The 517500-nt window shown below is 45.7% G+C and overlaps 1 protein-coding gene across 1 annotated transcript; it reads left to right on the forward strand.

Annotated features, from left to right (window-relative positions):
* The first annotated feature begins 12630 nt into the window (after window positions 1–12630).
* On the forward strand, window positions 12631–442572 carry LOC142465799 (sodium/hydrogen exchanger 9-like). Its single transcript, XM_075570088.1, has 12 exons — window positions 12631–12741; window positions 24799–24904; window positions 87448–87586; window positions 90754–90859; window positions 118301–118389; window positions 201144–201257; window positions 209077–209188; window positions 238034–238187; window positions 305528–305576; window positions 331875–331954; window positions 434647–434752; window positions 437145–442572. Exons 1-12 carry the CDS (start codon window positions 12633–12635, stop codon window positions 437397–437399), a joined length of 1419 nt encoding a protein of 472 aa, XP_075426203.1. The 5' UTR covers window positions 12631–12632; the 3' UTR covers window positions 437400–442572.
* Window positions 442573–517500: the final 74928 nt, after the last annotated feature.

Here is a 517500-nt window from a genome sequence, read left to right on the forward strand (position 1 = left end):
ACCACTCCCCACCCAAATGCCACATCCACACCACAAACATCCCGGGCAACGCCGGGGCTCTCAGCTAGTTCCATATAAAAGAGAACTGAGCCCGCCACGCCGGGGGGCGCTATTCTAATTATGCAATTGTTAATGCTTACGTTGTGTTGAAAAGAATCTTCCAGCTGCTGTTGTAGAAGGGGTACTTTGTAGCGATATACTGATATATCTCAGAGAGGGTTACCCTCTTATCTGTAATGTCTTGAATGGCAGAATAAATCAGACATAGCTGCAGTCAGGTCTCGTTTCACCTTTATATGCCTTATATCTTATACACGGAACGAGGCAAATTTGCTTAGTGCGCAGTGTTTTCAGTAAAGTGTGAACCTGCTAGTCCTGGTGAAAAGTATAAAGCCGTATTAACCAAAGACAGGCAGTGCGAGACATTGCTACATTGTATCTTGTACTGAAACACGTGTGACGTTCTCCGCATGCAAGGGCACAGATACTGTACAGCCAGGGGTCTCAACTCAAGTCCTCAAGACACCCCCCCCCCCCCCAACAGGTCAGGTTTTCAGGATTTACTAGCTTCAGCCCAGGTGGCTCAATCAGTCCCTGCTTCAGCACAGGGGGCTCAATCAGTGGCTCAGTCTTTGATTGAGCCACCTGTGCGGACGCAGGGATATCCTGAAAACCTGACCTGGTGGGGGGGGGGCGGGGTCTTGAAGACTGGAGTTGCCCACCCCTGCTGTTCGCCACCTGCAATAAATGAATTCTACTGTACAGATGTGGCAAGACTTGCCTTTTTAGGTGCTGTGTAAATACCCGGCATTTATTGGCAATTTGCAGCCAATGACCCGCTGCCGAGTATCGTAGGCGAAGATATCCAGTGCGCCATCTTGTGGACACACACTGAATTACAATGACCTAAATACCTACACAAATAATTCTGCCGGCTGACTGTATCAGAGCAGCGGGTGTTATCTCGCAGCCTGCCGCGGTCCCAGAGACGGGACGTCTGGCTACACCTGTACTGGCGACTATCGAGCAGCCAAATCAGATTACCCATGTGAAAAACTGCGGTGATGGCACGGTTGTTGCAAATCAAACTCCTTTTGTGACGAGCTGGTTAGTGTAAGAGAAGAAATACAGGCGCAGATACTGATATTTAAGACATATTTGTGTTTGCATTGTAAGTCACAATGGCATTTCTCATTCAGTAGGGTGTCTGGTCCTCTCTAGGGTTTGTAATAATGATTCCAGCTGCTAGTCCTTGATTTAAGGTGTAAGATTCCTGTAGCAGATTGCAGGCGAGATAACATATTCGCTGCTCCCGTCTTCTGGACACCGCACATTTGACACTGTTCCTGGCTCATTTGCCGGAGTAATTATGAGAGTTTAGTCATCAGTCATAGCTGAAGGTTTCTCTTCTGTAACTTTCAGGCTGCTGTGCTTGGAGTGAACAAGGCTGTGGTTTAAAAAAAATGGTGTGTGTGTGTGTATATATATATATATGCCGGCGCCATGTGTATGTAGGAAAAGACACTACTGCTGATCCGGACGCTACCACTGGCATATGAGGGCCAATCTCATAACTGCACTTTATTACCGTTTTTCTTGTGAGTGGGCATTTGTCTGTTTTTAATGTTCCATAAACTTATTGTTATACTTTAATACACTAGGTGTGCGCCTGTTTTTTTCTTTTTTCTTTCTATATATATATATATATATATCACAAGAATGACCTAGGCGCAAGAGAATAGGAGAGAAGAGAGAGGGAAAAGCATAGGGTAGTATGTTCTGACTATTAAGGCCTCGTTCAGGGTGCCAGAGGCAGGAGTTGGAGGGCGGGCGTTCGCGAGGGCGGGCGGCAGTCTGCTGGGCGATGTGTGTTCATCCTCCCAGCAGACTTTTTCAGGAGTTGGGGAGAGGGCGGGGCTACAGACGGCAGGTTAGGGATCCAAGTTGCAGTCTTGAAATCATTCTCAAGAATGATTTCATTGGCTGCCGAGGTCCCAGTGACGCTGCTGCAGCTTCAAAAAACAACCTGGCTTGTTTATGGAAACTGTAGCCAGCGCCAACTCCGTACTTCGGAGACAGGGCAGCTTCTACCCTGACAACCACAGTTCACTTTAAAGTTCACCACGAAACCAGAAGTGACGCGACGGGAGAGAGATCTGAGCTGAGGAGGGTGGTGAGTATCGGAGAGCAGTATTCGCTTTTATTACGTGCCCACTATATGTTTTTATGATGCGCAAAGGCCAATCCTAAGAGGTCCCGTAAGGATGGAAATAAGCAGAGTTCCAGATCCCAGTGTGGAAAAGGCATTACATTGTCTAAATAACTGTGAGTGCATCATAGCAGCTTAAAGCTCTAAATAGTCAGAACATACTACCCTATGCTTTTCCCCTCTCTCTTCTCTCCTATTCTCTTACGCCTAGGTCATTCTTGTGGTGTCTACTTTTTGCGGCTATTGTGGAGCTGTGGACCTAAATGGCAGCGGGAAATAAGAGGTGTATATTTTCTGATTGTTTACGGTAGCGCTTGTTTACGGTAGCGCTGTCTGTTTCTTCTCTCTCTCTCTCTTCTCTCTCCTGTCTCTCTTTCACTCTCTCTTTCTCTCTCTCCTCCCTCTCATCTCGAAACACAAAAAGAAAGAAAATCCCAAAACAAGCACTCTTAATCAAAATGTAGAAAAATACAAAAAAGTTTATTTATTACGATATGATAGCAAGAAAAGTAGAAAGAATATAAAAACAAGGTAGGGGTATTAGAGTAAGGGCTGGGGGTAGGAGTATTAGGGTAAGGGCTGGGGGTAGGGGTTTTAGGGTAAGGGCCTGGGGTAGGGGGTTTAGGGTAAGGGGTAGGAGTTTTAGGGTAAGGGCTTGGGGTAGGGATATTAGGGTATGTTCTTAGGGTAGGGGTTTTAGGGTAAGGGCCTGGGGTAGGGGTTTTAGGGTTTGGGGTAGAAATATTAGGGTTTGGGGTATTAGGGTAAGGGGTAGGGGTTTTAGGGTAAGGGCTTGGTGTAGGGGTTTTAGGTTAAGGGCCTGGTGTAGGGTAAGGGCTTGGGGTACGTGGTTGTAGTAGGGTAAGGGCTTGGGGTACGTGGTTGTAGTAGGGTAAGGGCTTTGGGTACGTGGTTGTAGTAGGGTAAGGGCTTGGGGTACGTGGTTGTAGTAGGGTAAGGGGTAGGGGTTGTAGGGTAAGGGCTTGGGGTAGGGGTTGTAGGGTAAGGGCCTGGGGAAGGTGGTTGTAGGGTAAGGGCTTGGATAGGTTGTAGGGTAAGGGCCTGGGGTAGGGGTTGTAGGGTAAGGGCCTGGGGTAGGGGTTGTAGGGTAGGGTAAGGGCCTGGGGTAGGGGTTGTAGGGTAGGGTAAGGGCCTGGGGTAGGGGTTGTAGGGTAAGGGCCTGGGGTAGGGGTTGTAGGGTAAGGGCCTGGGGTAGGGGTTGTAGGGAAGGGTAAGGGCCTGGGGTAGGGGTTGTAGGGTAAGGGCCTAGGGTAGGGGTTGTAGGGTAAGGGCTTGGATAGGTTGAAGGGTAAGGGCCTGGGGTAGGCGTTGTAGGGTAAGGGCCTGGGGTAGGGGTTGTAGGGTAAGGGCCTGGGGAAAGTGGTTGTAGGGTAAGGGCTTGGATAGGTTGAAGGGTAAGGGCCTGGGGTAGGGGTTGTAGGGTAAGGGCCCGGGGTAGGGGTTGTAGGGTAAGGGCCCGGGGTAGGGATTGTAGGGTAAGGGCTTGGGGTAGGAGTTGTAGGGTAAGGGCCTGGGGTAGGGGTTGTAGGGTAAGGGCTTGGATAGGTTGTAGGGTAAGGGCTTGGGGTACGTGGTTGTAGTAGGGTAAGGGGTAGGGGTTGTAGGGTAAGGGCCTGGGGTAGGGGTTGTAGGGTAAGGGCCTGGGGTAGGGGTTGTAGGGTAAGGGCCTGGGGTAGGGGTTCTAGGGTAAGGGCCTGGGGTAGGCGGTTGAAGGGTAAGGGCTTGGGCAAGGCGGTTGTAGGGTAAGGGCTTGGAGTAGGGGTTGTAGGGTAAGGGCCTGGGGTAGGGGTTGTAGGGTAAGGGCCTGGATATTTTGTAGGGTAAGGGCCTGGGGTAGGGGTTGTAGGGTAAGGACTTGGATAGGTTGTAGGGTAAGGGCCTGGGGTAGGGGTTGTAGGGTAAGGGCTTGGGGTACGGGTTGTAGGGTAAGGGCTTGGATAGGTTGTAGGGTAAGGGCCTGGGGTAGGGGTTGTAGGGTAAGGGCTTGGATAGGTTGTAGGGTAAGGGCCTGGGGTAGGGGTTGTAGGGTAAGGGCTTGGATAGGTTGTAGGGTAAGGGCCTGGGGTAGGGGTTGTAGGGTAAGGGCCTGGGGTAGGGGTTGTAGGGTAAGGGCCTGGGGTAGGGGTTGTAGGGTAAGGGCCTGGGGTAGGGGTTGTAGGGTAAGGGCCTGGATATTTTGTAGGGTAAGGGCCGGGGGTAGGGGTTATAGGGTAAGGGCCTGGATAGGTTGTAGGGTAAGGGCTTGGGGTAGGCGGTAAGGCACTTACCTTCGTGAATTGGCCGCGACTTAATGCCCTAGACCATCTTCGGACACCGGACGATGCCTTAAGGCAGCGGTGCGCAAACTGTGGGGCGCGACCCCCAGGGGGGGCGCGACACTGCCGACGGGGGGCGCGGGGTTTACAGAGGCCCCGCGCGCTTCCCGAAGGCACTTAAATTAAGTGCCGGGGGAGCTGCAGGGCCTCTGTAAACCTAACTTACCGTGGCTCCGGCGGCTTCCTCCCTGCGGCGCCATGGCAACGCGGCGTCAAAATGACGCTGTGAGGTCATGTGACGTCACGTTGCTATGGCAACGTGACGTCATTACGCCGGAGCGCGGGTAAATTGGGGTTGGGGGGGCGCGGGAGCGAGGGGACAGCCGTCAGGGGGGCGCAGGGAAAAAAGTTTGCGCCCCCCTGCCTTAAGGTTATGGCCCATTCACTTGAATGGTAACAATGTAAATATATAGCTCGTACATGTTACTGAGCCACCTGTGCTGAAGCAGGAATATCCTGAAAACCTGGCCTGTAATAGTTTTCAAGCCTTTAAATGTATGTAAAGTTACATTGCAATAAGTTTGGGGCCATACCTCTCCTATGTGCTTTCTGATTTGGCCTACAGAACCGGCCCACTTGATGTTCTCGATACCCTATGGGGCAGTAAAATACATCAGAGAGTATTAATTAGACTTGCACACTGGGCTGAAGGAGCGGCTCAGTGAGCAAAGACACTGACTCCGGTTTGAAGAAGGTTCAGTTTCCGGTGTCGGCTCCTTGTGACCTTGGGCAAGTCACTTTAACTCCATGTGCCTCAGGCACCTAAATCCTAGATTGTAAGCTCTGCGGGGCAGGGACCTGTGCCAGCAAAAACTAGCAGCCCTATACAAGAACAAATAATAATTATTGTTATTACACCAGCCATGCAAATAAGCCTGCGATTATAGCGACGCGACGTTGCGTCAAAACAAATGCACTGCAGCAGCCGCGTGCGCTTATAGTACGCGCGGCGCGACGGCTTGTTCATCTCAATTTGATTTGTCCAGCAACCACAGCCTGACGTCGCCGGCACTATAAGCGTAGCCTAAGGAACCCAATTCTGTGTACCGCACTGGCAAAACCTCATGACTTGCTCTTACTGTAAGGGTTATAAGACGTTAAGCACGTTCACCAGTTCCAGTCGCCCGCTAAATAACTTGTGCGCCCGTGGGCCTGGTTTTTTGCAAGGCTGTTATATTGTCGTGTCCACCTTAATTGCAATGCAAAAAGGGATTACACAGATACAGGGAGAACCTGCCCTGTTTCCAGCAGTACAAATAGCCTCTCGTGCCGTAGTGTAGAAGCTGAAGAGGACTAGAGCAGGCAGGTGATATCTTTACGCTTGCAGTGCGCGGGGGGTCATACCATTGGCTCAGGCGGGTTTCTCCGGCAACCAGCAGAGGCACAAATTGCAGCAGTGCCGGGATATGTCAATTACCAGGCGGCGAGGTGCGGAGAGCCGGACTCGAGGAGTGAATACAGGGACCGCCGTGATATTCCGCTGTTCAATTTGTGCAACGACTCGCCGGATGATGTAGAAACCCCCCACAGCTCAGCGGTGTGGAGACGCGCAGGGCGGCTCCATCTCTCAGGCACAAACTCCGACGGCTAGAGACAGGGAATGATTATGTAACAGCGTGAAGTGTAAAAACACAGCGTAGCCACCAGCAACGGCTCCCTTATACCTTCAGCAGGTCGCTTTCCCACAATGCCCACGTAAAGAGGCAAAACAAGCTGGCTGTTTACCCCCCTCCCCATTATTTTTATTTTCTACATGGGTTGAAGCAGGGGGTCTCCGCGGCTGAACCCCATTAATAAAGGATTGCTAACCCATTCACTGCCAGAATACATTTCAGGACCCTGTGCTCTTCAGCTAATTTTTTCCACTGAGTTCGAGCCAGGTTACTACCCTATTTTAGGGACAGAGACAATATTACAGCACTTTGAGCCTTTACTTTTTGTGGCTCTTCATCCTGTACCCTGAAGAGTTTAAAAAAAAAAAACTCCCTTTATTTTAATATTATAATTAATAATAAACTGTTTTTAGATTATACATCATATCACAATATCATATACTTTGGATGTTTCGACTTCCCCCTAATTTGGGGGTTGCCTAACTATTGTACTATACTGTGTGATTGAGTGCTGACATAAGGGGATCTCACTGGTCTTCCGGCCTCTCTTAGGTCTGTTGTCTACCAGTAATTGTTCATATCTATTGTTCATTTGCCCCTTAGCACCGTCCACCTTATATTGTTTACATATAATTATTAGGGAGTGCTGGTGTCATATTTGTGTTTTTGGTGTTATAAGATAATGGGAATATATGAACAGGTGCAATGATGTGTTGAGGTAGTCTACATCAGGGCTGGCCAACTCCAGCCTTCGAGGGCCACCAACTGGTTTGGTTTTCCGGATATCCCTGCTTCAGCACTACAGGCTCAATCAGTGGCTCAGTCATTGACTGCATCACCTGTGCTCAAGCAGGATAGCCTGAAAACCTTACCTGTTGGGGGCCCTTGGAGTTGGCCACTCCTGGTCTACGCAGAGCACTGGCGCCTGGTACAGATGTTAACCCAAAATGTGAGGGACAGAAACGCTGGTCTCAATGTTACCACCTGGACTCCTACAAACCTGCATTCCTGAGGACACGGGCGTCCCTCAGTCTGTTCCAAAACCTACCAGGTCACTTGCTGGGGCTTAACTCAACATTCCAAACTAGGTTACAACAGATCACCCTGCAGCTCAGGTGCAGTTCGTCGCGTCATCTTCAACCTCAAAGGTTAACTGCCCAATACATTCTGTGCCCTTATCTCTGTTTCCACCCAAAATAAATGAAGGCACCCCCAATTAAAGAAATTAAAAAAATTAAAAAATTAAAAATTAAAAAATTAAAAAATTAAAAAAAAAAATATGTGTGTGTTTTCAGGATATCCCAGCTTCAGCACAGGTGGCTCCATAAAAGACTGAGCCTCTGATTGAACCACCTGTGCTGAAGGGGGGGCTTGAGGGCTGGAGTTGAGCCCCCCTGCCTTAAAGTGTACTATGTATTATGTTGCCCACTACTGATCTACAGGTGCGCCGACGAGTATTCTAAACCTTGCCTTAAACTTGCCTTGGAAAATCTGGGGCCATCACCAACAAGACCCAGGTACATGCTGGGTACATGCTGCAACATTTCAGTGACATTTCTGCAGAGACTAATGGCCCATCGGATTAACACAGCAGGGGTCCCTGGCAGTCCCATTCAGTTTGATTGGGACTGCCAGGGACCTCCGCTGTTAATCCGATGGGCCATTAGTCTGTCTGCAAAAATGTTGCAGCATGTACCCAGCATGTACCTGGGTCTTGTTGGTGATTGCCCCAGATTTGTTTTGGAATACTCGTCGGCACTACAGTACACAGTACATCTTTTCCCCCACACAGGTCAGCCCACTGTAAAAGCTACAACAGATAGGTGAAGTTGACTAAGGCATACTATATTTACTAAAGCAGAGTTGGGCAACTCTAGTCCCCAAGGGCCACCAACAGGTCAGGTTTTAAGGATATCTCTGCTTCAGCAAAGGTGGCTCAGTCGAAGACTGAACCGCCTATGCTGAAGCAGGGATATCCTGAAAGCCTGACCTGTTTGTGGCCTTTGAGGACTGCAGTTGGGGACCCCTGCAGGAACGTATGATGGCTATGATCGCTCCTTAAACTTACATGATAATTACCATGGCACTGGGGCTATTATGCCACTGACACTGAAAGCACCATTAACAATGGAAAAACCTCAACAAGTGATGTCTCGTCCAATATAACTTGCCACAAACTCCCTAGCTCTTGTCCATTTTCTGCACGAATTCCGTCCCATTGTAACGTTGGAAGGTGTTTCAACGAAATAGCACCGCTTAGTAAACACGAGTATATTTTGGGGTTGTAAAGGGTTAATAATAGGTCAAAGCCGCATGCATGCTCTTGAAGGTTTACAGCGGACTCTTTCCCTAAATTCCATTTCCTTTTCAACTTAATTAGTAGCATAAAAGGGAAGACCTTTTCAAGACAACCCGAAGTAGTCAGATATTTAACGAGCTCCCAGTGTGAGAGGAGGAGCAGGACAGGATTCTACAGCGCATTATGCACCTAGCTAACAGGGTGAGACGCTCCTTCCCACAAGGGTAGTGAGGCCTGTGTGACCCTCTTGTCTGGCCCTTGAAGTATATAATGTCGCCCATTACTGACACAGGGGTGGAGCCTCAGAAATCTGTTAAATAATGCTAACGGGGATCTTCAGAGCTCAGTAACGATGCGGTAAGTGCAGTTTTTAGCCGTGCGTTAGTATAATGGATGTTAGCGCTAATGAAATGCAGAAGAGGCGTTACCCCCCCGCCCCCCACAGAGCTCCGATATAATTACCGCAGGGATTTAACACTACGTTAGAAGGGTTGCCAGGTATCCGGTGTTGAACCGGACTGTACTATATTTGGACACAGCCCAGTAAAAAAAAAAAGAGGTAATAGTGGACGTGTGTATACCGGTATTACCTCTCTGGACATAGTGATCTGACCGTCTTGGGGAGCCATGGGATTTCCCCGAGCAGGGAGAGAGCAGGGCTGTTGCTAGAGGGCTGGGCAGCTTCCTCCATCCTGATTGGCTGCTGCTGGGTAATGCAGCCAACCAGGAGGAGGTGTAAGGAGCCTGGGGGTGGTGCCAAAGAGAGGAGGAAACAGCATGGAAGAAGTGAGAGGGGTGTGTGTGTGTGTGTGTTTGTGTCTCGAGCGCGTCACATCTTTCACCATTGTGTCCAGTATTTTTGGAGAAGCCACCTGGCAAACCAGTTAGTTAGGTCAGAGATAAAGGTGCCGTTACTCCCATCCACACCCCGATATAGGGCTGTTACAGGGTCTGGGTAAGTGTAAGATCACAGTTAGGTCTGATTTACTATCACATTGTTATTTACAGGGTTCTTTTCCTCTCCCGTCTTCTCTTTTTTTACTGTAATTAAACACCTATTCAGGGTCCGCGAGGGAGTAACGCCGCCTTTGGGTGAGACAGGGTTAATGCCGTGTTATCTGAAGCTAACGCCACGTAGTGCTAACTGCACACATCGTTAAGCCTGTGCTAATGATCTATCTAACGACCATTGCTTTTGCATTTATCTAGCTTTGTAGAGACCCATTAAATAGAGGAAAACTAGCGGACGTTACCTAATCAGGTAACATCACATTAGGAGCTTTGAGTATCTCTACCCCTTTGAGCCCCAAAAGGTTAGCAGCCTCGTGGTAGTAACAGGGCTACTAGCTGCAACGGCACGTGTCCTGAAACAGGTAGTATAATCCAGGGGGGCTCAACTCCAGTCCTCAAGCCCCCCAACAGGTCAGGTTTTCAGAGTATCCCAGCTTCAGCACAGGTGGATCAATCAGAGGTTCAGTCTTTGAGCCACCTGTGCTGAAGCAGAGACTGATTGGGCCACCTGTGCAGTGATATCCTGAAATCTTGACCTGTTGGGGCTTGAGGACTAGAGTTGAGCACCTCTCCAGTTAATACAGCGTTACTAATAACGTAGGGTTAACTTAGGTTAACGTTAAAAAGCCTAAAATCATTTTTTTAAATGAACTTTTCCTCATTAAATTAATATTCGTGTCTGGCATTGATTTTACCAGCAATACGACCATGTAAGGTACAGGTAGCTGATGGAACTCCCATGGCTTTAAACAATGAAATCATTACTTCACATGTGCAATCACCCTGCTCAAATAAAGATTACACTGTTATACACTACCTCATATTGGAGTGAATTTGACTGCACAATGTTTGGTTAGTAAGTACTTTATCCGATGTAAAATCCCCGGGAACACACGTTCGTTTCAAAGGTACTGTAAAAAAGCTGCATTAAGGAAGAAGGTTTTCCAGGTGGCTCAATCTTTGACTGATCCACTGATTGAGCCACCTGTGCTGAAGCAGGGATGTCAAATCCTGACTCGTTGTTGGCCCTTGAGAACTAGAGTTGGCCACCCCTGGTCTAGTGCTCGTAACACAAATCCACTTGACAACCCCTCATCTCTTGTTGTGAGAACCAGGGTGTCTCTTAGTGTATTGTGCTACTCCAAGAGACACTCCGTTTTGTTTGTGCCTTATTATTTAAGAAGAGTGCTTGTCCTCTTTCAACATGGCCCCTGTGCAGCTTCCTGCCTGTGAACCAATCCGTAGCAGTCACCTTCTGGTTCACCGTTCTCGATTTGACTCACAGGCACTTCCTGTCCGCTGTCATTTTAAAGCAGCAATACAGGTTTCCATTATTGTTGGGTTTTCAATTATTCTTTTATTACAGGATTGAAGCAGGGGGTCTCCGGAGCTGAACTGTGTTAATTTCAGCTGCGGGCACCCCCTGCTTCCAGGGATACTTATCCCCCATAGGTGTGCCGGTATCTGCAGCCAGGGAACTGTGTGCCTAACATAATGGCAGCTTTAAATGTCCCGCATCACACAAGCCAATAGGGAGCCGTGATGTCATCATCCGTTGCGGGTTCCTATTGGCCCCGTGACCGGGACATTTAAACTCCACAGAGATGCAGGCAGCCTGAACGGAAGCAAGTACTGTATCTCTGGAAGCAGGGGGTCCTTGTAGCTGAAATTAACACAGTTGAACCCTGGAGACCCCCTGCTTCAGTCCTGTAATAAAGAATAAATAAAAGCTGTGTTGTATTGCTGCTTTAAGCTGCTGGTTCGAGATGTGTATTCTTGCACCGTATTCTCTTCGTCTACATTGGGCTCACACTTTTGGAAAAGTTAGAAAAGTCACCAACAACTTTTTAACCTAAAAAGTCAAAATTGACAAATCGAATGAAATTGTCGAATTTTGCCACAGAAGAATATACCCTGAGATCTGGATTTTGCATCTCCTCTCCAGCAGACCCCATATTTGCAGGCAGTGGGGTTTTTACTTGGCGAACTCCTTCGTTGACTCGTCGTGAGAGTGAAAACAGTGCCACTAAATATCAGTGAGCTTTGACATGCCTGTATTGTGCTTGTTTGCAGTTTGACGCATTGACGCCTCGATTTACAAGCAAATGATGACATTATTTTTAATACGCCGTAACCTTTCAATAAATCTTTTTATACATGGCACGGTGAAAATATCAGCCATTTCCTCCAGGGGAAATAAAAGTTTTAGTACAGTGGGGTAGCCTAGTGAAATAACCATTCATTTCACATAGCAAATATATGATAACAGTTCTATGGAAACAATGAAAACGAGGATCTGAATATTGTTTGAGCACTTTATTTCGGATATGGGATCATTGGTGTTTGGCCGCAGGGGGACATTCTGCCGCAGCCCCCTCCGCCCCCCCCCCCCCCCAAGCTGGCTGCTTCAACAGCAAGGTACATTTTAGGGTAGGGGTTAACTTTAGATATTTTAGTAGTTAGGGTAAGGGATTAGTTTGAGGGGTTTTAGCGGTTAGGGTAAGGGATTTGTTTTAGCAGTTAGGGTAAGAGATTAGTTTTAGGGGTTTTAGCGGTTAGGGTAAGGGATTTGTTTTAGCAGTTAGGGTAAGAGATTAGTTTTAGGGGTTTTAGCGGTTAGGGTAGGGGGTTAGTTTTTGCAGTAAGGGTAAAAGATTAGTTTTAGGGTTTTAGCAGTTAGGGTAGGGGGTTAGTTTTAGGGATTTTAGCGGTTGGGGTAAGGGATTAGTTTTAGGGTTTTGGTGGTTAGGGAAGGAGCTTAACTTTAGGGTTGTAGGGTAAGGGATTTAGGTTTTTAGGCTAGGGGGTAGCGTTAGTTTTAGAGGTGAAGATTAAGGGGTGGGGGGTTTAGGGTAAGGGCCAAGGTTAGTGACTTACGTTAGCGGCGAAGCATCCGGCGGCCGAGTACCCAGCACCGAGGTGAGCAGCGGTTAAACGCAAGCGGTCATTTGGTCACGGCAAAACGGCCGCAGCCAGATGTCCTGGACCACCTATTTCTAATGCTGTGTTCCATTCCGAGATTGTCTTCACTTTATTGCCGATACTACACATGTTCTTGAGCGAGACCAAATCTTTAGCAACACTTCCCTTGCCCGCAGGTTGCATATTGTGGCTGTGGAACTGATCCGATGTGTGACTGTGTGTCTCTCCCTGACAGGTTGATAATGTATGGCTTTGTAAAGGCGATGGTACAGCTGGGACAGTTACAGACCGGCGACTTTCACTTCACAGACTGTTTATTTTTCGGCTCTCTGATGTCTGCCACAGACCCAGGTAATTTTATTCACGGGAACGGGTTCCTCTGCTTTTCAATCACAAACGTGTTCGGATTCAATGCAGGTTTGACGCAGGATATTTATATTTATGTACGTTGTTATTCCGTCTTTGCATCACTTGATTATTCATGTCCAAAGCCTCGTGTCAAGCAGGGTTAATGGAAACTGGGCTGTAAGAGCGTTTGCCACGTTGGCAAATGTAACCAATAAAAAGAGGCAACACGACCAAGTATTATTTTGGCATTTGGTTATTCGGTAATAGTCTCCTGATTGTAAAACGGCACCAGATTGATCAAACATTAAGAAGACTGGCAGCATACAAGTTGTACCGGACTTCCAGCATCACGCCCATACGATCATTCCGGCAGCGATGCCACGGGCGCCATGCCACCTTGCCTTCGCCTCACCAGCGACGTGGAGCAGGCTGTCCATGGAGCAGTGATCTAAAGCCACTAGAGAACCAGCATTTAAAGCATGACCTAAGCAGTATGGTGCAAAGGCCTCTGGGATGCCAGCGTCTGATAAGTAATAAGAGCACGGATTTCAGTATCAGGAATAAGAGCCTCGTTTCAAATGATGCGGATTTCGCCTTATTAATTCTGATTTTAAAGTGTCGTTCTACTCTGTATATAAAATCCTAATAAATAAGGCGATATCCGTATCATTTGACACATGGCTCTGATGGGTGGTTATTCCTGATACTGAAATTCATGCATAGGAGACGGTGAGTATAAACCAACAGCGGTGTTACATGGCGCGTGTCTAGTGTAGTTACAGCAAGAGGGATTGCTTTTTCCTTGATTTGGGGAAACCAGTTTGCAGGTGGGGGACTTGGATAAAGAGCGTAAACTGTATGAGGTTTTAGCACGTTTTTTTTTCAAAGGGAACATTGTTCTTGCTATTTAACAATACCAACTTTAGTTGATGTAGCTCTTTTCTTCAATGGGGATCGAAGTGCTTCTCAACTACAATATAGCGTACGGTACATAGAATTTTACAGGCTTGGCCAGTGAGCGTTCAATCTGTGGTTTGGTGACTGTGGTTCTGGGAGATGTAGTAACCTGGGCACGGTCGCACGGTTCTGACCCCGAGTTATAAACCAGACTTCCCTACTTCATAGTGTGTGCCATTGATTTCAGACTCTGTGTCTTTGCTCACGGCTCCTTTAAATTAGGGCTCAACAGGACGTTACCTAAAACAGGAAGGGTCGCTAGGTTCCCGTCGTTAATGTGGTATCCACAAAGCGAATGATGTGCAATAACACTGTTCATCTTATTTGCATGGGGTTAACGTCACGTTATAGCGGCATAACTTTGCGCTATCTCCCAATGTGACGGTGAGAGTGTCTTGGCGTTGCGTGGATCCACACCCAACGTTGGGTCTTTAGCTCCTGTGAGTAAAAGAGGACAGGGGAATAACTCTGTTAAATCAGGCCTAACTGTGGTGTGACACCCATTCAGAAACAATAAAATTATTGATGGGTAGAGTGACAAGTTTAGTTAGGACTTAAATAACATAACGTCACGCCCCAACTTTAACCTTAACTGACTTTAGTAGATAGTATGCGATGTTATAATAACATACATCGCACATATCCCATAAGTCTCTTATAGTTAACCCTATCATCTTTGCTGGACAAAATATAGCGTGATTATATATAATATATATAGTATATAATATATTACTATATGTATATAAAAACAAAACAAAAAGAAGCGCATGCCCCATAGTGTATTATCATTTACAGTAATAGAAATGGCAGGTTGAAGAAACCTTGAAAACGCACACTCACAAACATATAAGATTAGATCGCATTGTGGATAAACCCATATCAGGTACGGGCTTCTGCTTAGCTGTTCTGCTGGTCCACGCTTGGAGCAAGATGTTCCAGCTCCCTGTTAACCTACAGTCTGGGTGGCCTCTGCTGCCTCAAACTATGAAGTAACAGTGTCCCAGGAGTCCAGTGGGAGCAGCTCCAATGAGCTGTGGAAATCAGCACACTCGGCGTCCTGTGGTCAGAGTCTCTCACCAGCATAAGTGAAAAAATAAATAAAGTGCGCAGCTACTAAAACGTGACGTGGTTGATAGTGACAATAAAGTGAATTAAATAACTTAACTTAAATGGAGCGTCTGCAGCTGCGATGGAGGGGTGGCTCAGGGACCCCCTAAAGCTAACAGATAAATACAAAAAAAGAGACACAGCGCACAACGCTCATAGTGCATTAAAGATATTTTTTACATAAACAATACATACTGTAGGTGAGTAATGTGCGTACATCAAATGCAGTAATAACAAGCAGTTTCGGGATATGTTACCCAACGCCTCCGGAGACCGGATTAGGTGTCCTCACAGGGGTGGAAACGCTGGTCCCACTGGTGCAGGGTCCTATTGGGGTAGGTGCACAACCTCTGCTGGTTCTTGCTCCCTCGAGCACGAGTAGAACGGGAACTGCTGATCCTTGCAGTGCTTCAGCAAAGCGAATCTGGGCATCAGCTGGGCGCTGGCACTCTCCTCCGTGTGGAGCACTTCCTGGTTGATGACGTCACCACGGGGATTCGGCGCCGTTCAAACTCGAACAACTCGCGCAGTAGGGTGCTAATAAAAGGATAGAGCACTTGTCCAGAATGTCCTACGCGTTTCGAAACCGAAGTTTCTTCATCAGGGACTGAAATTAAGTGGTTTCAAGTAAAATCTAAATACCCCGCGATCGTGCCTCATTGGCTCTGCCGTCGGCTCTATTGTCCAATGGGAGAGCAACAGGGGCGGGGTTAAAGTCCCGAAAGGCAAGCGTCACTGGTAATTATAGACATATATAAAAAAACTTTCACTAAACTTTATTAACAACAACAATGTTTACCATGACGCGATTGATGATACTAAAACAAAGAAAACAGTGTTAAAACATGGCACAGAGCACAATAACAGGTTATATCATCTGCCCTATGGACCTGGATGACTAATAGGAGAATAGGTAATGTAAAAGAAGCCTGAAAAATGTTCAAAGCGGACCATACATAAAAAGCAGCAAACATAGACTATTTGAAAATGAATTAAAATGACTAAAACTATTTATAAAAATGGACAAAGAACCGCAAATTTATGTTAAAATATTTAAAAGGAGTAGATAATAAAACATATAATAAAAAGATCAGTACAGAGACCAGATATCTATATCTTCGTTTAAACCCCCTGGATGCAAGGTGTTTAATTTGTGTATCCAGAAGGTTTCCTGCCTAGCTAATTCCTTAACCCTATCCCCTCCTCTTCTGTTTTTTGGGATATGTTTAATACCTTTGAATAGGAGGGTTGAGGGATCATTATTATGACATGTTGCATAGTGTTTCGAAAGGCTATGTTTCATGTACCCAATTTTAATGTTGCGCAAGTGTTCTAAAATGCATACTTTTAAAGCACGCTTGGTGCGCCCCACATAAAAAAGGCCACAAGGACACTCTAATAAATAAACTACATGGTCAGTATTACAAAGGATAAAATCGTTAATATTAATTATTTCACCATTTGGACATTTAAAAGTTTTTTTATCAGGATGTAAATGCTTGCAAACTGAGCATTTGCCACACTTGAAATTCCCAATTGGTTTAGTGCTTAACCAATGCCTCTCCCCACTCTGTTGTTCTTTTAGTTTAATATCGCTAGGGGATAGCGTATTTTTTAAATTTTTGGCCTTTCTGTAAATAAATTTAGGGAATTTCGAGAGGTGGGTGCCCAGCAGCGAGTCATTCGAAAGGATTGGCCAATGTTTTTTTATGATTTTCTCTATCCTGCCAGTCATGGAGTTAAAATTTGTAATGAAAGATACATTGCACTTTTCCTCATTTTTGTTTTTTTAGGGATTTTTTTATCTTTAGTTAATAACATGGATTTTCTCTCTATTTTTCTTATTTTCTCCAAATCCCTATTCAATTTTTCTAAATGATATCCCCTCTCTAAAAATCTTGATGTTAATTTTTTTGCCTGGTCCTCAAAATCTACAGCTGTACTGCAATTTTTCTTCAATCTGTAATATTGGCCACTAGGGATATTTGATATCCACGTTTTTTTGTGGTTACTTGTGGCCATAAGGAGGTTGTTTGAATCAACCTCCTTAAAATGGGTTTTTGTTACCACATTCCCATCAGATGATGCTATAAGATTGAGATCCAGGAAATGTACTTCCGTTTCATGCTGTATATGTGTAAAAGTCAGATTTCTGTCATTATTATTTACGTACTGTAGAAATTGATCAGTTGAACACTGGTCGCCATCCCAGATACACAGAATATCATCTATGAATTGGCGCCACACGATGATATTCAATTTGAAGGGATTTGTACTGTCATTATAGATATAGTCCTCCTCCCATTTTCCCATATACAGGTTTGCGAAACTGGGGGCAAATCTCGTGCCCATCGCAGTTCCGCAAACCTGTAAAAAGAATTCATCAAGAAACATAAAATAATTATGCTTCAAGATATAGTCAATTGATTGTAAAACAAATTGACTATTAGAAGGATGCAAGGTGGCATCATTTGATAAAAAGGATTGAACTGCATGTAAACCTTCTGCGTGTGGGATGTTAGTGTATAAAGCCTGCACATCGCAGGTTAGCCACCTGTAGGAATCTTTCCACACAAAACCTTCCATCAGATTCAACACTGATGTTGAATCTCTCAGGTAGGAGGGAAGTTTTGCCACATAGGGTTGGAGGAAAAAGTCCCCATATTGGGATAAATTGGATGTTAGGCTATCTATTCCCGAAATAATCGGTCTACCTGGCGGGTTCGTTAGACTCTTGTGTGTTTTTGGGAGATGATAAAAAATAGCAATTTTTGGGGAACTACAGTACAAAAAATCATATTCTCTTTTTTCTAAGACATTATTAGTTAGGGCTTCATCTAAAAGTTTTTTTAAAGGGACCAAAAATTCCCCTGTGGGGTCCCTCATCAGCCTTTTATAGGAGGTGGTGTCGTTTAGGAGTCTGAGGGCTTCCCCCTCATAGTCCTTCCTATCTTGTAACACAACACCTCCCCCCTTATCCGCTTGCCTGATAATCAGGTTTGGGTTTTCTTTGAGGAATTTAAGAGCTAGTGCTTCATTCTTGTTTAAATTATGTTTAAAATCTCCATTTTTGGCATCATTAATTAAAAGATTAAAATCTTTATTGACCATGTTAAAAAATGGGAGGAGGGAAAAATGGGAGGAGGACTATATCTATAATGACAGTACAAATCCCTTCAAATTGAATATCATCGTGTGGCGTCGATTCATAGATGATATTCTGTGTATCTGGGATGGCGACCAGTGTTCAACTGATCAATTTCTACAGTACGTAAATAATAATGACAGAAATCTGACTTTTACACATATACAGCATGAAACGGAAGTACATTTCCTGGATCTCAATCTTATAGCATCATCTGATGGGAATGTGGTAACAAAAACCCATTTTAAGGAGGTTGATTCAAACAACCTCCTTATGGCCACAAGTAACCACAAAAAAAACGTGGATATCAAATATCCCTAGTGGCCAATATTACAGATTGAAGAAAAATTGCAGTACAGCTGTAGATTTTGAGGACCAGGCAAAAAAATTAACATCAAGATTTTTAGAGAGGGGATACCATTTAGAAAAATTGAATAGGGATTTGGAGAAAATAAGAAAAATAGAGAGAAAATCCATGTTATTAACTAAAGATAAAAAAATCCCTAAAAAAAACAAAAATGAGGAAAAGTGCAATGTATCTTTCATTACAAATTTTAACTCCATGACTGGCAGGATAGAGAAAATCATAAAAAAACATTGGCCAATCCTTTCGAATGACTCGCTGCTGGGCACCCACCTCTCGAAATTCCCTAAATTTATTTACAGAAAGGCCAAAAATTTAAAAAATACGCTATCCCCTAGCGATATTAAACTAAAAGAACAACAGAGTGGGGAGAGGCATTGGTTAAGCACTAAACCAATTGGGAATTTCAAGTGTGGCAAATGCTCAGTTTGCAAGCATTTACATCCTGATAAAAAAACTTTTAAATGTCCAAATGGTGAAATAATTAATATTAACGATTTTATCCTTTGTAATACTGACCATGTAGTTTATTTATTAGAGTGTCCTTGTGGCCTTTTTTATGTGGGGCGCACCAAGCGTGCTTTAAAAGTATGCATTTTAGAACACTTGCGCAACATTAAAATTGGGTACATGAAACATAGCCTTTCGAAACACTATGCAACATGTCATAATAGTGATCCCTCAACCCTCCTATTCAAAGGTATTAAGCATATCCCAAAAAACAGAAGAGGAGGGGATAGGGTTAAGGAATTAGCTAGGCAGGAAACCTTCTGGATACACAAATTAAACACCTTGCATCCAGGGGGTTTAAACGAAGATATAGATATCTGGTCTCTGTACTGATCTTTTTATTATATGTTTTATTATCTACTCCTTTTAAATATTTTAACATAAATTTGCGGTTCTTTGTCCATTTTTATAAATAGTTTTAGTCATTTTAATTCATTTTCAAATAGTCTATGTTTGCTGCTTTTTATGTATGGTCCGCTTTGAACATTTTTCAGGCTTCTTTTACATTACCTATTCTCCTATTAGTCATCCAGGTCCATAGGGCAGATGATATAACCTGTTATTGTGCTCTGTGCCATGTTTTAACACTGTTTTCTTTGTTTTAGTATCATCAATCGCGTCATGGTAAACATTGTTGTTGTTAATAAAGTTTAGTGAAAGTTTTTTTATATATGTCTATAATTACCAGTGACGCTTGCCTTTCGGGACTTTAACCCCGCCCCTGTTGCTCTCCCATTGGACAATAGAGCCGACGGCAGAGCCAATGAGGCACGATCGCGGGGTATTTAGATTTTACTTGAAACCACTTAATTTCAGTCCCTGATGAAGAAACTTCGGTTTCGAAACGCGTAGGACATTCTGGACAAGGGCTCTATCCTTTTATTAGCACCCTACTGCGCGAGTTGTTCGAGTTTGAACGGCGCCGAATCCCCGTGGTGACGTCATCAACCAGGAAGTGCTCCACACGGAGGAGAGTGCCAGCGCCCAGCTGATGCCCAGATTCGCTTTGCTGAAGCACTGCAAGGATCATCAGTTCCCGTTCTACTCGTGCTCGAGGGAGCAAGAACCAGCAGAGGTTGTGCACCTACCCCAATAGGACCCTGCACCAGTGGGACCAGCGTTTCCACCCCTGTGAGGACACCTAATCCGGTCTCCGGAGGCATTGGGTAACATATCCCGAAACTGCTTGTTATTACTGCATTTGATGTACGCACATTACTCACCTATGTATTGTTTATGTAAAAAATATCTTTAATGCACTATGAGCGTTGTGCGCTGTGTCTCTTTTTTTGTATCTCTCACCAGCAAACAGCTGAGCAGGGAAACCCACAAACATCCACGATCGGGGGGCGGGACTAAGTGTAGCACGTCGGATGATGTCACCACTGAAACCATCAATCAGGGAAGCTAAAGGCAACTTCCTCAGGAGCATACTGTGTATATGTGTGTATATATATCACAGGCCAAAATCAACCAAGTGCGTTGATAAATTGATATATATACACACACACACACACACACACACACACACACACTACAATCTGTGTTGTCCGGCACTGTACAAACCAGCAAGCTTTACTATCCGGAAATGTCTCATAAAGCCCAATTCAAATCTTCAATGTAGTAACCACAATCCATCCCGGAGCTATCCGCCCCCTCCGAGTACAGTCGGGTGTTTTTGACAGTATTACAGTAACATTATTACTTGATTGGCGAGTACCTGTATACTATTCTATACTTTAAACTTTATCATGTATTGTAATTCTTTGCCGGATAACACAAATTTTACTGTGTATTATATACATATATATATATATATATACACACTGTGTGTGTTTGTGTGTGTATCAATTTATCAAGGCACTTGATGTTGATTTTGGCCTGATTTTGGAAGCTATAGGGGTGTGATCATATGCTCTATGGAGAACTAGGAAGGGTTTTGCTAGGACTCATTTAACTGATTATATGACACTCATCAATCATAAAGGATCTTCTCAGTGAAGTGTTATACTCATCATCAGTCATTCAAGTGGATGCCAGATCATTATTACATGCTCAACAGGAGGGCATTATTGGAATGCTGCAACCCCTTTACCCTCACCAGTCATGAACCCGCCTCCCCCCACCCCCCGGCATGGGGGAAAAGTGCTCCGGTGGGCTGCTGTTGGAGCAAAGGAGGGATCCACCAAGCAGCAAGCAGACACAATACACACATACAAAAAATATAATAATAAAATAAATATATTATAAACATTTTTTTCAAAAACCTATCATTGTAAATATCCCCTTGGGACCTGGCCTTAATGATTGGGTTAATGCCCCGTTCTTCTGCGATTAATACTTTAAATAATGATCACTGCGTGCTGGTCAATAAACCCTTTTATACCATCTTGGTGTGAATCTTTTTACAAACTGGCATTGACCCCTCCCCCCCACCCACGTAGCTAAGTCAAAATATGTTTCTGATAGGTGACTTAGATGCTAAAACATGTGCAGTTCACGGTTGACCATACTGCACCTTGTGTTTGCATGCTGCTTTATACCGTACATACTGCCCTGTTTTATACTGTATCCCAACGGTGGCCAACTCCAGTCCTCAAGGGCCACCAACAGGTTGGTTTTTAAAGATATCCCTGCTTCAGCACAGGTGGCTCAATCACTGACTCAGTCAACGACTGCTGTTGGCCCTTGAGGACTGGAGTGCCAACCATTGAGTGAAACCTACATAGTTCTAAAAAAAATACTTATTGATGTTACGTCACTGTATGAAAAGGCAGATTTCCTAATGGAGACCTTGAACATACTTCACTATAGTCTCTTTGCTTTATTAATGTTCCCTAACGGCATACAGTAAGATCTAATTAACCAGTTAATTTTTCCTTTGAAGTTTTGGATTTCCTACCCAATACTACAAGTGCAACACTGATGTGCATATTACTCTTTCACAAGAGTGTTCTCTTTGATATGTAGAAGATAAGATAGAAGATAACTTGTGAAGGTCTTCTCAAGTACAAGAGCTTTAAGCTCTTTCTCTTTCCACAGGTACAGTCCCGGCATTAATAAACAGAAGGTCCTTTTTTTCAAATTGAGGTTATTCATTACCATAGCTACAGCACACACGAGTGTTGTGGCTGGATTAATACAAATAGATATCAGCAAGAACCTCCTTGATTAATGATCTAGTTAGAGAATGTTTCTTCCGAAAAATTAAAAAGCAATAAATATTCATTATTCTGACACTAATTGTATACGGGACAAGATATCCACTATAACAAGACATCCCACTCAGCCAAACGTGAAGGAAACAAAGAATGTTATCCGTAGGAAATAAGATTATATAAGAATATAATGCCCCCCTTTTGTTTTTATCCCTCAAATATCTGGGGTCTTTGTAGACTGATATTTTTTTATTTGTCCCAAAATAAGAGTCCTACGTAAGGAGTGTTGGAGTCGGAGTGGTAACTGCTGTTACCAATGATGTTGCATGTGGATAAAACATCCAAACAACTTCCTATGCCATTGGTAAAATTGGTTACCACTTGGTAAATCGAGCAATCTGTTTGGCTAATTTACCACGTGACCCCAATGACATGCTCTATATAAGGTCAGCGTCTTCCATAACACCCGAGTCGTCTGAGTGAGGACGTCAAGAATGGGAGTCCATTCATGGAGACAGGAGAGAGGTTTTTAGAGAAATACCCTAGGCCTAGGAGGATTATTCTTCAAGCAACTGTGGATGAATGACTTTGATCAAGATGGAAGACTTGGCTTCTATGGATGAGAATGGCATCGGATTGGATTTAGGCCACCGGGCCCGGCATGAGGCTCCAGTTGAGGCTGCGTGTTATATTTTTCAGTTTTTTCTTTCTTTGCGCCATCACGTGGTGAAGCATGGATTATTTTTGGGGGGTATTCTTGGAATATTATTTTGCGTTTTTTCATCGTTGGACATCGCCCATTGGATTACGCAGCTAGAGAAATTCATGGCGGTCCAGTAACCAGAAAATCATGGACGACCTCTCTATGGATGGGACAAATGTTTTTTTTTTGGTTCCATCCTCTTTGGTATGCAATGCTATTACGGTCACTAATGACATTGTTAGAAATGTGGATAAAGACTAAGGCTGCCAAGTGGCTATTAAAAAGTAAATCACGTTTTATTTAATGATCTTTTATCTGCTACTCATGGGATGGTGGTAAAATCATATTATTTGGCGGCATTATAACGTTATGCTGAAATAACGCAGCGTTCCCCCATGGTTTATGAGCTGCGGTGCAGCCGTTGTTTCCGCATATAATTATCTTCGTAATTATGGCATCAACCTCAGGGCAAAAATACAATCCGGCTGTTCCCGCTTTAGGTTAACATCACATTATTCGCTCTGGTTTAAGACAACGTAGTGAATCTGGCCCTGTGAGTTGAATTTCTTTAGCTGCAAGAAGGGTCAGCCGAGCATCGTACATCCAGTCCGAGGCGAGGGCGACTCGTGTATGTTGTACACGTTGGGATGGATGTATTACAGTTCCCACACACCGTTAAACACTTGGGCCCCCGATGCACCAAGCTCCATTATTGATGTAACACCTCGCCGAGGGTTAATGGGCATCGTCAAAGCTCAGTAACGATGCGTTAAATGGCGTTTTCAGCCGCAACGAGCCCTTGCGAGGTTACGGCTAATGATATGCAAAAGAAGCGTTCCCTCTAACGATGCATAGCCACAGAGCTCCGGATTTAACGAGAGGGAGTGCTACATCTATATCTCTATATCCCTTCAAACAACATGTGGTGAGACACCTGTGTGACAGGCCTACCTGGGATATATGCAAAGTATACTGTAATGACTCCTATTAGCATATCTCCCAGGTATCTCAGGGGTGCTCACTTTTGAGCACAGGTTTCTCTCTCTCTCAAGAAAAATGGAGCAACGTTTCGGACCTCCCGGTCCTTTAGGGGCTTGATAACGGGAAGTCTGAAACGTCGCTCCATTTTGTATTGTATTGTATGTCTTTATTTATATAGCACCATTAATGTACATAGCGCTTCACAGTAGTAATACATGTGGTAATCAAATAAATAACAGATAATATAAATAACAGGTCATGGGAATAAGTGCCTTAGACATAAAAGTAACATTAAGGAAGGAGTCCCTGCCCCGAGGAGCTTACAATCTAATTGGTAGGTAGGGAGAACGTACAGAGACAGTAGGAGGGAGTTCTGGTAAGTGCGTCTGCAGGGGGCCCCATTCGAGTGAGTGATGCGTATTTCTTTGATTCTCTATCTATATATATATATATATATATATAAATATATATATATAATCAATCATGTGGGACTCTAGTGAAATAGGACTGAGTCACGTTCAGCTAATGCGAGGCTGGGCTAACTTAATGGGGCGTTAACCCTATTTTAATGAGCTCAGTAATGGCCGTTGTTTTTGCATATAATTAGCATTGTGGCTTTGCGTTCGCCTCCGTGAAAATAACGACGTCATGATCCCTGACTGAACGAGATCTGGGCCGTTTAAGGGGGGTTCTCCTTTTTTGGGGTGTAAGCGTGAAATAAGAAACGCGTTAATCATGCTTCGTATCACATATATATGTTATAAGCGACATACATGCCCTACATGCAAAATATGTGCACCCTATAACCACTCCATACAGTACCGCCTCCTTTCTGCAAGCCTCTCCCAAATCCCCGGGAGACATGCGGACTTGTGTGGCCGACCGGAACGTACTGGGGGATCCTTCACTTGTTACATCATTTTCACCATCTTTTTCCTAATACATTGCGTTTTCGTGCATTCACTGAAACACATCAAGGCTTTGGCTTGTCATACAGTGAAGAGCAATGGTAATAGTTCAATCTTAATAACCATAAATACATATTTTATTACACCTCCACTACTGTACCTCGTCAATGATTACATTTATGTGACAATAATTGCTGCATACCTAATATTTGTGTGTATTACTTTAGTGACGGTGCTGGCTATTTTCCACGAGCTGCACGTGGACACAGATCTCTACACGCTGCTGTTTGGAGAAAGTGTCATAAATGATGCTGTAGCCATTGTCCTGACTTAGTAAGTACCGTTTTCTTCTGATTTAATAATAATGTACAGTATGACTTCACATTGATGGTCGGACAGCACGGTACTACACAAAGATAAAGGTTGCATTATATCCATCATATCATCTTTAACATGGAGGTACAGAATTCATTTATTTAAAGTAGCTTTAAATATTGCTTCGGTGTTAACGCAACGACTAGCGTTGGATGACTGGTGCGGTAAAGTTGGCTGCATCGGTGCTCACTGAGATATTAACATTTCTTTTTAACTTTCCTGTCACTTGCAACATGGTAAAATAGGTTTGTCAATGATGTACAATCCCTAGCAAGTCAGAGTAAAACGTTACACGGCTGCTTATGTTGCCTCTTGAAAGCAGCAACACGTGAAGTCTTCATTAGTAAATACATCGGTTCTGTAGTATTAGATAATAGTGACTTAAAAAAAAAATTCAACTCTTTATGCCATTAGTTTTAAATCATCCTTTGATTTATATAACAGGTTGTAGCCCACCTCCCCAGCAGTGCAAGATCTTTGCCACACTTTCCTGTTTGTGATAATGTGTTGCCAATGTTCCCAGCAGTTTGAGCTGCAAACTGTAACAATAGAGAATGTGACCATAGTATAAGGATACATTGTAGCTGCTGAGTTACAATGACTATAGGATTGATTGCAAACGAAAGGCGGCCATTACGTTAGGCACACAATCAGGATTTTGACAGATTTAAAAACAGGAGCACCAAACGATTGCCAGCTTAGGTAAGACTGTAGAATTATACGTGTATCACATGCTTTACATGTACAAATAAGAAAATGGAAAGAAAGGTGGAAAGTAGTATTGCTGCTTTATACCAGCTTTTTAACGTCCTGGCTACTTGAATGAAGTGGCAGATGGAAGAATACTTCACTGGGACAGAATAACTGCTCCTCTATAAAGCGATCACCAGCAGTGTGTGGACACGTTCTGCAGGCAGTGCCGCCAGTTCAAGACCTGTTTTTTCTTGGCCAACCACCCAAAAACAAGCCAACATCTCTGTGTAATAGTAGGCAAATGGCTGCTGTTGCAGCTTTAAGAGTACATCTGCTTAAAACTTAGATTGTAAGCTCTTTTTCCTATTGTTGAAGCGCTTATTCTCACTGTGTTATATGTTTCCTGTATTACTCGTTTAGCTTGTACTTCTAGTGCATGGGTGGCCATCTTAAGGGCCACCACCAGGTCAGGTTTTCAGCATATCCTTGCTTCAGCACAGTGGTACAGTCATTATGACCGAGCCACTGTTTCAGCCACCTGTGCTGAAGCAGGGATATTCTTAAAGCCTGACCTGTTGGTGGCTTCTCGAGGACTGGAGTTGGCTGCCCCTGCCTTGGTGGTACAGGTTGATATGTACAGGTATAGCAAGAAGTTATTGCACCAGTGTTATCTCCTTAACACATGCAATATCCCACGCGTAATCTCATGCTCTGTTCTGCTTCCACGGGGGGGGGGGGGGGGGGGGGTAAGGTTGGTTATATCTGTACCCGTGATTAGGAATGGAAAGTGTACCGCGTGGTTTTAATGAGTTCTTTCCAGAGATTTCCCAACCTTCAAAGAAGAACAGAGATTACAAAGTCTCAGTAACGCTCCAGAAAAGTACTATCTGGCAGATTAATATGAATGGGCTGTAAGAAGTGTGGTGTACATTAGGCTGTTGGGACTGCATTTGCAATTGCATAAGCGGCTTTCATTTGTGACGAGCAGCTTCTTAACATATATAATATAATATCATGATAGGGACAGCAATAGTTTGCATCAATCAGGGGTGGGCAACTCCACTTCTCAAGTGCCACCAACAGGTCAGGTTTTAAGGATATCTTGGACTGAGCTACCTGTGCTGAAGCAGAGATCTCCTGAAAACCTGACCTGTTGGTGGCCCTTGACGGCTGGCGTTGCCCACCCCATGGCGTAAGTCCACATGAAACTGAAATCCACATTTCCTGTATAAATCCCAATGAATACATGTCAAATTCCATTAGGCAGGGGTGGGCCCACCATTTAGTGACCGACCTGGGACTTTATAGATTTATATTTGCAACGTCTCACTGATCTCATCTTCTAGAATATAACTGCTAATTGGATGTCAATGCCGTTCATTATCCTTTGTTAGTCATTTTGTCTGCTGTCTCCCCGTCTCATACCTCTGCATATCACAGTACAGCATTGCTGTCACTTTCTGTAAAGGTTATAATTAAAATGTTGTCATTAATTACAAGTGTGGCGTACCAGTAATGGCAAACACTAATCATACAGATGTAGCGGGATACAAGTTTCCCCTGCGTGTCACTTGTAGCGGGTGGACCGCGGCCCGAGGGCCTCTGTGATCACAGCCCAGCGTAGGGGGCGTTTCTCATAAGAATTAACACAGCGGGCGTCCCTGCTTCTGAATGGGACTCTCTCTGCGTTAATCCTACCGGGACGCCACCAGTCTGGAAGAGCTGCGCAGAGAGAAGCGGTCTATCTCTCCGTGTCTCCCCGCACGACACTTAGGGCCGTTCTATACTGTTTGCGGCGCCGTTATAGAAACGCTGACTAACGTCAAGGGGCCGCTTCTCTCTGATCTCTCTGCTGTAAGAGCTGTGAGGGGAGACACAGAGAGAGGGGCCGCTTCTCTCTGATCTCTGCTGTAAGAGCTGTACGGGGAGACACAGAGAGAGGGTCCGCTTCTCTCTGATCTCTGCTGTAATGGCTGTGCGGGGAGACACAGAGAGAGGGGCTGCTTCTCTCTGCTCTCTCTGCTCTCTCTGCTGTAAGAGCTGTGCGGGGAGACACAGAGAGAGGGGCTGCTTCTCTCTGATCTCTCTGCTGTAAGAGCTGTGCGGGGAGACACAGAGAGAGAGGCTGCTTCTCTCTGCTCTCTCTGCTGTAAGAGCTGTGAGGGGAGACACAGAGAGAGGGGCTGCTTCTCTCTGATCTCTGCTGTAAGAGCTGTACGGGGAGACACAGAGAGAGGGGCTGCTTCTCTCTGATCTCTGCTGTAAGAGCTGTACGGGGAGACACAGAGAGAGGGGCCGCTTCTCTCTGATCTCTGCTGTAAGAGCTGTACGGGGAGACACAGAGAGAGGGGCTGCTTCTCTCTGATCTCTGCTGTAAGAGCTGTGCGGGCAGACATAGAGAGAGGGGCCGCTTCTCTCTGATCTCTGCTGTAAGAGCTGTGCGGGGAGACACAGAGAGAGGGGCTGCTTCTCTCTGATCTCTCTGCTATAAGAGCTGTACGGGGAGACACAGAGAGAGGGGCTGCTTCTCTCTGATCTCTCTGCGCAGCTCTTTGGCTTGATATATAGTCCTCGCTGCTGCCCGAGCGGGCACCCGGCGTTGCGTGTGCACATTTAGTTGCAAGCAGTGACACGCGCGGTTAGGGGGTCTGGCTCGGACGTCACAGCGTTAGGCCGCGCTCTGATTGGTTCGCGGCGTGGCAGCAGTGTGAAAATACAATTTTATTGTATTTTCCCTGGTCTGCCACACCACCGCTCACGGCCGTGCGCGCGCGTCCCAAGTATATAAACGTCTGGCTAACACAGCCAATTATAATTGACGTGCACGGTAGCGCATGCGCACGCACTATGTTACACGCCTTAGGTGGTGGCTCGGTAGTATTAACACAACGGATTCCCATTCAGAATGCAGGGACCCCCGCTGCGCTAATCCATTCAGGGCAACCAGTGTACTGGGTTTTGGGCGTGGGGAAGCTGCGGTCAGGCTCTGTTCAGCTGCAGTTTCCTTACACCCAAAACCAACTTGAATAACAGCATCTGTACCTTTTTTAAGCTGCAATACCACCCTGCTTGGAGACTTTGCCAATCGAAGTGCGCATATGCAAAGTTATTGCCATTGAAGTAATCTGAAAATGTGCACGGTATATAAAACCGTAATATAATTTTTATATATTGAAGTGACGGGATACAAAATACCTGTTAGTCGAATAAAGCGATTTACTCAGCTAATAAGGCCTCACAGAACATATGCTGCAGCGTGTGAATACACCAGCCCTCTTACATGCATGTGACCTACATAACAGACTGAAAACAATCGTTTCAATGATCCTTTCTCTATCACTGCACACCCTAAGAACAGACCCAGCCAATCAGGTCGGTGCTTGTCATGCAAAGTCAGCAATATTTCTTGCACTGTCCGTCTGTTCCATTAACAGATCAGATCAGTAGGGGTTACTCCGTCATCATCACTGGACCATGAACTTATCTCAACGAGCTTATCTTTGAAACGCACACTGAGTCTGCTGGGCCTCTTCTGCTTATATGCAAGAATCCTGCAGCATGACTTGTCCTTTTTTTTTGCCAGAGAATAGCAGAATTTCTGGACCGCAAGAAATAGCCATAGATGTTAAATTATTTCCCAATTGTTGTGTATATGTGTGTGTGTGTATATATCTATATCTTTAGATATATATAGCTAGATATATATATATATATATATATATATATATCATCTTTCAAGAGATACAGGGGCCAATTCACTAAGCTACGTTAACTAGCGCTAAAATGGGTTATATCGCTCGGCCGCAAAAGGGTGAAGCCATAAGCGCTATTCACTAAGGCTGCTCGGCGCGTTTACGGCCGGCCTTGGCCAAAAGGGCCATAGCGCACGATCACCTTTTCCCCCCTGTTATCGTGCTAAAAGTTATTTAGCACGATAACTATTATAAACAAAGCAGCCTGTAAGAACTGCATGGAGACGCTGCGTCTCAATGCACGGCTCTTACAGGCTATCGTGCTGGCCAAATATGATTTTTAATAGTAGTATATATGAGCAGGGGGTCTTCTGAGCTGAACCGCATTGGTTTCAGGTCAGAGGACCCCCTACTTCAGGAGATATAGGCCCCGTTATGGGGTGCCGGTATCCCCTGCAGAATTTAAATGTCCCGGTCACGTGACACGGGAGCTTTAAAGTGCAGGGGTTACCGGCACCCCATAAAGGGGCATGTAACTCCTGAAGTAGGGGGTCCTCGGACCTGAAACCAATGCGTTTCAGCTCAGGAGACCCCCTGCACATCTACACTAGTATTAAAACACACACATAACAATAAATAATAATTCATTACCATAGCGGATAGCCGCTATGGTAATGAAGCTGCTTTAATGTATTTTTATTAATAGTGTGCGGGAGCAGGGCGTCCCCTGAGCTGAACCGCATTGATTAATGGCTCAGAGACCCCCTGCTTCCCGAGTTACAGGCCCCGGTATGGGGCATCGGTGCCAGTGTCGGCGCCATCTTTATAGCATCCAAGACGCGGCGTGGGCTCAATAAAGATGGCGTCCGCACTGGCACCGATGCCCCAAACCGGGGCCTGTAACTCGGGAAGCAGGGGGTCTCTGAGCCATTAATCAATGCGGTTCAGCTCAGGGGACGCCCTGCTCCCGCACACTATTAATAAAAATACATTAAAGCAGCTTTATTACCTTAGCGGCTATCCGCTAATTCAATGACGGGGTTAAGGCTTAATAGCATGTTTATTGGGGACAATTGCCCCCAATAAACATAGCAATATACCACACACATCCCCCCCGCCCCCTAACACATACTATACATTAATGGGCAAAATTACTATTATCCACATATGGATAATAATGCATTTGCCCATTAAATATACATTAATCACATTAAATACATTTTCTACTCACCCTTGTCCGGCACCCACGATGAAGGACACCCGCATCTTCCTCCCCGTCCATACACTGTGGTGCTGAAAAACATACACAATAAGAAAAAGTGCCAAACTAATGTCCCCTAACCCCTTAATGACCTTCGCGGTTATTAAACGCTACAGTCATTAAGGGGTTAAGCCACCCTGACCCGATACCCACCCTTCACCCATTTATTTGTACAGTGGCTTCATCATGTATATATATATATATATATATATATATATATATATATATCACACACTGTATATGCATGATTAACCAATATACAAATAAATACTGTACATGGCCAAATACAAATCTCTCCCAATATCAAACAGCACCAAGCTCAATCAATATCTAATAAATCCAAATACAAACACTCAATTTGACAATGTGTACATGATACAAATAATCTTTGCATCATATATACTATGTCAAACAATGCTCCAAATCAAAGACACTAATCCAAACAAGATACAAATACAATCATTAAAGAAAAACAAACCATCAACACAACTAATTTACCATTAATTAATCCAATCACCAATCAATTACAATCCAATTCAATTACACACTTCAAGTCCTACAATCAAACCATTGTGAAAATTAATCTATGACAAAGTAACCATCAAACTAAATCTATCTTCCAAAAATAAGCCAATAAAATAATCTATAGAAACCAGCCTTTAAACATTTGCAAAAATTAAATGTACATTAGCAACACATTTTTACTCAAAGCAGCAAATTACCATTCAAAACAACATCCAAACAAGGCAAGCCAACACGTTTTTATTATACCTGTATGTATGTCCATCTATAGTTTACAGACATAAATACAGGTGCAATAAAAGAGCATGAAAAACAATTGAAACACATTAAAAATCAACATATAATACAACCACTGATTTGTCCTGTACGAATGTATACCCATAGTGACATACATACATTCAGGACAAATAAATGGTCATTAAAAAAAAAATGGACGTCAGGGAAAAAAGTCCAAAAAACCTGTAAAATAAAATTAAAATACATTTTCTTTTTTTACTTACCATTAGATGAATCAGTCACAGCAATCAAGGGGAACCGGAACCACTGGAGCAGCTAATCACACAACAGGAACCAGGTAACCATAAAATAAAAAATCCATTACAATCCACAAGTGTCTTTATCTTCTTTTTTCTATTTGTAATCCATATTGGGGGTCTTCTCCGTCTTCTTCTGGGGTCTTCTGTCTTCTTCCAGGGTCTTCTTATCTTCATACGCCACGCCCTGGTCTTCTTTCTTCGTAGGAGGTCTTTCCTCCTCGGCGTCTAGCCTGAAAATGAGACGACATAGGCTTTTAAAGGCCTATGACGTCACATTTTCGTCATATAGTTCTCACGGTCCTGATTGGGCCGTGAAAACCATGTGTTTTGGCCTACAAAAAAAAATGATGACGTCATTTAAAGGCAATGAAAGCACAGCCAATCAGAATTGGCTGTGCTTCAATTGCCTTTAAGATGACGTCATGAACAGAAAGATGGCCGGCCTCACATGGTACGGTACCCAATCAGTGCATGGGAACTCCATCCCAACTCTGATTGGCTCAAGTAGACCATGTGACAGAGGCTTTGGGGAGAACGGATGTGACGTTATTGAAAGCCTGTCACATGGTACTTGAGCCAATCAGAGTTGGGATGTATTCCCCACGCTCTGATTGGCTACCGTACCAGTGAGGCCGGCCATCTTTCGGTTCATGACGTCATCTTAAAGCTGCAGTTCAGTCAATATCCTGCATGTGTGTTTTTTTTAATAAATCAGTTCTGTAGTAAGAAAAAATACTTTTAGCATTTTCTGTTTTTAAAAAAACAACTTTGAAAGACCAATTTTCTTGTATTCTATTTTAACAGCCATTTGCTAAGGCACTGCCCCTTCATGTCCTGTCACAAGCCCTGGCACACCCCTTTGTCAGCCCTGCCCTCCCTTTAGCACATGTCAGTGCAGCAGTGCTCATGAATATTCATGAGCTTCCACTGACAGACAAGCAGAATATAAACAGATCCCTTCACTAATTATGTCACCAAATTTCGACCTATCAATACATGGAGAACGAATTGACCAGCAGCTATACAGTTCTTTAGGTAATTAGAGATTGCACACATAAAAATATTGAAGTAAAAAAAAAAAAAAAAAGACTGAACTGCAGCTTTAAAGGCAATTGAAGCACAGCCAATTCTGATTGGCTGTGCTTTCATTGCCTTTAAATGACGTCATCATTTTTTTTTTGTCGGCCAAAACACATGGTTTTCACGGCCGAATCAGGACCGTGAGAACCATATGACGAAAATGTGACGTCATAGGCCTTTAAAAGCCTATGTCGTCTCATTTTCAGGCTTGACGCCGAGGAGGAAAGACCTCCTATGAAGAAAGAAGACCAGGGCGTGGCGTATGAAGATAAGAAGACCCCGGAAGAAGACAGAAGAAGACGGAGAAGACCCCCACTATGGATTACAAATAGAAAAAAGAAGATAAAGACACTTGTGGATTGTAATGGATTTTTTATTTTATGGTTACCTGGTTCCTGTTGTTGGATTAGCTGCTCCAGTGGTTCCGGTTCCCCTTGATTGCTGTGACTGGTTCATCTAATGGTAAGTAAAAAAAGAAAATGTATTTTAATTTTATTTTACAGGTTTTTTGGATTTTATTCCCTGACGTCCATTTTTTTTTAATGTCCATTTATTTGTCCTGAATGTATGTATGTCACTATGGGTATACATTCGTACAGGACAAATCAGTGGTTGTATTGTATGTTCATTTTTAATGTGATTAAATTGTTTTTAATGCTCTTTTATTGCATCTGTATTTATGTCTGTCAACTATAGATGGACATACATACAGGCAGTGTTCGACAAACCTATACATTTGCACGCCCCGGGCGAGTGGATTTAACATCGTGGCGAGCTCCTATTGGCCCAAGCAGCACACGTGTGGTACTAGGTGGCGAGTATATTTTTTTGTTCGGCGAGTAGATTTTTTGGTGATTTGTCGACCACTGCATACAGGTATATTACCAACGTGTTTGCTTGCCTTGTTTGGATGTTTTTTTGAATGGTAATTTGCTGCTTTGTGTAAAAATGTGTTGCTAATGTACATTTAATTTTTGCAAATGTTTAGTTAAAGGCTGGTTGCTATAGATTAATTTATTGGCTTATTTTTGGAAGATAGTATTTGTTTGATGGTTACTTTTACATAGATTATTGTTCACAATGGTTTGTTTGTTGGATTTTAAGTGTGTAATTGATTTGTATTGTAATTGATTGGTGATTGGATTAATTGATGGTAAATTAATTGTGTTGATGCTTTGTTTTTCTTTAATGATTGTATTTGTATCTTGTTTGGATTAGTGTCTTTGATTTGGAGCATTGTTTGACATAGTATATATGATGCAAAGATTATTTGTATCATGTACACATTGTCAAATTGAGTGTTTGTATTTTGATTTATTAGATATTGATTGAGCTTGGTGCTGTTTGATATTTGGAGAGATTTGTATTTGGCCATGTACAGTATTTATTTGTATATTGGTTAATCATGCATATACAGTATATATATATATATATATATATATATATATATATATATATATATATATATATATACATATACATATACATACATATACTGTACATACACACATGATGAAGCCACTGTACAAATAAATGGGTGAAGGGTGGGTATCGGGTCAGGGTGGCTTAACCCCTTAATGACTGTAGCGGTTAATAACCGCTAAGGTCATTAAGGGGTTAGGGGTTAGGGGACACTAGTTTGGCACTTTTAATTATTTTGTATATTTTTCAGCACACCAGTGTATGGACGGGGAGGAAGATGAAGGTGGCCTTCATCGTGGGAACCGGACAAGGGTGAGTACAACATGTATTTAATGTATTTATTGTATTAATGTATATTTAATGGGCAAATGCATTATTATCCATATGTGGATAATAGTAATTTTGCCCATTAATGTACTGTATGTGTTAGGGGACGGGGGTATTTTTTTAGAGTATTGTTTAATTTTTGGAGGCACACCATTGGTACCGCAGGCCCGCGGGGGACGCCTCCGGATGGCCGCGGGGACCCCCGCGGGCCTGTTGCATGGATGGTGTGCCAGCAAAAAGGTAAACAAATAAATATTTTCTAAGTCCAGCTCCTTTTGCGCCTGCCTTTTGCTGGCGCGTTTTTTAAGGCCGATTCACTTAGCGCTGCTTAGTGAATCGGTAGTACTGGCAAAAATCAGCGCAATAGGCTGATCGTGCGCATTTTGCGCCGAGTGCAAAAAAAATACCTTTTAAGACCGATAAAGCGCAGTTATCACTGCTTAGTGAATCTCACTGCAGCCTTATCGGGCTTAAAGGGTACTTTGCGCTCTTAAAGCCACTTAACGGAGCTTAGTGAATCGGCCCCACAGTATATATTGCTAAAGACAAGAAAGCTCCAATGTTACATCCAACGTGATGAATTATTTAGTACATTGCTATGTAGTTTATCTATATTCTTTCTTCATAAGTATGGGTTATTTAGTTAAATCGTTTGTCCAAAACATTTTAAGCCTGCGAACACGTCACAGAAAAACCATTTTGACAGCAGTGTTGTTTTATTTCCTCTTCTCTCTATGCAGTGCAAGAAATACATAAGACCGTATAATATTGATAGAGTAGGACCTGCCAATAAGTAGACAAAGAAATAGAGCCCTGGACCAGTAAGGGGAGGGGTGGCATGACCTAAAGCTGAGGGGCGCCTCCGCTAAGGAGCCGTGAGGTCAGGCCACGCAGGGGCGGCTTTGGAAAGAGGGGTTGGGTTACTGCTCTGGATTCCGAAAAAAGCAGTTCTACTCCGGTTCATGCACCAAGATGTGAATTAGCCCGGGGCAGGGGACGCTGCATTTATTCATTATTTTGGCGGATGGGCAACAATTCAAGAAAGAATCCTTGCTTCTTACTGGTACATCTTCCCTCCGACAAATATCTGGAGGATAAGCTGATCATTTGGAAGAATGTAATTTTCTCAAGTTTGAATGGAATTTGCCCTGCTTTAAAAAAAGCATTCATGTCGGTATGAATACAAAGCATCACATTTACAGCATTTCTATGCACATTGTTATTATTATTTTAAATGAGTATTTGATGCAAGAATTTCAAGATTGTAGACGCTTTGGATACACCCATGGCTCGCTTATCCATCAACTTTTTGTGTTTTCCCCATGCTGCTTATGTAAAACATTGTTTGGGGCTCTGTTTCACGGACAGCATTGTGAATATTTAACAGATCTCCTTGGCAATTAAGGCCAGACGATTGCAACTTCAGAAACGCCGCAGTGTTCTTCCCTTAATTAGATATGAGCTTCTGACATAATGATGATAGATTGTATGTTGCATTGAATGTCAGTGGGGGGCACATCTCGATGTGCCTAATGTAGTGCAACATGTTAAACAGACTGGCTAAAATAAATATATAAGGAGCGTTTTGCTGCTAGCTAGTCTGGGATGCAGAGAAGGTGGATGTACGGATTTAGAAGTGCGTTTGCGGGTTCAGGATAATGATACACAACACATTCCCTTTTTAATACTTTTTTTTTTTTCACATCGCGAGCTATGTCAGCGAGACCTTCTGCCCCCCGATTCCCAATTATCTGCATCGCTGTATAACTACAAAGGGCACAATTTCGCCTCCTCGGCAATAAAGAAGTGTGCGGATTCCCATATCCGCCGCGATTACCAGCACAAAGCTGCAGGCCGTATAATGGCCCCGTTCTATAAAGTAACTGCAATAATGACTTGTTTGCAACCTGACCTGCTTCCCCTCTGCCCGCACGCATGGCACCGGAAGGCCACTCTCTGGCATACAACGTTACTTTGCGTTGGCATTTCAGAAACAATGCTGTCTCCGTTGACCCACTTTGAACATCCAATTTATTTATCAAAGTCTTCGGAGCGCAAACCTGGGGCAGAACCAGTGCAAAGAAATTGCACCAGATATATTAAAGGCAAAGAAATGGCATTGCTTTGCAGAATAGACTAGTTAAAGGAGCAATTCATGCAATTTCCTACAAGTGTGCTTTAAAAAAAACAATCAGTACTGTAGTATTAGATAATACTTACAACATTTTTTGTTTTCAACGCAATGCCATTTTTCATTAGTTTTAATATACTGAGCATCCTTTGATTTCTATAGCAAGTTTTAACACCGCAGTGCAAGATCTTTGCAACACTTTCCTGTTTGTGATCATTTGTTGCCAATGCTCCCAGCAGTTTGAGCTGCAAACTGTAACAATAGATCATATTGCCGCAGTAATATCAGGATACATTGTAGCTGCTGAGTTACACCGACTGAAGGGATTGCTTGAAACTGAAAGGCAGCCATTTAGCGAACCCTGGGAAGCAGGATCTTTGCTGATCAATCACGGGAGAACTAATCCATCGGCAGCTTAGGTAATTAGTTTTCAATAAAGGTAATCAAAGGCTGCATATATTAAAACACATATAATTATTTTTATTACTGCCGTTTGAAATCACGAGGCCCTGAGCTGCCATTCCGTTTAATGTATCTGTGATGGAGCTACTTTGAGCTGTGTAGATACTTGTTACATTCTGCATATGGGGACAATTCTCCTGCTCTCTACCCAACAGCTATCGACAATAAGAAAGCTTGGGGGCCAGCAGCTGTGATAATTACCTAGTTCCTACTATATTGGTGGGGGGTGTGCTCTTATTAGAACATGTTTTTGTTAGCAATAGCCATACGCCATTGCGTGGAGCATCATGATCATTTCCAGAAGGTGTTACAGCAGGGGCGGCCAACTCCAGTGCCCAAGGGCCAGCAACAGGTCAGGTTTTCAGGATATCCCTGCTGCAGCACAGGTGGCACAGTCAGTCCCTGCGTCAGCACAGGCGTCTTCAATTGAGCCACCTGTTCTGAAGCAGGGATGTCCTGAAAACCTGACCTGTTGGCAGCCCTTGAGGACTGGAGTTGGTGCAGCCGCTAGCATGACACGTTGCTCTAATTGTTCCACTTTATGGGTGTGCCTTGAATTATTTGTTATCCCAGTGTATACTGTTCATAGAATGATTGTAGTAGGAACAGCCTATTAGTTTCAGATATTGTGTTGCAGTGCGTAATCCTTCATCTTTAAACAAAGCTAATTCGTTTAAATGTCCCCTCCTTCTACTGTCACCGACCAAATACGATAACAGACGTGCCTGCAGTTCAGGCGGTCACATTTCTACTCCTTGTAGACAGGAAATGGATTGGGAAATCTATGGAAATCAGTTTCTCTGGGAACACAGCCGGTCTGCCAGAGCTTGCACTTAACACAATTAATGCTTCGTAACGAGGTACCGGGAGCATGAAATGCAGTATTGATCATTGACTAACCTGCACTCGGGAAGGCCTTCCAGATACACGAGGAGACAGTAAAACAATAAATAAAGATGGAACACCCGCTACAATAGAGGAATGTGATTACTAGATGCGTCCGTCTGCAGGAGTCGCTGTGCCACGAGAACGCACATCCGTGCAGCGACTTGATGCACAAATACATCATTATTTCACTTCAGATGATTCTTGAAGAAACACGGACATCTTCATTACTGAAACAAAATGAGGAACAGCGGCTGGTTCGTGGCAATATTCTTTGTCCCATTACAAGACGTTGTTGTCACGCCTGTATGCCCGCAGACCTGGCAAGACCCCAATACTGAGGTGGGAACGGTATTACACCACACACCCACAGCAGTGGGAGCAAGCCCGGAGTGTGGTATAGCGTTGCTGGGCCTGTAGGAAAAGTGGTTAAGATACTTGCAACGTCTTGTAGGGTTAAACGTAAGAATGGTCGTGCCCATGTGCCAAATGTCCAGGGGTCCAGAGAGCAGAGTAGTCGAAGTTCAAAGCCAGGTCCAAGGATTCCAGAGGTCAGCAAAGTAGAGTTCGTAGCAAGGTTCAAGGGGTACAGAGAGCAGGAAATCCAAAGTAACACAGGAGCAGGATACAAGCAGGGACACAGAGGGAGCACAGCATAGGTCAGCACACACAGGGAAACAGGAACTATGCAGAGCGATGATAGAGAGGACAGACAGGGATTATAAAGGGAGACACACCAATAGGAGAGAGGGGAGGAGCAGAGAGAGAAGTGGGAGACACCAAGGATAGTTCAGAGAGAGAAGGGGAGGAGACAGAATGATCAGAGAGCGAGATGGCCTGCAGGGAATGGGAGGAGGAGTCAGGGGAGTGACAGGGCTTAGAAGAGGAGCGTGTGCGAGCGCCCTCTGTAAGATGAGGGTGCGCGCGCACAGGCTGCGTCACCAGGCGCGCGGAGCGCCGCGGGCACCCCAGCAGAGGAGAGCAGAGGACCGGACGGGACCGCCACCGGAGGTGAGATACAGGCAGCGGGCATAGAGAGTGTCTGGGAGCGGGGAGCGTTGCCGCAGGGGCTCGGGGACCGCGCGGGTGCGCGAGACTTGCGGGGCATGCGCTGAGGCAATGGGGCAGAGAGAGAGGAGGATGGAGCGGGACAGGAATGGGAAAGTGCAGAGGGATTAGTAAGAGAGGGGACAGGGGAAGTGAAAGAAGGGGAAGGAATCCCCTGAACCGTCACAGTTGTTAGAAAAAGAGCGTTAACTCGAACGCTTCAGTTCCATTTAGACGTTTCGAAGATATTGGTCATCTTTATCTAGGGCCGGCTTGTAATTTTGCCGGGCTCAGTGCACGGGCTTTTGCGGGGGCTTGTATCTGGTCCGGCGCAGCATCTCCTCCTCAGACGTCATGTCGTGTTGTCATGGCAATGCGGCGTCATGTTGCCATGGCGTCAAGATACCATGTGACATCATGTTGTCATGGTATCTCCCTTCCTACAGCGTCCTGTCATGACACCGCATCGTCAAATGGCAACATGATAGGATGCTGTAGGAGGGGAGATGCCATCGGACAAGGTAAGAGATACTTTCTTAGGCCCTGCGTTCTTCCCCAATAATCAGTTTAGCTGTTGTGGGGAAGAGCGCGCTGCCTCTGTAAGCGCGGGGCTCGGGGGGGTGGCACAGATGGAACCACCATCAAGCCGGCTCTGCCTTTTTCACATACACTGAAGGCTCAGTGCGTAAAGACACTGACTCTGGTTCAAATCCTAGTGTCAGCTCCTTGTGACCTTGGGCAAGTCACTTTATCTCCCTGTGCCTCAGGCAGCAACAACCATAGATTGTAAGCTCTATGGGGCAGGGGCTGTCTGTAACATTCCTATGTGCTGTGTACTGCGCGCTCTACTGTAATTGTGATACGCTTTTAGGCACATCGGTAGAAAAGAGCTATATGCAATAGGATTTCACTGTGAAGTATAATAATAATATCTATCATATATTCCACTTTTGTTGGTTTACTAAAGTGAAGATGTCTTTGCTGCATCTCTTAAATTGTGTTCTGAAATAAAAAAAAAATTACGTTGGGTATGATCACCTAACAAGCCATTTAGTAAAAATAGCAGATACTGTATATATTCTATGATGGTTATCATTGTGCTTTACATGGTTAAGATGACATTTCCTCCCAAGGGGGAAGGTGGTGGCGGTGCGCTGCGTACCAACAGGCGCCTCGTCCGTTCCGGAAGTAGGAAGAAAAAGCGGATGCTGGATCACAATATCAAATGGGTAGTTTAATGAACAAGAGCAACATCAGCTAAAAGCAAGCCATTTTAGGAGGGACTCTGACGCGTTTCATGCATCTTCTGCTCTTTGACAAAGTGGGGCTGCTGTTTGTACTCCCTGACATATATATATATACCTGTATATATTGCCATCACTTGGCATTTTTGTTATATATATTATTATTACTACTGTTAGAAAAATGTCTAAAGGTTTGCAGAAAAAAAAAAGAAATGATTAAAGGTTTAGTTATAGGTTTTAGTTTTACCCATAATTCTGTTTAACTCTCACTAACATCCACTGGGAGAGTCTTTCTCTACAGTATCTATTTCTTATGAAGATCCTCAACGATGAGCTGTTGCTGTAACTCCTCACTGCCAATAAGGCCTGTAACCGATTGCACAGGGGAACTGTCAGGGTTTGGATCCTCTCAAACACTCCATAAGGGGGAGCTGCTAGGAACGTTAGGTTCCATAGGGTATCTCAAGCAAGTCAGCCACTGTGTGTTGTACCTGGTAGGCTATATGTCTGGCATGTGACATCATACTGGTGACATCATAATGAGAGTCAGATAGCTATAAAGGTTAGGCTAAGGCCCCATTGCACGCGTCCGCACGGCTGTCTTGCTTGCCGGCGGCGCGTGCAACTCACTGACCCGCGATCTGCGGTCTGCAGAAAACTTTTTTCGGAGCGAGGGGGGGGGGGGGGGTGTGTGACCAAATGGGTCGGGTGGGCGGGGCCAGGACGAGGGGGGGGGCGGCCATGACGTGTGTCTGTGTGCTGGAGTGGAATATAAAATTGACATACAGTATCTCCACAGTTTAATCGCGTGCTGTAAAGTCCCCCTCTCGTCCACCCCCCCCCTCAGTTTGCCCTGAAGCCGGGCCCCGTCCCCCAGGCCCTGCATGTAAATGAGTGTGAGGACAGGCATGTGTCCCGCTCCCCGCAGCCTCCCTGCTCCCCGAAGCCTCCCCTCCTCCTCCTCTCCTCATTGCCAGGGGTTTCCCCATCCCGTGCATCTGCTTACACTGCAGACTATGAGGAGAGAGTCTGTGGGAGGGAGCAGGGGGGCTCCCTTGGTGCTGCAGCCGCTTTCCCTCTCCTCCCCGCTCCCGGAAGCCTCCCCTCCTCATTGGCTCACAGCCACACCACGTGACGCGTCGCCGCTTGGGATTACAATTCTCCTGTATCCCCTGGCGGCTGACGCGTCACAGCGTGTAGTGAGCCGTGCAGGGAGGAGGGACTGGGACCGGCTCGGGAGGGCACCATCACATGGTGAGTAGCGCTCACGCGGCCGCCCGCGCCGCCGGGCGCAGCGGGTCCCAGCCCTTACACAGAAAGCAGACAACGAAAGAGAGGAAATCAGTTGGTGCGTGAGTAGAGAGTAAGAATGCTGGAGAAGGAAAGACGCCGAAAGAATTGGGGAAATCATAAGGTATTAAAGGAAAGGGATGGGGTGGGGGGAGAGAGATGACGGGAGGGGGGAGGGAGCGAGAACGGGGAGGGATGAGTTTGGTTTCAGCTAGTATACAGATATATGCTGGGACAGTACAAGGTGCTTTCAAAAGAACTATTCATCGCCAGGGCAGTACAAAGGACTCGGGGGCATCCCTTTAGGTTGGAGGAAAGGAGATTTCACCAGCAGCATAGGAAAGGGTTCTTTACAGTAAGGGCAGTTACAATGGGATATATACCAATTAAGTAACATGAGAAGGATGTTGATCAAGGGAGTAATCTGATTGCCATTATTTGGAAACACTACGAATATGACCGAGGTCACAACAGTCCCTGTTAGTTGCACTCAGAGTCAAAAGTAGTATGGAAATCCAATGTAGGTAGGATAAAGAGATACAATATCCCCAGACAATCATTGAGTATAGTAACTAGTCCAAAATGTGGTCTGGAAGATACGCAGAACAGTACGTTCTGATCATATAAAAACAAAAAAAAACACATTTCAATATCAAAGACTGTCGAAAAACGTGAACATAGTATACACAGGGAATAAAAGAAATATTAAAATCCCCTAAGCTGAGAACTGCGGTCGGAAGCATTCAAGGAGAGAGCCGGAGGGCCTCAATATAAATACCCCTAGGGTAAAGGCAGATACCCACAGTCCACACCCGCTGATCTCTCTGTGGATGCACACGACACTGTGTGGCTATCTATCCCCATTATGAGACAGCATTGGATAATGTGTCACTGGGGTTTTTTGTTTGCCTTCCTCTGGATCAATATACTGTAAGTATGGATATAGGATAACGTGTCTGTCGTCTAAATTTAGCATAGGTTGAACTTGATGGATATATATATATATTATTCAACCTTATGTGTTATATGTAACAGTGCATTTCTGTTTATCTTTATCATACAATCAGTTTGCTGTAGGCCGAGTTCTGGGAAATTATTGAAAACAGCTCCATGTTTTTTTTTTTTTTAAACGCGTATTTCCCGGGTTTTTAGGAGGATCGTACAAGTTCATGGGTATTCTACTAAAATAGGTTTCTCTCTCTCCCTGTCAGCCTTTCTCTCAAGTTCACGCATCTCTAATGGAAACTGACAAGAATGTATAAGCATTGAGATAAAGTAGATAGACGGAAGCCTCTATGCCATGCATTATTTGTGGGAAATCTAACCTCTGCATTACACTTTGTGTTATCTCAATAAGATGCACAAAGCCTGCTATCTGTCATTTTAATGATCATCTGATACTTGAGCTCAATTAGGTCTTCACATATATCCTACTCATGTCTTCAGCAGTAACGGCATTTGTTGTATTTGGGTTAGAAATGCTTATTGAACTATGGCTAAATTGAACTAAAATGAGTCGTCCTTTCCAGTTGTGACAATTCCCCCTCTCCCTCCGGCATTCCCCCGCCGCGATGTGTTAAAGCAAAGCCGTTAGTGGCAGGCTGCACCGTTTATTGCAGTGTGTGTAAGTATTAACAGAAATAAACTGGCCTAATTTAGATTTATTCTAATGCTTCATACTGTGAACTGTGTAAAAGGAAGTTGTATTTCCCAGCTGGCTATAATAATAATAGCATGTTCTTGTATAGCGCTGCTAGTTATACGTAGCGCTTTACAGAGACATTTTGCAGGCACAGGTCCCTGCCCCGTGGAGCTTACAATCTGTTTTTGGTGCCTGAGGCACAGGGAGATAAAGTGACTTGCCCAAGGTCACAAGGAGCCGACACCAGGAATTGAACCAGGCTCACCTGCTTCAAACTCTCAGTGCTAGTCAGTGTCTTTACTCACTGAGCCACTCCCTCTCCCATCAAGATGAATTTAAAGGGCCCGCCTCGCCTTTAAAGATCCAGGTATGTCAGAAGGAGAACATTGTAGAACTGCTTACAAAGAGCTCTGCATTACGGACAGATGTTTTGTTTTTTATTCCGTTTGTACTTTGAATAGGACTTTTTCATCTTCATACATGAAATGATGTGTACGTGAAGAAGAGATCTGCCCTTATATAATGTAATACCATGAAGAACCCTCGTGTTAATCCATGAGAAGATGCAGTGTCATGTCAAATGTACACTTGGTTCGGTGTGACCTCCGCGCGGGGCTGTCAAACGCATCCTCTGCTGCCCTATAACAATAAGTTTGTCTTTGGTAAAGAAGTGGTAACAGGGGCGAAGGGGAGGAATCGGCATCTAGAAAGGGGACTGCATGCAGTATGGGGGGAGGAGCCTTGATTATGTGAAGGGTTAATCGAGAGAACAGGTAGGGTTAAATACCTAGGAATTGGGAGTTTGCGAAGCCACAGAATCCAGGCTGTGGCATCCCCAAGCAACGGGGAATCTCTGTGCGGGGTGCCATTCAGAAGTGCCCCCCCTCCCCCCCCCCCCCCCCCTCCCGCCGGCAGCCGCGGCTTTTACTGTCCGTGGGGCCGGAGCGTTTTGTTTGCTTGTGCCACGGCTCCAGGGACAATAAGTTAGGCTACATCTATATGTGTGAGAGGTAGTGAAGAAGAGGGAAGTGGGACTATTTTGGTAAATAGGTACTAGGTTGGCATCTTTGGGAAAAAACAAGAGCGCACTCAGACTCGTAACACATTGGGGCATATTCATTAAACGTCTACATTGTCAATGCCAAGTCGCCTGGAAACGGCACGGGATTTGATGTTATAATGTAACAAGCATTTTTTTTTCTATAGCAACCATTTACAATGTCACATCCCCTTCCTCTTCTGAAACAGGCTCTGGCACACTCCTTTTTGAGCCCTACCCTCTCTCCAGCAGTGCACCAATTGTATCTAGTGACTGCCTGGTCACATGATCTTCCCCACAGAACTTTGCATCTTGGGTCCTCTTCTTCTGCACGGACAGCCATTTAGTGAACCCCCGAGCCGAATCTTCGCCGATCGATCTGCAACGTAGCTAATGACTTATCTTTGTGTGGATTGTATTGATGCACATATTAAAGGGAAAAAATAAAGATAAAAACGCAGCTTGGACTGCTGCTTTAATAATGGTTTTAAGCATTAAAATGTCACGGTTTGACATCTCGTTTGCAAACACTTTTCTTCAGATTTGTTGCATTACTCTCCGGAAATAGACATTCAAAAATCTCACCTCCCCCTGGCCGGCCCAAATAGGTCTTCTGCTGGACAGGGTGAAAGGGAGAGAACTTAGAACCAGTTTAGGAGCGGGCCCATTGACTTGTATGCCTCCAAATAGATGTAACCAGGTGTTCTCAACTCCAGTCCTCAAGAACCCCGCACAGGTCAGGTTATAAGAATATCCCTGCTTTCCCTTCAAAGACTGTGCCACCTGTACTGAAGCAGGGACTGAGTGAGCCACCTGCGCTGAAGCAGAGATCCTGAAAACCTGACCTATTGGGGGTTCTTGAGGGCCTGAGTTAGAACCCCTGGATTAACCTATACACTACATCAGGAGATACCTGGCAAATAGGCTATTTTTAAATCCTTTGGATACATTTCACATAATTAAATTGGCTTATTCCCTTCATTTCTGCAGATTTCTAGCTGTGCATTTTTTGGGGGCGATCTGGAAAGTCGCAGCCTAATTAATAGCCCAGGAGTATGTCATTTTGTGAGTTTTTGCCTCATTTGCAAACAAAGTTTGCATAGTGCCCGGAATTGCATAGCCAGAACCAAACTGCGGTAAAAAAAAAAAATGTACTGTTTTTGACTTGCGTTAAGAGCTTAATAAATAAGGGGAGATGCAAATCCGTGTGAAAACGCCCATTTTTTACTCTGAAGTGCCACTTATCTGAGTTTTTTTCAATAGACCCCTCTGCGTGTATTGGTTAAAATGTTTAAGATTAACTAATTGCGCAAAGTAACCTAGTTACCAGACGTATCGGAAGGAAGCCGCAAAGGCAGTTCTTCAGATGCTGAATACACACAGGGCCTTCTCCTCCTAAACCTCTCCACCTATAAAGTTACTCCTGCTGATCATTCCTGAACCAACTATCCCATGTACTACATTCATAACTGCTGATTGTCAAGATGTCTTTCACAGTTGATCAGTTGTAGTTAGCTGTCCTGTGTTCTGATCTATGACGTGTGGTATACATATACGTTTTCTGATGAGATCAGGAATCAAAAATGGCCGCCCCCTGACGTCTTTGACAGATGTTACTCTTCAATCCAATGAGAAGCAAAGCGATTCCCATGGAAATATGTGCACTGGGAAAAAGAAAGGTTATGAAAAATTGTGAATCCCAAGTGTTTGACAGATAGGAGTAAAATTAAGGCGTAACCTTAAGTGCAGTAAAATGGCAGCAATTTAACCAGGGCCTGTTGATTGTCAGTTTAATTATGGTTTTTGATTAGATTTGCAAGTTTAAACAGCATCTCACAACAGCACTAAAACATTCACGCTACAAAGGCAGAGACGCACAGCGACATATTACAGTAACAGTACTTGAAGCGTAGAAGTACCTAGTGTACCTAAAGCAGGACTTTGGGTAAAATGCTTCTTTATAACATTAGTTCTTGTGTTTAGGAATGTATATAACAAGCAGACCTATTTGGACGTTTCTTATACACCAATCTCCAACTTTCTCTGTGGTTTTTTATATTTTGTGACCTGGACATTTTTTTCTGGCTGTTGTAGACCCTTCAAAATGTCGTATGGAACCCGTACTGGGGTAAATATATTTTTTCCCAATCTTTACCCGCGGCGGTGCTCTGTAAAGGAGGCGAAAAGCTGGTCAATAACAACATAAGCAAAAAAAACAACACACTAAATGTGTCTTCGTTACCGAACGATGATTCCACTTTGGACTAAAAAATGAATGAGGTAATAAGTCTGTTATTATTGTTGATAAATGCCAATAAATATGCATTTATTAAAGCTTTCATTTTCAGCTTATGTAAATGTAAATAGCTTTTTAATCGAAAGAATTCGCATGCGAAACCTTTCACATTCACGCGCTCATAGCAAGCGTCCAGCTCATTTGAAAGACATTGTCCGAAGCAGAGTATTTATTTCCATAGCCGTGAATGCCTACATGTTAATAAACGCTAGTTGAGATTTTCAGTGCAAGCTGTTACCCAGCTCACCCTTGGGGACGAACGGAAGTGTAACTTAATTCAATTCAATTGGGATGTATGTATTTGTCATTCCAAATCACATCACCGCGACGGTGGATCTTTTTTTTCCCCTGCCCATTTATCTGCAGACAGGATTGGAAAGACGCAGAGCCGGCCAGGAATTGAAAGTGGTGTCAGTTGATAACTTGGGTATCACCTTTCCAAGTAATTATGCTGCTAAGTTTGTAATACAGTGGCAGGTCTGGCATTGAAGCCTCCTTACATCTGAATTTATGCTTCAAGCACTTTCAAAGAACACAGTCCCATATGCCAGCTTGCATTAACTTGCACCAGATGGTTACTTAAGTTTAAATGGACTTTCCTGCTTATTCAGAGACTTGTCTTTGTTGACGGCAAATAGTACGTTGCTTGTTTTTTTCCCTAACGCACACCGAGGTCCCTGCAATTAGTCAAATGTCATTTGAATGGAAAAGCGCGTTGATATTAAAAAAAAGAAAACTGATGGAGAGCAAGTAAAAAAATGGGTTTATTCTGTATCTGCGGCGTTTGTTGTTTTTGCTGCCACGTACAGCCAGGGTTGCCACCTTCTATTGACGGACTTTTTGCAATAAAATGTATTTATTTGATATATTTATTTCTCTTAGCGGCGGCATCATCTCTCCCTGCAAGGTGCAGTCAGCATGGCTCCGCAACTTCAAATGGGGCGCGTGGCCGTGACAACGTGGCGTAACGTTGCCATGGCAACGGGACGCCTTATGGAGTCGAGGCGTCACGCGATGCCCCGTTGTCATGGCAACGTGATGCTGCGCGCCGTTCCGTAGCGTCCCGTTGTTTTGGCAACTGAGTGTCACCCGATGCTGTGTTATGTACCGTTCCGTTGTCATGGCAAATCTGCACCATTTGATGTCGCACAGCCACGATGACGGGGTTTGCGGGGGGAGATGCTGATGCCGCCGCCCGCAGATTACATGGTTTCGTGGTCAAAACCCGTACTTTCCGGGTCAAACCCGATGTGGTGGCAACCCTGCGTCTGTTGCCCCTCCTGTTTGAGATGGTCCCTGTAGGTCAGTTTTTGTGAAGGGAATTTATTTTACCAAGTTTGTGTGTGTGTTTGTGTGTGTGTTGGTCACTCTGTGTTTGTGTATGTGTGTGTGTTGGTCACTGTGTGTGTATGTGTGTGTGTGACTGAGTCAGTGTGTGAGTGAGTGCTATTTACTTTCCAGTGAGTGTCTGCAGGTCAGTGTGTGTGTGTGTGCTGTACATGCACGGTATCTGTAGGTCATTGTGTGTCAGTGTGTGTGTGACTGAGTGCTGGTCGGTGTCTGTGTTTACAGGTAAGTGTGTTTTTGTTGAATGCTTTATGTGTGTGTATGTGGAAAGTGTGTGGTGTGTGTATATTATGTAGGTGTTTGTATGTGATGAATGCTCCCAGTTAAGAATATGCCAGCCAGTCCCTGGGCCTATATTATGTGTGTGTGTGTGTGTGTGTGTGTATATTGTAATGGCAGCACTCTCACAAAATAGCAGTGACCATATAGGGCACAGAAATAGTAAATTGACTAGAACAGATAATCCCCACAAGGTTATGAATACCAGTACTGCACAAACTTGTTGATCTAGAACAACGCTGTGACAGACACTTCATAAATAAAAAGTGGCGACAAACAGAAGGGGGCTTCCCACCCTATCCCCTCATCTTCTGTTTGGCACCACTTTTGCTGCCACAGTGTCGCTATGATACCCCTGAGGGAGGTCCCACGGTGACCGCAACGTTGTGATACTGTAGTTTGTATGGATCAACAAATCACCCTGTATATTTTCAACTATCGTGTCCAGTGCTGGTAGTATCCTTTTGTGTGCGCAAAAAATAAAATTGGGCACAATAAATGTGTCTTTACTAACTCAACGTTTCAGCTTCCCAATGCTGTTTACAGGCTTAATCGGGAAGCCGAAACGTTGAGTTAATAAAGACACATTTGTTGCACGATTTGGTGTGCCGGCTTTTTTTTTACCTTGCTACATAGTACAGTAGCAGTAGCACCCCTCCAATCGTTTACATCAGGCCTGCCCAACACTCATTGTGCGGCCTGCGACGGCTTTCCCCGTCCTCCCTCCCGAGCCTCCTCTCCCGGCCGCGGGTCCCCCCCCCCCTCCTCTCCCGGCCGCGGGTCCCCCCCTCCTCTCCTGGCCGCGAGTCCCCCCCTCCTCTCCCGGTCGCGAGTCCCCCCCTCCTCTCCCGGTCGCGAGTCCCCCCCTCCTCTCCCGGCCGCGAGTCCCCCCCTCCTCTCCCGGCTGCGAGTCCCCCCCTCCTCTCCCGGCCGCGAGTCCCGATCCCCCTCTCCCGCCCGGGAGCCCCGAGCCCCCTCCTCTCCTGCCCGGGAGCCGCAAAACCGCTCTCAGGACTGCACGAGTGTGCTAGTCCTGCCTGCTCCGTAAGGTGCCGGGGGGAGGTGAGGTGCCGTTGTGGGGAGGTGAGGTGCCGTTGGGGGAGGTGAGGTGCAAGGGGGTGTGAGGTGCCGGGGTGGGGTGAGGTGCCGGGGGGGGGGGGGGTAAGGTGCCAGGGGGGGGGAGGTGAGGTGCCAGCGGGGGAGGTGAGGTGCCAGGGTGGGAGGGTAAGGTGCAAGGGGGGGGTGAGGTGCAATGGGGGGGGGGGGGATTAGAGGTGCAGGGGGTGATTTGAAGTGCAGGGGGGTGATTGGAGGTGCAGAGGGGGGAGAATGATGTGAGGTGCTGGGGGGGAGAGTGATGTGAGGTTCAGGGGGGGAGAGTGATGTGAGGTACAGGGGGGGAGAGTGATGTGAGGTGCAGGGGGGGAGAGTGATGTGAGGTGCAGGGGGGAGAGTGATGTGAGGTGCACGGGGGGAGAGTGATGTGAGGTGCACGGGGGGAGAGTGATGTGAGGTGCACAGGGGGGAGAGTGATGTGAGGTGCAGGGGGGGAGAGTGATGTGAGGTGCAGGGGGGAGAGTGATGTGAGGTGCACGGGGGGAGAAGGATGTGAGGTGCATGGGGAGGGATGTGTGTGGTGTGCAGGGGGGTATTGTGTGTTTGATGTGGAGGGGGAGTATTATGTGTGTGGGTGAGGAGGAGAGATGGGGGTATGAGAGATAGATGGGGAGTATCACAAAGGTTGATATGAGGGGTTCTGGGGGAGATGTATGAGGCTGATGATAATGAGAGGTGCTGGAGGAGATATGATGATGATGATTTTAACCGTGCGGCCCAAATTTTTTTTGCTTGGAGCAGTTCGGCCCTTCTCGCTTTACGAGTTGTGCAGACCAGGTTTACATTATTACTGTACACACACCATTAATTCCGTGGAAGAAGGAGATGCCTTTTGTGTTTATGGCATTGGAATTGACAGAACACTGCGCAAAAGTGTTTTGGGAGGAAAGACTAAAGGGCATAAGGATGACATATTGACTTCTTCCTGTTTGTGCGTTTGTACTGACAGAGGTTCAGTGCCCTGCCTGCTATTGACTGTAATTAGGCTGTTGGAGGTGCCTTCACTTGTTTGCATTCTTAATTTCAGTTTGTGCTCAGGGACATTAAACTTGCAAGGACCATTAATCTGATAGAAGCTGGTTTTTGTCTCCGGGTTTTTGGAAGGGCAGCCACAGAATAATTAAACAATTTACTGACACATTCAGTGTTAGACTTTGCTGCAAGAAGCCCTGCACCTTCAATTAACAATTGTTTGGGTTTCTCGCAACACTCAGAGATTTGTTTTCAATCTTTCATTTGGAATATTCAATGTAATGTTTCACTTTGCTTCTTATTTTTATATATGTATGTATATAAAAAATATATATATATTTATTATTATATATTTATTATTATATATATAAACACACAATCCCAGCAATCTCTAACCCCAGAACACACCACTTCATATATGTATTAGTGTCAAAAGGAGGGCTACTGGGCGTGGCCAAGTGTTTACAACAAAAGACAAAGATACCCAATGCTACATCCAATGTGACAAAATACATCGTTAAATACTTCAATGTAGGTATTCTCATGAGTAAGGGTCATTTAGTTAAACCCTTTGGCCAAAGGGTTATAAGCCTGCAGCCACTTCACGGCATGACTAGTATGTAGTGTTGCCAGGTGTCCAATATTGAGCCGGACTGTCCTGTATTTGGACACACTGTCCAGTACAAAATGAGGTAATCCTGGACATGTACTTGTATACCGGTATTACCTCTCTGGGCGTGTATGTGTATACCGGTATTACTTCTCTGGACATGTATGTGTATACCGGTATTACCTCTCTGGACATGTATGTGAATACCGGTATTACCTCTCTGGGCATGTATGTGTATACCGGTATTACCTCTCTGGATATGTATGTGTATACCGGTATTACCTCTCTGGGCGTGTATGTGTATACCGGTATTACCTCTCTGGGCGTGTATGTGTATACCGGTATTACCTCTCTGGGCGTGTATGTGTATACCGGTATTACCTCTCTGGGCGTGTATGTGTATACCGGTATTACCTCTCTGGATATGTATGTGTATACCGGTATTACCTCTCTGGGCATGTATGTGTATACCGGTATTACCTCTCTGGGCGTGTATGTGTATACCGGTATTACCTCTCTGGGTGTGTATGTGTATACCGGTATTACCTCTCTGGGCGTGTATGTGTATACCGGTATTACCTCTCTGGGCGTGTCTGTGTATACCGGTATTACCTCTCTGGGCGTGTATGTGTATACCGGTATTACCTCTCTGGGTGTGTATGTGTATACCGGTATTACCTCTCTGGGCGTGTATGTGTATACCGGTATTACCTCTCTGGGCGTGTATGTGTATACCAGTATTACCTCTCTGGGCGTGTATGTGTATACCGGTATTACCTCTCTGGGCGTGTCTGTGTATACCGGTATTACCTCTCTGGGCGTGTATGTGTATACCGGTATTACCTCTCTGGGTGTGTATGTGTATACCGGTATTACCTCTCTGGGCGTGTATGTGTATACCGGTATTACCTCTCTGGGCGTGTATGTGTATACCGGTATTACCTCTCTGGGCGTGTATGTGTATACCAGTATTACCTCTCTGGGCGTGTATGTGTATACCGGTATTACCTCTCTGGGCGTGTATGTGTATACCAGTATTACCTCTGTGGGCGTGTATGTGTATACCGGTATTACCTCTCTGGGTGTGTATGTGTATATTGGTATTATCTCTCTGGGCGTGTATGTGTATACCAGTATTACCTCTCTGGGCGTGTATGTGTATACCGGTATTACCTCTCTGGGCGTGTATGTGTATACCAGTATTACCTCTGTGGGCGTGTATGTGTATACCGGTATTACCTCTCTGGGTGTCTAAGTGTATATTGGTATTACCTCTCTGGGCGTGTATGTGTATATCGGTATTACCTCTCTGGCCATAGTGACCTGACCGGCTTGGGGGGCCGCAGGATTATCCAGAGCAGGAAAATAGTAGGGCAGTTGCTAGGGTGATGGGCAGTACTTAGTTTTTCACACATGGCTTCTCCATTTTGGCTTTATTTTAGTTAAATCATGACACGGTGTAATATGTCATGTGTTGACTTGAATAAATATACAAAATAGTAATTTATTGAATCAGCAACGTTTTGGTTTAGGCTGCGGCCACGCTAGCGCTGAGCGCGCGGTGCTTGCCGAGTTTAGTTTCAGTAATTCAAATTGTCCCCTCCCGCTCGCGCGGGCACGCTTACCCAAGCTTCGCGCTTGAGTAAACAAAAAAAAATTGTCTTTCAAGCTCGCTCAACTTGCCTGCAACGCCCCTCGCACACTTGCGAAATAACCAGGACACCCGGCGCTCATGCTTGGACAGCTAGTGACGTCACCGCTCTCAAGCATGAGCGCGGTCAGCGCCAGCGGGGCCGCAGCCTTATTCAAGTCTCGAGAAAAGCTCATGTATAAGGCGAAACATTGATGGTTAAATAAATTACTATTTTCTATAGTTGTTAAAGTCCTGGAAGTGCCTGAATTTTCCACTTTTTAAAATTAATTTCGTTTCAGATGCACCCAAGCGGGTACCGCAAACTTTGTATTATATATATATTACAGAGGAAAGCAGCTGGCACACAAGTATCAAGGCAAAAAACAGATGCTTATCCCATATGTATAAAGTAAAGATAGTTACCAGATGGGCGTTCAGTAATGAGAGACAGCACACTTGCATGTTGTAATCCAAACAAAAAATTGTATTGAAATAAAAGGGCACTGCAACCAACGTTTCGGTCACCACAGAGGGACCTTCGTCAGTGTTATGCGGTCCCTGATGAAGTTCCCTCTGTGGTGACCGAAACGTTGGTTGCAGTGCCCTTTTATTTCAATACAATTTTTTGTTTGGATAATAATAATAGCATGTTCTTGTATAGCGCTGCTAGTTATACGTAGCGCTTTACAGAGACATTTTGCAGGCACAGGTCCCTGCCCCGTGGAGCTTACAATCTATGTTTTTGGTGCCTGAGGCACAGGGAGATAAAGTGACTTACCCAAGGTCACAAGGAGCCGACACCGTGAATTCGAACCAGGCTCCCCTGCTTCAAACTAAGTGCCAGTCAGTGTCTTTACTCACCGAGCTACTCCTTCTCCAAGGATGACTACTTGCAGTGTGCTGTCTCTCATTACTGGACGCCCATCTGGTAAATATATATATATTTGACAAAATTGCCCTTTGGGGACCTAAAGCTGGGATATTGGTGCGCAAAAATAGCAATAAAGTAGGTGTACCTAAAAATGCTGCCACAATGTCTCAGACCTCACACAAAGATCAAAATATAGAACATGGAGAATTATAGACAGACGGCGCAGAGATAAGTATTACAGATAATGAGTACTAATGTACAAATGCAGCTGATAAAGTCCTGGTTTTGAAAATATATCCCAATGAAGTGCGATCCTGTGAGTAACTGAAAGAGACCACATACGGTGAAGTACTGATAAAAAAAAGGTGTATTGTGCAACAGATGCGAGCTACTTAAAGTGTAGCAGAGTCAAAATCGGCAGTGTGGGTGTTTGCCACCACACGGCAATCAGCCAGACAAACACAGAGACACAGCGTGTTCCTTTTCTCCTCTGATGTGTTCCAGCAAGTTGTTAGACTCCCTGAGCCCAAATCTCGCGATCTTTCCTCTCCTTGTCTCGTTTCCGTGACGTCAGGCAGTGGAGGGGGATTCGATCAGCTGTTGAATGTCCCGTAGCTGAATGGCGCTATATTTTCAATACACTGCAATAGTAGCACTGTCAAATGCTCGATATACGTGCTGGTCATAGGATTATACCTGAAATATTAACCCTACGCGTTTCGTTTCTCTTGGAGACTTCATCAGGGGTGATCCCGATTTTCAAGAGAAACGAAACGCGTAGGGTTAATATTTCAGGTATAATCCTATGACCAGCACGTATATATCGAGCAGTTGATCATGTGACAGGATCGCACTTCATTAGGATATACAGTATTTTCAAAACCAGGACTTTATCAGCTTTATTGGTACTTTAATACTCATATTAATGTAATACTTGTGCCGTATGTGTGTGTGTGTGTATATATATATAAATATATATATATATATATATATTTTTTTTTACCATTGTATGGAAACCTGCACCATTACACTGCAGATGGTCTTTTGCTGCTCTGATGTTTGCTCTGAACGATGAGGGATGCACATGGCACGCCCGCAAACAAACATATCACCTGATTGTTTGGTAATGCCCTCTGGTGCATGGGAGGGCACGTGCTGACATCCACTCATGCGTTTCCTTGGCGCGCTGTTGCACAAAGTATAGAAGGTCAGGAGGCTGCAGAGGGCAGCGAAATAATTGGCAGCCTGTCACTACGCATGGTGTAAAATAAAGATTGACATTTGCAGGGTCCCCGGAACGTCACTTCTGTCTGTTATTCCCCTTGCTACATTTTCTTCAGCTCCCCAGGTCAACACATTACAGATGTCCAACCCTGTCATCTGATCAGCCCATCTAGCAAGAGACGTTCATCATTATCTAGCACTCGTGTGCTAATGGGATAGAAACAATATTAACTCCCCACAGCTCTGCCAGGAGCTGTTAGATAACATCTGGTGAAGCCCCCCCCCCCCCCGCCCCCCTTTACTTTTATCTATTGTTTCCAGGGAACAGCTGCATTCCATGTCTTTATAGACATTAAGGAATTAAATCTCTATAGCAACAACTGCAACCCATCATTACATGCCTGTGGGAATGTAACGGATACTTGGCACGGGAGGTCACAATCTATATAGTAAACCATTCGTGTAATCAATTTACGGCTTATTTTTTGTAAATGGCTACAAAAGAATAAAGGGGGTTTTTTTGTTCAAGATTTGCCCTTTTTTTTCTCGTTTCCAACTTGTGTTTTATTATTTTTCAAAACATAAAAGTAGGGAAAGGGGATACAGAAAATAAAAAGGGGTAGGGGGGTACATCCATAGTGGTCTCCACGCAGGGATCACACAATTATATATATATATACTGTAAATATTCCTGTATATTCACTTGCATGTCTTAGACAGGTCTGCAACCCTGTCTTTCACCATTATCAACCAGCACACAGCACTTCCACTGCAGCAAGGGATTGTGGGAAATGACATGCAAATGAGCACACAGTGCCACCTTTTATCTCAAGCTCACATTACATGAACAACCCTAAGGCCTTGCCCCCGCTGCCTGATACAGCGTCCGCCACACGAGAGCCCTCCCCGCAATGGCGCCGGGCCCGCTGCGAGGGGGGGCCGCAGCGCTCGCGCGAGAGCTACTCCTGCTCTCAATAGAATTGAGAGCAGGAACTCGCGTCGAGCGGCTAGGCACGCCCCCCGGCGGTTCAGCCAATGAGGGCGAACCTGCCGGGTGACGTCATGGCCGCGCCCCCGTCACTCCTCTGTCACGCCCCCCCCCCCCCGGTCTCTGCTCCTGCAGTGAGCTGCAGACCGGGGAATCGCCGGAACGCGCAGCCAAAAGCGCGGGCGCGCATTACAGCGCCGTGACCGGGGCCTTAGCCAATGCATGCTGCTTTAGACACAGCTTTTAAGCAAGGGCTTGGGAGATGCAAAGCCAGTAAACCCACTCATATATATATATATATATATAGTCAGATAAGGCAGTTGGCACTCCAATAGGTGCTGTTAAGCCACAGGTGCACGTCCCATATAGAGAATGTAGTTATACGTTACCGTTCCAAGGATTGGTAAACAAGAGACAGCACTCAATGTTGAAGATCAAAGTGTATTAGTGAAAGCAAAAATACATCCAGAAACCCAACGTTTCGGTCCTACAGAATGGGACCTTCCTCAGGGGGATACCTTTGTATCCCCCTGAGGAAGGTCCCATTCTGTAGGACCGAAACGTTGGGTTTCTGGATGTATTTTTGCTTTCACTAATACACTTTGATCTTCAACATTGAGTGCTGTCTCTTGTTTACCAATCCTTGGAACGGTAACGTATAACTATATATATATATATATATATTAGCTATGCTTCTATATATATATATATATGTATATATATATATATATATATATATACACATACACTTTATAAAATAGAAATACAACCAATCTAATTAATGGTCATCTCTGGGTTCACGGTCTAAGATTTGCCCTTTTTTGTTGGAGAGTTCAGTCATTAAGTTACCAAGAAAAGATTGACACCATCCAGTGTAGCCACGTTTTTGTGCTCCAAGTTAATTTGCAGCTGACAGGTGCCTTTTACAGACAGGCCATCGTCCATTAAACCAGCAACCTGCGGTGTTTTCCGCTTCATGCCGTCTTCCAGGATATCCGAACAGCGACCGGGGTTGGGTCGAAATGATACTTTTACTGGGTAACAATTTAAAAGAGGAGGTTTCAGGACAATTTATTTCATTGGATATGTAGGATCAGAGCATTTACATTTCTCTGTATATAAGGACATGTATTCTATTGTGTATACTTCCATTACACTTCATTCCAAGTGCACAAAGGCTGTATAGCATAGAAACACAGAAGCATAACTAATTATAGCAGATACATTACAGCTATTCCACATAGGCCTAAATCCACCGAGCTCTGTTACATCGGGGCTTATAATGGGATGGATGAGAAACCCACAGAGGTTGGAAAGCTTGTAACGTATCAACTACCGTACTTGTTGGCCCAATAAAAGGTATCATACCCCCTCCTCCCTCTCCCTCCTTAGTTACTAAATGGAAGAAAGGACCAGCATGGCTCCCCACCAATTATTTGCCTACTCCTGGATAATAGGACTCAGATTTAATAATGCTCTGAGCGCCATTCATTTATATATTAAACCCATCAGAGTAATGTTAGCCTACATTTATAGTGACTGCATATATGAACCTACATTTGTGGCTCTGGTATAACAATAAGGAATTGATACTAAACGTTCCCCCTTGGGTGGCATCATTCTACAAGAGTTCAAACTCCCCACCAGATAAAGCAGACAGACATTGTCTCCGTTTCCATTATACAAGTAACTTGGTCTCGTCTCCAGTTGCCCATTGTTCAATTAGTGACCCTAGCAGTCTATAAATCTGTGGGGCTGGAGACAACGAGCATGGCCCCTTTGTTAAGTAATAACATTTCTGTGACTGCCTAATGGTAACGTACGTCTCAGTGTCCCGCAGACAACATTAACATTCCAGCTCTTTGTATTAGATACAGGTTTTTAGGCTATTATTGGTCAGGTCAAATTCTAATCATTAGATGCTTTTAATTCTTTTAAGTAGCAAACATATATTACCCTTAAAAATAAATCTATGTGCGGCTGCTCCGTGAATACTGGACATAATGGTGAAAGGTGCAGCACGCTCCATCTCTCCTTGGCCACACCCCCAGGCTCCTGACACCTCCTCCTGATTTGCTGCTGCTGAGTAATGCAGCCAATCAGGATGCAGGAAGCTGCCCAGCCACTTAGCAGTAGCCCTACTCTCTCCCTGCTCGGGGAAATCTCACGCACCCCAAGCCGGTCAGATCACTATGTCCAGAGAGGTAATACCGGACACATACATGTCCAGAGAGGTAATACCGGACACATACATGTCCAGAGAGGTAATACCGGTATATACATACATATCCAGTATTACCCCTCATTTTGTACTCGAAATAGGACAAATACAGGACTGTCCGGTTCGATACTGGACACCTGGCAACCCTATGTGCACCTATATTGGAGCACACAATGCTTTTTGTGTTGCAAGTCGTGTTACCTTCCGTCAAATAGCCATTTTTAGAAAAGTCATTTTAGAGCAATATTTTATCTGTCAGAGTTTCTCAACCATCACAAATCCACAGTAGATTACTTTTAATCTAATTCTGAGTTTCTATCTGCATTATTTATTATTAGAAAAATGACTTGGCTTCGGGTTCTGAGGACCCCCCCACCCCCTCCTGCCCAGAGGCAGTAATACGTGTGTCACGTGTGTCAATGCCATGTAATTTGCTATATACAGTGTGTGTGTCTGTGTCAATGCCATGCAATGTGCTATATATACCGTGTGTGTGTGTGTGTGTTTGTGTGTGTGTGTGTGTGTGTGTCAATGCCATGTAATGGGCTATATACAGTGTTTGTGTGTGTGTGTGTGTGTGTGTGTGTGTGTGTGTGTGTGTGTGTGTGTGTGTGTGTGTGTGTGTGTGTGTGTGTGTGTGTGTGTCAATGCCATGTAATGTGAATCCGGAATTTATTGCCGTTTCACCCAAACATGTCGCACATAATCCTCATATTGTGACAATTGTCTCAGACCCTAGTTTTAGCCTCTGTGACCTTTTGAAATGTTGGTGAGAAATAACAAAGCACACAATTAGCCAAAATCGCGTTTGGCTGAAGGATCTAGCTGTAACGTTCTCCAATAGTCACGTCAGAGATTGAATTACCAATATTATCCCAAATAAACAGGTAGACAGATGAATCAAGTTCCATAGAGCGGGGGCACTGTGTTCAAATCCAGCTGTGAAAAATGGCACAGAGACGATGTTTTCTTAGGATCATATTATCATGGATTTTTTTTTATTGGATTTAGTTGCTTTTAGATGGTTATGTCAGCTGACATTGTTGGGTGACAGTACATGGAGAAATGATAGGAGGAAATGAATATAATAAAGTGATGTCTGTTTCAGCTCTTGTGTGTAACCAATCATTTGAAAGTTGCCATAATCGAACATACACAACATGTGTAATGCCCAGTACCCACCCGCCACGCCGGGGGGCGCTATTCTAATTATGCAATCGTTAATGCTTACGTTGTATTGAATAGAATTTTTCCAGCTGCTGTTGCTGCTGTTGTAGAAAGGGTACTTCGTAGCGATACACTGATATATCTCAGAGAGGGTTACCCTCTTATCTGTAATGTCTTGAATGGCAGAATAAATCAGACATAGCTGCAGTCAGGTCTCGTTGCACCTTTATATGCCTTATATCTTATACACGGACAGAGGCAAATTTGCTTAGTGCGCAGTGTTTTCAGTAAAGTGTGAACCTGCTAGTCCTGGTGAAAAGTATAAAGCCGTATTAACCAAAGACAGGCAGTGCGAGACATTGCTACATTGTATCTTGTACTGAAACACGTGTGACGTTCTCTGCATGCAAGGTCACAGATACTGTACAATCTGTGCAATACTGTACACCATCTGCATTAAATGAATCCTTGTGTACAGATGTCAGACGTACTATTTTCGGTGCCGCACAAAACCAAGTGTAAATCGCCGGTATTTATACGCAATTCACGGCTCCCGTGCGGCTCGCCACCTGCTGAGCACACACACACACACACACCGAACTGCAATGACATAAATAACTACACAAAAAATTCTGCCGGTTGACCGTAGCCAAGCTGCGGTGGCAATCTCGAACCCTGCCGCGGTCACGGGGACTGTAAGTCTGGATACATCTGTACCTATAGTAGCTTGGGGAAATTTAATTTTTTATTTTTAGTGTGACACTGAAAGAACAAATATTATATTATTTACAATACAATATACAAAAAGGGGGAAAGATCCCAGAGATATCTCTTGTAACGTGTGCACTCTAAATAGTGGTGCAGATCAAAAATAATTCAGCTCAATGGAAGGTAAAAGTTATGCCTACTGTGCAAATGAGATGTCCATACAATCGCGACTAGTTGTAATGAATCAATGCCCCAGTACTAGCTGGATATTGCAGGCTGGCCAAAGCAGAGTGCTACTGTCAGCTGTGACTCTCACAATTGCCTGACCTCACACAAAGACCCTACAATTTAGTGTGCACACATTACAAGAGATCTCTCTGTGATCTTTTTCTTCTTGTATAGTGTGTGGAATTGCTACATCTGACGTGCGTAGCACCTACTCGCATTCACATGGAATAATATTCCCCGAGCAGTCTACCACTTGCGGCTTTTTGTATCCAATACACTGAATGGAAACCTGGAATGTGGTTATTGTGGCGCTTTGGGCTCCAGTTCTATGAAAAAATAAATAAATACATTTTCTAGGTATCTACAGATTTATACTTTGCGATACCTTTAAATCAGGAGTGGCCAATTCCAGTTCTCAAGGGCCACCAACAGGTCAAGTTAGAAGGATATCCCTGCCTCAGCAACAGTTGCTCAGTCGATGAGCACCCCTGCCTTAAATAAACCACTGTGAATTCCTCATACATGAAATGCTATGTACAGAGCTTTTGCAAACGTGAATGTCTTTCCGTCATGTATAATGTCTGTCTCCATGCAACCTTCAACTACGCGGAGTTCACTTTCCCATGCCGAATAACCATCACCCAACTTTAATAGGTGTTCTATATAAAGTCACCGCTTTCCAAGGCCCGTTCTATAGTGACGTGCGCGCGCTATGCCGTGCGCGCGCGGAATTTTAGTTGGCTGACATTTCTCAGCCTTTCTAGAATGGCGCCGCGCGCACGGCAGGGAGCCAACAGATAGCGGGGAAGACGGCCAAATAATCTTTTCGCGCCGCTACCGGCGCTGAAATGTATGTATGTGTGTGTTTGTATGCATATGTATATGTGTGTGTGTGTGTGTGTGTGTATTTATGTGTGTGTCTGCACAAAGTTAACAAATATTTTATTTTTACGAAAGTGTTTTTTTTATTTAATAAATAATAAATTACACATTACATACACACACACACATATACAAACACACATAAACACACAGTACCTTCACACAGCTCACAGCTCAGCATACACACAAAAAGCATGCGGCACGTGCGTTCGCGCGTACACGGCCGCAAACAGTATAGAACGGCCCTAAGGCTTAGAGCAAACTTTGGGCTGCGCCCCCTGCCTGCACTCCCCCACTGCTCGCGCCTCCCTTACCTTTGTTCCGGCATCAAATGACGTCGCGGGTTATGTGATGTCACTGCACATGACCATGTGGCGTCACATGACCCACATGTTGCCCAAAGCCAAGGTAAATGAGTTACAGAGGCCTCGTGCTCTCCCTGGCGTTTAATTTAAATGCTTTGTGGAACAGCACAGGGCCTCTGTAACCGCTACGCCCCCTTGCGCCGCCCAGTTTGCGCACTCCTGGCTTAGAACACGAGATTGCTGGCATGGTATATTTTACAGTATTTTTTATTTATTTGTAAGGGGGTCACCCCCGGTTCCCCTGATCTTCCTTTGCCCCCTGCCTTACCCCTGTGGCAGTGGGGGAAGGGGACGGCGACTTCTCCCGGCGGGCACCGCCATCTTGGTTGTGGCGCGAAGTTCGCGCAATGCGCAGAGGTTGGCCAGGGTAGCGGTGGCCATCGCCAGTGTGCCGGAGCTCTGGGAGGTTGCGCAGGCGCAGTTAAGCGTAGCGGCGGCCATTACAGCGTCGCACATGCGCAGTAAAGATCGTGCACGCGGTCCCCATAGGAAAGAGCTGTGCCAAGGACTACAATTCCCAGCAGCCTCTGGGGACTGCACTTTCACCCTGGTCACAGGCAGCATTGAAGCCAATAGAGCTGGCAGATTCTCATGCTGCAGAGTTGCAACAATGTTGTGTGCAGACAGGGTTTTTGTCAGTTGCAGCATGTTGGGCAGTCAGAGACCGGAGCAGCCCAGGGAAGGAGGTAGGGTACAGGAGTCAGGGACTCCCTGTACTAGGCCAGTATCCCCAGGGCCCGAGATAGCTCAGCTCCCCAGTAAGGTGAGTGTTGCCAGGGACAGCCCTCAGGTTAGGGACCCTGTCACTTGCATTAGTGGGAGCTGGGGTACAGAAAGGAAGAAAGGCAGCGGCGGACTTAGTGTTAAGTTGCAGGGTGTTGCTGTATGCACTGATAGATATCAGTTAAGTGAGTTGGAGTCAGGGAGCTGTGAGGGAAGGAAGGGTGCGGGGAGCGAGTGCAGCTCCTGCACCCATATAGGTACCCACACCCCAGGTAGGCCCCCAACTCCCCACTAGGTTAGTGGGTAAGTGCTGAGGGAGGCCCAAGATAGGGACGCTGCCCTTAGTGTTAGAGTGCTGCCTTGTCAGAGTCACGGCTGTTAGTGCTGTGAGGTCTGACAGGCAGGCACAGTGTTGTGTAGCACGTTGGCTGCACACATCCAGTAGGTCACAGCTTGTTGCTGCAGGCGCTGGGATTAGTTTAGTAACAGTCAGGGCTGGGAAGAGTTAGGGGAGTGGGGCAGGTTATTAACCCCTGTAGGCCCCTAGGAGTTTCCCCCGAAGCCACTACAGGTTGCTGTGCTGTAGGGAAGGCCTATAGTATAGCGCGTGTCACTTAGTGCTGTAGGGACAGGTCCTATGTTAGGGATCCTGTCACGGTAGGGTAGATTAGACAGGGACACAGCGGACGCTGCGGTTCCTGCTACGAGGTTCGGATCCAAGTTGGGGTCCGCAGAGACTGTTTCCAGGTTCGGATCGCCCCTGGCGGTCCGCGTATAAAGGAGTCCGGTGTAGGATCAGACGGAACCATCACACAACGGATCCTTTGTGAAGCCAGTTGGAGATCCGAGCACGGGAGTGCTCGGCAGGTACTATCTAACACACAAGTGCACCAACGGGCCCTTAGTTTAATAGTGACTGCGCAGTCACCCATTGCCTCTCTCTGCAAGAGTGCGGGACATTGGGTGGGGTTCTTTGGACACTGGGTGGGATCACCTGGTGTTGGGGAAGCGTCCTGCTGGACGTCGCAGTAAGTGTCTCCTCGAGAGAGGGACACCTGTTCTGATATGTTATGGTATTGATGTGATGATGTGTTATATGCTGTTCCCAGTAAATGGTATTAGTTAATATATAAACCACTGTGTATGGTATTATTGATTGTCCTGCGAGGAACCACTCCCCCTCTGGTGGGAGCCATCGCAGGTGGAGGCGCTGAATTGTTGTAAGTGAGTACCCCTAGTATAATTGCCCCAGGTTCCCCGTGGCGGAAGCTCAGCCCTCCTGCGAGCCAACAGGTAACGCACCACACCTATGGTAACACCGTATGTTCCTTGCACCCACATCAGATCTGCGATTGGGGGGGGGGGAATACCCGTTACATATTTATAAAATGTTTTACCAGGAAGTAATACAGTGAGAGTTACCGTTTTCAAGTATGTCCTGGGCACAGAGTTATAATGACAAATACATGGTTACAAAGATAGTTACACAAGTGAACAGGGTATACATTATATACAAGACATTGCATGCATAGTAAGAGATAATATATATTACAGGCGTACAGTATGTAACAGTTACAGACCAGATTAGAATGTGAGGCAGCTTTAGTTTTGAAATAACTTAGACTGGTGGCGGCTGTGAGAGTCTCCGGTAGTTTGTTCCAGTTTTGGGGTGCACGGTAAGAGAAGGAGGAGCGGCCGGATACTTTGTGGAACCTTGGGACCATGAGCAGTCTTCTGGAGTCGGATCTCAGATGATAAGTGCTGCGTGTGGTAGGGGTGAGGAGCTTATTCAGATAGTTTGTTCATCTCACACTCCATTCTTCTCCTCACTTTTAAAGCTTTACACTCTTCTGCCCCTCCTTACATCTCAGCCCTAATTTCTCGTTATGCACCATCCAGACTCTTGCGTTCTTCTCAAGGATGTCTTCTTCCTACTTCCTTTGTATCTAAAGCCCTCTCCCGCCTTAAACCTTTTTCACTGACTGCCCCACACCTCTGGAATGCCCTTCCCCATAGTACCCGACTAGCACCCTCTCTATCCACCTTTAAGACCCAACTTAAGACACACTTGCTTAAAGAAGCATACGAATAGCACTGTGGATATTCTGAACACATGATACATAAAGCTTGGCCCCCTGCAGACGCACTTACCAGAACTCCCTCCTACTGTCTCTGTACGTTCTCCCTACCTACCAATTAGATTGTAAGCTCCTCGGGGCAGGGTCTCCTCTTCCTTAATGTTACTTTTATGTCTAAAGCACTTATTCCCATAATCTATTATTTATACTGTATTATCTGTTATTTATTTGATTACCACATGTATTACTACTGTGAAGCGCTATGTACATTAATGACGCTATATAAATAAAGACATACAATACAATACAGTAGGTAAATAGGTGCTCACATAATAAAAGGAAGGCAAGGTGTAGTGCAAGTGGTCAGGATGTTGATTCAGATACTATGTGGAACTCTTACATTATGTGCCATCGGGACCAATTCACAAGATGACCAGGTTGCCGCAAGCAGCTTTCCTGGGGCTCAATGCAGAGAAAAAGTAGAAACAGCAGCGCACTGCCAGGGAGTCAGGTGGTTAAAAAAATATAAATGTATTTATTGTTCAAATAAACATCACCCTCAGGGGTAGTGTCGCCCTCCTACGCGTTTCGGACCAGCGGTCCTTTAACAGGGAGTATCTATATATCTATGTGTTCCTGGGGCCTAAGACTACAGTTTCCACTGAACCCACCCTACACCCCACCCCCAGTATTGGTGGCCTTGCAAGACTCCCCCTCTATCTCTCTCACCCCCATATCTCCCCTCTCCCACCCACCTCTCTCTCCCACTCCCCCACCCACCCCCAGTGTCGGCGGCCTTGCCGCTCTCCCACCCACCTCTCTCTCCCTGCTTTCCCACACACCCCACTCCTCTCTCTCTCACGCCCCACCTCTCTCCCACCCACATAATACTCCCCCTCCACATCACACACACCCCCCCTTGCACAATAGCAGCAGAGAGAGGTCTGCTGCAGGGGGGGAAGCTGGGGCCTGGCAACCGGACAGAAAGCTGGTGGCCCTGGGGCCTGGGCAGAGGTCAGGCCTAACTGCCAGCGCCAGCGCCCTTATCCAAGGCGCTATTGGCACGGAGAGATAAAATGACTTGCCCAAGGTCACAAGGAACTAACACCGGGGTTTGACCCAGTCTCAGTGACTCGTGTCATTGTTCACACAGTCAGTGTCTTTACTTGCTGAGCCGCTTTTTCTCGCTATCCCTGGTCACAAGACATACTGTACAAAGGAGGGGCAATCCCTTTATAGTCATCCTGTATCCAATGAGGGATAGGCAGGGCCAGAGACACATTTCCCCAGGCCCAGGACTACAGGTCTGACTGGGCCTCCCCCCCCTCCCCTACTCCCCGAACTCCATCTCACACCTCGCGAGCCCCCTATATTTCCATCTCTCTTCCCATGAATTTCTCTCTCCTGCGTCTCACCTCTCACTCTCTCCATTAATTACCACACTCAATCCCCCCGCCTCACATGTATTTTCACTCTGCGTCTCACTCTTACTCCCTCTTTTCCTCACTCACCCTCTCCTCTCATTCTCCCCACTCAATCCCCCTCCTCAGACTCATTCTCTCCCCCCATCACACATTTCCCTGCACAAAATATACCAAAAAAACACCATCAATGCAAAAAACTTCCCGTCCCCAAATACATTTTTTTTAAATCCCCACCCCCCAAACTTATACAGCCCCCCCACCCCCCTAAATATATACAAACCCCCCAAATACATACAACCCCACCTCCCCAATACATATAACACCCCCCATAAAAAAACAAATACATATTAAAAAAGCCCCCCAATGCTCATATAAAAAAAGCCCCCAATGCTCATATAAAAAAGAAATGCTCATATAAAAAAAGCCCCCAATGCTCATATAAAAAAGAAATGCTCATATAAAAAAAAAGCCCCCAATGCAAAAAACAAAAAACAAAACCCCAGTACATATTAAAAAAAAAAATGCATATTTAAAAAAAATAGACTTACCTTGGTGATGGTCAGGCCAGACCCGGTGACTGCCGGGGGCTGGGTGGGGGGGTGAAAGCCGGGTGGGTGACTGCCGGGAGGGGGCTGCTGTGACTGCCGGGTGGCGGGGGGATGACTGCCGGGGGGGGGGGCTTGGTGACTGCCAGGGGGAACGGCACCGAGACAAAGCAGTTGCCACCGAGCCCCAGCAGTCCCCACCTGCAGACCTCTTCCTCTCTCTGTCCCACGCCGGACCCTCTGACTTCAGCGTGCTTCGGGCCTCCCACTCATGGCACCGCGCGCCGGAAGCTAGGCCAAGCTTACTTCCGACGCGCCGACGTCAGAGAGGCCCATCGCGCACTAGCGTCAGAGGGCCCGGCGTGGGACAGAGCGAGAGGAAGAGGCCTGCAGGTGGGGGCCCCCTGCCGCCACCGGGCCTGGGACACTTGTACCGGCTGTCCCTCCCTCTCTGCGGCCTTGGGGATTGATCCCACACAGTTAACCCCTCGTACCAACTTATATATTTTAAATATGCAAACAAGATGTGCATTTTCTCTCAATGATATTTTAAAAAGCCATTGTTTTCTTAAGAGATATTCATTTTGTTACTCTGTGTGGTTACTCTGATGTAAAGCAATACAACACATGCACATTCAGGAGGCAGAAACCATTTTCTAATCATAAAACTGCAGGTTTGTTGGCATAGAAACAAATTTATTCCGTGCCACCTAAAATGGATGTGTAACTCCCAGGCTGCTATTCAAGTTCAGTTTGTGTCCTTTTCTGTCATTAAAGTGCATGTCACAGAAATATGTGTTAAATACAGAACGCCACCATCACACAACACTTCAGAGATACTCTTTACTTGTTTTTAAATTGTAGTTGTAACGCCCAGGCTGCGCTGAGAAGCCGTGTAAGGCGGCAGGCATGCGCGTATCGGAGTCTGTGTTACAGTGGACATGAAGCAAAAGGTGACACCGTGTGCTCATTTGCATGTCATTACCCAGAATCCCTGGCTGCAGTGGAAGCACGGTATGCTAAGAGATAATGGGGAAGAGCAGGGTTGCACCCCTGTCTGAAACGTTTCAATGTGCTCACAATGAGGTATTTTTTTAATTTGCTGTTTAATTGTAATAGAATTCAAGTTTCAGTCCCAATCTCTGAAGTCCCCACACGTGGGCGAGTTAACACTAATCTCTCCCTAGGGCACATCCATGATGTATTTGCGTGAGGCCTCCAGGGACTTCTGTTATTGTTTGTTTCATTGTTTATATGCAGGTCCCAAGTGGATCAGGAGTTATTAATCCTTCCCTGCTGAGAAGATGCCTCAATTTCGTGCAGCCTTCCGCTCCTCTTTTTATTGGAGCAATTCATACGCTTATTGAAAGAAAAATTATGTTTTGGCATAGGATTGATGCAGGGGGTCCCTGGAGCTGAACCCCATTGATTTCATCTCCGGGGACCCCCTGCATCTGGAGATACTTGCCTCCAAACGCGGTGCCGGTATCTCAGCAATGGTTAAAGCTCCCGTGCCACGCGAGGCGAACGGTAGCCGAACCTGATGATGTCACGGCTTCCTATTGGCCCGCAGAGCGTTGGAACTCCGACATGACGTAAACCCTGCTAGCCGAGTGGAGCGGCTACTGGCCCCCCCTACAGAGGTAAGTATCTCCAGAAGCAGGGGGTCCCCGGAGTTGAAATAATGGAGTATTGTGGTATCGTACCCGATTAAAGGACCCTGAGAGGTTGGAAAGTTTGTAACTACTTGTTGGTCCAATTAAAGGCGTCATATCCCCAACTCCCTCTCCCTCCATTGTTAGTACATTGAAGAAAGGACACACACGGCTCCCCATCCCTCTTAGCTTCTCTTCCCTCCAAGAGATTCCATGGCCTCTGAAGGCTGTGAATGGAACGAACGATAAAAGCATATACCCTTTTATGCTGCAAACAGAATTGGAGCAAGCCAGCTCTGGGCTGTTGTATGCCAAAAGACAAGAGGCTTTTATATCTAATCGAGCTGAATATAAGACTCTGCCAATTTAGCTGGGACAATCTGAGGCAAACTAGGCCAAGCGGAAATAGCCAAGCAATAAAATGGTCATATTGTTTCATCAGTTTGCAAGATAATTGTTTCCTCTACATTTCTGACAGCTTTATGCCTTTGCTTTAAAGTTACATTGACACAAATGAAAAGGAAATGGCTCTTTTTATGTATGATTTAGTTATCTATGAAATCTTATTGTAGGTTGTGGCATGATATTAATAAAAAGGGCTTAGGCCAGTGCGTTCCCATTCATTGTGGGCATCAAGAACACAGAAACGTTTCTAAATATTAGTAAAGCTTTGACTTTATTATCTGGGTCATGTAGAATTATTCATAATACGTTGGTTCTTTAAAACAGTGTATACATTTACCCAGAATGCTACAGTGCAAGGCCAGCAATCTCTGACCTTGAATGTGTGATATCTATTGTACTGCTTAATCAGGCTGCCTTTTCTCAGTCAATTCAGCACATAATTGTATGTGTTTTATTACTGGTATATGTTTATTTTGGCCTAGATTCACTGAAGGTCGATACATGAAAAAAAACAAAACATTGGCGTTCGCGGTATTTTAACGCCAATCTTTATTTTATTTATTTTTTATTGACCTATTCACTAAAACCAGATCGATAGTGGTAAAGCATTAATAACGGGCTTCTTATGTCTGTGAAAGTTTTACCGCAGGCATATACAAACTAGAAACGGACAGCTAGTTTCTTATTCACGTGCTGTTCACGAAGGTCCGATACCGTACGATTTCGGACTGACGCCGAATACAATCGCGTGGTAACCAGGCTCTTCCTGACGACCTCGGACGTTATGGAAAAATGTGTGACATCAGAAGGAGTGGTTACCTACGTGGGAATTCAACCCATCTGATGAGTTGATTTACCACGTAGCCAACTGCCACATATTCTGCAACAGCGAGAGCAGACCGGACCGCCACTGCCCCGGAGGATCATCGCTGCCGGACCGCCACTGCCCCGGAGGATCATCGCTGCAGGACCGCCACTGCCCCGGAGGATCATCGCTGCAGGACCGCCACTGCCCCGGAGGATCATCGCTGCAGGACCGCCACTGCCCCGGAGGATCATCGCTGCAGGACCGTGACTGCACCGGAGGATCATCGCTGCAGGACTGCGACTGCCCCGGAGGATCAACGCTGCAGGACTGTGACTGCCCCGGAGGATCATCGCTGCAGGACCGCGACTGCCCCGGAGGATCATCGCTGCAGGACCGCGACTGCCCCGGAGGATCATTGCTGCAGGACCGCGACTGCCCCGGAGGATCATCGCTGTAGGACCGCGACTGCCCCGGAGGATCATCGCTGCAGGACCGCCACTGCCCCGGAGGATCATCGCTGCAGGACCGTGACTGCCCCGGAGGATCATTGCTGCAGGACCGCGACTGCCCCGGAGGATCATCGCTGCAGGACCGCGACTGCCCCGGAGGATCATCGCTGCAGGACCGCGACTGCCCCGGAGGATCATTGCTGCAGGACCGCGACTGCCCCGGAGGATCATCGCTGCAGGACCGCGACTGCCCCGGAGGATCATCGCTGCAGGACCGCGACTGCCCCGGAGGATCATTGCTGCAGGACCGCGACTGCACCGGAGGATCATCGCTGCAGGACCGCGACTGCACTGGAGGATCATCGCTGCAGGACCGCGACTGCCCCGGAGGATCATCACTGCAGGACCGCGACTGCCCCGGAGGATCATTGCTGCAGGACCGCGACTGCCCCGGAGGATCATCGCTGCAGGACCGCGACTGCCCCGGAGGATCATTGCTGCAGGACCGCGACTGCTCTGGAAGATCATCGCTGCAGGACCGCGACTGCCCCGGAGGATCATCGCTGCAGGACCGCGACTGCCCCGGAGGATCATCGCTGCAGGACCGCGACTGCACCGGAGGATCAACGCTGCAGGACCGCTACTGCCCCGGAGGATCATTGCTGCAGGACCGCGACTGCTCTGGAAGATCATCGCTGCAGGACCGCGACTGCTCTGGAAGATCATCGCTGCAGGACCGCGACTGCCCCGGAGGATCATCGCTGCAGGACCGCGACTGCCCCGGAGGATCATCGCTGCAGGACCGCGACTGCCCCGGAGGATCATCGCTGCAGGTCTGCGACTGCCCCGGAGGATCATCGCTGCAGGACCGCTACTGCCCCGGAGGATCATCGCTGCAGGACCGCCACTGCCCCGGAGGATCATCGCTGCAGGACCGCGACTGCCCCGGAGGATCATCGCTGCAGGACCGCTACTGCCCCGGAGGATCATCGCTGCAGGACCGCCACTGCCCCGGAGGATCATCGCTGCAGGTCTGCGACTGCTCTGGAGGATCATCGCTGCAGGACCGCGACTGCCCCGGAGGATCATCGCTGCAGGACCGCGACTGCCCCGGAGGATCATCGCTGCAGGACCGCGACTGCCCCAGAGGATCATCGCTGCAGGTCTGCGACTGCTCTGGAGGATCATCGCTGCAGGACTGTGACTTCCCCGGAGGATCATCGCTGCAGGACTGCGGCTGCACCGGAGGCTGGAGGATCATCGCTGCAGGACTGCGACTGCTCTGGAGGATCATCGCTGCAGGACCGCGACTGCCCCGGAGGATCATCGCTGCAGGACCGCGACTGCCCCAGAGGATCATTGCTGCAGGTCTGCGACTGCTCTGGAGGATCATCGCTGCAGGACTGTGACTTCCCCGGAGGATCATCGCTGCAGGACTGCGGCTGCACCGGAGGCTGGAGGATCATCGCTGCAGGACCGCGACTGCTCTGGAAGATCATCGCTGCAGGATCGCGATTGCCACAGAGGATCATCGCAGCAGGCTGTCCAATCTGTAAGCATAGACCCCTCACAGTGTGACCAGGGTTTCCACCACTCCGGATTTTGGCCGCGTATCTCCGGGATACGGGTTTACCTGTGAAATCTAAAGGCGGCATCTCCCCCTACAGGGTCCAGTAAACATGGCTCTGTGGCGTCAAATGGCGTCACGTTGCCACGACAACAGGACAGCACGTGATGCCTCAGCGCCACAAGTCGTTGCCACGACAACCGGATGTCACGTGACGCCTCCGCGCCACAAGGTGTCACGTTCTCATGGCAACTTGACACCGCATGGTAAATATATAAATAAAACCAATAAATTTAAAAAAAAAATGTAATTTAATTGCAAAAAGTCGCTGGCTTAGCCTTCAATAGGTGGCAACCCTGAGCGAGCCTGCGGCAGCGCCATCTCCGCAGCTGTGGCTTTAAGCATTTTTCAGCCGCAGGTGGCAAGTCTCGCTAAATCCGTACATCTGTGGTTTGGATAACTTCCCTCCGCTGTTCTTTACTGCAACCGTTTCTATATAACAACAACACAACACTTTCTTTCCCAAGCAACATAATCTATATTAAGAACAGAGACTTGGCTTCGGGTTCTGTGAGGAGGAGTCTTACCTCTGGGCCCGTTCTCTTCATACCGCGCCAGTGGAGTGATATTGTTCCATTTAGGTCATGGATCCTTTTGTGCGGAGTTCCCGCGATTGATGATTGGATGCACTTTCGCAATAGCCTGAGGCTCGTCTGGCCTTGTGTATAGAATAAAAACGAAAATTAAAAAAAAAGCGAAAATTCAACATTTAAGATCAAATATAAATATATCTTTTTTGCTGAAATGTTGAACGCTCCCTGGCAGGCAGCGATTGCTGAAGAGGGCCATTCCGAGGATACCTTCAAGGCTGGAAATGGTCACGGGAGCCTCGTCCATAGCGGGAGAGTTGCGTGGTTGTGTAAGGTTGGGACATTGGCTCAAAGGGTTAACAGCTGGGGCCAATGAACAAGTGTGTGGCGTGAAAAATGCACACGCAGAAAATCCCGCTGCAAAATATATGCTGCAGTCCAGAGCAGAGAGGCTCATTTTCGGTCCTCAGGAGCCACCAACAGGACAGGTTTTTAGGATATCCCTGCTTCAGCACAGGTGGCTTAATCAGTCCCTGCTTCAGTCTTTGACTGTGCCTCTGACTGAGCCACCTGTGCTGAAGCTGGGATATCCTGAAAACCTGGCCTGTTGGTGGCTCTTGAGGACTGGAGTTGGCCACCAATGGAGTGGGACACACTCACGGAGTAAGGTACAAGTGAAACTTATACTGGCTTCTGGTGGGATTGCTGCTTTAAAGTCATACTGAAGAACGAGGTGACTCCTTTAGCCGCGGTATAGCAGCGAGATTTAGTTACATAGTTGCATATAGAACAGAAAAAAGAGAATGGTGCTGAAAAAGCGCTTATGCGTGGTAAACACACAAACAGTTTAATATAATATTAAAATAAGAGCACAAAGAAACTCATAACTATGAGTTAGGCAGCCCGGTAATACTGACTGAACAAAGTCAGAACATAATACAGAGAACAGATACAGACCAAGGCGCTGGTCTGTGTGTGTTTTCTCCGTGGTTGCACATAGTCACATAGTAAGTATACCAAGTATATCAAGTGCAACCTGTGCTAAATGACGAGATATGGTGGGGACGTCTGAATGATGCTATACATTGTGTTTCTTTTATCCCTCCCCCTCTTATGCCCACACCCCACGACAGTCCCAACCAATTAGACCACTTCCAGGATCACTTCCCGTTCTGTTCACCAGTGGGGATTTCACACGTATCCATTACAGCGTGTCTCGCGTTATGGCGTGTCTCTCGTTATGGCGTGTCTCGCGTTATGCCTGTCTCACATTAGCACTCTGTGTGAAACGCGTGAGAGGTTAGCCCGCACCACTTTTCTTCATGTTATGGCGTCTCTCGCGTTATGGCGTGTCTCGCGTTATGGCGTGTCTCGTTATGGCGTGTCTCGCGTTATGCCTGTCTCACATTAGCACTCTGTGTGAAACGCGTTAGAGGTTAGCCCGCACCACTTTTCTTCATGTTATGGCGTCTCTCGCGTTATGGCGTGTCTCGCGTTATGGCGTGTCTCTTGTTACGGCGTCTCTCGTGTTACTGGGTGTCTTGCGTTACTGCCTGTGTCAAGCGTTATGGCGTGTAACATTACTGCGTGTCTCGCGTTACTGCATATCTTGCGTTACGGCATCTCTCGCGTTGCGGCGTCTCTCCTTACTGCGTGTCTCACGTTACGGGATGTCACATTACTGCGTGTCTCCTGAGAGAATGTACACGTTTAATCCGTGGAAAGCAGCTGGTAAAATGATGTCTGCTTGCCTGACGCCTGCAATATACTGTTTTCTCACAGATCCAGCCCTCCGAGTGATCTCCATGGAGCACTCTGCGTCGTATTTGTAGTTTATTATCAGCATCAGCCAACATGCCAGTAAAAATAGTTTTTGCATTAGTGTTTTGGAATAGCACTGCTTGGCGAGTGTGGGCCTAAATGATAATTTTATGACACATCTATCAATCCATATCCCATGATTCCCTGGATCTTTAGCCCCTGGGGACGTCCCATCCCAGAAGGCAATTGACCCACGGAGAAACCAAAGCAGATGTGCTTTTATAGCAGCCGCCTGCGCTAATCTTTTATTTCTGCGTATTAGTTTTATATTGATCACATCTTGCCGTCATCAGGGGATGTCCTTTTTGAAAATCCGATGGTTTGTTCAGAAATCAAATATTAGCGTTTCAAATATTAAATGTCCGGGAGGTTAAAATGAAGCTCTCCCCAGAGCGCAGTGCAGTCTAATGGTTACCATGGTAACCTCAGATGCTAGAAACGAAGAAAACCATGATTTTTTTTTTTTTTAAAGAGACGCTTAGAGGGCAAAATAGTAAATATAGGCTCTTCGGTGAATTGCTGGTTTAATGTGAATTATATTATATTTTGGTACTATTTAATAAGGCAATCCATATGGGTGTTTTTTTTTTTTTTGTTCGTTTGTTTTTAACAAAATATTGAAGAAGGGGGTCTCCGGCGCTGAACCCCATTAATTTCAACTCAAAGGACCCCCTGCTTCTAGAGATACTTGCCTCTGTAGGGGGCGCCGGTAGCCGTTCGGCTAGCAGGGTTCACGTAATGGCGGAGTTTCAAAGCTTCCACTCCCTGCCGGCCAATAGGAAGCCGTGGTTATCAGGTTCGGCTTCCTATTGGCCCGTATGACGCGGGAGCTTTAAACTTGCAGGAGATACCGGCGCCCCATTTGGAGGGCTGTATCTCGGGAAGCATGGGGTCCCCGGAGCTGAAGTTAACTGGGTTCAGCTCCGGAGACCCCCTGCTTCAATCCTGTGTAAAAAAAAATGGCCTGCGTGGATTACTCCTTTAAGGTGAAATATGGTTTTCCTAATATGGCTATTTCAAATATGGCTCCTACATGGCACCAATTAGCACAGGAATGCAGAGAGCACATATTTAACAATCATTACGTTTTTAAGGTTTATTTTGTTCCGTTAGCATGGCAGCCACGAATCATTAGTTATCACTTGTATGAGACGCCGACTGCACCACGTTTTGCTGTTCGCACTTCTGCATTTCTGAAACGCTAGATGTCTGTGTCTCCCTTGGTGACATGAATAATGCAATTGGATTTGACACATTGCAGTCCAAAATGACACTGCCAGCTCGGAAAATTGCCTTCTTTTGAAAGTACCTATAAGCATATTTCCCGGTAGGATTTTTGAAATTCCGCCGGGGAAGTAAACTAGGGTCATTTCCCAGAAAGAAGCAATAGAAAATCTATAAAGTTTGAAAGTGCCAATAACCCTTTTAGCGAAAGGCAAAGCCGGTTGGAAGCAGATTCTCACTTTTAATCCGAAATATTCCATTTGCAGCTGTGATTTCCACGCTCAACGCTTAGGCGAAAGCATCTTATCTCAATATTTGTGCCGATCTAGTCAACATTCGTGCAGCCGTTGGTACACTGCAGCCGGACATATGCAGTATGCCCAAGGGTGAAGCAACCATTGTTTGGAATCAGCTGCTTGTGAGAAGGGGGCGGGGCTATCGCGCCAACACACTGGGCAGAAATGCGTCATGGGTAGCAATAACGCTGGCTACATGTGTATATTGGGTCAGAGTTAGGGTTGTCGGGTGATTTCGCCAAAAATACTGGAGACAATGGGGAAAGGTGCGACGTGATTGAGACACACACACACGCCTCTCTACGCTCCATGCTGCTTCCTCCTCTCTTTGGCCCCGCCCCCAGGCTCCTGACACCACCTCCTGATTGGCTACTGCTGGGTAATGCAGCCAATAAGGATGGAGGAAGCTGCCCAGCCCCCTAGCAGTAGCCCTGCTCTCTCCCTGCTCGGGGAAATCCTGCAGCCCCCCCAAGCCGGTAAGGTCACTATGCCCAGAGAGTTAATATCGGTATACACATACATGCTAGGGGGCTGGGCAGCTTCCTAGCCAAGATAATGCTGCTGCTGGGTAATGCAGCCAATCAGGAGGTGTCAGGAGTCTAGGGGTGGGGCCAAGGAGACAAGGAAACAGCATGGAGCGGTGAGAGGGGTGTGTGTGTGTGTATCTTGAACACGTCGCACCTTTCACCATTGTGTCCAGTATTTTTGGAGAAGCCACCTGGCAACCCTACAACACATACCACACACATTTTTTGTAGGTTTGTTGTACTTTTTAGCAGTAACATTTTGACGCACAAAAGAAGAAACTATCTGATCTTAGTACACACAGGCTCTTGTGTTTGTGTTGCTATGACAGGCATGTGTATCACAAAATGCACGATTGAGATGACATTTCGTGGTTCCTAAAAACGTGTCCCTTGTAATCCAGCACCTTTTTTATTTTGCCATAAAGGGGAATTTGAAATGCTTGCGTTGTGCAGATGTTCCGCAGCACGCATCACTGGGGCATTAACAAATTCAGGACAACAACTTCGCTGCAAAGCCTGAAATGTTGTTTGATTTGTGTTTCTCGAGCTCAGGGCTAAGAAGCAGCTGTTCCAGTGCTTAGCTGCTTTTAAACACACTTTATTTATAGTCCAATTTTAAGTTTGGGTACAGAACGAAGAGACCTGGGAATGTAACAGCGGGGGAGGCATACCATTTTCTAATATAACATCAGAAGGAGGAGAAGAGAGAAGATAGAGAGACAAAAATGGTGGGGGTTTCTTATACTAGGAGTAGCCAACTCCTGTCCTCAAGGGCCACCAACAGCTCAGTTTTTCAGGATATCTCTGCGTCAGCACAGGTGGCTCAGTCAACAACTGAAGCAGAGATATCCTTCATTCCTAACCTGTTGGAGGCCTTTGAGAACTGGAGTTGGCCCCTCCTGTCTTATACGAGGATGCTTTCATTTGAATTGGTCCCAGAGGTAATGGGTGCTTCAGAATTGGGTGGGACAGCCATGAAGCGTCTCCATGAATAGCAGCCTCCCAGTTCACAGGGCCGGACGGTAATGATACTTTGATCCTCGGTTTCTTGTGATTCCAGACAAATTTAGAGAGGGCCGATTTGTAGCTTTTATATCTTTGTTGGACTGGAATAGGGAGAATGCAAAAAAGGTAGATCATTCTGGGAAGATGCACCTTCACTGACCAGACCCCAGCTAGCCAGGATCTGCTGTACTTGTCCCAGGACTCCAGATCTTACTCGAGTTTTAATTAGGTTTGGAAAATTAGGCTGGTAGACAGAGATATACACATGTAGCCAGACTTACTGTTCCCGTAACTGCGCTAAATCATGTCCAATTCTCCGGCACTTCATTGCATTCCGTGTCCCTGTGACCGCTGCGGAGCCGCGACTTCCAAATGGTGTTCAGCGGCTGCCTTAGTACTTTGCGGTGACGATAGGGGGTTCTGGTGTCTTTAAGTTATATTCCATGTACTGCATTCCAAGGCTATTGCTACAGAAACCGTCTGTGTGTGTTTTCTGAGGTTTACGAGCATTGAAAGTGTGCATGAGAGTAACAGAACAGTAGAAAACGTGCATTACTTTATAAATGATTACATATTTATTAATGTAAATGAGTGAAACCTGTATTGTAGGCTACTGTACATTGGTGTAAGATTTTATAAAAATGTTTGTTGCTTTATACAATAACAGAAATAACAAAGACTTGGAAAAAACAATACAATCTTCTTACACCAACAAGCCCTGGCTGTCTCTGGTACAGTTTCACGTGTAAGATAATCGAGAAGTAGATGCATTAATTAAACACACTGTTGGAACAGAACGCTGTGCATGCGCGCTCTATGTATATTGTATGGAACGCATATACGTTCCATTGCATTTGTGCGCATGCGTTGTATCTGCCAACTGAATTGAATGCATATGTGTTATGGAGTTTTGTAAATTAGTGCCCAGAAAGCGAATTGCATGCTTTTCCCATTGAAGATCAAAGTTTAAACATGAGATGTTTGGTAGTTGCTGGTAAACCCAGGCTGAGATTCATAGATTTGAAGTGATTTATCCTAAAGCCAGATAGGTCGCCAAATGCTAAAAGGATAATGAACATGTTGAGCAGGGTAACAAGCAGTTTTGAAATCGCAAAGAGAATGTAATCTGCAAAGAGACTGATTTTGTGATTCGTCAGTTAGAAAAGGATTCATGAATAGCTTGGGTGATTTCTTAAAAGGCAAGCTAACGGCTCTATGAGGGGGAATGAAAGAGGAGAGAGACCCCTGTCTAGTGCCATTTCGTATGACAATTGGTTCAGAGAGGAGGCCCATGCAACATAATCTGGTGTAGAGAACATGAATTGCAAATCCACCCGATTGAAGACCTTCTCTGCGTCCAGGGAGAAGAGCATGGCCGGTACCCCAGCAAATGTAGCTATGTGGTTTAAGTGGATGATTTTCCTGGTATTTTCCAATGCCTGAACAAAGCCCGCTTGATCAGGATGGATGAGTTTAGGGATGCAAGCATTTAGTCTGTTTGCGAAAATGTTTTCGGTGTTGATCAGGGAGATTGACTGATAACTAAAGCATGGACTTGGGTCCTTTATCTTTCTGTGTGTATTATTATAATATTATCTGCAAGCATTGGTTCTGGAATTAGGCCAGTGTCCAGAATGTAGTTAGAAAGGTCTGTGAGGTATGGAGATTGAATTGATGAGATTTTTTTGTAATCTAGTTTTAGAGACTTCAAAACCAGCTTTACCTCCTCTGAGGTTGAACGAAGGCTCTCGCTTTAGTAGGCTTTAACCTTGGGAGAGTGCAAGAATCCAGGAGAGAGTCAATTAAGGCTTGCAGATCAATGGACTTATTGCCATCATATAAGGTCTAGCAGTATTGGTGGAATTCTTCTTGGATACTGTTAAAAAAAACTTCTCCAAGGTGGTGGGTCACATTACGGCTCTTACGAAACAAGGGGCGAATCCCAAGAAGTGGACACCTGAGGCAGTACAGGCCTTCGATGGACTGAAGTCTGCTTTCTCATCTGCCCCGGTCCTGGTCCATCCCGACATCTCTAAGCCTTTCATAGTGGAACTGGACGCATCCAATGTGGCGCATCCTATCCCAACGGCAGGAGATTCAATGGAGATTACACCCCTGCGCCTTGTTTTCTAATAATTTTTCTTCCGCTGAGAGAAATTACGATGTTGGGAACTGGGAATTACTTGCCGTAAAATTCTAGAGTGGTGACATTTTCTGGAAGGTATCACGGAGCCCATCACTATATTAACGAATCATAAGAATTTGGAATACATTGAAGGTGCCAAGAGACTCGGGACATGAGGGGCGAGGTGGGCTCTATTTTTTTTACACACTTCAATTTCATTATATCCTTTCGAACAGGCTCCAAAAATGTCAAAGCGAATGCACTGTCTCCAGAATTCTCTTTGGAAGACTCAGACGAAAGGGACCATGGGTCCATCATTCCTCAGATTATTTAGTCAGTTTCATCCGCCCTATTACAACGGATTTCTCAAGCACAGGCGGAGAATCTTACACCCACGTCCGCACGTAAATCCAAGTTATTTGTACCTCCCCAGTTTCATAGAGAGGTGTTGCAGTGGGGTCACCAATCCAAGGTGGCTGGTCATCCGGGAGTTGGGAAGACCTCGGATTTCATAGAACGCCTCTTCTGGTGGCCAAATATTTGCAAGGACGTTAAAGACTTTGTAGCCGCTTGAGCTGTCTGCGCTCAAACAAAGGTACCACGGAGTCTGCCTTGTGGATTGCTTCATCCTCTGTCGGTTCCTACAAGACAATGGACCCACTTGTCTATGGACTTTATTGTAGAGTTGTCGCCATCTAAGGGTATGACGACCATTCTAGTAGTGGTCGATCGCTTCACAAGACAGGCCCATTTTGTACCACTTAGAAAGTTACCCACTGCCTACGAACTTTCCGAAATTTTCACTAAGTAGATATTTCGCCTTCATGGTATTCCGACTGAGACAGTCTCCGACTGTGGCTCCCAGTTTATTGCCAAATTTTGGAGAGCATTCTGCAAATTAATGGGGATCTCACTCCACTTCTCATCATCATACCACCCTGAGTCCAATGGCCTCACAGAGAGGATTAATCAATACTTGGAGCAATTTCTACGTTGCTTCATCTCTGAAAGTCAGGATAACTGGGTGGATCTTCTTCCTTGGGCAGAATTTGCATGGAACGCATTGAAACATGACTACACAAGAGTCCCCATTCTTCTGTGCCTACGGGTACCATCCTTCTGCCCTCCCATCATCTGTCTCCCGTTCTGGAGTTCCTGCGGCGGATGACAAGATTCAGGAGCTACAGTCTCTGTGGAAGAGGATTCATGATAACCTAACTAAAGCCTCCCTTCAGCAGAAGGATCATGCGGATAACTGTTGGCGGCCAGGTCCAGGTTGGAGACCACGCCTGGCTATCTACCAGGAACATCCGTCTGAAGATTCCTTCCCTTAAGCTTGGCCCAGATGTATAGGTCCTTACAAGATTGCGAAACAAGTAAATCCGGTCGCGTTTAAATTGGAGCTATCGGGTACCTTAAGGATTCCCCCGGTCTTCCATGTGTCACTACTAAAGGCTGTGGTTCACAACAACTTCTCTGCTGCTCCCACCCTTCCAGGACCGGTACTGGTGGATGATCAAGAGGAGTATATAATTCGCCGAATTCTGGATTGCCGTAAATCTCGAGGTAGTCTCCAGTACCTTGTATCTTGGAAGGGATATGGTCCAGAGGTGAATTCCTGGTAGAATGCTGGTGAGTCCACACTTCCTCCTTGATCTGAGGTTTCCACCGGAGGTTCCCCGACAAACCCGTTTCATCGTCCGGAGATCGATTCTGTAGGGGGGTAGGGGGAGGGGGGTACTATGAGGTTTGGCAAAATCCGTGCTGGCTTTTCATAGTCCAGTTTGGGATTTTGCTCTTGCTTGCCCTCTGTGGCAGAATCGTCCATTTTTGCTCCTGTCAACTTCCTTTAAAAGGACAGCCCTGTAAGCAGGAAGTTGCCGAGCAAAGTTCCAGTTCATGCTGAGTACATGCAACGTGCTTACCTATTGTCTTCCTCGTTACCAGACCTGGCTCACATACCTCGACTATCCTTGTCTTCAGCCTGCCTCGACCTCTGGATCCACACCGACTACGCAACACTGCTTCTGTACCTGACCTTTGGCTTACGACTCATTACTCTGTCAGGACTCTGTCCCTCGGCTCAGGTCGGTTCTTTCACCTTCCTACCTCAACCCTGCGGGTCACTTCCTGCTTGAGACGAGCATCGTTACAAGGCCTCCATTACATAACTAAATAGGTCTGAGGCTATGAACAAGTAATCGATACGTGAATAGAACAGAGAAAAGGTGTAATCACGCTCAAGTGGGTGGATGTTTCTCCAAGCATCAACGAGTCTGGTCTGTCTGCTTTCTTCCAGGAGCACCATAGAGTCTCTCGGAATAGCAGGACCGTTCATTGCTCGGAGACATGTGTTCTTTCATGTTATATTTAGGGTCAATCACCATATTAAAATCACCTCTCGGAAAAATCAGACCGCCCCCCACTTCTCGCTGTTTAATTTGGAAGCAATAATGTTCGCTAGCATGACCGGAATGCCAGTAACCTTGCCTAGAAGTATCAAATATCCACCCTTCACATCTGCAACTTTCCTGTCAGGATTAAAGGGAGTATTATTATGGAATACAATACAAACCTTTTGCTTTTTTAGTATGATTATGGAATATAAAAGCTGTCTTTTAACCTTGGCCGATGCTAAGAAGAACTTGGAGAATTTTTTTTTTTAAAGAAATATCGGCTTTGATTTTACACTAAAGTGATTCTCTTGAAGAAATATTCTATTAACCTTGAGATTTTTGTAATCAAACATTGCCAGCCTTCGCTGCCACGGATTATTAAGGCCCCTGGTGGTGTGAGCAACTATTTTTGGGAGAGGGTATGTTGCGATCATAAACAAACTGCCTTTCAGTACTGTGCAGTAGAATCCTATGGTGTAGCAGCTAGAGAATTGCTATGTGAATGAAGGGTCATGGGTTCAATTCCTGCATGGTATGGTATAATTTATAAATTATAAAATAATCATTTATAAATTATACAGTATAATTAAAATAAAAATAAAATAACAATTTTACCATACCATGTAGGAATCAAACCCATAACCCTTCATACACTGATAGCAATTCTCTAGCTGCTACACCATAGGGTTGGTGTGATGTCACTGACTCTATAAACAAACTTAACTTCTATTGCCGTTCAGTACTGTGCAGTGGAAGTTAAGTTTGTTTATAGAGTCAATAACCCCACACCAATCCTATGGTGTAGCAGCTACAGAATTGCTTCTAGTTTATGAAGAGTCATGGGTTTCATTCCTGCATGGTATGGTAAAATTATTAGTGTAAGGGGGAGGTGTGTGTATGTATGTGTGTCCGTTAGCAATAAAGCATTGAATGTTATAATAATAATAATAAAAAAAAGCTTGGAGTTGAGCGCCATGCACGTGGACGCAGAGACGAGAGAGCTGCAGAGACGAGAGAGCTGCAGAGACGAGAGAGCTGCAGAGACGAGAGAGCTGCAGAGACGAGAGAGCTGCAGAGACGAGAGAGCTGCAGAGACGAGAGAGCTGCAGAGACGAGAGAACTGCAGATGCCGGTAAGTCCTCACGCGGCGGCCATAAAAAAACACCATAAAGATGTTTTTAAATCGGGAGCCACGCTCAGACCGTGTTATAAGTGGATCGCGCTATAACGGGTTTGAGCTGTATGTACACACACCACACACCTGGACTAACACAGCTTAGCGCACGTCTAATTAATTCATTGTAATTACACAACGCTTTGTCATTATAGAGAGCACGGGTGCTCAACTCCAGTCCTCAAGACACCCAAACCGGTCAGGTTTTAAGGATATTCCTGCTTCAGCACAGTTGGTGCAGTCGAAGACTAAGCCACCGATTAACCCACCTGTGTGGAAGCAGGGATATTCTTTAAACCTGGCCTGTTGGGGGGCTTGAGGACTGGATTTGAACACCCCTTGTGTAGAATGCTTAAGTACGGTGCTTTGTGCGTATCCTATATATCCTCTGGTGAAACAGTTGCCCAAGACAATGGAACAGCTTGGTGTGTACGGAGGACAATTCTATTTATGAACTGCGTGCAATGTTTTGTCTTCGTATTTGTGCTGATTGCCTAAGGCTACACAATAACAAGGGCATTTATACATTCAGCACAGCAGAGAAGACACATGGACGATAAATAATGCAAAGCTTGCCTGTTTTTTGCTGCGTTGTACTTCGACACCTGCAGTAACAAGTACTTATATGCTTGGAGACCAGATCTTTGTGCCACTTCCAGTAAATGAATGTATGACAACACCACTATCCTCACTGATATCACGAATATTGCCTTTTAAAATGGATTTTGTTTTCGGTTTGCTTATTTACCTTATTACCTGACCACTTATCATCTGAGATCTGACTCCAAAAGACTGTTCATGGTCCCAAGGTTCAACAAAGTATCCGGCTGCACCTCCTTCTCTTACCATGCACCCCACAACTGTAACAACCTACCGGAGACTCTCACAGCCGCCCCAGTCTAAGTTCTTTTAAAACTAAAGCTGTCTCACATTTTAATCTGGTCTGTATCTGTTACATACGCCTGTAATATATATTATCTTTAACTGTGCATGCAATGTCTTGCATATAATGTATACCCTGTTCACTTATGTAACTATATTTGTAACCATGTATTATTTGTCACCATAACTCTGTGACCAGGACATACTTGAAAACGAGAGGTAACTCTCAATGTATCACTTCCTGGTAAAACATTTTCATACATACATAAATAAATAAACTTAGATTGTAAGCTCTTCGGGGCAGGAACTCTTTTTCCTATTGTTTTATGCCAGCAGCGCTTATTCCCTTTGTGTGTTATAATATGATGTCACGTGTATTGTAAAGCGCTATGTACCAGGATGGCGCTACAGTATATAAATACAGTAAGGATATACATACACTTCTTCCCAATATAAAGTAGCTTTTATTGCTCCTGATTTAAAGAAGCAATTCGATGTGTATTAGATAAAAAGAAATCCTTCCCTGTGATTGAGGGTAACATTTGGTTGTGTAAGTTGATGGTTTTTAGTTATTTTTTCAAATGGCGCCGTGAATTACAATACTTTATAGGGTTCAAACCAACTACATACAGTGCTTTACTGGTTGATTGGCTAAATCAGTTCTATGCAGATGTTCGGCCTCCTGCAGGGCCTAAAAGGATCTAGGGCCATATTTACTAAGCACGACTACTGTATAAGACCCCTTTCTCTTTTCTTTTTTATAACTTGTATTTTATTGGTGAATACATGCTTGTTATACATAAGAAACCATTCAGACCAACATTGTTCAAGGTAGCATGTAGTAAACATTAATTTACGCATAACAGGCCCGCACGGTTTTTCGAGCCCTACTTAACCGTGCGGGTGAGGATAGTCACTCTTATTGTGAGGGTTTGGGGGAAAATAATAACAATAATAAATAGGAAAGACGAATAATAATAATTAAAAAAAAAAAGGAGGGGGGGAGGGAAGAGGGAGGGGATGAAGGATAGGAATGGGAGATCGGGGGGAGTAGATGGAGCGGCCACTGAGGGCTGTTGAAACGACCCTAGTACCGCCGATGAGCCACAGAAGTTGGAGTAAGATATAGATGAGCGATCTCGTGGTGTGTGAGGTATTTATTGTGAGCAAGGGCTTCACCTCTCTGTAGGAGAGCGCATCTATTACTATTATAGCCAGATTGTGTTACGCTCTACCCCAGGGATGTCTGTCTGAGCAAGCCAAGGAGCCCAGACTTTTAAGTAATTGTCGCCCGTCTCATTAACTAAACTCGTTAACTTTTCCATCTGGCAAATAAACCAAATACGATTTCGAATCTTTGGGATAATTGGAATTTCGGGGCGTTTCCATAATGCTGCGATCTCACACCGCGTTGCTATTGCGAAATGTGCAATGAGTTTATTATGCGACTTTGACAGGCCTTTTAAGGGTCTGTTTAATAGAAACAGCCATGGGTCTGGGGGAATAGAGAGGTCGAAAATCCTCTGGATCCAATTCCTGATTTGTTCCCAAACTAGGGATATCCACGGGCAGGACCACAGCGTATGTAACAGGTCAGCTGTTCCTCCACATTGTTTAGGACACAATGGGGAGGACCCTGGTATGATTTTCGATAATTTGAGTGGGGTGAGGTACCATCTCATAAGAACTTTATATGCGTTCTCCTTCAGTGTGGTGCATATAGAACTTGTGGCGGTAGCCAAGAATATGGTGTTCTATTCCTCATCCTCTAGGGGTTCCCCTAGGTCCTTTTCCCATTGATTACGGAAGGATGGTATTTGCTGTTTTGATACTACAGACTCGATTACCTCTCCGTATATCGTAGATATAAGTCCCTTAGTGTCGGTTTCTGTCCGACAGAGCTTTTCGAAATTTGTCAGGGGGGGGTACGGGGCGGATTTATTATAAAATGCTCTACGCTGGAGGTATTTATAGAATTCAACGTGGGGGATGTCTTTTTCTAGTCTGATATGATCGAATGATTTGATTTTTAGATTATAGCCCTCCAAGTCTTTGAGTCTGTTATATCCTTTTAGCTTCCAAATTGAGTGATTGTTACCAATAAGGCCGGGCGCAAAGCCGGGGTTGTTCCAAATAAGACCCCTTTCTGCACAAGAAGAGCCCTTACGGTCCATTCATAATCTTCCAGTGCATGAGGAGGCCTTATTGCGTAGACGCACAATAAATGCCTTGATTTGCACCATAACATGGTCACTGAGTGAATGGGAGAGCAAGTCAGTGGGAACCTTCTGCTCTACAATACAATGGAGAAAAAATTGGGGCTGGTAACAAGTGAGATGGAGATTTGAAGATATTTTCTCAGGGCCCCATTATGAGTGAACATAATGTATTCTGTAGATACAGTAGTTTCCATTAACCCCTCCCCCCCGACCCCAGCGTGTGGCAGTTCAGCAAGCCCCCCCCCCCTCTTTTACACCTCTCCTCATTCACCCCTTTTTCCTCTCACACTCCCCCCCTCTGCTATCACTCAGTAACACCCCCCCCCCCCCACACTCAATCCAGCTCCCTCAATCTTCCCCTCCTCACATTAATTCCCCCCCCCCCCCCCGGCCACACATACTGTACACACAATTTCCCCACACACATACACACAATTTCCCCACACACACATACAATTTCCCCCTACAATACAGAAATTGGAATAATCACCTACACGCACACTACAACAACCGCCCACCCACACACAGACTAGAATATACTTCCCCACCACACACACACTACTATAAACCCCCCCCCACACGCACTACAATAACCCCCCCCCCCCCACACACGCACTAAAATAACCCCCCCACACACACACACACACAACAATAACCCCCCCACACACACACACACTACAATAACCTCCACCCCCCCACACACACACACTACAATAACCTCCACACACACACACACACACACCCCACACACACACACCAACTACAATAACCTCCACGTCCCCCTCCCCCCGGGCGTCTGAGGAGTGGAGGTCTGACCGAGCGGCTGTTGAGGAGGTGGGTTCGAACGGATTGGTGCAGACCGGGCAGTTAGGGAGTTGCCTGGGTGTGTTTAATGACCTGGAGTCAGCTGAGAAACTGGGCCCCACGACTAGCTAGGGCATGGACGGCAGCTAGCAGCCGGCGGTATACATGGGCATGGAGCGGCTAGCGAAACTGTTGAGGGCCAGAAAGGAGTAGGAGGGTTTCCTAGGGTAACGGAGCTAGTACCTTATATCTGCTGCTCCCAACACTGCCTCCTTTCATGTTCTTCATGTTACACTGAATAATGGAGATTCCCGCGCCCGGTGATGTCACCGGGCCTCCTTATCTGCCGCGGTCTTAATCATTGAGGGAGAGGGGGGATTCTGGAGGCTGTGAGGAGTGGGCCTGCTGGCAAGGAGCTGTTAAGGAGCCAGAAGGAGGAAGGGGCGCCTGACTTCTGTGGTCAGTCCGCTAGATGGCTGGGCCAATATTCTGTCTCTCCTCCACTGTCGGCGGCCCAGGCTATAGCTACGCCCGTGGCTAAGAAAGAGTATCTTTTTATGGACCTGGGTCTGAGCGTTGTATGCTATGACACCTCAGTTGAATGGACCATAAGTTGTCTTCTGGCACTGGTCAGTCTTTAGAAGGAGCGGGCAGTCTTGGTCTAAACCGTTGGTAGGCAACATGATACACTGAAAGGGCCGCATGTGAGAGCCTGGAGCACAGGCGCACATATATGGTTCACTGGTGAAGCCCCGGAGGGCTGCATACAATCCTTGAGCCGCCTGTTGCCCACCAGTGGACAGTGCTTTCTAGCCCCTGTGATACCAATGTTCTGTGTCAGTGTCACTCGTGAGCAGTGTCAGATTTCCCATTAGGCCCGGCCTAAGGCGGCAACATTTTGGGGCGGTAAGAATTTCCGCTCCCATATAATTTTGCCGCGCTGTCAGGCCTATTAGAGCTAACGGGAAGCTACTTGCCTGTGTCTGCCGCCTCCTTTCTACCACCATTTTGCTCCTTTGGAATCCCGGCATCAAATGACACTGCGGACGCCCCCCACCAGGATGTCACATGGCGTCTCAGTGCTCACGACGTCACGTTGGTGTTGTCGCGGCGTCATTTGAAGCCGATAATTCCAAAGGAGCAGGAGGGCGGCACCAAGGAGGCGGCAGACACAGGCAAGTGCCTACGGATTGCAAATTTGGAAGTCTGCCGCTGCTCGTGGGCAGTAACTTACTGTATTTGCACTTGCTGTCTGCATGGAAAAATATAATGTTTCTAAGTCTAGGAGAGTTGCATCATTATCATTCCAACCGCTCTCCATATACCATTGCAGCATGTAAAATAGAGATAAGTTCATGAGGTGGAAGATATTTAAGTAACATTTCCCTGCGATTTTTTCTTGTCAAGATGGCCGCCCTCTTGCTCGAGACCCAGTACTCCCAGGTTTGCAATCGTGACGTCAATAGTCACCAGTTAGTGTTGGACCCCCTTTTTTTTAATGCTGTGAAAATGTAAATGGCTCCTTAATACAGTATGTTGGTGACCCTGTTTCTTTAGGTTTACTGCCATGCAACTAATTCATTTAGTTCTCTTCTTTCTTTCAGCTCCATATCAATTTACAGCCCCAAGGAAAATCCCAACGTGTTTGATGCAGCCGCGTTCTTCCAATCCGTAGGCAACTTCCTGGGAATATTTGCCGGTTCCTTCGCCATGGGGTCGGCGTACGCTGTGGTCACTGCTTTAATATCCTTTGTGTTGTGCGATTTGACATTTCAGGGGAAAACTGCCCGTGGATTTATATATTGGTTTGCCACCCCCCGTCTTTCCCCCACCCCCCGTCTTTCCCCCACCCCCCGTCTTTCCCCCACCCCCCGTCTTTCCCCCTGCAGCTCTCTGCAGTCCGGGGAATTCGGCTGCACGTGCCGCCAGCCTCGCAGGCGCGCGTGCAGCGGGGCCGCAGCCTTATGGCTGAAGACTGCTTAGCAGACATGGTTGGTTATAGAGCAACAAATAGCAATGAAGCAGCCATTTGGTTCAAAGTTCTGGCCTTTTGGGTGATTTATCTACGTACAAGTATGTATGTATGTATATCTGTATGTATATAGCGCCATCCAGGTACATAGCGCGTCACAGCAGTAATACACACAACATAATATTATAACACATAATTGGGAATAAGCGCTTCAGACATAAAACATTAGGAAAAGAAGTCCCTGCCCCGAAGAGCTTACAATCTAAGTGGTAAGTGGAGAGAACTTACAGAGACAGTAGGAGGGTGTTCTGGGAAATGCGTCTGCAGGGGGCCAAGGTCAGTGCATGAGATGTATAGTGTCAGCCACGGAGCTGCCCATATGCTTCGTTACAGAGGTGTGTTTTAAGAAAGGTCCTAGAGGTGGATAGAGAGGGTGTCAGTCTGATATTGAGGGGAAGAGCATTGCAGAGGTGTGGGGCAGTCGGTGAGAAGGGTTTAGCGATATCAGTATGTCTGGAGTAGGGCGTCTCCCCTTCCATTTGTATGGGGCCTTTTACGAGTCCAAATCAGGTCATATTATAGGGGAAGAACTCCGTGATTTTAAATTCAATTTATCATGGTTGCCTCAAGAAACCATTAACCTTACATAGTTACATAGTTACATAGTTACATAGTTACATAGTAGATGAGGTTGAAAAAAGACGCAGGTCCATCAAGTTCAACCTATGCTAAATGTAGACAACAGATACTTTATCCTATATCTATACTGACTTATTGATCCAGAGGAAGGCAAACAAAAAACCCCATTAAGGGGAAAAATTAATTCCTTCCTAACTCCAAGAATTGGCAATCGGATTAATCCCTGGATCAACATCCTTCACATGTTACTTATTTGGTATATCCCTGTATACCTTTCCCATCTAAAAAGATGTCCAACCTTTTTTTGAACAAATCTATTGTATCTGCCATCACAGTCTCCATGGGTAATGAATTCCATCTTTCTTAAAACACTACAAAAAAGGGACATTAAATTTTTAAGGGACAGTCCCTGCACGGATGATAGTGAACGAAGACAGTGGTTTGTTTATTAGCTTTGACGTAGATAACACAAAATAAAAAGAAACGTTTAGTATTTTTCTGTTTTTAATTTTCCATGGTGAAAGCTTTGGTGGTTTTCACAATCTTTATCTGCTATCTTTTGGTGATAAGACTGTTTGTCCGTCCTCAAACCTGAAGTTGAATAGTTCTTCTTTTGTACAGCAAATAAAAATCCCGCTTGTGAGCACATTCACATCACTGACAACACATGTGTGATAGCTTTTGTGGCCCGTAAACACAGATATAGGTAGGGAGACCATATTTGTCTTGAGGAAAAGCGGGCCAAATTTCGCACACGTGCGAACGGCGCCAATAAAACAGAGACAAAGGCCTAAAAAAAAGGGACGTCTGGTCACCTTACATACAGGAGAAGTGTCTGTTGTGTAAATATAATACAGGTTGAACTCAATTGACACAAAGTGGGAAATGTCGTCACGACTGTCTTTCTGCGACTAAGACTCCGCCGGCATATGGCTGCCGAGGGAACCTTCGCCGCAGCTGCTCTGCCGCCGGCCGCTTCTCCACTAAGGGAAGTTAATTTTAGGGGTTTTAGCGGTTAGTGTAGGCTAAGGATAGGGGTTTTAGGGTAATGGGTTGGGTTTTTAGAGTAGGACATTAGGGTAAGGGGCTAAAATTTTTGGGTAAGGCGTTAATTATAAGGGCTTATGGTAAGGAGTTAATTATAAGGGCTTATGGTAAGGAGTTAATTATAAGGGCTTATGGTAAGGAGTTAATTATAAGGGCTTATGGTAAGGAGTTAATTATAAGGGCTAATGGTAAGGAGTTAATTATAAGGGCTTATGGTAAGGAGTTAATTATAAGGGCTTATGGTAAGGAGTTAATTATAAGGGCTAATGGTAAGTGGTTTAGGGTATTGGGTTAGGATTTTAGAGTAGGGGATTAGGGTAGGGGGTTACATTTTTGAGGTAAGAAGTTTATTATAAGGGCTTAGGGTAAGGGGTTTATCATAAGGGCTTTGGGTAAGGGGTTTGGGATAAGGGTTTAGGGTAATGGGTTAGGTTTTTAGAGTAGGAGATTAGGGTAGGGGGTTACATTTTTTGGGTACGGAGTTTATTATAAGGGCTTAGTGTAAGGGTTTAAGGTTTTTAGGGTAGGGCGTAGCGTTAGTATTACGAGTTTTTAGGGTAAGGTTAAGGGCTTACCTTGGCGGCGACGCCGCCGGCGGGGAGATGTCGCGGCCAAGGTATGTAGCGGCTAAACACCGTTGGAGATTTGGTTGCGGTAAAATTGCCATGATAAAATGACCTAAACCTCGATTGACGTGTCTTTTTTCAACCTCATCGACCATGTGATCATGTGACCATGCGCCCTTGTGTCACTTTTTTTTTACTTGCCATAACTTTCTTCGTGTCTGGTTGTAGCAAACACAAAGCCGTCATTGGTAAAAACAGATAAACATAAGTAGCAGATAAGCTTGCATTGAGCGGACCCAGAGAAAAGGAAAACATGTTTCTTTTTAACGAGATGCAAAATAAGTAATACCGTTAAGTTAAGGGTACTTGATTGCTGTCTAAGGAACATGATTACACTGATTAGTTCAGGGGCGGCCAACTCCAGTCCTCAAGGGCCACCAACAGGCCAGGTTTTAAGAATATCCCTGCTTCAGCACAGATGGATCAATCTGTCCCTGCTTCAGCACAGGTGGCTCAATCAGTGGCTCAGTCTTTAACTGAGCCACTGATTGAGCCACCTGTGCTGAAGCAGGGATATCCTGAAAACCTGGCCTGCTGGTGGCCCTTGAGGACTGGAGTTGAGCCCCTGTGTCTTTAGAGAAAAGTTACATGTCTCGGTGTTTTTCCTTAATGGCTGCCGCGCGCACGTGACCAAATTCACGAAGCTGTGTGAGTTCCCCATGCTGGAGACGGGGCTATTTTTCCTCCTGTCCTGGAGCGCTTTCTTATCCGCAGAAGCTGCCGGACTCACAGGTAAGAAGAGTCAGGTGAGCACAGTATGGAAAACAAATAAGCGTGAGAAGCCGTTTGTGTGTATACCGCAGAGCCCATTCGGATCTGTGTATCGCGGGAACCAGCAGCGCTTTCTGCTGGGAAATTGACTTTTGCAGAGGCCTCTCTGTCCTTCTAAGCATGAAAGGATGGAGCGATTTCTCACACTGACCCAGTAAACCAGTGCATGTTACTGGGAGTTACTGGGAGCTGGCTGCGGGCAGACACTCGTAACAATTAGAATCGTCATTTCTGGCTGGGACGGCCATAATAAAATAAGGTCATTTTGCTGGGGACCCAAGATGAGGAATCCGCCCCAAATATTATTGGGTCAGAGTGGACGATAACCATTGCAGATCCGGTACCCGATTTTAACCTGTAGAGTGCTGGCGGTTCCGGTGACACCAGAGTGCCACCGTGTCTGTGCCACTTCCGAGTCATGTGATCGCTACATCATAAGGGTCTCTGGTGTGCCAGGGCCCATGCTGAACCAGCTACATCATAAAGGCACTGTATAGGTTAATACCTGTAGGGGCAGGGGTAACCAACTCCAGTCCTCAAGGGCCACTAGCAGACCAGGTATTGGGGATATCCCTGCTTCAGCACAGGCGGTGCAGTGAAAGACTGAGCCACTGATTGAGCCACCTGTGCTGAAGCAGGTATATCCCTAATACCTGGCCTGTTGGTGGCCTTTGAGATCTGGTTGGCCATCCCTGCTGTAGGGGGTTATGCTCTAAAGTGCAACAATGCAGAAACTGGACTTTCTGTGCCTTAGTGCTAAATTGACACTATCGCCCCTTTAGGGTCAGAGGGGGCAGACTGCAGAATACGCAGAGAAGAGGTTCAAAGTATTTTAGAAACCCCGAAATTAACAGCTATCTTGTATTTGTTTATTAAAAGCTGTTGGATTCAGAAGCCTCCAGCACAGAATCCCAAACTGATTTTTGATCGCTCATAAAACGTAGAGCATATGATACAGAGCTGAGCTGTGTGAAGTAGTTACTGTAACTCGCAGGTTGGGGGCCTGATTCCTACCGGTTGCTTTAAGCTGGTTTAAGTTCTCCGTAAAAGCAGCGTCTAGTTGGATTACTGCGGCATAGTGTCGGGACAGGGTTAAATTGGAGCAGGCAGAGACTGCTGTAGAGTTATTGTCACAAAGTGGAACCTTCTTGATGTCCTATTATCAGCTGTGTGATGTTTGCTCTGCCTTAAGCATTGACACATGATATAAGTCTTGGTGGATAGAAAAGTGACAAAAACCCTCTACACTACAGTACAGCATACAGCAAATAAAAATACGTGTGAGCACATTCACATGTCTCAGGTCTGCAGCAGCGCTGCCCCATTATCTGTTAGCATGCAATGCTTCCACTGCAGCAAGGGGTTCTGGGTAATGACATGCAAATGAGTACACAGTGCCACTTTTTGCTTCTTGTCCATTTTAACATGGGACCCCTCTAAGCTTATGCCTGCCGTATTGCACAGCTTTGCAGCACAGGCTGGGTTAAAGAAGTGCAGAGCCAGTAACCCTACTCACAGACAGCTATTTCAACCGTTTGGGTGTCATCAGTGTGTGGTTATGCTGGCTTACGCATTGAGTAGTTTCTAATGTAAGGTGCTATTGCCAAAGCAGACTTGAACCTTAACACAAAATGAGTCCGCTCCATTTAAGACGTGTCACTGTGGGGATTGATGGCATTCATGCAGATAGGATGCCTACGATATGAGTAAAGCTTGGCTTTTGCCTTAAATTGAAAAACACTATGCATGGTTTGGTTTTGATGAAAGAATTACCATTATATTCTGCTGACCAATAGGATTTAAGTGCAAGCGACAAACTAGACATTTAAATGTTAAAGGTTAGCCCAGAGAATCTGCTTTTTTAAATGGACACAGAGGCTTTGCATAAAACTCCAATATTGGTTGTTTTGATACTAAAAGAGTCATGTAGAAAATGTCTCATAACGTCAATGTGTCTGAATACATTGCATGGGTTTTGATATGGGTAATAGTCATTAGAATGAATGGAATGATTTCTTAGTGCGCAGATGTTAGTGGGGATCCAGCATTGTCAGCGTGCCAATCCATCATTGCTTTCCCCATTCATGCATCAGCAAAGCGGCCAAGAACAACTTCAAAAAGCAGTTGGGTGGATTTAACACTAAAAGCACAAAATAATACATTGCTGATACACACGGCATGTAGTTAATTAGTCTGCTTCATACATAACTGTTAGGCCGAGTGCATGGGGCAGGCGTGCGTGCGATGGAGCGCATGTCCAATAGGAAAGCTTCTTCTCCTGCTCCGGTCACATGGTCCCAGCTCACAGTGCAGTAAGGAGTCCTGCAGCTCCCGCGCGGGCTCCACACTGACCGCTGATGCCGCCCCACTGCCCCCGCACCTCTGCTTACCTGTTCAGATGTCGCCGCGGGCTTCCAGCAGGTAAGTAAGAGATACTTTTCAACTATCCTGACATTACCCGGCGCCGGGTCCACTTTCCAGCTGCCGAGTCCGGGTAATTTCCGGGTAGCTGAAAAGCGGACGGGTAACGCCGGGTAGTACCCGGTACCCGGCACATCACTAGTAAGCCCACGAGGACTGGAGTTGGTCGCCACTGCTCAAACCAGTCATTTTTTTGAACCTCTGTTCTTTTGTCAAACCAAGAAAATACAACTGTAGTTTAGTACAGGGGCGCTCAACTCCAGTCCTGAACCCCCCCAGCTCCCCAACAGGTCAGGTTTTCATGATATCCCTGCTTCAGCACAGGTGACTCAGTCCCTGATTCAGCACAAGTAGCTCAATCAGAGGCTCAGTCTTTGACTGAGGCTCTGATTGAGCCACCTGTGCTGAAGCAGGTATATCCTGAAAACCTGACCTGTTGGGGGGGGGGGGGGAGGTTGAGGACTGGAAATGAGCACCCTTGGCTTAGTTGGCAAATTCAGAACCACTCCTTGAAGGTAGACCTGGATTGGTTTATTTTTCCAGTGACAGATACTCATTACCTAAGGATGAGCGACTTTTGCCATCTTTGCATCCAGTTTCAGCTCTTCTGTAATGTTTTAAAGTGTTCTGTCATTTCATTGGGAAGTTCATCAGAGGCATTTGCAGAGATCAGATCGGGTACAGCTGCTGCTCTTTAAGTTCTTGTGGAAGGGAGGAAACGCAGTCGCTTTCTGATTGAGGCATTGATTCCAGGGTCATTACGTTTCTTTCATTGCTCATCAATTCAGGATGCTTGGAGAAGGCTCAAAACTTTCTTTCCGTTTTTCTCCATTGTAATTGCATGTAACATGCTCTGCAGCAATCATTGTAGAACAGTCGTCCTGCAATTGACCTGCTTTTACTAGATAGAGTTAGCTGAAATCACACAGAATAATGAGAACCATTATGTCTCTTGTGCTAGTGTCTGTGTCACTGCCAACGATTGTTATTGATACTACATCCACAGGAGGAGTAATGGACATTGCTGGGGGCAGCAGAGAGAAAAAGTCCCACAGTCCTAACCAGAACATAACTGCAACATTGATTGAATTACTCTGGGAGTCCCAGCAGATCTCATATGCTGGGATTCACCAAGGACTGATTTGGGTTATGACTTGAATTACAGTTATCTGCGGATCGGAGTACAATACCCTGCTTCGGACCTTAGAGAATCTGCCTCCCAGACCTTACATGGATTTTCATTCCAGTGCAGTTTGATGTTATTTGAGTAGTGTCACAGGTGTTCCTGGCTGCAAAACGTGAGCCACACTCTGGCAGAGGAAGTCCTCCTCTTCCTTTATCATGTTCACATCTCCCTTAGTGCCAAAAAGGGATGTCCACTCGATGCCATAAGTGCCACCAGTGGTCCAGCCCTTGTGACAAGCAGTGGATATCATTAGAGTACTTAAAGTCCATTTTATTTGTAGGTTCTGTGCTACAATTGAGAGATTACCGGAAACAATAATATTAATTCTAACTCTCCAACTTTAGATCTCTACTCTAGTAATTAACCCCCCCTCCCCCAGTAGGTATCAAGGATAAAGCACTGTGTTGTGTGAAACGCGTAGGAGGGTTCACACCTCCTTTATAATGTTGGATAGACAATAAATATTCTTCAACTTTTTATTCACCTGTCTCCCTGGGCAGTGCGCTGCCTTGTGCATTTTTTGCATATTTTGTTGTTGCTTGGACCTGTTTCTGCAGCAGGAAAAGCCCCCAAAGAATCCAGTTGGTTCTAGGAGTGGGTAAGATATTCTGAAGATTTATATCATCTATATGGACTACAAGAATTACTACAATCTTTGGTGATTTTTTTGGACTTTTATTATACATTTATCTCCAATGAGGTGCAGTGAAGTGAGAGTATCATTGTAGGCAGACGCTCACAGAGGTATGCAAGGGAGACGGTTATGGTGAAATTAAATAAGGCTTTTATTGCGCCTGTTTCCTTAACATCAGGAAACCATCCAAACAAGGGGTAAACAAAGCTTCTATTCACTTGGGAGTATTTCTAGTGAAATACTATGCAATCCACCACTCCTTTTAGATAAGCATGTCTCCCAGCCCCAAACATATAGCATGAAATGAACAGATATAAAAAAGTCTTATACATGAAAGTCTTATCTGTTCCTTGTGGTTTGGAGGGAAAATCTTCCCTGTTCCTGGTTGCTACCTTTTCTTCAGGATTTGTCAGCATTCAGGTTTAGAAGTTTCCTCTGTGTCTTGCATGCAGCCTCTTCTGGTACAGTAGACTCAAGACGTCTGTCCCCATGTCAGTCTCACAAGTTGTGAGAGTAAGGCCCCGGACATGTTTGGCGCTTGCTTGCGGAAGCGTGCTGACGCGCGCTCCCGCTCAGCACTGAGCCCCTACAGCCGCAATTAGAGCGGCTTTAGTAGGGGCTCACCTGCGCTTCCGCGCGCTTGCGGAAGCGCAGGTCTTAGGGGAATTTTAAATTCCCCCGCTTGCCGGCGAGACAGGCCGGTCACGTGAGCGGTTCGCCCAATGAGGGCGAACCAGCTCCGTGACGTCACTGGCCCGCCCCCGACCAGTGACGCGCACGCCCCCGGCCCACCCCCTGACGGCTGCTGACAGCGCGTGCGGCAAGCAACCGCAAGGCCAGGGAAAGCACCCGCTTTCCCTGCGCCTCAGCGCGCCTCAGCACGCCAGCAGGGACCATGGACTCGGCCTTAGGGACAATCTCTGCTTTGTCTCCAAGTTCAGCTCAGGTGTGAGCTAAGGAGTCTCCCTTCCTGTCTCAAAAGACAGGCTTTTCTAAGCAATCTAATCAGGCAGGTGGTGTTTGCTAATTGACTACCAGCAGTTAAACACCACACTGCTGGATTAGAGGCACATTACCTGAACAGGGATAACTCCCCTGTTACAATCATCATCATTTTTTCTGTTACCTTCAGGAGGTTTATGAAGTATTGGATTTTCGTCACTCACCTAGCAGTACACCCACTCCAAAGATAAGCCACATCTCTAGGATTCACTTATGGATAAGAATGAACTAATTCCAGGACTGTTGGAGCATCCACTAGATTCATATGCTTGGTCAGTGCAGGCTGGGCTCAGTCTCTCATACCTGGTCAGGGTGCTGGGTCAGTGCAGGCTGGGCTCAGTCTCTCATACCTGGTCAGGGTGCTGGGTCAGTGCAGGCTGGGCTCAGTCTCTCATACCTGGTCAGGGTGCTGGGTCGGTGCAGGCTGGGCTCAGTCTCTCATACCCGGTCAGGGTGCTGGGTCGGTGCAGGCTGGGCTCAGTCTCTCATACCTGGTCAGGGTGCTGTGTCGGTGCAGGCTGGGCTCAGTCTCATACCTGGTCAGGGTGCTGGGTCGGTGCAGGCTGGGCTCAGTCTCTCATACCTGGTCAGGGTGCTGGGTCGGTGCAGGCTGGGCGTGGATATGCAGATAGAATAAGGCTGAGTCCATAGAGACTTCAGCCATGCGGAGCCGGTCAGAGGCTGAGGGAAAGCGGGTGTTTTCCCTGGCCTTAGACCGCGCGCCGTCCGGGGGCGTGTCGGGGGGGGGGGGGCTGTGACGTCACGGAGCTCGTTCGCCCTGATTGGCTCACGTGACCGGCCCTGCACTCCGGCGAGCTCAGAAACTAAAGATTTGTTAAGTCACACGCTTCCGGAAGCGTGCAGAAGCGTGCGCGAGCCCCTGCTAATGCCGCTCTCATTCCGGCTGCAGGGGCTCACTGCCGAGCAGCAGTGCGCCTCAGCACGGGTCAGCGCCTAAGTGCTGACCATGCCCGAGGCCTTAGGATGGATGCCAGGAACTCTTATAGTACAAACAATAGCTTTATTCACAGCTGTTTATAAGGCTCGCCATACAAGGACATACGTTAGACATAATAACTGGTGGCAAATAATAGGGTTACTCTGTGCTTCTTCCCCTGGTAGCTCTCACGCCTACACTGGGGAGGTATTTATGCTTCTTTCCCTTAGTATTGGTTAGATTGGCAATCTCCTGCATCGTGTCAATAATGCCATATCTCAAAGTGGGCCCCATACTTCGTCCTTGCATATTGGATTGGGAGTTTATTAAGGACCTTCCGATGGGGCCAATCTGATTATTCTCTGGAAGTCCTACTCTGAGAAGTAATGCTGAGCACGCTTACTTCTCTTTCCGAATGAGAACAATCTTGGGCCATTACTATAGATGCTATATAGGGCACGTTCCTTAATTTAAAACAATAAGGACAGGACACTGTTAAACTCCATATCTATACACTTGAACATATTTACAGGACTCATGGTGAGGCCCTCTAGCAGAACTCAGAGGAACCTGCTTCTACAACATTGGGTGGAGCTATATGTACGCGCTATCTCCCTATGGTAACATCACTGGTCACAAGACTCGCGAGGGAGTGACCATCCCTTCTGCACAGTCATCCTACATCACATGATGAGGAGGGGCAACACCAGCCTGAACCCACCCGGCTAACCCATTAAGACCGTTAACCCCTTACACTAATTAGTAGACCGGGGGGGGGGGGGGGGCTACTACCATATTTACTGTGAAATAGCTCAGCTTAGTATTTATAGCCCTATATCTTCCTGTAAATGCAGCCTTTTCCTTATATGGGTCTCGAGTTATAGTTATTACTATGAATAAGAGAGAGAAAATAAGTGTTATCACCTGAGCACATTTCTCAAAAGCCTATCCCAAAAGCAAATATTAAGTAAAAAAAAAAAACAAACAAAATGGCATTATATTCTCATTTTTGGCTTTTTAACCTCTTTAATTCCAACCTTTTTTTAGTGCTTTCCCTCTGTACTCATTTCGTAGGTGCCAAAAAATACTCTGTTTCATATACAAACCCGATACATTCACTCCCTTTTATCTGTCCTTTTTCAAGCTATTCCGTGTGTTTGTATAGCCGAGCGACCACGGCTTTCTTCTTCTTCTCTAAATGCAGATAAAACGTAATTCATTCCGTGGCACGCTAGGCATTGCTCATTACTCAAAGCTGCTGCAAGGTTAATCCTCAGTCAGTAATTATGAACCAAACACCAAAAGACTTACTTGTGAGGCGGCTGGAGAAAAAAAAATAACGATTGATGGTGAGCTAAGCAGTTGACCTTTCGAACGCTGTTATCGGCTTTTCTTTAATTTGCTAGAACTGTATTCATTTAGCAATAATCACTCATGCAGAAGCCGTCATTTTCCGAATATTAACAAAAAATCAACGCAGAAGCTGGCCAATAATATTTTTGCAGACATACCAAAATGTTTAAGTTTCTAATTAGTGCTCAACTCCAGTCCTCAAGCCCATCTCTTCCCCCCCTCTCCCCCCCCAACAGGTCAGATTTTAAGGATATCCCTGCTTCAGCACAGGTGGCTCAATCGGCTCAATCGGTGGCTCTGTCAGAGACTGAGTTGTTTTTTAATTCATTCTTCTTTTAAAACGTTATTTGTGTCTTACTAAAGATATTTGTGTATGGGTATTCCCAATGAGGATATAGGGGTGCCGATTTCAGCATAATTTGCACCCCTTTTACCTCCAGGGATTAATCAACTACCTATTTAGCTGAGTGTAAAACCCAATTAGAAGTTATTGTGCAAATCACCCACTCTAAATGGAGTTCTCTATTCACACGACTTAAATATTCAGACTTCTGGAAAAGAGTCTGTCCTGGAAATATTGCGCATCCTTTGCTACCTCTATTTGGAGACGAGGGCTGAGATGTAAGGGGAGGCAGATCCATTGAGAGCTTTGTCAGTCAGAGCTGGGATTTTGAATGTAATTCTAGAGGATATGGGAAGCCAGTGTAGGGATTTGCGTAGTGGAGCAGCAGATGTGGAGCGGTGAGTCAGGTAGTAGAGTCTTGCAGCAGCGTTTTGGAAGGATTAAAGTTGGGAAAGGGGGAATGCTAATAGAAGATTGCAGTAGTCAAGACGGGACAGGTTGAGTGACTGAATTAGGATTTTAGTTGTGTGAAAGGGTGTATACTAGTGATATTTGGAGACTGCAAGACTTAGTGAGGCATAGAATGTGAGAAATGAAGGGGCAGCCGGATTCAAAGATGAGCCCTAGGCAGCGGGCCTGGGGTGTTGAGGAGATTGTGGTACTATTAACAGTGAGGAAGAGTTTCGGTATAGATGTGACAGTGGAAGGGGGAAAGATTAGTAGCTTTGGACATGTTCAACTTCAGGTAATGGGACATCCCGGAAGAGATTGTGGAGAGACAGTTGATGACGGGACAAGAGAGACGGGGAGAGGTCGGGGAAGGAGAGTTAAATGTGTGTGTCATTAGCATAGAGGTTATACTGAAAGGCAAAAGATTGTATTTGTTTACCAAGAGAAGAGATATAGAGCGAGAAGAGCAGAGGACCAAAGACGGAGCCTTGTGGGACCCCGACAAAGAGGTAGTGAAGAGGAGACACTAGAGCAAGCAACAGGTAGGATGTGAAACAGGAGAGGGCTGCATCATGGATTTTTTGGAATATGCATGATGAGTGCATGTTTAAAGGAAGATGGGAATGTGCTGAACGCGTAAAGGGAGCAGAGAAGATGTGAGGGAATAGGGTCGCGGGGTACAGGTTGTAGGACAAGAAGAGCGCAGAGACCTCAGTCACAGGGCAAAATGAGCTGAGGGTGGATTTAGGTTTGCGGAATGAGGTGGGTGGCGCATGTGGCGCCTGACATGGAGAGGTCATGTCTGATGGTCTTGATCTTATCTGAAGTAGGTGGCAAGGTCTTGGGCCATGAGGGTGGAAGGGGGGCTGCAGATATATCTGGGCAAAGAAAGGAAGTTAAAAGCTGGAAAATACCTTTGCCAGGTCAAGGGAGAGAGGAGAGGTTGTAAAGATGTGGAAAACTGGAGGAGTATGGCATGTTGGTTTCTGGATGTGCATGTAGAATTAGGTGTTGTGGAGGAAGGCGTAGTGGGTAGAGTGAATCTAAAGGTTAGGCGTTGGTGATTAGAGAGAGGGAAGAGAGTGTTAGTGGTGGAAGGGGGAGAAAACCAGGTCACCGGAATGTCCATTGCATCGAGTAAAGGAGGTGGTCCACTGGGGGAGACCAATGGAGGAGGTTAAGGAAAGAAATTGGAAGGCTGAAGTGTATTAGGATTTTTAATAGTTATGTTTAAGTCTCCTAGGATGACCGTGTGTCAGAAGAAAGGCAGCGAGGAAGCCGGGCGGCCAAGTTATCAAGAAATTGAGAAGTTGGTCCAGGAGGGCGATAGAATCAGCAACATGTAGGGAGAGGGGAGAAAAGAAACAGAGCATCGACTTCAAAGGATGAGAGAGAAAGGGGCGGGAAGAGGGTGTGATGTGAAATGTGTAACATGAGGAAAATTGGATGCCTACTCTGCCGCCCTGTCTGTTCCCAGTTCTAGGGTTATGGCTAAAGGAAAGACCATCATAGCAGAGAGCAGCTGGAGAGTCGGTGCCTGAGGGGGCGAGACAGGTTTCTGTAATGGTGGAGGAGGATGGGAGAGTTGGACATTTTGCAAGACATGGACTGCTGTAAGTTTCTTGCAGGCAAATCGTACATTCCAAAGGGCGAAGGGAAGGCAGAGGTGTGATGAGGATGGGAACGGAGGGATTTGCAGTGCGTAGTTAAAAGGAGACTTTTAGGTGGTTTATGAGAGATGGAGTGGGAGTCAGAAATAGTGAAAAGTGAGAGAGCAGAGGTAACTGTAGCCCAAAGCTGAGAGGGAGCTGAAGTAATTACTTTAAATGAAGATGTAGGTGTTTCCAGTTCAGAGTGTTGGCAGGTGTAGTGTGCAAACGACGACAGCCCTTCGGCTGGAATCCAAAGCAATAAAATGTGCAGAGGGCGGGGATAATGAGTGAAGCAAGGAATCCCAGCTTTAACCATTGGCATGCTAGATGCTGTTTTTGGCTTATGAGGTTTTGAAAGCTCTACATATTAATTTAATCTATAAAAAAAAAAACTTGTGTTGGTCCCCAAACAGGTATCGCAACCTACAATGAATCAATACTTCTACTGGACCAATGACCTTCTACTGGACTTGGAACATGAACCACCCCCTTAATTCCAACCTGATACACATGGAACTGCCGCTCATTAAAGCTTAATGAGGCTTATTTATACTCTCTGAGCTTCAATTTTACTACATACGTGGTGTTTTTATTTGCAGCACACTTTACGGTGGAGGGTTTTGGTCACTTTTTTTTTAATCGCCATAACTTACTTTGTTGGAAAATGTACACTATAGTACTGGGAAAAAGAAAGAAAAACAAAACATAGTGTGAGCTCTGTTAACACCTCCGCACTACAATTGGCAAACTCACAAGAACATGTCTCTGTAGATGCTTGTATAATGGGGTCACCCTCTGGAATACCTCTCCTGCAGATGGGTTTCAGCGGAACTCTGGTATGGGGTCACTTCTTACACATCTTTCCCCTGATCTGCTGGGGTCACATAACTCGTGGGTTAGGAGACAGGGAGGGGACATAGTGTAATCCAATTTATTACTGGTGGAATAAAGGTAACATACAGTATGCACAGTGCACTTAGTGTTTAAAAGAATAAATGCAGTTAGAGTACAACAAGACGCGGAGCAGAGTGGCATGGATGTCACCGCCGTGGCGATCATCTCAATCTACGTCCGCATCACGTGGTTTCGTCTCCTCATCTCGCGGTGTTGGTCTCCGTCTCTGCTTTCTGTCTGTTGCACGGACAGCAGAGTTGGGCCTCGTCCACAGTGATCGCGACAGCGTGCGCGGCGCGAACAAGATCCGGCCCTCTACGGGGTCACCCATAATCCGCGCGCACGATCAAGCGCGATGGTGCGACCACATTTTCAGAAGACAAGACATTTGTCTTTTCACGCAGGGGCAGCACATGTTTTTTTTTTTTAACCAATGAGGGCGAAGGTAGACGAATCACCACTCTTCTGCCTGGTGATACTGTCAAATACATTATTGTACGTTGAACTCTGCAGTTGTTGTGCTACACAAATTTAAAAAAAAAATATATATATATATATATACACAGTGGTCGACAAATCACCAAAAAATCTTCTCGCCGAACAAAAAAATCTACTCGCCACCTAGTACCACACGTGTGCTGCTTGGGCCAATAGGAGCTTGCCACGATGGTAAATCCACTCGCCCGGGGTGAGCAAATGTATAGGTTTGTCGAACACTGTATATATATATATATACTAGCTGAGAGACCCGGCGTTGCCCAGGATGTAAATGCGTAATAGGTAGTATTATTTATAAATCGTGGAACAATAGGTGACTGTTTGTTGGAAAGGTTGGATAATAATGTTGAAAAGAAAGATGGAAGAAAATGTAATACGATGTTGTATAAAAATGGTTTATTGTAACCACACCACAGTACAATGTATATTTTGGTGACATAAGTGATGTGAAAATGTGAGGCGTGTGTCCTGCTAGGGTGTGAGCGTGTGTGAGGCGGCGGGTGGGTGTTCAGTACGGGTGGCGCGTGGGTAGTGAGTGCTGGCTGTGGGTCGGGGTCCTGCTAGGGTGTGAGGCGGCGGGTGTGTGGCGAGTGCGGGTGACAGCTGGTCAGTGATATTGTTGCGTAGGGGCAGGATGCGGCAGGTGTGTGTCGAGTGTGTGGGGTGGGTGAGAGGCGGCGGGTGTGTGTCGAGTGGCGGGTGTCTGTTGAGTGCGTGCGGCGGCTGTGTGGCGCAGGGGTGTGAGCGGTGAGCGGGTGAAAGGCAGAAGTGCGGGTGGGCGAAAGGCAGAGGCGGGAGGGCGGACGAAAGGCATTGAAGGAGGGGAGGTGAGGTCGGAGGGGTGGTGGGGGGTGGTGAGGGGAGGTGAAGGGGGGCGGAGGGGAGGTGAGGAGGATGGGTGGTGAGGGGGGGGATGGTGAGGGGAGGTGAAAGGGGGGCGGAGGGGAGGTGAAGGGGGGGCGGAGGGGAGGTGAAGGGGGGGCGGAGGGGAGGTGAAGGGGAGGTGGAGGGGGTAGGTGGGAAGGGTGGAGGTGGGGGGCTGGGGGGGAGGTGAAGGGGGGGTGAGGGTAGATGAAGGGGGGGTGAGGGTAGATGAAGGGGGGGTGGAGGGTAGATGAAGGGGGGTGGAGGGGAGGTGGTATGGGGGGGGGAGGTGGTGGGAAGGGGGGGAGGTGGTGGGAAGGTGGGAAGGGGGGGAGGTGGTGGGAAGGTGGGAAGGGGGGAGGTGGTGGGAAGGGGGGGAGGTGGTGGGAAGGGGGGGGGAGGTGGTGGGAAGGGGGGGGGAGGTGGTGGGAAGGGGGGGGGAGGTGGTGGGAAGGGGGGGAGGTGGTGGGGAGGTGGTGGGAAGGGGGGGAGGTGGTGGGAAGGTGGGAAGGGGGGGGGTGGTGGGGAGGTGGGAGGTTGTAAGGGGGGAGTGAAGGTGGGGGTGAAGGGGGGTGGAGGTGGGGGTGAAGGGGGGTGGAGGTGGGGTGAAGGGGGCGGTGAATGTGGGGGTGGAGGGGGGGCGGTGAATGTGGGGGTGGAGGGGGGGCGGTGAATGTGGGGGTGGAGGGGAGGTGAAGGTAGGGGTGGAGGGGAGGTGAAGCGGGGGTGGAGGGGAGGTGAACCGGGGGTGAAGCGGGGGTGGAGGCGAGGTGAAGCGGGGGTGGAGGGGAGGTGAAGCAGGGGTGGAGGGGAGGTGAAGGGGGGGTTGGAGGGGAGGTGAAGGGGGGGGTGGAGGGGAGGTGAAGGGGGGGGTGGAGGGGAGGTGAAGGGGGGGGTGGAGGGGAGGTGAAGGGGGGGGTGGAGGGGTGGTGAAGGGGGGGGGTGGAGGGGAGGGTGGAGGGGAGGTGAAGGGGGGGTGGAGGGGAGGTGAAGGGGGGGTGGAGGGGAAGTGAAGGGGGGGTGGAGGGGAGGAGGGGAGGTTAAGGGGGGGGTAGAGGGGAGGTTAAGGGGGGGGGGGTGGAGGGGAGGTTAATGGGGAGGTGGAGGGGAGGTTAAGGGGGGGTGGAGGGGAGGTTAAGGGGGGTGGAGGGGAGGTGGAGGGGAGGTGGAGGGGAGGTGGAGGGGAGGTGAAGTGGAGGGGGGGTGGAGGGAGGGGAGGTGAAGTGGAGGGGGGTGGAGGGAGGGGAGGTGGAGGGAGGGGAGGTGGAGGGAGGGGAGGTGGAAGGGGGGGGGGAGGTGGAAGGGAGGGAAAGTGGAGTGAGGAGTGGGTGAGGGGTGGGTGAGGGGAGGTGAAGGCCGCTCACTCACCCGTCCGGCAGCTCCCACGTGGATCTGAGGCGGGAGGCAGCGTGTTGTGGCCGCTCCCCCGCTGTGTCCCTGGCGCTCGCTCGCTCACTCCGCTCCCCCGCTGACTGTAGCGGCGCCGGGGGGGGGGGTGGTGGAGGGGAAGTGAGTGAGGGAAGGTGAAGGGGGGTGAGGGGAGATGAAGGCCGCTCACTCACCCGTCCGGCAGCTCCCTCACCCGTCCGGCAGCTCCCTCACTCGTCCGGCAGCACCCTCACCCGTCCGGCAGCTCCCTCACTCGTCCGGCAGCTCCCTCACCCGTCCGGCAGCTCCCACGTGGAGAGGGGGGGGGGGGTGAAAGCGCGGGAAACAGGGAGAGGCGGAGGAAGAGGCGGAGCCTCCGGGACCGGTGGGGAAGAGAGCGGGAGATGTGCTGCTAACACTGTGAGCCCCGCTAATGTATGTAACACCGTGTGTGTGGGGGGGTTGTGTGTGTATAGTGATGTGTGTGTGTGTGTGTGTGTGTGTGTATAGTGATGTGTGTGTGTGTGTGTGTGTGTGTGTGTGTGTGTCCTTCACTCCGCCTCAGGCCAATGAGAGGTGTGCGGGGGCGGGCGGCCCAAGGGAGCAATCTCATTGGCCTGGCCCAAGGTCCAATGAGATTGCCGCTAGGGACACGGGGAGGGACACAGGGAGACACATACAGACCCGGACACATAGGACACTTTCAGAAATATATAGTAGATATATATATATATATATATATATATATATATATATATATATATATATATATATATATATATATATATATATATATATATATATATATATATATATATATGCAAATATAGCTGTATGCTCATCTGCATGTCTTAGGCAGGTCTGCAACCCCGCCTTTCCCCATTATCACCCAGCATACAGCACTTCCACTGCAGCAAGGGATTCTGGGAAATGACATGCAAATGAGCACCCAGTGTCACTTTTTGCCTCAATAACCATTTTTAACATGGTTCCCTATAGGCTTAAGCTTGCTGCATGGTCACAGCTTTGAGCACAGCCAGGGTTAAGGTGCATACCCAGAAAACCACCCACAGACAGCTGTTTCGACCTTGATGGGTCTCATCAGTGTGGGGTTGATTTTACTGGGAATGCAAGAGAGGCTTATGGGATAGGCCAAACCATAATACTGAGTTAAGTTATGGTGAGTAAAAAAAGTGACAAAAACCCTCCACAGGAAAGCAAATATGCAAATATAGCTGTATGCTCATCTGCATGTCTTAGGCAGGTCTGCAACCCCGCCTTTCCCCATTATCACCCAGCATACAGCACTTCCACTGCAGCAAGGGATTCTGGGAAATGACATGCAAATGAGCACCCAGTGTCACTTTTTGCCTCAATAACCATTTTTAACATGGTAATATATATATATTATACATACATGCAAATGTATCCACATCTCTCACATCGCTCAAAAAAAAAACCCACTTCAACAAGTATATCTCAATATTAAAATACTGTATTTAGAAAGTTTTCACCATTTTTTATAATGTAGTATAGAAATATCGACCTGTATTTTCTTGTATATTTTCTTAATCCAAACTTTAAAAAAGTGTAGCACACACAGTGTGTACAGTATATAGTTTCAAAAATAAAAATAAATTAATGCATGATAATGGCTGAGGACAAAAACTTTTTTTGGAGGGGGGAAGCACAAAAAAAGAGCGCCGTCTTTACCCCCCACCCCTCCCATCCCCCCTGCGTGCCATCGCAAAACCAAGTCCACGGATCGCTGCAGAAACGGGCACGGCGATACGCTCCATTGCGTGCCCACCGTGGCCATAGGCATCAATTATAGCAGAAACTGCAGAGCGATCCGGTGATGTCATCGTAGCGACGCTACATGTGCACATGCAGAAGCGATGTGTAGCACCACTGCAGAGGAGACAGTGGGTTTGTTTAAGATGCACTATGATTGGCCGTGCAAATCACGTGATGCGGCCGTCGCCTGTGAAAAACAAAATCTCAAATCTCTTCATGAGACAGAAGCTGTGCAGTTCGTCGCGGCGCATATGTCGCTATTGGTATGTGCGCTTTCATTGGATTTTATTTTGTGTCCCGACCGCAAACCACGGGAAAAAGTGGCACAAAAACCAATAGCGGCTTTATGGGAGAATAACATCCCATTGAAAAGCAATGACACTTTTACCGTCTTCCAATACCGTCAGCTACCCCGGTGGGGGAAGGAATCTCCTATGGCAAGGGTGGCCAACCCCTTCAGTCTTCAAGGGCCACCAACAGGCCAGGTATTAGGGATATCCCTGCTTCAGCACAGTTGGTCCAATCAGTGTCTCAGTCATTGACTGAGCTACTGTAAGGTTCAGGGAGTCACGCCGCCCTCTGCGCACTCCCCGCTCACCCGCTCCGGTGGCCACCTCTCTTCCAACACCTTCTCCTGTCTCCCTGGGTTCCGCCATTCCCTCCTGCAGCCTTCGCGCTTCAGGCGCGCGTGCACCCGCTCCAACCCCTTAAAGCCGTCCCTTCGCGAGGACGGGGGGCACGCGCAACTCGCACGGACTCACACGCAGCACACACGCTCCATCCCAGGGAGCTAACCTGAGCCTTGTTGCTCTGCCTCCTTTCACAGCCCTCTCTCTACACTTACCTCCACGCTGCTGTTCTCTCATTGGACGCTCTCACCTACATATGCTCAGCTGTGCCACTAGCACTTTGGCTGAGCATAGTTCTTGCTGCGTTGAACTCACCTCTTCTCTGCCTCCGTCTTGTCCTGTCTTGTCTCGCTGCTTATCTTCCTGTGTACCGACCTGGCTTTCCACGACCACCCGCTTTTCTCCAAACCTGACCTCGGCTTCCAGACAAACGACCCTTCTGCTCTCTCTTACCCTGACCTCGGCTATTTGGACCACGACGACTCTGCTCTCTCCAGTCCCGGAGCTGGCTAATAATACCTGCAACGTTCCATACCTCTCCTCCTGTGACCCCGGCAAGTATAACGACGACCCGTACCTCTCCAACCCCGACCCGGCTATTCCGACTTACTCTACACTCCAGACGAGCCCCCGTGGCTGTGGGTGGCGTAATATCCTTTCCCACCTCAGCACCATGGTCCCGCCTTGTTTGTGGTGAGTACAGCGTGACGGCTACCTGTACTGAATCAGGGATATCTTGAAAACCTGACCTGTTGGACTGGGGTCGGCCACCCCTGCCCTGCGGAGTGCTGTGTCGTAATAGTAAATTCACCTTGAAAGCACTTAGAAAATATCAAAGTACGGTGAGTTAATGACTCATTAAAAAGTAAGGCTTTTTATTCACCTTCATAATTAAAGCATTGGCTATATGATCCACATATGCAAAGGTTTGTGGTTATCACCTTAATCACCCCAACAATGCATAATAGATGAATGTTCTCGTATCTATAGACCAGGGAACAACCTTGGATGGAATTGTAGTAGGCAGACTGCATTATGTGTCTAGTTTGCCTCAAGCTGATGGGCTTCAGAAAGACCAGTTTGGGACACATGATTTTAAGACCGGCAAAAGGCTTGTAAATTAGCCAGCTGGAGAAAGCTACATGGGAAGACAGTAGCGTACTTGGCACATGATGTCATCAACTGCAGTAATGACCAGAAAGCCCCTGAGAGACATGTAAAGCTTGCTAAATGAACTCTAATGGTAAAGATGGCCCACTTATCTCGTTATATTCGAAGTATTTCATATTTAAAGAGACCTCCGATAATCCTCAAACCTCATAATCCACAAAGCATGCCCAGCTGATGTGTCAACTCCCTGCTTGTTTATGGCAGCAAGGCTGCAATTTAACATCTGCTCTCCTAAAAGTCTGAATAACTCATTATCACACTGTGCGTTGAGCTATGAGCTGTAGTTCTACTTTGCATGTGGGTTGCTTCTATGCTTTTAGTGATGCTTAGCGACACCTCGTGCGGTGAGAGTGTACGTATGATGCGAAGACAAAACCGTCAGCCTCTTAAAAAATAAAAACAGTCCTTTTTTACGGTTAGTGAAATTAAATAATATACAAACAGAATGCATCTGCTAAAATATAGCCAGAACCCAGCTCGCTGTCAGACTTACAGATTGGGTGTATTTGCTTTAACATGATGTTGAAAGTCATAAAGAAAATCTAGAAGTTTTTGAAAGTAATTTGTGCTGATTTTAGCGGCTCACAGTAACATTTACAAACAGAATGTGTTGTGGTTAGACAGAAGAGCAGGAGTAGGGATTACCGTGTGTGTGTGTTTATTTTATTTATGAAAATGTTTTACCAGGAAGTAATGCATTGAGAGTTACCTCTCGTTTTCAAGTATGTATGTATATATATGTGTGTGTATATATATATATATATATATATATATATATATATATATATATATATACATACATACATACACACACACACACACACACACACACACACACACACACACACACACACACACACACACACACACGTGTGTGTATAGACAAACAGAAACAATAAAGTAACGCTATAAAGTGCACCTATATCTGTGTAAGGTGCATGTTAGGGGGTCATATAACTAGTATACCAAATTATACTGTGTTTGTATCAACAGTAACTATATGTTCTGAACCATAAAACGGATACCCTTCTAATAATCAATAGCTACACATATACAAATGTATATGCACATAATCAATAAATGATTGATCCAACCGATACTTGAAATGAGGAGATAAAGTCCAATGCCAGACAATAGTGGTGAATCTTGATAGGAGCAAACTGCTGTTTCAGGAATGATGTTGCCACATCTAAAATACCTAGCAGAAAAAGAAGCGCAAGCTCCATAGCGTGATACTGTATGAGTACATTTAATAAAACAAAATAAAAAACTCTTGGACCTCTTGTCAAAAGAGGACAGATTAAAGGAGCATATGCGAGATAAAATCTCAATCGTTGTTGTGACGTCACCGGGGAGGGTATACAGCAGTTCAGGTCACCAATAGAGCGAAAGTCCCCGATCAAATGTGCTGCCAATGTCCCAGTTGATACACAGGCACTCCGGAGCGTCACCACAGGATGCCAGAATGCGGGCCGAATCCACAAGCTCCTCACCGCATATAACGCACCGAGTTGGAGGACGCCTGGCTTCACACTGCGGTGCAAACTATCGGCAATCGCCGAGAGGCAACCGAGGCTGGCGTGTGAGATATATATTTATTATAATTTATATATGAAGTGCCATCGTATTGCACAGAACAGTTGTAGGACGAAAACAATAAAATAACATACATTGACACAGTAGGTAGGGAGGCTCCTGCCCCAAGGAGCTTACAATCTATAAGGACCGGTAAGTGGAAACATAAGGTACAGGGGGATAAGAAGGTTGGTGTGTTTTGGATAACTGCTTGTTAATTGAAGAAGTTGGCGTTGTGGAAGAAGTCGGGGGGATTGTGCGGGATAGAACTGTGAGAGCAGGTTATGTGTGAAGATGGAAAGGCTTCATTATACATTGCAATATGTTACCCAAGACCAATAACAGAGCAGCTGTAATATCAGGAACATCCGCTAAAGGCAGCAAACGGCTAAAAGCCTTCCGCTTCCGCCTTCTCTGCGACTCCAGTGTTATTTCTAAGGCTGCGTCCATACAGGGGTAGACCGCGCGGACACGTCCGCACGCTGAGCGATCAGACTGCCTAAAGGCAGTGATCTCGTCTATACAGAGTGCGCGCGGAAGCGGGAGGGGGCGCGTGAAATCAGTCAAAATTGATTTCTAGCGCGATAGGGCGGTCACGTGAGCGGTTCGCCCAATGAGGGCGAACCAGCTCTGTGACATCACTGGCCCACCCATAGACACGCCCCCGAAAGCACCCGCTTTCCCTCAGCCTCCGCACGGCTGCAGTGTCTATGGACGCAGCCTAAGAGAGTCTGAGGTGAAGTGAAGACAGCAGAGGGGGAGGGAGGGGGGGGGGTGTATATGTGTATGTATGTATATATATATATATATATATATATATATAATATACTACTAGAGCTGATTTTGACCTGGCTTAAAACATGCAGCAAATGTATGAAACTTGGTGCTGAAGCACACAGAGATAAATAACGGACACAAGGCATGGTGTTATATTAGTCTGATTCATACATAGCCACAAATATTATAATGTATTGTTAAAGCTCAGGCCTCTTTAAAGTGGTTGACGTCAGATCTGATCTATTTTACTGTATAACACCATTCGAGTTGGCTGTGCATGCAAGTAAAAAATAACAAGGGAAGCTCCAGAATTACTAACCTGGGAAACAGGATCACCAACGTTAACATGCACGTCCAAGCACATTCATTTATTAAACGACTCAACTTGTTAGGCTTCAGTGGTTCGTTATCAGGAATAGTTATGAACTTTTATATAAAGCAGAACATTTGCTTTAAACGTTTTCTTATGTAGCGGTCATGTAAAATGCCTACAGTCATCTCTCCTGCTGGCAGCAAGGCCTGGTAAGTGTGGGCATGCCAGCAGTAATCATGGAGGTTTTCCCTCACACCCTGGTGGGGTGCCCTGTGTATGGATGGGACTGGTCACATGCTCTGACTACATGGTTAGTGATGTCAGAGGTGTGTCAGCCTCAGAAGTTACATAAGGCACAGCACTGTGTCAAATAGTTAGTTCAAGGCGAGTACAGTTGCTGGAAAGTTCTAGTTCAAGGCTAGTACCGTTGAGGAAGGAGTTCAAGTTCCTGCAAGGTGTTTGCAGAGTTCAGAGACTAGTGGACGATTATGTTATAGTAGCTGATATAGGAGTCTGTGTCCAGGGACCTGGCACAGAGCAGTGAATCCCTCATCTAGGTGACATACCTATCAAAGGGGAGCACGGCGAGATGATCGGCTAAATACACCCCATTGTGGAGGGCAGCTATGCCCACCAGTACAATAAAGATGGAGCTGATCAGAGAAACCCCTGTGTGTGAGAGTCCAATGATTACACAGGAGGTTGCACCACGGAGAAGTTCCTCAACAGGATCATCCCCTTGCGGACGCAGGGACCCTGATGAGGTGGAGGCGCTGCACTGGAACTAGGTGAGACTCAGCACACTACCTCAGCTGCCTGTCGGGACGGGTCCTCCCCACACACCATCATGCGGGAGACTCAGGAGTCCTGTAGCCAACAGGTGCACCATCAGACACTACCATACTGTAATGGGGACCGGTTAGACCACAGGGGCCAATGTGAGATTGGGTGGGTCAGGCCGGGCCAGAAAACCCGTTACATTTGGAGGCGAGCTGCTGAGATCAGATCTGTCATCAGGACAGGCTCTAGCTAGGCACACTGGGAAACAGGGAGAGAGTCTGCTGGCACTCTGTGCTGCGTAGGGACGGACCTAGGGGTGGTCAGGGGGCTGACGGGATATTGTCAGTTCGCAGGGACAACCTAGGGGCCTGAAAGGAGTGAGGGGTTTGGAGCCGGGCTATAGCTGACCGAGTCACCTTGAGGCAGTGTTAGTTGGTAGGATGCCAGAAGGGATAGCCTGTTAACATGGTCAGGAATCCTGGAGAGGGTCTGCGCTAGGCTGACCAAGACAGGTAGACGCCCCAAGTACTGCATGGCAGAGCCAGAGTACCTAGCCCATTCCAGACACTCACCGTAGGGAGCACAGACTGGGAGGAAGGAGTCACAGCAGACACTGAGAGAGTGAGCCTAGCCTGAGGTAGTGCAACACTGGGTCACACCTAGATAAGGTACACATGTGGTGGTGCATCTGAAGCTAATCTTTATTGTGCCGGTGTGGTGGCTGCCCCGCAGAGTGGAGCCCCATGTACGATAATTGGTACGAGAGTGAGACAACCCAAAGAATGGAGGATCCGCGTGGTGCGGAGAACCCAAAATGGCGACCAGAGGCTGATGGGGAGGGCACCCGTGGCGTGCAACCCACTGAAGAGCAAACTGTTGCCGAGTTATCATTGACCAGTCTGCTCTGGAGCGGAGCGAAGGCCGTGGCTGCCCCGTTTTTATCCTGTCTGGGACAGCGAGGGGCCACCCTTGAAGAGTGTGAGGAAATTGTAATAATTGGGGGAGAACCCCGTGAGGAAAACAAACAAATGGACTTTTTGGGCTTAAAAGTCAAACAAAATGGCGGTTCCCGCTTGCTAGGGAAACCGCATGGGCCAGTCGCCGAAAAAATGGCTGATGCAGGACTTGCAAAGAGCTGGCCGGGAATGGCGCGAACAGCAGAGCCCCGCCCTGATGGGGGGCATGGCGCGAAAGCTATGGCTGCGCCGGGATGGACAGTGACTAACTCAGCCCCTGTGCTGAGTCAACCGCTTAGTCTATGGGACCCTCCCCTGATTTCTACCAGGGGGAGTGAATTTCAACTATGGCCTGTGGGAATGCACCCACTGGGCCCAGGGACTGATTACACGCCTAGATACACTCACATAGAGACAGTCCTTTCGGTGGGCTCTCTTTGACTCCTCTCCTATATTTTAGGTAGCTATAACTTTTAGCATCTGATCCCGAGTATCTATCAGGGATCACACCATATCTACCCACCTAGACCAGGGTGGGTTACTAACGGATACAGTCACGTGCTGTTCAATATAGTATTTAATTACGTTTTAACACCCTATTTTTTATTCATAGTTATTAATAAAGTATTTTAAATTTATTATTATACATTTGTTGTGAATGAGTGCTACAAGACTGGGTTCTTTTTCTTCCATTTGATACTATCACGTCTCCATCCAGTCAGCACCTCACTGAGGTTAACACCAGCAGTGCGGGTTTTCTTTACGTGTAAACATATGCTCACCCTATTGCAATGGTTTTCCCCTCCGGGGTTCCACGGCCGCCAGGTGGGGAGAGCCGTGACAACTCTCCCAGCTGTCCCAGGATCGGGGACATGGCTGCACCCCTGCATAGTAGTGACCCAGCATCTCCCGAGCTCAGCAGCAGGCAGCTCACTGCTATCCTTCTCTCTGCCTGCTCCGGTCGGTCGGTGCGCATTCTCACAGGGAAGGGGGGAGATGGGGGGGGACACATTCCAAGAGCTTCACTCCTGAACTGGTCCGGTGTGTGTGTGTGTGTTGGGTGATTGTAAGTTGGTGTGGTTGTGGGGGTGTAAATGGGAGAGTGTGCACGCGCGCAAGGGGGAGAGGGAGCAAAGGGGGGAGATAGACGGGGCAACGGGGAGGGCGAGAGACAGGGGGCAAGGGTTGGGGTTCCCTAGAATGTCAAAATCGAATTCTGGGGTTCCCTAACCAAAAAAAGGTTGAAAACCACTGACCTATTCTAATAAAAAAGGGTGTGTGTGCCGAGCACGTGCATTTTAAGTGAAACGTCTTTGTCTTTTGTCACAGAAATTGTATTTGTGATGATGGTCTTTTTAATTAAAAATCAAAACACAATTTAAGTGACAAAACGCAAAGAAGTGTGACTTAGAACGCGTGTGCTCTGCACAAACCCCCTGTTTTAGCTATTTGCATTTCTATATTTATACTAACTGTGACTTCCTTGTGTGTGTGTGTGTGTGTGTGTCACTGTGTGTGTGTCTGTTTCAGCCTCGGGGGACGCGGCTCTTTCACAACCCTGGGGCTCGGTCCCTACCTTCTTGCTCCTTTATATCCCTGCCCAGTGTTCCCCGGCTCCTCTTCTGCCCCTCGGTCCGGTTTACGTGTTGCGCATGCGTAGAGGGCCGTGGTGCTCATGCAGCCCACAACCCCTTCTTGTGCGCATGCGTTTAGTGTAAGCTCCGTACGGGCTACAAAGCTTGTTTTTTGCGCATGCGCGAGCACGACGGGCCCATTAGTTCTGTGACGTCAACTGCGTTACGGTTTTTCGCTACAGGACAAGGATTTTTTCCCCATGAAAACCCTGTAGGTGCCAGCAAAGAAGTTTCCCTTCAATAATAATAACTTTATTTCAAATAGTGCTTTTTTCCAAATGGTAGTCAATTACAGGACAGGGCATGGTACGCAGCACATAGGATTGTTAGACACAGTCTCTTCCCAGATGAGTTTATTATCTGGTTTTGGTGCCTGAGGCACAGGGACATAAAGTGATTTGCCCAAGGTCACAAGGAGCTGACACCGGGAATTGAACCAGGTTCTCCTGCTTCACACTCCGTGTCAGTGTCTTTACTCACGGAGCTATTTTTTACATTTTTTGGTACATGAAATATATTTTTTAACCCTGTGACTGCTGAAGCTTTCACCAATTCAACGGTCATTATTTCTCACCAGCAGTAAATTAGTTAATATGTGCCAGACATCATTACGTAAGATAAAATCCTAAAGTAACGGCTCCTTAATTTCCTCATTGTAAGGCACTCCAAAAAATATGAATCCCAGCAGTGTGATATTGTAGGCAAACATTATGATTCCCTGTGCTGTCAATAGCTCTTTCACAGCTGTGTGAAGTTAATGATCTTTAAAAAATACTTAATTAGATGTAGTTCTTAGGACGTTTGTTGGTTCATTGGCACACTACATCACAAGTGCTGGGATACATATTCCCACCCATACTCCCCCAGCAGACAGGTTGGCGAGGGATCAGCCATTCAATCGTTTTTTTTAGTTGTCAATGCTACACTCCTGGCTTTCCCTCTGAAATTACAAGGATTCTGTATTTTCATCTGTTTCTCTATGAAGTCGAACGGATAATAACTTTGTGCAGGTTGTGGTTCCATTTTTTAGATCAGCATGACATGACACGCAGATGTGATAGAGAAGGGGTGGCCAACTCTAGTCCTAAAGTCAGGTCAGGTTTTAATGATATCGCTCCTTCAGCACAGGTGAAGGCTATCCCTGCTTCAGCACAGGTGAAGGTCTTCGACTGAGCCACATGTGCTGAAGCAGGGATATCCTTAAAACCTGACCTGTTGGTGGCCCTTGAGGACAGGAGTTGGCCGCCCCTGTGATAGATGAAGAGGAGACTTGGGCTCCAAAGACCATGTTATACAACATCAGTTGGCCATTTTCATGGCGGTATCATAGTCTCATGATAGGTGTATTGTCTGTCTTTATTTATATAGCACCATTAATGTACATAGCGCTTCACAGCAGTAATACACGTGGCAATTCATATAGATAACAAATAATACAAATAACTGATCATGGGAATAAGTGCTTCAGACTTAAAAATTAACATTTAGGAAGAGGAGTCCCTACTTCGAAGAGCTTACAGTCAAATTGGTAGGTAGGAAGGACGTACGGTGACAGTAGGAGGGCAAAGATGTTCCGAAGGACCAACTCAGAAATTGAAACTGGGCTTTCCAAAATAGATTTTGCAAAGGCTTTTGATACGGTTCCACACAAGAGGTTTCTGTACAAAATAAAGAAAATTGGACTCAGTAAAAATATATTCACCTGGATTGAAAACTGGTTAAAGGATAGACACCAGAGGGTTGCCATAGATGGAACTTTTTCAGGTTTGGCTAAGGACGTGAGTGGAGTACCTTAAGGATCGGTACTGGGTCCCCTGCTTTTTAACTTGTTTATTAATTACGTTGAGGTTGGCATCAAGAGCAAAGTCTCCATCTTTGCTGATGATACTAAATTGTGTAAGGTAATAGAATCAGAGCAGGATGTAATTTTTCTCCAGGAGGACTTGGAGAAACTGGAAACGTGGGCAGGTAAATGGCAGATGAGGTTTAATACAGATAAATGTAAGGTTATGCATTTGCGATGCAAGAATAAAAAGGCGAATTACATATTAAATGGGGATAAATTGGGGTAATCCTTGATGGAAAAGGATTTAGGAGTGCTTGTAGACAGCAGGCTTAGCAATAATGCCCAAAGTCATGCAGTAGCTGCAAAGGCAAACAATATCTTATCTTGCATTAAACGGGCAATAGATGGAAGGGAAGTAAACATCATTATGCCCCTTTACAATGCATTAGTAAGGCCACACCTTGAATATGGAGTACAATTTTGGGCACCACTCCTAAGAAAATACATTATGGAAATTATGGAACTAGAGAGAGTGCAGAGAAGAGCCACCAAATTAATAAAGGGGATAGACAATCTAACGTATGAGGAGAGGCTAGCTAAATTAGATTTATTTACATTAGAAAAGAGGCGTCTAAGAGGGGATATGATAACTACATACACATATATTCAGGGACAGTACAAGGGGCTTTCAAAAGAACTATTCATCCCAAGGGCAGTACTAAGGACTCGGGCCATCCCTTAAGGTTGGAGGAAAGGAGATTTCACCAGCAGCAAAGGAAAGGGTTCTTTACAGTAAGGGCAGTTACAATGTGGAATTCATTACCCATGAAGACTGTGATGGCAGATGCAATAGATTTGTTCAAAAAAAGGTTGGACATTTTTTTTAGAAAGGAAAGGTATACAGGGATATACCAAATAAGTAACATGGGAAGGATGTTGATCCAGGGAGTAATCTGATTGCCAATACTCGGAGTCAGGAAGGAATGTATTTTTCCCCTTATGAGATATCATTGGATAATATGTCACTGGGGTTTTTGTTTGCCTTCCTCTGGATCAATATACTGTAAGTACGGATATAGCATAAAGTATCTGTCATATAAATTTAGCATAGGTTGAACTTGATGGATGGATGTCTTTTTTCAACCTCATATACTGTGTAACTATATTTATACCGTGGGGTAGTCCGTCCTTTTCCCCCACATCCTTCATCTTGCCTCCCGCTAGTTTTAATTAGTCCATCTGTTTTCCTAGTCACCCGAGGTTATATTGAGTGCTGTTTGGTTTCCCATTCACATTTTGTTTACAGATTTTTGTATTATATATACAGTAGTTTATATTATATGAAATGTGGCTTCTGTTCCCTATCCACTAATAGTTGGCTTCCTAGAGAATATTAATTTGTACAATCCAGTTTTTACCACTTGTTACCATTTCACCAAGTTTCCACCATTCGGTACCATTTCCATTGGTCGTGCCGGAAACATCCCCATCATGGAGTTACAGCAGGGCATTTAACACCAGTGTGTATCATGACATCAGACTGTAACCTATAGAGCGCCCTTATGACGTACCTGGGGGCAGATCAGGCCGACCGTTTAATGGAGCTGCAAGCTCAGTTCAAATGGAAGCGGCTCTCCCCACTCATGTTTCCGGCATCCGCCCACCATTTGCACCATGTGATTGTTCCAGGAGTGATCACAAGACTCAGGAAGTTTGGGGGGATCCGGTGATACTCTGGGTCCGCAGGACCCTCGGCACTGTAACGATTAATTGTGCACTCTTACATTTGTAAAAGTAGCTGGCACCTTTGGCGCCCATGATGAGTATGGCCGTTTAACTGCTGCTGGTGTTTTAAAGCGGCAACCCATGCTGGTTTCTTTTCCCTTTTATTTTATTTGTAACATTGGATTGAAGCAATGGGTCTCCGGAGCTGAACCCCATTAATTTCAGCTTCGGGGACCCCTTGCTTCCAGAGATACCTCCATAGGGGGCGCCGGTAGCCATTCTGCTCAACTAGCAGGGATCACGTAACGGCAGAGTTTCAAAACTCCCGCGCCCTGTGGGCCAATAGGAAGCTGTGACGTCATCAGGTGCGGCTTCCTATTGGCCCGCGTGACGCAAGAGATTGAAACTTTCCTGAGATACCGGCGCCCCCTTTGAAGGTCTGTATGTCAGGAAGCAGGGAGTCCCCTAAGCTGAAATTAAGGGGGTTCCGCTCTGGAGACCCCCCTGCTTCAATCCTGTGTTAAAATAATAATAATAGAAAAGCGCATGAATGGTTCCTACAAACCTCTCGCTGCATCCTATCAGTAACACTGTATCTGTGACATTGCCTTGCTTGGTGTATGTGTATCCCCTGATTTTGGGAACCTTGCTTTTGCAGGAATTGTCGCAGTTCTGTTTTGTGGAGTGACGCAGGCTCATTATACCTACAACAACCTGTCCGAGGATTCCAGGCTGAGAACCAAACAGGTAGGATGGCGACACAGCGCGCATCGTGGCACGGATTTCTTCACAATGATAGAACTGTCTAGAACAGGGTGGCCAACTCCAGTCCTCAACGGCCACCAACAGGTCGGGTTTTCAGGATATCCCTGGCTCAATCCGTCCCAGCTTCAGCACAGGTGGCTCAATCAGTGTCTCAGTCTTCGACTGAGTCACTGATTGAGCCACCTGTGCTGAAGCAAGGATATCCTGAAACCTGACCTGTTGGTGTTGCTTGTGGACTGGAGTTGCCCCCCACCTGGCCTAGTTATCCCCCCACTAATCCCGTAGAGCGTTGTGCTTTCCGCCTGGCAACCCCGTCGCTGCCGGAAGGGTCAGCAACGCAGTGCGATGATTGTGTAATTACATTTTTTTCTGAGTGGGAACAAAATGTGAAAGCGCTTGACTATGGATTCTTCGTAGTGCTACACAGCACGCCAATGGGAAATAAAATAATACTCTGTTATTGATTTAATGTAAAACCAATCTACACTCTGCTTCTGAACCATACAGATGCAGCAGCCGCGTTCCGATCATTTACCGGGTTGAATCACGCACTTTAGTGCGTGGTGGTCCAAGAAGGTCCGCTGCAGACTAATGGCCCATCGTATTAACACAGCGGGGGTCCCTGCATTGTGAATCCTACCGGGGTCTACCAGTCTGTAAGAGACGCGCAGTACGAGATAGGCTGAATCAGTCACTCTACCTGCGCGCCTCTAACAGGCGATCGCGGGGGTTTTTATTTAATTTTAATACTACAGTATTGTAGCAGGGGGTCTCTGGAGCTGAACCGCATTGATTTCAGGTCCGGGGACCCCGTACTTCCTGAGATACAGGCCCCGTTATGGGGTGCCGGTATCCCCATGTTACAATCCTGTGGGTCACGTGACCGTGGGATCTACACAAAGCAGAGAGATACCGGCACCCCATACCGGGGCCTGTATCTCAGGAAGTAGGGGGTCCCCGAGACTGAAATCAACTTTGTTCAGCTCAGGAGACCCTCTGCTCACGCACACTATGAATAAAAATAAAATGTACGCAGCTTCATTACCATAGCAGCTATCCGCTAAGGCAGCGGTGCGCAATCTTCCTGCTTCCCTCCCTGCTCGCGCCCCCCCCCCCCTTACCTCCTCTTCGGCGTCAAATGATGCCACGGGGTCACGTGATGTCACGTTGCCATGCCAACGTGATATCACATGATGCCGAAGAGAAGGTAAGTGAAGTTGAAGAGGCTTCACGTGATCCCCCGGCATTCATTTAAATGCCTTGGGGGAAGAGCGTGGGGCCTCTGCAACCGCCGCGCCCCCCCCCCCTGAACAATCTTGTGCCCCCCAGTTTGCGCACCGATGCGCTAAGGTAATGATTTTTTCTTTGGGGGGGGGGTTGATACTAGTGTGCAGGAGCAGGGGGTCTTCTGAGCTGAACAAAGTTGATTTCAGCCTCGGGGTCCCCTACTTCCCGAGATAAAGGCCCCGTTATGGGGTGCCGGTATCCCTCTGCTTTGTTTAGATCCCACGGACACGTGACCCACAGGATTTTTAAATGGCGGGGATACCGGCACCCCATAACGGGGCCTGTTACTCAGGATGTAGGGTGTCCCCGGACCTGAAATCAATGCGGTTCAGCTCCGGAGACCCCCTGCTACAATACCGTAGTATTTAAAATTAAATAAAACTCTTACTGCGTGTCTCTTACAGAGAGGTAGACCCCTGCTGTGTTATTCCGATGGGCCATTAGTCTGCCGCGGCAAATTTTGAAAGGATTTCGGGGAGATCTCGAAAAACCAAGTCAAGAATGGTCGGATAACGGGCGCTGCATCTCTATCCCTCCGGCTAGTGCTGTATTCAGCCTTTGTCACGGCGTGTTCTCTTCCCCTTGTATGTGAGTAACTGGATGTGTGATGAGATGTGTGCATGTCTGTGTAAGGCTGCGCTTATAGTGATGGCGACAGCGACATCGCGGCAAACCAAATGCATTGCCGCCATCGTGTGCGCTTATAGTAAGCGCGGCGCGACGGATTCGTCACGGAAGTCATCTCTATTTGATTTTCCAGCGACCGTCGCCTGACCGTCGCTTTGCTGTCGCCGGCACTATAAGCGTAGCCTAATGGGGAACAGAATATGATGCATCAACTTGTCCATGTTTAGGAGGGGGTTATCTTACGCCCCTCCTTTTCCAGTACACAATGGCACTTTTAAAACAGGAGGTATTCGCATGGGAAATACCCGCATTCACATTTTATTTACCTGTACCTTTTGATTATATTTTCTGCCTTACAAAGGAAGTAACCTGGATAAACTCCAAGGAAATGGGGGAAACGTGGGGGTGAAATTCCCAAACATTGAGTGCTTCAGCTGGGCCTGTCTCAGTAAAAATATTGGGGATTAGCTAATGGACGCCTCCAGATTTGTTATTTAAGAACTTTAGCCAAACTGATTTACCTGATGAACCTTTCTTTCGTAGCACATATAAAAAAAAAACTTGAACTCCGACCCAGACTATATATCTAATAATATATTGTGTAGTGATCCTATTAAGGCATGGGCAAAATTAGGAGGGGGACAACAGAACATGAAGATCTTACTAAATACATACTCTTCCTGGGCAATCCAGATCTTCCAGGAGGGTCCTCCTCAACCCCTTTCTGTTTGTGGCACAGTATAACCTGGGCATAAAGAGAAATTGTCATGTAAATTGTTTTATGGATTTTTATTTCCATAACTGTTTTTTTTAATTTTATATAAATCTTATAAAAAAGGCTTTTTGGGGGAAATAAACTACAAAGACCATACCATCTACAATATAACCACTGTTGATCCATAAACCTAAACTTGATTTGTCTTATCTAGTTAAATATGGAAACTCTAGAGCAGCTGTATGCAGTATTTAAGCCCAAGCGATTGGTTTTTATGCTGTGGAGTTATTTATCTTGAGTGGAAATGACTATTTGTGCAACAAGCAGGGGTTTGATTTGCTTCCTACATGACAAGTGAATCTAGCTATCGCCACAATAAACCTAGATGTCCAGATGGAAGTAATTATGATTTTAATGTTCCCATTCTTGCCACTTCATGTCTCTACAAGTGCACATGGCATGTAATTAACGGAGATGCACCAAGTGATGTTACACTTTTGAAGGTTTTAGGAAACATAGCTAAAAAGAAATACAGGATGTAGGTTTTCAGTATATTTGAAAGTCGCTCTTCTGCCAGAAATCACTAACCTCCAATTCCACCGAGATCCCGCGGTAACTGCCGTTTGACTTGAATGGCAGATAACATGTGATTGCGATGTGATGTCGGTGGTTAGGGAGTCCCATTCACCTCTGCCCCCCAAGTACCTGCAATATTTTGACAGCTACCGAAGATATTTCTAGTAACATTGTTAATGCTGCAAGAGGTTTAGATAATAAAAAGGGCTGTTTCTAGTAACAGTGTTTAATATCCCAGTGTATAGATCTGTGTTTCCCAACCGGGGTTCCGTGGCCATGTACTGGGGTTCTGTGTCCTGCCCTTGGGTTCCGCGGCACACTAGGGTTCCGTGAGAGAATCAAAAGGGGCCGCCGAAGTTCCCTGATCTCCCAGAGCAGGGAGAAAGCAGGGCAGTTGTTTGTGGGCTGGGCAGTTTGCTCCATCCCGATTGGCTATATTATCCAGCAGCAGCCAATCAGGAGGTGGTGTCACGAGCCTGGGGGGTGTGGTCAAGCAGAGGAGGAAGCAGCATGGACAGGAGAGAGATGAGACTTGTTGTCTCTCAGTCCTGGGTGTATTTGTTCTGTCGTGTTGTGTGTTTTCTGTGACTGTCTCTGTCCTATGCCCCCTGTGACTGACTGTTCTGTTATGGGGGTGACTCAGCTGCTGAGCAATATGACATGGGGAGAAAAAGGATTGAAAACCACAGGTATAGAGTCTTTGTATCCTCTCTCAGTATGTGTAGAAACATTAAAACATCAAGCATGTTCTTTGGCTATAACATTCGTTTGTGACAATGACATGCAACTAAGAATCTTTCACAACATCACATATCCACTAAGGTCCGTTAAAGTTAATGAGCAAACTTAACGTTACGTTAGACAGGTCGTATCTAAACGTGCCGTTATTAACATCCAGGCCCTGAAATAGGGCTTTTGTGGGGTTAGAGTGGATGTAACACAACAGAGGTGGGATTTAACTAACATAGCATTTTTTCCTGACGTTTTTGTCTCTCTTTCCCAACCTGAGTTAGACATGTTACAGGGTTCTGGATCGGAGTAACACGGTTTTTACACATAATTAACTATGTTAGGATACCTGCCAACCTCAGATAACGTAACGTCCGTTCCAGTTTTAGGTAATGTCAAATGATGAGCCCTGATTTAATGGATCTGTGGATCGAGCCCAGAGGTGGACAACTTCAGTCCTCAAGGGCCACCAACAGGTCTGGTTTTTATGGATATCCCTGCTTCAGCACAGGTGATAGTCTTCGACTGAGACACTGACTGAGCCTGTGCTGTAACAGGGATATCCTGAAATCCTTGCTTGCTGAGCCAAAGCAGATACTGACACCTAATTCACAGGTAAGTATCTTAGGAAGCAGGAGGTCCTCAGAGCTGAAATTAACAGGGGTTCAGCTCCGGAGACCCCCTGCATCAATCCTATATTTTTAGGGGGAAAAATTGCCGCCTTGGATTGCCTCATTAATGCTGTATTTATCCTATAAGGGCAAAAAATGTGAGATCTGAGCAAAGAAGACATCACATCTTCTCTAGTATAACAAAAAAAAATATCACATATGAGCGCATTCACATGTCTCAGACAGGTCTGCAACCCTGCGTTTCCCCATGATCTCCATGTTTCCACTGCAGCAAGGGATTCTGGGAAATGACATGCAAATGAGCACACACAGACAACTGGCAAATATTGCACTGGAAAGTGTTGCTTGTTGTCGGAAGGATGATTATAAAATAAACATCTTATGCAGTGTAGCATTAATTATTACTATATACTTTTTGTAACCCTTTCCCTGCCAGGAGGCCCAACAGCAAATTGCCCTTCCTCATAGCGAAGGGAATGAAATCGGTTTCTAGAACACGCCACTTGTTCTCTTTTTTTTGTTTGCTATACAGTTACTTTTACATAACATAAAACGACCAGGCTTATTTAGTTACTTTCTAAACAATACTTTCTAAAATATGCTTTAACAGTAAAATGAAATGAGGCTGGCGTTACTTTTTTCTGTCGCCTAGCAATAAAATATCTCTTGGACTCACCACAGGTGGCTCAAACAGTCCCAGCTTCAGCACAGGTGGCTCAATCAGTGGCTGAGTCTTCAACTAAGCCACTAATTGAGCCACCTGTGCTGAAGCAGGGACAGCCTTAAAATCCGACCTATTGGGGGCCCTCGAGGACTGGCGTTGGATACCCCTGATCTAGACTCACTAAGCATGTATCATCGTTGGCATGTGAAACGGGTGCTCAGTCATTTTGTTTTGTGCCATGGTTTCCGGGAGCTGTCATTTGGCATTTCATTCCAATGGATATAATACTGTAAGCGTATGAAATGACTAATCAAGTGACTTTTATTAAATGTCAGACTTGTTTCTATGTTTAGAGGCGTTGGGTGCAATTTTAACCTGTTTAATTCTACTTTTCATTGTGAGAATAATTCCATAATCAATTCACAAACTTTTCACGTTTTACATCTACTATATATTTCTGAGTTCACTGTATGTCTGCGTCCCTAGCGGCAATCTCATTGGTCCCTTGGCCTGCCCGCCCCCGCACCTCTCATTGGCCTGAGGCAGAGTGACGGGCCAAACAAAAAAAAATAAAAAAACACACACACACACACACACATATATATCACTCTCCCCCGTCAGTTGGACCGCAGCTCACCTTCCACACACACACACCCCCCCCCTCCTCTCCCGGTGCCCCTCACTCTCTCCCCCCTCCCCACCTCACCCAAATCCCCACGCTCCGCAACATCCCCAGCCGCACCATCACCCTCACCGTGCGCCGCGGAGAGCAGCAAACTCCAGCCTCCTCCTCCCTCGCGGCGCGGCCCGAGCCTCCTGCTCTCCCCCTCACGTGCGCCGCTACCGGATAGGGGAAGCGCGGCCCGGGCCTCCTGCTCTCCCCCTCACGTGCGCCGCTACCGGATAGGGGAAGCGCGGCCCGGGCCTCCTGCTCTCCCCCTCACGTGCGCCGCTACCGGATAGGGGAAGCGCGGCCCGGGCCTCCTGCTCTCCCCCTCACGTGCGCCGCTACCGGATAGGGGAAGCGCGGGCCTCCTGCCTCAGGGACTGGCCGGACGAGTGAGTGAGCGGCCTTCACCTCCCCTCACCCCCCTTCACCCAACCCTCACCCCCCTTCACCCAACCCTCACCCCCCTTCACCCTCCCCTCACCCACCCCTCACCTCCCCTCACCCACCCCTCACCTCCCCTCACCCCCCTTCACCTCCCCTCCACTCCCCCCCCCCCCGGCGCCGCTACAGTCAGTGGGGGAGCGAGCGCCCGGGACACAGCGGGGGAGCGGCCACAACACGGGTGAGGGAGCTGCCGGACGGGTGAGTGAGCTGCCGGACGGGTGAGGGAGCTGCCGGACGGGTGAGGGAGCTGCCGGACGGGGTGAGTGAGCGGCCGGACGGGTGACTGAGCAGCCTTCACCTACCCTCACCCCCCTTCACCTCCCCTCACCCACCCCTCACCTCCCTTCCACCTCCACCTCCCTTCACCCCCCCTCCACCTCCCCTTCATCCCCCCTCCACCTCCCCTTCACCTCCCCTCCACCCCCCCTCCACCTCCCCTTCACCCCCCCTCCACCTCCCCTTCACCTCCCCTCCACCCCCCCCCCCCCCTTCACCTCCCCTCCACCCCCCCCCCCCCTTCACCTCCCCTCCACCCCCCCCTTCACCTCCCCTCAACCCCCCCTCAACCCCCCCCTTCACCTCCCCTCAACCCCCCCCTTCACCTCTCCTCCACCCACCTCCCCTCCACCCCCTTCACCTCCCCTCCACCCCCCTTCACCTCCCCTCCACCCCACCACCTTCCCCCCTCTTCCCCCCTCCTCCCCCCATTCACCCCCCCCTCCACCTCCCCTTCACCCCCCCCTCCACCTCCCCTCCACCCCCCCCCTTCACCTCCCCTCCACCCCCACTTCACCTCCCCCTCCACCCCCCCCCCTTCACCTCCCCTCCACCCCCCCTTCACCCCCCCTCCACCCCCCCCCCCTTCACCTCCCCTCCACCCCCCCCCTTCACCTCCCCTCCACCCCCCCCCCTTCACCTCCCCTCCACACCCCCCCTTCACCCCCCCCCCTTCACCTCCCCTCCACCCCCACCTCCACCCCCCCTTCACCTCCCCACCTCCACCCCCCCCACCTCCACCCCCCCTTCACCTCCCCTCCACCCCCCCCCTTCACCTCCCCTCCACCCCCCCCTTCACCTCCCCTCCACCCCCCCCTTCACCTCCCCTCCACCCCCCCCCTTCACCTCCCCTCCACCCCCCCTTCACCTCCCCTCCACCCCCCCCCTTCACCTTCCCTTCACTCCCCCCTTACAACCTCCCACCACCTCCCCCCTCCTCACCACCTCCCCCCACCTTCACACCACCTCCCCCCACCTTCACACCACCTCCCCCCCTTCCCACCCCCCCCCCTTCCCACCCCCCCCCCCCTTCCCACCTCCTCCCCCTTCCCACCTCCTCCCCCCCTTCCCACCTCCTCCCCCCCCTTCCCACCTCCTCCCCCCCCCACCTCCTCCCCCCCCCCCTTCCCACCTCCTCCCCTCCCCCTTCCCACCCCCTCCCCCCCTTCCCACCTCCTCCCCCCCTTCCCACCTCTTCCCACCTCCTCCCCACCTCCTCCCTCCCCCCCTCCCACCCCCTCCCCCCCCCTTCCCACCTCCTCCCCCCCCCTTCCCACCTCCTCCCCCCCCTTCCCACCTCCTCCCCCCCTTCCCACCTCCTCCCCCCCCCCTTCCCACCTCCTCCCCCCCCCCTTCCCACCTCCTCCCCCCCCCTTCCCACCTCCTCCCCCCCCTTCCCACCTCCTCCCACCTCCTCCCCCCCCTTCCCACCTCCTCCCCTCCCCCACCTTCCCACCTCCTCCCCCCCCCCTTCCCACCTCCTCTCTCCTGTTCCTTCAGTTGTTTGTACCCTACCAGCAGAGGAGGACACCCGAGGTGTGTCTTCTTTTAAACAGGTTTTGTTGTTTCTTGTTGGCCGCCCACGGCAGTCTGTGGTTGAAGACTCATCCACAGACCACTTGCAGCGGAATGGGACATTTGATCGCGGCCGTTTGATACCGAAAGAGCCATAGTCAATCTTTCACGAGACAAGATCGTTCATCAAGCAGAGCAAACATCCACGTCAAAAGATGTTAACGGTCAGTCAGTGCATGTCACTGATGGGACAAATGGGGGTCACAATAGAGGTCGTTCCTTGGAGAAGGTTCCACAGGAGGCTAATTCAGAATGATTTCCTCAGCAGATTCAGATATCTCCCAAGAGCTTATATTCTCTCCGTGGAGACTGGGAGAAAATGGGAAAAAAGGAAGATCTTTGTGACCAATAAAATAGCAAGTCCTTGCTATGGACCAGCAAGGGAAATGGATGGAAGAAGAATCTAAGCTCCAAATCAATCTTTTTAGAATTAAAGAGAATTTTCAAGGTGATCCACCACTTCAGGAAACTGCTCTTTGGCTGTGTCCTCAGGATCCAATCTGACAGCGCCACCGCAGGGGCATATATAAACTGTCAAGGAGGCACCAAGAAGCCGGTCAGTAGGACGAGTAGTAGCCAGAATTGCAGTATAACATGGGCAGGACGCAATATTCTAACATTATCTGCAATTCATATTCCTGGATTCCAAAATGTGACAGCAGATTTATTATAGTGTAGCAGAAAGTTCTTGGATCCAGGAGAATGGTCTCTCAGTCAAAGGATCTTTCAACAGATTGAAACATGGGGATGACAGGTTGTAGACCCGATGGCATCCATGTTCAACTGCAAGGTCTCAGTCTTTTGCTCCAGGACAAAAGACACAAAGGCAGCCTTCATTGATGTTGGAAATTCCATGGAGCTTCACACTGGTCGATCTCTTCCTTCCACTTTCCATGATTTCAAGAATCATGAAAAAAAGTCCAAATCAAGGGAGCAGAGGCAGTCCTGGCGGCACCTTTTTGGCCAAGAAGATCCTGGTTTCCCGAACTGATGAAGGTGTCAGTAGACCATCCATGGCGCCTACCTCTTCTTCTGCACCCAATATCTCAAGGGCCAGTAAGACCTCAAAGTCTGAAAATCTTGGCTCTGACGGCGCAGAGATTCCGATATTTAAACTGAAGGCTTTTTCATCAAACTTAATACAGCCATTAATGCAGGCCAGTAACAGTAAGGATCTACCATGGGATCGGGAACATCTTCACAGATTGGTGCAAGGTATATGACATTAAAGAGGAAAAAGTAACGATTTCGCAAATTTTTTAGTTTTTACAGCAGTTTTTGCATTGGCTGTACTTTTGGACAAATCAATTGTTAACAATAAATTAATTCACACATTCATCAAAGCTGTCGGGAGAATGAAACCTTTATCTAAGAATCCCAATCCACCGTGGCACTTAGATCTAGTAATAGAAGTAATCCAAAATTCTCCATTTGAACCGTTGCAATCTGTGAGCTTGAAACATCTTTAATTAATTCCTGATGGCTATCACTTCAGCCAGGAGAGGACCAGAACGGGAAGCATTATCTTGTGAGTCATCTTACTTCATGTTACATCAAGACAAAATTGTGATGACAACAGTAGCATCTTTTCGGCTAAAGGTAGTTTCCAACCTTACTATAAATCAAGAAATTATCGAAGAAAAATTCCATCTGGATCTGGTAAAAGCCCCCAAATAATACCTGCCAAGAAAGTAAAAAGATCGGATCTTCTGGTAGACTGTTTGTATTATTCACCACCATCAAAGTCCACCATATCTAGGTGGATTAAAACCACCAGTCAAGAGCCATATAGATCAACAGGGAACAGACTGTTCTGGTATTTCAAAGCTCCTTCTACCAGCAATGACAACATCGTTGGTGCTCAAACTTTAGGCATCTTCGAATCAATTGCAGACAGCGGCCACATAGTCCTTTCTTCATACTTCTATTAGATGTTACAAATGAGACTTGCTTCAGCAGACGTGAGCTTGGGACACACAGTCCTCTAATCCATATGGTGATGCACTGTTAGGATGCAAGATACGGATACATTTCTTTTACTTAGAATAAATAGTCTTTACTTTCTCATAGTCTCTCATCTTTGGTTCCCATCCCAGAGTGGGCTTTTTGTTTCTTTTTTCCCTATCTATAGTTTTTTGTCCCCTCTCTCTCCCCTAAGTATTTTGTAACTCTCACAAGCAGGGCCTTCATTATGTGATGGTCACTGACACTTTGTGTTGAGACTTGAACGTATTCAGTGCTAGGGGATGGAGTTGGTCATGTTGCTCTGCATCCCGAGCCTGCGTTGTACTGTAGGTATTAAGTCTGCGCAACAGGTTTCATTCATTGAAATAGCATTCTAGGACATTTACTAGCGGTCGTTTCGCCGTGGCCAAGTGACCACTGGCATTTACGTAGCCACAAGTGACCGCATTGTAGGGACAGTCAGCAGCGGGCCGCTTTGCCACCATCTTAACCTTTAATACTAACGCTACCCTGTACCCTAAAAACCTTAACCCCTTACCCTAAGCCCATACCACTAAAACCCTTTAAGCTAACCCCCCGCCCTAAAACTTACCTTCTTGTAGAAGCGGTCCGTGGCGGAGTGTCCAGCGGTAGAGAGTCCCTGTGCGGCCAAACAGCAGTGGGGAGTTGGTCGCGGCGAGACAGCCGTGACCAAATGTCCCATTCCGTTTAAATAGGGCTTACGACTTAGCAAATATCACCCCCTCTAAAAGATAACAAATAGCCATTGTTGCTAGTAGTATATAGTAAATGGACCTTCCTATGGCCCTTTGTGTACGTGATAATGGCTATCATGCTTTGAGAGGTCCTTACAGAGACATTGGGAACGGAGGGAGAAATGATGAGGACAAAGTTCCTTAGTTATTTAATTTAATAGTTCAATGGAAATCTTACACTGGCCATTAAAGGACAGAAATCCTTTCATCTGGAATAAATGGATGGATGTACTTAACATGGTAAAAGTGCAGCACAGCTTTAAGAACTAGGCAGAGGAATATTGAGAGCCAGGACTTGCATCATACAGGGGGCTAAATACTCATCATCAGCCTGATCCATCAAACCGGGCCTGAGAAAAACATTACAGTCAATGGTGAGTCACGCTGGCAGCGGTTTCATCCTGAATAATATGTATTCCTTCGTCATTGTGTATAAAACAGCAACCCCTTCAGAAGCCTACCGTCCATTATATGAGGTTAACTCAAAGAATGCTCCCTGAGCATGTCCTGCCCTTTATTTTATATATATATATATATATAGTGTTCGACAAACCTATACATTTGCTCGCCCCGGGCGAGTGGATTTAACCCCCGGGCGAGTAAATATTGGCCCAAGCAGCACACGTTTGGTACTAGGTGGCGAGAAGATTTTTTTGTGTGGCGAATAGATTTTTTGGTGATTTGTCAACCACTGTTTATGTGTATGTATGTGTGTGTGTGTGTGTGTGTGTGTGTGTGTGTGTGTGTGTGTGTGTGTGTGTGTGTGTTTGTGTATATATGATATATGTGTGTGTGTGTGTGTATATGTATGTATTTTTTATAAAAATGTTTTACCAGGAAGTAATACATTGAGAGTTACCTCTCGTTTTCACGTCTGTCCTGGGCACAGAGTTATAACAATACATGATAACATTTAAAGAACAGGGTTATACCGTCAATTCACAGACATTTCATGGACAGATTTGAGTTGAAAAATTGTTTACAGGGGATAAAAGGGCTGGTGAGTTTCACATTGAAATAAAGCAGCTTTAGCATCAGCCAACGGCTCACACCCTTTGGCTGCCCTTCGGCGGCGCCAAGTGTTGTCCGCCTTTGGAGCAACGCAGATGTACACTGGGGTGGTTGAGATTCAATGCAGCTGTGAACAAAAAGTTATTTGTCCTCTTGGCTCATTCACATTCCAGTGGGTGGGGTTGACGTTCCGCAAAGTACAAGCAAATGTTAACCCTCAGCACGCTGGTCGTATGTGTGTGTGTATATATATATATATATATATATATATATATATATATATATATATATATATATATATATATAATTGTGTGCTAAAAATTTGAATTTTCTTAGTCTCATTAATCTGAGGTTACTATGGGAACCTTTACACTGCACTGGGCTCTAGGTAGAGCTTCATTTTTACCTCCCAGACACTTGTATCTTCTGAACGGAGTATTGGATTTGTAAAATAAATACTGTGTTAAAAGGCACAACATGAGATCTCTTAATGTAAGTAAGTGTAAGTAAAATGCAACGACGACAGTGGCAATCAGCGCAGACTGCTGCTTTAAAATGTAATCCGCGTTACCGTCAGAGGTCTGGTCCCTGATAATTAGCAGGGTAACATGAAATATCGCCTGCAAGTTGGAGACTTTAAAAGCCTTCTTCGACCAAAGAGTTTAGACTTTGCGCACCATGATTAATGCTTCGGATCCTGCGGTTGAAAGCTTCAGCCCTTTGTTTAACGTATTGCCTTTCCTGTATTGTATTTGTAACAGGAAGACTTGTTAGCTTGGCACTATTGATTACAAACTGATTTGCAGGATTTATTGTCACAATGACTTTGTACTTTTTAGCTTCGCTTTATGTTCAACCCTCTCGGTGCTGGAGAGAACAGCGGTGAATTTGCTTTGGAGAGTATACCTGCTGCCAGCACACAGGGGAACATGTATGACCCTTGGGACATATGTATCCTCACACGCCATCAAACCAAAATGTTTTTGTTTCTTTGCATCTGCATCAAACGTTAGAAACCGGTGAACTAAGATGTTTCCATTGGACTCAAGTTGTTAGCCAGAAAGATTGATGTTCATTTGAATAGAGCGGATCTCTTCTCTAGCGCTGGGAAGCTGATTCCCAGCATATTGCATGAAGACTTCGATCAGACGTTATTACATTTGCTACCTATGCAATAACCACTATTCAAACTCTTGCTCCCTAATATACAAGAGCATCTTCTCCAGGGCTGTGAAGCGGCTTCACAGTTGATTGAATAACGGCCCAAAGGAATGGAAGTCAATGCCTTGGGGACTGTGCGTTACTGAACGTTTAACTCAATCACCTGAGGTTCAATATTAGGCAGTGTTTAGTATATTCATGCAGTAACGCCGGAAAATTACCTGTATGTGTGGTCAACACAATAGGTATAGAAGTAATGAAAAACAGGATTCCCCCACCAAATAAAGTAGAGCTGTTCTTGCAAAAGTCTCTTAAAATCAATTTCCATTTATATTTGGAACAGTAGAGAGTACAACATTTCATGGACCTTCCATCAGGTATATTACCTTCGTTTAAAAAGTGAGTTTTGCTGTGAAAAAACTGTTCTTGGCAGTCTGAGGAATTGCAATGACATTGTCCGGAGCAAATAGTTCAAGGTCACTCCAAGGTCCTTTACGGGCTGCCAGTTGTAATGCATTGTATTCGTGTATTACACAAAATGGTAATTATAATGCCATTGAAAGAAATATATATCTATTTGTTACAAAATCAGTGTAACCATATTTATATATTCTTGTCTATTCCCTGGTCTGCAGTATGTTTTATTTTACCTGTATTGCTGCGCTATTTTTGCGCGCCTTATGACACAAACTGTATATGTGATGACCCCAGGTGTTCTCTATCTAAGTGAGGGGGGCTCAACTTTAGTCCTCAAGCTCCCCCCCACCACCCTCCAACAGGGCAGGTTTTCAGGATATCCCAGCTTTAGCACAGGTGGCTCAATCAAATTCTCAGTCTTCGATTGTGCCACCTGTGCTGAAGCTTGTTTAACCTGAAAACCTGAGCTGTTGGTGGGGCTTGACAACTGGAGTTAAGCACCCCTGATTTAAACAATCAAGGGGGGGGGGGCAGTTGCTGCTGACCCCAGAGTTTCTCCAAAGCCGCTAAAGGAGCCCCAGATAAGTGCAATGCTCTTGTTCTTAATATTGCAGACAAACCGGGAAATGTTAACCACTTCCACTGGTTGGCCCAGCCCTGTGTAGGAGTCGTTGATGTGCTGGGTACTTTGTAATCAAGTTAGTTGAAGAGCTGGAGAAGCGCTTCGTGAGTAACGACACTGAGGACAATGTAACCGAGTTTGCAGCAAGAGACCCTGGTTCAATTCCTGGTGTCAGTTCCTTGTGACCGTGGGCAAGTGACTTTACCTCCCTGTGCCTCAGGCACCAAAATCATAGATTGTAAGCTCATCTGGGCAGGGACTGTGTCTGTAACAATCCTATGTGTTGCGTACCGCACGCTATACTGTAATTGTGAGTCCTTTTGGGAGAAAAGCGCAATATGCAATAAAGTTGTTATTATTATTATTATTAAGTTAGTGTTATATACCACGATTTGGTTCTTTAATGCTGTAATTATGCAGTAACTGTATGACACTGTTACCTGAAACATATACAGATGTTGCCATTGTTAACATTCTGCTGCATCAGGATAAAGACTGGAATTGTTTCTTCCAGTTCCTGCAAACCAGAGAACCAGTCCCGGACAGATCAGCAGAACCCTTTACTCCCAATACCTTTAATGCTGGGATTCAGGCCAAATACAGAGTCTGTGTAATGAACAATCGTCGTTTGGTCTGACGGCAAGTATTACACTTTGGGAAGAATGTGATCGTATTAGTGCTAACGAAGAACATGCTACTAGTGGAACTCATGCAGTGCCATGTCTCATTGCAAATGTTACAAAGGATCTGCATCAATTAAGCATGTTTATATCCCGTTTCAAGCTGAAACTTGTATTCATAGAGGCTTTTTAAAAGCTCAATACTTGACGTCATTGCCAATTTATTGCTGCTCTGTAATTAACCATCTGCCTATATTAGCATCTGCCAAAAAACTAATTTCTTTTAACTACAAACACAGATTAGGCTTGACTGCAATCAGTCAAAAGATACGGCTAATAATAAGACTGTAGGTACGATGCTAATCACCATTAAACACTAACGCTAAACATGCATATCTTGTGGGGTTGGTGTATGCAGACTTGGTTATTATCGGCACGTGATCTTGAGCTGAAATAAACCTACAGTACTAGCATATCCATAGCAGGCAGACAGCGAGATGGAAAACCATTGGTTGGAATAGGCTAAATCAGGGGTGGCCAACTCCAGTTCTCAAGGGCCACCAACAGGTCAGGTTTTCAGGATATCCCTGCTTCAGCACAGGTGGACCAGTCTTTGACTGCACCACCTGTGCTGAAGCAGGGATATCCTGCAAACCTGACCTGTGGGTGCCCCTGGAGGACTGGAGTTGGCCGTCCCTTTGTCTAAATACAGTTCTACTACCAAATGCAATATATAAGCCTTAAATCTAAGTTTGCGTCTTTGTGATTACACAAGTTTCTTACACTTGACATGTAACTGTGCGCACAATGCTGCATCGATTTCATGAGCCTGAAAAAAAGATGGGCCCAGCACAGCTTGGTAAACATGGCCCAAAATGGCCATTGTCAGACCAGCACACGGCCACTGTGTGTGCTGGCCACTGTGTGTGCTGGCCATTGTGTGTGCTGGCCATTGTGTGTGTTGGCTTTTGTGTTTCCTCCGTTGGCACAATGGCCCTGGAACTGTATTCTATGTTATGTTCTTATCTTTGTCTGCGAATGTTCTGTTTGCCGCATGCAGCTTTAAGAGCAAACACATATTTCATGCCATTTCTTATTTCCATACTGATAAAGTTGATCAATGGGCTACAACCAGCTTGTCGGTGTCTAATGGCCAATATACACTGAGCCAAGTGTATGTTTTCTGAGCTTGCTTGCTAATGTAATATCCATAACAAGCATTGCGGTGGCAGCTGTGACAGCAGTGACGGTGACGATCTACAAAGACCTCCAACAATTTTAGCCCATTTGGAGCTGCATTAATATGCACATTAAAGGGAAACATTTGGTAAAAAAACAATTTCTCATGAAGCAAAGAAATCACTAGTACAGGGACGGCCGACTGCAGTCCTCAAGGGCCAGCAACAGGTCAGGTTTTAAGGATTTCCCTGCTTCAGCACAGGTGGCTCAATCAGAGGCTCAGTCAAAGACTGAGCCTCTGAAGGAGCCACCTGTGCTTCAGCAGGGACTGATTGGCTCACTTATGCTGAAACAGGGAGTGATTGAGCCACCTGTGCTGAAGCAGGGATATCCTTAAAACCTGACCTGTTGGTGGCCCTTGAGGACTGGAGTTGCCCACACCTGCCCTATCACATTAATCCACGCGCTGCCTGCAACTCCGTGAAGAGATTAAAAATCAATGTATTTTACATGCAACAATTTATTTCTACGCCATCTTTAACCCTTTCAGTGCCGGGTGGGCCGCGGCAACAGAATGTCACGTGACCGCGGGGGCTGTGACACTGGAAATGGAAGAGGAGTCCTCTTCCATTTCCCTATACTTCAGATTGCGTCCTGTACTCCCCGGGAACGCAGAACGCGTCAAAGCCGGTGGGGAAAAGCACTCTTTGGGCATGACGTGACCCGTCATGGTGCTCCCTGAAGAGCCAAACTCCGGGACCTACTGGCAACTTCTTGGGGCAGCCAAAAGGTTAATGGTGAAGTTCCACTTAGGTCCAAAGTTAAGTAATGGTAGTGATTTACCAATATTCATTTTGGTGATTAATGGCTCTTTAATTAATTAGACAAATTTAAGGTTTTGTAAAGTCTCAATGCAATTATCATAAGGGGTGGAGGGGCTTGTTGTCAGTCTTGTTTAGTCCTGCTCAGTCAATGACAAAAGAGATACAAAAGGAGAACAGGAGACGAGAAGAGAAGAGATAAGTCAGAGAGTCGGCTGCTTGAACAGCATCAAATGGGATCTTTGTCCTATTCCTAGAATGGCACAAAAAGGTTTGAACGTAAGATACTCTACGATGGGTCGCGTAACCGCCGGCACCCAAAGAAGTCTTACAAGAACTCCGTCTGTTGGGTCTTCAGTCTGCCAGGAAATCCAGCACTGACTCAACAAGAAATTAAGAAACCCAAAAATAAGTAAGGTAGCGTGGTTCTACCATCTGGGACTGCCAATGAGGACACCCAAAAGCACCCTGCTCTCTGTAGTATTGCCTGGCTCAGATCCAACGCGGTACCACAGCCAGTACCAGGTTCTCACACAGTGGTTTCTAGGGGCAATCAGGCCTTCTGTCAAGCAAGAGGCCACAGAGCTCCAAGAAAAAAACAGCAAAAAGCTACATCTTAAAATAAATTGAATAAAGTGCAGTGAATAGCTTCTCTGAGCATGGAAGCTCCCAATCAGCCAGGTAACTGAAAAGGCTACAAACACAAAATGGTTAACAATACAGATGAGCAGCAGTAAAACTAAATGGATAGCATATAGAAAAGTATTATTGACAAGAGAGGCTGCTGCACTAATCTTGGTGCCTCGGAGGTTGCATGTCTGTGGGGTTGTGGAAAGTAACGTTTTTGGGGCATGGAAAAGTCCTTGGTTGCAGAGAGGAATCCATTTCCGACGGCCAAGGGATTCCAGGGGTTAGTTGTTATAACTCCCCAGGTGAGGCTTTCATGCAACACAAGGCTTACTTCCCCCAGGTAAATGAAAGTGGGCCTGTAAAGGGGTAGATCTTTTGGGCTTTGTAATGAAATGTGTGTGAAGCCAGAGCTGATTGAATCTGCTAGGCCAGAGTACTGAATTGCAAGCTGTCCAATCAGATGAGCTGGAGATTTAAACAACTAGCCAATCCAGACTGGGGGTGTGTCCAGGCTCAGACCCCATGGATTGTAAATTGGCCAATCAGACAAGTCCAGTGCTTTAGTTTAAATGGATGACCAGTCAGGAAGCGCCAGGGTCTAAATAGCCAACCAATATGTTTGTACAGTATAGAGCTTAAAAAGACCAGCCTAACACAAGCCACCCAGACCCAGGCAACCGGGATGAGCCGGCGATTTAAATGGCTGGTCAATCAGGTCGCATGGAGCTTTAAACAACCGGCCAATCACAATGACTTAGGCAAGCAGTCCCAGATAGAAAGTGTGAAGACGGCGCAGGAAAGCAGGCCTGCAGCAGCGATTGCAGTCGTCGCATAACCATTTGGCTACAAAGGAGGCACAGGAATAGGGCAGATCATGGCTCTCCTGTGAGAAACCACAACACGTGACAGCATCTCCGCAACTCCCGGGGCGGATCGACAGACGTGACGCAAGCCATCGGGGGAAGCGTGATGGGAAACCGCTATGAGCGTGCCAGGGAGCAATACATGGCCGTAATACAGATAGGCCCAGTTTAACACCATATAAAAAAAATGGCTCAAAGGTCATTAATGAGCTATTTCACTACATAGTATAAGGGGAAAGTGACTACCTATAACATAATGGAAAGGGGCCTGGGCTGATGGCGAAGGGGGAAGCAGGCTGAACTAAAACTTTCATTGGTAAGCCCTGCTGCCTCCATCACAAGAACTTGTTAAATTATATATACCAGAAATACTACATTCCCCTTTTATTTATTTTTTTCTTACTTTTATATGTAAAGCATGTGACCATCTATAATTCTACATTCTTACCAAAGCTGTAAAATCTGTAACAATCCTTATGATGTGATTGACATAAGGGCTGCTTCAGTCAGTGTAACTCAGCAGCTACAATGTATTTTTTATATTACTAAGGTAACATGATCTATTACAGTTTGCAGCTCAAACTGCTGGGAACATTGGCCACACATTATCACAAACAGCAAAGTTTTTTAAAGATCTTGCACTGCTGGGGAAGTGGGCTCAAACCTGCTATAGAAATCAAAGGATGTTGTAAATCTCATTAAATATGCATTAAGATTTGAATAATATATTTTAAAAAAGCAGCGAGTATTATCTAATACAGTACTGCTTTATTTAAAAAAAAAAAAACATACAATTTCACGTTTTGCTGCTTGAACAGAACTTGTTATATTGAATCACGTTGTAATAATTTTGCATCTTGATGATTATACTTAAAACCAGGTCTTCATAGCATACATTTGGCTATCCCTCCGTAATATACATTTTGCCAGTCTTATGTGTACAGCAAGGCCCCGCTTGTCGGCGATCCGCGCAGAACGGGCCAGTCTGATGTCGCACATGCGCAGAACGGGACGGTCCAAGGTCATGCATGTACAGAACGGGCCGGGGTCGCGCATGCACAGAATGGGGGGGTTTGCCGAGTTTGCGCATGCGTAGAACGGGCCGGTCTGCGCATGCACACATACTGAAAATCGCCGGTTCCGCTTTCCGGGGATTTTCGCTTTGCGGCGGGCCCTTAGAACAGAACCCGCCGCATGCCCGGGGCCCCCCTGTATCATACCCCACTTGAACAATGATGCTGCAGCAGCCGGGTGTTATTCATAAGAAGCCGTTTTAAACAACAGAGAAGAACCAATGCAAAGCCAATATGGCCAATTATTTAATTCATTTGTATATGTTTTTTTCTTCTCATAAGTCAGGGTCATTTAGTTCAATCTCTTCTCAAAAACATGTTAAGCTGCAAACACGTCAAGGTGAGACCCTATCCACAGGTACTTCACCTACACTCCCAATGTTATACTGCGTCCTTTGGATTTCCTCCACTGCATGGAGCAGGGCTGGCCAACTCGTCCTTCATTCCTGTTGGGCCACCAACAGGTCAGGTTTTCAGGGTATCCCTGCTTCAGCACAGGTGGCTCAATCAATCCTTGCTTCAGCACAGGTGGCTCAGTCTTCGACTCAGCCACTGATTGAGCCACCTGTGCTAAAGCAGGGATATCCTGAAAACCTGACCTGTTGGTGGCCCTTGAGGACTGGAGTTGGCCGCCCCCGGCATAGAGAAAAGGGGAAGTAAAAGAATGATAGTCCATAGCATGGGACACGTGACATGTACATGGTGCCTAGGAGGTAACAATTTAGGAGGAGTACTACTGTATATGGGCTATTTGTGAGCTACTGGGTAGTTTAAAAAAAAATCTATACTCCCCGAGCGTAGCAAAGGCTATCCCCACCTCTGTCCTGCGGGAAGAAGTCTCTCAGTGGCTACTACAATCACCCGTGTGTGCTGGGACAGGCTGATTAAATAGAGGTGGGATGGGTGCGCTTAAACCAAGAGGGGCACGGACCTCCCAACAATTTACAATGAGACATCCACAATCTCGACAAACTCCATCCCCAGTCCCTGAGCTGTATATCTCTATATATTTCATTGTGGCAGCAGGAGACTGTTTTACACATTGTAAAGACTTTAACACCGACGTGGGACGTGGAGTCTGCTGTTCATATGGAGTGATCGTAAACAGCGGCGTTATTTAAATTACACATAACCCACACATCCTCTCCCCAGGGAAAGCAACCGGGCAAAGTCATTTCGCTCCATGATGTCGCTATCTACACGCTGCATTCACACAAGCCGTTGCATGTGTCTGTGTGGGCAAGGTAAGTGTGGTGGAATTCAAGTACGTAACCAGACAGTCACAGCGCTGACTAAATATTGTGCGTGATATATTCAAGGAAGTCCCTTACCTGTGAGCCACATTACTGTGAGCAAGGCATTCTGGCCCATGTTTACTAAGTTGCGACCGGCTACAACACACCGCCGGTGCCACAATGTACTGTATGATCCGTGATACTCTTTGACGCCATTTTTGTGAAATAGGGCGGACCAAATTGAACTAATGGCAGATATATGGTTAATAAGTTAAACAAACTATTTTTAATGTCTTTCTAGTCATTTGAATACATCTGATGAAGGTGCGGCTCAGTGAGTAAAGAGTATATATATATATGGGTTCCATGTGAATGGATATTCCAGGCAAAAGGTGGCACACTGTGTGCATTTGCATGTCACTTCCCAGAATCCCTTGCTGCAATGGGAGCACTATATGCTAGGTGATAATGGTGAAAGGCAGGGGTGCAGACCTTTCTAAGACATGTGAATGTGCTCACAAGTGATATTCTTTATTGGATACACACACACACTTATATACACACACCTATATACACACCTGTTTTATGTCAAGCAGAGCAGATTGCAGCTTTGGCAAAAAAAACCTCCCAAAAGTAATTTCAGTGGCTGGAGTATCAACAATTTCCTTTGGTTTGATGCCGGGGGTCACACCAAGCCTCTCTGAATCTCGGTAAGTTAAGTTGCAGAGGCCTCGAGCGGTCCCCTGGCATTTAAATACCCTGGGGAAGAGCGCGGGGGGCTCTGCAACCGCCGAGCCAACCCCCCACCTCGGAAAAATCTCACAACCCCCAGTTTGTGCACCCCTGCTTTAATGCAGGGGTGCTCAACTCCAGTCCTCAAGCCCCACCCCCGAACAGGTCAGGTTTTCAGGATATCCCTGCTTCAGCACAGATGGCTCAATCAGTCCCAGCTTCTTCGACTGAGCCTCTTATTGAGCCACCTATGCTGACGCAGGGATATCCATAAAACCTGACCTGTTGGGGGGTCCTGAGGACTGAAGTTGAGCCCCCGTGTTCTAATGAACTGTCACAGTGTGGGGTGGGGGGGGGGGGGGGGGGCGTCGCCGGACCCCCAGCCCTTCCAGTCGTGATCGCTCCTGGAGCCCCGGATGACGGAAACAGAAGGGGAACACCCCCAGAAAACGGGCAAGTGTGGATGACGCACCTAATCCATAATACGGCACTTTAAGGGTTACAATAAGCCTCCTAATCAACACATAATACTGTAAATATATGTTATGTTGGCTTCTTAAGTTATACATTATATGGGTAGTTTAATGGGATCAGACAGTAGTCGCTTAATATGTATAAAATGTCTGGAAATCTAGTGATAATGTAGTCTGCGGGCGGCCAATTCCTGTCCTCAATGGCCAGGTTTTAAGGATATCCCTGCTTCAGCACAGGTGCCTAAGTCAAAGACTGATCCACTGATTGAGCCACCTGTGCTGAAGCAGGGATATCCCTAGGATATCCTGATGATATTCAGAGAGGCAACATCATTGCAATTCATTTAACCTTCAGCGTTGGAACTCGATTTAAAAATGATCTAACAAGTTCAGGTACCGCCGTGATTGAGAAATCCACATCACAGCTCAGACAAGTTTTTATAATTTCGCACTCGTACAGTACCAATCAGTGTCATTTCCAGTTGTAATTTAAATCTAAATCTATACTTCTGCAGTATGTTACGGGGGAGAGAGAGAATCAGTCGTACCTTCACTGTGCGTGTTTAAATGGCTCCCAGATGGATGTGTAATAGTTCTTGCAAATTGCCACGTTTTGCATATTTTTGCTGAACTTGTGCTTTTTGAATATATGCATTATTCAGTTACTTAGCATCCCATTACAGACTGGCCTTTTGGGCCCTGTGCTTAAACCTAGAAAAAGACGCGCTCTACAAATCAAAATGGATCGATTTAGACGAAATACAGTATCGCTCTGCAAATTTCCTTCACTGCAGCTTTCTGCATCAACATGGCTACAGACACCGTCCCAGCGCGCTCCCAGCACGCTATACTGTATATCGCTGGTGGAGGGATAAGTCATTCTTGGCGTTCTCAGGAAAAGGTGATTTAAAATGTGCTTTTTCTACATTATTTAAAAATCATACTTAATGAGTTTTATGTTTTGGTAACTCTGATATAAATAAATAACAATGTCCTTGTAATATGTGCATTGATACAATCCACACAATGATAAGCTAAGTTGACGATCGATGCATTCTCCTGTGATCGATCGACGAAAATTTGGCTCAAGGGTTCACGAAATGGCCGTCAGTGCAGCAGAAGAGGACCAAAGAGGCAAAGTTCTGTGGGGAAGATCATGTGACCAGGCAGTCACTAGATACAATTGGTGCCACTGCTAGAGAGAGGGCAGGGCTCAAAAAGGGGTGGGCCAGAGCCTGTTTCAGAAGAGGAAGGGGATGTGACTTTGTAAATGGTTGCTATAGAAACACAAAATGCTTGTTACATTATAATTCATTAAAAATGTAATTGAGTTGTTTTTTTTTTAAATTAAAAAAATGCTATAAGTTTTTCCTCATAGTACAGAACTGATTTATCTAAAAAAAAAAAAAAAAAAAAAAAAACGCGTAGGATATTGCTTGGTCTTCAGCTTTAATGAGTTTTACCTCGAACGATTATCTGTGTGGGTCAAAAGAAGTGCCACTAGGATAGTGACCTCATGTATACAACACAAGACAAAAATGCCCCAATGCTACAGCCAATCTGACATATTATATAGTTAAATACTATGTTTACTTCTCATAAGGAAGGGTCATTTAATTGATTTATACTATATGGCCAAAGCATGCCAAGCCTGCAAACCCCGTCACGCTAAGCCCCTCCCTGCAGGTCCCACGCTGCTCTAAACGATCTTTTCACCTCTCACAGAGGAAGAAATTAACAATGAATTGTTTTTAAATGTTAATTGGTAACAATTGCTGGGACTTGTGTGACCCCCATCCTCGTTGGTTTTAAGCTCACCCATCCCACTTTTAATAGCAGCTCCTGTTATACACTTGTGAATGAACTTTCTTCCCCCATTAGAGTATTGTATTATATGTCTTTATTTATATAGTGCCAAAAGTGTACTCAGTGCTTCACAAAGAATACAGTACAGGGAATTATAATTATACAATAAGTGCAGCAAAATCAGACAATAGGAAAGGAAATCCCTGCCCCGAAGAGTGAGATAGCTGGGGGCTGTAACCCCTTTCACGCACACAAGCCACGTGCTCACAGGTGTCGCGTTCGTGTCTTCCCCACGCCGGGCAGGATTTTGAGCCCCATTCATTTGTCCTGAGAAGTGACTTTGCAGCATACGGTCTTTGGCCACAGGGGGGTTAAATAAGAGTTTTCATGCGATAGTGCCCTGCACGGAAATATCACAGATACATGAATAACCCCCCATAGTCTCCTAGTAGGGACCAGTCATTGAATGGTTGTATGTTACAGAGCATTTAAATAAAGTGTGGTTTTCTGATAGGACCATGAATGTATTATTATATCAGTGACTGGAACTTTAATTGTATTATTTTATCCCACACACACATATACTTCCACTTTGTCTGTGGATATATAAGCACTTCCCACGCGCCTCAGAGTAATGGCACTTTACACCCGTGCAGCAATACCAGTGTTTTGCTGCATTGTATATAACCACCCACACTGTGAACAGTATGAAGTCCGCAAGGAATAAGGTAAATATGAGCTCACAAGCCAGCAGCTCGCACAATAATACAACTTTGGGAAATAAATAATACAGCTACATACAACTGACTAAAAAGGCGTCAAAAACTAAGGCTGATAGATAGACAGGCATAGATGGTGCAGCCGTGCGGAAGCTGAGGGAAAGCGGGTGCTTTCCCTGGCCTTAGTACAGGGGCGTGTCTATGGGCAGGCAAGTGACGTCACGGAGCTGGTTCGCGCCCATTTGGGCAAACCAGTCACGTAACCGCAATCGGGCGCCCGCGCGCTGTATAGACGCGATCACTGCCTTTAGGCAGTCTGATTGCTCAGCCGCGGAGTCTGCCCCTGTATGGACGCAGCCTAATATAGGAGAGAAAATACACAATCCCAATACTGTACAAGCGGTCACATTGTAGAAAGATGCCAGTGTCTGTAGAAGCTTCTGTAAAGCAGCAGAACATGGTGACACGGTCTATTATTTTTAAATAGGTCTGTAGCAGGGGGTCTCCGGAGCTGAACCGCGTTGGTTCCAGCTTTGGGGAACTCCCCTGCTTGCCCTGGCGGCTTAAATGCCCCAGGCCAATAGGAAGCTGTGACGTCATCCCTTGCGGCTTCCTGTTGCCCACGTGACTGGGACATTGAAACCTGCAGAGATACTGGCAGCCTCTACAGAGGCAAGTATCTCTGGGAGCTGAAATGAACGCGGTTCAGCTCCGGAGACCCCCCTGCTTCCAACCGAGGGAGAGGGGGGGGGGGTATTTGTTTTAGGAGCATCTGCTCCTTTAAGTAAACGTTGCATTTGTTTTCATTATCCTGGAGACGATCTCTGCAGGGACTGAAACATCGAAGTGTAACGGCATAACAAAATGAGTGTTATTATTGTCACTGGCGTCGTTTGTCTTTTTATATTGGTTTCAATTATTTGCTCCTGCGCGCTCTTGGTATTTGCGAGAGAAATGCAAGGCCGTTAGAATCCAGTTCCCTACATCATGTACGTCTCTGTTTCCTAAACGAGTTTCAACCCTGGTTAACTGAAGAAGGATACAATTGAAGTCCATGTCATTAATGAAAGTATTAAAAGAGCAATCAGCCCTAACTAACCTCCATTTTGTGCAGGGCGGTTCTCTAGAGCTGAACCCCACTATTTTTTAGCTCTGGGGACCCCCGAGTTCGAGATACTTACTGGCGAAGTTACCACTATTATTTTATGGTTTTTTTTTTAAACGTGGATTTAAATGGCCATCCAATAGGAAACCACCGCCCGTGATGTTGCTACTTTTCTATTGGCCTGAGATTTGGCAGCCATTTTGTTTCCCCCGGCAGGAGATTTAAATCCTGTAACTTTGCAGGAATATATATATTATTATAAAAAAAAAATTTCCTTAACTTGGGACAGGGGTGGCTAACTCCAGTCCTCAAAGGCCACTAACAGGTCAGGTTTTCAGGAGAAAGACTGAAACACTGATTGAGCCACCTGTGCTGAAGCAGGGATATCCTGAAAACCTGACCTGTTGTTGGCCCTTGATGACTGCAGTTGGCCACTTTTGATTTAGGGGGACCCTCTGTTCCAATCTTGTAATAAATAATCTAAAATAAATAATTAAATAAATAAAAAAAAGTGGGGGTGGGGGGTTATTTTAGCAGGAATAACAGTGTCAAAGATGCATAGGGGGTTTGCACTGCTCATACGTATGCTAAATAATTTAAATAGATTTAAATGATTTATTTAACCCTTCTTTTTTCCTCTCGAGTTCAAAAGAGGCCTGCAACGTGTTCTGTTACCAGCCCCCAATTCCACCACAAATGAGCCCGTTTCCTTTTGTGTCTGAGCGGAGTGCTTAGCATTTCAATACAGCCTTTATTACCCGGAGGTAATGTTATATTCTCTGGGAAATGTTGCAAAACGCATGTTTCCTTTGAGCAACAACGCAGTATGGAAATCTCAATTGATATAAACCAGATTGTCCAGATCGCTGGTTAGTTTACACATGGAACCATTTAGGCCTTCTAGCCATGGCTATGGGAATGAAGGAGGGTTCCTTTGTTGCAGCCAAGATTTCCTTTGAATGTTAAGAGCTTGCTATATGACATCAGATTGTCTTTGTATCTGTGCATGTCTGTCCTCATTTATACTTTTATTTAAAGCAGCAAATCTCATGTTTTGTTGTTGTTTTTTTTTTTTTTTTTTTTTTTTTTTTAATAAATCAGTGCTGTGGTATTAGATAGTGTTTTTTTTTATAAATATATTATTATTCAAATCTTAATGTCATTTTTAATACACTGAGCCCACTTTGATTTCTATATCAGGTTTTAGACCACCTCCCCAGCAGTGCAAGATCTTTGCAACACTTTCCAGTTTGTGATAATGTGTTGCCAATGTTCCCAGCAGTTTGAGCTGCAAACTGTAACAGTAGATAATGTTACCTTAGAAATATACGCATACATTTTAGCTGCTGAGTTAGGCTAAGGCCCCGCTCCCAGAGTCAGCGCACCCGCACTGCTGACAGGCGGTGCGCTGAGATACACAGACCGCGATCTGCGGTCTGTAGGGAGCGGGAGCCGGAGCGGGAGGTGGGAGGTTTGATCGGGAGGTGGGAGGTTTGATCGGGAGGTGGGAGGTTTGATCGGGTGGTGGGCGGTTTGACAGGGAGGGGGGGCGTGGCTTGAGCGGAGGGACCCGCTACTCTCCCCCCCCTCCCTCCACGGACTCGGGCTGGAGCTGGAAGGTAAGTTTAAACACACACACGCAGGCACTCATTCATACACACACACACACACACACACGCGCACACACACACAGGCAGGCACTCATACACACACACGCGCGCACACACAGGCAGGCACTCATACACACACACACACACACACAGACAGAGGCAGGCACTCACGCACTCGGGCACACACATACAAACACAGACAGGCACTCACGCACTCAGACACACACACAGAGAAAGGCACTCACCTGCTGTCCCTCCACACTCCTCCCCGCTCCCCGAAGCCTCTCCTCCTCCCGAAGCCTCCCCTCCCCATTGGCTCACAGCCACACACGTCACGCGTCAAAGCTAGAAAACACCATTCTGTGGTGTCTCCAGCGGCTGACGCGCTACAGCGTGTAGTGCTCTGTGCAGCCAGGGGGGACCGGGACCGGCTCGCGAGGATTCCCCTGCTGGTGGGGAACTCGCGACCCGCCGCCCGCGCCAACGAGCGCAGCGGGACCGAGGCCTTACACTGACTGAAGGATTGATTGAAATTGGAAGGCGGCCATTATGTTAGGCACACAGTGATTTATTTACAGATGTATAACAGGAGCACCAAACGATGGCCAGCTTAGCTAAGAATGTAGAATTATACATGGTCTCAGCTTTACATATTAAAATAAGAAAGGAAAAAAAGGGGAAAGTAGTATTGCTGCTTTAATATACATAACTGTGTACCCGCATTGTACCGCTCTGTGGCATATGTTGGTGCTTTACAAATAAAACGATACAAAAAAGATTGTAAATTACTAACATGAATTCATATGCTAAATGTCTTCTCACCTGTATGATTTTATAACCAAAAAAATATATATATATTTTTTTTAAAAGAGCTTATTTTAGCTTTTATGTGTAAGTAGTATACAAAGCACATGGTAATACGCTGTTCTTAGTTCATTTTATAGTGTTTTCCCGTTGCTGCTGAGATTTGGTGTCTGCCAAAAGCGTGTCTTTCATGCGAGGACAAAAGATTCATTGAATACTTTCTTAAGATAGAGCCTCCGCGCTTAGTGCCAAGTCCGAGCCGCTCGCAAACAGCTCCACTCATCTCTCCGACAACAATTGTGAGTTGGGGGATGAAAAATTGTTTTTGAAAGTGTTTCAGAGAAAATCTCGGAGCCTTTTCCAGCGCGTCTCAGTAAATTGAAGCTCAATAAATGGCACATTCTCTCCTTCGAAATGGAATTGATATCTGCAGGATGGCAGTAAAATAGCAAAGCCTCATTTACAGTCGCGGTGTCGTCGGGTTCAGCTGGAAACCGCAACATGAGATTAATCTGTAACTGTCTGGGATGAAACGCTACCCGTCTGACAGTGGGGGTTTTTTTTTTGGCTGGTGAAACGATCGTTTTTGTTTATATATTATTATATTATATTTGCTAACTTAAAGAAGTTGTTTTGGTAGCAAGGAGATTGCACTGAAAGGCCGTTACAATAAGAAGCTAAAACCTTCTATTTAAGAGGTTATGCCTTTAAACCGTTGAGTTCAAGAGGGGCCGTGGCGCCAGAGTGCCCCAGCGAGCTATGCCGTTTGGTCGCGGCCATTTAGCCACCACTCATCTCGCCAACGGCCGATATGCCACCAAGGTTATCCCGTAATCTTAGCCCTTACCCTAAAAACCCCTCGACTTAAAAACCTTACCCTAACAACCCCTTACCCTAAAATCTTTTCCCCCCCCCACCTTTTACCCTAAAAACCTCTTGGTCTAATGCACATTACCTACCGTGTAGCCTAAATGGCCAGGGGCGAAAAGGCAGCAGCCAAGTGTCCCTTGGCAGCAGCTAAAAGTCTGCAGCGACGCAGCCGCGTCCACTCGTCCCATTCCATGCTCCAGCTCCTCCGGCACATCGCGGGATCAGTCATGATGGGAGAAGAAGTTAAGGAAGTCCTCTTCTGGCCAGCGCAGCGGAGAACGCGACGTCCCCTACAAAACAAGCAGAAAGCCCATGATGTAGCCACTACGTTATGGTGGTCCTGTGACGTGGTGGCCCTGGAGTGCCACGCCATGTGGCATGGGAGCCCTGGAGTGCCAGGCCTTGTGATGTGGTGGCCCTGTGACGTGGGGGCCCTGGAGTGCCACGCCTTGTGACATGGGAGCCCTGGAGTGCCAGGCCTTGTGATGTGGTGGCCCTGTGACGTGGGGGCCCTGGAGTGCCACGCCTTGTGACATGGGAGCCCTGGAGTGCCAGGCCTTGTGATGTGGTGGCCCTGTGACGTGGTGGCCCTGGAGTGCCACGCCTTGTGACATGGGAGCCCTGGAGTGCCAGGCCTTGTGACGTGGTGGCCCTGTGACGTGGGGGCCCTGGAGTGCCAGGCTCGGTGATGTGGTGGCCCTGTGACGTGGGGGCCCTGGAGTGCCAGGATCTGTGACGTGGTGGCCTTGGAGTGCCAGGATCTGTGATGTGGGGGCCCTGTGACATGGTGGCCTTGGAGTGCCAGGATCTGTGACGTGGTGGCCTTGGAGTGCCAGGATCTGTGACGTGGTGGCCTTGGAGTGCCAGGATCTGTGACGTGGTGGCCCTGTGACGTGGTGGCCTTGGAGTGCCAGGATCTGTGACGTGGGGGCCCTGTGACGTGGTGGCCTTGGAGTGCCAGGATCTGTGACGTGGGGGCCCTGTGACGTGGTGGCCTTGGAGTGCCAGGATCTGTGACGTGGTGGCCTTGGAGTGCCAGGATCTGTGACGTGGTGGCCCTGTGACGTGGTGGCCTTGGAGTGCCAGGATCTGTGACGTGGTGGCCCTGTGACGTGGTGGCCTTGGAGTGCCAGGATCTGTGACGTGGTGGCCCTGTGACGTGGTGGCCTTGGAGTGCCAGGATCTGTGACGTGGTGGCCCTGTGACGTGGTGGCCTTGGAGTGCCAGGATCTGTGATGTGGGGGCCCTGTGACGTGGTGGCCTTGGAGTGCCAGGATCTGTGACGTGGGGGCCCTGTGACGTGGTGGCCTTGGAGTGCCAGGATCTGTGACGTGGGGGCCCTGTGACGTGGTGGCCTTGGAGTGCCAGGATCTGTGACGTGGGGGCCCTGTGACGTGGTGGCCTTGGAGTGCCAGGATCTGTGACGTGGTGGCCTTGGAGTGCCAGGATCTGTGACGTGGTGGCCCTGTGACGTGGTGGCCTTGGAGTGCCAGGATCTGTGACGTGGTGGCCCTGTGACGTGGTGGCCTTGGAGTGCCAGGATCTGTGACGTGGTGGCCCTGTGACGTGGTGGCCTTGGAGTGCCAGGATCTGTGACGTGGTGGCTAACCCATGGGATACTCAAAGGTGCTAAATGGAGCAAGGATGGGCAAAAAAGTCAAAGCTTGGAATAGAAACCATAGCCTCGGGATGATTGTTTCTCTGACTACAAATGCACTTCAGGTAATTGTAATACTTTGTGTCCCAGCATGTCTAGTGGTGTAAAGTGCCACACACATGGTCCTAGGGCAGGTGTGGCCAAATCCAGTCCTCAAAGCCACCAACATATCAGGTTGTAAGGATATCTGTGCTGAAGAATTAATATCCTTAAAACCTGACCTGTTAGTGGCCCTTGAGGACTGGAGGGGCTACCCCTATACAAGGGCCTTGTGATTACTGCTGCAGTGATCATATGACTCATCCCTCTGCCGTCTGTATTCTCTTTAAAGGAGCAGTCGGAAGTCACCGTTCAGCTTTGGGGATCCCCTGCTTCCCCCCTTCCCCCCATTGAAGAAAGGACGTGGGGCAATATGTGAAATGTCCCTTTACGCTTGATCATGTTCACTGAATGCCGCCAGGTCATTGTAAAGGTTAAAGGTCACTCCGAAACCCAGTACCCCTTATTAATAAGCTGGGAAGTCGCCTTTCCCTTGATGATTGAAGATGAATTAATTTAAAATATGGCTAAAACCTTTCGGAGACACCGGAGGATGACGTATTGTATGTTTTTATTTATATAGCGCCATTAATGTACATAGCGCTTCACAGTAGTAATACGTCACACCATATTAAACGGAGGGCCCTACAAAGGATTGCTACAAGCCTGCGAGAAAACCGCAACATACCCAGCGGTGTTTCCACATCTCCGTGGCACACGGTAATCATGTTCATTCGATGTTCCCTCCATCACGCACGGAACACGTCCACGTTTTGCAGTAGCCGGTGTCCTATTCTATGTTCTTTTTTGTAAAGTATCACATCACTTACATTTTAAAGCAAATTGTGCAGCCGCTGTTCAAAATAATTGAAAAAGGTTATTTATATTCCTGAGTGATTTGACCTGATTGCACTATTATTAGCAGGAGTAGCCCTCCCCTAGTGAATACTGTGTCGGTTAAGGGGTTAACTGTGTGGTCTCACGCAGAGTAACGCCCCTTTCCCGTCACATGTATAGAGCAGGGGTGGGCAACTTCAGTCCTCAAGGGCCCCCAACAGGTCAGGTTTTGAGGATATCCCTGCTTCAGCACAGGTGGCTCAATCAGAATGACTGAGCCACCTGTGCTGAAGCAAGCTCTTCAATTGAGCCACCAGTCCTGAAGCAGGGATATCCTGAAAACCTGACCTGTTGGGGGGGGGGGGGGGGGGTCTTGAGGGCTGGAGTTGAGAAGGCCCCTTTAAGCTTTATCATGTTACCTAAATGCCACAGGGTCCTTGCAAAGGTTTATATTCCTGTGTGATTTCACCTGATTGCATTATTTTTAGGTCAGCTGGAGTAGCCCTCCCTAAGGACTATTATGTCGGCTAAGGGGTTAACTGTGTGGGCTCACGGAAGGTAACACCCCTCTCATGTATAGAGCAGGGATGGCCAACCCCAGTCCTCAAGGACCACCAACAGGTCAGGTTTTCAGAAAATCCCTACCTCGGTCAGAATGACGGAGTCACTCATTAAGCCACCTGTGCTGAAACAGGCTCTTCAACCGAGCTTCTGATTGAGCCACCTGTGCTGAAGCAGGAATATCCTGAAGACCTGTTGGCGGTTCTTGAGGGCAGGAGTTGAGAACCCCTGGAGCACCCACTTACCTCCCAGAACACACCGAAGATACCTGGGAAACAACCTACAGGCGTCACTGCAGTCGCTGGCGCATTAAATAACGCGTATGCCCCGCCCCTTCATGCGCAGCTAATGGCGTCAGCTCCCGCTTCGTGTTGTGTGTCGCGTTACATCTGTAATTTGAATAGGCAAAGTATCTTTAAATGAGCAAATGTCCCAGGCGTCCGTTTTGGTCACGCTGTGAGTGACGCGCCCTGATTTAAGCAGTATTTAAGCCTTTTCCCGTACTGACACACCAGCCCACAGAGATCAGTGTTAAAAATCTGGCAGAACCCATCATACATTTTAACTGTCCCTTGTGCTGCCTAATAAGGGTGTTTTGCTGGCAAAGGCATGAACTTTGTGTTAAAAAACATTGGTGAATCATTTTAACATGAAGTACCAAGAAATGTTTCTATTGTTCTGCATTGTAGCTCAAAAAAATATTTTCTGTGGGCGCGAACTTGCCCATAATCCTTCAGCTTTAACGGTGTCTGGAAAAATATACTGGTTCCTTAAAATGAGTCAGCACTGTACTATGGTTTGAAGCGGCAGAGTACAAAGCGGTGGAGAATTATACCCAATTTTATTGGCACTGCTGTTACCTGCAAGTTTCATTAGAAATGAATGTCTGGTATGTTACTCAGAGGCCTGGTGATAAATTGGCATGCGGTCTGACGGCCTGTCTGAGCTCACAGACACAGGTTAGTGTGGGGTTGTCTGAGGCAAGAAAGACTCTCCACAAGTTTAGCTTTTTGCAGTCTATTTTTCATTAATTTATTAGTTTATATATATATATATATATATATATATATTTATGTATATGGTACAACCAACCTCACACTGATGAGACCCATAAAGTCGAAAACAGTTTGTCTGTGGGTGGGTTTATTGGCTTTGCATCTCATCCCAGGCTATGTTTAAAGCAGCATGCAATTGTCTTAAGGTTTTTTCATGTAATGTGGTCTTGAGACAAAAGGTGGCACTGTGCTCATTTGCATGTCATTTCCCAGAATCCCTTGCTGCAGTGGAAGCACTGTATGCTAGCTGATAATGGCGAAAAGTAGGGTTGCAGACCTGTCTAAGACATGTGAATGTGCTCACAAGTAATATTTTTATATGCTATATGGTGGAGGGTTTTTAATCACCTTTTCACCCACCTTAACTTAAATAATGTGTATATTATTTACACCCCTTTCATCTCTACTGCTCTCTCGCCTTAAACCTTTTCCCTCACTGGACCTTACCTGTGGAACTCCCTCACACTCGTTTTATGCCAAGCATCTTCTCTCCTCACCCTTATATCAAAACTTAAAACTCACCTCTCGAATGAAGCATCCCCATAGCCTGCACTCATGGCTGCTGTCCCACACCCACAGTCACTCCTACCAACCATTGTGGCCAATCACTGCCATCTACTGCACCTACCCACCATCAAGGCCAGGCACTGTCAGCTACTGCACTTATTCCCTCACCTGCCGTCTCTGTAAGTCTCTGAACATACCACTTCGATTGTAAGCTCTCCAGGGCAGGGATTTATTTTCGTATTGTTGATGTTGTACTTATAAAGCGTTGAGTACACTGTGGGTGCTATATCAATAAAGATATATATATATACTCAATGTTTTTGACCACCCTCCCCCTTTATTTACATGGATAAGGAAGCCGGGCGTTCCAGGACCTGAGCCACGTTCATTTCAGCTCCAGGGATCCTACACTTCCACCAACAGGTCAGGTTTGCAGTCGAAGACTGAGCGTCTGATTGAGCCCCTGTGCTGAAGCGGGGAGATCCTGAAAACCTGGTTGGTGGCCCTTGAGGACTGGAGTTGGCCGCCCTTGATGTAGGGTATTGCACTGCGATGCCGTGTTCGCTACCATCGACTTCAGTTTCAATTAACGCCGGATCAGGGTGCGATGCCGTCGGTGCTCAGTGACTCTTCCCCCAGAGCCACAAACGGGTACCACGCTTCAGCACGCCTGCGCACTTATTCAGTTACATGGGGATCAAGCTTAGCACCGTCTTGTGAATCTGGGCCTTCGACATATTGCACAATGGCTCTGTCTGTGTATGCACATGAAGCTGCTCGGACAGCAGTGGAAGTGCTCACACATTCTCTTCTCACATGCTGATTAGTCCTGCTGGACTTGAGACGGGTTTTTGGATAACGTGTGAAGAATCTCCGCATTAAAAAACCCCCAGCTAAGCAATTTGTTGTCTTCGGGAAATGTATGAAAGACGATTGTGAGAAAATGGTTCTTAGGATTAAAGTTACTTAGAGAGCTAATTTAGAAGGAATTCTTCAAATACAATTCATATCCCATATAAATCTTTTCTCACTAAAATATTGAGTGGCCATCTGCTTCCTGCCGTCTAAGATAATTGCAAAAAACATGGATAATTAAGTGTATTGTTCAGTTTCGCTCTCCAGGCTGCTGGATTTATCAGCATTATTTTATTTCTTCCAGCGGCATTGAGGAGAGCGTAACTCCTGAGCTGCAAAGCGTTTGATGGTCAATGCAAGGGAAATTGAAATTCAATTTTCACTAAATCCAGCAAATGATGTTCCTCGTCAGTTTTCGTGACACGTTTTCCTAGCGGCAGAAAAAACACTTGGAAACACGCTGCCAGGATTGAAAGGCGGATGGAGAAAGCCAATGTGCAATACTGCCACGGTCCCTGGTGGGGAATGTGTGTGTAGTCCAGGGAAGAAAAGAGACTGACGTATCACACACAAGGGTTGTAGAGTCCAGTTCTCACGACCCACCAAGAGGTCAGGTTTTAAGGATATCCCAGCTTCAGCACAGGTGGCTCAGTCGAAGACTGAGCTGCATGTGCTGAAGCAGAGACTGATTGAGCCTCCTGTGCTGAAGCAGAGACTGATTGAGCCTCCTGTGCTGAAGCAGAGACTGATTGAGCCTCCTGTGCTGAAGCAGGGACTGATTGAGCCTTCTGTGCTGAAGCTGGGATAGCCTTAAAACCTGACCTGTTGGTGTCACTTGAGGACTGGAGTTGGCCACACCTGTGCTAAGTCATCGGACGCGCCTGTGGCGCTCAGGACGTGATCTGCACTGATGGCGGACGGAACAAGAATGACCACTCCCCTTCTGTCTCCAGTGACAGAACGTTAACGAGCGGTCATGGGATCGCGAGTTTCCAGAGGGGCCCTGGTACTCTGGCCCCATGACCCCTCCAGCATCCCAAGGGTTAAAGCATCTCCTATAAGGGAGGAAAGAGCATCCGAAACCTGGGGTTCAAAGGGTAACATTTTCCTTGGCTGACCCTTGAAGATCGGATATGACCACTCGCATCTAATTGAAGACACTAATATTAATAGAAAAGAAGCACAGCGGTGTTGTCTATTTATATGAAAGTGGGTAATTAGGTGACATTGTCAGTTTATAGACCTTTCAGGCCTCTAGGAATATTCTGATGGATGTTTTAGGTTCATGGTGAAAATGCCAGCAATTTAATTATAATAACTATTTCATATAGTACTTCACAATTATAGTATAACAGCACCTAGGAATGTTACACACACAGTTACACACACAGTCCCTGCCCAGAAGAGCTTACACTCTGTTGTTGGTGCCTGAGGCACAGGGAGATAAAGTGACTTGCACAAGGTCACAAGGAGCCGTCACCGGGAATTGAACCAGGTTCCCCTGCTTCAAACTCAGTGTTGTTATCAGTCAGTGTCTTTACTCAGTGAGCTGCTGCTCCTCCTGAATACTTTTGCTCCTCCTGAATACTTTTGCAAGTCCCCCGATATTAACCCATCACATCGTGCTTGTATAACATTCAAAATCAGCAACCTGTGACAGTGACTTAAAATGAGTACTTTTCTATTTATTATAGATATTGCCACACAAAGCACTTTAATGTCGGGAACTAATTAGTCTGGTAAATAGGTACACCCACCACTGTGAGGGAACGTTATTTCAATTTAATTAGAACGTACAGCTGTCAAAATTCACTTTTATACGTGCAATCCCTCTTTAAAAAAAAAAAAAAAAAACCACTGTACAACATACAGTATTTCTTTTCTTTAACTGAATGCAATCATTCTGCAATCAATGTGTTACTACAGTGTTTTTTTGGCAATCAAGAAACTTTTCAACAGGGATACTGAAGAGTGAAAAGTATTTCTGCAAACCTTATCCTGCCTCTGCCATGTCAAAGTATTAATCGGACAAATAGGAGGGCACTTTGCTTGTGGAAGATAAGTCAAATCATGTTAAACACACAGCAACATCACTAGTCCAAAACGCAGTTGGCAAACTTTTAAGCGCCTACCAAACACCCCCCCCCCCGTGAAACATTTAGCTAAGCCACAGAGTTACATAGTAGCTGAGGTTGAAAAATGACGTACGTCCATCAAGTTCAACCTATGCTAAATTTAGACGACTGATACAGTAGTTATCCAATATTTGCATTTTTGATGTGATTGCTAATAATGTCACCAAATTAGTAAGGTTTTCTGCAAAATGTCATGAAATTGTCCATTACCTTAATACTCGGCGAAACGCTTCCGAACTCTGGCTCAACCGCGTTTTTTCCCCCGTGACTCACCTGGTACATATTTTGCATGTTTCATAATCGTAACCTTGTTAGAAAGTTTTGCACATCTCTAAACATCACACACACAAAACGAAGGAACTGAAGTCGGTGAAACCCCAACCTAAATCTCACCTTCCCACGTCTTCCAACATTATATGAGTTATTATGGGTAAAAAAGCTGAAAACATAATGGGGGAAGGCAGGGTTGCGGACCTGTCTAAGGCCAGGTCCCCAGTCGCCACGGCTGCGTGCACGCCACACACAAGGCACAGCCCTCTATGGGGCAGGCCCCAGTCGGCGTGGGCACACAAGGTGCGATGCGTGACCTCCTAGGCCAAAAGACAAGCTTTTTGTCTTTGGGCGTGGCGGCCGAGCATTGGCCACGTCACGGCGGCAGTTCAGCCAATGAGGGCGAGTCAGCCGCGTGATGTCATGGTCGTGCCCCCGCCATGCATCCCCATCGGATCTCCTGCTCTGCTCTGAAAGCACACGGCTGAAATGGGTGTACGTGTCGCCAGGCGCTCCGGCACGGGTGCAGCCGTGAGCACTGGGGCCCTAGCCCGAGATGTGAAGGTGCTCACCAGTGGTATTTTTATTTGCATGTCTACAAATGACTTAGAAATATCTATAGATGTCTGATTCTTTTAGAGACATCAGAACCTGAACATATCAACACTATTGGTTACATTTGATCCTGGGAGACAGTGCACCTTTAAAACAAACAAAACCTAAAGATAGATTTTTTTTTTTAAAAAGGATGGGTTGACCCACAAAGCATAGTTTTGTCTTTTTGAGCTTCTGGCACTAGGAACAAAGGAAATTGATACCACACAGAAGCATCATTGTCTCCTTAGTTAAAATTTCCCAACCGCAACCATCCCAGACTACAGCCAGTTCTGCTTGGCTTCTGCCAACTTTTAGACTTTTTTTGTTTATCGTCAAAAGCCAAAATCAAAAAAGTTGTCATGGCAAGACTTAAGTCACAAAGCTTCCCATGTCTTTTAGTGGCAAGAACAATACACAGTTAGAGGCTGAGCTTATATTAATCTGTACGCTCTACCAAGAGAAGGCAACTTCCTGTCACTTCACAGGGATTTCACTGCGTAGAATAGAAAAGTTTCAGATAGAGGATAGTCTCCTGCGTCACCCAAACCGGTGGCAAAAGTCAGATGGACATTTATAGTCTTTAATGATGCAGACACAATGGACCATGTTTCGGGGAAATCCCTTCTTCCGGTGCAAACCCGTACGTGTTTTCCCGGAAACATGGTCCATTACTCTCTATGGAGCGATTTCTGCAGGGATTCTCGCTTTCCTGTTAGAGCACCGACAATCACTTTGAAAGGAAGTCTTTGGATCCTTTGCAGACAGAGGCTCTCATCTTCAGTGACTGCTCAGACACACCACAGGAAGGAAGGCAAAAAGGTAGAAATGTAACACGCACGGAAAAGCTACTTTGCTCCATTGTTTACTGGAGTAATGAAAGCAATCTACTTCAGGGATGCTCAACTCCAGTCCTCCAGCCCCCACCACCCCCAACAGGTCTGGTTTTTAGGATATCCCAGCTGGCACAATCAGTCCCTGCTTCAGCACATGTCTTCATCGGAGCCTCTGATTGACCCACCTGTGCTGAAGCTGGGATATCCTGAAAACCTGACCTGTTGTGGAGGGGGTCTTCAGGACTGGAGTTGAGCACCCCTGATCTACTTGACCATCCGTTTGATAGGTGGCACAGCTATTGTACTATATAAGAATGATACAAACGACAATACTATACTTCTGTTTTATTATGGATGCCTGTGTATGTGTATAAATATACGCGTGTATGTATGCACATAGATCTCTAGACATGTATGTGCATGTACTGCGGGAGATTTCAATTTACTTAACCTCTTTATAATAATATTATATTGGCGGGGGCGATTTTCCAGGGATCTCTGATCTCTAATACTATCTAAAGGTCAGAGATCAAGGGTGTTACTCAGTAATCTGTACGAGTTCTGATCGGGCGCGATCACTCACAAACTTATTCACTATCGCAGTTTAATGTATAGTCATAAAGAGCTACAATTTTAGCTATCTGGTTCCCAGTAAGCCCCAATTCTCCAACTGAGGTCTGCGCTGCGCAGAATAAACGTAGCCCCATGACTTCATTTGTTACCTACTTGTCCACGGAGACAAAAAGTGGCCGTCCTTTTTCGTTTTATTGCAGCCATTATAACCGGTTTAATGGCCGGGACAAGATTATTTCTGAAATGTTCTTCCTAATCCGTTCTGATGTTCGTTATACATTGAGAGATGTTGCTAATAAGATTTTGGCATTCAGTCTGCAGCAGGGGTGGGCCAGTCCAGTCCTCAAGGGCCACCAACAGGTCAGGTTTTATGGATATCCCTGCTTCAGCACAAGTGGCTTAAATCAGTGGCTCACTCAAAGTCCGGTTGGTGGCCCTTGAGGACTGGAGTTGCCCACCCCTGGTCTACAACTAGTGTCGGATTAAAAAATAAATAAATAAGTTGTCTGTGCCGATCACGCGCATTTTAAGTGAAACTTCTTTGTTTTTGGTCACTGTTTTGTCACAGAAATTGTATTTGTGATGGTGATATTTTTAATTAAAATTCAAAACACAATGTCAGTGACAAAACACAAAGAAGTGTGACTTAGAACGCGCGTGCTCGGCACACACCTCCGGTTTAGCTATTTGCACTTCTATTGTTATAGTAACTGTCTCTGTGTGAGCGTGTCTCTGTGTGTGTATGTGTGTCTGCCTCTGTGTGTGTGTGTGTGTGTGTCTGCCTGTGTGTGTGTCTGCCTCTGTGTGTGTGTGTGTGTGTCTGCCTGTGTGTGTGTCTGCCTGTGTGTGTGTCTGCCTGTGTGTGTGTCTGCCTGTGTGTGTGTGTGTGTGTGTGTGTGTGTGTGTGTGTGTGTGTGTGTCTGCCTGTGTCTGTGTGTGTCTGCCTGTGTGTGTGTCTGCCTCTGTGTGTGTGTGTGTCTGTCTGCCTGTGTGTGTGTCTGCCTCTGTGTGTGTCTGCATGTGTGTGTGTCTGCCTGTGTGTGTGTCTGCCTGTGTGTGTCTGTGTGTGTCTGCCTGTGTGTGTGTGTCTGTGTGTCTGTGTGTCTTACTGTGTGGGTGCCTCTGGGTGCCTCTGTTTTCCAAGCGCCGAGCCCGGCCACCACTTCGTATGTGCGCAAGAGTCCGTCCGCCAATGCACATGTGCGCAGACTCCGGCTGCCACTGCGCATGTGCGCCAGACTCCGGCTGCCACTGCGCATGTGCGCCAGACTCCGGCTGCCACTGCGCATGTGCGCCAGACTCCGGCTGCCACTGCGCATGTGCGCCAGACTGCGGCCGCCACTGCGCATGTGCGCCAGACTCCGGCCGCCACTGCGCATGTGCGCCAGACTGCGGCCGCCACTGCGCATGTGCGCCAGACTCCGGCCGCCACTGCGCATGTGCGCCAGACTGCGGCCGCCACTGAGCATGTGCGCCAGACTCCGGCCGCCACTGCGCATGTGCGCCAGACTCCGGCTGCCACTGCGCATGTGCGCCAGACTGCGGCCGCCACTGCGCATGTGCGCCAGACTCCGGCCGCCACTGCGCATGTGCGCCAGACTGCGGCCGCCACTGCGCATGTGCGCCAGACTCCGGCCGCCACTGCGCATGTGCGCCAGACTGCGGCCGCCACTGCGCATGTGCGCCAGACTCCGGCTGCCACTGAGCATGTGCGCCAGACTCCGGCTGCCACTGCGCATGTGCGCCAGACTGCGGCTGCCACTGCGCATGTGCGCCAGACTGCGGCCGCCACTGCGCATGTGCGCCAGACTCCGGCTGCCACTGCGCACGTGCGCCAGACTCCGGCCGCCACTGCGCACGTGCGCCAGACTCCGGCTGCCACTGCGCATGTGCGCCAGACTCCGGCCGCCACTGCGCATGTGCGCGAGACTGCGGCCGCCACTGCGCATGTGCGCCAGACTCCGGCTGCCACTGCGCATGTGCGCGAGACTGCGGCCGCCACTGTGCATGTGCGCCAGACTCCGGCTGCCACTGCGCATGTGCGCCAGACTGCGGCCGCCACTGCGCACGTGCGCCAGACTCCGGCCGCCACTGCGCACGTGCGCCAGACTCCGGCCGCCACTGCGGACGTGCGCCAGACTCCGGCCGCCACTGCGCATGTGCGCCAGACTCCGGCCGCCACTGTGCATGTGCGCCAGACTCCGGCCGCCACTGTGCACGTGCGCCAGACTCCGGCCGCCACTGCGCATGTGCGGCGAGACCCGGCAGTGGTTTTTCGCGCATGCACGACGGCGACAAACGTGACGGCAACGGCGCGAGCGACGGCTCGCGCCTATTAGAATTGTGACGTCACTCATGTTATGGTTTTTCGTTACAACGCAAGGATTTTTCCCCATGTAACCCATGTAGGCGCCAGCAAAGACGTTTCACTTAAAAAATGCCGCCCGTAGGCACTTACTTGGCAGCGCCCTCCTCCTCCAGCACCGCGACGTCCCTTTGCCATGGCAAAGAAACACCGTGTGATGTCACATTGCTACCCGCGCATGCGCAATCGGCAATTGCCGCCCCATAATTTTGCCACCCTAGGCTCGGGCCTAATGGGAAATCCGCCCCTGCCTACAACATTACAAATCGTTACGTCATTTACCATCATATCTTCTTCCAAGAGATAGATACATCTCAGCATTCCAGTTTGGAACGTAAAAAAAAACATTTATTTTTTATATAATTTTTTATTAAAGTTCATATATGTGTTCGCAAAGATGACCACTTGTCACTCTTTCCTTCTCGGTTGGAAACGTCCCGTCCTGATGAATTCCTGTCCTAACTGATCTGCAATTCTGCTAAGTTTTGATGTTAAAAAATACTACCTATGTAGACTTTCCCTATTCTGAGTGTTATCTCTGAATAAGGCATTAGCATGTGTCTTTGTCTATCGGGATCGTGTGAATAGCATCTTTCATATAAGGAAATCAACTCAAATTTGTCTGACTTACAGAAGTCTTCACGTCATCGTCCTAAATTGTCCCAGATCTTTTTCGTATTGACGGTTGTCTGTAATCTATTTCAATCACTAGTATTAGGAGTTAGTCACACCCTTTACTTCTCAGAGATCCTCCCCAACTGCTGTCATTATAACATCATTTCTAATACAAACTGTCCATTACTTCTGCTGTGGCCCTCACCCAGCAAAGAGTTCAACTTAACAACCCCCCATGAGATGCTGATCTAGATTCATGAAATAATTTTCTTCCATACTCTGCACCTAAGGCTCGGAGGTAAATATATGTTTGGCCAAGATCACATGGAGGTCAGTCTAGACTTCAAACCTGGGTCTCCAACTTTCGAACCATTGCCTTAACCACTCCTCCACCCCTACCCTTCTTATAAATAACTTATATGATCAGAGTGTGACACAGTGAAAGGTAATCTTCAATCTAAAATGATTATACATGTGGCTCTTGAAGGCTAGACCTATATTTTACTCCTGCAACAGTAGTTGAGCTGATCAAAATATGCCGCTATGTCACGGAAATTGTAGTCTATTTTAGGCAACATCTCCGTAATGCAACCTGTAGTTTATTAGCTTACCTTAGGTCGGAAATTACATTGGTGACTGGAACCTCTGTTATCTTCTAACAAAAGCATATCGTGAACAAACGAATACACTGCTGTCATTATTATCTGTAATTATCAGTACTCGGTAATCAGTCGCTGCTAATTCAGGATGTTCACCTCAAACGGTTACCTCGTTGCTGTACAATTCAACTGTTGAGCGCAAAAATCAGCTGTGTATGGACTTTTTACTTTTACAGAAAGTGGGGATCTGGTGCGTTATTCATTATACGGTGATATTGCCGGTCAGGGGACTGTCACACGGAAACTCCCATCGACATCATGCACCCCCAGGCATTCGAACAAGAGAAGCTTGTTTGCATGTCATTGTGGCCTTGGGGGAATCACTTGAACTTGCTGTACTCCAAATTTAGATTGAACGATGTTTGGAGGAGGAATTCATTGTCTCTGCACAAAAAATCTCTATACATTGCAGGAGTGTGACAGAAAAAGGGAAAATAAACCGCGCTCAAGACAGTGATCTGATAATTACATAGGTGAATATATATACCAATGTACAACCATAAGTGAATATTCTATAAATATTTAACCTTTAAACCATATTGGTGCTGTGTTAAAAAAAACAACCAAATACATAAACAAAACCTGTTGAATTCAGTGTTAGGCTGTGAGGCTACTGCTACTGTTTTTCATGGATTGGCTCCACAAACCATAAAGCCAGCACCCACAAGGATGGCCACTACTTAGACCTGGTTTTCACTAAAAACTCCTCTTTCTCTGATTTCTCCATTTCCCCTTTTCCTCTCTCTGACCATCACCTCATCTCATTCTCTCTATCTCGCTTCTCCCCTTCTCCACCTCCATCTACCCCCCGGCTCTGCAGAAACCTGCGCTCTATTCACGTTCCTGACTTTGAGTCCACTTTAAGCTCCTCCCTCTCCCCTCTCAGCTCTGCTACAGACCCTGACAACCTGGTCAGGAACTACAACTCTGTCTTGTCCTCCTCTCTTGATCTACATGCCCCGCTTTCTCTCTGCCACCCTCGCCCTTCCAACCCTAGACCCTGGCTAAATTCCCACACGCGCATGCTGCGTTCCTCCACTCGTTCCTCTGAACGCCTCTGGAGGAAGTCTCACAGTCTCGCAGACTTCCTTCACTACAAATTTATGCTATCCTGTTTCAACTCTGCCCTCTCGCAAGCTAAACAAGCCTACTTGTCTTCACTAATCAACAACATGCACATGTCTAACCCATGCCGACTGTTCTCTGTCTTTGATACTCTACTCAAATAACTCTCAGCTGCCTCTCCTTCCTCCATCTCCGCTCAGGACTTTGCTGACTATTTTAAGGAAAAGGTGGAATCCATACGCCAGAATATCCCCTCTGTTCCTTCCTCCCATACTACACCTCTTCCTAACTCTCCTTCTGCCTTCCTTGACTCTTTTTCCACTGTCTCAGAGGAGGATGTGTCGCTATTGATCGCCTCTTCTCCCTCTACCCCTTGCCCTCTTGACCCCATTCCCTCCCATCTCCTAAAACCTCTTGCTCCTACTATAATCCCTACGCTCACACACATTTTTAACTCCTCCCTCTGCTCTGGAACCTTTCCATCCTCCTTCAAACATGCAACAGTCATACCATTACTCAAAAACAGCAAGCTTGACCCTACCTGTCTTTCTAACTATCGACCTGTCTCCCGCTGCCTTTTGCCTCTAAACTCCTTGAACGTCTTTTATTCTCTCGCTTGCTCCATTTTCTCAACACCTATTCTCTCCTAGACCCTCTACAATCTGGCTTCCGCACTGCTCACTCCACGGAAACAGCCCTCACTAAAATAACTGACGACCTCCATGCTGCCAAAGACAGAGGTCATTACACTCTGCTCATATTACTCGACCTCTCTGCAGCATTTGACACAGTGGACCACTCTCTTCTCCTCCACATTCTCCATACTCTAGGTATTCGGAACAAAGCTCTATCCTGGATCTCATCCTACCTCTCCCATCGTACTTTCAGTGTCTCTTCTGCTAACACCTCCTCCTCCTCTATTGATCTCTCTGTGGGGGTACCCCAGGGCTCTGTCCTGGGGCCTCTTCTCTTTTCTCTGTACACACTCTCTCTAGGTGACCTAATAACATCTTTTGGGTTTAATTATCACCTCTATGCCGACGACACACAAATATACTTTTCAACACCTGACCTTACACCTGCTGTACAAACCAAAGTTTCTGAATGTCTCTCTGCTATATCATCCTGGATGGCCCTCCGACGCCTTAAACTCAACATGGCTAAAACAGAGCTCCTCATACTTCCTCCCAAACCTGGCCCTACTACCTCCTTCCACATTACTGTTGGAACTACCATCATTCACCCAGTAGCCCAAGCACGCTGCCTAGGGGTCACACTCGACTCCTCTCTCACATTCGCCCCTCACATTCAAAACATTTCTAAAACTTGTCGCTTTTTCCTCCGCAATATAACAAAGATACGCCCTTTCCTCTGTTGCTCGACTGCAAAAACTCTGACTCAGGCCCTCATTCTCAAACGTCTTGATTACTGCAACCTCCTGCTGTCCGGCCTTCCTGCCTCTCACCTATCTTCCCTACAATCTATCCTAAATGCTGCTGCCAGAATCACTCTACTCTTTCCTAGATCTGTCTCAGCATCTCCCCTCCTGAAATCCCTCTCCTGGCTTCCGATCAAATCCCGCATCTCACACTCCATTCTTCTCCTCACTTTTAAAGCTTTACACTCTTCTGCCCCTCCTTACATCTCATCCCTAATTTCTCGTTATGCACCATCCAGACTCTTGCGTTCTTCTCAAGGATGTCTTCTTTCTACCCCTTTTGTATCTAAAGCCCTCTCCCGCCTTAAACCTTTTTCACTTACTGCCCCACACCTCTGGAATGCCCTTCCCCTCAGTACCCGACTAGCACCCTCTCTATCCACCTTTAAGACCCACCTTAAGACACACTTGCTTAAAGAAGCATATGAATAGCACTGTGGATATTCTGAACACATGATACATATAGCTTGGCCCCCTGCAGACGCACTTACCAGAACTCCCTCCTACTGTCTCTGTACGTTCTCCCTACCTACCAATTAGACTGTAAGCTCCTCGGGGCAGGGACTCCTCTTCTGAAATGTTACTTTTATGTCTAAAGCACTTATTACCATGATCTGTTATTTATAGTATCTGTTATTTATTTGATTATCACATGTATTACTACTGTGAAGCGCTATGTACATTAATGGCGCTATATAAATAAAGACATACAATACAATACAGATGAAAACAAAAAGAGAGACCGTGCAAAACCTCATAGTGCAGTGTTACGCATGTGTAATCCACACCCAGGCTTGTGGTCCCGGGAGCAGATCAGAGTGAAAAAAAAATGGATTTCACAGAACGCGCCTTATAGACACAAGACGCGCCGGAACTACGGTGACGTCATCAGAGGTCTGCCGTGAGCTCGATACACAGACTCAGCGAGGAACCGGTGTCGCTACAAACTGGAGTATACACCACTTCCCTGTTTGACGATACACACAACAGCCGAGGGTCTGGAGACGGCTATCTGGGAGAGAAAGAGATCTGCCTCTTCTATCGGCTGGACCGTCGCGAACTGGTGCAGTTGCTGACGTGGTAACATGTCCAAAACATGCCATGCTTTTAACTATCTAATTTGAAGTATGTGTGATACTCACCTGCTGTCACAATTCAATATATATTTTTAATACTACACTGAGGTTTTGCGCTGTCTCTCTTTTTGTTTTCATTGTTGCAGGCGTGTAATTAAATGTAGCATCTTTATCGTCGATGTGTGTGTAACATGGAAAACCAAGTTGCCTTTTATAAATGGTAATGTCAGAGATATAGGAAGGCTCTCAGAAGATATAGGGGTCTATAGATCGATGTAAAGAAGTATTGCTCAGTGTTTTGGAGCAGAGCTGCAGGGAATATGTTAGAACAGTTTCTTACATCTGGTGCAGACTTTAATACTTGCGTAACTTCAGATATGAAAGTTTTGGGGGCAAATTAAATGGGAAAAGAATATGGTGCAGAGAGACGCATAATGTGATACATCTCATAATGTGTGCACAATGTAACTCCTCCCCAACTCCTGCTGAATCTCCCCAAGATGTAAACTGGCACAGAGATGCAGAATGTGATACATCTCATTATAATCTGTGCACCATGTAACTCCTCCCCAACTCCGCCTACTGACTCTCCCCAAGGTGCAAGCTGGGGCAGAGACGCAGAATGTGATACATCTCATTATAATCTGTGCACCATGTAACTCCCCCAACTCCTCCTACTGACTCTCCCCAAGGTACAAGCTGGGGCAGAGACGCAGAATGTGATACATCTCATTATAATCTGTGCACCATGTAACTCCCCCAACTCCTCCTACTGACTCTCCCCAAGGTACAAGCTGGGGCAGAGACACAGAATGCGATACATCTAATTATAATCTGTGCACCATGTAACTCCCCCAACTCCTCCTACTGACTCTCCCCAAGGTACAAGCTGGGGCAGAGACACAGAATGCGATACATCTAATTATAATCTGTGCACCATGTAACTCCCCCAACTCCTCCTACTGACTCTCCCCAAGGTGCAAGCTGAGGCAGACTGGGCAAAATTGGAGCAAAATGCTTCAGTACATAGATCCCATTGTGGTTTCCTGCAGAATAATACCATGACCATGATATATCACTTTACTACAGATGGCCTCTAAAATTAAAAACTGTTGGAAGAATCTACCAGAAATATATTATTTTGCCTGTTCAAGTTTCACTTTCAAAAGCGATTAGATGACAGTACAGCATGATAAAGCGCAGCTTGCCAGACAGCTTGCTACTGTACAAATGTTTCCGCCTGGTGTTCTTCTTGCAGTACGCAGGGATACGTAGGGATGGCCATTAGAAACTTTGGGGTGTTCTAGACCTGCAACTTTAAAGGCACAACCCTACCAACATCAGCTTTGAGCTATGCACATCATGTGGAAGAGTGGCTAGTTGCAAGTATTCCCCCCCAGCCCCCCCCCCCCCCAATCTCAATCTCCTGTTTTATAAATAACTGGAGTTGTAGGTTTTGCCACGGTACGGGTTGCTATTTTACAGTATCTGCCTGAATGACCTGTTGGGTAGTTCTGCGGATCCAGCACTAGCTCATGGAATTTTCCATGGGCTTGGATGGGGTTGTGCCGAATCGGGTTTACGAATTACCCCCTGTGTCTCTAATCTTCCTTGTTTATTACTCCTTCCCATGTGAAGAGTGTGCAGACAAACTAGAATTTTAAGCATCACCTGACACTTCCCCTCCCCCCACCCCCCCATGTTGTTCTACCCCGGGCATTTCAGAGAGACTCTCCAGTTTAGAAAGGTCGGGAAAGAAATCAGAATAAGGGGGAGTAAAAGGGATTGCACCTTTATTATCTCTCTGTAGCTATTCAGATCAATATAATTGACAGAACTAAAAGAAAGACTTTTTTAAAACCATACATTATCTTCAAGTTCAAGCTTTACGTTTAAGATTGGGGTGGGTGAAAAGGACTCTGCGAGTAAAGACGCTGACTGTGAACAGCAACACTTAGTTTGAATCGGGGGATCCCGGTTCAAGCCCCGGTGTCAGCTTCTTGTGACCTTGGGTAAGTCTCTTTATCTCACTGTGCTAACAGCTATATAAAATAAATAAGATGACAACTGCAAATATCCTGGGAACCATTTGCCATTAAATACAATCCAGAGATATTCTGTGACAGCAGAGATTACTGGAACTGCTTCGGTGGTAATAGGTACCTCAACATTTTATAGTCCCCAGACCCACACAGTCGTTAACAATAACAGTAATAATAATAAGGATTTGCTTATGAGATGTTACCATGATATTACATATCCAATATTACATTGTTGGTTAGGTCATATCTAAACTTGGCGTTAGTCCCGTCCTGACCCTGAAATAGGGCTTTCACAGGAGTGGGCAGGTGTGATTTATATAACATAGCGTTATTTCTCTCATGTAATATTTTTTTGTTACATAGGTTTGAAGCAGGAGGTCTCCTGAGCTGAACCCCATAAATGTCAGTTCCGGGGACCCCCTGCTTCCTGAGGTAGTCACCTCCTGTAGGGGGTGCAAGTATCTCATTGTAGGTTAAAGCCCCCGGATAGGATGCTGCCCCGGGTGACACCACAGCTTCCTATTGACCCGCAGGACGTGGGAGTTTTGAAAAGCGGCCATTACGTGATCCCCATATAAAATAACCTCTAAATGAAGTGCACTCAAAAAGCTAGAAGTGATAAGTGACAACAATTGGACAATGCTAAACAAGGTGTAACAAAATGTTCAAACGATGTAACGGACTATCACACTAAAGGATATGGAGATATATACCGTACGTGCATAAATAGCAAGAACAGACGTACTGTAAGTGTAAACCAGTAAATGTCCAAAGTGATCCAAATCAGGTGCGGCTCCTTTTGATGGCTCAGCTGGATTTCCGTATCAGAGAAAAAGAATCTAAAAACAAAACGGCGCAACCCCCGTAGTATATTATTTCATGTAAAAAAAAACTGGAGGTGCTGTAACACACCCACAAACCGCCTTCACCGCAATCAAGCCTGCAGGAAAAGAGCAGTTCCGTTTGTTCTGAATACAGACAGTTTCATTAGGGCGTCTTTCACACTGTACAATGCGGATAGCTGGACAGGTAACCCTACGCATTTTGTAGCAACTTTGCTACTTCATCTTTACAGCCCCTGATGAAGTAGCCAGGTTGCTACCATAGACCAAGGGGTTACCGAATGGAGAATATATTCCTTATCATTATGGGCTAACATGAACGATCATCATTTTATGTTCTGTTCAACCTGTAGTATTATCACGTGCAATATGAATATTTTGATTTGTCATAAGTCAAAGACTGAGCCACTGATTGAGCCACCTGTTCTGAAACAGGGATATCTTGAAAACCTAACCTGTTTGGGGAGGCTTGAGGACTGGAGTTGAGAACCCCTGGCATAAGCAGTTCTGCTGCATTGAAATTAACTTGAAGACCTCCGACAAATGATTCTGAGCATCACATTATCAATACACAACACAATACTGTATAAAGAAGGATTTTACGGAACAGAACTGTTCCAATTGATGATTGAACTTTTCATAAATCATAACGGTCACAAATTTATAATGGGAAAAAATATTTGAGATGAATAAAAAAAGGCTATTGATACATGTTTTCATCGGTTTTCTTCCCTGGGCGTTTGTGTTTGATCAAGGTGATATCTCTCTCTGTCTCTCTGTCTCTCTGTCTCTCTGTCTCTCTGTCTCTCTGTCTCTCTGTCTCTCTGTCTCTCTGTCTCTCTCTCTCTGTCTCTCTGTCTCTCTGTCTCTCTGTCTCTCTCTCTCTCTGTCTCTCTCTCGCTTTATTTTCTTTCACACAAAAAAAAAAAAAAACACTTTAAGGTCAAAGAAAGAAAAGGTGTGTGCCTGAAACATGGTGTGCTTATGGTGCAAAAGAATCTCACGGGACCTTGTTTTCCTATCGACGAAGCCATTCATTCGTATATTAAGCATTATACCGTTCTTGAGAATATACCAACCATCGAGACTTTGATCTCACAAATAACATATTTCCATTTGAATATGAGCCGTCAGGAATAAAGGTTTTGAAAGTCTCTCTAGTTATGCCCAGAATGCATATCAGCCTGACAGTCCTATGGGGGAGCATGCTTATAAAATCATTCCGTTTCCTATGGGGGAGGGAAGGCTTAGAAAATAATTCTTACAGAATCACTCTGGCATGTACAGTAAACTGCAGCGGCGGGGAAGCAGGGGTTATTATTTGTGCCTGCCTGGCTGGGTTTTCTTTTCTTGGGATTTTGTAGCAGGTTAAGGTTTTTTATAATAGGCACATGATTATAAGTGAAGGTGAACATGATGCAACGGCATAAATAACCCCACTAAATGATGTACACAGTCCAACGTTAAAACACAACGTTCGGGGAATGTTTAAAAGCGCACACGGTCTGAACCACAGATATACAGTACATTCTAAAGCAGGGGTGCCCAGCTCCAGTCCGCATGCCCCCTAACAGGTCAGGGTTTCAGGGTATCCCTGCTTCAGCACAGGTGGCTCAATCAGTCCCTGTTTCAGGACACAGGTGGCTCAACCAGAGGTTCAGTCTTTGGACTGAGCCTCTGATTGAGTCATCTGTGCTGAAGCTGGGATATCATGAAAACCTGACCTGTTGGGAGTTCTTGAGTACTGGAGTTGAGCACCCCTGCTCTAAACGAAAAAGTGGCCTAAAACCTTGCGGCTATAAAAGTATAAATCCTAACCAACTCGTTTATGCTCTTAACGCGCTAAATTAGTCAATAGAAGAGAGTGAGTGGGATGTGAGTGCATATTTCTTTGGCAACTAAGACAACTGTGAGTGCAAAACTCTGTTTCCTTCAATTAATTTCATAGAGTTACACTACGAGAAACTTTTTATATGCAGCGCAAAAATTCTGCAAAGCCATACATTATATACATTATATAAGCTATAGTGGGTACAAAAGTGACAAAAATAAACCCTACACCATATAGCAAATAAAAGTATCACTGGTGAGTATATTCACGTCTCAGACAGGTCTGCAACCCTTCCTTTCCCCACTATCTCTTAGCATTCTGGGCCCCGCAAAAAGCTGAAGCTGGGATATCCTTAAAACCTGTTTGGGGGGTGGGGGAGGTTCTTGAGGACTGAAATGGAGCATCCCTGATCTAATACTCCAAAATTAAAAATTAAAATAGTAGGATTTTTCACGTTTGCTGCTTTAAAACATAAAACAGATTCTGCTGTCTGGTTAAGGAGGCGTCAAAGGTTTTTAGCGTGTGAAAAAACCCTGTGTCTCGGGTTTGGGTACATCTGTGAATGAATCCGGTCACACATCCCCCTCATTCTTTCTTTCGCTCCACGTAACTAGAGCTAGCACCTCCTCAGGTTTGTCCCGAAGTCTCGGGATTTAAGCATGCCATCTCTGGGCTCAGGGTTTCATTAGGATTTCTCAGGGCCGCCGACACCGGGTGTGGAAGCGCCTGTCTCCCCCCCGGGCTGCTGCTGCTTTCTGCTTGATGTGGGGGCTTCACTTGCAATTCCTCCTCCCCTGACAGTTTCTCCGCCCCAGTCTGAAGCAGCTCGCACCAGAACAGCACTACTCCCCCCCACCCCCCAATCCCTCCCCCCAGGTAAAAATTTGTGTGTTGTGATTGTGTGTGCAAGTGTATCAAATTATCAGTGCAGTTCAAGATTAAGAAATGTCCAAAAAAGCAATAGTAAGGGCAAACTGCTCATGTCACAGACACGCCGACAACTCAAATGGCCGAGGTCTGACTGTACTTCCAATGGGGGATTTTTTTGTTTTAGTAAACCAGGTGCTACTTTTGTGCAAGGCGTCCATCTTTATTACGTCCCCTCCCATACATATCTTTGTGTACCAGGTGCAATACATCACACCGTCCAGCTGTACAGCGTCTTTTAACAAATCCTTTTTTATTTTATTTTTCACTATGGAAGAAGAAGAAAAAAAAAACACCAGAAGAAATATGTTTTTCTTTATCCTAGCTCACGCTCTCCAATATTAATCTTTGTGTATTGTTCTACTTTAAACAAATGGTAAAAAAAACAAAAAAACATGCATTTGGGAGGTCCTCTTAAAAAGAAATAGATCCCAAAATAGCCTTAACATTGTGAGTTTTGTTTCAAATTAAAAAAAACAAACATTTTTTATACTTATGTGGTGGTCTGGCCTGATGGTGTTATCTTTATGGGAAAAAATAAAATCTTGGCTCCAGAGAATTCTGGATCCCCTCTGGATCCCCTCTGGATCCATGGCTTTTCCTGCTGAATAGGCCCTGCCAGGGTCTTTGGAAACATGAAAATAAACTACTATGCCATATTGCTACAGCGGCGAGAAGCGAGCTGGCAGCAGTATGGAAGCAAATCCCCTATACTACCAAAATAAGAACTAAGGTCTGGTTTATTTGCAACATGGAGAAACTGTCCAACCTTATGAATTTCGAAAGGTTTGGCAGCTATGGATCCGCTTTCAGGGAACCCTAATGTCATGAGATCTTGGGTATTTTTAATCCCTCTGGTGCTTAAGGGGTTAATGGGATTGGAGTTTTATTTTAAAATAACATCTGTTGGAGTTGTAACATGTCACGACTTTTTCCAGCTTTGTGTTTAGATTCAAAAGGGCTTGATGGAAGTTGGGTGTGGAAAGTACAAAGAGTGGGTTTATTGTATGTGAACACCTTTCTGCAGGCCTAGTGTACAGTGGCGGCCGTCTTTAATCTCCTGCGGCCGTTTCCCCGCGATTTTCGAAATCGCGGGCAGATGCGGCATGTTTTTAGCCGTTTTCGGCACCGCGGGTGCTTTCAATGTTAAGCGCCATTAGCGCTGTCTGGGAAATGCGGCTGACGCGCGGGAAACTCCGTGACAAACGGAGAACATCCCCGCATTTTTACGGGTATGTAGGAGGATAAAAGGGGCCGCAGCAGTATATAGCTGGAGATAAGGGCAATGTCTGGTGACTTGGGTGTAAAATATTGCACCTGTGACAACGTTCTGCACACAGGAGGTCGAGCTTCAAAGCGTTTCTTGGCAGGGGGTGTATGGATGGCGTGGCTACAGAAGGTATGAAACTAAGGGCCATTCTATACTGTTTGCGGCCATGTGCGCGTGCCGCATGCTTTTCGTGTGTATGGAGTCTCAGTGCTGCCGGGAGTGACCGGTACTGTGTGTGTGTGTGTGTGTGTGTGTGTGTGTGTGTGTGTGTGTGTGTGTGTGTGTGTGTGTGTGTGTGTGTGTGTGTGTGTGTGTGTGTGTGTGTGTGTATAGATTGTGTGAGTGATATAATGGCTTAAATAAGATTTTTTAAAGAAAAAAAAAAGTGAATAAATAAAATTAAGAAATGTATTTGTGCACTCATTGACACACACACACACACACACACACACACACACACACACACACACACACACACACATCCATACACATATATTTAATCGGCGGTAGCGGCGCAAAATCTTTATTTTCTGGTCTTCCCCGCTGTCTGTCGGCTCCACACTCCCTGCCGTGCGCACCCGCGACCCTTGTATAGAAGGGCTGACTAACCTCAGCCATCTATAACTGCCGCGCACGCGCACGGCGTAGCACGCGCCCGCACTATAGAACCAGCCTAAGAGTGACCTTATTAAATATGAGAATATCAGGAGACGTCCTCTGCTGAACATGCTAAAAATTACATGTGTGTATCCATGGAACCGAGTCGCACAATGATTAGACACGAGAGGTCTAGCAGGTACTAGGAGATATAGATTAATATTTCTCTTAATTTTAGGATTACACTGTTATATTTAGTCTCATTGTGCCTGGATGTATTGATGTCTCACGTGTGAGTAAGTATTACAGAAGTGAAGTTATGAGTACATTTAGATATGGAAAAGGCGTTTTAAACGTCCTTTGGGGGAGGTGTATTACTCTGTTGTAAGACTGTCAATCTCACCACTGATTTTCGACAGGGCTGGGTTTAGGTTGTGTTCAATGGGAAAGAATTGTATTTAAGTCTGGACAAGTATTATGAAAATCAGATGTCCATAGAAGAGTATTTGAGACCAGATACGGGATATTTCATCGTTTCTTACCAGTGTCCTCTCTGGGGAGGGGGGGGGGGGGGGAATCTATGGCATTTGGTAAAGTATATGTTCCCTTTTTATGTTCTCTACTTTTATTTTAAGAAGCTGTTTTGCCTTATATTGTAACTGTATGTTTTTTTGTAATACCTTTTCTGTAATTTAAGCTCTGTATTTTTATATGTATTAAAACATTTAATAAGTAAGGCTTTGGGCTCTGATTGAACTGGTGCACGCTCTGGGGAGAGAAATTACGTTTCGGACACATTTAGCTACAACTGATTATTGTGTGTTAAAGTGCATAGTTTTTTTCTATAATAAACAGGGACCTGAGGTCCTGGCCGATATTTTAGTCTCTGAGATCTTTTATCATATTTGCATACCCTCAGGTGGTGGCAGTGGATAGATATGATTTGCAATTGAGTAGGGGTTAATACTAACTCTCCTTGCAGAGGAGAAAGGGGGGTTGGCTAGAGTAGCCGTGTGTATTAACCCTGGTTGCATATCTAAAGTCACGTGCTCACTTGGGTGCTGTTCGTAGCGGTGGTATGTTGGGACGTCTTGAGGAGAGATACAACTCATTTGAGGGACCTGTGGAGGTGAAGTGGGGCAGCTTGCGGGTTGGGTATTGATCCTTGATCCTGTAGAGGAGATATTGTCAATTTGACGGACCTTTGCGGAGGTGACGAGTGGGTGCGCTTGCGAGCGTCAGTATTAACCCTCATCCCGTATGCAGGTCGCGTGCTAGCCGGGGGTCGTACACCAAATATAAACTCCCGTTCGATATTGCTGCAACGAGATGCTGGGATTACTGGAATGCTATCTTGGTACTCCGCCTCCTGTACCCCGCAGGCCGACCCTTCCCTCTTAAGAAACGTTGTTGATTCGGGGTTGAAATAGCCATTCAAGATGCTTAATGTCCATTTGTATATGCTGTAATGTCAATAATTTCTCTGCCGCCCCCAAGGGTAATGTAACTTCAGAGTGTGAAGATGTTAATTTTTGGATTTGCACCCTCTCCCCCACCCTGTATTATTTATCTACCCCCCCCCCCTTTTTGTTTTCTCTCCCCCTCCCATGAAAAATGTCAAAGATTTGAGTTCAACGTTTTACAACTTGTTTCAAAGCATTCTCTGGGGGGCGGGGGGGTTTATGGGTGGCCAGGGGCGTGGCTACAGGAGGTATCAAATCAAGAGTGACTTTCTTAAAAATGAGAATATCCTGTGCTGTCATCTCTGAGTGATAAAAGTAACACATCTGCAACCGTGTCACTGAGGGGCACGTTCTGACATCACACACTGTATGTTTAAAAGATTAGAAGAGACCGATTAATTTGTCACTGTTTCAGGGACAATGCAACCACACATGGGTTTCTGAATTTGCTGGTTTAATTAGCCTCAAAAATATTGCATACAAAAATAATACAGCTTCTTTTCAGCAAACATAAACAAATAGAATGATAAGTCCTGAGCAGGGCTTTCCCCAACAAGCTGTTGGCTGTTCAAAGTCCAGAGTCTTTGTATAGCCAACAGGAATGATGGGAAAGACAGACCTTTACAGCAAGCAGTTTTCCTCCAGAGTTGCAGTGTGTCTCACTGGTTCAGACAGTCAGGCATGTGTGAGCAGCCTGGGTTTTTAATCCCCTTAAATAGGCAGCTGGGACTTGACCAATTAACAAGACCTTTTCCCAGCTGAATTTTAACCCGTTCACTGCTGCACTGCTGACCTCCACATTGGGAGTAGGTGGGGTATTGCAAGGCATGTAGGAAACATTCGGCATCGATGGCCATGTCACAGGAACTTGTGAGAGGCCTATATTATACACCAAAATACCTAGGTTAAACTGAACACGACTAAAATATAAATAAATATAGTTTATTCCTTGAGAAAGTGAACACACAAGATATACAAATAACAGGCAAAATATACACTGACTTAGGGTTGGAATGATGAAGTAATCTGGTTTACACGATTAGCAATTCATGCAGCAATCTCGAAAATCACAAAGACAACTGGGTACAGGCTGGACACTGGTTTATATGCAATCTCCAGTCTATACCTTAGTATTGAGTGTAGGCTATTGGAGAACAATTACCTACACCCAATCTCTCCTTGCCACCTCACCTGAGGGGCACCTTAACACCCGCCCACTGGTGGGTAATATTCTAAACAGGGGGCTTATTTCCTCAGTCCCCCTCCCACTAACCTGGCACCCTCAAGTCTAGCTTGGCCCAGGGTGCCCTTTGTCTGAGGTGTGAATTACCACACTTAATCTCCAGTCCCCATGTCTTGCCCTTTGTTGTGCTTGCATATACAAGTACGGTGTTTGATCGTGAGTTATATGTTCGGCCATTTGTCAGCCATCCGGAACATTAACCTAGCAGATGGGCTCTGAGTTTTCCTACCAGACCCAAAATACAATTCACAGTTTAATATCTTCACATATCAAAATAATCGGTTCTGTTGGGCCCAGTCGGCTGATACTTGCCAGTTCTTCAGGCCGGAAGTAACTCCATTGTGGCCAAGTTTCAGCCCCCTGCGACCCCCAGAACCGGAGATACACAAATGCAGTTTAAAACACTTTTTAAATACAGGATTCTTCGCTTTAAAAAATGAAACTCTGCTTTTCACTCTTCTCCCATTGAAATCAACGGGCTCCGCCGCCATAGACTTTCAATGGGGAAATTCCGCCATTGCCGTCTATGGGACTTCTCTGCCATAGCCTTTCAATGAGGAAACGCCGCCATTGACGGCTATGGGGAAATTCACCAAACTTTACATTTGCCCACACTCCGTCTGGTTGTTCGGAGAGGGCTGGGAATGGCCATGCATTCATGCCGGAACCGTGGCAACATGCACCCCAAATCCCAGCCCTCTGGTCCTTCCAGAACCGGAGATATGGACTTACACTTTTTACAATTTCGGACTTAGCCGTTTTTTGTTTTTTTTTTAATTTTTTTTTTATTAGGCAGACATATTATTACAGGATGTTGACAATACAGAGGTGCAGAGTATGGGCCTAATACATCTTTTTTCTCATTTTTAACTGAGGGGAAAAGAAGAAAGGCTCAACGTCCCCCCTGGCCTTAGTTGGTCCATCGGGGTGGCGTGAGTGTAGAAAAAGAAAAAGGGGTGGGGAGGGGAGCGGGGGGGGAAGGGGTACGACCGAGATGGGTCGTGCTCCCCTACTCCTTGTCGGCTCCTGGTTGTGTCGTGGCATTTTATGTGCTTCTGAGTTGTTATGGGTGAGTTCGGCGCAAAAGAGCCATATGGGTTTCCCATGGGTCCCAGGTTTTATTATATGTGGAAGAAGACCTTTTCAGAAAGGCTGACAGCCTTTCCATGTCCTTTACTGTTTGTACTCTTTGTATTATTATTTGTTTTGAGGGAGGAGACACCTTCTTCCAGGCCGCAGCCACCGCACATCTAGCCACCGTTAGGATGAAGGAGACTAATTTTCTCGTTGGCCGGTCCAGGTAATCTAAGGGCCTGGCCAACAAGTAGGTCAGCGGGTCAATGGGTATTGTGAGGTCTGTGACCTCTTCTATTAGTTTTTGTGTTGTTTCCCAGAATTTCTGAATTTCCGGACATGACCACCATATGTGGGCCATGTCCCCCTTTTGACCGCAGCCTCTCCAACATAGGTCGGATGCCAGTGGGTAGATTTGATTTATTCTAACTGGAGTAAGATACCAGCGGAACAGTATTTTATATATGTTTTCTTTGATTGTAGTACATATGGAAGTTCCTGGAGCATTTTCCCAAATACTTTCCCAGTCCTCTCGGTCTATAACTATATCCAATTCTGCAGCCCAATGCTGCATGTAATCATGTAGAGGGGGGTCTGTGGCCCTTTCCAGCTCTAAGCAAATTTGTGTTATTAGACCTCGTTGGTGGCCTGCTTCTCTACATAGCCGCTCGAATCCGGTGAGAGGGGGAAATTCCAACGTTGGGGACAATGTTTGGATAAAGTGCCGAATTTGTAGGTATTTAAAGACATTTAATCCTACCATTTCATATTTAGCTTGCAGATTTTGATAGCTCAGGAACTTCCCAAAGCTCAGGAGGTCGGCTATCGTCCTGATGTTTTTGGTTTTGAATTGGTCGAATTGCCTGGGCTCACATCCAGGAGGAAATTTTGGATTTTTGTGAATTTGTATTAGTTGAGATTGGGGTGTGGTGAGCTTGAATTTGAGTTTGCATTTCGCCCAGGTCTCCCAGGTGTGTCTCATAGGGCCTAATTTGAATTTGCTATTCTGCATGTCCTCTCTACTCAGTGACCAAAGGCAGGCCGGCAGTGAAGGCGTCCCGGCATATTGTGTCTCTATGTCTAGCCAGCCGTATTGGTGTGGGTTCGCGTTCCAGACTACCACCTGTCGCAATTGGGCGGCTAGGTAGTACTTTGTGATGTCCGGAACACCCATTCCTCCCCTCCTCCTTGGAGCCAGGAGGACCGTTCTCGGGACTCTGGGTTTTTTACCCTGCCAAATAAATTGGAAGATTATTTTTTGGATGTTTTTCAATTCTGAGCCAGGGATGTGGACCGGGAGGGTCTGGAAATAATATAACAATCTGGGGAGAATATTCATTTTAACTGAGATCATCCTCCCGATCCATGATATTTGGTATCCTCCCCATTTTTCTAAGTCTTGTTTTATTTTTTGGAACAGTGCCGGATAGTTATGTTGGTACAGTGTTTGGTAGGTCCTCGATATCTTGACTCCCAAATATTTGATACAGGAGGAGCTCCAACGGTAGTTAAAATTTAGTTTGAGGAGTTGCACCTCTGGCTCTGGCAGGCTTAGATTCAGGGCTTCTGACTTATCAGTATTTATTTTATATCCAGAGATTTTTCCAAAATCTCGGAGTTCTTTTTGTAGATTGGGGAGGGAGATTTGAGGATTGGTAAGGGTTAGGATGACATCGTCTGCGAATAGGGATATTTTATGCTGCCTGTCTCCAATTTCTATTCCCTGGATGTCTCTATTGAGTCTTATAGCCGAGGCCAGTGGCTCTATTGAAAGTGCAAAAAGGAGAGGAGATAGGGGGCATCCCTGTCGAGTTCCGTTGGTAATCTCGAATCTCTGGTTATTGCCCCCTGGTAATTTTATTGAGGCTAACGGGTTTTGATATAGTCTACGGACCCCCTCTAGATATGCGTCTTTGAAGCCGAATTTGCGCATAGTTTGGTCCAAGAATTGCCAGTTTATTCTATCGAACGCCTTCTCTGCGTCTAGGCTTAACAGTAGTGCTTTGGTCCCTGTGAGGTGGACATGATCGATAATATCGATTATCTTCCGAGTGTTGTCTGAGGCTTGTCTGCCTGCGACAAATCCTACTTGGTCTATGTTGATTAGTCTCGGTAAGATGGGGTTCAATCGATTTGCCAATATTTTACTATATAATTTGAGATCACAATTAAGTAGGGAGATTGGGCGATAGCTTCCACATTGCATCGGGTCTCTACCTTCTTTATGTATTATAGCTAGGTTGGCGAGAGACATTGATTGGGGGATTTGGTTCCCTTCCATAAAGTGGTTAAAGGTGTTTAGGAGATGCGTGGAAAGAATGGGCAAGAACCTTTTGTAATAGACGTTGGTGAACCCGTCAGGGCCAGGAGACTTTGTGACCTTCAGCATTTTGACCGCCTCTTCCAGTTCCTCTTTTGTAATTTTGGTATTGAGGACTGTGTTTTCCTCCTCTGTTAGTGTGGGGTGGTGACATTTGTCTAGATATTGCTTAATGAGTTCTGGAGCTATTGGCTCCGGTCGCCCATTTTTGGATCTTAAGTTATAGAGAGCGGTATAATAATTTGTGAATTCTGTTGCGATTTTGTTATCGCTATATTGAATCCCACCAGACCTACTCCTGATCGCCGTTATTTGTGATCTTTTTTGTACCCCTCTTAATTTGCTTGCCAAAAGCTTGTCGGCCTTGTTACCCTTGTCATAGTATTGTTGATTGGTCCATTTGAGGGCCTTTTCAACATCCTCCAGCTGAGTTTGCTTAAGTTTTGTTCTGGCTGTTAATAAAGTTTTGTATAGTTTTTTCGAGGGGTTGGTTTTGTGGGCCTGTTCTATTGTTTTAATATTGTCCGTTAGTTCCTTGATTAGGGTTTGACGGGCTTTTTTCCTGTGGGATCCGATGGAAATGAATTTCCCTTTGATAGCTGCCTTATGGGCTTCCCACAGGATTGCTGGAGAGGAGACTGTTCCTGTGTTGAGAAGGAAATAGTCCTTAAGTGAGGTTCTTATTTCCCTCTCTATTTCAGGATGGTTTAATAGGGAATCGTTCAGTCTCCAAGAGTAATTTATTGTTTTTTCAAAGGGTATTGAGAGCGTCAGGGTGATTGGGGCATGGTCGGACCACGTGATTGAGCCAATGTCTGATTCAATGGTTGCCGCCATCACGTTTTTGGTGACCAAGAAATAGTCAATCCGGGAGTAGGTCTGGTGGGGTGCTGAGTAAAAGGTGTAGTCTCGCTGGCCCTGATGTTGGGATCTCCAAGTATCCACAAGGGAGAACTCGCCTAGGATATCCCTGAACCTTTTCCCTGTGATTTGGGAGTGGGTTGTACGGGGGGGACCCTTTGTAGTTGATCTGTCCTCGGTGGGATTTAAGACCATGTTTAGGTCTCCTCCCACTATCATCGACGACAGATATCCTGGGTCGACGCCCTCGAGAACTGATTGTAAGAATTCCGTTTGGTTCTCGTTTGGTGCGTATACATTGATCAGAGCAATAGCCGAGCCCGCTAGAGAGCCATATACCACTAGGAATCTACCCTCTGGGTCCTCTGTCGTTTTGGTATGATTAAATGGGGTGCCCTGTCTGATCAGGACAGCTACACCCCTCTTTTTACTACTAAATGATGCAAAAAAGCATGTTGGGAACACTTTTTTGAATAAATTTGGGGGGTCTTGTGATGTGAAGTGAGTCTCCTGCAGGAATATGATGTCTCCTCCTGATTTTTTTAAGTCCTGTAGGGCTAGTCTGCGCTTTCTATTATTTTGTAACCCTTTAACGTTCAGTGATCGAACTTTAATGGGGGCCGTAGTCTTCATTGTGGGTTGTTTGTTTTTTGCTGTGTGGGGTCTTGGGACCTCCTCCTTCCCACTGGGAGGGGTCTTGCATGTAGTTGTTGGGGGATTGTTGTAGTTAGGTTTTTGTTTTCCCTGGGGGCGGGGTGGGGGCTCTTTAGACTTCGTTTGGAGGATGGGTGAGGCCTACCAAGGAGGGGGGAGGGGTGAAGGGGGGAAGGGGGGGAGGGGGATAGATCTGCTGGGACAGAGCCAGCAGATGAAGAAGAGATAGAATTTGGGCCCTGTCGGGTCCCAACATGTTGCTGCCAGGTCTCAATGTGACCGGCATTTGGGCAGTGCGTGCCCTACTGGGGTGGGTCCGGTGCAATAGTGGCTTGTGCGCAACAGGAAGGTCCGGACCTTTTGTTGCTGACGTGATGCGCCTTGCCCCTCTCAACCCTTTTTATTCTAATTCTACAGTTTATCCTATAAAACTTTGGACGGGGACAGGGTTGGCAGGGGAGGGAGGGGGGGGGGAGTGGGGAAGTCCTCGGGGGGACTAAAGACGTGTAGGGGAGATGGGTAAACCGTGTTCAGGAACCTTGTGACATTGGTTCACAATGTTGGGCTCTGAAATAAACAACCATGCTGAACCATTTCAATACCCTTGGGTATTTTAAACACTGTAACAACTATTAATGTATAACATTTTCATTTCCCCATCATACAGTGACGAGCTATTTTGTTCCTGCGAGCTCATAAGACGGGGTCCCCGGCAGGGGCACCCGCTCAGTGTTGTCCTTAGGCGTTAAGTAGGACTGGCTTTCTTGCCTCCCTCTATAATCTTTGTTGCCAGGCCTCATTTTTACTTCTCGGGGCGCTTATACTACCTGGTGAGTCGCGTGCGGTGGGGTAGGGGGGGGAGGGGGAGGGTGAGCCCAGGGGGAAGAGGGGAGGCGGGGGGGAGGGGGGAGGGTGGGAGGGGGGGGAGGGGGGGGCAGAATGGTGAAGGAGGGTGGGCAGTGGAGGGAGGAGGGGAAGAGCGGGGGAGAGGGGAGGAACGGTGGACGGTGGGGGGGAGGAGAAGGGGAAGGGACGGGGGAGGGGGGAAGGGTGGGGGAGGATGGGGGGGGGGGTTCTTTTCGCTGCCTTGGGGGCCGCGTCCCCTCACTTATATTTTTGTGTCATATGTTTACAGCCTTGTGTGTAATCTAGACTTTGATTCAGGTCTGCTCATGGGAGGGGTTGGTAATTGGCAGAAGAGCATGCAGCCTCTTCGGGTAAGAGGGGGGGAGGGGGGGAGAGGGGAGGGGTGGGGGGGGAGGGGGGTGTGTATCGAGGGGGGGGGAGGGAGGTGGGGAGGGGGGAGGGAGGATAGGTGGGGAGGGGGTGTCTACATCCTCTGTATTATATCCTCTCCCTCCTTACACACTGTGAGGTAGGCATAGCAGTATATGCGCTTATTACATATTTGATAGTTCTACCAAGCACAGCGAGTCTTAATATGTGATTCTGTAAGTTTGCCATAAGGGGTGGGCCTCGTCACGGCTCCCAAACCCGCCCCGGCGTTCACCAGCTTCACACATTAAATAGGCTCCCTATCGAGTTTAGCTTCTTGTTGGGTATGAGGGAGAAGGGGGGGGGAGGCGGGGAAGGGAGCAGGGACATGGGGGTTGCACGGGTACACAAGGGGGGGACTAGCTCCGTTAACATTTGTTTTGCCCGACATGTCTGTGCACTGGTGTAGTGGTAGGCATATCGACAGTGTGTTCATAGTGAGCTCTCAGCCCATTGGCCGTGGAGGCCTGTCAAGCCATGTCAGGCGCCTGTCTCTTTAAGAGCTCTGGTTTCGGGGCCCGCGGGTCGCCGTACTCACGATTACCGGGAGGATCAGTTCACAGTCTCCGACTTTCGGTCTTATACCTCCTCTGGTGTCAGCTCCGCAGCCCCCGCTCTTAGGCCTCCAAGGACCCTCCCCCCCCATGGGCAGGAGAGGGGACCAGGAGGCGGCCGGAAAAGGAACACAACACGGGGAGGGGGGACAGGCGCAATCCTCTCCAGCCTCCCCCCCCACACGCCCACCGAAACCCCCCACCCCGAAGGCTGGATCCCGGTGGCCGATCCGGGGAGTCGGGGAGATCCCGGTCACATCGACGACCATCTTTATCCGCCTCTTCACTGCTACCAGCTCGGGAGCCGATGGATCTTTCCGTAGGTGGCTGCACGGCTTGCTTCCTGGATGCTTGGTTCCCCGGGGTCGTTGTAGTCTCGCCCTGCGTCCACTTACTCCATCTGGCTTCGGGTCTCCGGGGCCTCCGTCGTCGACACTGCAGGATAGGGTCTGATTAGGGTTGAACTTGTAACTGGGAACTCGTGAGCCAAGGTAAGTCCTGAGTTTTTTATCTTTGTTGCAGCTGTTGGCCCGCCAGGCGCTGCGATGCCCTCACTGTTGGTTCGTCGACGTCCCTGCTCTGGGTCCCGGATGTATCTGAGTCCCACGCCGAGGGGGGGTCGAGGCCTACAGGTTTGGCCAGGCGGGTCATCTCTGTGGGGTGCCTGATCGTGAGAAATTTCCCGTTTCGGTTCACGATCAATTTAAAAGGGAAGCCCCACTTGTATTTAATCCCCTGGTCCCGCATTAGTCTGGTTAGTGGTTGGAGATCTCGTCGCTTGTCTACTGTTATTTTTGACAAGTCATTATAGACCTGGAGATGGTCGTCCCGGAATGTTATAGGCTCTTTTGCTCTGCTAGCCTGCATGATCTTTTCTTTGATCGTGTACCGGTGGAGACGCGCTATGACGTCTCTTGCCCTGTTTGGGTCGTCTGAACGCGGTCCCAAGGTGCGGTGGGCCCGGTCCATCTCCAGGTCTTTTACTTCCAGATCGGCGCAGAGAGATGTGAACAGGTCAGTGAGATATGCCTGCAGCTGGCCGGGGAGGACAGACTCAGGGATGCCTCTTAGCCTGATATTCTGCCTCCTATCACGGTTTTCGTGATCCTCCAGCGTGTCCTTTAGATTGCTTATCTCCTGCCCCAGCCTGAATATCTCATTCTCTGCGGTCGATTGTGCCTGGTGTGTTTCTCCCATTTTTACTTCCAGTGCGGTCGTGCGTTCGGTTAGTCCCGTGATATCTTGGCGCAGTTCCGTTACCGCTGCCCGCAGATCGCTCTGGATGGACACGTGTAGGCTGTCTAACATGCTTTTCATCATGCTTTGGGTGAGGGTAGCTTCAGGGTTAGGCGAGTCCTCCCCTCGATCGCGGTCTTGGGCCTGTGGCCTTGTGCCTCGTGCGTTTGAGGCTCCGGCGCCATCTTGTAATTTGCCGGTCCCCTCAGCATTTTTCTGTGAGGGGGAAAAGAACTTCGTAACTCCGTGTGCGGGTTGCGTTTTTTGTTTGGAGCTCATCTCTGCTTGTTCCGGCAGCTATTACTGGGGTTTTGGGGGTCTGGGGGTTGGGGGGAAAGGCGCTTTTAGTAAGCTTTGGTTATCAGGGTCCACGGAGCTCCTGTCTTACACAGCCATTCCTGTTGGCGTCCTGGACACGCCCCCCCGGACTTAGCCGTTTTAACGCCACGCGGCTTGTCCCCATTGGAATCAATGGCCCGCGCCGCCATAGACAATGCATGGGCGAGCGCCGCCATTGGATTCAATGCGACCTCCGCTCCGCCATTAAAGTCAATGGCGCGACCCTCTTCCTCCACTCGACCTTTTACGGGGGTCCTGGATTCTCGGACCCGGTGGTAGTCGAGTGTGGGGAGGCCTAGGAGCTAGGGGCAAAAATAATTTTATTCCCAGGTGCCCTAGAACTTAAGGTTCCCACGCCACTTGTCGTTGACCTTGAACTAACAGTGATCAAAGCTCTCTTTTAGAAAATGTTTCCGCTCTTGCGGTCTGCGGTTTGGATGGCTGCCAACCTGTTCCTGGAGATCGGCGTCGAGGAATCCCCATTGAAGTCAATGAGCCCATTGACTTACAATGGGAAACCGCCGCTCCTCCTCTCGGACGCCACCTGCTGGTCTTTGAGGGAAACAAGTCCAAAACCGCTGGATTCGCCATTGAAATGCATGGAGCTGCAATGGCAGCTTATTGAAGGCTGCAAACTGGAGCCTGAAAAGGCGGGAAAAGGGAACAAAGGGCTATAATCACTGAATTAACATTAACCCCTTCCCTCCCGCATCAACCCCAGTGTATGTGTTGGTGCAAACACTGGGATGAGAACAATACATTTCCACAGGGGAATAAACCGTTGGATGCTGAAGCAAGGTAAAAACACCTTACTGGACCACAGTCCAGTTAACCCCTTGCTTCCCAAGTGAGAGCAGGGGGTGGCCAAATGGGGTGTAACCCCTGTAATAACGGGCCAAACCCCCTCTCCCATGACAGGCCATCATTGGCCGTGTCCATACTCCGTGCGACTGCGACAAAAGGCCATGCCCCGAGACAGGCCACAGAGCGCACGACATCGCGTGCGATTTTCGAGGAGACAAAAGATTTTTGTTTTTGTCGCGTGTCAGCCGGTTTGCGTGAGCGGTTCAGAACCAATGAGAGCGAAGCTCAATTATTCTGCATGGTAACTGCCCAAATCATTACTTTTTGTAGTTTGTACAGTGGAGTTGTGCTTTCTTTTGTGCTTTCTTACACCATGAAAAATTCTACAATTGAACAACTGATTTCAGAGGTTTTTAAAAGCGATCCTTTGTGGAATCAGCGGTGCAAGGCATACCAGGACCATAACCGTCACGATAAATTGTGGAGAGAAATTGGGGAAATATTGTCCATAACATGTAAGTAAATTTATTTAATCATTTTTAAATTGTGTGTTTTTTTTTAATTGCAGAAAGCTTGTTCCATAGCCTGAAATTGTGTATAATTTTAAATTGATTGACCATCTGATGTTAACCTGTGTGTGTGTGTGTGTTTTGTAGGTGACTTAGCAAAAGGAAAGTGGAAGAATTTAAGAGATTCTTTCCGCAGAGAATTAAAGAAAATGAAACCGCCACGCTCAGGGGACGCAGGTCCAAGTGCGCATGAATCAACATCTTCATGGCCGTTCTTTAAAATGATGGCGTTTCTCAAAGAGCAAATGGTGCCTGCAAAACCGGTATCAAATCTTGAAGCCACTGAAAGTACGGAAGACCATGCTGGAGACGCAACATTGGATGAAGGTTCATTGTGCGAGACAGCAACATCCCCAGAACCCCAGCCCAAACGACCAAAGGCGTCCAGCTAATTAAAAAACAATTGATTATTATAGATGAGAAAAAACTGGAAATGATGAGTCATGCATTTAAAGACAATGAAGATGAAGAGTTGGACTTATTTTTTTTTTTTTAACGTCTAATTCCATGTATAAAACAATTGGACCAAGTATCAAAATTAATGGTACGCCAAGAGATTCAAGCAGTTGTTTTGAGGGCGGTACAAAAGTACGATAAAATAAGTAGCAAAAACTTGTTATTGTACATGGAATTCGTTAACATTGTTAAAAAATTGATTTTATGTTGTTTTCCGTGTTTTCCCATTCCACTTGTTAATACATTTTTTTCACTGTTTAACACCATGTCTATGTTTGTACTCTCATTTCAAATAGTATATAGCAGCATTTATTTAATAAAAAAATTGATAATCATTGTAACAAGATTAAACAGCATTCATCAGGACCTGACAAAGCATGAATCAGTGCGAAACGCGTTGTCCTATGAGTGTGGACCCTTTTGGACTCTTAACGGCTTCCGTAGTTCCTGACTCGCGACTGCTGCTTTCCCTGAACTCCGGACGCGGCGGACAGTGGAGCAGCCTGCTGCAAGAAATCGGAAAAGCCATATTCACCGTTTTTATCCACAATGCAAGTGGCTTGCTTTGTTTGTTTTTATGTAGTCATGGAATACATTTATTATTTTAACCCATACTTTTCTGGACATCTGTGGCATATACGGGACACCCACACTTGACCTACCACGAGGGCACGTTGATGTGGGAGAATACCCCAAGGCTACCGGACTCCAGATAAAGATACCGTGTCAGGGCTGTGACTCACACATGGCCGTGTGAGTCAATTATATATTATCATTACCATCACCATTCCTATCCCCTCGTACCGTCACCACCGCTGCACTTATTGTGAATAGATGTGGAGCACCTTGATTGAATGAACATCCGGTGTCGGATAAGAGAGACAAAGAAACCGTTTGACTTACTGACTCACATAAGGCCGTGTAAGTCACTAGTATTCAGCATATTATATCCCCCTCACTCCACCTCCCAACCACTTTTGTTACCATTTTGCATGCAGCATATTACATGACACTAGTAGCATATATTTCTGACTACTGTATGTATTTCTCTTACATGTCTTGCGCTCCCCTACTCTGTGTTTCCCCATGACAATAGAATGGAAATGTTTGTAATTGAAATATATAGTGCCTGCATTTTTGGGGTGCTTTATGCGAATATGTTTGCCATCTATACAGCCAAAGCAATTTGGAAAATTCCATTTGCTGTAGAATTCACTAGCGACATTACGCACAATGTGCACACTGGGACAGGGCATATGATCAGCCTGGAATGCATTATAAATAGCATTGCATTTCTAATGAACAATGTTTGCCACTGTAGTTTTCTCCATCTAAGGGCTGTTATACAGCAGGGCCCCGCTTGTCGGCGATCCGCCGATACAGCGGCACCGAGAAGGGGGCACCATGTTGGAGCCTAAGTCGCGCATGCGCAGAACGGGCTGTCGCATATCATAGTTTGCGCGCGCAGACCATAGGTCGCGCATGCGCAGAACGGAAACTCGCTGGATCGGCTTTCCGGCGATTTTCACTATACGGTGGGCCCCTGGAATGGAACCCGCCGTATACCCGGGGCCCTCCTGTATAGTGTGTGCAGCTGTGCCCGCGCGCGTGCCTGTTCGAAGTCGTGTGCACGTGCCGCATGCTTTTTGTGTGTATGCTGTGAGCTGTGAAGGTACTGTTGGTTTGTGTGTGTGTGTATGTATGTGTGTGTATGTATGTGTAATTTATTATTTATTAAAAAAAAACATTGATAAAAATAAAATATGTATTAAATTTGTGTAGACATACACACACACACACACACACACACACACACACACACACACACACACACACACACACACACACACACACACACACACACACACACACACGTATACATATATACACACACACACACGTATACATATATACACACACACACACACACATGTATACATATATACACACGCACACACACATATACATACACTCAGCGCCGGTAGCGGCGCGAAAAGATGATTTTCCCTGTCTTCCCTGCTGTCTGTCGGCTCCCGCTCCCTTCCGTGCACACGCGCGGCCCTTGTATAGAAGGACTGGCTAACCTCAGCTATCTATAACTGCCGTGCGCCCACACAGCGTAGCATGCGGCCGCACTATAGAACCAGCATTAGGATGCAGCCACGCTGGTACTGAGCGTGCTTAGCGCGCAGTGCTTGCAGAGTTTAGTTTGTGCAATTTAAACTGTCCCGTCCCCTCTCACGCGGTGCACACGCGCTCTCCCAAACTTGGCACTTGGGGAGACAAAAAAAAGAGAGTTTGAAGCGCGCTCAATGCCAACGCCCCCACGTGCGCACTTGCAAAATAGCCATGACACCCGGTACTCGTGCTTGGAGAGTTGGTGACGTCACCGCTCTCAAGCATGAGCACGGTCAGCGCCAGCGGGGCCGCAGCCTTAAAGATGAAAATGCCAAGCCACGAAATGCTGTTCCAGTGGAAAGAAATCTGTAATGAAAATAAAAGAGGTATATTAAGGAATTATAAACGAAAAATTGATTAGTGCGCAGCTAATAATTAGTGAAGCATTTAAACAGTGTACAGTGCACAGTGAAATAATCAAATTAATCAACCTTGAATGTGGAAAGATCACTAGTGATGCGTCTGCAGCCTTCTTGGGGATGTCTCGACACCCCAGGAGCTATGGAAAAGACAGAAAAACAAGGCGCACAACGCACATAGTGAAGTATAGTTAAAAGTCAATTTTACTCAAAAAAGAATTAAGTTCTGCGTACATCAATATAATAAAAATGTTCAGTTGGTAATTGGGTATACCACACCAGTAGACAGCTGCAAGCGGCACTCCTCACTCGGTTATAGGGTGCAGGGGATCAGCAGTCATCTACGTCAAGCTGGTGGTTGTGGAAGCCGTCTCACTCTCTCTCAAGACGGAAGAGAGTGAGACGGCTTCCACAACCAACAGCTTGACGTAGATGACTGCTGATCCCCTGCACCCTATAACCGAGTGAGGAGTGCCGCTTGCAGCTGTCTACTGGTGTGGTATACCCAATTACCAACTGCACATTTTTATTATATTGATGTACGCAGAACTTAATTCTTTTTTGAGTAAAATTGACTTTTAACTATACTTCACTATGTGCGTTGTGAGCCTTGTTTTTCTGTCTTTTCCATATTAAGGAATTGTTTAATCGATATTTACAGCACTCATTAGTTTTATTTTAGTTTTTTTGCCTAGTACAAAAAAATCAGCTTGTTTACACCCACATAAGAAAATACAAACACCAAAAAACAGGGAAATGAAATACTTAAACATGAGCTCTTCTTCTGCATGACTTATGCGACAAAAATGAGTCTGAACAGGGGTTACCTTGTCCTTTATCTGTCCCAAAATATAATGAAATGTAGCTTTTGCCATTCTCATGTACTCCAAAAATTCCCTGCCACGCTTCCGAAGTTCATGGTACAAAGTAGCAAATTCCCCAAGTGTGCCACGCTGGCGATTTATTTCATGGACGTTTGTTTCTCAGCGATCAAGTATTGTGGTTTTTAAATACGTATGGTCCAACAGTAACGGCAAATACTGGTTCTTGGAGAGCGCCGTGTTTGTTTATGCGGATGCGACGTCACGCCTCCACCCATAGGCCGTGGATCGCTGAAGAGACAGGCATGCGCGTGATGCCATGTGCTCCGTTGTGCTGGGCCTACTTTATCTGCGGCCTCACCTTCAAATACTGGGGGTCTGTACATAAGGTTCTTAAACAACCAGATGCTCCTCAAAAAAAAAAGGCTTTCCCCTCCCCCCTCCCAGGTGGGAATCAGAAAGTCTCTGGAGCTGAACCATGTTAATTTCAGCTTTGGGGACCCCCCCAATCCCTGAGATACTTATGTCCGGTAAGGGGTGCGGGTGGCAGCTCTGCAGGTTTAAAGCTCCAAGTCACGCAAGCAAATAGGAAACCACTAGGGATGACATCACAGCTTCTTATTAGCCCGTGTGACGTGGGAGCTTTTAGTCCGCCATTTTCATAGCCCCACATTGCCCAGCTGGAGCTGCTATCTCTGAAAGCAGGAGGTCCCCGGAGCTGACATTAATGCAGTTCAGCTCCGGAGACCACCTGCTTCAATCCTATAATGCTAAAATAATATATATATATATATATATATATATATTTTTTTAAAGTAACGCAGTATTGCTGCTTTAAACGAGCAATCCAATCAATATCCTACATGTGTGCTTTAATTAAATCAGTTTTGTAGTATTAGATAATACTTAATACATATTTTTTTATTATTCAACTCTTAATGCTATTTTTAATGCATTTTAGTATACTGAGCATCCTTTGATTTCTATAGTAGCATTTAGCACCCCCCCCCCCGCAGTGCAAGATATTTGCAACACTTTCCTGTTTGTGATCATTTGTTGCCAATGTTCTCAGCAGTTGGAGTTGCAAACTATAACAATAGACAATGTTATCTTAGTGATGTAAGAATACATTGTAGCTGCTGAGTCACACTGACTGAAGGATTGATTGAAACTGAAAGGCAATGAACCCTGGGAAGCAGGATTTTTCTGATCGCTCACGGGAGAACTAATCGATTGACAGCTTAGGGAATTAGTTTTCAATAAAGGTAATCAAAGGCTGCATATATTAAACAATTAATTATTTTCTTTTAAAGTTCCGCGTGTACTGCCTTTTTAAAAAGTAATTTATTTGGAATTACAAGTGACAGTTCTCAGCAAACTCGTGTTGTTACTAACCTGAAATAATTCCAACTTGTCAAAACATAGAATGAGCCAATTTGCACATGACATTTTGTATGGTAATTGCTACATTAATGGGGGCGCGGGGACAGGACAAGATCGCACACACTCGGGAGGAAATATGTGACCTCTCCTATCACATGCTGTTTATTATTCCAAATGACAGTTTATTACCCTAGAACTACTGTAAATAGTTTTCAAATATTACATTAACCGTGGGCTGGTGTTATTAAAGTATATACAGTAGACCAGGAGTGGCCAACTCCAAATTCAAAGGCCATCAACAGGTCAGGTTTTCAGGGTATCCCTGTTTCAGCAGGTGGCTCAGTCAGTGTTAGGAATCTGATTTCTCAGCGCCGTCCGCACAACACACAGACTACCCTCAGGGAGACTCAGGGTGCGCAGCGCAACCTCCGCTTACCTGCCTCCACGGGCCGTCAGCTCCTCCGTTCCGCGCGCACACGTGTGTCCTCCTCCAATGCTGGTTGCGTGCACATGCAGCTTACAGAGCGCACGCCCAGCATCCACTCTTCTACTTCCACTCCTGCTGTGAGGCTCCGCCCCCGTACACCGCACGGGTGTAATCAGAGTGCTACCAGTGCTCACCTGGATTGTACCAGCCACACCAATCCAGAGAGGCTCCCTGCAGTCCTCCTGACTCACCCCCATCCCTGATTGGTCAGCCCAGCCTTATCTAGCATCTCTGAGCCCTCACTCATTGCTCGGCATAGTCTCTGTATGGAAGTGTTTGGTGTACTCTCGGTTACTACAGGTTTTGACACGGCTCGTACGACTACCCCCTTTGGCTCTCGACTTCGGCTCTCCTTGGACTACGTATTCTCTGGCATCCCACGATCACGGCTTGGACTTCAACCTTCCTCATCTCTCCGCTCCCTGACCTCGGCAAGTCAATCACTATTCTACTCCTATACCCGGTACCGGCAAGTATTTTCTACGTTACTTACACCTGGCCTGGCAACGCTTAATACCACACTCCGGACACGCTCCCTTTGCTGCGGGTGCGTGTATTCCTACCTCCCCCTTCAGCACAGGGGAAGGGTCTGGTCTGCGGGCAGCACCGGCGTAACAGTCATTGATTGAGCCACCTGTGCTGAAGTGGGGACTGATTTGAGTCACCTGTGCTGCAGGGATATCCTGAAAACCTGACCTGTTGGTGGCTCTTAAATCTGGAGTTGGCCACCCCTGTCTTAAACTTTACCTGAACTTCACCCCAAACTGAATACCCTGCCCTGTTCACTCAGACTCCTGCTCTTTATGCACATTTAAATGTAAACTAAATAACTTGCTTCTTTCATGAGACCTTAACTATCCTCCCCTGACACACCCACCATCACTACCTCCTATCTCCTCCTACCTTATCTGCCACCTAATGCCAAAAGAAAATGAGATGTACAGTATATCCCAACGGCCCGACTCCCAACATTCAACCACAGCATCTCTTAAACTCCTCTCCCCTCTCCCTTCTACGGTATAGTTCAAGCTCCTCCATGCAAGAGCATCTCATTTCTACTGTTTGTTAACTTATTCTACTAATATGTCTATCACTCACAATATCAAAAAATAAAGTTGCACACACGGGTTACTTGTAAAGACAATAGGTTGGTTTATTGTTTAATCTTCCACCATTTTGGTCCCTTACAGGACCTTTCCCAAATAGACATCAACCACCTTTAACTCCACCCCCAATGAATGACATCACTTCCTCTGAATTTGTGCCGAAATTAACCTCTTTTTACATATATCTTAACAAATTGTTACATAACAGACAATTCATACTCTAGAAAGCTACACAGACTCGTACAAAGGCTCATATTGATATACACATCGACATCAACTCAACTCGTTCACTTCCACAAGAATCTGCGTCTGGTCGGAGTGCCCTGCGCCTCCCCTGTTCCATTATGAAATGTATCTATCATATGTAGCGCACTTTCCCCCACCCTATTGGAGATATGGCGGCTACTGTGTGTGTGGTGCGTTACCTGTGGCTCACAGGAGGCCTGAACCTCCACTGCTGGGAGCCAGGGGTGTATCTGATCCGTCTGGTGACCGCGTCTTCACCTGTACGGCATCCTAACTATGTTGGATAACCCGGTCACAGGACCTAATGCAATAATAAACACACTGATATAGATAACAGTTTACTGCATGCATATGAAAAAGGATTAACAATACAACACCCACACCAAATAGGCCACACACGGCTGTAACCCCACAGTGCCCCCCAACACAGTATCCACACTTGGATGGCATATCTCCCCAAAAGTACTGAGGTGCCCCCCCCAACCCAACCACCCCTTGCCACCCAACGACCTTGGTGTCCATAAGAGTCAACCCACCCAATGTGTGCGACAGCGCTGCCCACAACTAAAGTGCCACCTGTTGGTGCACTTGAAGATACCTGCCGGGTGCTCCAGCACCGGGTCGCGCCGACTGAAGAAAAGGCAGCTGTCCAGTCCCACGCTGTCGTCGTCAGCGACGAGTCTGCCTCCACGTGGGGTGGTATCCAGCTGGAGGATCCCACCATAAGTCTCTCTCTCCTGGTGTGGTGATCTGGTCCCAGACCACCAGATGCCATGTCGCAGCCACATCCTGGCTGTGTCCCTCACACTTGGTACTACAGGGGCAGTGTCCCTATCTAATGGGCCTGTCCCTGCAGCAACCACAAGCTTAGGGGAGACAGAGCTTAGCTGGGGCCTAACAGGGGGTCTCTGGCCTAGTGCAGGGGCCTACAGACACCGTACATACCCTTACCCGCTGATGTCCCAGCTCCGACTGGCGCGGTCCTTGCAGCCCGCCAAATGTATCAACTAAGTTGCAGAGGAATCCTGGTGCCCTATTGGCTGCCGTGGGTCATGTTATGTTGCAGCCCAATGGCCTTCTGGGGGCTGTAGTCCTTGGGAAGCCCTCTCTCAACTGGCCGCCGCTTGCACTGTTGTACCACGCATGCGCGAGTCTGTAATGGCTACCGGACGATGGGGAGACACTGCGCATGCGCGGCCCTCTCTAACATGGCGGCGCCCTGCAACAGGAGCCGCAGCAGACCTCGGGTGACCTGGTCGTCTCTCCCTAACCACCCGCTGGCTCCTGCACCTGCCGAGCGCACTTTGCACCTCTGCAGCCACATCGGGAGGAATGTAACCACGGGGAACCCAGGGGGCACCTGCCTTCACATAAGACCAAGAAAAGAGATGGGAAGTGCACAGAGGATCTCATTTACTCAACACAAGGTTACACCAACATCTAACATCAGTTAATCATGAACCTGAATAAGAGGATGAAGCATATCAATATACTGTAGCCCTTGAAAAATGTCTTTATATATGAGTATGTGTAGTTTTGTAGGTCACTCGTGTTCTATTGTGTAACATGTTGGGAAGAAAGATATATATTGGCACAAATTCAGAGCAAGTGACATCATTAGTTGGGGGTGTAGTTTAAAGTGGTTGATGTCTATAAATACTTTTGTACCATGCTATTTATGTATAACCTTGACAAAGATCCATTATGGTTTCCGAAACGCTGGAAGATTAAGCAATAAACCGACCTATTGTCTTTACATGTAACCCCGGTGTGCGACTTTTTGATGTTGTGGATATCTGTGTGCTTATGTATGTATGTATGTATGTATGTATACCTATATATATATATATCTCACGGATGTTGCTGGCTTCCCCTGCAGCTTGGAATGTTGCTGGGTTTTATTACCAAATTCTTAGATTCCCAAAGGATGGTTAACAGGAAACAAAGCTAAATAAGAAATGTGTGGTATTTAGACAATACTGCATGGCATGCCTGGCATGACTTTGTGTAGCTATCACAAGAATACAGTGCTTGTAAATTAGGGAAATTCAATGGAGACAGTGGAAAACAGCTCACACGTTACACGTTGCTAAATCTTGTAGGCTTGCTTTATCTTAATCTGGGTAATTTTTATATTCCCATTAGAAATGCAGTGACTGAAAGTTACCATAGCTACAGCTGAATTACCAATTGACTGCTAATTGCTAAAACAAACTATTTAAAGTTACTTGCAAACATTCGGCCCACAATTCTGCAAGGTACGTTTTCATTTTGTGGAGAAGTAATGAGTGACAACTGGGTAAACATGTTTAAAATCAATGGGTGACCATCGACTTACCCATACCTCGATCCTTAAACCAACCCTTCATTAAACAACATACATAAAAGGGCTTGGAGGAAACAGGTTACAGCATTTATTGATAATACAAACTATAACAAACTAGAGTACCCCGCTAAATTGCTCTTTGAACCATCCATAAGACAGAGGGACACGCCCGTCTTGAACCTCTATTTGCAAATAGCCACCCAAGCCACTTGGTCCAAACCAGCACAAGACTGGAAGGTTACTTCCATACCGGCCGCCCAAGCCAAGTATGACACCACCTTCCCACAAACTACTACTGGAGGTACCTTAGACCTTAAATATGCACAACCAGTGTACTTGTGCAAAAGGTGAACATTTATTTAGAAATATTCACCATTTCGACCCCTACATCGGCCTTTGTCAAGAACAAGCCATTTATAAATGTTCACCTGTCCACATGTTGCGCCAATTTTGGGAGGTACTTCTCCCTGTATTATCAGGCTTGACTATTACTTCTACAGATTTAGCCAACGTTGTTACTCCCACGGGTGCGTTACATCGGTACATACTCAACTCATTAAAGGCAGAAGTGGCCATTGTGTTGAATTAGCCATGACAAGAAGAGGGAAGGGCCAACGCTAGCTGGGGCGTTAACATTAGCTACATTGGTGCATTACATTTTTTTGATCTATAGCAGAGGTGGCCAACTCCAGTCCTCAAGGGCCACCAACAGGTAGGGTTTTAAGGATATCCCATCTTTAGCACAGGTGGCTCAGTCAATGACTGAGCAACTGATTGAACCACCTGTGCTGAACAGGGATATCTCTAATACCTGGCCTGCTGGTGGCCTTTGAGGACTGGTGTTGGCCACCCCTGATCTACAGTGTGACTACAACGACTCTACACTACATCAGCCTATGGATCCTATTTACAATGCTGTGAAGCAGTGTTATCTACACTGGTAGATGTAATAGCCACGAGTCTATCAATGTATGCCATGATGTTAATACTCCCTATGCATCACCTGTCTCCGTGTCACTGTTCTCTTCTCATCCTTGTCTTTGTATATCGTTCTTCATGCTTGGACACAGCTTTGATTTTTTTGATCCATATTTAATCTCTGTGGAGACCGTGAAATGCAGTGGGCAGCATCTCTGTCCTATGGGGCTGAAGGAGTTGTGCACTGACTCGGTAATCAATAACACTGAGTTTGAAGCAGGGGAGCCTGGTTTAAATCTCTGTATCAGCTCCTTGTGACCGTGGGCCAGTCACTTTATCTTTCTGTGACCCTGGGCCAGTCACTTTATCTTCCTGTGACCTTGGGCCAGTCACTTTATCTTCCTGTGACCTTGGGCCAGTCACTTTATCTTTCTGTGACCTTGAGCCAGTCACTTTATCTTTCTGTGACCCTGGGCCAGTCACTTTATCTTTCTGTGACCGTGGGCCAGTCACTTTATCTTCATGTGACCGTGGGCCAGTCACTTTATCTTCCTGTGACCGTGGGCCAGTCACTTTATCTTTCTGTGACCTTGGGCCAGTCACTTTATCTTTCTGTGCCTCAGGCACCAAAAGCATAAATTGTAAGCTCTATATGGTGCAGGGACTGTGTCCTGCAACATTTCTCTGCTCAGTGCTGGCCGTGCTATATAAGAAAAAAATATAGTTAAAGTGGTATGACAAGATTTGCAACGCTAACTTTCCTTTATCTGTTCTTAACAGAAAAATAATCATTTACAAACCAGATTGAGCCCAGAATTTGCCTGCACAAGGAAACAACTGTTTTGCATAGTCGATTCTTTTCCTCTAGCACAGGGGTGGGGAACCTTTTTTCTGCCAAGGGCCATTTTGATACTTATAAAATCATTCGAGGGCCATACAAAATTATCAACTTAAAAATTAGCCTCTATATTTGGTCAAATATTTCATTAACTCACCACTAATGTGATGGCTGGAAATGCTTCTCTTTGGGTGACTGACTGACTCTTGGGTGGTGGGTGACTATGACTGACTGTGGGTTAGTGTCTACACACGTACACACACGTACACACACACACATCAGGCAGGGGGGAGTCAAATCAGACTCTCAGACCCACTCTCAGGCCCACTCTCACTCTCAGACTCTCACTGTCTCTCTGACACACACTCTCTCTCTGACACACACACTCTCTCTGACACACACACACACTATCTCTCTGACACACACACACTCTCTCAGACACACACACACACTCTCTCTGACACACACACACACTCTCTCTTACACACACACGCTCTCTCTGACACACACACACACACACACACACTCTCTCTGACACACACACACTCTCTCTGACACACACACACACACACACTCTCTCTCTGACACACACACACACACACATTCTCTCTCTCAGACACACACACACACACATTCTCTCTCTCAGACACACACACACACTATCTCTCTGACACACACACACACACTCTCAGACACACACACACACACTCTCAGACACACACACACACTCTCTGTCAGACACACACACATTCTCTCTGACACACACAGGGGGGGGGAATCTGAGCGGTGGGGGATCGGAACAGGGGGGGGATCGGAGCAGGTGCCCTCCTCCACAACTGCTGGTCGGTGTGGGGAGGAGGACAGTGTAAGTGCGAATGGGGGGGAATCTGAGCAGTGGGGGATCGGAGCAGGTGCCCTCCTCCGCAACTGCTGCTCGGTGTGGGGAGGAGGGCCGTGTAAGTGCACGGGGGTGGGCGGGGAAATCTGAGCGGGGGGAGGGGGATCAGAGCAGGTACCCTCCACAACTGCTGCCTGGTCAGGAGGTCGGTGTTGAGGTGTCTCTCCCTCTGCAGACTTGCTCTTCTGTGGACGTGCGCGGAGGAGGGGGGGTGGATGGGAGGCCCAATAAATAAATAAATCTTGCATGCCAACACGCGGCAGCCAATCAGTAAAGGGGGGGGGGGTTCCCCTCCTTTCTTCCAGGCGCAGCGCGAGCGCGCGAAATCCTGTCACCCAGTGGTAACCAGGTGACGGGATTTATCAAGGGACACGGCCGGGCCCCCTGACTCACTGGGGCCGGACCAAATGCGGGCCGGATGTGCCCCACCCCTGCTCTAGCACTATAGCGAACCCGTAAAATGTATTTCTCGTTCTCATGTATCATACATTAGGTTTTGTTAACAAAGACGCATGGTGTATCTGATAAACCTAATGAATGGAGAGATATGTATTACATTGATCGATCTATACCAGCAAACACCAGTCCTCAAGTGCTACCAACAGGTCAGATTTTCAGGATATCCCTGCTTCAACACAGGTGGTGCAGTCTTCGACTGAGCCGCTGATTGAGCCACCTATGCTGAAGCAGGGATATTCTTAAAACCTGACCTGTTGGCCCTTGAGGACTGGAGTTGGTCACGCCTGTGCTAGTGGTCTTCGACTGCACCACCTGTGCTGAAGCAGGGATATCCTGAAAACATGACCTGTTGGTGGCCCTTGAGGACTGGAGTTATACACACATCCACAACGCATGATATTTTCAACAAAACACTCCACTGGTTTAAAATAATTTTGCCATTATTCGGATTAACATATTCCCAAGAGACGGACGTGGCCCGAAACGTGTTTATTCGGATGGAGTTTCAATCTGTATATTTGTGTTTGTATTCAAACGGGGTTTCAAATAAATAGCCACATAGCAAAGAAAGAAAGAAAAGCGAACATACAAGATGGACAAAGCCGGGCAATAAACTCGCTGCAAGGCCACTCTGGCAGAGAAAGGGTTAACAAAAGCCACGGCCCGTTCACTTTCACAATGTAGTCCATTGGGTGCCTAAGAGAGACTGTTCTATAGTCCCATACAAATGGGCGCAGTGAAAGGAGGGGGTTTTAGCGCACTGCTTTATACTAATGGGATGAATATATTACGCCAGAGGTGCTCAACGCCAGTCCTCAAGCCCCCCTAACAGGTCACGTTTTCTGATTGAGCCACTTGTGCTGAAGCAGGGACTGACTGAGCCACCTGTGCTGATTGCAGGGATATCCTGAAAGTTTGACCTGCTGGGTAATTTGAGGACTGGAGTTACACACCTCAGAATGACGCTTTCCCTGTGAATGGGACGTTGGAAGGACCCAGGTCCTTTCTTTCCAGCATTACGACAAATGACCCGTCAACAACAAATTCACAACGGGTGATATTCTATTTTTTCCTATATAGTATTTATTCTGGGCTCCGGACTGTAGTTTTTTCCTCCCACTCCTACACTGTGACACTTTCTGCCTATGCTTAACTTGTTATATTCTGTAATTACTACATAGCCCGCGCTTGTTGTTTTCTTTTAGTTCTTTCACCTTATGTATATTTCATGGGGTCGGAAAACATACATTCCGGGGTAGCTGTAAAGGCATTTGCTTTTTATGCACAGAACATTAAATATGGATTAGTTGCTTGCGATTTCTTCTCTTACAATTATACACATCCTTTTATGCTATATCGGGGTGTTAAACTGCAGTGGCGCCTAATTGAGGCGGTGAGCATATGTGAGAGCTAATGTGCATGTCATTACCCAGAGTCCCCGGCTGCAGTGGCAGAGCTGCATGCTGTGGGATTATTGGGTAAGGCAGGTTTGGGAATCTGTCCGAGATGTGAATGGGCTCATAAGTGTTCTTTATTATAGGGCTATCATTAACAGTTGATAAGATACTTGAACCCAGGGGTGCGCAAAGTTTTTGACCTGCGGCCCCCCTGCTTCACAGCCCCAGTGTTCGCGCCCCCCCCCCCTCCTACCGACCTAGCGTGAAATGACGCCACGTCGCACAGTGTCATTTGACGCGCGTTGCCATGGTGATGCATTACGTCACATGATGACGCGTCGCCGAAGACCCAGCTGGCAGCAGGTAAGGGATGTTAGAGGCCTCACGCCTCCCACAGCATTTAATTTAAATGCCTCGGGGAAGGGTGTAACTGCCGCGCCCCCCCTTAGAAAATCTTGTGCGCCCCCCAGTTTGCACAACCCTGCTTTAACCCATAACCTTCTTTTTCATTAGGGTTTCCCAACACAAAACTATACAAGTCTTGAGTAAATCCAAGCCGGGTCTTTTTCCCCCGTCATTTTTTTAAATACAGGATTGAAGCAGGGGGTTCTCGTAGCTGAACCCCATTCGTATCAGCTCCAGGGACCCCCTGCTTCCGGAGATACTAACCTCCGTAGGGGGCGCCGGTAGCCACTCCAGGGTTCACCATATGGCTGCTTTTCAACGGTCCCGGGCCCTGCGGGCCAATAGGAAGCCATGATGTCATCCAGTGCGACTTCCTATTGGCCCATGAAAAGAGGAAGCTGAGAACTGCAAAGATATACCGGCGCCTCCGATCGGAGCCATCTGTGCTGAAGCAGGGATATCCCGAATACCTGACCTGCTGGTGGCCCTTGAAGACTGGAGTTGAGCGCCCCTGATCTAGGATGATGTTCGTAATGACTCGGTACCACTGCTTTTATTTTTACGATGTCCAAAAAAATGGAGCAACGCATCAAAACCCACTTTTCTTGGCACTAATACATAGACTCCTTCGCTTTTTAAGTGAGTCCCAAAAACTTACTAATGTAGGCATTCTGTGCATGTAGGGCAGGGAAGGTTGTTCTCCGTAGGAAAGAGGCAGAATAACAATATGGATATTTCGATTCCCAAAACAGTGAGGGTGGTGCGTAAGTAACATGTTCCAGTGAGATAAGAACGTGACTTCAGACGTACTGTAGAGTTGACAAAGCCAGAAAGATAAGTATTCCTATAGTAACTTTTAACAAATGGTATTTTGTGAATGTACTTAGGTTGGGTTATAAATGGCTAGAATGTGAAGCAGTAAGAGGAAAGAAAGAATCCCTATATTGTGGCACTTAGAGAGTGCACCCAAACTAAAACTTAATATTTATTGATTAATCTTAAAATGATAACTGTTTGGAATAACCATAGATGCAGGACAAATTGTTTATTAATTTTTATTAATTTAATTTGGAGGACTTTATTAAAAATGGGAATATCATGTGATGTAAATACTCTCTACAATTCTTAAGTAATGCTTTGGGGCTCTGAATGAACTGTTGCCCGCTTGTCAGAGAGTATTTACATCTTTGGACACATTTTGCTGCAACATATTTATGAGGGTTAAGTGCATAGTTTTTTATATAATAAACAGGAACCTGAGACCCTGGTAGATATATATATTAATTACATATTTTGCATACTTATCGGGTGGTGGAAGCGGATAGATATGATTGCAATTAAGTAAGGGGTTCATATTAACTCATTGAAAGAACGTTTGCGCACAAGAAAGGTGAGTTGGCTAGAGTAGCCATGTGTATTAACCCTGGTTGCATATCTAAGTCACGTGCTCACTTGTGTGCTGTTCGCGACAGGTGGTATATGGGACAGATTGAGGGGAGATATTGTTCATTTGAAGGACCTTTGCAAAGGGGAAAAGAGGGCCAGCTTCAGAGCTGTGTATTAACTCTTGTCCCGTATGCAGGTCACGAGCTCACAGGTGTGCCGTACATTATGGCCTACATTGTAGATTTTTTCAAATGTTTTTATTATTATTATAAGATGGACTTTTGCATAATAATATCATATTCTTGTATAGCGCTACTAGTTTTACGTAGCGCTATACAGAGACATTTTGTATACAACTAGCAGCGCTATACAAGAACATGCTATTATTATTATTATTATTATTATTATTATTATTATTATTATTATTATATCAGTGCCTTACACAATCATGTCACTGTGGTTTATATTATTACCAGGTGAAAGTAGCCAGCATTGCTCGGGAATTCTAAGGAACCAAAGAATACGGAGATTTATAAATGGATATTTACAATTTTTCATTTCTTAATGAAAACATTTTTATTCGAATGCTGCTGAGCAAACTATATTTTTGTTTTTTCCATCAAGCATAACAATATTTGTGATGTCATATGTGATGACATCAGCAAAGCATGGGGATGGAGAGCGTTAAGGTTGCGTGTCACCTTTAGTTTTTGAAGGGTTTGCTTAAAAAAACATTAACTACACTTCAACAAAGTTGTTTTCATTGAATATACTGTATATGTATGTGAATGTGTGTGCATGGTGTGTCTGTGTACAAGTGTATATACTGTATGTAAGATTGAAGCAGGGGTTTGTGGAGCTGAACCATGTTAATTTAAGCTCCTGGGACCCCCTACTTCCGGAGATACTTACCTCTGCCGGGGGTGCCAGTAGCTGCTGTGGCTCGCTAGCTGGGGTTCACATAAAGTCCGCTTTTCAAAGCTCCCGCATTCTGCGGTCCAATAGGAAGCTGTGACATCATCCAGTGCGGCTTCCTATTGGGCCACGTGACGCGGGAGCTTTAAACGTGCCGAGAGATAAAGGTACCCCCTACGGAGGTCTGTATCTCTGGAGCAGGGGGTCCCCTGGAGCTTAAATTAATGGGGTTCAGCCCCAGACACCCCCTGCTTCAATCCTGTAATAAAAAACAGCCTGCTTGGTTTGCTTCTTGAATACTTTTCCTGCTTTGCCAGGCAGCCCTCCTGCTGTTAGGGTGGCTTAATACATGGCTTTTACATCAGCGATCAACGCAAATATTAATTGTTAACACTGTTCAGGTACAAAACCTGCAGATAAATGTGTAACTCTGTTCCTGTTTTGTTTCTTTCAGCTCTTCGAGTTCATGAATTTTTTGGCAGAGAACTTTATCTTCTGTTACATGGGACTGGCTTTGTTCACGTTCCAGAATCACGTGTTTAACGCCCTCTTCATATTTGGGGCTTTAGTATCCTTTTTCAAGACTGAACAGAAAATAAACCAATAACTACTTCTGGTTCTTCGTGTCACAAACTTTCTGAGCAAGCTGTAAAGAAGCTATTCACGCCTTTTTTTGTTGTTAACATTGGATTGAAGCAGGGTGGTCTCTGGAGATGAACCCTTTTTATTTCAGCTCCAGGGACCCCCTGCTTCCCGAGATACTAACCTCCAAAAGGGGCGCTGGTATCTCGGCAAACTTTAATGCTTCCGTGTCACGCGGGGCCAATAGGAAGCCGAGAAAAAGAAAAACACAAAAGCGCACCAAGATTGAGATATACAGTGTATTATAGACAATTAAAATTAGTAATATACACTGTGACAGAAACCAGGGGATGGTAATAAATTCCGTATATAGGGCTCCCAGGATACTAGACAGTTTCTATCCTGTTTGGCCTGGGAGTGCAGCCTTATAATACATACACTCCATCCCACAGTTTGGCAAGCGCTGGAACTGAGGGATGAGAGATCCAGACCAGAGTTTGTCTGCTGCCTGATTTCTGTCACCTGTCATGCTAATTAGGAATCAGGTATGAAAGACTGATTTCCTGTTTGCTCTGGTCTCCCCACAAGAGCCAGGAGGCTGGAAGGCTGCTGAACTACAGAGGGGAGAAGCCTCTTCCCCAAACAGGTTCAATCTTTCTGTTCATTCGTGTAAGACTGCAAACGTACCGTGTTTTGATGTTGGAAGTGGAAAAGCCACTTCCGACCCTGAGTCAGGGATATCTAAGTTAAGTTATCGCTCAGGTGAGCAGCTTTTGTTTTTGATCTGTTTTCTGTTGTATGCACTGTGGCAGTCTCAGTGCCTGGGACTGAATAAACCAGGCATAGCCTGTTTAAAGGAACAGTACGTGACGCCTCATCATTTAACCTACCCTAAAAGACCGTGTTCTAAACAGTCCCGGACAAACGACGGAGCCCCGGAGTAAGCCGTTTGTCACATATGGTGGAGAATGCAGGCAGAGCACTAGGGGGTCTGCGGGTTGAAGAACTTTGAAAAAAAAAAAAAAAAAAAAGTTTTTTTCATCCTCTGCAAACAAGATGGAAGACGTGGTGGGTGCGCTGGTACGCAATGTCGCTGCCCAGAAAGACGTGAATGAAACCCAGCAACAGCTGTTAATGGCCCAGCAAGAAACTAATGCAAACCAGCAGCAGACGAATGCAGCCCAGCAACAGCTGCTAATAGCCCAGCAAGAGATTAATGCCAACCAGCAACAGGCGAATGCCAACCAGCAACAGGCGAATGCAAACCAGCAACAGACGAATGAAGCCCTGCAAAACGCGAATGCAAACCAGCAAGAGACAAACCGCTTGCTGAGAGAGGAGCAACAGCGGTTCGCTCAGGGCTTACAGCAGGAACTCGAGATCCTGAGGGGGACTATCAGTAACCTTCCACTGGCAGCGGCAGCCCCAGTACCGAAAATGACCAGGGCAAGCCACTACCTTCAGAAGATGGGACCCTCGGATGATGTGGAAGCCTATCTTCTCACGTTTGAACGCACGGCACAGAGAGAGGGATGGCCAGAAGCTGAGTGGGCTGGTCTAATCGCACCCTTCCTAAGCGGCGAACCCCAGAAGGCTTACTTTGATCTAGAGCCAGCCGAAGCTAACGTCTATGCAAAATTGAAGTTCGAGATCCTCGCCCGCCTCGGCGTAACCACGGCTGTTCGCGCCCAAAGGTTTCACACATGGTCCTTCACGATGGATAAAGCCACCCGAAGCCAGATGTATGACCTCATCCACCTCGCCCGGAAGTGGCTACAACCCGAGATCAACTCAGCCAGCCACATCGTGGAACGGTTGGTCATGGACCAGTTCTTGAGGAAACTTCCCTCTGCCTTACGCCGTTGGGTCAGTCGGAGTGACCCCCACAATGCGGATGAGCTTGTGGCCCTCGTAGAAAGGTACAATGCAGCAGAAGAGCACCCGCAACCCACAGTCGTGGAGCAACCCCACTACCCGAGGTTCCAGGACTCTTCCAGAGACGGTAAAAGGGTACCGGGGTTAAGGGGCGCTGAAGAGCGGCGACCACCTTCACGCAGCACCAGCAACAGTGGTTCGCACACTAAGGGCAATAGCCAACATGGGGAGCCGGGAAAAGGCTCTAAGTGGGACACAGACTATGTACCTAAATGTGTAAATTGTCATGAGAGGGGCCACACAGCAAAAATCTGCCCACTAAATGATGAGCCCATGCAATGCAACAGCGTGGAACCTTATTCGCTGTTGTCCCAATGTATGGGCCCTAGCCCAGAGGACCCCTTGAATAACCATCTGTGGGCATTTGTAAAGGTTAATGGTAAGAGGGTTCGGGCACTTCTTGACTCTGGGAGCATGGTCACACTAGTGTCCGAATACCTCTTGCCCATTAAGAAGAAACAGGGAAACAGTTCACAAAGAGTGGCAATTTGTTGTATACATGGGGATAATCATGAATATTCCACTGTTGATGTTTTTTTTTGAAACAGAGTTTGGTTCTTTAGATTTCAAGGTGGGTATTGTACCCAAACTGGCACATGATGTGTTAATAGGGACCGACTTTCCCCATTTTCTAAAAATGTGGTCCCCCGCTCAGAATAGCGCCCAGAGTTCAATAGCGGACCATAACGAAGTATTAGAAGAAACAAATCCTTTCCCTTTTTCAGAAATGGAGGTTGACGAGGGCCCAAATAAGAAGGGGGAAAAGGAGGAGTGCTGTAAAATTCCCTTCCCCATCACTACTTTGGTAGGGAATACCCCAAATCAAGATGTTGAGCAGACACTTACCACCCCAGAACCGGATAAGACCCTCGCTGACCTAGAGGTCAGTCCTGGGAGTTTTAAGAAGGCCCAGTGGGAGGACCCCACATTAGCGGTAGCAAGGGGAAATATACGGGACCAGAATAGTACTCCTGGCCAACCAGATAGGTCACTTGCTTATCCCTACTTCGAGGTAGAGAACGACCTAGTATATCGGGTTGATAAAAGGAAATCAGTTACAACTAAACAATTGTTGGTACCACGGACATTCCGTAACGTAGTATTACACCTCGCACATAGTCATCCATTGGGGGGACACCTAGGGGTGGAAAAGACAAAAGAAAAGGTTCTCCGAAGCTTCTATTGGCCTGGGGTTCTGGCAGAAATTACGAATTACTGCTCCTCATGCCCAGAATGTCAGATCACCGCCCCGTTCAAGGCGTACCGCAGCCCATTGGTACCCCTTCCCATAATAGAGGTACCATTTGACCGGATTGCTATGGATCTAGTAGGACCCCTAATAAAGTCTGCTAGGGGACATCAGCATATATTGGTAATATTAGATTATGCCACCCGATATCCGGAGGCAGTTCCCCTACGTAGCACCTCAGCTAAAAACATAGCAAAAGAGTTAGTAGTTCTGTTTTCCCGGGTCGGGATTCCTAAAGAGATTCTATCTGACCAGGGAACACCATTTATGTCCCAAGTAACAAAAGAGCTATGTAAACTCCTAAAAATCAAGCATCTCAGAACCTCAGTCTATCATCCACAAACAGATGATTTAGTGGAAAGGTTCAATAAAACCTTAAAGAGCATGTTACGGCGGGCGGTTGATAAAGATGGGAAAAACTGGGATTGTTTGTTACCGTACCTGTTATTTGCCATTAGGGAAGTTCCCCAATCATCCACAGGCTTCTCCCCGTTTGAACTATTGTATGGCCGACACCCAAGGGGCTTACTGGATATAGCCAAAGAGACTTGGGAACACGAGGTTACCCCTTACAGAAGTGTAATAGAGCATGTTGCCCAGATGCAGGACCGCATTGCTGCAGTCCTACCCATAGTGAGGGAACACATGGAGAAAGCTCAAGAAGCACAGAGGAATACGTATAATAAGGGTGCTAGGGTCAGAATTTTTTTTCCAGGTGATAGGGTACTAGTTCTGGTTCCCACCGTGGAGAGTAAATTCCTTGCTAAATGGCATGGGCCATATGAGGTCTTGGAAAGAGTGGGAGAAGTAAATTATAAGGTAAGACAGCCAGGTAGGAGGAAACCTGAGCAAATTTACCATATAAACCTACTCAAGCCCTGGAAAGATAGAGAAGTCTTGTTAACCCTAGTACTCCCAGGTCCGTCAGAGAATCAAGAAACTGACCCAGAGGTTAGCATAGCTGAAACCCTGTCTGTTCATCAGAAACGAGAGGTTCAGAATTTAGTGAGAAGAAACAAAGAAATCTTCTCTATACGGCCAGGTAGAACTAGCGTAATTGAACATGACCTAGTCTCTGAACCGGGGGTCCGAGTTAACCTTAAACCGTACCGAATCCCAGAGGCCAAAAGAAAGGCTATAAGTTTAGAGGTTAAAAAAATGCTAAAACTAGGTGTAATTGAGGAATCCCAAAGTGGGTGGAACAGCCCTATAGTCTTAGTCCCAAAGCCAGATGGTACAACAAGGTTTTGTAATGACTACCGGAAACTAAACGCGGTGTCAAAATTTGATACTTATCCTATGCCCAGGGTAGATGAACTTGTAGAGAGACTGGGCAAAGCCCGATATCTCACAACCCTAGACCTAACAAAAGGGTACTGGCAGGTTCCCCTCACAGAAAGGGCAAAAGAAAAGACAGCCTTCTCAACCCCAGATGGCCTCTTTCAGTATAAGGTGTTGCCTTTTGGATTACATGGAGCTCCCGCCACATTCCAAAGAATGATGGATAAAATTTTAAAACCACATGCTCGGTATGCTGCCGCCTACCTGGATGATGTGGTAATCCATAGTGAAGATTGGCAATCCCACCTTCCAAAGGTCCAAGCTGTGCTTGACGCAGTCCGGTCTGCTGGACTAACTGCTAACCCCGCTAAATGCACTATTGGTCTGGAGGAGGCCAAGTATCTGGGATATTCTATTGGCAGAGGTTTACTCAAACCCCAAACACTCAAAGTGGAGGCGATACAAAATTGGCCAAGGCCAGTTACAAAAAAACAAGTAAGGACCTTTTTGGGGTTAATTGGGTACTATAGAAGGTTTATTCCCAATTTTGCAACTAAGGCAACCCCACTAACTGACCTCACAAAAGCAAGAGGACCGCTAATGGTAAAGTGGTCCCCCGAAACCGAACAGGCCTTTAGAAGCCTGAAAGAAGCTCTCTGTGCCCAACCAGTGTTGGTCACACCTGACTTCTCCAAAGAGTTCGTAGTCCAAACCGACGCATCTGAGGTAGGGCTGGGGGCGGTACTCTCCCAGGAGTCTCAAGGTGAGGAGCACCCCATCCTTTATTTAAGTAGGAAACTAAATCCCCAGGAGAAAAATTACTCCATAGTAGAGAAAGAGTGTCTCGCAATAAAGTGGGCTGTAGAGACGCTCAAATACTACCTGTTGGGGAGAAAATTCCGGTTGGTCACAGATCATGCACCCCTTACCTGGATGTGTCAAAACAGGGAAAAGAATGCTAGAGTGACCAGGTGGTTCCTAAGCCTACAACCCTTTAAATTTTCTGTGGAACACAGGTCAGGGCACAAACATGGCAATGCTGACGGGTTGTCAAGGATGCACTCCCTAATATCCATGGTCGCTCATCCCTCGAGGTCTGAGCTGGGGGGGAGGATATGTGACAGAAACCAGGGGATGGTAATAAATTCCGTATATAGGGCTCCCAGGATACTAGACAGTTTCTATCCTGTTTGGCCTGGGAGTGCAGCCTTATAATACATACACTCCATCCCACAGTTTGGCAAGCGCTGGAACTGAGGGATGAGAGATCCAGACCAGAGTTTGTCTGCTGCCTGATTTCTGTCACCTGTCATGCTAATTAGGAATCAGGTATGAAAGACTGATTTCCTGTTTGCTCTGGTCTCCCCACAAGAGCCAGGAGGCTGGAAGGCTGCTGAACTACAGAGGGGAGAAGCCTCTTCCCCAAACAGGTTCAATCTTTCTGTTCATTCGTGTAAGACTGCAAACGTACCGTGTTTTGATGTTGGAAGTGGAAAAGCCACTTCCGACCCTGAGTCAGGGATATCTAAGTTAAGTTATCGCTCAGGTGAGCAGCTTTTGTTTTTGATCTGTTTTCTGTTGTATGCACTGTGGCAGTCTCAGTGCCTGGGACTGAATAAACCAGGCATAGCCTGTTTAAAGGAACAGTACGTGACGCCTCATCATTTAACCTACCCTAAAAGACCGTGTTCTAAACAGTCCCGGACAAACGACGGAGCCCCGGAGTAAGCCGTTTGTCACAACACTTACATGGATAAAAACTTTATTGATCCTGATCACGATCGTGACTTCTATGGTGAGGCAACAGTAGGGATGAAGGGGGATGATTTCCGTCTCTGCAAACAAGCCCCGCGCGCTGGGACTGTGTCTCTGGCTATGCTGCGTTTTCAGCTCCACACGGTTGTCAGCGTGATGGCCTGAGGAAGAATACTTTCGTATTCGAAACGCGTCGCGAAGGGTGTTGCTGGCTTGTTTCCCATACAGCCAGTCTTCACACAAGTGCTTTTTTCCACAAATCACGATCTAAGACTGAAAACGGGCAGGCATCTTCGGGACTACTATTGGGGGCCTTATCCGCCGCGCATGCGCGTCACTCAGGCCATCACGCTGACAACCGTGTGGAGCTGAAAACGCAGCATAGCCAGAGACACAGTCCCAGCGCGCGGGGCTTGTTTGCAGAGACGGAAATCATCCCCCTTCATCCCTACTGTTGCCTCACCATAGAAGTCACGATCGTGATCAGGATCAATAAAGTTTTTATCCATGTAAGTGTATATTACTAATTTTAATTGTCTATAATACACTGTATATCTCAATCTTGGTGCGCTTTTGTGTTTTTCTTTTTCTTGGAACTGGGTATCGCTGTTGGAGTTCTCTGCAGAGATCCACATTGGAGGTGGGGGAAGACACCTTCAACATCAAGAGCTGCAAAAGATTAGAGAGGAACTACTATTCCAATTTCTTAAGGAGCAAGAGCGCGGACTGGACACTCTTTCAATAGGAAGCCGAACCTGATGACGTCAAAGCTTCCTATTGGCCGCAGGGCGCGAGAGCTTTGAAACTCCGCCATTACCTTGGTAGCAGAGCGGATACCGGCGCCCCCTATGGAGGAAAGTATCTCCAGAAGCAGGGGGTCACTTTAGCAGAAATTAGTGGGGTTCAGCTCGGGATACCCCCTGCTTCAATCCTATGTTAAAAAAAATAAAATAAAAAATCGCATGCTTAGATTACCTCTTTAAAGTCATGTTCAGAGACAATATCCACCCACCTTATGGCTTTATTGAGGGGCAATATATTATGTGCAGAAGACATTTTTCTTTGGGTTTACTTGAACCAGGATTTATCCCTTGAGCAGGGATATACCAGGAGACTCCTTGTTTAGGATATACTCTTTCCATAAACATCTCGTGAACGTGCAGGAAGCCAAAATACTGTATAGATACCATCCACGATGGACGATAATTAAGTGAAACATTGTTTCTTCATTGCAGCAGATATCATCGGTGCGGCTTCCTATCGGCCCATGTGACGCGGGAGCTTTAAACTTTTAAAGCTCTGCTTGCTGAGCCGGAGCAGCTACCGGCACCTACTTCAGAAGTAAGTATCTCTGGAAGTAGGGTGTCCCTCGAGCTGAAATTAACGAGGTTCAGCTCCGGAGACCCCCTGCCTCAATCCTATATATAAAAAAAAACTTCAAAAGAAAGTTCGCCATCTTGGATTGCTCCTGGATGAACAATATTACTACTGAGCATCTGCTCATGGAGCATGGAGGTGTTTAGCTTGCTTTGTGCGCTGGTTGAAAATATGCATTTGTGTCTACTCCTTAACCTCTGGCATAAAGATATCTGTTCTCGTAGCACGGGCCTGTAACATCTATCCACTTACCTTTTTCCTGAATTTGGGTCGGAAACAAAAAATCCCCTGGAATTTCCAGCACATGATGATGTTTTCAGGTAAGTGGACCCGACGCGTGCCGATCCGTTTCCTGGCTCTCTGTTTCACTTTTGACTTTCACTTTTTATCGGCAGCGGTATCGGGTTTTGTTTTTCTTTTCTTTCGGAGCTGCATTTGTAGTTGGAAATCGCGTGTTTTCATCTGTATTGAAAGTCAATGATGAACAAAGTAAAACAAGTAGGTTATTGGGACATTGTATCAAGGTCCGAAAACTGCATTTGTGGCTTGAAGTACCATTTGTCATTTTTGAATCTTGATTCATATAGGGAATGTAACACTGCATGAAATTTGAGTTTAGCGATAAAAAGTGCACCATTCCCCCCCCCCTCCTCCTACCCTCTTTAAGGGATTATCGGAGGGTTGCTCAACTCCAGTCCTCAAGCCCCCCAACAGGTCACGTTTTCAGGATATCCCAGCTTCAGCACAGGTGGCTCAGTCAAGGACTGAGCCTCTGATTTGAGCCACCTGTGCTGAAGCTGAAACTGATTGAGCCACCTGTGTGGAATGTGGGATTTCCAGATGTATTGGCAAACACACGAGCCTGCAAATGTTTAACAAGCTATTCACTAAAGTTGGAAATGTTGCGATATTGGGCTACCGTCCAAATCTATTGCCAATTTGTATCCCCTATCCCAGGCTATCTTGCAATAGAGCGGCCGCTTTATACCTAGGTAAGATAAGACTAGCCAACCTGGAATAGATTATACAAATACACTGTGCTTTTTTTGTAATAAAAAGAGGTGCCAGTATTCCGGGCCACAGACCTCTTTCCCAGGACCCAGGACTGGAAAACCTGCATCAGGGGAAACAGAGGTGCCGGTACTGAGTACCAGACAGAACCGTCACATAAAAAGCCCTGTATATACATAATATTACCTTGTAGAACATATTCATATATTAACCCCTTAGTAACCAATGTGGCCAGCTAACCATGGTGAACTCTAGCCGTTTGGGCTATTAAACGCTTACCATTTGCACATATGGATGTCATGCTTTTTGTATTTTATTTGTAGGATGTTTACGGTGTACAGTATCTTAACTGTTTTCGTGCCTGGAGACATGTCTTTGTGAGGCATGGGTAGCCTTGGGGATCAAAAGGGTTATATTATTTTGTGCTGTAGGGTTTTCTAAGAAATACTGTTACATTTTGTTCCCGTCAAGTGAGATTTTGCTCAATTTGAATTTAACTTAATTTTAACTCCAGCGTTAGAATACGGAACATTTATTTAGCGATGTGTAATTTCACTTTATATGCTAATTGTCTTTATGTTCACGTACATTTTATGAAGATAGAGATGTTGGTGAACAAAGGTGTGTGTGTGTGTGTGTGTGTGTGTGTGTGTGTGTTACTTTTTTCTTCACTCAAGTTTAACAAAGTTTAGTGACTCTAGGCGATGGTCCCTTTATAGGTGGAAAAACCATGAGATGTTAAAAATCCTGAAGAAAAAATTCAACGTGTCGCCTAATTTGCAGAGTAAAAGGAAGATACCTTATTTGCCCAATTGTAGAGTGACCCTGAATATAAGGCGACCCCTTCATTTCAGTAGTAGCTGGAAAGAAAGTTTACACACACTCTGTGTCTGTCTTTGTATCTGTCTCTCGGTTTGAGCTTCCTGCCCAATTACAAATATGACCATGACAAAGAAACCCCTATTATTGCTCTCAACCATACATAGTCTCTATCACCAGGCGGTGATTGTGGAAGTTGGGCCTGACTTCCGATAGGGCCTAACTTCTGTGTTAGGACCACCTGGATGGACTCCCTCCGGCACCGGGTAAACCCCACAACACAGGTAGGGCCCGGGGAAGGAGAGAAAAGCCTTTAGAAATGCCAGAACGTTGTCCCAGCCCATGGGGGTTGGACCTCCAACTACACTGGGCGCTGTATCCAAGATTCACTGTGTAAGTGAATCGTTGGCCCCTATTCAATGTACCTTGAAGCTATCCAGGAAGCTAAACCTGGAAGAACCCCTAAAGCCCCACCCACTCCCAAAAGTGCACACAATTTTCAATTTGTCCCAGTATCTGGAGAGGAGATTCTGCAAGCGTTCCTCAACTTAAAAGTAAGCAGCCAATGTGGACCTGGCCTACTGCAATCAAAGTTCCTATGACTCAGTGCCCCAGCCATTGCCAAACTGCTTGCCTCCTTAATCAACTCTATTATGTCTACAGGCCATATCCCTAAGATCTTGAAAACTGCCAGACTCCCAATCTTCAAAAATGGGGCCAAAAACACTGTTTCAAACTACAGACCAATCTCTCTTCTCCCAATTATTCAAAGTCATGGAAAAATGTGTCCACTCTCAATTAAGCGATTATTATACCAAGACAATCTGTATTTCGCCCCAAACACTCCACGGGAACTACCTTCCTAAAAGTTTGCAATGAGATCCAGTGTGGAATGGCACTGGGACAACTCACTGGTGCAATATTCCTAGATTTTACAAAGGCTTTTTGGGAGGTTAGTGGCCTCTTCCCCGCCCCCCCCCCCCCCCCCCAAGGTTTAAGCTCGCCCCTCCCCACTTTCCAAGTTGGCAGGCCAGTTTCATTTTGCTGGGTTACGACAGATCCAATGCAGATCATTCTTCCTGTAATTATACAGGTGAATAAAAATATTTACTCAGGGAATGTTAGGACCTGCTAACGGTCATGCCTTGAAAGTGGCAGCAGGCTTAAGACGCTTTGGCCAAAGGTTAAACTAAATGACCCTTTTTCAAGAGAATATATAGGTATTGCACTGTGTATTTTTGTCACATTGGAAGTAGCTTTGGGCATCTTTGTTTGTTTTTTTGTTGTATACATTTAGCAACTCCCACTAGCACTCCTTGTGACATTTATATACATATATATATATATTATGTGGTAATGTTTGGGGTTTCTCAGAGCTTGTTGGGTATCTGTGTGTTTAGATCCCAACATGTGTCTATTTTTTCAATCTTCATCAATGATCTACCTACAGCTTGTAAAGGAGCTTTAATGCACATATGTGCGGATAACACAATCTTATATGCACACAGCCCTAGACTCTCTGACTTTGGACACGTACTGCAATCTGATTTTTTTTTAGACTTTAAAACTGGATTTCCCAAAACCAGTTTTTATACACTGACAAGACAGTAACAATGGTATTTAGGACCACAGCTACATTTCTAAAGCTACCAATGTCAGAACTCCAGATCAGAACCAACTCTAATACCATCCTAGCCCCTGTCATTAATTTTAAATATCTGGGCATATGGTTTGACTCCCATTTAACATTCGGGATGCACATTGATACCCTGACATCCAAAACCTATGCCAAACTAGGTGTACTTTATAGGAGCAAATCCTCCCTAAGCCAGCTGGTCAGACAGCGCATCGCACAACAGATGCTAATGCCAATTATAGACTATGGGGACATAGTATATGGCACGGCACCCCAAACTCACCTTAGCAAACTAGACAACCTCTACAATTCAATATACCGCTTTGTCCTGCAATGCAACTACAACACACATCACTGCGAAATGCTCAAAGAACTAGATTGGTAATCACTTGAGTCTAGGCGCAAAGTTAATCTTTCCTGTCTTGCCTTCAAATACTTTCTGGGCAAGCTACCCGTCTATCTGAACAAGGTCCTCACCCCTACCACATGCAGCACTTATCACCTGAGCTCAGACTCCAAAAGACTGTTCATAGTCCTACGGTTCAGCAAAGTATCCGGCCGCTCCTCCTTCTCTTAACGTGCACCCCACAACTGGAACAGTATACCAGAGACTCTCACAGCCACCACCAGTCTATGGTCTTTCAAAACTAAAGTCGTCTCACATTTTAATCTGGTCTGTAACTGTTATAAAGGCCTATAATTAAGTAATAATCCCCGAAGAACAGGGCATTACTGGCCAATAATGCCCTTGCTGGAAGAGTTGAAGAAGGAAAGTAGAAGATGAGAGGGCTGAGGGGAGGGGGGAAAGAGAGAAGTGAAGGAGGGGGGAAAGAGAGAAGTGAAGGAGGGGGGAAAGAGAGAAGTGAAGGAGGGGGGAAAGAGAGAAGTGAAGGAGGGGGGAAGAGAGAAGTGGTGGGGGGGGGGAAGAGAGATGTGAGAGGGGAAAGAGGGAGGTGAGGGGGGAAGAGGGAGGTTAGGGGGGAAGAGAGGTGAGAGGGGAGAAGAGGGAGAGAGAGAGATGTGGGGGGGAAGAGAGGAGAGATGAGGGGGGCGAGAGGTAGGTGGGAGGTGAGGAGAAAAGGGGTGAGGGGGAGAATTAGGGGAATGGAGGGGGAGAGGTGGGTGGAGTGGACATGGGGGAGAGAAGTGGATGGACTGTGATATTAACTACAACTAAATATAAAGAAATACAAATTACCTTACAGTAGCACAGACAATAGATGTGGTGAGAAATATGACTTTGTTGCAAGCAACAAAGTTACCAGTTGGGACAGGCAGCTTCTGACAGCACTAGCAGCTGTGAGAGAGAGGGGGAGAGGCTGCTTGTGCTGCCTTGTTCAGTGTGCTCAGTGAGGAGAGCAGGGCTGCTGCAGTTAAGTTTTAAACTTCTCAGCGCGGGCCCCTGCATCTCTGCTTTGAGGTGAGTTGGCAAGTTGTCAAAAATTCTGGGCATTACTGAATCAATAATGCCCGAAATTCTGACCAATCAGAGAGCAGGGATTTCAGTAATGCCCGGAATTTTACTGCTTTAGCCTATAATATATATTATCTTTAACTGTGCGTACAATGTCTTGTATATAATGTACTGTATAAAACTTTTCACTCGTAACCATGTATTTGTCATTATAACTCCGTAACCAGGACATACTTGAAAACGAGAGGTAACACTCAATGTATTACTTCCTGGTAAAACATTTTATAAATGAATAAATACATACGCCTATACCATATATTATCATTAAGTGTGCATGCAATGTCTTTATATATAATGTATAACTATGTTAATTTAATATAACTGTGTATTTGTAACTATCTATCATCATAACTCTGTGCCCAGGACATACGTGAAAACGAGAGGTCCTTCTCAGTGTATTACTTCTGGGTAAAGCATTTTTATAAATAAATCTTCCCTGGCTCAAAAATATTTGAGTACTATTCACTTGAATGGCACATAAATCTTTCCCAGCCAGTTGTAGATGGCCTTACAGCATTCTGAATAGTGGCCCGAGTGCTCTTTATGAAACTATCATGCCAGAGATACCCGAACGTGAAATAATGACCTACATATTACGTGTAAAGATAGTGACATGTTCTTAGTGAGGCTTTACAGCTGCAATCATATACTGTTCAGCAGGGCGGCCAACTCCAGTTCTCGAGGGTCAGTCCTCAAGTTAAGGATAACCCTGCTTCAGCACAGGGGGCTCAATCAGTGGCTCAGTCAAAGACTGTACCACCTGTGCTGAGGCAGGGTTATACTTAAAACCTGACCTGTTGGTGGCCCTTGAGGACTGGAGTTGGCCACCTCCGAGATATATATATATTGGAGGCAGGTAAAACGCGCAAAAAAAATGATATTGGAAGAGTGTAGTAATTAGAAATAGATTAATATATCAATGTTACCATGATTGGTACAGGCGTACCCCAGTTTAAGGACACTCACTTTAAGTACACTCGCGAGTAAGGACATACCGCCCAATAGGCAAATGGCAGCTCACGCATGCGCCTGTCAGCACGTCCTGAACAGCAATATCAGCTCCCTGCCTGTACCGAAGCTGTGCGCAAGCGGGGAGACTATAGAGCCTGTTACAAATGCGTTATTAACATCAGTTATGCACTTATATGACGATTGCCGTACAGTACATGCATCGATAAGTGGAAAAAAGGGCAGTGCTTCACTTTAAGTACATTTTCGCTTTACATACATGCTCCGGTCCCATTGCGTACGTTAATACGGGGTATGCCTGTATTTACTTCTCCTCTCCCCTGTCTGTATTTACTTCCGGATCTGAGCCATATGCCGTGAGTGGCAGGAGCCCGCAGCCAATCCCAACCTCTCTGTAGATGGCCAAACCTCCACCCTTGGCCCAATCGCAATGCCCAGTTGCCAACAGTCCCCGCCCCCAGTAGCGATGTCCGCCCAATCACATATAGATGTGTGTGTGTGTGTGTAACCCTCCCTGCCCGGCTGATAAGGGAGTTCACAACATAGAGGTATCAGAGCATCATAGGGTGCATACCGTAGTCCAAACCGGTGGTCCTTGTGGGCTGGGCATGTGTCCAGATGTTAAAAGATGGGCGCCAGGAGTTTTGAAAAACATCGACTTTATTAACATTTCCAACAAGTATAACTCTTCCTCTCATCCCGTTGTCGAACTCTTGAGGAGGCACAGTGCTTTGTAGCCACACAGGTTTTCTCTGATCTTTAAATCCCCCTGTCTCCTTCCTGTTGTTGTTCTATAAGTGCTGTTTCTTTCATACCTTTAGAAAGTACCATGCTACGACATTTGACTATACCTGAAGAAAGGTATAGCGCAGAACTTATGCTATCTCTGTGTATGTACAGGGTAGACTTTATTAATTGTACTTGTATCTGCACTCTCTATTAACTATATCTGTGTCACCTGTTTCTTCTTCTGTATTCCTGTCCTTGTTGCCAGGTATGCCTATATCTGTGTGTTTCTCTCTGTCACTAACAGATGGCACTTTATTCTACCCCAGACCTCCCTTTTCAGGGGATCCTGAGTATTTAGAAGTGGTGCTGTGGTGTCCTGTCTAACTAGAGCACCTACCTATGAATAATAAACTAACAGCTGACAAGTAAAACTTATTCTATTCTATATACTGAACATATTTAACTATTTACAGTTGAGACCTCTCCTCAGTCCCTTCTCCAGAGGTTTTATTTTACAGCTCTCCCTCCCCTTACTCGTGCACCAAAAGGGGTGTGGCTACCACCCACTTCCTAATTGGTCTATCCTTAATCTTGCTCTACCTAGTAACCTCAAACAGGAGGGGGGGGGAGGGTTACACATGATATATATATATATATATATATATATATATATATATATATATATATATATTACACTCACTCACTCAGGAGGGTTTTACATATGCCCAGGACATACTTGAAAACGAGAGGTAACTCTCAATATATTACTTCCTGTTAAAATATTTTATAAACAAATATCAGGACATAATAACAATAATCTGTTACTTAGCAAGTCTTAAAATTAGGTAAATACAACCTCAGATGAACAGCAACACATGACATATTACACCGTGTCATTGTATTGTATGTCTTTATTTATATAGCGCCATTAATGTACATAGCGCTTCACAGTAGTAATACACGTGGTAATCAAATAAATAACAGATAATATAAATAACAGATCATGGGAATAAGAGCTTTAGACGTAAAAGTAACATTAAGGAAGAGGAGTCCCTGCCCCGAGGAGCTTACAGTCTAATTGGTAGGTAGGGAGAACGTACAGAGACAGTAGGAGGGAGTTCTGGTAAGTGCGTCTGCAGGGGGCCAAGCTTTATGTATCATGTGTTCAGAATATCCACAGTGCTATTCATATGCTTCTTTAAGCAAGTGGGTCTTAAAGGTGGATAGAGAGGGTGCTAGTCGGGTACTGAGGGGAAGGGCATTCCAGAGGTGTGGGGCAGTCAGTGAAAAAGGTTTAAGGCAGGAGAGGGCTTTAGATACAAAGGGGGTAGAAAGAAGACATCCTTGAGAAGAATGCAACAGTCTGGATGGTGCATAACGAGAAATTAGGGCTGAGATGTAAGGAGGGGCAGAAGAGTGTAAAGCTTTAAAAGTGAGGAGAAGAATGGAGTGTGAGATGCGGGATTTGATCGGAAGCCAGGAGAGGGATTTCATGAGGAGATGCTGAGACAGATCTAGGAAAGAGTAGAGTGATTCTGGCAGCAGCATTTAGGATAGATTGTAGGGGAGACAGGTGAGAGGCAGGAAGGCCGGACAGCAGGAGGTTACAGTAATCAAGACGGGAGAGAATGAGGGCCTGAGTCAGCGTTTTAGCAGTCGAGCAACAGAGGAAAGGGTGTATCTTTGTTATATTGCGGAGGAAAAAGCGACAAGTTTTAGAAATGTTCTGAATGTGAGGGGCGAATGTGAGAGAGGAGTCGAGTGTGACCCCTAGGCAGTGTGGTTGGGCTACTGGGTGAATGATTGTAGTTCCAACAGTAATGTGGAAGGAGGTGGTAGGGCCAGGTTTGGGAGGAAGTATGAGGAGCTCTGTTTTAGCCATGTTGAGTTTAAGGCGTTGGAGGGCCATCCAGGATGACATAGCAGAGAGACATTCAGAAACTTTGGTTTGTACAGCAGGTGTAAGGTCGGGTATTGAAAAGTATATTTGTGTGTCGTCGGCATAGAGGTGATAATTAAACCCAAAAGATGTTATTAGGTCACCTAGAGAGAGTGTGTACAGAGAAAAGAGAAGAGGTCCCAGGACAGAGCCCTGGGTTACCCCCACAGAGAGATCAATAGAGGAGGAGGAGGTGTTAGCAGAAGAGACACTGAAAGTATGATGGGAGAGGTAAGAAGAGATCCAGGATAGAGCTTTGTTCCGAATACCAAGAGTATGGAGAATGTGGAGGAGAAGAGGGTGGTCCACGGTGTCAAATGCTGCAGAGAGGTCGAGTAATATGAGCAGAGTGTAATGACCTCTGTCTTTGGCAGCATGGAGGTCGTCAGTTATTTTAGTGAGGGCTGTTTCCGTGGAGTGAGCAGTGCGGAAGCCAGATTGTAGAGGGTCTAGGAGAGAATAGGTGTTGAGAAAATGGAGCAAGCGAGAGAATACAAGACGTTCAAGGAGTTTTGTGGCAAAAGGCAGGAGGGAGACAGGTCGATAGTTGGAAAGACAGGTAGGGTCAAGCTTGCTGTTTTTGAGTAATGGTATGACTGTTGCATGTTTGAAGGAGGATGGAAAGGTTCCAGAGCAGAGGGAGGAGTTAAAAATGTGTGTGAGCGTAGGGATTATAGTAGGAGCAAGAGATTTTAGGAGATGGGAGGGAATGGGGTCAAGAGGGCAAGTGGTAGAGGGAGAAGATGCGATCAACAGCGACACATCCTCCTCTGAGACAGTGGAAAAAGAGTCAAGGAAGGCAGGAGGAGAGTAAGGAAGAGGTGTAGGATGGGAGGAAGAAACAGAGGGGATGTTCTGACGTATGGATTCCACCTTTTCCTTAAAATAGTCAGCAAAGTCCTGAGCGGAGATGGAGGAAGGAGAGGCAGCTGAGGGTGGTTTGAGTAGAGTATCAAGTGTCATGATTTATTTAACAAAAATAAAGCCAAATTGGAGAAGCTATGTGTGTGTGCCGAGATTGTAGGTAGGTGCCAAGTGGATAGTCAGAGTCCGGAGTGTCGTGGTCTACAGTTGCAGCCAGGAGAGTAGTCGAGTGTCCGTTAGCCATGGTCAGGGATGGAGAATAACAAAAGGTCAGTAATCCAGAGAGTGGTCCAAAGTCTAGCCGGATCGGTACACAGGGAGACAAGCAGCAACAAAGTACACACAGGAACAGGAACAAGGCAGGCACAGGGAAGTGGGAACACAAGGGCACCTATGACTATGCTCAGCCATAGAATGAGTGGAACGGCTGAGCATATATAGTGAGGGAAGACCAATGGAAGTGAGGGGAGGAGCAGAGGTGGGAGTTCAACGGAGGCAGGGATAGGCTGTAGGCGGTGCAGGAGACAGGTGGGGGTGATTAGAGTTGACACGCAGCTGGGGAGCGGTGCACGCACGTCACATGTGCCGCGTGTCGCAACCGGAAGGGCGGAGCCGAGCTCCGTGGAATCCTTGAAAGCCCTGCGTGGGCGCGCGCGCGCTCTGTAAGGTGCGCGGGAGACTGCACAGCATGGGGCAGAGAGGAAGCACGCCACGGAGGACGCGCTCTCAGGTTCTTTGGAGCTGAAGGTTGTATAGCAGGAGGTAAGGAGGGAGCGCGCCGCAAGAGATGCGGCCCCCGATTCCTTACAGACTGATTGCGCCACCTGTGCTGAAGCAAGGATATCCTGAAAACCTGACCGGGAGGAGACTGGAGTTGAGCACCCCTGTGCTGTAAGATTATATTCTCTTCGCTCCTGTAAGTGGCTGCAGGACGCCAAAGACATGATGAGCTTGTTTCAGTGTTACGTGATTGATCTTTTCAGTGAACAGCGAGAACACGGCCCCCAACTAATGGGATTCCAAGAAAAACCTACAAGAGGTGCAGCGTATGCCATGTAAATCCAATAACTTTTCCCGCTGAGTAATATCACCCTTTAACAGCAATGAGAAGCATATGTGCAACGTTCTAAGTGCTATTAGGTTGTATGTAATTTAATATAAAAATAGAGGAGAGGAGTGATGTCATTATGCAAGACTAAGAAATAGTTTCATATTCCTTCCAAGAAAAGTCATACGGCATTTTTACTTCAGTGCTATCAGGATTTAGTGACTACTTTTAAGAATATCTTATCAAATGTCATCACCTTTCAACACATTAAATAAACGTACCGGCTACATCAACACTTCCCGATAAAATCCTTTCTCCAGGATTGGATATGTGCTAAAATGTGATGACATTTGACAAGATCTAAGAACGATTCACTAAATCTTATTTGGGAAATATATTTGATGTAATGGGAGACCGATAAAAAAAAAAATAATAATCAACTTTATCATTAAAAAGCCTTGTTTGCCAAATATTCTTCCCCACATATGGAACATCAAATGCTTTTCCTGTGCCCTGTGATCAGTAATGAAAGGCACGCTCGTTTTCCTGCTATTTTATTCATCATCTTTATTCATATTTAATGTCGCATACACTGCTATTTTAATGCCTTTCTGAGCACCGATCTGATATCCATCGTTTGACGGCTGCTTTTCATTTGTGTGCACCAGTGTCTGGCAGCTATTTTCCAGGCTTTAAAAAGGTTGAGATTTGTCTTTATCAGCGACCTGCAAGTCATCTGTTATTTCCTTTTAGCATTCTCCTGTCATCCTTTACAGCTCGGCCTTGGTCTGTGAGGCTGTTTCGTGCCTTTTGTTTGTCACATTCAAAAAAAAAAAAAAAATTTGCAGTCCAGGACAGCCTGGCTGCTCCCCTCTGCCAATAATATTGTGGACTACAGAGGGCATTATCAGACACTCGTGTTTAACACAACTGGACCATGTCCGCATCCATCCTACAGCTGGCGATGCCCTTCAGTTCGCGCCCCGACCTTGTGTGTGACACACAGGTGGTAGCTGGAACGCGGCACGAGCTGATTCGTGTTTTGTTTCGCTGGCTAACCAGTATATGATTCACAGTTGATAACGACTGCAGATCCTTGCTGTCGATATTATGCCACTGACAAATGGCCAGCATATTCCGGCGTATCAACAAAAGCACTGATATACAAATCAAGCAGGTTAGAACAGTACAGTTAACGCGGGTGTGGGAGTCTGTGTCTATCTCTGCACGTTTGAGCCGTCAAGTAGCAGTCTGTAGTAATCGCCATTTTTTTTGTATTTTTATCTCTTCTTGCCCTTTCTGACTGTTTTTTAAAATCTGATGCTTCTTTTGTAGTGATAGTAGCGTCAAATATGAATTGTTCTGAAGGTTAAAGGAAGTTCAACCAAGAGCAGTCTAAAGCAGGGGAGGCCAACTCCAGTCCTGAAGGGCCACCAGCAACATGTCAGGTTTTCAGGATATTCCTGCTTCAGCATAGGTGGCTCAATCAAAGACTGCGCCACCTGTGCTGAAGCAGGGATTTCCTTAAAACCTGACTATTTTGGTGGCCCTTGAGGACTGGAGTGAAGCACCCTGCTTTAAGGCAAAGTAACAAAGTAAAAACCTACTCCACTCAGGAGGCTAACTAAACAAATTAATTTCTCTAGCTACCCTCACTGGCCGCTCAGCAGGTTCCCAGTCAAATACATAAAAGTGTAGCAGAAGTTCAATGGGTTTTCCTTCTCCCCGCAGGTATAATAATGCAATAGCACAGCCCTTTCTGAGGTAGACTTCCAATGTCTCAGGACTCCTGGTATAAAGCCTTATCTCAGTCTCTGTGACACACAGGCTGTATTCTGGCTTTTAAACCTTGAAGCTCGGGTAATTGGTTACACCTGGAAGCTGCTGCCAGCAGACGTTAACCCCATCATACTTGGAACAGAGCACACTCTAACCTTTTGCTGACATAGGTGTCACTGATAGTCACAATACACATAAATGTATTATTCACTGTGTTTTGTCACCAGGGGTAGCCAAATCCAGTCCTCGAGAGCTACCAACAGGTCAGGTTTTAAGGATATCCCTGCTTCAGCACAGGCGGATAAATCAGTGGCTCAGTCGAAGACTGACGGGATAAGACAAGAGTGACCAATTCCGGTCCGCAAGGGCCACCAATAGGCCAGGTTATAAGGATATCCCTGCTTCAGCACAGGTGGCTCAATCAGTGTCTAAGTCATCAACTTAGCCACTGATTGAGCCACCTGTGCTGAAGCAGAGATATCCTGAAAACCTCCCCTGCTAGACTCTATTTTCTCTTGCCTCCCCTTCCCCTCCTTACCCCCCCCCCCCCCCCCCAGCACACCCATCTTACCAGGTTCTCCTCTTTCCATTATCATTTAATTACCTCTCCGTGAGCTCTCATTATTATCTATCTGCTGCCACCGCTTCTCACACTACACAGCACATTTACATAAACACCACAGGAATCCGCATATATCCAAAGTAAATATGTGCAAGGGATCAGCCCGCAGAAAATGACATTAGCAGGCATTAGATGGCATTACGTATGTGTGAACAAAACCCAGACCCACGGCTTCTATATATCCATATGTCATTTAAATGTAATAGGACACTGTACGGGTAGTATAGGACCTGCTGATAGTGGTCACCTTGCTGCGGTGGCAGGTTTTATATGTTCTGACCAAGAGATTGAACTAAATGACCCATACTTATGGAAGAAGAAATATTTATAAATGAACTCGATCAATTGTCATATTGGACGTGCATTGGGGCCAGTGGCGGATTTGAAGATCCGCTGCCCCTACGCTCTTACATGTGACGCCTGCCCCCTTGCTGCCGCCCTCCTTCTCCTACCGAATCGCAGCGGACGTCACCAACGTGATGTCATGACCTAATTTGGCATCACGTTGCCATGGCACAGAGACGCCATGTCGGTGACATCTGTGGCGTTATTTGGGGCTGTGGTTCGGTAGGAGGAGGGCGGCAGCAAGGAGGCGGCTGCCACATGTAAGTGCCTTCCCATCTGGCCCGATTGGCAGAGAGTGCCGCATCTGTATATGTGGGAGGGGGACATTTTTGCCGCCCCAGGCCCGCGCCTAAAGGGAAATCCACCACTGATTGGGGCGTCTTTGTTTGCCATTAGCTAGGTTTACACAACAAGATTTCTCATGCATGTTCAGACCAAGTGATTAATGTTCATAGATTCATTAAGGTCCGTTGTGGGTTGATCACAGGCAGGCAACTCCAGATAGGGTGCGTAACTCCCAACGAAGCTCGATGAATCTGTCCTTTAGATTAAGACCTATATAAAAGGTCTCCGGTATCGGTGGTTGGCCCAGTGGCCCGGCGCAGCAGCAACCGGGCAATGACTGTCTCCCTCCTCCTGTTGGTGCCAGGATCCAACTTCTGCCCGACCGGAGGATGGAGCTGCAGAGTGCCCTGACCGAAGCAGCACCTCTCCTCCCTTTAAGGTAAGAGTGTGTTTGTGTGTCTCGCTGTATGCGCTAGTGACTGAGAGGGCCGTGTCTCTTACCTTCTCCGGAGCAGCATCTCCTCCTGCAGCGTTGCGTTGTTATGGCAATGGCAACCCAACGTCAAATGACATGGCGACACGTTGCCATTACAACGCGATTCCGGTATGTGCCTGCAATCCACCCCTGTTTGTAGGGAAAGTGGTGAGCTACGCCGTGTGCCAAATCATTATCCCCATCTCACTGTTTCCTCTTTCCCTCATGTCCCTCTTCCCAATAGGGGAACGTGTCTGATGTAGCAAATACAGAAGTCATTCAAGTTGGCCAAGTACATTATCATACTTTAACAAGGCAGTTTTACTAATGATGTCTTCATAATTACTTTGCAAACAAAGAACAGGGATTGGAGGACTGAGAAACCGTCTTATTGCCAAAACACATAAGTGCAAGATAGTGAGAAAAACTCTCCAAAGCATTTGCTTGCCCTGGCAATATTACAAGTTAAAAAAAAGTGTTTAGAAACACTTACACATTTTTTCTCGCAATCAACTACACTTAAGCAGGACTGTCCCTTTTTAAGCAATTTTAGTTAATTCAAGGGAAATTATACTATACATACGAACTAAAGATACATTACTTGTCACTAATATATATATATATATATATATAGATATATATATATATATATATCTATATATATATATATATATCTTATTATATATTAGTGAAAGCACTGTATGCCTGTCTGCATCTTCCTGTGTCCCTACGGACAATCTGATTGCACCTTTGGCCTGTCACTCCGCCTCAGGCCATGCCTGCCCCCGCACACCTCTCATTGGTCTGTGGTCCGCCCCCGCACAACTCTCATTGGTCTGCGGCCAACACCACTGCCACACTGTCCCACCCCTCACTGTCCCACCCCTCACTGACCTACACCACTGACACACTCTCCCACCACTCACTCATTGAGCTTTGGGAACGCTTGCCAGCACCTAACCCTCACTGCTCTGAGAGATTTGCACCTAACCCTCACTGCTCTGAGAGATTTTCACCTAACCCTCACTGCTCTCAACCCAGAAAACCCTGACCTCCTGCTACCACGACAGAACTGCACAATCAGGTAGCAGTCTTATTGCTTTCAGCACTGCAACATTCCACACCCTCACACAACACCACACACACCGCACGCTCACACCGCCTCTTACGGCCTACACTGCCAACACACCTCCCCTTCACCTCACCGCACTGTCTCATCCTCACCTCTCCAACGGACACCGCACACCCCCCCCCCCCCCCCGAGGCAGCAGCGCTGTCTGATCCCCCCCCCCACCCCCCCCCAGGCAACAGCGCTGTGTGATACTCACATCACTAACGGACACCGCACACCCCCCCCCCCCCTGAGGCAGCAGCGCTGTCTGATCCCCCCCCCCCACTCCATCACCCCCCCCCCCCAGGCAACAGCGCTGTGTGATACTCACATCACCAACGGACACCGCACACCCCCCCACCCCCCTGAGGCAGCAGCGCTGTCTGATCCCCCCCCCCCCACTCCATCACCCCCCCCCCAGGCAACAGCGCTGTGTGATACTCACATCACCAACGGACACCGCACGTGGCCGCAGCTGAGGTCTGTGATGTGCAGGGAGCAGTGGCGGCGGCCACCGTGATCGGGGACAGTGCAACTCCGCGCCAGTGACACCCCCCCCCCTACCTCTACTTCCGGCCGCCGCCATCTTAGGCACTTGGCGCCGCGAGGGAGGAAGGGGGTCCTTCAGCCCACCGCCATCTTGGCCACTCGGCGCCGCGAGGCTGCCTGCCTGCCCACTGGCTGTTCCCCTGCCGGGGAGGGGGGTGACTTGGAGCGCCGGGGAGGGGCATTAACCCCCCCCCTCCCGAGGCAACAGCGCTGTGTGATCCCAACATTAACCCCCCCCCCACCACCCCCCCAGGCAACAGCGCTGTGTGATCCAAACATTAACCCCCCCCACCCCTCCCCCCAGGCAACAGCGCTGTGTGATCCCAACATTAACCCCCGCCACCACCCCACCCCCCAGGCAACAGCGCTGTGTGATCCCAACATTAAACCCCCCCCCCCCCCCGAGGCAACAGCGCTGTGTGATCCCAACATTAACCCCCCCCCCCCCGAGGCAACAGCGCTGTGTGATCCCAACATTAACCCCCGCCACCACACCCCCCCCAGGCAACAGCGCTGTGTGATCCCAACATTAACATGAACATACTTATTTACACTTCACATCCCGGGCAACGCCGGGTCTCTCAGCTAGTATATATATATATATGTGTGTATATATATATATATATATATATATATATATATATATATATATGTGTGTGTATATATATATATATATATATATGTGTGTGTATATATATATATATATATATATATATATACACACACACACACACACACACACATACACAGACAAGTTAAGTCCATCTCTGTTCTGCAATGCATTGAGGTACGTCCCGGTAACAAAGTGGTTAAGCCACGTGCTTTTTTTTGTTTTTTACCTTTTCAGGGCTCTCATGGCATATCAGGTATCATATAATGCAGGGGTGGCCAACTTCAGTCCTCAAGGGCCACCAACAGGCCAGGTATTGGGGATATCCCTGCTTCAGCCACTGATTGAGCCACCTGTGCTGAAGCAGAGATATCCCCAATACCTGGCCTGTTGGTGGCCCTTGAGGACTGGAGTTGGCCACTCCTGATATAATGCTCGTTTTCATGGAGCGGCCAGCACGAACAAAATGGAAGTAGGCTGCATCCATTTCAGTTACCTCTATCCAGGGACCAGCCAAGTCATGTGATCGCTCCAGGAGCAGGTCACATGACCGAACTTGCTGGGGTGCCGCCCAACACTGAAAAGGTTTAACGTATGTTTTATTAAAGAGTATTCAGTTTACTTATTAGGAATATGGCTGTGCTGGAAAAGCTGTGTAATATGGCAGAAATACACTTATAGGCTTCCATGTTAAAATGGACAAGAAGGGAGGCGCATGCGCGATGGACACGGGGAAGGTTGCATAGGTTACTAGCTCCGTGCCACACTCATAAAAAAACACAATAAAAACACCCGAAAACCAACGGAATTGACCCCAAAACCGCAGGCATCCTCCACAAACAGACAAGGATGGCTCCGAAAAAGCCAGGCTCCCTCAAAAAGACCAAAACAGCCGATGTCAGAGCTTACTTTGGAGGCGCCGGCTCGAGCGGGGGCATGGAGGAAATGGCGCCGGTTTCAAACCCTGATACGGACACCGAAGTGGAAGGAGAGGAAGACAGCCGTAGTAGCCAGGGATTATTGCCTGTCAGGAGGTGCGATTTCGAAAGGCTATACAACGACCTGAAATCACTCCTACAGGCGGAAATCAAGGAGGTGAAAAGGGACGTAGTGAAACTAGGCTCAAGGACAGATGATTTAGAAAAGAAAATGGATCAGACAATTAAAGTGGTTAAAAAAACGGACAAAAAAACAGGGGACTTGCAGAGACAAATAGATGAGCTGCGGGAGAGACAAGAGGATGCGGAGAACCGCGACAGGCGGAATAACCTCCGAATTCGGGGGGTCACGGAGGAGATAGGGGACTGCACGGAATATATCACAAAATGGTTGGAGACCCTACTCCCTGACTACAGCAAAGAAGCCCTGGCTCTAGATCGCTCCTACAGAGCCCTCCGCTCACGGCCGGTACAAAATGAGCAGCCACGCGACATCATCATCAGGCTGCACTTCTTTACTACTAAAGAAGCCATACTACGGCAAACACGGCCGCTACCGGCGGTGGAATATGAGGGCATTAAAATGCTCATCTTCCAGGATCTCTCCCCGGCTACGCTGCTCAGACGTCGCAACTTGCTCCCTATAACGAAAGTTCTACGAGACCGCAATGTAAGATACAGATGGACCTTCCCGTTCGGATTGCTGGTGGCTAGGAACGGGAGAGCCATCACGATGAAGGAGCCCACGGAGGGTCCCGAGTTTCTCTCTAAACTGGGCCTAGGGGAGGCACCCGCACAGGCCATGGAGGAGGCCGAGGAGCTGGAGCCAGAATGGAGCGGTGGAAACGGCTCGCCCAAAGCTAAGGGGAAGCGGCGCTGATAAGCCACTGTTACTTACCCACTATGGCGCACGGTTGCGCTTGGGAGTTGTTGCGCCGTTTGGTGTGTGGTTCGGGGTTGAACTTTTTGCCTGTCCGCTCAAATTACTGAACACTACCTGCCCGCCGCCACAAGATACCCCCTAAATAAATAAAGGATGGAGGGGACCGATGCGGTGGCTACCCACAGGACTGTCCACGAAAAGAGCCCCGGTCACAAAGAGGTGAATCCCCTGGCGAGCTCCTGAATCCCGAAGAACCCCTGCAAAAAAAAAAGGAGACCAAGGCTTACCTTCAGTCCGAGGAAGATGGCGGCAATCGTGGAGGGAGGAGCGGCCCAGCGTGAGGCGCAGATGCCGGAAACATCCCAAAGGCGGGAAGAGAGCGCGCGCTCCATCCTCGTGGCAGAGCACCTCTCAAAATGGCGGCCGCCGGAAACAGGAAACCGGAAGTCGTCATCAGACGGGGACGCATCAGACGACGCCATCTTGGAGGGGGCAACTGGATCGGAAGAGCCAGGCGCGGACATCATCGAGGGGCGCCGCAAAGCGCCGGTGGTTGCCGGGGGGCCTACTCCGTCACTCCGGAACACACACCTGGGGTCGGACAGCTGCGATAGCAACAGGGGGGGAAATCATCGCGCAGGCGTGAGGGGCCATCGGTGGAGGATCAAAAGACAGAGAAGGAGCTAGGAGAGGATGGGGGCGGGAGTGGAAAAGGGGGCTTTGACCGAATGAAGTGGCAACGGCAAGGAAAGGGATAGGTTCGAGAGGATGGTGAGAGAATCTGACAGGTCGTGTGGGCAAGTTAGGAACAGAAGTAGGGAGGTAGAGGTATTAGAAAGTAGGGGGAAGTAGGAGAGGAAGATGATAGATGGCGGAGAGGGGATGAGGCGAGTAGGAGGATAGGACAGAAAATGGATGGAATAAGACAGAGAGTTAAAGTGTGTGAAATAGGTTGGCAGGATAGGGGGAAGGACGACGAACGACAGGAAAGGGGATGGAGAAGGGAGAAGACAGTCAGAGGAGGGGAAGGAAGATGTGGAGTAAATAAGTGGGTAAGGGAAGTTAGAGGGTAAGAGACAGGTAGAGGCACAGTGGATGGAAGGGGGTTGTGAGAGAAGGGGTTAATAAAGTAGAACAGATGGAAAGCCAGAGAAAGTTGATGAGCACAAAGGAGGAAAGAGAAGGAGCGACCTCCACGGAGCAGATAGTAGAGGGAAGCAGATAGCACACAGGGGGTAGGAGCACTCACCGATGGAAAACAACAGTCAGGGCAGGCGGCAGGAGACGTCGAAGCAAAAGAAGATGGGCGGAAAGACAGGCAGTTATAAGCCTGAGTTAGAGGTTTGAGAGTGTTTTGTTAAGGCAAGAGGAACGCAGAGCGCGGACACGGGGTGGGTACCAAGGGGACTACCTCGGGGTCGGCATGTGTCTCGACTGGGCCGGGGGAGGGGGTGGGCCCCCTACGCCGGGCAAAGTCCTTTGGATATGGGGTAAGGGGTGCGGTGGAGTACCCGCGAGAGCCCCCAGACCAAGGGCATTGGACTTGGCTATAGGACTGGGGTGTCCTAGGGCCGATGACACAGTGTTTTTTGTTTATATGTATTCATGTTTCTCCTTTTTTGTCTCCCCCCGTGTACTTTCCTCATATATCACCCCCCCCTACCCGTCCCCCCCCCCCTGGAGGTGCAAGAGCAAGAGGCGGCGACAGCACGTGAGAAGACAAAGGCGGGATCCACAACTACCTGGCGGCAACAGAATGGCCCAGCAGGACACCGAGAGAATCAGGTTCATTTTAAAACACTATGAGTATTGAGGTCAGGTGCATTTCACATAATGTTAAAGGCCTGAATAGCCCAGCGAAGCGCAAACTAGCCCTAAGAGATTATAAAAGACACAAAGCTGATTTACTATTCCTCCAAGAGACTCACTTCTCCAGAGACAGCTACCCAAAATTCATAGATAAAAACTTCCGAACGGTACATTTGGCATCCGCACAGGTAAAGAAGAGGGGGGTGGCCATAGCGATTCACAACAGAATAGCCTTCACGGTAGAGAAAAAAGTAGCTGATAGAGAAGGTAGATATCTTATCTTAGTGGGCTCGCTCCAAGGGAAACCTCTTACACTGGCATCCATATACGCACCTTGCGAGATATCAGAGGACTTTTTCGCCCTTTTCTTTCGGAAATTACATAGAGAGGCCAAGGGAACGCTGATAGTAGCGGGAGACCTCAACAGGACGATAAATTCCAAATTAGACCGGTGCACTGAGTCGGGGCTCCCACCGAAGTTAGACATCCAACAAATCACCCAGGGCTTAAAGGACTGCCAATTGGTCGATATCTGGCGGGAGCAGCACCCACAGAGTAGAGATTACACCTTCTTCTCCCATCCCCATAACCGTTACAGCTGGCTAGACTACTTCCTGGTATCCAATAGACTGGTCCCAGTGGTCTCCCATACGGGTATACACGATATTTCGTGGTCAGACCACGCACCCATAGAGCTGCGGTGCACACTAAATTCACTAGACAGGCCAGGAACAAACTGGAGATTAAACGAACTGCTGTTGAAAATCCCAAATACCCAAAAAGAAATTGGAGCGAAAATAGTGGAATTTTTCTCAGAAAATTTAGGTAGTGTGTCATCACACACCACATTATGGGAGGCCCATAAGGCCACTCTTAGGGGTACGCTCATGAGCCTAGCAGCTAGACGAAAGAGAGATCAAGAATGCCAGATAAAACTCTTACAGGAGAAATTGGCAGCCCAAACAGAGGAGCATAAGAGAAATAAAAGTGATGGCTCCTTAAAAGCACTTTCAGACACCAAGCAGCAGTTAAATGTCGTACTAACCTCCCAGGCGGAAAAGGAAATGAGCTGGTCTAGGCGCAGGTACTTTGAGAAGGCGAACAAGCCGGACACCCTATTAGCTAATCGACTCCGCCACAGAATTCCTAATTATCACATACAAGCCATCCGCACACAAGGGGGAGACCTTACCTCGAATCCTAAGCGGATCGTAGCGGAATTTAAACGCTACTACGAGGCGCTCTACGATGGAGGGAAGGTCATACATAATCAAAAAACGAGGAACAATCTCAGGGATTTCTTAAGGGAAGCAAAACTACCAACATTGACCCGGGCGGAAGGGGAAGCGTTACAGACGGACTTCTCTTTAGAAGAGTTAACGACAGTTGTAAAGTCACTTAAGCCTGCCAAGGCGCCCGGCCCTGATGGCTTCTCCAATCTATACTATAAAAAATACCTAAAAATTCTAGCCCCACATCTATTAAGAATGTTTAATTCGGTCATGCAGGGGGCCTCGTTTCCAGCACAGATGCTTCAGGCGTCCATCTCCCTGATCCATACTCCTGGCAAGGACCCGGCAGACTGTAAGAGCTACCGGCCCATCTCGTTGATAAACACGGATCTCAACATTTTCTCCAAATTGTTAGCCAATAGAGTGGGTATTGTCCTTCCCAGGTTGGTTCATCCAGATCAGGTAGGGTTCATCGGAGGAAGGCAGGCGGCAGACAATACCAGGCGGATCATTGACCTGATTGATCTGGCACAAAAACAGAACACCCCGTCAATGGTATTGAGTCTGGACGCCGAAAAGGCCTTCGATAAGATTGATTGGCCCTATCTGAGAGGAACGCTTGAAGCATTTGGCTTTAGAGGACGTCTTCTGGAGGCCATCATGGCCCTGTACGAGAGGCCAACGGCAAGGGTACGGCACCAAGGGTTCCCATCGGATCAGTTCCCAATAAAGAGCGGCACCCGTCAGGGTTGCCCGCTGTCTCCCTTGCTGTTCGCCTTGTGCGTAGAACCTCTGGCGGCACATATAAGAAACAACCCGGATATTACGGGAATATCTGTAAAGGAGCAGCCACACAAAGTGGCGCTCTACGCGGATGATGTGATCCTGACATTATCAAAGCCCCTTACCTCCCTGCCCAATGTCTTCTCAATTCTGGGGACCTTCAAACAAATCTCAGGGTTCAAAATTAATCAGGCCAAATCTGAAGCCCTCAATATCAATTTATCGAAGCCGGTGGAAAAATTAATTGGACTAAATTTCAACTTTAAGTGGCAACCCTCCATGCTTAAATATCATGGGGTATATATCACGAAAGAGTACAAAGCTTTGTATAAAGCAAACTATCCCAGGTTGTTCCGGACTTTGCGAGAGGATCTCCGGCGGTGGGCGGAGTGTAGCATCTCGTGGATAGGTCGCATTCATAGCATAAAAATGAATCTCCTCCCGTGGGTGCTATACCTTTTCCAGGCCCTCCCGGTACCCCTAGTAAAAGACGACATCCTTGCGTTACAGTCCCTAATAACAAAGTTTATCTGGGATAAGAAAAGCCCACGAATTAAAAAAGAAATCTTGAGGAGGCCAACCTTGAGAGGAGGGTTGGGGGTGCCATGCTTGTTCGCCTATCACGAAGCAGCCCAGCTGAGCCAGATTGTGCAATGGCATTTAGACCCAAGCCTCCGGAGGTGGGTAGAGTTAGAAAAGGCATGCTGCGCACCAATAGAAATTGAAAATCTAATTTGGTTGTCCAAAAAAAACAGGTCCTCCATGCGAACACCTCTGCAGGCAGTAGCCAGCTCCTTGAAAACGTGGGAGGCGACCAAATTTAAATGCTCTCTTACATCCCCGAATTCTCTGATGACCCCGATTTGGGGGAACCCAGATTTTGCTCCTGGAATGGATAGCTCTAATTTCTCAAATTGGATTCGAGCAGGGTATCTCCGTCTAAATGATCTGGAGGGTAGGCAATATATTAAGACATTTGATCATATAAAAGAGGAAAAAGCAATTCCTAATGCTGAATTATTCAGGTACTTCCAGATCAGAGCTTTCTATAATGAAGCTCCAATTCGGCCACGGAGAACAAATTTTGAGCAGCTCTGTTCAAGAGACACGGACACGAGGGGACTAACCTCTAGAATGTACAGGGAGGTGGTCTGTCCGGAGCCAGATGACCGACCCAGACTTAGTTACATGAGACAGTGGGAAACAGACCTAGGGGAGACATTAGAAGATGAGGACTGGGATAGGATCCTGCAGGCAGCAGCCAAAAGCTCTATCTGTACCACGTTAAAGGAGAACGCCTATAAAGTCCTGATGCTGTGGTACTACACTCCCACTAAATTATCTAAATTTGTCAAAGGCTACTCTCCGCTCTGCCCCAAACAGTGCGGAGACAGAGCGGACTTATGCCATATGCTGTGGTCTTGCACAAGGGTGGCGCCGATTTGGGCAGAAATTAGAGACTGGCTTCAACGTTTACTGGAGGTGGAGATCCCCCTGGACCCATGGCTGTTCCTGCTGGGCAGACGGGTCGAGGGACTATCTAACGCCTTGCATAAGCTAATTATACATTTCGCAACCGCCACCAGGTGCGAGATTGCAGCATTATGGAAGCAACCAATTCTCCCAAGCATCCCCAAGATTAGAAACAGAATTTGGTTTGTTTGCCGGATGGAACAGCTAACAAGTATGGTTAACGACACCGGCCAAAATTTTCTAAAAGTCTGGTCGCCTTGGCTGGAACAGACGGACATCCCGGGAATAGATAGTGCCACAATATTGCAATGATAGTTAAGAAAGGCGTTCTCCGGTAACGAAAGGGATCCATGACAGGAGAAAGACAGTAGAACAGGGGGAGCGGGCGGGAAAGCGCCAGTCAACGACCGTCCTAAGAAACAGGGAAGGAACAAATAGGGCCACAGAGCGCTGGACATAGGGGCATATACATATAACCCCACGGGGATCTCGAGGAGGAGCACAATCACCGGGAGAGATGGGAGATTGGAAGTCCGGAAACTCTCTCCGCAATGGCGAAAGATCCTTTAACGCACCCCCCCCCCCTCGCCCTTCCCCTCCCCCCCACTCCCCCCTACCTGGCTTACCCCGTAACCAGGCCCCCTTGTTTGTCTTGTGAGTCTAGTATGTCTAGTCTTTGGACGATTGTTAAAAAACAAAAAAGGGTGATATTACTGATGCCAACGGGAAGTGATAACATGTATGTTTTATTGCACCCAATAAAATCAAAGTTTAAAAAAAAAAAAAAAAAAAAATGGACAAGAAGCAAAAGGTGACATTGTGTGCTCATGTCATTTCCCAGAATCCCTGGCTGCAGTGGAAGCACTGTGTGATAAGAGATAATGGGGAAGGGCAGGGTTGCAGACCTGTCCGAGACGTGTGAATGTGCTCACACGTGGGATTTCTATTTGCTGTACACTGTACGGTGGAGGGTTTTTGTAACTTTTTCCCTCACCATAACCAGTTTTAGATCTGGTAGGAACATGGCGAAACACTTGAAATAAAACAGCCATTAAACAAAGGCTCTTAAAGTCGCACTGGTTTCTGTACAAATCCCAGAGGGTATATGACGAGACTTGGTCGGATTGAGTGTTGCTGTATAACACACAGACACACACACACACACACACAGACACACACACACACACACACACACTTGTTACAGAACTAGCATGAAATAACCCAGGAACAGTTACGGCGAGACTGTGTTCTCTTGACCCAACTTAAAACATATGTCTTCATGTGCCTCGGCGGTCACTGCCTTCTAATTAAATGAAAAGTTTAAAATAAAGAAGAAAGGGGAAAAGATCCTTACGGGTCATCACATCTACTGTAACGAGACAATTGTTTGAAGAACGTCTTCGAATATACTGTTAGAAAGAAGGTCTCCTGGGTACCGCAGGGAATTAGGTTCAAGGATCACCACGGAGTTTGTAGCTGAACGTGGGCACTGTGGTTTCAGTCTGAGATGAGGCTCGAGTTGGCAAAGGTTACCTATCAGCTGTGACACGTCTCGTGCCGATTGTTCCAGGTTTCAACTTTATAATTGTCATATGAATGGTTACAGGAGAATAACAAAGCCAACAGCCACACACTGGAAAGAGAAACAAATCTGTTGACTAAATACAATTGCATATTAAAAGCAAAGGAGAGCAACATTTCAGAGCCTGCTCTAGAGAAGGAGGGACCCCCGCAGGCTCTAGAGAAGGAGGGACCCCTGCAGGCTCTAGGGAAGGAGGGACCCCCACAGGCTCTAGAGAAGGAGGGACCCCTGCAGGCTCTAGAGAAGGAGGGATCCCCGCAGGCTCTAGAGAAGGAGGGACCCCTGCAGGCTCTAGGGAAGGAGGGACCCCCACAGGCTCTAGAGAAGGAGGGACCCCTGCAGGCTCCAGGGAAGGAGGGATCCCCGCAGGCTCTGGAGAAGGAGGGACCCCTGCAGGCTCTAAGGAAGGAGGGAACCCCACATGCTCTAGAGAAGGAGGGACCCCTGCAGGCTCTAGGGAAGGAGGGACCCCCACAGGCTCTAGAGAAGGAGGGACCCCTGCAGGCTCTAGGGAAGGAGGGACCCCCGCAGGCTCTAGAGAAGGAGGGACCCCTGCAGGCTCTAGGGAAGAAGGGATCCCCGCAGGCTCTAGAGAAGGAGGGATCCCCGCAGACTCTAGAGAAGGAGGGACCCCTGCAGGCTGTAGGGAAGGAGGGACCCCCGCAGGCTCTAGAGAAGGAGGGACTCCCGCAGGCTCTAGAGAAGGAGGGACCCCCGCAGGCTCTAGAGAAGGAGGGACCCCCGCAGGCTCTAGAGAAGGAGGGACCCCCGCAGGCTCTAGAGAAGGAGGGACCCCTGCAGGCCCTAGGGAAGGAGGGATCCCCGCAGGCTCTAGGGAAGGAGGGACCCCTGCAGGCTCTAGAGAAGGAGGGACCCCCTTTTATTAATAATCATGTCACACGTTACAGTAATGTTTTTTTCTTTATTTTTTTATTACAGGATTGACGCAATGGATCTCCGGAGCTGAACTGTGTTAATTTCGGCTCCGGGGACTCCCTGCTTTCCGAGATACTTAGCTCCATAGGGGGGCCCGCTATCTCGGCATAATGGCGGCGTTTAAATGTCCCGCGTCACGCTGTGAAGCTGTGACGTCATCCAGGGCGGCTTCCTATTGGCCCTTGCGACTGGGTCATTTAAACTGAAAAGATATACCGGCACCCCCTACGGAGGTAAGTATCTCGATAAGCAGGGGGTCCCCCCGAGCTGAAATTAACGGGGTTCAGCTCCAGAGACCCCCTGCTTCCATCCTGCAATTTAGAATAAAATACATATCAAACTTTACAACCAGATGTATTTTTTTTGCGAGACATACTGACAAATAACGACCAAATGTCCTGGTTTATAGAGCTCAGCAGAGAAACACAAATAGGTGACAAAGTGACACAAGAATCTGCATTAAAAGGAACATTTGAAACCCATGACAGATGACACTGTTAGTGCAGCTCACTCCTGTCTCCAGTACATTGCTAGCTCACTGACCTATACCTCTCTTGAGCTTCTCTGAAATTGTTCTAGCTTCACACAAGCAAGTAGAATATAAACAGACAAGATTAACACCCACACTGAGGCCTATTCATTAAAGATTGCTGTGTCAGTGAGAAAACGGGATCTATCGCGCAAACACATCTCATTGTACCCCTTAAACCAGGACTGGTCAACTCCAGTCCTCAAGGGCCACCAACAGGCCAGGGTTTCAGGATATCTCTGCTTCAGCACAGGTGGCTCAATCAGTGGCTCAGTCGAGACCTGTTGATGGATCTTTCTGGACTGCAGTTGGCCAGTCCGGCCTTAAACTGTTCACGTGAATGGGTTGTAAGACATCTAATGGCATAGCACCACTTAGTAAATATGGGCCAAAGCCCTTATTCGTACTTTGGGAAGTTGCTTGACTCTACTGGAGAAGATGCTAGTGCCAGTCCTTTGCATGGAGCGGATCTCCTCTGCAGTGCTGGGAAGTGGTTTCAAAGCATATTGATTAGGTGCCTAAGGCGTCAACTCTATATACGCTGAAGCAGCAGTTTGGGCCACAGTCCGATGAAAAATCCCTTAATAAGTCAGTGGGCATTTTCAGCTCAAACTGGCACTTCAGCGTACTGTATATAAAGAAGGGAAGGGCTTGTACTCGGTGGAAAACCGGGGGTATTTGGAACTGAACCATGTTAATGTCGGCTCTGAGGACACCCTGCTTCCCGATATACTTACCTCCGTAGGTTATGCCGGTAGCCGCCCCGGCTGGGCGAGCAACATGTGGGTTTAAAGGTCCCGAATCAAACGCACCAATAGGGAAACCAAAACGTCATTGGCCTGTTTTTTGGGACGCGGGAAACATACATGAGATACCAGCACGTACATCTAGAAAAGCAGGGGGTCCCTACAGCTGAACTTAACATGGCTCAAATCCAAATATAACCCCCCCCCCCGGCCTCTAACTCTTGGGCATTCATCTTTATATATATATATATATATATATATATATATATATATATATATATATTTTTTTTTTAAGGGAAATGCACCCTTAATAGCAACTACTTAGCAGAGCGGTGTGGGGGAATTCCCAGACAAGAATGAGACATGTGAAGTCTTTGTTTGATGTTGCTTTTTGCCGTGATTGCTTGAACGCCGGCTTTGCCTGGATGAGTTTGTTTCATGCACTTTAGCATCTCACGAACCTCTGAGTTTTATGTGAGAAATGCCGCAGCTGCACGCATGCAGTGTTTCTGATACCGATTTACATTAGTAAGTGTTAATCAACTAAAAGTTCTCTCTGACCGCACTCCGATCATTAGATGATGTTGGTTTTGCCCGGATAATCCTTTGTGCATAGATTAGTCGTGCTTTGCTGAATAGTATTATATTATAAGCTTATTCGCAATTAACAAATGTGAGGAAAGGCTTTATTTCAATTGGGCTAACCCTGTTAATAGGAAAAAATAGGGCATAGCCCAGAAACCGTGCGTCCGAAAAAACCTAAGTGCAGTGTCAGAAACACATATAGGTGCGGTTTAATTATATTTGAAATGAAAAAAGTCCACATACACCCAGAAAAGCTTATTGATCCTCCAGATGGATGTAAGGCTAAGGCCCCAGTACGGGCGCCAGGGTGCCTGGCGGCGCTCGTTTCCGGCATCAGCGCGACCAGGTGGACTACTGGCAACTCGCGACAGGGAGGCATGGCGGGGGCGTGGCCATGGCTTCACGTGGCTAGCTCGCCCTCATTGGGTGAACCGCCGCCGTGACGTGGCCAATGCTCGGCCGCCGCGCCAAAAGACAAATATCTTGTCTTTTGGCCAAGGCGTTCGCAAATCGCGCCTTGTGCACACACGCGCACACGCCGACTGGGGACTGCCCCATAGAGGGCTGTGCCTTATGTGCGTCGCGCGCGCAGCCGTGGCCACTGGGGACCTGGCCTAAGTCCTCTTGGTCGAAGTAACATATATCGGCATGACATTCAAAATTAATCAATGTGAACAAAAGAGACTAAGATCTAAGCCACTTGAGGAAAACCCGATGATGATATCTCTGTCCCTAAAAATCTAATGTTGTACATGAAATAATTAATTGACACCGTCCACAGTAATTAACTGAACAAAATCTCTTTCCTCTGAAAACGGGCCTGTAGAGGTACTCACAGGAGCCCTGTAAGTGTGGGCAACCGTAGGCGTGCTCCAGCCGTATATGAGATGTACAGCAACGAAGAAAGAATAGCGGTGCACAGCACAGTGGAAAATAAATCTAACGCATTTTGCGCCAGTAAGGTGCGAAACGCGTGAGTGTTTTTTTGCTCTGCCTTTTGTTATGTGCCAGTAAACTTTTTATACTGCTGCCAGTTCTAGCCCTCGGTGCGTCGCTGCACACCGCTATTCTTTTTTCGTTGCTAACCCAGTTAATGCCCATTGTGCGGCGCTGCATAATATGCAGGGTGCTTTATATATACACGATAATAATAATATTTCATTGGCAGTGTTTGTAGACTATTTGAGGCTAAGGGCCCATATTTACTAAGCGATGCTATTCCACAATGCGCATCCCAGCGCTGGAAGACCCCTTTACCGCCCATTGAAGTGAGCGAGCTGTAAGGTGTCTTCCGGAAAGATGGTTTATGCTATAGCGCCACTTAGTAGACATGGGCCGCGACGCTGCAGTAATAGTATGCAATGCAGATCATTAACAGCTACATATCTGATTTCCATCCCGAAGGTTTACGTGGAGCAATAGCATTTGCTCTGGCAATCCGGGACACCGATTCTCAACCCAAACAAATGATGTTCACCACAACGCTGCTGGTCGTGTTCTTCACGGTGTGGGTTTTCGGAGGGGGCACGACGCCAATGCTGACATGGCTCCAAATCCGGTGGGTAACTTTTACATTGGCTCATTTTCCATGGATTTCTGTTACAGTGGTTTTGGTTTTCTCTGGTCCCGATCCAATGTGCCGGGAAGTCGCTTCCCAGGTCCGGAGAAGAGATGGGTTCCGTTTAAACCAGTCCTCAAGGTTCACCAACAGGTCAGGTTTTCAGGATATCCCTGCTACAGCACAGGTGGCTCAATAAGTCCCTGCTTCAGCACAGGTGGCTCAATCAGAGCTACCTGTGCTGAAGCTGGGACATACTGAAAAACTGACCTGTTGGGTGGTCTTGAGGACTGGAGTTGAGCACCGTAGTACTAAGCATTGCAAATGTCATTTTTGGCATACAAGTGATGCACAGACATCTCAAACTTAATTGTGCATGTATGCGTCTGTGAACTCACCTTATTTTTCTCAGTGTGCACCTTAGGTGTCAAAAATGGTTCCAGCCCCCCCCCCCCCCCACCACCTCCCAAAAAAAGTAGTATGTGCGTCAACCATCCGCCATGTTGAACTTAACATATAAAAGAAAGGGGCGCAAGAAAAAAACAGAATCAATATAATGATAAGTCACTTTATGTATTCAATATTTAAAAAATGTGTTAACAGCACATGATATAACAAGGCTATTTGCAAAAACGGCACCTATCCCCCATAACCCCTTCCTTAAGATGACACCAATTACCTCGGCAGTTGAAACTATTGGAACCCCATGATGAAGTGTTTGTAGCACGAAACGCGTTCAGTGTCGGCGGTGACGTGTGAGGTCAGGCGCAGGACACAGCGGTGATTCCCACCGACCCCCTTCCCTTACACCGCAGCAGGCGTGCAGCTTGAGCTCCGCTGCTGGCCCAGGTGAATCTGTTACTGACGGACATCAGAGTCTCCAACCGGGATCGGTTTGGGGCAAATAGTTTCAACTGCTGAGGTAATTAGTTTCATGTTAAGGAAGGGGTTATGTGGGATAGGTGCCGTTTTTGTAAATAACCTTTAACACCCCATTTTTTAATATTGAATACATAAAGTGACTTATCATTATATTATATATCATTATATATTATCATTATATCATATTGATCCTGTTTTTTTCTTGCGCTCCTTTCTTTTATATGTTATGTGGTGTACTGGTCCCGTTGGATCGAGTGAGTGAGTGGGAGCAGCAGAATTAACCTACGCTTGGTGACTTGGTAAATTACCAGCCGCGCAGCCTCACCTGTATATTTGCCATGTTGAACTTTGCATATACCCTAAAAGGTCTGTTTAGGTTGGTAGCGCAGAACGAAGTCGCTATATATCAAGCAAAGGTTTATTTGCCGTGGCACGGATGGTTCTCTATTGCAGAACTTTCTGGGCAAACAAAGGTGGCAAAGATTGGAAGAAAAAAAAAACCACATTGGGGCTGTGTGCAGCGGCAATGAACGATACACAAACTTGTGCCATGAGCTCATTATACTTACATCTGCCAAGAAAAGCAAACACACCATATTGAACGGGAAGAAGGTAGACATTTACTAGGTAACGGCGGAGTGCCAAAAGAAAAGGCACAGGCGACATGGGGAGGGGGAGCGTGTAAAGATAACACGCACAAGAATACTGTACAAGCTATTGACTAAACGTTTTTGTTTGTTTTCAACTTCAGTAGAAACCTAATACAGTATATGGAAATAATTGACTCCACATTTAGACTATATTGGGGTTCTGCTTTGCATGAATATGACTAAAGAGTTTGGGCAGAAAATGCACAATAACTAAGTTTAGGAGAAAAAATAGTCATTGATGGTTAAAGCAGCAGTCCAAACTTTTTTTTATTATTATTTCCCCCTTTAATGTGTGTATCAATACAATCCAACCAATGATAATTAATTAGCTAACTTGCCGATCGATCGGCGAAGATTCAGCTCGGGGGTTCACTAAACGTCAGTCAGTGCAGCAGAGAGGACCAAAGATGCAACGTTCTGTGGGGAAGATCATGTGACCAGGCAGTCACTAGATACAATTGGTGTACTGCTGGAGAGAGAGCATGGCTCAAAAAGGGGTGTTTCAGAAGAGGAAGGGGATGTGACTGTGTAAATGGTTACTATAGAAACAAAAAAATGCTTGTTACATTATAATACATTAAAAGTGTAAGTCAGAGTTGTTGTTTTTTTAAAATGCTACAAGTATTTTCAAATAATACAGAACTGATTTATTTTAAAAAAAAATCACACATTTAGGATATTTCTTGGTCTACAACTTTAAATGGTGACTGCCACTCCTCTCCAAAATGGCAGCGTGGGCAGACGGGGAGCAGGAAAAGTACAAGATAGGAGAATGCTGGGCTTATAACGAGAAGCAGTGTACTAGGGGAAGGAGCTGTATATAAGCGTACATGCATGTCCTGTGAAGGGTCTCCCCCAAGCACGGATTGCCTTAGGAAACATGGTTCCCACATTAGCAAGTTACCCAGCCACAGTTACTTTAACAAGGGCAACAACTCCAGTGAAACTAGATCGCTCAACAGACTGGCTGCAAAAATATCCCAGGGTAGAATAGGTATCTTTCCTAGGAAAAAGGCTTTTAAGACCCCAATACTGAGTGAAATTCGAAGTAACAGCCGTCAACGCAACGTAAAATCTGCACACGTACAGATGTGGTCAGAGATGCTTTCCTCGCTGCCGGGGGAAAGCCCCCCGGGTACGTGACCGTTATGTCACCCGGGAAGCACGGGCTAATAACTGTGGGGGGACCGATATTGTTTTAACCTTCCCCAGAGCCACGGAATGTATCTTCCTGTGCCACGGCTCTGGGGATGGGAAGTCTGGCTACGTCTGTAGCAGGCAAGAAAATCTCCAAAGAAGTTAATACTAAGGGTAGCTCGGGAAACCATGCCAAAGACAGAAACAACAGGGATCTTTTGACACAGCCATTCAAAGAATCGGCTGCAAGGGAGCCCTTGGCAAAGCTAGACATAGAACAGGAGTGGCCAACTCTAGTCCTCTAGGGCCACCAACAGGTCGTGTATTGGGGATACCCCTGCTTCAGCACAGGTGGCTCAATCAGTGGCTCAGTTGAAGACTGAGCCACCTATGTTGAAGTCGGGATACCCTGAAAACCTGACCTGTCGGTGGCCCTTGAGTACTGGAGTTGGCCACTCCTGAAATAGAAGAAGCATTCAGACAGCTTCCACCAGACTAGAACGGGCAGGGGAAAGTCATTAGAGACCCCCCCCCCCCCCCTGTCCCATCTTATTCTGATTAAATTGACAAAGATTACAAATTACAGGAGAAACTCTATTTAATTTTAACTACCAATTTCACGGGTTCACTCTTAAATCAATAGCCTCATTAAGTCTTCACAATAAAGGTGATAACTGCTATCACTTTTATGGAAAAGAAGAGACATACTGTAGGTCGTTTTAACATAACAACGGTCTCAGGACAACATAACGATCTCACTTAGAGTTTCTTGCGCAGTAAAAGGCAGCACTGAAGTGGTTAATGCTTATACAGATGTAGCACGACTTGCTATCTTCAAAGCCGCGCTCACTTGAAGGACTAACGCTGCGCGATCAGGGCAGACACTGTCCCGGGCGTCGCTCACTTTCGCTTGTTCGTCCACGGCAGCGAGGACACGAAATCTGGTTACATCTGTAGTTAAGAAGAACAGTGAATTTGTAGTACGAGTGGGAAAATGCTAATGTTATATATTACTAAAATAAATAGAATGCTGGAACATTTAAGGAACTTATATATTAGAGCAAGGGTGCACAAACTTTTGGTGCTCCCCCCCCTTACTCCCCCCCCCCTGCTCTCCCCAAGTGCTCGCGCCGCCCCCCCCTTACCTTTGTGCCAACGTCAAATGACGCTGCGGGGACATGTTAATTAATGCATCTGGGGAGGGGGCGGCGTAGCTAGTCGGCTATCTAGATTTCAAATGCATCAGTGTTTCCGTAAGACTTGCACTGCAAAGTAATGTGCAGAAAGCTTGGCCGGCACAGTGACAGTGCTCAGCAGATTTCTTTGGCACTGACTACTGAGAAGTCCTTACTTATACACAGGCCAAAAAAATCAATGCTCCTCTCTGCCTTTAATTATTTTATAGGGAAATTCTAATGTGAACTATCAGTAAACCTCTTGTTAGGGCGCCAGCTGTACGGCTTTTCTTCTCTGGAGGATAAACCACTATTGTCAAAATGCAACAGCCGACTTTCTAACCGAGCGCGAAAATAACATGCAGTACTTTTAGTGGCCTAGAAACGACACCTTATACCACAGACTGTCCGTCTCCTTTCAGTTGTCATACATACTGTGCTGTATACAGTTATTGTCACGTGGGAATAAAGGCTTATTTTGCTCACACAGATCCACGTTGGTCTTGAGGTTTACGTAAACCGTGTTATAGATCGTTTGTGTTATAGATTTCTGTCGTTTTTGTTTTAGCGGTTTGCTCATTGGTGAAAGATGAAGTGTGTGGATACAGATACAGTACTTGTTACCAGGTCTTTAACAATGCAGAATGATTGGTATTGATCAGTATTGGTTATTGCAGTAATCCCCAAAGGGCCGACCTACTTCTCGCCACCCCCCATCATGCCATAACCCTTAGACATGGAAATAAATCACACACTACTACATACAATTCAGAGGTACATGGTTTATTAAGGAATACATTCCAATAATTAACAAAACTATATATATATATATATATATATATATATATATATATATATATATATATATATATATATACACATGCATACATACACACACACACCGTAATACCCAATAAACTACGAAGTTGCGGTGGCATGAGGTATAGACTCGAGGCCATACTTCCATACCAGTCCCTAACTTACAGGTCCGAATTAGCAAAACCATTAACCCACGACCACCCACAAACCTCTGGCAATGTCCCCCAGGCTTGCAGTGACAAAGAAAGTATACAAGTAATATTAATTTATATATATATATATTTAATTTAAAAAAAATATATATATATATATATATATATAGTTGTGTGCAAAACATTACAATAAACAGAACAATTTATAAGAATGGATTGATTTAATCATTATTTTCTTTTATACACAGGGAGGGAGAACGGGCAGTTGAGTGACAAGGTATAGCTGTCCAACATTGTGTGTATCCCAGATGATTATTATACCCTAAAACCCTCTAAAGCCCGCTCAAAACTGACCAATCATAGACCACAACTAAACCTTCCCTGCTACTTAGAGGACATGTACCTTACCCAGATACCCAACCCGCTGGAAACCCTATCTTCAGGCACTGGAGGTTCTAATGCCAGAGCAGTGACCACTCAGAGCTGCCTGGAGATGCATAATCCTTATTTCCTGTGTCATTTTTTAGTGATAAAAGATTTATTTACAGAGACCCGAAATCGTACTTCTGGTAAATGCTACGTTAACCATAAACGTAAAATCCTATTTGAGAGAGTTAATTAATCTCTGACACATTTTGAAAGGGGTATGACAAAAAACGAAATGTTCACGGGGTGCTCATTTGCATGTCACTACCCAGAATCCGTGTCTGCTGTGACATGACAGTGGAGTTAATCAAACGGGTGTTCTGGACCTGTGGAAGACGTGCAAACATACTTATGGGTATTTGATGCTTAATTAATCCTTTAAAATAATACAGCTAAGGAATTAAAACTTGAGAAAACACCTACTGTAGCATCATTAGGGTGACTCATACAGCTGCCATAGCAACATCATTTAAATGTAATATCAAGTACCAGGAAATCTGCATGATGCTGGATCTTAAAGAATATCTACTGATATGACATCTAAATCTGACTAAACTGGAGTTATTCATTAAATTGTGATTGTGCCGATCGGGGCACTATTGCACAGAAACTCCCATTTGATATAGTGTCAATAGGGACCGTCACAGTTTAATGAATAAACCCTTTGTTTTGTCTCCATATTCAGATCACACATTTTCAAATCAAATGACGATGTTGAACAAAGTTGTATAGTTTTTCATTGGAAGGAGGACAGTTTGTAATCTGGACCTCCAAAAGTCAGGGTTGACCTGGTTTTTACATGTTCCATTTAATTGTGAAGTATTCATTCCACTTGTCAATGTGTAATTGGTTTCGCAACAAAGTGACGCAGTCAATGTACTCATGGCTTGTCCTTTTGAGTGTTTGTTTCATTATATGAATAAGTGGAGCCCCCCTTTGGGGACTACTAAGTAATATAAGGGGTTAACGACCTTAATGGGTTAACCTGGTTGGATCACTCTGGTATTGCCCCTCCCCATCATGTGATGTAGGGTGTCTGGTGACCAGTGAAGTGACCATAAGGAGATAGAAGGGTATATATACTACTGCCCAATGTTCTAGAAGCAGGTTCGTTGGAGTTCTGACAGAGGGCCTCACCGTGTCTTATATGTTTAAGTGTATAGATATGTATTTTAACAGTGTCCTCTGTACCTGTTTATTGTTTTCAGTTAATGAACGTGCCCTATCTAGTTAGCGCTTATAGTAATGACTAGTAAAGATTGTTCTCATGCGGGAAGGGGAGTGAGCATGTGCTTAGCTGGAGCTCAGAGCAGTAGCTCAGGAGCTTAATTGGATCGGCCCCACCAGAAGGTCCTTAGCAAACTCCTGATCCAATATGCATGGACGAGGTATGCAGTACACAGTAGTGATCCCAGAAAGAGTGTATTCCCAGTAAGGACCAACCTGAGATGGGACATTTTACGCTATGCAGGAGATTTCCAATCAAATTATTACTAAGGGAAATAAGCATAAGTACCTCTCAGCATAGGAGTTAGAGCTACCAGGGGTAGAAGCAGAGAGTAACTTTATGATTTGCCACCAGTTAATATGTCTAACGTGAAGAATGTCTTATGTGGAGAGCCTTTTAAATTGTTGTGAATAAAGCTCTTTTTGTACTTGACATGTTCTTGGCATCCATCCTTATTCTATCTGCATATCCCAGCAAGCACCGACCCAGCACCCTGAGCAGGTGCGAGAGACTGAGCATTGCCACGTATACACTGTATAGTTCAACTCGATGTAAACTTCATACATAAGGGTTACATAAGATTAATAGCTCCCACACTAAAACCCTACAGCAGTGGTTTCCAACCTTTTTTGGTTAAGAAACCCTGTAATTATGTTGTGGGATTCTCTCTAATAACACATCTGTGATCAGATGCATTGTAAGGAACCCCAACCCTCTCTAATAGCGTGTCTGAGATCAGATGCATTGTAAGGAACCCCAACCCTCTCTAATAACACATCTGTGATCAGATGCATTGTAAGGAACCCCAACCCTCTCTAATAGCGTGTCTGAGATCAGATGCATTGTAAATTCTTCTGTATTTGTTACAATTTTCAAATGACCTGAGAATTACAGGGAACCCTTTAGGGGTGCTAGGGAACCCTCGTTAAAAAACACTGATCTACAGTCTCATTCAAAAAGCACTATGGCAGCTTCCACAACACGAACAATATTTGTTGCTAGTTAAGGAATCTTCCCAATATGAGATAATAACGCTGCTGTTATTTTAAGTTCAGTGACTCATGATAGATTAGACTGTGTCTTGGTTGGTCATCCCGAATTATGGGTCATCCCAAAATTGCAGGAACATTTCTCTCTCGCGCTGAAGGAACCAACTACACATTGGAAAGCACCGTAGGCAGGAAAAGGGACAAGAGCTGGGATATCCCAGAGCCAATGTCATAGAGCGGCCAAACCCCTTAGTCAGACCCAATTTCCATGATTGGCCACGCCCCATCATCTTATCTCCCTAGGTACATAGGGCCCATTGAACCCTTCACCCCATCCTGCCCCTCCCCCCAATCAACTACTTGTCATCCCTAAACTCCACCCTCCGCTCATTTACCTGGAGCCTGGGTCAAGACTTTGGTCGTAGCGCAAGTGGCAAGCTGTGAGCGGGACGTAGAGACGAGACCACAAGTATTCTAAAGTTTGCCTTAAACTAGCCCGGTTACATTCTGAGTACGTGCTGGGTGTAACCTGGCTAGTTTAAGGCATTTCTGCATTGACTAATGACCCATCGGATTAACACAGCAGGGGTCCCTGGCAGTCCCATTCCGTTTGAATGGGACTGCCAGGGACCCCCGCTGTTAATCTGATGGGCCATTAATCAATGCAGAAACGCTGGGTCTAGTTTAAGGCATGTACCCGGCATGTACCTGGGTCTTTTTGGCGATTGCCACTGGTTTGTGTTAGAATAACCGTGGGCACTACAGTACTATAGGAGTTAAACATCTGTTGTGTAATTTGACAATGAGGCTGGTGATTAGCAGGGGAAAGAGAATGTGATTTCAATTTCTAACAACAACAAATATGTGAACGCCGTGCAAGTGGCACTGCCGCTCTCGTTTGGTTACGTGATATTGGTCCTTATTTGCCTTCGTTAATTCGAAGCGTTTGTCGCTGCCCTGAGAGATCCTCTAAAATAAATGGCCATCTGATATGTGCTTTCAGCCTTTCTTGGCTCCAGACCCGCCGTGACCTTTAAAGCCCTTGTTACGGAAATCTAAAAAGGGATTACTGACATCCACTTATTTGTGTGACCTTGTCAGACCATGAGCAAGTTTCCAGGCACTAGCATGGAAAACAAAATCCCAGCTAAACCATGTCTCCCGCGCGGTAACCAACCAGGGGGAAAATTAATTAAAAGACAGCCGATCCGCACTGAAAGTCATGGAGCATCCAATCTTGCCATTTTCTCTAACCTTGTATAGAGGGAATTGATAAAAGTTTTGCTTCAGTGAAAAATGCCATTGTTTTTTTTTTAATCCAACAAAGAATCAGGTTACATAGGGGTGTGGGCTTGTCTACAGGGCCGCAGACAGATTTCACGGGGCCCAGGACTATACTTCTGACCGACCCCCCCCCACCATCAGCAGCGTTGTGAGTCCCATTTCAAAACTCGCGACCCCCCCCCTATTTCGCACCTCGCGAGCCCCCTCTATTTCTCTTCCTCTTCCCATGTATTTCTCTCCCCTCCGTCTCACCTCTCACTCTCCCTGCTTCCATCAATTACCCCACTCTCACTCAATCCCTGCCCCCCCGCCTCACATGTATTTCTCTCCCCTGCGTCCCACTCTTACTCCCTCACTCACACCCTCTCTCCTATCTCTCCCCCCCTTGGTCAATGACCCCACTCTCACTCAATCCCCCTCACCCTCACACAATTCCCCCCACAAAATATATACCAAAAAACCCCACCCCCAATGCAAAAAACTTCCCACCCCCAAATACATATAAATCCCCACCCCCTCAAATATATACAACCCCCACACTTCCCCAAATATATACAAACCCCCTAAATACATACAAAAAAACCCACCTCCCCAATACATTTGAAACCCCCAAAACATATAAGCCCCCCAATACATATAAAAATATATATAGAAACCCCTCATAAATACAAAAAAAATACATATATATATATAACCCACCCAAATACATATAAACCCCCCCAAATACATATACAACCCCAACACATATTAAAAAAAACAATGCATATAAAGAACCCCAATGCATATAAAAAAGACTCCAATACATATTAAAAAAATATATAAGTGTAGCGGGGTACCCCCTGGCTACTATTCTAACCAATGGGCTGGCAATAAACCCTGGTATTCACAGGCTTGTCAGTAGTTGATATGGGGTTTTCCCCTTCACCTTTGGTACTGCACTTGAGTGACAACAGGGGGTGGTACATCCTGTTGTAGCTTTGACAACGGGGTGCCCGTCTTCTGGCTGTACTTAAGGGCCGCACCACCCTAAATTTGGAGGTTGTTCCTTCCTTCTGAGGAAGGCAGGTCACACGCCTGGGAGCCTGAGATTGGGGCCTACCCATGTGCTCTTCCCTACGGGGAGGAGTGTGCGAGATTATACCTCTGCCCCCACTAGGGAGGTGGGGAAGAGTTAGGACGGCTGCGGGTGCCCTTGCCCTGTAGTGAGGAGAGATAGAGAGAGGAAGAACCAGAGCCAAAGACCGCACCAGATTCAAAGGAACAACTCAAGTTGCTTTTAGTGGAAGGGTTTTCCTTTGATAAATATGGCGCTTTCTTTCTCTAAAATATTAATGAAACATTTGCAGTCGAGAGACTTTACTGAATAACCCCCTATATGTGTTAACTTGCTTTCAAAGCTTGCTTACACTAAGATACATGCAGATCATGATTGTATGTATTCCAGAACTGTACAGACTGCTTCGCTTGTCTTTTTTTAATCTTACAAAATATTGTCATTTATGTTTGGAAACGGAGGCTCCAATAGTCAGGGGTCGACAAATGCACTCGCCCGATCGCCATGGGCGTGTGCATTTTGGCCGCTGTCGACTGCTCAACTGCGGCGGCGTCTACTGGTCTTCTCCGTCGTCTTCTGCAAATTCATCTTTTCCCCTTGCAGTTCCAGTTAAAATGACCACGCGGCGTCAAATTACGCCGCTTTAACCATGACATGTCGTGACGTCAAACAGGCACACTACATAACGAACAAAGAAACACAAAAATCATAATTTATTGAAAAAAGTGTCACAAAAAAAGGAAAGGTTCCAGATTCAGGAGCATGCACAAGTAGTTGTAGTAATATTGCTTAAAAGTCCACTTAACTCACATTAACGCACTTTCAGGTGCAGAGGGGGGCTTAGGTCTGTCGCCCCCTTAATACGTTGGCATGCCCAGTTGTACTATAACTACATGGCACATTGCAGTGACCACCTACAACTCATCTGATGAATGGTTCTTGCAACCCAAAGTGTTACGGGACTATTACGCTTGCCAATGAAATAAGGGGTAATAGACCTATCCTCCTCTCCCCTTTGCACTTAAAGGTGTGAGGTAACGTAATAGCATTACTACGACTGTACTTGTACACGCGCATAAATCTGGAACTTTCCCGGTTTTTGGTGGCATCTGTTTTTTTTTTAATACATTGTGAGTTTTGAACGATATTTATGTAAATTGTCTACTTTCTATCTCATTAAAGCTCTCTCCTCCCAATGGAAGTCAGTGGATGGAGATGATTTCTCGCTTATTTTCCTAAATGATCTTAAGAAAGAAGAGCTTTGTGGCTGATGGGCACGGCAGTGCTACATGGATATACACTCTCCTATTACTAGAGATGGGAGGACTGAATCCGATCCAGAGGATTTTCCTCAGGCTTTTCAGACCCAATCCGATCCGCACACTAAAATCCGAGTTCGGATTTCATAATATTTAGTCCGCGCGGATTCTTCAAAATCCGCCAATTTCAGGTTCACGGATTTTAAAGAATCTGTCGACGGATTCAACTTAAATCCAATTGTGGAACAGCACGATGGTTTCAACTTGGGGCTGCACTACTATTTATCTATTTCTATACTCCACCCATAATAAATCGGCTTACGGATTCTGATTATCTTTGCGGTTTCGGATTCTGAATCCGTGTGACGTATTTGCAGTAATCAGAAAATTGGGGGACGGGACGAATCTGCCTTTTTAGACTAATTCGCCGCATTCCACAGTTGAAAGGAACTGGACAATCCATGGCGGATTCGAATTCTGGCCAGCGTTTTGCACATCTCTGCTCTTATCCCCAACTTGGCTTTATTGTCATTGAATATTGTTGTCCAGTTCTGGATCGTCTGGCTTTTCATCTAACACAGACATGCAAGAGCAATGTAAACCACTTGCCTTTGGATTACAGCCTAAAAACAAGGGCTGAATCATTACCAAGACTAAGAACCAATAGAGCAAGAACGATTTAAGAGATTGGGAGGAAGTTTGAGCACTTATGTGAGGCCCACACTAATTTGCAATCAATGTTTTTCATTATACTGTGACTCAAGCTTTTTCAGTTTTTAGACAAATCAGTACATGGATAACAACTAGAAAGATGAAAGGTAAAAGCTCAACCAAGAATGAACCATTCAGCTGAATGCATCTTTTAGTTATTAAGCATATCCCCCCCGCCCAAAAAAGACTTTATATACTGTGTACTGTATATGTGTGTGTGTGTATATATATCAACCCCATAATAAGTAAAATCAACCCCACACTGATGAGACCCATCAAGGTCGAAACAGCTGTCTGTGGGTGGTTTTCTGGGTATGCACCTTAACCCTGGCTGTGCCCAAAGCTGTGACCATGCAGCAAGCTTAAGCCTATAGGGAACCATGTTAAAAATGGTTATTGAGGCAAAAAGTGACACTGTGTGCTCATTTGCATGTCATTTCCCAGAATCCCTTGCTGCAGTGGAAGTGCTGTATGCTGGGTGATAATGGGGAAAGGCGGGGTTGCAGACCTGCCTAAGACATGCAGATGAGCATACAGCTATATTTGCATATTTGCTTTCCTGTGGAGGGTTTTTGTCACTTTTTTTACTCACCATAACTTAACTCAGTATTATGGTTTAGCCTATCCCATAGCCTCTCTTGCTTTCCCAGTAAAATCAACCCCACACTGATGAGACCCATCAAGGTCGAAACAGCTGTCTGTGGGTGGTTTTCTGGGTATGCACCTTAACCCTGGCTGTGCTCAAAGCTGTGACCATGCAGCAAGCTTAAGCCTATAGGGAACCATGTTAAAAATGGTTATTGAGGCAAAAAGTGACACTGTGTGCTCATTTGCATGTCATTTCCCAGAATCCCTTGCTGCAGTGGAAGTGCTGTATGCTGGGTGATAATGGGGAAAGGCGGGGTTGCAGACCTGCCTAAGACATGCAGATGAGCATACAGCTATATTTGCATATATATATATATATTTATATATATATATAAAGGAAGTTAATCAACTTGGCAAACTTGCACATTATATATTATATTATATATATAAGATATATAATGTGCAAGTTTGCCAAGTTGATTAACTTCCTTTATTTTTTTTTCACTGGCTTTGAGGTTTAGTGAGAGATGTTTTAGAAAAGTGAGTTCTGTCTATCTTGCATGCCAGCTCCTTAGAAAGCTCTCAGTTCTAACCATTTCTTTTTTTTCACAACACGTTTTCCTAGAAACAAATCTGTAATAAATTGAACGGTTCACTTATCACCGGAACAAAACTTGCAGCTGTGAACCTTCTAGTAATGAAAGGATTGGGGAAAAACAGCAATTCTGCTTTGGGCTTTCTATGTTTCTTGAAACAATTATATAGCACTAGCTGAGAGACCCGGCGTTGCCCGGGATGTAATGTTCCCGTTCCTCTCTCTCCTCCCCCCTCTCTCTGTTTGTCCCCCATTCACATCAATCCAGTCCCCCCCCTCCCTCCCTCCTTTACAGCTTCATGTAGCGTGTGTGCGTCAGTCAATGTGTGTTTGCTCGCGCGTCAGTGAGTCTGAGGCAGAAACACAAACACACACAGACTGACTGACGCACACAGTCAGTGTGTGCCTCAGTCAGTGTGTGCGTGCGTCAGTCAGGCTTTGTGTGCGCGTCAGTCAGTGTGTGCGTGCGTGCGTCAAAGGGAGGGGGGGGCGTCAAAGGGAGGGGGGGGCGCCTCAAAGGCATGGATTCCTCCCCCTGCATTTCCTGCAGTGGACAGGAGGGGGGGGGCAGTGGACAGGAGGGGGGGGGGCAGTGGACAGGAGGGGGGGGGGCAGTGGACAGGAGGGGGGGGGCAGTGGACAGGAGGGGGGGGCAGTGGACAGGAGGGAGGGGGCAGTGGACAGGAGGGAGGGGGCAGTGGACAGGAGGGAGGGGGCAGTGGACAGGAGGGGGGGGCAGTGGACAGGAGGGGGGGGGGCAGTGGACAGGAGGGGGGGGGGCAGTGGACAGGAGGGGGGGGGCAGTGGACAGGAGGGGGGGGGCAGTGGACAGGAGGGGGGGGCAGTGGACAGGAGGGGGGGGGGCAGTGGACAGGAGGGGGGGGGCAGTGGACAGGAGGGGGGGGGCAGTGGACAGGAGGGGGGGGGCAGTGGACAGGAGGGGGGGGGCAGTGGACAGGAGGGGGGGGGGCAGTGGACAGGAGGGGGGGGCAGTGGACAGGAGGGGGGGGCAGTGGACAGGAGGGGGGGGCAGTGGACAGGAGGGGGGGGCAGTGGACAGGAGGGGGGGGGCAGTGGACAGGAGGGGGGGGGCAGTGGACAGGAGGGGGGGCAGTGGACAGGAGGGGGGGGCAGTGGACAGGAGAGGGGGCAGTGGACAGGAGGGGGGGGGCAGTGGACAGGAGGGGGGACAGGAGGGGGGACAGGAGGGGGGACGCAGTGGACAGGAGGGGGGGGCAGTGGACAGGAGGGGGGGGCAGTGGACAGGAGGGGGGGGCAGTGGATAGGAGGGGGGGGCAGTGGACAGTGACACACACACACACACACACACACACACACACACACACACACACACACACACACACACACACACACACACCTCAGTTGATGCGCCCTTTCTCAGTTCCGTTTGGCGCCGGAGGTGGGGAGCGACACCTACCTGTACTTCCGGGCGCCGCCACCGTCTGACTCGGCGCCGCGAGGGAGGAAGGGGGTCCGCCATCTTACGCGCCGCGTGGCAGCTGCGGGAAGCGAGGTGATTTGGAGCGGGGAGGGGTGATTTGGAGCGGGGAGAGGTGATTTGGAGCGGGGAGAGGTGATTTGGAGCGGGGAGAGGTGATTTGGAGCGGGGAGAGGTGATGCCGCTGGGGAGGGGGAAGAGGTGATGCCGCTGGGGAGCGGGGAGAGGTGATGCCGCTGGGGAGGGGGGAGAGGTGATGCCGCTGGGGAGGGGGGAGAGGTGATGCCGCTGGGGAGGGGGAAGAGGTGATGCCGCTGGGGAGGGGGAAGAGGTGATGCCGCTGGGGAGGGGGAAGAGGTGATGCCGCTGGGGAGGGGGAAGAGGTGATGCCGCTGGGGAGGGGGAAGAGGTGATGCCGCTGGGGAGGGGGAAGAGGTGATGCCGCTGGGGAGGGGGAAGAGGTGATGCCGCTGGGGAGGGGGAAGAGGTGATGCCGCTGGGGAGGGGGAAGAGGTGATGCCGCTGGGGAGGGGGAAGAGGTGATGCCGCTGGGGAGGGGGAAGAGGTGATGCCGCTGGGGAGGGGGAAGAGGTGATGCCGCTGGGGAGGGGGAAGAGGTGATGCCGCTGGGGAGGGGGAAGAGGTGATGCCGCTGGGGAGGGGGAAGAGGTGATGCCGCTGGGGAGGGGGAAGAGGTGATGCCGCTGGGGAGGGGGAAGAGGTGATGCCGCTGGGGAGGGGGAAAAGGTGATTTGGAGAGGGGAGAGAGGTGTGTGTGTGTGTGTGTGTGTGTGTGTGTGTGTGTGTGTGTGTGTGTGTGTGTGTGTGTGTGTGTGTTAGTTATTTTTTTGGACCTTTGGCCCGTCACTCCGCCTCAGGCCAATGAGAGGTGTGGGGGGCGGGCCAAGGGGGTGGTGTGAGTGTGTGAGGCCAATGAGAGGTGTGCGGGGGCGGGCGGGCCAAGGGACCAATGAGATTGCCGCTAGGGACACCGGACATCCAGCAGGCAGGCATGCATGCATGCAGGCAGGCAGGCAGGCAAACAAACATACAGTGCTTTCACTAATATAGTATAAGATGTGTTTCCAGTTCATGACATATTCCTTTTATGTTAGTCCTTATTCAACATTGTGTTATCGTTTTTGGAGATATTTTTAGTGCAGGGGTAGCCAACTCCTGTGTTCAAGAGCTAGCCGTTGATTGAGCCACCTGTGCTGAAGCAGGGATATCCTGAAACCCTGACCTGTCGGTGGTTCTTGAGGACTGGAGTTGGCCAGTCCTGTTTTAGAGCGTTAGAGAAAAATACAGTCACCATACTCAAAAAATCACTTGGCATCTAAATGCTCTCTCTATGATAGATTGGAAACCTACTGGGAAATGGGACCCTCAGATGTCTTCCTATGGAAAAGAAAGGTTGCTGTTTTTTACACAGAGAGGATTCAGTATCCAGAGTTTTAGCGGGCTCTATCTCCACCGCACACCATTGAAATAATCTGAGTCAAGAAACCTAGCATGTAAAAGTAACAAAACCAGCATCCTTTTTTGGAGAACTTGCATTTTCATAGTACTGCTCCCCCAATTAAAATCTATAGGCAAACACAATGTATAATCTCTAACAAGCCATTAGTGGTCTCTCCACCAACACCAATGTGTTTCTCTTCTCTTGATTTACAAGGAGTAGGTACGGTTTCTAACTACACAATCGTGTCATTGCTACTCATTTGAAGCAAAGAAGGGTGGGTCGCCGTGTTGGTCCTTCCATGTAGTAACACAGGAGGGAGAGGAGGAGGGGGTATTATACCTTTTATTGGACCAACAAGTAGTTGAAATGTTCCAAGCTTTCCAACCTCCTCAGGGTCCTTCATCGGCTATGGCAGAAATACAGAAACACAATGGGCCTTATGCAGAGAGCATAGAATTTTAAAATTGGCGAATTTCATAAAAAGTAGCTTTTTTGGAGAGTTTTATTCTCCATATGCAGAAAAGTGCGAATTCTGCTATGTTTAACATGGATGCGTGTGGCGAGTTTAAATTGGCGAGATGCGCGCTTCAGAAACGTGTAAAAACAAATTCGCGCCTTTTTTCCCCCTTTACTATAGGCGGCGAGCGCCATCTTGCCATCTTTTCCTGGCGCGGCAAAAATGCGAGAATCGCCCCGTTTTTTGGCGCGAACAGCCGCTTTATGCCGTTCGCACCTCTCTGCATTCGGAGAGTTTTAAAAATGGCGAGATGGAGGTTCTCGCCAGCCGCGAGGCGAGTTTTAGCAATTGAAAAAACAAAATGGCGCGTTTTTCGGAACTCGCCATTTTCTGCCGGTTTCTGCGCGAAATTGTACAAAAAATGGCGAATTTCGAAATAACGATGCTCTCTGCATAAGGCCCAATATTGTATACAGTGTTTGTAAGAGGAATATCAGGTTGCAATGGATGCTGAGAGGAAGGTATTCATTTGAAGGTATTATTGGTATAGGTATTGTTATATCTGCATAGACGTGTGGACCTATAAGTGCCTTTGCAGAGAAGCATCCTGTGTATTTCATTCTCATAACTGATACGACACACTTTACGGTAAATATTGATGCTTAGTAACACAATAAGTACTGTATATGATAAAGAACCAATTAAGAGAATGAAATGAGATGCTTCTTTGCAGTGGATTTAAATATACTGCAGACATGAAAAGTCTGCCATAAAGTGCTTAACTGAGCAGACCACACCGTTTTTGGATGGTGGAGCCAGCATCTGGACAATCTCATTGCTAACTCCCTGTGTGACCTTAAGGCCTTGCCCCCGCTGCCTGCTACAGCGTCCGCTGTGGCGGACGCTGCGCTCACGAGAGCCCTCCCCGCAATGGCGCCGGGCCCGCTGCGAGGGGGGGCCGCAGCGCTCGCGCGAGAGCTACTCCTGCTCTCAATAGAATTGAGAGCAGGAACTCGCGTCGAGCAGCTAGGCACGCCCCCCGGCGGTTCAGCCAATGAGGACGAACCTGCCGGGTGACGTCATAGCCGCGCCCCCGTCACTCCTCCGCCACGCCCCCCCCGGTCTCTGCTCCTGCAGTGAGCTGCAGACCGGGGAATCGCCGTAACGCGCAGCCAAAAGCGCGGGCGCGCATTAGAGCGCCGTGACCGGGGCCTTAGCCTAAGCCAGTATCTTGACATTAGATTGTAATCAGGACCATGAGCTTGGAATTTCTATTTGCAATACTGAATGAACAGTTAGTGTTAAATAACAAATCAAGTATTCCTATTATTAAAACAGTTCAAAGTAGACAGAGAAGGTTACCCATACACAATGATCCAGCTACCTTTGATCAGCTGGTGGTAGGAAATACAGACCATTAAAACCTCATCATGTGGGATATAGCGAAAGGACACCCTAGCAGAGGCTTTTGGATCACTAAAGGCTGCATTGGGGCCATTCTCTGACCAGGGATACACACAGGCCCTCTGCAGATCTATGTTAAACTGGACAATAGTGGTAGCAGAACTACTGTCTTTCGGGGCCCCGCTATATACGAATATAACAACTCCCTATACTTGGCCAATCCAAATGGTCCATCACGCCCTCCGGTCTCCAACAGTGGCAAGTCCTGGAAGCATGCGGGTGAGCACAGCATAGAGCATGAACCATTCCCTGCCTCTAAGTGTGGCCATCCTGCTGCTATTCATGTATGTACTCTCCATGAATACATCCAGTCCTTTGTTATTTGCCGTTCCAGCATTCACTGCCAGCTACTTCTGGATGTTGGTTGTTGAGGTAGATGATCATTTTGGTGTGCGTTCCATAGTGTTTGTGTGTGCTAACACATCCTACTCTGCCACTTCTGGAGCAGGTGTGCTCAACTCCAGTCCTCAAGACCCCCCCCCCCCCCCCCCAACAGGGTCAGGTTTTTAGGATATCCCAGCTTCAGCACAGGTGGCTCAAACAGAGGCTCAGTTGAAGACTGAACCTCTGATTGAGTCACCTGTGCTGAAGCAAGGACTGATTGGGCTACCTGTGCTGAAGCAGAGACTGATTGTGTTGCCTATGCTGAAGCAGGGATATCCTGAAAACCCGACCTGTTAGAGGGAGCTTGAGGACTGGAGTTGAACACCCCAGTTCTAGAGAATGGGATTCATACGCGGCATTGCTGATTTTAAGGGACGGGTACTTTAATTGGATTCCTTTGGCTACACACGTGCATGCTGTATTGTACGTCTCATTAATTTGCAATTGTTTTCCCTGACAAGTTTTTTTTTTTTTCCCTCTAGCAGCCGTTCACTGAAATACTTAAGCCATTTTGTAATAAAGTTCCCCACAGGAAATCCAATTTAATCTAAGCTATTTTTACCTGTACAACGCTCATCACCCAAATGCAACTTTAAGCAATAGAGGTCTTCAGCTACTAAGAATGCAAAAACTGGGTGACCAGCAGGGGGAGATTGGCAGGACTACTGTCCTGTGCCCGGCTGACAGGCCAACCCCAGATGACATCCCTACTTCCCCCACCCAATAACGTACACCCTCTTCACCCCCCTCCCCCCCCCCCCCCCCCCCCCCACACTCACCAACCCTCGGACACCACCCTCCGAGTATACCACCACAATGTGTAACGTTGCAATCTATCTTCCTATTTGCATTAATGATCTGATCTTTGTGAGATATGTTTTATTGAGCATACAGTTTCCTGCCCCCCCCCCCTCCCTGTCTCCGGGGGACAGTAAGTCTGGCTTCATCTGTGCAAGCACAATGATGTCATTGCTACTTTTTTGTTAAGCGGTGTTGTATCTTTCAACATGGGTTGGGATAGGGGTGGGCAACTCCAGTCCGCCAGGGCCACCAACAGTTCAGGTTTTCAGGATATCCCTGCTGCAGCACAGGTGGCTCAATCAGACTGAGCCACTGATTGAGCCACCTGTGCTGAAGCTGGGACTGATGGAGCCTGCTGTGCTGAAGCAGGGATGTCCATAAAACCTGGCCTGTTGGTGGCCCTTGAGGACTGGAGTTGCCCACCCCTGCGTTAGGATGTCTAAAGTAAGTCTAATAGGATCCCACAGTTAGGCTACGGCCCTAGTTGTCACGCCTGCGCATGCGCCGGAGCGCCTGGCGGCGCGTGCACCTGTTTCAGCCGCGACCTGTGGGCTGCGTCTGCGCTTTCAGAGCAGGAGATCCAATGGGGAGGCCCCAAAATCTTGTCTTTTGGCCTAGCCGGTTGCGCAACGCGGCTTGTACGCGCACACGCTGACTAGGGCCTGCCCCATAGAGGGCTGTGCCTTGTGTGTGGCGCGCACGCTATAGTGCGTGCCACAGCGGTCACTGGGAACCTGGCCTTAGACGCAGTTACGGCTTAATGTTCCCACAGCCTCGCTGCACGATTTCCCCTTCTTATAATGGCGTGCAGGCGGCGGTTTGATGCCGTACCGCAGCCGAGACTGTACAGGCCTCCTCCCAGCCCACAGTAATATTTCCTTCCGCTCCCGGCATAGCGAGTGATGGAGTTAGAGACGTGCGAAGCTTTCACGTGAGGTCACAAACCATTTCTCTCTCCCTACAAATCGGTGGTGGAAATGTGACTTTTACAACATTTGTATCCCTTTGTTCTTTAACAAAATGTGTAAAGGAAGCAAAAGTGAGAAAATAACTTTAAAAATGTTGCACATTTACACTAATATACACACACACACACACACACACACACACACATTTACACAAAATTCTCCTTATTTTAAGGCTATTCCCTCCTCTGCCCCTCCTTACATCTCTCCCTAATTTCTCACTATGCACCATCCCGACTCTTGCGTTCTGCTCAAGGATGTCTTCTCTCTACCCCTTCTGTATCTAAAGCCCTCTCCCGCCTTAAACGCTTCTCACTGACGGCCCCACACCTCTGGAATGCCCTTCCCCTCAATATCCGACTAGCACCCTCTCTATCCACCTTAAAACACACCTGCTTAACGAAGCATATGAGTAGCTCCGTGGCTGATACTATACACCTCATGCATCGACCATGGCCCCTTGCAGACGCACTTACCAGAACGCCCTCCTACTGTCTCTGTACGTTCTTCCTACTTAGATTGTAAGCTCTGCGGGGCAGGGACTTTTTTTAATGTTACTTTTATGTCTCAAGCGCTTATTCCGTTTGTGTTATATTATTATGTCACGAGTATTACTGCTGTGACGCGCTATATAAATAAAGGCATACATACAGTGTGTACACACACACACACACACACACACACACACACACACATACTATAAAAGTAATGTCATCTCTGTGTTTCTGGGAACTCCTGTCATTTTTTTTAATTGTTTTTTTGCAAACAATCTAATTAAACATAATATCCAGAGATTCCATGTCTTGTAGCATGTGCAAAGCCTTCAGTTTTAAGTCCATTTTTTATTTTAAATGACTGAGAATGATAATCAGGGTTTATCAGGGGATTTTGAGCGCAACACAGATATCAAATCTGCAGCCGTCTCTGTATTTGCACCTGACTTGGGTTTCAAATATGTGCACCAGAAATACAGTAGAAATATTGGTTTGGATTAGGTCTCAAATCATAAAGCCGCCTTCTGTCAGTAGGAAAATCACTTGGTGTCTAAGCTAATCCAGCTTCAGTGCAGCTAAAAAATAAAGCCGGCTGTAATTATTTAAGGATAAAAGGCCTATAAATATTTATGCTATGGTTTTATGGGTAACGGCATTGTGTTGACAACACTTCAGAGATTTGCTGGTTGTAATAGAATAGTTGAGAATGGCCTTATTACTTTAGTTACATCGGCAGAATAGGAGCTGAAACTGGCCAAAGAAAATCACATAGAGATGCGCGGCCATGTTTAAGATGGCCGGCTGGATTTTGGGGGGAGAGGGTGAGGGGGGGGGGGGGGGCTTTCGACCCTTATTAACATCCACATTTTAACCAAACTGTTAATTTAAAGTCACTGGAGCAACTCGCGCTTCTTAAAAGATGCAATCCAAGCGGGCGTTTGTTTATTGTTGTTGAACATGGGATTGAAGCCGGGGGTATCCGTCGCTGAACACGTTCATTTCAGCTCCGGGGACCCCCCTGCTTCCGTACCCCCCTGCTTCGCTACCTGGGGTTCATGTAATGGCCGCTTTTCAAAGCTCCCACGCCCTGAGGACCCTAGGAAGCCGTGACGTCACCCAGTGCGACTTCCTGTTGGCCGGTGTGACGAGGGAGCTGAAACTGCAGATACTGGCACCAGCGTTGCCGCCTTCTATTGAAAGCTAACCCGGAGACTTTGTGCAATGGCAGTTTTTACATTTCTTTTGTTTATATTTTTAATTCTCTTACCGGCAGCAGCGGCATCTCCCGGCATCTCTTCCTGCAAGGTCCAGTCAGCATGGCTCTGCGACATCAAATGGCGCGCGTTGCCATGACAACAAGCCGCCTTATGGTGCCGAGGCGTCACGTGACGCCCGTTGTCATGGCACCGCGTCCAGTTGTCATGGCAATGCGACAGCACGTGACACCATAGCGTCCCATCGTCATGACAACGCGGCACCATTTGACGTCACGGAGCCATGTTGATGGGGAGATGCCGCCCGGAGATTCTTTGTGTATTCCCGTAGCCCTGAGATATGTGGGTCAAACCCGGAGTCTCCGGGTCAAACCCGGAGTGGTGGCAACCCTGACCAGCACCCACTATGGAGGTAAGAATCTCCGTAAGTAGGGGGTCCCTGGAGCTGAAATTAATGGGTTTCAGCTCTGGAGACCCCTTGCTACAATGTTGTAATTTAAAAAAAAAAACATTTATGGTACTGCACCTTTAAATGGTAAAAACTAAAAAAAAGTGAGTATATTTGCAAAACAGTGAGTACGAAGTTATATATTTCCAATATCTTCCTAATAATGATTGAAACATTGAAAGTTATTCTGTAATGTTATGATATAAATGTTGTTCACCTTTTACCCCCTCTGAGCATAATTACAGTAATGTAATTGCAACTGACATTAAGATGCATTAATGGGATCTCTTGGATTAGACAGGATGGGCTATGGCTAATTAACTAATTAGTTGATTATAAGGGATTGGAAGGCTAGTACTGTTGAATATCATGGCTTTACAGACCAGCTACTCTAGGAATTCCTCCCTGTTTTTACAAAGGATGCAGATAGTATAATCATTTTTTTTTTGCCCCAAAATATCAACGCAAAGTAAATTGTTACAATAAGAACTTGAACCAACAAATACTTGCAGTATATGGAAGGAGGAGACAGGCACACGGCGGTAAGTATGATATAAAATGTATACAAATAAAATATCCAAATTTACAGCTTAGAAAATAACTGCGCATTCATAGCGGCAAAACCAGGCATTGGTGCTGGATGGCAAGTCATGCAGTGTCCGGCATGTAAGGACGCTGCTATAGCTGTACTCGGTCCGCGAGGTTTGCCCAAAAGTCAGGAAATGACGCCACAAACGGTCGACCAATCCCTACGCGTTTCGCACTATAGTTGTTCGTCAGGGGTCTGCAACAGCTGCCCCTTAAAATAAAATTACATACGTATTTAACCAATGTTTCCCAGAAAGCTAAAGACCCTGCATGTAGAACTCCCAAATCCTAATATCCATCTTAGAATTATACACAGTAAAAATATGCCTAAAAGGGGCGCAGAAACCACCCCCTTGAGAAAAAGACTTGGGCAAAACGCCCATTAGGTGCAGTAACGTTACATGACGTGACATCACAGACGTGACCCCGGAAGCACAAGTGTGTGCTCTGTAGGTTTACGATGGACGTCGGGCTCGTCACCGGTCCCTTCCGTCATATTTTTTAATTATTGAAATTCCCACCTCTGATTTATCTGCAATGGGGAAAGAAGTAGCCCAACACAGATCCGGCAGAATTGATTTATTTTGGGGAACATTAGGCGGTATCGATGTCCTTTACCATTATTGCATCCCAATATCTATTAGTACTGCTGTATTACTGCTCCCACCACCCTTTTGTCTACCTGTTAAGGGACACATTCTTGGGTTGTGATCCAGAAAGTAAGAAAACGTTTTTTCTATATTTGTTTTGTTCGCGCTACCACTCTGGAGGGTCATTTAGAGACATGTCCATTGGATGTGACCCTGAGATCAGGGGCAGTATTTTTCTCTCCCCATGTGTAAGGTCATCCAGGGACACAGCCTTTTGAATAGCATCATGAAATTAGGTGTATTATTTTTTTCTTTATTTCTCTCATTTGTGAGAATGACCATCTAGTAACACATTCAAGGCTGTCACATTATCTGCAGACATTTTAAAATTTTACCAAATACAGAAGAATTTACAATGCATCTGATCTCAGACGTGATATTAGAGAGGGTTGGGGTTCCATACAATGCATCTGATCTCAGACGCGCTATTAGAGAGGATTGGGGTTCCATACAATGCATCTGATCTCAGAAATTTAAATTTTAGCACCAAATATTCTACTGAAACGGGTGGAAAAAAATCGCTATTTACCCTTTTGAAAGTGGCAAAATAGAAGCCTGCAACGTAAAATGTTTTTTTTTTTTTTTTTTTACAAGTATGTATGTCTTTATATAGCGCCATTAATGTACATAGCGTTTCACAGCAGTAATATACATGACAATCATATAAATAACAAATAATATAAATAACACATAATGGGAAGAAGGGCTTCAGACATAAAAGTAACATTTAGGAAAAGGAGTCCCTGCTCCGAAGAGCTTACAATCGAATTAGTTGTTAGGAAGAACGTACAGAGACAGTAGGAGGGAATTCTGGTAAGTGCGTCTGCAAGGGGCCAAGCTTTATGTATGAGGTGTTAATTATCAGCCATGCAGCTACTCATATGCTTTCTTAAGCAGTTGTGTTTTGAGGTGGGTCTTAAATGTGGATAGAGGGGGTGCTAGTCGGATATTGAGGGGAGAGGCATTCTAGAGGTGTGGGACAGTCGGTGAGAAGGGTTTAAGGTGGGAGAGGACTTTAGATACAAAAGGGGTAGACAGAAGACATCCTTGAGCAGAACACAAGAGTCGGGATGGTGCATAGAAATTACGGCTGAGATGTAAGGAGGGGCAGAAGAGTGTAAAGCTTTAAAAGTGAGGAGGAGAATTGAGTGTGAGATGCGGGATTTGATCTGAAGCCAGGAGAGGGATTTCAGGAGGGGAGACGCTGAGACAGATTTAGGAAACAGTAGAGTGATTCTGGCAGCAGCGTTTAAGATAGATTGTAGGGGAGACAGGTGAGAGGCAGGAAGGCCGGACAGCAGGAGGTTACAGTAATCGAGTAGACAAGTTTAATCGAATCCTGAATGAAAGTACTATAATCGAGAATGCAACGCCCAATGGCTCTTCAGTATTAATTGCATTTGCCACAAACTAAAAGCGAATGTCTTTGCCGATAGAAACTGGATATTTGCCCATTTCGACTGCGTGCGCGGAAAGTTCGCACATTGCTATTTCTGGGGTTCCATCATAAGCCACTTTGCTCAGTGGTGGGATTCAAAAATGTTAGCAACTGGTTCTCTCTCACCTGCCGTTTCATAATGAAAAATCACCCTTATCATCCTCCCCAGTCCCCCTCATCATCCTCACATCTCCCCCAATCCCCCTCACATCTCCCCCAGATCTCCCCCTCACATCTCCCCCAATCCCCCTCAGCATCCTCAGTTCTCTCCCTCACATCTTCCCCAGATCTCCCCCTCACATCTCCCCCAGATCTCCCCCTCATCTCCCCATTACATCTCCCCCAGATCTCCCTCACATCTCCCCAGTCCCCATCACATCTCCCCCAGATCTCCCCCTCGCCTGTCCGGTTGGCGGGCGGGATCTCCCAGCATTCTCCGGCATCGGATGTGCCCCCTGCAAATCTTTTCAATATGGCTGCACTGGTTTGCCATGACAATGCGACGCTGTGTAACGTCATGACTTCTCGTAGCGTCCCGTTGACAATGAAAGGGGGTTATCACGTGATGCAGTTACGTCACGTGGCGTTCCTGTTGGCATGGCAACGCAGCGCCATTTGACGCTGTGCGGCCATATTGGGAAGATATGAATGGAAAAGATGCCAGGAGATGCTGGTAGACGTCGGCCGGAGAGAATTAAGCACCGGTTCGGCGAACTTGTGAAATTTTAGTTACAAGTTGCACGAACCGGTGCGAACTTTCTGAATCCCACCACTCCCCCAAGAGCCAAACTGACCCAGCTGTGAGCGAGGATCTCGGTCACATGAGCCTCATCCCTGACAGGCCAGGGCAACCATGTTTGTTCTTGGAAAATAAATGTAGGCAGAAAAACATGGATGGCCAACATAAGCGAAAGAAGAGCAATTAACACCGTGTTTATTTTATAGCCGCAATTCTCACCAGCAAAAATAAATGTCTCTCTCCTTTACACCATTGCAGAAACCTTTTACAGCTGTTTCTAGCAATCCCACTCTCGTTAAACTCTGTAGTTGAATTCTGCAGATATTAGTTGCTAACAATTTGCCTCCCTGGGAAGTTAAAATGGCCGTTACCATGCTCATTAAGAACAGAGGTTGCTAGGGTAACAGCTAGTGCCAGAGAAATAATAGGCAGAGGAAAGCTGCAAAAAAAAAAAAATACGTTTTGGATAAATGAAAGGCATTAAGTAGCACAACTATCATGTTATGTGATCACTTTACTTTTGTTTTTGAGGGGTGTCTGTCTTGAAGTAATATGCTGCTTTACTCTAATATGCCATTTTTCGTTAACATTAGAGATGTACTTTTGCCCACGCTGTCAAACTTTGAGAAATGCACCCACATTTTCCATTTTCAAAAAAATGTAACGTTTAAAAAGTCTGCAAGCAGTTCGCTAAGTAAAATTCCCTGCACCCTAAAATATTGTGCTTTAGAGGAGAGATAAATATATATAGTTCTCTCCTTCACCTCTCTCTCTCGTTCTCGCTCACCCCTCACCACTTCTCTTTCCCTCTCTCTCCCGCTCTCTCTCTCTCCCTCTCTCTCACCTCCCTTTCTCTCTCCCCCTCCATCTCCCTCTCTCTCCCCCTCCATCTCTCTCTGTCTCCCCCTCCCTCTCTCTTCCCCGCTCCCTCTGTCTCCCCCTCCCTCTCTCTCTGTCCCCCTCCATCTCCCCTTTCTCTCTGTCTCCCCTTCCCTCTCTGTCTTTGTCCCTCTCTCTCTCCGTCTCCCTCTCCCTCTCCGTCTCCGTCTCCGTCTCCGTCTCCCTCTCTGTCTCTCTGTCTCCCTCTCTGTCTCTCTGTCTCCCCCTCATCTCTCATTTTACCCAAACTTTTTAAATTAGGAGAAGCTGTTTTGGAGAATCTCTACTAAGTTTCTTTTGAGTGCAAGGAGGTCAGTAAACCCCCTCCCCCTTTCTTCCCCCCCCCTCTCTTCCCTCCCCCCTCTCTTCCCTCCCCCTCTCCCCTCCCCCCTCTCTCTTTATAATAATGAAAGCATTCTTCATAGCTCTTTACCTCGTGTTTACTGCCGCCTGCATGTGTTCTTAGTAATATACATCAAAAAGAGACATCTATGTAAATATATATATGCGAGTTCAAGCAATATTGCATTTTTTTTATCGTTGGTTATCTTGCTCAGGCATTTTCACAGCAGATTTTTGCCAACCGGTCTGGCTAAAAACAGGTGACATTAAATAATAAGCCTTGTGCATAAGCACAGAAACCTGACCTAATGGTGGCCCTTGAGCCCTGGAGTTGAGCACCCCTGTCCTTGGTGCTGGGATGGAAGGAGGAAGGTAACCAATACAGGTCTCCTTAAAGATTGCTCTATTCTCACATCACAGAATGAAATACAAATCTGCATAACAATGAAGTGGTATATATATTTTTTTACACCCACTTAGCTCTTATTATAATAATAATGTTGCTGACAATGTATTCAGCACAGAAGGGGTACAAACGCTGCCAAACATTTCTGACTTCCTGCAATTTATTATTTGGCCCCCCTGTAATCCCATAGGAAGTAGCTTCGCAAACCTTATTAACGTATTATACGTAGGGGGCCTGTGATGGACAGAAAATTAAATCGTTTCAGTTAATCTTGATCTGAAGTCTGCTAGGATTGGATGAGGCATTCTAAGGCTCAGATCCACCAAACGTTGCTAAGCTTTAGTACGCCTTTTCTCCCATGCGTGTGAAGGCGAGCGGAGGCGTGCTAAAGCTTTGCACCGGTTTGCAGGTCTGGCCCTAAGAAAGATGGAGAGAATGAGTCTGTGTATCCGTGGCAACAGCCTGAGCCAATCAGTGTGCTCGAAGTGACAGCTGTATATACAAGGCAGCAGTAACTCAAAATAATAGGGTCTGTGGGCATTTTGATTGGTCGATCTACCTAACCATTTGTAATACTGTATACTGTAGCATTAAAGCAGCTATATTGGCACTGGAGAAATTGTCAGTAAATTATTCATTTGGAGGGACTAACGATAGGTATTTGTATATGCATTTTATATATGGGCTTTGAAACTTTATAATTCCCCTCTATCCATGTTCCACCCTGCGTTTTGCAGCAAGCTCCAACAAAGGGCCATATTCACTAAGGACCGATATGCCATGAGACACGTCACCGTGCCGTAAGCCCACATATTGCCCAATATATTTTCTCCCGACCCACTTGTCTACAAGCAGCGGGATTCAACTTTAGATTCTTCAAGTTCATGTATTTCAAATGATTTGAACCTGGACAAAATACATTGAGTTGATTTGTCATATTTAACATGTCCTTGGTTATTCCGCTTATTCTGGTGTAACATTAACCCCCTTGTTCTTCAGAAGAGTGGTATGAATTCCAAGAGAGCAGTGGTACTAAAGCAGAGAGGCCTCCATCAGACAGGATGAAGATCTATAATGTTTGAGGTTGTCATTCCTACACACATGGCATCTGCATGATATGCTGTAGATCAGGGGTGCTCAACTCCAGTCCTCAAGACCCCCCTTAACCGTCAAGATATTCGGGATATCCCAGCTTCAGCACAGGTGGCTCAATCAGAGGCTCAGTCAAAGACTGAGCCGTCAAAGACTGAGCCTCTGATTGAGCCACCTGTGCTGAAGCAGGGGCTGATTGAGCCATCTGTTGGAGATTAGTGGACTGGATTACTCTCTCGGCACCCAATTCTAATTTTGCTCATTCTTCTTTTTGTTGTCGACGACTGTTTTTCATGTGCGATAACTTTGTGAGGTTTCCATGTCCTTTGTTACAATGCTATGTCATGTATACATGTACAATACAGGTACGGATAGAAAAAAGGCAAAAATGCATAGAAAATAATATTACTCTAATGTTTTTAAAAAAATCAATAACTCCCAAACACAAACAAATATTATTCTAATAAAATGGGAGTGTTTGCACAATGAAAACACACACATTAAGAATTTCTTGTGTAAGGGAAATCCTTTCTTTTGCTTTTCTTGATGTGTGTGTTTTCGTTGTGCAAACACTCCCATTTTAGGGAAACTGGCCATTAAAGTTTGTTGAAAATGACGCGATCCCTTCAGCCAATGGGGATACGCATAGTGGGAGACGCCAGCCGATTGGTCCATCAGTTTGTGACGTCACCCGGTAGCGCGATCGGCGCACATGTTTAAATGCTGGCTTTCTAAGGAGTAGGGTACACCTTGAGAAAGGGCTTTGAGCCCGAAACGCGTCGGTGGATACCTGCTGTAGCTATGGGGGGTTTTTGTCTGATTTTTTTCAATGAAATAAATGCTTTTTTTTGCTTCCGTGAGCCTCCTCCTGTTTCCTCAAGCAGTGCACTGCCTTTTTTCTATCCGTTCCTGCTCCTTACCCTGGTGAACTGCACGCTACTTACTCCTGCTGTGGAAAACTTCCCTGGATCGTGGAATTCAAAAAAGTGAGTTATATCTGTGGGTTGCCATACCCGTTATTCCCACTGTATGGGATAATGGTTGTACTATTATATATTGGTGCCTGTGGCACTAAGTACTAGTCCCCCAAACCCTATTAGGGTAATTTTACTGTACACTACAGTTTATTGGGAGTTCTCCTATTGCAGAAACTTAAATGTTCAAAGGACTTGTTTATCTGATGCACTGGCGTTCTACATATCTATACATGTACAATACAAGCTATTCACTTTTTATAATGAGCCCCTTTGCTATAGGAGGAGCCTGCATTTAAAGGTGAATTTCCTCTTCAAGCATATTTGACGAAACCTTTTAAAAATAAATTGGTGAAAAACACTGCACTTTTAAAGATTATCGTTTAATTCAGCAATTCTCCCTACTCCTTTCCCCTCTCTTCCCCTTTTTGGGGTTCCTGGGTAGAGGGGCATCCCAGCTTAACCGCTCTATTTGTATCTCCAGGGACCGCCGGTTCTCGAGAGACATACCGCTGAAGTTACCGGGTGTAAATCTCCCTCCAGGGCAAAATGCCCATCAAACCCACGGGCCAATAGAAAACTGCAATGTCATCGGTTGCGGCTTCCTATTGGGCGGCCATTTTAATCCCCCGAAGAAACTTTGGAAGTAACATCGGTAACCTCACCGGTTAGTATTTCCGGAACCGGGGGGTCCCCTTTGCTGAAAATAGCGCGGGTTAGCTCCAGAGGACCCCAGGGTTCCCACCCTGTAATAAAAATAGGGGGGGTTGCCTAGCGGGACTGCTGCTTTGACAAACTGGTAACAATCTTGATGGAGTCATCAAAAGATAAGGTATTATACTCCCTAAACAAAGTCACCAGCTCTGTCACAGCATTGACTGCAGGACACTTAGGCATGGCAAGTATCTGCTCTAGGCAAGAAGGTAATTTATTTCCAAGCATTTAAAGACATAATACTGGTGTTATCGTCTGACCGGGGACGGTTTTTCTTTGCTTCTCCTTTTGAAGGAGCTGACACCATTATGTCACAGTTATAAATGGAATCGGAAAAAGAGGCATCTAAGATTTGTTCTCTTTACACAAAAAGCCCAGCTATCCATTAAGGAGATGGGAACGGTTACAGAAAGATATACTGCATAGGTGAAAAATGACGATGACTTTATGTTGTGGTCTGTATTAGCACTACATCATGTTATGGTTTCAGAGACCTTCATTTAACCCATTTACCTACGGCTAATAAATATTCCACTCTGAAAACCGATCGAGCAAAGTCACATCCAGCTCTGAGGGTTTTCACACTTTCTTAAATAAGCCTCCCTCCAACCTTCTGGCCTAATATCCAGGTATGAGAGAGTGAGCGTGCTTTACCCAGCCCCGCTAGCTTCTCACGTTATAAAGTAATATGAACATCTAAACACCCAAATCCTCTACTTGTGCTTTACAATCAGAGTCCCCCAATGAACATTTGGTTCGAGGACCCTTTAACTGCCCTAATATTTCATGCCTTGCTATACTCACTCATTGAGAAAACCAGGCCTGGGGTCAGTGGGCAGTAAAAGGTTAGTTGTACTATGCCTTTTCGAGAAGCCATTAGTGCTTGGCGTTCCATGGGGAAATGCGCCCTTGATCGCATTTAAAAAAATTGTTCATGCTGCACTTACACGTTAAATTAGAAAAGATAGACATATTTTTTTAAAAACATATACCAGTGCAGATTTCTAAATTAAAATAATAGTGTTACTTCATACCTCCTGGTCTCTACGGCGTGTTCTGTTCCTCCTTGTATCTCCTTGTCCCTCTTCGGTTACGCCAGAAGGCGCGTCGGTGCTCACGCACTGGAGCAGCTTTGGTGATGTTAGTGGCTGTAGTCAGAGTCTCGGCTGTCTTACTCACTAAGTTCAATGCTCTCAGAGCTCAGCAGGGAATCCCAAACTTTAGTGACAGACAGATCATTCACAGCTCTATAAGATAACTGGTATTAATAAACAAAAAAAAAATTGTACAAAGATAGTATTGTCCAAAATCAAATGGCTTAGCAGCAGCGTTGAAATGCAGGTATAACGTTAATGGTTGCTCTGTGTGGAGGTGAAGGTCCTGAATAGCAAAGGGTAGAGTTTGTAGGCTCCGTCTAGACTGCTGGCAGGTTGTAACCAGAGAGGAAAAATATAAATCATGAATTACCTCTTCGGTCCTGCTCTATGTTCCCGTTTCTTCTTGGTCCCAGCATGGTGCACGGAGGGCTGGTTCTCCCATGCCGTCCCTCCGAGCTGCCTGCTACCAAATCCGCAGACCTCTGATCCCGCACTACTGCAGCGGGTCCGTCCAATCAGGATAGAAAGCCAAAGAAAACTGGAAAGAATTGGCAGACAGCCAGGTAAGCCAAAAAGCACTCGCAACTCACCAGGTGGGAACGGAATTAAAAATATTTATGGAAACTTAATAAACATCTAGGGGACACAAAACATAACAGGGGGGTTCTCCTCCCACACGTTTCACGCTGTCGTAGCGCTTTCTCAAGGAGTATATATATATATATATATATATATATATATATATATATACAGTGTTCGACAAACCTATACATTTGCTCGCCCCGGGCGAGTGGATTAAACATCGTGGCGAGCTCCTATTGGGCCAAGCAGCACACAGGTGGTACTAGGTGGCGAGTAGATTTTTTTGTTCGGCGAGTAGATTTTTTGGTGATTTGTCGACCACTGTATATATATATAATCTCCTTTCCGGTGTTCTTTGGAATCTCAAACTTTATCCTACGCGTTTCTCTTCAAGAAGCTTCATCAGGGGTGATATGCAGTGACCCTCTCTCCTTTGGGCGGGAGGATGCGGGGTGATTATAAATCACTATATATATATATATATATATATATATATATATATATATATATATATATATATATATATATATATATATATATAGTGTTCGACAAACCTATACATTTGCTCGCCCCGGGCGAGTGGATTTAACCCCCGGGCGAGTAAATATTGGCCCAAGCAGCACACGTTTGGTACTAGGTGGCGAGTAGATTTTTTTGTGTGGCGAGTAGATTTTTTGGTGATTTGTCAACCACTGTATATATTTTCATTATATATATATATATATATATATATATATATATATATATATATATATATATATATATATATATATATATAATGAAAATATATAATGGAAATATATAATGGAAATATTACTGTATATTCATTTGCATGTCTTAGACAGGTCTGCAACCCTGTCTTTCACCATTATAACCCAGCACACAGCACTTCCACTGCAGCAAGGGATTCTGGGGCTGTGTGCTGGGTGATAATGGTGAAAGACAGGGTTGCAGACCTGCCTAAGACATGCAAATGAATATACAGTAATATTTCCATTTGCTATATGCTTTGCTGTGGAGGGTTTTTGTCACTTTTTTACCCACCATAACCTTAATTGTGTGGTATATATATATATATATACAGTTAGGTCCGGAAATAATTGGACACTGATACAAGTTTTGCTATTTCGGCTGTGTACCAAAATAAATTCAAGTTACAGTTAAATAATGAATATGGGCTTAAAATGCAGTCTATCCGCTTTAATTTGAGGGTATTCACATCCAAATTGGAGGAAGGGGTTAGGAATTACATCTCTTTAATATGTAGCCCCCTCTTTTTCAAGGGACCAAAAATTATTGGACAATTGACTCAAAAGCTGTTTCATGGACAGGTGTGGGCTATTCCTTCATTATTTCATCATCAATTAAGCAGGTAAAAGGTCTGCAGTTGATTACAGGTGTGACATTCGCATTTGGAAGCTGTTGCTGTGAACCCACAAAATGCGGTCAAAGGACCTCTCAATGCAAGTGAAACAGGGCATCCTTAGGCTGCAAAAAAAAAATCCATCAGAGAGATAGCAGGAACATTAGGAGTGGCCAAATCAACAGTTTGGTACATTCTGAGAAAAATAGAACGCACTAGTGAGCTCTGCAACACAAAAAGGCCTGCACATCCACGGAAAACAACAGTGGTGGATGATCGTAGGATCCTTTGGTAAAGAAAAACCCCTTCACAACATCCAGCCAAGTGAAAAACACTCTCCATGAGATAGGCATATCATTATCCAAGTCTACCATAAAGAAAAGACTTCACGAGAACAAATGGAGGGTTCACCACAAGGTGCAAACCATTCATAAGCCTCAAGAATAGAAAGGCCAGATTAGACTTTGCCAAACAATATCTAAAAAAGCCAGCCCAGTTCTGGAACAGGATTCTTTGGACAGATGAAACTAAGATCAACCTGTACCTGAATGATGGGAAGAAAAAAGTATGGAGAAAGCTTGGATCGGCTCATGATCCGAAGCATACCACATCATCTGTAAGACACGGTGGAGGCAGTGTGATGGCATGGGCATGCATGGCTTACAATGGCACTAGGTCACTAGTGTTTATTGATGATGTGACAGAAGACAGAAGCAGCCGGATGAATTCTGAAGTGTATAGGAATATATTGACTGCTCAGATTCAGCCAAATTCAGCGAAGTTGATTGGACGGCGCTTCACTTTACAGATGGACAATGACCCAAAACATACTGCGAAAGCAACCCAGGAGTTTTTTAAGGCAAAGAAGTGGAATATTCTGCAATGGCCGAATCAATCACCTGATCTCAACCCGATCGAGCATGCATTTCACTTGCTGAAGACAAAACTTAAGGCAGAATCACCCACGAACAAACAACAACCGAAGACAGCTGCAGTAAAGGCCTGGCAAAGCATCACAAAGGAGGAAACCCAGCGTTTGGGTATGTCCATGCGTTCCAGACTTCAAGCAGTCATTGCCTGCAAAGGATTCTCGACAAAGTATTAAAAATGAACATTTTATTTATGATTATGTTAATTTGTCCAATTACTTTTAATTCCTTAACGTTTCATACGATATTTTTGTTCAACCCCTTTAATTAAAGCTGAAAGTCTGCACTTCTATTACATCTCGGTTGTTTCATTTCAAAACCATTGTGGTGGCATACAGAGCCAAAATTATGAAAATTGTGTCAGTGTCTAATTATTTCCAGACCTAACTGTGTGTGTGTGTGTGTGTGTGTGTGTGTGTGTGTGTGTGTGTGTGTGTGTGTGTGTGTGTGTGTGTGTGTGTGTGTGTGTGTGTATATATATGTGTGTATATAATGTCACTGAGAAAGGCTCCCCTTTTGGTTATTACTTTCGGTTGTACGCCACACCATGTACACAAAGCAGTCCATGTAGCGCTGTGTGATTGGATTATTGTACATAATATAGACAACGAAACATAGATTTTGTTGGCAGATCCACTGGCCCACCAGCTCTGCCCATGTTTCTAGCTGATGTAAAACCTCAGACCCTTTTTGATTGTGGTCTTTGTTTTATATTTGGGATAGCTATTCCATGAATCCTCTGTGAAACTTATATGCTTATATATATGTTGTGGGTATTTTGGGGCTCAATATGAGCTTGTAGGTGTTCTGTATGTTTTATTCCATGAATCCGGCACAACGGGTTTAGCAAATCAAACTCATTTATTGAGCCAACATGACATTTCGACCATAATGGTCTTTATCAAGTGACAATGGCCATTGTCACTTGATAAAGACCATTATGGTCGAAACGTCGTGTTGGCTCAATAAATGAGTTTGATTTGCTAAACCCGTTGTGCCCTATGTTCCTTTGTTCATCTGTTCAGGACTGATCGCAGGCTTTCGTGCAAACACTGGAGCACCGGTAACTGTATCATTATTTTCCTTTTTGAGGTGTGCAGCATTTCTCTTAAATTGTCTGGATTATTCCATGAATCCACCACCTTTTCCATGAAGGACTTCCACACATTTCCCCTGAGCCTCACGTCCTCCAGTTTCAGAGAATGACCTCTTGTTCTTCTCTTTCTCTGAAATATGCATCTATCCTATACTTTGTTGAAATCCTCTATGTATTTTACAGTTTGAATCATTTCTCTTCCCCCTTGTCTCCCTTCTCTCCTCCAAGCTGTACGTATTAATGTCCTTTTAGTCTTTCCTGGTAAGTTTTATAATGTAGACCAGGGGTGGCCAACGCCAGTCCTCAATAGCTACCAACAGGTCAGGGGAGAAGGGGAGAGAGAAGGAAGTAGGGGAGTGCGAGAGAGAGAAGGAAGTAGGGGAGTGCGAGAGAGAGAAGGAAGTAGGGGAGTGCGAGAGAGAGAAGGAAGTAGGGGAGTGCGAGAGAGAGAAGGAAGTAGGGGAGTGCGAGAAGGAAGAAGGGGAGGGAAAAGAGTAAGGGGGAGAAGAGAGAGGGGAACAATTAAAGGACAATAAGGTGGGAGAGTGAGTGAGAAAGGGTGGCAGAGAGTGAGGTGGTAGGCGAGATGCAGGTGAGGAAAAGCTGGTGAGGAGAGCTTTGGTAAGCTTCGTGGGCCACAGACGTAATGTAGAGTCTATATTAAGTCTGTATCCCGCGAAACTTACCCAAGCTTGCGAAGGGCCCTTACAGCCCAAATAATTGCCCACCCCCGTAATAGTGATGTATAGAAAAGGTGGAATTCCTCTCTAATTTCACAGGGCATGGGTTAAAGCAGCAAAATATGGATGTTTTGGATTAAATGAATCAGTTCTGTAGTATTAGATAATAGTGACTGTTTTTTTTATTTCTGCCATATACACCTTACTAGATCAGCAGGTCTCCTTTTAAATGCTGCTTCTATGTTTTGTAGCTTATAAGAAAGGAAAATCAACTCTGCTTTCTCCCTGATCGGCTGCTCAACTACCGAAGACTTTTTTTATTTTATTTTTTAACACACAACATCAACTGTTTCAAAGAAAAATGTGATTAAAAGGAGTTATTTATAAGTAGATAATTCCTCCTCTTAAATGGCAACTCAAGTCAGATGAGATGAGTCGTGTATAAATCTCCTCTCAACAACTACGGATAGAAGAAGAGCTGCAGTGTGTGGGGGCAGAGGCTTGAAACAAAACTGGTATTATAGTCACTTGGCTTAACAAAGAACGATAGGTCGTATTTAAAGATGTCTTGCAGTGAATTCAATGTCGTCCTCAGCACTGTAACGACTTAGCACAGTGGAATGAGATCCCTTAAGGGAGGCACAGCTTTCTCTACAAAGGAGTCACTGAATGGAGAGGCTTCCTTCTGTTTAACGAGAACAACACATAAATGTAATTTAACTGACAAATTCAATCTACTCGGTGCCTCTAGCAACTGTATTTAGTCCACTGTTGGCTTCCATGTGGTTATATAGCACAGATATCACAATATAAAAACAACACGTTTTAGAAAACGCGTAAGTGCGGAAAACATTAAAAAAAAAAAAACAAATCTTCAGATGTAGTTCATATTTCAGTAGTGTGCAGGGTACACTAGGAGAGTGCTTTCTCATCCAATTCAAGTGTTGCATTAGAGCAGGAGTGGCCTAATTCCAGTCATCACGGGTCACCGACAGATCAGGTTTTAAGGATATCCCTGCTTCAGCACAGGTGGCGCAGTCTTCGATTGAAAATGAATGAAAATGTCATAAGCGCTATATAGGACAGCATGAAGAGTTTGATCAAGAGTTATTTGAGAATCTATTCATTTGTTTCATCTTTTTTTTTTGAATTATTATTATGGTTTGAGTTGAACAAAAACTTGTTGTGTTAACACATTTGCGTCAACTGGAGTGGACAAGTTTTGACGCACATTCAAGCAGAGAGAAGAAGCAGATGATGTTTGTCGATGCACAGAAATGTGCAGCCTAATATTGGCCAACTGTGTCTTCATTACAGATTTTATTTTGCATTCCTTCTGTACTACTAAAGATTGTGCCAGTTCCTTGTCAGGAATAGTTTAGTCGTTGATTAACAATAAAGATTAGTAGTGGTAGCTAGTTAGAGTTAAATAAACATGTACTGCGTAAAATGGTAGTTTAGCCCAGTGTTTTTTAACAGGGGTTCCCCGGACATCCCTAAAAGGTTCCCTGCAATTTACTATGCATCTGATCTCAGACGCGCTATTAGAGAGGGTTGGGGTTCCTTACAATGCGTCTATTCTCAGATGCGCTATTAGAGAGGGTTGGGGTTCCTTACAATGCGTCTAATCTCAGATGCGCTATTAGAGAGGGTTGGGGTTCCTCAGAATTTTACAATATAATTAATTTCCCCTATCGCTCTACTGCTGAAACTCTTCCACGGGTCCTCATTCTCTCCTGTCTCAAAAATTGTAAGCTTCTAATGACCAGCCTTCCTGCTTCTCACGTATATCCCCTAAAATCTATCGTTAATGCTGTTGCTTGAATCACTTTACTCTCTCCTAAATCTGTCTCAGCGTTTCTCCTGCTGAAAGCCATCTCCTGACTTCCTATTAAACTCAGTATCACTTTCAAAATGTTCCTCCTCTCTTTAAGGCTATAGACTATTCTGCCCCGGCTTACATCTCAGCCCTCATTACTCGCTGTACACCTGCATTCTGCTCAGGGATATCTTCTGTCTATCCCTTTTGTATCTATAGCCCTCTCCCTCCTGAAACCTCTCCCACTCACTGCCCCACACCTTTTGAACGTCCTTCCCCTCAATATCCGACTGGCACCCTCTCTCCATCTTTAGAACCTTTCGTAAAACACCCCTCTTTAACGAAGCATATGGGTAGCTCCGCTGGCTGATACTATACATCTCATGCACTGACCTTGGCCCCCTGCAGACGCACTTACCAGCTCACCCTCATTCTGTCTCTGCAAGTTATTACCTACTTACCTCTTAGATTGTAAGCTCTTCAGGGCAGGGACTTTTCCTATTGTTACTTTTATGTCTGAAACGCTTATTCCCATTATGTGTTATAATAATATTATATCGTGTGTATTATTGTGTATTACAGCTGTAAAGTGCTATATCCATGGATTGCGCTATATAAATAAAGATATAGATATACATAATTATAGGGTTCCTTAAGCTTTAGCCAGTGGATCCAATGCCATCCCGTAATATGTCACACGTGTAAGGCCCTGCTGGGATCTCACTTGGCATGTTCAGTTCTAGCCTACAAAGGAAAGTCGGTGTGATGAGTTTGTAATGATGTAGGAAAGAATATGTAACAAACCGTGTCCTTTCATGTAACATGATCCCTGACAGTGAGAAGCCCAGTCATTTAGGAAGCAAAGCTCTGAAGTAGTGACACACTGTATACAGTAAACAAGTACTGTTCTGTTAAACTGGTCGTTTTGTTTCATGTGCCAGTCCCAGACCTGAAGTCACCAATTACGATTTGATGAGACAAGTCTGCAGATTTTCCAATCTAAGACACATGATTGTCTCTTTTCTAATTAAATGTTATTTAGTTCATGTTGAGACATGGTAACCACCTGATTTGTATTCCCCTCCGATGTTTCCTGTTTCAACATTGAAGAGGGGTTGTTGTAAAGTCGTATAACTCTGAGACTTGCTGTGCTTTTATATCTTGGCCAATAACCCAAATGGAATGAGCTTGGTGGTTACAACTAAGGGGCATATGGCTATATATTAAAACCACCTGACACATTTACACAACTGGCAGTCTCACTTAAAGGACTAAATTACCAAGGGGAACGCATGTCAGCCATGAGGGGCATGGGTTAAAGTGCATGGAAAATGTAATGTCTGTTGTTTGATTGTGCATAATATACTGTAGCTGACAGTTGAGGTCTGCATTACCAGAGGGGATGTTGCATGCCCCTCTAGCACTGAAAAGGTTAAACTTTATGTCAAGCTCTCAGAAGCTGTTTGCATCCCGGCAAATAAACCAGGTTAATATGGAACGTGGTTTAAATTTATTTATATATTTTTTTTTTAATGACTTTCAGTCGACCTTGGCATGTTTACGCCTGAAATCCACCTTTGCAAATCAGTGTACCATAAAGCAGACGCACATGCTTGCAGGCAGTCAGGACCACTCTCCATCTGTCCAATCATCATCATGGCGCTCCTCACACTGGCTCACAGGTTTCTGAGCAGATTGGGATATGGAATGAGATTTAGAATTGGGAACAAATGGCAAAGCAGCAAAAGTGCTTGGAAAGGCTGGCTGGGCAGTTTTAAACCCCAGAGCCACTTACGTTGCAGTCTTTAGCTGAATTTCAGTGCATTTGACGCCAGTGCACGGTCAGTGCTTTCTCGGGCCTGGATGCACAAAGCTGTGCTGGGCTACTTAACCTGGCGTAAACCTTAACCTCACACTAATAGTAATGCTGCAGCCACTAAGGACAATAACATACCGTCAAGCCAAGTTTTATCCCGTAAAGAACATAGCATCAACTATAGCAAATATTAGATTCAAATTATACGCAAATGAGGCGTTCTCATACCATCCCCTATTTAAGGCTGTTATGGTTGATGCTGGGACTTAAAGGAGCAATTCATGCCTTTTTTTTAATGATCATTTTTTAACATGGGTTTGAAGCAGGGAGTCTTCGTTGCTGAAGCCCATTCATTTCAGCTTCAGGGACCCCTTGCTTGATAAGAAACAGGCGTCCAAAGGGGGTGCCTTTAAAGGTCACGCGTCACCAACAGGAAGCGAACCAGATGATGTCACGGCTTCCTATTGGCCTAGCAGGGCGCAGGGGCTTTGAAACTCCATCATGACGTCAACCCTGGAGCGTCTACTGGCACCCCCTACGGAGGTACGTATCTCTGGCAGCAGGGGGTCCTCTGAGCTGAAATTAATGGGGTTCGGCTCAGGAGACCCCCTGCGTCAATCCTACGTTAAAAAAAAAAAATAACTTGCCCACTTGGAGTGCCTCTTTAACATTGCTTTATTTAAGTCCTAGTCAAACTTGGTGCTGCTCGCTTTAGCCGTGTCTGGATCATGGGTATAAGGCCCCGTTCACACTGCGCACTTCGCGACGCTGTGTGCGCGAGTCCGCGCCTCCGTCTGCTGGGCGATTTGTGATCATCCCCAGCAGACTGAATGATCCGACACAGGGCGAAATGAGGGGACAGGGGGGGGGTGGGGGTGGGGGGACTATGTCATGGGCATAGTAAAATTACAGAAGCAAAACATGATATAACATAAGTGTGTGTGTGTGTGTGTGTGTGTGTGTGTGTGTGTGTGTCTGGAGCAGGGAGCTGCCGAGTCTCTGGTCAATTTCAGCAGCCAATCAATGTAAACGTCTGGACATTGATTGGCTGCTGAAACTGACGTCGCGCTGCTGCAGCCGGAGATCACAGGTTGAAAAGACTCCCGCGACTGCAGCAGCGTCGACGCCGCACTTTGCAGCCAATGATAGTTTCAATACTGAACAAACACTACCATTGGCCGCCAGGAGTCGGTGATGAACGCACGTCGCAAAGTGCGCAGTGTGAACGGGGCCTAATGTTACAGGTTTGATTTCCATGTAGTATAATTATCTTAATGCATCATAACGTCTGTTGCTGTTTTACTTGATGTCACGTTAGTTTCACAGATTTTTGACCGAGCTTAGTGCATCTAGACCAGGGGAGGCCAACTCCAGTCCTCAAAGGCCACCAACAGGTCAGGTATTCTGGATATCCCTGCTTCAGCACAGGTGGCTCAGTCATTAGGACTTACCTACTGACTGAGCCACCTGTGCTGAAGTCCATTAACCTCTGGAGCGCCAGAGGGGCACTCAAATGGTTATTAATCAATGGGGGGTGTTAAAGCAACAATGCATGTTTGGTAGGGAAAAAAAAAGTGTTTTTAATCTTCCCAAGATGCTTTCTGTTTAAAGATAATAAAATGAAAGTGACCAATATGCTGAGCAACTCCCTCTACCTGAGCAACTCCCTCTACCTGAGCAACTCCCTCTACCTGAGCAACTCCCTCTACCTGCAATGTTCATATTATGTGTATTTGCCCCCAGTCTCCTAAAATAACAACCAGCTGAATTCCTGTTATCAGTACAGGTTTACTTCTAGTGAAGTCAATGACTGAGCTACCTGTGCTGAAGCAGGGATATCCTGAAAACCTGACCTGCTGGTGGCCCTTGAGGACTGGAGTTTCCACCCCTGGGCGATAGCATCTTCAAGTTCTGGATTTAAAAGCAGCAGTCCAACCAGCTGTTTTTTTTAAATTTAAATTTGTTCCCTTTAATATGTGCATTAATACAATCCACACAATGATAAGTAATTAGCTAAGTTGCCCATCGATCGGCGAAGATTCGGCTTGGGGGTTCACTAAATGGCTGTCAGTGCAGCAGAAGAGGACCAAAGATCATGTGACCAGGCAGTCACTAGATACAATTGGTGCTCTGCTAGAGAGAGGGCAGGGCTCAAAAAGGGGTGTGTCAGAGCCTGTTTCAGAAGAGGACTTTAATAGTTGCTATAGAAACAAAAAATACTTGTTACATTATAATACATTAAACATTTCACTCAGAGTTGTTTAAAAAAAATGCAACAAGTATTTTCTCATAGTACAGAACTGATTTATTTTTTAAAAACAAACACACATGTAGGGTATTTCTTGGGCTGCAGCTTTAAATAATGTTCTTTTAGATTTGTAGTATAGGAAATGTAAGGGGACTAGACGTGTTACTCAGCATTGCTACATAGTAAGCGTTGTATTCTAATCTCCAGAGGAGTCCCAAAGCAGTAATGATTTTCACCCTGCTAGATTTGAGAAACTATCCAAAATGCATTCGCAAAAATAACATTTTGAATGTTTTTTCCCCACAGGCAGCATTGTTTCAGAAATCACACATTTCCACCATCGTTTCGCTGTTTTGCGGCCCAGTCACAGTTTGAAAAGTGATTTGCCAAGCATTTCAATTTCGCTTAATATGCCGACATGGCGAGAGTCTGGAGGCACACCACAGATACCTGGGAAATATGCTAATTTAAATAATTAGCATATTCTACTTTAGCATATTTCCCAGGTATCTCTGACGGGTCTCGGGTGTGTTCACCGTTCTCTCTCCACGTGTTGTATAATGGAGTGTTTGGGAAGGGTATATCAATCCCAGCCAGAAAACTAGATGCTTAAAGCTCCAGTTCAAGCAATTTCCTACATATGTGTTTTTTTTTTTTTTTTTATTTTTTTTTTTAATATAAATTAGTTCTGTACTATGAGAAAATACATGTAGCATTTAAAAAAAGTGACTTTTTATTGTATTCTAATGTTAGAAGCATTTTTGTTTCTATAGCAACCGTTTACAATGTCACTTCCTCTTCCATGACAGGCTCTGGCTCTTGAGCCCTTCCCTCTCTAGCAGTGCACCAATTGTATCGAGTGCCTGCCTGGTCACATGATGTTCCACACAGAACTTTGCATCTTGGGCAATCTTCTGCAGCCCTAATAGTGATTTAAAGAACCCCGAGCCGAATCTTCAGCGATCGATTACAGGAGAATGGATCGATCGGCAAGTTAGCTAATCACTTGTGAGTGTGCAGATTGTATTGATGCACATATTGAATGGGATTTTTATTAACGGCATCTTGAACTGCAGCTTTTATAGCAGAGGTCTCCAAATTGCAACAAATGGGCCAAAAAGGAGAGAAGCTTCACACCACAGAACACCAAGGCTGCCGTAGCATGTGCCAGCACGGTGAACATGGTCAATGCTGAGTAACTCTCTGGGTGCCCCAAGATGTAGTCACTACGTCATAAGGACTGACACTAAGGGGCACAGTGACTCCGGCAGCGGTGGCCAACTCCAGTCCTCAAGGGCCACCAACAGGTCAGGTATTAGGGATATCCCTGCTTCAGCACAGGTGGCTCAATCAGTGGCTCAGTGACTGAGCCACTGATTGAGCCACCTGTGCTGAAGCAGGGATATCCTGAAAATCTGACCTGTCGGTTGCTCTTTGAGGGCTGGAGTCAGCCACCCCTGGACTACGTCAAGGTTGATCTTTCCTGCTGAGATCGCGTCCCGCGTTTCCATAGCGCACAGGACGCAATCTGCTCAGTAGCCAACCGGAGCACTCCTCTTCCGTTTCCAAGAAAATGGCCACACGTGCCGGAGCGGCCGTGGCCCGTGGGTACCGCGACCCCCTCCGGCACTCTCAGGGCCTGCCACTCAACATCTAAAACATGGTTCTGCCTTCACCCCACGTGCACCACTAAAGTATGATGAATTATCCGCAGGCTCTGCTGAAGCGATGTGATCTGGTCAGCGCGCTGCCTTTCGACAGAGTAAAGCTGATGGCGCTGGCACAAAGCAGAGAAAGGGCTCCTTGAACGCGCGCGTCAACACCAAATATGTTTTACTTTAACGGAGTGCCGGCAAATTGCAAGGCAGAAATAAATGGGCCCTGCATTAATTCCCATTTCTCCTGCAATTGCTTTCCCCTAGGAAATTATCCGAGTGCCTTCTTATAACGGCGTCTGAGCAAAGACGCCACTTTAAAGTGAATGTCTGCTGTGGCCTCCATTGGAACAGCTTCTCCTACAATATACAAGCACGTGATTCAGGGGCGATCAGGGCTTTTCTCCTTTCTTTTTTTTTTCCTTTGCTACAAAATAAGTGGAATACCAAGTTTTAAATGGAAAAGGATTCAAGAAACGTTCATTGTCGCCTAATGAAATGCACGTGCCTTTCTCCCGTGAATAATGCCCTTATCATTCCAATGGGAGTGCGAGTGATTGTGGCAAAACATTGCATTTTCTTGTACAGCTGCTGCCTGGGGCAACGAGAAGCTTTTCATGCAGCACTTGGTGGAAACGGTTTCTATTCTACATTAATAACACTCGGCTGATTTTAATCATATTTTCGGAGAGAACGGGGATGGATTTTTGGTCCTGGAACCGGAGCTTGCAGTCAACTCCAAGACAAAACATGTTTCATTTACAGTATATCATTTGTATCGAAGTTGAGCGCATTTTGTTGGTTGTTTTTAAAGCAGGGGTCTCGAACTCAATCCTCAAGGGCCACCAACAGGCCAGCTTTTATGGATATCCCAAGCAGCAGAGGTGTAGAGGAGCACAGCAGCGTTTCTTGGCAGCATACCAACTAGTGGATCGCCAAAATGAGGGTAACTCCAAGCAGGGATGAGTATTAAAAGAGTACTTTAATGGTCAGTGCAAAACAAAACAATGGTACCCTCATTTTGGCGATCCACTAGCTGGTATGCTGCCAAGAAACGCTGCTGTGCTCCTCTACACCTCTGCTGCTTGTGTTTACCCTGAGAGGACTGCACGCTGGAACGGATCCACCCATCAAGGACACCACTAAGGGAGGTAAAGGGCCTTGGCCCATTATTATTTTACCCTCCAGTGCTGGACTGATTGAGTTATTTCCCCAGGGTGTAGTACACCATCATTAGGAGACCTATTTTGGGGTACCCGCGTGGGGACCACCAGGCCTCTGGTTTCTCACCCTGGGATGTTATGGATTATACTCTATGTCCCTAAACCTGGATCCACTATGGTATAAGGAATTTATCAGTATTATAATGAGCTATCTATGGTGATGCACCATAAACACCACTTACCTATTTATGGATATCCCTGCTTCAGCACAGGCGGCTCAATCAGTGGCTCAGTTGAAGACCACTGCTTTAAAGCATATATTATAGCACACAGTGTAGGGTTATTGTTGTTTTAGGTCATTGGGTAGGAAATCCCGCTCCTCGAGTAATCTTGTGTTGCATGGATAGCCCCGCAGTCCTCTACTCTGAGCTACTCTACTGCTCTGTTTGCATATAATCATCTGCCTGCACTAGGTGAATTGTAACCATTGGGAATAAAGCAATATCTGAATATGATATTTCAGTAGTTGATCCTGCAGTAGTCTATATTTTTGTTACATTTTTTCTATATTGGGTCGATTTATAAGGAAATGATTTTTTTGGAAAAGTACATACTTGCCTTCTACTGGAGTCCCGCCCACTTTGCGAGCCAATCAGCAGTCGAATGTATGAAGTTGACGGGTAAAATGGAGGGAACTCCACCTTGGGGGCCTGAGGCAACCGTGTTGTTTGTGGCGTTGATAGAGACGCAGAGAGAGACACAAAGAAACACAGAGAGACTAAGGCAGCGTCCGTGCGGCCGAAGACCGCGCGCGGCGCGATCACATTGCCTTAAGGCATTGATCATGCCCATATACCGCGTGGGTGCGCGCAACAGCAGGAGGGGGCGTGCGGTGCTTGAGGAATCAGTTAAAACTGATTCCTGGGCGCGGCGGGCAGGTCACGTGAGCGGTTCGCCCAATGAGGGCAAGCCAGCTGTGACGTCATATACACGCCCCTAGACACGCCCCCCCATGGCGTGTTTACCTTGTCCACAAAATGCTCCTGCTTCACGCGGGGGATGTCATGCGCGTGCACGCCTCTGCGTGGTCGAAGGCTGAATGGACGCAGCCTAAGACTGCGTCCATGGTGCCCGCCCTGTTGTCTGTTGCTTGAGCGTTTACATGGCTTGATGGATTGCGCGACGGGAGACATTTGATGTCATGTGAGCGATTCACCCTCATTGGCTGAACCGCGCACGGCAAAATCAAATTTATTTGATTCTTCGCGCGGTCTATGGCCGCGATCATTGCCTTACAGCATTTTGATCATGCCGCGCGTGCAGTTGCACTAACCTTGAACGCGGCCTGAGAGAGAGAGACACAGAGAGACCGACACACAGAGAGAAAGAGATAGACAGACACAGAGAGTGTGTAACCTGTTTTCTTTCCAGCTGCTTCTAAAATTAGAGGGTCGCCTTATTTTCGGGCTCACCCTATAATCGGGAAAATACGGTATGTGCATTTTCATGTTTCTTCATTTCCGTGTTCCTTTCTTAAAATCACCTTCCAAGGTGTTGAGATGAGTGAAATCTTTTAGCCAATGCAGACGCGTGGGGGAAGAATATTTCAAAGAATGGAAGTTCAACCTTTTGCTTCGCTTTGGCTTTGTAGATCTAAAGCTCAGGTTTTACTTCCCCTCATCATCATCAGGTTTTACTTCCTCTCATCATCTTCCCTGACAAAATATACATTTTCTACTATGCCACACATAAAAAAAGTCTATCCAGTAACTGTATATGACTGACCGCTTTTGAGACGGACTATGGAAAGCTAAACAGCAGGACAGAAGGCAGTCTTTAATTTCTAGTGATTCCATATTTACATTAATACGTGCTTTAGAAGAAAATGAAATCCACAACAATGACCATTTTATGCCCCTATAATTTAGTTTTACAGCAATACCTCTACGCTATAAAGTTAATGGAGGATTTCAGGTGAAGAATACCATGGAGGTGGTGAAAATGAAATGATCTAAATAAAGTAGAAGTGTGAGTATGAAAGTTGTCTGATACATGCTTCTGCTTATTAAAAGCTCACAATGTTGAAGGCTTAGAGCTCGAATCCACTGGGTCTTGTGGGAATTGGACACTGAAGGTTTTCGTTCCAATTAGACCTCTCTGTCTTTTGCTCAACATCTTTGGTCCAGATCCTTACCTTGGTGTTGCATCATCAGCGTAGCACTCATCTTTGCCATGTTCTGAAGTGTCACCTGTCACTACAAGCCATATCAGATGTCAAAACTGCTACATTGTTAATTAAATTGTAAGTTGCCTCCTTGTCTACTTTGAGTGTGCTCCAGCACACTTACGTCCCGATGACTTTGTTCTCTGACGACTTTCCACTTCATCAATTTTGCAACGTCGCTGAATTAGCAACTCTGTCAAGTTAACTTATTCCACTTTAATGCTCCCCTGGATGGGAGCCTGTTCCAGTGCAGGTTGCCAAACATGAATCTTCGTGGTGCTTACGCAAGGTTTCCATCAGTCAGCAATATGTGAAAAGAGTTCTACCCAGTGAATTACCTCTATAATGGACTTTCATGTCCAAGGCGGCAAATAGTTACATAGATACATACTGTAGTAGATGAGGTTGCAAAACGACATAGATCCATCAAGTTCAAACTATGTTACATATAGCCAACTTATATACTCACCCTATATTTGTATTTATATTTATAAGGCAAACAAGAAACTCGGTGAGAGCTACAATTATGTCTCATAATGGGACAAATTAAATCCTTCCTGACTCCAGTAATGGCAGTCAGATGTCTCACCAGAACATCCTTCCTATGGTAAACCTACTTGGCATATCCATGTATACCTTTCCTTTAAAAAAATTAATAATAATAATTAAAAAAAAGAAGATGTCTGTTGTTCTCATGAACCTCTTGGAAATAGGTCTAAATCTCTCCAATTGTATGCTGGTTCTCCTACATTGATACCAATCCAGTGTTGAAACCATCCATATATTATATTTATTGGCCCCGGTTTTCCCCAGTCGAAGACTGAGCCACTGATTGAGCCACCTGTGCTGAAGCAGGGATAATCTTAAAACCTGACCTGTTGGTGTCCCTTGAGGACTGGAGTTGGCCACCCCTGCTTTAGACAATCATTTCAGTAGCGCCAGACCTGACACCAATGAGATGTGAGTCCAGTTTTTGTTTTCCGAATCTGATCCCAATTCTAGTTAAGATTAACCCTGCATTTTATGTAAAACAGAGATTTGGGGAATGAGAATTAGACAGGAACTCTTGGAGTTTGGGCTGGTCACACTGCCATTCTGTTATAGCCATTATACTTCCTGTTGCTGTTTCGAGTTAGGCTCTAGGATGAAATCTCGAAAAAGTAAACATGTCTTAATTATGAAACAGTAAGAGTAATGATAACGGTTATTACATAGCTCGGAGCTTTCACTTTTTTGCCTCCACGTTATATGCTACTAATAGGATCCATTTAACCCTTTCACAGCCGGCGGGCATTTAATTACATTCTGTAGCAGTGCATTTTAGACCCCACGTGGTAGCTAGAGGTTAAGCTAATGTATCCTATCCCTGATAGAGGGACTCCATGTTGCAATCAACCCGGAAATACAGGGGTTTAACTCAAAGGAAGCAGAAACATTCTTTTGGATTGTTAATATTGGCTTCCCCAAACAAGGTTTGTTCTTTCAGCAACCATTAGCATTGGTAAATACATACTGCATCCTAAGCGCAACCTGTTAAATGCTAATAGTCTGTGATTCCCAATTCAGTTCGCTCGCCTGCAACAATTCATCAGGTCTACGTCCTTATTCCGTGGTTTAGATAGCGAGCCTAAGTTAACCCCTTGTTCTGTTAAGAAAGGTTACATTGCTTAAGTCAGCAGGACTGACTGCTGGACCATGAAGAGACTGGGACATGGGGATTTGTCCTGAGAAGAGATAGCTTTGAGCAGGAGATGTACAGTAGCTGTCTGAGACATGGATGACAGACTTCTGCTGATGAGGTTTTTTTGGGGGGAAAAATGCAAGTTGTGTAAAAAAAAAAATAGTTGACACTGTCCCCCCACTGGGCTGTCGGGAAGAAAATGGGCGCAAATACAGAATACAAAAGTGCAGAATGAGTGATTTATTCTGATCTATCCAGGAAACTCAATCAATTACAACCACAACTTAAATATATATATATATATATATAGGGAACCATGTTAAAAGTGGTTTTTGAAGCAAAAAGTGTCACTGTGTGCTCATTTGCATGTCATTCCCCAGAATCCCTTGCTGCAGTGGAAGTGCTGTGTGCTGGGTGATAATGGTGAAAGGTGGGGTTGCAGACCTGCCTAAGACATGCAGATGAGCATACAGTTGTATTTGCATTTGCATATTTGCTTTGCTGTGGAGGGTTTTTGTCACTTTTTTTACTCACCATAACTTAACTCAGTATGGTAAACCCCATCCTTTAGCTTCTCTGCATACCCAGTTTACCAACCCCACACTGATGAGACCCATAAAGGTCGAAACGCTTCTCGGCCTTTTGGCTAAGATCAAGTGTAGTAGTCACACTTGGTCCTCTGGTCATGGCCGGGAAGGCGGATATGTAGCCCGGGCTATCTTATCACGGCACCCCAGGAGTGGTTGACCTGGCGGAGTCATTTGCTGCACGCTGCACAGCACTTGACATTGCACGGATAATTTGCACACCCCTACATTTTCTGCACTGGCACCCCTTATTGCCTTCCGCTGAGGGGTTCGCCACTATTTTTTCACCCCCCAGGCTTCCGGGTCTGGCATGCACTTGTGCACATTTTTGTTGTTGTTTCGTTTGAGCACCTGCTGCACTGCATCACACACCGCACTGGAGCACTCGCACCATGGATTTTTGATGTTTCGTTTGTCGGGTTATAGTCACCCTTCTTTCTTCGGAGAGCAAGAAGACTAAGTGCTGGTCGGTGGTCACCCCTCCTTCGGGAAAAGACTACGGTGGGTTAGTAGGTGTAAGCTGAAAACCCTAAAGACTTGGACCCTCCTGCGGCGCCTGCTGCACTAGGAGGGAACGAGAAGGACGTCGGACTCTTCGGAGGAAGACGTCATGGAACCGGACTAGCCTACTCTCCGGAGAAGACTGTCACATGTTTTGCGCACCTGGTCTCACTTGACCACGAGCACGGTTTTTGAGGTGAAATCACTTTTTCACCACCCGGGCTAAAAAAAAAAAAAAGCTGTCTGTGGGTGGGTTTTCTGGGTATGCACCTTAACCCTGGCTGTGCTCAAAGCTGTGACCATGCAGCAAGCTTAAGCCTATAGGGAACTGTAACAGGGGACTTATCCCTGTTCACAAATGTGCCTCTAATCTAGCAGTGTGGTGGTTAACTGCTGGTAGCAAATTAACTAACACCACCTGCCTGATTAGAGGTGGTAGAAAAAGCCTGCCTTTGAGACAGGAAGTGACTCCTTAGCTCTGACTGAGAGCTGACCTTTGGAGACAGCACATGTCTTGAGCTCTGCCCAGCATAGCTGATTGCAAGACACCAAATAAGACTTCTAAACCTGGATGCTGATATTTTCTGTGCACGCATGGGTGCGGTTCCAGGAGAGCAGAGAAGCTTACTCTACAGCAGCTAACAGATAAGACTTTCATTATTAAGAGACTGCTTATATCTGCTTATTTCATGCTATATGTTTTGGGGCTGCGAGACATGCTTGACTTAGGGAGTTGTGAATTAATTGCATGGTATTTTCACTAGAGAAACTCCCAAGTGAATAGAAGCTTTGTTTCCCCCCCCCCCCCCCTGTGTTTGGATGATTTCCTGATGAAAAGGAAAAGGCACAATAAAGCCTTATTATAATGTCACCTTATAAACGTCTCCAAATTGTGTACCTCTGTGAACGTTCGTCTACAGGAACCATGTTAAAATGGTTTTTGAAGCAAAAAGTGGTACTGTGTGCTCATTTGCATGACCTTCCCCAGAATCCCTTGCTGCAGTGGAAGTGCTGTGTGCTGGTTGATGATAGTGAAAGGCGGGGTTGCAGACCTGCCTAAGACATGCAGATGAGCATACAGTTGTATTTGCATTTATATATATATATTTATATACACTTGTTTTGTGTAAACTAAGTTGACTCCGATATGAATTTAGATCTAAATGCAATTTGACAATACAGCCTTCTGAGCATATTGAAAAGGACCCTTAGTATTTCTGAAACAAAGAATCGCTCCAAGATTGACCAGAGTTCAAGAGAGTTGGACCAGTTGGCCCAGCATTTTTAAAAGGGTCCAAAAGAATTCAACAAAACTAACTATTGTTGCTGAATATGTTCCTGGCCCATTTAACATGGAAGAGTAAAGCTGTTCCGAGTCCGAGTTTGGGAAAAGCCACAAACTTCTCCAAAGGGGCCCTAACATTTTCCGACTACGTCTGGAGTCCCGGGACTGTGACACTGTGACGTACACTGCATAGACTTACACTGCATGGTCTCACTTGTGGCTCTGGAAAGTTGCGGGATTTCATGGAAGTTGAATGTGACCGTTGACCTTTTCCAGACAAATTATAAGAACTGAACGAGCGATGTTTGTCTTTTTCCTTAAGAAATGTTTTCATTTTGCTATATATTTGCAGCACTCGAATGCTCAGCTTAAATCTACTGATTGGGTGAAGTGAGCATTTAGATCATTTAGTGCTAAAACTGCCTATATCAGGAGTGTCCAACTCCAGTCCTCAAGACCACCCAACAGGTCAGGTTTTAAGGATATCCCTGCTTCAGCACAGATGGCTCAATCAGTGGCTCAGACTTTGTCTGGCCCACCTGTGCTGAAGCAGGGATATCCTTAAAACCTGACTGGCTGGGGGGTCTTGAGGACTGGAGATAGACACTTCTGGCCTACATGTTTACCAAGCCATTGTATTTGTAAGGGGCTTATTTTATATATATATATATATAAATATATATATATGTATATATATATATATATACATACCATACGATACCGGTTGCAACACGACATCAAGGGACAGCACGCAGGTAAGTAAATCAAAAATGTTCTATATTTGATAGAAGACACAAAAACCGACTGGGGGACCGAAACGTCGGTTTTTGTGTCTTCTATCAAATATAGAACATTTTTGATTTACTTACCTGCGTGCTGTCCCTTGATGTCATGTTGCAACCGGTATCGTATGGTCTGTTATTGCTTTATGGGATAAGCACCAAAACTTATTTACTTGCATATGGTGTGCCGGCTGTGCATTGGATTATATATATATATATATATATATATATATATATATATATATATATATATATATATATATATATATATATATTAAAGCAGCAGTCCCTTCTTTTTGTATTCCTCCCACGTCCAATAAAAAGCTGCAACATCATTGGGAGATGACATCATGACCTTCTGTTGGTGCCCATACAATATTTGTGGGTCGTTTCTTTTTTTACTTTATATTTTTATTTTCCAAGGTATAAGGAGTACAGTAATAAAAAAATAAAAGAGGGGGATGTCTGTGGGTACATTTCTTTCTCCTTCTCCAGCATTCTTGCTTTCTCTTCACGTGCCAACTGACTTCTTATCTTTCTTTCTGCGCCTGCTTTCTGTGTAAACCTTATAGCTATCTGACTCTCCTTATCTGCCACCAGGCTATGTGCATTAGGATGTCACCAGTATGATATCAGGTGCCAGATACATAGCCTTCGAGGTGTAACACCCAGTGGCTGACTTGCTTGTCAGAGATATTGTAATAACTCATAGGATTACAAATAGAATGTATCAGTACATTGTATATAATGTAGTGTAATAACCCTTTTCACTTAATGTAACTATGTATTTGTAACCATGTATTTGTCATTATAACTCTGTGCCCAGGACATACTTGAAAACGAGAGGTAACTGTCAATGTATTACTTCCTGGTAAAACATTTTTATAAATAAATAATTTCCAACCAGACGTAAACCTGCTCCTTGATCTCAGGAACCATCGTGCAAAATGTGGTTCCGATATCTTAAGAGGTGTCCGCATTCATAGCAATCAGACAACTTTCCAAAATATATAGTAGATATAGGGATGGGTAACTATACGGTCCCAATAGAAACAGATCTAGCACTCGAAAGCCAGATCAAGCGCAATACATACAGTGTTCAAAAAGTAGCATCAGGAGACATTCAGAAACCCAAGCACTTTCATTGATAGTGAGCTTGTTCAATCTGATAGAATCATTGGAAGCCAGCATTTAGCAATTCATGTACGACAATGAAAAGGCAGTCTCTCTAGCCTTGTTCTGCAATAATGTGCTTCTTTTTGGATGCTAACTGCTCTTTCAGCTACCGTCTTGTTTTGAAAATATTTAAATATAGCGGGGATCATAAAACTTCATATTTATTTGTTTTGGAGAATTTTGATAAGCCATTAAAGTTTGGAGTCTATTTATACTTCTATCCAGGAATGATTTTGGAAGCACCGCGTATCAAATGAACATAGAATAAATCATTTAAAGAGAAAGCCGAAAAGGCTGAGAACACCCCGAGACGAGCGTAAACCCCCAAAAATGACAGCACCCCAGATTTGTTTGTGATACATCATTCTCCAAAGACGACCAAATGCAGTAAATGAGGGGGAAAAATAAGTTTTTTTTCATGAAGGCTGCAAAGCCGTAATACTGAACAAATGTAAGTCCATATCTACTAAACAGCGCGGAGCTGGAAGGCACCTTTCTCTCCATTCATTTGCCCCACAGCTTAATATCATTAAGTAAATATGGCCCTGTTTAAAGCAACGTGAGTGCGTGCAAAATGTGAGATGCTCCTTAATAAAACAGAACAGAAAAATGATTTAGAAATGATCATTTTTCAAACGCAGCAGTGACGGCTAAAACGCAAGCATTGTACAGTCTTGTGGTGTGGTGGCCACGGAACCAGCAACATGGAATTGAAGTTGTGGAACCACACGTTACATCTACTGTGTGCCACTTCATACTTAAATAATACCTGTACCACTTGTAATATGATACGCGAGTGCTATTTGGCTAAGATCCCAGCCTGGTACGTTTGAGGTATACTATCAAGGGATTCATTTAGAAGATTTCTTAATCCCATTAATTCCTCGTGGCAATTCATCAAGGCATTGAACTAGCATCATGATGCCTCGTCATCTTCCGGATTTCTTCGCATCCATCTCCATCTGTTTACCTTCAAGATTAATTGATTTCTTTTTACACTACAAAAGTTCCCCAACTTCTTCCATGCAGACTTATCTGCAGATGAGTGAGTTTTAGCTCCGGATTCCATATCCCCTTAGCTGCTGACATTTCTTCAATTACACCTCGGACGTCACAAGAACATTATCCATCAAGAGAAAGCCTTCGGCTACGTGTTATGTATTGGTAGTGGCATATAAAAGATGAGTAGAATAGAAGTAGTTGGTGAGGTTGATTAAAATACTATAGCACATTTATGCTCCACACAATGGAGAATACTACGTTTTACAGTATTAAAGGCGCGTTGCTCTCTACTCTCCAACGCCCCATCATATGATGCTGTTATTATTACATTCGTATTACCTTAACAAGCCTCTGTCCAGATTGACTGTAAAAGGCCAATGGAATCCAATACTTATGAGGAGACCATGCAGTGTACATTACATTTCAAACTCGGTGAGCAGATGACATAATAACGGAGAGAAGCTGTATGATGTCACCTAACGTGTCACAATGGAGCAGGGTTTATAATGCCGGCCCTTGGCCTGGCTACAGATTTGCTCACAGGCTGACAGCAAGGAGACCAGAATAGGGAAAAGATGCGGAAAACTTGCTATACACAGGATACAAGTCATTATATTCCAAGGCCATACATCGACCTTCGAGCTAGAAGTAGAACCTGCCGCGCGGGCGCGTATGTGTGACAATATACCTGACTGCTCAACACATACATGGTTTTGTAAATGTCAGCAGCTGCAATCAACCATAATAACCAAAATCGGTGAAGAATTCTCTGAATTTGCACAGACATAACTGTAGTGGCCCATTAATATCTTAATGTGAAGGTCCAATGCACACCGTGCGGAAAATGCGCACTTAGCATGCATGATATTCACCATATCATTGTAGATATAAAACCATACTAGAATGTTTATTTGAAAGCTGGAACGTTGTTTTATGCACCTAAATATATCTATGTCGACAGGACGCATTACCTCTTTCATCGTTCAGTGAGTATTTAATAAGATTTCTTAAGGAATATTTCTTAAGAGTATGTGACTTGGCTTAAAATAGACATCCGCAAGTGTTAAATCCTTATACAATAAATGGTCTTCCATCCTGTCCTTGGATGGATAAAACCATTCCAAAGAACATGATTCTGTCTAATAGAAAGCTGTAGTGATTCATAGAATATAATTTTAGCTACAGCAGTGATGTATTTATTTCTCCTTGGTAAGGACCAGAATTATAATGATAGACTGACGAGTAGTATAGGTGTTTAGCCTACCAGTAAAATGGTGTGATCAAACGCAGTTACAAGCCTGCTGGATTTATTATTGGATGTAACCCAAAGGTTGGTACTTTGGGAGTAGAAACACATATGTCTCTGCTACTGTCAGCTCATTAAGGATATAAATCGAACTGTTGCATATTGTAATGATTGATAAGCAGTGTGAAACATTTTTTTCATGTAATAATACAGTTCCGTGGTTCTGTGCTGATTATAATATGGTGATTGATGATAATAAGTCCCAGAGTAGCTCATGCACCAATAAGAAACAAAAAATCTGGTTTGCAGGGATGTTTAACTCCTACAATGCTGAAGACCTGCAATGTGTTAAAAACAACATTTGAGAATGGTTCATAAATGATTAAAAATGTTTATAAGCATTTACTTCAAATGATTTGAAGTATTATTTCTCTACTTAATAGTTCAGCTCGGTTGGGTGGGGAGGATATCAGGAGATATGTTCCAGGTTTTTAAATGTGATTCCAAAATAGAGTACAAAACATACACTTAATTCATGGGTGCTCAACACCCGTTCTCAGGATCCCCAAACAGGTCAGCTTTTCAGGATATCCCTGCTTTTATTTGAACCTGGGACTGGTTGAGCTATCTGTGCTGAACCTGGGACTGATTGAGCCATCTATGCTGAAGCAGGGACTGATTGAGCTACCTGTGCTAACAGGGATATCCTCAAAACCTGACCTGCTGGGGGTGGGGGGGGGGGTCTAGAGGACTGGGGTTGAGCACCCCTGACTTCATTCCCTTTCACTCATGGTTTAGTAAACCCAAGAGTTTTTGGACTGGTTATTTGTGTTTGGAAGTGCAGTAAAATGTAGGATGAACGAATTCTGGCTATGCAGGTAGTAAAGTTGATTTTGGGTAATATGAACCTTGCCTGTAGAGTTGTTTTTTTTTTTTTTTTTTATGCTTTATATTTTGTTTTTTGATCAATCATCAACCTCAAACTGTTTAAAGCCTAACACTTCTGCATGTAACTTTATCCCAACATCGAAAAGGACTGGTCACTACTACATGTATGTATGAATCTGCCGACCTAGGACTTCAAGGTGGCAGCTGAGTCCAAAACGAAAGTCAAGTGTTGCAAGACAGAATGCTTGCCCATTATCGGATTCAGTCAATGGGGTTAAATCACTGTACTGCAATGGGGCAGGTCCAGGTACTTTCGCACTAAAACTCCCATTCATGTCAGTGGGAGTTTTCTTGCGATGAAGCCCCGGTCACCACTGCCGCAGGTCAATGAATAACCCCCAATTTTTTCAAGTGTGTGATCTCCACTCTAAACCCCTTTGTACAGTACATGTAAAAAAGGCAAATCAATGGAGGGAGAACGGTTATCAAACCTAGTTATGTTGTACACGACGCAAGTCTGATGCTACAAGGCAGCTTTAAGTGTGTCGTTATGTCTGCTCCAATTGCACCTTGTGAAATTGGAAATGTATTCTTTGCACTTCACAAATGTAATTTCATTGGGCATCATGTTTCCATTTAGGAAGGAATTGCATCTGTTCTATAAATACCATTTAGTTCTCCAATGCCAACTTGTACGGTATGGCTGTAGTTCTTTTAACTACGGCCAGACCATGCAGGTTGACATTAGGGGGCATGTCTGGAGTCATTTAGGGAGGGGGAGAGCAAGATAAAATAGCTGTAGGTCACACCCCGACGCCTTCATTTCCAGTAGGCCCGACATCACATGTCAAAGGTTAAAGAGCCCTGAATTGATGCAAAACTAATGTGGAATTACTGAATCTAAATGTGTTAGGCTGGGGCCATAGAGGGGTGAGGAGTTCCGAGCTGCGCTGACGCTGAGGCTCGCCTGCTGAAATCTGCGCGATTCCATGGACTTGCAGGCGAGCCAGCGTGCGCGAAGGGAGCCGGGGGGAGGTGGTTGGAGGCGGGGCAGTGATGTCGCAGGGCCAATCTCCCGCGACGCACTGACGTCAATGTCACGGCGCCGACATCACGGCGCCATGACGTTGACGCTGCTTCAGGCTGATTGGATCGTTTCAGCCGACAGTGCGCTGAAAAACAGCTTGGCTGTCGGCTGAAAATTCCAAAGCCTCAGCACGCCTGCGGACGCTCGCGTGAGCCCCCTCTCAAGGCATCCTCATTGAGGATGCAGGGGCTCAGCGCTGAGCGTCCGCACGGCTCAGCGCGGCCTGTCCTTCTATGGACTCGGCCTTAGAATATATCAAAACAATAGAACCACTTGACAGATGTTTACATTAATTGTTTTCCAGTCAAGCATATAGGAAGCCTTTCAGTGTCCCTGTGACAGGGTTTTCCCATGTCTGAGATGCTTCAAAAATAAAGCCTGTCTTTAGCTGATGAGTCCAGCAGGGAGCTGGTTAATTGACCAGTCTCCACCTGGCTCATAAAGCATACATAAAAGACTGCTAGGGACCTGTAGCACAGTGAGAGTCTGTGCTGCCAGAGAGATCTTAGGGGAAGAGAGACTCTGTTCCAGATAGCATCGGTCCATGTAACCCACCAGAGTGATCACCACCACAGACCCTGGACTGACGTGGAGAGCACCCTGCCTACAAGTACCTCTCTTTGAACTTGTGTCAAAGGTTGGTAAGAGGCCTAGCCTTCCAGCCGTCAGATAGGGACTGCTGAATGTTAGTCAGTCCCCTACATGGGGTTAGGCCTGGTTATTTTCTGCTCTAACTTTGTTTACTGATATGAAGCTGTTTTCTGTTTATATCTGCTGGCTAATAAAGCCTACGTTTATTTTCCCCTAAAAATGTTTCCGGTGTTTTACCCTCTACGCACATCTTTACAGTCCCTCTAAGTCCAGCCAAAGGAATTTGCCTAGAACCTGTGCTGTGTGATTCATTTCATGATACAGAGTTAGATGAAGAAGTCACCAGGCAGGTTATTTAAATGCCAGATTTGTGGTTTTCCAAATCACTCTATAGAGCCAGCAGCTCACTAATGAGCAATAACTCAGGCTTTTTATATAAGGCTTCACGGAGAGCATTAGGAAGCATTGCCGATTAATGCAGTGCTGTCCTCGCTGGCAGGGAATCTTTGTAATATCGTACTGTATAGATCAAAGAAAAAAGAGCTGGCACTCACCAATTGTCTCCTCATAAAGGTTTGCTCGTTGTTGTCAGTTGTTCTCTGATCCTGTGCCTCCCCCGCTCAGCATATACGTTTGAAGACAGTCAAACAATGGATCAGCTCTCCTGTTTTAAATTCAATAATAAGAGTCCTTGTAGTTTACTTTGAGCAGTAGGTTTATTTAATGCTGGAAGCTTCAAAAGCATAGAGAAAGGTCACAAATTGGTTAATAAAACATGCTGGAATTCTCCAGACACAAACTGCTTTAAAGTGTCAATCTAAGCGGGAGATTTCTTTTTTTGTGTACATTTTTATTTTTTAACATTGGATTGGAGCAGGGGGTCTTCGTAGCTGGACCCCATTAATTTCAGCTCCGGGGTCCCCCTGATGCCAGAGATACTTACCTCTGTAGGGGGCGCCGGTAGCCGCTATGCTCGGCTAGCAGGGTTCACATAATAGCAGAGTTTCAAAGCTCCTGCACCCTGTGGGCCAATAGGAAGCCGTGACCTCATCAGGTTCGGCTTCTTATTGAAGTGAAACTTCTTTAGTGGCACCTCATTCGATCTGTGGCAAAAATGGATTGTGGAGACAGAAATGAAACGGATGTGACGTCAGTGCTGGCAGTTGAGGCCGGGCTGTGTTCTGGCTCAGCCCGACCCCAACACTGACATCCCTGCCGCTCCTGATGGCCGCCGCACCCCCCACACGGCCGCTGACATACTGTATGCGGCGGCGGCGGCGATAGCCGCCGGCGCCGCTCCTAACGGCCGCCGTTCCCCACTTGCTGCCCGCTGCCATGCCGCGCATGCGCTGTTGTGATGGCTAACTAACCCCTCCCCTCAGCCCCGGCCGCTCCAGCACATGCGTGCCGCCATTCCCCCCAGATGCATTGCTGCAGCGGCTCCCCGGGGGGCTGGAGGCCGCTGACCCGGCTGCCGGAGGAAGGCAACACCAATGGCTGCGGGGTCTGCGTGCTGCGCAATTGTGCTGCCATCGGGGGCGATTGAACGTCCGCCATTGCCGCTCCCATGCTGCGCATGCGCAGCAGTGATGGCGGCAGAAGAGCTGTTGGTGTTTGCTGTGCAAGGGAATGCGTCCCCCACAGCACCATCGGGGGTGAGAGGGGGAGGAAGAGCGCCCCACGCGCATTACCGTTCTGTAAGCCCCTTGTGGCCCCATACCTCCGCCGGGGAGCTGGCTGCAGCAGGACACGCAGCTCTACCGGGGGTAGAGAAGGGGGGCTGCTCCGCGGTCGTGTACCTCCGGGGGGGGGGCAGGACACAGACAGAGACATACACACCACACATACACTGACAGACTGACACACATACACACTGACTGACTGACAGACACACACACACACACACACACACACACTGACTGACACATACACACACACACACACACACACACACACACACACACACACAGACTGACACACATACACACTGACTGACACACTGACTGACACACATACACACACACACATACACACTGACACACATATACATACACACACACACACACACACACACACACACACTGACACACACACACACTGACACACATACACTGACTGACACCAATACACGGACTGACACACATACACACATAAACTGACTGACACACATACACACACTGACACACATACACACACACTGACTGACACACACACACACACACACACACAGACTGACACACATACACACTGACTGACACACATACACACACACTGACACACAGACACATACACACACACACACAGACTGACACACACACACACACACATACACACACACACACACTGACACACATACACACTGACACACATACACTGACTGACACCAATACACGGACTGACACACATACACACACACTGACTGACACACACACACACACACACTGACTGACACACATACACACACACAGACTGACACACAGACTGACACACATACACACACACACTGACTGACACACATACACACACTGACACACATACACACACACACTGACTGACACACACACACATTGACTGACACACACACACTGACTGACACACATACACTGACTGACACACATACACTGACTGACACACATACACTGACTGACACACATACACTGACTGACACACACACACACACACACACACACACACACACTGACTGACACACACACACACACACTGACTGACTGACACACACACACTGACTGACACACACACACTGACTGACACACACACACACACACACACATACTGACTGACACACACACACACACACTCACTGACATACATACACACACACACTGACTGACACACACATATATATATATATATATACACAAACACACACACACTGATTGACACACATACACACAAGGAATTCACACTTAGTGCAAATAGCTAATACAGGGGATGTGTGCCGAGCCCGCGCGTTATAAGTCAAATTTATTTGCGTTTTGTCAATGAAATTGTATTTTGATTTTTAATTAAAACATCACAAACACAAATACAATTTCTGTGACAAAAGTCAAAGAAGTTTCACTTACTATGCGCGTGCAAAGCACACACAGCTTTTTTAGCCTGCGTGATGCGGGAGCTTTAAACTTTTCTGAGATACCTGCACATCCTTTGGAGGTCTATCATTGGAAGCATGGGGCCCCCGAAGCTGAACTTGCTGGGGTTCAGCTCCAGAGTCATCTTCTTCAAATCTATGTTAGATCCTTTAAAAACAATCCGCACCCCCTGAATAATATATATATTCCACTACATATTACATGAATTGAATAGTTTGGTAGCAAAAATCATTAATTTCCATGGAAACAAATGTGAGCTATTAATGTTATTGCCAAAATCTGAATGTTACCTGCAGAAAAGGTTGGATTGCTAACCAAGAAATGTTAGGATCTCTGGGCAAAGAATATGAACGTTTATTGAATGGTGAAATTTACGGGAAAAAAGTGTTTCTCAACCTAGAATATCAGGAAGAGAACCTTTGAGAACTGTTCAATTCTGCATTTTCTGTTACAACCAAGATCCTTGTTCTCACCACTCATAATAATTCTCTATAGCAGGGTTTCCCAACCAGGGTTCCGCGGCATCCTAGGGTTCCGTGAGGGGGGAGGGGAGGATTTCTCTGTTCTCCCAGAGCAGGACTGTTTGCTGTATCCTAATTCGCTGCTGCTGTTTAATGCAGCCAATCAGGAGGAGATGTCAGGAGCCTTTGTGGTGTGGCCAAGCAGAGGAGGAAGCAACATGGGAGAGGGAGTGGCTCAGTGAGTAAAGACACTGACTGTCACGGACAGTTTGAAGGAGCCTGGTTCAATTCCCGGTGTCGGCTCCTTGTGACCTTGGGTAAGTCACTTTATCTCCCTGTGCCTCAGGCACCAAAAAACATAGATTGTAAGCTCCACGGGGCAGGGACCTGTGTCTGCAAAATGTCTCTGTAAAGCGCTACGTAAAACTAACAGCGCTATACAAAAACATGCTTAAAAAAAATGGGCAGGAGAGGTGTGTGTGTGTTTTCACAACTATTTACTAGATACATTTGGGCAATTATCCGTGAATTATCTTTGAATCTATTTCAATTACAATGTTTCCAGGGTGGCAAAATTTTCCTGGTGGTTTTTCCATAAGGCCGATTTGACAATGACAAAATATACATGCTTTGCAGTCGTTACCGAATAATTTTTAATCATAAGAGAATAAAGAGAGTGTTGAAAATTGCAAACGGTTGAAACATCAAGCGGAAACACCCAAGCCCGTGCTGCCAGCAGAAACATGAACAAGCTAGGGGTGTCAAATCCCACATGAGAAAGGAAAGGCATACAGACTTAAATTCAGGCAGCAATTGGGACTTCTCATACTTGTCTAAATCAATAGCTTTTCACATCAAGAACCGCCGGTTTTAAATTAACACACAAAATGAGTTGTATTTTCCCGGCAATGTCAATAATAAACCCATCACAAGCTTTTTACACATAATCAGTCACAACCTGCAGCCCGTTGGCAAAGTACTGCAGAGGAACTAGATTAATTCTACCTAAGGAGGCTGATCTTTCTGGGTCACAAGGAACTCATCATAAATGAGGTGTTGAGGGGGTGATGTTGAAATAGTCATGCAGAGTTTTTTTTTTAAATCTGTTTAAAGCAGCAGCACTACATAATCAGGAACTGATTGTGAAGTGTGGTTTTTGTTCCCAAAATACACTCTCTTTCATTCCTCTTCTTAAAAAAAAAAAAAAAAAACACAAAATTAATACTTTGTTAATATTTGGGTAAGTAATGGTTAACATGTATACTCTTCCCTGACCCTTAATCATAGGGTCATTATAAATCATAGGGCCTGCATTATAAACCCTGCTCCATTGTGACACGTTAGGTGACATCATACAGCTTCTCTCCGTTATTATGTCATCTGCTGACCGAGTTTGAAATGTAATGTACACTGCATGGTCTCCTCATAAGTATTGGATCCCATTGGCCTTTTACAGTCAAACTGGACAGAGGCTTATTAAGGTAATACGAATGTAATAATAGCATCATATGATGGGACGTTGGAGAGTAGAGAGTAACGCGCCTTTAATACTGTAAAACGTAGTATTCTCCATTGTGTGGAGCATAAATGTGCTATTTTAGTTAACAATCAACCTCACAAACTATTTCTATTCTACTCATCTTTTATATGCCAGTACCAATACATAACAAGTAGCCGAAGGCTTTCTCTTGATGGATAATGTTCTTGTGACGTCCGAGGTGTAATTGAAGAAATGTCAGCAGCTAAGGGGATATGGAATCCGGAGCTAAAGCCCACTCATCTGCAGATAAGTCTGCATGGAAGAAGTTGGGGAACTTTTGTAGTGCAAAAGAAATGAAAGGAAATCAATTAATCTTGAAGGTAAACAGATGGAGATGGATGCGAAGATATCCTGAAGATGACGAGGCATCATGATGCTTAATCATAGGGTCAGGTTGTCTATCTTCCCATTTACACCCATCGGTAATGCAGTATAGAAAGCCTAATCTGCCACACAAATGGAGACCAAGAGAAGAAGAATCAAACTAGTTGACAGGAAGACTTATTCTGAATAGAATACGCAGAACAGAAATAATATGAGCCGGAGATTTACTATACAATGACTGGAAGGGTCACCAAATCAACTCATCAGCTCTTCCAGTTGCAGATCGTATAACATAAGTATATTTAAATCTACACCTCAATTAAGAAAAACTTGTATCCAAATGTTTTCGTGTAAAGTAATACCTTTGTGTGTTGAATATATCAAGAAAGGTTTAAAGATCAATTACATAACCAGGCTAAATCCTATCAAGTAATGCCCATCCTCCGAGTGCGGTCATGTTCAGTGTTCTGCATCTTCCTGCTGTCCAGCAATCCCATCCTGTGGTGTTATTTACAGTATGGTGCTGCCTTTAACAGGGACCCTATAGTTACAGTAAAAGGGAACGTTTTAAAAAGAGTGTAATTTTAATGTAAAGTTTTCATTTCAGACTGCGGTTCCTTAGCAGTGATCTTATTACCAGAGTTGGACATATCTATGCTGCTAGATCATTTAATTACATGGTATTTTCCTGTTATCTGTAGAGGGTGCATTGACATTTTTTATTACAGGATTAAAGCAGGGGGTCTCATGAGCTGAACCCGTGTTGATTTCAGCTCCAGGGAACCCCTGCTTGCTGAGAAACTTACCTCTGTATGAGGGGTGGGGGGCGGCAGTATCGCAAGTTTAAAGGTCCTTGTCACATGGGCTAATAGGAAGTCGCACTGTATGATATAATGACTTCCTGTCACGTGGGCCATATAAATGCCACCATTATGTTAGGCGCACAAATTCCCTGCCTACAGAAATACCAGGCCCCCTACGGAGGTGAGTATCCCTGGAAGCACGGGGTCCCCAAAGCTGAAAATTAACACAGTTCAGCTATGGAGACCCCCTGCTTCAAACCAGTAATAAAATAAAGAAACCTGGATTGTTGCTTTAAAGGTATCACATCCACCCTACTTGTGTCCGTCTAATCTTGTCATCTTTGAAGAGTTAAAAGTTCTGTGTAATCACAGTGATGTCTATCATACATAGAACGTAATAGTATCATAAACCACATCGCCAGTGTCGCAGCCTGGCAGCTCTTTGTTCTACTTTTTGTCAGATGTTCAAGAACAAGAAGAGCAGCATATTGTGACGTGTAGACTGCCTATAAGATCATTGTTACGTATATATTTACATTATACTTTTCTTCTAAGAGGACAAGAATTCAGGCAATTTGCATTCAGGGACATGAATACATGGGGTTTTATTTAGGATATGAAGTATATGAAGAGGCTTTAGGCTTGGCGATTAAATGGGTTTGGCTGGAAAATAGAGCCTAGCCTGGGAGGATTTATGGGGTAATTCTATATAGTCTGAACACGGCAATTCTGGTAGTTCCCAGTGGGGATTTTCAGCTGATATCATAAAGCCCCCAGAAATAAGGGGAGGGTAGTGGTCACTAACGAACGGACTGAGGACGGGGTAGGGTGGTGTTTAAAGTAACTTTAGGAGGGGGCCTATGGCTTCCCCCACACTCACAGGCATAAGCTTTATTATTAAGCACATGATCAAGATGTAAAGGCAAGCTTACTTAGGGCTAGATTCACTCAGATCTGTTAGTCTGTTAATGTGGCGTTAACATAAGTTAATTGTTAATGATAACGTAGTATTTAGAACGGCCATTAGTGTAAATGAGCCTAAATAATAAGCCTACCATATTTACTGAGCCCCGTTAAAGTTAATGCTGGGTATTAACTTTTAACATTATTTAGTCATACCTCTACCTGGCGTTATTTATTTATTGATTTATATAATGTTTTACCAGGCGTTACCTCTCGTTTTCACATATGTCCTGGGCACAGAGTTATGATGACAAATACATACTGTAGTTACATTAAGTGAACAGGGTCATACATTATATATAAAGACATTGCATTAACACTTAATAATATGTTATAGGCGTATGTAACAGTTACAGACCAGATTAAAATGTGAGACAGCTGAAGTCTTTAAAGAATTTAGATTGGTGGCGGATGTGAGAGTCTCCGGTAGATTGTTCCAGGTGTGAGGTGCACGGTAAGAAAAGGAGGAGCGGCCGGATACTTTGTTGAACCTTGGGACTGTGAACAGTTACAGAACAGTTACTCTGATCCAGACCCTGAAAGAGGCCTTTGAGAGGATTATAAATACCAAGAATAGTTTATAAAATATTAAACCCTTGGTAGTCCCGGTGGCCAGCTAGTCATGGGTTCACCATGACTAAATAGCCACCGTGGCTACTATGGGGTTCGTATATTAAAAAGATGACAAAAGTTAATGTCACAAACTTTTATCCATCTGAGTTTAGTAGTCTCTCCCATCCAACCACTATTTCAGGGTCTGGATGGGATTAACACCAAGACTTCAGTAACATCACGTTATTTGGAGATAATGTAGTGATATCCTGAAATATTGTGGTGTTGGGCAACGCCAATGAGGTTATGTATCGCCGATATCTTTACATATAATAAGATCAGTGAATAACATGTTAACTAAGGGAAAATAATGTCCACTCCTGTTTTAAATAAAGTCACATTATTTGCCCTGATGTTATGGAGCTTAGTATATCTGGTACTTAGTTGGCAGACTGGTTGGGTCAAGTGGTCCTTCTCTTCTGTTGACATCAATGTGGCTATATTTTATGCTTTAAAGGTGCAGTCCCCACACAGGCCAAAATTACTCAATGGCAGTAAGATGGAATAAGGTCTACTACACGATGGACAGCATTTTATTTTTACATAAATCGGACCGATATAAGTAATTTAAATATGTTCTTAAGGTTAGTATCCATGTATCTATGAAAAGCTGATACAGTATATGGAAGGGGTCCTCTAGCTACTCCCTAGCACCACCCTTCTATTTATTGACCCTTCAACAGGGCTAGAGTTTGGCTAGAGGTTTCATAAACACTTGATTGACAAGAAATCCCCTATTTAAGATAGAAGGAAAATCCCTCTTAACAGCCAAAACTATTGATGTGGGTAAGTATTATTATGTTTTGTTAAGAAAGACAATCGGATTGTCAGGTTGTTTTGAAAAGGTTGGTTTTTTGAAAGCTATTTTCTAACTCTTCTGCCATAAAACTCCATCTGGCTCTGGGGACTACCTTACAGCCCATTGGGTCCAGTGCTGGAAGGTATCTTGGGGCAGAAGAGAGCTAAGTAAATACAGTATGGCTGTTATCCTTTGAATGCCATCCGAGATCATATGCAACTTCAATAACAAACTCTATTACATTTGGCATTTGCTTTGCAACAGATGTTTAGTCTTTGTGAATAGACACAGCAATCTCATGTTGGCATTCCATAGTTAATAAACAGATAAACAAGACGTAGGTAAAGGAAGAGGAACTGGAAGAAATGTTCCTTCTATACCTAAGAATGGATACGTGTGTTTGATGTGAATGCAGAGCTATTACTGCTATCAGAGGTACCTTATTGGTCAGCAAGGTCTTGAAAACCATGTGGAACATACAAATCATTGTTCGCCTAGAGAACCTCTTGACATTTATCAAGAATAATATGTTCAGGATGTCTAGGTCATAAAAAAATGGTCCATTACTACAGGATAATTAAAGTTAAACTATTTCATGAGAGCCTGAGCGTATTACTGTAAAATACCAACCAGAATTATCCACTTCAGGGCCCTTTAGCAAGTGCTCAATGGACTCTATTTTTTATTTTCGCTATAAAACATTTTTAGACATTACTCAAAGCCAAAGAACACAATCCGTGTACCATAGCACGTACAGCTGCTAACATAGCATGGATTATATTCTAAACCAGATGTTTTCAACCCTCTACTCCAAGAACTCCAACCACACCTGGTTTTAGGAATGACAATTGGACAAAGAGCTTGCGTAGTTTACATATCAATACAGTGTTGGTTGGTTAGCCACAAAACATGGGTTGGTCACAGTTCAATAAGGACAGTGCTGAAAAACACTTTTACGTATCATCACTTTTTGTTACTAACATCATTACACTTTGTCTATATGTTGCCAATGTCAATCGCAGAACATGTTTGGTCATTCCTAAAACAAATATGGCTATTCTTAATAACCCTAAACTACATATTTTAGAAGTTTACATGACATCCGTGACAGGTCTCTCCTTCGATCTTGTCCATATTAGTTTCAATATTAATCACTGTGGGGCTTATTTACTAAATGCTGGCAGTGGTACAAAACAGTTGGAAGGTGTAATCCCTGATAGCTGACCTAGAAATAACATTTTGTAAAGAATGTGAGAACCTAATTCTGTTACAGTATTGTAACATCCTGAACTCTTTGTCTCTTAACAGGGTGGGTGTAGACCCAGATCAGGACCTGAAAGAAGACACCGTAAATCAGGTAAGTTTCAAGAAGGGGAAATGATATTGGTGTTATAGATACTTTTTCATTAAATGGCAAATGCTCATACAACTGTAAATCAGAATGACCCTTTTAGGACTATAAACTGTCTTCCGCTTCCCAACGTAATGACTAAATCTGAAAATAAAAATGTCAAAACCTTTATAAGCAGTTTGAAGAAATGGTGTTCCGTTTCCAATTAAGATGATGAAGTAGCACACATATTTCCATGCCCAGAAGGGGGAAGAGAATATACAGCAAACATATTGCCATGCCCAGAACGGGGAAGAGAATATACAGTGCACATACAGTATTGCCTTGCCCAGAAGGGGGATGAGAATATACAGCGCACATATTGCCATGCCCAGAAGGGAGAAGAGAATATACAGCACACATATTGCCATGCCCAGAAGGGGGAAGAGAATATACAGCACACATATTGCCATGCCCAGAAGGGGGAAGAGAATATACAGCGCACATATTGCCATGCCCAGAACGGGGAAGAGAATATACAGTGCACATATTGCCATGCCCAGAACGGGGAAGAGAATATACAGCGCACATACTGCCATGCCCAGAACGGGGAAGAGAATACAGTTGTGTGAAAAAGAAAGTACACCCTCTTTGAATTCTAAGGTTTTACATATCAGGACATAATAACAATCATCTGTTCCTTAGTAGGTCTTAAAATTAGGTAAATACAACATCAGATGAACAACAACACATACACTGTGTCATGATTTGTTTAACAAAAATAAAGCCAAAATGGAGAAGCCACGTGTGAAAAACTAAGTATGCCGTATGATTCAATAGCTTGTAGAACCACCTTGAGCAGCAATAACTTGACGTAATCGTTTTCTGTATGACTTTTTCAGTCTCTCATATCGTTGTGGAGGAATTTTGGCCCACTCTTCTTTACAACGTTGCTTCAGTTCATTGAGGTTTGTGGGCATTTGTTTATGCACAGCTCTCTTAAGGTCCAGCCACAGCATTTCAATCGGGTTGAGGTCTGAAGTTTAACTGGGCCATTGCAACACCTTGATTTTTTTCTTTTTCAGCCATTCTGTTGTAGATTTGCTGGTGTGCTTGGGATCATTGTCCTGTTGCATGACCCAATTTCGGCCAAGCTTTAGCTGTCGGACAGATGGCCTCACATTTGACTCTAGAATACTTTGGTATACAGAGGAGTTCATGGTCGACTCAATGACTGCAAGGTTCCCATGTCCTGTGGCTGCAAAACAAGCCCAAATAATCATCCCTCCACCACCGTGCTTGACAGTTGGTATGAGGTGTTTGTGCTGATATGCTGTGTTTGGTTTTCTCCAAACGTGGCACTGTGCATTATGGCCAAATATCTCCACTTTGGTCTCGTCTATACAAAGGACATTGTTCCAGAAGTCTTGTGGTTTGTTAAGATGCAACTTTGCAAACCTAAGCCGTGCTGCCATGTTCGTTTTAGAGAGAAGAGGCTTTCTCCTGGCAACCCTTCCAAACAAACCATACTTGTTCAGTCTTTTTCTAATTGTGCTGTCATGAACTTTAACATTTAACATGCTAACTGAGGCCTGTAGAGTCTGAGATGTAACTCTTGTTTTTTTGCAATTTCTCTGAGCATTGCACGGTCTGACCTTGGGGTGAATTTGCTGGGACGTTCACTCCTGGGAAGATTGGCAACTGTCTTGAATGTTTTCCACTTTTGAATAATCTTTCTCACTGTAGGATGATGCACTTAAAATTGTTTGGAAATGGCCTTATAACCCTTCCCAGATTGATGGACAGCAACAATTGCTTATCTAAGATTATTGCTGATGTCTTTCCTCCTTGGCATTGTTAACACACACCTGAATGCTCCAGACCAGCAAACTGCTAAAAATTCGGCTTTTATAAAGGTGGTCACACTTGCTGATGATCAATTAATCAAGGGCATTTGATTAGCAGCACCTGTCTGCTACTTAGCATCTTAATTCCTATGGAAGCAGTATGTGTGTACTTAGTTTTTCACACACAGCTTCTCCATTTTGGCTTTATTTTTGTTAAATAAATCATGACACGGTGTAATATGTCATGTGTTGTTGTTCATTTGAGGGTGTATTTACCTAATTTTTAGAGCTGCTAAGGAACAGATGATTGTTATTATGTCCTGATTTGTAAAACCATAGAATTCAAAGAGGGTGTACTTTCTTTTTCACACAACTGTATATATCGCACATACTGCCATGCCCTGAATGGGGAAGATAATATATAGTACAGTGCACATACTGTCATGCCCAGAACGGGGAAGAGCATATACAGCGCACATAACGCCATACCCAGAATGGGGATAAATTGCAATATATTGTTCTGAGAACCAATTAAAAATAGCCTTTGCCTTCCTGATCACCATTATCTTTGTTCCCTATTGATTTAGGTGCATTAAAAAAAAAACTTATTTGCCACTTTTTTAACATAGGTTAAACTTGATGAACGTATGTCTTTTTTCAACCTCATCTACTATGTAACTAACTATGTATCTATGTAACTATGTAACTGTTATAGAGCTATTTTTAAAGTGCACAATGACGCTCAGCTCCTGTTCCCAGTAATGAATAGTCAATTAATTTGTTTCCCTGGCTAATGCTGAGGTAGGAAGCCTATGGGCGTACTTACATACTGTAGCTGAAGTACAGTAACTGTGCTTTGCTCAGTACATCCATTGTAGTGAAGGGGCTTAGCCTGCACAGTGTAGCTACTTCAAATGAACGAATATACCGAAAATATATTTTGCTGCTGTTACTTTTGCGCTGATGACAACGCCCCTTGTACAATTGTGTGTGTTCTGTGCACCGTTTGTCCATTGATGTGAACAGGCTTATCTTAGGCTAGGGTTGCCAGACGGTCCCGTATATTGTCCTTTATTTCATTGACTTTCCTGTTGTCCCGGGAAAGTTATGTCGGGGCGCATAATTGTCCCGTATTTTAGCACCTTGACGTGAAATGCCGGAACTTAAAATGACTAATGAAATCAGTCATGAAAACGTAATATATTTCTACTTGAGTAATAGTTCCCTTTTCTGATAGATGTTGCCGCACTAAATTATTACAATAATAAAGTTAGTACACTGCCTGGTCATCTCATAATACCATGATCCCCACCGCTATAGGTGTTACTTCACCCCTCCTCCCCCCCCCCCCGCTATGCATCAGTTCAGCGTGCGTCTCTCCCTGCCCGGCCAAGCGCAGAGACGAGAAAACCAAAGAACATAGCGGTCACACGGGAGACACCGTTCAGCTCCAAGTGTTTGCAAATCATTCACCCCTCATTATGACGTCACACTTTCATACTGGATTCCGGCGTCCTGTATTATAAAAACTTAAATGTGGCGACTCTATCTTAGGCGCAGCTACAATATCACATGGTTTTGAATAAGACCTTGATAAATTGCGATGAGGGCACTTACAGATTTCTATGAATGTAGATACATAGAATCACGTGTACAGAGATTTGGAAACCTCTCAGGGATATTTTTCAAATCTTCTGCCGGTATACAAGAAGAGACCTGTGAGATTTCAACAACTCTGTGCATGCTACTATGTAGATCTATGATGGACTTTCTTGTTGGAGACTCCTTGGGATCACAGTCGACAATAAGTGTGCTTATAGTGAATAAGCCTCTGAGAGACAGAAGGTATTACAAACCTGAGGAGGTATTAGTATCCCCACTCTTTAAATGGCTGTGGGCCATCATACTGAAATCCAAGACCACGATATGTAGTGACTTCTTCCTAGCAGATCTAATACACAAAGCTTGCTGTCTCCAATAACTGTGCCATAGAAAGCCTATAGTGTACAAAAGAAAAAAGGGATTGTGAGCACGCCACAAAAGGACGACAAAGTCCAAAAACGTATCTTGCTGGTGCTCTCATTTTAGCACCCCCCCTCCCAAAAAGGGTCCAGGTAAGCACTTGCAAAACACTAAAGGATGGACACAACAGACTTTCTTCAGAATAATCATTTATTGTGCTATCAACGGATGTTTTCAGCTGATCGCAGGCAGCTTCTCTCAAGGCAGAAGCGTCATACAAATGTGATGAAAAGCGTCCTCTTCTCCCCTCCTGCACTAATCCACACCCTCCACATGTTGTACAAAAATATCGTATGAAACGTTAAGGAATAGCAACCATTTTCATACACAGTCCCCTTATTTCAGGGGCTCAAAAGTAATTGGACAAATGAACACAATCATAAATAAAATGTTCCTTTTTAATACTTAGTCGAGAATCCTTTGCAGGCAATGACTGCCTGAAGTCTGGAACGCATGGACATCACCAAACGCTGGGTTTCCTCCTTTGTGATGCTTTGCCAGGCCTTTACTGCAGCTGTCTTCAGTTGTTTGTTCGTGGGTCTTTCTACCTTAAGTTTTGTCTTGAGCAAGTGAAATGCATGCTCGATCGGGTTGAGATCAGGTGATTGACTCGGCCATTGCAGAATATTTCACTTCTTTGCCTTAAAAAACTCCTTGGTTGTTTCGCAGTATGTTTTGGGTCATTATCCATCTGTAAAGGGAAGCGCCGTCCGATCAACTTCGCTGAATTTGGCTGAATCTGAGCAGACAATATTTCCCCATACACTTCAGAATTCATCCGGCTGCTTCTGTCTTCTGTCACATCATCAATAAACACTAGTGACCCAGTGCCATTGGAAGCCATGCATGCCCATACCATCACACTGCCTCCACCGTGTTTTACAGATGATGTGTTATGTTTCGGATTATTATTATTATGAGCCGTTCCAAGCCTTCTCCATACTTTTTTCTTCCCATCTTTCCGGTACAGGTTGATCTTAGTTTCATCTGTCTAAAGAATGCTGTTCCAGAACTGGGCTGGCTTTTTTAGATATTGTTTGGCAAAGTCTAATCTGGCCTTTCTATTCTTGAGGCTTATGAATTGTTTGCACCTTGTGGTGAACCCTCTGTATTTGCTCTCTTGAAGTCTTCTCTTTATGGTAGACTTGGATAATGATATGCCTACCTCATGGAGAGTGTTCTTCACTTGGCTGGATGTTGTGAAGGGGTTTTTCTTTACCAAAGGATCCTACGATCATCCACCACTGTTGTCTTCCATGGACGTCCAGGCCTTTTTGTGTTGCAGAGCTCACCAGTGCGTTCTTTTTTCCCCAGAATGTACCAAAACTGTTGATTAGGCCACTCCTAATGTTCCTCCTATCTCTCTGGTGGATTTTCTTTTTTTTTGCAGCCTAAGGATGCCCTGTTTCACTTGCATTGAGAGCTCCTTTGACCGCATGTTGTGGGTTCTCAGCAACAGCTTCCAAATGCGAATGCCACACCTGGAATCAACTCCAGACCTTTTACCTGCTTAATTGATGATGAAATAACGAAGGAATAGCCCACACCTGTCCATGAAACAGCTTTTGAGTTAATTGTCCAATTACTTTTGGTCCCTTGAAAAAGAGTGGGCTACATATTAAAGAGATGTAATTCCTAAACCTTTCCTCCAATTTGGATGTGAATACCCTCAAATTAAAGCGGATAGACTGCACTTTAAGCCCATATTCATTATTTAACTGTAACTTTAATTTATTGTGGTACACAGCCGAAATAACAAAACTTGTATCAGTGTCAAATTATTTCCGGACCTAACTGTATGTTATACTCTTTGCTATATTCAGTTATGTAAATACCTTTATCATTATATTCAGTTACCTTGGCAGAGGTTTACTTAAAGAAGAACCCATATATACAAACCTTCTTTGGCTAATTAAATAGAGATATACAGAATGTTGAAGGTTACATATACAGCTCAACCCTGTATTAACGCGATCCGTTACAATGCGAATCCGCTTATAACGCGATGTAAGCGTGGCTTCCAATTTTCGTATTTATGAATACTTTCCAACACGATTATTGGTATCTTAAATACTTTAATGTACAATGCATACAATTGTACATTATTTCTAACGTGATCCGCTTATAATGCAATGTGATTCTTTGGACCCCAAGTACAGGGCTTATAAGGGGATTGAGCTGTATGTGTTTGTGTATTTAGGTGATTTCACTCTTAGTGGAAACTGCCCTATATATCATATATTCTATGCAATATACAGATGCAGCAGTCGTTATTAAAACACTTCACGCGTTGTATACCTCGGAATACCCATGTTATGGCGCGGGATTTCTTCCAACCTTCCCGCCTTAAGACGCGAGTGTAGAAAATGGCATTTTAGTGTTCTGGTTTTTAAACCCCTGAAATTGACACAGTAGCACAGCACTGTACACATTACAATTCATTCATTGCATTTAATTGCACACAATCCATGAAATTCAAACAAAACATCCGCGATAAACACGTGTGTCTGTGGTGATTGGCCGCGTTAAAGCCGCGTGGAGTACAGCAGCGAGCGCACACGAAAACGGCTCCGTGATTTGTTTGAATAACGGCCGCTGCATCTGTAGTTTCTCTGGAGTACTATACCCTTTGTACAGAATAGGATTGGTACATGGGCTATATATTTATAGTCTATGATCCAGGCCCTGCACTCTCCCCCGGGACCCCACCTTTGCGGCGGGGGCGGGAGGCCACCCAGACAGCAACCATGGAAGCCGGGCCCAACTTTCGTGCCGGGACCCAGCGGGATGGGCTCCCTCCAGCGCTGCCACTATAACCGCTACACAGGTAGGGTTCCCATCTTCCAAGCCAGTTCTGTCTATGGTGGAGAATACTCAGGAAGTGAATATATTTCGGTGATTACCCATCTGGTTTTAAAGCTAAGAGTTGCTATACACTCAGATTTTTATTTATTATATATTTTTACACGGCTGCTCTCATTTTTGGTAGGGTATTGGTTTTGAATGGGTGTGTTCCCTTTCTCTGCAGTCCCTCGGCATGGGCGGATCGCTCAGGAGCACCCCCCCACCCCCCTACTCCCCCAATGTCATGTTGGGAAATCTCAGGTGTTGATATGGTTAGAACCACTCCCAGATGAGACCACAGAGGGCAGGCCCACGACAGGTACCACAGCATCGTGAGGTCCTGAATAAGAGGGATTAGTGCAGGAGGGGAGGAGAGGACACTTTTGCGCACTTTTTTCTGACGCTTCGCTGAGAGACGCTGCCTGCAATCAGCCGAAACATCTGTTTATAGCACGATAAATGATCACCGTGCAGAAAGTCCGTGTGCCTATCTTTCTTTTAGTTTAAAGAACGGCTATGGCCCATATCTACTAAGCAGTGCTATGCCATGTGCCACCTCACAAACCATTAAAGTGAAAGCGCTGTAATATCTTCCGACACTGGAAAGCTGGCTTATGGAATAGGACCGTTTAGTGCACACGGTCCTAAATTCTACTCTCTTCATTTCTGAAGGCTCTGTGTGGTTTTTCTTCTTCCCTAAACTGCAACAAGTGTGTGTCCTCGTCATGAAAAGGGCCCACATTTACTGTAATACAATAAACAATATCCCCCACAAGGCATGGGTAGACGGGTGAATGTATTCACCAGCGATACCAGTGCTAACACTTAGATTGTAAGCTCCCCGGGGCAGGGATTTTCTTTCCTATTGTCCGATCTTATTTGTTGCACTTATTGCATTATTATAATTTCCTGTACTGTGGTCTCTCTTGTAAAGTGCGAAGTACAGCTGTGGGCGCTATATAAATAAACATATACATGTATACCTACATACTAACACTTCTGTCAATGAAGGTTCTGTCTTGGCGAGATGCCTAGGTGTGTTACACACAAAGTAGAAGAAACTGCGCTCTTGGATCTGCTAAAAACACAGTAGGTAATAGAATTGTGACACACTTTGGCGTATGTATCCCCACTGCTTTCTTAGTGCTTTGCGCACGCAACGGATAGAACGCTCATTATATTAAAAATGTCTGACTGTTCCGGGTCATATCTATTCAATTTACTTTTTTATGTCTCTTTTTTCCCCCCATAATTGACGGCTCATTGAAGAGGGAATGAAAAGATGTGTTCTTTATTAGTGATTTCAGCATATTAACTTGCATTAAAAAAAAAGAACACATGCTGAACTTCATCATATACATTAATAGGACTTCGGAGACCTATGCCAGGGGCGGGCAACTCCAGTCCTCAATGGCCACCAACAGGTCAGGTTTTCAGGGTATCCCTGTTTCAGCGCAGGTGTTTCAATCAGTGGCCCAGTCTTTGACTGAGCGCTAGGAACTTTTATAGTACAAACAAGAGCTTCATTCACATCTGTCTATAAGGCTCGCCATACAAAAGATGGACTTCACCAGACATCAACTGGTGGCAATCAATAGGGTTACTCTGTGCTTCTTCCACTGCCCACTCTCACTCCTACACTGGGGAGGTATTCTTGCCTGTATCCTTTGGTATTGGTTAGATTGGCACTCTCGCATAGCATCAATAGTGCCCCATCTCAGGTGGGCCCCCTGCTGGGAATACAATCTGCTTTCTGGGACCAGTATCCCAGTTCTGTGTACAGGCAGTCCTCGGTTATCCAACGGAATCCATTCTGGAAGTAGCGCTGGATAGTGAAACCGCTGTAAAATGAGCCCCATGTTAATCAGTGGCGGTGAGCGTTGGATAACGCATTCAGGTGTCGAAAAAGGGCCCATAGGGTTGCATTGTAAAGCGTTGGATATGCCATTCGTTGTAAAGTGAAACGTTGGATAGCGAGGACTACCTGTACTGCATACTTTCTGTATGCATATTGGATCGGGAGTTGCTAAGGACCTTCTGATCTGATTATGCTTCGGAGCTACCGCTCTGAGCTCCTGCTAAGCACCTGCTCGCTCCTCTTCCTGCATGAAAACAGTCTTTGGCCATTACTATAGGCAGTGGTTGACAAATCACCAAAAAAATCTACTCGCCACACAAAAAAATTTACTCGCCACCTAGTACCAAACGTGTGCTGCTTGAGCCAATATTTACTCGCCCGGGGGTTAAATCCACTCGCCCGGGGCGAGCAAATGTATAGGTTTGTCGAACACTGTCTATAGGCGCTAACTATATAGGGCATGTTCCTTAACTGAGAACAACAAATGGTGACAGAACACCCTTAATACACATCTATACGTGTCCTCACTCACAGTGAGGCCCTCTGTCTAGAACATTGGGTGAAGCTATATATACCCTTCTATCTCCCTATAGTGACATCACAGGTCACAAGACACCCTACATCACATGATGGGGAGGGGCAATACCAGAGTGATCACACCCGGTTAGCTCATTAAGGCGTTAACCTCTTACATCACTTAGTAGTCCCCAAAGAAGGGGAGAGGGGGGGGGGGGGAAATCATGTGTTATTTTGCACTTTGCTAAATGAGTCATGTTGATTGGTTATTCTCAGCATTGGTCATGTTGATTGGTTATTCTCAGCATTGGTCATGTTGATTGGTTATTCTCAGCATTGGTCATGTTGATTGGTTAAATCAGCTCTCCCCAAATTACAGTAGTTTCTCAACAGCAACCAACATTCTAGGTTTTCAATATTTCTATAATTAAAAGCTAATTAACCTAGCTTAAGAAAACTTAATTAGGTATGCAATGCCCTGAAAACCTGACCTGTTAATTGTACTCAAAGACTATATTTATAGTCCTATTATACAGTATGAAGTAAATAAATCACATTACCCGCAGATCTTCCCTATTCATGTAATTAAGTAGCCTGCCAGTATCATTTGAGTAAAGTACCTTTCAGCACAAGAGAAGTGTCGTGGCATTTTTTTGGGGGAGGTTTATAATATTTTTTTTTTACATGTGCAGTTCAATGTAATGAAAAGGGATCAGGAAAATAAAAAGTCAGAAGGTTAATTGCATATTTAGCAGAAAAATAAAATGGTTGTGAGCACCCCCCCCCCCCCCCCCCCCCGCCCCCTCCTCGCCATGCTCCCTAGAAGTTCGTTCTCATTCCTTTCCAATTCCCTCTGTTGCATCCGTACCCATAGCAACAAACTCCTTTTAGAACGGCTGTGAATAGCTTTTCCTAGAGGGGAGCTCTGTCCGTGCCAGCTCTCTCGAGACAAGCATGCCAGTTTCCTCAGCCCTCCCTCCCCCCCAGCCTTATTTCATCTCAGCACACGCACTCAGAATAAAGAAAACCTTACAAAGGAGCCGAGAATACTGTATCCGTATATACAGCCCTTTTCAATTGCAAATCGCTTTACCGTTCGACTTCAGATGCATTCATGCAGCTTTCCCTGGGGTTTAATCCTGCTAACAAGTTTCTGGTGCAGAGAGTGAAAATGTGCCGATCAAAAAAAATCAAGCCCCCCTTGGCCAATGAGGTAGAGATATGCAACGCTCTGCTGAACAATTCTAGTTGGAAACCGTGGCTATTATACTGCTTTGTGACAAAGACAATAGCCCATATTTGTAAAGCAGTCCGACTAGAAGGCAGCTTCCAGCGCTGGGACACACTTTATAAACCAAGTTGTCATTGCATATCCTTCAACTGTGCTCATTTAGGAGGTCTCGTTTTTTAATCCTGTACCTATAAGGGCTGTTCTGTAGTGTGTGTGCGCATCACTTATAATTGGCTGTGGTTAGTCAGCCATTCTATAATGGTGCCGCGCGTGCGCACGGCAGTGTGCGTGGAACTGGCCAACAGGGGGGGGGGGGGAAGATGAAGGAAATGATTTAGCGCTGCTACCAGGGTTGCCCCCTTCGACTGACGGCCAACCCGGAGGTTTTTTTTTTTTTAAATGACACTGTGTTGCCATGACAACGGGACGCTATGCAACGTCACGCGGTGTCAAGTTGCCATGACAACGTGGCACCGCATGACGTCATGACATCACGTGGCATCTCATGGTCATGGCAACGGGAATCACGCGATGCTGTTACGTCACGTGACGTTCCCGTTGGCATGGCAACACAGCGCCATTTGACACCGCGCAGCCATATTGAAAGTAGTTGCAGGGGGAGATGCCGAGAGACATTGCTTTGCAGGTACGGTTGCTGTGTTAATGGTATATGGAATTGTATATTACCTTATGTCATTTCTATTATTTATAACCAACGCTGATGACAATCTCACAAAACGTCAAGTTTGTGGAAAGCATCTTGAATCACTAGTGGCTGCAGCAGCAGCAATACATTGCCACAAGTTGCATACACACATATACACACACACATATATACATACATACATATATATATTTATATACACACACACACACATATATATCCCGGTGCACCTTAGTAATAAATAAACAGACTTGAAGCAGGGGAACAGGCACTTGAAGCAGCAGCCCCAGCAGGAGGACAGTCAGAGAGGACAGAGTGAGAGTGTGACTCGGTGAGCAGTTTGGCATCGCAATGGAGGACAGGAACTGGTGAGGGACCTGTAGCTGGCTGCAGTGGAGACAAAGAGAGTCAAGGAGGATTTGACTTACGAATTGGGGATACTTGGGAACGCTCGTGTGCGCGCGCAGCACGCTCCACCACAGCCATCCAATCCTCTGCCGCCCGGCTCTTGTCATTGACGTGAGCGCACCACTGCTCACTGCCGTCCAGAACACCCACCCGGAGATTTCAGGGACAAACCCGTAGCCCGGAGAAAGGGATGCCAAACCCGAAGTCTCCAGGTGAAACCCGGAGAGGTGGCAACCCCGGCTGCTACCGCCGCTGTTAACGTGTGTGTGTGTGTGTGTGTGTGTGTGTGTGTGTGTCAATAAGTGCACAAATACAATTTTTTTTATTTACCCAACATGTTTTGTTTTTCTTTTAAAAATCTTATTTAAGAAATGATTCACTCACACAATCTATACACACACACGCACACACACTACCTTTCCAGCCTGTCGCGCGGACTCAAAACCCACAAAAAGTTTGCGTCACATGCACGCGCGTTCACACAGGCACGTGCGCGCGCATGGGCGCACACTATAGAACGCCCTTTAGAAGTCAGGTGTACCTATTTCTGACCGTTTCTAAAACCTTCAGCTATTTTCAGCATCTTGAAGGTTAATGACGGATTTCATAAGTTATCAGCAAGTTACATAGTAACAGAGGAGGGAGGAGGGAGAGGGAGGAGGGGGTATGATGCCTTTTATTGGACCAACAAGTAGTTGAAATGTTACAAGCTTTCCAGCCTCTCAGGGACCTTCATTTGTAAGGCAGAAATACAGAAACAAAACATTATATACAGTACAGTGTTTGTAAGAAGGATATCTGGTTACAATGGATGTTGAGAGGAAGTGGGAAATAAGATAAGGTAGAAATAGGTAACCTGGTGGGAAAATGACCAGTAGAGACATAAAAGGCTGTATTTACTCTATTGAAATGCAAAAGCAGCCTAGACAATCAGGGAGCGTGAGGGGGGAGGGGAATGGAACAAAAAAGTGTGTGTGTGTGTGTGTGTGTGTGTGTGTGTACAGTATATATAAATATCTATCTGTTTATTATCCCACCATAACCAGTTTAATATCTGGTTATCTATATAAAGAATGTTTACCAGGGGATAGTGCATATACAGGGTATACTGTACAGTACATGCATAGACACATACAGACATGTACAATACATACGTACACACACATGAATATCTATATATATATATATTCATCACTTGTGAGCACATTCACATGCAAAGCCAGTATAACCAGCCTCACACTGATGAGACCCAAAAGGTCGAAACAGTCTGTCTGTGAGTAGGTTAACTGGCTATGCATCTTAAACCAGGCTGTGCTCAATGCTGTGTAAGGCCGAGCTCATGGTGGGGGCATCACTACGTGCTCGCGCTTGCGTCCGCGCGCACTTCAAGGACTCTTACCTGATTGCCTATGATAGTTCCTCAAGTGCGCACAGCAACATTTTGCCACCACAAAAAAAAATTAATTTTCGTGCGGCAGTAGCGTGACGTCCGCGTCACCTGAGCTGGTTCAGCCAATGAGGGCGAACCAGCTCTGTGACACGTCCGTGACACCCCCGAACGCCACGACCCATCTCTTGCAGCTGGTGCAGGCACCGCTGGGGCTGCAGGAGTGAGTGTGGGGGCAGGCATGGAAACGCACGGCCGCGCAGTCACCGTGAGCTCGGCCTAATGCAGCGAGCATAACCTGTGCTTAATTTGGCGGCGGGTGGCGTCTACCAGCATCTTTTCCCTGCTTTCATCTCAATTAATATGGCCGTGCTCTGTCAAATGGCACCACGTTGCCATGCCAACAGAAACGCCATGTGACATAACCGCATCACGTGATGTCACATCATGGCAACAGACACACACACATATATATATATATATATATATATATATATATATATATATATATAGACAAAAAAAGAGAGAGAGCGCACGCCCCATAGCATAATACTGCATAAAATTTATTAAAACAAGGAAGGGGATGGGAAATGGGGGGGGGTAGGAATCGCACTCACAAGATGCAAATGGTTAAAAGGCAATTTGTGATTATATCACCACCATCCGGTTCTGGATACTGCAACACGTCTCCGTGGACTCCTTCAGGGCTGCCAGACACGATCACCAGGGACCAGATGTTAAAGGCTCCGTTCGCTGTCTGTATAGAGTCCAAAATTCCAGCTCACACTTCCAATGGCCGCAGATCGGATTCCCGCGCTTGGTGTAGGCTGCTGCGCGTGCGCGGCGTCGTCGTGATGACGTAATCGCGCTCTCAGTACCCTAACGCGTTTCGTCACCTGACCGGTAACTTTCTCAAAGGGCTGATTGCCTTTTAACCATTTGCATCTTGTGAGTGCGATTCCTACCCCCCCCCATTTCCCATCCCCTTCCTTGTTTTAATAAATTTTATGCAGTATTATGCTATGGGGCGTGCGCTCTCTCTCTTTTTTTGTCTGTAGATATCTGTGGAGTTGGTTTACCCTGTGTGAGAGCAGCCTAAAGACCCCTTTCAACATCAGACATCCTATCATCATGGACTAATTATGGAAGGACTGGTTGGAGTTTTTTGATTTTTGTGTCTTTCTTTTTCTCTTTTTTGAGCACGTTCATGCACTGTTTTGTATACTTTTATTGGTTGTGTTGTGTTTTATCCATATGCACTAAGGTCACATTAGTTAATTGAGATATTAACCCTTTCATACATCATTCACTTTACACAACTTTTTATTCATTAACTATAGTCATATTTAATTTATTACATCACTAATATATTTTTATTTTTTGGCGCCACACTTTTTTGTGTTTTATATATATATATATATATATATATATATATATATTCATTCATACACAACACTTGTTTGAAGGGTGTCTAGCCATGTTGGTCCTTTCTTCCATGTGGCAAACTAACAAAGGAGGGAGAATGAGTGGGCAGGTATGATACCTTCTATCGGAACAAAAATGAATTGATCTGTTACTAGCTTTCAAACATCTCAGTTTTTATGATGAAGAACCCTGAGAGATTTGCAAGTTTGTAACCCATCAAATATTTGTTTGTCCAATAGAAGGTATCACACGACCTCCTCCCTCCCCATCCTATGTTAGGTGATCACATGTTTGAAAAAACACTTATCCTGCATGGACTGAGGAACTGAATTCTACCTAGTTCCTGCTGCCCAATGTCGGAGGGTTTGTTAGCAAGTGTGGGTCAAAATATGTTATATAATAAATGGGGACTGTAGACGGATGTTCACAGAGGTACACAATTGGAGACTTTATAAGGTGAAATTATAATAGGCTTTATTGTGCCTTTTCCTTTTCATCAGGAAATCATCCAAACACAGGGGGGGACAAAGCTTCTATTCACTTGGGAGTATTTCTAGTGAAATCCTATGCAATTAATTCACACCTCCCTTAGTCAAGCATGTCTCGCAGCCCCAAAACATATAGCAGGAAATAAGCAGATATAAGCAGTCTCTTAATAATGAAAGTCTTATCTGTTTCTTGCTGTAGAGTAAGCTTCTCTGCTCTCCTGGAACCGCACCCGTGCGTGCACAGAAAATACCAGCATCCAGGTTTAGAAGTCTTATTTGGTGTCTTGCAATCAGCTATGCTGGGCAGAGCTCAAGACCGGTCAGCTCCAGAGATGTGTGTTCTCTTGGTCAGTCTCTCCTGGGAGACTCAAGAACACTGCTCTGTCTCTCCAAAGGTCAGCTCTCAGTCAGAGCTAAGGAGTCACTTCCTGTCTCAACAGACAGGCTTTTGTAAGCAATCAGGCAGGTGGTGTTTATTAATTGACGACCAGCAGTTGACCACCACACTGCTAGATTAAAGGCACATTACTTGAACAGGGATTACTCCCCTGTTACAGGGACTTTCATTGTATACCTCCACTAATCAATACCCATAGCTAATAAGCCACAACAATCAGACCGTGTGGTTCTGGAGAACAAAGGTTAAAAAAAAGTTAAGTTGTCCCAAAATAAATATGTTTATTTGCTGTCATCTACAGCAGAAATTAACTGGGAAGTTAACGGATGTACAACATGTTCCCCTGTCACCCCCTTTACAACAGCACACTGCCAGCTTTCACAGTTCCTGCTTCTGGGATCAGTCACCTGGAAAGATGCTAGCATCATTTTTACCATAGTCTGTATTTAACCATTTTGCTGCAAGAGAGCAAGCGACAGCTAGCAAAGCCATGCAGTGCTGGTCACAGTGAGAGGGATATAAGCTCATTCTTTCGTTTGAGTAGAGCCTGTAAATTTGTATAACGAGATTATTTTAGCACATATTTAGTTAGATGTAATTTGTCCACATAAGAACACAAGACATTATCAGAGCTATCTTGGGCAAAGTTATAGATTGCAAACAATAGCACAGCCCCTGCGCTTAATCATGTCACCAAAATTCATTTCACAAGGAGCTGCACATGGGATTGCTACACTTCCAGTACAGAAGAAGCCAACGTTATTACTCCCATTAACGCCATGTGCTAACGCTACTGGGCGATTACCGCAAATTTGCCGGCAAGTGCCATTGAAAGCAACGGTAGCGCGCGTTATCTCCTTAACGCAGGCAATATTTCACAAGGGTAATAACATCTGCAATTTCGTATACTCACCAATATTTATTAGCGAATTCCAGCATTCTATGGTTTGTAATTTCTTGATGAAGCACGGTGTTCATTTACCTACATTACCTGCATCAAATTAATATATGCTGTCGATCTTGTAACTGTTTTGGAAGAGTGTCGAATAGGGGTGGCCTTCGACTGAGCCACTGATTGAGCCACCTGTGCTGAAGCAGGGGTATCCTGAAAGACTGACCTTTTGGTAGCCCTTGACGACTGGAGTTGGCCACCCCTGGTGTAGAAAATGTTGCCTCATTTAGCTTATAGGAATAATTGTTTTGTTGCTATCTGGAGCAAAATTGTTCCTTGCGTCTCGTTGCTCCAAATGTCCCATGTGGCTCAACTTTGCTTTGGGAAGTGTCATAAAGAAGAGGAGCAATTACATGGCGGTCGGATGATGAGATAATGAGATGTAACTTGTAGAGTAGGATACACTTGAAGCAAACACCTGCACAAAATTAAGCAATGCGTCAAAATAAACCTCTATTTGCACTTTCTTTACATTGATGCATCTCTCCCAGTGTTATATTTTTGGTATATTTGAAATAGCAATGTCTGAGAGCAAAAGAAACCGTTGCCGTTTGCCTTGTAATACAGTATATTGGAGTTTCAATGATTTATTCAACGTAACAAATTTTCACTCACATTTACTTAATGCCATGATCTGAGCACTAATTAAAGCAACAATAAAAGTCTGAGGTAAATATAAAACGGTTTGTATTATGCCTACAAAATAAGATAATTTCATGTCATTACTAGTTCCTCTTGCTCACGTTGGAGCGTTATGGTGGAATATGTTGTTACATAGTAGATGAGGTTGAAAAATTACATGTCCATCTAGTCCAACGTATTTTACATTTTGACAACAGATACTTCTGCTACTGTAAGTATTTTGGAAAGTTGTTTGTCTGTTTGCTATGCATTTGGACACCTCTTAAGATATCTATGTCTGGATACAATTCACAAATGACATGATCCCATCACACAATCTTCAAGCTACGGCTTCATCTTGGTTACTCTGAAAATCCAATTTGCAACATTAGCGAAAATACAGGAGCAGCCAAAGTTCTTCGCGAGCGCGAGATCCCTGTTTGGGACCAGATACAATGTCCCACACACACCCAGCATTAGAGGATCTCACTCGAACACTTCAGGACCTCAGAGGCAATGATACTATTTTGGGTGGAGTTTTAGCATTTTAGCATTAAGAAACGATAAAAAAAAAAAATCTATTTATAAATCTTTTTCTTAGAATCCCAGAACTGCTTTCAGCTGGTATCTTATATTTGTATTTACAGTATATTAATTCAGAGGAATGCAAACAAAAACCCCAGTAAAACATTATACAATGATGTCCCATAAGGGGAAAAATATATTCCTTCCTGACTCCAATAATGGCAATCAGATTTCTCCCTGGATCAGTGATATTCTGCGTTATCACTTCCATGGGAACGGTATATTCTACATTTTAATGCAATCTGTTGTTTTATCAGATTGAGCAATGAAGTCTGCTACATATGTTAGCACAAAACAAATACATAACCTCAACAAGGACAGACCTTTTTTTACTGTGATTATCCGGGCACATTCATATCCGCACCAAAGAAATTAAACCTTCATCTGTCACACGTCTGCCTGTTATTACTGAATATTATGCAGTGACAAAGCACATAGGTATAAACGTTTGACTGGTGTCGATGGCTATTTTTAGTCGAATCTCGTTATTTTGTTTTTAGTTTATGCAAAGAACTGAAAGTAAATGTGTAATTTGGGGTTTCAGCAATTGATTGACTCTTACTTTGTGAGGTTTAGTTAATGCAGGGCACTGAATGCAAAGTATAATCGGACACATACTGTGCCCTCATGTTAAGGGTCTAACACTGGGGGGGAAGACATTTTGGGTATCCGGGTGTTACAGAAAAACGTGCTCCGTGTTATTTGGGGTTTGTTCCTATCTGGGGCACAAATATAATTGTGGGGCCATTTTTCTAGGGAAGATTCCTGCCTGGTGCTATTTAGAAAATTGGGCTTTTCCAGGTAATTTACTGCGTTGCTGCTCACTGGAGTTGCGAGATCTCGCGACGCAGCCCTCTCCGGAAATGGTCTAGGATATTTGGTTTCGGCCGTTTTGCGGCGACTACTTCTCCGCTGGTGTTTACCCCCACTTACAATACCTCGCCACAGGGATCTCTTGCCTCAAGCCGTTTACCCTGCCAAGATAAGTCCCTAACCTTACCTTAAAAGCTCCTAATCTTCACCCCAAATACTAACGCAACCCCTACCCTAAAAACCTTAACCCCTTACCCTAAGCACCTTACCCTGATTTCCTAATTTAAAACATTTAACCCCTTACTCTAAACCCTTACCCTAAAAAAAGCTTCTGTCTACCCTAAAACCCCTTACCCGAAGCCATTATCCTAACACCCCTATCCTAACTGCTACTCTAACCGACGGAGGGTACCTTGACGGCTCCGAAAACAAGGGGCAATTGGATGTAATACAAAGGAAACAAAATATTAACTGTTTAGGCAGGTTAACTCATTCCCTTTAGATGCACACTGAGTCCTTCTTTCTTTCTGTTCTTTTATTGCAAAACAAACAATACCAACAGATGAGGGGAACTGTGGGTGAGTGGCATATGTGGGGGAGAGGTAAATTAAGAATGCCTTGTATGGGAGAGGCAGTAAGAGTTGTGTACCCACAGACTGCTGGATCCAAAAGGAAGTGAGCTTGTCTGTGCACGCAGGATAAAGTAGGACTAACTATACAACCAGGGTTTCTGGGAGAAACTAACAGGGGTCTGTGCTATAGTTGCTAGGCAACAGACAAACCAGGGAGGGAAGGATACATTTGTTGCAATGTTACACTGAACAGTGACAGGAATCACATAACAGGGAGAAATGCAAAACTAATTTTAGGGCAAGTGCTCTGGCATCCAGAGAGCAGGGGAAAACAGCAATCCTGTTCCAGGACATTAACGCTGCAATGTCACTTACACAAGTTACTAGTTAAAGCAGTCGTTCACCCCCCTCTCTCCCCCCTGCTCTCCCCTCCCCCCCCTTCTTTTTCGATCAGGATGGTAAACCAGGGGAGCCCAGATCTGAACCAGGCTATTTTTAGAGCTAGGGACCCCTTGGCACCAACGATACTCCCTGTTTTTTAAATGCCGCTTGTTTGATGGGCCAATAAGAAACAGCCACGAGTGACACATATACGGACTCGCGTGACTCGGGAGATTTAATCCGCCATTTTGTTCCCCCTGGACTGAAATGCACTCCTTTTTCCAGTAAGTATCTGAGGAACTAGGGGGACTGCTGCTTTAAGGTTTCTCTGGCAGCAAAGGGGTTATACACTTGACTTGATCTTTACACAGGGGCTATCAGTTGGGGAGCTGGAGTTTTCCTTCCCCCCTATGGACAGATCGTAGGGTGATCCAGGCTCATATTGGAGGCACCCCACAACCCCTTAAACGGAGGGGTGGGCCCATGGCAGCTTGGGTATGGCCTTGGAGGCTGCTTCAACCCATTAGGTTTAGGGCTGCTCTTGGTGCCCATCTGTCCTCATCTGCGCCAGATGACAACATCTGTCAGCATCCAGAAGTACAACTTGGCTCTCCGTGCAGCCACTGATGAAGTGGCCCCTCTTCAGAGACTGCCCGGTCACAGATACACAAGTGAGCCGTGGTATTCTGGTCGACCTCCGCTGGTGGTTGAGAACCCGCCAGGATGCTGACCAGACAGCCTTGAATGTATGTCAACAGGGGTATAAGCACGCTGTCTTCTGGGCGAAAAGGCCTACGTTGTCCTGATGATCGACTCCGCAATCAATCATCCAGGGCAACTCTTCAGGATAGTGAGCAGCCTGGTTCATCCAAACTACTCCTCAATCGTGGTTTATCCAACTGAGGATTGATGTGATGTGTTTCATCGATTCTTTGATAAGAATGCACATGTCCGTACTGCTATTCATCCCCAGATTGGACCCTGTGGTCTGCCTCACCCCACAGGCAAAGCTTGTCTTGGAAAGTTCAGTATCATCTCAATTGTGGATTTCCTCTCAATCATGATTGGGATGAACTGGACACCACTTGTGACCTGGATCCCCATTTAATCATGGCCCCTGAAAGAGACTGTTGATGCAGTGGCTCCCTAGTTGGTGGAGATCATCAATAGATCCCTCGCTGTGGGGGAGGTGCTGGTGGCCTTGACAAAGGTGCTGGTCCATCCCCAGTTGAAGAAAGTAGATCTAGATGTTGATGTTCGACACAATTGATCATGGGGTGCTGCTGCATGGCCTGATGGACCTAGCTGGTTATTGGTGGTAATGGATTGTCTTGTTCCTGCAGGGAGAGACCCAGCAGGTGGCTATGGGGTCCCATGTGTCACCGGTGAGACCTGTCCCCTTTGGGGTCTTTCAAGGGTCGGTGCTGTCACCACTTCTGTTCAACGTGTATGTAAGACCGCTGGACAATATAATCCGAAAGCCTGGTCTGAAGTACCACGTATGCTGATGACACCCAGATCTATAGTTCTTTGCAGGGCTGCCAAGAGACTGCTGTTTCCACACTGACGGCGTGTCTAGACGACGTGGCAGCATGGATGGAGATGAATTGGCTGAAACTCAATCCTGACAAGACTGAACTAATGATTATGGGTTTGGCAAGACGTCGGAGTATGGGACAGGGGGTTTGCGAGCTGCCCCTAATCAATGGTGTACAGCCCGTGCCCAGGTCCCTGGTTTGTAATGTCGGCATCCTCTTTGACCAAAGTCTCAGCGTGCGAGCCCAAGTGGCCTCAGTTGTTAAGTCTGTTTTTTATTATCTGAGCCTGCTTCAGAGATTGCGTCCACTCCTGTCATCTATGGACCTTGAGTCACTGGACCATGCCTTTGTGTTGACACGGTTGAACAAGGGGAATGCCTTATGTGCAAGATTACCGGTGTGCCTGATGTGCAGAAAGCTGCAGCTCGGACGCTGAGATGTGTTTCTCGCTTTGAGCATATCCCTCCCATCTCACACCATCTGCACTGGCTTCCAGTGATCTTCTGGGTTTGGTTCAAGTTGGCCGTAATGGCCTTTAAAACCTCGCAAGGTCAAGAGTCTGCCTCTCCGTGCCAAGGGTACTGCACCTTACGCTAGTTGGGTGGCCTTCTCGTGTGCAGCGTCAGAGGTCTGGAACTCGCTGCCAGAGCTCAGGTGTATATCTACTTTACCGCTGTTCCGGGCTCGGTGAGAGACTTAACTCTTCTTTTCCTGTCTAACACAAGAACTGAATATCATTTTAATTTGTTTAACTATAAAAGTATTGCGATGCCCCCTTTAATGGTGGCGTGTCTTTAACCAAAAAAGAAATGATGATTAAGCTGCAATAGTGCCAATCCAAGCAAAATTCCAGGAAAACCGCCATTCAAGTCAGCAGCAGTTTCCCCGCAGTTGTCGGCTTAGTGAATAAGGCCCTGGGGGTTTGTTGGCCCTCCTGGCAGTGACAGGGTTATTTGAGCATGAAACAAGCTCTCTCAGAGCTGCCACACACCTATAAACCTAGATATTTGAATGAAATGTGGGATACAAAATGCTCTCTCTTGCTACAGCCACTAACTGCTGTAATTGGGAATCACTGCATGACTTTAATAGAGCCCTCTTGGTCCTGGCTATTTAGATAAAAGCTCACGGAGGGAGCGATGAGATGAGCAGCCTGCGGACTCTGTCCAGACCTGCAGCTGTCAAGGGGCTTCCATTGATTCCATACCTTATATTCAAAGACCATTTGAAATGAAACAAAGTGTAAGGTATAGTTATACTTATCCTCATCTAACTTTGCAACCAACAGATCTCAAGGATTATTCTGTCATAATGTTTCAAAGTATGCTAGTGAACCCAACCCAACCGGCCTAATAAATGAGGGGCAGTCACCGATCAGGCAAACACATGTGAAGATTGAGATAAGGTGTGTGGCTCAGGCTATAGGAAGACAGACTATCACCACCATTTTGGTGCAGCAGCGATTTTGAGTATTTGCTTGTATATTTGTGTATGTTTGATATGTTGCAGAGCATCGCTCCTGGCAAAGACTTGGGCTGAGTCTCCGCTGGTGCTGAGCTCGCTATGCGCTTTGCGCTTTGCACGCTTACCTTCTGCAATGTGGATCACAACATCCCCTCTCCCGCTGTGCTCGCACGCTCATGCGCGTGCACACAAGCTCTCCCAAGCGTTGTGCTTGGGGAGACAAGGGAGAGATACTTTTGTGCCGAGAGCAGGGTCTGCTCTGACCAATGGGAAGAAAGGGTGTGTTTTACTGTCACAAAACACAACATGAATTTTTTTAGCCAAGAGAGAGCAGAGAGCAGTGAAAAGAGGGGTGGTTGGGGGGGGGGGGGGGGCAAACTGACTACTACTGCTGCTGGAGTGGTTGGGGGGGGAAACGGACTACTACTGCTGCTGGGGTGGTTGGGGGGGGGGCAAACGGACTACTACTGCTGCTGGGGTGGTTGGGGGGGGGGGCAAACTGACTACTACTGCTGCTGGAGTGGTTGGGGGGGGAAACGGACTACTGCTGCTGCTGGGGTGGTTGGGGGGGGGGGTCAAATGGACTACTACTGCTGCTGGGGTGGTTGGGGGGGGGGCAAACTGACTACTACTGCTGCTGGAGTGGTTGGGGGGGGAAACGGACTACTACTGCTGCTGGGGTGGTTGGTGGGGGGCAAACGGACTACTACTGCTGCTGGGGTGGTTGGGGGGTGGGAAATGGACTACTGCTGCTGGGGTGGTTTGGGGGGGCAAATGGACTACTACTGCTGCTGGGGTGGTTGGGGGGGGAAAAGGACTACTACTGCTGCTGAGGTGGTTGGGGGGGGCAAACGGACAACTACTGCTGCTGGGGTGGTTGGGTGGGAGAAACGGACTACTACTGCTGCTGGGGTGGTTGGGGGGGCAAACGGACTACTACTGCTGCTGGGGTGGTTGGGTGGGGGAAACGGACTACTACTGCTGCTGGGGTGGTTGGGGGGGCAAACGGTCTACTACTGCTGCTGGGGTGGTTGGGGGGGGGGAAACAGACTACTGCTGCTAGGGAGGTTGGGGGGGGGGAAACGGACTACTTCTGCTGCTGGGGTGGTTGGGGGGAAACAGACTACTGCTGCTGGGGTGGTGGGGGGGCAAACAGACTACTTCTGCTGCTGCTGGGGTGGTTGGGGGGGCAAACGGACAACTACTGCTGCAGGAGTCATTGGGGGGGAAAACGGACTACTGCTGCTGGGGTGGGGGGACAAATGGGCTGCTGCTGGGGTGGGGGGACAAATGGGCTGCTGCTGGGGTGGAGGGGCAAACAGGCTGCTGCTGGGGTGATGGGGCAAAAGGGCTGCTGCTGGGGTGGAGGGGCAAACGGGCTGCTGCTGGGGTGGAGGGGCAAATGGGCTGCTGCTGGGGTGGAGGGGCAAACGGCTGCTGCTGGGGTGGAGGGGCAAACGGGCTGCTGTGGGGGGGCAAACGGAGTGGTGTGGTGGGGGGGCAAACGGAGTGGTGTGGTGGGGGGGCAAATGGAGTGGTGTGGTGGGGGATAAGGGAGAGAGGGGGGATAAGGGAGAGAGGGGGGGATAAGGGAGGGGGGATAAGGGAGAGAGAGGGGGATAAGGGAGAGAGAGAGGGGAGAAGGGGGAGAGGGTAAGGGGGGAGAGGGTAAGGGGAGAGAGGGGAAGGGGGGAGAGGGGAAGGGGGGAGAAAGAGAGGGGAAAGGGGGAGAAGGGAGAGAGGGGAAGGGGGGAAGGGAGAGAGAGGGGAAGGGGGAGAAGGGAGAGAGAGGGGAAGGGGGAGAAGGGAGAGAGAAGGGGGGCTGAATGGAGAGAGAGGGGGAGAGAGAGGGGAAGGGGGAGAGAGAGGGAGAAGGGAGAGAGAATGGGGGCTGAATGGAGAGGGAAGGGGGGAGAGAGAGGGGAAGGTTGAGAGAGGAGGGGAAGGGTGAGAGAGGAGGGGGAGAGAAAGCAATGGGGGGAGAGAGAGGGGAAGGGTGAGAGAGCGCAATGGGGGGAGAGAGAGGGGAAGGGTGAGAGAGCGCAATGGGGGGGAGAGAGAGAGATTAAGGAGGATTAAGTTAAGCTCTGATCAAACATGTTATTTGCTGGTTGAACTGTGGTATATCCAATATATTATAAACTGGATACCACAGGAATCATACCGGCCACTGTAAATCCAACCGTCCTATTTATTACACCTTGGTTTACTAGTTTGTCTGTCAAAGTGATTTACAGTTGATGCTATCTTGTTCACGAGAATTCCCTGCATGTCTCCACCCACCTACAGATCCTTCACAAGGACTGTTATCTAGTGTAGTATTAGCATTTTCCTATTGACACACTAGCACTTCAGGATCCTGAGCCAATACGGCTATCAGCATCTGGATCCAGCACATACCTTCAGCTCGTCGTTTTAACACCCAATATTTTATCTTGGTTGCATAATAAAGATTACGTTTTAACCACTACATTTATCACCAGAGGGTGAGCCTGAGTGCTACACTTGGGTGCTTTCTCTACCAGTTTCCCATATTTTAATACATCAGTGCCAGTGCTAACTGGCCTCTTCCATGTGATCCACCCCAATCGTCTACAAACACCATTATGTAACCCAACCACCACAAGCATAAACGGCTTGTTCAACTTTAAACATTTGAAAAACTCAAGAGTACGAAGTTATTCCCATTTCCCTTAACCAGGTTTAACCAATTCCAGTCCTCAAGGGCCACCAACAGATCCGTTTTTCAGCATATCCCAGCTTCAGCACATGTGGCTCAATCAAAGGCTCAGTCGAAGTTTGAGCCTCTGATTGAACCACCTGTGCTGAAGCTGGACTTGATTGAGCCACCTGTGCTGTTGGTGGCCCTCAACCATTAAAGTCCAAATGATGAACGTTTGAGATTTTTGCACCAAACACCAACTACATTTTGACCCTCGTGCCCTACTATGATTAGGGAAGCACATGAGATTATCGGGGACATTGCTCAGTTTGTCTGGGCTCTGATGCTCCCTCTCCTCTCGGTGGGTGAACGGCTTTACCTGCTGAAGATGAGCTTATGCAAAATATAACTTCTTATTTGCTGTGAATGAACAAACAGGTAAAATGCTCCTCAGCGTTAAAATGACAGTGTGCAGAGCTTTTGAAGTCCTTTTTTTCAATGTGTATATGCTTGAAAAAGAGGCCCGTAAGATTTCAAAAGCTGTGTATTGTATTGTATTGTATGTCTTTATTTATATAGCGCCATTAATGTACATAGCGCTTCACAGCAGTAATACACGTGGTAATCAAATAAATAACAGATAATATAAATAACAGATCATGGGAATAAGTGCTTTAGACATAAAAGTAACATTAAGGAAGAGGAGTCCCTGCCCCGAGGAGCTTACAGTCTAATTGGTAGGTAGGGAGAACGTACAGAGACTGTAGGAGGGAGTTCTGGTAAGTGCGTCTGCAGGGGGCCAAGCTTTATGTATCATGTGTTCAGAATATCCACAGTGCTATTCATATGCTTCTTTTAGCAAGTGTGTCTTAAGGTGGGTCTTAAAGGTGGATAGAGAGGGTGCTAGTCGGGTATTGAGGGGAAGGGCATGCCAGAGGTGTGTCCAACTTTAGAATCTCATCTATTAAGGACTTTTGTATTGGTCAATTAAAAGGCATGTTAAAGGAGCAACCCAAGATGGCAATTTTAAAAATTGTTAAATATATATATTTCTTTTAAGCAGGGGGTCTCCGGAGCTGAACCCTATTTAATTTCAGCTCCGGGGACCCCCTAGTTCCGGATATACTCACCTCCGAAGTAGGTGCCGGTAGCTGCTCCGGATCAGCAAGCAGGGATTTCGCATTTGAAGCTCCCGCGTCACATGGGCCAATAGGAAGCCGCGCTGATGATATCACTGCTTCCTTTTTGGCCCGCAGGCCGGGAAATATCTGAAGAGCGGCCATATTGTGAACCCTGGTAGCCGAGAAAAGCGGCTACCTGCACCTAATTCACATGTAAATATCTCCGGAAGCAGGGGATCTCTGGAGCTGAAATTAACGGGGTTCAGCTCCGGAGACCCCATGCTTCAACCCTATATAAAAATATATATTACATTTGCCAAAAAATCTGCCGCCTTGCGTTGCCTCTTTATAGCAAACCTACACTTCTTCAGGACCATAAAGACTGACCATTCAGATTCCATGTTCTTATTCACCATTTGTTTTGTTTGAAGTTTACTCTTCCCTAGATAGTATCTTTCCGTTGAGGATACATTATATATATAAATTGTTGTTATATAATTTTTTCCTTTTTTTTTGTTTCTTTTTACAGAGGAAAGCAAACCAGAATAGAACCTCAACAAAGGCAGAGAGTGCTTGGCTTTTCAGGATGTGGTATGGTTTTGATCACAAGTATCCTTTCAATCTGTAACAGAGTAACGTAGGAAGTAATATTACACGGTCTTATATCATATGCATTCGTCCCTGAAAGGAATAAGTAAGTACATGTCTGTAACTATGTGTGTATATTTATACTGTAGCATGCTGATAGAAACCAAATAGTTTGAACTTTAATTACAGGCCTCATACCAATGCTCCAGGCTATTCACCGGTATGTTGTTAAGAGATAAATTCTCCGAAACGCCTGTTTTTACCCCAAAAAATCCTCACTGAAATCAATGGGGAGTTTTTGCTAAATGACTGCTTTGGACATTACAGTTCCTTACCCCTAGGAGTCGAGTTGATTTTTTTCAGTGTTCCCATCAATTGTGTAATCTAACATTATAAGGGTTGGTTTGATGAAGCACAAAACAAATAAGGTGAGTGAGGGAGCAGTGTCCCGAAACAGAATGATCCTTTTGTTTCATATCTTTTTTTTTTATATATATACTGTATGGAAAAATCCAAGGGTGGATTTGTAACACATTGTGACTACTTTTAATGGGTTAATATGAGATGGGTGGAATGATTGCGTACGGTGCTTTTGTGCACATGTGAAAAAGAAACAATGAAAATATCTGCGCTACCAATTGGACATATAGTAAAGTGAAAAAAAGTGTGTCTCCTTCAATTGTGTCAAATAAATAAAACACATATAACACAAGTGATAACCCAGTGAAATATATAGTGCTATATTAAACACTAAATAATTGAGCCGTAAAATAAAAACAGTGAACAAACGTGTAAAGAAAAACCTTTACAAAAGTAAGAGAGTCTGCTGCTGTAGCACTCCAGATGGCTCAACATCTGAGATGGCTAGTGAAAGAAAAAAGGACAAACAGCGCACAACTCATAGTGTAGTAAATTCAATTGTATGGAAAAAGTGAAGGTGGTAATAAATGCACGTACATCAACTTTGGAAAATCAAGCACTACATGAATTTTGGCACGTTACCAACTGTAGGTCAGCGTCATCAAGAGTCCTCCTCCGATAGATAATGCAGCACAACACCTCACGGTGATGGATGGGACCTGCAGACACGGGATATCCCCCGGCCACTCCTACGTTCGATTTTGTAACTGGGTCCCGGTGCCTATGGAGTCCACTCCCGCTTCACCACAGATAGCAAACAGAGGGACAATCCCGCTCCACACCTCAGTATGTCAGAAACCCGTCCCGGTTTCCAACCTCACACAGGTGCCAGATCAAACAGATCATGGAAGCAAGTCCCACTGGTAAAGTATGTGCAGTTGAAGAAGTATTGACGAAATGCGTAGGATATGTTTATTTGCTACATGGACACTTTGGGCTACTATTGAGCACTTATACTCATCCCTATCAGCGTCTGTGAGCCCGGTTTTACCTTTGATAGTCACCTCCATATGACGCGGGTCTAGTGACATCTATCGGGCGACTGCACATACTTTACCAGTGGGACTTGCTTCCATGATCTGTTTGATCTGGCACCTGTGTGAGGTTGGAAACCGGGACGGGTTTCTGACATACTGAGGTGTGGAGCGGGAGGGTCCCTCTGTTTGCTATCTGTGGTGAAGCGGGAGTGGACTCCATAGGCACCGGGACCCAGTTACAAAATCGAACGTAGGAGTGGAAGGGGGATATCCCGTGTCTGCAGGTCCCATCCATCACCGTGAGGTGTTGTGCTGCATTATCTATCGGAGGAGGACTCTTGATGACGCTGACCTGCAGTTGGTAATGTGCCAAAATACATGTAGTGCTTGATTTTCTTAAGTTGATGTACGTGCATTTATTACCACCTTCACTTTTTCAATACAATTGAATTTACTACACTATGAGTTGTGCGCTGTTTGTCCTCAAGTGTACATTTACCTAAAGCAGGGGTGGCCAACTCCAGTCCTCAAGGGCCAGCAACAGGTCAGATTTTCAGGATATCCCAGCTTCAGCACAGGTTGCCCAATCAGTGGCTCAGTCGTTTTGTGCTGGAGCCAGGATATCCTGAAAATCTGACCTGTTGATGGCCCTTGACTGGAGTTGGCCACTCCTGACCTACAAGAAATATAAACTTCACCAGGGCCAAGATGGCTACAATGACCTACTAAAGAGGGTGTTATTTTTAAACACCAGTCAACTGCATTCCCTACACATTTTATTTGTCAGCTCTTTATACATATATTGCTTCAAATAAATCGAAGTATCGTGCCATTTATTAATTTGCAACCATTTTGCTTTTGACGCGTTTTACTGTGAGTGCTTCTTTGCATGTTATTACCCAGAATCCCTGGCTGCAGTGGAAGCATTCTATGTCTTAGTAATGGGGGAAAGCAGGGTTACGGACATCCATTGCAGTCCCTTTTAGAGATCTGTCCAAAATGTCAGTGCTGCTGCGAAGTTGAAATTATCTATCAACTACCACACTATTTAGGAGCTTCGCACGCCAACCCCGGCTTCCGCCAAATAATGACAAGTTTGACTTGTTTCTTCCCCTCCTTCTCTCTCTCCCCCACTTACTTACTCTATCGTCCCCCACTCCTCTCTCTGCTCCCTCCCCTTCCCTTCTCTCTCTCCCCCACTTACTTACTCTATCGTCCCCCACTCCTCTCTGCTCCCTCTCCCTCCCTTCTCTCTCCACCGTATTTTTTTCATGTAATACCTTATGATGACCTCAATTATTTCCTCCTCTCTCTCTCTCTCTCTCTCTCTCTCTCCTTCTCCAGCATTCTTGCTTTCTCGTCACATGTCAACTGCCACTCCCTTTCTTCGTCTACTTTATGTCTAAGGCTGCACTTATAGTGCCGGCGACGCGACATCGCGGCAAAACAAATGTATAGCAGGGCCCCGGGCATACGGCGGGTTCCGTTCTAAGGGCCCGCCGTATAGTAAAAATCGCCGGAAAGCGGAACCAGCGATTTTCAGCTGTGCGCATGCGCAACCCAGCAATTTCCCCCTTCTGCGCATGCGCAACCCGGCGATTTCCCCCTTGTGCGCATGAGCGACCTCCATTCGGCGCATGCGCGCCGGCAGCAACAGCCCGTTCTGCGCATGTGCGGCCTCTGAGTCATGGCGACCGCCGTATCAGTGGATCGCCGAGCAGCGGGGCCTTGCTGTATTGCCGCCGTCGCGTGCACTTATAGTAGAAGCGGCGCGCCGGCTTGGTCGCGATCGCTGGAAGTCAATTTGATTTTTCCAGCGACCGCAGCGTGACGTCACCGTCGCATTGCTGGCGCCGGCACTATAAGCGCAGCCTAAACTTCATAGCTATCTGACTCTCCATATCTGCCACCAGGCTATGTGCATTTTGATGTGACCGAGGAGCTATATCCCACGGAGGGGGCGGATAAAACTTTTTATTAATATAGAGAAAGACGTCCGTTGCAGTGTGTATCCCTTTTAGAGACCTGTGGAAAGTGTCTGCCGCTGCGAAGTAGAAATGATCAACTACTGTACCACACTATTTAGCTCCCAAGCACAGAGATCCGAAGCTCCTTTCCTGTCTGGAATGCAGAATGTGTGTCGTCCAATCCTGACAGACAGGGATATTTTCAGCTCATTTGTCAGACGTAGTTGGCACAGTGAGTCACAGTTACTCTGATTTATTTTTATACCTGAGGTGTGGAAAAATTAGCTACCAGAACGTCCCTGTAATGACACTGTCATTTCAGCGTGTTACTGCTCAGTCGTGTTTTTTTTATTATTATTATAAACTGACTGCAGGAGCCAAGTCTGCATGAAATGATACAGCAGTGGGGGCAGCAGTCCTTGCCTTGCACATCCGACAGTCATCATCCTGTGGTCTTCGTTCCTTCTTTAGCTGTGTCCCATTGTTTCCCATCCCCTCTCCCCAACACGCTTCAGCACAGACACACAAAGCCAGGGCCATCATATATTTGATGCCATGTGGGAAGTTTATTGTGCGCTCACTGATAAGCAGAGTACCTCTCCCAGCTTGGCCTCTTCCACTGGCCATTTACACATTTAACAAGAAGACTTTTTTTGCAGCGATTCCTGTAGCCCCCACTGGGTGTTTGTGACTGCATTATCATTTTAATCATTCGGGTGGAAATACCAACATTGCCTTCACCAGGAAAGAGAATAGAAAAACAACCGTTTTCACTTTGAATTGAATGGATTTCATCGGATTTACAAACCAAATCCTAATACAGTATATATTTTCCAACGTGAACCAGTGATACATTTGCATACCTGTGCACTGTAGTAATAATGATACTTTATTTTCAGATGACACTACTATTATAAATATATAAGGCTGTACATAATAGATGAAAGCCGACACAATTAATCCCTACCCCAAAGTGGTTACAATGGGATGTTAATGGGGGTTAATGAACACTGACAGAAAATAATGACCCCGCGTTTGAAACAGGAGAACCTGGTTCAAATCCCGGTGTCAGCTCCTTAGGCAAGTCACTTTATCTCCCTGTGCCTCAGCACCAAAAACATAGATTGTAAGCTCTACGGGGCAGGGACTCGTGTCTGTAAAAGCTCTATATACAATGGTTCTTACTTATAATAGTGAAGCGCTTTGAGTCCCATTGGGGAAAAAAGCGCAACATGAAATAAAGTTATTATTATTATTAATATTTTATGTCGGGAGGCATGGGGACACAAAGTGACGTGCACAATGTCACACCGAGTGAGTGGAAGTAGCAACCCCGTGTATTCAGTATCAACACGTCTCGATGACACACATGCCTTCACTTTAAAGAATAATGCTGTGCATCTGTTCTCTGCGCCAACTGTAGCAAGTAAACGAAGCATTGGATAGGCAATAAATTAGAAACATTAAAGTTGATGAAAAGCCTGAAGAGACGCCCTGCCTGCTGCCCAAACCATGCATACGGTTTCCTAGTGATCTGTTACACGGAGGATTTCAATAACGTAGACAATACTGCAGGCACTGGCTGCACAATATATCGGAACTACTTTAGCTCAAGCATGGTCACCTGTTATGTGCCTATGTTGACAATGAGAAACTCAAGTTGAATGGTCATTAAAATAATCTTGAGGGCAATAGTCCTTCCCATTTGGTATTAAAGTATCCTGCAACAGGGGACTTCCGGTGACGTCACCCGACATGGACGGCTGTTAGAGGAGCTCCTGAAACCCGCGGGTTAAACAGCGCAAAAACCCCTACTCAAACTTAAAATTTCTGGATGAAATTAGTCCCTCCGGATAAATAAACAGAAGGGGGATGTCAAAAACGAAAAAAGCGAATAACCACCCTGTCACTAAATTTTTCTCACCGTCTCAGCGGGGGAAGGACGGCAATATGAATCCCCAAGATGGCGGCGGACCGCATGGTGCTACCTCCCAATCTGGGAAAAAGACCCAGCTAAGCGAAAACCCCCCTACAAGCCCAGAACACAAAATAACCAGGGCATATTTGGAGGAACTGATGGCAGGCATGGCTGCTACACTCAAAACTTCCTTCCAAACGGAATTGCGGGCTGCAGTGAGCGACATTAGAAGAGAAATATCAGGGCTGACAGAAAAGACCACGTCCCTGGAGAACAGGCTTTCCGAATCCCTACAAAGACAGGGAGAGGCAGAAGAGGAGATCAGCCGCCTAGGGGAAGAGATCTCCCTCCTCAAGGAAGGCATGGAGGAACAGGAAAATCGTGACCGGCGACAGAACATCCGTGTGAGGGGTGTTCCAGAGTCGGTCACGCAGGAACAGATCAGGCCTTACCTCCTGGAGCTCTTCAATTTGGTCTGCGGGGAGCTGGAAGAAAAGGAGTTAGAAATGGACAGAGCCCACCGTGCGCTGGGACCCAAGTCAGATGATCCAAAACGAAGGAGGGACATAATAATAAAAATGCATAAATACACCTCCAAAGAAAAAATCATCTCAGCATGCCGAGACATGGGAGAAATAAAATTTCAAAATGAGACCTTACAAGTCTACAATGATTTGTCAAAAGCAACAAGAGACCGCAGACGGGAGTTAAAGCCGCTGACTAACTTTCTTCGTGAGAAGGGAATCCTGTATAGATGGGGCTTCCCGTTTAAGTTATCGGTGAACAGAAACGGAAAGTTCCTGTCCCTGAAGTACCCCGCGGACATGGCCCCATTTGCAAAGGCCTTGGGCCTAACTCCTCCACAAGGATGGCTACCAGACAACCCGTCATCTAGTGAAGCAGCAGGAGACCCGCCTCGGATATCAGAGAGGATCGCGGCCCAGCACTCCAGGGACAAGCAGTAATAGCCGCCACCGCACTCAAACAACACCCCCCCCCCTTCCCTAGGTGATCCCGAGGAGGGGGGGGGGCCACGACCACATTAGAAGACACCCCATCGAACCGGAGCAGTACCTGGAGAGGAGCTGCCGACTTCCCGATCGAGACGACGCTGGACACCGCTCCCCACACTGAGCCACGTGTCATCTACTCCCGCGAGGGCACCGGAGCTGATCCCGCCGGCTGCTTTGAAACCCTGGTGCACACCCGGCCCGATCGGATGGAGCAGGAGCGTAACCTCCCCAATCCCAATACGCTAGAAGAGCCGGGTCCTCGGCCTTGTTCTGCTGAGCCCCGGCCTCCAGTCTCTCTGGTAGCCCCGCGGGGTTGTGTGCCCCCCCCCCCCCCCTCTCTCAGGCCAGCTGCCCCGATTTTTCGAGATGGTCTTTTCTTTTGCTTGGGGTGCAGGGGGGGGGGGGTATGGCTCGTCGGCGGGGGGGCCCGGACCGAAGAGGAACACACCGGCTCGGGCGATGAAGAACAACTGTGGCCCAGGGGAACTGAATCACCCGAGCTGACTTAAGGGATGCAAAAACACAGACTGAGGTTTAGCGCCCTGAAGGCCGTGAGTAAAGTAATAAAATGTTATGCTATGGAAGACACCCCGCAGCCCACCCCCCCCCCCCTCCCCTCTCCCCATTTCAACCATAACCTAAGCACATAGCCTCCCCCCCCCATACATAAAAATAAAGAAGTGTAAACAATAAATAAAATACCCCTATGGCCCCCATCATACTTCCCTCACTCCTGGAACGACTCCCAGAGGATCATAGAGAGTATATATAAAACTGGGAAACACCTGTCCTGTTGGAAGTGGGTCGCTGCCCCCCCCCCCTCCCCCCCCCCTTTCCCCCCCCCCCGGTGCTATATAAAAGTTGAGAAGTACATGCGAAACAAGAGGTGTACCCATGCCCCCCGTGGAATAACACCCGGGGGAAGCAGGGATATTTAAGAAACTAAATGGACCCCGGCCGATTGTCAGACAGTACTCAGTATATTTATGTCATAGATTGGTACGAGAGACGCAACATACAAGAAAGTGAAATGCCCACACTGTTTGAAATGTTCAATCATCCCCCCCCCTCCTCCCCCTCCCCCCCTCCCCCTACCCCCCCCCTCCCCCCACCTCACCCCCACCCCCCCCCCCCCACCTCACCCCCAACCCAGAATTATATAAAAGATGAGAAGCATAGGCAATAGGCGAGGTGCACCTAAGCCTTCCCACCCCTCCTATCCCCCCCCCCCCCAGTATTAAACAAAAAGCTAAGGCGTTTATACATGGGGTGAGATGCACCTATGCTTTCCCACCCCCCCCCCCCCCTCCTCCCCCCCCTAGTATTAAATAAAAGCTAAGAGGTACACGAAACGGGGGAGGTACACCTATATCTTCCCGTAGGATAGCACTCAGAAGAAGCAAAAATACATAAGGAAATTAAAAGTGCCCTTACTGATTTTCAAACAGCACATAAGACACTCACTGGATAAAGTGGTACTACTGTGGCAACATACAAAAATGTGAAATGTCCTTACTGCTGGAAATGTTCCATCAACCCTTCCCCCCCCCTCCTCCCCCCCCTCCTCCCCCCCTCTTCCCCCCCCCCGCCGTCCCCCCCCACTCCCTGCCCCCCCCCCCTTCACGCCCCCACCCCCCGGATGTTATTCAAAAGTTGAAAAATATATGTAATAAATGATATGTACCTATGTTCTCCCTTGGAAAAGCACCTAGAGGAAGCAGAGGCTCATAGGAAAACTAAATGTGTCTAGGCTAATTTCCAGACAGTGTATAGTATGTTTATTATATAGGGTTATACAACAGACACAGCAAACAAAAATGTGAAATGCCCATATTGTCGGAGTGGCTCTGTCAAGCCCCTCCCCCCTCCCCCACACCCGCCCCCCCCTACCCCTCTCCCCCGTCCTCTCCAGCCCCCCATCCCCCCCCCACCCCCCACCCCCCACTACCCTCCCCTTTCGCATCATTTACTAGCAAAAAAAGGGGTGTAGCTGTCCTCATCAGGCAGGGCACCCCATTCAATCATATCAAAACAACTGCGGACCCAGAGGGTAGATTTTTAGTGGTATATGGCTCCTTAGCGGGCTCAGCGATCGCTCTTATCAATGTATATGCCCCAAACGAGAACCAAACCGAATTTCTAAAGAAAGTACTCGAGGGCATAGACCCGGGATATCTGTCATCGATGATAGTGGGAGGGGACCTAAACATGGTCCTCAACCCCACCGAGGACAGATCGACCACAATGGGTCCTCCCCGTACAACCCCCTCCCAAATCACAGGGAAAAGGTTTAGGGGAATCTTGAGCGAGTTTTCACTGGTGGACATCTGGAGAACCCAACACCAGGGCCAGAGAGACTATACCTTCTACTCAGCACCTCACCAGACCTACTCTCGAATAGATCACTTTCTGGCCACAAAAAATGTAGTGGCGGCTACAACCGACTCCGACATAGGACCGATCACATGGTCTGATCATGCCCCGGTTACCATAACCTTGACAACACCCTTCGAAAAGACAATAAATTACTCATGGAGGCTAAATGACTCACTACTCAACCATCCTGAGATAGAAAGAGAGATCAGAGCTGCTATTCGAGACTACTTTTTTTTTAACTCAGGATCCGTTTCCTCACCAGCAATCCTGTGGGAAGCCCATAAGGCAACCATTAGAGGGAAAATCATCTCCATCGCATCCCACAGGAAAAAAGCCCGCCAAAAAATAATAAAGGAGCTCACAGATGATATCAAAATAATAGAACAAGCTCATAAAGCTAACCCCTCAAAAAAAATATATAAGACATTAACAACAGCTAGAGCAAAACTTAGACAAATCCAGCTGGAGGATGTTGAGAAAGCCCTCAAGTGGACCAACCAACAATATTATGATAAAGGTAACAAAGCAGACAGACTTTAGCGACTAAATTAAGAGGGGTGCATAAACGATCCCAAATCACGGCGATCAAGAGTAGGTCTGGTGAGATACAACATAGTGACAATAAAATAGCAGCCGAATTCACAAAATTTTACACCGAACTTTATAACTTAAGATCCAAAAAAGGCCGTCCTGAATCAGTAGCATCCGAATTAATAGCACAATACTTAGATAAGTGTCAGCTTCCCACACTAACGGAAGAGGAAAACACAGTCCTCAACGCTGAGATTTCAAAAGAGGAACTGGAAGAGGCGGTCAAATCATTAAAAATCACTAAGTCTCCCGGCCCAGATGGCTTCACTAATGTCTACTATAAGAGATTCTTGCCAGTATTATCCACGCATCTCCTCAGAACATTTAACGATTTTATGGAAGGAAATCAAATCCCTTCATCAATGTCCCTAGCCAGCCTGGCCATAATACACAAAGAAGGCAGGGACCCGATGCAATGTGGAAGCTACCGTCCAATCTCCCTGCTTAACTGTGATCTCAAACTATATAGCAAAATACTCGCAAATAGATTGAATCCCATTTTACCAAGATTAATAGATAAAGACCAAGTGGGATTCGTAGCAGGCAGACAGGCCTCGGACAATACCCGAAAGATAATTGACATTATTGAACATGTCCATCTCACAGGGACCAAAGCATTACTCCTTAGCCTGGACGCAGAGAAGGCGTTTGATAGAATAGACTGGCTATTCATGGACCATGTTATGCGCAAATTCGGCTTCAAAGACGCATATCTAGAAGGAGTCCGTAGATTATATCAAAATCCATCTGCAACAGTAAAACTACCAGGGGGCAGTAACCAGAGATTTGAGATTACTAATGGAACTCGACAGGGATGCCCCCTATCTCCTCTCCTCTTTGCATTAACCATAGAACCCCTAGCAGCGGCAATAAGAACAAATAGAGACATCAGAAGAATAGAAATTGGACACAGGCAGCACAAAATATCACTATTCGCAGATGATGTCATTTTAACCCTGACGCAACCCCAAACATCCCTACCTAACCTCCAAAAAGAACTCCGAGATTTTGGAGATATATCAGGCTATAAAATCAATAACGATAAATCGGAAGCATTAAATTTAAGCCTGCCAGAGCCAGAGGTGAAACTCCTCAAATTAAACTTAAATTACCATTGGAGCTCCTCGAGTATCAAGTATCTGGGAGTAAAGATAGCGAGGAACTACCAATCCCTATATCAACAAAATTACCCGACCTTATTCCGGAAAATTAAACAAGACCTAGCGAAATGGGGAGGATATCAAATATCATGGATCGGGAGAATGATCTCGGTTAAAATGAACATACTCCCCAGATTATTATACTATTTCCAGACGCTCCCGGTCCACATCCCTGGCTCAGAATTAAAAAACATACAAAAACTAATCTTCCACTTCATTTGGCAGGGTAAGAAACCCAGAACCGCTATGACAGTTCTCCTGGCATCAAGGGGTAGAGGAGGACTTGGTGTCCCAGACATCACCAAATACTACCTAGCCGCACAATTGCGACAGGTAGTAGTCTGGAATGCCAACCCAAACCAATACTGTTGGCTAGATATAGAATCATACTACGCCGGAACGCCTTCACTACCAGCTTACCTTTGGTCCCTGAGCAGGGAAGACATGCAGAATAGTAAACTTAAATTAGGCCCAATGAGACATACATGGGAGATCTGGACGAGATGCAAATATAAATTTAAGCTCACTTCGCCCCAATCCCAACTCATACCAATTCACAAAAACCCGAAATTCCCTCCTGGTTGTGAACCCAGACAATTCGACCAATTCAAAGTAAAAAATATTAGAACGATCGCTGACCTCTTGAGCATTGGAGAATTCCTGAGCTATCAAAATCTACAAATCAAATATGAAATAGCAAGGCTGGACGTATTTAAGTATCTACAAATTCGGCACTTTGTTCGTACCTTATCCCCAACGTTGAAATTTCCCCCTCTCACAGTTTTTGAGCGGCTCTGTCGAGAAACAGGCCACCAGAAAGGTCTTATAACACAAATTTACGCAGTATTAGAAAGGGCTATAGAAGCCCCCACCCATGATTATATGCTGCATTGGGCAGCAGAATTGGGCATAGTTATAGACCGAGAGGACTGGGAAAGAATTTGGGAGAATGCCTCAGGAACCTCCATATGTACCACAATCAAAGAAAATATATATAAAATACTGTTCCGCTGGTATCTTACCCCAGTTAGAATAAACCAAATCTACCCCCAGGCGTCCGATCTATGCTGGAGAGGTTGCGGTCAAAAGGGGGACATGGCACACATTTGGTGGACATGTCCGGAAATTCAAAAATACTGGGGAACCACTCAAAAATTAATAGAAGAGGTCACCGGCCTCAAAATCCCTGTTGACCCGCTGACCTACCTGTTGGCCAGGCCCTTAGAAAATGTGGACCGACCAACAAGTAAATTAATCTCCTTCATCTTAACAGCGGCTAGATGTGCAGTGGCAGCCGCCTGGAAGAAAGTGTCTCCCCCCTCAAGACAAACGATAAAAAATAGAATACAAGAGGTAATGAACATGGAGAAATTATCGGCTTTCTTAAAAAGATCCACGGACTCCTTTAATAAAACATGGGACCCGTGGTTAACCCATATGGCACCCCCACGCCCCTAACTCAAAAACACAAAGTAAAAAGAACGAGTCTAGAAACTCCAATAGAAATACTCTGAGGACGTGATAAGCAACAGGTATTCCCCCCTCCCCCCTTTCCCCCCCCCTCCCCCCCCTCCCCACCTTCCCCCCTCTCCCTTTCCATATTCTGACTCTCTGTTTCCATTCTCGCGCTCCCCTCTCTACCCCAGGAGGGTCAGGGGGGCGATGAGCTTTCCTCTCTCTTTCTGGTTTCTTTAACCAAAAAATTGAGAAAATTTGTATTAGGCTGTATTAACATATATAACATGTATATTGTGAAATAAGTATTTGCCTAATAAAAACCTTTGGAAAAAAAAAAAAAAAGTATCCTGCAACATACAACTTTGCAAGTGCCTCTGGAAGTAACCATTGGTAGGACAACCAGCATCCCAAAGCCTTTCTGATGAAATATAAAGATTGTATGTTAAACATGTTGTTGGTTTATAGTAAATCCAGTATTTATTTTGAAACGTCCGTCATGTCACCTCTCTCTAAATATTGATTAGGTGGGTTGATCACCAGCAGTGTAATCTTGTACAGAGCTGGTTATTATATCGGGAAGTAGGATATGGTAAGTGTACTGAAGTTTACTGGCAGGTATACTTATTATTATTATTATCATGTATTTAGAACACACCAACATATTCCATAGCGCAGTACATTAAGGTTGGAAGATGAAAACCAAAAATATCAAACAACATGTTTCAGTAGGTCCTGCCCCAATGAGCTTACAATCTATGACTAAGGCGATATAAAAACATAAGATACATGGGGATCAAATATTTTACCCAAGACCAATAACAGAGCAGCTGTAAAATCAGCAAACGGCGACACCCTTTGGCGCGACTCTGGTGTTATGCCCAAGAGGAAGAGTGAAGTCAGCTGCACAGCAAACCGACCCCTGTCACAGGTGTTTCATTTGATAGCGGACAACAGCAGTGAGCATTACAACATTGTTAAAGAAATTGGAGGCATTTTAACGCCTAGCCTTGCGTCCTAAAATCAGTCAGTTTGCCTCTTTTTAAATCGATACTTGTTTCTTGAAGCAAGAACTTTGGTATCTAGTCTCTCATCTTAGGATAATAATCCTCTATGGTCTTTTATTACATGCGGAGCTATTCTCCATGGCCAAGTCTCTTGAATGTTTGTGGCTCACAGCCATCCAAAGTACAATGACCTTACAGATTTCAATGATAGCAGCTTAGTTGTAGTTTGCAAGAATGATATTTATCCATACCTGTAATATGAGGTTGGGAACAGTTGCGTTGCGCATCTTGTTTGTTCATCCTCCTATCCCTGTATTGTTGTACCTCTCAGAATGGAGAAATTTGAATATCTTCTGCATCTTTGTGTAGCCAAAAGTCTGTGATAGGTAAAGACCCGTGATCCCCTTTTTATAGACAGTCTATCTCCGTCTAAACTAGTTCTGAGTTTTCCGTCCCTGGGAGTTACAGAACTAATTTCTCAGCTCCAGATTAATGATTGTGGAAATTAAAGCGCGAGTGAGTAAGTCTGATTTATATTAACAAATTAAGACAGTAAATGCAGTGCTGTACAGTAAATAAAACACTCACAATTGTAATGATGATGAATATCTCAGTAGTCTCTTTGTCTCCTCAAAAGATATACATGAGAGAAAACATGGCATAATAACGTTTTAATGCACAGAAAATCAATGCTGGGAGAATAAAACAAACTCACATTCTCCCAGTTCTAAGGCACAATCAGTGTATTAAGGGTACACTCGTACCACTCCGGATCATCCGCAGCAGTACGGTGGCTCACTGGAGTCAGACTTTCTGGTTACAGAGTCCTCAGAGGTTCAAAAACCCATACGCGTTTCGGCTGTATGCAGGGGCTCTTTGTGGCAGTCTCTGAGTCTAGGTGGGTCCAGGAAAAGAAGTCTGGAGTCTTGTTATCAACACACCTCTTCTGTGTACTCAAGACTTCATCTCCCTATGTCAGCACAGTGTGACTGTGCTAAGGAGACGTGGATTAATTAACCAGACTGCGAGCCATGTATCCGGGCCCAAGGAAGAGTGCAAGAGAAAGGTGTGGCTCAGAACCTCTTATTCTGCTGGACTACCTGTTTGCCTTATGCCGACTAACCGAGAGCCTGGCAACCCTATTCCCAGATAAACAGATTTGCAATGATTTGCATGCCCAAAGTTGTGGAAGAACATGTAACTATAATAAGAATGAACATGGCCACATGCAGGCAATATCACTTTTGTCCTATTAGCACCTCCCAAGAACACCCAACACCAATACTTCTATATAACCCTTACATGGGCCATTTGCACAGAATCAAAGTAATAAAAATGAAAAATAGGCTGGAAAAATAGACAAGCCAGGGCTGGAGTGTGGGGTAAAGTCTCTTACTTGCTCCATTTTCTCAACACCTATTCTCTCCTAGACCCTCTACAATCTGGCTTCCACACTGCTTACTCCACGGAAACAGCCCTCACTAAAATAACTGACGACCTCCATGCTGCCAAAGACAGAGGTCATTACACTCTGCTCATATTACTCGACCTCTCTGCCGCATTTGACACCGTGGACCACCCTCTTCTCCTTCATATTCTCCATACTCTTGGTATTCGGAACAAAGCTCTATCCTGGATCTCATCCTACCTCTCCCATCGTACTTTCAGTGTCTCTTCTGCTAACACCACCTCCTCCTCTATTGATCTCTCTGTGGGGGTACCCCAGGGCTCTGTCCTGGGACCGCTTCTCTTTTCTCTGTACACACTCTCTCTAGGTGACCTAATAACATCTTTTGGGTTTAAATATCACCTCTATGCTGACGACACACAAATATACTTTTCAACACCTGACCTTACACCTACTGTACAAACCAAAGTTTCTGAATGTCTCTCTGCTATATCATCCTGGATGGCCCTCCGCCGCCTTAAACTCAACATGGCTAAAACAGAGCTCCTCATACTTCCTCGGACTCCTGACGAAGCTGCCACGCCAGCGAAACGCGTTGAGTGAACCTGCAGCAGTTCAGAAGTGTGCCAGACTAGCCCCAGAACCCGTGAGGATCCATTCTGTGTTCGCTGACGAAACCGGAAGTGACGCGACGGGCTGAACCGGAAGTGACGCGAAGCGACCTCGGGAGGGGGGTGGATGGAGTACACCTATGCTGCGCATCAATTGTTATGTGTCTAAGCACATGTTGATCATGTAAGTGCAATACTTATTGCCTTTTCAATATATCCATAGTGAACATACAGTGTTGCACTAGAATTGTCTTTATTTCCATTTCAATTGAGGGTTCGTCCTGCTATCATCTGGGAGTGTGTACAAGCAAGACCCCCCTGCACATTGCTGAATCTACCCACCACATCTATTGCCAAATACAGGCTGTAATACCACTGGGATAATGTGAGTTCCCATTCATGATTCCTGCTCAGATTGCTGTATTCATTTAGACATATTGCACTATTTTGATATTCTTTCCCTTACATGTTTATGGTGATACCTGCGCTCCCCACAAGTTTCTCCACACCATTCTAAATAGGAGAAAACTGGATCTTCTCCTAAGAGGGTTGAGCAGCAAAGTTTGCCATTTTTCTTAATATTTGAGCACTCTAGTAAATTATCACAATATTTGAGATTCATATATATATCTTCACCTTCACAAGTAGCGCCTCACAATTTTTGTTTATTATTTATACTTCCTCCCAAACCTGGCCCTACTACCTCCTTCCACATTACTGTTGGAACTACGATCATTCACCCAGTAGCCCAAGCACGCTGCGTAGGGGTCACACTCAACTCCTCTCTCACATTCGCCCCTCGCATTCAAAACATTTCTAAAACTTGTCGCTTTTTCCTCCGCAATATAACAAAGATACGCCCTTTCCTCTGTTGCTCGACTGCTAAAACTCTGACTCAGGCCCTCATTCTATCCCGTCTTGATTACTGTAACCTCCTGCTGTCCGGCCTTCCTGCCTCTCATCTGTCTCCCCTACAATCTATCCTAAATGCTGCTGCCAGAATCACTCTACTCTTTCCTAGATCTTTCTCAGCATCTCCCCTCATGAAATCCCTCTCCTGGCTTCCGATCAAATCCCGCATCTCACACTCCATTCTTCTCCTCACTTTTAAAGCTTTACACTCTTCTGCCCCTCCTTACATCTCAGCACTAATTTCTCGCTATGCACCATCCCGACTCTTGCGTTCTGCTCAAGGATGTCTTCTTTCTACCCCCTTTGTATCTAAAGCCCTCTCCCGCCTTAAACCTTTTTCACTGACTGCCCCACACCTCTGGAATGCCCTTCCCCTCAGTACCCGACTAGCACCCTCTCTATCCACCTTTAAGACCAACCTTAAGACACACTTGCTTAAAGAAGCATATGTGGACATTCTGAACACATGATACATACAGATTGGCCCCCTGCAGACGCACTTACCAGAACTCCCTCCAATTGTCTCTGTACGTTCTCCCTACCTACCAATTAGACTGTAAGCTCCTCGGGGCAGAGACTCCTCTTCCTTAATGTTACTTTAATGTCTAAAGCACTTATTCCCATGATCTGTTATTTATATTATCTGTTATTTATTTGATTACCACATGTATTACTACTGTGAAGCGCTATGTACATTAATGGCGCTATATAAATAAAGACATACAATACAATACAATTATTTGAGTTACTCATATCAAATAACATAGACAGTCATTGTCAGTATGCAGCATATTGTCATGGTATGTGTGTGGGATAACATATTGCCATGGCAATGTTCTTGTATTGGTGTTATTCGTTTCCTTGTTATTATACAGATACCTTTCAACTCACAGGGACAGAGCAATATATAAATAACCATCACCGAATTATAGGAATTGAAATGTTGTATATAATAATTTTTCTTATCTCTTTTCTACCTTAAACAATATTGTATTGTTTATATATTTGCAAATGTTACGCCCCCTACATTTAAAGGAACCAATATGTTTACATAGATCCTTACAGTTAACAGCAACTCTATAGTGACCATGAACAAGATGGTCTGTGCTGCTCTTAGACTTCCTATATGTAAAACTTGGTTGATCAGACAGAAAATGTTTAGTATCTTGATCAGTTAGTAGCACTTTCCAATATTTTGGGGAATAAATGTGCAATTGTTTCAGACTGATCTGTATAAGTGCAGATACATCTGATAGATTGCTGGTTGATTATTTTCCTTACATTTGACTTGAAAATCTTCCCTGACGAAATATTTTTGCGCTCTGATAGGCTCCCTCTTGCACCCCTGAGGTAAACAGTAGCATCTAATGCGCAAATACTGTGCCACTGGTATATTTGTAATGAATGTTAGTGGATGGGAGCTTTGGGAATGCAGAAGGGTATTAGTTGAAGTTGGTTTGTAATGCACATTAGTCTTAATTTTTACCAGCATTCATTTTGTAAATTTCCAAATTAAAAAATTGAATTTTTGATCAATCTTAATTCAATGTGAATTTTAGATTACGTTTATTACCAATAAGAGCTGCGACAAATGATTCCAGATCTTCACCAGCCCCTGTCCATAAACAGAAAATATCATCAATGTACCTTCTCATTATTAAACACAATCTCTTTCCCAGTAGCCCAGGTGCATGTGGTAACATTTAGTACCCATACTGTAACTTGTAATTGCGAATAAACATCTTCATTTCAAAGAAAGTAAATGTGGTATATGATTAAATTCAAGAAGTCCAGTAGAAAGGCGTTATTGCTTTTTTCCCCTCCCCTCATTTTATGGAAATAATCTACTGCTTTAATTCATGTGCAGTTGTGTGTCATGATAATACCATTAAACTATTCAATATTTTAATAACCTAGAACCCCAAGAGTTAATGGAAATTTTTGAAGGCCGATATCAATTTCATGTAAACAAAAGGGACATAAGGAATTTATTGGCCCATAAAACAAGGAGATGGAAAGTGAAAGTATCGAGAGTACCAGAGCTAAACCTAGGGTTTTATGTGATGGCCACTATAATTATATGTGTATATTAAGGAACTCTGGTGATAATACCCAGACCTACCAAAGGCCCTGGGGTCAGCCTCAGGAGACTTCACATTCTTGAATTTCCTCATAACTAGCATAGAGGTGGCAAAGTTCATCTTGCATTTTATTATATATTCACTAAATATAAGATATCATGTGCCTGACGATTCTGAAGAATAAGAAATATATATTTGTAACATTTGCGATCTGACGAATTGAATGATGCCAGGCCGTCCACGGTTATTAGGGGGCAAAGGACAGATATCTATTTGTCACTCAACCTTCGTATCAAGCACATCGCAACAAGCACATTAATTACATAAATATAACAGTGAAGATGGCATTCTTCTAATTGTTAGAAAAATAAAGTTATGCACATGTTTCGATATCCAGGCATATTTTGATCCAAAAGGAAAACTGATTTTTTTTTGTCTCTGTGCCAGGGGGGGCCACCAATAGGCCAGGTTTTCACGATTTTTCTGCTTCAGCACAGGATCAGTCACAGGCTCAGTGGCTCAGTAACTGATTGACTGAGCCACTGATTGAACCACCTGTGCTAAAGCAGGGATATCCTGAAAACCTGAGTTGTTGGTGGCCTTTGAGGACTGGAGTTGGCCACTTCTGCTCTAGGCCATAAAGTGGTCACTGCAGATTGATAGGGGGGGGGGGATAAGGATATGCCCAGAAGGTGGGCTTATGCTGGGCTCAATGCAAGGGAAGTTTAGGATATAACCCTGCTACTACAGATTTGTGAGTGCTAATTACATATTTTTCTTAGTTAACAGGGACCAATTATATTTTTCTTCATCCTTGGTGGTTGGCAGCATTAAGGTGACGGTTTGAAGGTGGATATTACTCATTTGAAGGACCCTGCAGAGGTGAAACGTGGATCAGCTAGATATCTGTGTGTATTAATCCTTGGCACATATACAAGTTACCTGCTCACAGGTGTACCGTTGGCGACAACGTGTATAAAGCTTTCATGTTCGTTCTTCAAATTCCAGGGGGAGCATGGGAGATGTTCAGCAAAAAAGAAACAATAAAAAACATAAGTGCATGTGTTTTTATCAATTGTGAAAAAAAGGCTGCTGTCTTCACTCATATGCTGTGCCTACTTACACTGTAAATAAATGTAATGCATAATTCCAAAAACTGGCAATGTTGTAAGTAGTACACTTTCAGAAGAGATGCACCTCAAAGCAGGGGATATTTTTTGTATCACTACTGTACATGCACTGTGCACTATTGATTTAATTATTTGCACAAAGCACTTCCTATCACACGTTGTTAGGCGCCTATCACTTTTTTTTTGTATCGCATATAAAGCTTTCATGTCAAGAGGCGCCAGAAAAGTACACGGCAAAACTGGTAAATCATTTCATTTCTTCAATAAGGCTTATAGTGCCGTCGATGGCGACGGCGACATGACGGGTGACGTCACCCGTTGCCACAGGCGAAAGTTATATTTTGGCGGGTGACTGTGTCGCAGGTTTCCGGCCATTAATCAAATTTTGCCGGCTACCAGTTTTCGCGACGGCGACGTCGCATTGTCACCATCGTGCTTACTATAAGCGCACACGTCAGCGGCAATGCATTTGTTTTCGGGCTGTGTCGCCATCGCCGGCACTATAAGCGCGGCCTAAGTCTAAAGTATCTTTCAAATCAGACGGAAGATTACTTGCAAATTATAGTCTACATACTCGGTAATACATTCAGCAACATATTCTTGAGACTATTGGACATCCTAGTAGGTCTGTCACAGATTTATGTAATTTTGGGATAGTATAAAAATAATACTATCCTTAATCACGAAAGTATTTCTGTGTATGGATATCAATGACATATGCTGTATCAACTGTTTTAATTCCATATGAAATTATGTGGTACGGTCCCCGCCTCAACTTACAGTACTATAATGTCGTACATTGGCAAGTTGCCTCATTTTTTTCCTTCACATATTCTTTTATTTAATAGTACTACATTTGCCCCCTTATCAGATAGTTTTATCTGTCTTCCATACCGTTTTGTTTGTCTGTCAGGTTTTTTTTTTTGCATAAGAGTCATGATCTCTCAACGCTTTTTTCCCGGTATGTAGAGGTTTCAATTTCCGTTGTGACAAATGTGTGAACCGCAGAGCTGGAGGAAATTTGTGGAAACAATGTAGAAGGATTTTTAAAATGAGTGGACGGATAAGAGCGATGTGATTCACTTTCAGGCGGCAAACTTGCTAAATCCGGCAACGCTTTATCTGCAAATAAATGATGCTCCCGGTATTATATTGCATTCTCCTCCAGCACGCCTTCCAAAACCTTGTAGACTTTTCAAATATTTCTTTCACACTTTCATGGGCTGCCAGGATGTGCTTCTTATAAATAACTTCCTTGCAAACAAGTACACATCTTTAATTAGTTCAAATGTGTTAGCATTAGTCTTTGAAGAGAAGGAAAGATCTCTCTCCAAAACAGAAACATGTGTTTGCAATAAGTTCAAATCAGATAAATTAACTACTTACTGGGTCTGTCACGTGATTGTTGACCGGCAGAATTTTTTTTTAATTATAGTGTCTCCCATTCATAGTCTTGTTTTGGCAGGTCTAATAAAATGAATACTAAAAACCGTCTACAGGTACCTTGTCTTAGAGTTCTTCTCCCAGAGGTACCTTGTCTTGGAGTTCTTCTCCCAGAGGTACCTTGTCTTAGAGTTCTTCTCCCAGAGGTACCTTTTCTTAAAGTTCTTCTCCCAGAGTTACCTAGTCTGTGTTCTTCTCCCAGAGGTACGTTGTCTGAGTTCTTCTCCCAGAGGTAACTTGTCTGAGTTCTTCTCCCATAAGTACCTTTTCTTAGAATTCTTCTCCCAGAGGTACGTTGTCTGAGTTCTTCTCCCATAAGTACCTTTTCTTAGAATTCTTCTCCCAGAAGTACATTGTCTGAGTTCTTCTCCCAGAGGTACCTTGTCTTAGAGTTCTTCTCACAGATTCTTGAAAATGATTCTCCGTATTAGTTGTTTCTAATTCTGAAATGATGTCATCATCATGTTATGTTCTCTTTTGCATATTTAAAGTCTTTTAATATACCTCTTAGATATTTTACATGATCCCAGTTGTAAACTTTCACATCTCTAGAAAATCTTTTTTTCCCTTTCCATTATAGTTTTTATATTGAGATATATATATATATATATGACAAAACAAAAAAATTATTTAAAGGAGCGCCTGGTAAAACAACCTGCCTAACTGTCACTTTAAGATAAGACATATAAAACAAGAATATAACTTTAATAAAATATATAGAAAAAATGTAAAAAAATATATATATAATCAAAGGAAAAGTCCATAAAACCTTAAAAAAACTTAAAAAACACAAAGTCCCGTTCCAGATAAATGCATCCAGGTATAAGGCAGCCCGTTTGGAAGGGATCACAACTCCCTATAGATACCTATGGAAGAAAAGAAAAGAAAAAACAGGCGCACACCTAGTGCATTAAAGTATAACCAATGGGTAACCCCTGATGAAGTCATCATAGATGACGAAACGCGTAGGGCGTGGCTAAGGCAGAAGAGACGCTACCCCACTGAGATCTTCGTTACGGGATGAGACGAATGCAGGCTGAGAGAGGCAAAGCCAAACAGAAGTGAGGATCCTTCTCCGTTTCCCCTGGAGGCGCAGCAGCCAGAAGCAGGCAGCTGAAGGTCCTGGTTCTCGGAGGGACTTCCTTCTATGGGGCACCTGACCAGGTGGACGTCTCTTCCGGTAGAAGTAGACCGCGCAACTCGTGTGCAGGAGAGGACACCATTGCTGATCCGGACGCTATCACTGGCTTATGAGGGCCTATCTCATAACTGCTCGAAATACCGTTACACTTGTGAGTGGGCATTTGTCTGTTTTTATTGTTCCATAAACTTATTGTTATACTTTAATGCACTAGGTGTGCGCCTGTTTTTTCTTTTCTTCCATCTTACTATATAAAATTGAAAGCACTGTATGCCTGTCTGGATGTCTGGATGTCCGGTGTCCCTAGGGGAAATCTCATTGGTCCCTTGGGCCGCCTCCGCACACCTCTCATTGGCCTGAGGCGGAGTGACGGGCCAAAGGACACACAGGGACACACACACACCTCTCTCTGTCCTCTCCCCCACACCCATCACACTCACCTCCCTCTCCACTCACCTCCCTCTCCACTCACCTCCGTCTCCACTCACCTCCCTCCACCTCCCACTCCACTCACCTCCCTCTCCACTCACCTCCCTCCCGCTCAACTCCCTCCCCGGCGCGGGGACAGGCAGTGGGCAGGGCAGCCTGCCGCTGCCTCCACTCACCTCCCGCTCCACTCACCTCCCCGGCGTGGGGACAGGCAGTGGGCAGGGCAGCCTGCCGCTGCCTCCACTCACCTCCCGCTCCCTCCACTCCCTCCCGCTCACCTCCCTGGCGCGGGGACAGGCATTGGCCAGGGCAGCCTACCGCTGCCACGCGGCACCTAAGATGGCGGCGGACGGAAGGAGAGGTGAGTGTGTGTGTGTGTGTGTGTCACAGCGTGACAGTGTGTGTGTGTGGGACACTGTGTGTGTGTGTGTGCGTGTGTTACACTGTGTCTCAGACACTGTAGAGTGGGGACCGGAGCTACACATGGGGGGGAGGCGGGGGGGTCAGGAGCGGAGAAAGATACGAGTGGAGAGGAGGGACCCGTCAATTTAAAGCAAACCAACCCCTTTCCTGTCCACTGCCCCCCCCTCCTGTCCACTGTCACCCCCCCCTCCTTTCCACTGTCACCCCCCCTGTCCACTGTCACCCCCCCCCTCCTGTCCACTGTCACCCCCCCTCCTGTCCACTGTCCCCCCCCCTGTCCACCGTCCCCCCCCCTGTCCACTCTCCCCCCCTCCCTTCCCCTCCTGTCCACTGTCCTTTCCACTGTCGTCGTCCCCCGGCCACTGTCCCCCCCTCCCCCCGGCCACTGTCCCCCCCTCCTTTTCCCCCATCCCCCCCTCCCCTCCTTTCCCCCCCCCCCCTTTTCCTAGCGCTAAATGTAACTCACGGGCAACGCCGGGTCTCTCAGCTAGTATATATATATATATATATTTATATATATATATATATACTATAATGGAAGGGGGAAAAAACATTATATATATATATATATATATATATATACTAGCGGAATTACCTGACGTCGCCTGGGGGAGAGGGGTGTCGGGGAGTTGGGGGGGGGGGGGTGTCCAAAATATTTGTTTTTAATTTCTAACACTAGTTTAACTAGAGCATGGTAAAATTCTATCTGTTGAAGTTCTGACAACAACTGTGTGACCCCTACATACTCCCCAACTTGTCTGGATCCTGCTCTTGGCCTCCCCCACCCTCCCTATAACAATCCCCCTCACCTTCTTCCTCGCTGTCCTGGGATGCCTGTCTCCTCCGCCGCCTCGTATCCACCATTTCTCTAAGCAACACAGCTACTAGGTGTTGTACCTGGTAGGCTGTATATCTGGCACGTGACATCATACTGGTGAATCATAATGAGTTGCACCACCTTGAGAAAGGTCCCACTGGGGGACCGAAACGTCGGTTTATGTGTCTTTTTTTCAATACAGAAACTTGTGAGTGCTGTCTTCTGATCTCGTGCTTCAAACGGTATCGTATGGTTTATTATTGCTTTATGGGACAAGCACCCATTTTTTATATATACTATATATATATATGAAACGAAGCTATGGGCCAAACATACCAAAATGCCACCTACAGAACGATCTTCCCTTTGATCCTATTAGATAGCATGCCAAATTTGGTGGCTCTTGGATTAGGTGTGTGGATTTGTATAGCCGGACAAACAAACACACTTTCTAAATTATAATATAGTTTTCTTCATAATTAATGGTAATTTCTCACCTGATCTAAAAATTTGTACAGTTCTCATATTGTTTAAAATATGCCCTCACAACCTGTAATTCTTGTTTGGTATAAAATAATATTCAATCATCAATTACATTTAAACACAACGAACAATCTGACAAAGTTTGTTTTCCCGTTTCAGTTCTTCAGCATCTGAGAAGGATAGAAATATTTGTATTCTCAATCCTTGAGAGATCGTGTTATTACTTACATATTGCTCGGGATTTGTTACATTCCAAACACATATTACATTTTTTTGTTTTAATAACTTTTTAGTGAGCCTAGGGACGATTCTTCTGCTTACATGGTGAATGAGACTAGTCGGCGTCACTTCCCTCAGACCCTTTATTCCCTTCCTGCCACATTTTTTAACAATATAGAGATTCCATGATAACCATTTTGGCACCCGTCAGTTAAGTTTAATGTTTTTAGAAATGTTCAATAGTTGGGATCAGTCTAGCACCTCCCCCTAACCCCCTGTATATTTTTTGGTGGGGTTCGGGTGTGATATGAAGGTTAGCAACAGATTTTTGGAATATTTAGGTACATTATATATAGGTTGGCATAGAGGTACAGTATCACCATCTGACCTGTCTCTATTAATATACCAATCAATCCGTTCCAGTTGGATTAACAACATCCTTAGTTTAATTTGTTGGAGATATACCGAGTATATATATTGTGACGTCTCAGTCCCAGCGTAGGATCTTATGTCCAGATCAAAAGCAGGAAAACTTGACGTTTGTGCACAGGAGGGTTACACTTACAAAGTAGCAGTAAAAATCAGCATTGTGGGACAACAGTCCCGGTACCGCAGTGGTGAACGACATCTTGGCGTCCCGAGTTCCACGCTGGTAAGCGTTGCAGCAGCTGACGGAGTCCCGAAACCTGGCGCGCTTGGAGGCGTCCCTTTCTCGTTACCGGCGGATGACGTCAGCGGAGTGAGAAGCGTCCGTGTACCGTGTCCGTCGACAGAAATACCACAGCTGTGTGTGCGACGGAGGCCGGCAGGATTCAGCACTTCTCAAAAGTGAAAGCTTTTTTTTTCCCATTTAGTAAAATAATCTGTGCTAAATAGATTGTAAATTACAACTACTTAAATAAGAAGCAAAAAAACGGTTCCAGGTTATGAACCAAAGAACCAGAAACAAAGCACTGGGTCAAATGAGCATCTCTATACAGTATATGACAGCAAGAAACTGAGACAGATAATTTGTGAAAGTCTGGAACTGTTCTTTGTTTTTATTCACAATTTGGCCAGGGGGCGATTTGTTAATCTTGTTTAATCCTCATCAGTGATAAAATATTCAGATGTATTCGTATCCATTCCCTATCAAATAGGGAACTACAGAAAAGAGTAACTGAACTAGTTTCCCTTGCAGTGACAAGGACAGCAAAAGCCGCTCCGAACTTCAGATTGCAATAATAACAACCATTGCTTGGACAAACGTTCAACATTAATTCAAAGTAATTATTTTTTCCCAGAATATTGTGTAAAGGCACCGTTGGCTGGTTCTAAGCTATTATGCAGATCACTGTCACTACGTTAATTTGATTTTATGTGGGAAAGCACCTGGTCAAACTGACCTTCAGATAAAAAGGCCATTGCGATTTTTACCATTCTCACTTGGCATATTTTCAAAGGAGATCCGTCATTAGGATCTATTTATCAAGGTCTTCCAGCTGCAAAACCAGTGCAGAAAGCAGCACCAGATTACCAAAGAAACGACTTTTCTTTAATACCGCTGCATTTCTTTTTGCCCCCGTTTCTCAGCTGGGAGACTTAGAAATAGCCCTCTCTGTATTGCAAACCTCCTTCCTAAACTATATGAAATCCAGATGATAGAGCTGTGTTGTTAACCCAATAAACATATCACTGCAATGAGTTTACTTTGGCCCCAGGGGGAATACAGCCATAACAGATGATAGCATACGTTTAATACCAGTGTTGAGGGAACATATATACTGTATGTGATGGCTATAGCAGACATGATATGCCCCGAAATCTCCCAGATGCAAAACTAGGGCAAAAACTAACACAAATATACTGTAAAATAAATGTCTCCATTGATTGTGCTTGGATTTATTTGATCAATCTAGTATTAGATTGTTGCACCTGGGAGACTGATAGGTAGGTCCCAACAGAATATGTAGTAATCATAATAATAACTTTATTTCATAGAGCACTTTTTTCCTAATGGGGCTCAGCGCATCACAATTACAGTATAGCTCGCGGTACGCAGCACGTAGGAATGTTACAGACACAGTCCCTGCCCTGCAGAGCTTACAATCTATGTTTTTGGTGCCTGCGGCACAGTTGAGATAAAGTGACTCACCCAAGGTCACAAGGAGCCGACACCGGGAATTGAACCAGGCTCCTCTGCTTCACACTTTGTGTCATTGTTGACAGAGTCAGTGTATTTACTCACTGAGCCCTCTCCCTTCATCACATAACTGGTATGCGGACAGACAGTGTTACAGGTGTATTGTATATTTCATGGACCTGCTATGGTGACTGGAGAAATCTGTTGAAGACAATCCCTTATATTTGAATAAACTATGTATGTTCCATTCAAGGGTGAATATCCAGTAAAAAAAAAAGCATGTCTGGGTGCTTTCGACGATTCCACAAAAGACACAGAAACTATTTATTTTGAAGCGTGCCTGGACCAGTCTGTCTGATTTCAGAGGAGATGTGTCAGTCACACCATAGGATAAAAAAGTGTTTTCCTCACTCTATAATAAGGGATTTCCACCTTGGTGTCTTGTAGGCTAATAAGTTTAGCTTTATAGTGTAGATCAGGGGTTCTCAATTCCAGTCCTCAAGATCCCGATCCCCCCGCCCCCCACAACAGGTCAGGTTTTCAGGGTATCCTTGCTTCAGCACATGTGGCTCAGTACAGGTGGCTCAATCAATACCAGCTTCAGCACAGGTGGCTCAATCAATCCCAGCTTCTGCACAGGTGGCTCAATCAGTGGCTCAGTCTTCGACTGCGCTACCCGTGCTGAAGCAGGGATCTCCTGAAAACCTGGCCTGTTGGGGGGTTTTGAGAACTGGAGTTGAGAACCCCTGATCCAGGTCAAATGTCTAGAGAGATTATAGTGTTATTGTCCGGCCAAATAAATATTGCTGTCAGAATTCTGCGCAAAGTGTTTTTATCCTGCCTTAGATAAGTCATATTGCTAAATCACCCGTAGACTTGGTGCAGTAGTTTTATGAGTTCTGTAAATAGGACCGAGCCGGCGCAGTTACTGAGAAGCTAGTAAGCAAATCCAGGCGCAGATTATTTGATGCCTTATTAGGAATGTATCTTCAGGTTATACAGAGGACAGGGACACACTGAAGCAGGGGCTCTCCATAGCCATGGTTTCTGCATGAATAGAGGAGGGATGGTCCATGCAGATCGTACGCTGCAATGCTGAATATTTCAAGAATGCTTTTCCCATGTGTGTCTGCGCTGGTATAACATGGGTTTGTAGTGCAGAACCTTGTGAGTTGTGCAGAAACTGCTATATATACAGTATATCATTAGGTATACATGTATACTGTATATGCTACAAAGAATTGGCGGTATATGCAAATACAAAAGGTATTCAAAAAGAAAACAAATGGTATGAAAAACAGGTGTCACACGAGATAATCCTCCCCCCCCCCCAAATGGAGAATAACAAAAAGCAAAATCGTAGGACACGCCACAAATGCAACAATTAAAAAGTATCAGAATTTATTTAAACGTAATCGAAAAATTATCATTTTTCTTTTATGTTTTAATGCACTGATATTTTTTTCAATTTTGCTTCTGTGGTGGGCTTTACAATTTTGTTCTTTGTTATTATACTGTACTGCAGGGGTGGCCAACAGGTCAGGTTTGCAGGATTTCTCTGCTTCAGCAGAGGTGGCTCAATAAGTCCCTGCTTCAGCACAGGTAGCTCAATTAGTCCCTGCTTCAGCACAGGTGGCTCAATCAATCTTCGACTGACCCACCTGTGCTGAAGCAGAGATATCCTGAAAACCTGACCTGTTGGTGGCCATTAGAACTGTCTGATGGATGCTTCGAGATAAAGAATCAGAAAAGTCTAAGCATTTTTAAATGATTTTTGAAAGTTTATCCTGAGAAAATGTGAAGTTTATGATTGCCTTGTTTATCCCTTATCATTGACTCGTACCCTAAATAGTTTTCAGATATGGATTGAGTGTCCATAATTCAGATTGCCTTATAACCAGAATTATAATTCCCGTCTCCTCCATTAACCCCAGTAGATGGCAACATGGATTTTGTGTAGACTTCCAAAAAAAGATTTGAAAACGTGTATGCCAGGTTTTATCTAAAGGGGTATCATGCATATATAATAACTTTATTACATATAGCGCTTTTCTCCCATTGCGTCACAATTACAGTATAGCGCGTGGCACTCAGCACATAGGATTGTTACAGACACAGTCCCTGACCTGCAGAGCTTACACTCTATGTTGGGGTGTCTGAGGCACAAGTAGATAAAGTGACTTACCCAAGGCCACAAGAAGCCGATACCGGGAATTGAACCAGGTTCCCCTGATTGATATCCCCTGATTGTAATCCGAGGCGGTGACTCTACTCACTGAGATATATATATATATATATATATATATATATAGATATCTATATCTATCTATCTCTAGAGAGAGAGAGATACACAAAAAACAAGCGCACACACTCCATAGTGCGTAAATGTATATAAAAAAACGGAACGACAAATACACCCCCCCTCCTCTCCCCCCCCCCTCTCCTCTCCCCCCCTCTCCTCTTCCCCCCCCTCCTCTCCTCTTCCCCCCCTCCTCTCCTCTTCCCCCCCCCCTCTCCTCTTCCCCCCCCCTCTCCTCTTCCCCCCCCTCTCCTCTTCCCCCCCCCCCCTCTCCTCTTCCCCCCCCCCTCTCCTCTTCCCCCCCCCTCTCCTCTTCCCCCCCCCTCTCCTCTTCCCCCCCTCTCCTCTCCCCCTCCTCTCCCCCTCTTCTCCCCCTCTTCTCCCCCTCCTCTCCCCCTCCTCTCCCCCTGCATAGGTCAACTTTTGGACTTAAGTGGGACTGCATGCTCAGATTGTTATTCTTACTTATAGCTTATTAAATAAACTCCAGATAACGTTTGCCAGAAGGTATTTTGTTAATGCTTGGTGATGTATTCCATTGCAATCTGCCATATCTGTGTTTGTGTTTGTAAGTACTTTGTTTAAACCTAATGAGAACCGTAATATATTAGGTTTAGAGGCCCTCTAGCCATTCATGTTTTACTTCATAAATTTGTACAGCATGGTGCTGTAATATAAAGTATTAACAAGTATAACGTGACAAAACAAGTTATGGTGCGTGAAAAAGTGCAAAACCCTCCACCGTACAGTGTGCAGCAAATAAAATCACCCCATGTGATCACATTCACGTCTCAGGCAGGTCTGCAGCCCTGCGTTCCCCATTATCTCTTAGCATACAGTGCTTCCTCTGCAGCCAGGGATTCTGGGTAATGACATGCAGATGAGCACAGTGTGTCACATTTTGCTTCCATTTTAATATGGATCCCTATAAGCGTATGCCTGCCGTATTGCACAGCTGATGAGTATAACGTAACACTCTCAAAGATGTAACGGTCCCATCTTTAGAGAAAAGCGGCCCAAACGCCTGTGTGCTGTATTCTAGATCACTAATGTCATCTAACCCTCTAGTCCAGGGGTGGCCAACTCCAGTCCTCAAGGGCCACCAACAGGCTAGGTATTAGGGATATCCCTGCTTCAGCACAGGTGGCTCAGTCGTTGAAGCAAGGATATCATTAAAACATGGCCAGCTGGAAGCCCTTGAGGGGTGGAGTTGGCCACCCCTGGACTAGTCACTAACAAACAGAACGTTCACATGGGGATGGAATCTCCTCTGGGATACCACGGTGGGTTATAATCCAAGCAGTGCACACAGTGAACATTTAAAGCTGCAGTTCAGTCTTTTTTTTCTTTTTTTTTTTAAATTTATTTTTTTACTTCAATAGTTTCATGTGTGCAATCTCTAATTACCTAAAGAACTGTATAGCTGCAGGTCAATTCGTTCTCCATGTATTGATCGGCGAAATTTGGTGACATCATTAGGGAAGGGATCTGTTTTTCTTCTGCTTCTTTCTCTCAGTGGCAGCTCATGAATATTCATGAGCACTCCTGCACTGACATGTGCTAGAGGGAGGGCAGGGCTGACAAAGGGGTGTGCCAGGGCTTGTGACAGGACATGAAGGGGCAGTGCCTTAGCAAATGGTTGTTAAAATAGAATACAAGAAAATTGGTCTTTCAAAGTTGTTTTTTTAAAAACAGAAACTACTAAAAGTATTTTTTCTTACTACAGAACTGATTTATTTAAAAAACACACATGCAGGATATTGACTGAACTGCAGCTTTAAGTATGGTAACCCTGCATATTTTATTGTAGAAAGATGCCGGTGAGACTGGACATGTATGGAGACACTTCATAGCATTATGCAAAGCTTCAAGTTCAAGGGGATGGGGGGGGGGGGTCCCTTGGTTTCCCCTCCAAAGTCAGTGAGCACATTTTTTGAAAGTACATGCATGATTCAGGTTCTGTACATTCAGCATCGCTTGTACAATACACTTGTTATTCAGCAACTGTGAACACCGCGCTGCTGCTCTATGTGGAAGATTTGACACCTAACTAGTGTCCAGACTCAGAGGATGCAAACAAGGCGATATATTCCAAGCACCTGGTGCTCTAATGTCTTGGGGGGAGGAGGGGGGTTGGTACTGCTGCGGCACAGTTTATTCGAGCATTTGCCCGTTCTGTGCCGCAGCAGTAGCCTGGCGCGCGCCCGAGTGTGACGGGCGCACGCCGAAGCAGCGGAAGAGCGCCCTCCGATCGGGGCGCTCTCCCTACCGCTGCCGGGTCCGCCGGGTCCCCCGGAACCCCCTGCCGCTGTCCCGCGATCGCGGGACACCAGGGCTCCCTCGGGGAGCCCCTGGACACGCGTGCAGGGGGCGCACGCTCCCGATGACGCGTGACCGCGCGTCTATGACGCGCGGCACGCCGAGGGGCGGCCACTAGCAAGCCGGGAGATTTCCCGGCTTGCGGTACCGACCACACTTCAATAAAGTGTGTCGGTAGTGTACATGGGGAGGAATCAAATGAACTGCACACAATACACACCGAAAATTTTGTTTCTTTTTCTTTCCAATCCTCATTATTGCTATCGTTTATTGGTAAAGCGCCAACATATTCCGCAGCGCGGTACAAAGGGGGTACAGTGATTTGCTCATAACACAGAGTTATATACAATACAGAGACACACATGCACAAACAGATACAGCAGGTAATGAGTGTCCTGCTCCGGAGAGCTTACACTCTAGAAGGAATTAGGGTCCTGCTTACAATCCTCAGAATTAATTCCACTCTCTCTAGTTAAATCTACAAGGGCCGCCATTGTTTGCTGTTTTCAGTATGGTAGGTATTTATGGTACCTGTATTCTGCAACAAAAAAAAAAACGTAACGGTCCCACTATACACGTCACTAATAGCAGATGCTTCTTTGGAAGCGACTGCCATTTTTTTCTGTCTATTTGATTTTTTATAAAACACTGAAATTACAATCTAAAAGTAACATGTCCTATTGTATTCTGCATGTGCAGCGTGAGGTTTGATAGAGGGGATAAGAGTGGTCTCTTCTATGCTAAAAGGTAAACCAACAAATAAGAAGCAGAACAGGGGAATTGCACCTTTAAAGATCGCTGAAGCGTGAGTGGATTTTGAAGCCGAAAGCTACTTTGTGCTGCAACTGATCAGTGCTCTTTAAATGACTGATTTGTTCATTCACCATAAAAGCATTTAATCTCTCACTTACCCTCCTGCAGTCCGACTACGTCCCATTAAATCCCATTACATGATTGCATCTCTGCTCAAAGAGCTTACATCCTATTTTCTAGCATCTAAGTCACAGTGTCCATCTATTCAAAATGCTACCGCACATCATCCCTTTACTTGCAAAGACAGACATCTTTCCCAGACTGACTGGCTCTGCTTTGAACCTGGTTCAATTCCCAGTGTCGGCTCGTTGGGACCTTGGGCAAGTCACCTTATCTCCCTGTGCCTCAGGAACCAAAAACAAAGATTGTAAGCTCTTCAAGGCAGGGACCTGTGCCTGCAAAATGTCTCTGGAAAGCGCTATGTAAAACTAGCAGCGCTATACAAGAACATGCTATTATTAATTATATTATTATTTACTTGCAGAGACGGACATCTTTACAGACATAAGGACCTGCGTACTGAAATGTTATTCCATGACATTTTTGTGCGTCGTCATTGCAGTGCTAAAAAGTAACACACACCTGCAAAAAATACGCTTCATTCATGACACACAAGTTGTTGAATTTATTTTTGATGCATCCCTCATGTTCAATACCTGATTCATTTAAATTAAAACAGAATGGGGTGCATTTTTTTTTATAACTAGTATTAGTAAAGATCAGTTATTCGTGTAAAGTTATTTTAATAGCCGTACTGTAAATATAATATATTTTGATAACCTATATCAGTGGTTCCCAACCTTTCTTACATTGTGCCCCCCCCCCCGCTACAAAATATTTGTTCCACATAACCCCTAATTAGTAAATCTTATCACCGACTCATGAGACTATTGCCAACAAAATTGTGAGCCAGATGGCAGGCAGTATGAGTTTGTAGGGGGGTAATACGCTTAATAAGGCCCCAAACTGCCCCTCCATGTGCATAGGGTTACCAGGTGTCCAGTATTAAACCGAACTGTGCTGTATTTGGAGACACTGTGCTGTAAACATTTAGAGGTAATACTGGACATGTTTGTGTCCGGTATTACCTTTCTTGACACAGTGACTTGACCGGCTTGGGGAACCATGGGATTTCCCGGAGCAGGGAGAGAGGAAGGCTGTTTCTAGGGGGCAGGGCAGCTACTTCCATCCTGATTGGTTGCATTACCCAGCAGTAGCCAATCAGGATGAGGTGTCAGGAGCCTGGGGGTGGGGCCAAGATGAGTAGGAAACATCATAGAGTGCTGAGAGGGTATGGTGTGTGTGTGTGTGTGTGTGTGTGTGTGTGTGTGTGTGTGTGTGTGTGTGTGTGTGTGTGTGTGTGTGTGTGTGTGTGTGTGTGTGTGTATGTATGTGTGTGTGTACGTGTTGTACCTTTAACCATTGTGTCCAGTAATTTTTTAAGAAGCCTCCTGGCACCCCTGAGGCTGCACTTAGCGACAGCGACGCGATGTCGCGGCAAAACAAATGTATTGCCGCTGTCGTGTGCGCTTATAGTAAGCGCGACGGGAGTGACGTTGGCGGCGCGAATTTCTGAAGCTGGTCAAATTTGATTTTTCAGAGGCTGTTGCCACATTTGACAGCCTCAAAACCAATCAAAGACCTGGTCGCCCGCAATGTCTCCGGAAAGCGAATGACAACTTTCGCTAGCAGAGATGGGTGACGTTATCTGTCATGTCGCTGTCGCCGTCGTGCGCACTATAAGCTCGGCCTAAGTGTGCAGACAGCATGGGGGGGGGATAGCTGTCAATCAGCTTCCAAAGTCACGTCCAACAATGCCTTGAAAAGAGTGGCGTTTGAGCTCAGGGGGACCCTCTGCTCCCATTATGTATGAAAAGGGGGGTCAACAACACGAGAACTAGAAACTGCTCATTTAATCTTACTTGCACTATTTTGTATGTATGTGAGTACGCTTGCATCGGGGGAGGGATTTATAGAGACAGTGGGAGGAGTTAGGGCAGAGTTACATTTGCATGTTGGCGCAGGTCTATGTATTAAGAAATGAGCGGCTTGCTTTCGTTTTCTTGACCCTTTTCTCCATCACCTTAAAGCGGCAAGCCAAGCCATTTAGTTTTTTTACATAGGATTGAAGCAGGGGGTTTCCGGAGCTGGACCCCATTCATTTCAGCTCTGAAGACCCCCTGCTTCCAGAGATATAGACCTCCCAGTAGGGGGTGCCATTCCGCTTGGTTAGGAATCACATATTGGCGGAGTTTCAAAGCTCTCGCACCCTGCAGGCCAATAGGAAGCCGTGATGTCATCAGGTGTGGATTCCTATTGGCCCGGTGACACGGGAGCATTAAAATTTAAACCCCAGCTAGCTCAGCTGGAGCGGCTATCAGCACCTACAGTATTACGGAGGTAAGTATCTCTGGAAGCAGGGGGTCTCCAAAGCTGAAATTAATGGGGTTCAGCTCCGGAGGCCCCCTGCTTCAAAACGGAATTAATTCCTCCTTTAAAGATGGCGTAAGTCCTGTTTTATGGCAGAATACTAGCGCAGTGTGCGCCAAATTGTACAGCAGCAGAAATACTCAGAATAAATATGGTTCCATTTCAGACCGAACAAATGTTAATTTTGTTCTGTAAATGTGTCAGCATAGACCGCTTTCTTGATACATAAACCCCCAGGTTGCACTGCATTTGAAATCATTGAAAGGGTAATGAATGGACACATTTTAAATACAGAAAATATCAAATCGGAGCTTTCCCTGAGCCGCAAAGATTTGGGTTGCAAAGATCTGACCTGACAGTTTCAAAAGCTCTTTTTTTTTCCTTTTCCATCTGCATCCCTAATTTCATGAGCTGACAGGTCCTGTGAGAGGTTATTGCATATCTGTCTGCATCAGCATGACATTTCACACTGCTTGTCCTATACATTGGAAAATGTAACAAGACAGGAGGTGTCAGAACATGGCAGGTCAGAGAGGACGTTATTCAAAGAGGCAACTCAGATAGTAACCTCTAAATGCTGTATAATTCACAAGAGCAACTGTCACGTACACGCTCACCCGAGTGTGTGTGTCCGCGTGCGCGCGCGTGTGTCAGCTAAACTGTCTGCCCAGTTGTCTCGCACCTCTTTGCAAGGCACGAAGAGGAGCATGCACACCCTAAAAATCCTCACATCACCCCAATTCTGCCACTACCACCATGATTAGTTTTAGGAAAACAGTGAGGGCTTACAGCCGAGTTCCCCCTCCACACCCCCCCCCCCCAATTTAATAACATCCCAATTGAGCCAAATAGGTTGGTAAAAAGTTTCCCGGAAAATAAGGACAGTCACTTCAAAGGTAAATAAGACCAATCAGAGCTTTAAATAATTATAAAATCTGAAATGTGCTATAATGAAAATCGTCACAGTGCTAATGCAAAAGATTATAACATACAGTCAAATAAGAGCAGACAGTTTAGGAAATAAAAGGCCATAAAACAGAAAACCTACTTAGATTGTAAGCTCTTCGGGGCACCGTGACGGTAGACCGAAATACCAGGATCCTTTGATTGAGCAAAGAAGAGATAAAATAAATTGTGATTTATTTACAGAATGAACACACACAGCTTGGTTTACAATTACAACGAAAATACACTTACTGGAATGGGGTAAAATGAAATATCTTGTTCCCAAAACGAAATATTGCAAAACAAAATCACTAGGAGCAATTTCCCAGGAGCGGGAGTTGCTCGCAAAAAGAGCCTGAAACAGTCCTCGGTAAGCAGCGCAACTTGCCACTGCTGTTTTACTCCGCCAGAGTTACTTCTTTCATTCTGTTCCCGTAGTACTCGATCTTGGAACCTTAGTTCTTACGAACTCTTGAAGCTTTGCTGAATCTTTGTTACAATGTTACGAATCTCTTACAGCATGATGAATCTTAGGTGAATCTGTTACAGCATGATGACTCTCATTCCTAATGGGCTACACAAGTTCTTATAGGGTTAACATTCTTATACTTAACTAGTGCAGCCTATCTCTCCGTGAGAATATTTCTGTCCCCCTATCACAGAGTTGCCAATACTTTGCAAACCTGGCAGAGGGGCTTCACAATCTGCTCTAGGCATGTGCGAACTTTGCACCTTGGCCGCTTAGCATATGAGACCCTGCCCCTATTACCTGGTGCCGTTCAGGCTGGGCAGGGTGACAGCTGGCCAGATGGCTTATTGAAGTTTTTTCCTCTTTCTTTTACCCCTCCTTGCTAACAAAGAGTTTAACACCTCCATATCCTGGATTGCCTTTGAAGCTGGCCAGGATGGCGTATTGAAGTTTCCTGCCTTTCCCCCACCTTACTAACAAAAGGTTTAACACCTCCATATCCTGGATTGCCTTTGAAGCTGGCCAGGATGGCGTATTGAAGTTTCCTGCCTTTCCCCCACCTTACTAACAAAAGGTTTAACACCTCCATATCCTGGATTGCCTTTGAAGATTAGAGGGCGGAGTAGCCCCTCTGTTTCCCATGCAAACAGATTTTTAGCCATACTGAATGACTTCCTCTGAACATTACTTTAATAACAATATAAACCTTGGGGACTTTTAAAACCATTTTCTTTTTCACTTATAAGAGAAACCTTGCCATATGATACACTTTAACTTAAAAATATATAACTCTTGCCACCTTATACCTGGCGGGAGATACACTGAACCCCCCCTTGGTTCTGGGGTTCTTGGGCATATACCGGGGACCTTTGAATGTAATTCAATTCCCTGCCCGGTCTTACTGTTCTTGGTCTGTGCTGAAGCAGGGAGATTTGGCGGTGAGCTGAAAACTTCTTTCTAGGGAGGATTTTATCCGGTGGTCTGTGTTCCTCATGTCCTCAGGAATGTGGGGGGGATTCCTGAGTACATGTTTCGGTGTAACCCGCAACACTGGCCCCCTTCTACCCAAACACACCCTGACAACATTTTACCATAAAATCACCCCTGAAGGTCACACCCTGCACATCTCCGCTGGTTGGCACTCCTGGAACAGTAAAAATACACATACACCTTTATTACAAATGCAGTTACATGCCATGATTGGGTTGAAGAGCTGACAATCACAATTCCCCAATATGGCTCAGGGGCACCCAGGCCGGCCAAATACCTTTATTAATGGCCTGGGTACCCCATCATCGTCACAGGCAGGGACTCACTTTCCTTTTGTTACTTTCATGGACATTGTTACTTTCATGGACGTATATCTTTCTTCAACCTCATCTACTATGTAACCATGTCTGAAGCGCTTATTCCCATGATGTGTTATATTATTGTCGTGCATTGTACGCGCGATGTACCTGGGCAAATATTTCAGATGCCTTGTAAACGATCTCCCTGGGAAGAGAATATGAGAAATGCACACATGTATCCCCAAGATAAATCTAATGTTCAGGTAGAAATCTTCATACCCAAATAATCTGTGATCTGTGCTAGAATTTTAGATCATCACCTGTACAGGTATGCCCTGCCCCAGACAGTCATCTCCCACTGTCCCCTAGCTATGACCTTTTTACAACCTGGGGTCTGGAAGAGGACAATCACTTTATTTAGAAAAACACAAGAAAAGTGCAAAACGCAAATGGTGAAGTATGTCATAAAAAATTTTTTTAGTGATAAGGATTTTATCCCTGAAGAAGCATTTCCAGCTTCGAAATGCGTTGGATTATTTTAATATATGGTACCTTTTAATCTGCCATTACTGATCGATACGTTAGCTTTTTAATGCCTCTGCGGTATCCATTACTGGCCTAGTGCGTTCCGTGTATACTCTGCACGCTACCCGTGACGTCATTGGGGTGCGAGAGTGCCGGGACTGAATGCCATTGCTGTGTACCGGTCGACCTGAACACAGACAGAGCGCCTCGACACGGACGTGCGCTGCTGGCTATACAGACTTCCGCATTTGCGGTATGCACATAGTGCCCCACTCCACACAGATGTTCCGGACAGTGCGGTGAATCCATTAGCTCAAGGACTGTAGCTGCTGATCGCGAGACGTCCAGGCTGTGAGAGACACTGATGACATCGTGCGAGCGACAGCAGTTAATCCATTGGGCCTTACCTTCCATACAGATGACCGCAATGTGGTAACTTCGTGCAATGTTGCACGTGAATGCTTATATTGTTCAACATTAATGTACGCAGAATACTTACCTCCTTATCACTAAAAAAAAAATTATGACATACTTCACCATTTGCGTTTTGCGCTTTTCTTGTGTTTTTCTCTGTTTGTGTGAGTGCCGAGCCACTCTCTGATTTAGCAGCACACGCCAAAACCAACGGACTGTATGGTTTGCATTTTACTTTCAAAGTAGAGTAGTACCTTTGTATAGCGGCATTATTGCTTTATTTAGCTCTAATATATAAGGGTGATTTGTATGGTACACTATAATATATATTATTTCACATTATTAAGGTGATTTTTGGATTGTGCACTTAATTCTTTATTTTCTACTTTATTTAGAAGTTAATGAGAGATGATAACATACTCAATACCTCTCCTAGTAACTACCAGATCCATTTTGCCAGCAGCATAATATTTAAGATAACCTCCTGGTCGTACACGCATGCATTGTAATATGCTAATTTGGTACCCCGAGGGCGAAATGGATCACCTGCTACTTGTCCCACTCGTGACATCCTACGATGACCCACTGTGGTCACAGTTGTAAGTGACACTACCAAGGATTGTACAAAAGTCATAATACAGTACTACTGTATATGCACAAATTATTTTCATTCATATTGGCCTGTCATTACAAGAATATAAATGTGCTTTAGTTTAACCATTAGAATGTAGTCCATATGAACCTTTACAACGGTCTTCGAAGACGCTAAACCAGTGATTTCCAACCTTTTTTGTTTGGAGGAACCCTTGAAGTATTTCGAAAAATCTCGGGGAACCCCTATCTGTCTGATACATATTAGGTTTGGCAGCGGTAAATCACAACATTTCACACATCATGAGCCCCCTCTATTTCCGACCCTGTAGCCATGTATTTCTCTCCCCTCCGTCTCACTCTCTCCCCCCGCTCCCGCCTCGCATGTATTTCTCCCCTGCGTCTCACTCTTTCTCCCTCTTTTCCTCACTCACTCCCCTCCTCTCAATTCTCACTCACCCCTACCTTCCATCAATTATCACACTCTCACTCAATCCCCCTCCACAAAATACATACCAAAAAACCCCACCCGCAATACTTAATAAAAATACCCCGCCCCCACCAATACATATTAAAAATGCCCCATCGAAAACATTTTAATAAGGCCCCCACCAATACATTTTAAAAAGGCCCCACCAATACATTTTAAAAAGACCCTAACCACCCCAATACATTTTAAAAAGAACCTCTGCAATAATGCACATAGGTATCTGGAATGAGTGCAACCATATCGTTAACGTCATTAACCATAGACAGTTGTTACCCTCACAACACACGTACTCTGCTTGTACTTGTACCTAAATCCAAACCAACAGTGATTTACTAAGCAGCGGAATGTGAATTGTGCGTTCTGTAGCAATTATACAGATTTGTAGCTTGACCACAATGTTAACACTCACATTCTGCCAACACACCCAATTTGACATTTTCTTCACTACACCATCACAGCAAGGAAGGAATTACATTTAAAAAAAAAATGAAAATATTCTATAAATGTAATTTTACGTGCATCCCTCCCGACACACGCACGTATATATTTTTATGAAAAGGTCACGAATGTTTAACCAGTTTTTAGAGCTTCAGGGACTCTCCAGTAAATGTCAAGGAGGTCTAAACGTGCAACAATAAACAAAAATGTATCGTATCAAAAGAAATCGATTCAACTGTCAAGATCTGTTTAGGAAAAGTCAACTCCGGTGAAAACTTGAATTGGTTCATGGGCTACGGTTTCTGAGGAGTGGAACTGCCTTGGGATACCTGGTGGCATGATTCGGAGTGATCCAGATCAACCCTTTGAATTTTTTGGTCTGTCCTGTTAACATTTCACACCAGAATCCCCATTCATTGAAGTACTTTGGGCCAGGGGGGCTCAACTCCAGTCCTCAAGACGCCCACCCCTCCCCCCATACCCCAACAGGTCAGGTTTTCAGGAAATCACAGCTTCAGCACAGTGACACATTGAAGCAGCGGCTCGCCATATCCATGGTTTCTGCATGAATAGAGGAGGGATGGTCCATGCAGATCGTACGCTGCAATGCTGAATATTTCAAGAATGCTTCTCCCGTGTGTGTCTGCGCTGGTATAACATGGGTTTGTAGTGCAGAACCTTGGGAGTTGGGCAGAAACTGATTGATATATATATATATATATATATATATCAAACACACAAAGAAATAAAGGAACCCCTATAAAAAGCACTCAGACATATCTCATAAATAATCAAACGAAAGATGCAATTGAAAAACATAATTTTATTGAAACATCTAACACAACAAAAAAAACTAAAATAACATACATGAAAACAGACTGGAAGAAACCTCCTGAGGCCAACAACATAGGATAACGGACCATGAAATAATATAAAGAGAACTGAAACACATAGATCAGGGAAAACAGACTGGGGATGCGAACCTCAATATAAGGATAACTCTGGGGACAAAGTACCCAGAGTAACCTTTGACCGGCCGGTCATCATCAATAAGGTAAATACCACACCCTCCTCCGTGTCCCTATACCAGTGAACATGCTGATATCAAAATCCCTAGGAGCACATGAAAAGACGATAGAATAACGATAAGCCCTATATACAGTATGTGCTGTACTAAGCAAATGCAAGGGGAACATCCACTTTACAGAGAGTACTTACAGTGGCCCCCATTAATCTAAAGGCTCCAGACCTTACCACTACCCTAAATAATGAGCTCTGGTGAGCCCATAACTACTCTAATAAGAGCAGAAAGCACAAGCTCCATAGAGCACAAAAGAAATGCGTAGGTATCCAGTGACTGATGTCACTTCAGAGTCATGCTAACTGAACATGAACAACAATACTTAGCTCACGGATGCTGTAAATGTCTTAGATCGAAAGTAGTGTTCCTTCTAGGAATAGCATAGTAACTGCAGCATGTAGAACCGTCTCAACAATAAAAGTCCATAATATGGCAACTGGAGGCGTCCGTCTGTTAGTGGAGCATTATTTCTTTTTCATTATTAGTATTACCAATACACTCCACGGATGCTGCTGTCCATTGATGCATTCGTACAATCTAATCCGTGGATTCTTAAGAAACCGCTAACGAGTTGCTGAATCCGCGGAATTGGATGCTACGAAACCATCCACGGCTTGGTATCCAATGACGATTTTTGATTAATCCACGCAGATTAAAAACGACCAAATCCGTTTGTGGATTTTACACGGCAAAACGGATTTTGGGGGGGAAATGCGAGAAAATCTGGGGAACTGATTTGGGCGGATTCGCCCATCTCTATAATCAAACGGCTATTTAAAAAATATATATCTTTTTTTTTTGTTTGTTTGTTTTTAAATATATGCAGCCTTTCATTACCTTTATTGAAAACGAATTACCTAAACTGTCGATCGATTCATTCTCCCGTTATCGATCGGCAAAGATCCTACTTCCCAGGATTCACTAAATGGCTGCCTTCCAGTTTCAATCAATGCTTCAGTCAGTGTAACTCCGCAACTACAATGTATTCTTATATTACTTAGGTAACATTATCTATTGTTACAGTTTGCAGCTGAAACTGCTGGGAATATTGGCAACATATTATCACAAACAGGAAAGTGTTACACAAATCTTGCACTGCTGGGGAGGTGGCTAAGCCCTGCTATTGAAATGAAAGGATGCTCAGTATATTAACTCATTAAAAATGGCATTGAGTGGAATTAAAAAAATTGTAGCAAGTATTATCTAATATTACTGAACTGATTTATTTAAAAAAAAAACCACATAGGATATTGCATGAATTGCGCTTTTAATACAAGAATTGAGTATCTCTGCAAATTCATATCTACTTTAAAATGTTTTATTGCATTTAAGCAAGTCTTACCCAGGCAAGCCTGTGTATTGGGAGTAACATGAGGTGTTATCTTTGCTAAAGTTAGTTTAGGGCAGGTGGGCGCAACCTTTTTTCCCTGCGCCCCCCTGCCGGCGGTCCCCTCTCTCCGCGCCGCCCCTCCGTAGTCATCTTACGTTGCCCTAGCAACGTGACGTCATATGAAAGGCGCCGCGTTGCCATGGCGACGTGTGTAAGAAGACGCCGGAGCCGAGGTAAGTAAGGTTTACAGAGGCCTTCATCGCTCCCCCGGCACTTAATTTAAGTGCCTTCGGGAAGCGCGCAGGGCCTCTGTGAACCTTGCGCCCCCATCCCCCCCCCCCCCCCCGCAGTCAGTCTCGCGCCCCCCAGTTTGCGCACCGCTGGTTTATGGTATAAGCTTTGTTTTTTTTTATATATATATATACACATACATAAATAAAACGGAAATAGCCGTGTTAGTCCAATTGCTATAGTGCAGAATAAATGAGTTCTTCAGTATTAGGAAGAATTGAGGAAGAGAGGAAAACTCTTGAAAGCTTGTCCTATGACATCAATTGTTAGTCCAAATAAAAAAGGTATCGCCTAATACTGAAGTACTCATTTATTCTGCAATATATATATATATATAGATATATATATATATAGATATAGATATCTATATATATATATACACTGTATATCTGTCATGTTGATAATGGTATGTCCATACTAACATATGTATGACTTCCCTATTATGGGGTGGGGTTCATGTACCAAGAGCTAATTGAAATGTAATAGTGCATTTTTTTTCTTGGCTAATATCAGTAATCACCTAATACAGCTTTAAGTATAACCATCGTTTTCATTTGTTGGTGAGGAAGCATGGATTATTGGTGGAGAGGAAGGATTTGTTATTGCTGGTGAGGAAGGATAGGTTATTATTGGTGAGGAAGGGTGGGTTATTGCCGGTGAGGAGGTGTGGGTTATTGCCGGTGAGGAAGGATGGGTTATTGCCATTGAGGAAGGATAGGTTATTGTTGGTGAGGAAGTATGGGTTATTGTTGGTGAGGATGGGATGGTTATTGTTGGTGAGGAAGGATGGGTTATTGGTGGTGAGGAAGGATGGGTAATTGATGGTGAGGAAGGATGGGCTATTGCCGGTGAGGAAGGATGGGCTATTGCCGGTGGGGAAGGATGGGTTATTGGTGGTGTGGGAGGATGGGTTATTGTTGGTTAGGAAAGATGGATTATTGTTGTTGAGGATGGATGGGTTATTGGTGGTGAGGAAGTATGGGTTATTGTTGGTGAGGATGGGTGGGTTATTGTTGGTGAGGAAGGATGGGTTATTGATGGTGAGGAAGGATGGGCTATTGCCGGTGAGGAAGGATGGCCTATTGCCGGTGGGGAAGGATGGGTTATTGATGGTGAGGAAGGATGGGCTATTGCCGGTGAGGAAGGATGGCCTATTGCCGGTGGGGAAGGATGGGTTATTGGTGGTGTGGAAGGATGGGTTATTGTTGGTTAGGAAAGATGGATTATTGTTGTTGAGGATGGATGGGTTATTGGTGGTGAGGAAAGAGGGGTTATTGATTGTGAGGAAGGATGGGTTATTGGTGGTGAGGAAGAATGGGTTATTGTTGTTGAGTATGGATGGGTTATTGGTGGTGTGGGAGGATGGGTTATTGGTGGTGAGGAAGGATGGGTTATTGATTGTGAGGAAGGATGGGTTATTGGTGGTGAGGAAGAATGGGTTATTGCCGGTGAGGAAGGATGGGTTATTATTGGTCTTGTTTCAGACAGCATAATGACAACTAGAAGCAGGTCAGCGTGCTCAACATATTAGGCAAAAGGCAGAGGATAAGGAAACTAAAATAACCCCCAAATTTCCAGTTACAGCCATTTCCAAGACAAATTTCTATAATAATTTTAAGTGTCTGATTATTTGTGGTCATACATGTGATTGCAACTTTAACACCACCCTAGCAGCTGAAACCATCTTTTTCCCCCACAGTGAATCTCTATTGGAGCTGCTATTCTTTCTTGTCCTTTCAGATGCCTGAGATAATCTCCTCGCTGATCGATGCTATAGATTGTGTGCAATAAAGTCTCTTGATTCAAACATCACAAATTGCAGCCATAATGACATCATGAGTCAGTTACCTCTGCTTCTGTGATAACAATAACGATGGCAACAACTTTAAAGAGGTGTTTAGAGGACAATTACTTTAAAAGAGCCGCTTTTGAGACAAAGATTGCCGCTTGATAATAGCATAAAGTAGCAAAAATGAGTTACCATCATCCAGCAATTTTGGAATAATACTCATTATTTAGGGCTTTGCGTTTTCACTGCAGAACATGTCATCATATATTCAATGAACACCGTTTTGGTTATTCACCAAGAGTAAACTGTTTTGGATTAGATGATCCTTGCTGTAGAATTCTGCATGTGTTATATCCGTGTATTAGAAGTCACATAGGCGATGCTCTTTTAATCAACACTTCAATTCCATACAGACTCATATCTCATACAGGGCTACAAATGATAGGAGCACATTTATGTTTGTCTTGATCACACCTGGGAATAGCTAACAGGGGCTGTTAGGGTTAAATCTGTAGGTTTTTTTTTAAGCACTTGTAATATATATATATATATATATATATATATATATATATATATATATATATATATATATATATAAGAAAAGTGCCCCACTTAAAGCACTCAAGCAACAATAATAATGAAAAAATGTTTATTAATGGACATGGAAAACACTAAACAAATATAAATATAAAACAATCCACAGAGGGTCCCAACAGCTGGGAAAATATCAGGGTAATACTAAGATCCTAAGTAAATATAAAAAAAACAGGATCTTACTACTCAGGTGAAAAAAAGAGAAATAACCTCCTGAGATATATATATAAAGACCGGCCGGTCAAAATAATATTATTACAACAGCTGTGTGCTGTGAACTATTAACTGCTACTAGTAATAGTTGCCAAAAACAGTACCTCCCACAGTAGTACCAAAGAAACAAATAAATTACAAAAATTCACCACTTAGAAATTAAGGAATCATTATATATACTTGCAGAAAGTAATGAGTATAATGTCCTTGTATGGAGTCCTAGGATTGTAATAAAGGCAAGACATTTTGTATCATTGTTGCAGCAAGAGTTCACAGCCGATGACAGGGATCCAAGGGGAGTACAAACAAAGACAAGCCCGACGCAGCGTTTCGCACCCTTTGCTTCTTCAAAACCAAATCTCTATCACTTGTTTCTTGTGAGTAGAGATGAGTGAAACCATCACGCCCGTGTGTAAATCTAACAAACACGGGAATTTGGTGGTTGGCCAGCGCTAGTCTCCCAGTCGAAACCTACACCAGTCACCAAATGTGGTGACTTTCACCGGCATTGCTAGCACCTTTAGCAAAGCTCATGATCTCCACAGATGTTGGCATAAAGCCCCCCCAAAAATGTACATTTCCTATGTAAACGAATAAAGAAGTTGCAACTCAAGAGGTCTTTGTGGAAAAGTATCGGAAGATTTATGTAGGGTACAGTAGATCGACGTTTGGGCCCGTAAGTGGATCGAAACGTCGATCTACCCACAAGAAATCTTTTGATACTTTCCCACCAAGACCACATGAGTGCCAACTTCTTTATTCGTTTGGACTGCCGGTGGGATCCATTTTGCTGAGCACCAATCGCAAGTATTATGTTTATGTGGGAGCGCACCCCGCTTCTGAATCATTTCTTATATAAGCAATCATTTCCGTGAGAACTTTAAAATGTTCATGCCGAACTGAAACAAAACTCATCGCATTGAGACACGTATGAAGTTTTACGCCCTGCAGAACGCACCATATACAGTACATACGAGAAGGTATGCCGTGTTATACCCTCATCTTGTTCCTCGGGCCAGGTTTCTCTATTCTTCCCAATACCACATAAGGTATACTGAGCTAGACAAATACTGCGCCAGAGATACGTCTACAATTATTGCATCCCGACCCCCAACAGGTCAGGTTTTCAGGATATCCCTGATGGGGCCACAGGTGTCTCAATCAGTCCCCTGCTTCAGCACAGGTGTCTCAATCAGTCCCTGCTTCAGCACAGGTGACTCAATCGGAGGCTCAGTCTTCAACTGAGCCTCCGATTGAACGACCTGTGCTGAAGCTGGGATATCCATAAAAAAAAAACCTGACCTGTTGGTGGGGGCTTGAGGACTGGAGTCGAGCACCCCTCTTATAGAACATATAGCCAACAGGATAAAACAAGGGATAACAAATGAAAATAAAAAATTTTTACTAACAAAGAACATTTTGCCGGGTGCGGAGGAAGAAAAACCACAGCACCGTCTGAGCCGGCATCCTGCCCATTGACATGTATTGCATCGAAGGTCCCCATATTTCAACACATTGCCAATACTTCATTTCATATGCATAGGTTAGTTTCTCCATTGTAGAAATGTCCCATAACCTAACTCTCCAGTTAATAATAGTAGGAAGGCTGGTGGGCTTCCATCCTTTCGTGATTAAAAGTTTTGCCACCAGCGGCTTGTGGTTCATTCATTTTTTACCACTCATTAGGCATGGAGGGACAATTTTTCAAGGGTTTTCAGAACGAGAAGCAGGGCAGCTACCTGCATCTCTACTTAAGAGTATATCAAACAGCTGCTGCTTTATCTAAACTGGACAATGTGTGCACCAAGAAGGGATTCACAGCCGTGCTTCGTGGGGGTTTCCCTTTCTTCTCATTTGCCAGTATAGATCTGAACACGACACATGCGTCAAACACAAACTCCACAGGGTCAATAATTGGATTTGATAGAACCTAAGCATGAGCACACACACCCTTTAATAACACACGCATGTTTTCTTTGCGATCAGAGTTAGTGACAGGATACGTGAGCATCATGTGAACACGGGACTTGGATGTGGTAGGAGCGCAGTGACCTCAGCCAACTATGTCCTCTCTCTATGCCTTAGACACGAGACAGTAGCTCATTGTGCCTGTAAATTGTGCTACTCTGTGTGTACAGATCACTCTTATAGAAATATGTTATTAGCTATTTGTTTTCCAGATCAGATCATATTCAACCGCTCATTTGCTACAGTCTCTGTCAAGAGATTCTTTCAAATACCAATTTCAGTGGATTTGGCATGATTTTCTTCTACTTCTCCAAGATAAGGGCAGCGCATCTCAGCTGGAGGTCACCTGGCAGTCACTTGGGAACAGGCTGTGTGTTTTGTGTTTGAAATGACAATAGAGGCAGCAATTCTGCAGGAACATCTAATTACTGATAGCCACCTGGCTACCCATCAGTTGGAATAATAGCTGCATATGTAAAGCAAATTAACCCTAATAGAGCAGAACGTGGGTTAGGGAGCATTGCCAAGTACTTCTTTCTCCCTCCGTGTATATAGAGACAAATACATTCATTTGAACGCAGACTGAATGTGATGTATATGGGTCAATTAATTCTTCATTTATAGATATAATACAATTAAGCCTACCAGATGGCTCCAGGTTATAATACAAGAATGAAACAATGCTGTTTTAGTCTTCCTTTCTGAGATAGCCTTGGGATTTGTAGACATGCTTATCCGATTGAGACCAAAGATTAAAAATAACAGAACTGCATAATTTTATGCCATTGAAATCTATTGATAGCTGGTAAAGCGTTTTGTTTGATGGGCATATTTTATACAGCCTGGGGTCTCAACTCCAGTTCTCAAGACCACCCAACAGGTCAGCTTTTAAGGATATCCCAGCTTCAGCACAGGTGGCTCAATCACAGGCTCAGTCTTCGACTGCACCACCTGTGCTGAAGCAGGGATATCCTCAAAACCTGACCTGTTGGGGGGTCTTGAGGACTGGAGTTGAGAACCCCTGTTATACAGACCTATATATTTGTTCTTGAAGATATACAGATAGCTGCAGAATTTGATACTGGATTACACTGATCTCCAGATTTTTGTATATAAGGTTACAGCAAATATGCTCATCTTATTATTCGTGATTTATATTAGTAAATACCCCTATTGTATTATTAGTCTTTTTTTTATTAGCAAATATCCTTATCTTATTAGTCATTCACTAAGAAATATTAAATCTGCGTTATTACTGCCTTTGAAGTTGGCCAATAAATAGTTCCCGAATTCATTAAACTACAGAAATTAACACAGAGATAAAGATAAATTAGTACATTAAGAGTATTACATTTCTCAGCAAGATATAAAGAGGTCTTTAGCTCTCTCTAAAAAAAAGAATAAAAAAGCAGATCATTTAGAGCATTTTAATTAAGTTCCGCGTACTGTGCATATTAATTACAGATATTTTTTTTATCTTCCTTGAACCTAAAACTAAGCTGCTTTTGTTTCTCGTACGTGTCCATTATCACTCCATTAAACCTGCATGAATAAAAGCAGTGTTACCTTCTCTACAGATGGGACGGGACAAATGAAGCCTTCTAACCTTGAGTTAATGTTGACGGTCATGGGGTCTTTTTCTAACCTGCCGTTTGGTTCCATGGAACCCTACAATGCATTGCATAAGGCTTGTTCTATAGTAGGTGCGTGCGCGCGTGACGCACGCTTTTTGTGTGTACAGTGCATGCTGCCATGAGCGACAGGTTTGCAGTGTGTGTGTGTGTGTGTGTGTGTGTGTGTGTATATATATATACAGTGGTCGACAAATCACCAAAAAATCTACTCGCCGAACAAAAAAATCTACTCGCCACCTAGTACCACACGTGTGCTGCTTGGGCCAATAGGAGCTCGCCACGATGTTAAATCCACTCGCCCGGGGCGAGCAAATGTATAGGTTTGTCGAACACTGTATATATATATATATATATATATATATATGTGTATGTGTATATTTATATGTAGATTGTGCGTTATTAATTTATTATATATTTTTCAAATAAAAAGACACGTTGTGTAAAATAAGAAAATTATTTATTAACATTGTGCACACATACATACACACACACATGCATACATACATGCACACACACATATACATACATTACAGTGTTGGTAGCAGCGCGAATACTTACTTTTTGAGTCTTCCCCGCTATCGCTCGGCTCCACGCTAACTGCCGTGCGTGCGGCCCTAGCATACAGTGGCTGGCTAACCACAGCCAACTATAACTGCCGCGCGCGCACAGCGCAGCAAGTGCGCCCACTATATTACGGACCTAACTGAGCTCACTTAATCGGTTTACCTAGTTATATAGTTACCTAATTACATAGTAGATGAGGCTGGAAAAAAGACATGCCCATCAAGATCAACCTATGCTAAATGGAGACGACAGATACTTTATCCTATATTTGTATTGAAAGTTTAGGATCTCTCAATCCACCTGGTGTATACTTTCCAGCATTTGTTTGGCAGACAGAACAGAGCTGTCATCTGCTCCCAGTTCCTGATATTGATCAACTACCTTCACCGTCAAGTCCTGATAAGCTGACATTTTTATTGATGGGCTTCTAATTAAGAGCTACGATTCCTCGGAATTCCAGCACGGCTCCTCTAGGATTTGCTATCTTTCCGTATAGATTTGCCATAAAATGATATCCTCTTTACGAGATCTTAATTTACAAATCCAGCAGACGGCGGAGACAGTTTCGGATACAAATCAATAATCCTCTGAAAATATACGACATTACTCTGTGTTTTCTTTAATTGACAGAGAGCAGTTGTAATTTAGCGGGGGGATACTCTAGGGGAGTTAACCAGTCGAGTTGATTATTAAATTATTTTCACAAATTGACTTGGATAGTAAACAGCAGCATGAGATGTTGTTAAGATTCTGTAATGCAGGGGGTGCTCAACTCCAGTCCAAGACCCCCTAACAGGTCAGGTTTTGAGGATATCCCAGCTTCAGCACAGGTGGCTCAATCAGTCCCTGCTTCAGCACAGGTGGCTCAGTCTTTAACTGAGCCACTGATTGAGCCACCTGTGCTGAAGCTGAAATATCCTTAAAACCTGACCTGTTGGGGGGCTCCTGACGACTGGAGTTGAGCCCCCCTACATGAGGATTGGAGGTGTGGTGTAGTGATGGGGGAGGTTACTCCTGCATGTTAGTATGCCTGGGCTGAGCCTCTTTCTTGCCCTCTACTCTTCCAACTGCTAAACTAGTTAACTGGCTTTAAATGACTTTCCACGACTTCTAATGTCCACCAAATGCCAGTGCTATCAGCAAGCGGCTAAATGCAGAACAGCTTTGTAGGGTATGCCGTGTGTAAATAAGAGCCAGGCCAATTCCTGTGCTAATACGGAGCGGTATCCAACACCGTTGCCCCTCAGTTACGATATAGTTCCAGGATCCCACGTGCATAGAAGGGAATGAGGATGATCTACTCACTGATGCTATGTTATTAAAGCCCGCAGCATTCGAGGTCGTGGAGGTTATTCTGTAGGTGCGAAAGAAGCATTATTTATCAACTGGAAAATGAAAATCCCACGTGTGAGCACATTCACGTCTCAGACAAGACTGCAACCCTGCCCCTCCCCATTATCTCTTTACATACACGGTTTCCACTGCACCCAGGAATTCTGGGAAATAACATGCAAATGAGCACACAGTGTCACCTAAAAGTAGAGAAACCGGATCCTCCCAGAACCTTGGATTTCAAAACCAAAACCTCTAATATTTTAGAAACCCCAACATTATTTAGAACAGAACCAGGCCCATATTCAAGTGTTTGTCAACACATAATTTTTAATTATTTTAACATTTTCAGTAGTATTATCTTCGCCTCCTAATTGTTTTTATAATTGTATACTTATTTTCAGAATAGCCATGCTTTATTCTGCTATTTTAGCATTTCACTGCTTATTGAAGCCTATTGATTCCCACCGTCTACAGCTTGTTCAGCTAAATCACTGTTACTAGCAAAGGCCAAATTGAGGTTTCAATCAGTCAGACAACAGTTTTTTGGGTTATCACAGGTCTGCTGTAAATGAAGATATATATATATATATATGTAGAGGTATCAGTACCGTGTTAGCCGAGCTTCAATAATCAAAAAATAAATAGATGATACCGTTCTGTGGCTAACGAAATGCTTTTATTTGTGCGAGCTTTCGAGATACACTGATCTCTTCTTCCGGCGATGTTACAATGAATGAAGCAAGGATAACTTGAAAACAGTGTCTCTTGGAATGTTATCTGTGCTTCTCCTTCCCCCCGGTGTGGATGTGTTTTATGGCTAGAGGTGTCAAAGGGTAACTGAAAGCAAGTGAAGAAAGAGTGTGTATGTGTATCAGTGTGAATAAAAATGAATGTCATTGTGGGGGGGATTTGGGACACACACACCAATCAACTAGAGTACTGGAATGGGTGCTGCTATCAAAGTACTTTATGTAAAAAAAATAAAGATACTGTAGGCACATCAAAAATGTACAAGTAGTCCTTGCTATCCAATGTTTCACTTCACAGCTAATGGCATATCCAACACTTTACAAAGCAATCCTATGGGCTGTTTTTCGACGCCGGGATGCGTTATCCAACGCTCACCGTCACTGATTAACATGGGACTTGCTTTACAACGGTTTCACTATCCAACGCTACTTCCAGAACGAATTCCGTTGGATAACTGGGGACTGCCTATATACAAAAAAAAGTATATTTTATTGACTCGGCGTTTCGGCTACCTTCTGGAGCCTTTTTCCAGCTCTTGAGACAGGCTCCAGAAGGTACCGAAGTGTTGTGTCAATAAAAGACACTTTTTTTGGGTATAAATTTTTGGTGTGCCTATTATATATACAGTATACACACACACACACATACACGCACACACAAAATATGCGGTAAAGTGCTTCCATATGAGGGTTTTAGAGGTTTGGAAGATCCTGTACCCTGTACTAAGGGGTTATTCATTAAGGTGCCTTATCTTGGAAGGTGTGCAAAAAAGGCCCAGTTGGCTCACTCAACTGGTGGTGGGTGGGTCAATGGCTGAATGGGATGTAAAGCATGCCATGGATTACCATTAGTATGTAACTTAAAGCTGCAGTCCAAGCAATATCCTACATGTGTGTTTTTTTAATTAATCAGTTCTGTAGTATGAGAAAATACTTGTTGCATTTTTTTTTTAAACAACTCTAGATTACATTTTTAATGTATTATAATGTCACAAGCATTTTTTGTTTCTATAGCAACCATTTACAAAGTCACATCCCTTGGACGTCTGTTTTAAGCCGAAGTGAGTAACGGTGTATTTCTTTGTAAAAAGTTCCCATACTTGATCAAATCAAATACAGTACATACAGGTGGGGCCTGCAAGCTCCTCTTCTGCGCATACGCGATGGACGCATGCATGTGCTACAGACACATGACACACTACGGACACATGCACGCGCGATGGGCATGCGCCCATTAGCAGTGTGACATCACTTTTGTTACAGTGTTTCGTTACAAGGCAATGCATTTTCTCCCATGAAACCCCTGTAGGCGCCAGCAAAGAAGTTTCACTTTTAAAAAAAAACACACAACGGAAAACAAAAAATGAGGTCGAGCTTTCCTTGGGCTTTGGCTCAAATGTCTCACTGATTAGAAAAAGAATTGCAAAGTTTGACTTGTAATCCGAATTAAACGCTGAATTCTTGAAATGCTCGACTCCGAATTAGAATCCGCAAAGTTTGGATTTTAAAACCGCAACCGTGGCGGCCTTTAGAGACGCATGTGTCACGTTACTATAGTTTCCCATAATTGCAGTAACTCATTTCACCAATTTCACAAGCTAACTGTGTACTTGTCTTTTCAACTCTCCGGTAAGTTCGTCACCCACAGCCTCAGTTTGTATTCACGAAGTTCAGTGCACAGTTTCTGCACAATCGCCAAGTTCCTTATTGAAAATGTCACAGTGTCAAAATATTCGGAGAGATTTTCCTGCTAAGAATTTTGTACCCTTTGGATATGGCCAACTTATTTATTTTACAGCTCGTCTACTTACAGACGTATTCTTTCTGGGTAGGGTAATAAAACACATGACCATGTTACCTATCGCGTTACATCGTAGACGAGGTTCAAAACAAAAAGACCTATCCATCGAATTCAACCTATATTAAATGTCGTCAAACTCGATATTTGTATTTTTGTTGCTCCAGAAGGAAGTTAAAAAAATAAAACACAGGGAAATAATATCTTGTAAGGGGAAAGGATTACATTTCTTCCTGACTCCATTAATGGCAAACTTTATCCAATGCGGGGGAGCATAAAATCGCACCGAGAAGGAAAAGATCCAGATCGTAGGAAACCTCTACGAGAGTTATCTGGTCAACAGCAAAGCTGCTGCCAATTCTTTAAGGCATTTATAAAAGCATGTACAGGTTCTCCTGAGGAAGCCTTTGACGTGAAAACACATAGGCAGGGAAACAGATTAAGTGTCTTCCCATCATCTGACATGCAGGACGCCCAATACATCCGGGATACAGAGATGAGACGGGTCACGTGAGATGGTGATACGGCTAGCAGTGCAGAGGCAGCGAATGAGAACCTCAGGAGCGCCTGTATATGCTTTATAAATGCCTTAAAGAATGGCCAGCAGCTTTGCTGTCCACCAGATCAATCCCGTAGAGCAGGGGGGCGTAACATTTTGTGGAGGGGGCGCGACACTTACAGAAGCCCCGCGCTCTTCCGGGGGAGCGCACGAGGCCTCTGTATATCCCTTACCTGCTGTCCGGCGGCTGCTGCTGACGCGTCGGCATGGCAACGCGGCATCCAATGACACCGTAGGGGTAACGACGTCACATTACCATGGTAACGCCATGTCACATGACGTCATGACATCCGAAACGCCGGAGAAAAGGTAAGGAGGGGGGGTGGGGCGGGAGCAAGCAGGGGGGCGCAGACAAAAAAAGTTTGTGCACCCCTCCTGTAGAGGTTTCCACCAATTTTTGGATCTGCTTTTAAAATGAGGGAATATGTGAGTACGACAGACTACTGGTTAAAACAAGTCCCTATCTATTCAAGAGCGTATTACACTATTCTGTGTTTTTATTTTTCCTTTTTGGTGCACTTATTCCCATGACCTGTTATTTGTATTATTTGTTATTTATATGATTGTCACGTGTATTACTGCTGTGAAGCGCTATGTACATTAATGGCGCTGTATAAATAAAGAAATACATACATTTTGCGGACCCCTAAGTTGGAGAAAGTTGAACATTGGAAGAACTCAAGAAACCGTTGTATAAGGGTTTGCGTAGCAGTATCAGCACGCTTTTTTTTAATATATTTTATTTTCATTTTTATTTTTTTCAAAGTTAAATATATATATAGCAAATGGAAATATTACTGTATGCTCATTTGCACGTCTATGGGCCTCATGCAGAGAGCAGCGCTAACAGGGAAAGCGGCATGTTTTGCCGAAATCTGCCTTTAGAAAGGCAGATAATGGCGAGTTTTAAAAAAAGCGCCATTTTTTTTTTTTTTTCTGAAACTCGCCGCGCGGCTGGAGAGAACCTAAATCTCTCCAGTGTTGAAAACGCCCGTATTCAGAGAGCCGCGAACACCATCTAGTGGCTGTTCGCGCCAAAAAAATGGCGCGATTTTCAACATTTTGCTTTGCCAGCAAGAAGCTGGCGCTCGGCGGCAGGTGGGGGAGAAAAAAAAAACGCGATTTTTTTCCCACTAGTTTCAACAGCGCTCATATCGCTGGTTGAAACTCTCCATATACAGACAGGATTCTAAATGCAGTTTTATGCCCTTTCTGCATATGGAGAAAAAAACTCTCCATTAAAGCTACATTTTATTCCCCTCTCCAATTTTAAATAGCGCTGCTCTCTGCATGAGGCCCTTAGACAGGTCTGCAACCCCGCCTTTCACCATTATCACCCAGCACACAGCACTTCTACTGCAGCAAGGGATTCTGGGAAATTACATGCAACTGAGCACACAGTTGCTATATGCTTTGCTGTGGAGGGTTTTTGTCACTTTTTTTACCCACCATAACTTAACTAAGTGTATATATCACTGAGATTAGTGAACTTGATGACCCAGAGTCTGACTCACTTGATATATTATCATTTGCACTTCTAATTCACCAGAGTAGCGCCCGATTTTGTATACTGCGTTTTGTTTCTGGTATCCATTAGCGGCAGTCACATGTCTCCCTGGAAAAAAAATGCTATTCAAGTCACAGGCATTTAACTGTGAATCTCTCGGCAATACCCGGAACTTGCCGAAGCCGCGCTCTCCAGGACTTGCGGCAGTGAGAGCGTTAAATGACCGAAGCGTATGAGACTAGTGATAAGACAAGAGAGCGAGGCTGACTCACCGAGCCGGGAGTTGGCGTGTGTGGAAGTGGTCGGAGATGACTCCATGGGAGCCCAGGCCGGCTTCCATTTGCGGAGATATACCTGCGGGCAGCAGGGAGGGCTGTGTTATTAACGAGCTGTCGATGACTGTAATTATGTCTTTGAAATATGAAGACGAAATAAACCTGGGATGTTTGCTGAGGGAATGAAATCAATCTGCAGAAAGCAACGGCGAGTCGCGAGTGCAGGGAGAGGAATTACTCCTCTGGTTTGCATAATGGTTTGGAGATGTACAGTACTTTAAATGCATTACCACACGGTCGTAACATCTCGCACTTGTGCAAATTGACTTGACTTTTTCATAATTATGGAGTACGGTGTTTAAATGTGTACATATTGCGGCTGACAGAATGTGCCGGTACGGGCCTGAAAATCTTGCAATTTAGTGTTTGGGAATAAAATATCAATATCATTCAAAACTCTATCTTCAATTTCAATGAAAACTGCTCACCTGTTTAAATGGTGCAATTCCACACACTTGTATTTTGACAAATGTATTTGTAAAGAACGTTTACCAAGAACTTTCCTGGTGTTTTGCTGCAGGCGTGATATACCCATGGGCATACTGTACAATTGATATCATTGGTTGATGGCAGCCATTTTTTTTTCTATCCTAAAGGGAATAAAAATGTACATTCATTGGGCGCATGAAACCTGTTTATATAGAAATACCCATTCTTTGGGTTTTAGCTTCAAATCACGGAGATGCTGGAGAAAGCTGCGTGATTTTGACCTAACCCCAAACACAAAATATTGACCCCATTGGAAAATCACCGGTCTTGACATTGAAGCTAACGTATAAAATAACTCTTCTTTCGGAAATCCGTTTTTTTTCTAAGCTATTTGAATGCAGGAGGACTGCCGCATCTTTACAGAAGCCCGTCACTTCGATTTATTTTAGTATGTTCTACAGGCAGTACTCGGTTATCCAACGAATCCGTTCTGGAAGTAGCGCTGGATAGTGGAACCGTTGTAAAGTGAGTCCCATGTTAATCAGTGGCGGTGAGCGTTGGATAACGCATTCCGGCGTCGGATAACGCATTCCGGTGTCGAAAAATGGCCCATAGGGTTGCATTGTAAAGCGTTGAATATGTGATTCGTTGTAAAGTGAAACGTTGGATAGCGAGGACTACCTGTATTGGTATTCTTCAAACTGAAATATCTGCAAATGTTTTAATACATTTTTTAATCTATGTCCAATGTTACAAATCATGATTTCCTTAATCTCTAGCTTCTGAGGTCACCGTGGTAACCTTTACACTGCACTGGGCTCTGGGGAATGTTCCATTTTAACCTCCCGTACACATAATATTGCAAACGCTCATATCCCCTGCGTCAAGCATCAGATTTAAAAAAAAGAAAAACGGCTTTGGAAAGGGAAGGAAGAGAGTTTTTCAAATTATTATGAAAACAAGAAAATGCAAAACAATAGGACCAGTGCGGACTGCTGCTGTAAAACGTTTCAGCTTATACAAAATCTGCTTTTCGTCGGTGACATTCAGTGAAAACGCAGTGTTATTAATCCTTCCAGAGCTGTAAAGGACCAGGAGCTCTGAGTCAACTGAACCAATTATTGTAGACAATAGTTGTAAAAAAAACTAAGATAATCCCCACAGAACCACCAAAGCATGTCTCTGATACTTTCTTCTTTTTTTTAAGTGTGATTCCAGGCTGGTATGAGAATATCACTGCCCTCACCTGGGGGGGGGGGGAGGGGGGCCAAGAAACTGTGAGAATTAGACATGCAGGGGATTCTGGGAGGGGAAATTGCAACAATAAAGTCTAGGAGGACTCCAAGTCATCAAGGGCTACCAACAAGTCAGGTTTTCAGGAGATCCCTGCTTCAGCACAGGTGGCTCAATCAGCGGCTCAGTCTTTGTCACCTGTGCTGAAGCAAGAATATCCTGAAAACCTGACCTGTTGGTAGCCCTTGAGGACTGGAGTTGGCTACCCCTGATATAGTCTCTCTGCTTCAAACTAAAACCGTTTATATAATTGAACAGATTGTAATTGGCCCCTCTTTCATATGAATTTGTACTATTTAGCTTTGAATGGGACTGCACCTTTAAAGGCGAGGGAGTTCACAAATGCCCATATACTTATGCATGATACACTATTAATTTATGACAATGTATAATGAACCCATTAGGCAAAATTACTGACAGCAAGAACAGTAACCATTAATATTAGTCATTAACGGCCTATTCAACTGAATAGCCATAATGGCTAAAGCACTTTAGTCAATGGACTCCTGAGAGAGGCTTGTTCCGATTGTCTCTTATGTCCATTAAATGTACAAACACCTGTATCCGGAGCTTAGCAGCACTTCTAGTTCTGTAGGACGTCTCCAGCTGTGACAATAGCATGTCATACCTTACTGACTATTTTTAACATCACTCAATATAAGATATGTTTAATGCTTTTTCAGTTTTAGGCAAAATATCTTACTCTGAGCAAAAATACATCATATTAAAAGGAGCAAGTGGTGCCGTTTTCATCTTTTCTTTCATTTTTTTAACACCGGTTTGAAGCAGGGGGATTTCCGGAGCTGACCCCCATTAATTTCAGCTCCGGGGACCCCCCTGCTTCCGGAGATACTTACCTCCGTAGGGGATGCCGCTAGCCGCTCCGGCTGAGCTTGCTGGGGTTTAAAGCTCCCGCGTCACGCAGGCCAATAGGAAGCCGAGCCTGATGTCACAGCTTCCTGTTGGCCCACGGGGCTTGGAGGCTGGGAAACGCTGTAGGATAATCGCGATTTGGCGATTCCGCGCAGAGACTCCTGTTCAGCCAGCGGGAGTTTCCGTGCGGTTGTGCCAAATCAGCACTATCACACTCCATTAAATAACCCCCAAAATAGTAATTCACACCTTTTTCTTGTTAGATCACATACTGCAATGTGATCTAACGCTACTCAAGTAACCAATAACACTTAAAGGCTTTTTGAACCTTGTTAGTGTGAGAAATTGATGGGAACAGTTTGAGATAACTGTACATACTATGCAATATACATACGAAATTCACTTTTCTTTGAGCATTACTATCGTTTTTGCAAGGTGGGCTTTTATTTAACCATTAAACCAAGACTGGCATTACTTTCCCCATAAAACAATTTGCTAAAGTCAGTGTTGGCTTTTGCTGGAAGTACAAACCCAGAGCCAAATAAATCAATATGTTAGCCGGCTACAGATGGGGTGTAGGATGATGCATGAAAAAACCCCAGGATTAAATTGAAAATGAATTTGTGTTATTGATTTTTCCCTTACCCAAGTGTTTTTTTTAAATGCACAGCTACATGGGACCATGCTGTTATGAAAGTGCTGAATATTTATATTTCCAGATGAATGTGTGATCCATTATGGCTTTATGTATTGAACACTGCATGTTCTGCAGCCTCTCACCAGGTATTGCGGCTAATGTTTTTACACTTTGTATTGTTGCAACGTTTGCTGGCAGAAAACTTCCTATGCTGGTGGTTGGAACGAATCCCAAAGTTGGGGGTTGCCAGCACGGTGAGGGGTTTTGTCACTTTTCTTTACTCGCCATAGCTTGGTTTGTGTTTGGTTATACTCACTACCAGCTACACGTCGCACACTGATGAGCAGGGCCCGCGCTCACAGAGGCGCCGCGCTCTCCCCCACAACATTTATACGGATTGCCGGTGCAGAACGCGGGGCCTCTGTAAGCTTTGGTATCTCATCCTGCACTTCATCACCGGCGGCTTCTCCTTGTGACACTGCGACGCCACAACAGCACGGGAGGAGATGCCGGAGATGAGGAGCAGGAGAAGGCGAGAGGCCCGCGATCTCCCACGGCACAGAGTCCTGACAAACTCTCAGCCGGCCCTGCTGATGGCACCCAAAAGGTCGAATTAGCTGTCTGTGAGTAGAGTTACTGGCTCTGCACTTCTTTAACCCAGGCTATGCTGAAAAGCTGTATAATACGGCAGGTATAAGCTTATAGGGGTCTGTGTTACAATGGACAAGAAACAAAAGGTGACACTGTGAGTTCTCATGTGCGTGTCATTACCCAGAATCCCTGGCTGCAGTGGAAGCGAAGGGTGCTAAGAAGTAATGGGGACACATAGGGTTGTGGACCTGTCTGAGATGGGAAAATATCACAAGTGGGATTTCTAATAATACATAAGAAAATCCGAAGTTTCAGTACTATCTGGCACCTACATCGGGTGTTGTATAATATTATTATGCAGGTGCCAGACTTTATTTTATGCATTAAAGCTAATTTTTCCTACTATTTTGGCGTGCCAAACCATTATATCACGTTATATTGTTGCTGGCACCCATATTTTTCATAACATTTTTGCATATCTGTAATCTCTCTCTCCTTTCAGTCTTTCAAACTAGCAGACAGGCTACGACTTCCTGATCGTTCAACTTAAACAGCCAGAAATTCATCATTTTCATACATAAACATGAACTTGTTCCCATAAAAGGCCTTCTACCCTGATATGCTCTTCATCTGTTAGCTAAAATAAAAATATGATTTACAGTAGACTTTACAAATTCACCCATATTTCAAAGAAGCTGAAATATGTGGCCGTTTCTGGACAAAGATCACCTTTCCTATGTAAAAGATTACAACGTATAATATATATTTTTTATCATATCTGTTCCCCCAAATTTGGTGAGGGTGCTCAGTTAGAAAGGATAACAAACAAAGACCAGTAGCATCACTGGTGTGTATTGGCTAACGTTATTGTACTGAAGCATCACGGCAGATGCCAAAGAAGTCCTTGTTTCAGTCTCACAATGGGGCCATCATTAGTTCATGTAGGGTCCCTCATTATACAAATCCATTGGATTCTTTGTCATTTTTCTATGGTTTCATAATTGATGACTGTCCCACTGTAGAACTAATGTGTTAACTTCTTTATCATTGTCCATGAAGCTCAATCTCGCCCAAACCATAGAATAAAATAGCAGACCATTGTTTTTATACTTTCTCAACAACTTCACTTAACAAAACCCATCTGTAGGAGACATATTTGGGGAAAATAAACCATGTCTTTTTATTCAGCCCGTAGCTTTAAGCAATACAGTTTAAGGAAGCACACAAATAAATAAACAGCCTATCCCTTTGTAAGGGCTAACTCACTTTCCCAGTCCCCATCTGCAGGGCTGGGAGGATAGGCCTCTTGCCAATTTACAGTATGACCCAAAGTCCAAAAGGCCCTTTATGTCAGTCTTTGTTGTGTCCGTTGGGGGCCACCCTCTGGCGGGTTCCATGGTCCGCTGTGCCCTGGATGTAGAGTGTCTGGTTTCAGGTTGTCTTCCAGGCAGCACAGTCCCTCTGTGCTCAAGAGATTTCCCCTGCAGTTCAATCAGGAGGCTTTTCTACATGTCTTGATGAGACTGGTTAATTGTCTAGCCGCAATTAATCAGCTCCCTGCTGGATTCCTCAGACCAATAGAGGCTTTCTATTGAAGCCCTTTTAGACAGGGGTTCTGCCCTGTCACCCCATCTATCATCTACATCAGGGGTGCGCTATCTTTCCCTGCTGCACCCCCCTGCCTGGTTCCCTCCTTGCTCATGCCTCCCCCCCCCCCCCCTCCTTACCTTGTCTCCGGCTCTCGGCGTCAAATGACTACGCAGGGTCACGTGACGTCATGTTGCCATGACAACGCGTTGCCAAAGATACGGTAAGTGAAGTTACAGTGGCCTCACGCGATCCCCCGGCATTAATTTAATTGCCCTGGGGGAAGAACGCAGGGCCTCTGCAACCGCTGCGTCCCCCGTGAAAAGTCTTGCGCGCCCCCCAGTTTGCGCACCCCTGTTCTACATTGTGATAAAATCATCCGTTTTTTTAATTACGTTTACTTCTTACACACACCAGTAGCTCGTTAAGTTCACTTAAATGCGCAATCCATGCATGTTGTTTTTTAATTGTTTTTTAATACAAGATTGAAGCAGGGGGTCTCCGGAGCTGAAGTTCATTAACTTCAGCTGCGGGACCCCCTGCTTCCGGAGATGCTTACCTCCATAAGGGGGTGCTGGTATCTCTCTGCAGTTTTCTGCCTTTTATAGCTCCCGCGTCACATTGGCCAATAGGAAGCCAACACAAGGTGACGTCTCGGCTTCTTATAGGCCCGCACGGCACGGTATGTTTGAAAATCCGCGATAATTTGAACCTTGGAGCTGCTACCGGCACCTACTACGGGGGTAAGTATCTCAGGAAGCAGGGGGTCCCCGGAGCTGAAATGAAGGGGGTTCAGCTCCGGAGACCGTCTGCTTCAATCCTGTATTTTTTTTTAAATGATGGAAAACGGCATGGATTGCCTCTTTAAACACATCATGATAACTATTATTGCACATCATTTCTCCCAGTAGATCTCCAAGCACCTCTAGACAACAGATAATCTCATTTATGTCAACCAGTGGATTATGAACACACTTCGTCTATTCAATGTATTCTTTCATGTGGCACCTGTATCCAGCAGCGAAGAAGAGTCTTTTTGTAGCCGGCATTAAAGAAGCTGGGCCTGTCTATTGTATTAGTCAATTCTTTTAGCTCTCCACAGATAAAGCAGTGCAGCTCAATCCCTTCCTTTACTGGGGAGGGAGGATAAACCGCCCCAGTTTATAGCTTGTAACTGTGAGGTCACTACACTGTATGTTAAGCAATGGTTAGTAAATAAAGCAGCCCATTCATAGCAGTGGTGAAAGGAACGTCTAGAAAGGGTCTTGTGATTGTGCCGTGGACAGGGGGAAATATGCCAACAGCAAGAATTCCATTAAAAGCAAGTACTCTGGCAAATAAGACAACTGTATTTTTTTTCCATTACAAATTTGTCCAGAAATGTATGTTGACACACAAAGTAGGGTTTGGTTAGAAATGCTGTCATTCTGGAAAATGTTCATCTATACCAGGGGAGCGCAAACTTTTGCTGCTGCCCCCCTGCTTTGCCGCCTCTGATGCTTGCGCCTCCCTCCCCCCTCCCCCCCCCCCTCCTTACCTTGATGCGGTGTCAAATGATGTAGCGGGGTCATTTGACGCCACGTTTCCATGGAGACGAGTTCTGAACCGGCAGAGTCAAGGTAAGTTGAGGTTGCAGAGGCCTCACACGATGCCCTGGCATTCAATTTAAATGCTTTAGGGAAGAGCACGGGGCCTCGGCAACTGCCGCGCCCCCCCAGAAAAATCTTGTGCACCCCCCAATTTGAGCACCCCTGGTCTATATGATTCTGCTGTATTGTCTCTCCCTCTCTCTGCAGTTTTCTGCAGCTTAAAGCTCCTCCGTCTCATGGGCCAATAGGATCTGGCACCAGGGACATCACGGTTTCCCATTGGTCCGCAGGGCAATGGAGCTGTCTCTCGCTCATATACAGTGTGTGTGTGTGTGTATATATATATATATATATATATATATATATATATATAGGAAACCATGTTAAAAATGGTTTTTGAAGCAAAAAGTGGCACTGTGTGCTCATTTGCATGTCATTTCCCAGAATCCCTTGCTGCAGTGGAAGTGCTGTGTGCTGGGTGATAATGGTGAAAGGCGGGGTTGCAGACCTGCCTAAGACATGCAGATGAGCCTACAGTTGTATTTACATGTATATATATATATATATATATATATATATATCAAAATACTGTATAAATATAGGATAAGTATCTGTCATTTAGATTTAGCATAGGTTGAACTTGATGGACATGTTTTTCTTTCCCAACCTTGTCTACTATGTATGTATGTATGTATGTATATATATATATATATATATATATATATATATATATACACATTACCATGAAGCGGCAAAGAGGCGACAGCACTCAGACAGTTTGAAGCAGTATTATGTATTAAACATATAACACATATCTCTTCAAACTGTCTGAGTGCTGTGGCCTCTTTGCCGCTTCATGCTATTGTATGCTTTTATTATTTCTATGGGACATGCACCAGCCCACTACTGATTACCTACAGGCTATATATATATATATATAACAAAAACTGTGAGTGCACACTCCTATAATAAATAATATAACAAGTTAATAAATGTATGGCAAGTGATAGGATAATACAATGAAAAAGTGCCCGGGCGCTACCTCAATGTAGAGTGTTGGGGAAAATATATAAATAGGTGTTTTGTGACCTTATTGGGGTTTGTTTTCCCTTTAGCTTCGTGATGCCCTCCTGTGACTCTGACCCCAACAGGATCTATCCAGGATCCTTGATGATAATTGGAATACAGAAAAGATAGGGGAGCACAGGTTAAGGAATAGTGGACAACAGAAGACAGGGGTGCCCAATGCTACATCAAATTGATAAAACATATATGGTAATGAGTATAAAGTTTAAATACTTGAATAATAATAATTACTTGGTTTTTTAGTTAAACCCTTTGGCCAAAGCGTCGTAAGCCTGAATACCAAACATCAAGGTAAACCAAAAATGCAGGTCCTACACTACACTGTGAACCCTTCCTGTTACCTCTGTATGAGGGGAAGCAACTGCAGGGAGTCTTGTCCATTCAGCAAATTGCCAGAACCTCCCAAGTTAAAAAGGTGGGGAGGGGCGAGCTCTGGGGGGAGGTGCCACCAACCTCCATTGACTGTTACCAGTCAGAAAACAAGTAATTATTATTGGTAGAAAGGGGGGGGGCAAGCACTCGACAGGGCACCAGGAAGAGGGTTTGCTTATACTTGTTCACTGATTGACATCTGATATCTGCATATGTTCTGTGTCTTTTACAATATTCTTGTATCTACATTCATTGTTTGATATTTGATATCTGCTTATGTGATTTGCCCTCTTTAGACTTTAGATTTATATCATTAGCTGAGTGTGGGATTATTTGACAGTGGGGAGGGAAGGCTTAGGGAAGTACCTCTGGGACCCTTTGGGACCAGGGGGAATGGGCCAGATGAAGAGGTCACCCCTCGAAACGTCGCCCCCCTAGTTTGCTTTCCTTTTTCCATTTTTTGTGATTTTTTGCTTTTCTTTTGTGTTTTTTCCCCTTCTCCTTCTTTCCCCTCTACCCCCTTTAATTTTTGATTTTCTCTATGGTGATATTTATTCTTGCATTGGCGTATTGGCTATTGTTGCTATATTTTCAGTTTATTATTAGTGTCATTAAATTATTCATATTCCCTACACTGGTATTCGCTTATATCTGTAGCTGTGAGACAGAGAGTGCTGGTACTATTTTTTGGTTTGTAAGAAATTATTATTATTCAAGTATTTAAACTTTATACTCATTACCATATACGTTTTGTCAATTTGATGTAGCATTGGGCACCCCTGTCTTCTGTATACATTTGCCACACTCAGTAGCACTCATTTTGGCATAAATATATATTCATGATGCGGTGGATGTAGGAGTTTGAGCTAGCTTGGAATGTGTGTGTTAAGGAATAGTGATAGATAGATAATCAGTTTGGGCATTAACACACCCAGATTGAATACCTGATAGAGAATATTAACATCCTCCACTATCCCTTAACCTGTGCTCCCCTTTCTTTCCTGTATTCCAAGTGATAGGATAAGAAAGGTGGAATTGGTGATCCAATATTAAAATCAACATATAAACAACGTGCATGGTGGAGGTTGCTGCAGCATATAAAGGGTTAACCCTGAGAAGAGGATCAGTCTGTATTATGTCCAGTAATTTATCGTGCCAGATGAATCCTCCTTGGAGCAAGTGTGTTAGAGGCGCCAAACACTAGTGGATGCAATTAAGAACAGTTCCAATAGATAAATGGAAAGAACACTCTCATGACTATAAGCCCAGATGAATGCTGCTCGGGGGATTAACGCTAAACAGCGCGCCTGTCAGCTGGACGCCTCGTGTCTATATGAGTAATGAAAACCGGATTAAATCAAATGCATAGAGGGAGTACCTTACTGGTCGGCATCGGGACCCGTGTGTATCACAAAGAGCACGTCCACGGTGTTCAGCGAGTATTCCCAGCACGACCGGGGTAAATGAACCACACTCTTTGCAACAAGGAAGGAAAAAGTAAATTGGCACACAGTAGCTTCGAGTAGCAGCCCGATGGTACGGCACTTCCAACAGAGGACAAACAGCTGATCAGAGAACAGCTGATCACGTCTCAGGGACCTCTCCAAAGTGCAGCCTCCAACGTGATGACGCGCCCTACGCGTTTCGTCAGTGCTTAACCGACTTTGTATGGGGATATACCAGGAGGGGGCGCTAGGTGAATATTTATAACGCTCTCCAGTCAGCAGGTAGATAATCTCCAGGGTGTGATCCAAGATCCGCTTAGTCATCTGCTTCTCATCGTTGTTCATTATCAGTGAGTTAGTCAGATGGTCCAAGAATGGGCTGTGGTTCTTGTAGAAGTGTTTCACCATATGGTGACCTCTGCAGTTAGTGGTATATATTGTATTTGTCCTTCACAGTAATATCCTCCTTGCTGCAGCCATGTGTGGGAGGGGGAGGGATATGTGGGGTATATATACCATCACATTTTAAGTTATGGTGCATGAAAAGGGCAACAAGAAACCTCCACCGTTAGCATATAGAAAATAAAAAGATCACTTGTGTGCACACTCACATGTCTTAGAAAGGTCTGCAACCCCGCCTTTCACCATTATCACCTAGCATACAGTGCTTCCACTGCAGCAAGGGATTCTGGGAAATGACGTGCAAATAAGCACACCGTTTCACCTTTTGCCTGAAATCCATTTTTACATTCAAAATACATCTAAGCATAAAGTACTCATGAATGCTGCATTATGTGGGATACGTGTGCCTTAGTCTTACATTTCAACTATTACATTAGAAGATTTTATTTCTGTGTTGGTTCCAGGAAAAGTGTGATACCTATTTGTGATACCTTTTATTAAACATACGGGAAAATATGATATAGTTGTTCTTACAGATGTAATTACCCTCGGTGCCGCGGATAAACAAGCAAAAGCCTGCGTCGCCCGGGACAATTTCTGCTGCGATTGCGCTGCGGGGGGGTCCAGGCTTCTGAATGGGAACCCCCCTTTCCCCCCACGGCATTAATCCTTCTGGGCCGCAACCGGCCCAGCGCAAACGGTACGGTTTGCTACATCTGTATGTTCAGTACTGACATACATGTGCGTGTTAGTTCAAACGTATGAAGGAACAAAGTCAGGCAATGGGGAGTAATTTCTTTTTCTTCTGGGAGAGGAGGAGCGCTGGTGTGTCCAGTGATACAGTATATATAAAATATAAAAAAGAGCAAATATAGTGCAGATGGTAAGTGATAGTGATGTATCAATCTGTAGGCTCTTAAAGGTTTGCACTCACAAAACTTCCAGGTGTTACGGATATGTCAGAGATTCTTCTCTCTCTGATTGGAGCCCTTTGGTAGCTGGATATAGTAAATTTCGGGATATTCCTCAGTGTGTGTTGATACCGTCGATATGTAATAAGAGAGAAATGCCACAATAGCGTATACTGTTTGACCATTTGTATTAAATGAATACAGAATAAGAGTAATCTCACTCACATTTTCAATGATAAAACAAGCGTTGGAGAGAACCGCCGATAGATTGAAGGACCTCGCTGGTACAGGCGTGGGGAGTGTCATTATTAAAGAAGAATATGGTGTGTGTTATGTGAATATACAATATATTGTATATTTTGAACCTTTACAGTGCTCGAACGTACCTGGTACACCAGAGGCCCTTACCAGGTACATCATAGGCCCTTACCCATTTTATAAGTAGGTGGCTAGTGCGATTGAAACGGCAGCGGGACGTCTGATTCAATCACCCGATCATGTGATTTCCCTTGACTGGCAGCCTTGAAGTTAATTCAAATAGAATCCAAACGAAAAGACAAAATATAGGACACAAGGAGGGATTAGGGAAAAAGTCACACCACTACGGGGCATATTCAATAAGCTGTCGTTTGAGCCATTTTCGGGCCACAAAACCCCCATTGGCGACCCCTTATTGAATTTTCGTCCAATAATGTCTCGAATGGACGCTTTGGACTATATTGAATTAAGCCCTAAAGTCTGTTCTGAACCCCAACATACATTTTATACAAGCACTGCCAGGAAAATACTTCTCTAGTTTTAACCTGTAAAACATATCACTGTCACTAGGTACATTTGAGGACTGTACCCTTAAGAAGCACTTGTGGAGTTAGCCCAGCCAGGTGGCAGATTACTCGAGTCGGGTCCAACTTCCTGTATATGCCAGACAGGCCCCAGTGACACAGGACATTTCAGGGAATTTAGAATGTATGTCATTAAAATACAGATGAAGGAAATATTTCATGCTCCTCTGATTAGCGAAAAGTTAAAGAGTTTTGACCGGGACAAGTAGGAGGGAGGCATCTGAAATATACTTTACCGATAGCTGGTTCAGAAGAACTGATGTAAAAACTACTGCGGAGTAGCTGAATCAAAGTCCTGAGACGCAGCAAGAAGCAAACACACCAACCAAGGCGGCGCCTTTCTCCCCCCACCCCGCCCCCCCTCCCATAGTGTCTCCTATGGTTTTGTCCCAGTCATGTAAGTTCCGTTAGTCTCGTCTGACGTGTAAATGTAGTTTGTCAAGTCAGTCTTATGTTTAAATGTTGCCCCAGATACACTGGGGATGTTCAATTATTTTACATCGTGGTATTATACAACGGTTTGTGATACAATGTAAGATGTGTAAAACCTAATAAAAATGAAAGTTGAAAAAAAAAAAACTGCTGCGGAAACAAATGGCATCTGTAATGTCAATTGCTTAATCTTCACGTTCCACCACCTTGCTTTTCTGAGGTTAGTTAATATTTATGTGTATACATTATATATCCTATCCATATTCCTGTCCAAAACCTCCCCCCCAGCATCCCCTTCCCCCATCGTGCTGCTATTAGATGTACAGCCCCCCCATCCCTTATTCTCACCTTCCTTGTCACCGTTTTATTACCCTTCCAGTGTCTTCATACATCCCTTTCTCACCCCACCTCATCTACAGCTCTTTCCCCGCCCCCTTTTTTATTTTATTTTCTAATCTCTGTTTAAGTCGTAGAATCCTGTGTAAATCAGTATTGCTGACCTGAGGAGAAGAGGAAAACTCTCGAAAGCTTGTCTTACTACATCAATTGTTAGTCCAAATAAAAAAGGTATCACCTAATACTGAAGAACTCATTTATTCTGCACTATCGCAACCTGTCTAACACGGCTATTTCCGTTTAATATATAGACTTCTGTATATCGCAAACCTACAGACAGAACCAGCTATTTGAGGGACAACAGCTTCCACCCGACACCCACTAAGCATGCAACCATCTACAGTCAAACCATATGATACAACTGGATATGCTCCGACACAGCAGACAGAGGCCAGCAGATTACAGCCTTGAGATCGGATTTCATAAACCGTGGATATAACTACAGAATTGTAGACCAGCAAGTCCACAAAGCCACCAGAATACCAAGAAGTGATCTCCTTGAATACAGAAAGAAAGAGACAAGCGACAGGGTACCTTTGGTGGTCACATATAAACCACACCTAGAAGCCCTATGCAAGATCGCCAGGGAACTACAACCCATTCTCCAGGAGGATACAAGACTGCAACGTGTCTTCCCTGAAACACCCTTATTATCATACAGACAACCTCATAATCTCAAAAAAATGATGGTGAGGAGTAAAGTAGTCAACAGTACAACTGAATGCGGAACAAGACCATGCCAGGACATAAGATGCAAAACCTGCGCAATGCTCCACACAGCGGGCGCAATATAAATACCACACAGGAATCTGGAGTACAAAATCAGAGGAAGGTTCACCTGTTCCTCCAGCAATGTTGTGTACCTCATCATGTGCATGAAATGCCCAGGGGGCTGCTACTACATAGATGAGACGGGACAGGGGCTAAACAAGAGAATTAATCTGCATCGCCACAGCATCACACACTGAAAAAGAGACTGTCGGAGAACATTTCTCTGACTCTGGCCATAAGATGAACGATCTGAAGGTGGCCATACTCAAAGGCAATCTTAGAACACCGAAAGAGAGATGGTTGCATGAATACAAATTTCTGCAACTGTTCGGAACACTTAGTGGTGGCCTAAACCGAGACTGCAGTTTCATGAGTCACTACCCTACACAAGAGAACTCTCTTCCCATGAGTGCTAAAGGCCATGTCTATACATACTGCGCTATATGAATGCACACACAGCTGTCTCTTACACATACAAATGTACAATGTAATTCTATCCCTACAGTATATACCAATAGGGACCACATAGTATCTACACACATTAATAGTAATGCAATACCCTCATACATTTCTACACCTACCCACACCATTGGTATACACTTCCACTCCACTATAAATTTATATTTACACAAACATACACACACATACTCTTACATCACTAACATTCAGGGACCATTTAACACCTTAAGTCATAAATCGCATACTGCACAGGGGGGAGGGATAGGCTTCAGTCACAAGATGCACATTCAAGGATGCACTGTTTTTAACTAAAAACCTCTCTTGCAATGTAACATCGCCGGAAGAATTAACAGTATCATTGTATCGCGAAAGCTCGCACAAATAAAAGCATTTCATTAGCCACAGAACAGTATCGTATATTCATTTTTGATTCTTAAGCTCGGCTAACACGGTACACATTTTTATATATATATATATATATATATATGTGTGTGTGTGTACCGTGTACACGGTACACACATATATATATATATATATATATATATATATATATATATATATATGTGTGTGTGTGTACCGTGTTAGCCGAGCTTATATATATATATATATATATATATATATACTTTGTTAAGTTATGGTGAGTAAAAAAAGTGACAAAAACCCTCCACATCAAAGCATATAGTAAATGGAAATATAACTTTATGGTATGCTTATTTGCATGTCTTAGGCAGGTCTGCAACCCTGCCTTTCACCATTATCACACAGCACTTCCACTGCAGCAAGGGATTCTGGGAAATTACATGCAAATGAGCACCCAGTGCCATCAGTGCTTTGCTGTGGAGGGTTTTTGTCACTTTTTTTACTCACCATAACTTAACTCAGTATGGTAAAACCCATCCTCATTGCTTCAGCTTTGCATAGCCAGTATAACCAACCCCACACTGATGAGCCCCATTGAGATCGAAACAGCTGTCTGTGGGTGGGCTTACTGGCTATGCATCTTAACCCTGGCTGTGCTCAAAGCTGTGACCATGCAGCAAGCTTAAGCCTATAGGGAACCATGTTTAAAATGGTTTTGAAGCAAAAAGTGACACTGGGTGCTCATTTGCATGTCATTTCCCAGAATCCCTTGCTGCAGTGGAAGTGCTGTGTGCTGGGTGATAATGGTGAAAGGCAGGGTTGCAGACCTGCCTAAGATATGCAAATGAGCATATAGTTATATTTCCATTTGAGATATATATATATATATATATATCACACACATACAGTGTAATACACTTGTATATAGATGCACACATCTCTATGTAATGAGCAAAGCATTCAAGGAAATGTTAGATGAATACTGTATACATAGTTTCTATTTGTTATAATTTATTGTGAATGATGACGAAACCAGTGGGCCAAAAATTCTACTCTCTTTAATAAGCCAAGAAGGACGGGAAGCCTCGTTGGTCCTGTCTTCCATGTAGTAACAAAGAAGAGAGAGAGGGAGTAGGGGGGGGGGGGGGGATATGATACATTTTATAGGACCAGCACGTAGTTATGCTACAAGCTTTCGAGAGGTTGGAAAGCTTGTAACATTTCAACTATATGTTGGTCCAATAAAAGGTATCATATCCCCTCTCCCTCCTTTGTTACACCTCTCTTATTTGTAACGGTGGAGAAGGGAATGTTGATTATACACGTGTTTGGTTCAGTTGTAACCACAAGCGGAATTGGCGGTGTACAGTATGTTCCTAATTATATTTGTACAATTTCTCATTTGAACCATCAACTAACTAGGAAATGCGTTGAACTTTCATCTTTTGAATATAATGAGAAGCTGGGTGATGCGCCATCAACAATTCAATAACTGCCACTTGAGTGAAGGGAAGTTGAGTTAACTATATGCTACCCTGCATATTGAATCGGGGGTCTGGATTTAGCAAGCGTACTCCGGGAATATTTATATGCTGATGCTTAGATAGTATGGTAATATATTTGAACATCTGCCAGTTCCAATTCTGTGTTCCAAGACGTATGAAGAACCGGTGCGCAGTCTTGCTTGCAGCACCCAGCCAGATTCATGTCTTATTAAAAGACCAAATGTCTAAGTCTTCAGATGTAAAAGAAAAATGTTGTGGCGTAATGCTGAATGCATTATTTATGCCACCGTGTCTGTGGCACCTGGTTCAAATGTAAAACTGTTACAGCAAGGGTGCTCAATGCCAGTCCTCCTACCGCCCCCAACAGCTCAGGTTTTCAGGATATCCCAGCTTCAGCACATGTGGCTCAATCAGTTGCTGCTTCAGCACAGGTGGCTCAATTAGTCCCTGCTTCAGCACAGGTGGCTCAATCAGTTGCTGCTTCAGCACAGGTGGCTCAATCAGAGGCTGTCTTTGACTGAGCCTCTGATTGAGCCACCTGTGCTGAAGCTGGGATATCCTGAAAACCTGTCCTGTTGGGGGGGGGGGCATGAGGACTGGAGTTGAGCACCCCTGTCTTACAAGGTGCATTTTAAACCCCATACAGTTTGCATTAAGTCACAGCGCAGCCTCTAGCACTAAATTGGTTAAGAGAGAAGCAGAGAGGTTTGAGTTTTCATTAGATTACGTTGATTTAATTAGCAAAACAATAACTGCAGTCCTAAAAAACACCCCCCCCCCCTAAAATTCAAAGATAAATCATCATCTATCGACATTCCTTTATTGCACTAGATTTATCAAAGAATTAAACTGTTATTGCTTTCATCATGTTGCATTTGATATAGTTAGTGTTATTTCCTGTCCCAGAATGGCCTAAGCCAGGGGCGCTTAACCCCAGTCCTCAAGCCCCCCAACAGGTCACGGTTGAGCCACCGGTGCTGAAGCTGGGATATCCTGAAAACCTGACCTGTTGGGTGGCTTGAGGACTGGAGTTGAGCACCCAAAGAATCATGGATACATGGCCCTGGCTGCTTTCCAGTATAACCTGTGTTACCTTACAAAGCGATACGGTGATTGTTTTAAGCTGAATTAATGATTTGGCAAGGTATGTACTGACTGTAGAGATGTGCTCATCGTTTGCGAAGATATATACCAATGTATTTTATGTGATTTTTCATCAAATTTTTTGCGAGGGGGGGGCGTGGTCAAAACGGGTGGGGGGGTGCGGCCATGATGTGGGGGGCGTGGCCGTGACATGAGGGGGCGGGACCGCCCCTCAGCCGTTCAGCCCCTCAACCATGTATTAATAGACACTGTCTAAGTTGTTTGATGTTGCATTTATTTAATGAATGTACATGTTGTATACAACCACTCCCTAATAGCTCAACTGTTTAGCCCCTCAACTGTTTAGCCCCTCAACTCCTCAGCCGCTCACACACACAGACAGGGACTCACGCACTCAGGCACACACATACACACACACAGACAGGCACTCACGCACTCAGGCACACAAATACACACACACAGACAGGCACTCACGCACTCAGGCACACAAATACACACACACAGACAGGCACTCACGCTGCTTTCCCCCCACACTCTCCTCCCCGCTCCCTGAAGCCTCCCCTCCCCATTGGCTCACAGCCACACCACGTGACGCATCGACGCTTGGGATTACAATTCTCTTGAATCCCCTGTCGGCTGACGCGTCACAGCGTGTAGTGAGCTGTGCCGTGAGGGGGGACTGGGACCGGCTCGGGAGGATTCCCCTGCTGGTGGGGAACGCTCGTGCGGCCGCCCGCGCAGCCAGGCGCAGCGGGTCCCAGCCCTTAGGCTGCGGCCAGGCAGGGAGTGAGCACGCTGGCGCTCATGTGCGGTGACATCACACTCTGCTCATCCGGGAGATTTGTGGCTGGCTAGGTGCGCACGCGCGGGGGAGAGATTCGTGGGGGCGGCCATGACGTCACGGAGCTTACGTGACGCGCGAGCGAGAGACATTCAATTTTGCTTGCTTTGGCAAGCAGCTAAGCGCCGAGCAGGCGCTCGCTCACGCTGGCAACACAAACTGCTCGCCCGCTCAGCGCCACCCTGGCCGCAGCCTAACTTGGTGATTGAGCGGCATGATCTTAGCAATCATCCACACTGTATGGCACTTATAGCCTATATAGTGGTGCACGCAAAGAGGGGACCTCAGTGACCCAGCACATAGAGGATGAGGTCCATCTGGCTGGAGAATCCTCATCCTCAATGTCACTGACGTCAGCCACTCAGTAATCATCGTCGTCACATCACTTGTGCCGTTTCAGTATCATTCACATTACCAAGTTCCAGCTCAAGCCCCAACAGGCTAATGGTGAATTTCTGTCAAATGAGTAATATCCCCCCTACACCCGTCACATATATCACCTTAACGCTGCCACCACCACCAAGGGCACGGAAAAATATCATCGCTAGGGTCCTTGTTGACTAAGCAAAATATGTCATTAACACGTGAAAATGGATCCTAGCAAAATGTAATCGCTCTCTTGCAAGAGTTCAATTAAAGCCCAATACTTATTCAAGTATGAATAAGTATTTAATATACAACGTAGTACATTGCTTAGGTTACAGAGAAAAAGGTTGCAAGGAACCTACAGTACAATATAGGCAGACAGTTCACTGTTGCATTGCTCCAATTAAAATACGCGAGTGGATATCAAGCTTAATTTGTTTAATACGACATTTGAGAGACAAATGGATATCTTTCCTTTGCATCGCCATAATCATGAATTGTTTAGCATGGTTTCATTCGTCTGATCGCACATGTTACAAAGATAGATCTGTAATTCTCGTGAATCGCTGTTAGATCCCCGATATCTTCATATTTAGTAAATCTACACAATCATGGGATATCTTCCTGGCCACAACCTCTGGTATTCCCAGACACCTAAGGAATCCCTTTAAAGTTATATGAAAAGGTTTCTTGTGTGTATATCCACTGTCAGAAACAAGTTGTGACTCCCCAATTTCCTAAATCAGATGTTTGCCTCACATAACATCACTTCTAGACCAACACCGAAAACCAGACCAGATCTTGACCCACCATAAAGCAATGCCTTGTATATTTAAGAGGTAACTGGCAACTCAAATTAACTGTTTATGTGCCATCTTTGGACATTGTGACCTGACCGGCTTGGGGGAATGCGGGATTTCCCCGAGCAGGGAGAGAGCAGGGCTGTTGCTAGGGGGTGGGCAGCTTCCCCCATCCTTATTGGCTGCTGCTGGGTAATGCAGGTAATCAGGAGGAGGTGTCAGGAGGCTTGGGGTGGAGCCAAGGAGGAAACAGCATGGAGAGAGGTGTGCATGGAGAGAGGTGTGTGTGTGTGTGTGTGTGTGTGTGTGTGTGTGTGTGTGTGTGTGTGTGTGTGTGTGTGTGTGTGTGTGTGTGTGTGTGTGTGTGTGTGTGTGTGTGTGTGTGTGTGTGTTAATATCTTGTTAATTCTTAAAATGTATCTAAAATGACCTTTAACTCCTAAATGTGTCCTGATCTGTCCCCATTGGAGAACTTGTCAAAGAGCCCGGACATACAGTATGTGCAACAATGTGTTAGGGTCTTATTACTTTGAAGCGGCATTTGTTCTTTCAAAAGTGCAGTCATCAAAACAGCATCTTGAACTCTTCCCTTCCGACATCTTCCCACTACACGACACTGCGTGGTGAAGGAAACAGGATGGGGCGACTACAGATAAAATTAGTGCGGGATTTAGGAGGCAGAGGCTTCAAGAAGTAGGACACGAAAACACTTCTAATTCAAACAAATGTGTGCCCTGAACACACAGGAGTCAATAATATCGAAAATGTTAGAAAATGCAATTGCTTGGAAGTTTTTTTTAATACAATTTCATCTCAGTCACAGTAATCCATTATAATTCAATCGTCTCCTTATATCTGTAAATACCCATACAAGGTGAATATGTGCTATGCATGAGCCAATGCAGGGGTGCCAACTTCAGTCATCAACCCCCCCCCCCCGCCACCCCCAACAGGACAGGTTTTCAGGATATCCCAGCTTCAGCCCAGGTGGCTCAATAAATCCCTGTTTCAGCACGGTTGGCTCAATCAGCTCAATTCGACTGAGCCTCTGATTGAGCCACCTGTGCTGAAGCTGGGATATCCTGAAAACCTGGCCTGTTGGGGGGGGGGGGGACTGGAGTTGAGCCCCCCTGAGCTAATGTGTTATTGCTTTAACTAATGGGGCTGTTCGTGAAGCGCAAAATTATTGAATTTTGCCTTTAGAAAATGTTGGAGGAGACAAAACAGGAATGATAAATAGTAGTTTTTTTTTTTTTAGAACACTTGCAAATACAAACGTACTTTTAACAACCATCACTATCCTGCTAAAGATTGTATAATCAGGGAGACACGTTAACAGAAGAAAGCCTACTCTTACATTTCATAGTATACTAAACAAAAACACCACGTTGTGAGCACATTCACACGTCTCAAACAGATCTGCAACCCTGCCCTTCCCCATTATCTCTTAGCAAACAGCCCTCCCACTGCAGCCAGGGATTCTGGGTAATAACATGCAAAGGAGCCCACAGTGTCACCGTTTACGCCTTATCCATTTTAAACACGGACCACCTATTAGCGTCTGCCTGCCGCATTACACATCTCGGGTTAAAGAATATATTAATAATGCAACTTCAGATTATTATATATGATGTAATGAATCCCTTGTCCAAATAGTTTGCAATCTATTTTCTTTCCAGGACTATAGGCGTATAATAATGCTACGGTTATGGCCAAGATGGTGTAGGGTAGGGGTCCACTTCAGAGGGCAGTAACGGAAAGACGCACGGCTACTGCTTCTCTCAGATTTCTTTCTTACGTCTCCCTAACTGTAATGTCACTGAATGTTCCTTTTTCTAACCAACTACAACTCCCATTAATTTAAAACACAGGGAACAATTCACTATGCTGCCAAGTTATGGACAAGAAACAAAAAAATCATTGTGGAAACAAATGTAAAACAGGCCTTAAAATTAGATTAAAAAGAAAGGGTTCCTTTTCACAAAATTGAAATCCATAATATAACGAAGCTGGAAACACAAATAGAAAATACACTATTGATTAACGTGGTAGAAACAATTACATAGTTTCTTCCCGGTGTTTTGTTACTGCAAAAGTTGTACCGTTTAAAAGGGAAAAAGAAACAAATCATAATAAAAAAAAACTTCATTTTAATTGCATCTTGATCCATGCAGTTTATGCGATTGTATAATAAAATGTCAAACCGAGACGAGCGGTGTATGAATTGGAACAAGCTCGGAGATTCTTGCCAAGATTTCAGAGGTTTTGGGAAAGTTTGTGCTTGGGAAATTTGGCCGCAGAAACCAACTGAATATACTAATGGGGAAAAGATGTTTCCGACAAATGCAAGAATATCAACTCCAACCTTTTTGTATCTATAAAACACTTGCTGTTGCCAGTAATGGGTATATTCAGTTTCCTTACTAATATACTGTACAGTACCACGTGTGTGTGCCCCTTATCCTCGTCTCTTCCTCACAAAGAGAAATCTTTCAGAGATTATATGTTTTTCTTATGTAGGATTGAACAGCTATACCAGGGGTGGGCAACTCCAGTCCTTAAGGGTTACCAACAGGTCAGGTTTTAAGCATGTCCCTGCTTCAGCACAGGTGGCTCAATCAGTGGCTCAGTGCAAAACAACACCATATTTATCAATTGTTTTGCAACTGGGAGGCTTTAGTAAACAGCCTCTATATAATGGATTTTACCATTGCAAATTCGTCGTTCTGTACAATATCAGAACGTCCTGATGCCATTGTCCACCTATCAAACGAAATGTAATTCTGGTTACAGGAGCGATTGGGGAGGGGGGCGGGGGTGTTTGGAAGAAGGGATATTCATTAGTATCTTACGTGTAACTTTAAAGAACATAGTGGCCCAGAAGGGTTAATCCTTCTGTTGGAAGAGGGCAGTTTGCCCTTTGCTGGTGAACCCCTTGGTTACCATAATGCACACGGAAATGTAACATTTTAATTGCTAGATCAACAGTGTACGGCCATACACATTGCCCTGTTTCATTAGGATCAAAGGCATTTTCAGATTCCCCTCATCTTGTCCAACTGAAACCTGTTAAAAGAGCAATCCAAGCGGCAATTTTATTTGAGGTTTTTTTTAATCTCGGGTTAAAGCCGGGGGGTCTCTGGAGTTGAACCCCATTCATTTCAGCTGCAGAGACCCCCTGCTTCCAAAGATACCAGCACGCCCTTCGGAGGCCTGTGTCTCCGCTTTTTAAAGCTCCCGCATCACGTGGGCCAATAGGGAGCCGCACCGGATGATGTCACGGCTTCCTATTGGCCCGCAGGGCACGAGAGCTTTGAAAAGCACCCAGTACGTGATTCCTGCTAGCCGAGCGGCTACTGGCACCTCCTAGGTAAGTATCCCCGAAGGAGGGGGGTCCCTAAGCTGGAATGAATGGGGTTCAGCTCCGGAGACCCCCTGCTTCAATCTTATGCTTTTTTTTTTTAATTGCTTCTTTAATATCTCACGGTGTAGTCTTTGATTATGTTAATTTATAACTCGAATAGAGCATTACAGAGTGTATTCCTGTTCTCTTTTTCTTCTCTTCTTTGTCATATATCAAAGAAGAGAAAGGGAAGCAGGCAAACTAAACAAGAAGAGGAAACAATTTAACAACCTCGAGTAACCCACCTCAAAGGTGACCCCCCATATTGAACGGAAACCTCCCCTAGTAAGAAGTGAATGAATGAAAGCCACAAGGATTACTTACAGGGCTCCTGTGTGGCTATTTGGGACTGAACTGCAGTAGTATTAATGAACACCCCCCATTTTCTCAGGAATCTAGTGACTCATTTATTTGCCCAATATTTTCAAATTCCTTATTCCATACCAGAACCTAAAAAAAGGGGTACAGTATTGCGTCCCTGCAAATTTGGAGCAAAAGTGACAAATGATTTATTATTGTAATCTTGCGTTTCTGCGCGTCAATGTATTATCGTTTATTTGTAAAGCGCCAACATATGCCGCAGTGCGGCACAGAGTTCTGTATATTACATAAACAGTTAAATACCAAGTAAGGACAAGCAAGCGCACACAGATACATAGAGGTAATGAGGGCCCTGCTCGTGAGAGTTTACGCTCTAGAGCGAGGGTGGCAAACTCCAGTCCTCAAGGGCCACCAACATGTCAGGTATACAGGATATCCCTGCTTCAGCACAGGTGGTTGAGTCCTTGACCGAGCCACCTGTGCTGAAACAGGGATAGCCCTAATACATGGCCGGTTGGAGGCCCTTGAAGACTGGAGCTAGTCACGTCTGCTTTAAATGAATCAACCTGAATGTTCTTGTATGTCTGAAACCTTCAAAGTCTCTTCTGTAGATGTGTCTATCTGCATTTAATATGAAGCTTAAAGCAGCATTCCACCCCAGGGTCTCCATGTGTTTGTAATTGTTATGAAGCAGGGGTCCACATAGCTGAGTCAAATTAATTTCAGCTCCTGGGACCCCCTGCTTTTCGAGATACTTACAGGTGCTACCGATTACTTCCTTGTCCTTAAACCTCCTGCAGAACGTGGCCCTATAGGAAGCCGCGACGGATGACATTGCGGCTTCCTATTGGCCCACATGCCGAGTGAGATTTAAACCTCCATTTTGTTTCCCCAGCAGGAGGTAGTACTGGGTGCAGCTTCGGAGGCAAGTATCTTGGTAATCAGGAGCTCTCCAGTGCTGAAATTACCTGCAGAAGCACACCTTTAAATGTAGATTTTTTTTCTATGTCCTTTATCTTCGAACTTTCCCACTTTGCAGGGGACTTTTTGCTCCCACGGCTGCGTAAGATTGTCACCACAAGTCAACTATGCGGGGTGTAGCAACATGATGGTTTACCGGTGTTGTTGTGTGTGACATTCTGGGCCATTGGTGTTCAGATCCCATGGCAAGGTGACGGCTTGAACAGTAGGTGATCAGCGGGGGTGACTTTTTGTTTGAGAAGTTCAGAGTACTCTTTTATTAGACACAAAGTGATGTTCTTTGTATGTATTCTATCAAAGTACTTTCATAGGAACCGTTTTCATTGTACATGATACAATGACCGTGTCGCTGTCATGGCAATGTGGTTGTTGCACACTCACCAGTGGATAATTACACTTCGCAATTAGCCTCTGAAAATGTCATTCCAAAATAATAACACAGCTCCAATAACGTACTTTTGTACCTAAAATCAGACACGATTATTAGTAGATGCAGTTTATGCTTCCCCTAGAACAGGGGCTGCCAACTCCAGTCCTCAAGGGCCACCAACAGGTCAGGATTTAAGGATATCCTAGCTTCCGCACAGGTGGCTCAGTCAGAATGGCTAAGCCACGGATTAAGTCACCTGTGCTGAAGCAGGGATATCCCGAATGCCTGGCCTGTTGGTGGCCCTTGAGGACTGGAGTTGGCCACCCCTGGCATGGAAGTTCTAATAGGACCTTGATATGAATTGCCTTTCAGTCCTCTGTAGAGGAGAGTGAAGTTCAAAGTGCTACAAACCCACATGTATTTGTAACTAGTTTCCTTTTCAATAATGAATACTTCAATTCCTTATGTAGGAATAAAAAGTACATAGCATGGCATACTATACAATCCTTAAAACAAAACCTTGTGCCATGCCTGAAAGCCCCCTTTGCTTCCAACCCCCTCCAGTGGACTATACTTACATTGTTATCTGTTCCCCCATTCTGGCTACTGACCAATCTCTTGCTGTTCCCACATCAATCCCCAGTAATTACTTTCCTTTGCTTTTCTTCCCGACTTTTATTAATTTGATTCCATCCACTTCTACTTGTATTCAGCCCATCGCTGCAACTCTTACAGAAAACCCACAGCCAAACTCTTGTATCTCACATGCCGAGAGCCAGTGAAGTTCATTGAACGGGTCAATCCGTAGGCAACATATTTGCCATACCAAGTCTTTTCTTATGGAAGTACCATTTAATTGTGCAACCATGGAGATGTCTCGCTTAGGATTCCACACATTACCACCTTGCTGTATTAAAACAGAGGATTTTAATGGCACAAAAGAGTAACCCTGGAAATTAGAATTGACGTTTTAGCTTTATTTGGGTGCCTGATGCACACGGAGGGAAAGAGAAACAATTGGCTCCAAAAATACAGATGGTCGGTATTTTAAACCGGTTTCTTGGAACCGCCCTCACAGTGATTCATGTTGGAAGAATGCTCTTAATGACTTTCACCTCTACAACAATGATATGCTCAAATGTGCGTGGTGAGCTAGTCCAGAAAAAGGGCAACTGGGGTATGCTTATCAATTTGCAAGCCGAATAGTTAATCATCAATAGCCTAATTAATTTAATATGGTTGATGATATACTAAGTGTGGGCAAGTTCACAGGGTTAAATCCATACGTAGAGAAATTAAAAGTTCCATCGGACTTTGGAGTCAAAATATGGGATGAAACTGGATATGGGAGCGAAGACCCAAAAGGGTTACCCCTGGATTCGTTTTTACAAGATTTTTTTGTTTGTTTGCTTTTTTAAGAGACTGGGTGGACGTTCAAGTTTGTGGATGATAAAAACTGCAAAACTTTTTACAAAAGTTGGCAGAAGTTCAACTTAATGTAGAAAAAAAATCATTTCTGTTAATGTCGAGTTTTCTTTCCAGAATTTTTCTACAAATCCCAAACGAAAAGCAAATCAGATTCCGGCAAAAACCGAAACACAAATAGAGTTTAGAACCTAAAGATCAGTGAAGGTGCTCATGGTATATAGCAAGGGTGCGCAAACTGGGGAATGGGGGCGCGAGCAGGGGAGGAGAGCAGGCAGGGGGGCGCAGGGGGAAAAGATTGTGCACTCCTGGTATACAGGAAGGTGTTCCTCTCACCCCTGCTGCATACCCATAGCCTTTTAAACCCGGACATAAATGCAATCCCTGCAAAGAAGCGTTTGGCACAGGAATCCAAGGTACTTAAAAGTATTCAGCACCCTAAACAATCATTTTGTTTTATCCCCAAAAATCTAAAAATTACAAGCTGATGTCATTGGAGTACTACAAAATAGTAGGGAGTTAAGAATGACTGCAAAGAGCTTTAATGTGTTTTTTTAAACATTATGCAAGACTAACCTGTAATACCGTCGATGCCAGAGGGCCCAGAAAGGAATAACAGAGCAGCGTGTTGCAGGTCCCCTGGACAGTGAGGGGTTCCTCTTGCCGAAGGAAATAAAAAAAACACCAATTATTAGGTCTACAACATCTTATCCAACAGGTCAGTGGCACCACCTATTCAATAGGGCTCAATACCTCAGCCATTAAATGTACTGTCCAGGTTAATCCATGCTCTGTCTTTCCGCGTACTAATCTCCTGCTCTATGTTTGTCCTGATCACAATGCACTGGCAAATCTTTTACTGGTTTTCTGGATTGCAGACATGTTGTTGTACATTACTTTTAAAGTAAAAAGGTTTTATAGCAAATACAAAATCCCACGTGTGAGCACATTCACGCGTCTCAGGTCTGCAACGCTGCACTTCCCCATTATCTCTTAACATGCAGTGCTTCCACGGCAGCCAGGGATTCTGGGAAATTACATGCAAATGAGCACAGTGTCACCTTTTGCTTCTAATCCATTTTAGCATGGACCCCCTATAATCTTATGCCTGCCGCTTTTCAGCACAGCCTGGGTGAAAGAAGTGCAGAGCCAGTAAACCTACTCACAGGCAGCTCTTTCAACCATTTGGGTCTCATCAGTGTGACAATGATTACACTGGCTCTGCAATGCGACACTGGAATAGGTTTCCACCACACTTTATACAAGTTATGGTGGGTAAAAAAGGGACACAAACCCTCCACCACCCAGTATATAGCAAATAAAAATCCCTTGTGTGAGCACACTCGGACAGGTCTTTCCTGCCTTTCCCCATTATCTCTTAGCATACAGTGCTTCCACTGCAGCCAGGGATTCTGGGAAATGACATGCAAATGAGCACACAGTATCTTTTTGTGCAGACTGGTTACTTGGGGTAGGTACAGTAATGGCGATACTTCGCCCTTAGTGGGAGCGCTGTGTGTTGTACATTCTGTGTCATGCGTTTCACAAGTCGGCATTCAGGTATGAGATTCAAGAGCTTTATTCGCCTTTTAAATCACAAGACACAATGTTACAGTGGTAGAGAAGCTATTAAACGGCTTATTATTTTCACTCTATTGCTACTCCGTTATATGGTGCTACATTAGTCTGCTCATTTAAAGCTTCTCAAGGTTCATAAAGAAAAGAATTCCCTGTGATAGGCTATTATAATACACAGAGCAAAGCAAAGGGTCTGTAGCCATCAGAAGGAAAACCATGGGTGGGGAAGGCAAGGGGTCAAAGCAGGACACCAAAGACATCCTACATCAGGGGTGACAAACTCCTGCCCTCAAGGGCCACCAACCGGTCAGGTTATGAGGATATCCCTGCTTCAGCACAGGTGGCTCAATCACTGATTTAAGTCACCTGTGCGGAAGTAGGGATATCCTCAATATCTGACCTGTTGGTGGCCCTTGAGAACTGGAGTTGCCCACCCCTGTCCAACATCCAAGGAGAACGATAGAAAGATGTTGCATCATTAAGAGGACACCCACTGCTGCTGTTTTGCTGTTGAGATGCCAGAAGGAAATCATGTACAATATGGTGTTGAGAACGCTCAAGTATTGGAAGAGTCTGATCTAGCAATTAGTAGCTGGACTCCCTGTGTAAGGCCTGGGTCCCGCTGCGTCCGATAGCGCTGCGCTACTCCCCATCTCCTGATATCCTCCCGAGCCGGTCCCAGTACCTCCTCACTGCTAGGCTCACCAAGCGCTGTGACGCATCAGCCAGCAGGGGATACACGAGGATGGTGTTCCCGTGCGGCAACGCGTCACATGGTGCGCGAGGGAGCCAATCACAGACTGGCTTCCATCAACCAATGACAATGTGTGTGTGTGTGTGTGTTTGTGTACAAGTGGGCATTGCACCTTCAAATGCAGTCTGTATATACTGTGGAAAATGTTACATGGCAGATTGCACTTATAGAAATAATACATTTAAGTGGCGTTTCTTGCATATTACCCCGCCCCCTGTTTTGGCCACGCCTCCTCCCCCCCCACCCCCGCCACAAAAAAAATGCAAAGACATATACATAGGAACATACTGTGTGCATAGCCATATGTAACCATGTAACATCTGAAGTGAATGAGTCTGGGTAAAAACATCATACAGTATGTATAATAATTGTGTAAAGTACAGTAAAATGTAAGAATCAGATATACAAGTATACTACACACTAAAGTATCTTTGCACAGACACACCCACTTACACAAAAGCACCGACTTACAATTATACAAATGAGTGAGCTAAAAGGGGTGTTATATATTAGTTGTGGGTATGGCTACTTCTCTCATTGTACTCCAATGGAATGACAGAACTACACCACCAGTATATCCAGATGCTACACATATACAGGCACACTCACTGCCAGGGACATGTACTGTAGGTATTAGTGACATACACATATGTTGAGGGGGTTTGCTGCTGATGCCCATTGAAGAGGGCTGAGCCGGCGTCGTGGCCCCACCCCCTCGTCATGGTCTTGCCCACCCGACCCGTTTTGGCCACACATCCCCGCGCCGGAAAAAGTTACCTGCAGATCGCGGTCACGCGCCGCCTGGACGCAGTGCGGGCGCGCCGGTGCGTGCAGCGGGGCACTAGCCTAAGGCTAAGGCCCCGCTCCCAGAGTCAGCACACCCGCACTGCAGACAGGCGGTGCGCTGACATACACAGACCGCGATATGCGGTCTGTAGGGAGCGGGAGGTGGGCGGGAGTGGGAGGATTGACAGAGGCAGGCACTCACGCACTCAGGCACACACATACACACACAGACAGGCACGCACGCACTCAGACACACACATACACACACAGACAGGCACGCACGCACTCAGACACACACACAGACAGGCACTCACCTGCTTTCACTCCACACCTCCCCGCTCCCCGAAGCCTCTCCTCCTCCCGAAGCCTCCCCACCCCATTGGCTCACAGCCACACCACGTGACGCGTCAACGCTAGGAAACACCATTCTCTTGTGTCTCCTAGCGGCTGACGCGCCACAGCGTGTAGTAAGCTGTGCAGCCAGGGGGGACCGGGACCGGCTCGCGAGGATTCCCCTGCTGGTGGGGAACTCGCGACATGGCCGCCCGCGCCAACGAGCGCAGCGGGACCGAGGCCTAATTGAGCAGAACATGCACAGCACTGTAGGCAGGATAAAGACAACCCAGCTCTGAAGCGAAAACGTTTATTCTTCTAACTTTGTGCTCTGTAAGTAGTTCTAAGACTGATTCGCAGGTTACTCATCCTTAGACAATTGTATGGAAAATATGTGCTTGAAGGGACCAACTCTTGCATGTAATACATTTCAGCTACTGTAAATGTCTGCTGGCATATGTGTCATCTCTGTTCTTTGATAATTAATATGTAAAGTTCAGTCTTCGCCTGTGGGGAACTTTTGGGGACTCTGAACACATATGATGACTCATTGTTTGTCCAAATGAAAAAAAGGTTGGCATATAGCTTTCATTTTGAGTACATTGACAAAGGTGAGGCTCAGTCTTGCCAAACACTATTAGAAGCTAGTCGCGGATTACAAATCTGCAGAGGGTCGTAATAGAAAAAAGTTTCCTTGTATTGTAAAGAATTGTATTAGTGAAGCAGGCACAAAACACCAACGTTTCGGTCCTAAAAACAGGACCTTTACCTTTGATAAAGGTCCTGTTTTTAGGACCGAAACGTTGGTGTTTTGTGCCTGCTTCACTAATACAATTCTTCTTGCTAACAAGTGTGCTGTCTCTTCCTTGCTGTGCCTGCTTTGGATTCCCTGGTCTGCCTGGTAAGGAGCCTTTGATTATATTCATTCATATGGGACTAAGCACCTGTCTTCATCTGTATTTGTGTGCCATCTGCTCTGTTACCTATATATATATATATATATATATATATATATATATATATATATAGGCAGTCAACCTTAACTAGAGCAGACAAAAGACAGCATGACCAATGTTTGTGCTGTGTACCATCTGAATACAGGTTTTTTCTTTGTCACTTACCTTTGAGTGCTGTCTTTTGTCTGTTAGGGTTGACTGCCTTTTTTGTCTATTATTATAGGACATGCACCGTAACAGTTCCTTGTAATTGGAGTGCCAGTGCCAGCTGCCCCCCCTTTTTGTGTGTGTGTATATATATATATATATATATATATATATATATATATATATATATGAAAAGCACAAATGCACCAACGCGTGTACACCTTGTGAAAGTCCGACAGGACGAAACACGTTGGTGCGTTTGTGCTTTTCATCTTCCTGTGAGCTTACATAATAAATACCCTTCATTTTTTATTCTAGAGTTGCCCTATATTATTCCTTTACAAGGATCTTCGTTGGTGGCTGTGCTTCTTTGCTTCATCTACTATCAATGACTGCTTGAAGTCTGGAGCGCATGGACATCACCAAACGCTGGGTTTCCTCCTTTGTGATGCTTTGCCAGGCCTTTACTGCAGCTGTCTTCAGTTGTTGTTTGTTCGTGGGACTTTCTGCCTTAAGTTTTGTCTTCAGCAAGTGAAATGCATGCTCGAGCGGGTTGAGATCAGGTGATTGACTCGGCAATTGCAGAATATTCCACTTCTTTGCCTTAAAAAACTCCTGGGTTGCTTTCGCAGTATGTTTTGGGTCATTATCCATCTGTAAAGTGAAGCGCCGTCCAATCAACTTCGCTGAATCTGAGCAGACAATATATCCCTATACACTTCAGAATTCGTCCGGCTGCTTCTGTTTTCTGTCACATCATCAATAAACACTAGTGACCCAGTGCCATTGTAAGTCATGCATGCCCATGCCATCACACTGCCTCCACCGTATTTTACAGATGATGTAGTATGCTTCGGATCATGAGCCGTTCCAAGCCTTCTCCATACTTTTTTCTTCCCATCATTCTGGTACAGGTTGATCTTGGTTTCATCTGTCCAAAGAATGCTGTTCCAGAACTGGGCTGGCTTTTTTAGATATTGTTTGGCAAAGTCTAATCTGGCCTTTCTATTCTTGAGGCTTATGAATGGTTTGCACCTTGTGGTGAACCCTCTGTATTTGCTCCAGTGAAGTCTTCTATTTATGGTAGACCTGGATAATGATATGCCTACCTCCTGGAGAGTATTCTTCACTTGGCTGGATGTTGTGAAGGGGGTTTTCTTTACCATGGAAAGGATCCTACGATCATCCACCACTGTTGTTTTCCGTGGACGTCCAGGCCTTTATGTGTTGCAGAGCTCACCAGGGCGTTCTTTTTTTTTTTCTCAGAATGTACCAAACTGTTGATTTGGCCACTCCTAATGTTCCTGCTATCTCTCTGATGGATGATTTTTTTTGCAGCCTAAGGATGCCCTGTTTCACTTGCATTGAGAGCGCCTTTGACCGCATGTTGTGGGCTCACAGCAACAGCTTCCAAATGTGAATGCCACACCTGGAATCAACTCCAGACCTTTTACCGGCTTAATTGATGATGAAATAATGAAGGAATAGCCCACATCTGTCCATGAAACTGCTTTGGAGTCAATTGTCCAATTACTTTTGGTCCCTTGAAAAAGAGGGAGCTACATATTAAAGATATGTAATTCCTAAACCCTTCCTTCAATTTGGATGTGAATACCCTCAAATTAAAGCTGATAGACTGCACTTTAAGTCCATATTCATTATTTAACTGTAACTTTAATTTATTTCAGTACACAGCCGAAATAACAAAACTTGTATCAGTGTCCAATTATTTCTGGACCTAACTGTGTGTATATATATATATATATATATATATATATATATATATATATATATATATATATATATATATATATATATATATATATATATATATATGTGTTTGTGTGTGTGTGTGTGTGTGTGTGTATATATATGTATATATGTGTATGTGTGTGTATGTATATATAAATATATATATATATATAATATATATATATATATATATATATATATATATATATATATATATATATAATCTCCAGAAGACCTCCAGAACCAAATTGGAGAACCTGCCAAAGCACTTAGGAATTTTGTCCTCTGTGTGACTATCAACAAGACCAAAGTGATGTTCAACAAATCTGAACTCTAGAAGAAGTCGAAGACTATGTCTACCTTGGCCGGCAAATAACAATGGATGGGAACCTTTTGAATTATGTCAATTACGAGAATGACGATGGGATGGAGGCATTTAGAAGAAACAAGACAATCTTTCAAGGGACCCTTCCAATGTGCCTCAAGAAGAACGTTTTTGACCATTATATTCTACCCGTGCTCACGTGGATGTGAAACTTGCACCCTCAATGTGAAGCTAATTTAGAAGCTTCAGAAAATGCAAAGAGGTATGGAGAGATGCATGCTGGGTATTACTCGAAGAGACAGGAAAAAGAATGAATGGGTTCTAAACCAAACAAAAGTCTGTGACATCATCACGTGGGTGAAGAAATTAAAGTGGCGGTGGGCCGGACATATCGCAAGAAGAAATGACCATCATTGGACAAAGCTGGGGCTCAACTCGATTCCAAGAGAGATTAAAAGACCCAGGCGACGACCAAAAGTAAGATGTGGAGGATGAAATCAGAAAATGTGTTGGAGCAAAAGGTGCTGAGAAGTAACCTTTACCCATGTCCCAAACACAACAAAACTGGAGGTAAGATAATTCTGCGTATGGCAACCACGAGACAAGCTCCATTAGCCACAAGAAATGTCCAGCCATTAACAGCACATCAAAACATAGCCATGATTTCTTTTTAAAGAGCAGATGTGAGAGTATATTAACGCATTGTATTCCTGCCTGCAGGAATATGAGAGGAGAGGAGGGGAGCAGAACTGCCGATGTTTATTGATTTGCAATCAGTCTCACTGTTTGTTTTTGGCATCAACAACTTCACAGACCAGTGGAGCCGATAAACTTTTAACTTTCCCATTAAAATGCCATCGTTGACTCCCGAATCTCAGTGCTTTTGATCCTTGGTGGGTGACATCTCTGAGGAGGTACGGTGCATTGACAAAAAAAATCATGCTTTTATCACAGTTTTTACATGGATTTGGTGTTGATGTAAGAATATCAGAAGGGGAAAAAAACTGAAAATAAATATCAGCGAGACACAGAAAAAAGATTTTTCAGGGCACAAAATGGAAACAAATGATGGCCCATATATACCATAATTATAATATACAAGGGGTAGCCAACTCCAGTCCTCAAGGGCTACCAACAGGTCAGGTTTTCAGGATATCCTTGCTTCGACTGAGCCACCTGTGCTGTAGCAGGGACTGATTGAGCCACCTGTGCTGAAGCAGGGACTGATTGAGCCACCTGTGCTGAAGCAGGCATATCCTGAAAACCTGAACTGTTGGTGCCCCTTGAGGACTGGTCCACAACTCTCTCCTTAAGGAACATGGAGTCAAATGGGGTCAACCTACTGCCATGTTATTTGAATGTGGTACTTCAAGTGTTAACGCCTCTTACAGCAAAAAGGTTTATTTAATCTGTTGAACACCAGCAAACAAATGGACGCCATTAGTAATTCATGAATTGACTGTCAAGTGCTTTCAAATGGTCATTGATTGATGAGAAGGCTGAATGTTTAGCTTTAACAAACCCAGGAAATATTCATGAACCTGCCTGAAAGAAATCAGATGAAAGTATTCCGACGGTTCAATTGTGAGCAGATTATTCCCTTGTATGGGAAAGTGTCTGAAACGGCTGGATGTTGGCATACTGTGCCCAGGTAATCGGGTATTGGCTATTTGCTGCTGAGAAGGTGACATGATTAACCTACTTGTTAAGGAACAAATGGAGCCCCGTTGCTGCAAATTGCTATCATTGGCAGCATGGAGAATTGGACTCGTGGTTCAGGTACTAGCCTCTGATCCAGAATTGACACTTTGGCAGCCCACAAGAGACGGAATGGGACATTCGGTCTCGTCTGTCTAGTCGCCGACCAAGTCTTCGCCCACGTTTGGCCAACAAGGGATCCTTTGCCGCAGCCGCCGGCTACGTCGCCAAGGTAAGTTAATTGATGGGGTTCTGGCGGTTAGGGTAGGGGGTTGACGATAGGGGTTTTAGGGTATGGTGTTAGGTTTTTAGGGTAAGGGATATGGGTAAGTGGATAAGCTTATTAGGGTAACGTGTTAGGTTTTTAGGGTAGGTGATTAGGGTAAGGGGTACAGTTAGTATTAGTGGTTAAGATTAGGGGTTATTAGGGTAAGGTTAGGGGTTACCTTGGCGGCGACGCGGCCGGCATTGAGATGTCCCCACGGCGAGATGAGTGCTGGCTAAACGCCGGCGGAGATTTGGTCGCGGCAACACGGCTGCCACCAAACGTCCCAGATTACACCCGATACGTAACAATATGAAACCTTACACTTTGTATGGGAGTGCATGCACAGTGTAACATTGTATGTAATAATAACTTTATCATAGCTTTATTTATATAGCGGGTTTCTCCCAAAGGGACTCAAAGCCCGTCACACATTTAATGCCAACGGTTCCAAATAATAAAAGCTATAAAAGGAACCAAACACAAGGTACTGTATATAGAATGAAACGACACTACGGATTGAATGTCTGTTTGGTTATGGTTCACTCATCAAATGCCTGGGTCAGGACACCAGTCACATCCCTTTAGAGCAGGGCTGGCCAACTCCAGTCCTCAAGAGCTACGAACAGGTCAGGTTTTTGGGATATCCCTACTTCAGCACAGGCAGCTCAATCAGTGGCTCAGTCGAAGACTGCTTCGCCTGTGCTGAAGCAGGGACCGATTGAGCCACCTGTGCTGAAGCAGGGATATCCCGAAAACCTGACCTGCTGGTGACCAGTGCTCTATATCCCCAACTTTTCCTGTGACCTGGCTCGTGTCCTTATGCTCCCTGTGACTTTGGGGCCAATCACTACATTCACCTTTTGCACCAGAGATAGTATTTAGACGATAGGTACTCATTGGGGGCATATGTATGTAGGCAAAAGTGGAGCAATTGTGGGGCAAAGAAATCTGCCCCATGTGCATCAAAGAAAAAATCATGTTGAAATCCGTTGGATTCATTTCTTTGATGTATTTGGTGAACTAGTTTTGCTCCAGATTTGCACCTCTTTTACCTTGATACATATACCCAATTGTGTCTGTAAGTACCTCCAAGTGTAGGGACGGTGGCCTGCGAGGGTCTTCCCAAACAATATTACTGTAAGTACCATAAATTGTGCAGGAGCAGCAGAAGGCCTGGACATTTAAGGAGAAGACACTAGTAGATCTCATCATGTGATAAACAAGAATTAAGTGATGTAATCATTGCAGTGCTTACAGCAATACCTTTAGCAAACAAACTTAATTATATAAGCTACAAAAATTGGGAAAGAAATTTGCATATATTGTTGGATACATATATATACAGATATATATAATCAAAAATGAATATAAGATACCGTTCTGTGGCTAATGAAATGTTTTTATTTATGCGAGCTTTCGAGTTACACTGATCTCTACTTCCGGCGATGTTACAAGGAATGAAGCTAAAAATGGGGTTTAAACTTAAAAACAGTGCATACTGGAATGTGATCTGTGTTGGAAGACAATCCCTCCCCCGTGCAGTTTTATAGCTAGAGGTGATACCTCTACATTATATATATATATATATATATATATATATATATATATATATATATATATATATATATATATATATATATATATATATATATATACAGTGTTCGACAAATCACCCAAAAATCTACTCGCCCAACCAAAAAATCTACTCGCCACCTAGTCCCGCCCCCGCCCCTAGTCCCGCCCCCAACCCCACTTTAAAATAAAATATATAAATAAAATACATTTAATAAATTCCTAGTCAGAACAACATCCGTTTTTGACATAAATGTATTGATTGTATTACATTATACTAGTGTGTGTGTGTGTGTGTGTGTGTGTGTGTGTGTGTGTGTGTGTGTGTGTGTGTGTGTGTGTGTGTGTGTGTGTGTGTGTGATCTAGAAATAAAAGCCAGGTGTGAATGACTAGTTTCCTGAACCCCTTAACCAGTGTCTGGATGCCCCCGCTTCACAATATCTAAAGCAGCAATCCCGCCTGGGATCTTACCTGATCCGCAGTCCCTCAATGTCCAGGTACCTTCATTCCAGCAATCTTATACATTGGAGGGGAGGTGTTCCCTACCTGTCTTCTGGGTTAGGGGGGGTTCCGATGTTTCCTGTGTGAAGCTTGAGTCAGATCTGGAAGAAAGCAGTATAGGTTATTTCGGTGTAGTATAGGACAGTTAAGATATACAGGGTAAATAAGATATCCAGATCCAGAGTGAGAGACAGACAGAGTGTGGGGGAGAGAGACAGACAGAGTGTGGGGGAGAGAGACGGAGAGAGTAGGGGAGAGAGACAGAGAGAGTGTGGAGGAGAGAGACAGAGAGAGTGTAGGGGAGAGAGACAGAGAGAGTGTAGAGGAGAGAGACAGGGAGAGTGTAGAGGAGAGAGACAGCGAGAGTGTAGAGGAGAGAGACAGGGAGAGTGTAGAGGAGAGAGACAGGGAGAGTGTAGAGGAGAGACAGGGAGAGTGTAGAGGAGAGAGACAGAGAGAGTGTAGAGGAGAGAGACAGAGGGAGGGGAGAGAGACAGGGAGGGGAGAAAGACAGGGAGGGGAGAGAGACAGGGAGGGGAGAGACAGAGAGAGGAGAGAGAGAGAGGAGATAGGGGGGGACTGACTGATGGGGGGAACTGGGTGAGGAGATGGTGACTGACTGGGTGACTTTGACTAACTAGGTGGGGGGGTGACTGATTGGGGGGTACCTCTGGTGTCACACACACTCACACACACTCATACACACACACACACACACACACCCATATACATATGCACACCCATACACACACACACACACACACACACACACACCCATACACACACACACATACACACACCCATATACACACACACACACACACCCATATACACACACACACCCATATATACACACACACACCCACACACCCATATATACACCCACACACCCACACACCCATACACACACACACACACACACACACACACATATACACACACACCCATATACACACACACACACACCCATACACACACACACACACACACACCCATATACACACACACACACACACACACACCCATATACACACACACATTCCCATATACACACACGCATATACACACACACACACACCCATACACACACACCCATACACACACACCCATACACACACACCCATACACACACACACACACACTCCCATATACACACACACACTCCCTTATACACACACACACACTCCCATATACACACACACTCCCATATACACACACCCACACTCCCATATACACACACACTCCCATATACACACACACACTCCCATATACACACACACACACCCTCCCATATACACACACACACCCTCCCATATACACACACACACTCCCATATACACACACACACACACTCCCATATACACACACACCCATATACACACACCCATATACACACACACACTCTCTCACTCTCACTCTACACAGACGAGGTGGGGGTCGGAACAGAGGAAAGGCCGCGACCAGCACCACCACCCGCTCCCCCCCCCCTCCTCCCACGCAGACAGCGGGAGCGCCGGGGACAGCGGTGGGGGGAAGGAACCCCCCGCTACCACCTCCATGCAGGCAGCGGGAGCACCGGGCACGTGGGGGGATCAGAGGGAAGCAGAGGGACATCCCCGCTCCCATCTCCTGCCCCGCGGGCTGTCACGCGGTGACAGGGAGAAGCGGAAACCCGAGGGACATCCCCGCTCCCATCTCCTGCCCCGCGGGCTGACACGCGGTGACAGGGGGAAGCGGGAACCGGAGGGACTGTGACGGGGGGAGCGCCGGAGACAGGAGAACACCCCCGCTACCACCTCCATAACTGCGGGCAGCGGGGGACAGGGGGTAAGGCACAGATTATACTTACGGTGTCCTCCATGGAAAAAAAAAAAAGAATGGCCGCTCGTTGGGGGCGGGCTCATATATATATATATATATACACACAGTGTTCGACAATATATATATATATATATATATGCAAATGTAAATACAACTGTATACTCATCTGCATGTCTTAGGTAGGTCTGCAACCCCGCCTTTCACCGTTATCACCCAGCACACAGCACTTCCACTGCAGCACGGGATTCTGGGTGCAATACTTGCTTGACCTGAAGAAGAGAGGAGAACTCTCGAAAGCTTGTCCTATGACATAAATTGTTAGTCCAATAAAAAAGGTATCACCTAATACTGAAGAACTCATTTATTCTGCACTATCGCAACTGGACTAACAAGGCTATTTTCTGCTATATAGATATACTAGCTGAGAGCCCCGGCGTTGCCCGGGATGTTTGTGGTGTGGGTGTGGCATTTGGGTGGGGAGTGGTCCACGCGGCCCATGTGCGGTGGTAGTGCTGCTGTGGCTGTACTGATGGTGATTGTATTGGTGTGCTGATTTGGGAGGGTTTGGTGCTGATGTGGGGGTGCGGATGTGGGTGTGCCGATGGGGGAGGTGCAAAGGTGGCGATGTGTGGGTGCTGATGGTGTTGATGGGGGCTGGGAATGGTGGGGAGCCGAGAATGCCAGTGTGCTGGGGGGGCATGGGATACCGGTGTGCTGATGTGGTGGTGCTGGGGTGTGTGTGTGTATACATGTTTGTGTGTATACATTGTATGTGTGTATGTGTACATGTGTGTGTGTATGTGTATACACGTGTGTGTGTATGTGTATACACGTGTGTGTGTATACACGTGTGTGTATACACGTGTGTGTATACACGTGTGTGTGTGTATACACGTGTGTGTGTATACACGTGTGTGTGTATACACGTGTGTGTGTATACACGTGTGTGTGTGTATACACGTGTGTGTGTATACACATTTGTGTATACACGTGTATACATGTTTGTGTGTGTGTATACATGTTTGTGTGTATACATTGTATGTGTGTGTGTATAAGTGTGTGTGTGTGTGTACATTTGTGTGTGTGTACACATGTTTGTGTGTGTATACACATGTGTGTGTGTATACATGTGTATGTGTGTATACATGTGTGTGTGTATACATGTGTGTGTGTATACACATGTGTGTGTGTATACATGTGTGTGTGTGTACACATGTGTGTGTGTACACATGTGTGTGTGTACACATGTGTGTGTGTACACGTGTGTGTGTGTATACATGTGTGTGTGTGTGTGTGTGTATACATTATGTGTATGTATACCTGTGTGTATACGTGTGTGAGTGTATACGTGTGTGTGTATGTGTACATGTGTGTGTGTGTGTATGTCTCCATGTGTGTGTGTGTATGTCTCCATGTGTGTGTGTGTATGTCTCCATGTGTGTGTGTACGTGTACATGTGTGTGAGTATATGTGTACATGTGTGTGTGTGTACGTGTCTACGTGTACATGTGTGTGTGTGTGTGTGTATGTGTACATGTGTGTGTGTGTGTGTGTGTACGTGTCTACGTGTACATGTGTGTGTGTGTCTACGTGTACGTGTGTGTGTGTGTCTACGTGCGTGTGTGTGCGTGTGTGTACGTGTGTACGTGTGTGTCTACGTGTGTGTCTATGTGTGTGTGTGTCTACGTGTGTGTGTTTGTGTATACGTGTGTGTGTTTGTGTCTACGTGTGTGTGTTTGTGTATACGTGTGTGTGTGTATACGTGTGTGTGTCTACGTCTGTGTGTGTGTGTGTGTCTACGTGTGTGTGTGTTTGTGTGTCCCTGTGTGTGTTTGTGTCCCTGTGTGTCCTTTGGCCCGTGACTCCGCCTCAGGGAAGGGGGGGGTGGGGGGGAGGTGGTGGGAAGGAGGGGGGGGAAGGGGAGGTGGGGGGGAGGTGGTGGGAAGGGGGGGGTGGGGGGGAGGTGGTGGGAAGGGGGGGGGGGGTGGGGGGGAGGTGGTGGGAAGGGGGGGGGGTGGGGGGGAGGTGGTGGGAAGGGGGGGTGGGGGGGAGGTGGTGGGAAGGGGGGGGAGGTGGTGGGGAGTTGGGAAGGGGGGTGGGGTTGGCTTTGGGGGGTGGAGGTGGTGAGGAGGTGGTGGGAGGTTGTAAGGGGGGAGTGAAGGGAAGGTGAAGGGGGGGTGAAGGTGGGGGTGGAGGGGAGGTGAAGGTGGGGGTGGAGGGGAGGTGAAGGGGGGGGTGGAGGGGAGGTGAAGGGGGGTGTGGAGGGGAGGGGGTGGAGGGGAGGTGAAGGGGGGTGGAGGGGAGGTGAAGGGGGGGGGTGGAGGGGAGGTGAAGGGGGGGGTGGAGGGAGGTGGAAGGGAAGTGGAGTGAGGGGAGGTGAGGGGTGGGTGAGGGGAGGTGAGGTGAAGGGGGGTGAGGGGGGGTGAGGGGAGGTGAAGGGCGCTCCCTCACCCGTCCGGCCGCTCCCTCACCCGTCCGGCCGCTCCCTCACCCGTCCGGCCGCTCCCACGTGGTCTGAGGCGGGAGGCAGCTTGTTGTGGCCGCTCCCCCGCTGTGTCCCGGGCGCTCGCTCCCCCGCTGACTGTAGCGGCGCCAGGGGGTGGAGGGGAGGTGAAGGGGAGGTGAAGGCCGCTCACTCACCCGTCTGGAAGGTCCCACGTGGTCTGAGGCGGGAGGCAGCTTGTTGTGGCCGCTCCCCCGCTGTGTCCCGGGCGCTCGCTCGCTCCGCTGACTGTAGCGGCGCCGGGGGGGGGGGGGTGGAGGGGAGGTGATTTGAAGGGGGGTGAGGGGTGGGTGAAAGCTGCTCACTCACCCGTCCGGCAGCTCCCTCACCCGTCCGGCCGCTCCCACGTGGAACTGAGGCGGGAGGCAGCTTGTTGTGGCCGCTCCCCCGCTGTGTCCCGGGCACTCGCTGCTCCGCTGACTGTAGCGGCGCCGGGGGGGGGGGGTTGAAAGCGCGGGAGACACGGGGAGAGGAGGAGGCTGATTTCGGGGAGGAAGAGGCGGAGGCTCCGGCGGGTATGTGAGGCCCCCCCCCCCCCGGGTTATACATGCTGCTAATGTACACACCCCCCCTACTGTGTGTGTGTGTCCCTGTGTGTGTGTGTGTGTGTGTGTGTGTGTCCGTGTGTCCGTGTGTCCGTGTGTCCGTGTGTCCGTGTGTGTGTGTCCCTGTGTGTGTGTGTGTCCCTGTGTGTCCTTTGGGCCGTCACTCCGCCTCAGGCCAATGAGAGGTGTGCGGGGGCGGCCCAAGGGACCAATGAGATTTCCCCTAGGGACACCGGACATCCAGCAGGCAGGCATGCATGCAGGCAGGCAGGCAAACATACAGTGCTTTCACTAATATAGTATAAGATATATCTATCTATATTTTTGAAACCATTGTATGTCCGTGTCTAGGGGCAATCTGATTGGTCCGTCGGTCTGTCACTCAGCCTCCGGCCAATCAGATTGCTCCCTTGGCCCGCCCGCCCCCGCACACCTCTCATTGGTCACACTCACCAGCCACTGACACCGCTACCCACGGGCATCGCCGCACGCTCCTCGGTGCCACCGCCTCACCTCTCCCCACTCCCCCTCACAGCAAACCCCAGCCTTCCTGGCGCCTCCAGCAACACTACCCACGAGCAGAGGCGCCCGCTCCTCGGCGCCGCCGCCTCACCTGCATAAGGGACCCCCCACATGCCTTCTGCAGCTCTCCGGGCTCAGCTCTCCGTGCAACTCCCCCCCCCTCTCTCCCTCCACATGCCCTCTGTGCTCTCCATGCAGCTCCCCCCCCTCTCTCCCTCTACATGCCCTCTGTGCTCTCCGTGCAGCTCCCACCTGTTGGAACTACGATCATTCACCCAGTAGCCCAAGCACGCTGCCTAGGGGTCGCACTCGACTCCTCTCTCACATTCGCCCCTCACATTCAAAACATTTCTAAAACTTGTCGCTTTTTCCTCCGCAATAACAAAGATACGCCCTTTCCTCTGTTGCTCGACTGCTAAAACTCTGACTCAGGCCCTCATTCTCTCCCGTCTTGATTACTGTAACCTCCTGCTGTCCGGCCTTCCTGCCTCTCATCTGTCTCCCCTACAATCTATCCTAAATGCTGCTGCCAGAATCACTCTACTCTTTCCTAGATCTGTCTCAGCATCTCCCCTCCTGAAATCCCTCTCCTGGCTTCCGATCAAATCCCGCATCTCACACTCCATTCTTCTCCTCACTTTTAAAGCTTTACACTCTTCTGCCCCTCCTTACATCTCAGCCCTAATTTCTCGTTATGCACCATCCAGACTCTTGCGTTCTTCTCAAGGATGTCTTCTTTCTACCCCCTTTGTATCTAAAGCCCTCTCCCGCCTTAAACCTTTTTCACTGACTGCCCCACACCTCTGGAATGCCCTTCCCCTCAGTACCCGACTAGCACCCTCTCTATCCACCTTTAAGACACACTTGCTTAAAGAAGCATATGAATAGCACAGTAGATATTCTGAACACATGATACATATAGCTTGGCCCCCTGCAGACACACTTACCAGAACTCCCTCCTACTGTCTCTGTACGTTCTCCCTACCTACCAATTAGATTGTAAGCTCCTCGGGGCAGGGACTCCTCTTCCTTAATGTTACTTTAATGTCTAAAGCACTTATTCCCATGATCTGTTATTTATATTATCTGTTATATATTTGATTACCACATGTATTACTACTGTGAAGCGCTATGTACATTAATGGCGCTATATAAATAAAGACATACAATACAATACACACATGTAGACACACACACACACACACACACATATGTAGACACACACACACACATGTAGACACACACGCACATGTAGACACACACACACACACATATGTAGACACACACACATGTAGACACACACACACATGTAGACACACACACACATGTAGACACACACACACACATGTAGACACACACACACACGTAGACACACACACACACATATGTAGACACACACACACACACACATGTAGACACACACATACACACACACATGTAGACACACACACACACATATGTAGATGTAGACACACACACATGTAGACACACACACGTAGACACACACACATGTAGACACACATACACACACACACATGTAGACACACACATACACACACACATGTACACACGTACACACATACACACACACACACGTAGACACACACATATGTAGACACACACACACACATATGAAGACACACACACATATGTAGACACACACACACACACACACACACACATGTAGACACACACACACGTAGACACACACACACACACACGTACACACACACACACGTATACACACACACGTATACACACTCACATGTATACACACACGTATACACACACACGCGTGTATATATACACACACACACACGTGAATACACACACGTACGTGTACACACGTATGTGTACACACACGTGTACACACACACACACGTGTACACACGTGTATACACGCACATGTATACACACGCACATGTATATAGACGCACACACGTGTATGCACACACACACACACATAATATATATATATATATATATATATCACACATAGACACAGACACACACACACACACACACACACACATATATATATATTTTTGTAACAACAAAGAAAGCAACCTTACAAAAAGCACACGGGCTTACCAAAAAAGTGTAAACAGAGATTTTATTAAGGTGAGTTAAAAACAAGGGATAAAGATTAAAAGAGGGGGGGGACTCTCATCTACCATATATTGTATACCTAGAGGCAAGGGTATAACAGTAGAACCAATTCCAACACCCAATTCAAAGGACACAGGAAGCTCTGAATTGAGCAAACAAGTGTAGCCTATACACACACTACAGACTAGTGCATGTCCAAACAAAGAATCACCCGATAATACAGGTAAATGACTGCAATGAGTTGAAGCATGAATGGCACAAATATCAATATTGTATATACATCACCACTATTAAATCATGGGTGTCACGGGCAAGAAATAACCATAGCCTCTTGATCAGGAAAGAAAGGTAGGGGTCCCCCTCCACAGACTCCCACTCCAACGCGTTTCGACTTTAAAACGGTCTTCTTCGGGGAGTGGTGAGGGGAGAAATGAGCTAGAATTTATAGGTAAAATTTATTGAGGGAATTAGCGCCAAAAAGGGATTTAATATGGAGCAGCTGTGATAAATGGGAGTGCTCTCCTTAGAGCACAGCGTCCTGCTTGCTGTAATGACATAACTATTGACCTCATTGGTCTGGAGGAGTCATGTGGTACACAATAGGTCCCTCCGTGGCAGAATCAAAATGTGACGCATATGACGTCATCACGCAAAGCGCGTCATGACGTAAAGTTACCATGACGATCGTAAGGGTATATTATCAAACGGGCACTGGCCCAGATGAAAGGAAACAGTAGGGGCTGCACTGATTACAAATAAATGGCCCTACTGGTTCTCCAAAGTCAAACACTGCGTTGTAGCATGCATCGTAGAATCCGTTGGTGGATTGAGTGATGACGTCGATGACGTCATCACGCAATGTGAATCATAACGCGGGGTTGTCAAGGGGATCATATAAACAAAAACAAAGCAGTCATTGACGAGGAGGAAATCATAGACAGGTAAAGCACATGAATAAATTGTAACCACAGAAAAGATGTATGTGTATGCTGAGCAAACAAGGTCTGTTGAAAACCCCTGATTATAGTGTACACTAAGGATTAGTATATTATTATATTGAAAAACAATGTTTGTGATGGCTCCAAATACAGGCAAGAATAATCATTATCAGCTAACCAGATTAAGTAATAATACAGAGAAATAATCACAGCAAAACTGTATAACAATACACAATATTAACATATATTTGCTTCAATAGCCATATGCTGGTTATATGTTCTAAGATATTAAAGCAAAAGAATGAAAGTAGCACAATATGCCAAAAATATATGTGCTTAAAAACACACTTAATTATATTCACCTAGAGATCTTAATAAGACATAATTATAGAGATCAAAAAGAATGTAATTTCCATTATAGAGTCTTGATTAGAAAATGCAGTCTTGAGATTACTCCCTGATATAGCGGGCATGAGTCATTTACATCGCATTATCAAAAATCATTAATAAAATTCGCGCATATAAAAAAACATTTGTCTTATAGATACCAAGAGGCCAAAGGCATATAGAAAAATGTCCCTAGGTGAAATGTCCAAGTTGTAATAAACACAAGAAAAATTCCGTGAGCCGGTCCATATTCACAGGATTTACTATGTCATTGAGTCTTGCTTGGCTCACATGAGGAGAAGCGATGTCTCAAAGGCAACAAATAGCCCAAAACATAGGACGGGATATCCCAGGATAGGGTGACATCACAAGGAGCAAAATTTCGAAGACATCAAGTAGCTCAAAAAATGAGATGGGATATACCAGGATAGAGTATTGGTCCATGAAATGGTCCATATTCACTGGACTTAAATCATCGTTGAATCTTGATTGTATCCCACATCAAAAAAGGGAAAAATAATGTCTCGAAGGCACCAAGATAGCACAAAACATGAGATGAAATATCCCGAAATAAGATCAGAAAAAATGATATTGCAGATGCGCAGGTAATCAGATTGCGAGGTGGGGAATCCCAGGTAAAGGTGCTAATCCACAGCATGGACATAAGAGAAAAAGAAAAGAAAGGGGGGGGGGGGAGAGCCAAATATTAGAGCATCACAAAACCAGGTAAAAGGAAAACAAACCATGACAAGGAAGGATTGTTATAAAAACATGGCAAAGCCAAGGTAATCATTTAACCCCCGTGGCATCATGGTACCCAACTGCACGATCCACCTGCACTCCCTCCTCAACAGAGCCTTCTCAAGGTCACCACCACGGGCACCGAGAGAGACCCTGTCAAAGGCGAACGCAGTAAGGACCGCACAGTCGGACCCATGGCAACGAAAAAAATGACGGGCAACCGAAGTGATTTTCTTGCAGGAGTCTGAGTCTCGTTGTGCATTTTTTATATTGCGGGTGTGTTCGAGTACACGGAAACGGAGTTCCCTAGTGGTCATGCCCACATAGGTGAGACCACAGGGACAAGACAGATGGTAAACTACTCCCTTACTCTTGCAATTGAGGAAGGAGAGTATTTTATCCGTTCGTGACTTAGTAGTGTTAACACATGTTGAAGTTTGGTTCATATATCTACATGCAGAACATGACCCGCATTTGAAGAAACCTGGCTTGCGTTGTTGAGATAAAAAAGTGGGGTTGGCCTGAGAGGCATAATGGCTGCGGATTAACTTATCTCGCAGATTCGGAGATCTGCGACTGGCAAGACTTACATGATCACCAAGTACATTACTAAGTTCTGTGTCCGTCATCAAGATCCCCCAATGTTTCTGTAAAATGCCCCTCAGGTCAGACCACTGTTGGTTAAAAGTACTAACAAATCTGATTTGTTTCCTACCTTTATACACACACACGTGTACACACACGTGTACACACACGTGTATACACACGCACATGTATACACACGCACACACACACATAATATATATATATATCACACATAGACACAGACACACACATATATATACACATATACATACACACACACACACACACACACAGTATCCCCAGCACCACCACATCAGCACACCGGTATCCTCGGCCCCCCGCCATTCCCAGCCCCCATCAACACCATAAGCACCCACACATCAGCACCTTCGCACCTCCCCCATCGCCACACCCACATCCGCATCCCCACATCAACACCAAACCCTCCCAAATCAGCACCCTGAGACAATCACCATCAGTACAGCCACAGCAGCAGTACCACCGCACACCGCCATGGGCCACGTGGACCACTCCCCACCCAACCACCCAAATGCCACCCCCACACCACAAACATCCCGGGCAACGCCGGGGCTCTCAGCTAATATATATATATGTATGTATGTATGTATGTATGTATGTATGTTGTGGTCATGGAGGTTACAGTTTCCAAGTTCCTTGTGAGGTTGGACAACTTCCATCATCTCCCAGTGCCTCAGGCACCAAAATTAGATTGTCATAGTCATTAGGGCAGTGACTCATTGTGCTTGCAACATACTTTGTATAGCACTGCATACACTTTCAGAAATGTTACAATTAATGTTACTACCATGAAGTTGGAGCCTGCTTCCATTTAACTCCATGCGAGACATCCTGCAACGCCGGAGAGCGAGACTAATGCCGAGACCACATCAACATGCCAGTACCCGTCCTGACCATCGCTGCTGCATGAAAGACCAACTCGTTGCAACCGGGAAACGGTCACGATGCAGGGACATAGAATGTAGGTTGGCGTTTCGTTGCCGGTCTACGACGTTTGGCTGCGAACAAAATCGCCACTGGCGCTTTGCCGCCAGGACAGCTCGCCTCCAATCACCTCACCGCCATCTGCCATTTGTGAATGTCCTTGGAGGATTTCCCCAGCCGCAGGGAGAGCAAGCGAGATGTGCCTTGTGACTTGGCAGATCCTACGAGGACATTTAAAGATGGCGGAAGGCGGCGAGGTGACTGGCAGGGAGACAACCGGCGGTGAGTTGTCCTGGCGGCGGAGCGCCGGTGGCAATTTGGTCGCGGCCAAACTTCCCATTTCGTTTCGTTGCTGCCATCCGTGCCGTGCTTAAGGGATTAATAAAACATCAGAGGATCTTAGATTGGGTTACACATTGGGCCTATTTTTCTGCCACCGTTGTCGGACCTTAACCACCTGAACAGATACCTCAAGCCGATTCTGACACACGCCGGGCCGCCCCTCACAACCACGTTGCCGGAATGGTGTAACCCCATCGCCCGACTGCTGACCAGTCCCAAAGCATATGGAGTAAGTAAACGTGCGTGTGTAGGGTAAGGGAAACTATGGATCTTTAGGGGTCTACCATCCACAACCGTAGGATCAAACTCCGGCAGAACAACAGAGCGCCAGAGTTATCAACAAATACGGTATAAATCCCACAGAAAGAAAAAGGATGTTTGTGCGGATAAATGTGGGTAGTTCTGTGGCACTGGGGTTCTCCCCATGTATTGCAGAATGGATTCCTGAGCAGTATGTTACTTATATTCCTTGCAGGCTCTAGAGCAGTTCCCTTGAACTGGCCCGTGAAGGGCCTTGCAGTGACCCTTGGATACTGCACTCCGGCTAATTTCACTGTAGTTACTCGGGCAGCTACGTAACCTTTTCCCAATTAAAACTCGCTTGTAAGTAAGAGTATGTAAATATACGTGGTATCATGTTATAAATAGTGGCTCCACGTCCGCGATCAGCCTGATCACCCCCTAGTAAACGATAATTTGCCCATGAAGTACCCTGGACGGCATAAGGAGGGGGGCGTGAAAAACAAGTTAACCGTCGCATCAATAATGTGGATTCTAAAAAAAAATCTTTATACACATAAGCTACACAAAGAAAATGATCTATAGTTATTGAGAAATATTGACTTTTCTCTACTGGGATGAGGAGAGTGGCATTTGTAATGTATGTTTTCCCACTGGTAGTACCAAAAAGGCTGCAGTGTATTGAGATTTCTCACTAATTCCTCCAGGTTAGGTTTCTGCAATACCTGCTCAAACATGGCTATTTCCCCCATACTGAAGTATTCAAGGGTTAGTCTCATGCAATCGGTATATTAAAAATGGCTTCCCACGAAACATCCAATCACCCTTAAAGTAACCGTTTTACTTATTTACTCGTGAAAAAGAAACATTTGGCTTTTCTCTGGGTGCACTGACGTCACCAAAATCGGCTACTTCTGTTTCTGTTTGACAAATGATGGTTTGATATAGTTAAACAAACAGAACAATTTGCCCGTAGCTTAAAGCACTGACTGTGCAATCACCAAAATATATTAGGTAAAAATTGTAAAGATCTTCCAACCATTTATTTACCATGGAAATGTTAATTTTTTTTAAATACCTAAACGTTTATGGTTTAAACAAAAATGTTTCAATCAACTACTTGTCCCAAATAGTCGACCAGTTGACTTTCTTAGTGTGTGTCAATGCAGTATTTTCTTTCCCCTTATCCCATACTGTCCTTATCAGAGAACCAATAAAGATAAAGGGGGGGAGGGGGACTCTGGCTGTACAAGCACTTGCTGATCACACAGTGACATCACACCATGACATCACACAAAAGGGAGCAGCCAGAGGATATTAATTCCCTCCCAGGTCACTTTAAAAAAAAAAGAAATTAAAAATAATTATAGGTGTCAGATTTGGGGTAACAAAGGACATCAGATACCCAGAGGAGACTCCTAAGGCTAAGGCCCCGCTCCCAGAGTCAGCGCACCCGCACTGCAGACAGGCGGTGCGCTGAGATACACAGACCGCGATATGCGGTCTGTAGGGAGCGGGAGGTGGGCGGGAGTGGGAGGTTTGACAGGGAGGGGGGCGTGGCTTGAGCGGAGGGACCCGCTACTCTCCCCCCCCCTCCCTCCACGACTGCAGGAGGGACCCGCTACTCTCCTCCCCCCCTCCCTCCACGGGCTGCAGGAGGGACCCGCTACTCTCCCCCCCCCCCCTCCCTCCCTCCACGGACTCGGGCTGGAGCTGGAGCTGCTGAAGGTAAAGTTTAAACACACACACACGCAGGCACTCATACATATACACATACACACACACACACACACGCAGGCAGGCAGGCACTCATACATACACACGTACACACACACAGGCAGGCAGGCACTCACGCACTCATACACACACACACACAGACAGAGGCAGGCACTCACGCACTCATACACACACAGACAGGCACGCACTCAGACACACACACAGACATGCACTCACCTGCTTTCACTCCACACTCCTCCCCGCTCCCCGAAGCCTCTCCTCCTCCCGAAGCCTCCCCTCCCCATTGGCTCACAGCCACACCACGTGACGCGTCAACGCTAGGAAACACCATACTCTTGTGTCTCCTAGCGGCTGACGCGCCACAGCGTGTAGTCAGCTGTGCCGCCAGGGGGGACCGGGACCGGCTCGCGAGGATTCCCCTGCTGGTGGGGAACTCGCGACATGGCCGCCCGCGCCAACGAGTGCAGCGGGACCGAGGCCTTAAACATGTCACTGAAATTAGTTCCCTTTTGTCTTAGGAGCGGCTGTCCTTTTAATACCGGTTGGAAAAGAACAGTGTAAGAGAAGTGTTACTTTAAGTCGGTTTTATGCTGGTTGTGTGGGAAGAATTGTTAATAATCCCCTATGTGTTTCTTTACAAACAGGAGCAGCTGAAAGATGACGACACGGACTTCATTGTATGTCACGATGACTTGACCACCACATACGAAGAAACCGCGTCGGCTTCAAATCGGTCCCCAACCGCCACGCAGCCAAGGGAAGAGAGGGAGCCAGCGCCGGCAGAGAGCAGAGAAAATGTGCAGGAAGGAGACCTGGGGCTGGGAGGATATGAATTCAAACTGGATCGTCCTCCCAGTCACCCTCACTTAGACACAGAGGCAGGAAACAAGCAAATGTAAGAGGCATTGCATTAATGCAGGGGGGGCAACTCCAGTCCTCAAGGGCCACCAACTGTTCAGCTTTTAAGGATATCCCTGCTTCAGCACAGTTTGGCTCAACCACCACTTATTGAGCAGCCTGTGCTGAAGCAGGGACATCCTTAAAACCTGACCAGTTGGTGGCCCTTGATGACTGGAGTTGCCCCCCTCCCCTGCATTAAGGGAATCTAAACAATATTTCAGTAACTTTTTCTGTGCCACAGCTCCGGCTACACCAAAGCACCACCAGATCTTTTGCGGTCATGTGATCAGTTCAGTCATGACCGCCCCCAGCAGTCGGACACTGAATTGGGGGGTTTCCACTTCGGTTTCAAAATCAGGCAAACCACTTCAATCCCCTAAACGTTAGCATTTTTTTGCCGTGACATACCTGGTACGTAAAGAGGTTCTCTCGCGTGTCAGGGTCTGTCACCAGGTACATTGTAAGGGAACTCTAAAGGTGCTTTCACCACTGGATCAAAAACCACATGAAAGACTGTGATCAACACAGCTTGCCCGTGTTTTATACGTAGTGTCAGGATGCAAAGTCTTCCTAATAAGATTGTGTCTCTGGGCTATCTTGGTGTTTTTCCAATTAAATCAGTTACTGCATTTGAGTCACGGAAACGGTTTGAAGTCAATGAGAGTTTCCGTGTGATAGCGCGCCCCCCTCCCCCACCCTTTGGCACTATCGCAGTTTAACAAATAACACCCATAGTCCCATATGTACTAAGCGATGCTACAGTGCTGGAAGACCCGTTAAAGCCCATTCAGCCAAAGGAGTAATATAGCAGTTTCCCTTCATTCGTTTAAAAGGGAGTTTCACGTAGCAGACGAAAACGTGATCAACTTAGTCATGTAAATGGCGTCCTAAAAACGTGGAAAATTGTGGAAATATAACGCGTCCTTATGTACGTTTCAAGAATAATCTTTGCCGGCACTTAGGCCCATATGTACTAAAACAGAAACATTCCACGAGGCACCATCTGACTCCGGAACACACCTGGAGGAGCATTCACTTTAATGGTGCCTGTTGGGGCGCCAGAAGGTGTCTCGTGTAATAGCACACATGGGCCTTACCATCCTCCGGCATTAGCTATCTAATGACGACATAAGGATTACTTCTCAAGGAGAAGAGGAGTTGGTTAAAAAAAGATTAGGTTAAGATTCATAAACGCGGAGAATCTGATTAGTAAAGCAACCGTACAAATACAAAAAAACTAAAAAAACGTGTAAATAAAGACATCAGTCATCTAGCCCAGGGGTGTGCAAACTTTCTGCGCCCCCCCCGTTTGCGCACCCCTGGGCTTGTCTGATACCATATTACTACTGTTAGCTCACTCTGGCTCAGGTGCGCTTAGCTCCATTAAATCGGGGCAAGTAACGTCAGGTTTTCTAAATAGGATGTTGTTCTTCCCGAGTGTAACAGGCACCCACTACGCTAATTATATTAAAAAACAACAGCCATTGTGCAACTCATTGGCATAGGGTTAATATTAGGGTAATTTAGCACTACAACTTGCAGTAGCTTCAAATACCCCAACGTTAATTCATGTCTTATCTAAAGGCGGCGTTCGCTTTGTCCAGACCCTGTAATGTGGGTGGTATGGGAAAGAGGAAAGGGAACGATTTTACTAGAGTCCCAAGTGCTACACATATATATATATATCCCCTTCCACGCCCCGTGAAATCAACACGCGGAGAGACACCTGTGCACAGAAAGGCGCACACCTGAGATATGCTAATAGGTTGTGGCAAATAAAATGACCACGTGTGAGCACATTCACATGTCAGAGAGGGCTGCAACCCTGCCCTTCCCCATTATCTCAACATACACCACTTCCACTGCAGCCAGGGATTCTGGGTAGTGACATGCAAATGAGCACTCAGTGTCCCCTTTTACATCATATCCATTTTTTTTTTAATTTTTTTTTTGCAACTTCAATTTTATTGGTGTTTCTCAAACATACAATATGCCACCAACCATTGCAATGTACACCATCTCTTTTTCTAATTTAACAACAAATACATTCATCTTACATGACATACTTTGGGGACTACCTATAACATTAGACGTGACACACAAGACATAGGACCTGGGGGAAGGACGGGGAGGGACCCCTATAAGCTAAAGATTGCCGTATTACACAGCTCTTCAGTACAGCCGGGGTTACAGAAGTGCAGAGCCAGTAAAACCCAATAAAATATGCAAAGTATGTTGTAATTACTCATATTAGCAAATCTCTCTGGTATCTCAAGTGTGCTCATTTTTTCCAACCAAAAGTTTTTTATTAAGTGCATGGTACAGGCATCTTATAGGCTAACAACACATTGTCATGTAAATCAGCATCCATAGCACTACATTACAGTATATATTTACGTGAAACAACTAGACTGACAGGGGAGACACACTGACTCACAACTCTACAAAACAGAACAACAGATATGAAGGAGGGTGGGGCGGAGCAGTCTTCGGGACGGCTGCTATCTGTGTGGCCCTTGAGTTCTGGATCAGCTTCTGTTTGGGCCCTCAGATCATCACCAAGGTCAAATGTATCCCCTGTCCACCCTACCTGTCTGAGGTCTGTCTACCGTCAGTACCAGCCCATCCAAGGAGAATGCATTTTGAGCTATCATAGCAATATATTGGAGGCATCCACCCCTGGGATATCTGATTGGGAAAGCCATGGCGCCCACGTTTTTAGAAAATGTGTGCCAGTGTCGTTGACCAGACTCGTCAGCTGTTCCATCCGGCAAACATACCAAATTCTATTCCGAATTTTTGGGATATTGGGTACCTCCGGTAGCTTCCACAATGCTGCGATTTTGCACCGTAGGGCCGTGGCAAAGTGTGCTATTAATTTGTGCTCTGATCTGTTTAGGCCCTTGGTACGTCTACCCAGCAGAAACAACCAAGGGTCCAAAGGGACCTCGTGACCGAGAACATTCTGCAGCCAGATTCTGATTTCTTCCCAGATCGGGGCCACCTTGGCGCAATTCCATAGCATGTGGAGCAAGTCTGCCTGCTCCCCGCATTGTTTCGGGCACAAGGGAGGGTAATCTTTGACAAACTTAGCCAATCTTTTCGGGGTAAGGTACCATCTCATCATGACCTTATATGCATTCTCCTTTAATGTGGTGCATATGGAGCTCTTAGCTGCCGCTAGTACTATAGTGTCCCAGTCCTCGTCTTCTAACGTCTCCCCTAAGTCCTCCTCCCATCTTACCCTGTAACTCAGCTTATTGTCGTCGTCTTTTGCAGGACAGATCACCTCTCTATATATACCAGAGATAAGTCCCCTGGTATCTGTCCCTCTTGAATAGAGCTGCTCAAAATTCGTTCGCCGGGGGCGTTTTGGAATTTTAGTGTAGAACGCTCGAATCTGGAGGTACCTAAAGAATTCTGAGGTTGGAATTTTTTTGTCAGATTGAATTTGCTCGAAGGATTTTATTGAGATTCTGCCCTGCAGATGCAGGAGCCTCATGAGGCCCCTCTGCTTCCAGATTGTTAGGTCCTTACTCTGCAGGCCGGGAGCGAAATCAGGGTTGCCCACAAACGGAGTCATCAAGGAGTTTTGCCTTGTAAGGGCATATTTGTATCTGCTACCCTCCCAGACCGACAACGAGCTGCCGAGAGCGGAAAGCGGTTCACTGACGGTTCTAAACACCTGTTTAGTAGCCAGATTAAGTCTTGTAACTCCACTGGAGCGCAGCATTCCTTCTCCAGCTCTACCCAACGCCTAAGGCCAGGGTGCAAGTGCCATTGGGTAATTTGAGATAATTGAGCCGCTCTGAAGTATGCAAACAAGCAAGGTACCCCCAGCCCCCTTCTCGTTGTGGGCCTAATTAACGTACTTGACTTTACGCGAGGGGTTTTATTAAGTGTGCTCATTTTTGTGCACTTATGATCCCCATGTGATTGAGGAGAAAGAGAGAGATAGGTACACAGAGAGATAGGTACACAGAGAGATAGATAGGTACACAGAGAGATAGATAGGTACACAGAGAGACATAGAGATAGATAGAGAGCGAGATATATATATATGTAGAGAGAGAGAGATAGATAGAGAGCGAGATATATATGGGGAGAGAGAGATAGATAGAGAGCGAGATATATATATATGGAGAGAGAGAGAGATAGATAGAGAGCGAGATATATATGGGGAGAGAGAGATAGATAGAGAGCGAGATATATATATATGGAGAGAGAGAGAGATAGATAGAGAGCGAGATATATATATATATGGAGAGAGAGAGATAGATAGATACACAGAGAGAGAGAGATACTGTCCCGGCCAGCTTTATTCTAAAGCTTGCCGGGTGTATAGCGGGCTAACCGCGGGTCTCTCTGTTTAAAACGGAGTTTCCCGCGCGGCGGACGCTTCAATAGATGGCGCTTACTATTGAAAGCGCCCGAGGCACGGGAAAACGGCCGAAGATAACCGCGCGCCGCCCGCAGCTGTTTTTAAACTGCGGCGGCAGCCGCATTAGTTTAAAGCTGGCCGAGACTGTAGATAGATAGATAAACAGAGAGAGAGATAGATAGATAGATAGATAGATACACAGAGAGAGAGATAGATAGATAGATAGATAGATAGATAGATAGATAGATAGATAGATAGATAGATAGATAGATAGATAGATAGATAGATAGATAGATAGATAGATAGATAGATAGATAGATAGATAGGTACACAGAGAGAGAGAGAGAGAGAGAGAGATAGATAGATAGATAGATAGATAGATAGATAGATAGATAGATAGATAGATACTGTCGATGTATTACTCATTTTAACTGCTAGCGCCTGAAAGTCTCTGCAGGTTATTAGCGCTGCGGGAGAGGGTGCAGTGTGGCCAGAACGGATGATATAAAGCTGCAGGGCAGACTTTATGTCGTGTAATGTTCACTTAAGCACTATCTATGGCTTTAATGTTTGGGTTCTGTACAAATCACTCATTTGAGAGACGTCAAATTAACGGAAACTCTTTTATTACAAAGAGGTTTTTTTTACGGCAAACACTGAGCGATGAGGGGGAAGAAGAAAGTCTGTGTACCAGGGCATTTTTCAGCATTAAGTTCCACTTAGCACAGTGGTGACCAACTCCAGTCCTCAAGGGCCACCAACTGGTCAGGTTTCAGGATATCCCTGCTTCAGCACAGATGGCTCAATCTGAGCCACTGGTTGAGCCACCTGTGCTGAAGCAGGGATATCCCTAATACCTGACCAGTTGGTGGCCTTGAGGACTGGAGTTGGCCATCCCTGCTCTAGTGCAGGGGGGTGTGAGAGTTTTCTGGGGGGGGGGGGCACTGGCGGTTGCAGAGGCCCTGCACTCTTCCGCGAGGCATTTAAGGGGGCATTTATGGGGGACCGCGCGAGTCCTCTGTAACCTCAATTTACCGGGATTCAGCCGGCTTCTGGTCACGTCGACATGACAACGCAGCGTCAAATAACGCCGTGGAGTCATGTGACGTGACACATCGTCATGGTAACGCCCGGCAAATGGCGCTGCGGGGTCACGTGACCCTGGAACGTCATTTGATGCTGGGTCACTGGAGAGGGGGGGGGAGCGAGAGCTGGAGCCGGCACATAGGGGGAGCGTAGCAAACAAATTGCGCTCCCCTGCTCTAGTGTATTAAACCGTTTCTTATACCTGGTGCCCGCATTAGCAGTCAACGTGGTAGATTATTTTGACATCGGATAAAGAGGACACACAAAAGACCACAAGTCTGACACCTACATCTCATTATAACCTGTGCATCATGTGACTCCTCCCTAACTCTAGTGTTCGACTTGGCTATCAAGGGCCCACAGAGGAAAACGATTGTAGGGTCTGACTATTGGGCCAGAGCTCATGCATATAATACCCAGGGTCATACATCGATTCATTTGTGCTTACATGCATAATACTAAAACATGCACTGATAGATGCCTATACTGAACACGTGTGTACACACACTAGGACGCAAAGCAGACAGCTCTCCCTGCAGCCGCAGTCACACAGACACCCGTGGGTGAGTCCGCCAGTCTTCTGAGTTTGCCCAAGATTTCAGTTTCCAGAACATGTGACCTGAAGGGCCCTATATGGATTTCCTTTAACAAAAGGCCAGTCTGAGTCTACCTAACATATCCTACAGTCCATAAACGCCGGGCTGATGCACACAGGGGAACATTGGAAACTTGTTACATTGACGCAAATGAAAATTAAGCTCTTTGTATTCATGTTGATACACATTTGCCTTAATACATAGCCCCCCAAAAGTGTTTAATAAAGCAGCCGTTCCTCCTCTTTAGCACGTGTGAAATGAGTGTGTTCAGCCTTAAAAAACGAGTATTCTGTGTGTGCAGAAATTCTCCATTTATCAGCATCTCAGAGTGATGGGGCCTGTGTAAGTTCTTGCAGCCTTCTCATCTCAAAGTCTATTATTTTACTCAAATGTCCGTACTTTATAATAGGTAACCTTATACAAAACAACAACCCAACCCCTTCAATAAGGTTTCAGGAGCCAGTCTAAAATTCTCTCCTGACTTGTCAATCCTCCTCATACTGTATGTACAGTATTGGAGAAACAAAGCAAAAACATGAGATAGGAGATTGGGACAGCCGCTGTGAAGCGGATCTACAGAAAGGGACTGGTTGGGGCATGTTTACTAAGCTTTTCTCTACCTTAGGGCAGGGGCGGACAACTCCAGTCCTCAAGGGCCACCAACAGGTTGGGTTTTCAGGATATTCCTGCTTCAGCACAGGTTTTGAGCCACCTGTGCTGAAGCAGGGATATCTTGAAAACCTGACCTGTTGGGGGCCCTTGAGGACTGGAGTTGCCCACCCCTGCTTAAGGGGACCTTACGGACCATTCTTTTCAAGAGCTGGAAGCTGCTTTCCGGCTTAGCGCCGTTTAGTCAACCTGGGCTGTTTATGTAATTTGCCTTGATTCCACTTCTCAAGCAATACTGTGAAGATCTACCTTATCTATGTATATCTATATTTTATTTTCATATTTTGTTTCTCTCTCAAGTTTAAACAAAAACGACCCTTTAAAATATGAATCTGAAACAAGAGCTCCAATCTTAACGCGTTGGATGCCAGAGACGTCGTCAACGTAACAGAAAGCAGGTCTGTCAAAGGTTAAAATGTACAGTCTCCTGCACAGACCGTGGTCGATGGAACAGCCATTTTTAAACCTTCCAAATCAAGCAAATCCAATGCATTTGATCTATTAAAACACTTTCTGATATTAACTCATAAGCGAGAGGTAAAGTGTATTCTGTTCACGTGATGGTCATAGACTTCACTTTACTAAGTGTATCTTATTTTTATATTTCTTTGATTATAATAAATTGTTTTTTTAATTAACTCATTCTACATTCAGACACACAGAGTGCTTTCAAAAGGGTTCTCTTCTCTCTAGTTTTGACAAAACACTTTGTGAAACATATGGAATCGGGCCCAAAACAAATACAGTTATTTCCAGACTAATAAGAAAAACGTTTAGTAACATTTTATTCGTCTGGTTTTTTTAACGATGTATTGCAGAATTGACATTTAACAGAAATGTATTTCTTTTGTTTAATAGTTTTGTAGATTTTTTTTTTGTTGTATTTGCAGAAATGTGATGTCATCAGAGGTCAGGTAGATTGTGTGGGGAATTTACTTGATGGTAACAGTAGTGCCTTATTTTTACTGCAGCCTTACGTCTCAATATGGGGAAAACCGTCGATATTATCCACCGTGGAACATATGCAAGTTTCACTTTGAAAGTGGATCTCAGGGAGGAAAAGGTTAGTCAGAAAAGTTCTGAGAGTCAATGTTTTTTGTGCTTTTACTCAGGTTAGGAATGAGTCCATTTTTCTCCTGAGACTTTGCTTGAAAGGTGCAGAACCTCGCAGTCAACCGCTTGTTACGGAAGTCCCCCTTTTTTTACCCTGATCATCTGCCTGGCGTTGAAATTCTTCTGTTGTAGACCCGATGACTGCAACATTGGAATCCCTGCTGCATTTATCCCACGTTCGATGTAGGCTCCCAATGGGTCTTTTCGTCAGCCAAGGGGGTTAAGAATGCGGTTGCTTTAATCCGCCTCCAATATTGTCTGCTACGTGGGACTGCACCCTTTAAAGTGGTCTTAGTCCAGGGGTGCTCAAATCCAGGGGTGCTCAAATCCCCCCCCCCCCCCCACCCCCAACAGGTCAGGTTTTCAGGATTTCCCAGCTTCAGCACAGGTGGCTCAATCAGAGGCTCAGCCGAAGACTGAGCCACCTGTGCTGAAGTAGGGACCGATTGAGCCACCTGTGCTGAAGCAGTGATATCCATAAAACCTGACCTGTTGGGTAGGGGAGGGGGCTTGAGGACTGGAGTTGAGCACCCTCTGCTTTAGTCAACACTTGCAACAAGCCCTGATGCTACGCATGGGCAGGCAACACAGTAGTATATAAAATCCCAAATCGTTATTAATGGGAGACAATTAACTTTTTTACCAGCCTTTTTTTTTTATTGTATTAGATCTTTGTGTTTTTATTCTTCCTATGTAACTGTATTAATTAAAATGTTTAATGAAATGAAAGAAAGCTTCCTGGTTTGTATTTTTAGAGACTCCGTCTCCAGCTCCCTTGTAGAGAATGTCGCAGTTTTTGCCGAAATGTGGTGTTTTAGCGAGTGCACCTTTAACGTACCACTCAGCGCCCGGTATTTATCAACGTGTGATGTGGGGTATCGCGCCCATTTTGGTGGTAACCAGCATTGACGATTACACAAAGACAACAGGGATTTATTCTATATCCCCTGAAGAGGCTGATCTGACAGTTTTTAGATGAAATCTCCATTGAAGTAAAAGGTAGGGGTGCCAGATGGCTTCTCCAAAAATACTGGACACAATGGTGAAAGGTGCGACCCGCATGAGACCACACACACACCCCTCTCACCACTCTCTGCTCCATGTTGTTTCATCCTCTCCTTGACCCCCCCACCCCCGCCCTCCCCCAGGCTCTTGACACCTCCTCCTGATTGGCTGCATTACCCAGCAGCCGCCAATCAGGATGGAGGAAGCTGTCCAACCCCCTAGCCGCAGCCCTTCTCTCTCCCTGCTCGGGGAAATCCCGCGGCCCCCCCAAGACGGTCAGGTTACTATGTCCAGAGAGGTAATACCGGTATACACATACATGTTCAGAGAGGTAATACCGACATGTCCTGTATCACCTCTAATTATTTACTGGACAGAGTGTCCAAATACAGGACAGTCCGGTTCAATGCCGGACACCTGGCAACGTTGGTAAATGGGGAATTTGGGCCTAAAACAGCCTGATCGGATATAAAATAAACTAACTCCTGTGACCCTTCACCAGATACCACATTCTATAAAGGGAACACTAATCCCACCGAGATCCAGCACCCTGAGCCTTCTTGATTCTGAACTAACCGTTCGAACATTGACGACTGAAATTATTCTAAAGATTTCCTATGGGAATTTGTGTTATTCGTTTGAGTAAACATCAATGGCTCTTCCATGTGTGCATACATGTGATTAAATAAAAGTGATAAGGAGCTTGCGTTCTTGGGGCCAAATGAACGATATTATACGGGGGGGGGGGCAAACTCCGTGGAACGGACCTGCGTCACTTTTTTGTAGAGATCGCCAATAAACTCCATATAGTGATTATGAAATCCATAGGACTGTGCTGGAATACTTTTTTTGGAGCGGATGAATGCCTTTTCAACCATTATTTCAAGTTTCCAGCAATTTCTTCCCTACACGAATACCAATGGTTATAACTCATACTCTGGATCGGTTTCATGCCTTCCTCAATATGGTTTCCAGTTGACATGGCATTAAAAGAAAACTGGGCAAGCTCTAAACATGGCAGATGTAGCAGCCCTTACTGTGTCCGGCCCAGGAGAAAGCTGCATGATGGTGGCTGCAGCTACCCTGGCACCAAAGGAGTATCACTGTGGGAGGTCCAATCCGGAAGCATGGACACACCCCCCCCCCCCCAGCCCCTTCCCTGCACAGCTGTCGCGGCAGGCACTGCAACGTCTGTACCAGTACAAAGCGATGGGACGTAAGACCGGCTGGATCAGAGGAGAGTAGTAGTTAAGAGAATATAGATTTTAGGCTGGATATCAAAGACTGAAGGTCAATGGGACGCAGGCTGCGAGTATAGCAAGGAGAAACTGGAGAGAGGTCACCATAGGATAGAGCAGTCTCCAGAGCAAGTTTCGGTTTGTGCAAAGAGGTGAGAAGAGCGAGAGAAGTAGAAGCCATGCACACCTAGTATTATGCTACATAGAGTACTCCAGAGAGCTCAGGAAGGAGGAGGAGAGGCAGGGAATGAATGTTAGGTTGAAAGCGTTAAGAGCTTTTAGATATCAGATTGGGGAAAGATGCTAGTCACGGGTGAGAGCAGGTGGGGATAGGTTGGTGGTAAAAGGTTCGGAGAATTATCTCCTGCCGTACTAAGAAGGAAGGAAGGATAGGGACAAGGTGAGAGGAAGACTTGTAAGAGCATATGCTGTTGCGAAGGAAGGAGGTAGGCTTGTAGAAGTGTGGAAGCAGGTCACCAAGTAATGATTTTTCAAGTTAATGTATCGACTATCCAGGTATATGACCCAGAAGACAAATGGGCCGCAAGCCCTTTCTCTCTAATACATTTGACCGAAGATCTGGTTCACTCAAGTGTTTCATTAGCTCTTCTGCTGTGAATTCGCCGGGTCATCACTCTGAACCTGGCAAATTGTTGCTTTTGTTACAAGGAAATAAGCATATTGTTGCACTGGAACAACAACATCTTCTCTAGAGATGTTAAGTCTTCTTTATTTGCTTGTGTTACTTTTAACAGATCGTGGAACGTTGCAACCTGACAAGTGGATGCATTAGGAATGTAAAAATTGTATCTGTACAGAAGAAGTGTGGGCTGCAGGCTCTTATGTTATCCCAGAGGCACTTATCTCTTCAAATGAGATAGATTGAACTCTTAAAACAGATCCTTTCTTCTCAGTGCCATGTCTGCCATGGATTCAGAGATATTTCTGTTTGTAGTTACAGGGAAAAAAATAGATATACATGATTCTGTAAAAAGTTGAAGACTGAGCCACCTGTGCTGAAGCAGGGATATCATGAAAACCTGACCTGTCGGGGGCCATTGAGGTCTGGAGTTGGCCACTGCTGTTACGGATTAAGGGTAACAGTCAATGTCTCACCATATTGTCCCCCGACATACACAGTCCACTTCAAGGGTTTAGCTAAATATTTAAACTTCTACCAACTGACTCGGAAATATACGTTTGAGAACCGCCTGGCTAACACTCTTGTGGTTAATAAGCACTGCATGAGTATTCTTAAATGGCAATTACCGATATTGTAAACCAAAATCATGCTCCTACATTTGCTACTAGGTCTGTGCTGCATGCATTGTGTTTTATTGCATCTCTCGATACTCCCAAATAAATGAAATGTGCCTTTATCTGTACTGTTCATCTATTTTGTTGCAGCAAATCAAAATATCACGTGAGCACATTCACACATCTCAGAGAGGTCTGCAGCCTGCCTTTCCCATGATCTCTTAGCATGCAGTGCTTCCAGTGCAGCCAGGGATTCTGGGTAATGACATGCAAATGAGCACAGTGTGTGTCACTCTTTGCTTCTTATCTATTTTAACACTGACCCCCTGTAAGCATATCCCTGCCGTATTACACAGCTTCACAGCACAGCCTGGGTTACAGAAGTGCAGAGCCAGTAAACCTACTCACGGACAGCTATTTCGAGATTCGAGCCTTTGGCTATTTTATTACAAATGTTTCTTTTTTTAAATGGAGTACATTCCAGCACATTCTTTATTTTAAGATACTGCCTTTGGGTAATCTGTAACACCCACATCCAGTATGTGGGCTGGTGACAAAGTGACAGAACATTGCAAGCCTTGTGACTGGACGTTCTGAACATGTCACACATCCCTCATTACCCCGCTAACAATATGAAGCAAACCAATCCTGGTTGACTGACTGTAAGGACACTTGTTGGAAAAGACCTCAATACAGGTCTCATCCAAACAGGGCGGGGAGAGTTATGAGAGACGTGGACACGGTGATTCTCTGATATTAAAGGGGCCAAGCAGGAGGCACTAGCATTGCATTTTACCACAGTTCCGGTCCCTTAGGCTGCGCTTACAGTGCCGGCGACAGCGACATTGCGTCAAAACAATGCATTGCCGCCTTCGCGTGCGCTTATAGTAAGCGCGACGCGACGCCTTGGTCGCGATCGCTGGAAGTCATCTCAATTTGATTTTTCCAGCGACCACAGCGTGATGTCGCGTCACCGGCACTATAAGCGTAGCCTAAAGCATTACAAAAGTTACAGCAGCAAGACCCCCGATCCAATCCTTTTTCAGCTGTTATATACAGGCATGTTTTGGAATCTTAAGTGGTCGCTGACTGGAAATTGCCTGTAAGCCAATCAGTATCTGACTTATGATGTTGCAGTTGCGGATTGGCTGACAGACAGGAAGATGCCTGGCAGCCATTTTGGAAGAGCGGAAATGCCATATTCCCACATGTTATGTCACAGCCCAGGGGTCTCTGGGTGTAGGAGTGCCACGGCCCTTCCATAGTAGCACTCCTGATTCAGCAACCTCCCATAAAAGGGTACCGATGGGAAACCTGCTACACATTTTTTGTTCAGAAAGCAACGTTAACCCATCAGCGAAACCTTCCGCCTTTGATGCATGGAAGACTTATTCTGTGAGTGCAGAATTCATTGTAACATATGCAGTTTGCGATATGCAGCGAAGACTTATCCAATAATACGTTTGTACTTCTGCATTTGTTTGTTTTGTCTAGACCAGGGGAGGCCAGCTCTAGTCCTCAAGGGCCACCAGCAGGTCAGGTTTTCAGGATATCCCTGCTTCAGCACAGGTGACTCACCACCTGTGCTGAAGCAGGGATATCCCTAATACCTGGTCTGTTGGTGGCCCTTGAGGACTGAAGTTTGCCCACACGTGACCCTGACCAATGTGCTGGGAAGCCGTCTTCCCATTGTCCGTGAAGCTTTGAACCCCATGTACTTGGATGGGGCTACATTTTCCCTCCCAAGGAGAGGACTGTAATGCATATGGAATAGGGACCACACAGAAAGTGTTGACTTTAGAGAAACACCATTGTTTTTGCTTCTGTCCTACCTCTAGAGGCCCTGCCAGCTGCTCTAAGTAGCTGAAGGTTCCGAGCTTGAACCAATGGGAGCAGAGTAAAGACAGAAATTCTCCTCTGGTAATACAGACCGTTAAATAATAAGTGTGAAACATGCAGTTGATTTCATGAATATGGGCGCATGGGAATCAATCTAACACCTGCTGTAATGGGAGTATATCACTGGCAATATACAGTATACAGGCATACCCCGCATTAACGTACGCAATGGGACCGGAGCATGTATGTAAAGCGAAAATGTACTTAAAATGAAGCACTACCTTTTTTCCACTTATAGATGCATGTACTGTACTGCAAACATCATATACGTGCATAACTGATGTAAATAACGCATGTGTAACAGGCTCTATAGTCTCCCCGCTTGCGCACAGGTAGGGAGCCGGTATTGCTGTTCAGGATGTGCTGACAGGCGCATGCGTGAGCTGCCGTTTGACTATTGGGCGATATGTACTTACTCGCGAGTGTACTTAAAGTGAGTGTCCTTAAAGCGGGGTATGCCTGTATGTGTATTACAGTAACCAAGTCTCCCCCCTGAAAGAGTCATCGAAAAAAACACCTGCCCCTTTGACAGGAAATATTAACTTTAGTCATTTCAATCTATTTACACACACCCCTCCCCCAAATGTAAAGTTCCACAGTTGATTAGTTCATGGTATACACGAGACTTTTCAAGTTCCTTCTTTGGACTGGACACGTGAGATGGAAACTTACAAAGCCGTGAAAGCCTGCAAGTTACATCTGCACAGAACACGCATATTGGCCTATGAAAAATGTACAGACTATCTACAGCTTTCCCCCCAAAAAACCCCAACGTTATTTCCAGTGGTCTGATTACTCCTTTTCAAGGCCACTAGTTTGGCCTCATTAGTGTTCCCTTGAGTCTTCTCTCACAGGCCTAGTCTGTCTGTTTATACCACATACTGCTTGTTAGCCACATTTTTCTTCTGCAAGTGAACTCCTCAAAATTCAGGATTTGCCCTCAATGTTTTAGAAACATCTATGCACAGTTTGTTTGATTAAACAGCCATGTTATCCAGCGCTCCACCGCAACACAGCATATTTTTTTTGTGTCCTGCAGTAACTGAATTTGCAGCGAAAAGGGCAAAACAGGATTAAATATTCACATCATCAATAATTGCAGATAATGCAGCAAAATTAGAATATTTCGATGGATTATTTTTTTACTCTGAAAGTTCTTTCGCAGAGCTCACAAACTTTTTTCAGTTCTCTCGCCTCATCTATACACATGCACTCACATACATGGGAGAGAGAGACACACACACACATAGAGAGAGAGAGAGACACACATGGGAGAGAGACATACATGGGAGAGGGAGACACATACATGGGAGAGAGAGTGACACACATATACGGGAGAGAGAGACACAGTGAGAGAGACACACACACACCTACATGGGAGAGACACACATACATGGGAGACACATACATGGGAGAGAGACACACACACATACATAGGAGACACACACATACATGGGAGAGACACACATACATAGGAGACACACACATAGATATACATGGGAGACAAACACATTGGAAAGAGACACACACATACATGGGACAGAGACACACATATACATGGGAGAGAGAGACACGCATACACACACACACACACACACACACAGAGACACAAACACACTGACACACAGAGAGGGAGAGACAGACAGACAGACATACTGTAAGGTAGAAGAACTATGTTATGCCCTCCAAGGGCTTCTTCAAAAGGTACTGTAAGTGACTTATTGTTCACAGATCGACGTTTCATTTCTCACTTAGGATATTTATCAAAATAATGTGCGGCGCAATGAATACAGTGTATAAATATATATATATATATATATATATATATATATATATATATATATATATATATAGTCTGCATGTCAGCCCTGGTATTTTTATCAGAAAAAGAGAGTAACTGGATGATCCAATTACCCTCCAAAGAGAAGCCCATTGGTGGTGCACACCAAGGCTGTTAAAACTTAACATTTAATGATATAAAATAATATAGGTTTACACTTGCTTGTAATCGTCATTAAAGTGTGTATGTATACAATAAAATACAGGAAAATGAGCCTTGTCCTTGTGTCTATTTGAAAATGTATCCAATGCACATATACTAAAATAGTATGTGATCCTTATGCACTGTAACAAAGTTTCTGCATTGTACTGGCAGGTAAGGTCAGAGATCTGTGATGGCTATCTATATATAGCCTGGCCTTCGGCAGCTATAGCTAATTCTGGGCCTTTCCTCTGTCAGTCCTGTTAGAACAGGCAGTGGAAAGGTTAATTCCTCCAGTTGGTCTGTTTTGCATTTCAGCTCTGAGTATGTAGCAATATTCAGGGGCAGACCTAAGCAACATTTGAATGTGTTAATCCAAAGGGTGGATATGGGTTGGAACACCCCCTGATGTGTGTGTGAGCCAATCGGTATCCAGCTTTGAGTTGTAATGATTCAAAGCTAGAAACACTCCCTGAGGATATTCAAATTGAGACATATTCCCAAATTCAGTTAGTGATCAGGAGTCTTCAGAGAGAGAGCAAGCCAAGAAGAGTTCTCTCCCTCCTGCCCCACCTGGGTGAGGAGGGAGGGGAAGTTAAGCTGCCATGAGCAGAAATGCAGAGAGCCAGATCAGGCCTATGATGTTCTGCTGTATGCTGTGTATGCTGCTCTGAATAAAGAACCACAGAAAGAAGCTGCTGTGTGTGTGTATCACTGTTCCTGGTGTGAGGAGAATGGAGTGTCAGTGGGGGTCTCTCCTCTGGAGACCCCAGGGGATCCCTACTGGCTGGAGGCACTGCACCACCCAGAGAGAGCAAGGTACCCTGTCCCACACCACCTCCTGTCCCTGTCCTGGTTCTCCCCACAACACCGCGGAGCCCTCAGCCCTCCTGTTTACCAGCAGGTCACAGCACCCAGACCACTCAGAGTGACCAGAAGGAGTGTACCCCCCAATCTCATGTCGGGTGGGGTACCATAGAAGGGTTACATATATATAAAAGCCACGAGAAGCATGACGCAGCTCTAACATCACTGCATAATATTAATGCTAATCTAATGAAAATCCATAGACACTTGCCATATAAAAATATGCAATCAATCGACCTGGTATGGTAAACCACTATAATATATACAATGATTGTAGCTGAACACAAATACAGCAGGGCACCGAGAAGGGGGCCGCCATGTTGAATTTAAAATTGCGCATGCGCAGAATGGGCGGGTGCCCCCGGTGCGCATTTGCAGACCACCGGTTACGCATGCAGACCGCCGGTTGCGGGCGCAGACCGCAGGTCGCACATGCGCAGAACGGCGAAAATGCCGGTATGCGCATGAGCAGCACTGAAAATCACCGGATCCGCTTTCCGCTTTTTTTCACTATACGGCGGGCCTCTGGAACGGAACCCGCCGTATACCCGGGCCCTGCTGTAGTATAAAATCCTTGTGTAGCTGCAGGCAGTGCCAGGGTTAATGTCTCACCAGACTAGGCATGTGTCACTTCCTATATTGTTTCTAAAATGTTGCACTTCCAGGCACATGTTTGGCCTGGTGTTGTCTGGAAAGTGCTGGAGGGTCACATCTCAGGATAGGTGACAAGTAACTATCTTTCATCTGTCCAGTTACTTGGGGCAGAGTTAATGCCCCTCCCTTATTATATGCCACTCCCTTCTTTTCCTCAGACCCCAGGAGGATTTTACCATCAAAGATCAGCCTCCAAGGATCTTATCATCATCCACACCCCAACTTTGTACCCATTAAAGGGGGGTGTACAGGTCCACCTGGCCTGCAGGTAAGGAGCTGGCAACTTTATTATTTTCCAGGCAGGGATAGTGTTTTTCTCAAGAATAGGGCCCTAGAATAACAGGAATAGGGGATATTCTGTCACAGAAGGGGGAAAGAGGAAATTCTCTCTCTATATATATACAGCCTTCATGGTGAAGATGCCTAATATGTGATTCCTGTAAGGCCTATGCTGAAAGAAGTCTACATTGCTGTAGGAAGCAATCCTGTCCCAGGGTTAAGCACGGTCCTGGGAGTGGGTTGACACATGTCCAGGTGTAGGGTCATGAGGTGGATCTATTCTTGGTTCCATTTCCAGATTTAAGTTGAGATCCGAAATGGACTTCTACCAATGGGAGATTATGGATGCTGCATTGAGTAAATGCTGCAAACCTGTCCTGATGAATGATGCTGCTACTAACAATAAAGTGACCCAGTTAAAAGTTCCTGCCGCCTTTTATATTTTATTTGATCACTCCTCAACTACAGAGTTGGCACTGATACCATAAAGGTTACCCTGAGAAGACAGGTAACCGCAGAGCTAACACACACATTGGAGCAGGTACAAATCCCTGTCCAGGCAAAAGACTGTATATCTACCTCATTTTATGTACACACTATCCCTGCTGCCGGGGGATAGGGATGTTACATACATACTGTACATACATATATATACATACATATATACTGTGACAAACGGCTTACTCTGGGGCTTTGCCGTCTGTCCAGAACAGTTAGAACCGTTGTTACTCCTCTCTCAGCAAGCGGTTTGTCTCTTGCTGGGTTGCATTCGCCTGTTGCTGAGTTGCATTAGTCTCTTGCTGGGCTATTAGCAGCTGTTGCTGGGTTGTATTTGCCTCTTGCAGGGCAGCATTCGTCTCCTTCTGGGCAGCGACATTGCGTACCAACGCACTCACCACGTCTTCCATCTTGTTTGGAAAAAAAAAACGTTTTTTTTTTTCTTAAAGTTCTTTAACCCGCAGACCTTTTAGTGTTCTGCCTGCATTCTCCACTATATGTGACAAACGGCTTACTCTGGGGTAGGTTAAATGACGAGGCGTAAGGTGCTGTTCCTTTAAACAGGCTATGCCTGGTTTATTCAGTCCCAGGCACTGAGGCTGCCACACTGAATACAAAAGAAAACACAAGCAAAACAAAACCCTGCTCATCTGAGCAATAACTTAACTGAGGTTCACCCTGACTGGGGTTGGGGTGGCTTGCCCGCTTCCAACAAACAAAAATAAGGACCTTTACAATTTGAGAAAAGGAACAGAATGAGTTAACCTGTTTGGGGAGAGGCTTTTCCCCTCTCTGCTTCCAGCAGCATTCCTGCCTCCAGTCTCTTGGGGAGAGGGGAGAGGAACCAGGAAATCAGCCTTAAATACCTGATTTCTATCTAGCAGGACAGGTGACAGAAATCAGGCAGCAGACAAACTCTGGTCTGGATCCCTCATCCCTCAGTTCCAGCAACTGTCAAACTGTGGGATGGAGTGCATGTATTCTGAGGCTGCACTTTCTTGCCTAAACAGGATAGAAGCTGTCCAGTATCCTGGGATCCCTATATATGGAATTTGGAGGCACTGAGTATATATATATATATACATATACATATATATATATATATATATATATACATACATACATATATATACATACATATATATACATATATATATCGCTGAATGCACGCCAAATTTGGATGCTGGGTGATGCCAAAAGTGCTCAAAACTATACTGTCACCTAAGGTCTCCCGGAGACATTTACAATGAACTGAATTAACCTATAGTGAGATCATAAGTGTGACAGACAGGAGAAAAAATTCGCACTCCAAAATAAAGATTTGAGTGCATAAAATAAAGTGAGAGTATCACTACAGTGACTCAATCATAAGTACATGAAACTACCTCCAAACCGGGGGAGTTAATGTTATAGATCTCTAAAGTCAAGTCCTTCCTGGAAAGAAATTCATCGACTTTAAACTAAACAGAGCAAAATAAAGTTTGTGGCTATTACCACGTAGTAACAGAAATACAGGTCACATGCTAAAAAAAACTTCTGCAACAAAATAATGTCTGGGATTTTGTTTAGTCTCTAAATATATCAAAATTCAAACATACTTTGTGTTTATTTAATCACCCTAATTAATCTTTACTTTTTTTTTTTACCATGTTTGAGACTTTTGGCCTTATTCTGTTAGCTGCCACAATATATTTCCGTGAATTATGTAGCCGTTAACGGAATAAGGGCCTTTCATACTTTACATGTGGTTCTGTTTCAGTGCTTTATTCCACATAAACCTAGGGGTGCCAGGTGACTTCTCCAAAAATACTGGACACAATGGTGAAAGGTCCAACGCGCTCGAGACACACACACCCTCCACTCCATGCTGTTTCCTCATCTCCTTGGCCCCACCCCCAGGATGCTGACACCTTCTCCTGATTGGCTGCATTACCCAGCACAGCAGCCAATCAGGACACCCTGAAATTTGATGGGAAGCCAGGAGAGGAATTTAAGGAGGAGATTAGCAGAGACTGTTTTTCGATAAAGTGAAATTATTTTAGCACACGGATTTCGGATAGAATGAGAATACATGACTACAATCGACGCACCTAAATAATTCCGAAATGCCTAAGAGCAACAACAATAAAACTTGAAGTTGACAGGCAATGGGTGTATTTAACAATAAACAAACACAATGATTAAAAATAATTGAAAGTGTTAAACCTAATCTTAAAACAAAAACACACACACACACACACACACACATACTGTATATAATGTCACATTATACTTAACTAATACATGCATATATGACAAACATTATTGAACCCTATATTTAATAAGGCGGACCCAAGAACAGGGATCAATAAATAAACTTGTGATCTATACCAAAATACTACTATCAATACTTTCATTAAAACCCTCCGGAGAGAGGGTACCCAACCAATAGATCCAAAAGAATTCCCCCTTTCACATGATCTTATCTAAACCCCTAACCCAATGTAGAGGGGGGGGATACACTCAAGTCCATTAACACAGAGATGGCGAGGGTGTCTATTATGGCACTGGTAGAAACGTCTGGAGACACTCACTGGCGGATTTCCCATTAGGCTGTGTGACAATTTTTGTGTGTGTTGCATTTAACGTAGCATTAAACAGTTAATGTAACCTTTGACTTTAAAATCATCACCTTTGGAGAAAGATGTAAAGCGGTTTTTAGACAAGAGGTGATTACACCTATGATGCTCCTACTCCTATCACACCTGTAATTTCCATGTGGTCTCACATCTACCAGTCAGGTAAGCCCTGTCACTTGCTGTAATGGACTTGGTGCCATCATATTTTTAGCCTTTTTAAACACAATAAGGTTGTAATACCTGAACAAGGTATGAGTTACATAAAAGGACACACCAATGTCTATTTAAGATTTGACTTATTTTTTTGTGCAGACTGATTAAATCTTATTATAAATTGGGGGGGGGGGCATAATGTGTATTAATCTCGGAATTACTGTATCTGGAGCTGAATCTGACCTGTGATGAGTGCTACTTTTAGCCTGGATTTTCTATTTTGAATCCATCAAAAGCACTCGTCTATGTAGAGATTTTTCTTTTTTGAAAAGAACTTTCAATTAATTTGAGACTGGAGCCTTTGGCTATAAATCTACACTTTTACAATTTCATAGTGTTTTCAAAAATCCGGCTCCGTAGAACAATTTCTTTTGATGTGATTAAATTGGCTAAGAGGGATGTTTCTATGCTATTTCTTTGGATGGCTGTTCGTTGCGTGGAGATAACTATTCTCTGACACTCATTAAAATGAATATCTGTTTTAATAGTTTGTCCATCACTTGCAAAAAGTACTGAGTCTAAAAAAAAAAGTAATATGAGAAGAGTGTATGGTCTAAGTGAACTTGGGACCCAAATCCTTCATTTCAAATAAAGAAAATATGTTTTCAATCTTCCTGCCCATCCCATATGATTAAAATATCATCAATGAAACGTCCCTAGTAGACCAGTCCACAGAAACCTGTCCTCCCAAAAACCCATGAACAGGTTTGCATACCTGGGGGCGAGTCTGGTCCACAGGGCCATTCCACAGATCTGTGAAAAAAATATGAGTTGGATTTTAATATTAGATAATAAAAACTGGTTTTGGATCGGGGAAGATCACACTTAAAAAAATACTCAACAGTTTGGCTACCCCCAATGTTCAATGCAAGTCTGCACACACATACCCGTTCCAAATAGAATTATTCTCATCCTCGTCATATAAATATACCGGTCACATACTCTATAATTCATACCAGGAATATTAATGCAAAGTAATTAAATCAACCATACATCGTGTATGTATATACGTATATATATATGAACAAAGAGAAAGAGCGAGCGCACCACATAATGTGAATCCGATTTAGGGACGTGAGTAGTGGACACTACCTACTGCGGATGCTATTGGATCCTCCTTTGCTCTGATTTTCCTAGAGATTTATTATCACAATGCACATTTACCTGCTACTCTTGTGACTGTGCTATCTTCAGGCTTTTTTATTTTTTTGTACCAATACATTTTTAAACTGGATTCACACTATGTGGTGCATGCTCCCTTTCTCTTTGTTCATTTAGTTACCCCTGGATGTGGTTCATCCTTGCTGAGCGCTGCGGAACTGCCCCTGAGAATTGGACATCCTGGTTGTTCTATATATGTTTTTGTTTCACAAGGATCGCTGCAGGAATACTTTAAATATTTTTTCACATTTGTCACAATTTTTTAGTCTTCTATTAAGTGTGCAATGCCACCATCATCTATTTTAGTAAATGTAAATATGCTTTTTAGTCATTTATTTAAATTTACAATTGAAAATTATAATATAAAACAAGAAACAAAGAAGTCCAGAGCAACATCCAACGTGACAAAAATACACAGTGAAATACCTATATATCTCTTGAAAAAGGGTCAACCTTTGGCCAAAGCATATAAGGGCCGTGCTATACTGTGTGCGGCCGTGCATGCGCGCATGTCTGTGCGAACGCAAGTGCACGTGCCGCACGCTTTTTGTGTGTATGCTATGCGCGAGTGAGGTACTGTATGTATGTGTGTGTATGTGTGTATTTAAATAAGTTTTGAAATAAATACTTTAATAAATTGTTTATTAACATTGTACATACATTCATACATACATACATACACACACACACACACATACACACACATTTCAGCGGCAGTAGCAGAGCGAATTCTTTATTTTCTTCATCCTCTCCCCTGTCGGCCGGTTCCACGCACACTGCTGTGCACGCGCGCGGCACCATTATACAATAGAAAGACTAACTAACCTCAGCCAACTAAAACTGCTGCGCACGCACGCATTATAGAACAGCCTGTGAGACACTTTCAAGGCATGACCATAATATCGCAGGTCCTAACACTAACTGATTAAAATCCTTATTTACCTCTATAATTAGAGGCAGGATGGTCCTGGCATTGAACCTGTCGCAACCAGCTGCATGAAAAGAAAACCTGCTAACTTGGACAGTGGGGAGGGGCGAGCTTTAAACCCTGGGTGGGAGGAGCCACTAACCTCCAAAACAGCTGAGACCAGCTGGACAACGTACACAAACACAAAGATTGCAAGCTCTCAGAAACCCCCCAAAATTACCACAATATATATATATATATATGTCTGTCTGTTTAAAATTATAATAGACAATCAATAAACAAAAAAAAGAAAAACTTGCATAAGAATAACTAAAACAATTATACGTAGGTATTGAAGATGGAAAAAAAAGTACTACAAGTTTTAATTATTCATTTGAGATAATTAGAAAAAGCATTCCAAAATGAATTGAAATTTTCCAATGTGTTATCATTTAGATGACACAATTAGCCTCACTTATTTGAATTAAGGTGATTGCTTTTTTTTTTAATGAAGGTACACAGCTAGACTTTGATTTACTAAGAATCACCCTACTGACTTACATAGAAAGTAAATAATTGAATGTCACACTTGCTTGATATATCAATTTATACCCAACACCAATATTAAAGCCAACGTTTGCTTTTAATAAAAGATATAAAATAGTGGAATAACCTCAATTCTGTGGGGAACTGCCAATTGAAACCTAGTATTTGGAAGATAGCAAGATAACATGAGTGGGTCTGTAAGAAGGCTGTGTTTCCTCTCCACAAGTAAAACTACTGCAGAGCGCTACAGTACTCTACAGCAGGACTGCGCAAACTGGGGGGAATTTTCCAGGGGGCGCGTGGCGGTTGCAGAGGCCCCGAGCTCTTCCCCAAGGCATTTAAATGAAATGACGGGGGATCGCGTGAGGCCTCTGCAACTTCCCTTACCTTCGGCGACGTGTCGCAATGGCAACGCAGCGTCAAATGATGCAGCGGGGTCACGTGATGGCACGTGACCCTGCAGCATCATTTGACGTCCGTTGCAATTGCGATGTGTCGCCGAAGACAAGGTAAGGAGGGGGGTGAGAGCAGGGAGAGGGGCGATGAGTGCTGCATGGGTGCGCGAGATTTGTTTGCACATATCCTGAAAACCTAACGTGTTGGTAGCCCTTTAGGACTGGAGTTGGCCACCCCTGCAATAGGAGAGCTCCATTTTAACCTTCCGGACACATAACCTTCAGAGTGCCGGGATTGGCAACACCAAAGTGCCCCCCGCACCACCTTCTCTTCATGTGATAGCTGCTTGCGCCCTGGATGATGAAAGAAATAGGGAAGGGGGCCCCCCCACGTCCCCGTTTTAAATCCGGTTCACTCCAGCCGCCAACCCAATCCCCTGCATGAAAACAAGCAGGCGATTATGCTGTACATGGCGCGTCATCAGGGCGCCGCAAAGGTTAATATTTGAAACGTCTGCTACGAAGCACATTTGTCAAACTAAGAATAGCGTTGGTAATGGCAGGAACAGCTTACAGTAAGAAATGGTGCAGGCTGCTTCTCGAAAGTGGCAAATGAAAATGACAGGAATCTCATTCTTCGGTTAAAACTGGGAGAAAGGCACATTATTCCCGCTCACCGCAGAACCACAGGCTCCTCTTAAAACCTTGCATGTGTACTAAGGGCGGGGGAGGGGCACTGTTCCTGGTGTTTTAGTTGTGCCAAAAACCAATTGATTGAAAAAACACAAAGAAAAATTGGAGATTTGGTCCAATTTTGTCGACCTTCACATTTTTTGCAGGTTTTTTTTTTTTTTTATTATTCTAAAAAACTTTGACCATTTCATTGATTTTTACTTTATTTGTTCTGAAGTTCAACTCGACTTCAATTCCCGATCTGCTCGACTCCAAATTAGGAGACCAAAAGCGCACCAGCACAAACGGAGCAGGAAGGACCCAAAACGAAAAATAATTAAAAGGGCACTTTAATGTGACAAAAGACCCATCCAACGCGTTTCGAACGTCACAGCGTTCTTTTTCAAGGACTCCAAATTAGGACAGAGATTTTTAGATTTTGAACTCGCCAACGTGCCAAGCCCAATAGGTCTGTTAATTTATGGTTGTCAAAGAAAGCTACAATATGAGCCTTACCAGTTGTGGCTTCTATAACCATGATAAAAATATGTTGCAATTCCCCTCCACAGGTTCCCACCCTCACCCTTCAACATTTTTGTTGACCTACCCAAGAAGCACCGCAGTAAAACTTGCTGAAGATTGCAAAGTTCTTGGAGATTAAATGGTTGTGGTTTATATGTCAAGACAAAACAAAGCAGCCATTTCCCCAGGACAGACTGGTATCTCAAGGTTTCTGTCCTGATAACCGAATGTCACAAAAAATGATGTCAATAATCTATACTTTGAGTAAATATGCTACGCTCGTACAATAAGGGGTGGTATGGTACAGATGCACCCAGGCTTAATGTTCTTGTTGCAGTAGGAACCTGCGGCAGTGGCAAATATCTTTGTGGGGGTCCCATTCCAAAAAACTGTAGATTTTTGGGTGATTTGTCGAACACTGTATATATATATATATACACACATACATACATACATACATAAATACATACATACATTTTCACCATATCATTCACGTCCACTCGATTAAATCAACGGCTTCAGCCAGAGTTTGGGAATAACCTTAAAACTCACCTCTTAAATGAAGCTACTGTCCCACACCCACAGTCACTCCTGCCAAGCACTGTCATCTGCGGCACATATTCCCTCACCTGCTGCCCATGTACGTCTCTCATCATACCACTTAGATTGTAAGCTCTCCGGGGCCGGGATTTCCTTTTGTTTGATTTTATTTGTTACACTTATTATAATTCCCTGTACTGTGTTGTCTCTCTTGTAAAGAGTACAGCTGTGGGCGCTATATAAATAAAGATAGACACACATACAATTAGCAATGCCACGCACACGTGTAAGCACCTTTCTTATATATGAAAATGCGGACGGTTTGTTATCCTCAACAAGACCCAACTGGAGAGTCTTGGGGGAGAAGGTTGAGAGATGCTGTGCTTGCCGAGAGCTGGTGTTAACCTCATTCTGCGAAGACACTTGCATAAGGTATTGAAAACAGTTTATGCTAGAGGACAGAGGCCTACATTGCTGGCACTCTGCGTGGCATCAGTACAATCACAGGCCCCCAGGTGTTTGAAGTCAAATCATAAACATCATTCAGGGATGAGGCGCCCTCTAGAAGGTTTACTTAATGTATCATAATATTATGTGGCTCTTTGAGATAATGGAAGAGCCCGTGAGACATTGAAAGCCATAATTACTGCTAAAAGGTTCATTCCCAGTCAAGACCTTAATAAAAGAAATAAAAAATAATAATAATAATAACCTAGCCTCATGTCCCCCCAAGACGGATACCACATCCTAATATTAATGCCCTAATGCATTATTAACTCTCAGAAAAGCAGATTGTGGGATCAGTAAATCCATCTTCCTAATGGGAAGGGAACCGGTTGGAATATCCTCGTAGAATGAAAAACAAATGATGATTAAAGGATAAAAACAAACATTTCAATGGCATCTAGATTAAATGTGGCAGTACTTGTTTTATAAAGGATACTTCTTTAAGCATACATTTTTTTTTCTATCAAGGCAAAAATGTTCTGACCCCAGTAACCAGATATTGGTCTTATGTATTTTAGTGAACTACTATCCGATTCGGTCTGACCTCTGTTTATATGTAAAATAAGTGCTTTTACTTGTTTAGTTGGTTATTTTTTCAATGGGAGCTGGGATTCTGGTGCATGTACAGGTATGAGAACAATGATGTAATACATAGGACCGCACTGACTCTCCGTGACCTTGAATTATTACAAGGTCGCTGCTGGATGGGGAAAAATGAATAAGAATGATGCATTTGCATTACTGAGAATAAAAGGCAAGTGCTTGAACATCTCACTGGTAGAGAAAAACACATTTGTGAATTTTATTACCTAATTACCTTCCGCTGTTGCTAAATGCAATAGTTGTCTGGATTATTAGATAACCCTTTCACTGTTCGAGCAAGCAATGCATCAAAGGCAATAAAAAGAACATGAGGTCAGGCTCATGATCACGGACGTTCGGCAATCATCATTCCTTCCTAAAACATTACGCCAAGTAGAGGCAGGAAGGCCCCTCATATCTAGGTTATGTGATTTGAAATTGTTAGAGCAGGCGTGGCCAACTCCAGTCCTCAAGGGCCACCAACAAGTCAGGTTTTCAAGATATCCCTGCTTCAGCACAGGTGCCTCAATCAGTGGCTCGATCAATGACTTGCCCTTATTTCATTGACAGAGGATTTGTAATTTATGCAGGGCCGCAGAGAGAGGAAAGGTCCTGCAGGCAGCTGAGAGTCGGAGCCTGGCCATGACCGGCAGCAGGGCCTGGCCAGAGGTCGGGGGAAATTTGCAGAGCCGGCCGGGCCCCCTCCAGCCAGCGGGCCCGGTACACCAGCCCTGGCTGTCCCCCCCTCTTGGCGGCCCTGAATTTATGGAAATGCAATTAAACTTCGTGTTTGCCTACATAGCAACATAAACTAATGGCAGATAAATATATTATGATAACATGGTAATCTGCTCAGTTCCATATTGACTTTGCCAAAATCTTCTGCCCTTTGTCCTGAAACACGATTCGTATCGGGTTCTCTGATCTGTTCCAAGCAATTAAAATGGACGCGTTGTTTGAAAATCAAGCCCCCGTTACCAGCTTGGAAGGCAGTTGATTTACGTGTACGCAAGAGAAAGGGGGGTGAATGTGATTAAGAAAGAGGGTGAGTGTGCTGGGTGAGAAGGGGAGGATACATGTGGAGGGTGTGTTGAGTAAACAGGGCAAGTATGATGTACGAGGGTGAATGTGGAGTATGGAAGCGAGGAGGGGATAAGTGGGATCTGAAGAGCAGCCTTTAACCTTTAGCTTTTAACCCAGCTCAAAAAAAAGTTAAGAACACCCGATTTAGGGCATCATACAACATGCGATTGTCTCAACCCCCCCATTGCCTTAAATAAGGGTGTTTGGCCAATGACAACGAGGAGTATATTGGATTAACCCCTTAGTGAGTGGGCGTACAGATGTATCCCCTTTGTATGGCCCATTGACAGCAACAGACTTAAGTATTTATTTTTCACATTTTTGCTTTTCCCATACAGATCCCATGCTTGTGGAATTCATCATATGCTCTGTATTTTGGAGAAATAGTATTGGAGCCTCTTACAAAAAATAACTGCTTTTTAACTCTGTTCTGGTTAGTGTGACCCCAGAATTAATAAAGTGCATTATCCATCCACGGGTCCTTAGTAGGGGCGAGTGACATTTTACACCCTTCATCGCTGTCAAATTTATCTTCACAAAATAAGTTTCAGTTAAAAACAGCCCATGTTTGTTAGGCTGATTTTATAGTAATATGCTTTCATCATTAAAGTAGTTTATCAAGTACTGCCCCCATCTTGTAATCTAGTAAAAGACATTAATATTAAAAGAAGTGCTGAACCTAATACGGACAAAGACATTTTCTGCATAGAAGATTCTACTCTGATAACAGACTTGGAAAGAACTGGAACCATGAGACACTTAAAGGCAGAGGCGAGAAAAAGCCTGTTGTGTCCTCAGAGTATCTTCTGGGTCTCTCTGTCTTGTATGTATGAGTGTAGGTGTCATGTTATTTACTGTAGATACAGTAGCTCCAACAGTGGCAGCAGCGCATTACAAAGTTACAATACCAGATAAATAAAGTACAATAGAATACCCTGCCCTGAAGAGCTTACACTCTAAAAGTCAGGGGTGGGCAACTGCTGTCCTGAATGGCCACCAGCAGGTTAGGTTTTCAAGATATCCCTGCTTCAGCACAGGTGGCTCAATCAGTCCCTGCTTCAGCACAGGTTGCTCAATCAATGGTTCAGTCTCTGAGCCACCTGTGCTGAAGCAGGGATATCCTGACAACCTGACCTGTTGGTGGCCCGTGAGGACTGGAGTTGCCCACCCCTGTTCCAAGTGGTATATTGATAATTCCTCTGCTTGTGCAAGCCAGTCTTTGCTTCGATGCTCCTGAGGTTACGCAAGAGGGAGTTGAGGGAAGAAAATGATTTATTATGGGAACTTGCGTATTCCCTACAATTTATGCATTTGAAACGATTATTTAAATCAACATGCGAGTCGTCCATAGATGAGGATCGTGTACAGAGTTTGGAAAACCTAGCAGGCGTCTTCTTCAAGGACATCACCACTCAACACGGAGCAGGAGACCCGCAAGAAATCAAATACTCCGTACAATCATTTAATTTATGAAGAACTATTTTGGTGTCCCATTAAAATGCATCACAATCCACAATGAAGCTACACATCACAAATCAATGCTGTTCCTAGTGTATTGAGTGACAGCATGGAAGATAACCAATACCTGTTACATGGGGACATAAAGGGCACAGATCGGACATATGTTGTTATGACAACGATACACATACAGTAGCCCTTTCAATCCAACTTGCCCCTAGCCTTCATATATTTATAGGCAGGCTATATCCTTCATAGAAAACATATATGGAAGCCATCTTTGATACTTCCAGTGTCATAAATAACATCAGAGAGACAGGCTAGGGTTGCCAGGTGTCCAGTATTGAACCTGACCTTCCTGTATTTGGACACAGTCCAGTACAAAATGAGAGGTAATACTGGACATGTGTGTGTATACCGGTATTACCTCTCTGGACATAGTGACCTGACCGGCTTGGGGGGCCGCGCGATTTCCCTGAGCAGGCAGAGAGCAGGGCTGTTTGCAAGGGACTGGGCAGCTTCTTCCATCCTGATCGGCTGCATTACCCAGCAGCAGCCAATCAGGAGGAGGTGTCAGGAGCCCGGGGGGGGGGGGCCAAGGAAAGGAGGAAACAGCATGGAGCAGCGAGATGAGATGGGTGTGTGTGTTTTTGTGTCTCTAGCGCATCGCACCTTTCACCATTGTGTCCAGTATTTTTGGAGAAGCCACCTGGCACCCCTAGACACAGCGGGGAATTGTGATTTATCACTAATTGCCGTGACTTGGGTTGGAAAAGGCCAATTCTGATTTCTATGCTCAGAATGTCATATAGCAGAACAGACAGGAGTGTATCTGCTGCAAACGCCAGAAGGAAATGGATTTCAATATATACAGCCTCTCTGATACTTTAAGTCCGTTAGCTTTGAGTATCGTGTGCTCCCATTTTTCCCGAGATACGGGGTTATTTCCGTCAGTGTGTTATCACAGGGGAGCGCAATCTTTTTACCCTGCGCCCCCTTGCTAGTTGTTCCCCTCTCTCTGCGCCCCCCCCTTACCTTGGCTCCGGCGTTATGACGTCACGTTGCCATGGCAATATGACGTCACATGACCTTGCGGCATCATTTGACACCGCATTGCCATGCCGACGCGTCTCCAGAAGCAAGGTAAGTGCCGTTTTCAGAGGCCTTCACCGCTTCCCCGGCACTTCATTTAAGTGCTGCCGGGAAGCGCGCGGCGCCCCTGTAAACACAGTGCCCCCCACAGACAGTCTCGCGCCCCCCACAGACAGTCTCGCGCCCCCCCGGGGGTCTCGCCCCCCAGTTTGCGCACGTCTGTGTTATCATGCGGCCCTGTGTGATACAAGCTGGGGCAGCATCAATAGTAATAATACATAGAACGGTCTTTTAAAGAAGCACCATAATTATTTACTTATTTTTTTACACGATTGAAACCAGGGGTTCCCCCAGAGCTGAACAGAAATTGCAGTTAAGTGCCAGGGGACCCCCTGTTTCCCACCTTGTAAAAATAAAAAGTAGGGGGAGGGGAAAAAAAAAACAAACAAAAAAAACAATTGCCATTGCTGGTTTAAAAGACCATTGTTTCGAGGGGGGGGGGGGGGGTAACTAGATGGGAATTTTCAGCTTTGGGAACCCCCTTTTCTTTTGTTTAGATACTTACCGGTGAAGTTACTTGGTCAAACTCCCTTGCGGTGAAAACAAAAGGGCTGCCAAATCCCAGGTCAATAGGAATCCTCAGCATCATTATCTGCGGTTCCTCGTGGGTTGTCATTTAAATCCCCTTTCAAAAACCAGTTGGTACGTTCACCGGTAAATATGCTAAAAAATAAGATGGGCTTGTTAGAGGGGATTGCTGCATTAACGAGGCAGTCCAATCAACACAAATATTTTTTGTTTTCATATATGCAGCCTTTGATTACCTTTCTGGAAAACTAATAACCTAAGCTGCTGATCGATTAGTTCTTCCGTGATCGAACAGCAAAGATCTCGCTTCCCTGGGTTCACTAAATGGCTGCCTTTCAGTTTCAATCAATCCTTCAGTCAGTGTAACTCAGCAGCTACAATGTATTATTATATTACTAAGGTAACATTATCTATTGTTACAGTTTGCAGCTCAAACTGCTGGGAACATTGGCAACACATTATCACAAACAGGAGAGTGTTACAAAGATCTTGCACTGCTGGGAAGGTGGCTAAAACCTGCTATAGAAATAAAAGGATGTTCAGTGTATTAAAACGTATTAAAAATGGCATTAAGAGTTCAATTAAAGTAAGTTATCTAATACCACAGAACTGATCGAAACACATTTAGGATATTGCATGGATTGCTCCTTTAAGGTATTTGAAGCAAAGTAATACAAACACATGAGATAAAAGCGGCAGGGAAATGCCAACTTAAGGTAAAGAATACCCTGCCCAGAAGAGCTTACAATCTAAATCACAGGTGGACAACTCCAGTCCTCATGTTTCCCCAACAGGTCAGGTTTTCAGGATATCCCTGCTTCAGCACAGGTGCCTGAAGCAGGGATATCCTTAAAACCTGACCTATTGGTGGCCCTTGAGGACTGGCGTTGGTCACCCCTGATTTAAAGCAACACTTCCCCCACTGCCTTCCCACCATTCCCCTTTTATTACTGGCAGCTGCTCAATAAAGGCTGACATCTCTGCTCCTGTAACGTAGGCGTTCGTGTGTTTTTTCGTTACATGAGGCAAAAGCTTACTTGTGGTATTAGACTGACTACACCCATTAACTGTTTACTTGGACTATACCTTCTGCATAGAGGGTTATTGTTTACAACAAAAGCCTTATTTTGTTCTCCCTTCTAGGCTATTCGTTCTATCTGGTTTAATTGGGGTGTTCCCTGTTCAGTGATCGCTATGCTCGTTAGAATCTATTAGAACCTTTCAGTGCAGTTTCCCTATTTTTGCGGAGGGATACCTTTGTGGTTTGGGTCAAAGGGAAGTACCACGTGTCCCTGTTGAGAGGTGCCGTGGGAACGGGCCTGAGGAAGGGGCATTCAGCCCCGAAACGTTACCCCCTTTTTTCTCACCATATCAACTCCCTTTATTGCCCTTTTTGGGCTATGTTTTCCACTTTGTCCCCCCCCCCCCCTCCTTGTTTTGTTTCCTCTTTGTCCCATTCACCTCCCTCCCCATGTGCCAGTTAGGATTACATGTATTGGTATAATATTTTTCCTAGATATGTGTATTCATGCCGTATCTGTCTATGTATATAAATTCTCATATTGGTTCATTTTCAATACAATTCCACTTTTTGGATTACGTGTTGCAATATTATTTCCTATTTTTATTGAGTGCTGGGAACACCTACCTTTTCCCCTTTAATTACATGTTCACAGAGTTGCACTGTGCTAATTTCACCCCCGCGGACCCCCTGGTTCCTGAGATACCTACATGTGGAAGTAGCGCCGATACTTCCTCTTATTTAAAGGCCAAGCATCATGTGAGCCAATCGAAGCCTTCGGGGGCCCCTTGCTCCCTCCTCTTCCAACTGGAGGGTGAGAGGGGGAGTGGGGGGACCCCAGACTGGCAGAGAGAGGTGTGTGTGTGTATCCTTTGTGAGAGGGGTCTTACTTTTTCCGCAGCGGGCCGCCTACAGTAGCGTTGCTTTGCCATGGAGGTCTGCTCGTCAAAGTATGTCCCCTTCACTTTTTACAGGGGGGCACCCCGCTGTCAGCGTGTCGCCTTGGGCCCCACAAAGCCTAAAATCAGCCCTGGGCCCCCAAGACACTACCTGCAGATTTTAGTATCTCGGGAACCTCAGGGTCCCTAAAGAGGAAAATAAACCATTTCAGCTCTGGGGACCCCACACGTTAAGCACATTTAATAATATTATGTGACAGCCACTACACAGCAGATTAAGAATAAACACACATATGCTGTCAGGGTGAAAATAAAATGCCACCACAGATAGTAAAAGACATTTGGACATTATGGTCCTTACTCTGTAAACTGCGATAGTGCCAATCTGGCGTTCGCGCACGGAAAGCCCCGTCCACTTCATTCTTGGAAACAATGACGCAGAGAGTGTGAAGCTGGTTCAATTCCGGGGTCGGCTCCTTGTGAGCTTGGGCAAGTCACTTTATCTCCCTGTGCCTCAAAAAATAGATTGTAAGCTCTACGGGGCAGGGACTCGTGCGTGAGAAAAAAACTATCTATGTACAGCGCGACGTAGAGCATCAGATACAATAATACAAAATATTATTATATTATTTGCAGGGCCGCTGGCAGGATGGAACCATTAACCCCTTAACTGCCAGGGAGGCATGCCATACAAGTGGGGTGAATCTGGAGAAAGAAGTAGTGCTGTCCAGTGAGCTCCTGCCAGCAGGAAATAAGTAGTCAGACTCGTTCTTATTTTTAGCTCCATCTCATTGCAAGTCGTAAGAAAAACAAATTCCATATTACAGTACTAAGGGTTACTGCCGGCGTTCCCCACAACATCAAGGGACAATATTGCTTCCTTCTGCGAGATTTCAGGGTAACGTCACAGAATAAGACGATGGTGCGAGGGGGGTTTACTATACACATGACCAGGACCAGCGTGGTGGCGGTGCCATTGGTGCCCCAGCACCGGGCCCCGCAGTTACCAAACACCACAAAACTCCTACTCGGCCACGACATAGGATGACCAAGTATTAAACCAGACTGTCCTGCATGTGGACCACTGTACATTAATAAATGAGAGGTAATGCTGGACATGTATGTGTATAGCGGTATTACCTCTCTGGATTTAGGGACCTGACCGGCTTGGGGGCAGGGCTGCTGCTAGGGGGCTGGGCAGCTTCCTTCATCCTGATTGACTACATTACCCAGCAGCAGCCAATCAGGAGGAGGTGTCAGGAGCCTGGGGATGTGGCCAAGGAGAGGAGGAAACAGCATGGAGCGGAGAGAGGTGAGAGGGGTGTGTCTTGAGCACATTGCACCTTTCACCATTGTGTCCAGTATTTTTGGAGAAGTCACCTGGCTAACCTAAGCCCTGAACGTGACCTTAACTTAGAGTAGCCTCAAGTTAAATAGAACCAAGGGTAACCCAAGACGTCACCACCATGTCCTGCCCAAAGAGCGCTTCTTTTTCAGCTTTGATTGTGACCAGCGTTCCCAGGTAGAACAGGGCGCTATCTGAAGTATACCCCCCCCCCCCTATGCTCTGTAACATTATTCATATTTTTATTTCAATACTTTAACATTTCCCAAATATTTTTTTTGGGGGGGGCTTAAAAATATCTGCTATGTCCCGGCATAAGAAACGACTGCTGCCAAGTGATGAAATAGGAATTGTGTTATTTCAAAGGTCAGCTAAAGCACAAAAAAACATAAAAGCGGCGGAATCTATCTGACTAATTTGATTTCTTCATTTCTCTCGACTATTAACTCAAATTAGCTTTGATTTATTGCACCTTTCCAGCATACGCCGGCCAATCAATCAATGCACAAAAAAGCGAAACCTCCAAGACAGAAAAACTTTTCCCATTTTGCAGATGTTTCTCTCCCTCACTTCTTCTCCCTTCCTTCGCTCTCTTTCACTCTTTCTCCCGTCCCCCTCTCTCTCTCATGCCTTCTCCCTTCCTTCTCTCTCTCACTCCTTCTCTCTCTCACTCCTCTCTCTCTCACTCCTTTACCTCTTCTCCCATCCTTCTCTCTCTATCACTCCTTTACCCCTTCCTTCTCTCTCTCCCACACACACTCCTTCTCCCTTCCTTCTCTCTCTCACCCTTCTCCCTTCCTTCTCTCTCTTTCACTCTTTCTCCCTTCCTTCTGTCTCATGCCTTCTGCCTTCCTTCTCTCTTTCACTCCTTCTCTCTCTCACTCTTTTACCCCTTCTCCAATCCTTCTCTCTCCCTCACTCCTCCTCCCTCCCTTCTCTCTCACTCCTTCTCCCTTCCTTTTCTCTCTCACTCCTTCTCCTTTCCTTCTCTCTCACTCATTCTCCCTTCCTTCTCTCTCCCTCACTCCTCCTCCCTTCTCTCTCTCTCACTCCTTCTCCCTTCCTTTTCTCTCTCACTCCTTCTTCCTTCCTTGTAACCGATACTATGTGATGTAATATGCGATGTAGTCCTAGTATGAATGGATCAAAGATGCCGCGACGATTGGCTGGCCTTGGGCTTTGGGGGGAGCCCTCTGAGAAAATAGTTAAGGGGACTTACCTTGAAGAGCGGCCCTCCACCGGCAGTGCCATGGCGGCATGTGACATTATGTTGCCATGGCAACGCGTCATCATATGACGCCACTGCGTCATTTGACATCAGTCACCATGGCAATGTAACTCTACCGGAGGCAGACTAGAGAAGGTAAGACCCCCCCTCTCAAAGAAAAAAAATACACACTAACACCCCCTCTCGTGGAGTAGTCCTGCCAGTACGGGGGCATTAGGGCTCCCTTCTTCTGTCGGCTGGTATCCAACGCCTGACCAGAGGGGGGGAGCTGGAGGAAAGGGGAGCTTGGGGAGGGGCTCCGCGCTCTGTCCTCCAATCGGGTGGCAGTTGAATTCCGGCGCTGACAGGAGGAGGGAGCACGAGCCCAGGGCGGCCGCCTTGCACTAGGCCCTAGGACTACATTGCATCATCTCGTTTTTCCTGGTTATATCCTTGCTGGAGCTTTCATGCTGAGGAGCTAAAGGGAAGTACCGCCCTTGTCTCATGGGAATGGACCTGAAGATGGGGTTAATTCCTCGAAACATTGCCCCCCTTATTTTATTTAGATTTTTCATTGGCTCCTGTACTTTTATTTCCCTTTTCTCTTTACACTCCTCACACTTTTTTCTTTTTTGCACTTTTTTTTTTTTGGATAAGTTTATATTTTTCTTTATACTGTGTGGTTTTCTATTCCTATCCGTATTTTGACTGCCAGCTGTATGTCGCGGGGCCGGCCTTCGTGCAAAGCGAGCAAGGTGTCCATCTTGGGCCCCGCGAACCGAGAACTCAGTCCAGTGACCTGTTTAAGGAATATAAGTATTTATATCATTTATTATTTAAAGTGAGACTTGGGATAGGGTGTATTTCTGCTGGCTGCTCCCTATTGTGTAATATCTCTGTGTGATCATCCAGTGTTTATATAGCCAGAGTCCCACCTCCCCTTATCTGGATTGGCTCTCTGATAAAATCAGGGCGGGACAAGGAAAGCACTTGATTGACAAACACTTCCACCATTCAGAGATCCCTAAGAAACTCCACTGGCTGACTACGTGGGACGGTACCTTTAAGGTGGCCAGGACATCTGTCAGACAGTCCTCACTCAGGCAAGCCCTATCAGCAGCCTCCCACGCAAGAGATCCCAGGCAGAGCAGGCTTAATGGGACATGCAGGGACTATGCAAATATATATTTTACATGGCTTGGTGATTCCAGTATGAGTGATGGACATTTGCATAGGCCGTAGTTATCCTGATAGCACAGGCTGGCTGCTTATGTTTGGTTAATAGAGAGTCTCAATTAGAAACATGGGGTTGAAAGTACTCAGCCATGTATTGTAATTCCTACAAATTGGGAAACATCTGCTTACCTGCTATTAACTTCAGCACTGCCAGAGGGGCCTTCAATGTGTTGCGGAACTCTGACAATTAATGGGTTAAAGCAGCAATCCGAGCTGTATGTGTTAGTGTTGTACCGGGTAGTGATTTTGGAAAAAAACGGGTAACGGGTACCCGGCCAAAATCAATAGTTCTACCCGTATGGGTACCCGTTTTGGCACTTACCTGCAGGGTGGCGGCGACATCTAGGAACAGCAGCAGCGGTCCTGTGGCGGTGGTAGCATCGGAAGTGTCTTCAGCCGGCGTGGGAGCTGCAGGAATCCATTCCACAGCACCACAGCAGGTAAGCAGTGTGTGTGTGAGCCGCCAGGGAACCATGTGACTGGAGCAGGAGCGTTTCTATTGGACAGCCATCTGTCCAATAGGAACCCTCCTGCTCCGGTCATGTGATTCCCCGGCGGCTCACACTGCTTACCTGCTGCGGTGCTGTGGAATGGATTCCTGCTGTCCCACGCCTGTTGAAGACACTTCCGATGCTGCCACCGCCACAAGACCGCTGCTGCTGTTCCTAGATGTCATCTGTCGATGGCTGAAAGGTAAGAAAAGTAAGTAATACGATTATTTTCAGCTACCCTGACATTACCCGAAGCCGGGCCCACTTCTCAGTTGCCGGGTAATGTCCGGGTACTCGGTACACCACTAGTATGTGTGTATGTATATATACGTATATATATATATATATATATATATATATATATACACGCGATACGATAACCCCCCTAGTGGGAGTACTATTGCCCATTCAAGGGATTAATAGGACATTAACAGGTTAATGTCTAGGAGAGGCCCCAGCTAAATGTAACTAATTTCATGTATCTTATTCCATGCAACATATTTCAGGTGACCAGTGATGATGCCGGAGCGGTCCCGGTCAGGTGACCAGTGAGGATGCAGGTGCGGTCCCGGTCAGGTGACCAGTGAGGATGCCGGAGCGGTCCCGGTCAGGTGACCAGTGAGGATGCCGGAGCGGTCCCGGTCAGGTGACCAGTGATGATGCCGGAGCGGTCCCGGTCAGGTGACCATTGAGGATGCCGGAGCGGTCCCGGTCAGGTGACCAGTGATGATGCCGGAGCGGTCCCGGTCAGGTGACCAGTGAGGATGCCGGAGCGGTCCCGTTCAGGTGACCAGTGAGGATGCCGGAGCGGTCCCGGTCAGGTGACCAGTGATGATGCCGGAGCGGTCCCGGTCAGGTGACCAGTGATGATGCCGGAGCGGTCCCGGTCAGGTGACCAGTGATGATGCCGGAGCGGTCCCGGTCAGGTGACCAGTGATGATGCCGGAGCGGTCCCGGTCAGGTGACCAGTGATGATGCCGGAGCGGTCCCGGTCAGGTGACCAGTGAGGATGCCGGAGCGGTCCCGGTCAGGTGACCTGTGATGATGCCGGAGCGGTCCCGTTCAGGTGACCAGTGATGATGCCGGAGCGGTCCCGGTCAGGTGACCAGTGAGGATGCCGGAGCGGTCCCGTTCAGGTGACCAGTGAGGATGCCGGAGCGGTCCCGTTCAGGTGACCAGTGAGGATGCCGGAGCGGTCCCGGTCAGGTGACCAGTGATGATGCAGGAGCGGTCCCGGTCAGGTGACCAGTGATGATGCCGGAGCGGTCCCGGTCAGGTGACCAGTGAGGATGCCGGAGCGGTCCCGTTCAGGTGACCAGTGAGGATGCCGGAGCGGTCCCGGTCAGGTGACCAGTGATGATGCCGGAGCGGTCCCGGTCAGGTGACCAGTGATGATGCCGGAGCGGTCCCGGTCAGGTGACCAGTGATGATGCCGGAGCGGTCCCGGTCAGGTGACCAGTGATGATGCCGGAGCGGTCCCGGTCAGGTGACCAGTGATGATGCCGGAGCGGTCCCGGTCAGGTGACCAGTGAGGATGCCGGAGCGGTCCCGGTCAGGTGACCTGTGATGATGCCGGAGCGGTCCCGGTCAGGTGACCAGTGATGATGCCGGAGCGGTCCCGGTCAGGTGACCAGTGATGATGCCGGAGCGGTCCCGGTCAGGTGACCAGTGATGATGCCGGAGCGGTCCCGTTCAGGTGACCAGTGATGATGCCGGAGCGGTCCCGGTCAGGTGACCAGTGAGGATGCCGGAGCGGTCCCGTTCAGGTGACCAGTGAGGATGCCGGAGCGGTCCCGTTCAGGTGACCAGTGAGGATGCCGGAGCGGTCCCGGTCAGGTGACCAGTGAGGATGCCGGAGCGGTCCCGGTCAGGTGACCAGTGATGATGCAGGAGCGGTCCCGGTCAGGTGACCAGTGATGATGCCGGAGCGGTCCCGGTCAGGTGACCAGTGATGATGCCGGAGCGGTCCCGGTCAGGTGACCAGTGATGATGCCGGAGCGGTCCCGGTCAGGTGACCAGTGATGATGCCGGAGCGGTCCCGGTCAGGTGACCAGTGAGGATGCCGGAGCGGTCCCGGTCAGGTGACCTGTGATGATGCCGGAGCGGTCCAGGTCAGGTGACCAGTGATGATGCCGGAGCGGTCCCGGTCAGGTGACCAGTGATGATGCCGGAGCGGTCCCGGTCAGGTGACCAGTGATGATGCCGGAGCGGTCCCGTTCAGGTGACCAGTGATGATGCCGGAGCGGTCCTGGTCAGGTGACCAGTGAGGATGCCGGAGCGGTCCCGTTCAGGTGACCAGTGAGGATGCCGGAGCGGTCCCGTTCAGGTGACCAGTGATGATGCCGGAGCGGTCCCGGTCAGGTGACCAGTGATGATGCCGGAGCGGTCCCGGTCAGGTGACCAGTGATGATGCCGGAGCGGTCCCGGTCAGGTGACCAGTGATGATGCCGGAGCGGTCCCGTTCAGGTGACCAGTGAGGATGCCGGAGCGGTCCCGGTCAGGTGACCAGTGATGATGCAGGAGCGGTCCCAGTCAGGTGACCAGTGATGATGCCGGAGCGGTCCCGGTCAGGTGACCAGTGAGGATGCCGGAGCGGTCCCGGTCAGGTGACCAGTGATGATGCAGGAGCGGTCCCGGTCAGGTGACCAGTGATGATGCCGGAGCGGTCCCGGTCAGGTGACCAGTGATGATGCCGGAGCGGTCCCGGTCAGGTGACCAGTGATGATGCCGGAGCGGTCCCGGTCAGGTGACCAGTGATGATGCCGGAGCGGTCCCGGTCAGGTGACCAGTGAGGATGCCGGAGCGGTCCCGGTCAGGTGACCTGTGATGATGCCGGAGCGGTCCAGGTCAGGTGACCAGTGATGATGCCGGAGCGGTCCCGGTCAGGTGACCAGTGATGATGCCGGAGCGGTCCCGGTCAGGTGACCAGTGAGGATGCCGGAGCGGTCCCGTTCAGGTGACCAGTGATGATGCCGGAGCGGTCCCGGTCAGGTGACCAGTGAGGATGCCGGAGCGGTCCCGTTCAGGTGACCAGTGAGGATGCCGGAGCGGTCCCGTTCAGGTGACCAGTGATGATGCCGGAGCGGTCCCGGTCAGGTGACCAGTGATGATGCCGGAGCGGTCCCGGTCAGGTGACCAGTGATGATGCTGGAGCGGTCCCGTTCAGGTGACCAGTGATGATGCCGGAGCGGTCCCGGTCAGGTGACCAGTGATGATGCCGGAGCGGTCCCGGTCAGGTCACCAGCCCCTCCTTAGTTCCAGAATCTGCTTATGGTAGATTCTATTGGCTAAGGATGTCTGTATTTTGCCCAGTTACAGGGGCAGGATAGTGACCTCACTCAGGGGTATAAAAGGAGCTGTAGAAACTTCCAGACCCCAGGGACCTGGAGAACACCAGAGGAGTCTCGCTGTGTTAAGTGCTGTCGGCCTTCCTGCCTCTCACCTGTCTCCCCTACAATCTATCCTAAACGCTGCTGCCAGAATCACTCTACTCTTTCCTAAATCTGTCTCCGCGTCTCCCCTGCTGAAATCCCTCTCCTGGCTCCCTATCAAATCCCGCATCTCACACTCAATTCTCCTCCTCACTTTTAAAGCTTTACACTCTTCTGCCCCTACTTACATCTCATCCCTAATTTCTCACTATGCACCATCCTGAGTCTTGCGTTCTGCTCAAGGATGTCTTCTCTCTACCCCCTTTGTATCTAAAGCCCTCTCCCGCCTTAAATCTTTCTCACTGACTGCCCCACACCTCTGGAATGCCCTTCCCCTCAGTACCAGAATAGCACCCTCTCTATCCACCTTTAAGACCGACCTACTTAACGAAGCATATGAGTATCTCCGTGGCTAATACTATACTCCTCATACAGTACATAAACATTAGCCCCTTGCAGACGCACTTACCAGAATTCCCTCCCACTGTCTCTGTATGTTCTTCCTACCTACCAATTAGATTGTAAGCTCTTCGGAGCAGAGACTCCTTTTCCTATTGTTTCTTTTATGTCTGAAGCACTTCTTCCCATTATGTGTTATATTATTATGTCCCGTGTATTACTGCTGGGAAACGCTATGTACATTTATGATGCCACATAAATAAAGACATACTGTACATACATACATTAAGTGTATGGTGTTACTAGTAGTATATCCTCTATGTGTAACTTCCAATGAAGAAGTCCAGTCATCTTTAATTGTTTTGCCCGTTAGGAAAGAGTGTCCCCCAGTTAGAAGGGCCCGTAATATATTATGAAGATGTGATAGCTGCTATATATCCTTGAAAAGGAGGAAGTGCGTGACAGGCCAAGACAAGGGTTCCTGGGAACTGTCACAGCTAGAGTTCTCCTAACGCTAACTCTTAGCTCATGCACGCCAGGTTGCTAAGTGAAGACTGCGAGGTCATTTTAAGGATGATAGGAAGATGGGAACCTGGGTAGAAGTACACCCCAACACAGTCTTGTAAAGTACCTAGGAGAGACTCCAGATCACTGGAGCTATAGAAGTGCAGTTACCCTTAACCGTGGGCAAGGGAAGGGGATTTAAGCCACGTGTACCTACCTGGGAAGCTACCTGGCACCCAGGGAAGAAGTATGTATAGCAAGCGTTGTCTTGTGTCAATAAAAGAAACATGTCTGTCACACAAAGCCCATGGTGCCCTCTTAAACAGTTTGCAGAACCAGCTAGCACCCCCCACCCTTCCACAAAGTGGTAATTGAGTGGTATCCAAACGCACCATGTCAGAAAAATGGGTGTGTCTCGCCCGCTTTTACCCGAAATAAATCATTCCACTGGAGGCTCAACGAATCACAGTTAAACCATATAGAAATTGTGGATAAAATTAAGCTCTCACTGGAGGACTGCTTTAAAATAAACACAGGTCCGTAAAGACCCCCTCAACACTGGGAGGCCCCTAAGGCCACGATTAGAGGGGTTTTCATTTCAGTGGCCTGTCACAGGAAACAAATAATACAAAAATTATATAGAGAACTGTCGGAGAAAATTATACAACTGGAACAAAACCATAAATTCACCCCATCAAAGACAATATACAAAGCCCTAACAGGGGCCAGACTGGAGCTAAAAAAGCTCCAACTGGAGGGCGTAGAACGGGCGCTAAAATGGACTAACCAACTATACTATGAGAAGGGGAATAAGGCGGACAGGATCCAAGCTAATAAACTAAGAGGGAAGAAAGACAATACGCAAATACACGCTATTAGGTGTAAAAACAGCCTAATCACCAATGACGACCAGGTGATAGCCCACAAATTCTGACCTGAACTCGTCAGAGGGGATCCCTCAAATTCTGAAGCCATTTTGAAATATCTAGATTCCTGCAATCTCCCGCAACTGACCAGCATAGAAAAAATTAATTTAAACAGAAAACTCACACAACTGGAACTATTAGATGTGATAAAACACCTCAAACCAAACAAATCCCTGGGCCCTGATGGCCAACTGTACCAAATATATTCTATAAAAAAATCTTAGCGAACCTCACACCGTGCCTCCTTGAGATGGTCAACTAATTTCTAGAAGGCAGAGCGATCCCGACGGGTATGACCACCGCTAACAGCAATTATTCACAAAGCGGGCCGCGACCCCCTCCAGTGCGGTAGCTACCGACCCATTTCATTACTGAACTCGGATATTAAAACATACAGCAAGATTCTAGCCAACAGACTAAACCCAATCCTACCAAGGCTAATTCATATAGTCCAAGTGGGCTTCCTCTGGCAGGCAGGCGTCAGATAACACTAGAAGGATAATTGATATTATAGAACATGTCCACTCCACCAAGACAAAAGTGATACTATTAAGTTTAGATGCAGAAAAGGCCTTCGATAGGATTAACTGGGCCTTTTTAGATAAAACCATGCAGTTTTCGGATTCTCATGTCCCTTTATGGAGGGGATCAGAGCTCTCTATCAGTACCCAAGGCTTTAGTGAAGCTCCCAGGCAATAATTATGAGAATATTAGTATCAAAAATGGAACGAGACAGGGCTGCCCTCTATCTCCCCTCCTCTTTGCGCTCTTCATAGAGCCATTAGCATCAACAATTAGATCACAATATTTCCTTTGTATACCGAACCATCTGGTTTAAACAACATGGTCTCCCAAAGACAATTTTCAGAGGACAACAGATGTGATCCTTAACATGCATATCTTTACTTTCCCTCCTCACATAATTTAAAACAGTTCCCACCCTAAATAAAGATCATTACATCATCATTAATCATCATTAAAATGCTCCCCCTCTACCCCAGACCACAGATCGCGGTGCACGCATCCCCGCCCCGCCAGGCGTGCATGTTACAGTGCTGACTGGGGACTCGCCCTTAGAAGTCAATGGAATGAGTTTGGAGTAATAAATGCTTATTTTAGCATTTCTTGTGGTGGTTGAAGAAAAGAAGAAGAAAAAAAAAAGACCAGGATATTGAATATTTTTAAGGAGTACTTTCGTATTAATTGCTTTTATTTTAATTGAATATAATTTTTTGACCAGCTAAATGGGACTGTTCCATATAACATTTGTGAGCATCGCAACCAATGATAAAAAGGTGACCCTATTATAATGCCCGACACCGATTACCCAAAAAACGAGGGTGACCCAAACCATGGGCATCAACATGATCCTAACCTTTCATGTGTCAGGCAAACTTTTTGTGCTACTCAGAATTAATAATCTTCAATCCTCTAGTCCAGGGTTTCCCAAACTTTTTTTTCCGTGACCCGGTTATTTTTGAACTTCTCCTTCGTGACCCACTAAAAATTTTACCGCCTATACTGGCCTATAGGGCCTGCACAGACACACACACAGCCACTGATACACACACACACAGCCACTGACAGACACGCAGCCACTGACACACGCAGCCACTGACACACACACTGATACATACACACAGCCTCTGATACACACACACGCAGCAACTGACACACACACATGCAGCCACTGACACACACACGCAGCCACTGACACACACACGCAGCCACTGACACACACACACGCAGCCACTGACACACACGCAGCCACTGACACACACGCAGCCACACAGATACACACACACACTGATAAAGGGGCACTTGGGTGGGAGGGAGGGAGGGGACCAGGGGCACTTGGGTGGGTGGGAGGGGACCAGGGGCACTTGAGTGGGTGGGAGGGAGGTAGGGGACATGGGGCACTTGGGTGGGTGGGAGGGAGGTAGGGGACCAGGGGCACTTGGGTGGGTGGGAGGGAGGGAGGGGACCAGGGGCACTTGGGTGGGAGGGAGGGGACAAGGAGCATTAGGGGACCAGGGGCACTTTTGGGGACCAGGGGCACTTTAGGGAGGGGACCAGGGGCACTTGGGTGGGTGGGGACCAGGGGCACTTGGGGACCAGGGACACTTGGGTGGGTGGGGACCAGGGGCACTTGGGTGGGTGGGTGGGGACCAGGGGCACTTGGGGACCAGGGGCACTTGGGTGGGTGGGAGGGGACCAGGGACACTTGGGTGGGAGGGAGGGGACCAGGGGCACTTGGGTGGGTGGGAGGGAGGGGACCAGGGGCACTTGGGTGGGTGGGAGGGAGGGGACCAGGGGCACTTGGGTGGGTGGGAGGGAGGGGACCAGGGGCACTTGGGTGGGTGGGAGGGAGGGGACCAGGGGCACTTGGGTGGGTGGGAGGGAGGGGACCAGGGGCACTTGGGTGGGTGGGAGGGAGGGGACCAGGGGCACTTGGGTGGGTGGGAGGGAGGGGACCAGGGGCACTTGGGTGGGTGGGAGGGAGGGGACCAGGGGCACTTGGGTGGGTGGGAGGGGGACCAGGGGCACTTGGGTGGGTGGGAGGGGGACCAGGGGCACTTGGGTGGGTGGGAGGGGGACCAGGGGCACTTGGGTGGGTGGGAGGGGGACCAGGGGCACTTGGGTGGGTGGGAGGGGGACCAGGGGCACTTGGGTGGGTGGGAGGGGGACCAGGGGCACTTGGGTGGGAGGCAGTGACTGGGTGGGGTGACTTACCTTGCCGCCGGACGCTTTCCCCTGCTGCCCCCGATATCCCCTGCTGCCCGGGACGGGAGGTGGGCTTGGGGGGCGGGAGGTGGGCTCGGGAGCGGGTGCCATGGTAGGTGAGCTCGGGAAGCTGGCTGCGGGGGGAAGCTGGCTGCGGGGGGAAGCTGGCTGCGGGGGGAAGCACGCCGCAGTAGGAGCTTGAACTTCCCCCTCCGTCCCACGTAACGTGCGGGCCGCAGAGGTGCTGGTACTTCCTCCTCCGTCCCACGTTGGGAGCGGGGGGGGGAGGAAGGGAGCAGGACCTGCTTGCCCTACGCAAGCGCGCGGGACCGCAGGGGGAAATCGCCGGCATTTTTTTTAAATTGAGCAGGGGGGACGGGAGACACCGCGCGGCCAGCCTCGCTGCGACCCGGCAATTTTGGTGCCGTGGCCCGGTGCCGGGTCGCGACCCACCATTTGGGAAACGCTGCTCTAGTCTTTCTGTCAACTGAGAAATGTTCCTTCAATTGATATTACCTCATTCCTTTGATGGACTAAAGATAAAGGATAGAGAGAAGTAATGGGGGGGAAAAAGCAATGGCAAAACATTGATATCTTTGCTGTTTGAGGAGCTGGCAGTGCAAATATTTGCAGATAGTGGGTTATCCAAGGGGTGCTCAACTCCAGTCCTCAAGCCGGCCACCCTCCCCCTCTCCCTCTCCCTCTCCCTCTCCCTCTCCCTCTCCCTCTCCCTCTCCCTCTCCCTCCCCCCTCACACACGCCAACAGGTCAGGTTTTTAGGATATCCCAGCTTCAACACAGGTGGCTCAATCAGAGGCTCAGACTAATTGGGCCACCTGTGCTGAAGCAGGGACCGATTGAGCCACCTGTACTGAAGCAGGGACTGATTTAGCCACCTGTACTGAAGCAGGGATATTCCAAAAACCTGGCCTGTTAGGGGGGGGAGCTTGAGGGCTGGGGTTGAGCACCCCTGGGTTAGCCTCCAGTATATATATATAACACTATAGGCAACAACGTTAGAAGTGTGAGAGTTCTTCTAATCAAGGATGGAAAAGGCCCAGCTTATTACTGGATATCAGCTCTAAAGAATATTTATGTTGTCATTCATTGTGTCGCCCAGTTGAATTTCTTAGGGACCTCTGAATGGAGGAAGTGTTTGTCAATCAATTGTTTTCTTTCCCCTTAACCCACCCGTCCTTGTGAGGGAGACGATTAAGCTAAGGGGAAGTGGGGAGGGGAGATTCTGGCTGTACAAGCACTCGCTGATAACACAGTGACATCACAGAGTGACATCACACAAAATGGAGGCGCCAGAGGAAATCAAACCCCTCCCAAGACTAACTTTAAAAAATAAATACAAAATACTTGTAGGTAGGGTTGCCAGGTGGTGTCTCCAAAAATGCTGGACACAATGGTGAAAGTTGTGATGCGCTCAAGATACACACACACATAAACCTCTCCGCTGCATGCGGTATCCTCCTCTACTTGGCCCCATCCCCAGGCTCCTGACACCTTCTCCTGATTGGTTGCATTACCCAACGGCAGCCAATAAGGATGGAGGATAGGACTCCTTAAACCCATGTCACTGGAATTAGATCTCTTTGGTCCTAGAAGGTGTTGCCTCTTTTAAGCTGCAGACCAAGCAATATCCTACATGTGTTTTTTTTTTAAATAAATCAGTTCTGTACTATGAGAAAATTGTTGTAGCATTTTTTTTATAAAACAACTCTGAATTACATTTCTAATGTATTATAATGTAACAAGCATTTTCTGTTTCTATAGCAACCACTTACAAAGTCACATCCCCTTCCTCTTCTGTAACAGGCTCTGGCACACCCCTTTTTTTTTTTTAGCCCTGCCCTCTCTCTAGCAGTGCACCAACTGTATCTAGTGACTGCCTGGTCACATGATCTTCCCCACAGAACTTTGCATCTTTGGTCCTCTTCTGCTGCACTGACAGCCATCTAGTGATCCCCGAGCCGAATTTTCGCCAATAGATCACAGGAGAACAGATCGATCGGCAACTTAGCTAATTACTTATCATTGTGTGGATTGTATGGATGCTCATATTAAAGGGGAAAAATAAATAGATAAAAAATGGCAGCTTGGACTGCAGCTTTAAGGTTTCCAAAGAAACATATCAATGCATTTAGATGCCACAACTACAGCACATGTACAGTATACGGAGACAACTTTCAGTGCAACTACCAAAGCAGTTAGATCCTTGGCTTAGGACTCATAGGTCTTCCTATGCGATATTATTTCATCCTTAAAGAGGCAATCCAAGCAGTTACATGTAATAATTAAAGTAAATCATAATTAAAAAGAAATAATACATGCAGCCTTTCATTACCTTTTATTAAAAACTATTTACCTAAGCTGCCTATAGATTCGTTCTCCCGCGATCAGCAAAATCCGACTTCCCAGGGTTCACTAAATGGCTGCCTTTACGTTTCAAATCAATCCTTCAATCAGTGTAACTCAGCAGCTACAATGTATTCTTAGATAACTAAAGTAACATAATCTATTGTTACAGTTTGTGCTCAAACTGCTGGGAACATTGGCAACAAATTATCAAACAGGAAAGTTTTACAAAGATCTTGCACTGCTGGGGAGGTGGCTAAAGCCTGCTATAGAAATGAAAGGGTGCTCAGTATATTGAAACTCATAAAAAATGAAGAGTTGAATTAAAAAAAGGTAGTATTATCTAGTACCACAGAACTGATTTATTTAAATAAAAAACACACGTAGCATATTGCTTGGGTAGCTCCTTAACTTCCATTACTACGGTCGCTACCTTTTTCAGCTGTTCTGAACTGCCACATTGCACAGTTTTGTGCAGGAAATGAGAACTCTTATCTCTTTAAAATGTCAGGCTTCTCCAGTCTAGTAAAACGTGTTGGCTAGCTATTAACAATAGAGGTAAGCAGCATTAATAAAGTCATCTTATCTTCGCCATGATTTCGGTGTGAAGCCAAGTTCTACTATGACGTCACTCTTCATGCGAAAGTCAAAAGGTGGCTATTTGTTTAACGTAGTGTTTTATTAACTATGCTGAATTTGTATCCATAATTAGTTATTGATGAGTTAAATGCCATTAAAGGTTTAAACTCTGTTCTTCTTTCTAACAAGGTCCAAAGTGCATTGACCCAAATCCCCAGTTAATCGGTGCAAATTGTTGTTATGGTAATCGCACAATCATTAATTAGCTGCCGATTCTCCACCTCTTCTCATACAGTAATTACTTCATAGACAGTTACCGCGATAAAGTACATTTATCTTTGGATCAACATAAAGACTCTAATTAGATATTAGAAATCAGACTAGAAGGGTCACGTCTTCCGATGTTAATATCGTGTTTTATGCTGATCCAACAAATGGCACCAGAATTTGCAAAGAATTCACTGTTCAAAGGGCCCAGCTAATATATTTATTTATATGGCTAACATATTTACTAGGAATTAAGTACCCATGTGTCCCTAATCACTTCTATTAGAATGTGTTTTATTTATGTGAAGTGATAACGAATATTGAATGGAATATAAACATTCAGTACTATATGCTCAATACACAATATGAGTATATGATATATACACATGTATATATATATATATATATATATGTATGTATATATATATATACACATGTATATATATATATGTATATATATATATGTATGTATATATATATATAGGGAACCATGTTAAAAATGGTTATTGAGGCAAAAAGTGACACTGTGTGCTCATTTGCATGTCATTTCCCAGAATCCCTTGCTGCAGTGTAAGTGCTGTATGCTGGGTGATAATGGGGAAAGGCGGGGTTGCAGACCTGCCTAAGACATGCAGATGAGCATACAGTTATATTTGCATATTTGCTTTCCTGTGGAGGGTTTTTGTCACTTTTTTTACTCACCATAACTTAACTCAGTATTATGGTTTAGCCTATCCCATAGCCTCTCTTGCATTCCCAGTAAAATCAACCCCACACTGATGAGACCCATCAAGGTCGAAACGGCTGTCTGTGGGTGGTTTTCTGGGTATGCACCTTAACCCTGGCTGTGCTCAAAGCTGTGACCATGCAGCAAGCTTAAGCCTATAGGGAACCATGTTAAAAATGGTTATTGAGGCAAAAAGTGACACTGTGTGCTCATTTGCATGTCATTTCCCAGAATCCCTTGCTGCAGTGGAAGTGCTGTATGCTGGGTGATAATGGGGAAAGGCGGGGTTGCAGACCTGCCTAAGACATGCAGATGAGCATACAGTTATATTTGCATATATATACACACATGTAGATGCACAAAGTAGATGCACTCCCAAAAACAATGGTGTCCTGCCACGGGAGCACGTGGCTCCACTGTCCTGGAGGGATAAGTTTGAGATGTATTTATGAAATCTATTTTTGGACCTTTATCTTGATAAAGGTTGAAGAAGAAATAAATAAAAAGGGACCGACACATTGAGCTAATATGATTTGAGAAATAAATTGACTATTATTTTGACACCAGACCAGTGGTGTGGTCATATATACACACAACGGTTACAGAAAGCTTAGCGATTCCAACATTAGATCTCAAGAGTGAAACGTAAAAGTTGGGCCACACATACTATATATATTTGGGAAAGCTGTCTGTCTGTGCGCTGTGCAGTTGGACACCTCTGAAGAAATCGTAACCAAATTTTGCATGATGCTTCCTGGCATCAAGGAGCAGGTTTTTGTCTCTGTTTGGATACAATTGGTTGCTATTTTGAATCAAGAAGGCGGCCTGAACCTTTCAGAACTGCGCTGATTTTAACCAAATTCAGCAGGATTGGAAGTAGCGGGACTGAATGGAGACAATGCATGTTTTGCACTTTGGTCAACTGTGGATGCTCCAGAGTGGGAAGAGGAAAAGTGTGTGTGTGTTTTTGCACCTGATGAAAAAAAAAAATATATATACACTTTACCCAACAGCATTAGAATAACAAGACATACTTTTTTAATTAAAAAAAAATAAAATTATCTATTTACAAATCTCAGTATTTTCTGGTTTCTTAGAAATTTTTGAAGAAGTTACTGTTGCCCTTAGTTTTACAAGAGGAAATGTATAAAATGAAAGGGATACACTGTAACTTAATTTTCTCTTTAAGTGACGACCATCTTAATTTGGTATGTCATTAATGACATTGGAAGGTTCAAGTGTGTGGAAGCTCACTGCCTGCACGTCTCACTGCCTGCGCCTACTGCCTGCGCCTACCGCTGCCTGCGCCTCTCACTGCCAGCGCCTCTCACTGCCTGCGACTCACTGCCTGCACCTCTCGCTGCCTGCGCCTCTCGCTGCCAGCGCCTCTCGCTGCCAGCGCCTCTCGCTGCCAGCGCCTCTCGCTGCCAGCGCCTCTCGCTGCCTGCGCCTCTCGCTGCCTGCGCCTCTCGCTGCCTGCGCCTCTCGCTGCCAGCGCCTCTCGCTGCCTGCGCCTCTCGCTACCAGCGCCTCTCGCTGCCTGCGCCTCTCGCTGCCTGCGCCTCTCACTGCCAGCGCCTCTCGCTGCCAGCGCCTCTCGCTGCCTGCGCCTCTCGCTGCCAGCGCCTCGCGCCTCTCACTGCCTGCGCCTCTCGCTGCCTGCGCCTCTCGCTGCCACTGCCTCTCGCTGCCAGTGCCTCTCGCCTCTCGCTGCCTGCGCCTCTCTCTGCCAGTGCCTCTCGCTGCCTGCGCCTCTCGCTGCCAGCGCCTCGCACCTCTCGCTGCCACCGCCTCTCGCTGCCAGCGCCTCGCACCTCTCGCTGCCTGCGCCTCTCGCTGCCTGCGCCTCTCGCTGCCAGCGCCTCTCGCTGCCTGCGCCTCTCGCTGCCTGCGCCTCTCGCTGCCTGCTCCTCTCGCTGCCTGCGCCTCTCGCTGCCAGCGCCTCTCGCTGCCAGCGCCTCTCGCTGCCTGCGCCTCTCGCAGCCAGCGCCTCTCGCTGCTTGCTCCTCTCGCTACCTGCGCCTCTCGCTGCCAGCGACTCTCGCTGCCTGCGCCTCTCGCTGCCAGCGCCTCTCGCTGCCAGCGCCTCTCACTGCCTGCGCCTCTCATTGCCTGCGCCTCTCGCTGCCAGCGCCTCTCGCTGCCTGCACCTCTCACTGCCTGCGCCTCTCGCTGCCTGCGCCTCTCGCTGCCAGCGCCTCTCGCTGCCTGCACCTCTCGCTGCCAGCACCTCTCGCTGCCTGCGCCTCTCGCTGCCAGCTCCTCGCGCCTCCCGCTGCCTGCGCCTCTCGCTGCCTGCGCCTCTTGCTGCCTGCGTCTCTCGCTGTCATCGCCTCACGCCTCTCGCTGCCTGCGCCTCTCGTTGCCTGCACCTCTCACTGCCTACGCCTCTCACTGTCTGCACCTCACGCCTCTCACTGCCAGCGACTCTCGCTGCCTGTGCCTCTCGTTGCCTGCGCCTCTCGCTGCCTGCGCCTCTCGCTGCCTGCGCCTCTCGTTGCCTGCGCCTCTCACTGCCAGCGCCTCTCACCTCTCACTGCCTGCGCTTCTCACTGCCAGCGCCTCTCGCCTCTCGCTGCCTGCGCCTCTCACTGCCAGCACCTCTCGCTGCCTGCGCCTCTCACTGCCTGCACCTCACACTGCCTGCACCTCACACTGCCTGCGCCTCGCACTGCCATCGCCTCGCACTGCCATCGCCTCACACTGCCTGCACCATGCACTGCAATCACCTCGCACTGCCTGAACCTCGCACTGCCTGCACCTCACACTGCCTGCACCATGCACTGCAATCACCTCACACTGCCTGCACATCGCACTGCCATCGCCTCGCACTGCCTGCACCTCACACTGCCTGCACCATGCACTGCAATCACCTCACACTGCCTGTACCTCGCACTGCCATCGCCTCACACTGCCATCGCCTCGCACTGCCATCGCCTCGCACTGCCATCGCCTCGCACTGCCATGCCTCGCACTGCCAACGCTCGCACCGCCATCGCTCGCACTGCCATCGCTCGCACTGCCATCGCTCGCACTGCCATCGCTCGCACTGCCATTGCCTCGCACTGCCTGCACCTCGCACTGCCTGCACCTCGCACTGCCATCGCCTCGCACTGCCAACGCTCGCACTGCCATCGCCTCGCACTGCCATCGCCTCGCACTGCCATCGCCTCGCACTGCCATCGCCTCGCACTGCCATCGCCTCGCACTGCCATCGCCTCGCACTGCCTGCACCATGCACTGCAATCACCTCACACTGCCTGCACCTCGCACTGCCATCGCCTCGCACTGCCATCGCTCGCACTGCCATCACCTCACACTGCCTGCACCTCGCACTGCCATTGCCTCGCACTGCCATCGCCTCGCACTGCCATCGCCTCGCGCTGCCATCGCCTCACGCTGCCATCGCCTCACGCTGCCTGCACCTCACCAGCAGTGCAAGATATTTGCAAGCCATTCCTGTTTGTGATAATGTGTTGCCAATTTTCCCAGACGTTTGAGCTGCAAACTGTAACAATAGACAATGTTACCTTAGTAAAAATAAGAATACATTGTAGCTGCTGAGTTACACTGACTGAAGGATTGATTCAAACTGAAAGGCGGCCATTTAGTGAACCGTGGGAAACGGGATTTTGCTGATCAATCACGGGAGAACCAATTGATCGACAGCTTAGGGAATATGTTTTCAATAAAGGTAATCAAAGGCTGCATATATTAAAACAACAAAACCCATGTCGCGCTTTTAAAGTATGAATTTTCTAACTATACATTTTAAAAATGTGAAGCTACATTCTGAAAGGTCCTTTATTATTTAGAAGAAACACACAGTGAATTTAGTATGGTTGGTTGATGTTTGACAAAAGTCCCACAATACAAGCAGAAGTGCCAGTTAAATATGCACGCCACATTAAACATCTGTCATATTTGAACAATTCATAGCAGTGCCATAGTATTTTCTTCTATTTCATTGATGGTTGCCAATATTTGACTTTTAAAGAGTTGGGTTTAAAAAGAATTGGGGCAGCAGATGTGATTACAATAAGGCGCGTGAAGGACAATGGATAAAAGAAACATTCTCCTTATTCCCGTTTATTTGAAGGAAGCCAACATATGCTGTAGGGCAGTACAATGGGAAATAAAAGTTAGCGAAATAAATTAACACTATATAACTCACAAATAATACATGATCCTGTACAGATCCATTTATTGAGAATAAAACTAGCCTGGTTACACTGATATTATATGGCTCTGATAATGTACTGCTTGTACACAGAAGCACCATGAATCCCTGTCCGTAGAGCTGTGGTAACCAACTCCTCAAGGGCTACCAGCAGGTCAGGTTTTCAGGATATCCCTGCTTCAGCACAGGTGACTCAATCAGTCCATACTTCAGCACTGGTGGCTCAATCACTGATTGAGTCACCTGTGCTGAAGCAGGGATATCCTGAAAACCTGACCTGTTGGTAGCCCTTGAGGACTGGAGTTGGCCCGTCCCTGACATAAAGCTTACAAACTACTTTTGGCGCCAGAGGCACAGGGAATGAAAGTGACTTTGTCAAGGACATAAGGACAGTCGGACACTAGAATACAAAACATGCTCACCAACTGCAAGGCAGGATAGTTTTCTAACAAAATCACGCTCTTGCCTCTGTTTTGTACCTCATCTCATTAACCAGAATACAGTAATGATTAAATGAGGAATGTCTTGTGTTGTGTCCCCATCTAATCTCCAGAAACGAATGCTCCTTTGTACAAATGTTGTGTCTGGTGAGTTGAAACGTCGACGTAGAAGAAATGCTGGGAATAAAACGGGGGAAAGTGAGTGGTTGGGTCTGTAATCTCCGTGCTGGGAGCCTCAGTCTGGCAAGCTCTTGCTAAAAAAAACATTGTATTATAATGATAAATAACACAGGGACATGTGAGATCAACCGAGAGACGTCAGAGCTGATTTCATTACAAAATGAGACTGTCACTCAGCTGGTACGGGGCGTTTCTGACTGAATCCGGGTGTTGAGATGCTGGGCAGCGCAACCTGTTGTAATGTATTGAACTATTAAGGCTGCGTCCAGGGTCAGCGCTTAGGCGCTGACCCGTGCTGAGGCGCGCTGACGCTTCTCAGTGAGCCCCTGCAGCCGCAATGAGAGCGGCTTCAGCAGGGGCGTGCGGAAGCGTGTGTCTTTTTCAAAAGATAGATTTTCGTGCTCACGGGAGCGCAGGGCCGGTCACGTGAGCGGTTCGCCCAATGAGGGCGAACCAGCTCCGTGACGTCACAGGCCCCCCCTCCAACATGCCCCCGGACGGCGCGTGGACCAAGGCCAGGGAAAGCACCCGCTTTCCCTCAGCCTCCGCGCGCCTGTGCACAGCTGCAGTCCTATGGACGCAGTCTTAAAGCAGTAGTTCAAGCTGCCATTTTTTTGTAAAAAAAAAAAATTCCCTTTAATATGTGCACCAATATAATCAACACAATGATCAGTAATTAGCTAAGTTGCCGATCGATCTGTTCTCCTGTGATCGATCGGCGAAGATTCGGCTCGGGGGTTCACTAAATGGCGGTCAGTGCAGCAGAAAAGGACCAAAGATGCAAAGTTCTGTGGGGAAGATCATGTGACCAGGCAGTCACTAGATACAATTGGTGCACTGCTAGAGAGAGGGCAGGGCTCAAAAAGGGGCGTGCCAGAGCCTGTTTCAGAAGAGGAAGGGGATGCAACTTTGTAAATGGTTGCTATAGAAACAAAAAATGTGTGTTACATTATAATACATTAGAAATATCATTCAGAGTTGTTGTTTTTTAAATGCTACAAGTATTTTTTCATAGTACAGAACTGATTTATTTAAAAACACATGTAGGATATAGCTTGGTCTGCAAGATTTCTTTTGCCAGACTATAACGGGACAATCCCTTCTTGGAGCATAAGGCTAAGGCCCCGCTGCACGCGCCCGCACGGCCGCCTTGCTTGCCGGCAGCGCGTGCAATTCACTGCACCGCGATCTGCGGTCTGCAGTGAATTTTTTCCCGGTGTGGGGGGTGTGGTCAAAACGAGTGGGGGGGGCGCGGCCATGATGTGAGGGGGCGGGACAGCCCCACAGCGCAGCACTGCAGCCGACCCTCAGCCCCTCGGCACGCTCAGCCCCATGGCACCCTTCCGCCCCTCGGCCCCCTCAGCCCCATGGCACCCTCACACACACACAGGCACCCTCACACACACACAGGCACACACACACACACACACACAGGCACTCACACACACACAGGCACTCACACACACACACAGGTACTCACACACACACAGGCACCCTCACACACTCACAGGCACACACAGGCACTCACACACTGACACACTCACACACACACACACAGACACAGGCACACACACACACACACACACACACACACACACACACACACACACACACGCATTCACACACACACACACACACACAGGCAATCACACACACAGGCACTCACACACACAGGCACTCACACACACACAGGCGCCCTCACACACTCACTGTGAGGACTCTGGGATCGCGGCACCCGCACCCTGGTGCCTCCTCACCTTCATTAACCCCCGCTGCCGTGGCGCGCGCCCCTCGCTGGCGTCACTTACCTCCGGCGGCTCTGGGGGTTCCCCGCCGTCCTCTGCGTTCTCGCGCTCCTGCGGGATCTTCCCTCTCTCATGTGGCTGCTACCGCTTACGAGCGCGCGCCGTCTCTGTTACAGAGCATGCGCAGGACTCTTTTAATTTATTCACTGCTCCTGCAGTGAGGCTCCGCCCCCAACACACACACAAGGATCAATCAGGCATAAATACCACTCACCTGTATCCTCCTTTGGACAGCCTATCCAGGACAGCTCCATGCACTCCTCCAGGCCTGCCTCCTCTTCCTATTGGTCAGCCACGCTTTATATTGCCTGTCCTGTCATTCAGTCATTGCTCGACATAGTTTCCACTAGGATCACTATTCTGGCATTCTCTCTCATTCATTCAGGTTACGACTTGGCTTGGCGGACGTCTTTCTCTGGCTCTCGACCCCTTGCTTGGACAAACGACCTTCCGGAATTCTCCTATCCCTGACCTTGGCTAAAACGGCAACGACGACAGCACTTCTACACCGGTACGGCAAGTATTGCTAGCTAAACGTCACCTGGCCTGGCAACGCCAAAATCACCACACTCCGGACACGCTCCTTTTGCTGCGGGTGCGTGTCCATATACGTTCCTCACCTCAGTAGAAGGGACGGGTCTGGTCTGCGGGCAGTACCGGCGTAACATTATGTCGAGCCCACAAGACGCAGACCAGACTGATGTGGACTCTATGATGACGGCCATGTACCAACAGATCCAGGCCTTAACGGATCAAGTGACTCTCCTCTCCCAACAGGTACAGGACCGTACTCTACAGGCACCACCTGCGGCTGCGCCGCCGGCGCAGTCTGACTTAACTTTCACTTCATCCTCATTTCCGAAGATTCCGGCTCCGAGGCCTTACGCAGGGGACCCCCACGCCTGTCGTGGTTTTCTCAACCAGTGTGAGATCCAGTTCGAGATGGCTCCGCAGTTGTATACCACTGGCCGGAAAAAGGTAGCCTACGTATATAGTCTTCTCACAGGTAACGCATTGGCGTGGGCCTCCCCGATCTGGGAATTACGCCCTGATATTACCCGAGATTACGCGGCCTTCAGACGAGAATTCCGACAGGTCTTCGACACCCCTGCACGACAAGAGACTGCTTCTGATTCCCTGCTGGAGCTTACACAGGGACGTCGGCCTGTGTCTCAATACGCCTTGGAATTCAGAACCATAGCAGCTGAGACTCATTGGGGTCAGGAGGCTTTAGTCTCCGTCTTCTGGAGAGGTCTATCGGATTCCCTGAAGGATGAACTTGCTTCTCACCCCAGGCCAGGACTACTGGAGGACCTCATCTCCCTGGCCAATCGTATGGATCAGCGTCTCCAGGTACGCCGCGCTCAGCGTCAGCATTCCCGGTCTACGCCTTTCCGTGCTTCCTTTTCCAGGTTCTCTGCTACCCCGAGACCCGTGTTCTCTCCGCTGCCGGCGCTGGAGGCCCCAGAGCCGATGCAACTCGGGGTCCAGCAACCTCGGACACCATTACTTCAACTTCGCTCTACTGGAGAGTCGTGCCATCATTGCGGATCTTCTGAACAGTGTACACGTAACAATCCACCATTTCCGGGAAACGACTAAACCCAGTGAGTACGAAGGGGCGCTCGCTGGGTGCTAAATCTCCTTGTCCCCCTCTCGAAAGGGAACTTCCCAAACGACTGACCATTGCCGTCTCCCTTTCAGGCCCGACTTTCCGCACCTCCACGGCAGCATTTATCGATTCCGGCGCAGGAGGAAACTTCATGGATCAGACCTTTTCTGAACAAAATCAGATTCCACTTTCCAAAAAGAACTCTCCCGTTGCCTTGGTTGGGATCGATAATCAGCCTCTCACTCCGGCTTATATCTCCTTGGAGACCGGACCTATCACCCTTTCTACTCATTCGCACAAAGAGACTCTGGGCTTTGACGTTATTCACGCCCCAGGAACACCGATTACGCTCGGCTTGCCCTGGTTACAGAAGCATAATCCACTTATCGATTGGGTTTCTTCTAATCCTATTAACTGGAGGCCAAGGTCAGAGGAATCTTCCGTGTCTACTGAGCGATCATCATTCCTATTAGGTAACGCATCCAGTTCTCTGAGAGAGTTACCTTCTCCGTACGCAGAATTTTTGGACGTTTTTAGCAAGACACAGTCTGAGCTCCTACCCCCTCATCGCTCCTACGATTGTCCAATTGACCTGGTACCTGGTTATACCTTGCCTAAGGCCAAATCTTACCCTCTCTCGTTGCCCGAGACGGAAGCTATGGACGAATATATTCGTGAGAATCTCAAACGGGGCTTTATACGTCATTCCAATTCTCCTGCGGGGGCCGGATTCTTCTTTGTCAAAAAGAAGGATGGTACTCTCAGACCATGCATTGATTACCGGGGTCTGAACCATATTACGGTGAAGAATCGTTACCCACTCCCACTCATCTCCGAACTCTTTGACAGACTTCAGGGGCCAACCTCTTCACTAAACTGGACCTTCGTGGGGCATACAACCTCATCCGCATCCGTGAGGGCGATGAATGGAAGACTGCCTTCAACACCCGTAGTGGACACTACGAATATCTTGTGATGCCCTTCGGGTTGTGCAACGCACCAGCAGTTTTTCAGGACTTCATCAATGACATTTTTCGGGACGTCCTCAATCGCTTTGTCATTGTTTACCTGGATGATATCCTCATTTTTTCTCAAAACTTACAGGATCATATCATTCACACGAAGTTTGTACTTTCACGCCTCCGAGAGAACCGGTTGTTTGCTAAAATGGAGAAATGCAGTTTTCATCAGTCCACCACTGCCTTTCTCGGATACATCATCTCCAACAGAGGTTTGGCCATGGACCCAGAGAAACTGAAAGCCGTCGTGGATTGGCCGCAACCCAATTCCCTCAAATCTATTCAACGGTTTTTAGGTTTTTCTAACTATTACCGGAAGTTTATCCATAACTTTTCTACCATTGTCGCTCCTATCACAGCACTAACCCAAAAAGGTGCAGATCCTTCAGCTTGGTCTCCTGAGGCACTCACGGCATTCGAAACACTGAAACAAGCTTTTGTCTCTGCTCCCATCCTTCGACACCCAAACACTAATTTTCCATTCACCCTAGAGGTTGACGCTTCGGATTGTGGGGCTGGTGCGGTTCTGTCTCAGAAATTTTCTCCCCAGGATAAACTTCATCCTTGCGGGTTTTTCTCCAAAAGATTTTCATCGGCAGAGAGGAATTATGACGTGGGCAATAGGGAACTTTTGGCCGTCAAAATGGCTCTTCAAGAATGGAGACATCTTCTGGAGGGGTCAAAAGAGCCATTCACCATTCTTACGGACCATAAAAACTTATTGTACATTGAGAATGCCCGTCGCTTAGGTCCTCGCCAAGCTCGCTGGGCGTTATTTTTCTCTAGATTCAATTTTGTTCTCTCATACATTCCCGGCACTAAGAACGTCAAGGCGGATGCTCTCTCCCGGCAATACTCTTCTGAAGAGAGATCAGAGAAATCCACTGAGTCCATCCTCCCTAAACAAAGAATCTTAGCAGCCGTGGCATTCAAGAATCTTGAGAAGATCATCAAGTCTCAAGAGAACCTCCCGTCCGGTCTTGTGGTTCCTAAAGACTCTTTGTATGTGGAACCCAAATTTATTCCTGAAATACTGGACTGGGGACACGCCGTCCGTTCGGCAGGGCATCCTGGATTCAAGAAAACCTTGGATCTCATCCGTCGTACCTTTTGGTGGCCCAATATGGTTAAAACCATTCTGGAATTTACACTGGCCTGTCCGGTATGTGCGCGTAACAAGATTCCTCGTCAGAAACCTCAGGGTCTTCTCTTACCTTTACCTATTCCGGAGCGTCCCTGGTCCCACATTTCGATGGATTTTATTGTGGAGTTGCCTAGGTCGAATGGCATGAATACCATTCTTGTGGTAGTGGATCGATTTTCCAAGATGGCACACTTTATCCCTCTGAAAGGATTACCCTCCTCACCCGCCCTTGCGGATATTTTTTCCAAAGAGATTTTCCGGATCCATGGGATTCCCACATCCATAGTGTCCGATCGGGGTTCCCAGTTCGTCTCCAAGTTCTGGAGAAATTTCACCAAGAGACTAGGTATCTCGTCTTCCTTTTCTTCTGGATATCACCCTCAATCCAACGGACAGACCGAGAGGGTTAATCAATCCCTCGAGAAATACTTAAGGTGCTTCGTCTCTAATTCTCAGGATGACTGGGCAGAATTACTTACCTGGGCTGAGTACGCATTCAATTCTTCCAGGAATGAGTCCACTCACGAGACCCCCTTCTTTATCAACTACGGATTCCATCCGGCTCGCCTACCTATTACCAAAGAATCCTCTGGGGTACCAGCCGTGGACGAACATATTGCTCTCCTACAAGACTCTTGGTCCAGAATACAATCTGCATTACAAAAAGCATCCTTGACATCTAAAAATCAGGCTGATCGTCACCGTCGTCCGGCACCCGAATACAAACCCGGGGACAAGGTTTGGCTTTCATCCAAGAACATCCGTCTCAAAACGCCTTCCCTCAAATTGGCTCCTAGGTTCCTGGGTCCCTTTTCCATTTTGGAGCAGGTTAATCCGGTTTCTTTTCGACTCCAACTTCCTCAAAGCATGAGAATCCCGAATGTCTTTCACACCTCACTTCTCAAACCTTTTATCTCCAGTAGCCTCTTTCCGGACCACACTTGTAAACCAGATCCTGTGATGGTACAGGGTAACGAAGAGTATGAAATACAGGCTCTACTGGATTCCCGTCTTTCAAGAGGTAAAGTCCACTTCTTGGTCCACTGGAGAGGTTTTGGACCCGAAGAGAGGTCATGGGTACCCCTGAAAGATATTCATGCTCCAGGACTCCTCAAACGCTTTCGAAAGAAGTTTCCATCAAAACCATGGAAGGATCGTCCTGAGGCCGATCCTGTAGGGGGGGGTACTGTGAGGACTCTGGGATCGCGGCACCCGCGCCCTGGTGCCTCCTCACCTTCATTAACCCCCGCTGCCGTGGCGCGCGCCCCTCGCTGGCGTCACTTACCTCCGGCGGCTCTGGGGGTTCCCCGCCGTCCTCTGCGTTCTCGCGCTCCTGCGGGATCTTCCCTCTCTCATGCGGCTGCTACCGCTTACGAGCGCGCGCCCGTCTCTGTTACAGAGCACGCGCAGGACTCTTTTCATTTATTCACTGCTCCTGCAGTGAGGCTCCGCCCCCAACACATACACAAGGATCAATCAGGCATAAATACCACTCACCTGTATCCTCCTTTGGACAGCCTATCCAGGACAGCTCCATGCACTCCTCCAGGCCTGCCTCCTCTTCCTATTGGTCAGCCACGCTTTATATTGCCTGTCCTGTCATTCAGTCATTGCTCGACATAGTTTCCACTAGGATCACTATTCTGGCATTCTCTCTCATTCATTCAGGTTACGACTTGGCTTGGCGGACGTCTTTCTCTGGCTCTCGACCCCTTGCTTGGACAAACGACCTTCCGGAATTCTCCTATCCCTGACCTTGGCTAAAACGGCAACGACGACGGCACTTCTACACCGGTACCGGCAAGTATTGCTAGCTAAACGTCACCTGGCCTGGCAACGCCAAAATCACCACACTCCGGACACGCTCCTTTTGCTGCGGGTGCGTGTCCATATACGTTCCTCACCTCAGTAGAAGGGACGGGTCTGGTCTGCGGGCAGTACCGGCGTAACACTCACAGGCACTCACACACACACACAGGCACTCACACACACAGGTACTCACACACACACAGGCACCCTCACACACTCACAGGCACACACAGGCACTCACACACTGACACACTCACACACACACACACAGGCACACACACACACACACACGCACACACGCACACACACACGCATTCACACACACACACAGGCACCCTCACAGGCACTCACACACACACAGGCACTCACACACACAGGCACTCACACACACACACACACAGGCACCCTCACACACTCACAGGCACTCACACACACACAGGCACTCACATACACACAAAACACACGGGGGGTGAATCGGAGGGGGATCAGAGCAGGAGGGGAATTGGAAGGGGGATTGGAGCAGAGGGGGGAAATCGGAGCAGGGGGTGAATGGAAGGGGGGGGGGATCGGAGCAGGGGGGGAATCAGAGGGGGGAAATCGGAATGGGAGGGTGAATTGAACGGGGGGACCGGAGCACGTGGGGGGGGGGGGGGGGGGGAATCGGATTGGCTGCTGGGATCCAATCCATGATTGGTTCCCTTGCATGCCACGTGACGCGGCACTCGCCGAAATCACAAGCTCCTTGTAGTTCCGGCTGGCTGACGCGTCACAGCACGCAGTCAGCCACGCCGGAAGGAGCCAGCGGGGACCTCAAGAACAGAGGCAAGCAGCTGGTGGTTCGTGGCCGCAGCGGGACCAAAGCCGGAGCAAAGCAGTGGCATTCAGGGTGAATGTAGGTGATGATTAGGGTCACATTTCCATGGTAACCAGAAGTTTATCTAATCTTTGTTTGTGATAAGACTGTTTGCTAGCCCTAGAATCTACAAATACACTTATTTTTTCTGTGTTGGTAAAGTAAAAATGATGCAGTTTCTTAGTCAAACATGATCCACATTAAGGGGGTGATTCGTTGAACTGCTATAGTGACGATCATGACACTGCAGCGTGGAATGTCAATGCTTCAGTGCGGTTCTGATCGGAGCTATTACAGTTTAATGAATAACCCCCTAAGTATCTGATAAGCATTAATTCAGCTGACCAAAAGGAAAACATATTCATTTTTTTTACAAAACATTGCATACATTAAAACTAGTCCCGAGCACCTCCAAATTACCGCCAGCTTCGCCATTCATGTGAGCGGTCATTAACCATGAATATTGCATGTGGGACGTAAACATCTGTATAATATACATTTATATAGAGCCAACATGTAGCAGAGCACAAACAAATACAAAATAACAGAATAACGCAAATTATAATATACTGAGTGGGACACACTGAAGACACTTTCTTACAATAAGAAATGGGACCCCTGCTCTGCGTGCCTCAGTATAATATTATTATTATTATTATTCATATTGGCACGTAACAGCATACTGATAACTCATTTTCAATGTATGATGGTGTCAAATGGTCACGGCATTTTTGTTAAGCCGAGCGCCAAAACGTTGATCTCAATATAATAATTTAGATATGGAGTCTCTCAGCAATTTATTATTTTGTATTATATTGGTGTATCCGGCAGTATATACATTTCTTTTTTTTGTGTTTAATGATTTTTTTCCTACACGGATGCAGCACTGTAAAGAACATTTTGCAGGCACAATGAGTCCCGGCGTACAAACTCATTTTGGGGTCTGAGGCACAGGGAGATAAAGTGACTTGCCCAAGGTCACAAGGAGCCGACACTGGGGTTTGAACCAGGGTCCCCGTCAAAGTCGGCGTCACTGTTTTCAGAGCCAGTGCCTTTACTCATTGAGCCACTGACACCATCGCTGCAGTACCCTGCAGCTGGCGTCACTCATATATACACTATGTTGCCTACTGAGAATTTCCTTAATGTAGTGTTTTTTAACCAGGGTTCCTCGGGTACCCCTAAAGGGTTCCCTGTAATTTTCAGGTCATTTGAAAATTGTACCAAATACAGAAGAATTTACAATGCATGTGATCTCAGACACACTATTAGAGTGGGTTGGGGTTCCTTACATTGCATATGTTTTCAGATGCGCTATTAGAGAGGGTTGGGGTTCCTTACAATGCCTCTGATCTTAGATGCGCTATTAGAGAGGGTTGGGGTTCCTTACAATGCATCTGATCTCAGACGCGCTATTAGAGAGGGTTGGGGTTCCTTACAATGCCTCTGATCTTAGACGCGCTATTAGAGAGGGTAGAGGTTCCTAACAATGCATTTTATCTCCGACGCGCTATTATAAAGGGTTGGGGTACCTTACAATGTATCTGATCTCAGACATGCTATTAGAGAGGGTTGGGGTTCCTTACAATGCATCTGATCTCAGACGCGCTATTAGAGAGGGTTGGGGTTCCTTACAATGCATCTGATCTCAGACGCGCTATTAGAGGGGGTCAGGGTTCTGCAGAATCACACAATATAATTATAGGATTCCTTAACCATAATAAGGTTAAAAAACACTGCCTTAGTATACGTGCGAACAAAACTCTACAAACAACCTATGTGAGAAATGTATTTGTTACTGATCATTGCATCACCTTTTTCATTAACCCATTGAGGGCAATTCGTGGCAGGCAGTGATAATGGGTATTATCAGTCACACCCAGCTGCGGCTTAGAATTCCCGCAGTGTGCTCTGGGATGTTTTGGTTCTTCTACGATCAGAAGCAGAGTGTATGCACATCACACAAGGCTGCTTTAACAATTAAAGAGACCCCTGGCCAATTGCAACTCCAAGGTCTCTTCACGCCCCCCTTCCTACGGCAACATGAATGTTTTATTTCTGGAGACAGAAAGCATGTACAGAGCGATGCCACCGTGGCCACTCCACTGCTCTGCTGTATGTTCTGTTGTTAATACATGACTGCCTATCGATATATTGCACCTACTTATGCAAGTGCCTGGGGCAGTTCCTGCTTTGTTACCCTCATAAATGCAACTGTGGGATTTTATAAGGAATTTTTTGTTAAACTGTGCTTTATGTTGACTTATAATATGGCACCTCTACCCCGGCCATCACAAGAGGGGGTTTCCCAATATGTGTGTAGGTGTTATCTTCAATCTCAAGGTGCTGGAGATTCGGGCACGGCTGGTATGGTGAGCAATAATAGAACAGGGTGACAGGAACTTTTGTTGAACTTTATTAACTGGAACACATACAGAAACTTCTTCCTTGAAGTGCTCAGACAGCATCCAACCGCCCCCGCCCCACACCTTCCCCACCCTCTCCCAAAGAGGCACATACTTTCCCTTTGCTCTCACTTTAAGGCCTTGCACTGCTTTTCCAAATGTGGCTGTTCCTTTCTCCATGGGCAGGGGGGCCTCTTGCATGAGATGCCCACCCTATCACCCTATCAGAGCTACTCTGGGGTGGTACTCTGAGGCCCTTGTTGAGGACCCTCCTCAGGACCATATAGAGGGGCCCTATATACTTTAGTAGTGACACTTTTCCATCACTGGAAAATAACAAAGAGTAATTCTAACACTAACATATTTAGTTACACACAGACTTACAGTACACCATATACAGATGAGATCCCCTCCTCCGATTCCTCCTGGGACCTGAAAATTGGATCTACATCCCTGCCTATTTATAACCTTTACCCCTTCCTCAGTTACTGTGCAGATTAAGGAGTGACAGAGAAGATCCAGTCAGGAACAACCAGTGCAAAGCCGAAAAATAGAGCAACGTCAGGATGCAGTGACCAAGAAAAAAGTTTATTTACTCAATAAAAAAAACATATAGAGAAGTCGTGCCAGCAAATCCTCTAACGCGTTTCACACTTGCAAAGAGTGATTTGTAAATGGCAGAAGGTGCTCTGAAATAGTGCTTCCTGCTAAAGTGATCATCCCATTGGCTGTCGGTCAATCAATCACTCAACCACGTGTTAGTTAATCAGAAGCATATATGTCCGAGCACATCCCACCCAAATGAAAGAACAGTCTATGTACAAAACAAGACTGACTGAATATGTGTAGAAAATAAACCAATAAACATTAAACAACACAATAAATGTGTGGATCAAACAATACTATAAAAAACACAACAACATTACATTTGCAATATATGTATATTTATGAAAATGTGTGTATTGACCTATTGCTAAAAAAGATAAATGTGAGGTAAAACCGGACACAACACAATATAAAACCCAGCACTATTCAATAAGGGACTTAAAGAAAGCGAATCGAGTGGAAGAGTATTGTAATAACAATAATATGAATCCTTAAATGTATATAAATTAATTGTTAATATATTTTGTTAACTTATTTGTACTGAACTATCTAAATTATAATACTGCAAGAAGATAAATAATTATATAACATCTAGATCTACTGTGAAAAACCTATATAAGATGTTATATGGGACATATGCTGAAAAAAATCTCTAGGGAAATCTGTATAGATACTTAGTAATAATAATTGAAACGTATGCACATGTACAGTATAAATCAACATATGTGTCCTTCAAGGGGACAATTAATAAACAACAATCTGATGTATTGTATCAGTTATGAAGAAAGTGTTTTAACTCCCATTCAACATTGATACCTCTCAGATGAAGAGTATTCAATGTGAAGATCCAAAACATTTCTCGTTTGTTCTGAGTGTTTAATCTGTCACCTCCTCTGATATGTGGTTTAACATGTTCAATCCATGTGAACTGGAAATTGTGTATGCCTCCCTGTGAACACTTAGTGTCGACACACTGGATGTGATATGTCGCCCCTCTTGATCAACCTAGCATGTTCAGCAATCCTTATCTTTAGGGGTCTAATTGTTCATATCTCATACCACAACAAAGCATGTAGACAATATGACTGGTGTGGCAGTTGATGAAGGTAGAGATTGTGTGGTCCGTTTTTGGTTGTGTACTGTTCAACTTTCTCATTGGTTTGGCATATTTACAAAATCCACAATGGAAACCATTGGGAATACCACGAATGTAATTGGTGGTAGACATCCTGTCATTCCAGTGTTTCACCATCTCCCAAAGATCCATAAATCACTCGATGGCCCTCCAGGCTTGCCCATCGTGTTGAGCTTTGGATCTTTGGGAGATGGTCTTTCGCAATATGTCGATAGGTTTCTCCAACCCATGGTGTTGGGCTTGCCTTGCTACATCCGCGACACCACTGATCTCTTGATCGCTATGGAAGATGTCATCTGGGAGAAACACTATTAATGGGTCACCATGGATGTCATATCCCTATACACTATTATTGAGCACAGTCACGGCCTCACTGCCACTCAACACTATTTATAATTATCATCATTATCTATTGCACAACATACTTTTATCACTGTTTCCATCGTATTCTTACTCCCTCACAATAATTTTTTGTTTGATTCACGATGCTTCAGCACAGGTGGCTCAGTCAAAGACTGAGCCACTGATTGAGCCACCTGTGTTGAAGCAACTGTCACGGTAGGGGTAACTAGCCTCACATAATAAAGGTGAAGCCAGGCTAGCTGCCCCAAAACCGTGTGTAATGGCCGCCTCTGTGAGGCTCATTTTGGCCCGAATGTTATATGTTTAGTGTAACCCCTTGCAGAAAAGAGTGAATCACTGTGTGATATTTGGAAGGGGGAAAACTGTAGGAATTGGGGAACGGGGATTGTATATGTAAAAAGCCCATCTATTCCCTGTGTGGGAACGTTCCCCATACAGTTAGTAGGCAGACAGCATTTCTCTGCATGCAGACCCAGTAATTCACTTAGCTGCATACAGAGAAATGCCGGGTCGTGACAGAGGCTGGGAGCGGCTAAGTTCCGGGACAATGGTGAGCAGGGAAGGGCTGGTAATCTGGTCCGGGTACTGGCTCTCAGCATGGCAGAGCCTTTGTTTTTACGAGACGCCTACCCAGCGGGAGGTATGGGGCTGGCCAGGGGAACCTTTGCCGGGTCTGTGTCCCGTAGGCGCGATTCCCATTTGCCAGGTCGAATTTCCCGCTCACCAGCAGCTTCTTCCTCGAGGGCCGGTACAGAGTGCCTAAGCCGGCCCCCTCCTCTGATTGGTGCAGCCGGACGAGCCCTCGTCCTCTGGCTGCAGCCTCACAATCCACATTCTGATTGGCTGGCGGCCCCTGCTCCATGAAAAGTATAGCAGACCGACAGCTATGTAAGGAGCGCGGCCGATCTGAGAACCAGAACAGTTTGGGAGTTGATCGGAGACACGGCTGGCGGGATTTTCTAAAGTGCTATTGATCGAAGAGCACTGAGAAGCCGGGGAAGAAGATGTCCAGTGCAAGCCTACTGAAGCAGGCCCCTGATCCTAGTTGAGGCTAGATTCTTGCCCCACAGGCCCCCAGTTGGTGAGTGTTTCATTGTGATTGTGTATTTTGTATGTTTGCAGGCTTGTCAGAAAAAACTTGTGTTTATTCAACTTCTGTGTCCAGTCTGGTGATAGGGGTTTTGGTGTTAAAAGCACTAGTCCCCTGTGACAGCAACAACTGATTGAACCACCTGTGCTGAAGCAGGGATATCCTGAAAACCTGACCTGGTGGTGACCCTTGAGGACTAGAGTTGTCTACCCCTGCTCTAGTTATTCAAAAAAGGCAGTCTTCTGGAACCAGGATCACATGTGGGATGTGAGTGAGTCCAGTGGTTTAACTCATCCCCTTTTGAGAGCACACTTAGTCCTTGTATTTTCTTCAACTTTAATGGGGGAGTCAAAAACAAATATAAAGGGTACTTGCAGATGGTAATGTGTGGTGAGCGAGGGCTTCTCTATGTGAAGGTGCTCTGATATGGGGGGACGGTAAAAAAGGATGGCCTTGCAGGGGTGTAATGGAGGAAGCATGTACTCACTAAGCCAGCTAGTTAGATTTAAAGCACATGTTCCTGTGACAAGCAGGAAGGGTCTAAGGATCAAAGTAACTGCTAAAAAGACAGGGGTGTAAAACAGGACTGAACCAATCTTCTGGCTATGAAGATTGGAAGGTTGCCAGGGCAACCAACTAGGGCTGTGTAAGGGACATATGTAACAATAATGTTGTCTTTACACATGCAGCTAGCTGCTGGAACAGGGGAACTAACAAGCAGCTGAACTAGGAAGACAGAAATCTGTGAGCTGCAAAGAGACACAGAAAATGGGTAATCCTGTTCCAGGACAGGCAGCAAAATAAGATTTGACGATCTGAAGATCGATATGTAGCATAACTGATTTTCTGTTAGGATCTCTACCATGATAATGGAGCTTTATGGTAGAAAACATTAAGGGGGAAATTCTGTAAATGGCCGCTGGGGCCGTTTTTGGCAAAAAATCGCTTGGACTGCAATGGGACTTTTCGGACAGTACAGCCCTGCGGAGTATATAGAATTTATCCCGTAATATGAAAAACCTCTGCAAACTAATTTCGTGCAGAAGAAAGCCCATTAAGCGAGCTATATTTATGGCGTTAATAAGTGGAACAATTTCACGGAGTTTATTAGAAGCAAAATATCATTTGGTTAATTTAGCATTAAAGCAATTTGGGAAGACCACAGAGCGGTAACTTAAACCCCAGCACTAACCACTGACAATTAATTGCCGCCTCAGATTAATTCTGCTGAATAGAACACACAGTTTGCACAATCACTGTCAGCGTGTAATAGAAATTCACAGGTGGATCTGAAATAAATCGCAGAGAAAAATATTCCCAACAATGGCACCATTATGAATAATTGTTTTCAATCCATCATTCAAGGATGAGTTTAATACTTTGTGCTGCACACAATGGTCTTAGTCTTGCCAACACTAATGACTAATTTTGTAGCAGCATAATGTACATCACCCAAATCACTCACTGGAGCAGAATGTTTGGAGATAAATAAATCGGAAGCATAAAGTAAAAAAGGTGATCTACACATGCACGAAGGGCAAAAAATAGAGACGAGACAAGCAATTCATGTGCTGTTTTATTATTTGTTGTTTAATATTGTGGCAGGTGGTCTCCGGAGCTGAACCCCATTAATTTTAGCTCCGGGGAGCCCCTGCTTCCCGAGATGCAGACCTCTAAACGCGGTGACAGTATCTCAGCAAAGTTTAAAGCCCCCCCCCCCCTGGTCACGTGGGCCAATAGGAAGCTGCACCTGATGACATCACGGCTTCCTATTGGTCCGCAGGGCGCGGGAGCATTGAAACTCCGCCATTACATGAAACCCCGCTGTCCGAACGGAGCAGCTACCGGCACACCCTTTGGAGGCAAGTATCTCCGGAAGCAGGGTGTCTTCTGGGCGGAAATTAACGGGGTCCAGATCCGGAGTCCGTCTGCTTCAATCCTATGTAAAAAATTTAAATGGGGGGGGGGGGGGGAGAGGGGGGGAGGACGGAGGGGAGGGAAAGGCAGCTTAGATTGGTGCTTTAATATAGGACAAGCAAATGGAAACTTGGGAGTATAACACACATTATATTAGTTTATAGAACAGATTATAAAGGGGTATTCTTTTTGTTTGCTAAATATGGCGCTGGGGTTTTTTTTGGTTCCCCCCAGTTTTTCAGCCTGGGGAATCTCCTAAATCAGCGCGGCTCACAGAAAATCAGTGCGTTGTTTGCAAATAAAGAGGCAGGATCTTGCAAAATCGGTTGTACAAAAGAAATAAGCATTAACTTACTTAACCTTTTCAAAGCCGGTTTTTATTTTTAAACTGATGCTTCGTTTAGGAGATCTAAGCATTTTAAATAGTATGTGTCTAGGAGCTTAAAATGAAGCTCTCCTTAGAGCCCAGTGAAGGCTAAACGTTACCATGGTAACCTCGGAAGCCAGAGACGAGGAAACTTAGGATTTTTCTTCTTTTAAAAAAAAAAAAAAAAAAAATAGCTGGACATGGCCATGGAGCAAAATACTAACATTATACGAGTTACACTTCTATTGGTTTCTAGGGGAGATTGGTGCAAATAAAAATACCACGTTGTGAGCACATTCACATGTCTCAGACAGGTCTGCAACCCTGCGCTTCGCCATTATCTCTTAGCATACACTGCATCCCCTGCAGCCAGGGATTCTGGGTAATGACATGCAAATGAGCACCCAGAGTGTCACTCTTTGCTTCTTGTCCATTTTAGAATGGAGCCCTGTAAGCTTACGCCTGCTGACTCAACTAGTGGCGCAAGCAGAGTCTGCAAAGGGGGGGAAGAGTTGAAGGGAGAATATAGTTGGGTTGCGCCGGGGGGATAAAATGACGGGTGACCTTCTGATATCACCATTGGGCAGAATCCTACGTGAAAAAAAAACGAAAACGTTTTCAGACCTTTATGTCGATCATTGTAATTTTTTCTGAAAGTAACTCGCAGCTTGTGTGGATAAGCCAGCCGCGGTAACGCTGCGATGCTGAGTCAGTGCGGATTAAACCTGCAGAGCTGCTCAGAATGCGCAGCAATCGGCGTTGGCACATTCTTGACCTTGGCTGGTAGCTGCTCTTGAAATCGTGTTTGAAATGTAATCAATTAGTTCAATAACGGGGACATTTTTTTATAAAACAGGAGCCTCATGCCCCCTCTGCAGGACTTTATCAAATCCATTTTTGTGGGGTTGACCGGGCATGATTTGTTCAAAAAAAGGTTGGACATCTTTTTAGATGGGAAAGGTATACAGGGATATACCAAATAAGTAACATGGGAAGGATGTTGATCCAGGGATTAATCCGATTGCCAATTGCCAATTCTTGGAGTCAGGAAGGAATTCATTTTTTCCCTTAATGGGGTTTTTTGTTTGCCTTCCTCTGGATCAATAAGTATAGATATAGATATAGGATAAAGTATCTGTTGTCTACATTTAGCATAGGTCGAACTATGTCTTTTTTCAACCTCATCTACTATATGTAACTATGTCCGGGGTGTCGGACCAAAATGAACTAATGGCAGTGATGTTGTCATGTACGGCCCACCTGTGAGCACGTGACCTGCATGTGGGCTAGGGTTATAATACACAGCTTTCTAGCTGGCCCACTTTTTACCTTTGCAAAGGTCCCTCGAATGAACAATATCTCCCCTCAATCCGTCCCCATACCACCACCTATCATGGACAGCACACAAGTGAGCATGTGACTTAGATATGCAACCAGGGTTAGTACACACGGATACTTGAGCCAACTCACTTTTCTCCTCCGCAAGGTACTTTCAATTAGTTAATATTACTCAACCCCTTACTCAATTGCAATCATATCTATGCTGTCACCACCTGAGAAATTATGCAAAATATGTATAATTAATATATATCTACCAGGGTCTTAGTTCCCTGGTTATTATCGAAAAAACTATGCAATTAACCCAGAAAAATCTGTTGAAACAAAATGTGTCAAAAAAAGTAAATACTCTCTACAGAGTGGGCAACAGTTCATTCAGAGCCCAAAAGCATTACTTATTAGACAATTGTTTCATATACATAAAAATACAGTGCTTCAGATTACACAAAAAGATCATTACAAGAACATACAATTACAGTAAATGCAAAAGTTTCTTCAAATAACAGGATAAAAAACATAAAACAGAAATCACTATACCATACTTTACCATGTGCCATAGGTTTTCCCCAGAGTGGTCACTGGCGTAGAAATATGAGAATTCACGTGTTTGGTCCAAAACACACCTCTGTTGAATTCTGATTTCATAACTCCAGGGCAAGCCCTATATATCATTCGTTTCCAATTAAAACCACCCTTCTCATAAATCAGCTGCTAGGGTGACTGTTTTACAACAGAGAAAAAAACCCTAACAAACAAAGTTTATGTTTTTGCCTCAGTATATAAAAAGCACTCATAACTTCCTTTCTCTAAAACTTAATTATAACCATCTTGCACCTAATTGAGTGACAAATGGATATCTGCCATTGTCTACCTTCTAGACTTCGCTGCATGCGTCGCCTTGCAACGATTAGACATATTGGAACGTTCTACTTTAGAATCGAGGTGATCACCGGATAATCTTATTTTTTTTAATAAAATTTCACCCAACTAAAGCGTGACCTGTGTGTTACCTCTCTCTGGGATGCACCAGTAATCATTCAAGAACGCTCAGTCTTCTTTGAGGCTTACAGAATAGTATCTGGTTATCATTTATTGCCTTCTAAGCAACACATATGTCACGTTTAGTGGATTATTATTGATAGCCATCCCCCCCCCCCACCCCCACCTAAATAATACCTCTTTCTAGATCTGCACAGGCTCAGGAGAAGTCTTGACCGGTCATAAACCCAGTATATTGTATTTTTTTTTTAAATCAAACTGTAGCTACATTAACCCCTGAAGCACCAGGTTGATTAAAAGACATAATATATCCCATGATATTATCACGACAGATGTGTTTAACCTTTTCACTGCCCGAAGGGTATGAAATGCATGGTTTCAAGAAGGTTAACCCAGGCTGTGCTGAAAAATCTGTGTAATACAGTAGGCATAATTATAGTGGTCTGTGTTAAAATAGATAAGAAGCAAAAAGTGACAGTGTGTGCTCATTTGCATGTCACTACCCAGAATCCCTGGCTGCAGTGGAAGCACTGTATGCTAAGAGATAATGGGGAAGGGCAGGGTGCAGACCTGTGTGAATGTGCTCACAATGTGGGATTTGTATTTCCTGCACACTGTACGGTGTAGGGTTTTGTCACTTTTGTTAGCCACCATAACTTATGGTTGTATTTGAAATCCAAGCAAAAATGTAGCCAAAAATCGAGAAAGACTCAATTTCATTTTTGGGGGCTTTGTTGTTTTTTTTTTTTAATAAAATGGGGTGCAACTTTTGGATACTCAAATTAAAATTTGAGAGAAATAGTGTGAGGACACAAACAGAAGAATTTCTATTTTTGGCACCCTTCGGGGTTAATGTTCTCACAACCCTTTTCTCTTCACTATTCTCCAGCTTTTATTCCTAGGGCCCTTGCTACAAAAATGTAAATAACAAAAAATAAAAAAATATACACCTTTTTGTGTTTTGAGCGAGATATTTTTTGTAGAACATACTCAAATTAACAAACCTGCAAACGTTCACACAAAAATTTTAATTTTGAACATTTTCAAACAAATGATTAATTTGAGTTTATTTCCCACAATCCCATGAAATATAAAAACTGAGACAGCTTTTTAAAAAATAAAAACGTACAAAAAAAACCCCCCACAATAATCAGTTAGATTGTCCACTCCCAGTGGGTTTGCTTGTCTGTGTTTTTTTTTTTTTTTTTCACCTTAATAAATATTTGGAAGGGCTGTACATTTCAAATCCAGGGCTCTGTAATCCAGGAAGGGAGCAAAAAAAGCTGTTATAAATGGGACCCAAGCCTGTCTAGTCTCACTCTTTTTCGGGGTGTCACAGTAGCCCAAAGACAGCCACAAATCCCATCACTCTTGAACTCCACCGGAGTGCTGCTATCTGGCTCATACTGAAAGTGCAGATCCGTCATCTTCCCCTCTTCACGGAGGCACTATTCATGCGAGTGGTTTCTCAGGCTCCCACGGCTATAGCACCATTTAATTTAAGCACCAGTGAAGCTGCTTCCGCGGGTTGGAGAAAATGTTAGGCTGGTTCACTTGAATGGAGTGGATCTCTTCTCCAGAACAGGGAAGCGGCGTCACCGCATATTAAATAGAAGCTTCTGAGATCACAAGAACTCTGCTTGTTTTATTCAACTGATATTTCATTTGCCGTTCTTGAACTCAAAAGACCGAGGGCCTTATTCTAGAACACGCCATTTTCGGCCCTGAACGGTCACTTAGATATGGGAATACCCCATAATGTGTACACAGTTGGCACAACAGGACCACAAATATACATATTTTACATCTACAGATGTAACAAGACTTGCGTTTTCGGCACCGGGGCAAGACCCAGGACCGCAACCATGACTGCCCCAGTGCCGGGGGGGGGGGGTTCGATTCAGAAGCACAGGCCTCCCGCACGCGACCACGGCAGCTATATCGCTGAAGCCGTGGCTCTGGATATACGTAAGATGTCTCGCTACAACTGCACTTTATATTTATGGAGTTTCTTTCAACTCTACCATTATTTACCCTTTATAGGCATTCATGCCGCCACCCCTGGGAGGAATTTTGGATGCATACTTTGCTCGTCAGCCTCCAGAACAGGGGCGGGCAATGTCAGTCCTCAAGGGCCACCAACAGGTTAGGTTTTCAGGATACCCCTGCTTAAGCATAGGTGGTTCAGTCAATGACCCGTAGGGGGTGGAGGTAGCAGCTCCGCAGGTTTAAATGTCCTCTTCACACGGTCTGGCCAACAGGAAGCCATGACATCAGCCCTTGCAGCTTCCTATTGGCCAGATGGGAATTTAAAGCCGCCATATCGATAGCCCTGCCCGAGCTGCTGTCGGCACCCTTTAAGGAGGTATCTCAGGAAGCCGTTTCCCCTACATGGTTATTACTTTTTATATATATATATATATATATATATATATATATATTTCTTAAAGATTTATTGTACTGATTTTGAAACGGTTTTATCCCTAAAAAAAATTCCCCCAAACCAAAGTATACATTGCTGGTAAGTCCCTCCCACTTTGTGACATCACTGGACTTCAAAGAGCAGTAGCCAAAGGGTGTCGCCGTTCGCTAATGTTTGTTAATGTTACAGCTGCTCTGTTACAATCCGACACACCAACCTTCTCATCCCCTGTACCATATGTTTCAACGTACCTTTCCTTATAAAGAGTAAGCTCCTTGGGGTAGGACTTCTTCTAACACCACATTGCAGGCCTATCCTACCTCTTCACAAGCATAACTACCTATGAAATGTCTGTAATTTGAGTGTATTACCACGGTTTATTTAATGCAACCATGTATTATCATAACCCTGTGCCCAGGACATACTTGAAAACGAAAGGTAACTCTCAATGTATTACTTTCTTGAAAACAAGACACAAATCTATTCCATTCCATGAATATGCCACTGAAATAATAAGTTCCCATTGAATATGTTATAATGGAGAAAGAAGAAAAGCAGGGACAATTTGGTAAAATTGCAAATCTGTCTGAAAATGCAAATGCACCACAAGTGGTATTTTATTTGCTATACACTGTACCCGTGGAGGCTTTTTGGGACTTTTTTTCACCTACCATAACTTTTTACATTTCTGGTTAAACCCACGTAACCAGCTTCTCGTTGCACAGCCAGCAACCTTAAAGGTCAAAAACCGCTGTCTGTGAGCAGGGTTACTGGCTCTGCACTTCTTACACCTCAGCTGTGCTGGAAAGCAGTGTAAATTGCGGCAGGCATAAAAGCTTATAGGGATCCATGTTGAAATGGACAAGAAGCAAAGACTGACACACTGAGTGTCCATTTGCATGTCATTACCCAGAATCCTTGGCACGGTTTGCTTAGACAGGACTGGAGTTGTGCACCCATGTGCCAGGAGATGATGGGCAATAACAGGGTTGCAGACCTTTCAAACATTAATGTGTTCAGCAATGTTATTTTTATTTGCAGTACACATATAAAAAAAATAAAAACAAACCCGGAGATTGATTTTTTTGAGTAATCTTTCCCCTATGGACATAAAGGAAAAGCAATTACATATTTAAAGTTTTTTAATCTGGAGGATTAATTAAAAGAGACACACTTCGGAGTATTTTTTTGTGAGCATACGCAAGACCAGCATCTTTGCTCCTTGCTTTTGTATGCAAGTTGAGGAAGACCCTCTCATCAAAGTACTCACCTCTTGTCCTCCTTCAGATGGGTTGACTGGTCTTCTGATTGGGGGCAGAGGTAAGCCCTTAAGTGGCCAATCGCAGTTAACTCCCGTTGATTTGAATTTGCGCATCAGGGCTTATTGAATAAGTCCTTACTAGTGGATCCAACCGTGGATAGTAGCTCTTGAATAGAAAAAAGGAAAAAAAAAACCTTACAACTAATAACCCAGAGCTGCCTTCAAGGATAATTCTATTTACAAAGGAAGACAATTACACTGGTAAGTTGTTTACGAATTGTTGTTTTCATGAGCTAGGCTGGACTGTCAATTTATAATGGGAACTTCTCTACAAAAGTAGATTAACAAAAAACCCCAGTGAAACATCATATAATGATATCTCATAAGGAGAAAAATAAATTCCTTCCTGACTCCAAATATTGGCAATCAGATTTCTCCCTGGATCAACACCCTTCCCCATGTTTACTTATTTGGTATATCCCTGTATACCGTTCCTTTCTAAAAAGATGTCCAACCTTTTTTTTGAACATATCTATTGTATCTGCCATCACAGTCTCCATGGGTAACGAATTCTCCATGGTAACTGCCGTTACTGTATCCCATTTCCCTGATGCCCTGTTGATCCAATAAAAATGTATTGTACTATTTGTTCCCTTTCCTCTTTTTCACATACAGAAAAGGCTGAGATTCTTTTTTTTTTTGGTCTGTACACAATGCCCCAGCAATGCATGAAACCGAACTTTTATATTGTGTGGTTACTCACAAGGAACTCAGCACACGCTCCATTCAACAATACAAAAGTTCAAAAGCTTAGGCAGAGGCAAGGAAGCTGAAATACTCTTTCTTCTGAGATCTATATCTAGCCGCAAAATACGGTATGAAAGATCTAACAGAGGAGGGGGAGGAAATCTATGTGCTTCAAAATTCACAGTACATTGTAAGAAGTTCAAATGGTTTCTACAATGAATGTTCACCCAGCGGTGGGTCCTCTGGAAGGGGTGGAACAGTGGCCCAATATACAAGTGCAGCATAAGAATGCAGTCTGGCCTGGGAGGGGGTTAAAACCGATTTACCAGGGAATATTGCCTAGTAACAGTTGATGGGTGCTTTAATAAGCCACAAGGAGCGTACACTTAACGGTAGGAGTGTGTATATGTATATAGATTTAGAGGTATCTGTACCGTGTTAGCCGAGCTTAATAATAAAAAACGAATAGATGACACCGTTCTGTGGCTAATGAAATGCTTTTATTTGTGCGAGCTTTCGAGTTACACTGATCCCTTCTTCCGGCGATGTTACAATGGATAGAGCAAGAGAGGATTTTACTTAAAAACAGTGCATAATAGGAATGTATCCCCACTCCCGCCCTGTGCAGTATGCGATGTATGACTTACGGTGTTAAATGGTCCCTGAAACCTCAGTGTATCTCGAAAGCTCGCACAAAATCAAATAAAAGCCTTTTGTTAGCCACAGAATGATATTGACTATTTGTTTTTGATTATTAAGTTGGCTTACACAGTACAGACAGAGTGTGTGTGTGTGTGTGTGTGTGTGTGTGTCTGTATATATATATATATATATATATATATATATATATATATATAGCAAATGGAAATATTTCTGTATGCTCATTTGCAAGTCTTAGACAGGTCTGCAACCTCGCCTTTCACCATTATCCCCCAGCACACAGCACTATCACTGCAGCAAGGGATTCTGGGAAATGACATGTAAATGAGCACACAGTGCCACCTTTTGCTTCAAAACCATTCAACATGGTTCCCCTATAGGTTTAAGCTTGCTGCATGGACACAGCTTTGAGCACAGCCAGAGTTAAGATGCATAGCCAGTAAACCCACCGACAGACAGACTGTTTCGACCTTAATGGGTCTCTTCAGTGTGGGGTTGGTTCTACTGGCTATGCAAAATGAAGCAGGGATCGGTTAACTTAACTAAGTATGTTAAAACCGATCCCTGCAACAACAACACATGACATATTACACTGTGTCATGATTTAACAAAAATAACCAGCAAATCTACAACAGAATGGCTGAAAAGAAAAGAATCAAGGTGTTGCAATGGCCCAGTCAAAGTCCAGACCTCAGCCCGATTGAAATGCTGTGGCTGGACCTTAAGAGAGCTGTGCATAAACAAATGCCCACAAACCTCAATGAACTGAAGCAACGTTGTAAAGAAGAGTGGGCCAAAATTCCTCCACAACGATGTGAGAGACTGATAAAGTCATACAGAAAACGATTACTTCAAGTTATTGCTGCTAAATGTGATTCTACAAGCTATTGAATCATAAGGTGTACTTAGTTTTTCTCACGTGGCTTCTCCATTTTGGCTTTATTTTTGTTAAATAAATCATGACACGGTGTAATATGTCATGTGTTGTTGTTCATCTGAGGTTGTATTTACCTAAATGTAAGACCTGCTAAGGAACAGATGATTGTTATGATGTCCTGATATGTAAAACCATAGAATTCAAAGAGGCTGTACTTTCTTTTTCACATGACTGTATTTGGACTTTTTCTAGGAACTAGTGGTTGATCAAGTGTGTGAAGTAAAGACTTTGTATTTAACTCGCACCCATTGTTGCAGATACGAGACTATACTTCTGTGTGTGTGTTTGTGTGTGTATACATTTATATAGTGTGACACTTGCACCCTTTTGACATCTGTATTAATCTGTACATCATATGCAGTGGCGGATGTCAAAATATGCCGCCCTTTGGCACTTACCTGGTGCCGCCCTCCTCCTCCAGCATCATTTGACGCGGCACAGCCTCTCTGCTATGGCAACACATCGCCGTGATGTCATGCTGCCGGCCGCGCATGCCTGGAGCACCCAGGCGCGTGTACTTTCTAAATATCTTTTCTGCTGCATCACTCTGGAGTTATATTTGTATATTTTTAGGGGGTTGAGGACATCTGTCATGTTTGCGCATGGAAAATGATGACTGTGACCTAATGTTACTTGATGTGTAAGGAAAGCAACACAATATGTACAAACAAGTACAGATTAGGGCATAAGTGTTATTTCCCTTTTTAGCTTCTCTGAAAAGAATCTTTAATGTAAAGCATTTTTAACATCTGCTTGTGCATTTTTATTTTTTTTGCCAACTCAAACTAAAATATCTCTTGGTGCTAATTAAGTAACTTGAATTGCATTATTACAGAGTGTAAGCAGAATAATGAAACAGTGCATTTAAACAGGAGCATGCCATGTAAATGCAGAAGCTCAGGCAGAGCAGAACGCCTAGGAAGGTAAACCAGTGATTAAGGCTACTAACCCCTTTAGTTTTGTGTCTCCATATGGTACCAAGCCTATAATGCAATGCAGGTCAGCAGCTGGAAATGTAACGCTCTTAGGCTGAGTCCATAGAGGGGGAAGCCGCGCTCCTCCGCGCCGACGCTGAGGCTCACTTGCTCGGTAAGGAGCGATTCCATTGTCTGGCAGGCGAGCCAGTGTGCGCGATCGGGAGGCAGGGCAGTGACGTCGCTGGGCCAATAGCCCGCGAAGCGCCGACATCAACGTCACGGTGTCAACGTCATGACGCTGCTTCGCGCTGATTGGGCGTTTTCAGCCGACAGCACGCTGAGAAACAGGCTCTGCTGTCGGCTGAAAATCCCTGCGCCTCAGCACGCCTGCGGACGCTCGCGGGAGTTCCCTCTCAAAACATCCTCATTGAGGATGACGGGGCTCATCGCGGAGCGTCCGCACGGCTCAGCGCGGCTTCCCCCTCTATGGACCCAGCCTAATAAAGGGGTGCAGAACTCCAGTCCTCAAGCCGCCCCCCACCCCAACAGGTTTTCAGTATAGCCCAGCTTCAGCACAGGTCGAAGACTGAGCCTCTGATTAAGCCACCTGTGCTGAAGAAGGGAATGCTTGAGCCACCTGTGCTGAAGCAGGGATATCCTGAAAACCTAACCTGTTGGAGGGGGGGGGGGGACTCAAGGACTGTAGTTGAACACCTGTGCTCTAATCATTTGGGGTTCTCTGTCCAGAAAAAAACTATATACAGGAGTGTAGAGATACTCCTTTGTATTATAGCATGTCCATTTTCAGGCCAGACCCCCAAACTTCCGATAGTGAACACAAGCATTTGCACTAAAATGTGTGTTCATTTGCATACATTGTTAATTTGATTGGTCTACCTCTGTGACTAGTGTGACATTGTTTAACAACCTCTATGTATATTTTATTTGTTTGGGAGGATCTAAAAGGGGAGTCAGTTGGATTCTGAAACACAAAAACACCTGTATAATGTATGGATTATCAATTTGAAAGTGTCCCACTCCGAGGGTTACCGACCTGAAAACAAATAAAGCCACACATATATTTCATCCCTAAAATGCTGTATAAACAAGACACTAAGAAATAAGATCAAGACAAGTGAACAGTTCCACAAACTATATGTTGGCTTGTGCTACACGCCACTTGTGTAGAAGTGGTGTAGGAAACACTTACTTGATTGTATTCCACTTTTATACGCAATCCTTAAAGCAGTTTGCTGCCAGTAGAACTGGAGACTGCCAGAATGTGACGGACAGATTACCGGTTGTGGACATTCTCGCACTGCAATTGTTCTAGAACCCCCTCCCCCTTATTCTAGGGTGCCAAACAT

Source organism: Ascaphus truei, chromosome 14, assembly GCF_040206685.1.
Source record: "Ascaphus truei isolate aAscTru1 chromosome 14, aAscTru1.hap1, whole genome shotgun sequence".
Taxonomy (NCBI): Eukaryota; Metazoa; Chordata; class Amphibia; order Anura; family Ascaphidae; genus Ascaphus; species Ascaphus truei.

Bases quoted from the DNA above. Each gene is read 5' to 3' on its own strand.
- LOC142465799 (XM_075570088.1), top strand. From the start codon at position 12,633: ATGTATGGCTTTGTAAAGGCGATGGTACAGCTGGGACAGTTACAGACC. The intron at 12,742-24,798 runs GTAATTTTATTC...GTATTACTTTAG, and splicing joins GATGTCTGCCACAGACCCAG to TGACGGTGCTGGCTATTTTC. The intron at 305,577-331,874 runs GTAAGTTTCAAG...TTCTTTTTACAG, and splicing joins AAGAAGACACCGTAAATCAG to AGGAAAGCAAACCAGAATAG.